The sequence below is a fragment of the Oryctolagus cuniculus genome, chromosome 8, assembly GCF_051225735.1.
Source record: "Oryctolagus cuniculus isolate XC-2025 breed Fujian yellow rabbit chromosome 8, ASM5122573v1, whole genome shotgun sequence".
Classification (NCBI taxonomy): Eukaryota; Metazoa; Chordata; class Mammalia; order Lagomorpha; family Leporidae; genus Oryctolagus; species Oryctolagus cuniculus.
The window spans coordinates 88,897,262-89,473,977 of NC_142874.1; the positions used below are offsets into that span (position 1 = coordinate 88,897,262).

The window sequence follows — 576,716 nt, forward strand, 5'->3', positions numbered from 1 at the left end:
AATAAACAAAATTGAAACCCCATTGGCCCAACTAACTAAAAAAAGAAGAGAAAAGACCCAAATCAATAAAATCAGAGATGAAAAAGGAAATGTAACAACAGACACCACAGAAATAAAAAGAATCATCAGAAATTACTACAAGGACTTGTATGCCAGCAAACAGGGAAACCTATCAGAAATGGATAGATTCCTGGACTCATGCAACCTACCTAAATTGAACCAGGAAGACATCGAAAACCTAAACAGACCCATAACTGAGACAGAAATTGAAACAGTAATAAAGGCCCTCCCAACAAAGAAAAGCCCAGGACCAGATGGATTCACTGCTGACTTCTACCAGACATTTAAAGAAGAACTAACTCCAATTCTTCTCAAACTATTCAGAACAATTGAAGAAGAGGGAATCCTCCCAAATTCTTTCTATGAAGCCAGCATCACCTTAATTCCTAAGCCAGAAAAAGATGCAGCACTGAAAGAGAATTACAGACCAATATCCCGATGAACACAGATGCAAAAATCCTCAATAAAATTCTCGCCAATAGAATGCAACAACACATCAGAAAGATCATCCACCCAGACCAAGTGGGATTTATCCCTGGTATGCAGGGATGGTTTAATGTGCGCAAGACAATCAATGTGATACACCACATTAACAGACTGCAGAAGAAAAACCATATGATTCTCTCAATAGATGCCGAGAAAGCATTTGATAAAATACAACACCCGTTCATGATGAAAACTCTAAGCAAACTGGGTTTGGAAGGAACATTCCTCAATACAATCAAAGCAATCTATGAAAAACCCACAGCCAACATCCTATTGAATGGGGAACAGTTGGAAGCATTTCCACTGAGATCTGGGACCAGATAGGGATGTCCACTCTCACCACTGGTATTCAATATAGTTCTGGAGGTTCTAGCCAGAGCTATTAGGCAAGAAAAAGAAATTAAAGGGATACAAATTGGGAAGGAAGAACTCAAACTATCCCTCTTTGCAGATGACATGATTCTTTATTTAGGGGACCCAAAGAACTCTACCAAGAGACTAGTGGAACTCATAGAAGAGTTTGGCAAAGTAGCAGGGTATAAAATCAATGCACAAAAATCAACAGCCTTTGTATACACAGACAATGCCATGGCTGAGGAAGAACTTCTAAGATCAATCCCATTCACAATAGCTACAAAAACAATCAAATACCTTGGAATAAACTTAACCAAGGACGTTCAAGATCTCTACGATGAAAATTACAAAACCTTAAAGAAAGAAATAGAAGAGGATACCAAGAAATGGAAAAATCTTCCATGCTCATGGATTGGAAGAATCAATATCATCAAAATGTCCATTCTCCCAAAAGCAATTTATAGATTCAATGCAATACCAATCAAGATACCGAAGACCTTCTTCTCAGATCTGGAAAAATTGGTGCTGAAATTTATATGGAGGCACAAGAGACCTCGAATAGCTAAAGCAATCTTGTACAACAAAAACACAGCCAGAGGCATCACAATACCAGATTTCAGGACATACTACAGGGCAGTTGTAATCAAAACAGCATGGTACTGGTACAGAAATAGATGGATAGACCAATGGAACAGAATTGAAACACCAGAAATCAACCCAAACATCTACAGCCAACTTATATTTGATCAAGGATCTAAAACTAATTCCTTGAGCAAGGACAGTCTATTCAATAAATGGTGCTGGGAAAATTGGATTTCCACGTGCAGAATCATGAAGCAAGACCCCTACCTTACACCTTACACAAAAATCCACTCAACATGGATTAAAGACCTAAATCTACGACCTGACACCATCAAGTTACTAGAGAACATTGGAGAAACCCTTCAAGATATTGGCACAGGCAAAGAGTTTCTGGAAAAGACCCGGGAGGCACAGGCAGTCAAAGCCAAAATTAACTATTGGGATTGCATCAAATTGAGAAGTTTCTGTACTGCAAAAGAAACAGTCAGGAGAGTGAAGAGACAACCGACAGAATGGGAAAAAATATTTGCAAACTATGCAACAGATAAAGGGTTAATAACCAGAATCTACAAAGAGATCAAGAAACTCCACAAAAACAAAACCAACAACCCAATTAAGAGATGGGCCAAGGACCTCAATAGACATTTTTCAAAAGAGGAAATCCAAATGGCCAACAGGCACATGAAAAAATGTTCAAGGTCATTAGCAATCAGAGAAATGCAAATCAAAACCACAATGAGGTTCCACCTCACCCCGGTTAGAATGGCTCACATTCAGAAATCTACCAACAACAGATGCTGGCGAGGATGTGGGGAAAAAGGGACACTAACCCACTGTTGGTGGGAATGCAAACTGGTCAAGCCACTATGGAAATCAGTCTGGAGATTCCTCAGAAACCTGAAGATAACCCTACCGTTCGACCCAGCCATCCCACTCCTTGGAATTTACCCAAAGGAATTTAAATTGGCAAACAAAAAAGCGGTCTGCACCCTAATGTTTATTGCAGCTCAATTCACAATAGCTAAGACCTGGAACCAACCTAAATGCCCATCAACGGTAGACTGGATAAAGAAATTATGGGATATGTACTCTTTAGAATACTATACCGCAGTAAGAAACAACGAAATCCAGTCATTTGCAACAAAATGGAGGAATCTGAACACATCATGCTGAGTGAAATAAGCCAGTCCCAAAGGGACAAATACCATATGTTCTCCCTCATCGGTGACAACTGACTGAACACCAAAAAGGAAACCTGTTGAAGTGGAATGGACACTATGGGAAACGGTGACTTGATCAGCATAGCCCTGACTGTTAATGAACAACTTAATACATTATCCCTCTTAGTAGTTTTTTTGTCTGTTCTACTTAATATGACTGGTTTAATTCTGTAATTAATACACAGTTATTCTTAAGTGTTGAAATTTAACTGAAATGTGATCCCTGTTAAACATAAGAGTAGGAATAAGAGAGGGAAGAGATATATAATTTGGGATATGCTCAAGCTGACTTGCCCCAAATGGTAGAGTTAGAAACATACCAGGGGACTCCAAGTTAATCCCATCAAGGTGGCATGTACCAATGCCATCTCACTAGTCCAAGTGATCAATTTCAGTTCACAATTGATCATAATGAAAGGACTAAGAGTCAAAGGGAGCACATAAGCAAGTCTAGTACCTGCTAACACTAACCGATAGAATAAATAAAGGGGAGAGTGATCCAACATGGGAAGTGAGATACTCAGCAGACTCATAGAATGGCAGATGCCCTAAATAGCACTCTGGCCTCAGAATCAGCCCTAAAAGCATTCAGATCTGGCTGAAAATCCCATGAGAGTATTTCAGGCATGGAAAGCCAAGACACTCTGGCAAAAGATCTCTGTGAGTGAGATCTCAGTGGAAAGAACAGGTCTTCAAAGAAGGAGGTACCTTTCTCTGAAGGGAGGAGAGAACCTCCACTTTGACTATGACCTTGTCTAAACAAGATAAGAGTCGGAGAACTCAGAGGGCTTCCATAGCCTTGGAAACTCATGACTGGAGCATAGGGAGATTACTGATGCCATAGACAGGAGTGTCAATTGGTAAAGTCAACAACAGGAGTCACTGTGCACTTACTCCTCATGTAGGATCCCTGTCCTTAATGTGCTGTGCATTGAGATTTAATGCTATAACGAGTACTCAAATAATATATTTCACTTTGTGTTTCTATGGGGGTGCAAACTGTTGAAATCTTTACTTAATGCATACTAAACTGATCCTCTGTAAAAAAAAAAAAAAGAAAAGAAAAGAAAAGAAAAGAAAAGAAACTATCAACTCCCAACTTGACTCTCACTGGGATTAAACATGACAATAGGTCTGATCTGATTTCATCATTATTAAAAAAAAATCATCTATTATTTTTCACTTTATGTTTCTGTGTGGGAGCAAACTGTTGAAATCCTTACTTAATGTATACTAAGCTGATCTTCTGTATATTAAGATAATCGAAAATGAATCTTGATGTGAATGGAAGGGGAGAGGGAGTGGGAAAGGGGAGGGTTGTGGGTGGGAGGGACGGTATGGGGGGGAAGCCATAGTAATCCATTATTCGTACTTTGGAAACGTATATTCATTAAATAAAAGTTAAAAATAAAAAAAAAATAAAAAAAAAAGAAATGGAATGACAAACTACCCAATTTTTCTCAACTCACAATAGCTTAGCTAGATATGGAATCCACTGATGTCCATTAACTGATGACCTGATATAGAAATTGTGGTATATATGGTATATAGAATACTATTCAGACATAAAACAGGGTGAAAGCCTGCCTTTCACAACAAAATAGATGCAACTGGAGACCATTATGCTTGATGAAATAAGCAAGTCCCCAAAAGACAAACATAATGTTTCCCCTGACTTGTAGTAACTAATATACAGAGTACAAAAAAAGTAAATGAACAAATTTAACATTTTGAGATTTGATTATTGTTTATAACCCTTGTCTATACTCTTGAGGAACAGTGTTTTTTTACTTATTACTTGCTGATTCTTTATTTAGTGGAGGGTTAAGCTTCTGATTAGAAAGAAAATTGAAAGTATGTTGTAAAAATTAAAATAAAAATGGGAAGGGAGGAGGGAGAGAGAGTGAGAGCAAAGTAGAGTATGAAAGTGAGTATCATAATGGTCTTAAAACTGTATATATGAAATATATGAAATTTGCTCCCTTTATATAAAATGTTTTAAAACAAAAAAACTATGCCAATCAAGACAGATTTTGAACACACAAGAAAATTCAGAAATAGAGTCATATGTATTTCAATTGATTTTCAACTGAGATACTAAACTCAATGAGGAGAGGAAAGGAATTTTTTTTTTTTGGACAGGCAGAGTGGACAGTGAGAGAGAGAGACAGAAAGGTCTTCCTTTGCCGTTGGTTCACCCTCCAATGGCCGCCGCGCTGCAGCCGGTGCACCGCACTGATCCGATGACAGGAGCCAGGACTTATCCTGGTCTCCCATGGGGTGCAGGGCCCAAGCACTTGGGCCATCCTCCACTGCACTCCCTGGCCACAGCAGAGAGCTGGCCTGGAAGAGGGGCAACCGGGACAGAATCCGGCGCCCCGACAGGGACTAGAACCCGGTGTGCCGGCGCTGCAAGGCGGAGGATTAGCCTAGTGAGCCGCGGCACCAGCCGGAAAGGAATTTTTAAAAATGGTATTAAAATGACTGTATATTTCTCAAAATCTACTTACCTCTATTTGTGAATAATGATTTGAGATGGATCCTAGACCTAAACATAATAAGCTTTAGACTATAAAATTTCTACAATAAAACACAAGTGAAGTCTTCACAGTCTTGGGGTAAGCAAAGTTTTATTAAAGAGGGTGCAGAAAATATTAACTGTAAGAGTAAAAAGATAAATTAAACTTCATCAAAAATAAGATATTCATTAAGAAAATAAGTAGGCAAGCCACAGACTGGGACAAATCTGACATCTGATGGAAATATTATATATTTTTATTTTGCATGGTACTACCATGGGCATATACAATTGCCAAAACTTCTCAAATGGAACACGTAAAATTTATTATTGTATGTAACTATATCTCAATTACAAAGACAGTTCAGGATAAAAGAACACATCATATTTATGGGCAGAAATGACTAAAATACTTAGATGGTTAATTCTTTTCTTAAATTTTATGCCAGAAAACAAGACTTCAAAACTCTCCCTTCTACTCCAAGCTCATACTGTCCAGTAAATGACTCTTGTATTTCAATCCATAGACATGACCATCTGAAGCCCTTCCTCCTTATGATATGTGCCATACAGGAGTTGAAAACATTAAAACCAGTTAAATGAATCTTAAATGGAATAACCTATGACATGTACAAGTTAAAGAAATAGCAGCATGTGAGAAAGGAGATGCCATATGTCTTTAAAACTGATGGGAAAAGCAGAGTTTAAACAGAGGGTATTCAAATAAGCTTCAACACTCTACAGTTCTGACACTCCCAATTTATATTCAATAGTTTTTACAAAAAAAATAAGGATTTACTGACATTTGAATTATGATATGACATAAAGAAATTAACTAATTCTTCAATCTTGTCTTCTAGATGATTTACTTTCACATTGTGTCTCTTGCAACTGACCTTTGTATCCTCAGAAGAATCTAAGCCACAGTCTTGCAAATAACAGATCCTCAATACTTATTTAAATTAATTAATCAATGTCTTCCTTACTTAGTTAGGATTTATGTACAAATCCATACTCTCATAATGGGAAATTTATTGCAATTGTTTTATAGTCTCTTCACATAAAATGTTTGACCCAGCCATCATTATCTCATTTGGTAAACTGTTGGCAATATACTTAAAAGAAATATACTAAATGATATTCAAGTTCAGTTATCCTTAGTTTAAAAATAACCATATAGTAATTAAATAGATTTATAAAAAAGTTAGAAAAAAGTACAATTGTTAAAAATATAAAAACACACAATGCCCCACCCCATGAGTCTAGTTTTAGTTTATATGTGAATATTTAAGTGATTACAAAATAAGGGTTGCAAGTGCACTGTCTTGAATTCAACATGACATCAGTAAGATCAGAAAAGCTTGTGAACTGAGGAAGACATTGTTATTCCGGTGATGGACTTCCACTGGGGAGGAGCATTCTGCTTGAGGGGATTCTCACCGTGAAAACCAGCAGTCCTCTCATCACAGATTGTAAGAGCATCTGTGATGCTTTGCAGGCAGCCTTTCTTCTAAGATTTTCCTGTCCCTTTCCTTCCTGAGTGTAATGGGTTCAGGATGGCTGATGCCATGTCCCAGTTATGCCAAGAAACCCTGAATGCCACTGGGCTTTCATCATGAAGACTGATGGCAAAACATGAAAGGTGAGTATCTTGTTCTACATGGGGACTCCTACAATCATGTTATTTTTGGGAGAGCAGCTCTCTGGCTCCATAGATATTACTTGAACGGAATAGCCATGTTCTTCTGCCGCTCTTGCTCGATCCATATCCACCAGGCACATGCACTGTTTCCCTGAAATACAGCAGATGGTATTGTGAGCAAAGCAGTGCAGTTTCAGTTAATAAGGGAAACCAAAGGGTGACAAAATCCACAAGCACCATGGAGAATGCTGGCAACACCAAGTCTTGTTTAATCTTTTTCAGTTTGATTCTTGATCCTTGTTGAGAGAAGATAGTCACAAATACATGACATTTCCCAGGTTTGTCTCTGTTAATAGTTCTAAGAAAGTTAACTTCTTCAAATGTAGTTGTAGACAACTCTCAGATTAAAACTACAGATTTTCTCCTACCTTGGTTAAAAATCCATTTCTCTTTAAACTACATTATTTGTAATATTCTGAAATGAAATCTGTCTTTTAGGGATGTGCATTTAGCCTGGTCATTAAGATGTCCACATTTTATGTCAGAGTATTTGCGTTTAATTCCCGGCTCTAGCTCCTGACTCCAGTTCTTGCTAATGCAGGCCCTGGGAGGTAGCAGGTGATGGCTCAGAAGTTGGTTTCCTGCAGCCCACCCACATGGGAGACCTGAGACCAGTTCCTTGCTTTGAGTTGGCCCAGTCCCAACCATCATGGGCATTAGGGAGTGAACCAGTTTAGATGGAACCTCTGTCTCTCTCCCTATCTCTCAAATAACTAAATGAAAAAAAAAAAAGACAGAAATAAATCATGATGACAAAAAACCCTCTGAAAAATGCTACATTTTCCACCTGGGGTTTTTCAGGACTGTGAAGAAATAAGAAATGGAGAGTATTTCAGAAAATCCTCAATTATGTGCTGTTTATTTCATGTAGACATGTAATGTGAGGTATAATATACTCTTCCTTTTCAGAGCTCTTGAACTTCTGTAAAATACTGGTATTCTATGTCCACTGCAATCTTTGGAAAACAAGTAGAAACCTGACTGGCAAACAAAGCAGCTAATTTGTTTCTCTTTGGCAGACACAAACTTCAAACTTGAGAAGTGCCTTGAGAGAAATGATTGGGGCTGAATATATTAAAAGTTATGGTTTACTTTAACACTTTTCTCTAAATTCAATATATAAGCTTCCGCATTCTCTTGGAAATAAGCTACTGACTATGCAGAACTTCTTTCATTCCATTTTTCTTCAATAATTATAATGCCTCAACCTTATTTTAAAACAATTTATTTGAATGACAGTGGAAACTGCCAAGCTAAAATCAATTCAGAAGTGAAGACACATGTCCAAAATAGAAAAGTCCTCTGTGAAAGACAGCATCCTCCCAGGAAAAAAATCAATGGAAGGTGAAAGCCACAGATAAGAACTGGCAATGGGAGAGTCGGATTTAAAATGCTTATTTTGTATATTTTCCTTAAAAGGACCAATGCCATAAGGATGAACTGTGTTAGAAATGATATAAAGAGATGTTTAGAATTCCATTTAGACAAAATATCCCCTCTTCATCAACAGTCCAATGGCTGACATTGTTTTTTGCCTGAAAACGTCGTCTTTCACATCTGTAAATGTTTCTGCATCTACTTTTCAGTTTGAAGTGAAATATTCTCTGTCAGAATGAGATGCTCTACATTCCTTCAGTACCCACCCTGGGCTTACATTGCAGTGCATTTACACTTGGCTTTGATCCCACTTCAGTTAATTTTTTTTTTGTTTTCATTATGTAGAATAATCTCATGTTTTCACATGTTGAAATGTCTTTTACAACTAAAATTCAGTTGTTGGTAGTCTATCTTTTGGGGTCTGATAAATTTCCTAAAAATGTTCACAGAACACAGGAATAGCCTGTATGAAGCCGAAGTGTAGATATCTGACGGAGTCTACGGCTTTATTTGAATCTGATTTTCTCCCCTTCCTGCCTGCAATTTTAAATGCTCTTCTTCCTCAAGGCTAGCAACTTCCAGCCACCCAACTTCTGTTGTGTACATATCCATCTACTATATAATTATGTCTTCATTATGTGGCCCTGGAATGAATATATTCCCTAAAAAGCAGGTGTTGGAAACTCAAATCTCCAATGCACAATGTTGGGGGTGGGGCCTAGCAAGAGGTGATCAGGCCAAGAAGGATTAATACTGTTATCTCAGTGATGTGTTTGCTATCACAAGTGTGGGTGCCTTATGAAAGGGCGAGTCTGGTCCCCTCTGGTTCTCTCTCTTCGTATGTGCTTTCTGCCATATTATGACTCAGAGAAAAGGCCTCACTAAATGCATGCCCTTCAGTCTTGGACTTTCCAGCCTCCAGAGCTGTAAGTTAAATAAATGTGTCTGTAATGAATTACTCAGTCTGAGGTATTTTGTTTTTGCAGAAAAAAAAATGGACCAAGACAAAGGACTACTGGAGTTATATCAAATGTACTTTTGACTTACTCAAAGTGTCGGTGATGTGACAGGAAGAGGGAAAGGGAAATGGAGTGCAAAAGAAAGAGTAGCAGTTGTAGGTAAGAGACAATCAACTCTCTTCAAAAGTTTATGTGACACTATGAGAAACGGTGACTTGATCAGCCCTTGCCCTGACTATTGATGAACAACTTAATACGTTATCCCTCTTAGTATTTTTTTTTGTTTGTTCTACTTAATACTTTTGGTTGAATACTGTAATCAATACACAGTTATTCTTAAGTGTTGAAACTTAACTGAAAAGTGATTGCTGTTAAATGTAAGAGTGGGAATAAGAGAGGGAAGAGATGTGCAATTTGGGACATGCTCAAGCTGACTTGCCCCAAACGGTAGAGTTAGAAACATACCAGGGGATTCCAATTCAATCCCATCAAGGTGGCATGTACGAATGCCATCTCACTAGTCCCAGTGATCAATTTGTGTTCACAATTGATCATAATGATAGGACTAAGAGCCAAAGGGATCACATAAACAAATACTAGCTGATAGAATAAAAGAGGGAGAGAATGATCCAACATGGGAAGCGAGATACACAGCAGACTCACAGAATGGCAGATGTCCTAAACAGCACTCTGGCCTCAGAATCAGCCCTTAAGGCATTTGGATCTGGCTGAAGAGCCCATGAGAGTATTTCAGGCATGGAAAGCCAAGACATTCTGGCAAAAAAAACAAAACAAAACAAAACAAAAACCAACCAACCTAAATGAAAGATCTCTGCGAGTGAGATCCCAGTGGAAAGAACGGGCCATCAAAGAAGGAGGTACCTTTCTCTGAAGGGAGGAGAGAACTTCCACTTTGACTACGACCTTGTCTAAATATGATCAGAGTCAGTGAACTCAAAAGGCTTCCATAGCCTTGGCAACTCATGACAAGAGCCTAGGGTGATTACTGATGCTATAAACAAGAGTGTCAATTTGTTAAGTCAACAATAGGAGTCACTGTGCACTTACTCCTCATGTAGGATCTCTGTCCTTAATGTGCTGTACATTGAGATTTAATGCTATAACTAGTACTCAAACAGTATTTTTCATTTTGTGTTTCTAGGTGGGTGCAAACTGTTGAAATCTTTACTTAATACATGCTAAACTGATCTTCTGTATATAAAGAGAATTGAAAATGAATCTTGATGTGAATGGAAGGGGAGAGGGAGTGGGAAAGGGGAGGGTTGTGGGTGGGAGGGAAGTTATGGGGGGGAAGCCATTGTAATCCATAAGCTGTACTTTGGAAATTTATATTCATTAAATAAAAGTAAAAAAAAAAGAACCAAAGTAAAGAAAAATATAAATATATAAATGCAGCCAAGGGAATAAAAAAAAAAGGTTTATGTGACAGAATATAAGAAAGAAAAGGAAATAATATCTCTCTCCTCATCAGGTTTCACATACCTCTCCAACTGTGAACACCTAGCTATGCTGACTTCATTTTTAAAGATCAATTTTAGAGTTTAAAGATATCTATTTCTGATAAAATATGGTCCCTGAATACCAGCTAACTTTCATCTGGTGCTCAACCAATAAAACCATAGACTATTTTCTAGTATCTTCGAGGAAAATGTGTTTTATTGAAATTTTGAAGAGAAAGAATGAAATGTCTTATATGGGGCTTTATGAATGATTTTTTAAGACTTATTTATTTATTTGAAAGTCAGAGTTACAGAGAGAGAGGGAGAGGCAGGGAGGGAGACAGCTTCCTTCTGCTGGTTCACTCCCCAGGTGGCTGTAATGGCCAGGTCTCGGCCAGGCTGAAGACAGGAGCCAGGAACTTCATCTGGGTATCCCATGTGGAAGGCAGAGGCTCAAGGGTCTCTTACATATATGGCAGGGGCCCAAGCATTTGGGCTTTACCCAGGCCATTACCAGGGAGCTGGATCAGAAGTGGAGCATCCAAGACATGAACCAGCACCCATACAGGATGCTGGCATCTCGGGTGGCGGCTTAATTTGCTACGCTATGACACTGACCCTATGAATGATTTTTAAGATTATTTTTGACTCTGCCCCTTTATCTTAAGCTCTGATTTTAGAACCTAAGCTTCCAGTGATGTGATTCCAGCATGCTAGGTAGCAGCACCGCAAAGGTAGTTAAGAGCTTCAGAATCAAGTAAGTTGGGTTCATATGGTAGCTCTATCATCTATTAGATGAAGTACCCCAGGCAACCTTTTGTCTCAGCTCTCTCAGCATTAAAACGTAAACAACAGTTTCTATTCCTTAAGTATTTTTATAAGAATTTACTGAGATAATAGGTAAGAGCATTTAGCTTAGTGCTTAAATGTATAATACCTATTAGCTTCTATATTCTTCTAAATGTGATTCCATTTTCTAAAATGAAGTCTTCAATACATCAATTACTTAATAAACTTGAAATCTTTCTTTGGGTCTCCCTATTTATATAGTGTTTAATATTGCAAATGTCAGATAAATTCATCTATGATGAACACACAAGTATATTTTTTCTGAGGAAGAAAATATTATCTTTATACATTTTTTAATGCATCAATTTGGCATCATTATTATTTCTTTTTGACTTTTGATAGATGCTGCATTTTGTTCATAACAGTAAGAGAGATTTAACATAGGAATTCTATTCAATGTACAGACATCGAAAATGTATTTAAATGTATTAATGTTTGCCAAAATAGGATATAATGTTATTATAGTTACAAAGCCCTTTTTCAATATGGACTAAGTTTTCTGAGAAGAATAAACTTTAGTTTCTTGCTAGTAAATGGGCCAGTTTTTCTCACGCAGCCTCTGTCCATTGGTTCCACAGCATATTGTGCTTGATCTACTCACCAGCTGCTTTGTGAATATACATACCTATGAGTCTTCTTTGGGGTGGAAGCTGGACAGCTGTCTGATCTGCAAATCTGCACAGAATCATGTGTTCCTGAAAGAAACAGCAATTGGATGTGGATTTATTTTAGCCTTCTACTCCCACAATGTAAAAATAACACAAAAACTCTCTCAGCTCAACACTGTTTAATTGAATAAAGTACTATAGAAATAGTACTTTTCAAAGAAGCAAACTTTCAAAAAATGATAATTATTTCTTCTGATGTTTATGCAGTTCTCTAATCTATTACCATTTCTTGGAATGTAATATCCCATGTTATTGACCAATTAGTTATTAGTTGTGATGTTCAGAAAGCAGGAGACTATGTAGCTCAGATTGGTGATGCACAACTATGTAATGTTCTTATTATGTTTGAGACACAATTTTCCATGACTTTTGTGTTTTTTGTGTCTTATAAGCAGAGGTTTGTTCCAAATAAGGGATTGGCAAACTATGGCTCATAGATCCAAACCAACCTATCACTTATTTTTGTATAGCTCATGAGTTAAGAAAGTTTTTATATTTTTAAAGGGTCATAAACTAGCAACAACCAAAACAGTAACAATGGGAAGGACAAGGAAGAAGAATGTGGAAGATTTGTATGTGACCAGCAAAATTTGAAATAATTACTATTTGGCGCTTTACAGAAAACTTGCTTCTGTTCTGGATTACCTTTTCAAAAATTTTTATATAGTGAACAACTTTGGAGAATATAGTTTCTCCCTCAGGAGAAACTCCATTTCCTGAAGCCCTGTGGGTACTGGAACTCTGGGAGTCAGTGTGAAAACGATAGCAGTTTGTCTACTGCTATCTCTGTGAGCAGCAAATTGATTTTTGTCCTTGACTCAGGAGGCGCTTATCTTCTGCCACTACTCACAATGGCAGGCTAACTCATTAGCTTCCAAGTGGGCCAAACATCTCAGATCTTTTAAAAATCTTATCAACAATTTTAGAGTAAATCTGGATTTGTATAATAATAATAATAATCCACATTAGATGTTGAAGTAATTTAAATATAACTATAGATTATATATTCCATTAGAGATTTGAGGGAGTGGGCATTTGGGGCAGTGGTTAAGACATTAGCTGGACACCACATCCTATATTGGAGTGGCTGGTTTCCAGTCCCAGCTCTGTTCCCATCCCAGTCTTCTGCTAATGTGTTCCCTGGAAGACAGCAGGTGATAGCTCAGGTGATGAAGGGGTTCCTGCCACCCATGTAGGAGACCTGGATCGAGTTTCCAGCTCCTGGCTTCGGCACTTGCTGGGGCTATTGCAGGCATCTGGGGAGTGGACCAGCAGATAGGATAACTGTGTCTGATTGTCTGTTTCTGCCTTTCAAATAAATATATAATAATTAAAAATAAATTAGAGAGGAAAAAATATAAAGAATGAAAATGCATATTAGGAAGACATATAGATGTGTACAAGGTTACCTTGTATGATAAAGTATTCTTGAATTGTTCACTGGAATAAAGAAAAAGAAATTAGTCATAATTTTAAATCATAAATATTGAGTAAAATAATTTTTAAGGAACTAAATTGTAAATAGACATATATATTATTCTGAAGAGTATAAAAAGCTATACTGAAGTAAAAACTATGCCAGTTTGAAATGTTTTTATAAAAAATGTCATCAATATATTAATTTTAAAGAATTTCTTTCACAGATTATTTACATGGTTATAGAAGCACAACCAATTTCTTTCTCTCACCCTCATGAGAACACAGATTGTGGTGTTTTACTATTCCTGTGTGGGTTTTATTATTCAGGGGTAGTGAGGCCAACAAATCAGGTGATGATTGTTATTGGATACATTCTTGGTTATTCATAGCTCCCCAAGAGGAAGGATGCCATGCCATGCAGGGCCATATGGGGAAGCACCAGTGTTAGGAGAAAGGGAAGAGTCAGATGTGGTGTCCCTGGGAAGGAACAGGGAGGCAGGACAAGCAGGCTGAGTTTGAATTTCAGTAGGTCTGGAGAATAGGGCTCTCAGTGAATGATAATACCAGGCCCTGGGGTATTAGAGCAAGAAGATTGTGATGTGGAGGCAAAAGAGCCCCAGGAAGGAGGCAGTTGGAGGATATGAGCTCTGCATTGGTTAGTTTGCTAATGAAAGTCATGCTTGTAGCAAGGTTTTAACTATCTCTGGTTGTTAGATATAGCCCTGGGAAGGGCAGTCTCTCCACGATCAGCAAGGCCTCAGATGTCAATGCATCAGAAAATAAAGATGTGATTAATGCACCAGGAGAGTAGTGCTGTCACAGCTATTAAAGTAAACATACATTCCATGAACATTGTCTATTATCAGTGCTGTAACCCTCACTCTTAAGTTAATCAAAAACATGCACCTATACATTTGATGCTAAGTCTATTAGTGCCAATTTGTTTGTTTGAAATGAGTATTTGTTTTCACATATTCTAGAAATCGTGCTAGTTATAAAATTCCAATTCTATCTTTGGTGATTGAGGTCAGTCTTATATCCAAAGAAAGAAACAAACTTTCTAATCATTTCCAAGGACAAGGAGAGCAAATGTCAGTAAATCTATAGGGGTGGCATTCAATTGAGATTTTAAAATCAATTAAGTTAGACTGGAAGCAAAACAAGTTAAAATAGCATTCTTAAAATATTGATAGTGTTATACTTACAAATTTCTTTTTGAGTTGTAAAACTATACATTTTATCAAAATAGATTTAGAGTAAAATGAATTTTGGCTGCTGAATTAAGTCTCAAATTGTATTTTATTTTCTACTTTTAATGGTTTCTTTTTTTTTCTCAACTCTTTGCAAATTTAGTAAAGAACAAGAAAAAGACAAAGAAAACTATTATTTTTATTTTGTTATTTTAAATTACTTATCAGTTGTAATGAAAGTTTTCTAAGCTTTCCTAAAGGTAATGATGCAATTGGTCAGGAAGTCTTTTTTGACATATTATAGGAAAGGCTTCCCCAAAGTAATATATTTAACCTATTCTGTAATTAAGGTGACCATCATTATTCTCATTAACTAATAACCAAAGTGTCTTCTTCTTCTAAGTGGTATAAGGGCTATAAAAATGACTGTCAGCTTGCAGATTAATCATCAACACCCATGGGCAGTATGTTAAGATACCACTGCTACTACTATTATCAAAAGTTGTTTGATGAGTGCTTGCTCTAATGCTACTTCTAAGAGCTTTACTTAGGACTCCAAATTCTCACAAAATCCTTGAAGTAGTTACCATTATAATCATTATTACATAGATATGAAAACACAGGCAAAAAGAGTTTAACTAAGTTGACAAAAGTGAAACGACTTATAAAATGATAAGAAACTGGCATTTGCATCCAGGCAGTATACTTTGTCCAGTACCTAAATATGTATTCACTACAATTTACAGAGTGGTTAATTACAGTCTGACTTCTAGAATGACTTGCTTTATTTCAGCAAGAGCTGGATCCAAGACAAAAATCAGAGACTGATATAGATGAGATTCTTTTTTCCTCATACATCTTAACAACAATCCTTGCCATCAAGGAAAGAAGAGGTAATGAGCTCAAAATAAAATCTTAGTACAATGTGTATCAATCAAGTTTTGTCCTTGGCTAACCCATATCTTGGTGTCTCAGGTAGAACAGGAGATCTTACCTTTTTGGAAAATTAAACTTTGAGGTGTTCTGAATGAAACCATAACAGCAAGGGCATGTGACGAAGGAAGCCCGTGTTTTGACACAGTGTTCAATCACCATGTCAGTTGCCACTCCACAAGCATGCAGTGCCACCTGGAAAATAAAACTAGACTTTAGCACTAAGTTCTTTTCCTAACTAACAGTATAATTTCTGTGCCTTTTTATTTTTAACTTTTTGTGACTAACCTTTGAGAGATTCTAAGTTACTAGAGTATTACTCTTTAATAGTTTAAATAGCTCTCATTTCGTATACCAGATAACTACTGAGCTATTCCTATTAGGAAATCAGATGGGGTTGGTGCTGTGGTGTAGCAGATAAAGGCACCACCTGTGATGCCCATATGGGCACCAGTTCGTGTCCTGGCTGCCCCATTTCCAATCCTGCTCCCTTCTAATGGCCTGGGAAAAGATGCAGAAAATGGCCCAAGTGCTTGGGTCCCTTACCACCCACATAGGAGACCAGGAAGAAGTTCTACGCTTCTAGCTTCCACACGGCCCAGTCCCTGGCCCTTGTGGCTATCTGGGGAATGAACCAGTGGATGCAAGATCTTTCTCTCTGTCTCTCCCTCTCTTGCTGCAACTCTGCCTTTCACATAAATAAAATAAATCTTAAAACAATTTATAAATAAAAAAGAAAATTAGGCAAGGTTGAAAGATTAAAAGTGTAATATTGTAAATGAAGCATAAGATACATTCAATGGAATATCTGTGCATTCTTAGATGTGGAAAATTTAATATACATATACATATATGACTATCTAAACCAATGCTTTTGCCGATTATGAATTTAGTTCAATCATAGTATTGTAGCAAGAACAATCAATTTGAGAATTTCTAGTCTAGAACTCTGGTTGTTTTTTTTTTTTCCTTTTTTTTTTTTTTTAAATTTTTTTTTTTTTGACAGGCAGAGTGGACAGTGAGAGAGAGAGTCAGAGAGAAAGGTCTTCCTTTTGCCGTTGGTTCACCCTCCAATGGCCGCCGCAGCCGGCGCGCTGCGGCCGGCGCACCGTGTTGATCCGATAGCAGGAGCCAGGTGCTTATCCTGGTCTCCCATGGGGTGCAGGGCCCAAGCACTTGGGCCATCCTCCACTGCACTCCCGGGCCATAGCAGAGAGCTGGCCTGGAAGAGGGGCAACCGGGACAGAATCCGGTGCCCTGACTGGGACTAGAACCCGGTGTGCTGGCGCTGCAAGGTGGAGGATTAGCCTACAAATTAAATAAAAATGTATTTGAAACACTGTTTAAAGCTATATGAACATACCCCAACCAGTAAAATCTGATCGAATCATTTACACAACACTTTTCAAAGTGTTTTCATAAAATAACAAACCTTAACATTGAATGATGAATTATATGAACTACTTATTTAAAAGGGGAGGAATGAAATTGTGAATTAGAATAATAATCAGGACTTAAGTAATTTATAAAAATATTCTTCCTTTCCCACTCTAAAAATGACTACAAAATATTTCCAAAACATACATCCTTAAATAAATGTATACTTATTATAATCTAAAGTAGATCATTACTAAAAATCTTAAGCTAAATAAAGCAAAGAAGGACTCTAGGAAAGAAAAGTCACATGTGGAAATCCTGAAAGATGAGTTATTCACATTTTGCCTGAGAAATGCTCACATCTCCATTTCATTCTGGTCATAGACAAGTTGTATGGCACTGTAATTTTTCCCTTCTAAGGAAAGATCTCATCAACTTCAGAGTAGGGAGGAGTTTTTATGGTAAATAAAGAGATTTTCTGGACATTTCTGGGTGTTCAATATTAGAAGCCAGATTCCCCCTTTGAACTGGAAAGCTAAAAACACTACTTTATTAGGGAAGAGGAAAGCAAAATCTCTGTTCTCAACTTTTCTCTGGAATCTCGCTCTTCTTCTAGACTTATAGGAGCTGCATAGAAGTCAACAATCTCGGTGCTTGCTATCAACTCACTTTCCCTGTTTCTCTCTGGAAAAAGAGTCTAGGAAGGCTGCAATTCAGGGAAGCCAGCAACAACTACAGTAGGGTAGTGGGAGAGTACAGAACTTTGATTTCTCATTTTTAGTCAGTCAGCTTTGCAGAGTAAAAATCAGGCTAGTCCTTATTTTCATGAGTAGCTAGGTAGAAGCTCATAGTAAAAATCAGAGATGCAGTTTCCTCTGGAGAGGGTGCCCCTTCTGTGTAGGCAGAAGGCTAGGTGGTAGCATAGAAGTCTTCCATGCCCACAACAACCCTGAAAAACGAAAGCTATCCATTTTAGGAATGAAGAAACTAAGGCTTGGGGGAAATTCAGAACTTGCCCATAAAAACAAAAACAAAAACATCCCAAACCCCAGCTACTGAGAGGCAGGATCCAAAGCACAAGGCTTAACTCCATACATCATTATATCAGGCTTCTCCACAAAACCCTCTCGAGTCTCTAAACAAAGGAAAGTTCTGACAATTTGCTTTTATAAGTCCTTTACTTAGGCGCATATTCCTTTTGCCAAATGCAAAAGAGTGAGTTTGTTTCCTTCATTTAAAAAAATAACTGGAGAAATATTTACACAACAGACTTCACATTTAAGAGGTTTTACTGCATTATATATTCCTAATTTCCACTATCATGAAAGACAGGACAGAAATAGGCAAATAATGAAGAGAGATATATACCAATGGACCCATTCAAATGTGGAAATTTAGCATACATTAAAAGTGACATTTCAAATTAGAGGAAAAAAGACGTATTTTTTAATAAGCAATATTGGGTTAACCTGACAACTTTATGAAAAACAAGAATTATCTTTTCCTTTCACCACATACAAGAAATAAATTTAAAATGGATTAGATTAAAAATGCAAACAAATAAGACATGGAAAAATTGAGGCACAGAGACATTACATAAATTGTCCAAAGTCAAATAGCGAGTTAAGGACTCCAATTTAGACAGCTTGGGCCCTTGACTCTAGATAATCACTGTTTACAAATATAGTTAGTCTCAATTTTATTCATCTTACTGGTGTTAACTACCTTTTTTAAAATTTTTTTTTTTATTTTTTGACAGGCAGAGTGGCCAGTGAGAGAGAGAAGACAGAGAGAAAGGTCTTCCTTTGCCATTGGTTCACCCTCCAATGGCCGCCGTGGCCGGCACGCTGTGGCCAGCGCACCACGCTGATCCGAAGGCAGGAGCCAGGTGCTTCTCCTGGTCTCCCATGGGGTGCAGGGCCCAAGGACTTGGGCCATCCTCCACTGCACTCCCGGGCCATAGCAGAGAGCTGGCCTGGAAGAGGGGTAACCGGGACAGAATCCGGTGCCCTAACCGGGACTAGAACCCAGTGTGCCGGCGCCTCAAGGCGGAGGATTAGCCTAGTGAGCCACGGTGCCGGCTTACCTTTTAAAATTACAACAGAATGGGGGAAAAGTATTCATTATCTGCTAGATGTAAAAATCTTCACTTTTTTATTGATTTAACTCTTTAATTTTCCTAATTTAAAATTTTTTTTTCATTTTATTTGAAAGGCAGAGAGAGATTGAGAAAAAGAGACAAATCTATCTGTTCGTTCATTCCCCAAATGCACATAACTGCCAGAGCTGGGCCAGGCGGAAATTAGTAGACCAGAAATCAATCCAGGTCTTCCATGTGGGTGATAGGTTCTCACTGAACCACTTCAGCCATCATCTGCTTCCCAAAGTGTACATTAACAGGAAGCTGGATGGGAAGCAGAAGAGTTGGGACTCAAACTCAGGCACTCTGATTTAAGATGCAGGTATCCCAAGCAGTGACCTACCTGCTGTGCCAAATGCTCACTCTACTTTTTCCTAATTTAATGCTTAAATAGCACTTACTATCACAATATACAGTAAGAGTTCTGAGGCTGTCTTACCAATAAGATTCGAGGTGAACTATGAATCTAAGCCTGACTCCAAAGCTCACATTCTTTCCATTGTATCAGACCATGCCTCACCTTATCCATCATCTTTGCAGCTAAGAAAAAATCTTAGAGATCATCTTTTTTTGAGAAACAATTTCTGGGTATCATTCTTAGGCTTGTCACTGACTTATGAGAAGAAAGGGTGAATTACATGCTAGTCACACATAAAGGAAGAAAAGGACAAAGATGAATACATCTATTTGTTTCGGTAAGCCATTCCTATCCATGGTAAATTGTATGGCATTTAATTCCTAGTTACATTTCAAACATCTTATTCAGAAAGTTTGTTAATTTAATAAACACAAGATAGATAGGTTTATTAAAATAAATCATCTCCCATAGAAAGAAGATCAGAACATAAACCAAAAGTATCTAACAGAGGCTAATGTGCTGGGGGAAACACATTTAATCCATGGCTTAGCTGACTTCGCAGCAAACAAGTATTTCACTGACTAATCCAAAGAAGTCATAATTGTGGTCATCAAATGGAGAGTTTCTTATTATTGACCTCTTTCTCTGTATATACACTGAATTCCTATAAAAGATAAATATTGAAGTTGTAAATGTATCTGTTGTCCAAAATAATGAATATCCTAAGTGAAGCATAAATATTTTCAATCCAAATACATATTGCAGAATTCAAACTACAAAAAAGGTATTTTTCTTCAATTTATCTATATCTCATAAAAATTCTAAGTATAATACTCACCCTCTTATATAAGTTACTGAAATAAAACTGAATAGCCAAGAAACCTCAATCTACATATCTTTGTTATATTCAGTAGCAAGTAAATGAAATGAATCATCATTCACTTTCATGTCTTTCAACTGGCAGCTTATACGGCAAGATTCTAGAAAAATTTTGATATATCTTTTCATTCTTAAAGAATGAATATATTATATTGTTGGTTCCTGGAGAAAAGATTATATCAAGGGACTTTTAAAAAGTTCATGGAAAATGGCATTAAAAGATGAAGTCTACTTTGGTACAAACCATTTTGAAGTCTATGCAAACTTATATTTTGATTCTTAATATAAGGTATATTTTCAAATATCTTTCAAAAATTTTATGTTATTCATAGCCAAAATGTTTCATATTTAGGATTTTAATAAGGCTCCCTGTACTAATTTTTTTTGTATTTTTGAGGTTCACTTAACATTCACTGAGCCTTTTTCTAGCCCAAATCATGCAAGTAGGTACTATTATTTCTCATTTTATGCAAAAAATCTGAGGCTCAAAAAAGTTTTAAGTATCTGGGTCAAGGTTCCAAGTAGTTGACATAAGATTTAAACTGGTACTGTGGCTAAGTTGCTGCTTGCAACACTGACGTCCCATGTCAGTGCTCTGGTTCCAATCCTGGCTGCTCCACTTTCTGATCCTCTGCTAAAGTGTATGGGAAAGCAGCAGAGGATGGTGCAAGTATTTGGGTCTCTGCTACCCACATGGGAGACTCTAATGAAGCTCTGGGTTGGCTACAGCCTGGAGTAGCTCCAGCCTTTGAAGCCATTTGTAGAGACATTCTGTGGATAAAAGATCTCTCTTTCTCTCTGCCTTTCAATTAAATAAATAAAGCTTTAAAAAATAACTGACTGCAGACCAAACTTCATATATTCCAGTTCTCTATGTTCCCATTTACTCCTCTTTCAGATGTAGGATGTGAATAAGGAATTTCTAACTGGACTGTAGTCTCAGCTCTCACCCTAACTTGCTACATCACTCTTTCCCTCTTGTATTGATCTGTAATCAGAAGAAGACATGGCTCCAACTGTACTCATGTTCTTTAAAAAATTCCATGCAATACTATAGGTTATGGGATTTATATTTTTATTTATTTAGTTTATTTATTTTCATTTACATGGCAGGTAAAGTGATGGGGGAGCAGAGGTTGGAGACAGATATTTCATCTTTGGGTTATACTGCAAATATCCAAACAGCCAGAGCTGCCAGGATGAGGCCAAGGGCGCAGAACTCTATATAGCTCTCCCATATGGGTTACAGGTACTCAAGCACTTAAGCCATTATCTGTTGCCTCCCAGGATGTATTAGTGGAAACTGGAGCTAAATGATCCCAGGCAGTCTGATATGGGATGTGGGAGTCCCAAGTGGCAGCTTAATCCACTGTGCCAAAATGCCTGTCCTGACAACCAACTTTAAAGTAGCCAATGCTATTTTTTTAAATTTTTATTTTTCATTTTTTTTCCCATGCAAATTGTTGAACTCTTTACTTAGTATAGAGTTGGTCTTCTGTATATAAAGTTAATTGAAAATGGATCTTAGTGGAGAATGGGACTGGTAATAGGATAAAGAGGAAGAGGACGGGTGGGATAGTGGGTAGGAGGGAGGGTATGGTGGGAAGAATCACTGTATTCCTAAAGTTTTACTTATGAAATGCATGAAGTCTGTATTCCTTAAATAAAAGGTTTCTTTGGGGAGGAAAAAAAATAAAATAGCTAATGCTAAAAGGCATGTAATTTTAAAAAGAGATCCTTGTTCCAGACACAAAATCTGACTACATATTGGTTTTCCTTTCTAAAATCTGTTTTTCCACATAGTAAATGTATATTGCTATCTCTTGATTAGACATTACGTATTGGCTTTCTGTTATGAGAAATGAGCATTTTTGTTTTCATTTTGCATATTCATACAATCTCTTCCTTTTTTGTTCCATCCTGTTTCAGTGCCTTGGAATGTACTGTTCTCTGCTAAGTGTAGTGCACAATACACAATTTTTTTTTTTTTTAATATCCAGCCTTTCCCTTCCCAATAGCTCTGTAAAGACACTACAATACAATTTTCCACTGTATGCAAGCTTTCAAATAATTGGTTAGCCCACTTTTCTTTTCCTTTTTTTTTTTTTTTTTTTTTTTTGACAGGCAGAGTTAGACAGTGAAAGAGAGAGAGAGAAAGGTCTTCCTGGCCACTACGGCTGGCACGTTGTGGCCGGTGCGCTGCGCCGATCCAAAGCCAGGAACCCAAGTGCTTCCTCCTGGTCTCCTATGCAGGTGCAGGGCCCAAGAACCTGGGCCATCCTCCACTGCCTTCCCGGGCCACAGCAAAGAGCTGGACTGGAAGAGGAGCAATCAGGACAGAATCCAGTGCCCCAACCGGGACTAGAACCCAGGGGTACCGGCGCCGCAGGCGGAGGATTAGCCTAGTGAGCCGCGGCGCTGGCCAGTCAGCCCATTTTTCTTTCCCTAAGGCATCTTTCCCAGACTTTCTGGACTTTCGCAGCTCTTGTTCTGAGATTTCCCTTGGCCATCATACTAAGAATTCTCTTCACCCCTTTCCTGTATAGACAGAACACACTTATTTCTTTTTCTTATTGTTTTTCTTGTTTTAGTGAAGTTCATATTCCAGTAACTTGCTGAAAAGGGGTATTTATAACATACATTTCCCTGATGGCTTGCATACCTGGAAATTTTCTTTATTTTCATACTTGATTAATGGGTTGACTAGGTATAGAATTTTACATTGGAAATTTTGTTCAAATTTTGAAGGTATTTAGGGGTGAGTGTTCGGCATAGAGGTTAAGACATCATTTGGGATACCTGTGTTCCATACTGGAGTGCCTGGGTTTAAGTCCCAGCTCCACTTCTGATTCCAGCTTCCTGCTAATGTACTACCTAAAAAAATGGATGATAGTTTAAATACTTGGATTCCTGCCATCCATGTGGGAGACTTGGATTGAGTTCCTAGCTCCTGGCTTCAGCCTGGCTTCAATCCTGGCTGTTGCTGGCACGTGGGAGTGAATGAACAGATAGAAGATCTTTTTTTCTCCTTTTCAAATAATGCGAGTAAAATGCTTTCCTTGTTAGTATTATGAAGTGTGATGGCATTTTGATTCTAAATTATTGTATATGACCTACTTCCAACCCATCCATCCTTTTCTGTGGGAAGCATTAGGAACTTCTTGTCATTCTTGGTTTTCTGAAAAATCACAATGTGCCTCGGTTTAAGTCATATCATTCAAGTGAACTTTTTTTTTTTTTTTTTTTGACAGGCAGAGTGGACAGTGAGAGAGAGAGTCAGAGAGAAAGGTCTTCCTTTACCGTTGGTTCACCCTGCAATGGCCGCTGCAACCGGCGCACTGCACTGATCCGAAGCCAGTAACTTTTAAAATAAGAGAACTACATCCTTCATTAATTAGCATAGTTCTTATATTACTTCTTTGATATTTTCATCTCTACCATTTTTTCTCCTTCTGATCTTTGCATTACTAAAGTATTAGATTCTAAGACTAAATCTCTAATTTAAAAAAGTTTTTTTGCAGTTTGTATTTTTTTGTCTTTATTGTTTTTCCATTGATGTCAAACACTTTATCTTTCATTTAATACTTCATCTTTAAATTTTGGTGAAAGAAATGAAAATATTTAAAATTTTAAGGTGCTCTCTTTAATATCTTATTTAATATCATTACTATTTAGACCTAAAGAAAAATAGTCAAAGACAAAAAGCATTTACTAAGGGAAGATAAATACAAACTAAGCCCTTATTGAAATATCACAAAATCATGGATAAATATAGTTTTAATGCATTTCCAATACCTGGTTACTCTGATTTCCTCCCCAGCCACACTATTTTTCCTGGAATCTATTTAACACTAGAGTTAAGGCCGCTGATGCATTTAGTCTGATTTATCTAGTGATTATACTTCAATTACCCTCCCAGACAAATTATTTTCTTGAAAGTGAATTTAATTTTGCCTTAACTTTCTAATAATATTAATTCATTTAATATATACCTTGACAAAGGTAATTATGGAAGGGGGAAAAAGCTATTATGGTTGAATTATTATGAAATGTAGAGAAAAATATTGCTTCCAAAAAGACACACACATTTGTAGTTGCTCGTGACTTATGAACTTGGAAGTCACAAGAATATTCCAGAGCAATAGCACCTATATCACAAAGGGCACGCAGGCATGGTGAATAGGTTGGGACTTCGTGTGATGAGAGGTGAGCAAATGGGCATCATGTCTTATGGCCTTAAACATCCTACTTGGTATACTGGTAACATGGAGATCTGCTTACTCCCTTGTTTCTTGGGATGGGCTCTAACTTTACCTCAACATTTATATGAAATTAAAGTTGCATATAGATGTTTTATTTTTCATTTTCTGGATGAAACGTCTATATTTTCCTGAATTTCCTTATTAGCAGCTGCTTTATTAACAGTTTTCTACTCTGTGAATAGGATTGATTTGAGATAATCACTATAGATCATGTCTATAAAAGAAACAAATTGCATACATTCTATATTGAAAGAAAATAACAGTAATCCGCACTCCTCACCACTACCCCAAATTGACATTACTCAGTATTTAAGGAATGAACTTTGCTGGAAAAAATCACAAGAACAAAAAAGGTCTGAGCTTCTGAAGTTGGGAAAAAGATAAGCCCATGCTTAAGTGAACAAACACAGTTGGGAACAATGTTAGTAAAACCTTCCTGCAACGTGATTTGGTAAATATATCCAAATTTTCAAAATAACTAAAATACCCATCATAACAAGAAAAAACATGTTAATAAATAGAGAAAAGATTATAACAATGATCAGCTCAAGTAGGATCTATTTAATATGGTCTCAATAAAGTTACTATATGCATAAACATACATTTGTATGTATGCATAAATAAAGCCCAAAAGTTTTTGACAGCATTTATCTCATAATAGTAGAATCATAAGTTATTTTTCCCAAGTGACCTGCTGTCACTCGGGAGCTAAAATGCATGTTAATATCAAATCTCAGCTAAAGAAATAATATCTCAGGGCAACTCCAGTATTTAGAGATAACGAAGGAGCTATTTTTTCTTTTCTTTATCTTCTTTATTGTTTTCTTTGTCTTCTTTTAAAAAACTTTTTAAAAATTTATTTTTATTTGAGAGACAGAGAGCTCCTACCCAGAAAGTGGTTCACTGTCCAAATGCCTGCAATGGTTAGGGCTTGGCTGGGGTCAAAGCCAGGACCTAGGAATGCAATCCAGTTCTCCTCCATGGGTGACAGGAATCCAACTACTTGAGCCATCATCACTACCTCCCAGGGCCTGCATCAGCAGGAAGCTAGAGTTAGAAGCTAGAGCCAGGGCTTAAACCCAAATATTCCAGTGTGGGAAACAGGCATCCTATCTGGCATCTTAACTGCTAGGCAAAACACCCACCCTTTCTGTTTTCTTCTAAAAATGCAGAATGAACCATGGCAAATCACCTTTATTAGAATTCATGATTCAATTAAAAGTATCTTTAAATGTTTGTTATGTGTTAAACATTGTTCTAGGCAACTTAGACTGGCGCCCATATGGGATGCCGGCACTGCAGGCGGCGGCTTTACCTGCTATGCCACAGTGCCAGCCCCACTACAAGTTCTATAGTGAATAAAGTGAATAAAATAAAGTTCTTATCTGGTAGAAGAAACAAATGCTATCTCTATCATGCAATGATGAAGTGCTATGAATAAAACAACATTAAGGGACTGGCACTGTGGTGCAGCGGGTAAAGCCACCTCATGCAATGCCAGCATCCCATGTGGACACCAGTTTGAGTCCTGGCTGCTCTACTTCCAATCCAGCTCTCTGCTAAGGCCTGGGAAAGCAGTGGAAGATGGCCCAAGTCCTTGGACCCCTGCACCCATGTGGGAGACCTGGAAGAAGCTCCTGGCTCCTGCCTTCCAATTGGTGCAGCTCCAGCCATTGTGGCCATCTGGGAAGTGAACCAGTGGATGGAAGACTTCACTCTCTCTCTCTCTCTGCCTTTGCCTATCTGTAACTCTGCCTTTCAAATAAATAAATAAATTTTAAAAAATCAATATGTTATAATTCATATATAGTCTAAGCATAGACGGTTACATAGAATTATTTGTTTAGGAAATAAAATTATCTCCTTTATTTATGCTATGACATATAATTGTTCTTATGAGGTAATTAAAGAAATAGAAATTGCTTAATACTTACCCCAATATTAAACATCCCTGTAAAATACTCCATATTTGCTTGAATGAACCAAATGTTGCTTAAACCTAGATCGTCACTTCTCTTCTTAGCACGAATTAATGATAATTCCTTGTTTTCTATTAATATAACCTAGATTTTACCCAGGAAACAATTGTATATTCAGTAACATAATTCAGATGCTAAGGCAAAGCATTATTACTTTGTTTCATCATTTCAATAATGTAGAACATAGTAGATTGATTCTCTATGCTGTGCCAGGAAGTATGCAAGATAACCTGGATGAACAAGGTTCTTACACTGCTGAAGCTTACTATAGTAAAGCGTAAGCATAGTAATATAAATGAAACAGGCAATAATAATACTGTGCTAAGTGTTTAATGAAAAACAATTTTTAACAGGAGCACTTAAATTTGATGACTAAGGTCTTTATGTGGAAGTAACATATTAACTGGGGCTTGAAAAATTAAAGAAAATTAGCTGGGGAAATGGAATCATATTTCAGGTAGAGAGAAACACACACACGAAGGTCCTTAACATTGCTTCTCCAGGATTCTTCTATATGAGTTCTCTTCCTCTTGCTCAATCACAAAATTGTTGCTTTCCTTAATAATAAAACAGACACTTGCCTCTTCTCTCAGGATTCCCTAGTCATTTTGCTCTTGATTCTCAATGAGAAGAACAATGTGCAACCTCAGTCACTCTGTTACATATCATTATGATCAGTCTATTGGGCTTTTTTTTTCTTCTAGAAGTATTCACTGTAATTAGTGTGTACCTTCCACAGAGCTCAGAAATACTCTGCTCCAGTTAAATTAGTAAACAAAAAGAAAAAAAAGACTTTCCCTCCAGAATTTTATGTTAAAAGATGACCTCTGTAAGGAACTGATTTAGTATGGCAGAAGATTAAAAACAGCACAGACTTCTAACAAACAGAAGCAATGACTGCATAAATTGTGATACCTTTACTTAAAACATATAGTCATTAAATATCATGACATATAAAGCTTAGCAATAGGAAAAAATTATGATTATAATATAGTGAAAGCAGGAGTCTAAAACGGTTGTTTGCAACAATAAACATTCATATGGACAATGTCTTACTGAGAATAAGGAAACAAAAGACTTGGATGGATCAGTATGACAGGTATTTTTCTTTTTTTAATGCTTTTGTTATTGTTGCTACAATTTGGACGCAACGGATTAAAATCAGGATATCAAAAGAACATGCTCACTAAGTTTCAAAATCTAGCCTTTTTAGTTAAAATTGTGTTGAAAACTAGCTTAATTAAAATTAATTTATCTAACAATGGAATAGTTATTTGTTTTAACAACTACTTAAATATAAAACTTTAAAAAATTTTCAAAGCAGTGCAGTGGTCCTACTTTGTACTTCTGATTTTTAGAAGTTTGCTTCAAAGAAAAATGCAAATGCCTCTACATTGAACATGGGTGAATATTTAACTTGGAAGAATGGTTAGGAACATGACGGGCAGGAATAAACAAGGCTTGGCTGGATGAACTGCATTTAGCTAAAATGTCTCCTTTTATCTATTATTCAGATTTTACCTGGCATGATGGCAGCATATGAGCAAGGACAATTCCAACATGGCCCTGAAAAAGTCCATAAAGGAAACAGGTTAATTTTTTAGTCCCAAAGGCTTTTGCTCATTTTGAGACAACAATCTTGCCTAATAAAAACATAACCTTGAATGTAATATAGAAAAGTCACACAGTCTTAGAAAGGCTAAAAAAGGATAAAAGGAGAGACATAATACCCCGCCACTGCAGAAATCCACAATCCTGTCACCAGGCTTGGCCTGATTTATCACCACATAAACTAGGTTGTTTAACTGCTGCTGCTTCCTCAAAGCTCGATCACTGGACATCTTACCTGTGAAAGAGAAGAGATGAAGGGAATATTATGTATTGTGAAGGACTACGAAAACACATTCATTATAGACTACCACCATACAAGAGAAGTGAATACACGTACATACTTTAAAAGTTTGTGTAAAATAAAAGTTTATGTAAAATGGAATTATTAGTTTACTTTGATGCAAGAAATTTTGAAACACAGGCAATCTTTCATAATGTGTATTTTCCATCAACACTTTGAGGATCCTTCATAAAGACACACACAAGTACATAAAATAATGAACTATAAATTTCATATTATCAGCTAAGAGAGGACTGGAACCCAGAGATGAACTCTATTTTCACTTGTTTTACTTTTATTCCTATCCATAATTATTGAAAGAAAAGCTATGAAAAAAAAGTCTTTTAAAGAATGTAAACAATAATTGAAACCTTAAATTAAGAAGTATAAATAATGTGTCAATAAGTTATGGCTGGATGGAAGAAACAACAGTAATCATCTTTTCACTATATCCTTCCCAGATATATGTTGCAAGGATTACCTAATTTCAACATATTGCTAAAATCTCCCTACACAAAGATCTACAATCAATGAAAACATTTTTATTATTTATCTGGCACATCCTTTAACTCTTAATGCTTCTGGGTAGGATACTTGGAAACCTTGCAACATAGATGTAACAATGTCTAAAATACATCAGTAGTTATTGAATTTAGAGAGAAATTGGATTTTCCCTTTTATTGCTTTGAAGTTTCCTTTCTTCATGAGTCAGACATGAAATTTAATGCAATTAGAGATTAAAGATAGGGCATTTCCAAGAATGAAATGCCTTGGGCCCAGCAGCAAGAAAACTTCTTAACTTCCTTTTCCAAAGCCACAAGTCAAGTCCACAAAAATATCTTCAGAAGAATGAATGAACTTACATATCTCAAGTGCATTCTTTACAAGAGCAAGATTAAGAAAATGAGAGTAGATTTCAATAATATAGATAAAAGGGAAAACTCAGATAATTTTTGGTGTGATTAGAAACTATTTAAAGTTACCAAGATTTCTGTCTATTTTTATTTTGTCTTTCCTGTTTTTCTTCTTTCACATTACTAAATTAAATTTAAAACACTGGAAAATTTTTATGTTAGGGACAAAATAGGAAATGTGAATGAAAAATATCTATGAGACAAAATTCATAATTTCATAAATCAAAGGTAACATTTATATATATTTATTTTCAGAAATAACATGAAATACTTGATTTTCTAGTATATAAAATCTTATATTACAAATATCTTCCCATGTCAGTAAATTTGTTTTATTTATTTAAATGACTGCATAAGATTCTATTTACTATATATCATAATTTTTATAACCAATTTCCTACTATAATGTGGTCATCATCATACAGCTGTCTTTGAACACAATTTTTTAAAAATGATTTTATTTATTTATTTGAAACGCAGAGTTACAGAGCGAGAGAGAGAGAGATCTCCCATCTCACTCCCCAAATGGCCCTAATGGCATGACCTGGCCAAAAACAGGAGCCCAGAATTCCATCTGGGTCTCCCATGTGGGTGGCAGGGGCCCAAGCACTTGGGCTACCTTCTGCTGCTTTTTCAGGTACATTAGCAGGGAGCTGGATCGCAAGTGGAGTGGCTGGTACTCAACTTGTTCCCATATGGGATGCTGATGTCACAAGAGGCAGCTTTATCCACTGAGTTATAACACAGGCTCCCACATTCTTTATTATTTACTATGGCTTGGTGTGAATTTCAAAAATGAAAAGTATTTAAGTCAATAGTCTGGTGGCTTCATTTGTGAGGATTGTTTCATGTGGCTTTTCAAAGAATTGCCTTCATTTTTCTCTAATGATGTAATTGTAAAAAGTTTAAACAGAGAGAAAAGACTCTATCATCCCAACCTCATGGATCATAACTCCTAAGAGTTTATATCTACAGTTTTTAAACAGAGAACACAATTGAGAGAATCTTACAGTGAATGCCTTCATACCTTCCAACTAATTTCATCTACCCATCCCTCTAGGCATGCTAACAAACCTTATGATTTTTATGGTGGTAAAGTTTAGATTTAGAGGAGGAAAGACAACAAAGAAAAGAAGGAGGAAGGGGAGGCATAAGACAAAAAAACAAAAGCACTTTGAGGTTTTTTGGAGAGCCAGAGTCATAAATGCTGCTATTAAATGGAGCCACCATGATATAAGGGAGGAGCACAGACATCTCTCTCTTTACTCTGTTTGTAGATTTCTTAACAGTTCCCAACCAAAGGATTTTCATAAAGAAAGTTGAAAGGAATTATCATTTTGCTAAGAACAAGAAAACAGGAAAAGAAAATTTATTAAATGGAACATTTAAAATACCAAATTCTATATCATATTTCTATTCGAAATTTGGAATTAACCTAACATCCTTGGGTTTGCTTCAAAAGCAAATGTTGATAAAGATCTGCTTTCTGGTTAAGACTGCATCATTGAATATAAAACAATCCATGCTAAAATCAAGGTTGAAGGCAAAGAGGCATTTTTCAGGGTTGTGTTTCAGTGGAGGGACTATTAAATTGCACATAATATTCATGGAGATTGAGCTAAAAATAAGTCAGCAACATGCCCAGATGCTTCGTGGAAAAACTGCTTGTAGTACAGCATTCCCTGAAGCTTCTGGAAACATGAGCAGGATCTTAAATATATTCAAGGCAAAAAAGTGGTATTTTGGGATATGTTATTAATTTACTTGTTAAGAACTTTTTTAAAAATGTATTAATTCACTTGAAAGGTAGAATGACAGAGAGAAAAAAAGAGACAGAGAAAGAGAGAGATCTTCCATTTGCCGTTTCACTCCCCGAATGCCCTCAACAAACCAGGGATGCAGTTCCAAAGCCAGAAACTGCATCTGGGTCTCCCAAATAGTTGGCAGGGGCCCAAATATTTGGGCCATCATTCGCTGTCTTCCCAGATGCATTAGCCTGAAGCTACATGGGAAGCAGACTCCAACCATCACTCTGATATGAGATATGGAAATACCAAGTGGTGGCTTAACTTGCTGTGCTATGACTCCTACCCTGTGATATTAATTTAAAAATCAGATTCTACTTTCTATTTTAATCCTGTATTGTTGTGGCTGGGACATCATTTATAAGCACAAAATTCTAATCTACTTTTACTTTGAATAATGATGATGGCTCTTTAGGTGTTAAGGAAAAAGAAACTTAAGAGTAGAGTGTTTTACTACAAAGATGTGGTTTATTCTGCTATATAATTCTTAGCAGTGGAAACGTTTTTAAATTCAAGTTAAGGGTTAGTTGATTATTGACACAATTGTCTTGCTTGCATTGCCCAAAATGAAGTACAAGGTGAAGAAGCCAATTTTTAAGCTAAAGGGGAGCCGAGTTAAAACACCTGTTTTGTTTGGCCCAAAGTAACAAATAATACACACAAAAAAATCAATAGGAAAAGTATACATGCATAGCCAGGACACATGGGTAATCTAGTAATTTATGTAAAATAATCAATTAGCTCCTAATTATTTGTTTCTTAACCTGAAGCAACAGTATCCTAAATACTATAACTTAATTGTAAAAGAAATATGGTTAGATCTCTTTACTAAATATTTTCGTGCTGTTTTGTTTTCAAAGCATTTCTTGGAGATATGGCAAGCCAACCATATTCTGTGATGAGAATGTCTTTAACAGAGTTTGATACAGTGTACACTACATGTCTAGAGAAGGTTTAAAACAATTACATTGACAAGATGGTATGGATAGGACCTTTGACAGGTGAAAGGGAAGGTGACATACACAATGTTTTAGTGTTTCTAAAAGAGGCCTGATTAACAGCATTAAGAAATACAAGTTGATCATAATTTTTCATGCTTTTAAATGGCAGTAGGTAGCTACAGTTTTCATGCTTAGCATAGTCACTAAAGCACAAACTATATGCCCAGAACACATCAAAATAAATAGTATCTGTCTTTAAGGAGCTAACAGGAGAAGACTGGCATTTGGTGCAGTGATTTAGACTTCTGTTTGGGACACCCATACCCCCTATCAGTGTGCCTAAGTGCAAGACCCAGCTCTATTTTTTATTCCAACTTCCTGCTAATAGGAATCCAGAAAGGTTGCAGGTGATGCAGCTGGATGGAATTCTAAGCTCCTGGCTTTGGCCGTGCCTGGCCCCAGCTGCTCTGGCATTTGGGGAGTGAACCAGCAGATGAAAGGTTTCTGTGCTTGAAAGTCTCTTTCTCTGTGTCTCTGCCTTTCAAATAAAATGAAAAAAATAATAATTTTTTACAAAAAGAATCAGGATTAAAATAGAAGAAAAAGAAATAATATCTAAAATGGGAAATAGCACTAGAAAAAAAGGTGCAAAAAGGGTATCTAAGAAGAAAGGGTGTGTCTATTACCTGTACCACACTGAATATAATAGTACTAACTGCTTGAGACATTAGAAAGGGCTTCACAGAGACTTAAGGCATTTGACCTGAATCTTTAAAATGGAGCTGAATTTACTAGATAGAATGGACTGGGGGGGGCATGCCAACAACAGTCTGGCATATTGGGGAAAAATCACAGTTGGCTCACTGTACTTGAAAATAAGGGACTAATGGGCAAGTGGTAGCACATCAGAACAGCCTGAAAATAGAGGCAGCGCCGGATGGGAGAGAATACTGCTTGTTATTTTGTCTCTCTGCCTCCTACAGAAAACGTGGCCTTACATTAATTTTTAATGCACTCAGCCGGCGCCGCGGCTCACTAGGCTAATCCTCCGCCTAGCGGCGCCGGCACACCGGGTTCTAGTCCCGGTCGGGGCGCCGGATTCTGTCCCGGTTGCCCCTCTTCCAGGCCAGCTCTCTGCTGTGGCCTGTGAGTGCAGTGGGGAATAGCCTAAGTACTTGGGCCCTGCACCCCATGGGAGACCAGGAGAAGCACCTGGCTCCTGCCATCGGATCAGCGTTCGGATCAGCGCGGTGTGCCGGCCGCGGCGGCCATTGGAGGGTGAACCAACGGCAAAAGGAAGACCTTTCTCTCTGTCTCTCTCTCTCACTGTCCACTCTGCCTGTCAAAAAAAAAAAAAAAACACTCAAAGCTCCTTAGAGACAAGTTCTACTGGAATAGACAGCACTGTTTTTTTTTTGCATCATTACATTCTAAAAATATTTTTATAATGATACCAATGATACCCTGCATCATTTTTATTCTGGATAGTGTAGATCCTCAAATTAAATAAGATTATTCATAAAATTCTCTGAAGCATTCAACCTCAACTGATACCATTACTAAGTGATTTAATTAAAAGAAAATTGGGACAACTGAACTCACTGAGTGATTTTGAACCTTGAGATCTAGATGAAGACATCTCTTGGGCTCCCTATAAGAGTCTCCTTCTAAATATTCCTGTTCAATTGTCTCTCTGTTGCTTAAACACATTAAAGGTTCCCCTCTTTGTTTTTTAACTTCTATTTAGTAGATATAAATTTCCAAAGTATAGTTTATGGATTACAATGGCTTTTACCACCCCCCAAACTCCCCTCCCACCCGCAACTCTCCCATCTCCCGCTTCCTTTCCCATTCCATTACATCAAGATTCATTTTCAATTCTCTTTATATATAGAAGATCAATTTAGTATATATTAAGTAAAGATTTCATCAGTTTGCCCCCACACAGAACACAAAGTGCAAAATACTGTTTGAGCACTAGTCATATAATTAATTCACAGTGAACTACACATTAAGGACAGAGATCCTACATGAGGAGTAAGTGCACAGTGACTCCTGTTGTTGACTTAACAAATTGACACTCTTGTTTAAGGCGTCAGCAATCTCCCCAGGCTCTAGTCATGAGTTGCCAAGGCCATGGAAGCCCCCTGAGCTCGCCAACTTTAATCTTATTTCTACAAGGCCATAGTCAAAGTGGAAGTTCTCTCCTCCATTCAGAGAAAGGTACCTCCTTCTTTGATGGCCCGTTCTTTCCACTGGGATCTCACAGAGATCTTTCATTTAGGTTTTTTCTTCTTCTTTTTTTTTTTTTTCCAGAGTGTCTTGGCTTTCCATGCCTAAAATACTCTCATGGGCTCTTCAGCCAAATGCCCATCAACAGTAGACTGGATAAAGAAAGTATGGGACATGTACTCTATAGAATACTATACAGCAGTCAAAAACAATGAAATCTGGTCATTTGCAACAAAATGGAGGTATCTGGAAAACATCATGCTGAGTGAAATAAGCCAGTCCCAGAGGGACAAATATCTTATGTTCTCCCTGATCGGTGACAACTGACCGAGCATCAAATAGGAAACCTGGTGAAGTGAAATGGACACTATGTCCCAGCCAGGGCGCCAGATTCTGTCCCGGTTGCCTCTCTTCCAGGCCAGCTCTCTGCTATGGCCCGGGAGTGCAGTGGAGGATGGCCCAAGTCCTTGGGCCCTGCACCCGCATGGGAGACCAGGAGAAGCACCTGGCTCCTGGCTTCGGATCAGCGCGGTGCGCCGCCCACAGCGCTCCGGCCGCGGTGGCCACTGGAGGGTGAACCAACGGCAAAAGGAAGACCTTTCTCTCTGTCTCTCTTTCTCACTGTCCACTTTGCCTGTCAAAAAAAAAAAAAAAAAAAAAAGAAATGGACACTATGAGCAACAGTGACTTGATCAGCCCTTGTCATCACTGTTGATGTACAATTTAATACTTTATCTGTTTTAGTATTTTTTTGTTCTACTTAATACTATTGGTTGAGCTATGTAATTAACACACAATTATTCTTGGGTGTTTAAAGTTAACTGAAAAGTGATCTCTGTTAAATATAAGAGTGGGAATAAGAGAGGGAGGGGATATACAATTTGCGACATGCTCAAGCTGACTTGCCCCAAGTGGTGGAGTTAGAAATGTGCCAGGGGATTCCAACACAATCCCATCAAGGTGGCATGTACCAATGCCATCTCACTAGTCCAAGTGATCAATTTCAGGTCATAATAGATCATAATGATAGGTCTAAGAGTCAAAGGGATACATAAACAAGATTAGTGTCTGCTAATACTAGCTGATAGAATAAAAAAGGGAGAGAACGATCCAACATGGGAAGCAGGATACACAGCAGACTCATAGAATGGCAGATGTCCTAAACAGCACTCTGGCCTTGGAATCAGCCCTTAAGGCATTCGGATCTGGCTGAAAGGTTCCCCTCTTAAGAAAAAAAAAAATTACTTCTTGGCAAGAAAACCAGGCCTTTAATAATGTGGGTTCTGGTTAATGTGTTACCTTCACCTTCTGCTACTATCTATCCATTTTCACTGCTCCAGCCTCCCTGAACAAATGACATTTCCTTGAATTCTTCACACTTCATGAGTCAGTGCCCTTACAAAATTTGTTCTTTTTGCTTGAAGTCTATTTCCTTGCTTTATAACTGCAGGAACACCACGGCCTCTCCACATATTAGGCCACATTTAGAACCTGTCATACTTTTATAATAATGATAATATTTTTTAAGGACAAGATAAAAAGGTTACTTTTTCAAACTTTTTATCACTCAAAATAACAAATACTATCTACCATAAGGTCTATTATTGCTAACTAGTGAAAAAACTTATCAAATAATATAGGCACAATTCATTGTAATAACTTCCCCCCAAAGAACCATTAGCTGAATAAACACAGATGTTTCCTGGAACTACATAAACTTAGGCCCAGTTAAATGCAAAGAGTGTCAGGAGGCTGATAGGCACATAACAGGTACTCAGGATAAGTTCCATGAATGTTCTCTTCAGTTATGACTTACACTACATTTAAAGGTAGCATGCCAATTCTTGCAGGTCGGAGTACAAAAACAAGTTATCTATCAATATTACCCCTGAATGAGTTGAAATAGTAGAAGGAAAGGAAAAATTTCTTATTCCTTGTGAGGGGAAAGTCTCTTATTCCTTGTGAGGGAATAAGAAAACAGTTAATTAATGCTCTGTGAATAGACTTTGAAAGTTAGAAAGGCAGAATGGAATGCCTACAGAATTTCCCAAGATGATGAAGCTAGGCAGTACCATAAAATTTACACTCTAAGTGAAGACAGTTTTACTTTAAATTTTAGAGATAACTTGTTGCACACTTTAATATCACTAATTCTCTTAGCCATACTAACCTCTGAGTGCCAGTGTTCTTGCAACAGTCGGTACTAATTGGGAAAGGTACTGTTGCACAACGGTCTAAGCCCACACTTGGGATGCTGGCATTATATCAGAGTCCCTGGATTTGAGTACCATCTCTGCTTCTGATCCAGCTTCCTGCTAATGTACACCCTAGGAGGCAGCAGATAAAAGCTCAAATACTTGGGTCCCTCTCATCCACGTGAAAGACCTGGATGGAGTTTCTGACTCCTTGCTTCAGCCTGGACCAGCCCTGGCTGTTGTGGGCATTTAGGGAATAAACTAGCAAAAGATCTCTCTCTGTTGCTCTGCCTTTCAATAAAATAAACTAACAAAAGTAGTAGATACCAATCATGATATCTCTGCTTCCATTCACATATCCTACAGTCCAGTTTTTGAAATCAACTATAGTGTTACAGTGGGAGACAATTTTCACTAGGATATGTACACTGTTAATGCATTCAATAATTAATTCAAAAGACAGAATTCAGGAGAAAAAAATAATGTTAAAAGAAGCCAAATTTATACTTTCTAAAACTGAGGGATAATGACCTCATAAATTTCTTTCTCAATCATTTGACAAATCAGCCAATGAGTTTGTCTTGCACAGAACTGATTTAGGAAATGTTAGGGACATAAAGATGTATAACAATTTCTAAAACAGGTTTTTGGAAAAGTGGTTAAGACACTGCTTGGGATTCTCACATTCCATACTGGAGTGCCTGAGTTCAGATCTTGGCTCCACTTCCAGTTACAGCTTCCTACTAATGTGTGCCCTGGGAGGCATCCAGTAATGGATCTGTTTGGTCCATGTATCTATGTAGGAGGCCTGCATTAAGTTTTGGGCTCCTGGTAAATGTTGTTGCCAGCATTTGGGTAGTAAATCTGCAGATGAAAAATCTTTCTACCTCTATTTCTCAAATAAAATGAAAATAAAATTTAAAAATAAATATATGTAATACTTGGTTTCTGTCCTTACTGAGATGATACTTTTTTTATCTATCACAAAGCATTATATTTGATCCCAGAAAATGTATTTTAATAACCACATTGACATTTCAAAAATATTAATGACCATAACTTACAAAAACCCATGTATCTTGCATTAAAGTTTCTAAAATGATAATGCCTTCTGCTTATATGATGTCAGGGTGGGTGACATTTCCTTGTTTGACAAATGAGGCTGCTGAGCACTGAAGAGGTTGCTCAAGCTCAGCAAAAGACACACAGCTGGTAAGTGGTGAAGATGGGACTCTAATAGAGGATGTCTAACTTCAGCCTCAGGCTTTTTCCAATACGATCTTACTTCTTAAATGGATGACTTTGATTAATTGTGATTTCAGAATTTCAGTACTGGTGCCTTTTCTATATAAGTTTAAGAAACTATGGTGATGAGGCCTGGTGCTATGGCACCAATGTCCCATATGGGCACCGGTTCTAGTTCTGGCTGCTCCTTTTCCGATTCAGCTCTCTGCTATGGCCTGGGAAAGCAGTAGAAGATGGCCCAAATCCTTGGGCTCCTGCACCTGCGTGAGAGACCAGAAAAAAGCTCCTGACCCCTGGCTCCTGGCTTCAGTTTGGCGCAGCTCTGGGCATTTGGGGAGTAAATCAGCAGATGGAAGACCTTTCTTTCTGTCTCTCACTCTCTGTCTCTAATTCTCCCTCTCAAAGTAAATAAATAATTTTTTTTCCCCAAAAAATAGTGTTGGTTAAAAATCATCCCAGCTTTGGATGTGGCTGTGGGTGAGATTCTGTGCCCAGAGCCACCAGGGGCCTCAGCTCACCTCCCACTGCTTTGGTGTCGGAAGGTGAAACCCAGGCCTCTGTAGGTCCAAACAAAACAAAACAAAACAAAAACCACAAAAAAAAAAATAAATAAAACAAACAAACAAAAAACCTGAAATGTCTTTTAGCAGGGAAATGGGACCATTCCCTAGTAATTTCTTTTAAAATAATATTTATTTGAAAGGCATAGTTACTGAGAGAGAAAGAGAGAGAGAGATATCTTCCTTATATTGGTTTACTCTCCAAATGGCTACAACAGCTGGAGCTGGGCCAAGCTAAAGCCAGGTGTCTGGAACACCATCTGAGTCCCCCATGTAAGTAGCAGGGGCCCAAGTACTTGGGTCATCTTCCATTGCTTTCCCAGGCACATTAGCAGGGAACTGGATCAGAAATGGGGCAGCCAGGACTCATATGAGATGCCAGTATCACAGGCAGTGGCTTAAAATGCTGAACTACAAAACCAGCCTCTTGTAATTACATCTTAGGGGAAGAAATGTAATTCTTCTGAATCTGTGGTAAAATGCATTTTATTTCAGTTTTCTCTCTAAAATCTCCCAAAGCAGTCTGACTAATAAAAAGAATTGATTTGAGTTTTGCACAGCAGTATTTTGAAAAAAGGCAATAGCGGTCTCATAAGTCACCCTGTTTAATGAATTGACCTTTGAGTGCCACCCTTTCCAGAAAGAGGCCATTTCCCCTCCTTGGGACTGTAGCAACCTTTTTGATTTTATAGAAAAGTGACATGAGGAGGTCGGGCAGTCAATATGTTGAGAAACCAGATTATCCAGAGAGAAAGAAATGAAAATAGATCAGGGAAGATCTTTAATGTTACAGTACAGCAGAGACTAACTAAACATAGCATGCAACTCTCACTCTTCCATATCTAATTCTAAAGCATCGTTTGAACTGATAACAAAAAATGTGTAGGGAGGAGGCTGGATTGAAGGAAAAAAGTAGAAGAAAATGTAGTCACTTTATTCCTCAGATCAAAGCTTCTGCTTTGTTTACAGAAGAGCTCTGATAAAGTGAATAACAGAAATTTTAAAATCTTCTTATTCATGCTATTTTTTTCTAAATTGAATAAAATATTTCAACTTCAGAATACCAGAACCCAGAGTTAATTGAACACATACATTTTCATTTCATTCAAATACTACTTATACCACACAAAGTAAACATTATTTTGCTCTGGTATTTTTTTTTTTAAGTTCACATTATCATCCAAGTTACCCACAAGACCAAACTAAACTGCTTTTAGGACAAAAAAGTTAACTCTAGAAAACAGTTTTTTCTCCCTCTTTCATAGGGTCTTAACAACAATAAGGTATTTTAATAGTTGTATTAGCTTTTTGAGACCATCCAAGTGTCTCAAAATAATAAGGTTAAATGGTACTCAGGTGCGTTCTAACTTCCCCAGATTCAAGTAATTAAAAAAAAAATAGCCTCTTTTGTGCATGATAATTTAATTTCTGCTATGACATGATCCACAGTTTTTCTTGTTTGAATTTCTTTTCGTTCTTTTCACTTTGCTCAAAGAATGAAACATTTACTATCGACATTGTCACGATCCCAGATTCTTTGATAATACTAAGGTAGAGTTGATAAGCGGTATTCCTGTGGAAAAGCCGCATCTATGTCTGCTCCCTGGGAATCTGAGCTCTGTGACTGCTGGGCCTATGTAACACAGAAGTAACACTGTGTTAAAATTTTTCTGGAAGCTTCTATTTCCTGATTTGGAGGTGCTTGCTCTTGGAACGCAGTATCATGATTTAAGAGGTTAAACCTGTCCCCAGATGCTTTGTGGAAAACAGACATGCTTTCCCATCAAACCCCACCTAATTGTTGAGGTCCCTAAGCTTTGTAGTGGTTATTTATGTACCAACAGAACATCAGAATGATATCCTAACAATGACTTTGTGAAGATTATTAGCATTAAACAGTATTTATTAGGGCACCAACCTGTATTTGAAATGGTGTTGGATACTATGACAGTAATCAAAACAGAGGATGGTTATTATACCTAAGAGTTAACACTCCAAGGCAGTAGCATTCACACAAGTTAAGTAGGAACTGTAAATCTCAAAGCCAGTCTTGAAGTAGAGTTTTGTTCCTCTCTACTTTCTCGGTGTTTTAAACCTTGTGGGCCTAACTCTAGAGAACGTTAAGATGTCTGCAGCAATGGATGGAAGAAGGGAACAGACTCTGCGAATGAATACAGCTATAGACACAGGCTGAGATAGGTGCAACGATCCAAATTAATACTCAAAAGGTACCCAATAAGGGCATGTATTGATCTATACAAGTCTAATTTGATGGGTGGTACCTAGCAGTGGTAGTGTTTAGCAGTGTTCAGAGGGTAAGATTTAGGAAAAGGGAGAAATACAAAGGGCTAGGGAAAGTTTGAACCCAAGGGGACCTGTGTGTGTACTATATCTTATTCTGTGTAACAACAGATGCCAGATCTAACTTAGCAATGTTACATTGAAACTGTAACCATTGGGGAGGTCTGAATCTACAGGTATACTGGTTCAGGAACATTTTTTCTCCAACTGGAATTCCTAGTCCCATTCTTTTTCTCTGATTTTTTCATTATAAACATCACAGAGTAGTTCATTAATTTAGCAAATAATTTTTCAAGCACTTATTGAATGTCTGGCTGTGATCAAGGTGCTGAAACACAATGGAAAAGAAGGGAGATGCTTACCCTCTAGTGAGGGGAGAATTAAAATTTAAAACAAAATTGAAACAAAATGATATAGTTGAAATTGACTGGGTGAATATTCTAGATTAGTAAGTTAGAGAAGGCCTCATTGAGCAGGTAACTAAACTGAGATTTGACTTACAAGAAGTAGCTGGATGTAGAAAGAGGAGAAGAAACATTCCATACAAAAGGAACTCCGTGCAAGAGTCATTAGGCTGAAAGGAGCCAGAGAATCTGAAGCAGGTTATAACAATTCTATGTATTTATTTTCATCATTAAAATATATGTCACTGAATAGATATTCTTATTTGCTGGTGTTAGCACTATCAAATTATGATGTGTTAACCATGTTTATTAAGTATTACAATCCTTGTTCATAACAATTCAATGAGGTTTGGTAACTGTTACCTTGTTGTCAGATGAAAAAGATGTAAATAAAAACAATGAAATAACTTGCCTTGTTATGTAATCACTCCATGATGGAGCAAGGATTTGAACTCTGCCAGTCTTATTCCAGACCCTGTGCTCTTATCTACTACCATCCCAGTAATCACAAAGCTTATCAATAAAACATTTTGTTTAGGGCTCAAATATACAAAGGACTATCAATTTTTCTGTTAAGCAGTAATACGGTTTACTATCTTTTAAAGAAAAAAATAGTGTTTTTTTTTTTTTCAATTTTAGTATACACTATACAGCCTCTTTTGTGTAGGATAGATAGATGTTACACCTATATTTCTGACTCCAGAGAAATTTTCCTGATTTCTTTTTTCTTTCTTTTTTTTTTTTTTTTTAACAGGCATAGTGGACAGTGAGAGAGAGAGAGAGACACAGAGAGAAAGGTCTTCCTTTGCCGTTGGTTCACCCTCCAATGGCCGCCGTGGCCGGAGCGCTGCAGCCGGCGCACTGCGCTGATCCAAAGGCAGGAGTCAGGTGCTTATCCTGGTCTCCCATGGGGTGCAGGGCCCAAGGACTTGGGCCATCCTCCACTGCCTTCCCAGGCCACAGCAGAGAGCTGGCCTGGAAGAGGAGCAACCGGGACAGAATCCGGCGCCCCGACCGGGACTAGAACCCGGTGTGCTGGCGCCGCAAGGCGCAGGATTAGCCTATCGAGCCGTGGCGCCGGCCTTCCTGATTCTTAAACATCATTCTTTAGTACTTTGATAATGTCTTTAATTCTCAAATTAGCATGAAAGACATGCTGGAGTCTAATTTTCAAGGAAATTTCATGTGGTAGGAGTGCTGGAATGAAGCATGTGTCTATAAATGTTTGGATTTTGTTTTTAAAATTATTCAAGATTTATCTTGGTGGTTATTGTAGATTCAGAGCAAGCACTCCTTTTAACCCCAGTTGAAAGTCAATAAATATCAATTTTCCCATGTCATCACTGCTTAGACTTTCACTTTTAAGTAATGATCAACAGTGATTAAAAATCATAGTGTGTGAGCATGCACAAGCCCACATATGGGACAACAGTGAAGTAACCAGCGACCAAAGAACCTGATTCTACTTGTTAAATGAATACTTTCTAGATTCATATGACCATTAATAAAAAGAACCTTTAGAAAAAAAAAGACTCTAAAAGCAAAACTGGAATAAATTTACCACAAAAAACTGCATGGGAATATCTGTAGTTCATCTAACATTGCTGTCTGGAACTTGGGATCACGTATAGATCTGATTTTTCTAATTGCATTCTTAATATTTCTTGCTATGCCATTTAGGGAAAATAAACCAAACATGTCCCAAACTGAACTCATTTATCTTCCATAATGAAATCTGTTTCTCTTTTGGTATCTTATTTGTTAACAGTTTCATCATCTATTCATCATCCTCCACCAAAGCCATATAGTCAGTTCATACTCTTATTGTGCCTCACTTAACGCTATTATATTCTGTCCTGTATTTTCACCTGTTCTTGCCTATTCTTTGTAAAACGCGAAGTTTTTCATGCTGCTTCCTTTCTTGGAAGTCTTTGGTATCTCCCCAATGCTGATAGGATAATTTTTTTTTTTTTTTTGACAGACAGAGTGGACAGTGAGAGAGACAGAGAGAAAGGTCTTCCTCTTTGCCGTTGGTTCACCCTCCAATGGCCGCCACGGCCGGCGCACTGCGGCTGGCGCACCACGCTGATCCGATGCAGGAGCCAGATACTTATCCTGGTCTGCCATGGGGTGCAGGGCCCAAGGACTTGGGCCATCCTCCACTGCACTCCCGGGCCACAGCAGAGAGCTGGCCTGGAAGAGGGGCAACCGGGACAGAATCCGGCGCCCTGACCGGGACTAGAACCCGGTGTGCCAGCGCCGCAAGGCAGAGGATTAGCCTAGTGAGCCGCGGCGCCGGCCCTATAGGATAAATTTTTAGCTTTTGGACTTCATTATCTTGTCTAGCTCACTTTCTGCCACTTCTTGATTCTCCTGTTCTCACCATTCTCTGGCCATATAGAACATATGATGTTCTTCAGCCCTCTGATATTTTAAATATGTTATTTGCTTTGTCATGAACAATATTATTTCAGAAATTCCAAGCCATTTGTGGATGACTAGCCTCTAGAGATCCCTTTTTCCAGGGGATCCATGCTACATGCTACTCAACTGTTAATTACTTAGCAGCCATCTCAGTTATTAGATTGACTGTTGAGGTCTCCCAGTGCTTGTGGTCAGTTATTTTACTTGATAAAGGCCCTAAAGCATGAGAATAGTGATTCTGGCAATTGTATTACAATATATTATTATAATTGTTATATTTTATTATTAGTTATTTTGTTAATCTTACTATGTCTAATTTATAAAGTAAACTTTATCATGGATATGTAGGTACAACAAAAATCATAGGGTATCTGAGAATAGGATTTGGAACTATCCTTGGTTTCAAGAAACCACTGGGGAGCTTGGAACATATATCCCTGGGATAAGAGGACACTATTGCATTATCTGATTTCTTAGAGAATTATAATGCCAACTAGCATATTAAAAGACTCCAAGGAGTCTCACCATATAGAAACTGGTTTAATTTAAAATAACATTATGTGTCCCCAAATTATTTGAGAACTGAATGATTTCACTATCTAATTTTTGTCAGGGACTATTTAAGGAAAGCACTTTAGGAAATATTGTTCAAATTTTATTGCTGATTAAAAATGTTTATTCACCCTTAAAAACCCAGGTGCAATGAATGCTGTATGACAAGGAGTAGGTTCTTTTTTTCTACAAACCCTTCCACTTCAGGACAACTGTGTATTTCACAGGGACCTCCAGAAAACACATAAGATATAAAAGCTGCTAACACGCTACTAACAATGAGTTGGGGAAAAAAACAAAAAAGAAGAAACAGAAGCACCAATATAATTTTTATTGAAAAGTAGAGTTATGAAAGCTATGCTTAAAAATGCAAATACAGGGACTGGTGCTGTGGTGTAGCGGGTAAAGCCACTATCTGCAGTGCTTGCTCCCATATGGACACCAGTTTGAGTCCCAGCTGCTTCACTTCTGATCCAGCTCTCTCTCATAGTCTGGGAAAGCAGTAGAAGATGTCCCAAGTCCTTGTGCCCCTGCACCCATGTGGGGGACCTGGAAGAAGCTCCTGGCACCTGGTTTTGGATCAGTGTAACTCAGGCCATTGCAGTCATCTGGGGAGTGGACCAGATGACACACTCTCTCTCTCTATCCCTCTCTCTCTCTCTCTCTCCCTCTCCCACTCTATAATTCTGCCTTTCAAATAAATAAATAAATCTTAAAAAAATGTGTGGGGCCGGTGCTGTGGCACAGTAGGTTAATCCTTCGCCTGTGGCTGCCCCTCTTCCAATCCAGCTCTCCGCTATGGCCTGGGAAAGCAGTACAAGATGGCCGAAGTCCTTGGGCCTCTGCACCCACATGGGAGACTGAGAAGAAGCACCTGGCTCCTGGCTTCGGATTGGTGTAGCTCTGGCCATTGTGGCCATCTGGGGAGTGAACCAACAGAAGGAAGACCTTTCTCTCTGTCTCTCTCTCTCACTGTCTGTAACTCTACTTCTCAAATAAATAAATAAATAAGTGCAAATACGTTAGTTATTACATCTATTCTAGAATACTAACTTAAAAAAGGAAACTACACATTTAAGTATACTTTTGAAATATTTTAAGAACAAAAAGTTCTAAGTAGTATTCACCAGTTAAAGGTGACACACTGTTAATATACCAAAACAGCTAATTCTTATAAGAACTTTTGAGAATCTAGCTTAATGGTTAGTATTTCTGGAAAGTCCATGAAAAATATAACATAAAAATGCTAAAATTTATTATCTGATAATTAGGGACATGGACATACTAGCATGCAGGCACATTTGTATACCCAGTGAACAGGTATACATATCTTGGTGACTTCTAACAACTGCTAAAACTAAATTGAGATCTTATAGATTTTCTCCCATTATTTAAATCCCACATATCTGATACTTAGAGAAATTAAACAAACAGAACACAAATCACCAGGAAGATGACAGTCAAAATTTTATATGGTCTCTCATTAATTTTACAAGCATCTGATTAGTTTTTATTTTAAATTAAGAAAGAGAAGTCAGAACTTTCCTCTTTCATTAGCCAAGGTAGAGCAGGCAGAGTTCCTAGAGGATTATGTATAACAGTAAAATAAATACTGTTCTACTGATGGTCTTTAAATTTCATTAGCGATTCATTTAGGAAAAGACCTTATGCTTTCATTTCTAATAAAGGAAATAACATCATGGTAGCATATGAGAATTTTGTTAGCCTTTTAAGGAATTATATTCAGACACTGAGAAAAACACATTGGGATTAGTAGTAAGAAGCAGCAAAACTATAAATAAAACATTAACTTATACAACTCATAAAAGTATAATTTCTTTCCTAAAGTATACTTTGAAAAATTATAAACAATATTTCAAGAAAAAAGAAGAGCAGACATGAAATGAAGATTTGACTGAAAGTGGGGAAAAAACTTCTCTTCTTTCCATCATTAATAGAACAGTAAGAGGAATTCCAACAGTTAATTTGACAAATATTTATCAGGTACATACCATGTGCTAGGCATTGTTTTAAGGACTGGGTGGGTCCTAGCTGCCAAGAAATACACATTCCAGTAGAGGTAGATAAATGAATGCATACAAAATAAACACCTATCAGGAACTAAGAAGAAAAATTTAAAAGAGAAGGGGGACAAAGAGGAAGCAGAGACTTATTTTAGTTTTGATACGAAAGGGCTTCTCAGATAAGCTGACCTTTGAGATGTGAATGAAGTGAGGGAGCGAGATCTCAGGATTACCAGGCAGAAGAGTTTTCCAGACAAAGGTAATAACAAATACAGTTGGAAATAGGAGACTAGCAGAATCAAAGCAGCAGCCAGGGTCTGGATTATGCAAAGTTTATTATCCATATAGAAACTTTGGATTTTATTTTGAACCAGACGGGTTCAGGGATATTATCTGACTTACATTTTTGTATTTTTTATAAAGATTTATTCATTTGAAAAGCAGAGTTACAAAGGGAGAGATAGAAAAAGGGGGTAGAGAGGGAGAGAGCGGGGGAGAGAAAGAGAAGGATCTTCCATCTGCTGGTTCACTCACTAAATGGCTGCAATTCTAGCACTCAGCCAGGCCGAAGCCATGAACCAGGAGCTTCATCCCAATCTCTCATGTGGGTGACAGGGCCCCAAGCATCTGAGTCATCTTCTGCTGCTCTCCCAGGTGCATTAGCAGCAAGCTGGATTGGAAATGGAGTGGCCAGGTGCTCAGATGGGATGCCAGTTTTGCAAGTAGTGGCTTAACACGCTATGCAAGAATGCTGGCCCGGATTTACATTTTTAAAAGGATCTTCATAGGCAAACAAGTACAAGGTGTTCTAACTAGACTACTACTCCAACAACAGTAAAGGATGGGCAGACATGAGAGGTGCTTAGAGCAAGAAATCATTTCGTTTGATATATTTTAAGAGTGGAGCTGATAAAATTTGTGATGAATTGGGTATAGAGGGTAAAAGAAAGAGAAAATTCAAGGATGACTTCGGAGTTTTGGGCTTGAGCAATTAGAAGAATCAAACTGCCATACATATCTGAGTTATAGTACAGATTACAAAGACTAAGCCCCGATGTTCAGAGATTTGGAAGCTGAAGAAGAACTACAAAAGGAAAAGGAGTCATTCTATTGGTTTTTCAGAGGTGAATTAAAGCATTTCAAAAAAAAAAAAAAAAGGTGGGGGAAAGGTGGGGGAAAGGAGGGAATGAAGAACTTTGACAAATATGCTGATAAACCAAATACAATAAAGATTGAGAATGGTGCATTAGAATTATTACTGGACTCAACAGTGGTTTTATTAGAGAGATGACCAGAGTCTGATTTTCAAGGGTTCAAGAGAAGAAGGAAAACTCTTAAAGATAGAATGAGATAGAAAAATCACCATTTTTCGATAACCACTGTAATAACTGATTTTGGTAAGAACAATCAATGAATTCTGTGAAAAACTACTGGGGAACAAGACAGTTTCAAACTAGTTCACGAGAGGTTATTTATTACTACAAAGGGAAACCAATGAAGAAATCGGATAGATACCATCTTAACCAAGTGATCAAATTTAATATCACAAACAATGTGTTAAAACAATACTATCGTCCAGCGCCGCGGCTCACTAGGCTAATCCTCCGCCTTGCGGCGCCAGCACACCAGGTTCTAGTCCCGGTCGGGGCGCCGGATTCTGTCCCGGTTGCTCCTCTTCCAGGCCAGCTCTCTGCTGTGGCCAGGGAGTGGGCCCTGCACTCCATGGGAGACCAGGATAAGTACCTGGCTCCTGCCATCGGATCAGCGCAGTGCGGCAGCCGCAGCGCGCCGGCCACGGCGGCCATTGGAGGGTGAACCAACAGCAAAGGAAGACCTTTCTCTCTGTCTCTCTCTCTCACTGTCCACTCTGCCTGTCAAAAACAAAACAAAACAAAACAAAACAAAAAAAAACAAAAACAAAAACAAAAAAACAAAAACAAACAAACAAAAAAAACCAAAAAACAAAAAACAATACTATCACTCTGCTGTATTCTCAATGAATGTATCAGCTGTATAGTATACTGGCCAACACGTTTAAGAGTTCTCCAGTCATAGACTTGCCAATAGTTTAACCTTCTACTAATAGAGGAGATCAGCAAATTCAAATTGAGAACATTCTATTGATCTATTGACAAATAGATCAACAGAACACAATAGAGAACTCAGAAATTAATCCATGTACATATACCCATTTAATTTTTGACTAAAGTGCCCAGACCACACATTGAAGAAAGGCAAAACTGGATATTTATATACTTTCAATCTGCACCTTTCACCATGTATAAAAATTAACTCAAGATGGATCAAGGACCTAAATTTGAGACCTGAGACTAAGAAGCTGCTGCAAGAAAATGTAGGGGAAACATTCCAAGACACTGGTGTAGGTGAAGAGTTCTTGGATAAGATCCCCAAAGCACAAGAAACAAAAATAAAACTAAACAAATGTGATTATATCAAACTCAGGAGCTTCTAAACTTCAAAGGAAACAATCAATTAAGAGTCAACAGAATGGGAAAAAAATCTGCAAACTACTTACCTGACAAAGGGTTAATATCCAGAATGTATTGGCAACTAAAAAAAAACCTCAACAACAAAACAACAACCTATTCAGTTAAGAAATGGGCAAAGGACCTCAGCAAACAGGTTTCAAAAGAAGAAATACAAACGACCAACAAATATATGAAAAATGCTCAACAACATCAGCTATCAGGGAAATGCATATCAAAACCACAATGAGATATCACCTCACTCCTGTCAGAACCGCTATTCTCCAAAAGACAGAGAATAACAAATGCTAAAAAGGATGCGGAGAAAGGAGAACTTTTATATACTGCTTGTGGGAATATAAATTGATGCAGCCACTGTGGAAAACAGTATGGAGATTTCTATAAAAACTAGAAATAGACTTGCCATATGATACAGCAATCTAGTATATAATAAAAGGCATGAGAACATTGTACCAAAGAGATACCTGCTCCATATGTTTATAGCAGCATTTTTCACAATAGCTAAAACATGAATTCAACCAAGATGTCCATCATTAGATGAATGGATAAAGAAAATGCAGTACTTTCTGAGAGGCTCTCCTGGTCTATCAGATGTATTTCTTTTTATTAAATTTTACTTCAACATTCAAAAAAAATGAAAAAGAAAAAAGAACATGTGGAACATAGATACAATAGAATATTATCCAGCTATAAGAAAGAATGAAATTCTGTCATTTGCATTAAAACGAAACAAGAGCCCATTATATTCAGTGAAATAACCTGAACACAGAAAGACAAATGCTGCATATTCTCCCTTACGTGTGTGAGCTAAAAAAAATAAATAAATAAATAAAAAACAATAGCAACAACAAAAATAAAACAAAATGAAAAAGAACTGCCTGTGTGTATCAGGTAGTTGCAAACAGTGTTTTGCCAAATGTTCTAAAATACATTTGCCAAACAAATTATTCAAATTGTTAAGAATAATATACTATTATAGCTTTAATAATCAATTATTTTAAAATTTACTGTAAATGAATGAAACTGACATCTTTTCATTTGATTATTGATTATAGCCCTTGCCTATCGTCATGCTGAACTATGGTCTTTAACTTGTTACCTTCTTTATGTAGTATAACATTAAAGCCTTTGACTACGATGAAAATTAAAACTTATCCCAAAATTTTAATTAAAAATGAAACCAAACATTGGAAAAAGAGAGAGAAATATATAAATAGGGTGGTAAGTGTAGAGCTAAGTGGGCTAAGAGAGGAATTTTAAAATGGGAAGGTAATTTAGCATGTTTATTTTCTGATGCTCCTGAATGAGAAGAAAAAGAAAAGTGCTTGAGGGGTTAAGATACAGTGCAGTTGAAGACTTGGGCTTAAATGGGAATATGACTTCAAGGCCTGTAGTATATGAATATAGAAAGGGGACATTGGTATGCTTGCTGGTGGAACCATATAGGAAATCTTTTTGTTTCTTTTCTCTCTGTGAGTATAGAAAGAAGGAGAGGGAATATTGAAAGTCTAAAGAGAGAAGAAAATTAAGGGAAACAGTTATATACACTGAGTCCACAAAATCAAGTATCAACTTTTTAAGCAAAGATTCACATAATAAGATGGAAAAAATGTTTGAGCTCATCTTGTCTAATACAGTTATTTTGCAGGCAAAAAACTGGAGACTTGGAATATCTTCTTAAAACTGATAGGTTGAGGGCAGAAAAACAGATAATATTGAGAAAATAAATATGATAAACTGGCCAAATATAAAAGTAGTATTAAGAACATAAATCATTTATTGGAATCATCCTACATGGCAGTATTATAACAGGTACTTTGTATACTTTATTTCTTTTACTAAAAACTACCTATTTGAAACTATAAAAAAGGTATATATTTAATCTCCATTTTTTATATGAATAAAAGAGGTTCAAAAAGCTTAGATTCCTTCTCCAGAGTCACAGAGCTATTTTTATGAGTAGTATATTTTCAAATATGTTTACTGAATCAAACGCTTTAGTAAACTGGAAGTCCACTAAGAAATCTACTAAAGACATAGATCTGTGCATCAGACATTAAGGAAAAAGATGTAAATGAAGAAGGAACACATGTAGAAACTGAGGTAGTGAATATTATGGAAAATCAGCCTAAATTTCTTCATTGGTTAAATACACAGATGAAGTAAACTATGCTCAATATTGATTGGTATTCAAAAATTTTTAACAGATGGGATGGGAAAATTTCTATGAAAACAATATTACAAAAATATGAATAATATGGACTTACATACTGGGAGGCAAGGAAAAGGAAGCAGATGGAAAGGGTCTGAATTAACTGGTAATTTATAAATTCTCATATAACAAGGGAGAGTTTAAAGAAGTAAAACATTCCTTGCTTCACTTTAGTGCAATGCCAGTCTTTTAATCCCCTCCTGACCCATTTTTATTCAGCACTGAAAAGGGTACATTGTTTGATTTGGGTATTAGCTTTTAAGGAGATTAGTTTCCAGGAAAAGCAAAGCATTTTGCATATATAGAGGGTCCCAATCTAAGGCATCAGAGTATACTTTGTTCCCAAGCCACCTGTTAAAAAGTAAAAATAAAATATAAGTAAATGAGTAAAAATTTTAAAGAGATAATCCAATATCTTATTCTCTCCAAAAATTACAGATAAAATAAAAAATCATTGTGCACAAAAATATTTGAAAACCTTTCAAAATGCTATATATACTTGCCTTCTACAGTTTTAGACAAAAGGAAACTAAATTTTTTCATTCATAAATAAGAAATGAAAATATTTTTTTTCTTTTTTAAAGATTTATTTTATTTATTTGAAAGGCAGTTACAGAGAGAGAGAGAGAGAGAGACAGGGAGAGAGAGAAAGGGAGGTTTTCCATCTGCTGATTCACTTCCCAAATGGCTGCAATGCCTAGGGCTGGGCCAGGCTGAAGTCAGGAGCCAGGAGCTTCTTTCAGGTCTTCCAAGTAGGTGCAGGGGTCCAAGCGCTAGGGCCATCATCTACTGCTCCTTGCTGCTATCGATGTTTTTTTTCCCAACATTCTATATTTTGAATTTCCTCCTTGTACACATGGATACCAGCCAATGAAATTTAAGAATAGTGCTAACAAGGAGAAAACGTAGATTATGACTGAAAGACCAAATGGGAGCTTTTCTTTGGGGGGGGGGGGGGAATGTGTGATACCTAGGCAATAAAATGGTATTGTGTAAAGAACAAAAGTTTTGCTATTTCAGATTAGTTCAAGCAATCATTAGCTACCTGACCCGTCAAGTAATCAAATATCTCTGAGTATCTACTTTTTCATCTGCACATGTAAATAGCAAACTATTTGATGACATTATTGTGAAATTAAAATAGCACCATAGCATAGTCCCAGTAAATATAGGTCGTATTATATTCTTAACTACTTACTTTCCTTATACGGTGGCATTTGCCCAAATATTTCCAGAGTCCAGAGACTTCTTACCTCCTTGTTCACTGATACATTCTACGTATTCTCAGACATACGACAACCTTCACAGAGGTGAAGTGTTGTTATAGCATCATAGATCACAGCAAACAGTTCATTATAAATGAAAAGAAGCAGAACTGCTACTGCAGAAAAACTGGATTAAGGCTTAGGGGAAACTCTTGCATGCAAGGAAGCACAGAGAGAAAAGAGTAAAGGAGAAGAGAATATGAGGAATGTGGTCAAGAGATTATGAAAATTCAGTTTACAGGTAACTAGTATTTCTGAAGAGAAGATAAAAATAATAGAATGAAAATTTTATTCAAAGACATAAGTTGTCTTGAAGGAAGGAAAACTTCCTAGATAGAAGATATGATTCATATTTGAAGGAACTCATCTGCTATGGCAAACTTAACGAAAGCAACTGCTGTCTTTAAATATGTAGACTTAAAAATTTAACTTGACTAGACAGGTTTTGAACAGACAGAACACTTTAAATACTAAAACATCTAGGTAGGATTATAGGTTAGCTACATATATAGAAAAGACAGATTGGCCTCAGATATCTCTTGCAAAATTACATACTTCATAATGGAGCATACATCTAAAGAGACAACTGTTGCTTAAGAATTTTTTCCAGGGGGCGAGTGCTGTGGTGTAGTGGGTTAAGTTACCACCTGAGACACCAGCATCCCATATGGCCGCCAATTCAAGTCCCAGCTACTTTACTTTGGATTCAGCTCCCTGCTAATGGGCAGAGAAAAGCAACAGAAGATGGCCCAAGTGCTTGTGCCCCTGCCACCCACTTGGGAGGACCCGATGGAGTTCCTAGCTCTTGGTTTTAGCCTAGACCAATCCCAGCTGTTGCAGCCATTTGGGGAGTGAACACGTGGATGGAAAATCTCTTTATCTCTTTCTGTCTCTCCTTTTCTCTCTCTGTAACTTTGCCTTTCAAATAAACAAATAAGTCTTTTTTTTTTTTAAGAATATATGAGAAGTGAGGAGTAAAGATACAAGGTAAGCTGCAATTTTAAGAAGATAAGATTTGAAGTCAAGTAGAAGGTAGAATATTGAAGGGAAGACCTTTGAGCATAAAGATATTTAGGAACTGAAAGCATGAGATGTGAGTTTTCTTGCTGGAATTACTTTGGTATAGGGGAGGTGTTTTTTTTTTTTTTTTTTTTTTGAGACAATAATGGCATGAACTTGGGTGAGTCTCTATTTTTAAGCATATTAAGTTCACACTTTGCACTCACGGCAAACTTTATTTAGAATTCTATTCTTTTCTAAAGCAAAAATACCAATGAACTATCCTTATCTGACATTTATTCCCATTACTTATTAAACATTAAGAAGGGAAGAAAATAAGAGAGGGTAGAAAGGTAAAGTCACGAAAAATGTTGTAGTGGGATGTGGTGGAATTAGCAGGCCATGCCAAGATGGCCGCTGGCAAGTGAGGGTCAGTTACTCAGGAATGGCTTTGAAACCCACCTGGCAATGGAGCCTGCCTGGCAGCAAGCTGTGATTGGATGGCTTTGAAACCCACATGGCAAAAGGAGCCTGCCTGGCAACAGGCTGTGATTGGATGGCTTTGGAAACTGCCTGGCAATAGACTGTGATTGGTTGTGGCATAGGTCGCCCCTTGATTGAATTGGCTGGTCTTGACTATATAAGCTGTTGTACTAACTGAAATAAACGAGGCTGCAGGTTGCTTCCCTCAAGCCCCTTTCACCTGACTCCCGGGGTCTGTGTCGTGACTTCACACCTCTTGCCCCCACCACACTCCTCCTCTCAGAAACGAATCCACTGCAACATTGTTGAGAAATAAACTGCAACAGTGGGAAATATAGGAAAGTCAGTGTAACTAATTACCTATTAAGTACGACAGTTCTGAGCACTGAACACCCGAAGGAGGTGCAGGTATTTGAACCTATACTGACAATCTTTGGCCTCCTCCACTTAACCTCAAAACATACACAAAATCTCCTTCTCTTATCATCCCTTCCTTGGCTCTTCTCTATACCCAAGTAAGTCTTTGAGATGCTGGAGCTTTTCTCACCTAGGAAGGAATGGCATCAGGATGGTGGTTGCAGGAATGTCTTGGAAGCCAATCCTCTGAACAAAGAAGTGACCAAAAGCCACACAGATACAGCCTCTAAATCCAAACTAAATATACATCCAACCCAACTTTTCCTTAGCCTGTTCCAAAAAAATACCCATGAATAAATCTGTGGCTTTTTAAAACTTGGCAAACAATGTTAAAAGATGTTTTAGCAATGTGTGGGTTAATCAGTAGAAGTCTGTGGTTTTCTGGCCAAAGGACCACCAGTTTGTGACCTTAATAGCATAATTCAAAAGTAAGGGGATGGGGGAACAAGAAAATGTGATCACTCTAGCAAAATCTAGGAAAAGAGAAAACTAAGCACAACAAGAAAACATAATGAATAAGAGAAAATGATATATGGCCTATCCAACATAAGACCAATCATGGTAAACCTTATATTTGGCCATTGACAGATATAAAAGTTCAGAATAAATACTAAAAGCACCAATCAGCTAAAATAAATTGGCAGGGGAAACATAGGAATAAAACTGTGAATAATATTGTTCTAAGTGCTGCAAAAAGACACACAAGAATTGCAGCATTAATATCAGAAAAAGAATTCAGGGTCCCAAATACTCATAATTAAGTAGCAGAGTACTGAAAGCCAGATTTAACAGGAATTCATCAGTTGTGAATTTTTAGGCAACAGAACCACAAAATATCTAAATATATAAAAATAACGTTGGGGGAAAAGAAGACATTGACAAACCGTTAGCAAAGTAGGAAGCTACAATGCACATTTTACCATTCAATCAACAAACAGAAACCAGGGGACTGAGGTTAAACAATAACAGGATAATATATATATATATATATATATATATATATATATATATCTGTATGAATAGCAGCAACGGGTTGGAATAACTTTCCAAAGAATATGTGAGAACAGCTTTCCTGCCCAACTCTAGTGGGTGTTGCCCAGGAACTACAGATCTAAACTTTCATAAATGTTTTATTTATGAACACAAACTCATGTACACATAAAACTGTGTATAGCATAGAAAGAATACACATTTTAATTTTTTAAAAAATTATTTATTTACTTCATTTACTTGAAAGGCAGAGAGATAGAGAGTCAGAGAGAGAAACTGAGAGCAAGCACTCCCATCTCCCAGTTTATCCTCCAAATGCCAGCAACAGCCAAAACTAGGCCAGGTAGGACAAAGCCAGAGCCAGGAACTCAACCCTGTTCTCCCACTTGGGTGGCAGGGACTCAAGCATTTGAGCAATCATCTGTTGCTTCCCATGGTACATGTTAGCAGGAAGCTAGAAGCAGGAGCAGAGCCCGCACTTGAGCCCAGGCATTCTTAGATCAGTTTGGGAGTCTCAAACACTGTTTTAACTCGGACACCAAATGCCAACCCCAGAATATGCATTTTTAAATGCTCATGAACATTAATGAAATTGATCATGTACTAGATTAGACATTCCAATCACAATGCAACGAAAGCTCCCATGAAGTCATCATAACTGGAAATTAAAAACAATGTATAAAGAACTCTTGGATGATAAAAAAAAATACACAATTACTCTTAAGTGTTTAATTAATGCTACAACTAGTACTCAAATAGTATTTTACACTTTGTGTTTCTGTGTGGGTGCAAACTGGAAATTTTTACTTAATATATGCTAAATTGATCTTCCGTATATAAAGATAATTGAAAATTAATCTTGATGTGAATGGAAGGGGAGAGGGAGTGGGAGAGGGGAGTGTTGTGGGAGGGAGGGAAGTAATGGGGGGGGAAGCTATTGTAATCCATAAGCTGTACTTTGGAAATTTATGTTCATTAAATAAAATAAAAAAAAAGAACTCTTGGATGAAAATATTAATCTAAACTAAACCACATATTCTGAAGAAATAAATGAGAACACTATATAGCAAAACTGCTAAGTTACAGCCAAAACAGGTCTCAGAAAAAAAATCTAGAACTTTTATTAGAAATATATTTACTGAAAAACAAGCAAAAAGGAAAAAATAAATGACTTGTACATTTTATATAAGAAATCAAGCAAATGATCATATAAGGAAAAAATAAAAATGGGAATAGTATACTGAAAAATAAGCATGATAGAAATAAAAAAGAAATCCAACTCAAATTTTGGAAGTGTAAAAACTCCAGGGGCAGGTGTTTTGCCTAGCAGTTAAGATGCCACTTTTGTCATCTCATACCATAGGACCTGGGTTTAAGTCCTGGCTGGTTCTACTCCCAATTCTACTTTTCTGCTAATGTACTCCCTGGAAGGTAGCAGATGATGTTTCAAGTAGTTGGGTTCCTGCCACACACATGGAAGGCCTGGATTGAGTTCCCTGCTTCCAGCTTTAGCCTGACCCAGTTCCCACTGTTGCAGGCTTCTGGGGAGTGATCCAGAAAATGAAGAAAGCACACCCTCTCGCTCAATATCTCTTTCTCTGTTTCTTTCACTCAAATTAAAAATAAAATTTTAGAAACTCTAATACATTTATTTCTATGTGAATATGCTTATGTTTAACAATAGAAGACATTTTATAAGCCATGGAATTGTCAAACATTTGGGCAATTCAGAAAAAAAAGCACACAAAAATATTAAGATGTGTGTATGTTTTTATAGACTTTATTTTTTGAGCAGTTTGAAGCTCACAGCAAAACTGAGCAGCAGGTATGGAGATTTGCCATATACCTCGCTACCCTCACAATCTCCCCCATTATCTACATCCTGAGCCACAGCAGTACATCTGTTATAACTCAGGAACCCCCACTGACACATCATTATCACCCAAAGTCCACTGTTTACATTAGGGTTCACTCTTGGTATTGTGCATTCTATGGGTTTAGAGAAATGTACATTTATCCCCCATTATAGTATCTTATGAGGAATTGGCACTGCCCTAAATATCCTCTCTGCTCTATTTTTTCATCCTTCCCACCTCATAACCCCAACTTTGGCAAACATGGATCTTCGTTTCCAGAATGTCATATGGTTAAGATATATTTTTAATATTATATTTCAAGTACATGAGTAAGGAAATATTACCATACAGATTAATAGGAGTTAAAATACTTATGAGATGCTAATTTTCTATATATTTCTCAAAATCTTCTGAGTATAAACAAATCTTTTTTGAGCACAGGAAGGAAAGCAGTTCATTTCTTTTCATACCAAATTAACCCACAAATACAGTTTCATAGGGACATAGCATATGCTCTTGAATTCTTTCATAGCAGAGCTAATCCTGTTATAACTCAAAATATCAGCAGTTTGTGTTTCCAGGATTCCAGCTTTATAACATTATAATTTAATGGGCACACCCTGCTTAGTGAGCCCTTAATCCAACTTCAAAAGAGCACAGCATAGCTCTGTCAGGGTGGGCTTCATGCTGTATTCACATCATTTATGCAGACAAAAACTATCCAGAAACCCATGAATCCCTTTTACTGGCTTGTGGAAAAGAGATGTGGAGTTTGGTTGGGGAGGTTGCGGGTAGGGGTGAGAAGTACAATTATGTAGTATGCTGAGATTTGAAGTCAAAGTTACATAAGTAAAGATTATCCCCTAAATTATGCATGTAAAAATATAGTTAGTATGGCAAGAAGAGTAAATATGAAATAAAAGTTGAATTTAAAATCAAGGTAACTTTATTTACAATTCAACACCAAAACAGGGCATTTGTTTGCATGAGTTGTTATGATTTTAAAGAAAATTCCAATCATAGTATTTCATCTCTAAATATTTCACTATGTATCTCTAATAGTACGTACTTTCTCTTTTCTTTTTAAAGTTTATTTTTATTTACTTGAAGGGCTAATTGACAGAGAAAGAGAGAGAGAGAGAGAAAGGGAGAGAAAGAGAGAGAGAGGGGAGAGAGAGATTGATTTTTATCCACAGTTTACTCCCCTAGTGCCTGTGGCCATCAGGGCATGGCCAGGAGGAGCCAGGAAACTCCATCCAGGTCTCCTACATTGGGTTGGGATCCGAATACCCGAGCCTCTAAGGTGCATGTTAGCAACAGGCTGGATGGGAAACAGGCAGGACTCAATTCCAGGCACTCTGGTATGAAATGTCAGTGGCTTATCCTGCTGCTCCACAATGCCCTCCCCATGGGCTTTCTTTTTTCTAACAATCCCTATGTCACATTCTGACAAAATGAGCAATAATTTCATATTTGTATGCCTGAATACATTTTTTAGTTGTTTGCTTTTTTCATTCTATAAATCACAGTAATTAACATTTCCATCTTGTTATTGTTTCTTCATGTTTGGAGGCTTCAAACTGTTCTTGTTCCTCCTAAAAAATATAATAGTTGATCATAAACTACAGTCACCCACTGTGCTGTGAAACACTAGAACATATTCCTTCAATCTGTGTTTTGATGTCCATTATCCAACGTCCTTTGTCCTTACTCTTCTCGGCCTCTAGTAATCACTATTTTATGTTGCATATATTTTGATCAGAGATAGAGCTTACTAAATAAACTAACAGAATATAAGAAACCCTGACAAAGGTGCTGCTGAAATTGCAAAAGTTTAGTGTTATTCTATATAAAATACATTATTGGGCATCTTTTTATAGGTTGTTATAGGTTAGGAATGTTTCAATTCCAACTAACTGGTAATGGCTGATTAGAGGAGGGTTAAGAATTAGACAACAATTATAAAGGCTACCCTACCATGTAGTAAAAATGGAATACAGTCAGTATTACCCTTATGTTTTTACAATACTCATATGAGCCTGAAAATTATAACAAATTTTAATTTAGATTTACATACATACATGTTAAGAGTGCACATTTTATTACACTATTGAACTCAACATTTAAAAGTTTTATGTTAGGGCTGGCACTGTGGCGTAGCAGGTAATGGTGCCAGCATCCCACATAGGCGCCAGTTCAAGTCCTGGCTGCTTCACTTCCAATTCAGCTCCTTGCTAATGTACCTGGGAAAGCAGAGGAAGGTGGCCAAGTGCTTGGGCCTCTCACACCTATGTGGGAAATCCAGATGAAGCTCCTGGTTCCTGGTTTTGGATCACACCAGCTCTGGGCATTAAGGTCATCTGGGGAGTGAACAACTGGATAGAAGATCTCTCTCTCGCTCTAACTCTGCCTTTCAAATACATAAACATAAACAAATCTTTTTTTTTTTTTTTTAAGTTTTATGTCATTGAAACTGGAGGTTTTTCTTGTTCATTAAAAAACAGGTTTTTTGAGTTCCAGAATGATAGTTTCACCTTTCCACATAGAACTGACTGCTGGACTAAGTTTTACCGAATAATGTAGAGAAAATTTAAGATCATTTCTAAATTTCCTTTTAGCATTAAAATTTCGCAAGTCTAAACAATATTACTATTTGATTAGATCATTTTACTAGAGATTTACATGGGATCTTGTAAGTCACCCAGAAAATCTCATTTTCAAGCAGAAAAATCCTGCTTAACATGATAATATCTTACGCTTAACACTACAGTTTTAATACTAAAATAAACTCATGATAGTCTAGTCTACTATAGATTAAAATCCTGAACAGTAGTCCAACCTCATGCTAGAATTTCTCGATATGCCCCAGCTATGATTTTTCACATATTCATTGTGATTGATAATATGACCCTGACCCTAGATTGCTCTCCATACTGTTTGTTTCTCTTATGGCTTGATATGAAGAGTCTGAGCTTCTTCCCTGGACATCCAGGCTTTTAATTTACTGTATAAAAGAATGAGGTAAATTTAATCCATTTAGATTATGATTCCCTGGGGTACTATGGGATATGTTAAATTTTTGAAGGAAGCATGGCTTTGCTGACCATCTGTTACACACCCTGCAAAATACTGGATGATATAATTCATGGTTTCAAGAGACAATCAGAGCACATTCAATTCACTGACATCATAATTTTGCAAAGCTGCATTTTCGGCAGTTGCTATAATAAAATGCCTAGTAATTGTAACAGAATTGGATATGAAGGTGGCAGTGTACAATCTGACTCTAATATCTGTGAAACTGTACAGGGTACAATGGGTGCACATATTTCATTTGATGGTAGCTGTGGTTAAGAATGAAATAAATTCCTTAAATAACTCCTTAAATTCACATGTATTTTTTTCTTAAAGGGTTAAGTTTTTCACACATAAATACTCATGTAATTCAGACATAATCAACTAATAAATGTGACTGTTAGGTATTTCTTTTGTTCTAGTGCCTCTGAAAAAAATTACTGACACACAAATGGTGAAAGCTTGAAAAGTTCTGGCATGTATTTTTTTGCTATCTGGTTTGGAATACCATATTTATTCATTCAACGAGTAAGTACTAAGCACCTGCTGTATCTCAGGAACTTTTTAGGTTCTGAATATCCAATAATGACTGATAAAAGCAAACTGTCTGATCTCATGATATATATGTTCCTATGAAGGGAAGGGAGAAAGATCAAGGAATTCCAAAAAGGGAAAATGTGGATTATGAAACAACTATGAATAGATTTCATATTTTTTGAAGACAGATAAACTTGTTTTTTAATTCTATCTCCCAAGAACTTTTTGAAGTTCCCCAGTTCAGATAATCTTAAAAATGAATGAGTGTTATGGAATATTATACAGAATAACCTGATAATGACAAGAATGGGGAGGAGCAAATTTAGACAGGTTAATCAGAGAATGTCTTTCAGATAAGTAAATTTTGCACCAAGACTTATCAGTGATGAGAAGGGATTTTTGAAAGCTTTTCTTAGGAAAAAAAACCACATTTTACTCATCAACAACCAAATAGTTCTATATCTTAATATTTCTTGTTCCCTCTTTTTCCTTAGCATACTTCACAATCCATATTAGAGGAATGACTATATTCTAGTCCTGCCACAGATTAGTTTCTGCCTTGAGGAAAACCACTTTTCTCTAAATGAGAAAGTGATACTTGAGTAGAGGCATAACAAATCAAGGTTACATGTATACTGGGTGGTCATTTTTTAGTACAGTGATAAAACAGTGACTAGATGCTGGTTCTTGTCAGTTCCTTTTGAACAATAACTGTTATAAGAACTTAAAACTAAGTTTTTTGCTACTTTTTACATATTATAAATGGCAAGTGTAAGTCTTATTTTCCAACATTCAATGGCAATAAGCACACTATTACAGCTACCTTTCATATTTTAAATTATACTAACCCTCCAGCTTGGCTTCAACCTATTTTGTTTTCATCATAATGTAAATTTTGTAAGGATTTATAGAGTATACTAATGTTTATAATTATCATTTCTTAAAAAATGTGAGTTTATTCTAGAAACACTCAACTAAGATATCTGGATCCAGTTGTGCATTTTGAAGTCTCACTTGGGAAATCTCTGTTAGCTGCTGTCAATATTCTCAGTTCTCTCTTACAATCTTGCTCCTTAGTTGGAACAGATTTTCACTGAGTGGGAAAACCAATTCAGTAATGAAATTATGCTACCCTTCCTTCTCTGTATCTTTCCCTACTGCATTAATGTAAACAATCTTTACCTATGAGATTGTGGGAAATTAAAAGCAGTTTCTCTTGGAAAACAGTAAGAATTATCAAGTCATCAACTGGTTTGTAATGACCAGGGAAAATCTGAAAGAACAGTGGTTTGGGAATTCAGAGATCAACATTTGGCCTTGCTTTTGCCACTAAAAGGCTATATATCACTTTGGGTATTTCATTTATCAGGGCTTACGGTAGGAGGCTTCTAAAAGTCCCAGTGATCCCCTTCCTACATCCATAGCTTTGTGTAACACTCTCCCTTGATTGGAGACTGAACCCAGTGACTCATTTTTTTTAAAGATTTATTTTATATATTTGAAATACAGAGTTACAGAGAAAGGTAGAGCCAGAGAGAGAGAGGTCTTCCATCTACTGGTTCATTCCCCAAATGACTGCAATGGACAAAGCTAAGCTGATCAGAAGCCAGGAGCCAGGAGTTTCTTCCGGGTCTCCCATGTGGATGCTGGAGCCCAAGGACTTTGGCTATCTTCTGCTTTCCCAGGCCAAAGCAGAGAGCTGGATCAGAAGTGGAATAGCTGCAACTCGAACTGGCACCCATATGGGATGCCAGCGTTGTAGGCCAGGGTTTTAAATTGCTGCATCACATTTGGGCCCCAGTGACTCATTTCTAATGAACAGAGTACAGTAAAGGTGGTAATTATCACTTCCAAGTTTAACTTATGGAGTCTGTGATTTCCCTTTCTGTCTTGTTTTCTCTCTAGCACACTGTGAGGGAAGCCAGATGCCATGCTGTGAGTTGCCTTATGGAGCGGTCCATAGGAAACAACAAACAGCCAGAGACGACCTGAGATTCCTATCCCAACAGTACTTGAGAACAGGATCCTGCCAACAGACACAGAGCTTGGAAGTAGATCCTCACCAAGCTGAGCCCTGTGATGAGACCACAGCCCACCCCACACATTGATTACAGCCTTGAGAGAGGTTCTGAGCCAGAGGACCAATAAGCCATGCCAGAATCTTGAAGCACAAAAACTGTGAGATAATAAATGGTAGTTGTTTTAAAACATTGAATTTTGGAGTAATTTATTATGCAAAATTGATAACTAGTACAATCTGTTTCCTTTTCTGTTAAATAAAGAGTTGGGATGATAATAAGCTTTTGTATCTCTTTTTAGCTCTAAGATTCAGGGATTACATTGAATAGTAAAATGATTACATTGGTAGTAAAAACACAGAAAACACACATAGCCACAAAAACTCCAATTTCATGTTCTGATGGTAAAATTCAGTCAAAAGATCTATGCTAGGAGCTGACTGACATTTAGACTATTGGTTAAGTTGCTGGCATTCCATACCACATCATCAGCTTCAACCTCTGGCTGTTTCCTGATTCCAGTTTCCTGCCAATGCAGACCCTGGGAGGCAGGGGTAATAGCTTAAGCAATAAAGTTCCTGTCAGACAGACCTAGACTGGGTTCCCCACTCAAAGTTTCAGCCCTAGATGTTGTAGGCATTTGGGGAATAGAAGCAGAAGGGATTCTTTCCCTGTAAACCCATGCAGTAATTTACATAATATGTATTTTCCTTGTATTTCTGAAGACTCCTCTATGCATGGATTTAAAAAATTTTTTGAAGCAAAATAAATTCTTTTTTCCATGAATCTTGAAGCCTGACTATAAATTGTTAACACCTAAATACCTAAATACATAAAACAAATGGTGATGCAACTATAATTCAATGGGCTATGCTTTTTAAAGTATTTATAAAACAAAAAGAAAAACATTTTGAACAAAAAATTTAGGAGGAAAAGAGGAAACAGCACATATTCAGTGCCATCTCTATTACAAAGAAATCAAGAAACCAGAAGATGGTGGAATAGTGAGGGTGCACACTGATAGTCCGGGAAAAGATAGTTTAATAAAAGTGGAGTTACAGTAGTCTCAGGGAAAGGCTCGTGAAAAAAATTGCAGAGGAAACTCTTCCGGATCTAGTGGATGTGACAAGGAGGACCTACAGGGAGAGCAAGGACACTCACGGCTTGGAAGCCCAGCCAAGGAGTCTGCGTAACAGCGCTGGAAGGGGAGGCGAGACAAAAACCTCAGTAACCCGAGTCATTGGCAGGGAAACGGCAGAAAGAGCCTAGAGGGAACGAGGCTTGAAGCCCCGCTGGGGAAAGTTCACCAGGATGACTGGAGGAGAGAAAAAAAATGAATAAATAAGGGGAACTGGCACAGACACTAGCCTCTCTCACCACTCACCTTACAAAGCCAAGCAAAACAAAGAGCAGGTGCCATTTGGGACATACAAAAAGCGGCGCCTGCCATCAGCCAAGCAGAAAAACCTGACTCTGGTGGGGAGAAATAACAGGAGGTTAGGACCTAGTGAATGTGTGGAGCTAATGAACTGAGACTGTGAAAATCTGAGGGTGGGTGAGAGAACTCACAGAGTACACAACTCAGTAACCTTGGCAACCCGGTGGAAGACTGCAGAGAAACTTGAGACCACACTGAGGGCTGCATAGACCCTTTGTGTGGTCCTTGGGGTAGAGCAGACGAATATTATACCCACAGAGGCCAGATTTCATACATCAACTACCCTCAATTCACCTTTGGCACACTCTTAACCCTGAAGAACCAAACAGAGCTCTCTGGCCACACCCATCACAGCCTCTAAGGATCCATCAAAAGCAGACAGTCCTCTTAATCTAGAGTCACAGTATAACGAGAAAAACCACAATAGCAAAGAAACCAAAGAATATCTCAATAATGCCAAGCAACAAACGCAGAAACTGAGGAAACAAGAATAAGGAAGACACTGTGATGCTGCCAAATGAACAAGACACCCCAATTCAAGATTATGAAGATGATGAGATAGAAGAAATGCAAGAAATGTATCTCAAAAAAATTTATAAGAACATTAAGAAGTTCTCAAAAACAAATTCTTGAACTACAGAAATCCTTACAGGACAGGATAGAAAATCTCTCTTGTGAAAATGAAATATTAAGGAGGAATCAAAATGAAATGAAGCAACTAGTAGAACATGAAACTGTGATAGTCAACAGAAATTATAATGAAATGAAGAATTCAATAGATCAAATGACAAACACATTAGAGAGCCTTAAAAACAGAATGAATGAAGCAGAAGAGAGAATATCAGACTTAGAAGACAGAGAACAGGAAAGTATACAGTCAAACCAAAGAAAAGAAGAGGAAATTAGAAAGCTAAAAAATATTGTCGGGAATCTACAGGATACTATTAAAAAAAAAAAAAAAAAAAACCTTCGGGTTCTAGGAGTTCCTGAAGGCATGGAGAGGGAGAAAGGATTAGAAGGCCTTTTTAGTGAGATACTAGCAGAAAATTTGCCAGGTTTGGAGAAGGACAGAGACATCCTAGTGAGGAAGCTCACAGTACCCATAATAAACATGACCAAAAGAGATCCTTACCACGACGCGTTGTAATTAAACTCACCACAGTGAAACATAAAGAGAAGATCCTAAAATGTACAAGAGAGAAACGTCAGATTACTCTCAGAGGATCTCCAATCAGACTCACTGCTGACTACTCATCAAAAACCCTACAGGCTGGGAAGGAATGGTGAGATATAGCCCAGGTACTAAGAGAGAAAAACTGCCATATCCTGCAAAGCTCTCATTTGTGAATGAAGGTGAAATAAAGACCTTTCATAGCAAACAGAAATTGAAAGAATTTGTTGCCACTCATCCAGCCCTGCAAAAAATGCTTAAAGATGTGCTACACACAGAAACACAGAAACACGGCCATCAATATGAAAGAAGGTAAAGGAAGAAAACCTCCCAGTAAAAGATCATAGGACGCTCAAAGCATATAGTAGAAAATATCTTTGGAAAAAAGGCAGGGCAAAGTTACTACTTATCAATAGTCATATTGAACGTTAATGGACTCAACTCTCCAGTTAAAAGGCACAGAAAGGCTGAATGGATTAAGGAACAAAACCCATCTATTTGCTGCCTACAAGAAACACATCTTTCCAACAAAGATGCATGCAGACTGAAAGTGAAAGGTTGGAAAAAGATATTCAATGCCAACAGAAACCAAAAAAAGCAGGTTTAGCCATATTAATATCAGACAAAATAAACATTAACACAAAAACTGTTAAGAGAGACAAAGAAGGGCACTATATAATGATTAAGGGTTCAATTCAACAGGAAGATGTAACTATTATAAATGTATATACACCTAATTACAGGGCATCGTTTTATTTAAAAAGTATGTTAAGGGACTTAAAGGGAGACTTAGATTCCAGTACAATAGTACTGGGGGACTTCAATACTCCACTCTCAGAAATAGACAAATCAACCGAATAGAAGATCAACAAGGAAACAGCCGATTTAATTGACACTATTGCCCAAATGGATCTAACAGATATCTACAGAACTTTCAATACTACATTTAAAGAATTTACATTCTTCTCAGCAGTGCATGGAACCTTTGATAGGATTGACCACATACTAGGCCATAAAGCAAGTCTCAGCAAATTCAAAAGAATTAGAATCATACCATGCAGCTTCTCAGACCACAGTGGAATGAAGCTGGAAATTAGTAACTCAGGAATCCCTAGAGAGTATGCAAACACATGGAGACTGAACAACATGCTCCTGAATGAACACTGGGTCATAGAAGAAATCAAAAGAGAAATCAAAAACTTTCTGGAAGTAAATGGGGATAACAACACAACATATCCAAACATATGGGATACGGCAAAAGCAGTGTTGAGAGGAAAGTTTATAGCAATAGGTGCCTACATCAAGAAATTGGAAAGGCACCAAATAAAGGAGCTTTCAATGCATCTCAAGGATCTAGAAAAACTGCAGCAAATCAGATCCAAATCTAGTAGAAGAGAAATAATTAAATCAGAGGAGAAATCAACAGGATTGAATCAAAAAAAAAATTAAAAAAATCAGCCAAGCAAAGGGCTGGTTTTTTGAAAAAATGAATAAAATTGACATACCATTTGCTCAACTAACTAAAAAAAGAAAAGACCCAAATCAATACAGAGATGAAAAAGGAAATGTAACAACAGACACCACAGAAATAAAAAGAATCATCAGAAATTACTACAAAGAGTTGTATGCCAGCAAACAGGAAAATCTATCAGAAATGGATAGATTCCTCGACACATGCAACCTACCTAAATTGAACCAGGAAGACATCGAAAACCTAAACAAACCCATAACTGAGACAGAAATTGAAACAGTAATAAAGGCCCTCCCAACAAAGAAAAGCCCAGGACCAGATGGATTCACTGCTGAATTCTACCAGACATTTAAAGAAGAACTAACTCCAATTCTTCTCAAACTATTCAGAACAATTGAAAAAGAGGGAATCCTCCCAAATTCTTTCTATGAAACCAGCATCACCTTAATCCCTAAGCCAGAAAAAGATGCAGCACTAAAAGAAAATTACAGACCAATATCCCTGATGAACATAGACGCAAAAATCCTCAATGAACTTCTGGCCAACAGAATGCAACAACACATCAGAAAGATCATCCATCCAGACCAAGTGGGATTTATCCCTGGTATGCTGGGATGGTTCAATGTTTGCAAATAAATCAATGTGATACACCACATTAACAAACTGCAGAAGAAAAACCATATGATTATCTCAATAGATACGGATAAAGCATTCGATAAAATTCAACACCCTTTCATGATGAAAACTCTAAGCAAATTGGGTATAGAAGGAACATTCCTCAATACAATCAAAGCAATTTATGAAAAACCCACGACCAGCATCCTACTGAATGGGGAAAAGTTGGAAGCATTTCCACTGAGATCTGGTACCAGACCGGGATGCCCACTCTCACCACTGCTATTCAACATAGTTCTGGAAGTTTTATCCAGAGCCATCAGGCAAGAAAAAGAAATTAAAGGGATACAAATTGGGAAGGAAGAGTCAAACTATCCTTCTTTGCAGATGACATGATTCTTTTTTTTTTTTCACCTTGAATATGCCAAATGTTTTTTAATCACCCAAGAAGAATGAGACATGTCCTTTGCCATTTTCAGTTGTTAACCACTCTTAAAATCAGCCTTAAAATCTTTCAGCAGTCATAGAATATTTTTAACAATAGAAATTCATATTAGAAGTTGCCCATTCAGATATCAGAACAGCTTTACAAGTTCAACAACATACTTTGTTCTTAGTTTAAATTCTACACTTTTTATTAATCTCCTTTCCTCCGTTATATTAAGAAGATTGCCCTTTTTCCCTTTTTTCCTGGCTATATATTGGCTTTGGACTTCACCCTCACAGAAGGATCCATTTTCCTGAAGAAAATGCTGCATTCATTCTATATCACTTTCTTTTGCTGAGCATAATTTGGAGCCTTCAGTTAATCTAATCAGTTAATGAAATGATAGTTTCAAGTACATATCTGGCCAGATTTAGGTTTGTGCAATAAACTGTTAATCCAATGAGAATAAACAATGTAGATTACCCACTAAAATATGATTCTTTATTTAGGTGATCCAAAGAACTCTACTAAGAGACTTTTGGAACTCATAGAAAAGTTTGGCAAAGTAGCAGGATATAAAATCAATGCACAAAAATCAACAGCCTTTGTATACACAGGCAATGCCATGACTGAGAAAGAACTGCTAAGATCAATCTCATTCACAATAGCTACAAAAACAATCAAATACCTTGGAATAAACTTAACCAAGGATGTTAAAGATCTCTACGTTGAGAAGTAAAAAATCTTAAAGAAAGAAGTAGAAGAGGATACCAAAAAATGGAAAAATCTTCCATGCTCATGGATTGGAAGAATCAACATTATCAAAATGTCCATTCTCCCAAAAGCAATTTATAGATTCAATGCAATATCAATCAAGATACCAAAGACATTCTTCTCAGATCTAGAAAAAATGATGCTAAAATTCATATGGAGATGAAGGAGAGTATTTCAGGCATGGAAAGCCAAGACACTCTGGAAAAAAAAAAAAAAAGACCTAAAAGAAAGATCTCTGCGAGTGAGATCCCAGTGGAAAGAATGGGACCATCAAAGAAGGAGGTACCTTTCTCTGAAGGGAGGAGAGAACTTCCACCTTGACTATGACCTTATCTAAATATGATCAGATTTGGTGAACTCAAAAGGCTTCCATAGCCTTGGCAACTCATGACAAGAGCCTAGGGTGATTACTGACGCCATGAACAAGAGTGTCAATTTGTTAAGTCAACAACAGGAGTCACTGTGCACTTACTCCTCATGTAGGATCTTTGTCCTTAGTGTGCTGTACATTGTGATTTAATGCTATAACTAGTACTCAAACAGTATTTTTCATTTTGTGTTTCTATGTGGGTGCAAACTGTTGAAATCTTTACTTAATATATGCTAAACTGATCTTCTGTATATAAAGAGAATCGAAAATGAATCTTGATGTGAATGGAAGTGGAGAGGGAGCAGGAAAGGGGAGGGTTGTGGGTGGGAGGGAAGTTATGGGGGGGGGGTAAAAGCCATTGTAATCCATAAGCTATACTTTGGAAATTTGTATTCATTAAATAAGTTAAAAAAAGAATAAATATTCTGCTTACTCATTCCCTACCAAAAAAAAAAAAAAAAGAAATCAAGAAACCAAATAACAAAAATGTAAGTATATTTAAAAATACAGTAAGAAATTCAGAAATTTTACAATGATAATGAAGCAATGGATGAATATAAAAAGTTTTTAGTCAATAAATGCATGTGAAGGTTATATTGCTCTAATAAAAGAAAAGATGTTAAATGTTTAGTTTAGGGGCCGGTGTCATGGCACAGCAGCTTAATGCCCTGGCCTGAAGCGCCATCATCCCATGTGGGCGCCGGTTCGAGACCTGGCTGCTCCACTTCTGATCAAGCTCTCTGCTATGGCCTGGGAGAGCAGTAGAAGATGGCCCAAGTCCTTGGGACCCTTCACCTGTGTGGGAGAACTGGAAGAAGCTCCTGGCTCCTGGCTCCTGATTTGCGCAGTTCCGGCCGTTGCTGCCAACTGGGGCGTGAACCACTGGATGGAAGACCTCTCTCTCTCTCTCTCTGCCTCTCCTCTCTCCGTGTAACTCTGATTTACAAGTAAAAAATAAATTAACTTAAAAAAATGTTTCGTTTAATGATAATGGTACCCAAAAAGGTACTTTATATAAATTTCTGTACTCCTAAAAACATGCTTCTGAATAAAAGCAAGTGGCAGCTTCACCATGAGGCCACAGTGCCAGTCACTAAGCTCAGGTTTTCCTCTTAAGAGTTTTTTTGTCTTACTTTAGTTACATCTCTAGCTCATTTTGACTTAACTTACGAATATGGTGTGATGTAAGGGTTATTTTATTCTTTTTGATGGTATTGTAGATGGAATTATTTTCATTTCATTTCTAGATTGTTCATTGTAGGTGTAAATACAATTGACTTGTATGTTGCTTTTATAGCCTGCAACACTGGTGAACACCTTGTATAGTTCTAAAAGCTTTTTAGTGGATTTCTTGAGATTTTCAATACATAAAATGTCATCTGCCGAGATAGGTTTCCTTCTTCCTTTCCTACCTGCATGTCTTTTTATTTCTTTTTCTTCTTAATTATCCCAGTAAGTGTCCTTGACATATTCCTGTTCCTACAGAGAACCCATTCAGCCTTTCATCATTAATTAATTACAGTGTTTTTTATAGTTGTCTTTAAACAAGATAAAGCATTTCCTTCTTTTCCTAGTTTATTGAGTGTTTTTTTTTTCTAAACCATGAAAGTGTATTGGATTTTCTCAATGTCTTATTGATGTACATAGTGGAGGAAATTGAATATCAAAATATATGACAATAAAAAGTATAATCCACTGAACAAAATAAGAATCCATAAACATATAAATAAATATGGTTTTTTATGTTGATAAGATGTATTATACAAATGGATTCTTGGATGCTAAACAAACCTTGCCTTCCTGGAGTAAGTCCCATTTAGTTAATTTTCTTTTAAAAATCCACTTTTGGATTTTGTTAGCTAATATTTTATTGAAATTTTTCATATTTAAATTTATAAGAGACACAACTTTGTTTTCTTTTAATTTGATTATAGTAGGTTTGCTTTAAAAGTGTTACAGGTTAGCGATTTAAAAAAATACTTTCTGCATATCCTAAAAATGAGCAAATAACTAAATATATTAAGGCTAATAGTATTCTCAGTTTTCTTAATGTTGGAAAAAGGAAATAAAAACATAGAGAAGGAGAACAAATGTGGGAAGCCTAGAATAAACTCTGTGGTGGATTAGAACTAGAAGTGTCTGTGTCCAATTACCATAAACACACACATACTGACACATACATATCCTAATTGTGCCCACTGAGAAGGCCTAGATGCAATGACAGTCTAGTGGCTATATTATACCTCACATTCTGCCCTTGTATAAAGGCTACTTTAGGCTGGGTCAGGAAAAGGATAAGATGATCTTGTGACATTTGTGATGTCAAAATTAAGAAAATACTCAAAGAGTGATGGAAACAAGTTAAAATGACACAGAAGTCAGGTTGAAGGGGCTCTCTCTGTCCAAATGTGGAACAATTTGAATTTAAAATAAACAATGATGATAATAGAATGTAACTCATTAAAAAATAGAATCCATAGATCTATACTGATATAAATAAAGCAAACAAATACTTTAATAAATGGAAGAGGAAACTCTCACTTAGTTTTACAATTCACAAATGAAGAAGGAATGATGATACTAGATTATCATCATTTTGCAAATATTAGGCAAAAATCATCAATGGGTCCTAAATGAAAGTTGATGAAGAACAAGATATTTAAATGTACACAGTCTCAATATACTACAAATTACATATTAATTAAAAAAAGAAAAATATTTTACAGTAGGAAAATCTGGGAGGTACCACCTTAATCAGTAATCAACATCACCATGATCAACAATGGGATAAACTCGTATCACATGCTGCTTCTGTGACACATCACATCTGTGGTATTCCTGCCCCAAATCTCTATATAATCAGATGAACACAAATGGGTAGACACACCGGACAAATGATGAACATTCTACAGAATAATTTACCCACATTCTTCAAACAGTCAGGATTATAAATGATAAATCAAAGCTGAGTAACTATTATAGATTAAAAAAAAAAGGAAAAGGAAAAGGAAATAAAATATGTGATATTGGAGTGGATCCTAAACCAGACAAAAAGTAAACAAAAGACACATTATTTGGACTACTGAAGAAATTTAAATATAAGTTATGGAAATACCAGTTTCATATTAATATTAAAATTCCTGATTTTGATCACTGTACTGTGGTTATATAAGAGACCATAAGGTTGGGGCCAGTGCTGTAGTGCAGCAAGCCGCAGCCTGCAGCCCTGGCATTCATATGGGCGCTGGTTTGATCCCGGCTTCTTCACTTCCTATCCAGTGAATTAGAAAGCAATGGAGAATGGCCCAAATCATTGGGCCCCAGGTCTCTAGGGCCCTGTACCTACATGGGAGATGTGGAAGAAGCTCCTGGCTCTTGATTTCAGCCTGGCCCTGCCCCAACTATTGCCACCATTTTGGGAGTGAATCAGCAGATGGAAGACCTCTCTCTTTCTCTCTTTGTAACTCAGCCTTTCAAACAAATAGACTAAATCTTTAAAAAACAAACAAACAAAAAACAACAAAAGAGAGAATATAACACATCACCCACACCTCATTTTTAACTACTTCAAGAAAAAAAATACATGAATGATGTATACAAAAATACAGAAGGAAACAGAAGGGAAGATACTAAGAGCTCAAGCATGAATGATAAGGCGAATGGGCAAAAATTAAAGTATAAACAATTGTGAATCTGAATCTGGCTAATATAGTTTTGTACTCTTTTTGCAATTTTGTATAAGTTTAGATTATATTAAAATAAAAAAAATTAAGCATACATGTCTGTATCAACTACTCAAATACCCTGGATTTTATTAAGAATGTAGCAGGAAATTTAATTTCATAAAGTGTATATATTACCTTGCTAAAGCAACAGGGAGCTACTTTTTTGTAAAATCAAAAGATCCTATGTAGCAGAGTGAAGGAAAAAAAAAAAAAGCTAACACTGTCTCCGACATACTCATTTCAGGAAGCCGTTTGTTCTAAAGGGTAAACAGAAAAAGTTCAATTTCCTGAAGATGTAATCTAGTATTATCCACACCAGGTGCAATATCCAATCTTATCCAAATAAATCAGTGCAAACGTATGCCTCCAGGAGCAAGAAAGGTCAAAATTGGAACAAACTGTCCAGCTCAAAGAGAAGGAAAGAATGCAAGAAGCGCTTTGTACAAATAAGGTGAATTTATGTGCCAGCACAGATGCTACTGGGATTGAGTTTGACAATAAAGAAAAACTACTTGAGGTTAGGCCAAATTGGAACAGTTATATTTTTATCTACAATATATACTCAGAAACACAATAACTTCTTCCATATAACTTGAAAAATAAGAAAAACCTGAAATAAATGCTTTGTATATTTAGTATGAAGATCTAAGTGATTAAGCATTCATAACTTCTACATATTATGATGCCATGAATGACTTTTTGTCTTTTTCCTCTTTCTCTTTTTCTTCCCCTGTACCTAATGTACTCCTTCAATTTTTTTCTCCCAGCTACCCTGCTTGTGCAGGCTATCCCAATCTTGAATTGCTTAGTGTTGCCAGCAGCACTCAGAGCTGCAGAGGTTGGTGACCTTGTACAAGGCATACACAAGAAATTGCACATTTTTTCTGACAGGGCATTTAAATGAAGCAAAGGTATTTCAAAGTTTCTCACAGAAAAACAATTCCTGCTGAGAAGAGTCTCTGGGCTGCAGAATATGAACTGCCTCCCACTGAGATGCTATACACCTTACAGAACAATATGGCAGTCCTTGACAGCTGTGAGAAAGGTTCACTTTGACTTACAGAAACTTTAGACAAACCTGTGTTATCCTTGTCAAAGAAAAAGATAAATAGTTTAAGAAACAAGGAGAAAGGGTTATAAGTGACAAAACTGACATCTTAAAATTTAGATTTTATTTTTAACGATCTTACCAGTAATTCACTCATTTTAGTTCTTTCCCTTAGCAACAGAAACATTTTCAGTTTCCTAGCTTGTTCAATTTCTGTTCTGCGGCAGAATACTCCATAAGAATACTAACAGATCCATGAATTCACTTTTGTTTCAAAAGAAAATTAAATTCAAAAGCAAAACAAAATTTCATGATTCAATAAAATACAAAGGAAATGTCAACATATAAAGAAAAAATCCCAGTACTAAGTATGAAAAAGGTAAGGTCAATACTATGCAAGTTACTCTACATATTATTTTACTTAATGAAGTGAAGTAAATATTGTGGTTTCCAGACTGAGAAATGTAAGGCTTGAAAGTTTAGGTAATTTGCCCAAGATTACATAGCTAAGAAATGGCTTTATATTCAAGCCTGCATGAAAACCATGTTTCATTTACATAGTCTCTCTTTACTGCCTCTTTGGAATTTTTCTACTAATATTGTAGCAACATAAGAATATCCTGACTTTCCAAATAAAGCAGGAAGAAAATTCAAGGAATAAATGAAAATTTATGACATAAATTGTAGGGATTTAATTTCAACCAAATTCATCACTATTTGACTAGCCAAACAATTTCACAAATTAAAATGAATTATAAATCAACCTTTCCTATTGAAAAAGAATGCTGTCTTGAGTTAATTGTAGAAATCACTAATAAACTAATCCCTAGAAGTAGAAAAAAAATAATGGATAGTGATAACATTTTCTCCTTGGGTATCTATAGATCTTCCTCTGTGAAAGATATACTTGCTCATAATTACCCACTCAATATTCCATACATTCATTTTCTAATAAGATTTTATATGGCTTGAACTTCTTGTTATCAGCCAGAGGACAGGATAGAGTAAAACTTTTTGGAAGCTTTATCCTAGTAATTTGGTTGCTAGCCAGACAGAGTAGCACATATGTTAACTTGGCCAGGAAAAATTTTCCAGAGCATACTAAATAGAGGCCTTGGGGGAAAGCAGTGAGCCAATGAACAAAGCATTTGAATATTGTAAGATAGCTCTTTTCTAGTCTGGAAAGCTCAGATCAAATTCCTGCAAGGCCCATCAATTTCACACTTCATCATCTAGAGCAGGTTGCTATTAACAAGTCAAGGGCAACCCCTGTGGTGAGGACGTCATCTGGAAGCATCCTCGGTCTATACATCACAGGAAGTAGCAGAATCACATTTTGTGCTGTTCATGTTAAGCAAGGTGTACTATTACTTACTATCCACAAATACTTTTTGCCAAGGAACAAAATGGAACATGTAATTAGATTCAACATCTGCACAGCAGGTTTTTTAATCAGGCAGTATTTTTTTCTATTTAGAAGAGAAAATAAAAACAAAAGTCTGAATGGTGTGTATTTATCTATATAAGGAGCACTATGATTTAATGTTAGTTCTGATCTAACAGAAAATATCTTTCCTTGAACATCTGAAATGCAAATCAACATTAAGTGAACATTAATATGAGATGCCTGAATCCTTTCCTGGTCAATGTCCCCAGCATTTGGTGGCAAAAGGTGGCAAAAGTAAATCTTTCAAACCAAGTATTTCAAGTTCTCTGTTTATATTTGTCAAAAAAATTGTAGCTATAATATTGTATTTCAAATCAAACCTATCTCATCATTTACTGCCACCTGTATTAAATTTCCCACTATGGAGACTCCTGCTATATTTTTGTTCATTTAATAATTAATATATTCAACAAACTGCAATAATTTGATAGGAAACATTGCAGAAGAAGTGTTATTCAATACTTAATAGTTTACTGATAGACTAAAACATGAAAAAATTGAGAAATACACTTGTGAAATTTTATAGAATTATGATAGTGCCTCATTTCCAAACTAAAGTCATCATAGTTTATTTTTTAAAATTTATTTATTTGAAAGTTAGAGTTACAAAGAGAGGGAGAGAGGGTAGGAGAGCCAGATCTTCCATTCAGTGGTTCACTTTCCAAATGGCTGCTGGGGCTGTGGCTAGACCAGGCCAAAACCCAGGAGTCAGGAGCTTCATGCAGGTCTCCCAGGAGGATGGCAGGGGCCCAAACACTTGTGCCATCTTCTACTGCTTTACCCAGGTCATTAGCAGAGAGCTGGATTGGAAGTGAAACAGCCGAGACATAAACTGGTGCCTATAGAGGATGCCAGCATCACAGGTGGCAGCTTTAACTGCTACATCACAATGTTGGCTCCCTCCCAGTTTTTTTGTACTCTTGATATGATTCACTGAGAAGAAAACGATATCACACTATTCCTGCTCAAAGTGCATATTAAATCTAATCATTAGAGGCTAGCATTGCAGAGCAGTGGCTTAAGCCATGACCCCATATGGGCACTAGTTCAAGTCCTGACTGTTTTACTTCTGATCCAGATTCCTGTTAATGTGTCTGAGAAAGCAACAGAAGATGGCCAAAGCACCTGCCTCTTGGCTTCAGCCTGGCTCTGCCCCGACCACTGTGGTCATTTGGGGAGTGAACTAGTAGATGGAAGATCTCTCTCCCGTTCTGTTACTCTGCCTTTCAAATAAATAAATAAAATCTTTAAAAAGAAAGATATTTAAAAAGAAACAGAGAGAGGGAGAGGGAGAGGGAGAGGGAGAGGGAGAGGGAGAGGGAGAGGGAGAGAAGATTGCATGCTAGCTCTTCCATCTACTGGTTCATTCTCCAAATGGTTGCAATGGCTGGAGCTGGGCCAGGCTGAAGCCAGGAGCCTGTAATTCCATCCAGGTCTCCCATATGAGTGCAGGGCCCAAGTACTTGGGCAAACTTCCACTGCTTTCTGAGGCATATTAGCAGGAAACTGGATTGGAAGTGGAGCAGCAGGAATTGAACTGGCACTCATATAGGATGCTGGCAATGTAGGTGGTTGCTTAACCTGCTACGTCATAATGCTGGCTCCAAAAAAAACCTTATCATTAGGAAATACCAGACAAACCCAAGGTGAAGAACATTGGACAAAGTAACTTGTCTGTGTCTTTCAAAAATGTCAAGGTCTGCAGCTAGCATTGTGGCTTAATGGGTAAAGCAGATACCTGTGATTCTAGCATCCCATATGAGCCCCCAGTTTGTGTTCTGGCTGCTCCACTTCTGATTTAGCTCCTTGCTGATGGCCTGAGAAAATCAGTGGATAGCCCAAGTCTTCGGGTCTCTGCCGCCCACATTGGAGACCTGGATGAATCTCCTGGCTCCTGACTTCAGCCTGGCCCAGTGCCGCCTGTTGCAGCCATCTGAGGAGTGAAACAACGGATGGAAGATCTCTCTTTCTCTCTGTATTTCTCCCAGTTTCTCTGTAACTCTGACTTTCAAAATAAATAGATAAATCTCTTTTAAAGAGTTTCATGGTGGGCCGGCGCCGCGGCTCACTAGGCTAATCCTCCGCCTTGCGGCGCCGGCACACCGGGTTCTAGTCCCGGTCGGGGCACCGGATTCTGTCCCAGTTGCCCCTCTTCCAGGCCAGCTCTCTGCTGTGGCCAGGGAGTGCAGTGGAGGATGGCCCAAGTGCTTGGGCCCTGCACCCCATGGGAGACCAGGAGAAGTACCTGGCTCCTGTCATCAGATCAGCGTGGTGCACCGGCCGCAGCACGCTGGCCGCGGCGGCCATTGGAGGGTGAACCAACGGCAAAAGGAAGACCTTTCTCTCTGTCTCTTTCTCTCACTGTCCACTCTGTCAAAAAAAAAAAAAAAAAAAAAAAAAAAAAAAAGAGTTTCATGGTCAAGAGACAAGGAAATATTGAGGAAGTGCCCCTGATTAAAGGAGAGCCAGAGAGATGTGACAATTAAATGTTGTTTCTTAGAGAATATTACAGTATTAAATCAATATTTATTTCCTAATTTCTTTATATTTAAGAAACCGTGAGTGGACACTGAGGTACAAAGGGTTAAGCCAGTGCTTGTGATGCTCGCATCCCATAGCAGAATGCTAGTTCAGATCCAAAGTACTTTCCTTCCCATCCATCTTCCTGCTAATATGCCTGGGAAGTAGCAGATGATGGCCCAAGTACTTGGACTCCTGCTATCCATGTGAGGAATCCACATGAGGTTCTTGACTCTTGGCTTCAGCTTGGACCAGCCTCAGCTGTTGATGGAATTTTGGGAGAGAACTGGTAGATAGAAGAAATCTCTCATTCTGCTATTCTGTCTTTCAATAAAAATAAATAAAACTTAAAAAGTGTTCTTGTTTTTTAGAAAACATACTCTGAAGTATTGAGGAGTAAATAACGTACATCATTTCTGGAACTCTCTCAAATAGTTCAGAGAGAAAAGGAGTGTGTGTGTGTGTGTGTGTGTGTGTAATTGAAAGAGAGAGAAAGCAAAGATGGCAAAATGTTAAGGGTAAAGAAACTAGGTAAAAGATGTTTTAGTGTTCTTTGTATTGTTCTTGCAAATTTTCTCTATGTCTTGAAAGTATATGAAAGTTGGTCGGCGCCGCGGCTCACTTGGCTAATCCTCCCCGGGGTTCTAGTCCCAGCTGGGGCGCAAGATTCTGTCCCAGTTGCTCCTCTTCCAGTCCAGCTCTCTGTTGTGGTCCGGGAGGGCAGTGGAGGATGGCCCAAGTGCTTGGGCCCTGCACCCGCATGGGAGACCAGGAGGGGGCACCTGGCTCCTGGCTTCAGATTGGCGCAGTGCACCAGCCATAGTGGCCATTTAGGGGGTGAACCAACGGAATGAAGACCTTTCTCTCTGTCTCTCTCTCTCACTGTCTAACTCTGCCTGTCAAAAAAAAAGTATATGAAAGTTAAAAAGTTGAAACAGAATGTAACAAAAGAAAATCTTAGCTTTACTGTTATAGAATATACTATAGTTCAAGAAATGTTTAAAATAAAGTATATACTTTATTTTATATACATAATATATACTTTATATACATAATATATACTCTTTGATTATTTTCGCATATCAAGAAATTGCAGTTTTTGTAAGCTGTCACTGAAATAGTTTTCTCTCAAATTCAAGTAAAACAATGGGGAATAACAGTATGACAATCTCTAGCAGCTAGTAATTGAAAAACTCTTTGCAAAATGTTACTTTACTAATTCAAATAAACAAGAAAATTAATATATAACTATTATATATAACATAAAATAAATGGCTTTCTTGTTACATTCAAGCAGGTATTGTAAAGAAAAACATTCAGGGAATGTTGTCATTTCACAGCTCCTTCAAGCTAATGTGAAAACACATAGGTGCATGTGTGTATATACATAGATGTACACACACATATATATATGTACATATGCCTTTTTGTTCTTATTTAACATACAGTCTATATGGGTTGCTAAAACAACAGCTAATATTTACTGTGTTTTTACTGTTCTAATACTTTAGATGCATTTATCCTATAAAACATAGTGTATCATTACTATGAGGTGAGCTAACATATACATCTATTCTCTTAATTTCAAATTCCTTTCTTATTCATTTCTGTCCATCAAAATCATACCTCAACAGTGAAAGTTTAAATGCCAGTTGCAATCAAGTCTTTATTAATCCTATACTCAGAATTAATCACTACCTCTCCTGAGCTCCTACATGCCTTTATTCAACAACATTTATTAACATTTTCCTAAAAATACATTTAAAAATTACTCCATGAAAAACACTAGGAGTTTTATAAAATATTACAGAATAGAAGGATTTTTAATATAATTTCAACTATATAATGAAGCAGTATTATTAAGAATGTCCTGAAGTTATTAAAAACTCATCAATATGCCAAGCAGAGTGCAATGAACTTTACAAACAATATCTCATTTAATCCTTACAACTATTATATGAAGGAGTAACTGAATTAACATCTGAGGAAACTAAGGCCTAGAGAAAATAAGTAATCTCTTAAGTAGGTGTAACTGGTAAGTGACAGAGTAGGTCTATGTGATTCTAAAGCCCATGACTTTAAACTACTTCCTATTCTCAAGGATGGCAGTCTAATGGAAGAGAAAAACATACACCTAATTAGATTGTATTATAAGCTTAAAATGTATTGCTTTATAAAAAGAAGGAAGAGGTTGGGGAAAGGTTGCTAGGTAACATCTAAGCTGAGTACTCAAAGATAAATAGACTTGTGCTAAAGGGAGGAAAGCCATTCCAGATTGTCTGTGATAGAGAAGTGTCAGAAATTCTGTACATGTACAAAGAAAATAGAAATTAGTTAAGCTCGAGCCATCCATATTCTCATATGGGAAATTAATATTAGAAAGAGAAGCATATATATGTACGTATATATATATTCTGGATACTAGCTAAGAAGGTAAAATGCAAAACTATAGGATTTTAATTTCCCTACTAGTATGAGATGCATAAATTCTGAATCACTTCACTATACTTAGCTCTCAGAATTTATCACACATAAAAATGTACTGGTAAAGTTTTGCTTAATAAGTATGATTTGTTTAATCGGCTCCTAATGGTAATCTATAGAAATCCCATCAAATGAAAAAAAGCAATTAAGATTTCAGTATTTTGCACTCCAGAACAGAGGCTAGAAGAAATTAGAGTTATATATGATAAAAAAGTATATATTATGAAGAGTAATATATTATGCAGTACAATATTAGAGAGGGCAGAAGGAAATAAGGAATGGAAATTTAGGAGTAATCACCAAAAAATCAGACTCCCTAAAGCACACTGGAACATGAGAGATGGATGGCCCATAGAGATCACCCAGCACTATGTTTTGAATACTAGAGATGAAAAACCAAGACAAGCTTAATAAAGTCAGAACCTTAAGGATATCAGTAGTAAACAGCTAGTATTTTTCAAGAAAGTAATTCTTGAAAGGTGCTATATGGAGAAATGTTAAAATAGAGTATTCTCAGCAAAAAGGTTAAGTAAAAGAAAAACAAACTTAAGACCTCATTCAATATTTAACTTAATTTGCTGTTCTGAGATTAAATCAAAATGGACTCTGTCAATCTCTGTAAAAGAATAGATAATATATATAAACAAATGATATCTGTCTTCTGATTATAAAAGTTATGTATACATAACAATGGTAGGAAATTTGGAAAACCAAAAACAAATGAACAAATTAAATAATCAGCTTATAAAATCCATCAGCCAAGACAGTGATTATTAAAAAGCTGCCTGAAAAAATGATAATAATTCTAAGGATTCTAGAAAGAGAAAAGAGCAATTGAAAAGGCACAGAGGCAGTAAACTATATGGCACTTTTAGGAATCTAAAAATAGCAACTTGGAATAAAAATATCAGAAGAGGAAGATGAGGTTTTAGTTGATCCTAAATGGCATCTTCCTGTTGTGGGCTAATTAAATGTGGTTCCTATGTGTAAGTTACTTTTATCCATGTATTAGTGGCTGTATCCTTTATCATCAAATCCACACTGAATCATGAAGACTGTCCCTCTGTAGATCTGGACTTACAATGGCCTCTTGGCAGCATAGAAGTGACAACTGCATTTATATCTAGTACATTGAGTTTATTTTTAAAACTAATTCCCTTATCTAAATTAAAAAAGTGAAAATAAAATATTGTTCAATAATACATAAAGAAATGGGTTTTTAATTAGTTGGTATAGTCTTAATCATATATCTTTAGTAAACTTGAAATAATTCCATTACTTAAATTAACAAATTTTTGAAATAAGTGTATTCTCATACATTATGATTTTTTGCTCTACACCTGCTTTACAGAATGGATTATATGGGCATAATAAAAATCCTTAATAATTCTTTTAAGGGAAGAATATGTTACAAATAAGATTTTATGACAGTAGAAAATAAATCTTAACATTAACCACATTAACATTTAAGTAAAAATCAGCCTATCTTAGCCAGCCATATTATTTATGGCACGAATGCTAATTAAACAATTATTTTGAAGTTAAATTTAAGTATACTAATACTTTCAAACAAAGCAAATTAAAGAATTTAAAAGGATACCAATAAAGTGTTTACTGCTGTAATCCTCAAATATATGAAAGATGTTTTGTTTCTTTTAAAACTAACATATTCTGTGTTAGTGAATGTGTAAAAATAAAAACCAAACTCCAAACAAAAATAGCATGCCTGCTTATCCCTAACATCCTTTCTAATTTCAAAGAAAATTTTTCACACTTACTGAATGCTAAGAGCTAATTTTCAAAACAAGAATTAAATAACCTACATTATGTATAAAAATACATAGGTATAAGCAGATAAAAACTGTTATACTATTTCTTGTCAAAACACATTTTTATTCCATAAAAATGTTTCAAGTTAAAAAAAAAACTCATGAAAAAGAAAACTGATCATTTTATCTCACCTTAGTAATGTGTTTTAAGTTTTCACAAAATATAAGACCACACTAAGGAATTTACTGCTCAGTTTTTCAGAGGGGCTTCTCCTCCCTAACTGTACCCCAGTTATAAGGATACAGAGAATAGAACGACAACAGAGGCGATTATTGTGAAATGTAATAGGAACCACACAGGCTGGGCAGTTTAGCCAACAGTCTTTAGAGGATCTTTCAAGACAGTTCATTCTAGTCTACCGCCCTGGCCACCTGGCCTAAGGAGGGAGACAAGCCTTCTAGGTTTTGTTTTTTTCAGTATGAGAGTCCATGTTAAATCGTTTCCTGGCTTCTGCATACCACAGTCTTACCAGCTTTGTTAGAAGAATATACAAAATGTGAGATAGATAAGCTATTCACAAAAGATAATGCAGCTAGTCAGTAAACATGCTAAAAGCACAGTATATTCAATATCCTAGTAACCTAAGATCCAACAACTGAAAATCAGTTACTACTACTAACCAACTAAATTACACATTTTTTAATGACACCATTATAATGAAGACAAAAGCTTGTACAATTAGTACCATCATGCACAGAAACTAGAACACTGGAAAGGGGCCACAGGAATAAAGCTTAGTAATCAATAACAAAAGCCACAAATGTGTTCACACTTTGCACAGTAGTCCATCTTCTGAATTAATAACTTTCAGAATAATTTTAAATAGGAGAAAGAGTATTTGCATGAACACAGTCATTCCAAAGTAATTTGTAATAGAAAAATATCAATTGCTACATCAGTGTTCAACGAGAGGGAAATGCTTGAATAAATTATGGTACGTCTATTCAAGGAAAAAATGAAAGAAAGAGAAACGAAGATTTTCTAAAAGTCTAAAATTCATTCTATGAATCCATTGTCATGAAAGTGATTTACAACAGTCAACTGTTACAGTAGTATTATGATTAAGATTAAATTAATCCAATAAATAATAATAATAAAAAAGATGAGTCTTAGTAAATGTGACAAGTGTCAGTGGCAAAATATTTGAGGGTAGGAGGAAAGAATAAGCCAGAGTGTTTCCTCTTTCCCCAACTCCCTCCCTCTTGCCATCCCTCTACTTCTCCTGTGGTGTTTCTCTTCAGCTAATGCTCCAAAGACCTCAAAAGTCTTTATGGTGAATCATTTCAAGATCCTAATGCTTCCAAGGTACCTCCAAAGCAGTTTTCAGTTACATTTGGGGGAAAGTTGTAATTACCAGATACCTTGAACTGGTCCAGACATTACTAAGAGCAAGGTTTGCACAGATGAGTCAAAAAGTATCCAAAGGTCACCCTTTGCTTCATTTTAATACCAATATCTCCACCCCAGAAGAAGCTTAAGCCTTACTACTTTAATATGAATGAATACACGTCAAGACATATTTATAGACTGTGCCTGCCTGAACTTGTTCTGACCTCTAATGCAATGATAAGAACTTCCCCTTTTACATATTCATTTTCCCCTAAAGTAAAAGCTATCTGTTTTCCTTTGTTCCAAGAATCACAACTTTGGAAACAATTCCCTCTGGTATTCTTATTTGCTGCAAAGAAATTACTTTGTGTGACAACTTCTGGTGCATTTCTTGAATGAACTCACCAGAAAGTGGGCCCACAATTTTCTTGTGTAACATTTCCAGCAATAGCTGCATCTCTTCTGTGGCTTTTGCTCACCCAGATAATCCTTTTCTTTGTAACCAGTTACAGGTTTTGATTGGTGACCCCAGCTCCTGGGTTCCAGTCACATTACCTTCTTCTAGCAGATTCATATTGTTGCTGTTCTTCAGAATGAATTACTATCCTCTGTTTGGCTTTTAGAACTTTTATCATTGTTATAACTAATACGCTTGATCAAATTATTTGTTTGAAATATTTGGAGTGGTCTCTGTCTTCAGAAACGACCGTGACTGAATACTAAAGTGGCTCCAATTAATATAAAAGGAGCAAACATGATTAATGGCAGCAAAAACATTGAGATTGTCAAATGGCTTATATCAGTGTGTGTTTGCACTTGATTTTCATGGGACTCTGGCTTTCAGGGAAGCTAACCCCAACTATGTAGCAATATCCTGAATATCTAACAGATATTTAATTTGAGCTGTTTTAAGATTGCTAGAAACTGGGGCTGAAAGGTATACTCTCTAGGGCATTTTCCTCTTGAAAGTAGGAAACATTGCATAGCAGAACTTGCTAAAAATACCAACGGAAGGAAGACTTTTCTGTCTCTCTCACTAACTCTGCCTGTCAAAAAAAAAAAAATACTACGGTTGTACAATATTATATTCTGGGAAAGTTATCAGGAATGTTGATACAGCAATACTGCTATCTTCTGAGATAATGCTGGTCAAATGAGAGTTTTTGTCTCTTAAGTAAAGTTTTCAAATTCTAGAGAACATTATAAGTCAAATTGATAGGAAAGAATAGTTTAGTGGGCCATGACCACCACTTAAATTAAATTAAATGAATTAAACCTAAAAATAAATGAGAGAGTAGAATAGAAAAGTATCAAGGTGCAATGCATATAATAAGGTAAAAATACTACTTTACAGTATAAATTTTTGCTTTAGTTATACAGTACATGTGTATGTGTGATTGAGGGTATATGTGAACTAGGTTGTAATAAACAACCTATTTCTTTGCTTTTTCTTTAAGATTCATTTATTTATTTGAAAGGCAGGGCCACAGAGAGAGAGAAAGACAGAAAGAGAGAGAGGAACCTTCCATTCGCTGGTTCATCCTCCAAGTGGCCACAAGAGCCAGGTCTGGCCAGGCCAAAGCCAGGAGCCAGGAATTCCATCCAGTTCTCCTACATGGGTGGCAGGGCACAAGTACTTAGGATATCTTCTGCTGCCTTCCCAGACACATTAGCAGGAAGCTGGATTGGAAGAGAAGCAGCCAGGACTGGAATAAATCTTTTTTTGTTTAAAGAGTTACACAGAGAAGTAGAGACAGAGAGAGGGGTCTTCCATCCACTGATTCACTCCCCAGATGGCCATAACGGCCGGAGCTGCACCCATCTGAAGCCAGAAGCCAGGAGCCGCCTCTAGGTTTCCCACATGGGTGCAGAGGCCCAAAGACCTGGGCCATCTTCCACTGATTTCTCGGGCCATACCAGAGAGCCAGATTGGAAGAGGAGCAGCTGGGACTCGAACCAGCACCCATATGGGATGCCAGTGCCTCAGGCCACAGCGCTGGACCCGCACCTGGAATAATTCTGATGACTTAAGCAGTGACTCCTGGAAGTCATGGGTCAAAAAAATTTTGAGAAAAAAATCAAATTATTATTAAACATATATTTTTAATTCAATGATAAATAAAGCAATATAAAAACCTTGGAATTGGGGCTGGCGCTGTGGCATAGTAGGTTAAGCTTCCACCTAAGGCGCTGACATCCAGTGTGGGCACAGATTTGAGTCATAACTATTCCACTTCAGAGCCAGCTCCTTACTAATGGCCTGGGAAAGCAGTGGAAAATAGCCCACGCACTTAGGCCCCTGCACCCAAGTGGGAGACCTTGAAGAAGCTCCTGGCTTCGGATCAGCCCAGCTCCAGCTGTTGCTGCCATTTGGGGAGTGAACCAATGAATGGAAAACCTCTCTGTCTCCCCTTTCTCTATCTATAACCTGCCTCTCAAATGAATAAATAAATATTTAAAAACAACAACAACAACCTTGAAACTGTTTGAAGTAGGAGAGGTAGGCTCAGAAAACTCAAAAGGGAAGAACTTCAATTCAAATGTTTCATGCAATGTATAACTCTCTGTACATCTCACATACAGAGTCGGGATTTTTAAAAATACCAAAATAACCATTGTCATATTTACACCTTTGGCACTGAAAAAATACATGATACAGTGGAACACTAAAAATTGGTATATAATCTCTTACGTGAAAAGACAGAGGATCAATATAGTATAAGTGGTTAACACAGATTATAGATTCAATGCGATACCAATCAAAATACCAAAGACATTCTTTTCAGAGCTGGAAAAAAATGATGCTGAAATTCATATGGAGATGAAGGAGACCTCGAATAGCTAAAACAATCTTGTACAACAAAAACAAAGCTGGAGACATCACAATACCAGATTTAGGATATACTACAGGGCAGTTGTAATCAAAACAGCATGGTCTGGTACAGAAACAGAAGGATAGACCAATGGAACAGAATTGAAACACCAGAAATCAATCCAAACATCTACAGCCAACTTATATTTGATCAAGGAGCTAAAACCAATTCCTGGAGCAAGGACAGTCAATTCAACAAATGGTGCTGGGAAAACTGGATTTCCACGTACAGAAGCATGAAGAAGACCCCTACCTTACACCTTACACAAAAATCCACTCAATATGGATTAAAGATCTAAATCTACAACCCGACACCATCAAATTATTAGAGAACATTGGAGAAACCCTGCAAGATATAGGCACAGGCAAAGACTTCTTGGAAAAGACCCGGGAGGCACAGGCAGTCAAAGCCAAAATTAACTATTGGGATTGCAACAAATTGAGAAGTTTCTGTACGGCAAAAGAAACAGTCAGGAAAGTGAAGAGGCAACCAATGAAATGGGAAAAATATTTGCAAACTATGCAACCTATAAAGGTTTAATAACCAGAATCTACAAAGAGATCAAGAAACTCCACAACAACAAACAACAAACCCACTTAAGAGATGGGCCAAGGACCTCAATAGACATTTTTCAAAAGAGGAAACCCAAATGGCCAACAGACACATGAAAAAATGTTCAGGATCACTAGCAATCAGAGAAATGCAAATCAAAACCACAATGAGGTTTCACCTCACCCCGGTTAGAATGGCTCACATTCAGAAATCTACCAACAACAGATGCTGGTGAGGATGTAGGGAAAAAGGGACACTAACCCACTGTTGGTGGGAATGCAAACCGGTAAAGCCACTATGGAAGTCAGTCTGGAGATTCCTCAAAAGCCTGAATATAACCCTACCATTCAACCCAGCCTTACCACTCCTCAGAATTTACCCAAAGGAATTAATTGGTAAATAAAAGAGCTGTCTGCACCTCAATGTTTATTGCAGCTCAATTCACAATAGGTAACACCTGGAATCAACCCAAATGCCCATCAACAGTAGACTGGATAAACAAATTATGGGATATGTACTCTATAGAATATTATACAGCAGTCAAAAACAATGAAATCCAGTCATTTGCAATAAAATGGAGGAATCTGGAAAACATCATACTGAGTGAAATAAGCCAGTCCCAAAGGGACAAATATCCTATGTTCTCCCTGATCGGTGACAACTAACCGAGCACCAAAATGAAACCTGTTGAAGTGAAATGGACACTATGAGAAACAGTGACTTGATCAGCCCTTGTCCTGACTGTCGAGCAACAACTTAACTATTTTATTCCTTTTAGTATGTTTTTCGTTGTACTTAATAACATTGATTGAACTCTTCAGTTAACACACAATTATTCTTAGGTGTTTAAATTTAACTGAAAAGTGATCCTTGTTAAATATAAGAGTGGGAATAAGAGAGGGAGACGTACAGTTCGGCACATGATCAATATGACTTGCCCCAAATGGTAGAGTTAGAAACATGCCAGTAGATTCCAATTCAATCCCATCAAGGTGGCATGTACCAACACCATCTCACTAATCAAAGGGATCAATTTCAGGTCACAATTGATCATAATGAAAGGACTAAGAGTCAAAGGGATCACATAAACAAGACTAGTGTCTGCTAATACTAACTGAAAGAATTAAAATGGAGAGAACGATCCAACATGGGAAGTGAGATACACAGCAGACTCATAGAATGGCAGATGTCCTAAACAGCACTCTAGCCTCAGAATCAGCCCTTAAGGCATTCGGATCTGGCTGAAGAGCCCATAAGAGTATTTCAGGCATGGAAAGCCAAGACACTCTGGAAAAAAAAAAAAGAAAAAAAATCCTAAATGAAAGATCTCCGCAAGTGAGATCCCAGTGGAAAGAATGGGTCATCAAAGAAGGAGGTACCTTTCTCTGAAGGGAGGAGAGAACTTCCACTTTGACTATGACCTTGTCTCAATAAGATCGGAGTTGGCAAACTCAAAAGGCTTCCATGCTCATGACAAGAACCTAGGGTGATTACTGACGCCATAAACAAGAGTATCAGTTGGTAAGTCAGCAACAGGAGTCACTGTGCACTTACTCCCCATGTAGGATCTGTCCTTAATGTGTTGTTCAATGTGAATTAATGCTATAACTAGTACTCATACAGTACTTTACACTTTGTGTTTCTGTGTGGGTGCAAACTGTAGATATCTTTACTTAATATATACTAAATTGATCTTCTATATATAAAGATAATTGAAAATGAATCTTGATGTGATTGGAATGGGAGAGGGAGCGAGAGATGAGAGGGTTGCGGGTGAAAAGGAAGTTATGAGGGGGAAAAAGCCATTGTAATCAAAAGCTGTGCTTTGGAAATTTATATTTATTAAATAGAAGTAAAAAAAAAACAGTCTGGCTCTAGAGGCCACACTTTTAAATCACAATCTGGCTTCAAATTCCAGTTATATATATTATGAGTTACAGGACTCTGTTCAAACAATCTAATTTCTCTATATGTCAGTTCTATATTTCTACCTTGGGGATGATAACAGCTTACACTGAACTGGTGGTTATCTGGATCATATGAGTTAATATTAATATAGTGTTTTCTACATACAAGAGACTTTATTAATAGTCCCCTTTAGGGGCCAGCGCTGTGGCACAGCGAGTTAATGCCCTGCCCTGAAGAGCTGGGATGCCAGTTTGAGACCTGGCTGCTCCACTTCCAATCTGGCTCTCTACTATGGCCTGGGAAAGCAGTGGAGGATGGCCCAAGTCATTGGGCCCCTGTACCCATGGGGGAGACCCAGAAGAAGCTCCTGGCTCCAGGCTTCGGATCAGTGCAGCTCCGGCTGTTGCGGCCACCTGGGGAGTGAACCAGCTGATGGAAGGCCTCTCCTTTCTCTGTGTAACTCTGCCTTTCAAATAAATCAATAAATCTTTTTTTTTTAAAAAAAAGTCCTCTTTAAATAAGACAAATATAACTGCTAACTGAAAAGAAAAATACTCAACTCTAAATTCTTTAGTATTGTTATCCCTTTGCTTTTTCATTTATTTCTGTTTTTTTCATCCTTACAGAGATATTTTTCATGGGAGACTAACAACAAAGGGCTTCAGTAAAGACAGATTTCTAAAAACAAACTTAGTATTTTCTGAAGTCTTTAAGTTTCACTTGGTTATGTGAAATTTCCAGGTTGATGAGTCACCGACAAGAGGAGAAAGAATGGCAGATTTCATATGGTGCCAAAACACCATATGGATTACGGTTCATTTGTTTGTCTTGTGCATTATGTAAATAGAGGAGATATGCTAGGCATTCAGTTGACAGAGATTTTGTCACTTGTCACTCATCTTTTTTTTTTTTTAGATTTATTTATTTGAAAGTCAGAGTTACACAGAGATAGAAGGAGAGGCAGAGACAGAGAGAGGGAGAGGTCTTCCATCAGCTGGTTCACTCCCCAATTGGCCTCAACAGAAGGAGCTGCGCCAATCCGAAGCCAGGAGCCAGGAGCTTCCCCCACGCAGGTGCAGGGGCCCAAGGACTTGGGCCATGTTCTACTGCTTTTCCAGGCTATAGCAGAGAGCTGCATTGGAAGTGGAGCAGCTGGGACTTAAACCGGTGCCCATATGGGATGCTGGCACTGCAGGCAGTGACTTTACCCACTATGCCACAGCACTGGCCCCCTGCCACTCATCTTTAAAACATATATGTATATGCATATATATTATTCATTTTACTTGAGAGGCAGAAGGAGAGATAGGACAGAAAGAGAGACAAACACACACACACAGAGTGAGAGAGAGAGAGAGAGAGAGAGAGAGAGAGAGAGAGAGAGAAACTCCCATTCCCATCTGCTGTTTCACTCCCCAGGAACAGGGAATATAATCTAAGTTTCCCACATATGTGACAGCAACACAATTACTTGAGTCATCAATGCTTTCCTAGAGTCTGCATTGGCAGGAAGTTGAAATTAGGAGCCAAAGATGAGAACTGAACCCAGGTAACTCTATATGGGATGCAGGCCGCTCAACCAGTTGGCTGAATGCCCACTCTCTAGAATATATTTTTTTAATGAGACAGGTTATTCTTATTTGGGATACATTGAGTCTTAATTGAAAGCAACGTGACTGGGGTCGGCGCTGTGGTGCAGCGGGTTATCACCCTGTCCTAAGTGCCAGCATCCCATATGGGCGCTGGTTCAATATCTGGCTGCTCCACTTCTGATCCAGCTCTCTCCTATGGCCTGGGAAAGCATGGAAGATAGCCCAAGCCCTTGGGCCCCTGCACCCGCGTGGGAGACCCAGAAGAAGCTTCTGGCTCCAGATTGGCCGGAGTTGCGGCCAACTGGAGAGTGAACCATTGGATGGGAGACCTCTGTCTCTTCCTCTCCTCTCTCTGTGTAACTCTTTCAAATAAATAAATCTTTAAAAAAAAAAAAAAAGGCAACCTGATTGACTAATTGAAATGATAGAATCTGAGAGGTTTTTTCTTTTGTTTTTTACTTAAAAACACATAGGAAAGAATGAAATGGACTCTGTTCCCCAAAAGGCCATTAAAACTAAGAATAAAGTTGTTCAGGGAAATTCAGACTACCTTATCTGTAAAAAAGAATGGATCAATTTAAAACTGAGAACCAATTTTTTTAAAGCTTACGTGGTCTGTAAGTAAAACAAGCAAAAAGTTCATCAACAGAAACTAGTCACTGAAAATGGCAACCTGGAGCTGTGAAATGTCAATTTCACACTGCACTAAGCATATCCTACCAAACATGACCAAGCTGCTGTTTGGAAAAATATCAATGCCTGCTACTACATTTCTTGAAGTAATAGGTCAGACATATTATATTAGCCAGGTCATGTATAAAACTGCATTCACTTGGACCTACCCACAGGAATCATTTCCCATTTGTTTCAGTGTTTATCACTTTTTAATCAGATGTGTTAATTGACCCAGAACAACAAGAATACTTCAAAGAAACTGTAGTTAGGGTTGTTATAAGTAAATGCTAAGCTTTTCCTAACAAAGCATTGGAGGTAGTCTTAGTGAATTAGAACAGGCTCATCCAGGATTTCGGGCCGATGGTCACAATGCATAACTCAGCACTACGATCTGCCACTCACAGACCCCTTTCAGTCAGGTACCCACCATAGTATTGACAGCCCTCGTCTGAATGATTTATTTGGTGATAAAAATTATGCAGGGGAGGACTATTTTCCATATGAGACGTTCCTTTGGCACAACACTTGAAATCTGACCTCAGGGACTGAAGATGTAGACACTTCCAGTCTGACAATAAAGCAAAAGAATATGTTGCTGTCGTATTCAAAACCTCTAGGGAATTTTCTCCCTTGGGTGGGAGCCTGGAGACCTACCACCTCTCAGCCCTTACCTGACATGACTAAATGAGGTCTGTCAGTAATAGGCAGGTAAAGGGTGGTTCTGGAAATAGAATTTTCAAACTCAAGCAAGTTTAATTGAGGGGGACAAGCCACCCAGACACACACAAAGTGAGTGAGATTTAAGGCACAGAAAAAGGCTAATAAGCCAGTCCTTAACAATATTAACAAGTAATTCTCTCCATGTGCTTCTGGTCAAGCCAGTCAACAGTCAATTTCACAGAAACCCCAGGTTTTTATTATATTGTGAGCAACATGGTGGTCAAGAAGAGTCAGTAAAAATGTTATAGCCCTTAGGTGACAGGCACTACACAGAATCAAACAAAGAATCTGCATTGTGGCTAAGGCGCTGATTGCAAAGCTGGCATCCCATCTGCAGTTTGAGTCCCAGATGCTCTGCTTCAGTTCCCTGCTAATGCGCCTGGGAAAGCAGCAGAAGATGGCTCAAGTATTTGGACCCCTGCCACTCCTGTGAGAGACGAGAATGAAGTTCCCGACTCCTGGCTTTGACCTGATAGTTCAGTCTTTTCTGTTGTGGCCATTTGGGGAGTGAACCAGTGGATAGAAGATCTCTCTTTGGCTTTCTCTCCCTCTCTTTCACACATTTTCACTCTTATTCTGCTTTTCAAATAAGTAAATAAATCTTTTAAAATTACTTGCAGAATCTAGAAACCACAAAAACACTGCTTTATACTTGGCAAATACAGAAAATTTAGCAAATTGATTCTGAACCATCTCATAAGGAAAGGTAACAATTTGCTATTTCAATAGACAAGACACTAGTCTTCGGTAATATACTCTAGAATGTCACTTACTAATGTCCATAGTGCCAAAAAATTAATAATTATAATACTGATGCCTCTGTTCTCTCCAGAAAGGAGAAAGTATAAAGGGTTATATGTGAAAGTATAAAGGAATATATAAAATTGTTCATTGTTCAGAGTTCCAAATGAATGGAAAATCGTTTTGAAATAAAAAGAAAAATCCCTCTACTTCCAACTCCCCCACAAAATTGTAAAAATTAGATTTTACTATATATATATTTAAAAGCATAGAGTATAACATTATAGGCTCTCAGCTGGTTCAAATTTTACTACTCCATCTACAGCTGCCATACATTTGAAATTCAATTTCAACACTCATTCTCTCCAGCTCACTTTTGTTAATGCTGTTAATGTTAATACTTTACATTCTTCACTGTGTTTATCTATAGTTTATTTTCTTTTAAGATCAAATCCAAGACAAGCTTAACCTGTTGAGAACCTTCCCCAACCAAGAATTAATTTCCCTCCTGGGTTTTCACAACACCTACAAATTGCCTCAGTCTGCCCAACTCAGTCCTGCTACAAACAGAAATTATGTTCCTAAAATGTAATATAGTTGCAGAACCTACCTGGTAAGATCAGTCTCTGACAAAATAGTGAATAAAGAAAAAAAATAATGGTTTCAAATATATTTCCTTAGGAAGAAAAGTTTTAGAAGGCATCTATTTGAAAATAATATAGTCACTTGCTCCCAGGGGCTTCCAAATAGGAAACTCTACTGCTGAGGCAGACTTCCTCACAGTCATTGTTAAGAGCCATAATTAGTCTATTAGGCAGACCTTACTGACTTAGAATTCATTGTATTTTATACCTGAGTTTCTCTCTCTCTCTCTCTCTCTTTCTCTGTGTGTGTGTGTGTGTGTACTTTGTAAAGCATAGCAAAATGCTTGTATCATTAACTGACCAAATTATTAGATTGCAGAAGGCATAACTTTCTGGATTGGTGTTCTACATTTGAAAAAGTAGAGAACACAGGTTTCCTATCTCAGCACTGCTTCTTAGACCCAAAGAGATGGCCTACTGAAGAGGAAATGACAATAATTACCACAATCTGCTGCTTAGGTACAGAATTATAAAACTTGATTCTCAAAACACTGATTCTGAGTTAATGTACTGCATTTCACTGACCATTCCATTAAAAAAATGAGTCTCACTGTAACCATGGAAAAAAGTCCACTTTTGTTCTAAGGCCACATAGATATTTACAGATATTTATCATCATTTTTTAGTAAATTTAAGCATATCATATATGAGAGATAATTCTTTAATGTTTATTTTTCTACCTCTGAGAAAGGACTCATGATCGGATTCAGTGTCGTATCTCACAACTCCAATTACTTCTCATACTATTTCTCCCTTACAATTCATTCATCATTGTATCCCAGTGTTCACCAAACCTCTGCCTTCTTGGTGTTTGGTCACTCAGCAAGGCACAAGAGTTATAAAGGTGAATATCCAGTCCTTGCCTCAAAAGAGGTCAGTTTGTTTGGAGGAGATAACAAAGTCTAAGAGATTTTGAAAATAAACGCAGCTAGTAACATCCACTCTGTCTCTTGAGCTTCATCTTTCAACTGGGGTTCATTTGAACCACCACCCTTCATGCTGCCTTGTAGAGGTATGTCATTCTCCCTCAATAACTAACAACAACAACAACAACAACAACAACAAAAAAAAAACAAAAAACAAAAAACCTTTCTTGGGCTCACATTAGCACAATGGAAGCAGCCTGACATCTTAAAAAACATCACAAGGATAGAAATGTGTGCTTGGTAAGAAAGGTTAAGAAGTGAAGAGTGTTCTTGGTAAGGAAGGTTAAGAAGGAAAGAGTTTTTTTAAATAAGGAAAGGACATGGTTTGTAAGAATGACTATCCTGATGGCTAGTTTACTCTAGACTGGAATGGAAATGATGGAATGTTTAAAGTAAGTTGAAGAGGGTGTGTGGAAGTCACAAAAGGTTATGAAAGGAAAAAATATTGGACATGCTAACTGCTGCTCCAGGGGGTATCTGTGCCATGTTCCAGGAAGAATGTTGTCTCTGGGTCAATCAGACTAGACAGGTACAAATCCAAATTCGTACTTTTCCTGAACAGCTCCAGGACCAGGCCAAGCAGGGCTGGGATTTCTGGCCTGACATCTGGTCATGGAAATCCTGGCTATTTCCTCTCCTTGGCCCAATAACTTCGGTAATCTTGCTGCTTCTCTTTGGACCTTATGTTTTTAATGCCCTTGTTTGTTTTGTCTCTAACAGAATAAAAGGTGTTGAACTCCAAATGGTTGTCGGACAAGGCTTCCAGCCCATTCCATTGGATGACCTGAGCAGCCCTCTGGACTGAGCAGGACAGTCTTTCCAAGGCCACTGTCACACATCATAAGACAGATAGCAAGAGGAAATACCCAAATCCCCCTCATGCCCAAATCCGCCCACATGCCAGCTTCGAAGAAGTTACAGAAAACAGAACTCCATCCATAATCCCAAAGAAGAATTTTGGGTATTACCTCTTGAGGGGGGAATGTTAGGTAGGAAGTCAGTTATGAGCTTATGTGTGTGTGACATAAAGGCCTAAAGAGAAGACATCTATGTCCAGCATATGCATCTGCATCTCAAAGTCGTCCTGACAATGTTTCAGGGGCAGCCCGGTATTCGAATCCTGCCCTGCCCCCTTCTACCTGATAACCTGCCAGGTGGAGGTCCCCGCCCCTTCTGCCTGACAAATCTTCCACAATATCCCAGGTGCAGCCCAGTCTCTGCATTTCAAATACCCTGCTCAGGATCCCCATTCTCCAGGGGTCTTGCTCACCCTTCCTCTAAACTCAGGATGGCACCAGCTAGGCTTCCTCCTGTCTGATACCTTCAGGGGAAAACTCAGATAGAAGTTTTTCTATTTACATCCAAAAAGCCCTTTGTTCCAAGAGGAGCAGAGGTGGGGAAGCAAGACCCATCTCCTTAAAAACCCCTGGCCTCAACCGGACTGCACGCTCAGCCCTCTGCCTCTCTGCTGAGCCGCCCACCTGGTCTGGCAGGTGTAATCTCTCCACTAAACCATGTAACCTCCACACTCCCCCCCCCCCCCCCAGTCTCTCAGGCTCTCTCTGGAGAGGAGCCCATCCATCCTTACGGATGTCCCTTCCCTAATAAACCTTGCTATTTTACCTCCCACAAAAAAAAAAAAAAAAAAAAAAAAAAAAAAAAAAAAAAAGACTTTGCTATATAATTAATGTAGAACAAATAGGAAATGTATATATATTTTATATATATAAATATTTTAAATACTTTATATGTATATTATATATATATTTATAAACAAGTAACATGTAGCCCTCAGATATTCTTAGACTTTTGATCTTACCATTGCAAGCTGACTTCTAGAGCTCAGGCACTGTGTCGTTTAACCTGTCATACTCTTTAAAACCAACAGAAACTGCCCACCTCTGCTAAAATGTTCTATATACAAATGGTACGAAAATACAAAAACCATACAATGTCTCAGCTTGAAGAAAATTACACTGATAATCGGAATTCAAAAGACAAATGATATTCTGAGAAAATATCTTAGGCAAATAATGATGAAAATATTTACTTTGCAGGGCCGGCGCCATGGCTCACTAGGCTAATCCTCCGCCTTGTGGCGCCCGCACACCGGGTTCTAGTCCCGGTCGGGGCACCAGATTCTGTCCCAGTTGCCCCTCTTCCAGGCCAGCTCTCTGCTGTGGCCAGGGAGTGCAGTGGAGGATGGCCCAAGTGCTTGGGCCCTGCACCCCATGGGAGACCAGGAGAAGTACCTGGCTCCTGCCATCGGATCAGCGCGGTGCGCCGGCTGCAGCGTGCCAGCCGCGGCGGCCATTGGAGGGTGAACCAACGGCAAAGGAAGACCTTTCTCTCTGTCTCTCACTGTCCACTCTGCCTGTTAAAAAATAAAAAAAAAGAAAAAAAGAAAAAAAAGAAAATATTTACTTTGCTAAAGAACTCAAATTGACAAGAAAACTATATTAAATAAGATACCTGCAAATATTCAGTCTTACTATGATAAAGTAATATAAAATAAAACAATGAATTATCCCTATTTGCCTATGGAAATTACAAAAAAATACAGATGAGTTAATGCCAATAAAGGTGGAATGAAGCAGGGACTCTTGAACATTGCTGATAATAAAGCAAACAAGTAAAGCCCATTTCAAAAACTAATTTAGCAATATGTGTAACAAGCAGTAAAAATGTTCCCATCCTTTGATTCCATTATCTTTCTTCTGAGGAATAACTGAAAGCATAGAAATAGTTAAGGGTCAGGGTCAGCACTATGGCGTAGTGGGTAAAGCTGCCACTTACAGTGCCAGCATCCCATTGGACACAGGTTCAAGTACCAGCTGTTTCACTGGCTGTGCAGCTCCTTGCTAATGTGCCTGGGAAAGCAGCAGAGGCTGGCCCAAGTCCTTGGGCCTCTGCACCCATGTGGGTGACCTGTAAGAAGCTCCTGGCTTCTGGCTTTGGACTGGCCCAGCTCCGGCTGGGAGTGAGCCATTGTATGGAAGATGTCTCTCTCTGCCTCTGTCTCTCTGTAATTCCGACTTTCAAATGAATAAATAATTTAAAAAAGAAAAGAAAAAGTTAAGGGTAGGATATTTTCATTACAGTGTTATCAACGGTGTTGACAAGTTGAGAGCTATTTTATATTCAGCTGCAGGTTATATTAGGGATAGTTTTATTATATTTTGACTTTTTAAATTAATTTTTGCCAAGTATAAATACTATATGAAGTTATTTGTATTCTTTAATATGCTTTCATAAGTTTCATCACTCTTCCTGATAAGAGGAAAGCATTATCTCAAGAGTCAGTACAAGCATTTGTAAAGCTAATTACAGCTTACAGCTTTTCAAAAATCAGAAAATACTGCATTCATACTGAAATAATATTTTTGTCTAGAAACCTGTATACTTTATAGACATTCAAACCTAACAAAGGCCTCTTTCTAGTAGATCAAAGGGATGTATCTGTTTGTGAAATAGATTGAGAAAAATGCTCCATTTACAATTAAAAATAATAAACACAGATGTCACAGAAAAACACAGCTAACATCAACCATTTCTAGTCCTTGACATGGAGATATAAAAGATCTTAGACAGGAAACTAGTTAAATATAACTGTTTGGGTTTAAAATTTTACTCAGTGTTATTCCCTTCTACATCTACAAAAATTTCCATTTTATTTGAAAGGCAGAGAGAGAGGCGGGTGGAGTGGGAGAGAGAGATGGAGAGAGATTTTCCATTTACTGGTTCAGTTCCCAAATGCTGCAATAGTAAAGGCTATGCCAGGCTGAAACCAGAAGCCTGGAACTCAATCCAGGTCATCCACATTGGTGGCAAGGACCCAAGGACTTGAGGCATATCTGCTCCCTGCCACAATACACATTAACAGGAAACCGGATCAGAAGCAGAGGAGCTGGGACACAAACCAGGCACTTGAGATATGGGTATCCCAAGCAGCAACCTAACTACTGTGCCATTGCTAATGATACAAGCTATCTGATAAAAGAGGAAGAAACCTGGAATGCAAGATCATTTAGTTAAGAAATGCACAAAATTTGCAGCTCATTAGCAAGATCTTTAATTTTATCATTTTAAAACATTTAATGTTTAAAAAAATTTAATGTTTAAAACATTAATGTTTAACATTTAATGTTAAAAGGAACCATATTCCAATAACAAAGGGTTGAGTTCATCTTAGGAAAAGGAAAACTGCAGTCACTGTGGAGAACAGTATGAAGATTTCTTAAAAAACTGGAAATGGGTGCTGGCACTGTGGCGCAGCAGGTTAAAGTCCTAGCCTGAAGTACCAACATCCCATATGGGCGCTGGTTCTAGTCCCAGCTGCTCCTCTTCCAGTCCAGCTCTCTGCTATGGCCTGGGATAGCAGTAGAAGATGGCCCAAGTCTTTGGGCCTCTGAACCCATGTGGGAGACCCGGAAGAAGCTCCTGGCTTCAGATCGGCAGAGTTCCGGCCCTGGCGGTCATTTGGGGAGTGAACCAGCGGGATGGAAAACCTCTCTCTCTTTCTCTATTTCTCTCTGTAACTTTGTCTTTCAAACAAATAAAATAAATCTTAAAAAAAAAAAAAAAAACTGGAAATGGAACTGCCATACAATCTGACAATGGCACTACTGAGTATATACCCAAAAGATATGAAGTCATTTTATCCAAGAGATATCTGCTCCACCATGTTTATTGCAGTACTGTTTATAATAGTCAAAATATGGAATGAACCAAAGTGTGCATCATCATATGAACGCAGAAATAAAATGTGATACATATATAAATGGAATATTATTCAGCTACAAAAAAATATGAAATCCTGCCACTTACAGCAAAATGGATGGAACTGCCAGACACAGAAAAACAAATACTGAATGTTCTCCCTTATATGTGGGAGCTAAAATTAAAGCAACAACAACAAAACCCAATCTAGACACAGAATGTTGATTACTAGAGGCTGGAAGAATTCAAGAGAAAATGATTTCTGGATTAAAAAAAATAGAGGAAGCTAGGCATATTTCATTACTTGTGACAAAGCACTAATATGAGATGTTAATCTGAGAAACTGGGTAAGGCATACATGGGAACTCTATTACTATCTCACAATTTTTGTTTAATAAATTTAAAGCTATTCTGAAATAAAATGTTTTAAAACTGAATTTTATGTGCTGCTTTTAATTTTTTAACAAGTTCAAAATTTTAAGCCTATTAAGCAGAATCCAGGGGCCGGTGCTATGGCACACTGGGTTAAGCAGCTGCCTGCGATGCCAGCATTCCATATGGAGACAGGTTTGAGTTCCATCGGCTCCACTTCTGACCCAGTGCTCTGTTAATATGCCTGGGAAAGCAGTGGAGGATGGCCCAAGTGCCTGGGCCCCTACACCTATAAGGGAGACATAGAAGAATATCTTGGCTCCCAGCTTCAGCCTGGCTCCACCCCAGTTGTTATGGCCATTTGGGGAGTGAACTAGTGGATAGAAGATGTCTCTCTCTGTCCTTCTCTCTCCAACTGTGATAAATAAATCTAAACAAACAAACAAAAAACAGACTCCAATAGTTTTATGGCCATTATAATTCCTTCCATTACCTCCCTTCTCCCAGAAGTCTGGATTCAAGAATAATCTAATTAAACAGCAATTTTCTATAACAAGTATGGCTATTGAAAGTAATGTTCTGGGAAAATTATAGTATAGACAAAAATAACATTATGTGGGATGAACAACTCTTCCAAAACATTTTTTCTAATATGGTCAAACTCTCTCGACCCACAAAGCCAAGAAATTTCAAATTGTATTACTTTTGCTTAAACAGTAGCAATATTGATCAATGTAACTTCACATACAGGTATCTGAACAGACATCGTAAGTGGCGACTGTGACATAATTAGGCAGTACAATGGAGGTAAAATTAGAGTTCTCAACTCAGCTAATTAATGGACAATGTGTCGTGATTATGTGTTACTCAATGCATGTTACTTGGCCTTTTCAGAAATTTCGAATTTTCTTATGTTACGTGATTTTGAATTTCTTCTTTATTCTTAATTTTTTATAATTACTCTGCTAGACAGCTTCATTTTGTCAGTTCAATTCAATCTGCTCTCTGCTTGGGCTACTCAATAGATTTGTATGCCTTCTGGCATTATTAGGAATTTGGTCAGTGAAAAACTGAAATAATAAAAGATAGAAAGATGGATAAGATATAGATGGATCTGTACCCCAATTTTCTAAGGCAGAGCTCCTAAATCCCTTGAGATTTTTTAGGTGAGAAGCATCTTTTGTTCTAGTGGGTGACTCTTAGTGGACTCCTAGATGAGGGCTGGTTGCTCCCATATTTCACAGAGGGGGAAGGGCTGGAAATGGAGTAAAAATCTATCATATCCATGTGATAAGGATTCCATAAAAATCCCTGAACTATAGGGATCTGAGAGCTTCTGGGTTATACAAACATTTGTGGGCCAGGAGGGTGGCATATTCCAACTCTATAGGGATAGAAACACTATGCTTGGGACCTCTCCAGATTTCAGTTTATGCATCTCTTCAGATAGCTGTTCATCTTTATCTTTTATTATATCCTTTACAAATAAACTAGGGAATTTTAAAAACTTATTTAATTGCAAGATAGACACACACAGAGACACACAGAGACAGAGACATAAAGGATTCCTATCCCTGTTTCATTCCCCAAATGCCCGCAATGGCTGTGAATGGACCAGACCAAAGCCAGGCCAGGAACACAATGGAGGTCTCCCATGTGGGTGGCAGGAACCCATCTTTGTTGCCTTCCAAGGTTTGCTTTGGCAGGAAGCTGGAATCAACCAGAGCTGGAAATTCAACTCAGGCACTCCAATATGTGAAGCAGTCCTTAACTGCTAGGCCAGCACCCAACTCCTAAACTAGTAAATTTAAGTACAGTGTTTGTGTTCTATGCACTGTCCTTGCAAATTCATCCAATTTATGGAGGGAATCATGAGACCCTTGCCTTATAATCGGTACACTAACAATCTACGGCATCCACAATAAGAGGCAGTCTTAAAGGCCTGAATCTTCAACCTGTAGGGTTTGACACTATCTCCACATAGATAGCATCAGAATTGAATTGAATTACAGGATACTCAGCTGGTGTCTGCTGCAGAATTTCTTAATGTGTAGGGAAAAACCTCTACAACTGTGGTGTCAGAAGTGTTGCCCTGAGTGGTAGGAAAAACACTTTGGGTTTTCCTACATCTCAGAGATGGCCCTGTAGGAGATTAGATAGCAAAGGACACTGAGGCCAGGGTTATTTATTTCTTTGGCTCTCACCCTTCTGCAGGTCACTTGGGGCTGCTTGAAGGTTACTGTCCTTCTCTAAGCAGCAGCACATACAGAACTTCTTTCCATCTCCCCATCCAGTAAGACCACAGGTGAATACAACTTGTAGCTGCTAATTCTGTTTTCTTGCAGGATCCCAAACTCTATAATATTGATTACTAACATGGCCTATTCATGACATTAAGTGAAGACAATTTTCTATTTATGACTACTCTGTTGTCCTATAGTTCAAGATGATGTTTTTCTTTCTTCTGATGATTTAATCTCAGGCAACTATTTTTTTCAATGTCTGTGAGCTATTGTTATTGTATAGCTCTTAGGGAAATATCCTTGTTTCAGGTATAGCTCCAATGAGTTGGCCTAATTAAACAAAAATAATGAATGGTTGTATTTGGGTACCAAGGGTAGTCTGTTCAAAGTACTGAATAAAATAGTTCATTGTGTAGTTGAGCTGATTCTTATCATAACTGTCTGGAATAACACAGAGAATGCCAATTTAAATTGAAATGAGTAATACTAATTAGTTTCTAGTAACAGAAAAATAAGGCTCCATTTCATTAATTCTCCATCTCCTAAATGTTGTAAATATTTAGGATTTAAAAAAATAATAATTCTTGGGGTGGGTATTTTGCAGAAGCTGCGGTTGCTTGCAACACCTGCATTCCATATCATCAGTGTGCCTGGTTCAAGTTCTGACTACTTGGCTTCCTATCCAGAATCTAGCTAATTTGTACCCTGGGAGGCAGCAGATGGTGGCTCAGATACTTGGATTCCTGCCACCCTCATGGGAGACCTAAATTGACTTCTGGACTCCTGGCTTTGCCCTGCCCCACCCTAGCTGTTGCTGGCATTTGGGCAGAGAATCAAGTGAATGGAAATCTCTCTCCTTCTGCCTCTCAAAACAAAAACTTTTGTGATATCAACAAATAGCTTTTAAGCTTGTTGCCAGCATTGTGGCATAGTGGGTTAAGCTGCTGCCTATGACACTGGTTCCGGTCTGGCTGCTCCACTTCCTACCTAGCTCCCTGCTAATGTACCCCGGAAAGCAGCAGAAGACGGGCCAAGTACTTGGACCCTTGCACCCATGGGGGACATCTGGATAAAGCTCTTGGCTCCTGGGTTTGGCCTGGCCCTGCCCTGACTGTTGTAGCCATTTGCTGAATAAAACTACAGATGGAAGATTTCTCTCTTTCTCTGTCTCTTCTTCTTTCAAATAAATAAATAAGTAAATACCTTTTTTAAGTTTTTAAGCTTAAAAAGTACATTACTTACTGTGAGATATTCAAATAAGTCTGGAAAGGTAATCCAGGGATTACCAGAAGATTCTAGAAGATGCCATTTTTGCAAATGTACAAAATGGAAGTAATATAAAACTAGTTTTACATTAATTATAGACAGAAGTTGCTTTTCAGGCTTCCAGAGGCATTATCTATTTTTTATATATACAAGGGTAGTTTATAGTATACATATAGTATATTATATATATGTACATATATATATATAACACACAAATAAAAGAGGAATCCTTTTGAAGGAATCTTCAAAAAAACTCATGGAGAACACAAATTATGAAAACAAGTGTGGATTTCAGTATTTTTGTATCAATTTTTCTTTGGAAGTAACCTTGTATATATTATATATAGTTTGTATGTTTTTTTTTTAAGATTTATTTTATTTATTTGAAAGACAGAGTTACAGAGAGAGGTAGAGACAGAGAGAGAGGTCTTCCACCTGCTGATTCACTCCTCAGATGGCCGCATCGGCCGGAGCTGTGCTGATCTGAAGCCAGGAGCCAGGAGCCTCTTCTGGGTCTCCCACATGGGTGCACGGGTCCAAGGACTTGGGCCATCTTGTACTGTTTTCCCAGGCCATAGCAGAGAGATGGATTGTAAGAGGAGCAGCCGGGACTAGAACCGGCACCCATACGGGATGCCGGGGCTTGAGGCCAGGGCTTTAATCCACTGCGCTACAGTGCTGGCCCCATTATTATTTATATAATTTATATATAACTACCAATATTTTCTGTTGCTCATACCTTTATTAAAAATCATGCTAAAGGCTAGAACTAAATATTTTATTGTGAATATCTGCTTTAAAGTAAAGGTACTTCCCTATTCCTTGCTGCTTCTGGATGACATTCAACGGTAAGTTTTGCTAAACTGGGTTTCTGGGGAGTGGATATTTGGTCTAGTGATTAAGATGTTCATTAGGACTCTATCTCGTGTCAGAGTGACATATCCTTACTCTGGCTCCTGATTCCAGCTTTCTATTAATAAGATTCCAAGAGGCAGGGAGTTGGGTTCCTGCCATTGATGTAGGATTGATTTACCAGCTCCCAGCTTTAGGACATTGATGGTTGCCTGCATTTGAGGCGTGAACCACCAGATGGGAGCACTCTCTCTCTCTCAAATAAACAAAAACACTTTTGAAAAAATGAGTTCTTACTAAAAATTCACCCATTAATAATTTATGTGAGCCATTTGTAAACTTTCATCCAAAGATGCATCATTTTAAAACATTAAAGCCTACTATTACAATATTCATTTTCTATGATCACTGGAGAAACTCAGAAAAAAATGCAAAGAAATTCTTGGAAAGTCTTATGTTGAAATGGGTACTCATATCCAGCCCCAACTTAACATGGGTGCTGCTGGAAAAACAGCAGGTCTGGAACAGTGCCCTGGACTCTTTGGAGAAGAGTCTTCCTGAAACAAAATAGGCCCACTCCCAACACACGTCAGCACTAGCTGCAGTGGCACTATACTAGTTAGGACTAGTTTTCAGAACTAAATACTTCATTGCCCATAAAAATACTAGTTTATTTTTGTGAAGAAATATGATCTCTGAAACATACTAATATGTAGCAACATTCACATTTAGATGGATAATTTGAAGTCCCCCCCTTTTTTTAAATAAAAATAGAAAGATTTTTAAAGAAATTTATTTGAGAGGCAGAGAGACATAGACATAGACACACACACACACACACACACACACACACACATATAGCTCCCACCCGCTGATTCACTATCCGAATGCCTACAAAGGCCAGTGCTGGGCTATAGCTAAAGCTGGGAGCTAGGAACTCAATCCCAGTTTCCCGTGAAGGTCCATGGAACCCAATTACTTGAGCGGGCTTCCCAGAGTGTACATTAACAGGAAGGTGGAATTAGAAGCCACAGTAGAGGACAGAACCCAGGTACTCCAATGTAGGATACAAGCACCTTACCCAGTGTTTTAACTGTTATGCTAAACACTTGCCCTGATTTGAAGTTTCTTATCAATGAATTCATAATTTTCCTAAAAGCATGACAATTTTCAAACTTGCCTAGTGTTACAATAAGTGACTAGGGAGTCAGCAATAGACTTAAATCTCCTTGACTGTTCAAGAAATACCCATTTTGTTCATTTGGACAAAACAATTCCAAATAATTTGTGCATTCTACATGACTCAACTAAAATAAAGTTCAGATAAATTTGGATAATCACATAGGTATTTTCTCATGCCAACTGTTTTTCTTTTGTTTTAAAAATCAACACTCAGAAGATTGTATGTAATCCACTTGAGATACTGGCATTAAAATGTTTTTTTGGTAATCAGTCATCATGGTCTCTATCTGCAAAGTACTTTAAAACATGGCCTATAAATAAGATTCTTGAACTGTAACCCCAGAGATACAACAAAGCATAACATAATATCAAGAAGAATTACAGTACATCTATCTCCAAAAGGAAAAAAAATACTTTTAACTTTTTTCTTTAATCACATGCCATAGTTAATAAACAAAAAATGCTTTGTATTTCAGTAAGAAGAAAATTTGTTTTCCTGACTTAAAAATAGAAAAGAAAAAAAAGAAAAAGGTAAGAGCCTCAGTGAGCCATATATTATATTGATTTAAACCAAAGCTGTGAGGCCTGTTTTATCAATGCTCCTGTGTATAAAAAATTGTTACCTCAATGGTAGATACTGACCTTGCACTCTTTTTGTTAAAGTTTGAAGAAATAAAACTTGATTTTAATCTTGCTACTCCTTTTCAGGCCTTGTTTATAAGAAAGTGTTTCCAGAGGATTTGGCTAACAGTATAATGTTATACTATTTATGTGTCCTTTATATATTTAAGCTGAATTTGAAGTTCAATATAAACTCATCCACTAATTTTGACAGTGAAAACAAAATAGTCTCTGTTTTCAATATTTTCAAATGCACACTACTTAGGTGTGCAGCCTGAAAAAATTTCCTTATTTCTCTTCATAGCATCCACAACACTCTAACATATATAATGCTGTAACATCTTTAAGGAGTTTTTTGAAGTGGTTTGGGGGAGGGCCTAGAAAAACCTATCAGTCAGGTTTAACACTTGAGCTATTCTGGATTGCATTAATCAATTTTCTAGCACAAAGTTTGTAAACAAACTCATATAATGCTACATCAACTTGAATTTCCTTGTCTCTCTGGGATTTGAGGAAGAATAGTCTGTGAAATGGACTTTCTGTCAAAGGTAAAATCAATGTTTATCTGTGTATATTATATATTAAGATGGCTTTGGGGGCTAGCCCTGTGGCTTAGCAGGTAAAGCTACCACCTGCAGTGCTGGCATCCTATATGGGCGCCCATTCCAGTTGCGGCTGCTCCACTTCCGATCCAGCTCTCTGCTATGGCCTGGGAAAGCAGTAGAAGATGGCCTAAGTCCTTGGGCCCCTGCACCACGTGGGAGACCCAGAGGAAGGTCCAGGCATTGGATTGGCGCAGCTCTGGCCATTGCAGCCATTTGGGTAGCTCACTTGGATAGTGACCAGCAGATGGAAGACCTCTCTCTCTCTGTGACTCTGCTTTTCAAACAAACAAACCTTTTTTTTTTTTTAAAAAGATGTCTTTGTAGCCCATGCCTTATAGCAAACTATAATTTGATTCATAAGATATCACGAATTTTTCTGAATAAGGATATCTAAAAATGGTGAGCTAACAAGTGTTTCAATATCATTTCCCAGATTTCTCTAATGTCTGTGAAATTATATTTTTAACTTTTTATTTTGAAATAATTATAATCTCACAGGAAGTTGCAAAAACAGCATATGGAGTTCCACAGAGCTTTCACCCAGCCAACCCAGTGGTAACATCATTTGTAATTATGGTATAGTATCTGGGGCCAGAACTCTGGTGCAACGGGTTAACGCTCTGGCCTGAAGAGCCAGCTTCCCATGTGGGCGCCGGTTCTAGTCCGGCTGCTCCTCTTCCAATCCAGCTCTCTGCTATGGCCTGGGAAAACAGTACAAGATGGCCCAAGTCCTTGGACCCGTGCACTCATGTGGGAGACTCAGAAGAGGCTCCTGGCTCCTGGCTTCGGATCAGCACAGCTCCGGCCGTTACGGCCATCTGGGGAGTGAACCAACAGATGGAAGACCTCTCTCTCTGTCTCCACCTCTCCCTGTAACTCTTTCAAATAAATCTTTTTAAAAAATTATGGTATAGTATCAAAACTAGGAAATCATTGTGAGTACAACATTGCTAACTAACAGACCTCACTTAGTTCTCACCAGTTTTTACATGTATTCATTTGTGGGTATATGTACCATCTTATGCTATTTAATCTGATGTTCATATTTGTGTGATCACCACATTACCACAAAGGGGCATCCTGCCACATGCAACCCTGTTCCCTGACAATCATTTACCTATTCTTCATCTCTCCAAATTTATCCTAGTGGGTAAAGCTAATGTCTGTGACACCAGCTTCCCATTAAGTGCCAGTTTGAGTTCCAGCTGCTCTACTTCCAATCTAGCTTCCTGCTAATGCACCTGGGAAAGTAGCATAGGATCCCCCAAGTTCTTGAGACTCTGCACCCTTGTGGGAGACCCAGAAGATGCTCCTGGCTTCTGACTGGCCCAGTCCTGGCCATTGCAGCCATTTGCAGAGTGAACCAGCTGATGGAAGATTTCTCTCCCTCTCCCCCTCCCCTTTTCCCTGGCCATTACAGCCATTTGCAGAGTGAACCAACAGATGGAAGATTTTTCTCCCTCTCCCACCCCCTCTCCCCCTTTCTCCTTCCTTTCCCTCTCCTCTCTCCTACACCCCTCTCTCCCTTTCCCCTTTCCCCTCTCCCTCTCTCCTCTGCTTTTCAAATCAATAAAATAAACCTTTACAAAATTTTTTTAAGTAAAAAAGAGAATGTTACAGACATTAATCAAACCGACTAGGTAACCTTTTGAGATTGCCTCACTTTTTGAATCATAATGCCCTTTGAGATCCATCCAGGTTATCAATAGTTCATTTTGTTTTATTATTGAGTAGTAGTACACTGAATTGAGGTACAAAGATTTGCTTAATAATTAACCCACTGAAGGACATTTGGGTTGTTTTCAGTTTTGAGGCTACTAAGAATAAAGTGCTATAAACATTCAAGTGTAGATCTATAAGGATATAAGTTTCCATTTTTCTGGGAGAAAATCCCAGGAGTACAATTACTGATCTTTGTGGAAATTTTATGTTTAACTTTGTAAAAAAATACTACCCATTGTTTTCACCATTCTATTAGCAATGTACAGTGGTACAGTTATACTGTAACCTTGGTAGCATTTAGTGATGTGTTTTTTTTTATCTTAGACATTCCGATAGATAGCAATATCTCATTGTAGTTTTAATTTACTTAAAACTAGAGCTGTGTAGAAATTTTTTCATGTGCTTATAGGTCTTATGTCCTCTTTGGTAAAATGTCTGTTCATACCTTTTGCCCATTTTTTAACTGGACTTTGATTTATTTTTTTAAACTGTTAATATTTGAATACTCTAAATTCTAGATTCAAGTTCTTTGTCAGATTTGCAAATATCTGTGGCTTGCAAATTTTTTTTCTAGTCTGTAGATTGTTTATCATCTTTGGTAGAGCAAATGCTTTTAATTGATGAAATTCAACTTACGAATTTTGCTAAAACTATTTATTTGAAAGGCAGAGTTACAGTGAGAGAAAGAGAGGGAGAGATCATCCATCCCCTGGTTCACTCCCCAAATAGTTGTAATGGCCAGCGTGCAGCCAGGCCAAAGTCAGGAGCTTCATCAGTGTCTGCCCAATGGGTACAGGGGCTTTCTAACCACTTTAGCAGGGAGCTGGATCTGAAGTAGAGCAGCTGGGACTCACATCGGTGCCCATATGGGATGCTGGCATTGCAGGTGGCAGCTTAACCTGCTATGTGACAATGCCAGTGCCAGCAACTTTGTAAATGCATTGCACCTTTGGTGTCATTTGTAAGAACTCTTTATCCACTCTCAGGTCCCAAAGTTTTTATTTATATTTTATTCTAAAGTTCTATAGATTTGAATTTTACATTAAATCTATGATCTTTTTGTATTAACTTTTATATAAAGTGTACACCTTAGATATTCTTTTTTTGACGATACATTTCTGGTTGATGCAGCAACACTTGTTGAGAAAACTGTCCTCCTTCATTGAGTTGCTTTTACATTTTTTCTTGAACTTACATTCTGTTTTATTGACATATTGCCTGTTTCTCTCATTACTGGAGTTAGGTATAAATTTTAACACTGAATAGTCAATCCTTCTATCTCTTTTTCAAATTTGTCCCATATAAAATATAGAATAAGCCTGTCTATAGTTACAAAACAATCTTGTTGAGATTTTAATAAAATTGTGTAGACTCTATAAATAAATTTGAGGAGAATTTGGTTAAATTATTATGTTACTTAAGTAAAATTTCCTTAAGTATAAAGTTTAAGCAGTAAAAAAGCTTTATTATTATTATACAATTGTAATAATGCTTTAAATAGTTCTTTTTTCCTTAAATCTTTCAATATTTCACATGAAGAAATTTTAAAACTTATTAAATCCTTTAAACTTTTACATGAAGAATGTAACAATGAAAAATAAAATTCCTTTCTACCAATACTCTACCTCCTTATGTTATCTTCCTTAAGATGTGATGATATATTATTTTTTTCTTAATTAGAATATTCACTTACTAGTTATTCATTAAAGCCTAATATAAAAATATTCCTATCATCATGACTATCTCTCTTAACTACAGAGCATAATTAATTAGTATCCCATAATAGAGTAACATTTTAATATAAGGAATGCTTAGTGCTACGCTGGAAGAATTTTGCTTAATAAAATTTTACTAACTTCTCTGTTAGTTTCAATTCCTTATGGTAATACTCTAATTGATATCTCTCTGTACTAGAAAAACAATGAATTTAATTCATGGTTTGTTCTATATCACTCAAATACATGTATATAACACATACTTATATGATATATGTCTATTTCAATTTCCACACTGATACACATTAGTATTTTGGTATTTAACCAAGAGTAATACTGTTACGCAAATAACTTGTTATTTGGAATCTTGTTATAATCTAAACTATTTAAAATAAATTCTGTCCATGTTTATATATACTAACTTTCAGAAGCATTTAACTTCAGATTATAAGATAGTTTAAATAAATACTTTAAAGAATACTTTTGCAAGGCACCAAAATGCTTGTTTGGAACTTCATTCAGAATGAAAGAAAATAGCTATAAATTTACAGAATTCTGAGTCAAATATGGTTAGGTTTTGAATCTCACAGCTAAGCACAACTTAGAGAAATGAAAAACATTTATGTTAAGCAAAATTTTTCCAGATAAAAGAAAAAGAAAACTAAAACCCTTTGATCTCATTCATTTGGTGTGCTTTTAGCATTTTACATACCAAAAAGTTCAAAATGTAAAAGTATTTTAATATACAGTTATTCAATATAAACAAAAAAGTTTTTAGGAATATATCCCTATATTATTGTGCTGAAAAATTTTTTAAGAAAACAAATATGTTAATTTTTAGTCTTGTGTAATGCATTGAAGTAGAAGTAATAAGAATCTAAGAATAGTATTTCAGAAAAATACTTTCTTGAAAGTGGTTATTACTTTTATTTATATTATCAATTTCATTATCATTATTAACCATCACCAATAATATATTATAGCTGGTCCAACATAGAAGTTTTCATAGTTCAGAAATGGCCCAGAGGTATGTACCTGCTCTTATATCTGACTCTATACAAAGAATTAAGATGTAAAGAAAGATATGGATAGCTCCAATGTTCATGTTACTCTGGTGGCAGGAACTGAAATCAAAGCAGTCAATGTACAAATTATATTAGTTGCAGCAGAAGTAACATCATCTGGATACTTTTTAGAAACACAATCTTAGGACTCCAGGCCAGACCAGTACAAGAACCTTTGGGGCAGGGCCCAGCAATGTTTGAATAGCCTTCCAAGTGATTCAGATGAATGTCCTAATTTGAGAAGCAAAGGGATAGGGCAAATTAGATCATTACCCTGTCTAAAGGCCTTAGAGCAAGATTTTAGGTAGTACCAAAACGAGGGTACTACTGACTTCTGGGGTAGACAAATCCTTGTCATGCAGAACTTTCATTATCCCTGTTCTTCAGGCAAAAATAGCAATAAATACTGCTCCTAAATGTTTATCATATCCCCAAAGGTTGATAAGAAGCATACTAAGAATTATCTTCCTCCACGATAAAGCTATTCCTCTCTGAAGCCCTTGACCACTCTCTTCTCTTGCTAACCCAAATCATTTCTTCTGGAAAAAGAAAGTGTTTTGTTGGTTTGCTGAAGTATACAACAAAAGGGTTGCAGATGAGGACATAGATTTTACACTGAGACCAATTTTTACTGGCTATATCACATCTCAGTAACTTTTATATTTTCTAAATGTCAAGGATCAATTTCTTCCTTCTAATGTGAAATATTTTACAAAAAATAAATGGGAAAAAACTAAATGTTTTAAATAAATAATTTTCATCAGAATAAACTTTAAATTTAAAATCTTAGATATTTACAATTATGATATATAAATAGTTGACAGAGAAATGCATTGCTTCTAAGAGAGGATAACCTGCCACTAGATTTGAAGAATCATAAATTCCTATATAATTACAAATTCAATCAGTGATCAATACAAAAAGAAAACATACCAGTTCATAATTCTTTTTTTTTTTTTCTTTTTTGACAGGCAGAGTTAGAGAGTGAGAGACAGAGAGAAAGGTCTTCCTTTTTCCGTTGGTTTACCTCCCAAGTAGTTGCTACGGCCAGCGTGCTGCGCTGATCCAAAGCCAGGAGCCAGGTGCTTCCTCCTGGTCTCCCATGAAGGTGCAGGGCCCAAGGACCTGGGCCATCCTCCACTGCCTTCCCGGGCCACAGCAGAGAGCTGGACTGGAAGAGGAGCAAAGCGACAGAACCGGCGCCCCAACCCGGACTAGAACCCGGGGTGCTGGCACCGCAGGCGGAGGATTAGCCTAGTGAGCCGCAGCGCCGGCCATAATTCTTTTTCTAAGAAATTAAATTTATCTACCCCAAGCAATGATATCTACTAGATTTAAAGTCCTCAAAGAAGGAGAGAACTTAATTTCTTCTTGTAGAACTCTGATATTAATTTATTTTTTTATTTCAGTTGAGAAGTATATACCCTAAGTGAGGTGACTTGGGGCAAAGGTGAATGGGTAGTGAAGTTTAGGGTCTGCATATACTCATATTATCCCCCATCATTCTCCTAGGAGATGATACTCTCATGTAGTTCAAAAGCAAAACCAAAGCCTCAGGTGTACGTAATTGGGCCATATTTCTAAAACTGTAACGTGTAGCAGTAAAAGAGAATTACTTTTCTTTTTTCTCTTCTATGAGGTCTTCTGACTCTCTGCTCCCTCCTATTTTATTGGTTATTCTGAAGTGGAAGCGACTCCCAACATAGCAACTACCTAAGAACTACAGAGAATAGAGAGGGCCATCAGGAAAGAATGCATGGAATGAGTGACGAAACAGTTCTGTTGTAGGTCTTAAGATAAAAGTCTCTATCCAGTCCCTTTTTCATACTCAGAAGATAAAAATTTATAAGGCAATAATAGAAGTAACTCTGGGGTTATCAAAAGGGTCCCCAGAGCCTGGCAATATATAGCCTAGCTCATCACATGGAGTAGGACATCAAACAGTTATTTGAGATCAAATAATAATGTAGGGTATGCAATTCCTAACTTTTTTTTTTTTTTCAGATTTATTTATTTGAAAGTCAAGAGTTACACAGAGAGAGGAGACTCAGAGAGAGAGAGAGGTCTTCCATCCGCTGGTTCACTACCCAAATAGTCGCAACGGCTGGAGTTCTGCCAATCCGAAGCCAGGAGCCAGGACCTTCCTCCGGGTCTCCCACTTACGTGCAGGGGCCCAAGGACTTGGACCATCTTCCACTGCTTTCCCAGGCCATAGCAGAGAGCTGGATAGGAAGTGGAGCAGCTGGGATTCAAACCGACAACCATATGACATGCTGGGCACTGCAGGCAGCAGCCCCATTCCCTAACTATTCTGAGTGAAATAGAAGGTTATTGGTTTTATTTTTAAGATGGTGGCCAAAGCTCATTCTATTAGGGGACATGATTAGCAGTAACTTAAACCTTTTATTCCTCATTTTATAGAATTCATCTGGTACAAACACCACATTTATCTGCATGAGGACTATAACTATGTATCCTCAGTTCAAAGAGGAAAATAACTGCAAACTACCTAGAATTCAACTTAGTAGGTACATTTTTCACATTGATATGGATAAAGCATTTCTGAACTACTCTTCATATATTACAGGACTGAAAAATAAAGACAATGTTGGGAATGATGATCTTCAGTGTTGAAAAGGTAGATACCAATATGGAATTTGGATAAACTAGAAGAAACTTATTGCACTGAATTGGAATAGAGGTATCAGTAATAACAGGATTTTCAATATATAAAGATAATGGATACAGATACATCAATAAATACTGATGTGTATGGTTGTGTGTATGTATGTGTGTTTTCATTATGTCTATTTCTTAACAAATTTATACATTCATTTCCCTGCTGAGATGTCCTGGAAGCTGAAACACTCCGTCTGCAATGATTACATCTAGTGTCCAAATCTTAGTTTCTAAAACTACTGTGTTCTTAGAATTGTATATCACTATGTTCCTAAATCTGTACATATGAAATACATGAAATGTGTGTACCTTAAATAAAAAAAATTCAAGTTAAATTGCTGTGTACTGAGTTCAAATTTTTGTTTTTTTTTTTTTAAAAACATGTATCAAAATAAACATGGTTTACTCCTTAAAAAATTCTCTCTAAAGCACAATGAATCTTAAAAACTAATTAAAAATTAAAATAAAAAATCATATATTAAAAAAGCTATTCTCTACTAAAAGGAACTGCGACTCCTTAGAAAAACAGCTGATTCAGGGCTGGGGCAAGAAAATGACATGATGAGCCTGTAATGCTTTGTTATGCCAGAAATTAAAGCAGCATAGAATGGGGCATTTTCAAGGGATCAGAAGCCAGGTTGAAAGGATTCATAACAGAGACAATTTGAACATTTAAATAATGATACTGATGAATTAAAACTAAGTTAATAAAATCAAAATTCATGCGCTGAAGCTGATAATAAGTAAATAAATAAGGTAGAGGGAAAGCTTTCTCACAGTGGAGTGTCAACTAATAAATACAGAAGGATGACAGTGAAAAATAAATCACCATTTTAAAATTATCATATGCAAAATGAATCAAACAAATGTAAATTAGTGACTGAAAATTTGAAAATAAAAAGGATATGTCTTAAGTCCCGAAGTATCTCCCTACAAATTACTTATTTTTTGTTTTACAAATTACTTATTAATTCTATAAAGCAAATAGTAAGATTATAAGAGAAACAATTAGTAGATTCCACCTAAAATAACTGGATGAAAATGTCAAAGTGTGCCTTCTGATAAGATGCACTGAGAAGCACATAACACTATTTCTGTGACAAAAATGCTTAACTTGAATGAGAAAACAGAAAAACACAAGTTGACAGATGTTCTTTTTTTTTTTTTTTTTTTTTTGACAGGCAGAGTGGACAGTGAGAGAGAGAGACAGAGAGAAAGGTCTTCCTTTTTGCCGTTGGTTCACCCTCCAATGGCCACCGCGCTGATCCGATGGCAGGAGCCAGGAGCTAGGTGCTTTTCCTGGTCTCCCATGGGGTGCAGGGCCCAAGCACCTGGGCCATCCTCCACTGCACTCCCTGGCCACAGCAGAGAGCTGGCCTGGAAGAGGGGCAACCGGGACAGAATCCGGTGCCCCGACCGGGACTAGAACCCGGTGTGCCGGCACCGCTAGGTGGAGGATTAGCCTAGTGAGCCGTGGCGCCGGCCACAAGTTGACAGATGTTCTATAAAAACTGAACTGAACTAAGAAAAAAATTGTCCATGTTATCAAAGACAAAGAAGGGCTAGAAACTATCTTATGTTAAAGGAGACTAAAGAGACCTACAATTATAAGTGCCATAATCTATAGGACGATATATAAAATAATAATATGAACAAAAATAAATATCCTGTTTGATACTTATATCATGACTTTGTAAGAATATATCTTTATTCTTAGGAAATAGTTAAGTATTTAGGAGTAAAAGGGAATTATGCCTGCAACTTAGCCCCACAGTTAATAAAAATATTTTTAAAGCCGGCGCCGTGGCTCAATAGGCTAATCCTCCACCTTGCGGCGCCGGCACACCGGGTTCTAGTCCCGGTTGGGGCGCCGGATTCTGTCCCGGTTGCCCCTCTTCCAGGCCAGCTCTCTGCTATGGCCAGGGAGTGCAGTGGAGGATGGCCCAGGTGCTTGGGCCCTGCACCCCATGGGAGACCAGGAAAAGCACCTGGCTCCTGGCTCCTGCCAGGATCAGCGCGGTGCGCCGGCTGCAGCGGCGGCCATTGGAGGGTGAACCAGCGGCAAAAGGAAGACCTTTCTCTCTCTGTCTCTCTCTCTCACTGTCCACTCTGCCTGTCAAAAAAAAAAAAAAAAAAAAAAAAAAATAAATAAATAAAAATATTTTTAAAAAATAACAGTGTATATTAAATCCTGAGTTCTTTTTTCTTCAAACTAAGTATCTCAATTATTTTAGACTTTTAAAGTACAATTTGAGAAACTAAGAAATATTGGAATCTGTAGTTAAAATCAATTTAATAAAGGATTACTGAGTACCTACCCACAATTATCCTATTTTCAAAGCGTTTACCATCTATTGGAGAAGAAAAACATATACATATCTAATTGAAGTAAAAGAGAAGTAGAATGTAAGTATCAAAAATGAAATACAACTCAGTACTAAAGAAATATTGACAGTTAGCTAATATTACATTTTAACATTTAATATATATTAAGTATTCATATTAGGATTTATTTACTATATGTAAATATATTAAACTTAAAACATCCAAAATCTGAAACACTTCTGGTCCTAGTATTTCAAGCAAGGGTTATTCAACCTGAGTAAATATAGGTCATATAAGAGAAACAAATAGCTCAGGGTATGGCATTTAAGATGTGGAGAGAGAAATGCAGAAGACAGAAGATAGATAAGCATAAAAAATACATTCCATTGGAGGATTTAAAAAGCCATTGTTATTAAATAGAATGACGTTTAGTGCCAGTGTTGTGGCTCAGCAGGTAAAGGTGCTGTCTGCAGTGCTAGTTCATGTTCCAGTTGCTCCTCTTCCAATCCAGCTTCCTGCTAATGTGCTTGGAAAAGTGGTTCAAAGATGGCCCAAGTGCTTGGGCCCCTGCACTCATGTGGGAGGCCAGGAAGAAGCTTCTGACTCCTGGTTTTGGTTGGCTGAGCACTGGCAGTTGCAGCCATTTGGGGAGTGAACAAGAGAGTGGAAGATCGATCGATGGATTTCTTTCTCTCTCTCTCTCTCCATAACTCTGCCTTTCAAATAAAAAAAAGAATGATTCTTAAGCACTAAAATCCTGATGTAATCCAATGGATTCAGAGTAAGAAGTCAGTTTTTAAGACATCCAACTAAATCAAGTACAGGTTGAGTATTCCTTATTGGAAAGGCTTGAGACCAGAAATGTTTCAGATTGTATGTTTTCTTTTTTTTAAATGTGAACATTCCAAACGCAGTGGGATATCATAAGGATGTGTCCCAAGTATAAATATAAAATTGTTTCATATAGACATTATGCATATAGTATGAAAGTAATTTTATATAATATTTTTAATAATTATATGCATGAAACAAAGTTTCATAGTGTAGAACTTTCGGCTTGTGGCATCATGTTACTACTAAAAACCTTTTGGATTTGGGAGTATTCTAGACTTCAGGTTTTCAGATAAGGGAAATTTAACTTGTACCAGTAAAATCTCATTACAATATAATCTCTCCTAAAACATAGTACAAAAACAGAAATTCTGAGAATATTTTCATAGTAACCTTCTACATCCCTAAATAATAATTTCATTTCAAAAAGACCCTATAGTAATACAATATTTCTAAACTCCCAGACCTGAAAACAGCAAAACTAAAATTACATAATCTGCCTTAGTTTAACCAAGACTATAAACCTTCTGGGAAAAAGCAAATGAAACATGAATATGTCTGCTGTTATAAGATCTCTTTATCATAATATTTATGAAAACGAAGTGATTCAATTAAAGGGATGTAATGAGTAATATATTCCATGCACTCTGTAAGATCTGAACTTCTAATCAGAAAATCAACCAGGCATGAATGCTTAATGTACGCTCTTCTTGAGTTGGCAGCTGATGTATTTGATTGCTCATATTATTAAGTGAAAATATTATTTTGGCTCCATAGTAAATTAATTACAGATAAAGAAAAAATGTGGCATTTAGAAAGTTCTATTTTCATTTCTTGATACATATAAATATTAATGAAAATCTTAAACTGTAAGTTAAAATTGTTTAAAATCTATATTATAACTGAAACACATACAACCAAAGCCCAATTGCAAGCACAATACACAAAAACATATAAAAGTTTCAAAATGTTATAAAATATTTAAACATTAAAACACAAATTAATTAGTCATTGTTTTGCATACAATTAATGAAAGGCCAAAATAATGAATTTCAGTTTATACAATATCTTGGGAAGAGACTTTAATTCCCCAACAAAATTTTCTATCATTCTCAGAGAATACTAAATTATTTCCTTGATTGAAAAAATAGAATTGGCTCATGAGATATAGGTAGTATTGGCTACCATTGAGGAGGAAAATATGCAATGAGAGGGCAAACTATTCCAAAGCGCAGTTGAAAATCAAAAGTTATATTTAGCTAAACAAAAAAGTAAAGAACAGGTGAATAATTAAAGAAATGGAACATTGAAGTATTCTAAAAAATTCTCAATGGGAAGTTCCAAGATAGCAGAGTAGGGAGGGAGTTTACTGCTCTGGTATAAGAGAGGATAGCTTAAAAAAAAGTGAAGAGAGTGCAGCCTCAGGGAAGAGTTACGGAAAAAATGGCAGAGGAAATGCTATGCAAATTAGAGGGACACAGTGGACCTATGTGGAGGGTGTGGACACTCACGGCTCAGGACTCCAGCAGATGAGAGCTTCTATACCAGCATGGGAGAGGGAGGTGAGACCAGACTACAGCAGTCCAAGCCACTGGCAATAAAGCTGAAGGAAGAGCATGGAGGGAACCTGGCTTGGAGCCTTGTGAGGGATAGTGTACCAACCAAACTAGAGAAAAAAAAAGAGACACGTTGCTCTCTCCATGATCACCTTACAACAGTGTCCTGTAACAAGCCATTAGGGCGGGTGCCATTTTGAACATATGTAACAGCTGTACCAGCTTGTATATATGACCAGCAATCAGCGGAGTGGAAAATCCTGACTCTGGTGGGAAGAATTAATGAGGGCTGAGTGCTCATGAATGTGGGAGGCTTGTGTGCCAGAACTGTAAAAGAATAAATTAATTAATTAATAAATAATTAATTAAAAAATGTGAGGATGTGTGGGAGGACATACAGTGTTGCTGGGACTTTGGGCAGTCACAGTAGGACCTCCACATGCTCAGGGCTCCCTGGTTACCTGGTAAGGGAAATTGTTGGCGAATTTGAGCTTACACTGAAGACTGCACAGATCTTTTGTGTGGTCCTTGGGACAGAGCAGATGAATATTATACCCACTGGGGCTGGAGCTCAGGTACTGGTTTCCTTTAAGGAGAGGAGCTAAGCTGAGCAGAATAAATCTCCCTTCTGATAAAAAAAAAAAAAGAAAAGAAAAGAAAAGAGGAGATTTGCTATGCCAAACCTGGGTGTGTCACATTAGGCATGCCCTTCACCCTAGAGAACTGAACAGAGCTCTCTGGTCACACCCCCTAAAAACCTCTAGATATTTACTGAAAGCAGACACTCCACTTATCTACAGACACATAGTACAAAGATAAAAGCCACCACATCAGAAAAAAAACAAAACAAAACAAAAAAAAACAAAGACGAAACCAATCAGCATCTCCACAAATGCTGAATAAAAAACATACCAATTTAATTAACAAGAATAAGGAAGAGAATGATGCCCCCAAAAGAATATAAAACTTTAGTACTGGATTGTGAAGATGATGAGCTTGAAGAAATGTCAGAAATGGAATTAAAACACTGATAATAACATTGCACAGAAGTAATCAGAAGCAAATGCATGAGCTACTGAATTCTGTACATGATATGAAAGAAAATTTCTCCCATGAAATTGAGATCTTACAGAGAAATCAAAATGAAAGGAAGAATACAATAAAAATGCAATGGAAAGTCTCAACAACAGAATCGGTAAAGCAGAAGAAAGAATATCTGACCTAGAAGATAAAGCACAGGAAATTATACAGTCAAATCAAAAACAAGAAGAGGAAATTAGAAAACTAAAAAACACTATTGGGAATCTACAGGATATTACCAACTGACCCAACATACAAGTTCTAGGAGTTCTTGAAAGCGTGGAAAGAGAAACTATTTGAAGGCCTTTATAGTGAAATAATAACAGAAAACTTCCCTAATTTGGAGAAAGAAAGGGACATCCAATACAGGAAGCACAAAGAACACCTAATAGATGTGACTAGAAAAGATCTTCATCGAGTTATATTGTAATCAAACTCACCACAGTAAAACATAAAGAGAAGATTCTAAAATGTGTGTGAGAGAAATGCCAGATTACTTTCAGAGGATCTCCAATTAGACTCACAGTGCACTTCTCATCAGAAACCCTATAGGCACGGAGATAATGGTGAGATATATTCCAAGTCTTGAGAGAACTGTCAAGCCAGAATACTATACCCTGCAAAGCTCCCGTTTGTGAATGAAGGTGAAATAAAGACCTTCCATAACAAAAAAACTGAAAGAATTTGTCAACACCTGTCCAGCCCTAGAGAAGATGCTTAAGGATGTGCTACACACAGAAACACAGAAACAAGTTCATCACTACAAAAGAACATAAAGGAGGGAAATCTCAAAGTAAAACTTAAAAGGAAATTCAAAGTAAAAAACAAGAATATATTTGGAAAAACAGCAGGACAAAGGTGTTACTTATCAATAGCCACCTTGAATGTAAATAGCCTCAACTCTCCAGTTAAAAGACACAGACTGGCTTAATGGATTAAAAAACAAAACTCATCTATTTGCTGACTATGAGAAACACACTTCATCAACAAATATGCATGCAGACTGAAATGGAAAGGATGGAAAAAGATATTCCATGCCAACAAAAACTAAAGAAGAGATGGTGTAGCCATGCTAATATCAGATAAAATAGATGTTAACACAAAAACTGTTAGGAGAAAAATAACAATTATAAACGTATATGTACCTAATTACAGGGCACTTGGATATTTAAAAGGGCTATTTAAAAGAAATGTTAAGGGATTTAAAGGGAGAAATGGATACAACACAACAGTAATGGGAAATTCAATACTCCACTTTAAGCAATGGACAGATCAACCAGAGAGAAAATCAGCAAGGAACAGATGAGTTAATCAAAACTAGACCAAATGGACCTAACAGCTATCTACAGAACTTTTCATCCTATACTTAAAGAATACACATTCTTCTCAGCAGTGCATGGAACTTTTTTGAGGACTGACTACATACTAGGCCATAAACAAATCTCGGCAAATTCAAAAAATTGAAATAATACCATATATCTTATCTGACCACAATGGAATGAAGCTGTAAATCAACAACTTAGGAATCTCTAGAACATAGAGACACATGGAGACTGAACAACACGCTCCTGAATGAACAGTGGGTCATAGAAGAAATCAAAAGAGAAATCAAATTCTTTCTGGAGTAAATGAGGATAACAACACAAAGTATCAAAACTTATGGGGTAAGCAAAAGCAGTGTTAAGAGGAAAGTTTATAGCAATAGGTGTCTACATCAAGAAATTGGAAAGGTACCAAAGATATGAGCTATCAATGCATCTCAAGGATCTAAAAAAATTGCAGCAAACCAGACCCAAAACTAGTAGAAGAGAAATAATTAAAATTAGAGAAAAAAAATCAACAGAATTGAATCAAAAAAAAAAATTACAAAAGATCAGCAAAATGAAGAGCTGGTTCTTTAAAAAAATAAACAAAATTGACACACCGTTGGCCCAACTAACTGAAAAAAAGAAAAGACCCAAATCAATAAAATCAGAGATAAAAAAGGGAATGTAACAACAGATACCATAGAAATAAAAAGAATCCTCAGAAATTAGCATAAAGAGCTGTATGACAATGAACTGGGAAACCCAGAAGAAACAGATAGATTCCTAGACACATTCAACCTACTAAAGCATCCACAACCAACTAAATTGAGCCATGAAGACATAGAAAACCTAAGCAGACCCATTATAAGGATGGAAATTAAATCAGTAATGAAGACCCTCCCAACAAAGAAAAGCCTAGGACCAGATGGATTCACTGCTGAATTCTACCAGACATTTAAAGAACTAACTCCAATTCTTCTCAAACTATTCAAAACAATCAAAAAAGAGGGAATCCTCCCAAATTCTTTCTATGAAGCTAGCTACCTTAATTCATTAACCTGAAAAAAGATGCAATAGAGAAAGAGAATCACAGACCAATTCCCCTGATGAACATAGACACAAAAATCCTCAACAAAATTCTAGCCAATAGAACCAACAACACATCAGAAAGAACATCCACAAAAGAGGGATTTATCCCTGGTATGCAGGGATGGTTCAACATACACAAATCAATTAATGTGATACAGCACATTAATAAACTACTGAACAAGAACTATATAATTATCTCCATAGATGCAGAGAAAGCATTTAATAAAATAAAACACCTTTTCATGATGAAAACTCTAAACAAATTGGGTATAGAAGGAACATTCCTCAACAAGGCAATTTATGACAAACCCGTGGCCAGTGTCCAATTAAATGGGGAGAAGTTGGAAGCATTCCCATTAAGATCCAGTACCAGACAGAGATGCCCACTCTCACCACTGCTATTCAATGTAGTCCTGGAAATTTTAGCCAGAACCATTAGGCAAGAAAAAGAAATCAAAGGGATACAAATTGGGAGAAGAAGTCAAACTATCTCTCTTTGCAGATGACATGATTCTATATATAGGGTATCCAAAAGACTCCACTAAGAGACTATTGGAACTCATAGAGGAGTTTGTCAAACTAGCAGGATATAAAATCAATGCACAAAAATCAACAGCCTTTGTATAGAGACAATGTCAAGGCTGAGATTGAATTTCTAAGATCAATCCCATTCACAATAGCTACAAAAAAAAAATACCTTGGAATAAATTTAACTAAGGATGTCAAATATCTCTACTATGAGAATTATAAAACATTAAAGAAAGAAATAGAAGATATAAAAAATGGAAAAATCTTCCATGTTCATGGGTTAGAAGAATCAATATCATCAAAATGTCCATTCTTCTGCAAGCAATTTACAGATTCAATGTGATACCAATAAAATACCAAAGACATTCTTCTCAGATCTAGAAAAAAATGATGCTGAAGTTCATATGGAAACAAAGGATACCTCAGATAGCTAAAGTAATCTTATATAACAAGAACAAAGCTGGAGGTATCACAAAACCAGATTTCAAGAAATACTATAAGGCAATTATAATCAAAACAGCCTGGTACTGGTACAAAAACAGATGGAATAGAATAGAATCACCAGAAATCAATCCAAGCATCCACAACCAACTTATATTTGACCAAGGAGCTAAAATCAATCCCTGGAGCAAGGATAGTCTCTTTAATAAATGGTGCTGGGAAAACTGGATTTCAACACGCAGAGGTATGAAGCAAGACCCCTACCTTACACCTTACACAAAAATCCACTCAATATGGATTAAAGATCTAAATCTACGACATGACACCATCAAATTATTAGAGGACGTTGGGGAAACCATGCAAGACATTGGTATAGGCAAAGACTTCTTGGAAAAGACCCCAGAGGCACAGGCAGTCAAAGGCAAAATTAATAAATGGGATTACATCAAATTGAATAGTTTCTGTACTGCAAAAGAAAAGGTCAAGAAAGTAAAGAAGCAACTGACAGAATGGGAGAAATTATTTGCAAACTATGCAATTGAGAAAGGATTAATAACCAGAATCTACAAAGAGATCAAGAAACACTGCATCAACAAAACAAACAACCCAGTTATGAAACAGTCAAAGGACTTAAACAGACATGTTTTAAAAGAAGAAATCCAAATGGCCAACAGACACATGAAACAATGCTCAGGATCACTAGCCATCAGGGAAATGCAGTCAAAACTACATTGAGGTTACACTTCACCCCAGTTACATTGGCTTGCATACAAAAATCATTGAACAACAAATGCTGGCAATGATGTGGGGAAAAAGGCACATTAATCCACTGTTGGTGGGACTGTAGTCTGATAAAGCCACTATGGAGGACAGTATGGAGATATCTTAGAAATCTGAATATAGACCTACCATATGACCCAGCCATCCTACTCTTGGGATTTTACCCAAGAGAAATATAATTAGTAAATAAAAAAATTATTTGTACCTCCATGCTTATTGCGGCTCAATTCACAACAGATAAGATATGGAATCAATCTAAATGCCTGTCAACTGAAGACTGGATAAAGAAATTATGGGATATCTCCATTATGGAATACTACACAAAAGTAAAAAAAAATCCAGTCATTTGCAACAAAATGAATGAATATGGAAAACATCATACTTAGTGAAATAAGCCACTCCTAAAGGGACAAATACCATATGTTCTCTATAATTTGTGAGAACTAATAGAGTACCTAAAAGGCGATCTGTAGAAGTAAAATTGACATCTTGAGAAGGGATGACCTGTGCTGCCATTGTCTTGACTGTCAAGGAACAGTTTTGCTTTGTTCGTTTTTTTTTTGCTTGTTTTTTTTTTTTCTCTTCATATTATTTGTTGAACTCTTTACTTAATATAGAATTAATCATATGTGTATAAAGTCAATTGAGGATGGGTCTCAGTAAGAAATAAGAGTGGGAATAAGAGAGGGAGGAGGAAGTTTGTAACTGTAAAGCTGTACACTTTTGCATATATTCCTAAGGACTAACTTCTAAGGGTACAGTTTAAAAACTTGTCATGGGACCCCAAATCCCATTAAGCTGGGTGAGAAAAATGGCATCTTAAGAATTAAGTGATCATATTTAGTGTTAAAGTGAACATATAAATGGGATTAAGTATTAAAATGATCATATATAAATAGGATCAAGTGTCAGCTAATTATAATAGACAGAATTACAAAGGAGAGAAATGTTCCAACATGAGAAGCAATCCACAAAGCAGACTCATAGAATGATGATTGCTTTAAGTAACACCCTGAACTCAGATTCAGCCCTTAAGGCTTCCTGTTCTGGCGGAAAAGCCAGTGAGAGCATTTCAGGCATGGAAATCCAAGACACTGTCACCAAAATCAAATTCTGCATGAAGAATCTCTGAGTGAGGTCCCAATGGAAAGAAATGGCCATCAAAGAAGAACGTAGTTTTCTCTAAAGGGAGGAGAAAACTTCCACTTTGCTAATGGCCCTGTCTAAATACTGACAGAGTTTGTGGATTCAAAAGGCTTCCATAGGATGTGAGGGCGATCTGGCTGCGACATCTGTCACCCCACTGATCGCCAGGGTTGATTCGGCTGATCTGGCTGGCTAGGCGGGTGTCCCCTTCCTCCCTCACCACTCCATGTGCGTCCCTCCCGAAGCTGCGTGCTCGGTCGAAGAGGACGACCATTCCCGCTAGAGGAGGACCGGTCTTCAGTCAAGGGTATACGAGTAGCTGCGCTCCCCTGCTAGAACCTCCAAACAAGCTCTCAAAAGGCTTCCATAGCCAAGGTTGCTCATGTCAAGAATCTGGGGGTTCACTTATATCATATATAAGAGTGTTAATTGTTAAATTAACAACAGGAGTCATTGTGCATTCACTCCCCATGCAGGACCTTTGTCCTCAATGAGTTGTATTATGAGAGTTAAATGTAATATTTATTCTCAAATTTTGTGTGTGTGTGTGAATGTGTGTGCAAATTGTTGAAATCTTTACTTATTATAGAGTTGATCTTTTGTGAGCAAAGTTAATTGAAAATGAATCTTAATGGTTAATAGGACTGCGAAGGGGAGAGAGAGAAGGAACAGGGGTGGGGGTGTGGGTGGGAGGGCAGGTATGGTAGGAAGAATAACTATATTCCTAAAGTTATATATATAAAATTTGTATTCCTTAAAAATAAATTAAAAAAACAAAAATTTTCTATATACATAAACATCCATAATGGTATTTAAAGTTCAACAAGCATCCTTTCTATGTCTAACTGGGTTTCAGAGAGAAAGGAAACTCCATAGTACCCTAAAATAATAGAAGAGGGGTTAAAAATAAGGGACAGAAAATTGATATAATGATCTTGCAGTACACCCCAGCTTCCATGAGGATATTTGCTAGTAATAGGGATCTACTTTAACAGCAGGAAAAAGAAGAGAGGTTAGTCCTTCATCTCTAGCATGGTAGAGAGTTGGAACTCCTAACATTACATGAAAGCAGAGACCTTATAAAAGTTTATTCCTTCTGAAAAATGACATTATAATAGCCCTACTCAAAAACAAAGGAAGATGAGGGATTGTAATTTATCAGTTTAGATCTCAGATCTAGATAGAAGAGGTTGAAAGATTTGGAAGCTGAAGAATAATTCTAAGTGGCCATAAATTCTAGTACCTTGGGCTTCTTGGCATAAGCAAATATAAACCTTTTCTGTAAAAATTAGCTATAACTCAAATCCCACAAGATTCCCACAGATTGGGATAAACTGAAAACTAATTCATAATCTAAAATTACAAAATTCACAGAGAAATAAAACATAGAAGTGAGGTCAGCAGAAAATAAACAGCAGAATTAGAGTTTTATGAACATCACCTACTAAAATAAATACAGAACTTAACTTTTTAAAAAAATTATTGTAAAGAAAAAACTTAATCATAAGCAAGGAAAAATGATGAAAAAGAAATAATATACTAAGTAAAATGTAAGAATATAACTTGAAGATATTTTTCAAACAGTATTTTAAACATTTGGGGAAAATGGACCATGAATGGACATTAGGTAATCAAGGAATTTTTGTTAAGTATAATAATAGCATTGTGATTATTTAAGATGTCAATATTTTTCAGAAGTGTAAACTAAAGTATAATACTTAAGATCTGTTGCAAAATACATCACCAAAGGAAAAAGGGAAAAGTTGAAGAAAATGTAGGACAACATGGAAAATATTAAAGCTGAGTGATGTATAAATGTGAAATTTTTCATAACAAAAAAATGAAAACTCAAAAGACAGTATAATCATAGTATTAGTTGTAATCAAAGAAATAATTAGATAATTATAAGAGGGATCTGACGAGAGTATTCAGACTATGAGTAAAATTGAAGGGTTATAAAGAAAAAAACTCACCTTCCTTTGGGCTCACTGCTGCAGGAAGAATATTCCAATCAAGGGTCCAAGTAGGACAAGGGTGGGGGGAAAACAGCACCTCAATGCCTTTTTCCTAGAAAATAGTTGTTTCCAAATTAATGAATTAATAAAATCCCCCTTATGTTTTTGAATGCCAAATTTATCTTTTCTATGTTTGGCAAGAAGACACATAACTAATAATAATCATGAAATATTCCCACAAATACAAATTTACATAAAACATAATATGTTGGGGTATTTATTGATATCATAGTTACTTTCCTATTAGTTTTAATGATCAGATAATAAAAAGCAGCAATATTGGTTAGTCTTCATTTCATCAAACTCTTCCTATTTTAGGGTTTTAGAAAAATAACTATGTTGAAACAACTTATATACCACAAAATTTATCCTTTCAAAGAACAGAATTTAGTGTTTTTCAGAATGTTCAGTTGGGTAAAAACCATCACTATCTAACTTCAGAAATCTTTCATAATTCTTTAAAGAAGCTACTCTCACACACACTCAGGAATTAAACTAGAGAACTGTCGACAAAGTAACCATCTGATCAAAGCACGTCAAAATCTGGACATGCCTTGACAACTTCTGAAATCAACTATATCATCATGTTTCATGAAAAAGCTGCAGTGTTGGGCTGGCACTGTGGTGTAGCAGGCGATGCTGGTATCCTACATGGGCTCCAGTTCATGTCCCAGCTACTCCTCTTTTGATCCAGCTCTCTGTTATAGCCTGGGAAAGCAGTAGAAGCTGGCCCAAATGCTTGGGCCCCTGCACCAGTATGGGAGACCCAGAAGAAGCTCCTGGTTCCAGGCTTCGGATTGGGTCAGCTCCGACTGTTGCAGTCACTTGGGGAGTGAACCAGTGGATGGAAGACCTTTCTCTCTGTATCTCCCTCCTTCTCTGTAACTCTACCTCTCAAATACATACATAAAATATTAAAAACAAAAAAAGCTGCAGAGTTTATCTAAAGAAGTAAAGGGTTGGGGTCACTACTATTCTTTTTTGCATACTAAAAAAAATTCAGTAAACTTTCTAGTAACTATAGAACTGAAATAGCCTAAATAGGGATATATAAGTAATATTTTTCCAGTGCAAATCAGATGACTAACTCAAATTACTTCATGCATTTTCCTCTACTCAAATAAATCTTCAAATACTCTACCAAAAGGAAAGCATTTTTACAGATGATAGAGAAAAAAAGCCTATTGATATAAATTTTATAAGCAATATTATCAGAAACAAATTATAACCCAGAGGAAAATAAATCACATAAATTTTCATTGTATACAACACATTAAAATCAAAGAGTAAAGTAAAAATGAATTCCAGAAGCAAATACAGACAAAACTTTACAAAGTAAACTGAGTTATTCATTTTTGTATGTCTTTAACTGCAAGTCATCACCTCAAAATAAAAGACTGAGATCAAAACTTTCCAACAGAAAAAGATTAAGTTAAAATAATACACACAGCTGGATATGATATCACCTTGGTCAAAGTCCTGAGTATTAAAAAAGTTTTGAGAAAAACACATTTTAAAGTATACATGATTTACTTGAATCCAAAGACACATAATATTAAAAATCTCCAGCTTACTATACATCTAAATGCAAAAGGCTAATATACATATTAATTATTAAAAATCTATAAAAGATAGCTACAAATAAAGCTTATAACAAAAATAATGTCAACAAATGATTACAAGTCAGGGTAGAGTGCTTGGAAACAATATCACATGGAATTTTTCAAAGAAAATTTTAATAAAACAATGTAAATACCATTAATTTGGTCATAGTTGGTCTTGGTCCTCCTGTAAATAAAGGATCATTTTGCTCCTCTGTGCCTTGAACTTCACTTAAGTTTGCATGATGTTCAGTTGAGGTGGTCAACAACTCTGGTAAATGGAGAAACTGGATCCCACAATTCAAAGCTGCTGTTTTAACTCTTGGTACTTCCTGAATCCTCTGGTACCAAGAGGCTAGAAGTGGAAATTGTACTAGCTTCTCAGAAAATTTCTTGCAGATAACTGCCTAAGCAAGAAAAGGATAACATGTTATTATATATTTTTATTCATGGCAGCTGTACTGAGATAAATTTACATAGAATCCACGCATTTAAGTGTACTGTTCAAAAATAAATTTTAGTAAATTTATGCAGTTGTGCAACTACCACAATCTAGTTCTAGAACACTTACATCATTCTCAAAACTTGTGATTACTGGCTGCCAGTCTCCTCCCACAACCAGTTGCAGACAACTGAGGTGCTTTCCATGTTTATAATTATGCCTTTTCTAGAGTTTCATATACATAGAATTTCATATAAATGGACTTATAAAATGTATTGCTCTTTTCTCACTGGCATTATGTTTTTGAGGTTCAATCATGTGGCTATATTTATCTTATGAGTAGCAGTTACTGTGTGGATATACTATATCCTTTCAAATATTGCTGGGTACAAATTTGCACATTTACAGTTTTTGTCTATTATAAATAATGCTGCTGTACATATTTATGTGTCACTGTTTGTGCAGAAATGTCTGTCATTTCTTAGGAGTGGATATGTGGGAGTTGTATAGTAATTGCATTTCAAGCATGTAAAGTCAAGACACTGTGGCAAAAAGTGTCCTATATGAAGGTCCTCTGTGGGTGAGACCCCAGTGAAAAGAATTGGTCATCAAAGGATATACTTTTCTCAGAAGGGAGAAATGCTTATGGTCTTGTCTAAATACTGAAGTCTGTGGAGTCAAAAGACTTCTATAGCCTAGGCAGCTCATGTCAAGAAACTTGGGTGATCACTGACATCGTACATAAGAGCGTTAATTGTTAAATTAACAACATGAGTCACTGTGCACTAACTCCTCATGCAGGACCTCTGTCCTCAAACAGTTGTATTATGAGAGTTAATAGCAAAAATTATTCTCAAAGATTTACTTTGTTTTAGTGTATTAAGTGGAAGTTATTCTTATGTCTCATAAGTTATAGTTAAGTCTAAGTGCTTGCAAAAGATGTAATCATTCTTGGGTTTTTCTTTAAAGTTAACTAAGTTTCTCAAAAAAAAAAAAGAATGCTTAAAAAAAAGAAGTGAAATCAATTTCAAAATGCAATGACTTTGATCAGCCCTTGTCTCGACTGTTGAGGAACAGTTTTTTTTTTTTTTCATATAATTTGTTGAACTTTTTACTTAGTGTAATTTTCTGTGTATAAAGTTAATTGAAAGGCTGGTGCCGAGGCTCACTAGGCTAATTCTCCGCCTGCTGCGCTGGTATTCCGGGTTCTAGTCCTGGTTGGGGTGCCGGATTCTGTCCCGGTTGCTCTTCTTCCAGCCCTGCTCTCTGCTGTGGCCTGGGAAGGCAGTGGAGGATGGCCCAAGTGCTTGGGCCCTGCACCTGCATGGGAGACCAGGAGGAAGCACCTGGCTCCTGGCTTCAGATAGGCGCAGTGTACCAGCCGTAGCGGCCATTTGAGGGGTGAACCAACGGAATGAAGACCTTTCAATCTGTTTCTCTCTCACTAACCCTGCCTGTCAAAAAAAAATTTAATTGAAAATATATCTTAGTAAAAAATAAGACTGGGAACAGGAGAGGGAGGAGAAAGAGGGGTGGGAGTGTGGGTAGGAGGGCAGATACCATAGGAAGAATCACTGTGTTCCTAAAGTTGTATTTATGAAATGTATGAAGTTTGTATTCCTTAAATAAAAGGTTTCTTTGGGGGAAAAAAAAAAGACAAATGAATTGAAACAAAGATTATGAAAAAAGGCTGATCATCATATGTCATTAGAGAATGCAAACTAAAACAAGGAAATATCATAACACATCTATCAGCATGATGATAATCTGAAACACTGACAACATCAAATGATGGTGAGGATGTGGTACAACAGAAAGTCATTCTTTGCTGATGGGAATACAAAATAGTACAGTCACTTTGAAAGACAGTTTGTCAGTTTATTATAAAACTAAATATACTCTTACCATATAATCTAGCAATTGTGCTTCAAATGAGATGGAAATTTATGTCCTCATAAAAACCCGAACAGAGCTATTTTTAGCAACTTTGTTTATAATAGCTAAAACTTGGAAGTAATCAAGATACCCTTTGGTAGGTGAAAAGACAACTCTGGTATACCCACACAATGGAATCATCTCTTTGTCCAGCAAATCCATGCCATTTGTGCTATCTGCACACTAGTCACTTACATAGCCATCTAAGTAGATCTAATAGATCAAATGTTGCTGTGTCACACAGTGCTTTGTTCAAGTACCCTTTATTTTACTTAATAATGGCCCCAAGCCCAAGGTTAGTGATGTTAGCAATTCAGACAGGCCAAAGAGAAGCTATAAGTGCTTCTTATAAGTGATATGTTCAAAGTTCTAGTTGTTTTTTTTTTTGTTTGTTTTTGTGTGTGTGTTTTTTTTTTTTTTTTTTTTTTTTTTTTTTTTTTACATGCAGAGTGGACAGTGAGAGAGAGAGACAGAGAGAAAGGTCTTCCTTTGCCGTTGGTTTACCCTCCAATGACTGCCATGGCCGGCGCGCTGTGGCCAGCACACTGCGCTGATCCGATGGCAGGAGCCGGGTACTTATCCTGGTCTCCCATGGGGTGCAGGGCCCAAGCACTTGGGCCATCCTCCACTGCACTCCCTGGCCACAGCAGAGAGCTGGCCTGGAAGAGGGACAACCGGGACAGAATCCGGCGCCCCGACTGGGACTAGAACCCAGTTTGGCGCCGCTAGGTGGAGGATTATTAGCCTAGTGAGCCGCGGCGCCGGCCCCAAAGTTCTAGTTTTAATAAGAAAAAAAAGATTCATACACTGAGGTTGCTAAGAGCTGTGGTAAAAAATGAGTCTTCTATTCATGAAATTATGAAGAAGGAAAACAGCTTTGTGCTAGTTTGGCTGGAATACCTCAACCTGCAAAATTATGGTTAAATTCCACAATAAATATTAGTTATGGAGATAAAAAAGGCATTACGTTTGTGTATGCATGTGTAAGAAAAAACACAATACACAAATAAAGATTGGTAGTAACCCTGGTTTCAAACTGCTATGGGTTGTGGATGCAACCCCTATAAATAACAGCAGAGAACCGTAGCACTATCAGAGGATTTTTCAAAAAATACAAAACAACACTTATAATAAGGTTTTAATTTATTTAAATTAAAAAACTTGAAGCTATCATTCCTGATGGAAAGTTGTATCTTTTTGTTTTCACTTGGTCAGATGGCTTCTCCCTAGCACTACACCAAATTTCAGTTTCTTTGAAAATTAGAGTGTTCTTGCTTCTTTGAGAGGCACTGTATGTTGTTTCCATAGAAACCATTATACTATCACAGATTATGACTTATCATTATAGAAATAAGTAAAAAGGTCAAGTCATAGAAAACCTCTACAAATATATCTAGCATTTAGTACCAAACCATGGACCTAAAAGAACAGAAAATTAATGATAATTCACATGTATATATATTGTATTGTGTTTCACCTGAACTTTAAGGTTAAATAAGAACAAATAATTGATAATAAGGGTAGGAGCAATGTGCAGCCCTCTTTAAATATTGCAAGCACTTAAAACATTGCCTTGTAAATAATACTAACTCAAATGAAAGAACAAACAATCAAGGATTCATTTATCTCCAGAGACTAATCCTTTAAATTGTGTTTTTCAAACTGCTATTTATGACCCACTGGGAGGTAGTGAAATCAACATAATATGGTCTTTAGAAAATGAAACAGAAAATAGAGAACACATAATATAGCCAGCTATTTTATATTTGTAAGCACATATTTATAATATAAAGATGTACATTTATTTTATACTTGATCATCTTACAAAATCTATCTTCTACAATGAGTTAAAATAAAAAAATTGGAAAAATGCTATCTATTGTAATTCTATTATTACATTTTTTATTTTCTTTTGTTTATTTTCTCTATTGGAATTCTGGGAGCCAAAGGTTTGTAATTCTTTCCAAATTTTTATTTGCCTGAGAATAGAAAAGGTGATAAAGGAATTGAACTTAAGATGTGATAAATTAATAATATCAGAAATGTTTTCTTTTCCTCAGCTTTCCTTTACTAGTTTATTATATACACATGAAATCTTTCTTTCATTTTTAAATAAGTTGTGGTTAAATAACAATAACTCAAATTCAAGACACTGAGAAGTTTTATCCTGCATGACAGATTACCCAATTTAATCAATATGCCAGGACACTGTGCTAACACACAAACAACTCAGAGACACTGAACCATAGTCATTACATTCAAGAATATACTTTTAAGAAAAAGGCTAATGGAAACTGTGAAAAGAAAATTAAATTTGTTATTAAAAAATGGTTACAGGAAAAAAAAATTACCTGGCTCATAACATTAAAACCACTATAAGTATTACAGAATTCTTTAAGGACAGGAAACCAAACAGAATGTGCTCTTAAAGCAGTGAGGGTGGCTGTTGTGGCTCAGTGGGTTAATCTGACACTTGGAACGTCCCCATCCTACACGGAGTGCTGGAGTTCAGGTCTGAGTCTTGGCGAGGCTACTTCCAATTCAGCTTCCTGCTAATGCACCTGGGATGCAGTGGTTGATGGCCTAAGTACTTGAGTCCCTGTAACCCAAGTGGGAGACCCGGATGGAATGTGTGGCTCCTGGCTTCAGGCTGGCCTGGGCTTGGCTGTTGGCAGCCATTTGAGAAATGAAAACAGCAGCTGGAAGATCTCTCTCTGTCTCTCCCTCTTTCTCTGTTACTCTTTCAAATAAATAAGTAAACCTTTAAAGAAAAGGTTAAAATATCTAAATATTAGGCTACCAAGATCACAAAGTAAAACTTCAGTTGCTTTGTAGTTAATTGTAATTTGTAATATAATGGACAGAAAATGTGTCTGAATAAACAAGATGTTAAATCTATCTAAAACATCTCCACCTGTGCATTCCTTGCAATCATTTATTACACAAAATATTTTGTGCTCACTTTATTGAAATCTCCATTCTTCTTACTCTTTTGAAATTATGTCAGAACTCCTAACAATGTAGGTGAGAAAGTATAAAAGTGAAAAACAGTAATCAAACCATATAAGTGGAAGTATATTCCTAATTCCCTATTTGTTTACTTATAAAACAGAATTGCTGGGTTAAAACTGAAAACTCTTAGGGGCAGCCAATTGGCACTTCAGTTGAGAAACCACTTGGGATGCCTGCATTCCATACTGAAGTGTCTGGAGGGAGTCCAAGCTCCTCCATTTCTGACTCAGTTTCCTGCTAATGCAGAACCTGGGAAGCAGCAAATGATGGTTCAAGTACCTGTGTGAGAGACGTGGATTGAGTTCTGGGTTCCTGGCTTTGGCCTGGCCCACTCCCAGCTATTGTGGGTGTTTGGGGAGTGGAAGAGCAGATATAAGTTCTCTCTGATTAATCACGTGGGAGATGTGGATTGAGTTCTGGGCTTCCGGCTTTTGCCTGGCCCTGCCCCAGCTGTTGTGGGTGTTTGGGAGTAAAAGAGCAGATAAAAGGTCTCTCTGTCTCCTTCTCTCTCTGCTTTCACAAAGAATAAAAATTTTAGAAAAAAGAAAAGAAAATCCCCCAAACTCTTAATAACCTAATACACAGGAGAAGATATGGAAAATACAAAATTTATCGCTAAATAGGTAGTATACATCCTTTTTGAAATATGTCAGAAAATAGTGAGAACACAATTTGTGTCATGAGGGACACTGAAAGATACTAAATATAAGTATCCTTGTCTAAAAACCAGTTTCTAAAGGAGGAATGATTTTTACTTTAGTTAAAAAATGTGTACCTAAAAAATATAATTCAATGTGTTAGAAGTTAAAATGCAGAGAATTAAATCATAAGTGTATAAACTCTTTCTAAAAATTCATAATAACTTCTGTCTTACAGAAATAATCTTTTAAATAATTATTCAAAAGTGTAGCTGTTTTCCAGTGGCAACTAGAAAAAAAACTAACAATTTTCTACTTTCAGAGTTATACATTAGCTATTAGAAGATTCTAGCAAAAGAATTTAAGGAAGAGGGGAACCTAAGAAGTGTGTGTTTTAATTTAGTCCTTTTGAATCCAATCCTACAACATTCCAGAGAGAAAACATTGTCAGGCCACTTCCACAAACAGCTGGGTTAATTTTGCTAGCTATTACCTACTAGAGAGGAAGAGAAGCTTGGAGCAGATGTATATAGAACACCTCAGCCACTCTACCTGCTACTGTCTTGCATCTTTGGCTTCATTTTTTAGCAAGACTGGATATATTTTGTGGTTCTGCTAAGTTTGACCCCTGGTAATCCAAACCTTGATTTAGCCAAATTAACTCTGCTTTTCTATGTCCTTGAGTTTATTCCTGTAGCTAAATATTCCTGGGTTCAGTTCCATGCTTCTGATCCAAACCTAGTAACTTGACCTTGATCACTAATTATGAACTTGATCCTGATTCTGAGCACTTAGACTGTCACACTATTCACTTCATTGTGTAATATAAGCCCAAAGGCTTGGCAACATAACTACTATATGAACTAAAATGACTGCTTTTTTTTTTTACCCAGGATGACTTAAAGGAAGAAAATATAATAGAAACTGCATCAAGGATTAGACAAAGAAGAATGAATTGCTCACAGCAAATGTGCAGATTCTGGAAAAATACAAGAGGAAAAAGGAAAATATTTTGAGAATTAGTTTATAAAAATGTGTCAAGAAAGAATTACTTAATCACAGAATTTGCATATTAGAAAGAGCTAAGTAAACAGGTTTTTTGTTACTTTAAACGAAGATGAAAGCTTTTTAGCCATGTCAGGTATAAATTTACTCAGTGGTAGTCAGATAGACATCCCGATCTGCGGGGGAAAGTTCTTTCTGATTAGGCAGTTTCACCTGATTAATCCCAATCAGCTAAACAGAATTTACAATTCAGCTAAAATAAAATCCAAATCAGCTGAAAAGAAGATGGTCCTCTAGATTACAACCTAAAATCACCTTCATGTAGGTGAATCCAATTCTTAACTGTTCTGTTCAGTTTAAAATCAAATCCCAAGGTCTGTTCTATCACCTTGTTCTCTTTGTAGCACTTACAATTGTCTTATGTAGAAGTTACACATTTGCTCACTTGTTCATTGCTATTTTTCTACTAGAATATTAACTTTATGAAGGCTAAGACGTTATCTGTTTTGTTCATTACTATAATCCTAGTGCCTACAACAGTGCCTGACATATACCATAAATTTTAAAACTTTTAAATTTCTCAAATGAAATTAATCAAAGTGGATGGGCCACTTTGATCCAATTTCTTATGAAATTGGAAAAAAAAAAACATAATTACCCAGGGAAGTCATGAAAACCAAATCTTTCAAAATGTATCAAATGACTAGTCTAATGACAAGTTGGTTATAGAAGGGAGGGGTCAGAGAAAAGAGAACCTAGGAATAATTTGGCTGCAACAAGAAAAAAAATTCAAATAGCTAGTAGGAGGATTTTGAATGCTGTCATCACATAAAAAGGATAAATATTTGAGGTGATGAATATGCTAAAAACCCCGATTTGATTATACAATGTATACATGCATCAAAACACTGCACTCTATAAATATGTATAATTATTTTATATCAATTAAAAATGAAATTTTTAAAATTCAATGTCTTCTCCCAAAGCAGCTCCATGGACACTTGAATTTAAATGGCATTTGAAACTTAAGAAAGTAATCAGGGGCCATCGTTGTGGCATAGTGGATAAAGCCACCTCCTGCAATGCCAGCATCCCATATGGATGCTGGTTTGAGACCCAGCTGCTTCAGTTCTAATCCAGCTCTCTGCTAACGTGTCTGGGAAAGCAGCGAGAGACTGGGAAACTCTTGACTCAGCCCCAGCTGTTATGGGCATTTTGGGGGTGAACCAGCAGAGAGATATTGATATCTCTCTCCCTTCCTCTCTCTGTGTAACTCTGACTCTCAAATAAATAAATAAATCTTAAAAAAACGAAGCAACATCTTTTTTCAAATCATTTAATTGTGAAATTATTTTTGTTGCCAATCTTATTTTGCTTCAATTTTGAAGAAAAAAATGTTCTTTAGGGAAATGACAATTTAGAACATTTAGTAGTGAAGTGCCAACCTCCAGACATGAGATTTTTGTATAGATTTCATTAGAAGTATTTTCTCATGTGTCACTAGAGATACTGAAGTGCTGGTGAAGTATAATGAAAATAATATCTGACATTTGATAGCTTAGCAGGGTCAGAGTAAAATGCTTCAAAACAAAAACGCAGCTCTTGAAAACCAATTAGAAGGCTGCACTCTCACTTTGTTCTTTTGTCCTCTTCAGAGATGATTGGGGGAAAAGAGAGTGAGGGAGAGGTAGGGAGGGAAAAAGGGAGGGAGAGAAAGAGATTGATATCCCTTCTAGGAAAGAAAATTTTCCGTCTACTTGTATTTTCTCCCAGAGCATAGAATAGCATGGACTGCTATATTAATTTTATAGAGAAGAACGAAGCACAGAAGCAAGGCTAAAATATTTCTCATTTGATAAATACATCATAAGATTAGTATTCTAAGTGACTACTTAATTGTAAAATGTAGCTAGCAAGACTTTTTAGTTCTAGTTTTTTTAAACACTGGCCCATCGATCACAATAGCAACTGAGAAATTAATAAACATAACAATTACTAAAATTTTAGCAATTCAAAAGGCATAATAATTATTAACATTTGAGAGCTTCCTATATAATAAACATTGGTTCTTCCTTCACAGCACATAAATTTTCCTTTGTTCCTTATACTAATCCTATTAGATAGGTATTATTACCTCCATTTTACAGATAAGAAAATGTGACCATTTTAAAAATTGTTCAGGAGCATAATGATAGTAAAAAGTGGCATTAGAATTTAAACGGTCAATTCCATGGAGTGAAATTCATAATAATGTAAACACTGCAGGGAACATCTTACCAGAAAGTGATGGACACAGGGCAAGAGTACAATATCTGCCAAAGTAAAGTAAAGGCCTTCAGCAAACACATGCTCCAGAGGAGGAAGGTCAGAGGCTTTCGCTTTTCTGATGTGAGAAGGCTCCCTGTTGGTAGGAGCTGGCTCTTCCTGTACAGCGAGCTTTGAGAATGCCACTTTCAGTTCCAGACTCTTGGATGAGGAGTCCCGCTCTTCAGAGGTTTCCTGGGTATGGCTCTCGTTCTTCACTTTTCCCTTAGCATGGGGAGGCCCAGCGTCAGAGGCCTTCTGTTGTTTCAGCTTCTGCCTCCGGAGTTTATCATCATTATGCACTCTAACAGGTTCGCTGAGCTTTTTCTCCAGCTCGAGGATTTCTACAGGAATAGTTGGGAGCTGGTCAGAAGACTCTCTGAGGAAATTCTCAATAGCCAAAGGGATGGTGAGTTCACATAGCCTGGTCCACTGACTAACCTAAAAAAACAAAACAAGAAATGAAACGATTCTTCACTTTTAACATAGGTTGAAAGAAAACAACTTGTCTGATTGAGAAGCAAAACTGGTTAGAAAATTTAAGGCTTGAGTTAAACCACCTCTATTGTGGGTTTCATGATACATGAAGAGGCCTATTACCATACTTCAGAGTGAAAACATTGAGCAATAGAGGTTAGGGATTCCTGTAGCCAGTTCCTGAATAAATCATTACTTCCCAAAGCCTTCAAAATACATCCATCCACCCACATCCACACATCCACATAACAGCAGGGCTCCCAAAGCATTGCTACTTCAGCTCCTGCCTACATATAAAAACGTTCCCTTTACAAATCTGCCACATTAAAAACAACAACAACAAAAAAAACCAAAAACATATAAATCAAAGTTATTCTCTTAAAATAATGACTCCAAACTTCATAAATTAGCTAATAAATTGTTTTTCAATACCTCACTGAAAATATTGGCATACATGAAGGGCTACTTTAATTTATTGGTTACTGTTTTTAAATGAAATGATCTTTCCAAGAAGTTAAAATAAATTAAGTGTGCTACCACTTTGTAGCTTTAAATAATAAAGAGCGGCATTATACTTACTTCAGCACAGGCTTTCAAGCAAGTCTTTTTAAAACCCAGAAGTTCCAAAACCTCCTTCTTTGAGGGATCTGCTTCATATGACTTCTGAATTATGTGTCTTAGTACAACAGCAAGTCCTGCTCTACAAAAATTGTCTGGTTGTTCTACTATGGCAGGTAAACAGCAATTCTGCACTATTGGTGGAAGGTCTTGCCTTGATATAATCTGTATTTCAATATCCTGGGACAGCACCTTTCTTAGTAGTGAACTATCCGTACTTTCTTTGGTGGGGACGAAGCATACTTTAAAGATGTTGCAGTCACAGTATGATAATAAAAATAAAGTTACAGATGTATGAAGAGGAAAGATGTATCCTTCGGTTTGGTGAGAAAAGTCCAGATATAGGTATTCTTCCATAAGACTTTTCTTAATGCCTTTCATTTTCTTCTTCCATTGGGTTACCTAAAGCATAAATTGAAATAGTTATAGGCCTTAGAATATAATAATTTAGAAGCTAAAATAGAAGATGAATGTTTTAAAAACCTATACTAGAAATCAGTAAGGATTTGTGATATAGATAATGATGCTATAAGAATTTATTCCTGAATACTGAATAAGTGGATTGCGAAAGAAAATATTTCCACCCTGTGAAATTAACAGTCTTGGGGGCAATTTTACACCCAGTTTCTTTAAAATGAACATACTTTAGTACTTTGTTATACAAAGCACTCCTAGTTGCTCTTTTCTCTCACACCCCCATAAGAATGGATTAATAACCATTGTTGGCTCTGCCTTCTATATGCAGAATCTAATCATTTCACACCATTGCCATTGCTTCCACTGTGATTCAAGTCACCATCAACTCTTTGAATTACTGTAATTTCTTATTGCCTCATCTTGTCTCTTCTCATCACAGCAACCAAAGTGATGCTCTTAAAAATGATGTAATTGGGGCCAGCGCTGTGACATAACAGGTAAAGCCTCTGCCTGCAGTGCCAGTACCTCATATGGGCGCTGGTTCGAGTCCTGCCTGTTCCACTTCTAATCCAGTTCTCTGCTATGACCTGGGACAGCAGTAGAAGACAGCCCTAGTGCTTGGGCCCCTGCACCACATGGGAGACCCAGAAGAAGCTCCTGGCTCCTGGCTTTGAATCAGCACAGCTCTGGCCATTGCAGCCAACTGGGGAGTGAACCAGCAAATGTAGGACCTCTCTCTGTCTTCTCTCTCTGTGTAACTCTTTCAAATAAGTAAATAAATCTTAAAAAAAAAATGATGTAAAATCATGCTACTACTCAGCTCCAAACCTCCAATATCTTCTACTCATAGAAAAGTCAAAATTGCTACAATGGCCTACAAGATCTCCTTGATTTTATCCACCCTTCATGTCCCTGAGAGTCCATCTCATTGACTCTACTCATTACTTATTGCCCCAGCACATGTGGATTGTTATTCCTCTATAATGCCAGGTTCCCATGTCAGAGTCTTTATACTTGGTACTTCCAGTGCCTAAAACACTACCTCACCTCCTTTCAGGTATTTACTCAGTAGCAGCTTCTGACCCAGTCCTTCCCTGGCTACTCTTTTTGGAGTGCAAACCCCAAATCCCATCCTACCTAGAAAAAATTTATATTCTTCTCAATGCTTTTTTTTTTTTTTTTGCCATAGCACTTACCACTGTCATAACATACTAGGTATTTATTGTTTCCCCCAACTAGGATGTTCCATTAAGGGCAGAAATTTTGTTCTGGTCAATGCTACACCAAAAACAGGGCTTGCTGTATCTACTACCTAGAATTATTTTATTATTATTATTTATTTGAAAGGCAGAATTACAGAGTAAAAGGGAGAGAAACAGAGATCTTCCACCTGGGCTTCACTCTCTAAATAGCCACAACAGCCAGGGCTGGGTCAGGCCAAAGCCAGGAACCAGGAACTCCATCTAGGTCTCCCACATGGGTGGCAGGAACCCAATGGCTTGGGCCATCTTCTGCAGCTTTGCCAGGCACATGAGCAGGGAGCTGGGTTGGAAATGGAGCAGCTGGGACTTGAACTGATGGTCATATAAGATTCCAGTGTTGTAGGTGTGGACTTAACCCACAGAGTTACAACACAGACTCCAAGAAGTTTTGATGAATGAATACATAAATGAACACACACAGACAGACAATTCTGAGGTATAATTATTGATGGAAATTTTCAAGTCATATTCCTTAAGGGTTTCGTAAGTTATGGTAACTTTTGTTTTGGAATGGCAGAGTGATGGGGGAGAGAGACCCAGAGACAGGGAACAAGATTAAGGGAACTCCTATCCGCTGATTCACTCTCCCAAATACCTGCAACAACCAGGGCTGGGATGGACTGGGCCAAAGCTGAGACTGAGAATTCAATATAGGTCTACAGCGTAGTGGGTAGCAGGGACCCAGCTATTTGAGCCATCACTGCTCGTACCAGGGTCTGTATTAGCAGGAAGGTGGAGTCAGAGCCAGGAATTGAACTCAATCTTGTTTGGATGTGGCACATAGGCACCTTAACTTCCAGGTCAATGCCTGCCCTTATCATGACTTTTTATATTTGATTCATACTTTTTCTGAGCCCAGAAGTTCCTATAATCTAAGCATAAGTTACAATTCCAAAACTGACACTAGATGGCACTCTTTAAAAGCCTTCACCATGAAGTATGAACCAGGAAGATGGCATATTAAAGGAAAAATTACTTTAAAAGCATTTTAAAAGTACACAGGCAACTTTGTCCTTTAACTGTTTTTGAAATGTCAGTGTAGTCTTCAGAAACTCTTTCTTTTTATTCTAAATTCCTTGTTGTCTTTGTTTCTTAATGAAAAGACATATACAGTTTAAATTTCTTCGTACTCAATATTTTTTCATTGAAGTGCTATAATCCATTATAAGAAAGGGCTACGGTTAGTAAAGTATCACCTTAGAAAATTTGTTATACTCTAATAATCACTATTTCTATATTTTACATTATTTCATTAAAACAACAGATCTGTGCCATGATTACTTTTTAAAAATATTACCTGAGGAAAAAATTATTTTACATGATTTAAAAGCAAGCACTTTTCAATCCATGGAAACCATTTTTTCTTCTGAACTTAATTATGTTTTTGGTTTTCATTTGGTACTTAGACCAGAATTTGAAACAAAATACTCAAGAGTACATATTAAATTTCACAGGCAGTAAGAATCAGCCACACTTCCTAGAAGTTTGGCTCCAGAGACTTATTGCTAGTTAATTTACCAATCCTCTAGACTCACTCTCCTGACTGCAGAACATTATAAAGATCTCTAAGTGCTTCGAGAAGGCAAATTTGAAGGAAAACATGATTAATTTCTTCACCTGCCCAGCAGTCTAGAAAACAGTAATTCTGAGACTATCTCTATTAATACTTTTTTAAAAAACTAGCCGGTGCCGCGGCTCACTAGGCTAATCCTCCGCCTTGCGGCGCCGGCACACCGGGTTCTAGTCCCGGTCGGGGTGCCGGATTCTGTCCCGGTTGTCCCTCTTCCAGGCCAGCTCTCTGCTGTGGCCAGGGAGTGCAGTGGAGGATGGCCCAAGTGCTTGGGCCCTGCACCCCATGGGAGACCAGGAGAAATACCTGGCTCCTGCCAACGGATCAGCACGGTGCGCCGGCCACAGCGGCCATTGGAGGGTGAACCAACGGCAAAGGAAGACCTTTCTCTCTCTCTCTCACTGTCCACTCTGCCTGTCAAAAAAAAAAAAAAAAACTGAAAACGTCATGCTACTTTGAAGCTTTTGATTTTATACACCCACAAGCGTGCACACACACATACATACACTGTACATGTATATTTCACAACTTTCCAGGGTACATAAGCATGAAAATACTTTTGCACACATTCTATAAATTCTTCTCATTGTGGGTGCTTAATAAATGCTCACAATCAACACAATATAATAGCAATAATTTGCCCATGGTGATATCCAAACATTAATGAAACGCCTGACAGAAAATTCAAAGTACTGTTGATTTCTGATTCTTTTTTTATTTATTTTTTTTTTTTTGACAGGCAGAGTGGACAGAGAGAGAGAGAGAGAGAGAGAAAGGTCTTCCTTTTGCCATTGGTTCAACCTCCAATGGCCGCCGCGGCTGGCGCGCTGCGGCCGGCGCATAGCGCTGATCCGAAGCCAGGAGCCAGGTGCTTATCCTGGTCTCCCATGGGGTGCAGGGCCCAGGTACTTGGGCCATCCTCCACTGCACTCCCTGGCCACACAGAGAGCTGACCTGGAAGAGGTGCAACCAGGACAGAATCCGGCGCCCCGACCGGGACTAGAACCCGGTGTGCCGGCGCTGCAAGGCGGAGGATTAGCCTAGTGAGCCGCGGCGCCGGCCTGATTCTTAATATTTTTTCCCAATATGGTAGTGCTTTTTCCTGGGAGATTAAAAATTTACCTATATGACCTTGGAGTAAAAAAAAATTACTCTTCCTGGGCAATCTCTCCCATTATTTACTATTTTATAGAATAAATATTTAGTAAACCTGTATAAGTCTGATGTCTTTGCTCTCTATTGTATCTTGATTTTTTTCAAGAGAATGAGACATAGCTTCTGCTTTAAGTGTATGAATAAAAAAAGGAAAAAGAAACTCCTCTTTTTCCTTCCTCCCTTTCTACTTTGAGAATTTTCAAGTTCAATCATTTATATTCTGAGCTTTAAACAGGCAGAAACTACAGAATCAACTTTTGGGTCTCCAGGGCTTCTGGAGCACAACTCTTCTTGTTACTTCATATTATACCCCTGCCAAGCACAGAAGCAACGTCATTTGCCCTTCCCAGTTTTGACAAATGCCATACTACAACCACTCTGGAGAGAAAGCAGAAAACTCACACAAACTTCAGGAGGTGAACAGAGGTAATAGAATTTGTGTCTCTTCTCTGTGCATGCCAATTTGCTTGGGAATGTTGCAGAAGAAATATTTAGGTAAAAAGAAAATACTGATGTTTTGGTTTCTTTATTTGGAAATCTTCAAAGATTATTTATTTAATTTATTGGAAAGGCAGAGAAAGGGGGGTAGGGGGGGTGGGGAGAGAACAAACCTACTATTGGTTCACTCCCCAAATGCTTGCAACAGCCAGGGCTGGGTCAAAGCCAAGGACACTGAAATGCTACTCAGGTCTCCCCTGTGGATGGCAGGGACCCAAGTTCTTGAGCCATCAACTGCTGCCTTCCCGGGGGCACATTAGTAGAAACTGGAGTGGAAGTTGAACCATGACTTGAAACCAGGAACTCTGATAATTAACCACTGTGCCAAATGCGCACCCCCCAAAGATATTTTTAAAAGGCTAAATTAGTCACGAGTTTAATACTTGGGCATTTGGGGCCAGTGTTGTGATGCAGTAGATTGGGCCTCTGCCTGCAGCACCAGCATCCCATATGGGTGTCAATTCCTTTCCCAGCTACTCCTCTTCTAATCCAGCTCTCTGCTGATAGCCTGGAAAAGCACTGGAGAATGGCCCAAGCTGCTTGGGCCCCTGCACCCATGCGGGAGGAATGGAGGAAGCTCCTGGCTTCAGATCAGTCCAGATCCAGCCATTGGGGAGTGAACCAGCAGATGGAAGACCTTGCTCTGTGACTCTGCCTCTCAAATAAATGAATAAATCTTTAAAAAAAAATTAGGCATTTATATGTTTTGCATGTTCATTCTAATTAATATATTTGACTTCAATAAATTATTTCACATATAAAAGGGGAAATGAGTTTTTTTTATAAATGTCTTATCTGTAACCATTTTGCTACTTCACTCTAATAATATGTGTATGAACACACACACACATACACACACACATATATGTCTCCTACTAGACATCTCCACTTGGTTGTTCTTCTAAATCTGTTCCTTTCTTTAGTGTCCCATTCCAGGCAAAACGGCAACACCATTCACTCAGATGCTTAGGCCAAAAACTCTTTTTCTCTCATGCCCTGTCATTTCCACCCAAATCGAATTCCCTGGTTCTACCATCTTAATCAAAGTCATTACCAGCTGTCATCAGGATTACTGCAAGGGGCCAGCGCCGTGGCTTACTAGGTTAATCCTCTGCCTGCAGCGCCGGCATCCCATATGGGCACTGGGTTCTAGTCCTGGCTACTCCTCTTCCAGTGACAGCTCTCTGCTGTGGCCCGGGAGGGCAGTGGAGGATGGCCCAAGTGCTTGGACCCCTGCACCCGCATGGGAGACCAGGAAGAAGCACCTGGCTCCTGGCTTTGGATTGGCGCAGCGTGGGCTGTGGCAGCCATTTGGGGAATGAACCAACGGAAGGAAGACCTTTCTCTCTGTCTCTCACTCGCTCGCTGTCTGTAACTCTACCTGTCAAATAAATAAAAAAAGTTAAGAAAAAACTACTGCAAAACCCTGTAAAATATTTTCTATTACTCCAGACACAATTTTAGCCTTGCTTTAATAGGGGGCTAATTGTTCACACCATTTTTTTTTTCAAATTAATAAATCTACTTTAAGGGTCAAATAAATGTAAATTAAGACACAAGATTATCTTTGTAAGCTGAATTGGAAAAAGTGTAACTGGAACCTGTCCAAACTTGTAAAGCAGCATAGAAATTTCTGTGGATACTGATATTCAGCCAAAGAACTAAGAATCTTGGATTTTGTATACTTTCCTTGCAAGTAGAGTATTTATATAAGAATTATAAAGTAATGGATGAAAGTCCAGACCCTTGAGGCAGAATAAGTTAATTCAAACCCTAGTTCTGGGGGCAGTGCTGTGGCAAAACAGGTAAAGCTATGCCATATCTTGTGGCTTGTGGCACCGACATCCCATACAGCCACTGGTTTGAGTCCCAGCCGCTCCACTGCCAATCCAGCTTCCTGCTAATGTGCCTGGCAAAGCAGCGGGAGACTGGGCCCCTGCACCCAGGTGGGAGACCCAGAAAAAGCTCCTGGCTCCTGGCTTTGGATCGGCTCAGCTCCAGCCATTGTGGCCATTTGGGGAGTGAATCAGTGGATGGAAGATTCTCTCTCTAAAACTCTGCCTTTCAAATAAATAAAAAGGTCTTAAAACAAAAGCAAAACCCTGGTTCTGATTCTTAGTAGACATAGAAAAATTTTCCATACCTTAATTTCCTCATTTATAAAATGGGTACAATAATAGCAGTACTTACCATGTGGAATGCTGTGAGAACCAAAGCATGCCTGTCTTACAGTAAGCCTCTACCTAAATGCTAGCTACTACTATTTACTTATAATTTAACCCCAAATTACTTATCCATTGACGCCATTAAAATACACAGACGTTTATGAGCAAAACCCAATGGTGCTTTCCATTTCCAAAGTTCTTCCCAAGAAAAATAAGGGATTCACGTTGAATTGAGCCCCTCCTTCCCATCTCCAAATTTAAAAAAGCCAGGGAGTACTGAAATATACAAAACAATACTGAACCCTTTAGTCCACATGCATACCAATTACATAAAATAAGCAGTTCAACAATTATGAGAGAAATACAAACTTAGTTTTTAAGAAATTAAAACTGAAGTGGTAGGTGTGGTGCAGCAGGTTAAGCCGTCACTCGTGATGCCAGCATTCCACATCAGAGTGGGATGAACAGCATCTAACTGCCTTGAATATTAAAGGTCAAAAAAGAAAACAAGAAAACTGAGTTTTTTCAAAGTTCATAACTATAACATCAAGCACTACAGGACAAAAGCTTATTGTTAAAATTAGCTATTATCTGGGCAAGAAATAAAAAAAAGTTTTAAAGTAAAAATGTTTGCTGTAACCTTAGCCATAATGGACGTGTACAATCTTCTCTGGCGAATCAGGGAACCATCTGTTGCCATGGAATCATAACGCCTGCAGGTAAGACTGACCTCACAATTAACAGGGCACTCAGAATGGAAAGCTACCAGGTTAGAAGTAGCAGCAAGCCTGAAACAAAATTTGATTCCCAAGGCAAACAACACCTGAGCTTGTTATGATCTAAATGGCTGAAATCTCCACATTCCCAGTACCACTCACAGAATTCAGGAGGCTACTTTGAGTACCTGAAGATAAAAACAACATACATCAGGGTATTGTGTATACTACAGGTATGTCAGGTGGCTGGCCCCAGAATTTTTTACTCTCCAGGCTTGCTACGTTGCTATTATGAAAGCCAATTGGATATTCTGTATTTCTTATTTCAAACCACCAGTGAGGATACAAAAGCTACAAAGTCAGATTTACCAAAAAAAAAAAAACAAAAAACTTGAAAATCATTATAGAAGTTCAAGTGTAAGCCTTGTTTAAAGTATAAGAAAACAAAAACCAAACGAACTGATAAAACAGTTCTCAATCTCATTGACCTTCTCAATCTTATTTTTGAAGTTAGATCTCTTAAGATGATGTCTTCAGGTGTAACTCAAACATTTTCAAGTAATCAGTATACTTAAGAGGATCCTCTCCGCGGCATATGCTCGCCCCCAGGCATGTATAAAAAATCAAAACAAAACCCGCATAGCTTGATGTTTGATTTATTAAATATGACAGCAAATCACTCAGTTGGGTTACAACAGAGTTTATTTTCACAATATTTAAATGGCTATTTTACATTTCTAAAACTGTCATATCACTAGTTTCGAGCGTTTGCAGTTTCTCCTGCCAACACTGTCTACTTTTTCAATAATTCAGCACAAGATATATTATTAAATGGCATTTTCTTGACATTCAAGAACTTATTCCCAGGAATGGTATTAAGAGTAGAGAGAGAAAAAAATCAGCTAATAGAGTTGGGATGGGAAATAACTATATTAGTAAAATTAGTTTTTGATGCCAAAGAAACTTGCTTGCAAGTTGTTAAACTCAAAACGGACTTCATATAGGAGCTAAAAACTGAAGAGAAACATTTTAGATAAATGGCTCCAAAGGAAGCAACTCCTCTGAAATGAACTATTAGGTGGTTTTCACCTAGAACTGCTTCCTCCAATCAGGAGGGACTGGGATAGAAAACTGTCACAAAGGAAAAAAAAAAAAAAAAGTGCGATCCGAGAAGTCTTGATACCAAAACGGCTGACGACCGCACAAGCACCTCCAACTGGAAGCTGCCGGGAAGGACCGGCTGGGGGAACCGGGAAACACCTAGACCTGGGGACGGGCGCGAGCCCTCCAGCCGCGCACACCCAGGAGCTGGAGCCCCAGTCTGAGGCAGCCCAGAGCGGAACAACGATTCCTCGCCCTCGCCCTTTCCACCCTTCTCCTGCATCTTCAACCCCGTCGACCCCCAACGCAAAAGGCAGTCACCAGGGGGGACACCGGGGCTGAGGAGCCGCCGGCCCGAGCGCCCTCTTTACCTGGTCGCAGAGGCGCGGCCAGGCAGGGAGGGTGCGTGAGCGTGTCGGCGACACCAGCCACCTACGCCTTCCCGCCCAGCCCGAGCCGGGATCCCGAGGCTGCTTCTGGGAGCTGCAGGCCCCTTGCTGCCAGAGATTAAAAACAACAAATAGGTTTAGAAATTACTCGCGCCGGCTGTCATTCATAATCCGGCGGACCGGAAGGAGGGAGGTTACGTCACTTCCTGCAGTCGCACTGCCAAACGTTTCCCCAGGGCCCCGCTGCGGGAACCTTTGTTTCCGCTCTTTCTGTGCTGGGTAGTGCGGGGACCGGTTCGGAAGGGACCACTGGGAACGGACGGAGCGGCGGGGCGGAGCGGTGAGTTGTGACGAGCCAGCCGGCTCCCCGCCACCTCTGGGGGGCTCGAGACCCCCGCGAGGGTCCGGGTTGGGAGAGTGGCGTAGTGGAGTCTTGATTTCCTCGCTCCTTTAGGAGAAACCCGGTAGCTGACGGCTGTTGCGTGCCACAGCCTGACCGTTCTCTCCCTTTAGGGAGGACTGCTTTCCAGAGTGTTGTGGAGTGGGGCGTGGGGACTGGGATTAGGCTTTGGAAGCTTGTCAAGGATCTCTGGCGAGTTCTCTATGTATGCACCTCATCCCGTCTCTCCTTTTCTGTCTCTCTTTTCAAGGAGCTTTCCTCGTGCTAAGGCTTCGATGCGACGTGCTTTAATCTAAGAATTGACGTTTCTTTTCCGAGTGTCTGTTGTCACTCTTCAGCTTCTCCAAACCACTGGATTCCTTTGAAGTCGGGCCTTTTCGTCTGCCCGGCGTTCCCACACGTTCCTAAGGTATCCGTGTGACCCAGGGCCAAGAACTCATTGGAGGAATGGAACGGGGGAGCATCTTTAAAAGAATGTTTATTGGAAAAGGTTGCAAGAGGTTGCAGAGACATGAGCTGCAAAGTTTCCTAGAGCCACTGTGAGGGGGCAGCCCTAATACTGAACTCTGCAGGAATAGGTTCGGTTTCCTTCATCCTGGGCACACGCAGATCATTGACCTTGGACTTCAGATGAAGATTGACAAATAGGATGGAAAACAGAATGCAGGGGAAAGCATAAGCTCATTTATATTTACATATGAACATCAGTTTAGATTGTAGAGATGGCGGAAGTACTAGAAAGTGACATTTAAGCCAAAACCTCGCTCATGCAATGACTGTTTTTGAGCACCTGCTAAGTTTTAAGCACTAGGGAACTAAAAGTGAACAAAAATGGCTGTACTTTGATGGAGTTAATATCCTGTGATTAATGAATTTAAGCCAAGTGAAAGATTAGGGACAGAGTATTGCAGAGAAACATGGTGCAAATTCCCAATCACAGAGAGGTGATTTTTGTTTTGCCTTGATTTTGCTTTTTGATGTTTGAGAGTTTTGGGGGATGAAGGGGTAGTTTTCTTTTTGCTTTCTTGCTGAAGTGACCTTGGAAATGGTTAGAATTATGTAGAAGTAGAGAAAGACCACTAGACTTTGATCTGTAATTCTATAAGCAATTATTTTGTGGTACTTTGCAAAGTAGGATAGGATAAAACTCTAGAATCTAATTAAGGTAGTTAGTTTTATGGGGAAATAATACGTGTGAAAAAAGGGTATGCTTCAATGTAGAAAGTTCCAGTGCTGTGAGGAAGTACTATGATATATCCTAAGGAGGAAGAGATACCAATTACCTCTCATCAATCTCATCAGTTGAGATTTAGGATGGAGAGAACAGAGGCATAGCAGCTGTAATAGCACTTGCCAGAGTAGTATTTTAATTGTGTCTTGATAAGATTAGAAATAGCAAAATGGATAAAAAGCTTCCAGGATAGAGAAAAGAATAAGAGTAGCAAGGTCAGCTAATACCTGTAAAGAATATCTGGAGGTGAAGAATGATAGTTTTTGTGCCAATTAATGAATCTTAAGTGCTAGGCCAGGAAATTTGTGTGTGTGTGTGTGTTTTAAGATTTATTTATTTGTTTTGAAAAGCAGAGTTACAGGGACGGGGGTGGGGGTGGGGGAGATAGATAGAGAAAGATCTTCAATAGGCTGGGTCATTCCCCATATGGCCTCAAGGGCTCAAGCTAGGCCTGGCTGAAGCCAGGAGCCTGGTACTCCATCAGGGTATCCCATATGGGTGTAGGGGCCCAAGGGCCGTCATCTGCTGCTTTCCCAGGTGCATTATCAAGGAACTGGATCAGAAGTGGAGCGGCTGGGATTACAACTGGCACCTGTGTGGGATGTTGGCATTGCAGGCAGCAGCTTAACCTTTTGTGTCAGTGCCAGTCCCTGGGCTTTATTTTTAAGGCAGTAGGAAGCCTTAATTTTTTTCAGTAAGAAAATGTTGAAATTGAATGTCTGGCATTGTGGCATAGCTGGTAAAACCATCACCTATGACATCAGCATCCCTTATGGGTGCTGGTTCATATTCTGGGTACTCTATTTACAATCCAGCTCCTTGCTAATGACCTGGGGAAAGCAGCCGAAGATGGCCCATGCCACCCATGTGGGTGATCCAAATGAAGCTCTTGGTTCCTGGCTTCAGCCTGGCTCAGCCCTGGCCATTGTGGCCATATGGGGAGTGAACCAGCAGATGGAAGATCTCTCTGTCTCTCTATCTCTGTGTAACTCTTTCAAATATTTTTTAAAAAAAGATTTAAAAAATCAAAAAAAAATTTTCAGGGAAATTAATATGGCAACAGTGTTGAAGCTGATAATGATTAGATTAGTGTTGCTGTTCAGGTAAGCTAATAAAGGCCTGCTTTTGAGTAGCAGTGGTAGAAATGAAAAGTGGGCCAAATGTGAAAGTTATTGCAGAATCAGAATCCATAAGAAAAGCCTGCCAATTGTTTGGATGTAAAGAGTAGGGAAGAAATCAGTGAGGGAAAGTTTTAGGGCTCAGACCTAATTAACAGAGTTTTGTTATTTATTGAAGGAAAATGCAGACAATGAACGTTTGTAGAGATATTCACAAAGTCAGTTTTAGTTATAGCTAAATCTGAGATACCCTTAGGACAACCAGGGAGTCATGTCTATTAAGCAATTGGAAATATGGGCTTTGAGCTTACAGGAGATTGGAGTAGGGATAAAACATGAAATCATCTGCCTAGTGGTGACATTTCAAAACATGCTGTATCTTAAGTTTACCAGGGAAGCAATTGGTAGCAGAACTAAAGAAAATAGCCAAGGATAAATAAATGGGAAATACTACAAGCAGCAGAAGTAAGAAGATGAGCCAGAGAAAGAAGAGTCAGAGATAGAAGAGGAAAACTAGAAACACTGAGTATAATAAACTAAAGAGAGGAGAATTTTATGAAAGGAAGTGGATGACATGTATTTGCTTAGCCAGAATTACTGAAGATCTGCTATTTGCCAAGCACTCTACTAAACATAGGGGTTATGGTAGTAAGTAAAAGCCATCCAGTGCCTGCCCTCTTGTAGGCGATAGATAGTGCTTACATAATTAACAGATGATGGATATTACTAATCAGTACGAAATGCTTCCCTCCTGTAACAGGAATAATTTGATTTTGTTGAAAAATGTATGGAAAAATATTGAGATTTGAAGGATGACTTAGGCTGGGGAGGTGGTACACCTTCCACTAAAGCACTCAGTAAGAAAGAATGTGATATAGTAGAGGACTTAGAAGTTGTGTGACTATAATGAAATAAGAGCAGTGTGAGTAACATTTAATGAGCATGTACCATGTGCCAGGTACTGTACAACTGCCTTACATGCATTACCAGATCATGTTAGGGCATTAGAGACTTCGCTGAGAATCTTGTTGTTTAACCTTTGTACTGTGAGGAGTCATAAAACTATTTTAAGTGTGTGATACAAAAATATTAAGAGGGGATAAGAATGGTTGTGGGGAGACTGATGGGCTTTTGCTATGGGCTAGATAATAGTAGGTTGGTCTTGGATGGTGGTAGTAAGTATAGAAAAAGGTAGATGGATTTTAGATATATTTTAGGGTTTGGTGATTGAGGTGGGGGGTGGGAGGTGGGGAAGTAGCAGGAGTTAAAACTGATTCCCAAGTTTCTAACTGGAACGATGGAATAAATATTTGAAAAAGGGAATCCTAGAGGAAGTACTGGTTGGGAGAAAAGAGCATATGAATGGCTCTGTTAGCAGCACATTCAACAGGAGGCCCCAGTGAGGCAGCCAAGTCAAGCTGACAGTTGTCTTGGAAGAGAGACTTGGGCTTTAGAGATAAATTTATAATTATGCCCCCCCCAATAGACAAAAACCTACATATAAAATTGTCTAGGGAAACAATTCTAAAATTTTAGAGTGGATCAGAATTGTCTGGGACCAGCTCCTAGAGCTTTTTCTTCATTATGTCTGGGAGCACAGACCAAGAGTTTGCAGTTCTAACATGTTTCCAGGAAATGCCTATGCTACTAATCCAGAAAAAACATTTTTGGAAGTTGTAGAATAAGATCAGAAGAGACCCAGAACTTTCGCTTTTTAACTGTAATAAGAGGAACCTGCAAGGAAGATGGAGAAAGAAGTAGGAGGAAAAATAGTATTTATTACATTTACCTAAGGTTGTGAATGATTTTGATGAGAGTGTTTTCATGGTGGGACAATGGTCAAATTGCAGGAATCGCAGCATAAGCATAAGGAAGGAAGGAAACAAATACAAAAAATTGATGGTAATCTGAGAAAGTTTTGCCATAAAAGGGAGAAGACAGGATAGAAGAGGCTTGAATCTACTTAAATGATAATGAAAAGATGCCATTAGAAATACAAACTCCCCACACATCAGAGAGAAGAAAAAGAAGAAATTATGAACTTTTAGAGAGTTCAGGAAGTGACAGAAAGCAGATACCGGCATCATTGCATGGAGAGCTACTTCATGCTTTTTTATCAGGTTGGAAAGAGGAAAGAATGAGTACAAGTAAGTTTGTAGATATGTTGGCAAGAAGTTGAGTGCCTTTCCCTCTTACAGCCTTTTTTTTTTTTTTCTGTGAAGTAGGTGAGGTCATCTTCTGAAATAGATAAGCAGTTTTAAAGAAAATGGAGAAAATATAACTGGTTTCTGCAGCAAGTAGGGAAGAGAGTTGAACAGAGGAGCATAACAGGATTGCCATATTGTGTTGAGTATTCAGATGAGATTGGTGACTTTGAAGAGACAGAGTGTATTTGTATTCCTGTCATCTGTACTTAGAGTTTAGGTGTAGGCAGATAGCTAGCAGAGTGGATGTCTTCAAAGTAAGTGAAACTCTGTGGCAGAAAGTGTCCTACATGAAGGACCTTTGTGGCTGAGATGCCTGTGGAAAGAACTGGTCATCAAACAAGATGCACTTTCTCTGAAGGGAGGAGAGAGCTTCCACTTTGCTTATGGCCCTGTCTAAATACTGAAGGAGTTTGTGTATTCAAAAGGCTTTCATAGCCTAGGCAGCTCCTGTCAAGAGCCTCCGGTGATCACTGATGACATTCCTAAGAGTGCTAATTGTTAAATTAACAATAGCAGGCACTGTGCACTAACTTCTCATGCAAAACCTCTGTCCTCAAAGAATTGTGTTATGAGAATTAATAGTAAAACTTTTCAAAGATATACTTCGTTTTAGTGTATTAAATGGATAATATTCTTATGTCTCATAAGTTTTAGATAAGCATAAGTGCCCAACCCTATTGTTTGTTTCGTTAGGTGCTTCTTCAGTTAATGATAAATCTTGTTCTCAAAGGAAAAAAAAGTATATTATTGCTAAAGTTAAAAGAAAAATAAGAAAAGAAGTATAATTGTGGATTGTAGTAAAGAAGGAGCACTGGTTTTTGTCAAAGAGGACAATAGTTATGGCAAATATCAGACTTCACTGGCTGAAGATAAGCTCCTTGAAGTTGAAGATATAAATAGTGATTGAGTGTAGAAGTTGGAGAAGATCATTAATGTAGATGCTAAAATTGTTGAAAATGATGATGAGGGAGAGGAAGCAATTTAGATGAGCCTGTGTAGATGACATTCAGATGAGGATTTAAAGGGAAGAAACTGGTAAGTAGTGATCATGGAGCATTTTTCTGAAAGCATTATAGAGTAAGATCTGTGTAGCCTTCTTTCCCCTTTGAGAAGGAACAAGTCAAAGGCATGGTGCTTTGATGAGGTTGTAAGGGAAATGATGTCATTAGGAAGGATAATAAAGATAAAGGGAGGGGGCTGGCATTGTGGCATAGTGGGTAAAGCCATGCATGCAACCCCAGCGTCCCATGTGGGTGCTGATACAAGTCCTGGCTGCTGTACTTCTGATTCACCTCCCTGAAGATGGTCCACATCCCTGGGCCCCTGCACCCACATGGGACCCAGAAAAAGCTTCTGGCTCCTAGCTTCAGATTAGCCCAGCTGTGGCTATTGCAGCCATTTTGGGACAGAACCAGCAGATGGAAGATCTCTGTTTCTCCCTCTCTTTGTCTGTAAAAATTATGCCTTTCAAATTACTAAATAAATCTTAAGAAAGAAAAACAAGGAAGGAAGGAAGGAAAGGTAAAGAGAAAAGAAGTGCTATAAGAAATATATTATCCCTCATAGTATTTTTTTTTGTCTGTTCTACTTAATATGACTGGTTTAATTCTGTAATTATCACACAGTTATTCTTAAGTGTTGAAAATTAACTGAAATGTGATCCCTGTTAAACATAAAAGTGGGAATAAGAGAGGGAAGAGATGTATAATTTGGGGCATGCTCGGGCTGACTTGCCCCAATTGGTAGAGTTGGAAACATACCAGGGGATTCCAATTCAATCCCATCAAGGTGGCATGTGCCAATGCCATCTCACTATTCCAAGTGATCAATTTCAGTTCACAATTGATCATAATGAAAGGACTAAGAGTCAAAGGGAGCACATAAACAAGTCTAGTATCTGCTAACACTAACCGATAGAATAAATAAAGGGGAGAGTGATCCAACATGGGAAGTGAGATACTCAGCAGACTCATAGAATGGCGGATGTCCTAAATAGCACTCTGGCCTCAGAATCAGCCCTAAAGGCACTCGGATCTGGCTGAAAAGCCCATGAGAGTATTTCAGGCATGGAAAGCCAAGGCACTCTGGCAAAAAGATCTCTGTGAGTGAGATCCCAGTGGAAAGAACAGGTCTTCAAAGAGGGAGGTGCCTTTCTCTGAAGGGAGGAGAGAACCTCCACTTTGACTATGACCTTGTCTAAACAAGATAAGAGTCGGAGAACTCAAGGGGCTTCCATAGCCTTGGAAACTCATGACTGGTGCATAGGGAGATTATTGATGCCATAGACAGGAGTGTCAATTGGTAAAGTCAACAACAGGAGTCACTGTGCACTTACTCCTCATGTAGGATCTCTGTCCTTAATGTGCTGTACACTGAGGCTTAATGCTATAACGAGTACTCAAACAGTATATTTCACTTTGTGTTTCTATGGGGGTGCAAACGATTGAAATCTTTACTTAATGTACACTAAACTGATCTTCTGTAAAAAAAAAAAAAAAAAAAAAGAAATTATCAATTCCCAACTTGACTCTCACTGGGATTAAACATGACAATAGGTCTGATCTGATTTCATCATGATTTAAAAAAAAATCATCTATTATTTTTCACTTTATGTTTCTGTGTGGGAACAAACTGTTGAAATCCTTACTTAAGGTATACTAAGCTGATCTTCTGTATATTAAGATAATCGAAAATGAATCTTGATGTGAATGGAAGGGGAGAGGGAGTGGGAAAGGGGAGGGTTGTGGGTGGGAGGGACGGTATGGGGGGGAAAGCCATTGTAACCCATGAGTCGTACTTTGGAAATTTATATTCATTAAATAAAAGATAAAAAAAAAAAAAAAAAAAAAAAAAAAGAAAAGTGGAAAATGTAGGAGACTATGCAGGTAATGAGTAGAGGCCCCATACATTTAATGTTGAAATGAAGAAGGGCTGAACTGAATGAGAGCATTGGAAGGATTTGCAAGGGGAAGGTAGTTTTGATCCTAAGGCATCCATTATGTATAATACACAAGAAAAAGGGAAACAGGAAATTGCTAAATAAACTGGATCAGTGAATTCCAAATTTTTCTAACTTAATAAATAGAAACGTTAATGTTTCTCTCTTTATTCTACTTTGCATACTGCTGGGATAGTGGGGCAGGTTAGGAATTTAGGCAAGGATAAAAAGTCTGTTACATTTTTTATTACAGTATTAAATAAAGAAACTCTAAAATTCCAGTTGGAATATTAGTATTGACCACTTATATAGTATGGTAGTCTAAGAGCTGACTCTTGTCACCTAATCAGTAATGTAAACCTTATATCTGTGATTGTAGAAATACCTACTAATACTTTGCTTCCATTTTTCAGCATAGCAATTCATTTTCTTAGAACAAAGATATTTAAAAATGTTTATGGAAAAGCAGAATAAAAAATTTATTTTGGTACAAAAATATTTTGAAAACCATTCATAGTTTTCTAATAATAGGCATTTTGAAAACCATTCCTATGCATGGACTTCAAAAATGTCTGCAGCGAAATAACTTTTGATTCCAAATTCCATGAACCTCTTAAAGTACTCTCAATATGTTACAAGGATTTCTCTAGGTAAGCAGATTGTTCTGGACAAGTAAACAACTACCCATTAGCTGTATAAAATTAGGTTAATAGAAATATTAAATTGTGTTCATCTTGTACACTCTGGAGATGTGTCAGGTTTATCCTTTTTTTGGCCATGGAACTTTTATTGAGAAACTTTTTTCCCTCCGTACTGCTATAATTATCAGTCCCATGAATACATTTTAAAATAATCTTTACAACCTGTCATTACAGAGAAATGATAATATGTAGTACAATTTTAAGAAGTGACAAAGGCTGCCTCTCAATGTTTTTTAAAGATTTATTTATTTGAAAGGCAATGTCACAGAGAGACAGCCAGTGAGAGAAACATCTTCCATTCACTAGGTCACTCCGACATTGGCCGCAGTGGTCTGTGCGGATCCAGACTGAAGTGAGGAGCCTGGAACCCATCTGGATCTCCCACATGGGTGGCAGCGGCCCAAGAACGTGGGCCATCCTTTTCTACTTTCCCAGACGCATTAGTAGGGAGCTGAATCAGAAGCAGAGCAGCCAGGATTCCAGTCTGATAATGGGATTCTAGCATCATAGGCTACGCTGTGCCACAATGTCAGCTCCTGTTTTGTTAAATTCTTACTGTTGTGAAATTTGTTTTTCTTTTTTCATTCTAGTATTAGTCTTTGGCCTCCTTGCATGAATGATTCAGGGAATATTTTATTAGAGAACAGAGCTAGACTATTTTTGAGCACTTAAAAGCCTGTGTGTGTATGTGTGTGTGTGTGTGTGTGTATGTTTCCTGTCAAACTTGCAGAGGAATAAAGAGGGAAGTAGGTGGGGGAGGAATAAACAAAATCTATTTTCAGGCTGTGCTTTTATATGCCAAGATTCAACCTACAGCAAGTTCTAATGGAGTTTAAAAAAAAAAAAAAAAACCTGAAAATAGAAGATTACTGTGGAATTGTTGACTGATCCTTAACTGTAGCAGTGCAAACATGCTGCATTATTATAATATTAACCTTCAGGATAGAAGAGGATTTCAAGCCTTAATATATTGATAAAAGGATTGAACACAAAGAATACATTTCTATTTTAATAATTCCTTGCCTGGAGAGGTATTTGGAAAAGTGACAACCAGAAGTAGAACCACCTGATAGCGTTGGTATTAACTAAAAACAAAACTTGTTAATGTTTTAAAATTTCATGAGCCTTTGATGTATGTCTTCATCTGTCTTGACTGTTTTTTAAGCTCCTTAGGACACAGAGCATTACATAGAGCCTATGGCGTGCACACACATGCAAAATTTTTGCAGGAAGGTATTTTAAGTGGATATGACACCATCCCTCAAGAGACCTTACTTTTCTTAAATAGATTAATATGTGCAATACCACAATCTAAATGTGATTTAATGAGGTTATCATTAATATATTTTTGAGATATTCAAAATTGGAGCAGAAGACTAAAGAAGCAGAAAAAGATAGTGTGAGATAAAAGCTGCGACTATCATCTCTATAACTTATCATCTAATGCATCATTTAACCATACCTTCCTGTAATCTGGCCCCCTACACTAAATCATTGTTTTTGTTATGGAAATGGGGTTTGAGAGAGGAAATTTTGATATATAGTAAACTCGACCTAAAAATGCCAAGTTCCTACAGATACCACAACTATATGTGTATGTTTTAAAACAAAGCTAGGAATGACAGGGAGGAGCTTATCTGCATTTAAAGCTTTGCCATGGATACAGATACAAAGAAAATTGATGACACTAGTGTTTTTAGGTAGAAAGATCTACATAACTCTAGTCAAGAATAAGGAAGAAATTTACATATATCTGAATAGCCTTTTGGAGAGTTTAAATTTTCTACCATGATCACAGTATTATGTCATTATAAATAAAAGAACATAGTAGATAAAACTGTCATTGTTAATTGCACATTGTCTCTAAATTACTCCTCCCCTCTTTTGTCCATGTAGGTGTTTGCAATGGCTGCTACTGTGAACTTGGAACTTGACCCTATTTTTTTGAAAGCACTAGGTTTCTTACATTCAAAGAGTAAAGATTCTGCTGAGAAACTGAAAGCACTGCTTGATGAGTCCTTGGCCCGGGGTGTTGATGCGAGTTACCGTCCATCTCAAAAGGTACCTGTGTCTATAAACAACTTTTGTAATGCTTGTTGTACAATAACATTTAGACCATCTCAACACAGTCTTTGCAAAAATAATCTTTTCTTGTGGCACAAAGAAATTATGTTCTTTAATTTTCTTTTCTTCCCTGAGCTTTTGGACAGGTAATGCACAACACTAGAGAGAAGTTAGCTTGATGTGGGTAGTATTCTATTCTACTAGTTTATGTTTATAGATACCCACTTGTTTACCACATAATTTCCAATTCTTTATGGTCACAAAGACTTTTTTAAGCTGCTGAATGTAACCACAATTTCTGATTATTCTCTATAATGTTTTAAAGCCAAATATTAACAAAGTAAAAGGAAAGGGATTATTCAAAAAACTAAATTAAATATAAGTAGATAATTTAAGAAGAAAGGAGGTGTAAATAAACTCTGAGAACTATGTAACTCCAATCTTGATAATAACAAAGCAGCCATTGGTAGCTTTATATGAAAAGAATGCACAGTTGGAGCCAGACAAACCTATTTGAAATCCCATTTTACACAAAATTAAGAGAAATACTGTAAGTCACCTAGACTAGTATCTACCTGGTATATAATATGCTGCTATAAATGACAATACTTATTCTCTAATACTTACTAAGTATTCTTTCAAATCTCTATACCCTAGCCCTGTAACTCCAAGTGACCTAGGTCTGTGGGCCTAGAAACCAAGCTGAGAAGAGGAATATAGAACTACCCGACTACTTCAAGTCTGTTTAGAATCTGATGCTCAAGACAGGGTCAGGTTTCATACTTAGCACCCAAGTAAACATTCATGTTTTTTTCTAGTCTTTTTTTCAACAGTAACTCTAGTACTCTCAAGCCTTTTTGTCTTTTGAATAGTAGAAACATTGTACTCTCAGTTTTTTCTACTCATTCTCATTCTGGTAGGGTCAATAAATTAAGGTGTATCACATTAGTACAGATCTACAAAACACACTACCAAGTTCATCCTGCTCTGTGTGTTGGTATTATCCAAATAGGAAAAATCTATTACCAAATAAAGTGAGATTCTAAAATGGAAGTTCATCTGTTAAAGCACATCAAAAATTTGTTGTGATTAAAAAGCCTGCTGCCCCTAGATTGCTAACTGGAATTCACTTCTCCTGCTAGAGAAAATAAGTATTTTAAAAGCACAAGTTAATTTAATTTTAACTTTCATCCAAACATTTCCAACATAACTTGTGTGAGAAGAGTGATTGAAGCTTCAGCATGCCTAAGAATCACCTGGAGACAGTAGTATGCTTGTAAACATTAATAACCAGCTTTGTGAATGTAATTTTAACATAAATATTGGTTGATACTCTATATAAATGAGAAGGCAAATGTGAACAATGAAGTTGGAACTTAAACTCACCCACCAATGACTTGAGCAACTTCTTTGCTTAATTACATAATATTTCTCAAATGCTGCAGGATTATGTCCTCAATTTTTTATGTTACATACATGATTAACTTTTTAAGTTTGACATGCTTTAACATTTTCTCTATTAGTTTCCTTAGTCTACAGTCTTTCTATGAAGAAACAAATAGTGAATTTTAGGTTTTGTGGTCCTGATGGTCTCTGGTGAAACTAGTTCTGCCATGGTAGCATGAATGCAGCTTCTTATACTACATAAATGGATGACTGCAGCTGTGTTCCAGTATAGCTATAAGTAGCAAGCCAGATTTGGCCTGTGAGTTTCAGTTTACTAACAATGGTCTAAACAATCAGCACAACATTAAATCACACCCTGCTATCAGTGGATCTGAAACCCACTCCCCTTCCCTTCTTCCACAGAGGTAACTACTATTCTGAAGTTGATGTATATCATTCCATTTATACTTTTATGTATTATCACAGAAAATAGACTGCATTTCCTATTCCAGGTTTACTTGGCAGATCTGGGGGTGATTCTGAGGAGCATGATATACATCAACTTTTTATACCGTTAACAACAATAAATGACAACTATATCAGCAAAACCTTGATAATATGATAGTAAGAATTTTAAGTTTAAGCCAGAATAAAAAGTCCATAGGCTGAAAGAAAACAGTTGCATGTCACGTATCAACAAAGGTCTTGTGAAGAACTCTTTAATCTGAAAAAGAAAACAACCTCATTTTTTTAAATGGAAAAAATTTTTGACCAAATGTTTAACATCATTAGCTTTTAGGGAAATGTGAATTAAATCCATAAGGAAATACTGCTATATACTTATTAGAATGTTCAAAATTAAAAAGACTAACCATTCTAAGTAACATTCGTATCTTCCTGGTGGAAATGAAAAATGGTACAGCCACTTTTGAACAGTTTGGCAGTTTCTTAAATAATTAAGCATACACTAACCATATGACCATTCCACTCCTAGAAATTTACTCTAGAGCAGTGAAAGTACATGTCCATACATGTACATGAAAGTATGTAACAGCTTTATTAGCAGTAGCCCCAAAGTACAAACAATGTTCATCAGTAGGTAAGTGGACAAACAGATTGTGTTATATCCCACAGCATTAAAAAGAAATGACAGGGTGGGCTCTGTGGCATAGTAGGTTATGCCTCCACCTGTGGCACCAGCATCCCATATACATGCTGATTTGAGTCCCAGCTGCTTCACTTCTGATCCAACTCCCTGCTAATGTGCCTGGGAAAGCAGTGGAGGTGGCCCAAGTGCTTGGGCCCCTGCACCCACGTGGGAGACCCGGATGAAGCTCCTGGCTTCAGATCGGCCCAGCTCCGACTGTTGTAGCCATTTGGAAAGTGAACTACCAGATGGAAGACATCTCTGTGTCTCATCCTCTCTATCTGTAACTCTACTTCTCAAATAAAATAATAAATAAATAAATAGAGACTTCTTGATGAATTTTATACATTCTTTTAAAAAGAAGAAATGAATCTACACACTCAACAACATGAATGAATTCAAAATATATATGCTAAATATAAGCAGCCATACAAAAAAGAGTACATACAGTAAGTTAAATTAATTTCTAGAAAGTACAACATAAACTGTAGCTCCAGAAGGCAGATCAGTTGTTGCCTAAGAATGGGGTATGGTTTCTCAGGATATAGTCCTATAAGAGAGTGATTACAAAGGAACACAAAGAGATTTTGGATATGATATGTTCATTATATTGAAAATAGTGATAGAGTCATGGTTTATACAAATGTCAAAACTTAAATTTTCTAGTTTAAGTATGTTCAGTTTGTATATCAATTTCTCAAGTTATTTTCTCAATGTTATTTAAAATATTGGTCATAACATTTAGATGAAAATTACTTAGATTTATGAATTTTTAATGCATTAAGCAACCTGAGTATTTAATTTTTGAGTATCTTTTTATTTTACCTTTTAGGATGTGGAGCCACCCAAAATTTCAAGCACAAAAGCTATTTCTATTAAGCAAGAGCCCAAAACATCATCCAGTCTTCCTTCAGGCAATAATAATGGCAAGGTCCTCACAACTGAAAAGGTAAAGAAGGAAGCTGAAAAGAGACCTGCTGATAAAGTAAGATTTTGTTTTGATGTAATTTAAAAAGAAAAAAGTAAATCATTTGTTGCATAGATGACAAGAAACAATGTTTTATGCCTACTTCTAATTTGTATAACAGTGAGTGTAGATACATAATAATCACTCAGTAGATGTAATCTGATGGCTGTAGATGTAGACCTTTTGAAAAATGAGTAAAAGTTAAAAACATTTTTAAAACTAAATATTTGAGCCTCAGGAGATATAATAGTTTGAGTATAAACTCTAACTGTAAACTTTAATCCTTAATGCAGTGCTTCCAGATGTAATAGTTGTTGAGAAAAAAACAGAGAGAGGAAAGAGGAAAGATGTAAATGACTAACCATGAATTCTGTTATAGGATGGTCTGAACCTTAAGAGGTGATGGATAATTCTTGGATTCTCTATTTTGGATGATTCCTGTAAATAGTAATTAAGATTATAACAATTAATTAAAAATACATTTAAGTATATCTTTAGTAACCCTTCCCCTCAACATGTGGTATATTATCTCTTACATTTTCTTACTTTTAATAAATAGTAACATTAATAAACATATACTATTTTCTCTGCTTTTGAATTTATGGGATAGGTACTCTGCATATATATCCTTTGGTAAATTTTCATGTCCTCGAAATGTACTTTTGAAAATTGTCTAAGGTGGTGTATATAGATCTGGATACTTATGTTAGGTACTATATAATATTCATTCTATGAATAAACCAGTTTTTGTGTTCCCCTGCTGATGAGCAGTTAGGTTATTTCTCCTTTCTCTATTATGAGGAGCTTCTATGAGCTACTTTTTATATACATAGCTCTTTGTGAACACATTAATAGTTTAGTCTGGATGACTAGTAGATAGCTTATTATTTACTTTTTTTAATATATCTTTAATATTAGTAGTCCATAATTTAAAATTGAAAACAGCCTTATTGTTGCTATGGTTTCTGAATTCAAAGCATTGTAATAGGCAAAAATATATGCAATGTAAGTCTGTTGAACTCTTAATTATAATTCTTCCACAGTCTAGTGTATAAATCTGTCCCTAATTAAGTCAAAATGTCTGCAAAATGGAATTAATCATAACACGCTATAAACATCTCTCAGTGATTTCAAATTTATTATATATTACTTTTATTATCATTTTCTGATTGGTACTTTTTATAGATAAAATCAGATGTTACTGAAGGAGCTGATATTCCAAAGAAACCTAGACTAGAGAAATCCGAGACACGGTCCTCTCCCATTACTGTCCAAACCAGCAAGGATTTAGCTATAGCTGACCTTTCCAGTTTTGAAGAGACCAGTGCTGATGATTTTGCTATGGAGATGGGACTGGCCTGTGTTGTTTGCAGGTAAGTCGCATGGTAGGTAAGTCATACCTTAATACAGATTGTTTAACAACCACCTCCCCCTTCATTCTCTCCCAAATGAGAACAATTGTTGAAGTGTTCTATTTTGTTTTTATTATTCAAGGATTGAGAATATATAAGTAGATTATGCCTAATGAACAACTCTTAAAGCAATTTAACATCTTGAAAATTATCAACAATTTTATCCTCCTGACTATGACTTGACTTATTCATGTAGTAATAATTTCTTCATTCTTGAGTTCTAGGGGGAAAGTGATTTTTCATTATTCTTTTGAAATAGACTCTGTTCACCAGACTCTTTTTTTTTAATTATTTTTTCTGAATTGATAGCATAAAAAATGCTCTGGTACATATCATTTTCTAAAGCATCCTTAAGTATTTTCCTAAGGATAGTGGAAATGAAAGGAATGGATCATATGGGTTATTCTGAGTGGTGTTTTATAATATAGCTGCAAAAGTGTAAAAACAGATAATTCTGCTTAGTACAAAATACATTTACAAAAATAAATTTTAAGCTCCTTGATGCTAAGGATTATGTTTTTAGTTGTTAATGCCCTTAAACACTTAGCACAATAAAAAGATTGTCATCTTTGTTGATGTTTTCTTTTTAAAAATGTTAAATTCTGATTTTAAGAACTAAGTAAATATAATCTTATAGAGAATGAGTTTATGTGCTTCTGCTTTCAACATATATTTGTTTATTCATCCTTTGTCTACCTTGAAAGTTATTTTGTAAATAAGTAAATGTTAAAAGTAATGGGGAGAGTAATAGTAACTGTAATGCTCTATCAGCATTCTTACTATGAAAAGCCAAGACTATAGTGATAGCTTTTTGTGCTATTTTGATGCATATTTTGCTGTATTCAGTTCAGTCAACATTCATCAAGCACCTGTTTGCACAGTCATGTGCTGGGCTATAGATGATTATGTTTAGTTCTCAATTTTAGGTTGTTCATGTTGAAGAAGAGAGAGCAACATTTAGCTAACTAATATTAAGGAACTGAATAGAACTACAAAGAAAGTATATTTGAGACTGTTGAAGAACTTGTCAAGAAAGAAAAAAAATTACAATGTGATATGACAGGGAGAATATACCCACTTTTATTTGGGTATCTTTTATATTTATTAATGGTTGATTGTAAGCTTTAAAATAGCTGAAGTACTTGTGCAGGCTGCATGTTGGGATTTGTTATTTTGCTCTTTGGTTTTCCTTTTGTTTATTTACATACTAGAACAAAGCTGAAATGACTTAAATTGTTGCATTCAGGAAAGTATAATGTTCAGTGGTATATTCTTCTTAGGCAGATGACAGTAGCATCTGGTAATCAATTAGTCGAATGTCAAGAATGCCATAATCTGTACCACCAAGACTGCCATAAACCCCAGGTAACAGACAAGGAAGTGAATGACCCTCGCCTGGTGTGGTATTGTGCGCGATGTACCAGACAGATGAAAAGAATGGTAGGAGTCAAATTTTTCTCAACTTTAAACATTCTCTGTTGCTCTTTTGCTAATATGAGCTTTCAAGATCTGAACATTTATGATATTAAAAATATACACAATGTAACCTAAGATTATTTAAATGTGTGTAAAAACTCTAAAAAGTTCATGAAAAATGGAATTGAAAGATAATTTGTGTTTTCCATGAACCTTTCAAATTGCTCCCATATGCTATACATAAAGGATTTATGTGTCCATGCCTAAAGTCCATAGCATATTATATACATTTTTCTCTGTTCATCTTTTGACTTATTCCAATATAGATAAGCAAACAGGGTTGGAGACTCAGAAAAGCTGAATATTCCTTAGTAGAATGTCAATGTGTTTATAAGCATTTTAAGATACTGTGATTTACTGTGGAAAAGTGGTGAGATATAAAGCCTTAGTCTTGATGAGACTGGTAAGAAAATACAGCAGATGTCTACTCCTGAGCTTAAAATTCCAAACTTACAAGTTGTATACAGAAGCAATATTTATCTCTATCTTTCCATCTGTGTTTCTCTTTTCCTCAGTCTTTCCTTCTCATTGTCTTTGACTATTTATCTCATTCTCCCAGTGTACTTTCTTTTTTCTTTGTTCAATAAGAGTCCTTAATATCATACTAAAATGTATTTTCATTCTTTTTACTGAATAATTTTCTTTTTAAATAAATTAATAAGTTGCTGTCTACTTCAGTGACTTCTTTGAACCTTGCCCAGTCTCTTTTCCCATTCCTTAGACTGGGGACTCTTGTTAGAAGAGTTCTCATGTCTGTCAATTAAATGAGTTTCTACATAAAGTTGTCTGATCAAATATGCACTGTTAAAGTCATAAGTTCTTACTTAAAAGTTCAAGATATCCACTTTACTTTCATTGTTAAATCAGAAAAGAAGTGTGTATATATATATATATTCTTATGAAAAGTAATACAATCTCAGTAGTGTGTATACTTTTTGTTTGTTAATAGGAAATTTCTTTGACAAGGTAGATTTTGTCTGATCAGTCTGTTTTTTATTTATTTTTTAAACCCTAAATTGTTTCAGTTAAGCAATGTAGTACATTCTAGAATATTGATAAGAAGCCACTAGGATTCAGTAACTGTTTTTCTGTAGCTTTTTAACAGCTGAAGTAAGCTCAATTCTCCCACTTTTTTTGACTTAGTTTATACCTATTCTATATTTATGGTTCTAACCCTCTTTCTCGGTGAGATTCTACACCTGACTAGATATCTTACAGGCTGTTGAAGTTTAACCTCTTTAAAATTAAAATTGTTCTCTTCTCCATTCAGTTTGTCCTGCAGTTGCCTGAGCTAGAAGACATTATTGTTTAGAATTTTTTTTTCAATGTATTTATCTGAGAGACAGAGGGAGAGAGGGAAGGAGAGAAAGAAAGAAAGCCAGACAGAGAAAGCTTGTATTCACTGGTTCACTCCCCAGATGCCCTCAACAACTGGGGCTGGGATGGGTCCACAGCTGGGAACTAAAAATGCAATCTAGTTCGCCAGTTACTTGAGCCATCACTGCTGCCTCACAGGGTGTGTATTTGCATGAAACTCATCAGGAATCAGAACCAGGTATTGAACCCAGGCACTCTGATGTGGAATATAACCATATTAATCCGTTTCTTAACCACCAGGCTAAACAACTCCCCTGAAAATGTGATTCTTGATGCCTCTCTTAATTCCATATCTCTGTTCATAGATTTGTTAATGCTACCTCTTGTATATCTCCTAAACTTATTTATTTCTCTCTTATTACCCTATTCCACCAAATCTGTCATTACTTACGTATTACAGTAGTTCATAAAGAGTTCTCCTTGCTCCCTTTCAATTCACTTTGTTCACTATAACAATTAAAATTATTATTTTTAAATATCAATTTTATTTGCTTAACTATGCCAGAAACCTCTCAATTACTTATATAAGGTTATACTCCTTAGGCTGCATATATGAAACCTTTCTTTTTGACCCAAGTCTACCTTTGTGTCCTTCTTTGCTACCACTTCACCTATACACTCCACTCTGACCAAGCCAGACTAGAAGTGTAACATTCCCTGAACTTGAGGTAAGCTTTCAGCTCCAGATGTTTTGCTTATTAGCTTCTTCATGTCATCTGGCATACTGTTTATTCTTTATCTGCTTTACAAATTAAGTGTTTAATTCATTTATCAATAAGACCTGGTCTCATTCGTGAGTGGAAGTCAGGACTAGATATAGTCTATATTCTGTTGTTCTCATTGAAAGATAAGTTATTTGGAAAGAAACAGGGATTAGTACCAGAAATCAGTGGTTAGGCCAGTTTATGTGTCTGAGAGCCAAAATACTGAATGGGTAGCCATGACTAATATTAAAACATGACTAGAATGTACCAAGTGTAGATGTGGGAAAATACCAAAAACATGCTCTGAAGTAAACCTGAAGACCAGGATCCAGTAGACAGTTTAATGAGAGAAAGGAGATACTAAATCTAGTCATTCTTACTATAATTGCTTTTAGTGAGATTCCCATATATGAATCATTTATTGTTCCAAGGTATCTCAAAGATATGAAGAGCATCTGATAACCCCCTTCCCTTTACATTAATTTCCACAACTGGAAGAGGTTCTATAGTGCACAGTGTTGTAGAAAGATCTAGTGAAAAGGTTGTGATACATATTTAGCAGAGTCCAAAGTCATTTTTCAGTTCTATAATTTTCCTCTTTACTTAGTAATGGCTTTCACTACAGCACAAGGTCAGAGCCATGTTACTGATTGCGGGGTTTATCAATCTAAGATAATAATACACTCCTACTTGGCAGCATTTAGTAATACATTTTTTTTATTTCTGCTGCCATATTGATAATTACTGCCTGTGGACTCATCCTGAACTTTCTCTTGAGGATTCAGTGTGCCTGTTCTGCACTATGGAAAAACCTCAAAATGACTTAACATTTAACAGTAAATAATTTTTTTATCCCTTCTCTGCATATCAAACAATTTAAATGGTCTGAATTATATTTTAACTCACCTGGGTAACTCAGAAACTTAGAAATGTGTCTGAATCAGAGAGAAGTTCCAGTCTGGTTGCCATTTGCATTCTAGGCAAGGCTGGCCCCTCTCCACAGGCTGCAGTTTTTCACCAACCCACATGAAACTACATCAGACCTGAAGTCTTCCCCACATATCCAGTTACAGCCCTGGTGTTTTCTCCTTCCCTCCATCCCTGCCTCCCCCGCTTCTTTCCTGTTTATTTATTTGAGAGGTAGGGTAACAGACAGAGGGAGAAACACAGAGAAAGGTCTTCCATCCACTGGTGCACTCCCCAAATGACTGGAGCTGGGCCAGTCTGAAGCCAGAGCTTCTTCAGGTCTCCCACGCAGGTGCAGGGGCAAAAAAAAAAAAAAAAAGTGCCTGAATTTCAAGAAGAAAACTCTTTTAAGTCTTTAAAACTGGTTACATACGTGAGGACACTTTAAAATATTCATGGAAAACACACATTATCTTTTAATTACATTTTACATGAGCTTTTTTTATGTACTCAGTATCATCAGCTCTCTCTATATATAGATTAAGCATCTATGGATTCAACCAACTACAGATCAAAAATATTTTTTAAAAATTGTATCTGTACTGAACATATCTAGACTTTTTTCATTATTTGCTAAAGAATACAGTTTAACAACTATGTACATAGCATTGACATTGAATTAGGTATTTAAAGGTATTGGGGCCGGTCTGTAGCGCAGAGGATTAAAGCCCCAGCCTGCAGCACCAGCATACCATATGGGCGCCAGTTCGAGTCCAGGTTGCTGCACTTCAATCCAGCTTTCTGATAATGCTCCTGGGAAAGCAGCGGAGGACAGCCCAAATGCTTGGGCCCCTGCACACACGTGGGGGACCCAGAAGAAGCTACTGGCTTCTGGATTCAGATCAGCTCAGCTCTGACTGTGGCAGCCATTTGGGGAGTGAACCAGTGGATGGAAGACCCCTCTCTCTGTAACTCTGCCTTTCAAATAAATAAAATAAATCTTTTATAAAAAACTTAGGTGTTATAAGTAATCTAGACCTGAATTAAAATATAAGGATGCAAATACTACACCATTTTATATAAAGGACTTGAGCATCCATTAAGTTTAGTATCTGAGTGTAGACCTTGGAACCAATCCCCCACAGATACCCAGGGATGACTGTTCTTCAGCTTGTACTTTTCCTTTTTTAAAAAACAATTCAGGGGCCAGCACAGTTGCATAGCAGGTAAAGCCACTGCCTGCAGTGTTGGCATCCCATATGGGTGCCGGTTCAAGTCCTGGCTGCTCCACTTACGATCCAGCTCTCTGCTGTGGCCTGGGAAAACAGTAGAAGATGGCCAGGGTCCTTGGGGCCCCTGCACCCATGTGGGAGACCCGGAGGAACCTCCTGGCTCCTGGCTTCGGATCGCCACAGCTCTGGCTGTTGCAAGCATCTGGGGAGTGAACCATCAGATGGAAGACTTTCTCTCCCTCTCTCCACCTCTCTGTAACTTTGCCTTTCAAACAAATAAATAAATCTTAAAAAAATTCAATTTGTCTAGTTAAGATGGTTTTTAACCAACCCTAATATGCATGATTTCTAAAGCTTAATACTCTCTTTACTGTTTGGAAACTAATGAAATCTATAAAACCACTAATATAATGGTAAAAATAATTTGTCTACAGTCTATGTTTTCAGTGTCATCACAATACATTTTTAAATGTTCAACTGCATTTCAGTTTAGTGATGAGTCCTGTGATAGATGTTTATTATCTTCTTTGTATATTCAGTTACGATTTTGTAATTAATTTAATCTACTGATTTTTGCAGGCTCAAAAAACTCAGAAACCACCACAGAAACCAGCTCCTACAGTTGTTTCTGTAGCTCCAGCTGTCAAAGATCCATTGGTTAAGAAACCAGAAACTAAACTCAAGCAAGAGACAACTTTCCAAGCATTCAAGAGAACAGAAGTCAAGGTACAGATTCATTTTTGTCTTGATTTAATTTAGTTGATTAAACAATGGTTGCTTGTTGAAAATTTTGAGAAACTATATAATAAATGACTACTTGTTAGAAATTAAGACTACATTATTATTAGTCAGGAAGGGAACATTTTTTTTTAAGGCGGGCTGATTTCGGAACTCCCAACCCATTGCCTTTGCCACATTGTATGATTTGTTTTTTTTAGTAGAAAACATTTATTTAATAAATACAAATTTCCAAAGTACAACTTTTGGATTATAGAGGTTCTTCTCCCCATAACCACCCTTCTACCTGCAAACTCTCCCATCTCCTACTCCCTCTCCCATCCCATTCTTCATTAAGATTTATTTTTAATTATCTTTATATAATGAAGATCAACTCTATACTAAGTTAAGATTTCAACAGTTTACAGACACACAAAGTATAAAGTACTATTTGAAGACTAGTTTTACCATTAATTCTCATAGTACAGTCATTAAGGACAGAGGTTCCACATGGGGGGCAAGTGCACAGTGACTCCCATTGTTGATTTAACAATTGACACTCTTATTTGTGATGTCAGTAATCACCCAAGGCTCTTGTCATGAGCTGTCAAGGCTATAGAAGCCTCTTGAGTTCACAAACTCTAACCTTATTTAGACAAGGCCATAATCAAAGTGTAAGTTCTGTCCTCCCTTCAAAGAAAGGTACCTCTTTCTTTGATTTCCCAGAAGGGAACATTTAAATCATGACCTAACCTCTAACTCTGCTATTTCTCTTTCTATTATTAATAGGAACAGTCTATGTTCCTTATCATTCCTGTAGAGTTAAATATTGCAATAAAGAATTTAGTTCTAGTAACTCTGCTGTAGCAGCAGTTTTGATCTTTATACTACGTGTTGGCTGTTGAAGTTTTCTTCCTTATTATTTTCCTTTATAATCATCAACTTTCCTAGTTCTTACCTGTTATTCTGAGGAACCATGTAATTTAGTGACAGTATCATTCCTAGGTTTGCATCCTTGCAATCATAGTACGTTATTCTGTCCTGTTATTTTGATATCATGGAATGAAATATTTTTTAGCCCAATTTTGTAACAGCTGTTTTACTGAGTAAATTCCAAATTTAAGTATGGCACTGGGGCCGGTGCTGTGGTGCAGCAGGTTAACGCCCTGGCCTGAAGCGCTGGCATCCCCTAAGGGCACTAGTTCAAGACCTGGCTGCTCCACTTCTGATCCAGCTCTCTGCTATGGCCTGGGAAAGCAGTAGAGGATGGCCCGAGTCTTTTGGCCCCTGCACCCATGTGGGAGACCTGAAGGAAGCTACTGGCTCCTGGCTTCGGATCGGCACAGCTCTGGCTGTTGCAGCCAATTAAGGAGTAAACCTTCGGATGGAAGAAACCCCCCACTCTCTCTCTGCCTCTCCTCTCTCTGTGTAACTCTGACTTTAAATTAAATAAATACATCTTAAAAAAAAAGTATTGCACTAAAGATAGAAGAAGAAAAATTAGCCATGAATTCACGAATGACCCCAGAAAATGCTAAAGATATTACCTTGTCTGAATAGCTGTTTGGAAGCTCAAGAATCTTGGTGTGATTAAAAAATATATATAAATATAAAGTACTCTGAGAAAGATTCTGATAATTATATTTGAATGTCATTTATAATTTACTGGGAAAGAATTGATGTAAAGGGGATATTCATTATTGATTTATTATATCAGAACATAGTGAATTGGAATAGAAGAATAACGGATTTGGTGGAAGTAATTATAGGGGCTGCTTTTTCCATACATAATCATTTTCATTAGATTCCTATTACTAAAGGAAATCTTAAATGAAATCATTTAATGGCAAGTAAAAGACAACTTTGAGTGTCTTGTTTTGATTAAAAGGTTTTTGTGTTTTTACAATAAAAGTAAGATTTACTATAAAAATTTTTGTTTCCTTTCACACATAAAGAAGTAAATGGCTTTTCTAATTAGGATAATGGCAAGAAGCTATTTATAGTTAAAAATAATTGAGGGGTGAGCATATGGCACTCTTGGAAAATCTGTGCAATCACTACTTGGAAAACCTGCATCCCTTAGCAGGGTGCCTGGTTCAAGTCCTGGTTCAAGTCCCGGCTCCACTTTCTACTCCAGCAGCCTGCTAATTTATACTCTAAGAGGCAGCAGGTGTTGACTCAAGTGTTTGGATGCCTGCTACCCATTTGGGAAACCAAGATTGAGTTCCAGGCTCCTGGCTTTAGCCTGGCTCAACCGTAGCTGAAAGTATCAGTGGTAGAAGAACTCTGAATCTCTTTCTCCATCTCTCTGTCCTTCATATAAAATGAACATAAATTTAAAAATTTATTTTCCATACTAAAATTGTTAGAAATCACTGAATTTCCATTATTTGTCTTATTCTATTTTTATGTGTCCTATAGTATTGTAAATCAACTGTCATTCTGTTGAAAAGCAATACCAGGTCATTAAGACCAAATGCCAAGCCTATTCAATTTGCTTTCTTCTTTGTACTCAAGTGTTGGTCTTTTTAATTACTTCAGATGGGCTTTCATTTGTGAAATATTCTGAAAGATCATTTAGCCATATGGCAGTTTTATATTTAATATGAAGAAAAGGAAAAAATAAATCATAACTAAAAATTGAAAATTTCCCACACCTGTGTCCTTTTGATTTTTGACTGTTTCCCTGACTACCTTCATGGGTTCCTCTAAGAATTTATGATTTGTATAGTTTTTTTTATCTGAATAATATCATGAGATAGTTGTCATATTTCTGAAAAAAAAAAGGTCACTTTTCAGAGTATGTTAACAAGAATCTGGATTCTTACTCTTATAAAATGAATATCTCACAGCTGAATATTTTGATTGCTTTTCACATTGTTTTAAAATATTTACATGCAGACAGTATTGAAGGCTGCTAAAAATTTTTTATCAACTCTTTTAAAGTTCAGTTCTAGGTGCTGGCAGGTGGCATACCAGGTTAAGATACCACTTGCAATGCTAGCATCCTGTATGGGAATAAATACTCTTTTGAGTCTTGGCTGGTCTGCTTTCTTTTCTTTTTCTTTTTTCTTTTTTTTTTAAGACTTCTATCTACCTATTTATTTATTTGAAAGAGTTACAGAGAGACAGACAGAAACAGAGAAAGTACTTCCATCCACAAGTTCACTCCCCAGATGGGCACAACGGCCAGCACAGGGCCAGGCCAAACCCAAGAGCCAGGGAGCTTCATCAGAGTCTCCCACGTGGGTGGCAGAACACAAACACTTGGACCATCTTCTGTTTCTTTCCCCAGGCCATTAGCAGGGAGCTAGATCAGAAGTGGAACTGGCACCCATAAGTGATGGCAGTGTCACAGGCAGTGCTTTAACTTCCATGCCACAACGCCAGCCCTGGCTATTCTGCTTTCAATCCAGCTTCCTGCTAACGTACCTGGGAAGGCAGCAAATAATGGCCCAAGTACTTGTGTCCCTACATTCCATGTGGGAAACCTGGATGGAGTTCCTGGCTCTTGGCTTCATCCTGACCCAACTCTGGCTGTAGCATCCATTTGGAGAATGCAACTGTGGATGGAAGCTACCTCTCTCTATCCTTGTCTCTGTGTCTCTGTCTCTCCCTCTCCTTCTCCATCTCCATCTCCATCTCCATCTCTTTCTCTCTGTATCCCTCTGCCTGTGAGATAATAAATAAGTTTTTTAGAAAAAGTTCAGCTCCAAAATGTAATTGGACCTCTTTTTTTTTTTTGATTTTTTATTTATTTATTTGAGAGGTAGAGTTACAGACAGAGATAAGGAAAGACAGAAAGAAGGGTCTTCCATCTGCTTGTTCACTACCCAGTTGGCCACAATGGCTGGAGCTAGGCTAATCGGAAGCAAGAGCCGGGAACTTCTTTCAGGTCTTCTGTGTGGGTGCAGGGCCAGAGCACTTGGGCCATCTTCCACTGCTTTCCCAGGCCATTAGCAGAGAGCTGGGTAAGAAGAGGAACAGCTGGACATGGACTAATGCCCATATGTGATGCTGGCGGCACTGCAGGTGGAGGCTTAGCCTACTATACCACAGCATTGGTCCAAACTGGACATATTTTAAGCATGATAATAACCATTTTTAAAACAAAAATGTACTCTTTACCTTTCCCATAAACCCTAAACAGTTTTGCAAGTCTTCTTAAGTTTGAAGGTAGAAAGAGTGTCAGTAAGAAATTCAATTCAAAATTAATTTTAACCAAATGTGTTTTTTTCTATTGTGAAAGTAAAAATTTTCTTATGTGAAAAGGAGTAATATGTATTTATGAAATGGCATTGGTAATACCGGGAACTTGATTTGCCATCTTAGGAAGTACATCAAAGAAATTAAAGAGTTATAACCTCAAGAAATATGTGTAGGGGGCCAGCATTGTGGTGCAGTGGATTAAGCCACTACTTGCATCCCATCTTGGGAGTGTCCCAGCTGCTCTACTCCCAGTTCAGCTTTCCTCTAACATGTGTGGGAAGGCAGCAGAAGATGGCTCAAGTACTTGGGCCCCTGCCACCCTTGTGAGAGGTCAGGATAGAGTTCCTGGCTCCTTGATTCAGCCTGGCTCTGACCTGGTTGTTGCAGCCATGTGGGGAGTAAACTGGTGGATGGAAGATCTCTTTTTCCCTGTCACTCTGCCTTTCAAATAAATAAATCTTAAAAAATAAAATACATCTACAAGTGAGTTAGACCTACCCAAAATACCATTAGGCATTTAAACCTAATAGCATATAAAACCCTTTATATCAAAGCAGGAACCTCTTAGGTGATAGTTTTAATGAAAACATAGACAAGTAGTGTATAACTTATAATCTATTACAAAAAACAGGTCTCATAATTTTAGTTTCACAATTTGTCTATGTTTTCATAAGTTAGCATATATGTATATATTTGAACGATTGCTCAAAATTTGGGGGCAACTTTTGTTAAAAGATATGTTTAAAATTTATATATGACCATTTTCTTTTCATCATATATTAACTCGATAAATAATATTAAATGAATCTCTGAAACTCAGACATCTTCTGGATATCCTAGATGTGGGCATTTTTGTTCATTAGGAATAGAATTGATTTTATTTATATATTTGAGAGGCAGAGAAAGAGAGAGAGACTACATATTCCTATCTGCTGGTTTATTCCTCAGATGTCTGCTACAGCAGGGGTTGGGCCAGGCCAAAGCTAGGAGCTGGGAACTCAAACCGAATCTCTCACATGGGTAACAGGAACCCAATTACTTAAGGTATCACCACTTTCCCCCAGGGTTTACATAAGCAGGATAGTGGATCCAGGACCCAGAGGTGGATTTCAAACTCAGGTACTCCAACATGATATGTGGGTGTATTAACCATCTTGTTAACCACCAGGCCAAATGTCCACCCCAAGAGTGAAATATATTTTTGAAATAATTGTTAGTTATGTGGAGCAAAGTCTAAAGAACAGGATATTTTACTGAGTTAGGTCATAACCTTCTCGGGTGAAAAATAAGTTAAAACACTTAATTTGATTTGAAGCAATTCTCCAAAAGGAATTCCATGTATTTTATTTTGGAATCATTGTGGTAAGAACATACCATCCAAACATTTCTGCTTTGAAAACAGTAATGCTCACTAACTGTGGATATGTTTTGTTCCAAGTGTTTTCATCAAATCAGTTTCATAAAAGAAAACTAGTTTGGTGGTGTGATTTAAATTCCTGAAGTCATTACTCTGGTAACAGTTGTTATAAATGCAAGAATATTATGTAGGTATTGAGTGTACTTTGCACTAATGTAATATTTATCTTATTTTTTTAGACATCCACGGTTATTTCAGGAAATTCTTCTAGTACCAGTGTTTCCTCTTCGGTAACTAGTGGCCTAACGGGGTGGGCAGCGTTTGCAGCCAAAACATCTTCTACTGGTCCCTCAACAGCAAAATTGAGTTCTACAACACAAAACAACAGTGGAAAACCTGCTACCTCATCAGCCAGCCAGAAGCCTGTGGGTTTGACTGGTCTGGCAACATCTTCCAAAGGTGGAATAGGTTCTAAAATAGGTTCCAATAATAGTACAACACCCACTGTACCACTGAAACCACCTCCACCTCTGACCTTAGGCAAAACTGGCCTTAGTCGCTCGGTTAGTTGTGATAATGTCAGCAAAGTAGGTCTTCCCAGTCCAAGTAGTTTAGTTCCAGGAAGCAGCAACCAACTAAGTGGGAATGGAAATAGTGGGACATCAGGCCCTGGTGGAAGTACCACTAGTAAAAGTACTTCAGAATCTAGTAGCTCTTCCTCAGCATCCCTTAAAGGTCCGACTTCACAAGAATCACAGCTCAATGCTATGAAGAGATTACAGATGGTTAAGAAGAAAGCCGCCCAAAAGAAACTCAAGAAATAGGGTGTCCAAACAGGTGTGATGTTATAGTACCCAAAAGGTAAAAACTTATTACTAGAACATATATTGTTAAATGTACTGTAATTTAATAAAAATATTCATAATCAAATTTCTTTTGTTTCTTAAAATATTGTTATTTAGCAAAACTTGGAATCTTATTTTCAATCTGTCTTTAGTATTTTTATTTTAATAATTCCCCTACTTTATGAAAATAATGATTGATAATGACATTCTTGGTGAAACCTTCATAAGATTTGTAGTAAAAGCAGTTTTAAAGAGAAAAAAGTAGTTCATCTTCTAGCAAAGCCCCAAGTTGATCTTGCATAATGAGGTGCCTTACAGGGTGACAGAGGTGACTCATTGTGAAGTTTTCTGGTACTTTTGAGCGTTTAATATTTTGGGTGTTTATTGTCAGTACCCAGCCTCATTTTAACTAATTGTCTATCTTCCTCCAACTATTTTGTCACCATTTTCACAATTAACTTTTATTAACTTCCTGTAAGCCTGTCTTATCTTTGCCTGTTTTTTAATCACCTTAAATTATGTAGGGATTTATCCCAACCAGTAGGTAGTAAACTCTTATGCCCTTTTAAAGCAATACTCTTCACATTGTCCACTTTTCCCTACACTAATGTAATATATGCACATAGTATGTACTCAATGAATGTTGAATTTTCACTCATCCCACTCATGTACATTCCTGAGAATTCTTGAAAAAAAAACTATTTCCAAGAGCTTTTGTGAATGGAAATTATGACTTATTTACACATTATTTATACAGTAAAAGTAAAGGATATTTTATTTTTACTGCCTCCAAATTTTATAGCACTTTAATTTTAGATAACTTTGTATAAAACAAGCTCATATATGTATATGTATGTGTGTGTGTGTTTGTGTAGTGATTAATTCTTGATTTTTTTTATATTAAGTCAGAAAGTTCTATGGTTTGCATGTGATTTGTCTGTCAAAGGTTCATGTATGTTGATTATTAAGTGGTGAAGTCTAGTGGGAGGTGAATAGATTATTGGTTGGCACCACCCTTGGAAGGGATTAAGGTCATTCTAATAGGACCCCTGAATTAGTTCTTGCAAGAGGACTTATAAAAAAAGTCCGAGACTAACCCCTGAATTACTCTCTAGTTTCCTGTCTGTGTGGTGATCTCTCCCCTTTGCAAATACTTCAACCAGATGCCACCTGCCGTGAGGTGATGCAGCCAAGGAGATTCTTGTAAAAGCTAGTACTGTGCTATTTGGACTTTCAGCCTCAAAAACTGAGTTGAACAGCCTTCCCCCCTCTTTTTTTAAGATTTACTTATTTTTATTTATTATTATTTGAGAGAAATCTATCCGCACGTTCACTCCCCAAATGGCCACAATGTCAGGGGCTTGGCAGGCTGGAGCCAGGATTCTGAAACTTCATCAAGGTCTCTCACATGTGTTCATGGGCCCAAGCACTTGGGTCATCTTCTACTACTCCACAACACCAGCCCCAACACTCGTTTTTTATGAAGTTACCCAGTCACTGTTTTGTTTTGTGTGTGTATTTTTTAATGACATTTACCCTTTTTTTAAAAATGAAGAGTTTTGTTTTTTAATATTTTATCTGAAAGAGTAACAGAGAGATTGGCAGGGTTAGAAAGCAACAGATGTTCCATCTGCTGATTCACTCCCCAAATGGTCAAAATGGCAGGAGCTAGACCAAGCCGAAGCCACGAGTCAGGAATTCCATCCAGGTCTCCCACGTGGGTGGCAGAGGCTCAAGCACTCAGGTCATCTTCCACTGCTTTCCCAGGCACATTAGCAGGAAGCTAAATTGGAATTGGAACAGTTGGGACTCTAACTGATTCTCATGGGATGCCGGCATCACAGGTAGTGGCTTAACCCTCTGTGCCACAGTGCCGGCCCCTGGTATTATTTTGTAGTAACAGAAAACCTGACCAATACAGAAAATTGGTAACATGAAATGAAATTGTTACTGCAACTGCCTGGAAATGTGGGACTATCTTTGGGACTGGTTTATGGTCAAAGGTTGTAAAAGTTTAGAGGAGCAAGCTAGCAAGAAACCTGGAATATTAGCCGGTGCCGTGGCTCACACTAGGCTAATCCTCCGCCTTGCAGCGCCGGCACACCAGGTTCTAGTCCCAGTCAGGGTACCGGATTCTGTCCCGGTTGCCCCTCTTCCAGGCCAGCTCTCTGCTGTGGCCAGGGAGTGCAGTGGAGGATGGCCCAAGTCTTTGGGCCCTGCACCCCATGGGAGACCAGGATAAGCACCTGGCTCCTGCCATCGGATCAGTGCGGTGCGCCGGCGCACTGCGGCTGGCGGCAGCCATTGGAGGGTGAACCAACAGCAAAAAGGAAGACCTTTCTCTCTGTCTCTCTCTCTCACTGTCCACTCTGCCTATCAAAAAAAAAAAAAAAAAAAAAAAAAAACTAGAATATTGCAAGGGTATGAGGCATTTTGGGTGATCCTGTTGAAGGCTCTGAAAATGAGGAGACTAGAGAACTAGTCTTCAGATGAAAATGAAGATACCATTGGAAAATGGAGAAAAGATTGTCCTTAGACCATTGTAAAGAACTCAATCCATTGTGTCCATTCCCTAACTTTCTGGAAGCTGATTAAAGAGAATGACCCAGGGTATTTGACAAATTTATGAATAGTAAACCATTTGGTGTGCAACATGGGTTTTTTGCACTACTTTCAAGAGATTCAGGAACAAAGAGAACAGAGAACCAGTGGAGATCTGTGAAAAAATTCAAAGCTTGACAAAAAAAGTGTTGGAAAGAGAAGGGTACACCTGAACTACAAAAAAGATTAGTGCAAGGGCCAGCATTGTGGCATAGCTGGTGGATCTGCCATCTTCAGTGCCACCGTACCACATGGGCACTTGTTTGAGTTTCGGCTGCTCCATTTCCTTTCCAGCTTCCTGCTAATCACCTGCAAAAGGCAATGAGGATAGCCTAAGTGCTTGGGCCCCTGCTACCCACATGGGAGACCTGGAAGAACCTCCTGGCTTTGCCCTGGCCCTGCCCTGACCATTGCGGCCATCTGGGAGTGAACAAGTAGATGGAAGATCTCTGTCTCTCTTTGTCTCTCCCTCTCTCTCTCTAACTCTGTCAAATAAATAAATAAATAAATCTTGAAAAAAAAAAAAGATTAGTGCAGATAAAAGCCAGTTGCTTTGTATTGGGAAAATAGGGAAAATTCATTGAGGGCATCTCAGAAATGAGGCCACCCATTCCATCACAGGACCAGATGCCTTCTAGGGCAAATTGTTTCAGGGATGGGCCTCTGGATACTCTCCATGGGCTCACTGACCCTGACAGCTTTGGGGTTTTACTCTGTTTTCCATGGAAGTGCTTCATAGCTACAGTCATGGCTCCATTGAGTCCAGGCACTGTTCCTTCCAGCAGCAGGCCTTGATGACATTCACATGATGCTGTTTTTGATGATGCACAGAATGCAAGACTTACAGGGTAATGGTGGCATCCATCCATATTTCAAAGGAAAGTGTGGGAGACCAGGCAAAAGTTTGCCACATGGTGAGAACCTCTAATGGAGCAATGCCTGTGGGGCCATGAGAGTGAACCCACAGCAGGGACCCCAGAAAGCTAGAGTGGCCAGCAGTGTACAGTGTCCACCCAGGAATGCCCCCAGTATCAGCACGCAGCCCAAGACAGCAGTAGTGGCTCCTGAACTGCAAAGTCATAGGGGCAGAACTACCTGAATAACAGAGGGCTCATTTCTTTCCACAATGTATATAGGATGCCAGATTTGGGGCTCTAAGATTTAATATCTGCTTTGCTAGGTTTTGGTGTTGCTTTCAGACATTTTTTTTTTCAGAAGAATGTAAAGAATCTTATTTTGCACATAACATATATGCTTTAATAAATTAACTTACTTGATCCAAAAATCAACCCATATTAGAATTGAGCAAACTAAGAGTCGAAATGAAAAATCATTCAATAGATTACAGAGTTAGGAGCAAAACTCAGGAATTACTTTCTTTTCTTACCATTTTTTAACATATTTAATAAATATAAATTTCCAAAGTACAACTTTTGGATTGTAGCAGCTTTTCCCCCCATAACCTCCCTCCCACCCGCAACATCCCATCTCCCACTGTCTCTCACATCCCATTCTTCATCAAGATTCATTTTCAATTAGTTTTATATACAGAAGATCAAATTAGTATATATACCAAGTAAAGATTTCAACAGTTTGCACCCACACAGAAACACAAAGTGTAAAGTAATGTTTGAGCACTAGTTACACCGTTAATTCACATAGTACAACACATTAAGGACAGAGATCTTACATGAGGAGTAAGTGCACAGTGACTCCTGTTGATTTAACAATTGACACTCTTATTTATGATGTCAGTAATCATCTGAGGCTCTTCTCATGAGCTTCCAAGGCTATGGAAGCCTCTTGAGTTCACCAACTCGATCTTATTTAGACAAGGCCATAGTCAAAGTGGAGGTTCTCTCCTCCCTTCAGAGAAAGGTACCTCCTTCTTTGATGGCCCGTTCTTTCCACTGGGATCTCTCTCGCAAAGATCTTTCATTTAGGTCATTTTTTTTTTCCCCCTCAGAGTGTCTTGGCTTTGCATGCCTGCGAAACTCTCATGGGCTTTTTAGCAAGACCCAAATGTCTTAAGGGCTGATTCTGATGCCAGAGTGCTGCTCAGGACATCTGCCATTCTGAATCTGCTATGTGTCCCGCTTCACATGTTGGATTGTTCTCTCCTTTTTAATTCTATCAGTTAGTATTAGCAGACACTAGTTTTGTTTATGTGATCCCTTTGACACTTAATCCTATCATTATGATCAATTATGAACTGAAACTGTTCATTTTGGCTAGTGAGATGGCATTGGTACATGCGACCTTAATGGGAATGAATTGGAATCCCCTGGCATGTTTCTAACTCTACCATTAGGGATAAGTCCAAGTGAGCATGTTCTGAACTGTAGATCTCCTCCCTCTCTTATTCCTACTCTTACATTTAACATGGATTACTTTTCAGTTAAATTTAAACACCTAAGAATAACTGTGTTAATTGAATAGTTCAACCAATGGTATTAAGGAGAACAAAAAAAATACTAAAAGGAATAAAATAGTAAGTTGTTCCTCAAAAGTCAGGATAAGGGCTGATCAAGTCATTGTTTCCCATAGTGTCCATTTCACTTCAAAAGGTTTCCTTTTTAGTGCTCGGTTAGTTGTCACCAATCAGGGAAAACATAGGATATTTTTCCCTTTGGGACTGGCTTATTTCACTCAGCATGATGTGTTCCAGATTCCTCCATCTTGTTGCAAATGACCAGATTTCATTTTTCTTTTACTGCTGTACAGTATTCCATAGAGTACATATCTCATAATTTCTTTATCCAGTCTTCTGTTGATGAGCATTTAGGTTGATTCCACGTCGTAGTTATTGTGAATTGAGCTGCAATAAACATGGAGGTGCAGACAGCTCTTTTATTTGCCAATTTAATTCCTTTGAGTAAATTCCAAGGAGTGGGATGGCTGGGTTGAATGGTAGGGTTATATTCAGGTTTCTGAGGAATCTCCAGACTAACTTCCATAGTGGCTTTACCAGTTTGCATTCCCACCAACAGTGGGTTAGTGTCCCTTTTTCTCACATCCTTGCCATCATTTGTTGTTAGTTAATTTCTGTATGTGAGCCATTCTAACTGGGGTGAGGTGAAACCTCATTGTGGTTTTGATTTGCATTTCCCTGATTACCAGTGATCCTGAACATTTTTTCATGTGTCGTTGGCCACTTGGATTTCCTCTTTTGAAAAATGTCTATTGAGGTCCTTGGCCCATCTCCTAAGTGGGTTGTTTGTTTTGTTTTTGTGGAGTTTCTTGATCTCTTTGTAGATTCTGTTTTTTAATCCTTTATCAGTTCCATAATTTGCAAATATTTTTCTCCCATTCTGTCAGTTGCCTCTTCACTTTCCTGACTGTTTCTTTTGCCATACAGAAACTTCTCAATTTGTTGCAATCCCAATTGTTAAGTTTTGCTTTGACTGCCTGTGCCTCTGGAGTCGTTTCCAAGAAGTCTTTGCCTGTGCCTATATCTTGCAGGGTTTCTCCAATGTTCTCTAATAATTTGATGGTGTCGGGTCGTAGATTTAGATCTTTAATCCATGTTGAGTGGATTTTTGTGTAAGGTAGGGGTCTTGCTTCATGCCTCTGCACTTGGAAATCCAGTTTTCCCAGCACCATTTATTGAATAGACTGTCCTTGCTCCAGGAATTGGTTTTAGATCCTTGATCGAATGTAAGTTGGCTGTAGATGTTTGGATTGATTTCTGGTGTTTCAATTCTGTTCCATTGGTCTATCCATCTGTTTCTGTACCAGTACCATGCTGTTTTGATTACAACTGCCCTGTAGTATGTCCTGAAATCTGGTATTGTGATGCCTCCGGCTTTGTTTTTGTTGTAGAAGATTGCTTTAGCTATTCGAGGTCTCCTACATCTCCATATGAATTTCAGCATCATTTTTCCCTATCTGAGAAGAATGTCTTTGGTATTTTGATTGGTATTGCATTGAATGTATAAATTGCTTTTGGGAGAAGGACATTGTGATGATATTGATTTTTCCACTCCATAAGCATAGAAGATTTTTCCATTTTTTAGTATCCCCTTCTTTCTCTTTAAGTTTTATGCTTCTCATCGTAAAGATCTTTGATGTCCTTGGTTAAGTTTATTCCAAGGTATTTGATTGTTTTTGTAGCTATTGTGAATGGGATTCATCTTAGCAGTTCTTTCTCAGCCATGGCATTGCCTGAGTATACAAAGGCTGTTGATTTTTGTGCATTGATTTTATACCCTGCTACTTTGCTAAACTCTTCTGTGAGTTCCAGTAGTCTCTTAGTAGAGTTCTTTGGATCCCTAAATAAAGAATCATGTCATCTGCAAAGAGGGATAGTTTGACGTCTTCCTTCCCAATGTGTATCCCTTTAATTTCTTTTTCTTGCATAATGACTCTGGCTAAAACTTCCAGAACTATATTGAATAGCAGTGGTGAGAGGGGGCATTCCTGTCTGGTACCAGATCTCAGTGGAAATGCTTCCAACTTTTTCCCATTCAATAGCATGCTGGTTGTGGGTTTTTCATCAATTGCTTTGATTGTATTGAGGAATGTTCCTTCTATACCCAATTTGCTTAGAGTTTTCATCATGAAAGGGTGTTGTATTTTAACAAATACTTTCTCCGCATCTATTGAGATAATCATATAGTTTTTCTTCTGCAGTCTGTTAATGTGGTGTATCATGTTGATTGTTTTGCGCACATTGAACCATCCCTGCATACCAGGGTTAAATCCCACTTGGTCTGGGTGGATGATCTTTCTGATGTGTTGTTTCATTTTATTGGCCAAAAGTTTATTGAGGATTTTTGCATCTATGTTCATCAGGGAAATTGGTCTGTAATTCTCTTTCTATGATGCATCTTTTTCAGACTTAGGGATTAAGGTGATTCTGGCTTCATAGAAAGAATTTGGAAGGATTCCCTCTCTTTCAGTTGTTCTGAATAGTTTGAGAAGAATTGGAGTTAGTTCTTTAAATGTCTGGTAGAATTCAGCAGTGAATCCATCTGGTCCTGGGCTTTTCTTTGTTGGGAGGTCCTTTATTACTGATTCAATTTCTGAGTTGGCTATGGGTCTGTTTAGGTTTTCTATGTCTTCATGGTTCAATTTAGGTAGGTTGCATGTGTCCAGGAATCTATCCATTTCTGATAGGTTTCCCTGTTTGCTGGCATACAACTCTTTGTAGTAATTTCTGATGACTTTTTTATTTCTGTGGTGTCTGTTGTTACATTCCCTTTTTAATCTCTGATTTTATTGATTTTGGTCTTTTCTTTTTTTTGTTAGTTGGGCCAATGGTGTGTCAATTTTGTTCATTTTTTTTCAAAAAACCAGCTCTTTGTTTTGCTGATATTTTGTAATGTATTTTTGGATTCAATTCTGTTGATTTCTTCTCTAATTTTAATTATTTCTTTTCTCTTACTAGTTTTGGATCTGGTTTGCTGCAGTTTTTCTAGATCCTTGAGATGCATTGATAGCTCATTTTTTTGGGTGCCTTTCTAAATTCTTGTTGTCAGCACCTATTGCTATAAACTTTCCTCTTAACACTACTTTTCTGTATCCCATAAGTTTTGATATGTTGTGTTATCCTTATTTACTTCCAGAAAGTTTTTGATTTCTCTTTTGATTTCTTCTATGACCCACTTCTTCATTCAGGAGCATGTTGTTTAGTCTCCATGTGTTTTTATATGCTCTAGGGTTTCCTGAGTTGCTAATTTCCAGCTTCATTCCACTGTGGTCTGAAAAAATACGTGGTATGATTTGGATTCTTTTGAATTTGCTGAGACTTGCTTTATGGTCTAGTATGTGGTCATTCCTAGAGTAGGTTCCATGCACTTCTGAGAAGAATGTGTATTAAGTGTAGGATGAAATGTTTTGTAGATATCTGTTAGATCCATTTGGGCTATAGTGTCGATTAAATCTTCTGTCTGGTTGATCTGTGTATTGCTGAAAGTGGAGTATTGAAGTCCCCCAATACAATTGTATTGGATTCTAAGTCTCCCTTTAAGTTCCTTAACATATCTTTAAATAAACTGGTGCCCTGTAATTAGGTGCATATATGTTTGTAATAGTTACATCTTCCTGTTGAATTGATCCCTTAATCATTATATAGTACCCCTCTTTGTCTCTCTCTCTCTCTTTTTTTTTTTTTTTTTTGGACAGGCAGAGTTAGGCAGTGAGAGAGAGAGAGAGAGAGAGAAAGGTCTTCCTTTCTGTTGGTTCACCCCCCAAATGGCTGCTACGGCCAGCGCACTGAAGCCAGAAGCCAGGTGCTTCCTCCTGGTCTCCCACGTGGGTGCAGGCCCAAGCACTTGGGCCATCCTTCACTGCCTTCCCGGGCCACAGCAGAGAGCTGGACTGCAAGAGGAGCAAGCGGGACAGAATCCGGTGCCCCAACCGGGACTAGAACCCAGGGTGCCAGTGCTGCATGCGGAGGATTAGCCAATTGAGCCATGGTGCCGGCCTCTTTGTCTCTTTTAACAGTTTTTGTGTTAAAGTTTATTTTGTCTTATATTAAGATGGCTACTCCAGCTCTTTTTGGTTTCTGTTGGCATGAAATATCTTTTTCCAACCTTTCACTTTCAGTCTACATGCATCTTTGTTGGAGAGATGTGTTTCTTGTAAGCAGCAAATAGAGGGGTTTTGTTTTTTAATCCTTACAGCCAGTCTGTGCCTTTTAACTGGAGAGTTGAGGCTATTTACATTCAATGTGACTATTGATGTATGGTGACTGCCCTGCCATTTTCCCAAAGATATTTCTTTCTTTCTTTCTTTTCTTTTTTTTTTTTTTTTTTTTTTTTTTGGACAGGCAGAGTGGACAGTGAGAGAGAGAGACAGAGAGAAAGGTCTTCCTTTGCCATTGGTTCACCCTCCAATGGCCACCGCGGCCGGTGCACTGCGCCGATCCGATGGCAGGAGCCAGGTACTTATCCTGGTCTCCCATGGGGTGCAGGGCCCAAGCACTTGGGCCATCCTCCACTGCACTCCCTGGCCACAGCAGAGAGCTGGCCTGGAAGAGGGGCAACCGGGACAGAATCTGGCGCCCTGACTGGGACTAGAACCCGGTGTGCCGGTACCGCAAGGCGGAGGATTAGCCTAGTGAGCCGCGGCGCCGGCAGAGATATTTCTAATATATGCTTTGAACTTCCTGTGATCTTTTACTGAGAGATTTTCTTCCTTTACCTTCTTTCATATTGATGGCCATGTTTCTGTGTTTCTGTGTGTAACACATTTTTAAGCATCTTTTGCAGGGCTGGACAAGTGGTCACAAATTCTTTCAATTTCTGTTTGCTACGAAAGGTCTTTATTTCACCTTCATTCACAAATGAGAGCTTTTCAGGATATAATATTCTGGGCTGGCAGTTTTTTTCTCTTAGTACTTGGGGTATATCTCGCCATTCCCTCCTAGCCTGTAGTGTTTCTGATGAGAAGTCTGCTGTGAGTCTAATTGGAGATCCTCTGAGAGTAATCTGATGTTTCTCTCTTGCGCATTTTAAAATCTTTTCTTTATGTTTCACTGTGGTGAGTTTGATTACAACCTGTCGTGGTGAGGATCTCTTTTGGTCATGTTTATTGGGGGGTCTATGTGCTTCCTGTACTTGGATGTGTCTTTCCTTCTCCAAACTCAGGAAGTTTTCTGCTAGTATCTCACTAAAAAGGCCTTCTAATCCTTTCTCTCCCTCCATGCCTTCAGGAACTCCTAGAACATAAATGTTGGGTTTTTTAATAGTATCCTGTAGATTCCCAACAATATTTTTTAGATTTCTAATTTCCTCTTCTCTTTATTTTGACCGTATAATTTCCTGTGCTCAGTCTTCTAAGTCTGATACTCTCTCCTCTGCCTTACTGATTCTGTTTTTCAAGCTCTCTAATGTGTTTTTTATTTGTTCTATTGAATTATTCATTTTGATTCTCTTCAATATCTCAATTTCATGTTCTACTAAATTCCTCATTTCATTTTGATTCCTCATTAAGATTTCATTTTCACGAGAGAAATTTTCTGTCCTGTCCTGTCTGGATTTCTGTAGTTCATGCATTTGTTTTTGATAACTTCTTAATGTTCTTATCACAAATTTTTTGAATTCTATATCTTGTATTTCTTCTATCTCATCTTCAAAATCTTGGCTTGGGGTGTCATGTTCATTTTGGAGTGTCATGATGTCTTTCTTTTTCTTGTTTCCTCAGTTTTTATATTTGTTGTTTGGCATTGTGCAGATATTCTTTGGTTTCTTCTTTATAAATATGTAATAATTTATATTATTTATATTTATATAGTTTATAAAATATAACTGCTCCTTAACTGCTATTAAATAATGGTACTAAATTATTCATGAATCCAGAATTGAGATAACTCCATTACTTACATGTGGAGTAAATGTCTGTTTATGAGTTTAAAATCTTCCTGCAGTTGTTTTGTTGTGAGAAACATATTTCTGTTGATAAAATACCAATTTCGCACAAACCTCTAGTCCTATTTAGGATCAAGAAGATAAAAACATCATTTTGTTTTATACTGTAGAGCCAGTGTGGATTAAACTTAAGAAATGACATGACACAAACTGAGCTCAACAACTGTTAACAATTAAAATGACCTCAGTACTCACAAGGAATTAAAGTAGTAATACTTGCTACAGTTTCCACATTAACTCTTAAAATGATAAATGCTATCCCCTCACAGAAAATATATTTTAGATAGAGTTGAGAGCAATTATCTTAATTTCTTTTGCATTTTATGTGACTTTAACATAGTTTAAAAAGTAATTTATGTTTGGGGAGTATGGCTCTTTGATAGGTAATATATGCGTGTGTATACATAGACCAACATTTATAAGAACCATAAGAAGTATCTTTGTTTAAAGATTAGATGATTCCCATTCTTAACATAGATATGGTAGTACTATTTATTAGTAACAGATAATAAATTATATTGTGATGACCAAAGGCTGTTTAGGAAATACATCATCTTACCAAAATAAAATTTTATTAATACAATTATTATATAAATTATTTAAGCAATTACAGCAAACCATAAATACATACCAAAGTGGTTTTTTAAGTAAAATAAGTTTAACTTACTTAGAGTACATTCCCTAGATTTTTAAAAAAGAACATATCCCAGTATTTGCTAAAGTATAATTTATTTTCCTGAAAAACTGAAGCAGATCTTATCTGCATCTATCTAGATACAAAGTTGTAAAAGCAATGTCTGGCCTACAGAAATTCAATTTGTACTATGGTAGCCTTGAAGTGAAAATTTGTTATATTAGAATAATTTTGCAGATCACAGAAAACTAGTGTGGGTTTTTTAAAAAATATTTATTGTTTATTTGAAGAGTTACAAAGAGGGATGTGGTAGACAGAGAGAGAGAGAAAGAGAGAGAGAGAAAGAGAGAAATTCTTCCAACCACTAGTTCACTCCCCAAATGGCCACAACAGTCAGGGCTGGGCCAGGCTGAAGCCAGGAGCCAAGAATTTCACCAGGGTCTCCCACATGGATGCAGGGGCCCAAGGACTGGACCATCTTCTGCTTTCCCAGGCGCATTGCCAGGGCGCTAGAAAGGAAGTGGAGCAGCTGGGACTCAAATTGGTGCCCATACGGGATGCCAGCATCTCAAGGCAGCAGCTTAATCCTTTATACCCCAATAGCACTGGCCCTAATTGGTGTATTTTTATATATTAGTGTATGTTTGTAGGAGAAAAGAAGTTAATGGAAAAAAAATAGTTTTTTAAAGAGTAAGATTCTTTAAGTAGGGATCTATCCCTACAGAGTATAAAGTCCAGTGTTGGGGCTGGTGCTGAGGCAAAATGGGTTAAGCCAGGACCTGTAGTGCCGGCATCCCATATGGGCACCAGTTCGAGTCCTGGCTGTTCCACTTCTGATCCAGCTCCCTGCTAATGGCCTGGGAAACTGCAGAGAATGGCCCAAGTTCTTTAGCCCCTGCACCCATATGAGAGACCCAGAAGAAGCTCTTAGCTTCTGGCTTTAGCCTGGCCCAGCCCAGGTTGTTGCAGCCACTTGGGGAGTGAACCAGTAGATGAAGGATCTGTGTCTCTTCTTCCTCTCTGTAACTTTGCTTTCAGCTCAATAAATAAATCTTTAAAAAAAATTAAAAAATAAAGTTCAGTGTTCTACCAGTCAATAAAATTTAATTGCTTCCTCACCATCTATAATGTACATTTATATGTCTAGCCCAGCTTTAGTTTTGTGAAGTCTACATGTATTCAGTGTTGAGTAACGTATTGAGTACCTTAAGAAGCCATAGATAGCCTACTGGTCAAGACACCCATGTTCCATATTAGAGTACATGGGTTCTGTCCCCAACTCTGGCTCCTGACTCGAGTTTTCTTACAATACAGATCTAGTAATAGCTCAAGTAATTAAGTTCCTGTCTCCCATATGGAAGATCTGGATTGCCTTCCTGGCTTCCTGGGTCTGTGGCGTAGGCCTAGTCCAGCCATTGCTGTCATCTGGGTAGTGAACCAGTGGATGGGAATGTGCACTCTGGGTGTGTGTGTGTGTGTGTGTGTGTGTGTTTAATGTTTCAGAAAGGAAAACACTAATTTTTGTAAAGCTACATTCATCATAAATAAGGAGGCATTTAATAGACATTTCTAAAAGCCCAAGTTATATTTTAGATAAATATGGAATATTCCAGCACTTAAAATTGTCATACAGTGCTTCATTACTGTGATTTAAATGTATTTTACAACTTCTACACTATTCAACTTTCATGCTAAAGTTTTCTGAAATATAAGGAATGTTGGCGGGTGCCGCGGCTCACTAGGCTAATCCTCCGCCTTGCGGCTCTGGCACACCAGGTTCTAGTCCCGGTCGGGGCGCCGGATTGTGTTCCGGTTGCCTCTCTTCCAGGCCAGCTCTCTGCTGTGGCCAGGGAGTGCAGTGGAGGATGGCCCAAGTCCTTGGGCCCTGCACCCCATGGAAGACCAGGATAAGTACCTGGCTCCTGCCATCGGATCAGCGCGGTGTGCCAGCCGCAGTGCGCTGGCCGCAGCGGCCACTGGAGGGTGAACCAACGGCAAAGGAAGACCTTTCTCTCTGTCTCTCTCTCTCACTGTCCACTCTGCCTGTCAAAAAAAAAAAAAAATTGAAATATAAGGAATGTTTACATGGTGACTTTGTGATATTTTCATGTTTTAAAAACCCATAGTAATTTTGTATTATTGAATGAACCTGCAATTTCTAAACTTTATTATATGCATTAGTTTAGAGCATCTGTATTTAAAAATAAATGTTAAATAAAATGTATATATACACAAGTTTGTTTTAAAAAAGAAAAATGGGTACAAAAAATTCCCTTAATTCTTGGTAAAACTATCTACACAGGCATACCTACAGCCTACACCAACAGTTTTTATATATTTTCAAAAAATATTTCTTGGCTTTTTTTTAAGATTTATTTATTTGAGAGGCAGAATTACAGAGAGGCAGAGGCAGAGAGAGAGAGAGAGAGAGATCTTCCATCAGCTGGTCACTCCCCAGATGGCCGCAACAGCCAGAGTTGCACCAATCCAAAGCCAGGAGCCAGGAGCTTCTTCCAGGTCTCCTACGTGGGTGCAGAAGCCCAAGCATTTGGGCTATCTTGTACTGCTGGATCAGAAGTAGAGCAGCCAGGTCTCAAACCGGCATCCATATGGGATGCCAGCACTACAGGCAATGGCTTTACCTGCTACACCACAGTGCCAGCCCCAACAAGTTTTTGTCTTTACAACTTCTTGAAGATTTATTCATTTCCCGTCTTCAGAATTTATTTCCTTTAGACTTAATAAAATAATATCTGACCTTAAAATTACAATTTACTTGATTTTATGTAAAATACTATAAAACAGGATATTATATGATTTTTAAAGCCTGAATAGCAAATTAAATATAGATTATATTTTTAAAATAGTAACAATGTAGATTTATACTAATATTTATACAAAATAATGGGGAACTACACGGAGTAGGTGGCTTCATTACAACTCTTGCTTAGCTGCTAACTTCAACTGTGGTTTTAATGGTGTGGTTTCTTCAAAGGTCAGGCAGGAAGCATCAATCCTAGGACCACACAGGTAGACAAGCTTCTCATATTAACATAGTTACTTGTTTCAGCCTGAAGAGCAGATATGTGCTTCTGACATAATTCTTGATTTTTGCAGATAGTATTAAGGGCACAGCTAATTTAAATATACACATATGTATAATTTCCCCACTATTTCAGCTCTGGAGCATGTGTATATTTTTCATAAGAAGTAAATGGATTTCTTTTTGCTTTACCCTAGGCGAATTACAATTTACTTACGTTCCAAAAGTGTCTGCTAATAAAAACTTTAAGTTCTTGTTTACCAACAAAAGGAGTCTTTCAATACCCAAATCAAAACAAGAAATACATGAAACTTGTATAACTTAAGTAAAATTTACAAAAAAACAAGAAATAGGTTATGCAAAAGCAACTTATTAGTAGACTCTTATAAAAACATTTATAAATTAATGACCTTGAGAGCAGTATCATAAAATGAAATGCTTCTGTCATGTAAATGTCAGTGGTTATACATGAAAAGTATGTGTGTGTGTGCATGTGTGTGTTACAGCCAGCTACTTTCTGAAAAGCAGCACCTTTTGTTATTTGTATTCTTTAATGATACATGTAATATAGTATGCATTATGGGGATAAAATAAATTGTTCAAAGTAACAATCTTAAATGTTAGCACATCTTATTGGACAATGGTTTCCACCTTAATTTGATTTTTAAAGGAAACTACTAAAATCTAATTTAATTTAATGTAATCTCTGTTCCAAAGGAGCATCCTTAGTTCAATAAAATGTCTTCAAAAAATAGTTCTTAAATTGTAGAAGACAGTTCATTGGGCAATACCCAAATGAAAGTTCAATGTCCCAGGCCATTTTGTTAAAAGCAGATGTTATCCTACCTTGCCTCATCTAAGTACAAATCAGCAGCTAAAAAAATTCAGATTTTGACTCAAAATATGGAATACAAAATTCTCCATTCATCATCTGAATGGTAGAGACATAAAATACTTTTTCATTGAAGTATCATTAGAAGTTGTATAGGATAGTTTTTCAACAATCATACAGTTATAGAAATTATTAATCAATCCTGGAAACACTAAACCTGGGGACTGCATATTGTTTAGGCTAGTAAAGAAGTCCTTGAAGCCCTGCATTTTGAAATTTGTACTTTAATATAGGCCTGAGAAGAAAGTAGCTCACATTGATGTTAATTATTTGCATTGCTAAGTGCTTTGCGAAGAGATAATGTAGACACTCTGGAGAAATATAGTTAGGAGAATGGACTCTGGTCCTAGGCTACCTAGGATTGAGTCAGCCCCTACCACTTACAGCAATGTGTTTTGAGTTAATTACTTCCTGGTTCCTCATAACGTTGTATTAAGTTACTGCATATAAAATGGCATGCAGTATACAGTCAGAAAATGTTAGATATCATTAATATCATATTATTTAGGGTTTTTTTCTTGTTCAAGACTTATGTTAAAGAAAGGTCCCATATCAAAAACTTCCAGTTGGCTATTAATCAGTTCATATTCTTATGTGTATTTAGTATTGTCTGGTTCATATATATGTGTGCCTGACTTTTATTAAACACATATTTGTATAAATTGCATAACATAACATATCATATATATGTATGTACATGCATGTGTGCATATTCAAGAAAAAATATGAAAACCATGTTTAAGATGAAATGTATAATACAGTAAAAATAATTATAGTAAGTGGAAAAATCTTCGTCTAATCTTTGATTTTATGATAAAGGAACACATTTACTTTTTCAAAGTATCTTCACTTTTAAGTAGTTGATAGTTGGAACCTGAGCCATTTGCTTTGATGTTTTTGTTGCCTTAGTATTTCCTTCAACATGTATTTTTTATAATATATTCATGAAATAATCCTGATAGGAAGTACGATCTTCCTTAAAACTTGATACAGTATCAGTTCATGTAGTTTGGAGATTTCTTGCTTTCTGGTCTGAAGTTTTGTCATGTCAGTTTTATGAGGTAGTCAGTCAACAACTTGTCAGAAAATGAAAGTCACAGACTTATTTTCTTAAGCATAAGTCATCTTCCCAAGGTAGTTAGCTGGCACGTATCCTTTCTGTCCTTGAGCTTCGGCTAACCACCACTCTTTATTTCCACTTAGGTCACAAAATCTAAGTATATGGACTCTTTGGTACTCTTGAAGGCTGAGTTCATGGTCACTCCGTGCTTGAAAAGCATGAACAGCATAGAAAATCTAGACAGAGAAGTGAATGAAATTAATGGAATCAGAAGCTGAAAAGATTGAGAAACAACACATATTTCTAAATTTTAGAAGCAATGTTCAAGTTTTCTTAATTTTGCAGTCACATTGCCCAATTCCTATTGGATTTATTTTTGTAAAAGTACGCTCCCTGATGAGAATTCAGTAGAGTAGGCATTCTGTGATTCTGTTGGAAGGAGTCTAAGCTGTCCATGCTTGAAGTAATTTGCCAGTTTCTGTTAAAAGATGTTTTAATGCTAATTACTAATACTTCCAAGAATATTTTCTACAAAAATAGAAACATTGGCAGATATTTTTGCATAATTTCAACTGCAGTACCTATATGCTAGGTGAAAGTAGGAAGAAAATGGGAATAATACTAAAGTTTTAGCAAAGAGGCAATAAACTCTACAGCATCATACCAGTGAAGTCATTAAAAATTATGTTTTTTGGAGACTAATAACATGGGAAATGCTTGGGATGAAATAGTGAGCACCCTCCACAAAAGGATATAAAACTAAATGTATAATGTAAGTGTAATATTATTTGAGTTCTTTTCAATAGTGGGATGATAGCCCTTTCTACTATTTTATTCTTTTATTTTTCAAGTCTTTGACAATGTATTTAATTTTTGATCTTTTTAAATTAAGTGACCCAGAAGAAGGTAAAAAAATTTCAATCTCAGTAAATTCTCTCTTACCTCAAAAGAACATTTCATTATTACTAGATATCAGAAACCCCCAACTATGTCCTGCTTAACTAGGCCATCTTTCAGTAAAATCATAAGATTGATAATGAAAGGTTTATCTATGATATAAGATTAAGTAATTGCTTAACAACATCTATTCATTCATGTAATCATAATTTATAAAGTACCTACTGAGTGTCAGGTATTATTTTACCAGGGACCTTACAACCCAGCTAGCAAAATAAAAATGTCAGCAAAGCAAAATCAATCAATCAATCAAACAAAAACATACCACCACCACCACCAACAACAAAAGCTCTACACATAGATGATCCATCAGCTAACTGTGACATGGATTTTGAAAGAGGTAACTTTCATAAATTACAAAGTTGACAAAAGGTATTAACCTGTTACATTCAAAGATATAGATACCAAGTACGTGAAAATAGGCAAACACATTAATTCTCTCAAAATTTAGGGTCTATGGATAAAGGTAACTATGAGAAATGATTTCATTGAGCAGAAAAGAACTATTGAGCAGTGTTGGGAGTACTTTAAACTGTTATTTAAATCTTGAACTGTTATTTAACTTTCTATGAAATTCTGATTCTGTTGGTTGATATACTGTCTAGCAATTCGCATGAGTTGTTCCCTAGGGAAAAGAACCACACTGCTATGGTCTGAAGCTTTGTTATTTCCCAAAATGTGTGTATTGAAATCATAGTCCCCAAGATGATGGTATTGAGGTGGGGCTTTTGTTAGGTGATTAGGTCATGAGGGTGAAGCCCATATAAATAAGATTAGTTCCTTTATTTGTAAATGTCTCATGAGAGACCCCTCATCACTTCTACCTTGTGAGGACCTAGCAAGAAGGTGCTAACTCTGAACCAGAAAGTTGGCAGACAGCAAATATGCTAGTGCCGTGATGTTAAACTTCCAGCCTTCACAACTGTGAGAAATAAATTTTTATTGCATTTATTAAAGCAGCCCAAGTGGACTAAAGCACACATTTAAACTTTTCTCCACTGGTCACATCAAGATACATAGCAGGAATTCAAATATTTGTTGATTTGAAAGGCTTGGATATCACAAGAAAGACATATAAGAGACTTGTTAAACATAGGTTATTTTGAAATTTAAAAATGTAAAAAGATAAACAAAGAGGGAGGTGGAATAAATTCTTAATCAATGGTGTGGCTGCAATAATAACCACCTACTGTAGAGTTCATGACAAGGTATATGCCAAATATGTTTTATCCCTAGTAATCTGAGTCAACTCATGGAGAAGCAAACTACTGTTAACCATAGAGTTAACTGATTCATATTTTCTTGCTCTAACTCCTGTGCTTGGTCCATTTATCATAATGCTTTAGGAACCAAATTCTTGTCCTTGCAAGGATGGGCAAAGTAGATTCTCATGGAAATGGATGGGAGTCTAATGTGTAGTTGCTGCTGCCATTTTGTTGTTTACAAAAGGAAAACACTGAGTACATCCATTAGAGCAGGAGTGGGGAATCTGTTTTGCAAAAGCTTTCAGGAATCTGATGTACTATAACACGTACGGTTGCAAAAATAATCTGTAAGGGACTCCATTAGCAGTTGCTAACCATCTTTTGTAATTTTATAAAAATGTGTGTGTTTTACCAATGTAGCTACAGATTTTTCAGTATGTTGAATTTCCTATAATATACATTCCAAAATATTTGTGGTAGTCTTCCTCTTTAGCACAAATTCTCTCAAGGGGAATATGAAATGTTCTACCTAGATCTATTTGGTATGACATTATAGTATACTGTGTAAAATATAAACATTAAATATAGATTTTCATGAACTTATAAATTTAAAAGTACAAAATTATAACATACTCCCAATACTTTAAGTGAACTGCCAAAATGTATTTCAGATAAGCATTTTTCAGTTTTTATGTTAAATGGAAGCATACATTATATACTCAAAATGGAAAGAAGTCTGCTTTAAAGAGACAGTAAAATATTTCTCTTTAGTCCCTAAGTCTCTTAGCCTTTTTTTTTTTGAGTGTTTTTGTCATTTTAATGTTAGACTACAAGTTAGTTTTCAACCTACTCTGGATTTAAGAGCTAAAAGATTTATTATTTTTTTAATATTTTAGTTGTATTAGGTTGCACATTTCTAGCTTAAAATGCTAATATATTTTGATACAGACACATTAATTAAAATGTTACTAAATTGAGCCATAATCATCTAATCCTTTTCTCTTTTTTGCTGACATTTACTAAAATACATTTTATTGGTTGCTTCTTTATATTTAGTAAAGCTCTGGCTCATTTTATGTACAATATTCTGTGCATACAATCTAGCTTTTCACAGCATTTACCTTTTTTAAATAACATTCTGTATTATTGACTCATTCCAAATTTATTACCCACTGTTTATTACTACAAGATCTTTCCCGGTGGTACCATTGCCAGTTCAGCATTCCCTTCTTCTATATTTGTGCACTTAATTTTTCTTCCCTTAGTGAGCCACATTACCTCTCTACATTGAATCTCATTTTATTGATTTCTTCCCAGTTCTCCAATTAACAACAAAAATCATAATATATTTTAATCTTCCTTTCTGAAACTAAAAAGCTACGAAACCAGCATTTACAATATTATATCATATGTAATTTAGGAAGCCAAGATAGTTATATTGTATGAAAAATATTCAATCTTCTTCCTCATCCTCTAGGACCTAGTTTTCATGTTCTTCATTCCACAGATACATGTTTTTATTACACAAGTAGTTTTAATAAAGAAACAATCTTAAATAAAGATAAACCAAAACCATCCTCCCAAAAAACCCCACCCAACTGCTATTAATATCTTGTCCTTACTTTCTCTCCTTCCTCCCACTTACCTACCTGAAGTAACAATGGAATTACAGTATATTTAATTTTTGCCATTTGTTTTGCACTTCAGAATATCTTTGAAGGCAGGCATTTAGCCTAATGGTTAAAATACCATTTAAGACACTCATGACCCATATCAGAGTCCCTAGGTTTGAAACCCTCTTCTATCTTCCAGTTGCAGACTTTTACTAATTCAGATGCTCAGAGACAGTGGTGATGACCCAAGTAATAGAGTTCTGCCCACCCATGTGAGAGACATGGATTGAGTTATCTGCTCCCAGCTCCAGCTGGCCCAGTCCTGATCACTGCAAGCATTTAGGGAGTGATCTAGTAAATGAGGGCTCTTGCTGGCACTCATGCACTCTCTCTCTCTGCCTCTCAAGTAAATGAATATATTTTTAAATAATTTTAGAAACCTTTTTATATCAATGTATCTCAAAAATATCATTATAGATACTACTTAAACATTATCATACAGCCTACTAACTTGTCAAAGTGCTTCCTAAACAATGACATACTAGACTTGTAGCATCACCATTATAAGTAAAGCTAAAAAATGTAAAGATCAAGGACTAGACCATGACCTTTAGATTGGTAACAAAATAGCTAACTTCTTGGAAGTCAAAAATTCTGTTTTCAGTGTTATTTATATGGAAGGAGAAAAGAGTACTCATTCTCAGATATTGACCTGTCTTCTAAAACTGGGGTTTATTCATTATTAAATCTGATCCTTTTTAAGAAGTGCCAAGTACAACATTCTGCTTGCCAAACAAGGTATATAAAGTACTGTAGTAGGCAGAGTCCTCAGATGGAATCCAAGATTCCTATGCCCTGTTTTGCAAGTCCTGTACAATCAAAAATAGAGTGCAGTTAGAGATTTTTTTTTTTTCAGGATCTAATCAGCCAAGTATATATTTTTTTTTTTTTAGTTCAAAGTTCAAATTCTTACCTGTTCATCCACTTCTTGAAAACTGTCAACATCAGTGCCGTTTGTTTCAAACTTTCCACAAATGCCACTAAGAGATGAGCTGCTATCACTTATGCTCCCTTCCGGGGTGCCTGTGACACTGTCACTAGCTGGTCTTGAAGACACAAAGAGGCTGATGTTATCAAAGTCATCATCACAGAACCTGTTCTCAGCATCCGCCTTCTGCCCTTTCGCTGGGTTGTAGGGTTTTAGGAAGGAGGAATACACATATCCTTTTACAACTGGATAGGAAATAAAAAGAAACAAGAACCAAAGTCATGTGTATCTCTTCCCCAACATGTGTGTTTAGAGAAGCACACAAAAGCCCCCTGGGACAATCTCAACCTAAGGAGGGTGGTAGTTCTGGAAATCAACTTACTTCCTGTGTCAACAAGCCATCTGCTAGTACTCCCCAAGGGATCTTTCTGTTCCATCACAGCCACCAACTCTCCTTCCAGAAGATTGATGTCATACTCTTGTGTAGCATTGCACTTGCGCTTAGCTTGGTAGAGTTCCCCTGCAGTGTATGTGGATAGAAGCTTGGAGCGGTGAATGTCAGTTTGCCGTGGCACTTCTGGCTGGAAGTAAGAAGTTTTTATTTAGATAAATATATAATAAAATCTTCATTGAGATGGTAAATATTTACTTATGATGTAGAAGTCATGTGCTGATTTGGCATTATTTCAAGGCTAAGGCTTAGATCAGACTTTTATTGTTAAGTATAGAGCTGAGTTATTCAATGGGAAAATTCTCTAGTAAGCACATGAGGGCAGTGTTGTAGAGAAGAAAGAAAATTCAGCTGATAATAAGAAGGCAGAGGTTCTAATCTCTGTTGAATGCCAAGCAACATTTCAACCCTGCCATTTTACAGTCAGTTCCTGGCATATTAAGCTAATATTAAGCTAACTAATGTTTAGTTAAGTAAATTATATGTGTGCATGTCTTTTTTTCTAGGAAATGGTAAGCTAGGCAGGAAAGAGTCAAGAGGCATAGACTCCATCCCAGTGCTGGCACTAAATGACCTTGAGAAAATCACTTTATTCTTAGAACATGGAGTACCTTATCTTGCAAACAAAAATGTGGTTCTGTATTATTTATCCCCATAAAATCCTATCTAAAATATATATTTTGAGTACTTATCTTTTGTCAGTGACCAATTTAGGCACTTTGGTGATATATCATGTACAAAACAGATTTTAAAAAATGCATATCTTATGGAGCTTATAGTGTAAGGGTAGAAATAGTTAAGAAAATCTATGCATAATAAGTAGATTATAGCATATTAGAATGAGATAAATGATGAGAAAATAATATACTATGATTTGGACAAGGCATATAAATATTTATCATTGTCATAAATGCTGCCAAACTCACCAGACTCTGCACAGGCTTCTTTTTTTCAAAACTAAGTTTCCTCTCAATAAATGTCACACTGTTGTCCTTCACAAAATTCATATTTTGCACCTCCTCTAATATTCGGTTCTGAATCTCAGAGATGCTTGAGACCAATAAGGGCACCTAAGGTGGAAATGATAAAGCATTGTTTCCAGATCACTAGATAACTACTTAGTATTGAAGTTAGTACAATTGTGATAAGTAGTTTTTAAAAGGTTTAAAATAGCTCCACAGCAAAAAATTAAAGCAACTTGAGAGTTTTAGATAAAGATAGTCTAATTTGCTATATCTGGAAATCACAGTAAAATGATAGCAATAACTTTTTACGGGTTCAAGCCTAAATAAAAGAAGAACAGAAGAGGCAAAATAGCAATAAAGTGTTGGAACAAAGGCTTAGAAATCAATAGCCGCTGCCATGCAGTGAAGCAGGAGAGTGACAAGGGGAAAGAAGCTAAAACAAGAAGCATGGATTAAGAGACTCTGCTGGTTTTAAAATAAATCAGAAAATGCTTTGATGTGTTCCTCCTCAATAAATGGAGTCTATGTTTCCACCCCTCACATCTGGGTGGGTTCTTATGATGGACTCAATGAATAGAACAATGGAAGTGATGCTGTCTTTGAAGATTTGGTTAAGTAAGATCATAGAGTTTCTGCCCTTTCTCTTGGGACACCCACTCTGAGAGCTTTTAGCCACCATGGAAGAAATCTAACCATACTATGTGCCACCATATAAAGAGACAATATTGAAATATGAGAGAGAGAGAGAGAGAGAATGAAAATGAATAAGAATGTCATGTCTTTGGAACCCCAGCTATTCCAACTCTCAACTATTTGAGTTTTCTATCATCATCATCCATCATCAACCTGAGATGTGGAGCTGAGACAGACTCCCGTTCCGACTATTAGCTGAATATAACCTCCCTAGAAACTGAGAAAGGCCAACCTGAACCCAAAGAAACCCTAAAACCATTAGAGACAGTACGAAGTGACCCTTGGTTGTTTCATACCACCATGTTTGTGTATTCAGTTGGATCCCTATAGTCTTTCTCCATTTCAGTGAAGCTGAATGATGATCTCATCCCTAACTTTGCAGAAGATAAAGTTTTCTTATCTGCAAATAGTAAGACAGAGAATCTCTAGACTGGGAAACACAAACAGGGTTCAGGTGCCAATAACGGAATGAATGCACACTGTACCTTGAACTACCTCCCCCTACCTCAAGCCAGGCCTAGAAATCAGACTTTTACCCTCCAGTCTGAAGATTTGAATAATTTTCTCTGAATATTCTAGCCAGCCCAAGAGGAAAGACCTAAAAATGCTATCATCAGAGGTTCCCAAATGAAATGATAGTTAGAATATATAATACAGAAACTCTAAATTTTCACCTCCTAACTATGTGCTCCATGCTACCAATTAGTCCTCAACAATTTTTTCAGTGGTAACTGATTAAGAATATCAGATATACCAGGTATGTCTTTAACATGAGAAAAGCTAAAAAAAAAAAAAAAAAAAAACCTGTCTTAACTTTAAGAGAACAAAACAAGCCCTTGGAAATTAAAATTACGAGAGCAAAAATAAAAATAAAATATTCGAGATTAAAATAGGGAAATATTTAGGAAGTAGAGCAAACTGGTAAAGAGATATAAAATAAGTGGGAAAAATAAACTAAGGAACAACCCAGAAGATCCAGGAAAAGAAAAAGATAAAGGAAGAGAGAAAATTCAAATATTCAAATATTCTGGAAGTAAAGACAAATTTTCAGGTTTAAAGGATTCTGCCAGGTGTACAACAAACCAACATACATCATCATTAAATTTCAAACTGATAGATACAAGGAGGAAATCCTGTAAGTTTCCAGGATTATGATGGGAGAAGTACATACAAATAACTAAGAATCGAAATGGACTTTAAAGTTCTCAACAGAAACATTGGGAACTACGTGACAAAATAACAGAATGCCTTCAGATTTAGAAGGAACTGTGGATTCTACATCCAGCCAAACTATTAAATAAGTGTGATGATATTATAAAGACATTTTCAGTTACTCACGGCATCAATATATTTACTTGCTAATCATTCTTTCTCAAGGGAGTACTAAAAAATATGCTCTGCCCACAATAACAGCATAAAGTAATTAGGAAGTCAATATGGGATAAGGAAATAAATGAGATCCACATAGAAGAGAGGTAAGGAATGAGGATGAAGTGTGAAGGATTGCAGTTAGTTATCACATAAAAAAGCAACCAGGTCAGACTGGAATGAGTTGGAAAAAGCTCTGGAAGAGATGCCTTCAAGAAGACACAATTGATAGACCAGCTCATACACTGGAAAGTCTTACAAGACAATTTATTCAATTGATGTATAAAGTTAGGCAAAGGAAAATTAAGGTATTGATAAAAGAAATACCCATTACTAATGTCAAGGAAAACCAAAGCTGTTGATGAAAGAAAAAGTAATCTGTATTTTATGTGTCTCAGATCTAATCAGCATTCACTTTGTGTGCTGGCTATCTATTTTCTTCAAATTCATCTGCTTCCTTTTCCTTATTGTACTCTGGGAGGCTGATCAACATAGAATGAATCAACAACTTCTTTGCTCTGTGGCTTTCAGATAGGTTCAATCAAGGAGGAAGGCCCATAGGAAATTAGAATAAGGAAGGAAAATGAGATAATGATATTTATTTCCTGAGTTTCCTTTCTGTAGTATTGACTAAAAGGCATAGCTTCCATCAGGTCACCCTTTCCATACACCTCTAAGAGTAGTCCTGTAACCACTCCTTCAACTTATTCCTTTGAATCTACAGAAGTCTCCTCTCTTTGACTACCCTGTAGGGCTGGGTACTGTTCCTAAAGCATTTCCCATGCTTGCAGTAATTCCAAATATACTTACTATTTATAAATAGACTTAATTAAATTTTTCTCAAATGTTCAATATGAGTATGTTAAATTTTTCCTACTGGAATCATGACTGATAGGCAAACCAAGAACTATCTAAACACTGACTATGAACTCACCAAGTATACTGGAGATAGCATAAAAAGAATATGAATATATATATACATATATATATATATAGTGAGGGCAAATAGAGGAGAGAGCTAAATCCTCATTTTTCATAGTGCAATGTTTCATGCCTAATATTGAAAAATAATGAAATGACTGCCAGCGCTGCGGCTCACTAGGCTAATCCTCCGCCTTGCGGCGCCAGCACACCAGGTTCTAGTCCCGGTCGGGGCGCCGGATTCTGTCCCGGTTGCCCCTCTTCCAGGCCAGCTCTCTGCTGTGGCCAGGGAGTGCAGTGGAGGATGGCCCAAGTCCTTGGGCCCTGCACCTCATGGGAGACCAGGAGAAGCACCTGGCTCCTGCCATCGGATTAGCGCGGTGCGCCAGCCGCGGCAGCCATTGGAGGGTGAACCAATGGCAAAGGAAGACCTTTCTCTCTGTCTCTCTCTTACTGTCCACTCTGCCTGTCAAAAAATAAAAAAAAAAAAAAAAGAAATGACAACATGAGTCTTATTTTAAAATTCTAAAATAAACCACCCAAAAGTCAAAAAAAGTTGCCTCTGAGAAAGAAGAAATGGAAAGAAGGGAATGATGACAGCTGTTTTTCTTAACTAAGCCTGAATAACTAAATCTTTAACTAATATGTACGCAAAACTGATTAAAAATAAAAAATAAAATCAGGGCTTTGGATTTCTAAAAAAAAATTAAAATAGCATTAGCAAATGATACAACAATGCCATTTTATGAATATATATCCAAAATCTTCACATCAGGATCTTCAAGTGATCGTCACACACTCATGGTCATAACAGCATTATTCATAATTGGAAAGAGATAAAACAACCCAAATGTCCATTGACACATTAATGGATCAACAAAATGTGGTATACTTATAATGGGATCTTATTCAAACTTTAAAGGGAAGGAAATCCTGTCACATGTTTCAGCATGGATGAACTTTAAGTTCACAATGCTAAGTCAAGTAAGTCAGTAAAAGAGACAAACGCCATATGATTCTACTTACAGGAGATATTTAGAGTACTCCAATTCATAGAAATATAAAGTGAAATGATTACAAGGGGATAGGGATGGAGAAAATGGAGATTCACTTGTTTTATTGTACAATGTGAAAACATTCTAGATACTTGCTGCACAACAATATAAATATATTTAACACTACTGAACTATACTTAAAAATGGTAAATTGATAAACTTTGTTTTTTACAAAAATTGAAAATGAAAAATTAGATACTATCATTTTCACTTTATTCATATGAGAAAATGGAGAAGCAAAGGGATAAATTAATTTTTCCAAGGTAATATGGTGATGAGTGGGCATTCGTTAAGGCACTCTAGTTCCACAGTCTATTCTCTAATCACTTCAATTTTGCCTTTCAGGAATATGTGTGTGTGTACTATATATAGCTATATATAAAATTATATGTAACTGGAAGTAACTTATATAGCATGATGTTACCATTGAGAAACTATGGAAGTGATATACAAGATCTCTGTATTATTTCTTATAACTATGTATCTCTATAATTGCCTCAAAATGAAAAGCTTAAATATATATATCACACATGTAGAATGAAAAATATTTTTCTACCTTTAAACATGAGTAATTTCTTATTAAATTTTTTTTTATTTGAGAGAGAAAACTCTCATCTGCTAGTTCACTCCCCAAATGCCCATAATGGCCAGGGCTGGAACAAAGAACCAGAAATATAATTCAGGTCTCCCAGATGGATGGCAGGAACTCAATTACTTAAGCTTGCACTGTTGCCTCCAGAGATCTGCTGAAAGAAGCTGAAGTCAGGAGCCAGACCTGGGAATTGAACTCAGGTACCCCTGTGTGGTATGTGCTACACTAAATACCCACTCCCAGAACATTAATAATTTCTAAAAAACAAAGTATCTCTTTGGTCCAATTCTAGTATGGACCACAATGTGAAATATATTTTGATAATTTTTAAAATAAACTAAAGGCCGGTGCCGCGGCTCACTAGGCTAATCCTCCGCCTTGCGGCACCGGCACACCGGGTTCTAGTCCCGGTCGGGGCACCGGATTCTGTCCTGGTTGCCCCTCTTCCAGGCCAGCTCTCTGCTGTGGCCAGGGAGTGCAGTGGAGGATGGCCCAAGTCCTTGGGCCCTGCACCCCATGGGAGACCAGGAAAAGTACCTGGCTCCTGCCATCGGATCAGCGCGGTGCGCCGGCCGCAGCGCGCCGGCCATGGTGACCATTGGAGGGTGAACCAACGGCAAAGGAAGACCTTTCTCTCTGTCTCTCTCTCTCTCACTGTCCACTCTGCCTGTCAAAAAATAAAAAATAAATAAATAAATAAACTAAAGACAGTTTTAACAATTCTATGATTCAAAGTGCTGATCAAAAATACCTAAAATAACATATTTTCTGACTAGGGAATTCCTTCCAAAGCTCAACTTTGTTGTGAACTTACAGATTAGCTTTATACCATGATCTCAGATTGAATTATCCAGAGAAACTACAAATTAGTCAATTTCATTGAGGAGATATTAACAACTATGAGAAATAACATTTTTAATAAATAGTGTTGGCACAACTGATAGCCATTGGAAAAAGTTGCTTCTATACTTAATGAACCAAGATAAAATCTACATGGATCAAAGATTTACATAAAAAATATAAAACCAGTTAATACCAACTTGGGATGCTTATATCCCATTTCAGAGTGCCTGAGCATCAGTCATAGCTCTACTCCTGATTTCAGTTTCCTGATAATGCAGATCTTGGGAGGTAGCAGTGATTACCCAAGTCGTTCGGTCCCTGCCACCTATGGGAGAGAGCTGGATTGAGTTTTTAGCTCCTGGTTTCAGCATCTGCAGCTGTTACAGGCACTTGGGTAATGGTACAGGGTTGGGGGATCTTTGTCTCTGCCTCTCTCTGCCTTTCAAATAAATAAAAATAATAAAAACATTTTAAAATATGGAATCATAAATATACTACAGGAACCATAGGCAAATTCACTTGGAGCTTCAAAGTGTGAAAGTCTTTGCTAAGATTCAAATTCTGGAAACTGTAACATGGAATTAATAAATTTGACCACATTTAAAATTTTTGCATGATAAAACTATCACAGAGTCAAAGACAAAAGGAAAACTGAAAAGAATATTAAAACAAACAAAAAGCTCATCCCCCTGGTATAGCATATTGCTTGTAGAAATTGATGGAAAAAGAAAGCAAGAACTCATAAAAAAGCAAAAAAAAAAAAAAAAAATGAAGTTAACTCCCAGAAAGAGAAATATAAATAACCCTCAATCATGTGATGATTCCAACCTAATAATTAGAAAGAGGCAAATTAAAATTACATTGGAAAACCACTTGATTGGCAAAAGTCAAAAGAAACAAACACTGTCACATGTTTCAGATGAGAGTACAAAATGCTACAAACATTGAGGAGGAAATCTAGCAATACATAGCAAAATTATGTATATATATATATATCATTATCCTTTGACTCAGAGATACTGCTTCTAAAAATCTGTCCTAAAAATACATCTGCCTACAAATAAAATAACACTGGCATCATTTTTAATGAAAAAGATTGGAATTAGTCCAAATATACATCAATAGTTACAGATTAATATACAAAAAATACATATTATATTATTCCACTCATATAAAGTTCCAAATAATATAGGGTGATACTCATAGAGGTCAGGAAAATGATTAGAGATGAAGTCTGGGTCTGGTCATGACTATTATGTGGTGCTGGAAAAGGCTTATATGTTGATTTACATTGAAATGGAAATATTGATTGATATGCATGGTTCAGACTGGTATACTATACTGTATATACGTTTTACCTAAATTTTTGAAGTTTAAAATAGGATGCCAATCAAGGAAATGCAAATTAAAGCCATGTGATATCACTTAACACCCACTAGGATGGGTATAATGGAAAAGACAGAAAAATAGAGTAATTAGAATCCTCAGTCATTACTGCTGAGAAGGTAATGGAGAGTAGCCACATTGGAGAACAGTCTGGATGTGCTTCAGAAGGCTAAATGTTGAGTTAGAATCCAGCAGTTCTACTCTTAGATATATAAGCAAGAAAAATGGAAAAATACATTTACTAAAATTCAGTTGTTCACAGCAGCATTATTTGTAATAACCAACAAGTGAAAATGACCTGTGTCTATCCACTAATATGGGATATCCATACTGTGCAATATTATTTGTCAATAAAAAAGAATGAAGCACAGAAGCATGCTTTAATATGGATGAACCTTGTAACTTTATGCTAAGTGAAAAAAGCCATTCACAATATATAATATGTTGTATTATTTCATTTGTACACAATGTCAAAAGTAGGCCAATCTGTAGGGATGTGAAGTTGAGTGGGAGTAGTCTAGGACTGGGGATGGTGGGTGGGGCGGAATGCAGAGCACTGCTAGGGGTACAGAGTTTCTTTTAGGATTGATTACAATGTTCCAAACTTGATTGTGGTGATGATTTCCCATCTCCTGGAAATATACTAACAGTCACTGAGTTATATACTTTAAATGAAAGGAATATGTGCTGTGTTAATTCTATTACAATAAAGTTGTTACCCAAAAGCTAGGGGGCTGGTTGTACAGTATTGTACAGCCATGCAGCACAATGAGAAATTTTCCTAGGTCCTGACATGGAAGCACTCCCAGAATATATTGCTAAAAATTAAGTTGGATAATGGTGTATATTGTAGTCATACTTTTTGATTAGAAAAATAAATTCTCATTTACTTTTTTTGGCATGATGACACTAAATGGATAGAATAAACTATAATAAAAGTGGGGGTAGGATTGGGAATGTTAGGGGGACAGGTATGAATATGAGACTGCTTATCCCTTTTTATATGGTTTTGACTTTGAGCCATGTAAATATAGCACTTGTTATTAAAATATGAGCTGAGAGTTAATTAAATATACAACAGAAAATAAAGTTGGGACCATTAATTCATTGAATAGCTAAGCAGCTGAATGAGAACTAGCACACTTGATAAAAAGGACCAAACAGACCAAGTTGATTTTGAAAATTTTGATATAAGGTTGTAAATATCTTTGTTCATCAGGAAAATAATTATCAAATCATATCCTAATGGAGGCCAGGGCCAAGGTGTGTATATACGTGTATATATATCTATATATATATACACACACACATACACAAACGCACGCACACACACACATTTCTCTTCGTTGGAGGAAAATAAAAGCAAAACAGAATGATTTGACAGTTACCCTGTTTCTGTCATCACTCTGAGAAGGCCTGTGTTTTAGAACCATGTCTTAGATAGCCATGGTTAACATCTAAGAACTGTTGATTGGGAAGGAATATAAAATATTAATTGATAAGCTTCAATGAAGCCTCAGGCAGATGGCACAAAGCTGAAAGTTCTTTAGTATTTTAAAAGGAATCTCCAATGAAGAATTACACATGTAGGGCCAGCGCTGTGGCTCAGTGGGTTAATGCCCTGGCCTGAAGCGCTGGCATCCCATATGGGCACCAGTTCGAGACCCGGTTGTTCCACTTCTGATCCAGCTCTCTGCTATGGCCTGGGAAAGCAGTGGAAGATGGTCCAAGTCCTTGAGCCCCTGCACTAGTGTGGGAGACTTGGAGGAGGCTCCTGGCTCCTGACTTCGGAGTGGCACAGCTCCAGCCGTTGCAGCCATCTGGGGAGTGAACCAGCGGATGGGAGACTCTTTCTCTCTCTCTCTCTCTCTCTCTCTCTCTGCCTCACCTCTCTCTATGTAACTCTGACTTTCAAATATGATAAAATAAATCAAAAAAATCATCTAGAACTACTGGGAAAAATAAATGTGATTCAAAAAAAAAAAAAAAAAGAATTACACATGTATGTCACAGTAAACCTGAACTAGCAAACTGTCTTTCTCCCATGGAAGAAAGAAAGAAAGGGCAGAAGACCGTCTGACTGATTTAGATAAATTACACCACACCTTACACTCACAGGTGCACACTCTGAACAGGGCTTGCTTTGCATGGGTGTGGTTTCTAGCAGACCCAGGAGGCCTGTGTAGCTGCGTGCTGCTTCAGTGCTTACCGGCATCACCGTGGAGTAAGCCTGCTGTGCCGTGAGCATCAGGTCCCTGAGCAGGGTGATGAAACTGCACAGACAGTTCAGCAGAATCTTCCGGGAAGCCTGGTTGAACACCTGGAGCTCTTCTACAAGCTGGGCGTTGAGGGCCTCATATTCCTTTTTGGCCAGATCTGACTCATCTCCTGCTGACCGCTGCAGGTAGCTATTGTAGTCGAGCAGTTTGTCATAGCGTTTCTGAATGAGTTTCAGAGGCCCCGGGAACAGGGACAGCAGAGCAGACAGGGGGCTCAGGACGAGTCTCTGTAAGTGAGTTGCCTGCCAGAAGACAAAGGGATACTGTTAGAGAGAGGAACAGCCCACACCATCTCCAGCGCAATGATCAGTAGGCTCATCTCCTTCATGCAAGAGTGCCAGGAAGCATCTAGCCAAGTTCAAAGGGGGTCTGATCATTTTTGAGTCTAGCAAAATCTATTTAAGAACTTAAAACAGGAACTCTCTTGATTCCAAAAAATGAGCAGGAAGAGGAATATGAAAGTGAAAGCCTGCTCACCCAAAACACAATTCCACTTTTCTCTCTAAAGCTATTGGTTTTGTCATTGGCACCAAATCCTTTAAAACTTTTGCTTCCCCTTCTTTCTAACTCAGAGTGAAGCTTAGCTAGTCGAGCACATGGGTTATCTCCAGCTTTTGACTATCAGGATCATGTACCTGACGCACGATGTCTTGCATCAAAAGGAACATACTTGGTCTTAGAAGAAACTGTTCCTATTCCTTCCACATCACCCCTAAATCCCTGGCTTCTTAGGGGTTCATTTTTGGTAGTGGAACTGCATTCCTTAGATGGATAGTAACCCTTGTAATATAAGAGTTTTGCTCCTGTGACAGTAATGACCACATGATAGCTTCCTCTTGAAACACATTAAAGGACTAAATTGAAACTGGTCTTGTGTCTTAAATTGTAACAGATTTAAGTCTGAACCATTGAAAATGAACTTCATATTAATGCCCAGCACTCTGCTAGTACCTGAGTACCCTGGCTTTAATTTCTCCTTCCTTTCCCTCTATTCTGGTATGCTTTCCGGTGGTGCTCAATAAGTGTTTACTCCCTTCATTAAAGGATTGGAAATAACCTAAAGAGAAAACCTTTCAGAGCTTTTCTAAAATATGTTCCCTATAATTAATCCCAGAGAAAACTATGTACATACTTTTCATTAAAGCTGTGGTACATAAACTTCTATCCATATATCAATGTATTCATCCAAGTATAATTGAGCATCCTATCTGTTGTCTTAGGTCAGGTATAATCCTGACTTTCCAGTTCCCAGTACCAGAAAAACAAGATGCATCTTCATGGTTTCTTACTGGGCTAGGGGCTGTGTCATATCACATCCTAGGGTTCAGAAATACAAGAGTACCTCAAAAAGTTCATGGAAAATGGAACTAAAAGAAGTTTATGATGACACAAATAATTAGAGGTGAGGTGAATTTACTGAGATTTTCAGCCTGGTGAGCCAGGAATGTTAACCTTCTCCCAACACAAGGGCCGCTCAATGAAGACTTGTCTGACCCAAAATGCCAACATGAAAAATTCCACTTTCAACATGGTGAAGTCTATTATATCTGCTTTATAATATGTGAAATATTGCTATGAAATAATAATATCTATGGAAACTCAAGGCACCGAATTAAAATTAGTATTAATCAGATTAGCCTACCACTCAAATATTTTATTGGCTCAGACATACTTACATGATTCATAAGCAATATTGTATAGAACTCTTAGAAAACAAGTATTTTGAAGCTGTGATGTTGTGTGGCCTCTGTCTGCAACATATTGGTGCCACTTTGTGTACTGGCTGCTCCACTTTGAATCCACCTCCCTAATAATGGCAAGGGAAAGCAGAGGAGGATGTCCCAAGGCTTTGGGCCCCTGTACCCATGTGGGAGACCTGGATGAAGCTCCTGGCTCCTGGCTTCAGCTTGGCTCAGCGCTGGCTGTTGTGGCCATCTGAACCAGCAGATGGACGATCTCTCTCTCTCTCTCTCTCTCTCTGCCTCTTTGTCTCTCCCTCTCTCTGTAACTCTTTCAAAATCAAAAAATAAGTCTTAAAAGAAAACAGTATTTTTCCATGAAACGAAAGAACCATATACGATTCTTGAGTAATGAATGTCTTTTCTCAATGGGAAGGCTTGACTTCCAGTGTATACTGTGTTAATAAAAGTCATAGTCTCAGAGATTACCTGTGCTTCTTCGGTAAGAACTTGGGACATATCCAGAGACTCCTTTAAGAAAAATCACAGCTTTCTAACTTAATAAATCCTTGCTGTATTGCATGAAGATTTAAACTAAATATTGATTTTAAAATGCTGCGCAGACTCTGACTATCCCTAGAAACATAGTCTGGGGTCCTCTTAAATTTCAATTATAGTAAAATCCTCACTAATCCACTTTAAAAATATTTAATGATTTTTTAAAATCCCCTGTTTAAATCTACTAATTTTAACATTAGTATTTACTATAGTGCATGTTTTATTTCTAACTCCAGAAAAATAAATGAAAAGCAGCTTTCCTTCTAATTCCACTATTTAATTTGCATTTATCTGTGAATATAAATAACTTACAAAGTCATGACAGGGATTTGAGGCATTACTCGAAGAATCTGAATTGCCTTTCTCCTTCTCATCTTTGTTGTACGAAATTTCCTGGAGCTCGGTTACACTCTGCAGGGCAAAGGGCATGGCATCCTGGAACCCAAGAGCAAAGTTACAAAGAGGACAAGTTCTGAAGTCGGCAACTACTAAACCCATCCATGTGTCACTTCATCATAACCCTCCATTACCCCTGAGAGATAAAAAGGAACAACAATTTCAGGAATACTCTGTACAACCAGGTTACTTGTGCAGTAATCAATTTCCTCACTTTCCCCCTATGCCATGGTCTCATAAGACTGTATAAGAGCCTCTTTAATTAAATAGAATGTATCCTAAATTCCTCATTGGCCATTCAATTCTTTAAAATTCCTTATTTAAAAAATAAATCCTCTCTGGTTTATACTGTCTGCCTTCCTTAGTGAAGTTGATTCACTCTTTAGAGAAAAGGCTCACATTTCTGTTGAGTCAATGAATGGAAACAGAAAATTTTCCAGTAGGGGCAGGTGTTGTGCTGAAGCAGGCTAAGCCTCCACTTGACATTCCTGCATTCCATATCTGAGTGCCAGTTCAAATCTGGCTATCCCACTTCCTATCCAGCTTCCTGCTAGCATGCCTGGGAAGACAGTGGAGGATGACCCAAATGCTTGGGTCCCTGCTGTCCTTGTAGGAGACCTAGATGGAATTCCAGGCCCATGGAATTCTGGTCCAGCCCTGGCTGTTGTGGGTGTTTGGGGATTAAAATACTTAGTGGACAAGGTCTTTCTCTCCCTTTCCTTTTTTTTTCCTTCTCCCTTTTCCTCTTTCTTTCACTGTGGCTTTTGAGTAAATAAATAAAGCTTTTTTTAAAAGAAAGAAAACTTTTCTGTAGATGTTTCTAAGAAGCATTTATCTCTGAAAGGTACATAAAAGACGGGTTCCCACCGTCCTCTGACTGTTGTAACTCAGTTTGGGTTTTCTTTTCACAGAAAGCATCCTCTAGAGAAATATTAGCAAACCTGATTGTAAAATCAGTTTTTGCATCAGGTAATAAATAAGAATAGAGTGCTGCTTGTCTTTATATAATGTGGAACCTTGTCTTCAAATCATTGTACCTGTCAACTTAATCCTCTGCTGGTGTGATATTTTACCTTTGTGTACAAACATCTGCCTCCAAAAATAGATATCCAAGATAAAAACTTCTGGAAAATGGAAGGGAACCATTTATTAACTGATTTACATTTAACTTTACTAACTTCCTATATCTTGTAGTCACAACCACTGTCAAGATGTTGTTAAGGACACCTTGTCCTCCATACGATGCATAAGGAGAATCTCCTGACTGGCCATTCTACTGAGAATAACAGTACTGTGCTGCAACTGGTTTGTTGAAATCAGTGATTTGCAGGAAGGTTAGGACAATCTCCTTGGGGAGATTTAATAACATGGGAGAATTTGAATATTGTAGTTCATATTGTTTTATAGTTCAGTTCATTTTCCTTCAGACTGACTTTTATATTTATTTTAGGCATTAGGAAGAAATATGCTGGAATAATCAAACATATAAATAGGATTTCTGCCTAGTGCAATTTTGTGTTAATGAACTCATCTCCATTATAAAGAAAGCATGCTGATGGTTCATATGGCAATTGAGCAAAAGTCCTACAGTATGGTGCTTTGGGTTGAGGGAAGGTGGAAAAGGTAAGGAAAAAAAGAAGCAAAATCCAAGTCATTATTTTGGCTACCCTCTCCAGTGGTTTGTAGTCTTCTAAATCTGATACAGTGTCATTATATAATTTGGGTGAACTATTACATTTACTCTCCACAATAACCAAGGAAATCTATGCATTCTTGTAGACACATTGAAGAGTTCGTGGTTCACCCACCTGTATGTGCTGTAGACAGAAGGAAATATTCTTCACAGAATGCTTCACAGTCTTTTCTAAAGATCTAAATAGCTTTTCTTCTCTGTTAAATGTATTGTCTTTCACCTAAAATATATATAAAAATTATAACTCAAATGACTGTGTTTTTAAAAAATGTACACAGTATTGGCCCAGAAATTTACAAAGCTTCTAATTAATTGAAAACCCTCTATGATAGGCAGACTGAACACAGTACTTTCTGTGTTGGTACACAGTACAATTATGTTATATATAGAATTAATATAGCAAAGCATGTCATCAAATTCAATTTGCTGTTGTTTACTTTCGCATAGCTTACTCAATGTCACAGTAGCTATTGTGTTCTAAAATTTTGTTCTACAGTTGTAATGGCATGTATTATGTAGGTATATTATTGTGAGTTTATAAAATAGCTACATTTAATCTATTGCCCGGAATATATTGTTTTGCTTATATGCCTCATTCTAGTTTATTTCACACAGCTTATTTATAAAATATTCTTAGGCTCATGGTTAAAGAAATGCAATAAATCTCTATTAACTCAAATGTGAAGGATGACGTAAGCTTAGCAAAAATAGTTCTACTGGGATAGACCATCAGAGTTAAGATAACAGTTCAAAACTATACTGTTTTTTGTCATCTTATATATGTATCTATTAGCATTTAGCAAAAATACACTTTTTATGTGTTTGTGACAATTCCTGGGAGCACGCAGTTACTAATTCTGTATACGATGAACTATTACTCATCAATCAAAATGGCTACAAAATAAGGTCAGCACCATTTCATGCTGGCAAAATCTGTGTGAAAATGGAAATGTTTCATGGAATTGGGTATTTATTATTCAGTCTGGCACTGAGGCTTAACTGTAGCCAGTCTTAGTTCATATGTTTTCTAATTTCAAATAGTTGACCTTGGAGTTCATATGTTTTCTAATTTCAGATAGTTGACCTTAGAACTGAATGGGTAGAAATAGTGACATTTTATTTAAGTTTTAAACCCTGAGTATTCTTTTTGTCTGAAAAACTTTTGATTAAACAGGAAGCAGAGTTTTCATAATCCACACAAAACTCAATGCCCTGCAACTCACTCAGTTGTATATAACTATATTCTGGAGCAGATTTTTTAAATTGCAATTTGCAAGGACCTATCCAGATATGCAAATTTATATATTGGCTGGGACCCAGATGATTTTAAGCAGGAGGTTAAAGGTCCGTACTATAAGAAATACTGCCAAATTCTACTTCTGTGTACCAAGCCTTTATCCTGCTTCTTTCTTTTGCTGGCATATTTTGTCATCCCTTCTCTGCCTTACAAAATCGTGTTTGTTTTTTGAGGACTAGTGCAACTGTCACCCAGCCTGTGAATGCTCCCTCTTTTCATCATTTTCCAACTATAGACAATTGCTCCTTCCCTTGTGCTGTCATAATCCTACTGAGGTATTTAAGCAATTCTCTCCATTGGTGGATTTCAAGTGTTTGAAATTAAGTATTTTTGTCTTAATAATAATAGCTATGTTTCAAAGACTGTCCCAACACCTGTCTTCCATTCTCTCATTTTCTTTCTTATCCAGCCCTATGGCATGGGTATTATGATTGATCCCATTTTATATATGAAGAACAGAAGCTTCAGGAGATGTAGCAGAAATTGTTAACATTCCACCCGGTGCTTTTACTGACAGAACCTGCACTTCTAGTTTAAATTGGGTGCATCACTGCACTACTAGAGACCACATTTAGAGACTCCCTTGCAGATGGCTCTGGCCTTCTAACTCGGTTTGGGCAAATAGGATGTGAGCCAACTGTTGTCTTTTGTTTCTGAGTCTTGGCCTTATACTATTTCCCTTGGGATTTAACTGAATACATAGTAGTGACCCAGTTTCAGTCAGACAGAGCTGACGATATATTAGGGAAACACTATATAAAATTGGGGGAACTGGCCAGCACCATGGCTCACTTGGTAATCCTCTGCCTGCAGCGCCGGCACCCCGGGTTCTAGTCCCTGTCGGGGCGCCAGATTCTGTCCCGGTTGCCCCTCTTCCAGTCCAGCTCTCTGCTGTGGCCTGGGAGGGCAGTGGAGGATGGCTCAACGGCTTGGGCCCTGCACCTGCATGGGAGACCAGGAGGAAGCACCTGGCTCCTGGCTTGGGATCGGCACAGCGCGCCAGCCATAGTGGCCAACTGGGGGGTGAACCAACTGAAGGAAGACCTTTCTCTCTGTCTCTCTCTCACTGTCTAACTCTGCCTGTCAAAAAAAAAAAAAAAATTGGGGGAACTATGTTCCTGAAGGGTCTCATGAAGCAGAGCTCATCTGGACTCACATCTCATGAGTATACATGACTACTTGATTTAAGCTAGTATCCTTTGTGACAGAGATGTGACCTTTACCCTTACTAATAGTGAAGGCTAATAAAACTTACCAACACTATGGGTATATACAGGATTCAAACCTTAGCAGTCTGAATTCAGAATCTATATTTGTTCATCTTCATGTTCCTGTTTTCTATCACAGTACCTAGTACGTGATAGTTCAATAAATGTGTAATGAATTGAATAGAAACTTCTTTTTGGGTAATAGCTTTATACCCTAACTCTACCAATATTTATCCTGAGCTGCTCACAAGTGCACAATTGATTGATTTGATATTTATCTCTTCTCCAGTTCAGCATGTGCAGCTGATTTTCTGATTAACAGTGAAATGCCTCATTGCTGACAGGACATCTTTTCAAAAGATTAAGGAGAAAATCTAATTAATAATCCTTCCTGCTAGTTTAAACACAGTTCACTTTTAGCTCACAAATGAAAAGTAAAAGAAGCTGATGATAAACACGTTAAAGGATATAACAGCTTAAACAAAAAGCTGCTCAAAAATAGAACCTGCCTAATGTTGCTCAGTAGAATTGATATGAGTCAGAAGCAAAATCCTAAAGAATGGGGAGAATTGTTTGCACCTTTACACATGCCAATAGGGGCTACAATCTTTTCTTAAATAAATTCCCAATTTGCTTTTATCACAGCTGTCTTTAGTTGAAATGTATTGATTGTCCTTTACCTCATCAGTGACTATCTACCATGAATGTTCCTTCCAAATTATAGCTGCACACCGAGAGGAGAATCCTTTTATATGCAGTGGGTAGAGAGCCCCCAGAATGCAGAAGCAAGTACAGAATGATCCAAGCTGTGTGCTCCAAAAATATACATGTTAGCTATGCGATGGCCATGTCATTGCAGCTTGTAAGAAGTTGATTATATTCACGGTCCCAGAGAGGGAGTCATCATGTGCCACACAGGGCTGCAGGGGAAGACCAGGTCTGGGTCAGGTGGCAGAAGAAGAGAGTGAAGAGGAAGTCTAGGCCAGAGCCTTTACTGGGGTTTCCACAGGAAAGCCAGGGTAGGGCAGAGTAAGTTTAGGATTGGTTACTTTGAATCATTCTCAAGGCCTTTGTGCCATAGGTTTGGTTTCTAATTGCCTGGGACCTCACCCCAGGTTTAATTAGGGCAGGGTATATACTGGGAGATAGTTGGGGCCCTGGACTTAAGATTGGTTGGTTTGATTATGAAAGTTGCTCTAAGAACAGATGAACTCTGTAAGGTACACTTTCTCCTCACCAGTGAGGCATTTTAACATGCCAAAGAATTGTATAATACAGAAAGTAAAACCCATGGTTAATAACATACCATGTATTAAGGAATCTACATCCACAGGAGAAGTAAGAAGTCCACACAATCAAAGGTAAATGATAATATAAGACAATGGCGCAAAATAATAATGATGATTATGATAATAATGACAGCCTATATATATTGAGCACTTATGCACTGTGAGGTGCTTTCTTTGTATACAAACATTCTCATTTAATCCTTAGAACAGCCCATATCATAGATATTATATAACCCCCAGTTTGCAGATGATTATGTTGAACTTAAGTTATGTAACCCAAGGGAAAAATTTATTAAGTGGCAGAGGTAGAGTTCAAATTCACGCTTATATAACTTCAAAGACCTTGCTCATAATTTCTGCCCTGTTCTAATTTCTGCAAATATGAACACTGTCCAAAATGGGAGACAGAAAGTAGTGGAGGAAGAGACCACTTCTACCTAAGTGGTCAGAAACAGCCAAGACTCAACAGAAGAAGGGAAAAAGCACACAGCCGCTAAATAGATAGGTAGACATAAGAGTCCTCTAAGCCCAAAGTCGAACCATCATACAGTTGCCTCTAGTTCAAACAAAAATCATAATTACAGATGTTGACATAAGTGAGGAAAGCAGGCAAATGAGAAGGAATGAAAAGCAAAGACCACATAGTGGGCTAAGAATCGTCCTTCCTAATTTTGCCCTAGAAGCCCACCATGTTATTACCTCAGGACCATGGCTTTTCTCCAAGTGGGTTTCTTTGATCACTTACTTTGGACTAATGAGCTACAAAACACCTGGAGTGTTTGCAGACTTTTAGTTTGCACCCTTGAACCAGGAAGAATCCCAGAAGCTGTCTTTCCGTAAGTTCCTCTGGTAATTCTCATGCCCTTGCTAATCCATCCATTATTTTTTTAATTTTGTAATATTTTATTTTATTTTTTATTTTATTTAAACTATAGAAGTTTCATGTATTTCACATATACAAATTTAGGAACATAGTGACACATCCCCTCCCACCCTCCCTCTTGCTGACACTCCAATCCATCTTCCTCCTCCCTTTCCCATTCCCACTCTTAATTTTTACAAAGATCTATTTTCGGTTTACTTAATGATTGTATAGTTAGCCCTATACTAAATAAAAAAAGTTCAACAAATAGTATGAAGAGGAAAAAAAAAAAAAAACACTGTTCCTCAACAGAAGAGACAAGGGCTGTAAACAATCATTGAATCTCAAAATGTTCATTTCACTCCAATACATTACATTTCAGGTACTCCATTATTTACTAAAGATTGACATGAAAGTGGTTCAAGCCAGGCTAAACAGCTGACACAGAACAGTTTGCCACTGGTCCGCAATGGGCATCTGGGGAGTAGGAGGAGAGCTGGGGGGATACAGCATAGAAAAAACAAATCACACCAACTTTTGCATCTAAACGCTTTTTTTTTTTGATAGATGAAACAAAGATAAAATGAACCCTGAAGGAAAGTGAGATTTTTAAAAGCAGAAGTAAAACAAAGATGGAAGGAGGACAGTGCCTTGGGGGTGAGTATATGCCAGTGGATGGCAAATGTCAGGACTTCTGGGCATCCTGTGTCCCATGTCCTTATGTCTTTATTTGCCCCTTGCTTCGAATGGAAACGCTACAGCAAAGACCGTGTCGGTACCACCCCCGCTGTTACTCCCGGGGCGGAGACATGACAAGAAGAGAAGAACAGACATCAATTACCTTGATTATCAGTGATTCTCTAGAAGTTGTCATAATAAGAAAACAAAACCTCATAAAAATATAAGTGTTCACGTTCCCCAGGAAAACGTGCAAGTATGTGGCCCAAGAAGAAAAATTACCTGCGATTCTCCTCTGGTCAGAATCTTTAGATGATTTGTCATTCGTTTTGATTTCTTGCTAATTGAATGAATATTTAGTTTAGACAGTTTGTCTTTAAGTGATTCATCCTCATCATTCTTCTTATATTTTAGAACTGAAAAGGAAGAATGCAGTAACATGTTTAAAATGTGCAGCATAGGAAGTGTGCACTTCTCCCAATGTTTTCAAGGTCAATATTTATATTCGAGATTCATATATATCTACATGACTCTTGACCTTTCTCTGCAGATGCTACTTGCTCCAACCCCACTATCTATTCATGGCCTACACACTATGACCCCGCTGACCGTCAGACCGCTGTTCAAAAGCATGAGCTCCTCAAAGTCCAAGATTCATTTACCTCTCATATTAAAGAAATCCCTGATACTAGGAGAAATGCTCTGCTTCTCTTCTCACATATAATCGTATCTATTATCTGGGGTCTCTGGAGTAGGAAATCAGGACCCAACTAACAATGAAAAGACAACTGTATCCAATGTTGAGACAACTAACAATGAAAAGATAACTGTACACAATGACCATCTGTTGCACCATTGATAAGGATTAAACTCACACAGATTTTGTGAAGAACATGTTGTCAGAATCTAACAAAAATGAGAATGTTATTAGTCCATGACCAGATAGTTCATGCAGAGAAATCTGCTTCCCATAATCAAGACTACTAAACAGCTTACATCACTGTTTTTTTTAGCAGCAAGGTATTGAAAGCAATAGAAAAATTTATTCGTAGAAGAATGATTTAATAAATTATGGTACATTCATAAATACTAGGAATCAGTAAAATGAAGGCAATATTAATCACTAGAACGTTCATGATACATAATTAGATTTGAAAAATACTCCAGTACCATACATATGGCTGAAAGGAAGGAAAGAAGAAATGGTGGTAATGTAGGGAGCAGACACAGAGAGAAGCACAGTGGGAAAAAAAGAGTTTGAAAGCAACATGATATGTTAGCTATGTACACTGGAATACTGGAGTCATGGGAATTGGACCATTTTACTCTTTAAAACAATTTAAGCAAACAAAAAAGTGTAAATACTATAGCAATCATGATTCACCTAGCTTTGTCAACTCTTTAACAGTTTACGTTCCTTTTTCTTTAAAAAAAAAATTGTGTAACAGTTGAAGATGTCCTGATCTCCATCTTTGATCCCTAAAGGAAATTTTGATCCTAAATAATAGGGTCTGTTATATTTGTATCTATCTCTCTGCCTTTACTATGTCTGCTTGGATTCATATAATACATAGTATTACTTTGAATTTTTTCAAATCTTCTATACTTGATCTTAGCCAAAAGGCCAAGAAGTGATTCAAGTCTTCTAAAAATAAAGTATTACACATATTTTCTAACTTGCTAATTTACCTTCTTTCTAAACTCAAGGGTATATTTTTTCTATTGATATATGTACTTTTATTAATTTTTATCTACCTATGATATCATACCATATAATAGACTATCTATTATCTGGACAAATATGTAATCTCTTTTGTTTTATAAAAAATACTAATTACGGCCAGTGCCGCGGCTCACTAGGCTAATCCTCCGCCTGCGGCGCCGGCACACCTGGTTCTAGTCCCGGTCAGGGCGCCAGATTCTGTCCCGGTTGCCCCCCTTCCAGGCCAGCTCTCTGCTGTGGCCAGGGAGTGCAGTGGAGGATGGCCCAAGTGCTTGGGCCCTGCACCCCATGGGAGACCAGGAAAAGCACCTGGATTCTGGCTCCTGCCATCGGATCAGCGCGGGGCGCCGGCCACAGTGCACCGGCTGCGGCGGCCATTGGAGGGTGAACCAACGGCAAAGGAAGACCTTTCTCTCTGTTTCTCTCTCTCTCTCTCACTGTCCACTCTGTCTGTCAAAAAAAAAAAAAAATACTAATTACTAGAACATATCTCTTTGATCACATGGGCAAGCTTCTCTAGAGCAAATCCCTAAAAACTGACTTTCTCTCTGCCCGGTGTGTGCCTCCTTACTAGATTTTTCCAAACTGTTCTCTAAAACAGCAATTCCAATTCATATCCTCCTCTACGGACTAAAGGACAGCACTTAGCATTATCCAGTAAGTTTTTTTGCCAATCCAATGGACTGGGTATCGTCTATCATGGTTATTTGAATTAGCATTTCTCCAAATACTAATGGAGCTTAGCATTTTATAGTTTTTTTTTATCTTTCTGTGACTTGCTTATTTACTATAAACCTTTTTCATATTAGAATATCTTTTATTATTGATTTAATATCAACAATTATATATTCTAGAAGTAATACTTCATGTGCTGTCTTCTCACTTTGTTCATGGTGTCTTTTACTCTATAGCCTTTACTAATTGCTCTGTGTCCTTCTTCATAAGTTTATTAATACAAATACATTACTTTTGAATAAATATTAGAAATGAAAAATAAAAATAAATGAAGGTTGGACTGGTTAGCTCTAAAGTTCTGCCATTGCTTTGATGTCAAATTGAGATTTAATATTAGGAGGACAAAGCCAATGAAAAACTTTATGGATATAAATCAGTTTGAGGAAGGTCCTATGGTCTATCCAAATAAATTATTTAGTGACATAGTCCTCTGGAACATTTAGGAACCATGTAATTGTCTCCATTTTTTTGAAATCTATATTTTACATTATATGTTAATTGTATAATTTAGTTTACACATAGTTAACAATAATTTGATAATTCTAGAAAGAAATAGATCCGCTCCCATTAGTAGAGCATTATAATTGCCAATACAGTCTCCAAATGAAAGGCCACCTCACCTGGATCTGCCCTTTGCCCAGCATTTTCCATGCTACTTCCTATTGTGGTTACCTGGCCGTGTCTCCCTGTCACCACACAGACCACAGATGACAGGAGGACCACATGCTGTGGTGTGTAGTCAGGCCACAGTACATCACCCAGTGTGCAGTGGCCGAATGAGGTTAAGCATACTGCTGTTTGGTAAAATCAAATTGTCAGTTTTGTGAGCCTCATAATCTTCTCCCCAGCCAGCAAGGCAAAACCACACTCTCCTCCTCGGTCACAACTTCAGATTTTAAATAATCGTGTTCACTGCAGCTGCCACGACTCCTCTGACAGTCTTATTCTCAGCGGTATACACAGAACTCTCCAATCGTGGGAACATCCCATCCATTGTGTCTGTTCCTACCTAAATCTTTCCTTCTTTTCAGTTCATTGATGTTAACATTAATGTCCTTCACAGCAGCAAAGGCATCCCCCAGTGCGCTGTAATCTGGGTGGCAAGGAGGGGTAGAATTCCGAAGTTCACACAGTAATAGGGGGTACTTCATCACACGCTGAATTGGTTTGATCATCAAAGAGCCCATGTCCAGTAAGTTGGGTTTGCCTCTACAATAGAGAGAAATCATATCAGTGTCGCAAACATTTATTAACTCCTTTTCATTTCTGTGATTTTTAAAAATTATAACTGCTAGAACTATTTTCTCCTTTAATTTTTCCATGTGACTACACAAACTTTCTAAATGAAAGCACAAACAAATGATGATAGGAAGAAGCAAGACTGATAGATCCTACTACTCAACTGAAACCTGACAGAAGACAAAAGTGTAGACCTCTCTGCCAAGAGCAACTTAAAGCATGATGTTTGCCCATTTTCCATATCATGCTTTGTAATATAGTGTGAAACTATTTCAGAATCTGTTTTCCCTTGACAATTAAGAAAACAAATTTTCCTAATGGCGTTTTTGTGATTATTAGTGAGAAAAATTGATTCATAATTTAAAAATCTAAACAAATGACTTGCAAAGTAGACTCAAAGAATTGCTCTCTCTTTCACCAAATTGAGAAGTTGCATTTACAATGTTTCAGAGGTTTCACCACAGTTACGCAAAGAGACGTAGATAACTGCAATTAATTCTGTAATCGTTGTTATAATCACTAATGATTGTTCTCACACAATGACTTCTTATGTGGCATTGTTAGACAGAGGACTTTCAAATGATGATACTAAATGGAGCACCCATGCTTCTGTGCAGGCAGTTCACAGGAGGGCAAAGGATACAAGCTTGGTCATGTTATTGCTCAGCCTATGGCCCTTGATCTGTCATCCAGAAAGTAGTGTTTTCCAAAAACCTCTTTATGCAAAGTCAAATAAAGCGACACTATGGTTAAGAAGTACGGATATTGTTTTCAAATTTTGATAGGGAGTTTTTTCATATTTCAATTATTTTTAGAATCTAATATGGATAGATAATAGACCACATAATTAGAATAGTAAAAAAGAGCTAAATGTGGAACAAAATTTTAAAACTTGCATCATTAGGTCTGAAGGCAACTTAAAGACCATAAAATTTATCTTGATAAATGAAGAACTGAAGAACTTGATAAATGAAGAACTGAAGGACTTGATAAATGAAGAACTGTATGTATGTTTATCATACATACACGCACACATATGTGCAGGCACACAAATACACACTCATGTGCACACACATGTACACACTGGTTACTATACATCTCCTCTATTTTGTTTGTACCATAGTACTTATCCCTCTCTGGAACTGTCTTGGTTATCTTTTTGCTAGTTTAGAATTGATTTATCTATCATCATTCTATCTCCACCATGATATAATATTTTCTTTGAATGCATATTTGTAAACTAAGAAATTATATAGGTCTCAGATTTTCCATAATATGTTTTTATTTTAGCATTTTTTCCAAAAATTGCATAATGTTTCTAAATAAATGACTGAGGAATATTATTTATATGCTGACACAATGAGGGTAGCATAATACCCACAAATACAGAAGCAAATCAAAAGACAACATTGTTTTGGAGGTAAATCAGAATAAATGAAGGTTTGCAAGGGAGTAAAAAGTTGCATCAATATGTTGTATTGTGGACTTCCTACTCATTTGCACCAAGTCAAGGATAGAAAGGTTTGAGGTAAGGAGAGATGGTGACATAGAGGAAAGAGGGGGGAGAAAAGAGCAGAGTGGTAGAGAGAGAATGACTGCTAACTGATTTCTAAGAGGACTGAGTGAAGCGGCTTTAAAAATGTAAATATAACATGAATACTAAAATTAAGTCAAAAACTATTTTCTGACTGTAGCAGAAAATTTGAATATCAAAGATATCATATCTTTGTGTATTTTACGCAGAATTTTTTCAAGAATATAATAGTTTAGACACTTAAGTAGAAACAAGTCAGGGAAATGGAAGATATTAACTTGATTAAAGGAAACCATATTATATACATATTAATATATTCAGATTTAGAATTTCTTCTGGTTTTTAATATGAAATATTAATTTACTTTATCTTTGATAAAATCACCCAAAGTTCTATCAAAATATAAATAAAGGAAAACATTTCAAAGAAAAACAAGCATTAGCAAGATGTTTATTAATATGGTATATGTTAATTTTTAATTACAAAAAACAAAATTCAGATGTATTCAAGTATAAAATTGTGATGTATTTTTGAGCTGCCCCCCTTTATCCCTTATCTAGATTAAGTCACAAAATCCACCTAGACTCTTAGTAGTGTCCAAATCATCACTATTTTTTTTCTATCACTGTTTAGCATAAAAGCTTTATTCCCTTTGATATTTCAAATAGCAACAATTATAAATGATTATCATTTCTCTTTAAAGCATTATAAGTGCAAGTCTTTAACAAGTTTCAAAATTGAGAACTCTCCCACTGTTGTCTTCAGACACACACTATGGTTAGTTGTTTGAGTGATGAGCAATGAATGATATTCTGTGGTTCAGATGAACCACACTAACAAGCAACGTGGTAGAAAATATACAGGATGTGTCACACGGTAACCATACTCTTGGCATTCAGTCTAAAAGTTCACTCAGTTAGACTCAGGTCTCATAACCGTGTGAGGCAGAAGAATGCTATGTGCAGCGTAAATCTTCTCAGCCAAGAAACCAGCTATCACCTACCTCTCCTGCCATAAGTAACCAAAAGTGTAAAAATTTCCCATACATATTTGGCTAAAGACTATAGTAATTATTAATTTATAATTCTGTTTCATCTTCTGTCTAAACATAAGTACTTTGGCAAATATTTATTTTAAACATTTGTTTACTTACTTGGAGGTCAGAGTGAGAGAGAGATTGGTAGAAAGAGAGACAGAGATCTTCCTCCCGCTGGTTCATTCCCCAAATGGCCACAATAGCCAAGTCTGGGCCATGCCAAATCTAGGAGCCATAAACTCCATCTGGGTCTTCCTTGTGGGTGGCAGAGGGACACTCTGATATATGCCAACATTGTATACAGTGGCTTAAAGACCTATACTACAAAACCAACCATTTTGGCAGTATTTAATGCCATAAATAGTACACTAATATCATTACAAATTATTGTTGAGATGTTAGAAAGTCAAGTACACAGAACTGGCTTTGTTTTAGCAGCATCCCATGTGGGCACCAGTTCATGTCTCAGCTGCTCCTCTTCGGATCCAGCTTTCTGTTAGTGGCCTGGAAAAACAGTGGAAGATGGCCCAACTCCTTGGGCCCCTTCACCCACATGGGAGACACGGAAGTAGCTCCTGATTCCTGGCTTTGGATTGGCCCAGCTTCCGCCATTGTGGCCATTTAAGGAGTGAAACAGTGGATGGAAGACCTGTCTCTCTGTCGAGGTGCCATATAATTTCCAAGTGGCTTCACACCTGGAGAGGCACCACTGCAACTTCAAAAAGGAGACCAACAGTTGGAGGGACCCTCTCTTTGGCTGCAGACCATGGCTGGAGGGGCTGCCAGGTGTTCTCTCTGCTTCTTCTCTCCCAACCCCTTTTCCTTTGGGGCAATCTCCTGGCCCATGGCCCACTCATGACAGATATTTCTGTGTGAGGCATGTGTGTGTGTGCTCACTCTCTCACCTTTAAAATAAATGTTATCACTTTGGGTACCTTATTTGTGTCAGCACTTAGAATGTGTGTCTTTGTGCATGATAAAATCTTTTAGGAAAATTCATATTCCCCTTGCCCACATCAATAAGAAATTGATATAGGAAGGAAATATATGGTGATTCTATAGTGGCTTATGTTTTTAATAGGTGTGTGTGTAAAGAAAAAACTGCAATGGATTCAGAGATACTGTGATGTTACAATGGTGAACTCGGGAATATAACTACCAATTATATTTCCCATCTTCATTTTTATTTTATAGCATTTCTTTAATAATTTTAAAAGTACAAGGAAAAGAGAAAATAATCTATAAGATTTACAGATTAATAGGAGCTGTGAAGTCCAGAAGTAAGCATAGCTGGCTAGACAGGGAACACAAATAGAAAAGAGGAAAAAAACGTGAAAATAACAAAACACTGCATTTCTGGGGATAAATTTCTAATAGGCATCTTTCTCTCGATTTAGAATGTGGGACTTGTATCACCTGTATCACTCTTTAGTGGGTGATCCTCTGGTTCTTGTCACGCATTCGGTTTTTGATGTTTGCAAAAGGTAATTCAAAGTAAATATTTTAGGTGTTATCTTCAGCTTTCTTTGTATAGCTTAAAATGTAGATTGTAACACACACACAGTCAATTTTCAGTAACTGTAAGTAAGAGATTTTTTTGGATGCCCTTTAAAAACCCACATCTCTTAAATGCAATCTTGATTGCAACATTCCCGGCCTTAACCACTAAAGCTCCCAACAATTACGCAGCTCTTGACATTGCCTTTTACCCCTTTCTGTAGCAGCATGTGTGCTTCAGGACCCAAGAGAAAGGAACAGGAAGGAAAATAACTCATGGCAAATGTGGCTTTGATGTCCCTCCAGCCACATGCTGTGATTGCCCTTCCTCTTTTTAGTTCTTGATGTATAGAACAGACTAGAGGGGCTAACTCCCACACAGTGGGAGAGCAAGGGCCATTTTTAAAGCCAGCATTTCAATACAGTGTACTGTTTGTTTAAAATACTCTGTCAGTAGGAATCTGTGCATGCTAACTGCACTCAAAATTTCTCTCCCTTTCCTCTCAATCTCTGTCTCTCTTTCCCCTCTCTTTATTGTTTGTTTTTGTTAAAGACCTATGCCTTACAGGGAAAAACATAGCAGAATTCATAGCATATGGAGTTCTTCTCCAGCCACCCAGCCATGTGAAACACCAGTCCTTGGCACAATGTCAGGGGCACAGGCTTTGTGCCGAGGCAATTCTTTTCCTAACCCCCATCAACTATCACTGAGAGCAGCTGGGAAGGCTGTGGTGTGTGGATAGGCCCAAAAACGCTCCTGCACCTCACAAAACAAATGTACTCATATCCATTTATCCCATGGCCTGTTTTTACTTTTGAAAGAAAAGATTTATAGAGTGAGAGAACTGAGTGCCTGTTTGATATCCCAAAAATCAACTTCTCAACCTGGCCTATGTCTTGTGTCTCCTGCATAAAACCTACTTCCTCCACTTCACCTTTGAATGCTGTCTTTTCTCAAGGTAGCTCTGCACCAAGCATGACTGACAGGTATTTCTGGCTTACATTAATATAATTTCTGTTTTGTAAACTTTATCCTCTTTGATGTAAACTCTCAAGAGTTTAAAACACACATGCATGCACACAGCCCCTATGAACTCAGAATCTTTGGTGCTGCCCGTGCTAAGCCAAACACATGCTTTTCGAAGTCCTCATAAATTTTAGTTTGTTTGTTCTTTCAGCAGTAAACAGGCAAGGAATACTTTTCTCTTAGAAAAGTGGCTATCTTCCAGAGTCTGCATGTATATTGTTTTACAAAACAATTTCTACCTAGTGGCCAACTATTTATCATTAATATTTCACTTCTGTACTATGCATGCATGACTTTTGCTTCATAAATAATATAAGGATCCAAGTTAGAGAAAACTCAATATTTTACTATAATGCATAAGGAAATATTTTGTTATCTATTATCTATGAAATCTTAAAAAGTATTATGTACTAATCTCTGGCTTTTTAAACTAGTATGCTTAGGAAGAAATGTTTTTTGGACACATTAAAAGATTCCTAAGCACATGGACGATTCCCATTCCTGAAGAGTTCTTAGCACCAACAAATGTAAGTAAACTATATATCAGTATTTCTCTAAAAATTTCAATAAAAAACATGTGGTAATTTAAGATATGAGGCCATCTCAGGCAAATCGGAAATGTGGTAACAGTGAAATCTGATGCACCAATTATGTCTGTTGTAAATGCATTCACAATATTTATTGATTTATTAAAATCAGTTAATTATAAAAACTAAAAATTCCATTAGACAAGACTATTCAGCACTTTTCCTCATGAATTTTATACTTGATTTCTTTTAGTAAAAAGGGGGATACTTACTATATACATCACCTCTAACTACCTGGATATGATCAATATACGAAATATGCATGTATTAAAAATCAGATTTTATCCCATAAATATGTGCAATTATAAAGTGTAAATTTAAAAAGGTACTTACTCTTGCATGTATATTTGCCTGTAAGAGAGAAAAAAATGAAATTTATGTAAATCCACATATCTGAAATAATATGCAAACATTATAAAACATCCTAATTTGTATTTTGTAAATTTCATGATGCCCTGTAGAATTAGTCTCATTATTTTAAAGCCATATCCTTAAAATCTTATTTCAACATATAAACCATTTCATTTCATGCTTTATGTAAGAATAAAAACTCTTGGCAGGTGTTTGGCGCAGCAGTTGAGATACGACTTGGTATGCCTGCATCCCATACCGGAGAGTCTCGGTTTGAGTCTCAGCTTTGCTCCTGCTTCCAGCTTCCTGTTACTGTGCACCCTGGGAGGCAGCAGGTGATCACTCAAGCCACTCACATAGGAGACCTGCACTGACCTGACTTTAGCCACTTGTGGTCATTTGGTAAAGGAACCTAGAGGATGGAAGATCTCTCTCTCTCTCTCTCTCAAATAAATAATAAGGAAAAATTTAAACTTTTGATTCAGATTATAGTTAGTAAATTTCGATAATTTGGAAGTGGAGTTCAATTTAAATGTTCATTTACATTATGAAAAAATGATCTGTTAAACATGGTAATGGAAGAAGCCAAAATTGTAAGATTACAAAGGAAATGTTTACTGGCTTGCAGAAAACTATTATCAAAGCTCTGCAACACCTCTGTGTATAATGACATGCAGATGATGAACAATTCCCATTCAATGACTAATTCTCACAAAAGACTTCACTAGGTGTTTCCAAGTTTTGTGTAAAACTGATGTCATTCCAATGAAAAGCAAAGTTCATTTATGATCTGCCTCTTCTTCCATCTCCTCTCTACCCATTCCTTTTTATTCTCATCCTCCTTAAATTGCTGACATCAACACAGCTTTGCACTGGCCTCTCAGTCTCTATACATGCTGTTCCTCCTGCCTGCATTGCTTTTCCTCCAGATATCTGGTTTAATGCCTTTGCTCTTTTTTTTTTCTGTTGTTTTGTTTTGTTTTAAGATTTAATTATTTGAAAGTCAGAGTAATACAGAAAGAGATGGAGAGGCAGGGAGAGAGAGGTCTTCCATCCCCACTGGTTTACTTCTCAAAAGGCCACAATAGCCGGAATTGGGCTGATCCAATGCCAGGAGCCAGGAGCTTCTTCCAGGTCTCCCACGTAGGTGCAGGGGACCAAGGTCTTGGGCCATCCACTGCTACTTTCCTAGGCCATAGCAGAGAGCTGAATTAGAAGTGGAGCGGCCAGAACTCAAACCGGTGCCTGTATGGGATGCTGGCACTGCAGGCGGTGGCTTTACCCGCATTGCCCCTGCCTTAGCTCTTTTGGGTCTTTTCTCAAACCTCACTTCCCAGGGAAGCCTTCCATGACCAAGCTTTTAAAACTTGTCCCCTGCTTCATGCCATACTCTTTATCCGCAATGCCCTATGCATTTCTCTCCAGAACACTTGACACTTTCTGGTATACTACAAAACTTTTTTATTTAGTTTGTCATCTACCTCCCCTCTCCACCACTCCAGACAAGAATTTATGGTTGATTTCTTCACTGCTGTGCACTTGGTAGGAGCTCAAACTATATTTAAGGAATAAGAAAGATGGAAATTTTTCTCCAAAAGCCTCATGTTGCTGTAGAGAAATAGAATAATAGCCTGTGTTTATCACCTGACCACCATGACCACTGGGACTAACCTTTTGGAAACAATGAATATTTTCTTTTTTCTTTGTTTCAAACAATTTTTATCTATAGAATATAAATCTCTTTAAAAAGATGCATTCATTCATTTAATCAATGGTAAAAAACCTTATTAAACAGAAACCAAAGCTAAACATCATCACTTACATTTAAACAGAAATGCAGATCATTAAAAGTGTATAAGCACAGAACGCAAAATGTAGTTTTTACTTAAGCAATTACATGACAACAAAAAGCAATTTACTGACAACCCCATTTTAACCATTGAACAAACTGAACTTAACAGTAGTAAAAATGTAAAAATTCAATTTAAACAAGAAAATATGGAACAACAACAAAAGAAGAGAAGTATCTTCATTACCAAACAGATTAACAAATTTTCAGATATAGATACTTTCTGAGACATATCAAAACACCTACATCAAAGGTTGCATTCATTTGAGAGGTATCAACACATCTTCAGTGCTGAGACTATTTGTAGCATTTACAATATACAAAGCAGCATTAGACTACTATGGTTCACATTTGAGAAACACAGATTTAAGCTTTATGCTACAACTTGCCAATTTAACATTATAGCTAATGCAGTGGCAATTAGTCATTTCATATTTTTTCTTTTGAAACTCAATAAGCAAGTTATCATTTAAGCACATGGAATAATACCATGTCTTTTTCCTCATAATATAAATTTTAACATCCAAATACTTTGTACCATGGAAATTTTACCTAGCTGTACAAAGGCTCCCAAATACAGTACAATCATACAGTTTCTTTAGTTACTTTAGTACAGATAAGTGCAGGACACTATTTCAGAGTATTGGGCAACAAAAATGTCGGTGTGTCACTACCTGTATTTAAGTATGAGCACACTACAACCACAGCCACGGCAAGTAAATGCCCTCACATGTCCTCCACTGCTTTCCATGTCCTAGGAGCTAGTTTAATGGATACCATTGGGGTTCAACCTATCTCCGAAAGCTCTTTTATTAAACATTTTGAAATTTAACTAATAGAACATCTACAGTCTCAGTAAGCTAGTTTTTTTCCTTGCTCTTCACTAATTAGTTCAAATACAATATGTAATGTTTTAAATTTTTATAGACACCTTATTTTTTAAAGATTTATTTTATTTATTTGAAAGACAGAGAGAGGTAGAGACAGAGAGAGAGAGGTCTTCCATCCGCTGGTTCACTCCCCAGATGGCCGCAACGGCTGGAGTTGCACCAATCTGAAGCCAGGAGCCAGGACCTTCCTCCGGGTCACCCATGTGGGTACAGGGGCCCAATGACTTGGACCATCTTTTACTGCTGTCCCAGGCCATAGCAGAGGGCTGGATCAGAAGAGGAGCAGCCAGGATTAGAACTGATGCCCATATGGGATGCTGGCGCTTCAGGCCAGGGCTTTAACCCGCTATGCCACAGTGCCAGCCCCAACACCTTATTAAAATGATTAAAGGTATCTAAAATACCATTAGTGAGTAAAATATTAACCAAAAAAATGACACAAAAAGTATTTTTGAGACTATTTTTTCCTTAACTAGAAAATCTATGGGATTCATAAAGAACACAGATATAATGACACTTGAACCCTGCTATTTTACAATGTCAATAATAAGAGTAATGGATGAGGGGCTGGCACTGTGGCATAGCAGGTAAAGCCAGTGCCTTCAGTGCCAGCATCCCATATGAGTGCCAGTTCGAGTACTGGCTGCTCCACTTCCAATCCAGCTCTCTGCTATGGCCTCGGACAGCAGTAAAAGATGGCCCAAGTCCTTGGGCCCCTGCACCCACATGGGAGACCCAGAAGAAGCTCCTGGCTCCTGGCTTTGGATCAGCTCAGCTCTGGCTGTTGCAGCCAACTGAGGAGTGAACCAGGGGGTGGAAGACTGACTTTCTCTCTCTCTCTCTCTCTCTGACTTTTCTTCTGCCTTTCTGTAACACTGCCTTTCAAATAAATAAATAAATAAATCTTAAAAAAAAAAGAGTAAATGCATGAAGCACAGAAAAGAAGAGCAGGATTTCAGGCAAAAAAATCTAGTAAACACTTGACTTTTGGATGCCTCAAACACAAAAGGGTTCACAGCGCTTATAAATGCTATCATTATTTTCATCCTTTAAGTAGTTCAAATTTTTATTTCATTTCTAATTTTATCCAGAAATAAAAACCTAATTCATTACATAATATATCTTATCACTTTCAGTTTTCAAGTATTCAAGTAATGCAAACCCAGGCATTTTCTTTTATGGCAACAACACAGAGACTGAGCTTCAAAGACAGGGAAAATTCATTTAAAATAGCTGATGCACTCTTTTGCCCAAAGACATAAGCACTAAGACTTAACACTGTAATCACACAAATGGTATGTAAAACGAGAAGGGAAAAGCAAGATGGTCTAATATAATCTATGTCTTCTTTTTAAAAAGATTTGAAGAGAGATTGTCTTAATATGTGGGTAGGTTCCCAGTAACAGGATATTCTGCAACCTCAGGAACTACACAAGAAAAACCAGAGCGAGGTCAATTTCCCTGCTGTTTTTTCATAAATGCTTCTATTGCTTACTCTGGATTTCCTTTGCACTTTCACTGGGAGATTTTCTGCATTCACCTTCTTTCATAGTGATGACCATGTTTCTGTGTGTAGCACATCCTTAAGCATCTTTTGTAAGGCTGGATGAGTGGTGACAAATTCTTTTAATTTCTGTTTGTTATGGAAGGTATTTATTTCACCTTCATTCATAAATGAGAGCTTTGCAGGGTACAGTATTCTGGGTTGACAGTTTGTTTCTCTGAAGACTTGGACTATGTATCTGCATTCTCTCCTAGCCTGTAGAGTTTCTTCTGAGAAGTCAGCTGTGAGTCTAATTGCAGATCCTCTGAAAGTAATCTGGTGTTTCTCCTGTGCATATTTTAGAATCTTTTCTTTATGTTTTACTGTGGAGAGTGTGACTACAGTATGTCGTGATGAGTATCTTTTCTGGTCACATCTGTTAGGAGTTCTATGTGCTTCCTGTACTTGGACATCCCTTTCTTTCTCCAAATTAGGGAAGATTTCTGTAATTATTTTACTAAAAAGGCCTTCTAATCCATTCTTTCTTTCTGTGCCTTCAGGAACTCCTAAGACCCATATGTTGGGTCATTTGATAGTATCCCAGAAATCTCCAACACTTTTTTTTTTTGTTCTAATTTTTTTTTTTTTTGGTCTGATTGTAAAATTTCCCAAGATTTGTTTTCTAACTCAGATATTCTTTCTTCTGCCTCACCGAGTCTGTTGTTAAGGCTTTCCACTGCATTTTTTATTTGTTCTATTGAATTCTTCATTTCCAGTATTTCATTTTGATTTCTCTTTAAAAATCTCAATTTCATGTGAAATATGTTCATTCATGTCATATATGGATTTAATTCATGGATTTGCTTCTGATTACTTTTAAGTAATCCTACAATTAATTTTTTGAGTTTCATTTTGAGCATGTCTTCAATCTCTTCATCTTCACATTCTAGTATTGAAATGTTGTGTGTTCCTTTGGGGTGTCATATTGTCTTCCTTTCTTGAACTCATGCATTTATTTTGGGCATTTGTGGAGATACTTCGTTTTTGTTTGTTTTTTCCCTCTGATGGCTTTTATCTTTGGACTATGCCTTTGTGGCTTAGTGGCTTCTGCTCTTTCAGTGAATACCCTGAGGTGTGTGCTGGGTGTGGCTAGGGAGCTCTATTCAGTGCTATAGGGTGAGGGGAGTGTCCAAGGTGACACCCAAATTGGGTGTGGTAAATTTCTTTTTTTTCTGTTTTTAATCAGAGGGGAGGGTTAATCTGCTCACATTTACCTCCTCTCCTCCAAGGAGGCCCATGCTTGGTTGCTAGCCCCAGTGGGTAAAATATTCGTTCGCATTGCCACAAAAACCACACAAAGGATCCCTGATGTCCTCCGTGTGAGCACAGATCCCGTGACAATGATCCTCACCAGGGAACTGGGGAGCCCTGAGAGTGTGGAGTCACTCACAGTGACTACCCAAAGACACAGCCACACCCTGTATCCTCACACACAGCCACAGTGTTTTCACAGTCCCAGTACACAAGGGTCCCATAGTCAAAAGAACCCAAGCCCCTTGTCAATTCTCCCAGCCAGGCTCAGGCATCTCCTTTCAGCTGGTTTTTTGGGCACGTGGACATGAGCTGGTACAGCTGTTACATATGTCCAAAATGGCTCCTGCTCTCTCTTGGCTGGTTACAGGAAGCTGGTGCTGGGTGGTTGGGGAGAGAGAAACGTGCCCCCTTTTTTTCCCTTTAGGTTGGCAGGTCCACTGTCCTCCACAGGGCTCCAAGCTATTCTCAAGAAAGGCTCTTTCTGCAACTCTATTGCCAGTGTCTTGGGCTGCTGCAGTCTGGGCTCACCTCACTCTCTAAAGCTGGTGCTGAGGCTCTCGCTGCCGGGGTTCTGAGTTGTACACGTCCCCACCCACCACGTGTTCCACAAAATCCATCTAATTTGTGTGGAGTTTCCTCTGACATTTTCTCCCTAATTATTCTCTGAGACTGCACTCTCTCCATTTTTTTTTTTTTTTAACTAGCCTCTCCTAAACTAGAGCAATAAGCTCCCTCCCTATTCCACCATCTTGGGGTTGCTCCATTGTCAACAATGAATATTTTCATAAGAGTAGATGGCCCTTTTATATTCAATGATTGAGAAAAAATTTAAAGATAAGTACCTATATGGAATTTAATAATTTTTTTTAAAGATTTATTTTATTTATTTGAAAGACCGAGTTACAGAGAGAGGTAGAGACAGAGAGAGAGGTCTTCCTTCCACCCACTGGTTCACTCCCCAGATGGCCGTAATGGCTGGAGCTGCACCGATCTGAAGCCAGGAGCTAGGAGCTTCCTCCAGGTCTCCCATGTAGGTGCAGGGGCCCAAGGACTTGGGCCATCTTCTACTGCTTTCCCAGGCTATAGCAGAGAGCTGGATTGGAAGAGGAGCAGCCGGGACTAGAACCGGTGCCCATATGGGATGCTGACACTTCAGGCCAGGGTTTTAACCCCCTGCACCACAGTGCTGGCCCTGAATTTAATAAATTTTAATAAAAAATTAGTTTTTTCATTAATACTAGTATTCTATATATATGGGGGCTTCAAAAAGTTCATAGCCCAGAGCAGACATTTGGTACAGCAGTGAGGTCACTCCTCGGGATGCCTGCATCTCCTACCAAAGTTCCTGGTTTGAGTATTGACTCTGTTTGAAATACAGCTTCCTACTGATGCAAACCCTGGGAGACTGCAGAAGATGGCTCAAAGTACTTGGGCCTCTGCTACCTACACAAGAGACCCAGATCGGGTTCCTGGCTCCTGGATTTGGCCTGCTCAGTCCGAGCTGTTGGGGGCATTTAGAGAGTGAATCAGTGGATAGAAAATTCTCTCTTTCTATCTCTGTCTCCCTCTCACTGGCTCTTTCTGTCTTTCATATATACATACATACATAAAAATTTTTTTTTCAAGTTAATAATCAAGTGGAATTAAAAGATAAATTTATTTAGGTGTAAAACATTTTTGAAATCCCTGCATATGAAGAAACTTTCAAAAAGTTCAGGGAAAATGCATATTATGAAAAAACTATGCATGCCTTTCAAAGAGTTTTTGCGCCACGATAAAATTACCTTTTAATTCCATGTTCCATGAACTTTTTGATGTCCCCTCATGTGGAAAACAATGTCATACACATGTGAAGCAATGTTTCACCAGTCTTCAGACACAACATATCAGTGGATGCCTAGACATCTGGAAATAACTAAGTTCTGTCTGCTGATTCCAAGACTTCCTAAATGGGAAACATGCACAGAATTATAATTTCCTTGGTATCAGCAGCTGCCTTAATTTTAGCCAATTATTAACTGCTGTTTAAAGAACTCTTCCTCTGCAATGCAAGAAATTGCACCACCATCCTTCCTTCCCTCCCCAATATTTCCTTCCACCCATTTTCATTAAAGTTGTATTCTTTCCCTAATTTCTATCTCCTTCTAATGAGAAATCTCATTTTCCCAATATACTTTGTAGATTTGAGATCAGAAAATTTGAGGAAGAACTTGAATAAAAATTAAAATATATGATTTTCCATGGGAAAAAACAAGTGAACAGTATGTTCATTTAGGAACAAAAACATTGAAGTTAAAAGAAAACAATTGCTCTTTTAACTCTTAAAGAAGGCATGGAATTTTTTTGTTTATTCCATTTATTTCAACTAAATCAAACATAAACATTATACCATAAATTAAACACTGTGTTTAATGTAATGTAACATTTTCATAAAAAGAAACCCGAGAGACTTTCCAACAGGAGAAACCACAATCTATATGGTAGGGGCACTACATTATAAATTTCCTTTTTTATTTGCTCACCATTTAAAAAAAAGTCTCTTTTAGTGCAAAACTTTCATAAATTAATCCCAGCCAAAGACAATGCAGGCAAGAGGAAGTTAACCTGTGCCCATTTGTCCTTTTATGGGATAAAATTGTTTAATGTATCTACCATGTACCTTGTACCCTCATGGGCTCATTATAATTTGACTCACAATTAGCAAAAATTTTTCTGTGATTAGTCCTTGAGGAATTTCATCATTGTTTAAACATGGTGTCATGTAACAAGGAACCAAAAGAATTTCCAAAAATTATTTATTTTTTTACTCAGAGTACTCTATTAGAATACTAAGTATATGGCCGGCGCTGTGGCTCACTAGGCTAATCCTCCACCTGCGGTGCTGGCACACCGGGTTCTAGTCCCGGTCGGGGCGCCGGATTCTGTCCCGGTTGCCCCTCTTTCAGGCCAGCTCTCTGCTGTGGCCCGGCAGTGCAGTGGAGGATGGCCCAAGTCCTGGGGCCCTGCACCTGCATGGGAGACCAGGAGAAGCACCTGGCTCCTGCCATTGGATCAGCGCGGTGCGCCGGCCACAGCACGCCAGCCGCAGCAGCCATTGGAGGTTGAACCAATGGCAAAAAGGAAGACCTTTCTCTCTGTCTTTCTCCTTCTCTCACTATCCACTCTGCCTGTCAAAAACAAACAAACAAACAAACAAACAAAGTATAGAGGCAGACAGTAATAAATTTGGTACAATGGTTAAGACCCACTTGGGATACTCACATGCCTTATTAGGGTGCCTGAGTTCAAGCCCCAGCTTTCCTTCCAATTTCAGCTTCCTGTGAATGTGCACCCTGGGAGATAACAAGTCATGGCTCAAGCATCTGGGGCTCTACCTGGAACTTGAGTTCCAGGCTCCTGGCTTCAGCCCGGCCCAGTCCTGGCTGTTGTGGGTAATTGAAGAGTGAACCAACAGCTAGGAGAGCTCTGTGTATCTGACTGTCTCTACCTTTCAAATAAATAAAACTAAATAAATAAATGTTTTAAACACTAGAAGAAGTATATGGTATAGTGAACAAGTTGAAATGTATTCCTTTAGAGTGCGTGTAGCAGGCATGAGCTTTCCACTTCCTCTCTGAATGGAGAAGCTACAGGAGTCATGTGAGCAGGCAACATGCCCAGGAAACTAGAAGTGAGTTTTCCTCCTGATGATGGTGGCCTTGGTTAGTGAGAAAATGAAAATAAATGTATATGACAAGTGAATGTGAAGCTAGAGATGTGTCTTCCATCTCAGAAAACTTGGACTAACCTCTACATTCTTTGTTTAAATTGCAAAATAAACAAATCTCTGGTGCCTCTGAAATGTATTAGGGACTTTGTGAGTATTTATAACTGAAAAAAAACAGAAAGGAGACAACAGACAAACTATTCTTATTATAGCAATGCTTATATTTATAGCAATCCTGGTTTTTATTTTCCTCATACAGATCAGAAACCTTAAATAACCACCAAAGAGACTAAGTAATCAGATCCTTAGCAAACAACTTTGATACCCTTGGAGACTGTGGTAATACACTATTTTACATAATCTTAGGGGTCCCTAGTGCAACTCTATAAACACTCCTTGTTAAATAAGCAAATTCCCAACTTGTAGACTATAGATGCAGATGTGTATTGTATTTCTGGATAGTTTGGAGTCTTTTCTTTCTAAAGGTCTCCAAACCCTGAGATTACTGCTTAGATTGTATCTAGATTGATGGAAGCAGTGGATAGGCACTGTGGTCATGATTTCTGCCCCCAAAATAGTTGGTAACTTCAGCATGTATCAAAACACTCAAGAGTGTTTATTAAAGTGCAAATTCCAGGCTGGATCATAAGGGATCCTATTTTTGTTTTGTTTTGTTTAGTCTGGGGCAGAGCATAGGAATCTGCACTTTTAATATATACCACTGGAGGAGCGGGGACTCACACACTGCTCTAGCATTTCAAAGCATTTTAAAATTCTTTGCTGGATACGAATATTATTTTCTCTTTTGAAAGATAACAGTTTCAGAGATCAACTAAAGTTTCTGATCCTCAGTTTGTTATAGAACTAGGCTCTATCTCTCCCACCATATTGGAAATTGTCTTAAACTGTACCCACTATGTTATTTAAATGAACTCTTGCATTATTATTAAACTTCCTAGATAGTTTTGTTTATCTCTCCAACAAGTTTGTGTTCCTGGGAGGCAAGAAATTTACTTATAAATTTTTAAAAACATTTTCAACATTATCTAGTGTTGTTAATAAATATTTATTAGGCCCTCAATAAACACATTTAATTTTGGTTAAAATGCAGCAAGAGTTGCTTTAAAATCCGCTTTAGCTTCTGAGGCGTGAAGCCACCTGTCTTGTGGATATCGCTCCAAACCAAGTAGTTCTAATATTCGCTTACATGGTAGAAAATAGAGGCCACACCTAATATTCATTAGAAATTGGCAACTGCACTGGGGCTCCCTTATTTAGCCACAAGGAAAAGGCAGAATGACAGTAATAGCTTTGACTGATTACTTGGCAAGGGAAACCAAGCCCTTAGGGTGTTCCAGGCTCTCTTTGGCCTATAAACCTGTTTGAAAACCTGTTTCTCAGAATTTAAAGCTCAGCTCAATTGAGGTCAGTATTACAGTAACGTCAATAATTCTAGTGCTTTCAGCCTTTAGGCAGACCAGTACAATTCATCACTAACTTTATTTTCATGGAAAGGCAACTTTTGGGAAAATGGCTCTAACTTGAGCTATTTTATTTTGATTTTCTTTCCCTTAAGAAATAGTTCTGCCAATATTGCTTCTTTTGGATTTTGTGCTTTCTAAAGCTTAACACCTTCCAGTGCCTGAAATTATTCCCTAAAATCAGAATGGTTCTGAATACATAAAATGTGGGGCACCACCAGAGCCATAACTCGAAGCTTGCAGAAAAGGACCAAATAAGCTACTGGGCCCGAAAGTAATTTTCAGTAATTGGGACTTCATGAGGTTTAAAAATTGCCCCTGCCTTTTGCTGGATTTTAGGGGAATGATACTGAGCTACACTGCCTAGTGGAATATTCTGACGGGGCCTATTTCTTTCTCTTAGAAGCCAGAGGATGAATGAATAATCAGCTAATGTTCATTCTCCTCACCACTCGGTGCACAATCAGGAGTACAGGCTCCAAGTAGATTAACCACATCCTCTCCAGGTAAGGACCTCCATGCCGTGGGCTGGCAGTGAGGTGATGAGCCAAGGTGTGGGTTGGTTGTTCATTTGCTATGAGATTTCCCTCTTTTGTTTTTAGAAACTGAAGAAGGAAAACAATTCTCAAGATGAGTATTTATTGAATTAGATCGTGTAATTAGTTTAAGGTAGGAAAGGTATTCATTCACACCCAGATAACACTATTATTTTCCTGTGAAAAACTGTACCTGTACATTTAGAGGATTTTGCTCCTAATAGATGAATTTATTAAGATGGATATAACTTCAAGGTTCAATATTTCTCTGAATTGATATACTAACATGAAACTAAACTGAACACAGTAAGAAATAATCAAGTGGAGCTACTCATCCTATATTAAAGACTTATTTGATCATCTTGAGCTCCCTGTGGGCAGAGCCTAGGTCTTATTTATTTTTCTGTTGTTAGCACCCAGAACTCTGTTTGCACAGTACAGCATTAAATAAATAATTTCATGGTTGCAATTTAGTGACTTCAATATATTCTTTTCTATGGAATGGAGAATGGTTTAAATTCGCAATAATTTAAGGGCCAGTAGAGGGCAATAGAGCTGAATTTTTTTAAAATGTATGTATGTATGTATTTAAATAATTCATCAGACCCAGTTTCTTTTTTCTTTTCTTTTTGTATGTGTGGGTTTTTTTTTTTTTTTAAGATTTATTTATTTATTTGAGAGGCAGAGTTATGGACAGAGAAAGGGAGGGACAGAGAGAAAGGTCTTCCAGCCACTGGTTCCCTCCTCAAATGGCTGCAACAGCCAGAGCTGGGCCAATTCAAGCCAAAAGCCAAGAGCTTCTTCCAGGTCTCCCATGAGGGCCCACAAACTTGGGCCGCCTACCACTGCTTTCCCAGGCACATCAGCAGACAGCTGGATCAGAAGTGGAGCAGTCGGGACTCAAACAGGTGCCCATATGGGATGCTAGTGCTGCTGACGGAGGCTTAGCCTACTATGACACAGCCAGGCCCTGTTTAAATCCACATTCAAATCCAGTTCTTGCCAGGAAAGATTTCCCTCAAAGTTTAGTCTCCTGACTGTACTATAGCACAGCTACAAACCTCTGTACCACATTGGGACCCCCATTTCTGAGCCATTCCCCTCCCCGCAGCAGCATATGTAAGGAATGTGTGCTAGGGAGTCTGAGAAGTGAGCATTGATTTGCACACAGCAGCTGTCTGGTGGTTAATTAGTTGCCTAGTCAAGGTCAGTTGATGGTCGGACAATTCCTAAAAGCAAAAGCACAAAAGGAAACCACTGGGTAAAATGTGAAGTAAGATAGCAATTTGGGCTTTAAGCATCTTAAGGAAAATGTATATACAACTAGATGGCAATTTCATTGACAAGAAACAGTTTAAATATGTGTCTATATTCGTGTACATAAATAAGATCAGAAGACAATGCAGATGGATTATTAATAGATGATAGAATATCAAGGGTTTATTTTTTACAAAAATCTTATTCACACTTCTATTTTTCACCTTTTTATAGTGCATAGATATTCCTTCTAGAGAGAAAATATGTGTTATGTAGCAACCCTCACCAATATTTTAGGGATGAGAAAGAAAGGCATAATCTTATGTTAGTAGGGCCTAACTTGTATTTACCAATCTTTCTTCCTCCACTACAGTAAGTTTGGAGAAAGAAAAGAACCATTCAGAGGTCATGGAACATTCCACCAACCTGATTAGCTCATGTGCTCTGGTGCTCATACAAGCTCACCTGTTTTCAAGTATGCCTGCCCTAAAACTGTGTGAGAGCAGACAAGCTGCAATCGCTGGTGGGGGAGGAGACTGTCCACTTCTCATTTTTTGGAATTGCATATTTCCATTCCATGTTATATTTAGTCAATCCTCACACAGAAAAAGAAAAAAATAAAACCTGTTTTCCAGACTTCTGGCATGCCAGCTTTTCATCAAGGGAATGCAAAGCAGAGTGCCCAGCGAGCCTCACAAAATTTAGGGATTTATGTGAGACCTTTCATCTGTGTCCATTTGAAATGTTCCCTGCAAGGCAGCTGCGAAGAGCTGGGATTCACCGTTTGAAAAGGCCTTACCTTAAGGACTGGATACACTGGCTCAAGTGTTGCTTCAGCTCCTCTTCCTTCTCGTAGGACTCCAGGACACTGTGCGCTTCATCGTGGTGGTAGCAGTAGATTTTATAAATATCTTCCAGTGGCCCTTTAATCTGCAGGAACACTTCGCCTGCGAAATGCAAAACACAGGCAAATGACATCAGTTCTGATCAAACTGGAACTCCACATTATTCAACAATGCTGACTAGTGTAAGAGTTGGATGGGTCCCACCTTCTCCCTGGGGTTTTCAGGAGGTGTAGAAGTCATAGAGTGATTTTCTTCTCTTTCCTTTCCTCTCCTCTCCTCTTCCTTCTTTCCGCTCTCGCCTGTCCCTCCCCCCTTACTTTCTTTCATAAAGCAAAGAATGAAGAACTTAACAGAAATAGGCAGCAGAAGAAAGCTGGGGTTCTCTCAGAGGTGACTTTGCACGGTAGGACAGTGTGTAGGATTGTGGCTAGGCCAGTTGTGGGTTTGTCCAAGTGGGTATGGATGGGCTGTGTATTAGACTGGCTTTGATATTTGAGCAATTTATTTTAATTCCTTGAATCTATTTCCTGTTTTAGAAAATTATGGCAATAACAGATTCAATTTCATAGATTCATAATAAAATTAAAAGAGATCGTGTTTGGAAAGTTCAGAGTTAATTATGTACATAGTAAATGCTTAAAAGGGAGCAGTATTTGCTAATTTTCTAGTAGGATAGGATTTCAGGTGTTATTTTTCAATATTTATTTCACTAACGTTGCCTGAGGTTTCTGAAAATCAGCATTGGAGTTCAGCAAAATGAAATATTTCTGTATATGGGATAATAAAAGGTCATTATTTTTTAAAATGTCAATTGGATAACATTATGAACAAAGGTTATGACTGTATCCTCATAAAGCAGCCTGAGCTAATTGTGTCCAGCCATTTAATGAATCCTCTTTGAAATTATAGTAAAATTGGGTCTATGACTGGTTGCCTACGTAGCTTTTGAATTGGTTTGATTTAAACACCCACTGCATCACTTACAGATGAATGCTAAGCATCCTCGACCCAACCCAGCACCACGTGAGATGATTTGGGAGATGCAAGAGGATGTGATGGCACGTGCTTGCATTAACTGTTTAACTCCCCATGTATATGAAGAGATAAGGAGTCATTCATTTATGTTACTTAAGGAGGAACGAATCTGGGTTCGAAAGAAATGATGACTTTCACAAAGTCCTGTCAGGAGGTGAAAGGCCAGAAATGAAGGCCATATTCTTATCAGTTTTTCCCTTGGGTTTTAACCCTCCACACATCAGAGCACTGGACACTGTGCCAGATGATATGGTTGGAAAGAATCTGAAACCATTTAGAGTTTGTATGATGACTTTGAAAATGACCTTTACAAAATTGTTTCAGTATCTTCATTTCAATTGTAAAACGAAAGTAAGGTAGCTATGGAGATGAATTTGAGAATAAAATTGAATGACAGATATTAAATGTGGCAGCCACTAAGTTGCTCGGTAATAATCAATTGTCTTTTAAGTCTACTTTACTATCACTAGAACCAAAATATGAGTACTTTTAAAAGTATCACATCCTTTTCTCATTTACATTAATATAAGACTTTTCTTTCTTCTTCTTTATTTATAGAGATTTTTTCCTGTGATTATAGTTAGCCCCCAAGGTAATGTGAAGGGAGTGTATGTGTATTTTAAAGTTTTTGTTTGTTTTAATAGCACTTTTGGGGGCCTGTAAGAAGAGAATGAACATCTTTGGAGCTTAGGGGAAGAGCAATTCTGATTTTATTTCTGAGACTTTACTGAGTTGATCCTTGTAGATGCTATAGATTTTTTTCTTTAAGACAGCAGCACAAACAGTAAGAAATAGAGCAGTTAAGAAGAGAAAATAAAATAGGCCAGTAACTGAGTTTAGGTTTGGGAGTTAGGAAAACAAGGCTCCAGCAGCAGACCCAGTCAGTGGGGTTTCCAAAGGGAGGGAATACAGGCCCAGAAGTGGGCATGGGTGACAGGCGGGTAGGCAGGCTCAGCAGCAGGTTGGGAACAGAGGATCTGAGTGCACACAGCCACACACAAGAAGTTATAAATATGTATGCTCAGTATAAAGGTGCCACGATTAGAGACAAAAAAAAAAAAAAAGGTAAAGACAACTCCATGGATCCATAATATGATCAAATCAGAAAGTCAAAAAACAAAAAAGAACAATGACACTAATTTTCTGCACAATGAAACCATTATATTTTCTTTAACAGGTGTTGTCTAGTTTGAGAGAATTTATAGCTCTCGGCTTAAGAGCAGGATCAGTTTTTTCCCCCTCTTTTCCAAGTAAAACTCAGTTGGGGCTTGAATAGTAATTATTAAAGTTAAAAGATATTTAAGTGCTCTAATTGAAAGTCATTTATTCAGCCCAAGGCCAAATACAACGCTAGTGGGAAGAATATTTGATTCCCCTCCCAACCCTCCCCATGTATTCTGCTTCATAATAGTGCAGACGAAGCGAGGTGTCTCACAGCAAAAGTGATTCTGTTTCCACGGTAACGTAAGAATCCACTGCGTTTCTTTAGTATCGAAGGACAACTGCTCTAATGTGCGTGGGTTTGAAGGGATGATTGGGAGCAGAGAAGGGACTGAACCACTGAAGATAATTTCACTTCTGACTGCCTGACACAAAGGCACCAGAATCCTATTAAATAAATAAAACTACCATGTTCTTTCTAAAAATTCTACAAGAATTTCTGCGTTGGCTTCCCCACAAAGCTCCCCCACAAAGCTCTGCAAAAGAGAAAGGAAAAATACATCCTTTTACATTTAATTTGTTACTTCCTTTAAAAACAACCCCTCCCACCACCACTAAAACTGAACATTTTCAATGTCCTGGTGTTGTTACTCTTATATTTCACATTATTTCCTTAGTGATTAAATATAATAAAGGTTATTTTCCTGACCACCTCTCCTGTTTTCCCAGGCCCTCATGTCCATCCCCATGAGGTGTCATACCAAACAACATGGCTTCTATATTATTCTGGGCTAGGCTTTGTTTAGGAAAGTGGCATAAAGTAGTCATACTTTTTAGTTCATTTTCTTTGACAGTTTTCTGGATGACTATTATGTACCAAATACCTTGGTTGGTACTACAAATACTAAGAACCACATTTCACTCAAGGAACTTATACAGGTCAGCAAGGAAGAGAGAGAAGACTCAACTCTCATTTACTCTACCTTTTTTTTTTTTTTGAAAGATTTTATTTATTGTGAAAAGTACAATAATAGAGCTATGAAGCACATATAGGTAGCTTTTCTACCCTTGGGGATCTTTGAGCTATTACATAATAACTTGACCTTGAAATTTGAGCTATGAGTGAGAGCAAAAGCAAGGAAAGAAGGCAGGCTTTTGGCACAGTGTTTAATTCTATTTGGGATGCCTGCATCCCATAGGAGAGTGCCTGGGTTTGAGTTCCAGCTCCCCTCAAGATTCTACCTTCCTGCTGGTATACACTTGGGAGGCAGCAGGTGATGGCTCAAGTAATGTGGGAGACTTGGGTTCGGGCCTGGCTTCTGGCTTCAGCCTGTTCCGGCCCAGCCTATTGCAGGCATCTGTGAAGTGAACCACCAGATGGAAGATCTCTGTCTCACTGCCTTTCAAATAAATATATAAGTAAATGAATAAATAACTAATATAGTTTATAGCAAGGAAATAGGTGCACTAAGGGGTAAGGTGAGTTGAGGAACTTTGAGAGATCTGATATGGTGTTCGGGACTGTGTCTGTGAAGTTTCAGAGGAGGTTATAGGGCTGGGCAGGGGCTGGGTCAGGAAGGACCTTGTAGGTTATTATGGAGCTTGAACTTTAACCAGGTGGTGATGGAGAAGCACTGGTGCACTTTAGGCGACAGATCAAGATCATTAGATCATGTTTTAGAAAGATTACTCTGGTAGTCCTAAGGAAGAAGTTAGGAGAGGAGTTAGTGAAACTGAGTAAGAGAGAATAAACCAGTCGGAAGGCTTTGAGAATAATCAAGCAATAAACGAGAAGGGCTAAAGTGGGAAGTCATCACAGTTGAAAAAGAGACTGTTCCAGCCTCACAGGCCTGGAATCAAACCCCCGTTTTGCCATTGATCTGATGTATGTCACTTGGGAGAGGTACCTGACTTCTGTTTGGTCATTTCCTCACCTGTAACATGGGGATAAAAGTAACAGTATTTAATAATAATAATAGTAACAGTATTTCAAACAGTTTTCTGTTTGAAAACTACATGAGTTAAAATATGTTGTGTGTATCAGGACAGTAGGTGGCATGTGCCAGTGCTCCATAACTGCTCTAATTCCGAAGGCGTAGTCACGGAGGATGGCTAAGAGGGAGGAAACGGCCACTGAACACGTGAGGGATGAAAACTCCACAGCGAGCCAGGACCCTGGTTGCAGGGGTCATGTGGGTAAACAGTGATGACATGAGAAGGAGAGCGTTTAGATGGGAGAGGTGATGAGTTTAATTGTAAATAGACTGAGTTTGAGTTGCCCATTCTGTATTCAAGTGGACAACTCTTCCGTAGAATTGGATATTTGAATCTGGGATTCAGGAAGATAATATCTGAGAGAAAATGTAGATTTTAAAAAATCAAGTAGAAGCCACAGATTTGATGTGGTCTTGCCAGAAAGTCTACACAGTGAGAAATAAAGAGGTTCTGAGGGTCAAATGCCAGTGAATGCAAACAATGAGGGGCTTCTAGAAGAAAATGTATGCAGAGAGGCCTGAGATGGCATAGCCAGAGAGAAGAGAGAGAAACTAGGAGTGGTGTCAGGAAAACCAAGTTCAATATGAGAAATACTGCAGAGGCTGAATATGTTTATGGGTGACAGAGCATGCTTATTATCCACTAGGAGTGGTGCTTTTTTCTTCTGAAACAATACAATTTTTGGCTACCCCAAAATAAAACTACATTGTCCAGCCTCTCTTGCATTCAGTGTGGCCATATAATTAAAGCCCAGCAATGGGATATAAGTGATAATGTCCAGATTTTGTTTTTGTTTGAGAAGGATGGAGGGAGAGGGAGAGGGAGAGGGAGTGGGAAAGGGAGAGGGAGAGAAAAAGGGAGAAAGCTCTCATTTACTGGTTCACTCCTCAAATGTCTGCAATGCTGCAATGGCCAGAGCTGAGGCAGGACAAAAACTATGCTCTAGTGTCGCTCCCCGTCTTCGTGGAGGAACGACACAGGACCCTGCGCTGTTCTTTTGTCTGCTCGGCCCTCCCCGGGTTTGCTGCTGGTTCTTCCTGGGTTGGCTACCGACCCTTCCACCTCCGTGGAAGGGCGGTTCCCCCTGCCACTTTCCCCACTTCCGCGGGGGAGCGGCACACCGCTGGCCGGCTCTCTCGGGGGCTGCACAGGTGTTCCTTCAGATAGATGTTCCCCTTAGATGTTCCTGGTGCATGTTGTCTCTCTCCTCCTTTATAGTCCTCTTCCACCAATCCCAACTCTGCTACCCACACGCCGAGTACGCTGCTCTCCTGCAATCAGGAGCAGGATCAGCTCCTGCAGGTCATCACTCAAGTTGGTGAGAGGCAGCTGTGTAGAAGCTGTTTACTCCTCTCCCAGCGCCATATTGTGGGAGAGCAGATGCATAGAATAAGTCTTAATTCCAGTAACTTAGTCTAGTCCAAGTTGCTCCCAGTTGCTCCCCACACTCTAGGATTGAAATTCAGGTCTCCAACATGGGTGGGAAGGACCCAGTCACTTGAGCCAAAATCACCACTGCTTCCCAGGACATACATTGTCAAGAAACTGGAGTCAAGAGTTGGAGCTGATAATTGAACCCAGGTACTCCAACATGGGATTGAATATCTTATCTCATGCCTCAACGGCTAGGCTAAATGCTCACCATGGATATTCCTTAGATTATCAAATTATGCAATAATTTCAACCCTAAAAGCCAACTAAGAAGACATTAATAAAGATTTTTAGTTAAAATTCATATTTTTTTAAAGATTTTATTTATTTGAGAGGCAGAGTTATAGACAGCAGGAGAGACAGAGAGAAGGTTTTTCATCTGCTGGTCCATTCCCCAAATGGCCACAACACTGGAGCCAGGAGCATCCTCTGGGTCTCCATACAGGCGCTGGGGCACAAGCACCCAGGACATTCTCGACTGCCCTCCCAGGCCACAGCAGAGAGCTGGATCGGAAGAGGAGCAGCCGGGACTCCCAACAGCTCCCATATGGAATGCCAGCGCCACAGGTGGAGGCCCAGCCCACTACACCACAGTGCAGCTTCTTTAGTTAAAATGTTAAGTAGAAATTGAAGTCTGAAATATATCCCAAAAGAAAGCCATCTGTAGTTCTAAGTAAAATTTGCTTACAGAGTATTCAGAATACAGAGAAAGGGGCAGTATAGTTCTAAGGACAGAGGTGAGGTGTGATACCCCTAGAAAGAAGTTCTGAGAACAGAGTGCCCTGGTACAGGCATTGGGTCATCCTTTCCTTGAATGACACACACAATGGAGTGAAAGAGCTCTGGGGTGGTGTCATCCCCACTTGAAAGTGCTTTGCGGGCAGCTTGCATCCAGGAGTTCCAAGGAGCACTCCCCACTGTCTGCTTATCCTCCCTGGCTGGGAGCCGGGCTGCCAGGGTTAAACAAGGCAGTAGCTTAGGCAGCCAAAGTGCCGGATCACTTGTATTCTTTCCTGTGTCCTTGATTCTGTTCTCCAGGGGAGAGTGAAGTGAGGAGGGGCAGTGAGAAGGAAGATGTTGGAAGAGTAAATGCCACTTGAAGAAGCCACACTCCTTTGCCTTTCATCTCACATAGTTCCTACCTAGCCTGCAGAAAAAACTGCTGAGGATGCCCCAAGAACCTGGTTAGAGTAAAAAATTCACATCAAATACAGGCAGCAAAGGGGATATGCAGCCATGAAATTAAAACAAGTGTATCCCTTGAGTAACAATCTTATTAAGTTATCTGGAGGAAAAAGCATTGTTTTCATATAGCAGTAGAATGAAAAACTTACATGAAGTCATAAGATAAAATGAGACTTCAAAGTTCTTTCTTGCCTGTGGCTATGACTTCAAGTCATACCTCCACATTTCCTAGAGCTCATGATATATTTCTTCTGATATCAGGAATATTTTGGTAAAAAATGTCAGAAGCACTGGAGGAAGATATGTTCAGAAAACTGGGTCCACTGATTTGACAATGCTGAGCTCCCTCTGTGCCAGCCAGTGCACTGTACTGACTTCATATTTAGATTAATCCAGTAGGTAAATATTGAGGACACTGTTCCGGGCGCTGGTGATGCAACAGTCACAAAAGACAAGAATTCCCTTCACTCTGCTTGCCTTCTGGAGGGGATATACTCTGTATTGTAAACTTCTGCTCTGGAGCTTTTGCCATCCCCATTTAAAATATGAATAAGTGAATGTGGCATCCATTGCTAGTTGCTTATCCATTCTTCCTGCTTCCAGACTCACTGAATTTGTACTAATCATGCATCCAGTTGAAAATATTGCCCATTGTCCAAATCTCTGATATTTAGATAGCCAGCTGCATGTACAAGGGTATGTTTTGTATTACGTATGTGTGCAAAATGCAACAAGATATGGATAGATGTCATTGGGCAAGGGTTCTAGTCTCCCCACCCCCAAATGAAGAAACCCTCACATGGAGATGGCTTTGCTTTATTGCCTGCAGGAAGTGAATCGAGGAAGTGGAGTGGCCATCCTGAGGCCATGATATCAACAACTACACGTTGAGGATTAAGAAGGAAAAAGCTGTAGGGAGCTAGCGAGGAGCTTCACCAGTTCTGAACTGTCCAGTTACAGGTTTCTTGTTATGTGAGAAAAGAAGCTTTTTGGGTAAGCCTTTTTGGCCAAATTTCTATTCCAGGCAAGCCAGTTTAATCCCCACAAGTCCATGTGACTTGCTCACAGCCACAGAGCCAGTGGGGACACCAATTAAAACTGGAATTGAGGGGCTGGCTCTGTGGTGTGGCAGGTAAAACCACTGACTACAGGGCCAGCATTCCATATGGGCGCTGGTTTCAAGTCCAGGCTGCTCTACTTCCAATCCAGCTCTCTGCTAATGGCCTGGGAAAGCAGTGGAAGATGGCCCAAGTCCTTGGGCCCCTGCACCCGTGTGGGAGACCCAGATGAAGCTCCTGACTCCTAGCTTCAGCCTGGCCCAGCCCTGGCCATGGTGGCCACTTGGCGAGTGAACCAGAGGATGAAAGATCTCTTTCTCTCTCTACCTCTGCCTCTCCTTCTCTGTAACTCTTTCAAATCAGGAAATAAATCTTAAAAAAAAAAGTGGGAATTAAAACACAGGTCTGTCCTTTTCAAAGGTACTCTGTTTCTGGGTTTTTCCCCCTTGCCTCAGTTTAGCTTTCTGGAGGCTGGGAATCTAGAACTTTACTTACATGTGCAGTCTATGCAATATTTGGCTTTTCACAGATCTAGCTGTGAAATCTGACTCCAACTCTCCAGTGCTCCTCCCTGCTTAGCTAAACCACTGACCTCCACTACCCAGGCCCTCAGCACAACATCCTAGATCTCAACATGCGCCTCAGAAAATAGAACTTTCGGAACTTTTTACTAAGCCACCTTTGTTCGGTTTCTATCCCAAGAAATAAGTCTTAGCAGCCCTGGGACCCTTCTTGGCCTCACTCCGGAGAGTGAGTGTTGCAGCCTGGTGACTGTTTCCTGCTGATTTGTCCTTTTCTGTGTGGATCTGTGTATCACTAACCCTGAAGCACCCAAGTTTTTTCCTGTCATGTAAATCCCAGAAGCAGGCAGCTTTCTTGTTACTGCCAACATCTGGAATGAAATGTCCTGACTTCTACCAGTGGGTATTAGGATCTACCCCTAGGCCCAAATGGCCTCCCACATTCCAGGGTGCAGGCCTGTGACACCCACAACCTGTCCCATTTGGCAAGAAGGACTAAGTCATACCTGTCTACATCCTGAGTCAAACACACACGTGCGCGCACACACACACACACAGACAATAATGATACAGTAACACTCATTCATGTAAGCCATACTGTGGCACCTCCCACAGAGCATTTTGACTTGAATCGTCAATGACTAAAACTCTTCTCAAAAAGTCACTGCCAAAAGACACAGATTCCTGCTTCAGAGACCTACAAGAGACTTTTCTTTCAAACAAAGCACTGTTATAGGATGACAGCGCATTATCTACTACACTTTCTAAAAGCTCTAAATTGTTTTTCTTTCTGAGGATAAACTCAACCTTAGGAAAAATAAATCTGCGAAGTTAAAAAATCCTTTATATAAACTTTACTCATCTTGGAAAGCAGACTCAAATGTATTCTTGCCTCTATAGTTTGAAACATTACAAAGTATTAACACATATAAAGGACATGATTGCTGTTTTGGTTAGCTACTGCTATGTAACAAAACATCCCAAAGCTTCATGGCTTAAAACATCCATCATTTTGATTCTCTCTCACAATTAGATGAGTTGACTGGGCTCAGCTTTGTGATTCTTCTGCCCCACTTGATGTCTTTGGAGCTGCAGTCATCCAATGCTTGAACTCGGCTGTACTATCCAAACTTGCACACTCACAAGTCTGGTGCCTTGGCAGGGACAGCTGCAAGTTTAGCCTCATCCTGGATGCTGGTAAAGCCAGGCCACATTTCTTATTTAATGTCATCACAGGTCTTCTCTCTGCATGGCCTCGCCACATGGTATTTCCAGCAGGCCATTTCTGAAATGGTAGGCATCCAGCTCACAGAATTCGAATTGTCAGGCTTACTTAAGGCTTAGGCCCAGTAGTTGGCGCTGTATCATTTCCACTGCCTTGTATTCATGAGTCAGAACTACTCTTGAGTCAGTCTGGAACTGGACTACACTGCAGAATATCCTAGGAGGCACAGTCTAGTGAGGGCCATTTTGGGGGACTAGCTTTTGTGATTGCTATTTACTCTATCAGATTTGGAGATGAAACTTGATATATTAAATCTGCCTTCATACAAGAAAACTCATCCCCCTAATGGGAAAATGAAGCACAAATTTCATAGATATGGGAGCACTCGGAAACCACACACATATAGCAAATCTGATGTGCTTGGAAAACGTGATCAGGGTCTTTAGATTTTATCTAATTATTACGTACACAGGAAATCAAGCTTGGTAAATAGATGGGTAAATTTAATATTCACAGGAAAATAACAACTTACTGACATCATATATTGAATATTTATTAAAGATAGGAATTACATTATCATTCATTATATGTGATTTTATTTAATCTTCCTAACAACCATGTGGGGTAGGTGTTATTGCCTCTGACTTTACATGAGAAAATAAATTCAGTGGGGTTTTGTAACTTGCTAAGATCACACATCTAGCAACAGAGTGATCCAGGATATAATCCAAGTCAACTTATCAAAACCAATTTATTCTTAAATTCTAAATGCTCATCTTACTTATTTTGTCCTTGCTTACTATTTGCTTTAAGTGTTACAGAATAAAGTTCAACTTAAGTGGAAACAAGAACCACATCTTAATCCTCTCTCTAGATTTAAAACACATTTCTTATCTAGACACTCTGTTTAAGTCAAGATTTGAAAATCTACTTTCTATGCCAGCATGGTGGTCCAGATATTTCCACCAGAGCTTTCAGATCTGTAAGCATTTGTCTGTGTTTAAACTTGAACCTCATCCAAACCCCAAGGTTGTTTTTGAGTAAAATTCTTCCCCTGGTTTATCTAGGTATCAGGCACTAGAGTTATGAATCATGAACTTATTCCTGCCATCTAAGGACAGAGAAATGGGACACCTGTGCTTTTCATTTTGTGGTAAGTGATTTTGAAAACACCTCACCAAAAATCAGTTTATTTTGTGAAATGTAAGTGCTTTGAGGAGAGATTTCCTGAAGGCAATTGCCAAGGAACTCTGTACTGATATCCACACCAAACAGGTAATTGGAAGCCCCCTAGCAGGTCCTGTGCTCCAGCCACATCGGGCCGCCACTGTCCTTGTTCCCCATATTCTCCTTTCTTGATGCTGTGACCCTACTTCTTTCTCATTTAGAAAGCCTTTTGTCCTCAACTCCAGCTTTCTAAATCCTTCAAATCCAAGCTCAAAAGTTATCTTCCAAATCAAGTTTTCCTCATCATCTAGGTGGAAACAGATTAGTTTTTCTTCTATGAATTTGTATTAGTTAGCCATTACTGCAAGAAAAAAAAGGTTATCTCCAAATTAAAAAGACTCCGAACACTATGTTTGTTTGTTTATAATTCTGTGGGCAAGGCTCAGCTGAGCAGCTTGGCTCCACGAGGCGTGGATGTGGTTGCCTCATATGTGCACAGTTAATTGCTGAGTCTGCTGGGGGCTGGGTGGCCTCACATGCTCACAGCCTTGGCTATGCTACCTGGAAAGACTGAGTAGTTTCAGCCTCCCACTTCCTGAGCAGGGAATAGAAGTCATAATACTGCCATAGAATTTCATTTTGTCAGTCAAAACAAGTCAAAAGGCCAGCCCTAGATACAAAGGGTAAGGATATTAAAACAAGACTCTGACATATCTTTCAGATATTGCCTAATGCTTTAATTTTTTTCATAAAGTAACATTCCTTAAGGTTGCAATTAAGGATTTATTAATTTAAATTATGACCATCTTCAATTGCATTTTCTCTATAAACCATGTTTTCAATATTTTATTTTGAATTAATTAGAGATTTATAGGTAAGTTGTAAAAAAGAGTACAAATACTTTTCAAATATCCCTCACTCAGCTTCCTCATTATTGTCATATTACATAACCATAATACAACTGTCAGATGAGGAAATTAATTTTGAAGAAATTCATTTAACTAAACACCTTATTTGGATATACACGCTAATGTTCTTTTACTGTTCTTTTACTGTTCCAGTGTCCCACTTGCATCTGTTTTGTTTGTTTTTCATGTTTTTTTAAGATTTATTTATTTATTTGAAAGGCAGAATTACAGAGAGGCAGAGAGAGAGAGAGAGAGAGAGAGAGAGAGAGAGGTCTTCCATCTGCGGGTTCACTCCCCAAATGGCCGCAAAGGCCAGAGCTGAGCTGATCTGAAACCAATAGTCAGGAACTTCTTCGGGGTCTCCCATGTGGGTGCAGTGACCCAAGTACTTAGACCATCTTCTACAGCTTTCCCAGCCCATAGCAGAGAGCTGGATCAGAAGTGGAGCAGCCAGGACTTGAAACAATGCCCACATGGGATGCTGGCACTGCAGACAGGGGCTTCAACCCTCTGCACCACCGTGCTGGCCCCTTGCATTTGTTTTATTCCTGTTTAGCTTGCTGCCGTCCATAACAGTACTTTATTCTTTCCTTATCCTTTATGACCTTTATGCTTTAGACGAGTATTGATCAATTACATTGTCTCGTGTCCTTCATTTGCGTTTGATGATGTCTAATAATTTCTCCTGATTGCTCATTTTTGTGGCTAAATTACAACAGATATGATGCTGCATCCCCCTCAGTGTACAACGTTCAGGATGTATCTGTTTCCTAATGTTATTGACCTTGATAACTTGGTTAAGGTGGCCTCTGCTGGGTTTCTCACTGTATCATTAGTATCTTTCATAACTACTTGAAGAGGGAGAGGGCAGGCCGGCGCCGCGGCTCACTTGGCTAGTCCTCTGCCTGCGGCACCGGCACCCCGGGTTCTAGTCCCGGTCGGAGTGCCGGATTCTGTCCCGGTTGCTCCTCTTCCAGTCCAGCTCTCTGCTGTGGCCAGGGAGTGCAGTGGAGGATGGCCCAAGTGCTTGGGCCCTGCACCTGCATGGGAGACCAGGAGGAAGCACCTGGCTCCTGGTTTCGGATCAGCACAGAGCTGGCCTTGGTGGCCATTTGAGGGGTGAACCAATGGAAAGGAAGACCTTTCTCTCTCTCTCACTGTCTAACTCTGCCTGTCAGAAAAAAAAAAAAAAAAAAAAAAAAAAAGAGGTAGAGGGCATAGAAAGTGGTTGGCCAGCACTTTCCAAAATACAGTTAGATAGAAAGAATAAGTTCCAGTGTTCCACAGAACAACAGAATGGCTAGTTCACAATATCCTATTATATATTTTATAGACTAGAGGAGAGGAACTTGAAAAACTGCAGGCTTAAAGAAATGCTAAGGAGATGAAATGCTAACACCCTGATTTGATCAACATATGTTGTATACCTGTATTGAACTATCACAATCACACTGTACCTCCATAAATATGTACAATTATTGTTATTTAAAAAGAAAAATAAATGCTGATGATTAAAAGTAAAAAAAAAACCACTTTTTCCTAACCCAATTTAAAATAATCATAATAATAATTACTTGCAGCAAAAATTTGAGACTATGAAAAAATATATTTCTCTTCCATTGCTCACTCATTAAATGCGACATTGACCAGCGGATTTTGTTTGCAACAATTATGGCTGTGGCATTCACCAAATGATGATTTTCTACTCTATCCCTCTGTATTTACCAATTGAAATCTACTGTAACGAAGAGCTGTTCTTTCTCCTCAGTTATTTATATCAGTAAGGACTCATTGATATTTAGTTAATTCTGTGATTTATAACATAGTGGTTTTTTTTTATTTTGCTACTCAAATTAGTAAACTATATATTTCAAATTAAGAAAATATTCTGGGGCTGGTTTCGTTTGCACAGTGGGTTAAGCCGCCACCTGCAATGCAGACATCCTTTATGAAGACAGTATAGAGTTCTGCCTGCTCCACTTCTAATGATACGCCTGGGAAAGCAACAGAAGCTAGTTTGGGCCACTGCCATCCGTGTGGGAGACCCAGACAAAACTTTGGGCTTTCTCCTGGCCCATCCTTGATCTCTGCAGCCATTTAGGGAGTGAATCAGCAGATGGAAGGTCTGTCGCTCACTCTCTCTCTAGCTCCCTCTCTATATGTAACTCTGCCTTTCAGATACATGAAAAATATTTTTTAAACAAAAGGAGAAAATACTGTTTATAAGCACAGAGGCATCAGAGAAAGATCAGGGAAAATTCTGATTAAAAATACTAAAATTCTAATTTTATATCTACGTGTATTAAAATATGTAACTGAGCTCAATTACTTTATAGATATTTTTGTCTCAGTTTACATTATTACCTTAATTTTTGCAAAACAAAACATTAATAAGTTGCTTCTATTTATGATTGTTGAGTTTTTGTCCAAATGCAGATATTGTAAAGCATGGTACAGAATATAATTTTATCCTATCAAAGAGGAGCTCAATCAATAGCTTTTTTCCCCCAAGTCAAATTTTCCAAAGTACAATTATATAATTTTAAAATTAAATATTTTACCCAACATGAGCTCTTATTAATTTTTTCTTAGTTCATTGCTTGTTTTTGAAGGGAGAAGGAAACTTCCACTTTTTTTTTTTGACAGGCAGAGTGGACAGTGAGAGAGACAGAGAGAAAGGTCTTCCTTTTGCCGTTGGTTCACCCTCCAATGGCCGCCGTGGCCTGCGCGCTGCGGCCAGCGCACTGCGCTGATCCGGTGGCAGGAGCCAGGAGCCAGGTGCTTTTCCTGGTCTCCCATGGGGTGCAGGGCCCAAGGACTTGGGCCATCCTCCACTGCACTCCCTGGCCACAGCAGAGGGCTGGCCTGGAAGAGGGGCAACCGGGACAGAATCCGGCGCCCCGACCGGGACTAGAACCCGGTGTGCCAGTGCCGCTAGGCGGAGGATTAGCCTAGTGAGCTGTGGCGCCGGCCACATTGCTTGTTTTTGTAGGAATAAATTTCAATGTTTTCCTGTTTATAATTTTATTTTTAATATTATCATTTGCAAAGATTAAAAATATGAAGTTAATTTTTCCTTTGTTTGTTGGATGCTTTAAAGACTTAAATTAATTTTGAACAAAACTCAATATAATTTCAGAGGCCTTATTTGCAAAAATAGCCCAGCGCCACTGCAGGATACTTTGGTTCATTTATAAGGTGGTGCTTCAAGGAATCAAAAATTTCTAAAAGTGCTTAAAGACCAGTAGTGCACAAAGTATGTACTGTCATGCATAAGATTAGTTCTGAATTCAGCATCAACTTTATCCTCCAAATGGTTCATTCAACTGTAATTTTGTATATTTAAAAGTATGTATAAATTTTGACTACTTTCCATTTAAATTAATAAAATATCGTGGTTTTATTATATGTGCAGCACAATTAATTTCAAGTATACTTCTGCTCCATAGATTTTAGTAAAGATGTTGTTTTACTGTGATGCTTTGCTCAACCAGTATTTATATTCATATTACCATTGTATTCACAACATTTAACTTCTAAGTTAAAGAGACAGAAGCATTTAAAATAAGAGCAGACAATTCACCTTAAACAAAACAAAGTTTTTCTTTGGTTTTGTGAATTGGTTTTAAAAAAATTGAACTATTATTGAAATGAGCTGATTTTCTATTTTATTTTGTCTTCTCATTTTGCCATAAAACAGTCATCATTTAACTGTTTGGAGAACACTTCTACTAATGGTATTAGCTCATTGGTAGTCATTACTTGCAGATCTAAGGCACCTCTTGTAATTAAAAAACAATGAGTAAAATTAATTTAGGGTAATTGTCATTTTACCTTAATGAAAATTCTGCTGCATGGAATGATATGTAAATATATATTAAGCAGCTGAATGTGTTAGATTCCTTACTTTGAGCACAGTCTTTTAAAATAAGGACTAGCTTTTGACATAGTGGTTGCTACTTCTTCATATTTCTGTTTTCTAGTTGTCTTAACAGTCAGTGATAGCATTAAAGACCAGCATTGTGGCATAGTAGGTAAAATGCCACGTGCGAAACTGGCAGCAGTTCAAGTCTCGACTGCTCTATTTCCGATTCAGCTCCCCGCTAATGGTCTGGGGAAAGCAGTAGAAGATGGCCCCAGTGCTTGGGCCCTCGCCACCCACACGGGAGATCCAGAAGCTCCTGGCTTTGCCAGTCCTTGCAGCCATCTGGGGAGTGAACCAGAAGATGGGAGGTTTCTCTCTCTCTCTCTCTCTCTCTTCCTTTCTCTCTCACTCTCTCCCAATTTCTCTCATCCCTCCCTTTCTCTCTGTAACTCTGAGTTTCACATAAATAAATAAATCTTAAAAAAATAAAACCCTCATGGTGTATGGTATTCCTTATGTTATATGCTCATCAACATTCTTGAGAAACAGGAAATCGATATTTAATTTTCATTGATCATGAATACATTAAACTATTGCTTCGGAAGAGGCTTATTGCAAAATAAAATAAGCATAACTTCCGTCTCTTTAACTTAGTTGTAGATTTGTACTAGAAAACACATAAACTACCATAGCAAGAGTATACTGATGCCCATAGCAGAGCTCCTCAGGCTCCCTTTCCCATACATGTTTCACCTCCATCTAATCCATGATTCCACACATGGCCCACTAACCTCACTGCATCCTGGCAGCCTCATGCTTCTCACAAGTCATGGCACGAGTCACATGGCAAGGGCGATGATACATAGCTGTTGCATCCAATGAGCAGTAGAGTCTGCAGCACTAATATCTTTTCCACCACCACCAGGCAGGAAAGAGTGAGCTGTTTATAGCTTCTAGGGCTCAACTCTCATCGTTTTATCAGCCAGTGCTGTGCATGTGGTACTCCATAGGAAAATATGCATTTCCTTGAGACTAGAAAGGGTTAGGAGAGGAGGGGTGCACTGTTTCAGAGTTTACTATGCATCACAGTGAGAGCCCTGTTAACTGCACACGGCTCCTACACCATTCTAAAGGAGGCTTGTTAGGAGTTGAAGTAGGATACAGAAGTCTAATAAAACCTTGTGTGGTGGAACTGTTATTAACAACACTATTTTTAAAAGGAAAAATTCCAGGCAAATGCCAGGCTGAAAGCATAAACAATAAGCTAAAATTGTGTTGTTCTAACAGGGGTCTAGAATTTTTTTTCTGCCGAGGGCCATTTGGATATTTATATACAACACCATTTGCAGCCGTACAAAATTGTCAACTTAAAAATTAGCTGGCTATAGATTAATTGAATTTCTAGTACCCCGCTGTGGTTACCTTGGCAGGCCCAGACCAAATGATTTGTGGGCCTGACAAGGCCCACAGGCCAGACATTCCCCACCCAGGTTAGGCAAACCAAAATACATGGTCAACTTAAACCTGGAATTGTCCTTGACTCTAGCACAGAGACCAACCCCTAAATATTGTTTATGCTTTCCTCTTTTTATTTATTCATGATTTTCCATGTTTCTCTGAAGTGGCCTCTACTTTGTATTTTCACCATATCCACTTTGCCTAGATGCTTGCTACTACACACAGATATTATTTATAACAACCTATTTTCTGGCCGAGGACTCAAGTTCTTCTTCTCTCCATTCTCTTCGTACCAACCATATTTTTCTTTCTCTAGGAACTTTCGTGTCTCACCATATCCTTGCTGAAAAATCCTTTTCTAGTAGCTCAGTATTTCCAAACTTTGATTCTAAGTACAATCAGTCCCTCTTCAGTACTTTTAGACTCCTTTTTCAACTCATTTACATGAATCCTCCACTCCAGCTTGATCACTCAGCATTTCCTAATCATATCTTACATTTGATATTTGTTTAGCATTTGTTGTTCAGGATTTTAGTTCCATTTAGAATCATTTCTCCCAGTCTGGACCGTACGTGTTGAAATCATACCTACACCTTTAAGCCCAAGTGAGATGTTCTTAAGAATCTTTCTTTGATTCTCCATCCAGGAAGGTTTTCTTTGTCCTCCAAGGTTCTGATTACTGTAGGAACTACTCTCATGGTGCATGCATATGAAGGCACCTCAAAATGTTTATGGAAAAATGCAATTAAAAGAGTAAATTTATTTGGTTACAAAAAAATTGAAATCTACACATAGTTTCTTCATGGTGTGCATTTTCCATGAACTTTCTGAAGATCCCTTAACCTTTGATTCAGGAGCTGTGTGCAAGTTGATGAAGGTCAGAGATGATCTTTTTCATCCTTTCAGTAGCCAACAAGGATATGTGACATCTTCTTCTTTGACCATGCTGCTACTTCATAACTATGCATTGAGTGCATTAATAAATGGCCAACAAATCTGTACTAAAGTGATAACATATTGAATCCTTCTCTTAGAAAATACTTTTTCAATTTACAAGAGAATGTTTAATCATAAGGAATGCTTGAATTCAGCCCTATCAATGGGAAAAATCTCTCCGAATGAGCTAGCCTTTGCTCAGTAACAATATTATAAATGACCAAGTTATTTCTTTGAGCGTTTTTATAAGATCATGCTTGCTTATCAAATATGGGCTTCCATAAACACTATGGAGAGACACTTTAATGCCATTCTTATTTCCACTAACAAGAAAGACATAATCACTAAAAAAAAGGTCTATATTTGTGTCTATATATCTGTATCTAAATAACCCACCTCAAACTGATATTAAAAGTTACCAAAGGGATGATAGTGGCTTCGAAGAATGGAATGAAAAGGACTTTTATGGTTTTCTATGTTTTCTGGAATTTGTTTTAATATTTTTGTAATGAGTATATATTATATATGATGTGTGAAATAGAAAACAATTTTTAAAAAGAGTTATTAGCTCACATGGCACTATGTATATGATATCTTAGATGTGGAAGCTGCCTTCCAGAGTTCTTTGGAACTCCCAAGAAATAGAAAGGATGGAAGTTTGGTTCCCTATTCAAAGAATATTGTTTGTAGCTATTTGTGAAATTCTTAGGAGTAAAGGGATAAATACAGCTATGACTGGGAGTCAAAATGTATTTGGAAAGCAAGTAACACAGAGGGAAAGAAAGGAAAAACATGGGAAAATAGAACATGGAATTTTTTAATAAATCATATAAACTCCTAATGCAAAACAATTACATTCTGTAAATCAGTTGATGCATGGGCACAAGTTCTGAAAAATATTGCAAATGAAAATGGTAAAACTATTAAAATATTTAAATAATTAATTCTTTAAAGATCAAGTAAGTGTTAGCCATAAAACAAAATGAAAGAACATCTGGAAGACGAAAGGGTTGAAAGATTGGAAATTAAAAAGCAAATGGTGTGCTTAGTGCTACAGTGGGACTCGGCAAATAGATATAAACCTATTTGAAAATAAATACAGTTTGTGTAATTACAATGAGCTGAAGATGAGTTTAGCATTTATGTATCTCCTGGGAAGCCTGATGAGTTAGAAGCATAAAACCAAAGCACTGGGAGGCAATAAAAACATTATTTCCTGTTGTATTGTAGAACTTGAGAAGAGAACAAACATACCGATTACTTGCATGGCCGGTTCCACGGCTGCTGTGGCCTCTTCCAACAACGACAGCAGCTTGGCCGATAGCTGATGCACCGACTCGATGTTGCTGAACAAGCTATCCACATCCAGCCTAGCAATCTGAAGAAACACAAACACTGAGCGCCAGCTGATGGACGGAGAAGCCTTTCCTTAGGCTGTTTTCTCCCACAAAACAGCAAGCATTTTCTGTGCCAGTCTGTACTATCTCCGTCAGCTGTTTCCATAAACATTCTCCTTTGGATTTCTAGAGTACGTGTATTGCTTTTCACTAGGAAATTGGAATGGTGATGGTTACCTCTGTCTTTTTCTTTATTTTGAATATGTTTTCAGCTGAGGTGTATGTCTACTTATTCCTGTAAGAGCCAGAGTAGGGAGCAAATTTTGGCCTAATTGGTAATTTTATTGATTGCCTTCTAGGAAGGTATAGGCTAGTTTGCATGAATCTATATTTCACAGCATAAATATCTGTATAAAGCCATGCCTTGCCCTAGGTAAATAACTATTTCAAAACCTGCATTTAAATCACACATGTTTGGAACATGATGATAAGTAGATGTATTAGGTTGTTTCTTCCTTTTTTCCTTGGAAGAAATATGAATGGAAATCCTCACCAAACAAATTCTACTAATTAAGAATTCAGCGTTTAAAGAATTTTTTTTTTTTTTTTTTTGACAGGCAGAGTGGACAGTGAGAGAGAGAGACAGAGAGAAAGGTCTTCCTTTGCCGTTGGTTCACCCTCCAATGGCCGCCGCTGCAGCCGGCGCACCGCGCTGATCCGATGGCAGGAGCCAGGAGCCAGGTGCTTTTCCTGGTCTCCCATGGGGTGCAGGGCCCAAGCACCTGGGCCATCCTCCACTGCACTCCCTGGCCATAGCAGAGGGCTGGCCTGGAAGAGGGGCAACCGGGACAGAATCCGGCACCCTAACCGGGACTAGAACCCGGTGTGCCGGCGCCGCAAGGTGGAGGATTAGCCTATTGAGCCACGGCGCCGGCTCTGCGTTTAAAGAATTTTGTCATACCTTCAAACTCTGGTGTGACCATTCTTAGATCTCATAGCTAGTATGTACAATAAATCATTCATTCATTCACTCATCATTTCATCAAATGTTTCCTGAGCACCTTTTATGTACCAAGAATTGGAATAGAAGCCAGACTCTGTCATGGGCAGTAGGAGATTACTGGGAGGATAGCCAGCTATTGTAGGTGATCTGAGTATAGTTAGAGAAGTGCTCAGATTTGCAAGATCTTAATCAAAAATTTTCTATTGAGTTTAAGTCAGATCTCCTTCCATTATCAAATAGTGGCTGTTAAAGGCACCACCCCAGTGGTAAAGGCTCTACTGTGTTACAGAAGAGTACATGCCATTTATCCATGACTTAGTGCGTAACAAAAGATTTAACTAACTAAGTCATCAATAATCAAGCCATGGAAGTTTCCCTTAGGTGTGCTAGATCTATTTGAGGGCAAGGAAGGAAGTAGCCTGCTCAGCGTTTTGTCCCATCCCTTTTGACACTGGTCCATCCATCATTCCCCATACTGGACACAGATATTTTGTTAAGGATATTTTGTCATCAAACTTGGAGGCACAGTTTCACAGGTTCCTTTTAAAAATGTGGGTTACTATGTCAGTCGTTTCTTATAAAAAAAAATTGGTTTTCCTGCTTAGAACATTTCTTCCAATCATCTTGGGAAATTCCTTATTTTCCTATTAGTCCTGTCCATAAAACAACTAGCCTCATTTATAATCAAATCCATATGATCATATGCAATGATTTTTTTAAAATATTATTTATGTATTTATTTATTTGACAGGTAGAGTTACAGACAGAGAGAGAGAGAGAGAGAGAGAGACACAGAGAGACAGAGAGAAAGGTCTTCCTTCCATTGGTTCACTCCCCAAATGGCTGCTACAGCTGGCACTGTGCCGATCCGAAGCCAGGAGCCAGGTGCTTCCTCCCGGTCTCCCATGCGGGTGCAGGAGCCCAAGCACTTGGGCGATCCTCCACTGCCCTCCCCGGTCACAGCAGCGAGCTGGACTGGAAGAGGGGCAGCTGGGACTAGATCCTGGTGCCCATATGGGATGCCAGCACTGCAGATGGAGGATTAACCAAGTGAACCATGATGCCAGCCCCAATGATTTATTTTCATACAGGATTAGACAATTTTCTTAAAAACTGTTTTTACATATTCTGAAATAATCTATATACTAGTTATTACATTACAATTACTATTGGCTCCTAGAGTCTTTAATCCAGTGTCTCAAAAAAAATTTTCCTTCATTAAGCACTCATTTTAATACAGCTAGCATTGTGACACAGCAGGTTGGGTCACTGCTTGAGACACTGGCATGCCACATCAAAGGACTGGTTCAAGTTCTTTGCTGCTCTGTTTCTGATCCAGCTACTTGCTAATGTGCCTGGGGAGGCAGCAGAAGATGGTCCAAGTACTTGGGTCCCTGCCACTCATGTGGGAGACCCAGATGGAGTTCCTGGCAGACCCCGATAGATTTCAACCTGGCGTAGACCTGGCTGATGTGGTCATTTGGGGAGTAACCAGAAGATGCAAGATTCATTTTCTCTCTCTCTCCCTCTCTCTCTCCTTCTGTTACTCTGCCTTCCAAATAAATAAATAAATCTTTAAAAAATTAATAGGAGAGAACATATATGGCTTTCACCTAAAATCTAGAGACATTCAAGACTTGTAGTTTCTATATTCACAAGTATATTTAATATTATGCAAAATATCTAAGAGGCATGTAGTGTTTATATTGCTCTTTGGTATTTATCATCTAATTATATTTAAGTTATAACTGAGTCAATTTGTGAAATTCTCACTTAATGAGAGTTTACAGGTTATCAGTGTTTCAGAAGTCATGAATCTCTGAGCACCACTAATTTAATGTACTAGTTACTCTAAAGAATTGCCTTATGTGTTGAGCAATAATTAAATCCACAATGATATGACTTTGTATGAGATATGTTTTCCAAAAGTTGTGTATGAATCAAATTTTTGTAGATAAATTTATTTTTAAAATGTATTACTTATATATTTAGTTAAACAATTTTTTAAAAGATTTATATATTTATTTGAAAATCAGAGTGACAGGGGTAGGAAGGGATAGAGAGAAAGAGATCTTCAATCTGCAGGTTCAGTCCCAAATGGCCACAGTGGCCAAGGTTATAGTAGGCCAAAGCCAGGAGCTTAGAACTTCACCCAGGTCTCATGTGTGTGGCAGGGGCCCAAACACTCGGGCCATCTTCTGTTGCTTTCCAAAGTGCATAAGCAGAGAGCTGGATCACAAGTGAAGCAGTCAGGATTCAAATTGGGATGCCAGCATCATAAGTGGTACCTTAACACACTATGTCACAATGCCAGCCCATAGTCAAATCATTTTTTAAGTGATTCCTTCTAAAGTATGAAATTTCATCCCCTAATTTACTTGCTTTATGAGCTTAAAGATCAGATATAATGTATATCATGTACCCTTATTTTTTTGTTGTTGTGGAAATTTTATTCTAATGAAAGTAAAGTTTCATATTTATTATTTCAAACGTTACTTCAATTTCTCTGTAAAGTATAAGCCAGTTTGAAGACAAGGAATTTAATGCCAACCAAAGACAGCAGCCATGCCCAAACTGATGCAAGAAGTTCAGGACAGAGCTGGAACTAGAAATTGACACGCTAGTTCCATGTTTTAGTCCTTTATCAGCAAATACTAGTATTAAGAATACTTTGCTATCTCTGCTTGGATTATTTAGATTTGTTCCTGAGTTTTTCACCAAGTTATTACTTATATAATTCATTTCCCATGGTTAGTACCCTGCCTAATTAAGATTATTTGGCAAGGATTTGATTCTGCATTCTATTTTTAATCTTAGCTCAGTGCAACAAATACTAAATAAAAACAGGTTTAATTCCATTTCTTCCTGAAGGACAGAAAGGATTAAAACATCAATTGGCCTGGTTCTGATCATATCACCATGGGCCCTTGGGAGTTTGTGAATCAAAAAGGATTCACATCTAGACACTATTATGCCAAGGAACAAGTGCCTGACCCAAATAGGCTTTTAAAACTCAAGGAAGCATAAATGTGAATGTATGTGTGAGTGTGTATATACATACATATATATGTACAGAAATATATATATAATTTACTAGAAATAAACAATGCCTTAAGAGCTTAAGCTGAATTGCATTTTAAGTAGATTAAAATTAATTTTGAAAGAAGATTTACTATATGCACTATTCTAAATGGAATCCATATATAATAACTAAAATTTATGAAACAAAAAAATTAAAGGTCAATGTTTACATAGAATTTATCACTTTACAAAAATATTCAAATATCAAGTTCTAATTACATTTAAATAATTACTAGATTTTGAAATCAGGTAGTAATGATGTTTCCAGTTTGTTTTTTTTTTTTTTTTGCTCAAGGTTACTTTAGATATTCAATATCTTTTGTTCCACATGAATTTTAGTATTTTTTTCTATTTCTGTAAAAATTGTCATTGAAATTTTGGTAAGGATTGAACTTAATTTGAATTGATTGCTCTGAGTTGTATGAACTCTTTAAAAATATTTATTTATTTGAAAGGCAGAATTACAAAGAGAAGGGAGGGGGGGAGAGAGAGAGAGAGAGAAATCTATCTATTCATTCACTCCCCAAATGGCCACAATGGCTAGGGCTGAGCCAGGCTGAATCCAGGAGTCTAGAACTCTATCATGGTTTCTCACATGTGTGGCAGGGCCCCAAGCACCTAGGCCATCTTGTTTTTGCTTTCCCAGGTGCTTAGCAGAGAACTGGATTGGAAGTGGAGCAGCCTGGATTAGAACTGGTACTCATAAGGGATGCTGGGATTGCAGGCAGTGGCTTAACCTGCTGGGCCACAATACTGACCCCCAGCCTTACAAGAAATTTTGAAGGGTGTCTTGCGTTAGAAGTAAGCATCATGAAAACACATGACACAACCAAATTCACTAACAGAACAGCTTCCCATCCAGCTTCCTGCTGATGCTCCTGGAAGGCAGTGGATAATGCTCCTGCTACATATGTGAGAGACCAGGATGGAGTTCCTGGCTCCTGGTTTTAGCCTGGCCCAGCCCCAGCCATAGCAGCCTTTTGAGGAATGAACCAGCAGATAGAAGATTTCTCTTCTCTGTCACTTGGCTTTTCACATAAATATAAATAAATAAAAAAAGCAAAAACAAACAAATAATATCAAATCAAGCTATAAACTTATGAACAGCATAGGAAACAACCATCGAAGTGAAGAGACAACTGATAGAATAGAAAATGTATTTGTAAACCTTATACCTAATGAATGGTTAGTATCCAAAATGTACAGGAAACTCAAACAACTTAATAGGAAAAAAGTAAATAGCCTGATCTAAAGGTGGGCAAAGGACCCAAGTAGACATCTTTCAAAATATGACATAAAAATGACCAACAACGGTATGAAAATACCCAACATTGTTAGCCATCAGAGAAAGGCACAATGGGAGATCACCTCATACCTATTAAAATGGCTATTATCAAAAAGGTGAAAAATAAATATTGGTAAGGCAGTAGATAAAAGGCATCTTAGGTACACTGTGCGTGATAATGGACAGCCATTGTGGAAGGCAGTTTGGAGGCTCTTCAAAAAATTAAAAAACAGAACAGCCTGAAGGTCCAATAATCCCACCTCAGTATATTTATCCAAAGGAACTGAAGTCAGAATGTCAAAGAGATATCTGTTTTTCCATGCTTGTTACAGAATCATTCACAATAACCAAGATAAGGAATCCACTTAAGTGTTCATCCAACACACAAGTGCATAAAGCAAATGCGGTTTACATATACACAATGGAATACTATTGAACCTTTATAAACACTGGGAACTCTGTTATTGGTGGCAACATGAATGAACCTGGAGGATACCGTGTACTGCCAAGTAGTGCATGATCTCACTTTTATGTGGAGTGTAAAAAAGTCAAACCCATAGAAACAGAGAGTAAAGAGATGGTTACCAGAGGCCAGGAGTTAGAGGGATTAGGGAGATGTTGGTCATAGGACACAAACTTTCAGTTGAACAGTAGGAATAAATCAAGAGATCTGTTGCACATTATGGCTACTGAAGTTCATAACAATCTATTAAAAACTTGAAAATAGCTGAGAGTAGATTTTCAGTGTTCTCACCACAGAAATATATGTAAGGTAATGCATATATTAAATAGTTTCATTTAGCCATTCTACAATGTATATGTATATCAAAACATCAGACTGTCCACATACATATATAAGTATTCACTCTCTATATGTCAATTTAAAAAATAAATTTAAAACTTACTTAATGTATAGTTGTATATATGCAATACTTTCCAGGTATAAGTAAAGGAACACACACTTATAGAGTTACATAAATTCGGAGGTAGTAATCATTGGTACCAAATTACTTCATACCCCAGAAGTACCTCACACTCATTCTTTCCAAGGCAGTCCCTGATTTTTTCTACTTTTACATCCTAGCCCCACGTTGTCATTTGCTCAAAAATGGGTTGCTTCCCTGTTACCCATCAGATTCAACCCAATTGAAATGTAATCTGGTAATACAGTGTAGGTCCAAGAAAGACTTCTGCCTTTTCTTTTGCATTTTTTTAGGGAGAGAACCACAACTCCCAACCTCTATCTGATCCTGGCAGAATTCTGAATCAGGGTGCTCTGTCCCCTCCTTGTCCCTATAGTTGCCAGCATGTGATCTAGCTGACCACTGGATCCTATGATCCCAGACACAGTGGTTGGTCTAGGATGGACAGATTCTCAAACAGAATCAATGGGAATCTATAGTGAATTTTAGTAAGTGGTTGTTGGGAAACACAGGTCTGGACTTTGAGCCTAGGCCTAATACTTTTGCCCTTATAAATGAGGCCTGAAAGAGACCTCTTGTCCCTTCTACCATGGGAGGTTACAGCTAAAAGGTGGCTACCTAAGAAAATGGCCATCACCAGATACTGAATCTGCTAGTGTTTTGATGTTGGACTTCCCAGGTTCCAGGAATTTGTGACATAAATTTCTCTTACCTAAGCTCCCCAGTTTATACCAATACCTTATAGCAGCCCAAATGGACTAAGATAGTGTGTCAGTGTCCGTCTTTAGCAAATGTCTGTGGGAAAATTGACTTTGATAAACTCACCATGGAAGCTTCCTCTTATACCCTTCTGTGATTCTTATTCTATATCACTCACTGCTATATTGAAACCCATATTTTATATATATATATATAATAGATATAATACAATGAATATTTATGTATCTTAATACATAATTATATAATACATATAATATCAGAGATACTTATTAACTTATCTGAATTTATGTCAAAACTGTGTCTTCCTCTAGGACATTTTCTGAATACCTACTGTGTCTGATATAGCGTTAGACAAGTACATACTCAGCAAAAGTTGACAATTTAAATTGGATTGGATTTCTATAATTCAAATGATCTGTTTAGGGGGAGTTATAAATAAATTTGTAATCACCCCACTGGGCTCTTAATAACAAGTCTGCAGAGATTGAAACTGATTTGAAGAAAGAAAAAATTGAAGCCTAATGTGGTTGTTCAAAATATATTGAGAAATTTTATAATATTCCACTTAATTTTGTCTACAGACACAACCAGTTGTACTTAGTTTGGCCATTGCTATGCCTAGCAAATTTGGTGGCAGAGGCCAAACCTCCCTCTTGCTTTATACTTGGCAAATGCTGTTTTTTTTTTTTTTTTTTTTTTTTTTTTTTTTTTTTTTTGACAGGCAGAGTGGACAGTGAGAGAGAGACAGAGAGAAAGGTCTTCCTTTTTGCCATTGGTTCACCCTCCAATGGCCGCCACGGCCGGCGCGCTGTGGCTGGCGCGCACCGCGCTGATCTGATGGCAAGAGCCAGGTGCTTCTCCTGGTCTCCCATGGGGTGCAGGGCACAAGCACTTGGGCCATCCTCCACTGCACTCCCGGGCCACAGCAGAGAGCTGGCCTAGAAGAGGGGCAACTGGGACAGAATCCGGCATCCCGACCGGGACTAGAACCCGGTGTGCCGGTGCCGCAAGGCAGAGGATTAGCCTAGTAAGCCGCGGCGCCGGCCTGCAAATGCTGGTTTACTCTTTCCACTTAAGGAGCATGAAGGCAACTGAGATAAATCCAATCACTGGGGAAATAACCAGACATTGATGGTTGTCAAGAAAAACTCAATTTACAAACACATTTAGAAGCAGATGCTGAAAAGAAGTATAGAGAAGAAAGGTTATTAAAATAATAATTCAGAGACAAGCATTTGGTGTAGCTGACTTGTTCATTCCCTAAATGCTCACATTAGCTGGGCCAGGCCAAATGAGAAGCCAAGAACTTAACTGGGATCTTGCACATGGGTAGAAGGGACCCACGTATTTGAACCATCACTGCAGCCTCCCAAGGTGTGCATTAGCACGAAACTGGGATCTGGAGTGGATCGAGGATTTGCATCTAGACACTCTCATATGGGATGTGAGCATCCCAAGAAGTAGCTTAACCTGCTGCACTACAATGCCTATCTATTTTTTTAAACTTAACATAGTAATTGAACATCATTCCATGTCATTACTTTTGCTCATTTTCACTATTTTTAATGTCAACATTTTATAGAAATAATGTAGTCTTTTTGGCCAGTTACAAAATCTTTGACGTTGAGGTAGCCTGTGATTTTCATCATTATTAATAACTCTTCTGGCTAAATTCTTGTTCATATCCATGATTATTTCTTCATGATAAGTTTTTCCCCAAAGAAACCTTTTATTTAATGAATACAAATTTCCTAAGTACAACTTTAGGAATATAGTTATTCTTCCCACCATACTCACCCTTACCAACCACATTCCCACCTCTCTCTCCCCTTCCCAGTTCCATTCTCTATTAAGGTTAATTTTCTATTAACTTTGTAAACAAAAGACTAACTCTATACTAAGTAAAGATTTCAACAATTTGCACACACACACACACACACAAACTGTTTGAGAGCAAGTTTTACAATTAACTCTCATAACACAACTCATTGAGGACAGAGGTCCTGCATGGGGAGTTAGTGCACATTGACTCCTGTTGTTAATTTAACAATTAACACTCATATGTGATGTCAGTGACCACCTGAGGCTTTTGATAGTAGCTGCTTAGGCTATGGAAGCCTTTTGAATTCACAATGCCATAAGCAATGTTCTCTCTTCCCTTCAGAGAAAAGCACATCCTTTTTTGATGGCCACTTCTTTTCACCGGGGTCTCACTCACAGATATCCCTCATGTAGAACATTTTTTGCCACGATGTCTTGGCTTTCCATGCCTGAAATGCTCTTGTGGGCTTTTCAGCCAAAGCAGGATCCCTTAAAGGCTGATTCTGAGTGCTTGTCATTCTATGAGTCTGCTGCATGGACTACTTCCCATGTTGGAACGTTCTCTCCGTTTTAATTCTATTATTACCAGACATTTGATCCTACTTATATGATCACTGTAACATTTAATCTCATCAATATGTTCACTTTAACACGTAATATGATCACTTTAACACTTAAGATGGCATTTTACCACCTAGCTTAATGGGATTTGGGGTCCCTTAACAAGTTTTTAAACTGTACCCTTAGAAGTAAGTCTGTAGGAATGTATGCAGAACTGTACAGCTTTCCAGTTACAAACTTAATCCTCTCTCTCTTATTCCCACTCTTACTTTTTAATGAGATCCTTCCTCAATTGACTTTATACACATATGACTGATTCGATGTTAACAGTTCAAATACTATTAAGAAGAAAAAATAAATAAAACCGAAACTGTTCCTCAACAGTCAAGACAAGGGCCACTCAAGTCATCCCTTCTCAAAGTGTCAATTTCACTTCTGCATATTTCTTTTTTAAGTGCCCATTTGGTTATCACAGATCAGGGAGAACATATGGTATTTGTCCCTTTGGGACTGGCTTATTTCACTAAATACGATGTTTTTCAGATTCATCTACTTTCTTACAAATGACCAGATTTCATTTTTTTTAACCACTGTGTGGTATTCCATAGAGTACATATCCCATAATTTCTATTTTATTTTATTTTTTTATTTTTATTTATTTTTTATTTTTTGACAGGCAGAGTGGACAGTGAGAGAGAGAGACAGAGAGAAAGGTCTTCCTTTGCCGTTGGTTCACCCTCCAATGGCTGCCACGGCTGGCGTGCTACGGCTGGTGCACCGCGCTGATCCGAAGGCAGGAGCCAGGTGCTTCTCCTGGTCTCCCATGGGGTGCAGGGCCCAAGCACTTGGGCCATCCTCCACTGCACTCCCTGGCCACAGCAGAGAGCTGGCCTGGAAGAGGGGCAACCGGGACAGAATCTGGCGCCCCGACCAGGACTAGAACCCAGTGTTCCGGCGCCGCAAGGCGGAGGATTAGCCCAGTGAGACGCGGCACCAGCCCCATAATTTCTTTATTCAGTCTTCGATTGATAGGCATTTAGATTGATTCCATGTCTTAGCTATTGTGGATTGGGCTGCAATAAACATGGAAGTGCAGATAACTCTTTTACTTACTGATTTCATTTCCCTTGGGTAAATTCCCAGGAATGGGATGGCTGGGTCATCATGATAAGTTTTATAATTACTGAGTAAAAATTATTACTATTTTTAAGAATTTTAACAAGTTATGGCAAATTATAAACCTTGTTTTTTTCCTAACCATCACTCAATTAAAATTCCTCAGTTGAATATTATTGCCCAAGCTTCAATTTGGATATTTTTAAGCTCATAATTTGATGACCAAAATCATACAACTTGAAAGTTCCAGATACGTGTACATGACATGTATACAACCATCACAAAAGAAGGCAAAAAATAAACAGACCTGTTTTTGAGGACCATGGTGATTACCACCAAACAAATTGCTCCTCCAGATGCTGTTTCTAGAAAATATTTCAGTGTTTCTATTTGGTTTGGGCTAGCAGTAAATCCAGGTTTCAAAACAGGTCCATTTCTTCCTCCTTTTTAAAGCTCTCAGAGGGCTTTGTGCAGATGGCCCACTGAGCCATCAAGAAAGGGCCGAGGGGCTGGTGTTGTGGCATAGCAGGTGAAACTACTGCCTGCAGTGCCAGATTCCCACATGGGTGCTTGTTTGTATCCCGGGTATCCTACTTCCAATCCAGCTCCCTGCTAATGGCCTGGGAATAGCAGCAGAAGGTGACCCAAGGGTTTGGGCTCCTTCCACTTATGTGGGAGATCCAGATGAAGCTCCTGGCTTCAGCCTGGCCCAGTCTTGGCCATTGCAGTCATTTGGGGCAGTGAACCAACAGATGGGACAACTCTCTCTCTCTCTCTCTCTCTCTCTCTCTCCCTGTAACTTCGCCTTTCAAATAAATAAAATAGCTCTTAAAAAAAAAAAAAGGAAGGGGCAGAGCAGAAACACAGCTTTTGGGTGAAGCTGCAGCACATTGTATTGCTTTGCTTCAATCTGTGGTGTGACAAGGTAAAAGGTAAAACAAACAAAAAGGCCCATTTCTGGACTTGCTGCACTGATTCAAGTCATTACTAGGTCAAATCCCCATGGCCATCATCCGATGGTACCTAACAGAATTGTGGTCCCTTCTACCCTGGCCGTGAGGCAATTCCACACACATTAGGATGGGGTCTGGGTATATTCCCTGAAGTTGATCACCTCGTAATTAATGCTGAAGCTATCAAAGGCCAATGTACTGAGATGCTAACAAAGGGAACGAGGCAGACAGAGAGGGATGTAAAATATCTGTAAGAAATCGACACAATGAGAATATTCTGAGGGAACAACTAGGTCTTGTCTTATTTTTAGTGAGGAAATTGAGAAGGGGAATGCTTGTGAGACAGCAATGGCAGCAAGTGGAGAGAGAGGATGTTGGCAGAAAGCCCTGGCAACCGCTGTGCTAGGATAATTGCCTAATTACGATGGCATTTACTCAGACAGTTGGCTTTGAGACTACAAAGCTTTTCAGAGTAAACTGGCCATTATTTCATCAGGTTTCTCAAAACTGCTGATTTGTATGTGTGAAATTTCCTGCTATGAAACTAGATTCTAAACTGGGTAATTGAGTCAAACTACAAGTTGAATCAATATCACAGCTAGACAGCATCTTTTAACTAATCTTGCACCTAAATGATCAAGCCACTCTGGCCCAGAAGATATTCATGTGGACAGACATAATAATTAGAGCAGAGAGTCATTCCCTTTGCAGAAGGAAGTGTTGTAGCTTCTGGAACAGAAACCTCAACATGGGCAAGAGGAAGGGCAAAGCCAACAGAGGTGAACAAAGTCCAAAACAGAGACTGCGGTAAAAATCTAAGTCCATGAGTTAAGACGTTCACCTCAAAGAACTGCTGATAGGAGAGTAAGTTTTGTATTGATAATCTTGCATGAAAAGTAGGTTGTTGGCCAAAAGTTTCTTTCTGACTTTGTTTCCCCATTTGCCTAAACACAAGGACAGGCAGAAAAGAAGCTACTTGGTGGAGGCTTGGGGTAATCTTGAGGTTTGCCACCCTTTCTTTCTTTGAATGTAAGTGAAATGCTCAGAAGACAAACAGTACTGTTAGGAATCACCCTTATGAACTGAAGGGCCAGTACACTGTGTGATCCTTTCAGAAACTCCAAAAAAAGTATGAAATGAACTGTGGAGTTATATTGTCAAGGGACAGGAGAAAGTAATTTGGAACCCGGAACCATCAGGGAAATTAAATATACACATTATTCTATATACATTCACAAGCTAGTCAAGAAATTATAATTAGGGGCTTCTGATTGGCATTAGGGAATGAGGTCAATTGTGGTTGGAGCACTTGACTTTTCACTGTATGGATGTTTAAGTGTGTACATGCACATGTGTGTGTTTATTCTTTCTTCCTCCTACTTACAAACTCAAACAGAGCTTATAATAATATTCAGTTGTTTCAACAGAACATGCATGTCCCTCAGCTCTGATATCTGGAAGGAACTTCTAATGTTAGCAGTGATTTAGCTCCATGCTTACTCATTTTTCCCACTTAGTGTCACAAATGCAAAGTATTAATTTTCAGTAATACAACCAAATACTAGGAGAGAACTTGAGTCACTAAAAATAGTCTTGAAAAGTTACAAAAGACTTTTGAGAGGTAAAATGAAACAAAGAAAGGAACATTTGCTTGAGATGGTAAATGAAGAAAGAAAACAGGAGAAAAAGTATGAAAGAGGGATGTGGTTGGCAGGTGTGTGATGGCAGTCTGGAATAAGAGAGGAAAGGAGACAAAATTTATGAAATAGAAGTCCAGACATGTCATCAATTCTGGAGTTTTCATCTGTTAGTCATGTGGAAGTCTCACTTATATTAGCACTCTGTATTGATCCTACCTAGGTTAACATGACACTGAAATTTCCCATGGTTTTCTACACTCCTGGCCAGGGGCTCTACAAGGCTTGACTCAACACACCTATCCTGCTTTCTCTTCTGCAACCTGGCACACCATGTTAGTCCCTGTGGTGTTTCTTTTCCCAGGTTGTCTCCTTGAAATCCAATAATAATAGAAAATATACAATAGAAAGTTATAGTTGCACATCTCTCAATTTCAACCCTTACCTACCAAATACCAAGTTGAGTATGAGATGGTTTTCCATATGCAGAATTTACAGAGAGAATTTTGGTGAATGCTTTCAAAACCATCTGTGTCACCCTGTTTCCTAGAAACCAAAGGGGCTGTGGCAAAAGGAAAACTATGTCTAAATTGAGCAGAATGATAACTCCTGCAGCTTTTGAGCAAGGGATGCCTGAATGTTTACTGTGGACCACCAGTGGACCATGTGAGCTGGGGCGAGCTTATCTCTGATTCTGCCTATGGCACTGAGGGGCAGGGTGCTCACGTGGAGTTACGGTCTGGATGCCTAGGGCAGGAGGAAAGAGTGCAAGCCACCAACTGGAACAGAGATGCCACCTGGATCAAGTCATCTTCAAGAGAAAAACCTGTGCCACCCACACCATCATGAAAATTTCAGGAATAAAAGCCAGGAAATGGTGTCACATTTTCTTGTACATTTGGAGGGGCCAAAGAATGTACAGCCAGTCTACGAAAGTACCAGTGCAAGTACTTCTTCTCTCTCCTCCCAGGGGAATCACAAACTGGCTGTGGAACTGTTATAGAGAGAAGCAGCCTGTGCTCCCTCTTCCCCCTGCAGGTCCTCTTGGAGATCTTGGGGGAGAGTTGATGCCCAGATTGAAGTCCAGATTAGTATCTGCCACTCTAATTTGTAAGTTGAGATTGAGTTTGTTACTTAAGGTCTGTAACCTAAGTGTAAGAGAACAATCAGGGAGCTGCCAGAGGTTTCATGCAGAGGCAGGACAGAATTTCCCCACTGCGTACATTCTGAAGGGTGCAAGGAGCATATGCAAAGTTTTCTTTTGAGTATTACACCAGTTATACTCATTTGGCATACTGATTACAACAACAATGGTCATTTATTGTGCACCAGGAATTACGTTAGACTTTTAAATATATATTTTATTCCATTTACCCCTTATAAAATACTGTTCTACATATTTCTTCAATGGAAGAATCAAAACTCAGAGTTTAAAAGATTTGTCCAAAGAGACAGAGTTGTGAGTTTCTGAACCAAGGTCAAGTGTAGGGCTATCTTACATACACATACTAGAGCCTAACTATTATACTAGGTTGCCTCTTTGTTTGATAGGCTTGCTTGGAGTGATCCCTCAATATTCAGTCAGGGTGCACCTGCTCCAAAAAGCCTTTGATGACCGTGTTGGAAAGGCTAAGACACTCTGCTCCCTTAGTAATCAGCATGTACTTTTATCATAGTACTTAGTTATAATATTGTGAAAATATTCATGTGTGTGCCTGGCTCTCCTAAACGACTGTACATTTTAGGGGACAGCTCTCATGCTGGATTCATCTGTCTCCAGCCTTTAGCATTCAGCACCCATGTTTAATAAAGCACGAGGAGATGGGGTCAGCACTGTGAATTTAGTGGGTTAAGCCACCTCCTGCAATGGCCCACATATGGGTGCCGGTTCAAACCCTGGCTGCTCTATTTCCAATCCAGCTCTCTGCTAATGTGCCTGGGAAAGCAGCAGAGGATGGCACAAGATCTTAGGGCTCTATATTCATGTGGGATACCTGGATGAAGCTCCTGGCTCTGGTCTGGCCCATCCCTGGCTATTGTGGCCATTTAGTGAGTGAACCAGTGGTTGGAAGACCCCTCTCTCTGTAACTCTTTCAAATAAATTTTTAAAAATCTTAAGAAGAGAGAAAGCCAGGGAGAATTCAAATCAATGTATAGCAAGTTAAGTCTCCATGTGAGCTTCACTACACTTAAGAGCACTGTGGTTGAGCTCACAGCTTATAGAGTAGCAACTTTTTTTAAAAAAAGATATACTTTTATTTATTTGCAAGGCATAGTCACAGAGAGAGGGAGAGATAGAGACCTTCCATCTACTGATTCACTCCCCAAATGGCTACAACAGCAGGGGTGGGACCAGGATGAACCCAAGGGCCTGGAACTCCATCTGGGACTCCCACATGAATAGCAGGGGTCCAAGCATTTCAGTTGTCTTCCACTGCATCCCCAGGTGTAATAGCTTGGAGGGAGCATCTAGAACTCAAACCAGCACTTATGTGGGATTGCCAGTATTAGTGGCTTAACCCTCTGTGCCACAATGCCAACTCCCTGGCTATTAGGCTTGAAGGCCCTTTCTGTCATATTCTAGCTGTGTGATTTTGGGTAAGTTATTTAACTCCTCTGTGTTCGCTTTTCACATTAGCAAAGTAGGGACATTTAAAACTATTTCATGAGTTGATGTGGGAATTATATGAACTGTTGGTCAGGGAGAATGAGGGACCAACTCATGTGGGACATTGCCAGTCATCATGAGAGTGAGGTGGGAAGCCACTAGAGGATTTTGAGCAAGAGTGACATGATCTGACTGAACCTTCAAAACGATCACTCCAACTGCCTGATTCAGACAATAGTAGAGGAAGACATGTGGAACCTAAGGCAGTTTTAAGAATCCAGCTGATTATTTATGGATTTATGAACCAAGGTGGAAGTAATAGAGGAGGTGAGAAATGATTGAATTTTGGGTGTTTTAAAGGCAGAACTAGTAGGATTTGCTGATCAATCCAATATAGCGATTAACAGAGACGAATATCCAGGATGACTGCAGAGCAGCTGAAGAGTAGATCTACCATTTACTGAGAGGAGACTGCAAGAGCAGTGAGTTAGTCCATTTTGTGCTGCTGTAGCAGAATACTTGAGACCTGGTACTTGATAAAGAAGGATGTGTATTTCTTACTGTTTTCAAAGTTCAAGGTTGAGGGGGCAACTTCTGGCCAGGGCCTTCTTGCTATTATCCCATGGCAAAAGGCAGAGAGGCAAGAGAGCACATGCAAGAGAGGGCTACATTTGCTTTTATAACAAACCCATTGTCACGAAAACTGACCCAGTTCCACAATACTGCCATTAATCTAATCATTTCTTATTAGGCCCCCACCTCCCAACACTGTTGCATTGAGGATTAAGTTTCCAACACATGAATTTTGGGGCACACATTCAACCCATAGCAGGGAGCAAGTTTTAAAACAGAAAATTAAGAGCTCAGTTTTGAATGTGTTCAATTTGGCAATGCCTTGTAGACAACCATGTAGAGATTTGAGTGAGGAATTGCATAAAAAAGCAGGATTTCAGGGGGAAAGTCTAGGCTGGAGATAACAATGTGCCAGTCCCCAGCATAAAGATGGGATTTAAAGCTATGAAACGAGATCAGATCCCCAACACAGAGAAAACCCTGAACTCATTTGTTTAGAGTGGAGGCCCAACCAGCAAAGGAGATCGAGACGGAGCAGCCAGAGTAGTAGGGAGAAACCAGGATTACGGGGAGTCCTAGAAGACAAAAGTGCTGCTCACAGGTCAGGAAGTGAGTGCCTCCTTCTGCTGATGTCCAAAGCAATTATTTGCTGCACAGCTAATTAGCATACTAATCATGAACTGCCTTATGTCATAATCACGTCTAGCTTCGCCTGTGGTTATTTCTATTTTTGTCTGTTTATGAGTCATTTTCATGACCATATTACGAACTCTTCTGGGACAAGACTATGACATATTTCCTTGGTTCCCCCCTGCCCCAAGAACTCAGCAGCAGGCATTGCATACAATCAGCACACGACAGACGTTTAATCTTGCCATTTGCATGTTCAATTAAAATATCACATTCTCTATGAAATATTGCCCAGTGAATCTGTCTGGAAATGACCTGCCCCTCCTTTGAACTCTCACTGCATGTAGTATCTGCACTTACCAATATTGCTTTGCATTACAAGTTACCTTTCTGTCGCTTATTATGAGAAATGTAGCACCTCTAGCTAGGGGTTCTTAGTCTTGTGATGACAAGGAATAGATTCCATGTCTCCACATACTCCAAATAACCTAAAATTAATTAATTAATTAACTTGTGTGATCACTGACCCTGTGTCTAAAGTGCCTTTAGTAAGAGCTTGTTAGTAAAATATTAGTTTATCCACTACGTGTTTTTCTTCTGGCCCAGTGTTCTTCTTTGGAATCTGGGATTTATGGCCCTGAACTGATACGCTGAGTAAAACTGCTCCAATATAACTGATATTTCACTAGAGAGGTTTATAACATCTCTGTAATAATCAGTCGCTTAAAGCTTGTCATGGAGCTGGCGCTGTGGCATAGCAGATAAAGCCTCTGCCTGCAGTGCCCGCATCCCGTATGGGCACTGATTTGAGTCCCAGCTGCTCCACTTCTGATCCAACTCTGCTATGGCCTGGGAAAGCAGTGGAAGATGGCCCAAGTCCTTGGGCCCCTGCACGTGGGAGACCCAGAGGAAGCTGCTGGCTCCTGGCTTCGGATTAGCACTGCTCTGGCCGTTGTGGAGTGAGCCAGCAGATGGAAGATATCTCTCTCTCTCTCTCTCTCTCTCTGCCCCTGCCCTGCCTCTACCTCTACCTCTGCCTCTCTGTAACTCTGCCTTTCAAATAGATAAATAAATGTTAAAAAAAAAAAAAAAGCTTGTTGCTTCGTCTTCACAAATAAAAGTAAGTTAAAATAATGTATTATGCATCTTGGTTCTGGCAAGTGAGGGGATGAATGTAAATAAGATCATCTTATCCAAGCTGAAAAATAACTTTCCTGGATATTAAAACAGATCTGCATATCATATCGCTTTTTCAATTCTAGGCCTTCCAACCTCTGCCCTGAACTGGGAAATACATTCATGAACCTTCTCACTTGGCCCAGCAGGTTCTGATCTGGACTATGGAGTATAAAATCAGAAAAAACTGAAGCTGCCCTAAAATGGAGCTTAGGGGGTGATTATACATATAACAACAAGGAGATGAGTTTCCATCAGAAAACTAAAATACAAGGATTAACAAAAAGAACCTCATTTTTGTTATTTGAGCTGAGGCTTTCTGAACAAGGAAAAAAAAGTTTGTTCCCATAAAACCAAAGTTTCAACTACTAGAATATTGATGTATCAGTTTCATACCCAACTAAATCTGAATCCAATCTGACAACAAACCATGTGTCTTCCTGGATGACAAAACAGAAATGTCCCTCCTGGGAGAAATGGCCAAGTAGGTGAAGCATAATGATTCAGTCTTAGTACTTGAGAAAGAGGCAGTTAAATATTATATATTCACACAATTTATGGTCGGCTGCAGCATTTGCTCATGTGACTTTTATTTTTAAATTGATTCCAAAACTATATATAGTTTTAGTATTTGTATTTAAATTTATTTCAAAACTATGAAATTTCCTGACCTAGGAACATGTCATATTAAGACATATTTTGAGGCCGACGCCATGGCTCACTAGGCTAATCCTCCGCCTGGCGGCGCTGGCACACCGGGTTCTAGTCCCGGTCGGGGTGCCGGATTCTGTCCTGTCCCGTTGCCCCTCTTCCAGGCCAGCTCTCTGCTGTGGCCAGGGAGTGCAGTGGAGGATGGCCCAAGTCTTTGGGCCCTGCACCCGAAGGGAGACCAGGAGAAGCACCTGGCTCCTGCCATCGGATCAGCGCGGTACGCTGGCCACAGCATGCCGGCCGTGGCGGCCATTGGAGGGTGAACCAATGGCAAAAAGGAAGACCTTTCTCTCTGTCTCTCTCTCACTGTCCACTCTGCCTGTCAAAAAAAAAAAAAAAAAAAGACATATTTTGAAAAGGAAATTTCAGCTGGCACCGCAGCTCAATAGGCTAATCCTCTGCCTGCGGCGCCAGCACCCAGGGTTCTAGTCCCGGTCCGGGTGCTGGATTCTGTCCTGGTTGCCCTTCTTCCAGTCCAGCTCTCTGCTGTGGCCTGGGAGGGCAGTAGAGGATGGCCCAGGTCCTTGGGCCCTGCACCCCATGGGAGACCAGGAGAAGCACCTGGCTCCTGGTGGATCAGCACGGTGTGCGGGCCGCGGCATGCTGGCCACAGCAGCCATTGGAGGGTGAACCAACGGCAAAAGGAAGACCTTTCTCTCTCTCTCTCTCTCTCTCTCATTGTCCACTCTGCCTGTCAAAAAAAAAAAAGAAAGAAAAGGAAATTTCATTGTTTTGTTTTTTAACTTTTCCAATTTGACTTCAAGTATCTGACCTTATTTTAGAGAAACAATGGTCCAGATTATATTATAAAAGCTGGCATTCCACACATAGGGTAAAAACTAAGCCTTTGGATAGAAAAAGAAAAAGAAAAAGAAAAAGAAAAAGAAAAAGAAAAAGAAAAAGAAAAAGAAAAAGAAAAAGAAAAAGAAAAAGAAAAAGAAAAAGAAAAAGGTGGGCTCTAACCTGGCCATAAAGATCATAGGATTCTTTATTGTAATGTGATCTTACCCACCTTGAAAATTAGTATTTCTGAAAGGTTGAAGAGCATCTGTAATGATATTTAAAGCAGACTTCCAACAAGAGTAAAATATTTTGAAGCCAGCAAATTAGCTCCAAAAAAGCCACTACAAAGCAGAACCCGAAACTGAAGTATATTGCACTTGAGTAATTGCTCAATTATGGTTAGCAGGGATTGCTTTGACTTTCTCAGATTTTAATTTCATGTGGTAACCAAAATTCCTGTTTGAGCTCTGCTTTCTGGCCACCTTGTATTTTCATATCAGCAGCCTCACTTGGATTTCTGCACTCACTAAAGTCAGAGAGGTGTTGGGGGTGTGGAAGTGAAGAGAGGGATTTCATGGGCTTGGCCTTCAGTTTGTCTTAGAGTCTAGAAGGATGTCTAATATTCTAATAGCATGAGAAAGAGCTGAGATACACAGGAGATGGTTATACAGTTTACACATTACAAAATTTCTTATAAAAGGCTAATGTGTACCTCCATACTTAACAGTAGTCTCTACCTCTCTAAAATTATGATGAAAAGAGAATTAGAAACTTTGTGAGAGTAAACAAAGTTAAGGGTCAGAGGAAATGTTTTCATCCTTACATACAAAATTTTAATTGTCTTTTTTTAATTAAAAAATCTTAATTTGAGAGTCAGAGAGAGATTGACAGAGGAGTTACCATCTGATGGTTCACTCCCCAAATGCCCACAATAGCAAGGAAATTTATCCAGTAGTTGGTAGAAACCCAACTACTGGAGCCATCACCTGAAGTCTCCCAGGGTATGGATTAGCAAGAAGCTAGAATTGGAAGTGCAGTCCACTGGCTCCACTCCCAATATGGGATATGGAATCCCACACAGCCTCTTAACTACTGTACCAAATGAACTTATGGGAGCCGGTGCTGTGGTGTAGCAGGTAAAGTCGCCTTCTGATCCAACTCTCTGCTATGGCCTAGGAAAGCAGTGGAAGATGGCCTGGGTCCTTGGGCCCCTACACCCTTGTGGGAGACCCGGAGGAAGCTCCTGGGTTCAGATCTGCATAGCTCCGGCCATTGTGGCCAATTGAGGAGTGAACCAGTGGATGGAAGACCTCTTTCTCTCAGCCTCTCCTCTTTCTGTGTAACTCTGACTTTCAAATAAATAAATCTTAAAAAAATTAAAAAGAAGTTAAAGAGAATAAAAGAGGAGGATAAATAACATAAGGGCATATTTTTAATTAAGCTTTTTATCTTAAAAAATTATAGACTCACATGCAATTGTAAAAAAAAAAAAAAACACACACACACAGAAGAATATTGTGTATTCTTTACCCAGTCTCCCCTAAGGGTAACATCTTACAATATTGGAGTACATGCGCATTTTTTTTGATAAGGTGAGGTAGGGTATGTTATAAATAGAGTATAGCAATTTATTTCCATAAATAAGACATGTCTATGAGAAATCAATACCAGAATTCCAGTTAGTTCAGAAGAATTTCATGGAAAAGATGGGATTTTGGAAAGTAATTTACTTTCTATAGTTGGTTATAAAGGAGAAATGACTAACAATTATTTCTGGAAACAGTAAAGGTCTCTTGGTGAAGGTGACAGCAGACAGGACAATTTTGACGAGAGTCCTCCCATTACATTAAAAATTCATGACCAGAGATATTTGTTACATACAGTTTCCTCTATTTGTTATGCAGGCAAAATTTTACCAATAGCTTTGAGAAGCCTAATTCATTCTCCCTCTCCCTCCCTCCCTCCCCCCCCCCCACATTGCCCTCTCTTTCTCTCTCTTCTGATCTGAAAGCTGCACATATGTTGATAATTACTAGATAAAATATTCCTGTCTGGGTCCTTTAATCTTACATGTTAGTGAGTTATTGTAACTGTAATTCTGTCTTTGTTCCATAAAAGTAGCAAAATTTCATTGTCTGGATTTCCATTACGACCAAATGGGAGTCTGAGCAGCTGGGCTTGAGTAGGAGAGTGGTGCGGGATGCAGACAGAGCTGAGGGTGATCTTAGAGTCCATCCAAGCAGCAACACTGAAATTGTAAGCCAAACAGGCAGTCTCCCAGGGCAGCTGCAGATCCCTCAAGCACTGTCCAACTTTCGGAAGTGCCACTCGCATAACAAGGCAGCCAGGGGCTGCACACAGAGGCACAGCCTACGTGGAGGTATCCTGACAGACAGCAGGGATGCCCATCCACCTGGAGAAGGCTTGGAAGGGGGCAGGAAATGCAACTCTGGAAGATCCCCAGAGCGTGTGCTGAAACTGTGGTCCCTTTAAATAAAACAAATAGGCTTGCTCTGGTGAAGAGGGAGCCACTAAGAACAGCAGACTCCAATGGGATGTAGAAGTCACTCACTGAACTCAAGTGTAGCAAATACAGCTTAACATTCCTATGCCATCAACTGGACTGTGGCCATCTTTTTGTTGTAAACAAATTTTCCTTGTAGTATATTATTTGAGCAGTTTTTTTGTTCTCACAGTGCGCTTATACCCTCTCCTGTCTCCTCTCAAGGGTTCTCTGACCTACACTGCACTCACTCTCAAGAAGTCTGCAAGTCCTCACATGTGACCTTTTCTGTTGTTGGGGGGGCAGAAGCAGGAAGCTGAATGCCCTGCACCAGCCCCCGCCCCCGCCGTCCCTCCTCTGCCCTCCCTAACTCCCCCTCACTCGTGTTTCCTTTTCCCAGGATTTGCCTTACCCACTTTGGATCCTGAGGGAGAAGCTTGCCAGATGTCAACCCAGTGAGCTATGTCACTCAAGTCACCTGCTCTACCTGGCCTTATGGTGTAGCACTAACACGGCCAATGTTAACCCAGCCACGTGTGACAACACCAATGGGTATCATTTGAAATTTAGGGATTTTGAATCTAGAGAGAGCACTAATATTATTCTCCTCAAATTTATGGTCCCTTAATAACTGAAACCTTTCTTCATTCAAATTAATATTTGATATTTATGGTTGCAGATAAAACATGTAAATAAATTTGTTGTGGGAGAAAGAGTCCACAATGGTATATTTAGTGTGATTCCAATTTCAGAAAATGAGAATAACTATATATGCCTAGACAGTAACCCAACATACTTACAGTGCTTGCTTCTAAGTGATAGGATAACAGGCGATTATTTATTTATATATATTTTCTAATGAAAATTCTTTATAAAATTATTGCCATATAGTGTATGTAGGTTTTAACAAAAATGCCAAACTCTTACCATTACAAAATTTCAGGTTTTTTTTAATCACCTTCCAGAAAAATGTAAATGATTTCAAGCATAATGCACACAATTAAACCAAGTATGAGCAAATTCAAAATAAAATACATACACCTTTGCTGTTAATTAAGTAAAAATCTACCAAGTGCGTATTCACACACACATACTTCTAAACAGATTGTCCTTGGGAAGGTAAAGGGAGACGTGTACTGAGGATTGCCTTTAAGGAAAGAATCCAAGTAGCTGAAATTCAAATAACCAAAAACTAGGAGACATAAAAACACATACTTAAATCCTTCTACTCTTTCAATCACTTTTTAATCCTTTCCTTACACATATAACCCTTTTCCATTGTTAAGACTAGTTTGCTCTGGTTTGATTTATTTTGACGTACTGCCAAAAACGGAGTGTCCCATCACCCTGTTTGTATAATAAATATGTGGAACCTGTCTTCCCACTAAATGTTTCAACACTGAATGTTGTGGATAACTTGCACCTTCTTTGCAAAACTTGTGAGCAATGGGGCTGCTAAAGAAGTAGCTGCTGAGTTTGACCCAGCTTTCAGTTAGTGAATGGCTGTTTTGAGAGAAAGCTTCTTTGAAATGAAGATTAAGATTTATAACCACTAGCATCACAAAGAATTGATCACTCAAGGGCTGGGGCTGGTCATTCATTTGTATGCTGATTAATTTATACAATTTAGATAGGTTAGAGAAGTCTAGTACTTTCCTCAGCTTTCAACTTCCTTTTTCCTATTTTCAAGTAACATAAAATGGAGTTCAATTTTGCATAGAGAAAAAGATGGATCAGATGATTTCCCAACGTTTTTTCCAGTCTAAACTGTACCTGGAAAATAGTTACTTACGTTTGCTCAGGTTAGGCCTAGCATGATTTGTCGTTCCCATGATTACTTGCAACTGTTTTAATTTACACATCTTTTGACACTAACTGATGACAGGTGGGTTGTGTGCAGAGCTTGAGGTATTTAAGTGGTTAGGAGGGAGGTGAGGACATGAAGGAGCTAATGAACATTGAAAAGGTGGTGAAGTTAATGAACTGGGGGATCAATTAACTACCGCAGCACTCATATAAATATTTATAAAAGTCATAAAGTTCTTGAGCCTTTTGGTTACTCAAAGGTTAAAAGCCTTTAGCAGTGGGAACAAGGAAGATTTGTCATGAAAATTCTGAAAGTCCTTTAAGGAGTCGCTATTACAACATCAGTGGGTAGGACCAGAAGGTAGCTAAAATGAAACTATTCCACAATGAGAAAGAACTCTGGAAGATACCTAAATCAAGAGAAATAAATAGCACATGTGAAAAATCAACAAGCTATGAGTGACCTGAATAGAATAGCATAGGAAATGTGAACTCGAATTGTGAGAACTGTAACTCAAAACACTGAAGAGCAAAGTTAAGCATGCCAAATAAACTGCTGTAAACATTACCATATTAGAAACCTTTCATTTGTTAGGGTCTGAGACTCCAGTTCTGGCAACTGCTTATGAGTTAGGAGCAGGAAGCAGAAAACAGGAAAAGCATAACAATAAAAACATAAGCAAAAATTAGAGGAGACATACAAGAGTACAACTCAGAATGGCATTCATGTTAGCACAACAGTTAGGCTGCTGCTTGTGATGCCTGCATCACATATCAGAGAGCCTGAATTCAAGTCCCAGCGGCGCTCTGCATACCCTGGGAGGAGCAGGCAGTGGCTCAAATACTTAGGTTCCTCCCACCCATATGGGAGACCCAGATTGAGTTCTTAGCTACTGGTTTTAGCTTGGTTCAACTCTGGTTGATACAGGTATTTGGGGAGTGAATCGGCAGATGGGAGATCTCTCTTTCTCTCTCTTCCTTTCAATATAAATAAACTAATGATTTAATGACTGGCTACATTTTCATACAGAATATATGTCTTCTTCCACTTGATAAGGACTATGGCTTCAAAGAGGTAATTTTCTTTTTTATTTAGTCAATTTTATAAGAAGGCTAATGTGATTATTAGTTCATCACTGGAACAGATTTGGTAAATTATGTTTATTTTGAAATAGATTTTAGTCACAAATATGTTTAGGCATATTAAATAACATATTTAATTTTAAAAGATAAAGAGAAGTCCTTTAGGATCAAGAAAGGGTTTTCCTGCTTGTTTTAAGATAGCAGGTGAGGGGCCGGCGCCATGGTGCAGTGGGTTAATCCTCCGCTTGTGGCGCCAGAATCCCATGGGGGTGCTGGTTCTAATCCTGGTTGCCCTACTTCTGATCCAGCTCTCTACTGTGGTCTGGGAGAGCAGTAGAGGATTGAGCCCCCGCACCTGCGTGGGAGACCAGGAAGAAGCACCTGTTGTGGGAGACCAGGAAGAAGCACCTGTTGTGGGAGACCAGGAAGAAGCACCTGGCTCCTGGCTTCAGATGGGTGCAGTTGAGGCCATTTGGAGAGTGAACCAACGGAAGGAAGACCTTTCTCTCTGTCTTTCCCTCTTACTGTCTGTAACTCTACCTGTCAAATAAAATAAAATCTTTAAAAAAAAAAAAAAGATAGCAGGTGATGGTGACAAGAAGGATCCATGCCAAAGGGTAATGTTAATTATGTAGGAGAGAGAAAAGATACAAGTAGGAGTGAAAACCCTGAGTAAGCTAGAGGAGCCGAAGACACTGCATTTGTGGAGATACTATGTTTCAGTAGAATCAGAACTTTTGATTCTCGTAATAAACAGAAGCTGGGTTATATGAGCAGAGATGGAAGCAGGTTGGTAGATGTCGCATTGGGAGTATGTACATCTCTGCTATGTTGGAATTATTTTTTTAAAAGGACATTAATCAAGAGTTAGGAGAGAAGAGGCAGTGTTTGAGGTAAAAGGAAAAAGAAAGGGTGAAAGAAACTCAGAGACATTACTGGGGACCTCATAAAAAGAAAATGATCAGGAATTTCAGAAGAGGATGGGTTTTTGCTTCTTAGGGTAGTAAATGGAAAGAAAAAGAGACTTCAGTTCATATGCAAAGAGAGATTATAACAAAAGACACATGAAACTGAGCCAGGTATGGCCCTGATAAATGCTAACAGGATGGTAAGGTCTATAGCTTGACCGTCCAGGTGCTATCAAAGCGTTGTCAGGGACAGAGTACGAGTGAAGTGTGGTGAAAGAGTGCATCAGGCGCCGTGGCTCACTAGGTTAATCCTCTGCCTTGCAGCGCCGGCACACCAGGTTCTTGTCCCGGTTGCCCCTCTTCCAGGCCAGCTCTCTGCTGTGGCCAGGGAAGGCAGTGGAGGATGGCCCAAGTACTTGGGCCCTGCACCCCATGGGAGACCAGGAGAAGTACCTGGCTCCTGCCATCGGATCAGCGCGGTGCACCGGCCGCAGCGGCCATTGGAGGGTGAACCAATGGCAAGGGAAGACCTTTCTGTCTGTCTGTCTCTCTCACTGTCCACTCTGCCTGTCAAAAAAAAAAAAAAAAAGTGCATCAGGGCCATCAAGCAGAAGGCTGGAAATTATGATTTTGTGAGGGTGAAATTACTGGTGCTGACAAGTTCCAGGTATGACACAGGGTAAGTGGCAAAGACAGGGGTGAGGAAATGCAACTGCAACTGCATATGAGCAAGTCAATGAACTTGTATGGGTTATTTGTGTGATTATTGAAAGCCCTGAAAAATATTGAAGTTGGGAGGTTGTGGGGGGAGAGAAAACCTCAAAACTTTACCCTGGTTGGCCTTAGCTGGTGTTCTGATGACTGGCTACCAATATTTTTATAATTGTGAGCCATATGTTAAGATACTAAACCCAGAATCAAAGTTGGATGTATTTGACTACTTAAAAATAGCAAAAACAAAATAAACACACATCTCAAACAAGGCTAGAAGGCCAAAGACAAGTTGGGAAAGTCATTGGCAACATGTTGGTTTGGAAAAAAAAATCCCTGATGTAAAAAAGTTCTTATAACAACAGATAAACAAGCATTTTTTAAAGGACAAAAGACACAGACATGAATAGGAATTGGAAAGAACAGAAAAGGCTAATGAATATTTGAGAGAATATTTGTCAGAGGGAATCAAAGGAACTTTTTAAAATCAACAATCTTTACCATTAAAGAGGATACACAGAAAAATGCCCTCTCATTCTTAATGGAAATCATTCTTAATGGAAATGAAAACTAGAACAGTATCAACTTTGTTTGGCTGTTGGAAATTTTTATCAAAATTTTAAATATGCATACCCTTTGATCTAACAATTCCACTTCTAGGGATTATTCAAAGGAGATAAGAGGACAAACACCCAAAAGATTAGTACATCTCAGCATCAGTAACAGTGGAAAAACATTTTAAAGTATTAGAAATCATGATCATATTTATGTAAAAAAATGTGTTTTGGGGGTGGGCATTTAGAATAGCAGTTAAGATACTGCTTGGAACCCCTGAATCCCAATGGAAGTGCCTGAGTTAGAGTCTTGGCTCACTCCCCACTCCAGTTTTCCCTGTTAATATGCACCCTGCAGGCAGCAGCCAATGGCTCAAGCACGTGGAGACCTGGGTGAGGTTCCAGGCTCCTGTCTTTGGCCTTGCCCTCCTGTTGTGGGCTTTGGGTGGTGAACCAGGGCGTAAGATGCTCTCTGTCTCTGTTGTGCGTGTGGGTGCATTCTCTCTCTCTGCCCCCTGCCCCTCCAATCTGTGCCTTTCAAACAAATGAAAATTTTTAAATATGTGTTTTTATGTGTGTAGATACGTTAATGTCCAAGTCGATGTCTGAGGGGATATTCCTAATCATGTTGGTGATTTTCTTTGAGTAGTGGAATTTCTGATCATTTTTACCTTCTAGTTTGTGTGTCTCTATATTACAACCTTGGACTAGATTCTCACTCCTTGGAGTCTATACTCTTGCTCTCTGCTCTGCCCACAACAGTTCATATCTCTTTCAGTTCTCTGCTCCCCCACAAGAAAAGTCTTCAGTTTCCAATCTAACAGTCCTCTGCACCATCCTTCTCTTTTCCCTGCTTTATCCCCCTCAGCTGTACTTAATGCCACCTAATGTATTCACATTTATTTATCCTTTGACTCCTCCCATTCTGCCCTAGGAAGCGAACCCCGCAAGGGTAGGACTTTGTTTTGTACTAAACTGTAACCCCAGTGCTGCAAACATCAGGTATCAGGAATGTATGCCAAATGAATGAAATAACCTAGGACATGTGTGTGTACCCAGCGAACCTCCTTGAACCTTTATTCTCATTCCCTACAACAAATTCTCTGAAAAGGCCTCCATGACAACGGTTAATTACAAACACTTCAAGTGTTGACTCAGGCCCACCTACTACTTTTTTACTTACTTTCAACTTAATTTCGAGGTTGAACTTTACTTAGCTAAATAGTTTTGAGTTGAATTGTGCTCTCAAGGTAGGGGCCCATGGAGCCCACATGTCTTTCTCTTCTACATCCATAATCACCATCAAATTCAACTAAATACCTTGTTCCTGGCGTGAGGAAAGCCTGTTGCTTAAATTTTGTTATCAATTCCATGGGCGTCCAAGGAAGAATGCATGAGAAATTCCAAAGTAGCAGAAGCTCAGAGTTTCCTTTATCTCTTATTTTAGAACATAGTTCCCTTGTGCCTGCTGACACAGAAGTTTAAGGCTAATGACCCCTGTGTGAACGCAAGCCTGGAGACCCTGGAAGCAAGGCACATCGCTTCCCTGATACACTCGCTGCTTCAATTTCATCATGCTAGTGAGCTTTTTTTAGGATGTAGGAGAAAAACTTTGAAAAACTGAAAAGCTCCACTTGCATTTACCTGCTTATTTCTCAGGGGCTGCACCACCTCCCTAAGGCACAGCTCTAGGTCGTTGAGATAGTCCTTCTCCGTCTGGATCAGCTCCTTGATGATCTTCGCCCGCTTCGCCATCATCCTCCTCACCTGGTGCTCTTCCTCCGGCGAGGAGGGCTCAGCTGCAGGACCCTCGGCCTGTGGCGTCATCTTTTCTGTTAAATGAAAACACGGGCAGGTGAGAGCGTCTGCTGACGTTTCTTTCATTACGGACAAGGCCACCGTAGGATTATTGTTGGCAAGGGAAGAGGGTAAGGTCCCTTGGCGTGTTCTGTGTTAGCTCACCCTAAGATCAGAATGTGACAAAACTGAGCAAAAAGGAAAAGTGAGAATGAACTCTTTCCAACAAGTGGGTAAAAGGCTACTCAGCTACTACGGCTTCCTGAAACGCCATATCCCAAGGTTAATATTTTAGGCTATGAAGTTGGTCTTCAGCCTAGAGGTAGAATGCACAAAGGCACTTCAAGACACTCGCAGGAAAATTGAATTATGAGAAAAGTTTATTTTGGTGAGGGGGGAAAAATTTAAATCCATGCAGTTTTTTCATAATATGTGTTTTCCGTGAACTTGTTAAGACCTTTCATATGAAAACAGAGTTCAGAAGTTCTGGATATTTGCTTTTAAATATGGAAAGATTTTTTAAATAAGGAAAAAAGTTATTAAAAAGTTGCCCCTGAATCCCTATAGTTAATATCCAAACTTCCGTGAAATAGAAAACAATTGCACATGATTGGTTTTTTTTCTTTTTAATTCACAATGAGAACCCGTGAAGAGTGAAACAGTGGTAGATTAAATAAATTTTAACTGTTTCCATGGTTCATTTGCAATACTCTTAGTATCTTGTTATCTCAAAATTCTTGAACTGCCAATTGGAAAGTTTTAATTAAAAAAAATCACAGTACTGAGAAGAGCTGCAATAAGTGAGAAGCCTCACACATAATCCAAGGTTTTATATGAGGTATTAAGGTAAGAAAGATAAATATCTTCAAGGTCAAGCTTCTCCTGCAGTGTAAAAATTTGGAAGCCAAAATCAGACCACAGACCATGATAGACATCAGGGAAGTGTGTTCGTGTGTGTATGTGTGAGTGTGTGTATAAATGGATTCGCTTCAAGCTTAGAGCTTCATTTTCATTTTAACCTCTGCAGTTGCAGAAGTAATTTCATTTAATGTTAATATGATTCTAGTAATTGATGTGGGAGACATTTTTAGTGTTGACACCACTTCCTGAGGTTGTAGAACTTTACAAAAAAAATGCAAGTGCAAAGGAAGAAAGGTGTTTCATGGCTGACTCCGAAAACAAAGCTAAAACAACTGGAGAACTGTTCTAGTAGAGGAATTAATATTTCAATGTAAAGAGACTGCTCTAAGAATGTGAACAGGCACTTTAAAAAGTAAAGCACATTCCTCTCTCCCTGGCCCACTAACTTCAAGAGTTCAGGCAAAGGATCACTAATCAAATATTAGTGGAGAATACTGTGAAGGTAATTCCAGCATCCAGCTGTAGCAGATTGAGCTTTGAACAACCCAGACTTGCAGGTGAGTATGTTCTGGACTATTTGTCATCCTTTATTCGAAAAGAAGGTTGTCTCTGACAAACAACATCAAAAGGAATGGTTTTGCAAAGCTTGGGCCATTTGGTACCAAAAAATAATCCCATGAGCTATATAAGAAGACAGACTGTATACACAAAAAGAGAAAGAATGATTGAGGTGTTTTGTAGATATGAACTTGATTTTTTTTTCTGAAAATGTTGTTGTGCTTGCTTATTTGTAACATTTTTATTTGAGAGTAGAAGGAACCCATCTCTCAGTGCCTTAAATCTGATTATTTTTATTCTAATTACAATCAGGTATCTTTATAAATTATTTTGGATATGAAAGAGGGAAGCAGGTCACTTCATGAGGAGAGATGCAGTGAGCAGACAGGATACACAACTGCTATGTTTTCTTAAAATCTTAAGAATTATGCCTAAGGTGTAAACGAAATTTTGATACATGCATATTTAGATTAATGATTGAGTGGGATTGGGAGGTTTAGGTCTACAGGTGTTTCTTTTTTCTTTTAAGCAGTTTTATAACTTTAATGAACAGTTAGTTCTCATGCACGTTGACTGTAGATTTTTGAAAGTGGTGACAGGTGCACAGGCAACCAAAGAATAGAGCTAGTTTGGTGACTCTTCGTCATCATTAAGCTTTCTGGACAATCTCTTGTGGATGTGGTAAGGCACGATCCTTATTCCTTTGGCCCAGGCAGCTTTGTTGAGCCTTGTATCAGTGTGCACACGTGGTGTCCCCATTTCCTTCATGGTAAACTTCCTGATCTCTTTGATTGCCCAGGGGACACACTTCCTGAAACCTACTCCACAAATGCGCTCGTGAATGTTAATGGTGTACTCTCTGGTCATCACTTTGATGGCAGAATAGCCCTTCTTGCCACCCTTCTGTGTGGGAGCTGTCCTTCAGGGCCCAGATCGAAAGGGAACTACAACAGTTCTTTATTCCTCTGAAACATGGATAGTGTACAGAAATATCGCTAGTAAAACACTGAAAAACCAAGAGATAGTGTCTAACTTTTACATAAAATTACCTTGACACTAAAGCAACTTGAAAAACTCTCTTTGATCAATGTTTGCTTTGCCAACTTCCAAACTTTTTAGTGCCTTATAAAAGGAATTTATCAATTGTTTGGGAGCCCAGCAAGGAAAGGGACTCTTTCCTGATCTTTGGCAAAGAATATCCTTAAAACACATTCTCAGATTTCTTTTAGTTCTAAATCCCAGGAATCAATTGCCATGTCAATTTAACTTACTTCACAGATGTTATAGTTGCTGTACTTTAAAATGTACCACATCAGATTTTGTCACAAACCTCTTAGATTTTCTAATACTGCTCAAAAACTTGTTCAGAACTAATCTGGAAAAACCAAGATGGTTGGAATAAAGTGTCAGTCAAGACATTCAATTGCAGAAACTTCTCCCTTCACACATAAAAGCCTTCTCCAGGAACATGGAGTTGAGTAACCTTGGGAGGTGTCTTTGTTTGCTCTTTTGACTCAAGTTTATTACAGGAACAAAGACTTGTCTTGCATCATTTTATGGTCAGGTCTGTAAACACTTTCCATGTTTACAGTTCTTAAACCAATAAGCTTTCCACTATGCATTGTGGACAGTTTTGTTTTTATAAGACCTTTCTCTGCTTTAAGAATTTTTTTCTTACTTATACTAAGCTTTTACATATCAAAATATTTGTTACACAACAATATAACCAATACGTATCACTTAAACCAGTAGTGAGGAATAACAATCTTCTATTTCCGGATAGAGCAACAGAAAAGCTAAATATTCCATGAAAAAAGAGAAATGGAGCTTTAGGAATGAATATTTCCCACTAGTTGGCATAAACTAAAAGATTCCATCAAAACCAAAATGAAACTGAAGTTAGAAAAAAATTTAGATTTTTGTATCCAAATACGCCACTGAGTCTGAAACAGTACCGTGTGTCTGACTCCCATCTATCCAGCCTCTATTTCTTTCATCCTCAACCTTTATTTTTCCAGCAGTGACGATGAATTTCTCACCCAGCTAGCCACAGATTTCTTTAATAATGTATGAGGAGATTCCTGGCCAAGGAATTGAATATAAAAGGAGGTTTCCATGATTCGAGGAATGGTTAATATGACTTAAGATCAGCTCCTCTGCCACCCTCAGCAGTGAGAACGTGGTGGACAAATTAGTTTTCCCTAGGTAATCATAGTTTTCCTCATCCATAAACCATGAATAACACCATCACAGGGCTATAATGGAAGTTGGATTAAATGATCAGCAAGATGTGGAAATTCCTTGTGATGAGCAAAATGATACTATCGCTCCCCTTCTTCGTGGAGGAACGACACTAAACCCTGCCTAGGCTTCATATCCGAGTCACGGCACCATTATGTCGCTCCCCCTCTTCGTGGAGGAGTGACACTGAGCCCTGCGTTGTTCTTTCGTCTGCTCGGCCCTTCCCGGGTTTGCTGCTGGTTCTTCCCGGGTTGGCTACCGACCCTTCCACCTCCATGGAAGGGCGGTTCCCCCTGCCACATTCCCCACTTCCGCGGGGGAGCGGCACACCGCCGGCCGGCTCTCTCGGGGGCTGCACAGGTGTTCCTTCAGATAGATGTTTCTCTTAGATGTTCCTGGTGCATGTTGTCTCTCTCCTCCTTTATAGTCCTCTTCCACCAATCCCAACTCTGCTACCCACAACGCCGAGTACGCTGCTCTCCTCCAATCAGGAGCAGGTCCTGCTGCTTATTGGTTGAACTGGAGGCAGCTGTGTAGAAGCTGTTTCCTCCTCTCCCAGCGCCATATTGTGGGAGAGCAGATGCATAGAATAAGTCTTAATTCCAGTAACTTAGTCTAGTCCGAGTTGCTCCCAGTTGCTCCCCACAGATACAAATGTTAAATATTTTTATAGGTATCTGAATGGCAGAATTCCTTTTTTTTTTTTTTTTTAAGATTTATTTATTTACTTTAAAGTCACAGTTACACAGATAGAGAAGAAGAGGCAGAGAGAGAGAGAGAGGTCTTCCATCCCCTTCCACTGGGGTTCACTCCCCAGTTGGCAACAATGGCCAGAGCTGCACTGATCTGGAGCCAGGAGTTTCTTCTGGGTCTTCCACGTGGGTGCAGGGGCCCAAGAACTTGGGCCATCTTTTACTGCTTTCCCAGGCCATAGCAGAGAGCTGGATCAGAAGTGGAGCAGCTGGGACTTGAAGCAGAGTCCACAATGGGATGATGGCACTGCAGGCGGTGGCTTTATCCACTACGCCACAGCGCTGACTTCAGAATTCCTTTCTATAACTGCATAATGTAACTGAAGTTCAATTGTTCAGTTGACAGTTTTTTAACTTTACGATGGTGTAAAAGTGTACCCCTATAACCGTTTTGGTTTCACTTTCAGAACAGTATTCAAAAAAGTTACATGAGATACTACTTTATTATAAAATAAGCTTCATGTTGGATGATTTTTCCTAACTGTAGACTAATGTAAAAAATCTGAGTTCTTTGAAGTTAGGCCAAGCTAATCTATAATGTTCAGTGGGTTGTGTATATTAATTGCATTTTCCATTTACCACATTTTCAAAATATGATGGATTTATTGGGACATCTATTCTCTCAAACTATAAAAGGCAAACAATTATCCCACTATTTTATAGTTACTAACTTGTCAAGAAAAAGATGAGACTCTAAAGTGTGTAGGCAGGTACATGCAGGTGGGAGAAGAAGAGGGGGATAAATGGAGGACACTGCATGGAGCCTGAGTTTGGAAGGCCGAGCAGCTTGGCAGTGTTGGGTGTATGCATGAGGACAACTTTGGTCGTTTAGGGAGATGAAAAACTGCTCAGAAGTAAAAGGATGACGGGCCAAAACTAAAGACAGTCCTCATTGGCAGCCAGGTTTTGCTTAGAATTACTTGTATCCTCTTTTTGTTTGGTTGTGGCTGCTGTTGTGGCTACTGCCATTTTGTGGTAGATTTAAGGAAAGGTGATTGCTTTATTTTTATAAGTATTTATAACAATATTATATATATATATGTATATCATGGGAGTTAAGGGCAGAGCATGTGAGTTCAAACTCCAACTCTGTCATTTATTAGATATGCTTCCCTAGGTAAGTTTAACTTTTCATGTGTCAGTTTCCTGATTTTAAATAACAGTAATGTTAGTAAAACCTGATAAAGGGGGTTTGAAGATTGAACAAGTTAATGTTTATTAAATACTTGCGACACTGTTAGCATTATAGTAGATACCATTTCAATGTTTGCCATTATTACTAGATCAATCCCTATTTATGTTTTAAGGTGATTCTCACTGTATATATTAGTTGTGTCCTAGTTTAGAATAAAACCTTCCCAACATATTTCTGCGATATAGCCAGCACACATAACTATAGCAGTTGTTTTGTTTGTTTGCTTTTAACAAAAAAGGGACTCACACAGGTATTCTGTATTCTTTTGCAACTTGCCTTTTCAACTTTAACAGCACACTGTGGGGGTCTTTTTGTGTAAATATATACACATGTAATATTCTTTGTCTTGTGGTATAATTATGTCAGACACTGCTATTGCCTGCCCAATATCTAGTCTGTCACTTGTTTTTCATGACCCAAACCTGGACAGATAAAAATACTTCTTGGAGTCTTCTAATCAAGAGCAGGTAAAGGGAGCCCACTCAAGAAAGGGATCAGGACAGGAAGTATACCAGGTAAAAATAATGCTCCAAAGGAAGAGACAGCAATAAAAATGATCTGTCTCAGCCTTGGCTCTGGGTGGTGCTAGAAAACAGCATGCCCTAATAATTCAGGAACACTGATGGGCTCTCACGTGGGATTGGGGTCTGAATTCATTGAATGTTTAACAGATAATTGTTACGGGTTTACTATAAGCCCAAAACCATTTTAGAAGCTGGAAACAAGCAATTTTTAGGACATCCAAATATAAATCTCTTTCCTTGTGGAGATTAATTTCTCAGGAAGGAAGAACATCAATAATGTGAGTGAGTTATTTAGTATACTGAAAGAAGCTAAGTGTCATGGAGAAAAATAAAGCAATGAGGGCTATTAGAAAGCAATGAAAAGATACGCAGTTGTGAGTAAGATGGCAAGGAGGGTCTGAAATTGAGCAAAGATTTGCAAGGTAAGGGAGCAAGTCATTCAGACATCTGGAATGATTTAGTCTTCAGCAGAACTAGCCAGTGGAAAAGGCTTAAATCAAAAATGTCAATGGACAATTCAAGATTCAGAAGGAGGTCAGTATGGCAAAGCAGAACAGCCAGGAGGAAGGTAGCAGGAGAGCAAAGAGAATTGGAGGAAAGGACAATTTGAAGAGACCATGAAGCTTTTAAGTATTTTAAGCATTTAATATCTTTGTATTGCTGCAGAAAGATAGAAGCATTCATGAACTTCAGTCCGCTAAGGAAGCATGTTACAATTTCAAGGCCAATCATTAAAATAATAGAAATACCATGTAAATTTTCAAAACAGTAGAGGCAAAATGGAATGGGGAAAAAAAGGCAATTCAAAATAAGGAGAAAACAGAAAAGAGACAAATAAAAGGCAGTATGTCCAAATATATGAGTAATCATAATAAATCATATGAGTTGACCACCAATCTGGACTTAAAAATGTATTTAAATGCTGCTTATAATAGGGATCAAAAATACATAGAAAATTGAAGACAAAAAAGACAGTGTAGCTAATGTCATATCAGAAAAACTAAGTTTTAAGGCAAATTTCTGAGTAGACGTGATACAATGATCGTGTCCAATTCATTAGGAAGATATGAATTCCAATTCTGTGTGTACTCAATAACATGGTTTCAAAAACTTGAAGCAAGGGGCCAGCACTGTGGCATAGCAGGTCACTGCCTGCAACACTGGTGTCCTTTATTGTCACCAGGTTAGAGACCTGACTGCTCCACTTTCTATCCAGCTCCCTGATAATACACCTGGAAAAGCAGCAATGGATGGCCCAGGTGCTTGGGCCCCTACACTCCTATGGGAGACCCAGAAGAGGCTCCTGACTTTGGCCTGGCCCAGCCAGCCCCGGCCATCTGGGTAGTGAACCAGCAGATGGAAGACTCTCTCTCTCTCTCTCTCTCTCTCTCTCTCTCTCTCTCTCTCTATTTCTCTTTCTCTCCCTCCCCCTCCCTTCCTTTCTCTCTCCCTCCTTCCATCTCTTGCTTTCTCTGTGTAACTCTGCCTTTCAAATAAATAAACAAATCTTAAGAAAAAAACCTTGAAGCAAAAAGCGAGAGGAGTTGCAAATAGAATATGACAAATCACTCATAGTAGTAATATTATTAACATAATTCTCTCCATAACTGATAGATCAATTAGAATAGAAAAGATCTGCACTTGATAATTAGAGATTGCACATTCTGTTTAAGAACACATGTAATTTTTATGAAAATGTATCAAATTACAAGTCATAAAATTTCAAAAATTAGTAAATAAGAACCAAAGCTATGATGCATTGTAGAAATAAATAACAAAAACAAAACTTAATGGCTCATTTACTCTGTAATTAAAAGAAAAACTCCTAGATAACTAATGGATTATAGGAGAGAGATTACACACACAACACACACACATGCATACACACACAGAGAGAGAATATTAATTATAAATAAAAATTTGTGGGTGTAGCTAAAACATTGCTTACAGAAAATTTATATTCTTAAATTCACACATAAGAAAAACCAGAATGAAAATTATTTGGGTCTAACTAAAGAGGAAAAAAAGGAAAATAATAGGCCAAGAGAAATAGAAGAAAGGAAATTAAGAACAAACCTTAGTGACATTGAGCAGATCTTATAGACTTATTCAAAGATTTCCCATAAGTAGGGATATATCCTGCAGATAGGCATTTAAGCTATATGTATCATACCTAAACATAGCATTTTATTAGCATGAGAATAAAAAAAAGAAAGAAATCCTCAAATGCACAAGGAAATGTTAATCAGATACAGGAAAAAAAATTACAGTACAGGACCCAGTGCTGTGGCTACTGCCTCAGTACTCACATCCCATATGGGTGCCGGTTTGGGTCCCAGCTGCTCTCCTTTCAATCCTGCTCCTTGCTAATGCACCTGGGAAAGCAGGGGAGTATGGCCTAAGTGCTTGGGCCCCTGCACCCACATGGGAGACCCAGAGGAAGCTCCTGGCTCTTGTGGCCATCTGGGGAGCAAACCAGCTGATGGAAGATCTCTCAACATCTCTGTCTCTCTCTGTCTCTCTCTCTAAATTTGCTTTTCAAATAAAAATAAATCTTTAAAAAAAATGTGTGGAGGCCAAAAGAAGCCTGGAGTATAAGACTTAACGTGCAAGAGTTTTGAGGGAAACTGAAAGTGTCCGGAGTGGGAGGACACCATCAAGTTCACCAAGCACAAGGAGCTTGCTCCCTACGATGAGAACTGGTTCTTGTGTGGCACCTGTACTCTGGGGTAGTGCTGGGGTTGGCTCCATGACCAAGACATAGGACATCAGTGAAATGGTGTCATGCCCAACTGCTTCAGCCAAGGCTCCAAGAGTGGCCCACCAGGTACTACAAGCCCTACAGGGGCTGAAAATGGTGGAAAAGGACAAGGAAGGACCGCAAACTGACACCACAGAGACTAAGAAATCAGGACAGGTGCCAGCAAGAAACATTAGAACAATGATGCTGGGTTAATAAATTGCCTCATTCATTTAAAAAAAAAATTGAAAGGAGGAAAAAAGAGGCTAAAAAAGACCAAATAGTTTTTTTTGTTTGTTTGTTTTGTTTTTTTTTTTTTTTTTTTGACAGGCAGAGTTAGACAGTGAGAGAGAGAGAGAGAGAGGAAGGTCTTCCTTCCGTTGGTTCACCCCTCAAATGACCACCATGGCTGGCGCACTGCGCCGATCCGAAGCCAGGAGCCAGGTGCCCCACCCCGGTCTCCCACGTTGGCTGCAAGGCCCAAGCACTTGGGCCATCCTCCACTGCCTTTCCGGGCCACAACAGAGAGCTGGACGGGAAGAGGAGCATCCGGGACAGAATCCGGTACCCCAACTGGGACTAGAACCCGGGGTGCCGGCGCCACAGGTGGAGGATTAGCCAAGTGTTTTGTTTGTTTGTTTGTTTGTTTGTTTTGACAGGCAGAGTGGACAGTGAGAGAGAGAGAGAGAGAGAAAGATCTTCCTTTGCCGTTGGTTCACCCTCCAATGGCTGCCGCGGCTGGAGTGCTGTGGCCGGCGCACCGCGCTGATCTGAAGCCAGGAGCCAGGTGCTTCTCCTGGTCTCCTATGGGGTGCAGGGCCCAAGCACTTGGGCCATCCTCCACTGCACTCCCGGGCCACAGCAGAGAGCTGGCCTGGAAGAGGGGCAACCGGGACAGAATCCGGTGCCCTGACCAGGACTAGAAGCCGGTGTGCCGGTGCTGCAGGTGGAGGATTTAGCCTATTGAGCCATGGCGCCAGCCCCAAGTGGTTTTTAAAACAATAATCTACAACTTTGAAAAATAAAACTCGTAACAGCTTTAAAACTGAATGGAGTAAAAAAACTCAATGGAAGGGTAAACTAGTAAATTACATGATGCTGAATGGATTAGTGAGTCAAACCAAAGGGATGGCATAGAATGCCATGGAGAGTTATAAAATACGTGAGAGAGCTAGGAGACATTAGAAATTGGATAAGAAGGTGTAACAAATGTTTAATTGGAGTTCCAGAGAGTGTAATAGAGTATGCAAGGAAGAAACAGTATTTGAATTGCTAATAGCTGGGAATGTTTCAGAATTTTGGAAGACACTAATCCTCAGAGTCAGAAATTATAATGAATTCCAAACAAGATAAATAGAATTTAGAAAACTGTACCTAGCATTTTGAAATTTCAAGAGAATGAGAATAGAAGATAATAAGAATACTAAAGAAGAAAAGAAAAATTACCTACATAGAAATAACAAACTCATGGTTAACTTCATAACAGATTAATAAAGCCAGAAAATACTAGAATAATACCTCAGAGGGCTGAGAGAAGTAAGTCACCCTAGAATAGTTTGCTCAGTAAAATTCTCAATATAATGGTAAAGACATGTTTAGAAAAATAAGATCCAGCTTAAACGAGGTATATAGGAAACAAGAAAGTATGGCCCATTCAAAGGAAAATAAACTATCTCTGAAAAAGATCTGGTGAAAGATCTACTAGCAAAGACTTTAAAATAAGTGTCAAAGGTACTCAAAGAATTAAGGGGGGGCAGCACTGTGGTGTATCAGGTAAAGCTACTGCCTGCAGTGCTGGCATCCCATATGGGCACCAGTTTGAGTCCTGGCTGCACCACTTCTGATCCAGCTCTCTGTTGTGGCCTAGGAAAGCAGTGGAGGATGACCCAAGTGCTTGGGCCCCTGCACTCATGTGGGAGACCTGGAAGAAGCTCCTGGCTTCAGATGGGTTCAGCTCTGGTCATTGTGGCCATTTAGGGAGAAAACCAGCAGATGGAAGACTCCCTGTTTCTCTCTCTCTCTCTCTCTCTCTCTCTCTCTCTGCCCCTCTGCCTCTGCCTCTCTGTAACTCTCCCTTTCAAATAAATAAATAAATCTTTTAAAAACAAATAAAAGTGAGGAGGAAATTAAAACATTTCCAGATAAACAAAAGCCAATGGAGTTCATCACCACTACACTTGCCCTGCAAGAAAGGCTCAAAGTTCTGTAGGGTAAAATGAAAAGGCACTAGAAAGTAACTCAAAGCCATATGGAGAAATAGTTTATAGTACTGAAGCAATTTCTTTTCTCATCTGCTCTTGTATATATCCCATAATTGTATAGAATATAATACATAATTCCATAATATGTATGTATTCCATAATTGTTTTCTTTTTAGTTACTAAGATGATTACATTTAAAACACTTAAGTTATAATACTCTATTTATATAGATTATCAACAAAAACATACAAAAAACATACATATAAGATGCCACCACAGCAGGCAGCCACCTAACCTGCTACACCACAGTGCCAGCCAGGCTATTCAGCATTTAAAAGGAAGGGAATTCTGACATTTGTTACAACATGTATGAACCTTGGGTACGTGATGCTAAGTGGAATAAGCCATGCACAGAAAGGAAAATACGTATGAATCCACTTGCATTAGTTTTTGTTTGTTTGTTTGTTTGTGTTTTTTTTTTTTTGACAGGCAGAGTGGACAGTGAGAGAGAGAGACAGAGAGAAAGGTCTTCCTTTTTGCCATTGGTTCACCCTCCAATGGCCGCCACGGCTGGGCGGCCGGCGCACCGTGCTGATCCAATGGCAGGAGCCAGGTCCTTATCCTGGTCTCCCATGTGGGTGCAGGGCCCAAGCACTTGGGCCATCCTCCACTGCACTCCCTGGCCACAGCAGAGAGCTGGCCTGGAAGAGGGGCAACCAGGACAGAATCTGGCGCCCCAACCGGGACTAGAACCCAATGTGCCGGCGCTGCAAGGTGGAGGATTAGCCTAGTGAGCCGCGGCGCCGGCTGCATTAGGTTTTTAGAACAGTAAAAATCATTGAGACAGGAGATGGAAAGGACAGTGGGACTGAGAGGAGGGGGAAATGGAGACTTATTGTTGAATGGGTAGAGAACTTTTACAAGATGTAAAGAGCTCTGGGGCTAGATGGTGCTGATGATTGTACAACCTAATGGATGTATGTAATACCACTGAACTGGACACTTAAAAACGATTAAGACTGAATTTTTGTATAAGTGTTTTACCGCAATTTTTAAAAATTGGAAAAAAATGAAACAAAACCAGACAGTGAAGCAGATGTAATTAGAGCAGACACATAGAAGACCTTCCGTGTATAGTATTAGAGTAATTGAGAAGAAAGTTTCAATGTCAAATGCAATCATATTTTTTAAAATTCAAAATATTTTTGACCTGGGTTTAGAGTACAAGACAATTTAAACAAATAGACCTCCTTTTCTTAAAAAAAAAAAAAAAAGCCTTATGGGGGTTTTAAAAGTCATAGAGAAATGAAGACTTATAAAAATGAGGAGAAGAGGTATGAATAGTGTAAACAGCATCACGGAATACATCTTTGTTCTAAATATCATACAGGTGATGGAATGACCTTCACAGTTAATTATACCCTGTGTCTCACAGGCCATTCCACTATACATCATGTGCAGCACACATGACGAATGTACTTGAGCTTGGCTTTTTTCTATCATGTACCACGTGTATGCTGCATCAAATTTCCTGGCAAAAGTGTTATTTCAAGGTAATGTATATAATAAAAATGTTCTGTTGGTGTCATAACAATATTATTTCTCCTCTGACAGTATTGTTAGAGTGATGTCTACACTGATTAATACTCACCTGCCAATTCAAATAGGAACATATGTTGTGGATAAGAATAGTCACACACACTCTCTCACTCTCACAAAATGCACAGCCTGAAGTGACTACTTGGTGAAATTCAATATCAAATGTTAAAAATATTGCTAAACAAGCATGAACTGATCTTAAGACTGATTTTTGACTCAATAATTTTTTGAATTTAAATGAGAGACAGAGAGAGAAGAGAGAATCAGAAAGAGAGACAGAGCTCCTGTTTGCTGGTTCATTCCTTAAACACCTGCCACAGCCTGGGTTGGACTGGGGCCAGGGCCAGAGCTGAGAGCACAGGTCTTCCACGTGGGTGTCAGGAACCCAGTTACTTGAGCCATCACTGCTGCTTCCCAGTATCTGCGTTGACAGGAAACTGGAGCCAGGAATCAAATCCAGGTAGTCTGATGTGTGATCAAGCTTCTTAATTGCCAAGCTAAATGCTCACTTCCAACTCAGTACTTTTAATAACAATTTTTCCTCTTATAAAACGGCATTATTTTCCCACCTATTTTCTCATTGTGGTAAAATACACACACATAAATTCAACCCTGAGCCACTCTGGCTCCTAAACCTGCATTTTAATCACTGCTTACTGCTAAGAGGGTGTGAGAATTGAGAAAAGCATGAAAATTACGTTATTCATTGTCTAACCCACGGAAACTCCTCCAACAACATCAATCATTGTTTATATGACTAAGATTTACTTTGCTGTTGTTCTGTATCTGGTTCTGAATGGCTGCACCTGCTTTTTACCTTATTTTTTTTCCTTGCAAATGTTTAAAGGGCAGGTAGGGAGATGGAGCACCCATTAGAAAATTCCTCTTTGCCTGGAAAAAGACAGAATAGGAAAAGTCTATAGCAAAGACAGTTCAATACCAGCCCTAATGGGTGCTGTTATCCTTCAGGCTGGCTTTTTTTTTTTTTTTAAGGTTTATTTATTTATTTGAAAGTCAGAGCTACAGAGAGACAAGGAGAGACACAGAGACAGAGAGAGATATCATCTATCCATTGGTTCACTCCCTAAATGGCTGCAATAGCCCAGGCTGGGACAGGCCAAAGCCAGGAGCCAGGAATTTCTTCTGGGTCTCCCACGTGGATTCAGGGTCCCAAGCACTTGGGCCATCTTCCATTGCATTCTCAAGTGCATTAGCAGAGAGCTGGATCAGAAATTGAGCAGCTGTGTCTTAAACTGCTGCCCATATGGGATGCTAGCATCGCAGGAGGCGGCTTTACCTCCTATGACATGATGCTGGCCACAGGGCTGACTTTAGATAAGCTGGGGGAGGGCAAGGATATAGTCTTTATGTGTTGTTGGCATAGGATAATAATGCCTGAATTTTAGAAATCTGATTATCTCACATTTACCCTAAAGTTAACCAATGCAATTACATTTCTGAGAATTTAATAAAAATGTTGTGTTCCTCAAGAAAGTTTAAAAAGCTAGGTAATGATAGGGCTAGTGTCATGGTGCAGCAGATTAAGCTGCTACCTGTGACACTGGCATCTGCTGTGGGCACCAGTTCATATCCTAGCTCCTCCACTTGTGATCCAGCTCCCTGCTACTGGCCTGGGAAAAAGCAGAGGATGGCCTAACTGCTTAGGCCCCTGCCACCCACATAGGAGAGCCAGGTGACTGGCAACAGCAATCTGGCAAGCAAACCAGCAATTGCAAAATCTTGTACACTCTCTATTGTAACTCTAACTTTCAAACAAATAAATCTTAAAAAAAAAAAACCTAGATGATGACTAAACTATTTATGTCCTGCTGAAGTACATAGTTAATTAATACTTTGAAAATTCAAGGTCCTTATTTATTTAAAGTCCCTAGCTAATATTATTTTTCAGTGTCCACTAATAAAAAATGATGTTTTTTGATTTTATAGTTATTTTGAAGCTTTACTTATCTGTTATTTTTATTTATTTACTTATTTATTTACTTGAAAAGCAAAGAGACACAGCTCTCCCATCCACTTGTTTACTCCCCAATACCACAACAGCTGGGGCTGGGCCAAGATGAAAGTCTCCTACACCCCTGGCAGGGACCCAAGTACTTGGATCATCAGCACTGCCTTGCAGGGTGTGCACTAACAGGAGACTGGACAGGAAGTGGAGGCAGGACTCAGTCCTGTGTGCTACAATATAATAAGCAGATAACCCAAGCAGCTTCCTAACTACTGTGCCAAACACCCACTCACACTTACGTCTTACTAAAGAAGAAACTAATAATCTCATTTACGAACATTAAGGTTTTGCTTAACACCTGCTTGCCTCTACCCACATACCCTCAACACCAGATTAGGAGCTACATATACACCACTTGACACTTGTGTGCAAAGACACTTTGAAAGTTTATCTGGAAAACACAAAGTTAATACAACACAAGAACCTGACATTTAACTAATTTATAGTTTCATCATAACCATAGACATGGTTATAATTAAATAACAATCAAAAAATACCAGAATTTGAAGGTAAGTTAACAATTTTACAAATTCCATAGTTTTTGGAATTAAGGAAATCTTTTATCTAATATCAGTTTTTAAAATTATATACTGAGGGCCAGCGCTGTGGTGTAGTGGATAAAGCTACTGCCTACAGTGCCGGCATCCTATATGGGGTGCTGGTTCAAGTCCTGGATGCTCTACTTCTGATCCAGCTCCCTGATATGGCCTGGAAAAGCAGCAAAAGGTGGCTCAAGTCCTTGGGCTTATGCACCTGTGCGGGAGACCCGGAAGAAGCTCCTGGCTCCTGGCTTCTGATCAGCTCAGCTCCAGCCATTGCGGCCATTTGGAGAGTGAACGAGTGGATGGAAGACCTCTTTCTCTCTCTCTGCTTCTGTCTCTGCCTCTCTGTAACTCTGCCTTTCAAATAAATGAATAAATCTTTTTAAAAAAATTGTGTACTAGGTTTTGAGCTGGTACCATGCTTTGTGTTGTGTACGCTGAGGTGAATAAAGCAATAATCCCTACCATCATGAAATGGATAGTCTAGCAGCAGGCTTTTGACTCAGGGATTAATATGCCAGGTTGGGGCCTTTCCACCCACAGCAGAGATGAGAACTGAGTTCCCAGCTCCTGGCTTCAGTACAGCCCTGACGATTGCAGCCATTTGAGGAGTGAACCAGCGGATGGGATGTCTGTCTGTATCTCTCTCTCTCTCTCTCTCTCAAATGAAATATATTTTTAGATTTTAAATGTAGCATCTGCAAGTACTTTACTTTAAAAGCAAAGACAGTTTATCATCATAAGATAAATCTATTTTCCATTTCCTCCCTAAAACATTTCAACTGATGTCCATTATAATTACATTAATTTACTGAAACTTATGTAAACTGATAAAATATGAGCATTAAAGAGTATGTGTGTTTACTTGAAAACTAATGACTTAAAATGATTTGATAAAGTTGCCAAAATACTGCTATTATCTTAAGAGTTGATTGAAACAAAAAGATTGATGAGAAAATTATGCTAGAAAGATTCTACAAACCAGTCACCTTCCCATTTAGAATATCAGTCAATATTTAAAAACTGGTATACAAATATCATTAGAATCAACAGTGACCAATGTTTAACATTGCACAGACTAGATACAGGTCAGAGGGTAGTGATACATAGCTGAAATCTGAGAGAAACAGCATGAAGTGAAGAGAGACGGTGTGATGAGAAAAAGCAATTGTACATCCAAAGGCTTGGTAGAAGAAAAGATGTGAAAACATCTTCGTGTGATTGAAGTATAGATGTTACAAAATGTGGAAGAGAGTTTAGGGATAACTATCAAGAGACATCTTGAAGGTTTAGTTTTAAAGATCAGAGACTTTTAAGAGCAATTAGATATTAATGAGGAATTTTTCACCACGTGACATGATCAGATTCTCTTAGGAAGATGACTTTGGCCTCTGTAGGACCAGATCTGGGAGTGGAAGGTAGAGATCAAAGCTGGAAGCCAAGCGATGTGTAACCTGGGCAGTCTAGACTCTAGGGGAGAGAGGGAGGTAGTTAAGCTCAACTCAGTTGCCAAGATGATCAAGAGAACTGAATAGATCAAGACAAGACTAGGAGATCAACTTAGCATGAACTGGTGAGCACTCATTGGGAGCACTCATAAGGAGAAAGGCCAAAAGCCAAAGCTGACCCTCAGATTTCCAACTTGGTGAACTGAATACTGGTGCTGCTTACTGAAGTAAGGAATAACGAGAGGAGAATGAGGGGAGGAGGAGAAGTGATAACATCTACGCAGTTCTACCTCATTAAATAGAAAAGGAAGCTAATTTCCAGAGAGGGTAAATCTTTTTTAAAAAATACTTTATTTATTTGAGAGGTAGAGTTACAGAGAGAGAGGGAGTGAGAGAGAGAGAGAGAGAGAAAGAGAGAGAAAGAAAGGTCTTCCATCTACTGGTTCACTCCCCAAATGGCCGCAATGGCTGGAGCTGGGCCTATCTGAAGCCAGGAGCCAGGAGCTTCTTCCAGGTCTTCCACATGTGCAGAGGCCCAAGCACCTGGGCCATCTCCCACTGCTTTCCCAGGCCATAAGCAGAGATCTGGATTGGAAGAGGAGCAGCTGAGACTCAAATTGGTGCCTATGTGGGATACTGGCATTGCAGGCGGCAGCTTTGCCTACTATGCCACAGCGCCGGCCTCCAAGAGAATAAATCTTTTAAAGTAAGCATCATAAATTGGGTTCAGAATTTCTGACCATCACTCCTTCGGTACCCCCAACAACTCAGTTCCTTTCTCTCCATATAGTGCAAACACCCACCCATAATTAAATCTAGAACTTCATTCCAGACAGGTAGTTACCAGACCGTCAGATATGATCATGAGTGTTCTTTCGTTCTCCTCCAAGCTTTATCTTACTGCTGCCCCCAGAAGCCACCCCTTCCCCACAAAAAACAAAAAACAAAAAACAAAAAAAACAAACAAACAAAAAAACACACAGCTTAACGTTGCATTGAACCCACTGACATAACTTCTGTGCATTAAATTCTTTTATCAGTTTCAAAGGAAATGTGACCCTAGACAGATGAATGGAGCAAGCAGGTCTTCTGCGAACTAGGTAGAAAATAATTGCATGTCAGGCAGGTTTTGGAGAGCAGCCAGTGAGGGATGCAGTCCAAGTGTGGAGGAGCAGGCCCTCCACTGCTCAAATTTGAAAGCTCAAACGTTGGGGCAGGGAAATACTTGTATTTTATCCTCTTTGGAAAGGCATGTGATTTATTTCCTCTGACTGCTAATTGCTGCAGAAACTAGGGAAGTAGATTTCAAACAGGAATTCAACAAAGCTTCCCTGGCTTGAAAAATTCCCCACTAGCACTGGTTTGAATTTATAGGCATCCACAGTGGTCAGCATGGCACAGCCGGAACAATTAGCTAAATTAATGGCTGCTTTCTGCAACTATTCTGCAGCAGAGGAAGAATAGTGAAAGAGGGCAGATTCTAAGCCCTGAAAGGAAGGGAACTTAATTTGGTGAAGTCCTCACTGTATTCAGTTTTTGTGTTGTAATTTTTCTGTATTTGAGAATGCAAGGCCGGCGCCGCAGCTCACTAGGCTAATCCTCCGCCTTGCGGTGCCGGCACACCGGGTTCTAGTCCTGGTCGGGGCGCCGGATTCTGTCCCGGTTGCCCCTCTTCCAGGCCAGCTCTCTGCTGTGGCCTGGGAAGGCAGTGGAGGATGGTCCAAGTGCTTGTGCCCTGCACCCCATGGGAGACCAGGAGAAGCACCTGGCTCCTGCCATCGGATCAGCGCAGTGCGCCCGCCACAGCACACCAGCCGTGGCGGCCATTGGAGGGTGAACCAATGGCAAAGGAAGACCTTTCTGTCTGTCTGTCTCTCTCACTGTCCACTCTGCCTGTCAAAAAATAGAAAAAAATTTAAAAAATGCAAAATTTTGGCTGAATGAGAAACACTGGTTTTATCCATCTGTTCATCCATTCAGTTATTTATTGAGTTCTCCTTGTGTCAGGCATTGTTCTAGATCAATGATTCTTAACTTGAGTATTTTACCTCTCCTCCCTTGAGGGATAGTTGGCACAGTCCCAAGGGACTTTTGGTTCTCACAGTTAGCAGATTGGAGTGTCTGAGAGAGGTTAGCATGGGCAGAGGCCAGGGACTCTGCTAATATCCTACAATGCACAGGACAACCACTTGGAACAAAGAATTAGGTAACCTGTAACCTGAGAAATACCAATGTTGAGGAATCCGGTTCTAGATGCTAGCCATTCAGCCAAGGAAAAAACAAGCACAGCTTTTATGAAACAATTTTAGTGACAAAAGGCAAACAATCAGCTGATTAATAAATATGTAACATACCGGATGGTGATAAGGCACTAAGAAGGAAACAAAGCGGGTGGTGGTGATGGTTGCTGTTCAGCAGAGAAGGTTCAGAAAAGGCCTCCCTTCTAAGGTGAGAGGCAGGTGGTGCTACGGACGAAGGGCTGATCCTGATGCCTTCTCAGTCTGGGGCGATCATGCGTGAATTTAGAGTTCAAAGGAATTGGACAATTTGTGGGGAAGTTGTCTGAGCATCATTGGGTTGTTTTTTATTTTTTGCCTCTCTTCTCATCTCCAAAACCTTTGAACTGGTTTAGATACAGGGGTCCACCGCCCTCTGTGTTTTATACGTTTTAGATAAGTAAGAAACAGGATTGGTTTTCCCTCTCAATTAATTGAAACAGACTCTTTTGGACCCACTTGCTCAATTATTGCACACCACCCATAGTGTCAAATACCACACGTGAAACAATAAATCCATGCATCTGTATTTATGTGTGCAGTAGACATAATTGTGTAGTGTGTATGTATAGAGTATACACAGTGGGTATATGAATGGGCACTTACTATACATGATTTAATCTTAGGGTGGGAAAGCTCATCAAAATTTGAACATAAACATGTAATCATTGAGAATATTTTGGCAGTGGGCATTTGGTACAGCAGTTAAGTCACCACTTAGGATTCTACATCCGATCTCAGACTGTGGTGTTCAAGTCCTGCCTCCACTTCCAATTCCAGTGTCCTGCTAGTGCATGTCCTGGGAGGCAGCAGATGAGAGCTCAAGTACTGATCCCTGCCACCCCTGTGGGAGACCCAGGCTGACTTCTGGGCTCCTGGGTTTGGCGTGGTCCAGCCACGGCAGCTGTGGGCATTTGTAGAACAAACCAGCAAATGGGAGATCTCTCCGTCTATCTCTCCGTCTCTCTGCCTTTCAAATAAAATGATAATTAAAAAAAAAAAAAACCTTGAAAGAAAGGTCAATTTACGATTTGGATGCTTTGGAATGATTTTTTATAAGTAGTTATTTATTTGAAAGGTAGAGTTGAAGGAGAGAGAATGAGAGTGAGAGTGAGAGTGAGAGTGAGAGAGAGAGAGAGAGAGAGAATATCTTCCATCTGCTGGTTTACTTTCCAAATGGTCACAATGGTCACAGCTTGGTCAGACCAAAAGTAGGAGCCTGGAACTCTATCCAGGTCTCCCACATGGGTGGCAGGTCCCAAGTACTTGGGCCATCTTCTGCTGCTTTCCCAGGCATATTAACAGGCAGCTGGATTGGAAGTGGTGCATCCTGGACTCAAACTGGAGCTCATATGGGATGCTGGCATCACAGGTGTCAGCTTAACCCACTGTGCCATAACACTGGCCCCTGAATTTTTTTTTTTTATATTCTTATAAGAACATATAACCAAAAAGATACAGGATTTGAGCTTTTCTTTTTTTTTTTTTAGGATTTGAGCTTTTCTAATGTTTATACTGATCCAAAATATGGATTATTTATTTAAAAAATTTTAGCTACAGTTACATGTTGATTATATGTATATACATCATATATGTATATGTATATCATATATATATCATATATGTATATTTTCATATATGTGTATGAAAAATCATATCATATAAATAAAAATTTTTCTTGTAACTGCAACATAACTAAGTTTCAGTTTTCTCTGAGAAATATTGCCTTTGTTTTCCAAGGATGTCTTCATAAGGGGAACCTAATTTTACATCTTTTATGTAGAAATGCTCAGAATAAAGAAACAAAAGCATGATAGAAGACTATAATTGTAGTACTTTTTAAGTATTCCATTTAGATTTGAATACTTTAAAAAACAGTAGCACCATTGTAATATAATGACAATCCAAAATGCGTGACTGGTGTGGCATTAAAAAGCAATCCAAACTGGGACAGGGTATGTTTTCAAATATGTCATTTATGTTTTTACAGGTATAGATTTGATTAACAAAGAAAATGAGAAAATCACTCTACTTAGAATCTTTGACCCTGAATTAAAATAATTTCTTTATCCAACAATTTGTTTATAAAATTGTGTTATTATGTTCTGGGAGATAACTTGTCACTCTTCCAGTAAATGGTAGATATGAATTTTGTATGTCTCCTTGTCAATGATGGCAGAGTTTTAAAGGATAATCAAGCAAAACATGGAGAAGAGAAATATGAGACATGATAAAAATTGACAAATAATTCCTTCAGTTGAGTTAGAGCCATACCCAGGCACTCCCACCCTGAAACCAGGGAGAAAGTGATGAAGACGTGGCTGATTTGGAACTGGCCCTGGGGAAGGGCCCTCTGTACCCACCAGGATTTTCATTGCACTGTTGCTGCATCACTCATTGATTGCCTACTCATTCATTCATTTACTCATGAACAAAACAGACATAATTATTGATTACATGTCAACTTTCTCCTAGACGCTGAAGTTACAAACATTCTTGTCTTCAAGAAGTTCAACCAAGTGAAGAGACATTGGCAGGTATATACCAGGTATGTGAAATGTGTTGAAGGTGTGAGATACAAATATGCTTTGAGTGTGATGACTCAGAAGGATAAACTTGGAAAGGTGAGTAGGAATTTATGAAATAACAAAGTTTGGACAACCGCTCTGAGCTGAGGAACACCTATCAGGGCAGGTTAGTCCAAGGGAAAACTGTCCCTCAGGTCAGAGATAAGAGAATGCAAGCATAGACTGTGAAAGGCTTAATGTTCTATATCAATGTTGTAACCTAGGGGTTTCTAAATATTGTATTTTTTTAATTGTTTCAGATATCTGAGGGTACTTCAAGCAGTTCATGGAATATGAGATGAAAAGATAATCTTAGTGTAAAAACATTTTAAAATCTATAATTTTTTATACTATACATTTTCCGTGAACTTTTTATAGATAGCTCATATGTCAGAATTTTTTGTGACAAAATAAACTTGTCTTTTAATTCCATTTTCCATGAGCTTTTCAAAAAATTCCTTTATATATAACATAAAATGTACCATGTTAACTATTTTTAAATGCACATTTCAGTCCATCTCTAAACTTTTAAACCTTCCCAGAGAAGCTCTGTATCCATTAAACAGTAACTCCCCATCGACTTTCCCCCGCTCCTCACAACTACTGTTCTACCTCTGTCTCTATGAACTGACTACTCCAGGTACTGCATAAAAGTGGAACCATGAAGTGTTTATCCTTTTGCATCTGTCTTATTTTACTTAGCATAATGTCTTTGGTGTTTAACCTTATTGTAGTAGTATTTTAGTGGTATTAGTAGTATTTAGTACATTAGTAGTATTGTAGTAGTATTTTTTAAAACATTCCTATTTATTCCTAAAAGGGAACTGGGCAGCCCATCACAGCATTCACCACACATTATGTAGTGATTATTATATTAGAGACACAAATAAAGAATATAGGATCTATAACACAAAAGAGTTTATTTTTACCTCTAAAATGCCAAAAGGAGAAATGTTGAAATCTGAATCTTAAAATCCAATTACTATTTTTAGGGACAGAGGGCACTCCAAAGGGATTAAACATGTGCTAGCTTATGGAACAAGGTAACACAGATCATAAAACTGGCTTCCCAGTTTGGAGAGTCATAAACGACAAATGTCATGCGAACACCCACTGAACACCTGTGCTCGGGGCATTTTGTATGTTCTTTTATTTATTCGAACGTCAGAGTGACAGAGAGAGAGAGAGAGAGAGACAGAGAAAGAGAGAGAGAGAAGATCTTCCATCTGTTGGTTGATTCCCCAAATGGTACAACAGCCATGGCTGGGCCCGCTGAAACCAGGATCCTGGAATTCCATCCAAGACTACTATGTGGGTGGCATGGGCCAAAATACCTGGGCCATGTTCCACTGATTTCCCAGGCATGTTAGCAGAGCGCTGGATGAGAAGCAGAGCAGCCAGGACTGCAGCTGGCACTCCAACATGGGATGCCAGCGTCAGAGATGGTGGCTTAACTTGTTATGCCACAATGTCAGCCCCTCACCCCAAACCCTTAATTGTGTGTCAGTTAAACTGTTTTGAACATGCACCTTCCCAGTATAGGTATAGTACTAATGTATCATATATATATAAAACACACACAAAAATAAATATTTCCAAATGGTAAGAATAAAAAATAAGCCTATTTTTTCTTCCCACAATGGATGGTCTTGAAAAAGTTTTGCAGTATATATACTTCTCTTTGAATATCACTGCTAAGGAAAATGGGAAGGCATTGAGGAGTGTGTAAGAGCAATGTAGTAGAATACTCTGACCCTATTTTTCAATAAACAACAACAAAAACTCCTCATGCATCTGTGTGCTCTACAGTTAGTGATGGCAAGCAGTTTTCAAGAGCCAGATAATTCAAATAATCAGGTTTTTTTTGCTTTAGTTTGGAGTATTCTAGTGATTTTATGAAGTACTGACCTCACTTGGTACAACTGCATCTTTCTAATTTCCATGCACATAAAATGTTTTGTTAAGAAGATGGAATAACGCAGCTGCTGAAAAACACTTGTTGGTCACTGTTTTATTTGAGACTATAGATGAATGTAATGATAGTACTTAAGGACTTCTTGAAGTTTGGGGGAATTGTTCAAAAGTTAATCATAATCAGTCTATTCCTTAAGAACATACCACAAAACAGGTATTAAAAAACTAATGATAGAAGAGTAAAGACTACATGATATTTGAAAAAAAAAAAACAACAAAACTTGGAGCTAAGTAGACTTCAGTAAAATTCTGACTTCAATATTTGCTTGCTGTATGATTACTAGGCAAGTGCATGACCTCTCTTAACCTTACTGTTATCATCTGTAAATATCTGACAATAATCTTTGCAAGGTTGTTAAGAACATATGAAATGCCCCGAGCACAGGTGTTCAGTGGGTGTTCGCATGACATTTTTCGTTTATGACTCTCCAAACTGGGAAGCCAGTTTTATGATCTGTGTTACCTTGTTCCATAAACTAGCACATGTTTAATCCCTTTGGAGTGCCCTCTGTCCCTAAAAATAGTAATTGGATTTTAAGATTCAGATTTCAACATTTCTCCTTTTGGCATTTTAGAGGTAAAAATAAACTCTTTTGTGTTACAGATCCTATATTCTTTATTTGTGTTTCTAATATAGTAATCACTACATAATGTGTGGTGAATGCTGTGATGGGCTGCCCAGTTCCCTTTTAGGAATAAAGAATGGATTATTCCAGCTGCTGACATGACTACCAGCAGATAAGCCTTCCCTCGAAACTACCTCAGATGTAGCACCTTGCGGGTCATGCTCCTTCCCAAGGTGGCCCCCATCTGACAACCTAAAGGATGATATAAGGGCCCAGGTCCTTTATACCACTGGAGATCTCTGAAGTTTCACCCGTTTCAGAACCCAAAGTGGTCTAGGGCTTCCATTGAGAACATATCACAACTCAGCCTCTCATTCTGCCCTGTTCTGCACCCTTCCCTTCTCTTTCCCATGTGTTGGTCACAAGAATGTTACCCTATAAAACTTCACCCTAATTTCCATCTCAGAATCTGCAACCCAGGAACCGAACCTGCAGTATACCTTGGTACTTATCCTTGTACTGTCACTATTTGTTCACTGCCTGTCTCAATCAATAGGTCAAGTTTGCTTCATATTTATTTGTATATTCTTAGGGCCTGGTCAATACCAGCTAATGCTGATGAATAAATTCATTAAAAATGAGATCCTAGTTTGTTTAGCAAAAACAATTATATTATTTAATTAAATGAATTCTCTCCACCCCACCCCAATAAGAAAAATGTAGAGCAGTAAACCCAAAAGTTGACTACTATAAAATAGTGAGGAAATGGGCATGACAGAAATACACCAATCATAATTATCATATAGCGGTAATTACTCTTTGAATTTTTTAGTTCTTCAATAAATAATCATTAAGCTGAGCACCCTCCATATACCACACATTGCTTAAGTGCTAAAACAAGACTATTCTCTACCCCAAGAAAAAATATATTCAAATGGAAGATAGAGTCAAAAATAGAACAGCAGAATTTCAGAGAACAATCAGTGAGCTGAAGACTCCTGAAAGGGATCAGAACATCCATTCCCAAGAAAGCACCTTAGTGTCTGGGTTGTTCTGCACCAAAGCACCTAATAAATAGCAGACTTCACAGCTGACTTCTGTCCTTCATCAATTTCCCATTAGAAAGTTGCCTTCCATGTAGCAGGGAGAGAGCATTCTAGCCACCAGTAAGGAGGAATTGACACTGAGATGAGTCTATACAAACAAATCTTACTAAAAAAACTCTTATCTTCCATTCATTTTCTTATATATTTCCTAGCCATTTTTCTACCATTTACTGCCCATAGCCGACACCTCTTTTTCCTTTGTTTTGTCATATCCCCATATTTCAGTGCTCTTTGTTAAAATGGTATATACAAATCCAGGTCTAACTGCTTTTTTGAAATTTTCATCTTTCTATGAAGGCGTCTACCTATATCACGTAAAAATATTAACATCAAATAACATGTATATACTTTTTCTCCTGCCAATATGTCTTTTGTCAGTACAATTCATGGGCCTCACTTAAAGAATTAAGAAGGTAAAGAAAAAGTGTTGCCTCTTTTGTATATTACTTCAGGTCTGAGGGTCTGAGAGGGACTCCGCAGAAGGTAAACAGAAACTTCAGTGATGTGACTCTCCACTTCCAGAGATTTAGGGGAAGAAATTTTTAGGCAGATAAAATAGCTACATTAAAGGGCAGAAAGCAGGTACAAAAAATTTGTCTCTAAGTTGCTGGTGGCTAAATATAGTAAATTGCTTGTTTTTATGTGGGAGGAGGACAGGTACTTCTTAAGAGAAGTCAGTTTTTTTCCTTGGATGGCCTCTGAGCAGCACTGAGAGAGGTAACAATGTCTTCATCAGCCATTTCCCAACAAATACAGAAAGAGAAATCTGTGATGGCTTTTTGTAGTGACATTGAAGACCTACCATTAAGAAGCATTCAGAAAAGACAATTTCTGTGAGGCACTACAGTGACTTAGAGTTGATGACATGAACTTTAAATTTTCTTTTTCAAGTAAGATCTGGATGCCAGACAGTCCAAGATTGCATTTTCTCTCAAGGGCCTTGGTGCAGGTATCCTAAAGTATTCATCTATTCTCTGATTCATTAATCAAGAAAGAAATTGTTCACAGCAACCTTGGATAAAGGCTTTTAATCATAACACTCTATTTTCCTGCTGCATTTAAGATAACAACTCACAATTTACGCTGGCTTCATGGAGTTCTATTGAAATATCACCTACACAGATAAAGAACTACTTGTTTCCAGTATATAAGTCCATCTTTTCACTTGCAAAAGTATTACACGCTTCCCCATTGCTACGGAATAGGACTTTCAGTTTTTCAGATTTGTTAGGTTTTATTGAGATGCAAATAAATGACAACAGGCATAAAATTAAAGAAGAATGTCAAGATGTTCAACCAAGTGGGAAATGGAGATCATTAAGCCATTACCATAGGGCAGTTTTGATTAACCTAACTTTGTAATTCTGTTCCCTGATAATTAAACAACAAAAAGATATTCATTAAACAGCCACATTCTGGCATCGACAGGGCACACTAATTCAAAAGAAAAAAAATGCACATTCCAAAGTGAAAGATAGAGGGTCAAGCTTTATCACAGTAGCCGAGGAATGTCATCACCTTACAAAACATGTGCTGCCACCATCAAATCACTTTGACTTCTTATTACTGATAAACCATATGTACATAGAAAACATCTACTGAGTCAATTAATTAGATCCATTCTATTTTACAGATATTTAAAGCACCTGAGCACAAATTCAAGCTATTTTCTTTTTTGTTTCCAATTTTGAAAGGAGTGGGGGAGAGAGAGAGAGAGAGAGAGAGAGAGAGAGAAAGAATAGATGACAGATGATAGCTAGTTAGATAGAAGGAAAGAAACATCTTTCATCTGCAGATTCATTCTGTAAATGTTCCTAACAGCTGGGGCTGGGCCAGGCTGAAGCTACAAACCCAGAACTCATGCTGGGTCTGCCATGTGGGTGACAGTGACCCAGGTAGTTGAGCCATTATCTGCTGCCTCCCAGGGTGTGCATTAGCGAGAGGAGACGCTGGAATTGGAAGCACAGGAACCCAGGCATTCCAATCAAGGATGCAGCTGTCCTGAGCAGTGCCAAATGCCCACTCTTGCCTATTTTTCTCAATTATAGAGTTAGAGCTGAAAAGATGTTGGATTTAAATGACAATACGTGTGAAAATAGTTCCTAGCAGGTAACAGATAACAAACTCTCCTGTTAATCTTCTTCCCTTCCCTCTTACTTTCCATGACCTAGTGGAGGAGAAGAGCTATTTCCTAAACACAGATTATAGCTAAAGTCACTTAGAGCCGCGTCCCTCTTGGAGCAAGGGTGAAAATGGAGGCTGACATGCCCTGTCTACATATTTAAAATTGGCAAAGTGTTGAATAAAATATGGCCTTCTATCTTGACAAATACACATTTATAGCAATCTGGGAGGTGAAGTATTGGTTTATATTTCTCAGCTCCCTGGAAATTTTATTCCAAAATTTGGCAGGGGGCTATAATGGGACATACTCATTATATGTCCTGTGGCCTTCAACTTTTCTCTTCCCTCTACCAGTCTTCCCACCGAGAAGAGGCCTTGTATCCATGGTATGAACACTCTAGCATGATTATGCTCCAAAAACCCCATGGTCAGTTGTCCATCAGGCCTGAGGGTGGACACATGGGCAAACACAGCTGCCCTTAGAATGGAGCATAGGGAACAGCCCAAGCGATCTTTGGAGCCAGGTGGGGGCCTGTTGGAAAGAAAATTCTCTGATCCCAGTTACAGGCTAGAAGTGAGGGAAGGAGTTCCAACTTGGCCACAATCTTGGCCCCAAGGAATCCACACCTATTTGCTGAGGAGGGGTTGGCAGAAGGGCACCCTGAAAAGCAATCTAAAACTGAGTTTTGCCTGGTTGTACGGGTGATTTTGCTTACAAGTTTAGCACTTCTGGCAATAAGTCCTCTTTCCTTAGGAAATCAATGCCCACTAAAGTACTGAAGATCATGTGACTATGACATAGAAACAAAAGTCATTCTATCAGTTGAGGGTTTTTCTTCTTTCTTATTCTGTAACAGAAATGAGATGAATGTGGCTTGAGCTTTTCTCTCGCCATTTTTCCCAGCTCTGTTACTCTTTTAAGGTATGTTTTTGTGTGTGGTTGGTACATACCTGGTCTCCCTTTTCCTCTTTCTTTCCTTTCTTTCATTCCACCCTACTTCTTGATCTTTCATTCTATGTTTTTAAAAGCCCATAATTTTTGTGGACAAAGGAAAAAGTGCACCTAGCAGTTGTATTTGCTACTTTTAAGAAAGTTCTGCCTAAAATTACATCAGTCAAACACAGAAAGAACAAATTTTTCCTATCACTGTACAATGGTAGAAGGAGAATAGCTCAAACTTTCTTGGTCTCTATGATTCACATTTTATTTAACAGAAACTGTCCTTCTAAAGACTGCAAGATGCATTTACTGGGAAAGAAGAAGAGCGAAATAAGCTTCACGTGGGTTTCTATGAAGGCACTAAGACAGAAACCGCTTAGTTTTTAAAGTGCCTTGGCTTTTCTAAAAGTTCGCCCTTCAAACTCTAACACACACCTGTATGTATCCGTATCACATTACTGTCAGCTTCTTCCTGTTTCACTAACGAGTGAGTAGAGACAGGGAAAGGGGAAGGAGCTATCTGATAGAATAGAACAGGCAAGAATAAAAAAGGTTTGTAGCATTGGGATAGAAACATGCACGGGCTGCTGGGCTATGAATTTTAGGCCATCTTTCTGTTTGCCTTGGACAAAAGTCACCAAACTTATTTAAAGATGGTCTGTAGTCTTTATAAACACCATTAATTGAATTGTCTCATGATTTAACCAAGTCCAACATTATTTGAACATTTTGTCCCCTTACTACATGTTACTTTGTACAAAGTTCATGCTGTAGAGTGGTTCATCATAATTATCATAAGAAGAAAATGTCAGGATTTCTTAAAGATAACCAATCAATCCTTGCTTAATGAGGATGAAATGATATCCTTAAAAAAGAAAAAAAAAGGTACCACATACCTACTGTAAATTGGAGATTGGATTTCTTGCTTGGGTTGCCAGCAACAGTAATGGCATTTTACCCATTCACTCCCAGTCTTTGGGAGCTTAACAAACAAAAATTTGCTTGGTCAAGAAATAAACCAGGGGCTTCACGTGGCCATAGAATCTAAAGTAAATGTCTTGGTCAGTGAGAACTGCCATAACAAATATACCACAGACTAGAGGGCTTAAACAACAAACATTTATTTTTGTCCTGCAGATGGGAAAATCCAGGGTCAAGGTTCTGGCAGATCCGGTTCCTAGTGCCTGCTTCCTGGTTTTCAGGTGGCCACCTTCCCGTAGCCTCTCAGAGCATACAGCAGAGAGAGAAGAAAGCTCTGTTGTTTTCTCTTACGAGAGCATTCATCTCATTCGTGAAGACTCAGTTCTTACACAGTAATTACCTTCCAAATACCATCACACTGGGGATTAGGCTTCCACATATGAAACATTCAGTTTCCATACTGACAGGAAATCTCTAGTCAGTACTATCAATGGCATATGGTTTTCAGAAGAGACTGTTACATGTTAACCAGTAAACATTTTACTAAAAGTTCAGTCATTGAAGAAATATATGCCCCAAGCACCTACACACACACACACACACACAACCCTCAGCACTTCAGAAGATTTTAGAAAATACAACTAAATAACTTTTTGATGCAAAAAGAAATTTTTGAAATCCCTTATCCACTTTTTGAAGCACCCTGATACAAAGTGTACTTGAGTTTTTACAACTCAGCCACTAAGTTTAGATCCTCTCCATGGCTCTCAGTAGAAAGACAATGAGGAGCTGAGCTGGCCTGGAAGCTGGGAAGATGTAACTCTGGGTGCTAGAAATGGATTGGTCAATTTGGGCTTCTACAACATGTATTTTGCTATAAATGGCAGAGGAGGAATTAACTGAGGTATGGTTGTTATGTGGTATAAAAGATAGGATAGGGAATGAGGTAGACTTCCACTAAGAGTTATTTGTTATATAGGCAATTTTGTGCACTTTAGGTCTAATATGTGTATTTTTTAAACTCAAGAATATCTTTATTAGTGGAGACATATGTTCTCACATATGAAGATGCGTATATCCAAGGGCCCTTATGTCATACAACGGTGACCTGCCTCACATCAGTTCCTCGCTGGGCCAGATCGTTCATGCCATTCACTCTATGTAACAGTTACTGAGTGCTTACTGTGTGCTGGGCACCAGTCTAAGTGCAGAGGGGGAAATAATAGTCAACAATAAGCAATCAACAAGGAAGCAACATAATTTCAGATGGAGATTAAGTACAATGAGGAGGTAAAATACCCTTCTCTTCCCATTCTGTAGCTTCTCTCCCTCCCCATCTTATCACCTCTCAAAGATCAAACTTCCTCCATCCAATCCTAAATAGACCATTTCTTCCTCTGATGGAAATCTTGGCCCCACTTCTACTTGTATCATGCCACTTTATTGCAGTTACTTATTTACCTGTCTTTCCTCACCAGACTAAGCGCTTTGGAGTAAAGGTCAAGCATGTTTTCTTAATGATTTAGTAGTTGTAATTCCTGGCATATAGTCTCTTTTTGCCCACCATTTTAACCCCCAAGACAGAGCACACAGAGCATATTCAATAAATGCCAATTAACTAAACGAATCTGTTGAAGAAGTAAAGGAACCTAACAGGTTAGCATGGGACTACTATTGTACATCTTGAAGCTTAGTGAGAATAATTATGTTGATCTTCTATGAACATTTTAGAATATCCTCATTAAAGTCATGTTCTGTAGTTCTCATCTAGTTGTTCTCACCCAGTGTGCCATCTTTAAAACTTATTATTGCCATTTAAGATTCACACTACTTAAGTGATGTCAGAAATTGAATTGAACAGGTAGGCTGTGTGTATCAGTTTAGAGGCAAGCTCCAGGACATTGAAGAAAAGATCTTATATTTTCCAGAATCTGGAGAATTTGCTTCCGGAAAGACTTAGAGCAATGAGTTGTTTTACTCAAATAACAACACAGTACTGAGGGCCAACCAACAACATAATTAGAGGACTGTGGAAGTTCCGGAAAACACTGGTATTCTAAAGCAGGAAAAATCCTTGCAAGAACTTGGGGCCATCTGTCCAAGGGCTCTAACCAGCACAAGTTTTTGTTCAATGCCTCCTGGGGGCTACTCAGCCTAAGGTGGCAGAGGAAAAGTTTGACATTGCAAGGTGATTTAGAACTCCTCTGCATGATAATGGGTATTGTACAGGCCAAGGAGCAACCCCACAGAACTGGTTGCTTTAAACATTAATGAGAAGAATGCCTTCTATTGTTGCCAAAAGCAGTTATAGTAGAATCATGCTAAATGCTGTATTAGGCTTTAGATATCCTACTTGAACTTTTCTAAGAGTCACATCTAAAAAAATGCTACTTCTCAGGAGGCTGGTCTATATTTACAGTTCTAGTGTGCTGTTCTACACTCCCTGGAGATTTTTCTCAAGCACACATAGTTCTAGGAACAAGAATTAACTCCTGATTTGTTCTATCTACCTTCAAAGATTGAATCTACCAGGTATAGGAAAGCCCAGATCAAATGGAGTGTTACAACAAGTCCAAGGTCTTCCTCAAAGTAACCAAAACACATCTATTATATTTTGTGTCCGTAGACTTATATTTTTAGATATGTTTAGGAAGTACTAAATATTAGTGGGTAGCAAAGATTATTTTCCATTTTTATTTTGCTAATAGAAAACCAGAACCAGAAAGATATTGAATTAGAAAAATTAGAAGAAGCCTACTATTAGATAAAGCAATGGACTTCTGAATTTCCATAAGTGGTCTCCTTATTCAAGGAGGTTAGTAAGATTAATAAGGTATATAAATGTGAATTAATAGAGGGAAAATCCTGTTCTATCATTATGGTACCGATTAGTTCTAAAATTAAAAATAACTATTCTTCATGGAGCACATTCCATGTGTCAGCCAATATACTGAATGTTTCATGTAATTATATACTGTCATTCTCCCGACAGCACTATGTGGTAGATATCATTAGTCTTCCATAGACTGAGCTGATCCTTAAGGAGGCAGGCTTAGAAACCAAACATGTATGACTCTAAAATTTGAATTCTTTTCAATGTATCACATTGCCTTGAGAAAAATTAAGTTCAAAGATCAAACAACATCCCGCCTTCATTAAATAAAAAATCTTTTAGGATAAAGCTGACTCTGTACTTTCATGCTTAACTACTAGAATTTTTTTTTAAAAAAACATTAACTCATAGTAATAATTTTTAAAGATTTAACTTAAATGCATTTCAATTAATTAATTTGCATAACCGAATCTAAGCTCATTTTTGAGGAAGGAGATCTGCTAAGTGCAAAAATGTCCTGTTGGTCTTTCTAATCTCCTCCTGGTTTTCAAGTCCAGAATGACAGCTCACGGTAGAGTGCTGAGAGCTCAGACTGGGAGTTTGTGGTAAAAGCAGGAAAGGCAGGTTCTGGAGGGATCACAGAGCAGGTACTGCAGGGGAGACTCAAAGTGCTCACAGTGTCAACATGAAAATGAAGTTTTACTAGAGAGAAAGGGAGGGAAAAACAGGGAGGATGGCAAGGGGCAGTAATTCAAGGCCTGTAGCAGAGGATGTGTTCTAATAACTGTGCCCAATGATCTTGCAACCATTACGATATAAACTAAGGTTATTTCCTCCAAAGTCATTCCACACAGCATGCCTAACATCTCTTACTGTACTGGGGCATTATTCAATTCACTCTGAGGCAATGCTCACCTAAGTGATTTTCAGCACATCCTGCTATACCATCCTGCTGACTACAGCATGCCTCGTTTTTCACAGACATGATTGTACCTTCATGTCCCTGTTTAAGATAACCACAAGCGCAGTTCAGTTCAATTACCTGGATAGATCACACCGTGGGACATCTCACACCCATCTATGGACGAACTGTCTTTTGCAGGTTTCTAAATAATTTGCTTTCTCCTGCTTCCTACTTCTTGAGTCGGGAGGGGGAGGGAGGAAAAGAGCAGGGAGGGGAAAAATGATTTCCTTCCTCAGAAAATAAGGCAATATTAAGAATAATTCAGAATGGACTCTAACTACATAAACTACAACATAGCACTTTCCCCCTGTAATGTAGGAGTCACGCTCACTTTCTTATTTTGAGGTAAGGAGAAATAGCATTGGGTTTTTCTCCACTGCCTTAAGTGTTTTCCTTGCAAATGCAAGAGTAGGAGAGACAGAGCTGGGAGTGCAGTAACTGGGACGATTGGTTTCTTTGTGGTTACCTTGTAATTTCTGGTTGTATTCGGTCCTGTCAGACTGGCTCCTCCTCAAGGTACCAGAGTGGTCCCCAGAAACACTGCTCTCAACCACAGTGTCAGTCTTCCTTCTCTCCAGCATGTACAGCCTGGGTCTCAGCAAGGTCAGATTCTTTTTCTTGGTGCCCATGTTCTCTTTCCCAGTGGCTTCTTTGGGCTCCATCTGAGGCAAGGACAAGCTCCGGAGGCTTGCAGGCAACGGCTGGTTGCTAAGGTGCCTCAGGGTAGGGGTGAAAGCCACTGGAGGAAGGCGTTTAACCACCCCCTTCTAACTAAACAGCTTCACTCTGGGGTTACCTGGCCCTGACTGCCACCTGGAGTCCCAGAGCCCCACCCCTATGAGGTCATTCTTTTTTAGAATCCGAAGGGGGAAGCTGCCACCTGCTACCTGAGAGACCTGCAGCACAGAGCTAGGCAAAGCAGGGACTGCGCTGTCACGTGCTACTGAAGCAAACAAAAATCCCATTGTGTGGGGCATGGGCTGGGGGTGGGGGAAGAGGAAAATGAACGAGGAAGAGAAGTGCACATTTGAGTGACCTGCAGCTTGTGGGCGTAGTGTGTGCCCATGGGTGTGTTACAGGTGTACCCGGGCCACTGCCTTGTGCCCTGCTGCCTAGAGGCAGACGGCACCCCTGTGGCTTTTGGCTAGGGTCACTCACCTGCAACCCACGGAGCCACTGTGCAGCTATGGGAATTTGCATCACAGCGGTGGGGACGGGATCCTTTTTCATCTGTGCTGTGTACACTCAAAGGAATGCTCCTGCCTTCCAACATCAAACATTCAGTGACTATTTACTGAAAACAAAATTGCCAAGCCCTGCTCAGCAGTCCTGAGAAAATAAAGATTCACGTTTGCCAGGGACCTCGGAGCACGTACCAGATGTGGAGGGGAAGGCCACAGAGGCCAAGCCTTTCCACTTCTCACTCGCCACATGCTGCCCTGGCCATCGCGTCCCATGTCCTGGTGCTTAGCAAGATAAGCACTGTGTCAGCTCGCCTTGGGAAAATCAGAGGAGGAAAAATGTTTGAAATGGAGGCGGCGCACAGAAGGGGAAGGAGGAAGGCAAGGACGGGGAGGAAGAAAGGCACATTGTGAGGAGAGCGTCATTCATGTTTTTGAAGTTGTTTTCCTTGTGCGTGTGGGCACCTCTCCAGGGGGAAAGCCTCAGAAGCTCTGGGAATGTGCTCAGAGCTTTGTATGCCCTTGTTAGGGAAGAACACAGAGACCCTGAGGAGAGAACAGACTCTCCTCTCTAGGAAAAGGAGAGTGGCAGCCAGCCCTGTGCTGCCCACTCCGACTGACTCTCAGTTAACTCCTGTTAGACGGGATTTATAAGTGAGGGGGAGAGAGATTAAAAACCATCTTCCTAGCTCAGGATGTGGGGGCTGAACACAATTTGCATAACCATCTTAAAAGATAGATGACAACTCTCCACCCACTACAGAGACATCTATGTATAGTTTGGCATATTGAACGGTCTTATTTAATACAATTGATAGTCTTTTTTTAGCAAGTCCTCCCAAGTACATTTAATAAATACTTTTTTTTTTTTTTGACAGGCAGAGTTAGTGAGAGAGAGAGACAGAGAGAAAGGTCTTCCTTCCGTTGCTTCACCCCCAAATGGCCGCTACGGCCGGCGCGCTGTGGCGATCCGAAGCCAGGAGCCAGGTACCTCTTCTGGTCTCCCATGTGGGTGCAGGGCCCAAACACTTGGGCCATCCTCCACTGCCTTCCCAGGCCACAACAGAGAGCTGGGCTGGAAGAGGAGCAACTGGGACTAGAACCTGGGGTACCGGCACTGCAGGCAGAGGATTAATCTAGTGAGCTGCAGCGCCGGCCAAGGCCAATAAATACTTTTAAAGGCACATACTTTTTTTAATTTAATAAATGTAAATTTACAAAGTGCAACTTTTGCATTGTTGTGGCTTTTTCCCCCATAACCTCCCTCCCACCTGCAGCCATCCCATCTCCCACTCCCTCTCCCATCCCACTCTTCATCAAGATTCATTTTCAGTTATCTTTATGTACAGAGATCAACTTAGTATATACTAAGCAAAGATTTCAACAGACTGCACCCACACAACCACACAACCACACTAGTACTGTTCGACTAGTAGTTCTATCGTTAGCTCTCATAGTAAAACACATTAAGGACAGAGATCCTATGTGGGGAATATGTGCACAGTGACTCCGTTGTTGATTTAACAATTGACACTCTTATTTATGACGTCAATAATCACCTGAGGCTCTTGTCACGAGCTGTCAAGGCTATGGAAGCCTCTTGAGTTCACAAACTCTGAACTTATTTAGTCAAGGCCATATCACAGTGGAGGTTCCTTCCTCCCTTCAGAGAAAGGTGCCTCCTTCTTTGATGGCCCGTTCTTTCTGCGAGGATCTTGTTCACCGAGATCTTTCATTCAGATTGTTTTTGCCACAGTGTCTTGGCTTTCCATGCCTGTGAGACTCTCATGGGCCTTTTAGCCAGATCCGAATGCCCCAAGGGTTGATTCTGAGGCCAGAATGCTGTTTAGGGCATTTGCCATTCTATGAGTTTGCTATGTGTCTCGCTTCCCCTGCAGGATCATTCTCTCCCTTTTATTATTATCTATCCTTCATTATTTGCAGACACTGGTCTTATTTGTGAAATCTCTTCAACACTTAACCTATCTATTTGATCAATTAGGCACATACACTTTTAAGATATAAAAGGAGCTTTTTGATTTGTAAAAAAATCTAATTATTTTCTAATATTTACATATTCTTTTATATATAATGTGTGTTTTTTTTTTTTTTTTTGACAGGCAGAGTGGACAGTGAGAGAGAGAGACAGAGAGAGAAAGGTCTTCCTTTGCCGTTGGTTCACCCTCCAATGGCCGCCGCAGCCTGCGCGCTGCGGCCGGCGCGCCGCGCTGATCCGATGGCAGGAGCCAGGATCCAGGTGCTTTTCCTGGTCTCCCATGGGGTGCAGGGCCCAAGCACCTGGGCCATCCTCCACTGCACTCCCTGGCCATAGCAGAGAGCTGGCCTGGAAGAGGGGCAACCGGGACAGAATCCGGCGCCCCGACCGGGACTAGAACCCGGTGTGCCGGCGCCGCAAGGTGGAGGATTAGCCTATTGAGCCACGGCGCCGGCCATGTGTGTTTTATATATATGTTATTCACCTGGTAACTATCAGAGATATTCTATTTAGAAAAATTACCATACCAAAATTGTGCTATTAAAAGTATAAGGAAGGCCGGCGCTGTGGCTCAATAGGCTAATCCTCCGCCTGTGGTGCCAGTACCCCGGGTTCTAGTCCCAGTTGGGGCGCCAGATTCTGTCCCGGTTGCCCCTCTTCCAGGCCAGCTCTCTGCTGTGGCCAGGGAGTGCAGTGGAGGATGGCCCAAGTGCTTGGGCCCTGCACCCGCATGGGAGACCAGGAGAAGCACCTGGCTCCTGGCTTTGGATCAGCGCGGTGCGCCAGCCGCAACGGCCACTGGAGGGTGAGCCAACCAGCTGTGGATGAGTGTAGCTCATAAAAGGCAATTAGCTAAGGTCACTGGTAATGTCTGAGGGGAGTGAGTGGTGAATTTTGTCTATTCTTTGATGGTTCATCTAGATACAATTTTCCACATTCATCTAGTGTTTCAAGAGGGCAGAATCACATACAAGCAAATGTGGAATTGTGTTATGTTCAAACAACTCCCTAATATATACATCTTGTTGGATGAATTTGTTTTTAAAAATTTATTTATTTGAAAGGCAGAATTACGGACAGGCAGAGGCAGAGAGAGAGTCTTCCATCTGCTGGTTCACTCCCCAAATGGCCACAATGGCCGCGGCTGGGTTAATCCAGAGGCTTCTTCTGAGTCTCCCGCGTGGGTGAGAGGCCCCAGCATTTGTTCCATCCTCCACTGCTTTCCCAGGTGCATTAGCAGGGAGCTAGATCAGAAGTGGAGCAGCTGGGACTTGAACCAGTCCAGTGCCCATATGGGATGCTGGCACTGTAGGGAGATGCTTTACCCACTATACCACAGCCCCAGCCCCTCTACATGATCTTTATGAAGAAAATATCAAGTCTTTCAAACTCCCCTTTAATCAGCCCATGAATGGGCAGACACTGTTAGTTACTTAATCTCCATTACTACCCCCATCTACCCTATGTCATTGCTTGACAGCAGAACCCCTATTTCATTCAAGGCATCATTATGTTTGGCCACCCAATGACCCTTTTGCTTGCTAGTGTTCTGGTCTCCCTTTGCCACTGGGGTGGCTATTTAACCCCAGGCCTGGCAAGTGGTAGTCAGCTGGAATGAAGAGAAAGGAATTGATTCTGGGGAAGCTTTTGCTTCTCTAACAAAAGCAGCAATCACAACTGGCTTCTACCTCCCTCTTCCTCTAGGCTTAACCAGAGAAGTAATGCATGGAGCAGTCACGACCATGCTGTGTCCATGAGAAAAGATTAAGAGATCTACAGGCTCCAATACCATACAGCTACTAAACCTATACCAGCAGCCATCCATGAGAGTAAAACAAACTGCCCTTCCCTAGGCCATTACTGGAGTTCTTTCAGTGAATACATTTCTAATGGATTTAACAGACAGTGCTTAGTATGCATGTAGAGTCACAGTTCTCTTTCTTACCTCTTTGACATTTCTGATGCCAAAGTGTTTAGAATCAGCAATATGCAACATGCAACATGATCTAATTTTTCTTGGAATAAGGATGGCTTGATCAGAGAAGCGTGGAATGTTTTGGCACTGGGGCACCTTCAAGAGCATCAGCAATGCTGGAGGAACCAGGCTTCTGATCTGTCCACACATCATATTTTTTGCAAAAGGTCAGAAAGTACTTCAAGGAATTTATATTACTTTGAGTAAAATACTGATATCAAGACTTAAACACATTTAATCTGGAAGGGGAAGGAGGCAGTTCTTGGCTCGTTATTAGAAAAAGCACCAGATGGTGAATCCAAGACCCAGTTTTAATCTTGGCCATGATGTAAATCAGTTTCATGATGTTACAATGGACAGAAGTCTAAGTCCCACTGTCTTCACCTGTAATATAAGGGATAGTTAACCATCACATGTTTTCAATTCTCCATTCAAGCACATGAAACTGTTGCCTTGCTCTGTGTTAGTGTTTCACTCGATGCATGTCCATATAACTTGTTTTAGCCTAATAAATTTATTGAAAGTGATTTTCGCCAGCACTGCGGCTCACTAGGCTAATCCTCCGCCTTGCAGCACCAGCACACCGGGTTCTAGTCCCAGTCGGGGCGCCGGATTCTGTCCCGGTTGCCCCTCTTCCAGGCCAGCTCTCTGCTGTGGCCAGGGAGTGCAGTGGAGGATGGCCCAAGTGCTTGGGCCCTGCACCCCATGGGAGACCAGGAGAAGCACCTGGCTCCTGCCTTCAGATCAGCACGGTGCGCCGGCCGCAGCGCGCCAGCTGTGGCGGCCATTGGAGGGTGAACCAACGGCAAAAGGAAGACCTTTTTCTCTGTCTCTCTCTCTATCCACTCTGCCTGTCCAAAAAAAAAGTGATTTTCAAGGGGGCATCAAAAAGTTTGCAGAAAATGGAATTAAAATGTATTTATTTTTGTGCAAAAAATTTGAAATCCATGCATATAAAGGGTCCTCAAAAAGTTCATAGAAAATATGCTATTAAAAATGCATGGATTTCAATATTTTTGGCACCAAAATAAACTTATCTTTTTTATAACTTTTTTTTTTTTTTTTTTTTTTTTTTTTTTTTTTGACAAGCAGAGTGGACAGTGAGAGAGAAAGAAAGAGAGAAAGGTCTTCCTTTGCCGTTGGTTCACCCTCCAATGGCCACCGCGGCCGGTGCACTGCGCTGATCCGAAGGCAGGAGCCAGGTGCTTCTCCTGGTCTCCCATGGGGTGCAGGGCCCAAGTACTTGGGCCATCTTCCACTGCCTTCCCGGGCCACAGCAGAGAGCTGGCCTGGAAGAGGGGCAACCGGGACAGAATCCGGCGCCCCGACCGGGACTAGAACCCGGTGTGCCGGCGCCGCAAGGCGGGAAGATTAGCCTAGTGAGCCGCGGCGCCTATAACTTGTCTTTTAATTCTATTTTCCACAAACTTTGAAATGGCTTTATATGTCATTTGTGGGGCAAGTGTTAAGAACACTATGTGTGTTTTGCTATAACTTTCTTCCCTCATCCATGAAGACTGGCAAGATTGCAGCCAGAGATTTTTGTATCAGTGTGAGTCCTAGAATTCAGATGACTCAGAGCAGAGGCCATAGGCACCCATTAATAGCTGTGTAGTTTGAGCATGAAAGAATTGTTTATATTGTTAAGCTCCTCAGACTTGGTGTTTTTGTTTTTGTGTTTGTGTTTTAAGTACAGCATCATGAGTGAGATTATCCTTATGAAGACAGGGTATAGATTGGGTAATACAATCATCCTTTTCAGGATTCTAAGAATAAGGGTGCTATTAGTTTGTAAAACTCCTATTACCAAACCATAAATAGCATTATTTGAATAATGTGAATAAACTGGACAGAGAAAAAGTAAAAGGACGTTATTATAAAAGTCCATGCTAGAAAAACTTGGCCTAGGCTAGTGGCAGTCGATATAGAAAAATTAATGAATTCAGAATACACTTGAAAAGTTGAGGGACTGGTGCAGTGGTGTAATGGGTAAAGCCAGGGCCTGCAATGCCAGCATCCCATAGGGGCACAGGTTTGAGATCCAGCTGCTCCACTTCCGATCCAGCTTTCTGCTATGGCCTGGGAAAGCAGTGGCAGATGGCCCAAGTCCTTGTGGCCTTGTACCCGTGTGGGAGACCAGGAGGAAGCTCCTGGCTCCTGGCTTCAGAATGGCTCAGTTCTGTCCATTGCAGTTATCTGGGGGGTGAACCAATGGATGGAAGATTCTCTCTCTGCCTCTGCCTCTCTGTAACTCTGCCTTTCAAATAAATAAATAGGTCTTTGGGGGAAAAAATTGAGCTGACAAAATATGTAGATGATTAGATTGAAGTGAATCAATAAAAATAATGAAAGAATTATAGGTTTTATGATTGAATAACTGGTAAAATGTTGGTGCTGTCTCTAATACTAGGAATAAAGATGAAGAAGAGAAGAATATGTTTGGTGGGGTTGTCAAGAATTCTATTTAGGATACATTAAGGTTATAATACCTATAAAATATGCAAGGGAAATTTCCAGGGAGCTCTAGATTTTTCAATTTGAAGTTGTTGTTCAAATTTTAGATTTAAAAAAAAATTGGGAGTCCTTAAAATATACACGCTACTTAAAGCTCGACTGACAAAGAAAACAGAGGAGGACAACCATTGAGATAGGAGAAAAACAGTAGAATGTGGCTTTATAGAAGTCTAAAAGCAACTTTTTCCAAAAGAAAGCAATAGTAAGCCTGCCAATTAGCAAAACAAATTGGAAATAGAAGATCTTTTAATTTGGCATAATGTTGGTAATTTATAAACATTTCAAAAAAGCTCAGGGAAGTGGTAGAGGTAGAAGCCAGAATGGAAAAGAGTCCATTAAATGAGGTAAGAAATGTGAAAATGATACTTCTGAGAAATCTTGCAATAATTTGTAAGTGTTAGCAATGAATGTATGTAAGAGGACTGGCATCGTGGTGCTGTGAGTTAAGCTTTATTTTTTTTAACTTTTATTTAATGAATATAAATTTCCAAAGTACAGCTTATGGATTACAATGGCTTCCCCCCCATAACGTCCCTCCCACCCGCAACCCTCCCCTTTCCCACTCCCTCTCCCCTTCCATTCACATCAAGATTCATTTTCGTTTCTCTTTATATACAGAAGATCAGTTTAGCATACATTAAGTAAAGATTTCAACAGTTTGCTCCCACACAGAAACATAAAGTGAAAAATACTGTTTGAGTACTAGTTATAGCATTAAATCACAATGTACAGCACACTAAGGACCAAGATCCTACATGAGGAGTAAGTGCACAGTGACTCCTGTTGTTAACAAATTGACACTCTTGTTTATGGCATCAGTAATCAACCTAGGCTCTTGTCATGAGCTGCCAAGTGAGTTAAGCTTTGATACTGTCATCCCACATTGGAGTGTCAGTTTGAATCCCAGATGCTCTGCTTCTGACCCCATTCCTGTACCTGGGAAAACAGTAGTTGATAGACCAAGTGCTTGGGCCCATGCCACTCACATGGGAGAACCAGGTGGAGTTTCATGCTCCTGGCTTCGTCCTGTCCCATATCCAGGTGTTGCAGCCAACTGGGAAGTAAACCAGCATATGGAAGACCTATCATTCTTTCTCTGTCTTTTCCTATCTCTCTCTCTCTCTCTCTCTCTCTCTCTCTCTCTCTCTCTCTGTTGCTCTGCCTTTTAAATAAATAATTCTATGCAGGTAAATTAGGAAGGCAGAAAATACCCATTTTATAGATATGGAAACAATTTCAGAGAAGTTGAATATTGTTTCCAAGATGACACAGCTGAAAAACACTAGGGCAAAGACTCAAATTCACATTCATCTTGGAGGAAACCCTGCGACCTTAACACTGCTATTTGAAAATTACCTACCAAACTACCTGACATATACAGCAAGTATACACAAATATGCTTTTCTTTTCTCCAAGGCATTGAAGAGCAGTTCCCCACTAACATTTCTTTACCATTTGGGATGAATCCAAGGAATCTGAATCTTACCAAGTATCTCAAGGGATTTTTAAGCACAGTCCAACTTTTGAGAATTTCTGCAGGTAGTCTTCCTGTCTCCAGTGTCTTTCTACTCCAACTCATCTTGCCCAATGCTTCCTGAGTTTCCTTTATGAACTATAAGTCAGATCATGCCATTCTTCAAATAAAAAAAAGACTTGCTTCCCACTGCATGTAGAAGAGAATCCAGATATTCTTCTGTCCTCAATTAGACTGAATAGTTTCATTTCCAATTACTTACTCTTATTGATTGCTGAATAACAAGTGACTTCCAATTTTTAATTGCTAAAAACAATGATTATCCTTGTATGAGCTCTCACAGTTTCTGTGGGGCAGGAATTTGGGAAAGGCTCTGCTAAGCTATTCTAACCCAAGTCTTTGATGTGGTTATTGGCAGATACTGGCGGGGGCTGGAACAGCTACAAGCTGATTGTGCATCTTCCCCTCTTCAGTTTCAAGTGTCCTCCCTTTGATGTCTTCACAGGACCTAGTCTGACCACACAGAAGCTTGAGAGCAGTCAAATACTTCAATGGGAGCTCTGGGCTCCAGCAAGGAGTGTCCTATGAAAACTAGGCAGAAACGATATCATCTCTCATGACCTACCATTTAAAAATTGGTTCATTATTTATTTGAAATGAAGAGTGATGGAGGGGGAAAGAGAGAGATCTTCTATCCCTGGTTAAGTCCTCCCAACAACCACAATAGCCTAGACTAGGCCAGGCCAAAGCCAAGAGTCAGGATTGCTACGTGCGTCTTACATTGTATGGTGGCAGCAACACGAGAACTTGGGTGTCTTCTGGTGCTTTCCCAGACACAACAGCTGGAAGCTGGAATGGAAGCAGAGTCACTGGGACTCTCACTGGAACTCTGATATAGAATGTGGGCGTCAAGTGACTGCTTACCCTACTGTACCACAACAACCTCCTGCCCAATGACCTGCATTCAAGTCACATAGCATCTTTTCTACCATGGGCTCACAGCCTATCCAGATTCATGGGAAAAAGATAGACCCTTTTTCTCTGCAGGAGGAGTATCAAAATCATTCTAAGAAAATCATACAGAATGGGAAGAATTACTCTAGCTATCTTTGGAGAATGCAATCCTGCCTCACATTTCCATTATATATTCTATTCTCTTTTTCTGGTGTGTTCAAGCTGTTTCTTACACTTCGAATGGCCTTCCCCATCTTGATGAAATTCTACACAGCCTTCGATTCCCAGTTTAAATGTTCCCTCCTCTGTTGTGACAGTTTCCTCCCATCCGTGGGGGACAGTCACTTCCCCCGCCTCTGAAATCACTTATCACACACCTCTATCCTAGTAGAGGGAGCTCTAAATGTTCTGACTCTAGATACATTATCAGTTCTTAAAGCTATTTGCCTTTGAAACCCTCGTGTCCTGAGATCAATAAATGTGTGATGTTGTTGGGGGTCAGGCATAGCAGCCGACATGCACAGCTCACCAATTTCTGGGAGAGGCTTAGCTGCAAGCTGCAGCAATTTTTTCTCTCTCTATGATTAGTGCCTTCTTTCCTGGAAAGGGAGAATATAGATCTGGAAACAAAAAGAAAATCAGAGAATATTATTTCCTCAAGGATGAGGTCATTAATGCATTTGTGAGAGGACCATAAAGCCAGCTTTGAGAGCTCCCTATTCAACTATAAATTGTCCATAGTGGCCCTGCTATCGTGTAGCCGTGGTTTTATATCCACTGCTCTGCTTCCTGAAAGCAACAATTTCTGTTAATGCACTGACCAAGCAGCAGCATAATAGCCCTGTCAGCAAACAATGGATGGGAGCTGAGGATTGGAAGGAGGTAAACCTTCTAATGTTTTTATCCTCTTGACTGAAGTAATTTTAGCAATGACATATGGTTGTAGTTGGGCCTTTGTTTCAGCTGTAATGAATCATCCATTACAAGATTTTCAAGGTCGTTGGGGGGGAAGTTATCTTGGGAAGGGGAAACATCTTTGCAAATCCACGGGATGCCATGGCCATGATCAAAATCACCTTCATAAACAAGAAAAAACGCCACTGGAATTTTTGCAAACCATCTATTTAATGATGCCAGTGTCTAAATCAGATTATTTGATTTAATTTCCAATAGTTTATCATCTTCCAGGATTAATTTAACAGTTATTCAGCAGAACTGCAACTTGGGTCAAAAAAATTGACAGGGTAATGAACTATCCTCATTTTTCCAGAGAGAATTCAGAAGACTTTTTCTTATCACCTATCTCCAACTCCGCCCATTTTTATTTACTAAAACTTATACCTAATTGGTTTTAGCTACCTCTAAATGTTAGATGGAATGAAAGGTAGTTTTATTTTGGTTGTAAGCAACTAGCTTCCCTTTTTTATTGCTAGTATGAATAATTCAGAACCATTTATTGAAGAATAAAATCTTCATATTATGGCTGAATATTTAAATGTGCATGTCACAGTACCATGTTTTATATGTAGGATTATATGCTACAGACTCGTAAAATATGACCATCAAATGATCCCACAGACTAAAAAAGAAACAAATGATCCTTTGTTCTACTTTCCAGGCATTTTCTTTTTCATTTTATTTGATTTTCATCTGTGCAAAAACCCATTTAGTTGAGAGCTCAGTATATTGACTACAAGTAGGTGCTGGTTTTTTTTTTTTTAACTGGGAAATGAAAAGCAGTAGTTATAGATGACTAGGAGAAAAAATGTATTTTTAATAATTGCAGCAAGGACTCATGTAAATCGCTTATGCTAAGAAGCATTTTTAGGATTTGAATGAATATGAAAAATACACTTGTTACTGAGCTAATCAGACCACAGCTTAATTAGTTCTGAGAGTTCCCTGTGAACCTTCCAACTTTTCCCTCAGTGTGGGATAAACCAGAGAGCTTCTCTGACTCAGTTTCTTCACTTTCCAAGGTTGAGTTTCTTCTTTCATAGGGCTGAATTGCTACTCCTTGAAAGAATATTATTAAGTTCAAAATTACGGTATCTATAGCAACCATAACTAGGTCAGTTTGCACTTGGAGTAATAAATAACATTGGTGAATCCGTGTCCTTTTCTAACCATCTCTGTCTTTACATGTCTGTGTTAGACTGTCAGTAGTTCTGCAGGCATCCAGGATAGAGTTATTTTCTTTCTCATTTGTGATCCACATGCCCATGAAATTTCATGTAAATTAATACATGTAATTAATTTTACTTTACATAACCAACATGAATATTCGAATACTACTTTTAAAGTTATTTATTTACTTTTTATTTGAAAGACAGAGAGAGAGAGATCTTCCATGCTCTGGTTGATTCTCTCAGATGGCAGCAGCAGCTGGTGCTGGGCCAGATTGAAGCCAGGAGCCAGTAGCTTCATCCGGGTCTCCCACATGGGTGGCAGGCATCCAAGCACTTGGGCTATCTTTGCTGCTCTCCCAGATGCATTAGCAGGGAGCCGGATCAGAAGTAGAGTAGCCAGGATTTGAACTGACACTTATACGAGGTGCCAGTATTGCAGGCAGTGTGGCTTAACCTGCTGCATCACAATGTTGGCTCCTGCACCTTTTCCTCTTAAAACCAAGAAGCAGAACAGTAACATTAAGAATGATCCCATTTATTGAGTATTTTCTGTGTGTCATGCCATTCACATGTTCTGATCATTGCCTGAGTGCCATCCTGGGTGGCAGAGGCTACCCATCCTTTCTCTCAGCTCTGAAGAACTGAGACAGAAAAAAGTTAAGTAATTTCACTACACATCGTCTGCTAGAGGGCAGAGATGAGATTCTAGCCCAAGTATATCAGGCTCTAACCTGTACCCTTTCCATCGAAGAACACTTTCTTCACAAAAAGGATAATTTACATTTATCTTTTCTATAGTCCTGAGTGATTCCCAAAGGAAATAATAACTGATTATCAGAGCCAGTGACTATTGAAACTTGATTTTCAGCTTTAACCTACAAATGTACTGTTTTCAGAAACTGAGATCTAAAAAGTGATGGTGAAAAGTCATCCCAGCACTTGCAAACCTAGAACTGGAAATTGAGTCTCTGGATGACTAGGCTGTTCTTTTCGCTTTTCTATAGCACATTGTTAATCCAGCACCTACTTTCTCCTCTAATCCACTGTGGCACACTGTGGCGTACTTGGATAGACTCCTAAAGGCAAGAAGCTCATTTTGCAGGCATTCTCCGCCTATCCATTTCCTTCCTTCTGTCCTTCTGGTAAGGTACATGTGGGTAAGGATTAACTGAGAGCAACCAGAGATGAAGTAAAAACATATATGTCAATTGGTTAAAATCATGCTGAAATTTGTTCTCATATTCGAATAAACAAGATGTGTGCACCACTTGAGGGTGGATTTATAAGACTGGGAATGCAGGGTTGTAAAGAAATAAAGGTATTTTTAGAATGTGAATAGGTGGCAAAAATAGTATATTTTAAACAGTTCACGATAAGAGAGGCAAGAAACAACAACTGAAGAGAAACATCTCAGAGCCTTTGTGCTGGCAATATGTTCACCCAAAATAGGAGCTTACGCAGCACACTCTAGAAGCAGACTGTTACACAGCATGGCATTCACTCACATCTTGTGTAGACGTGGGATATAGTTTAATCTACTACTAAGGCAAGAAGCTGAATCTAAAAACAGGAATCTTGGCCCCTCATGACCAAAGGCTATGAAAGCCATGTTTAGTATATAATCATGGAGTGGTATGTAACCATGTGCCTGGGAGCAGAGGAGGGCATGGGGATACTCAAGGAGAGACAAAAAGATGAGTGTAGCCATGTGTATGATGATCTAGAAGTTATCACCAGCAAACCATGTATAATTCTAACTTAGTGATGGGGTCAATTACCCATCTATGTACCTGCATCTTATCACTTTTACTGCTTTTATTGAGACTTATTTTGATTGGTTTCAAGAAGTTATGTTACTTAAACCATTTGTTCTTGAGGCTGACATTGTGGCACAGTTGGTTGGCCCACTGTCTGTGCTGCCAGCATTCTGTATGGGCACCTTTTTGAGTTCTGGCTGCTTCACTTCCAAACCAGCTCCTTGCTAATGTGCCTGGGAAGGCAGTGGAAGTTGGCCCAAGTACTTGGATCCATGCAGAACCTGGATGGAGTTACTGGCTCCTGGCTTCGGCTTGGTCCAGCTCTGACTGTCGCGGCCATTTGGGGAGTGAGCCGGTGAATGAAATGTGTCTCTCCTTCTCTCTCTTTCTCTCTCTGTAATTCTGCCTTTCAAATAAAAAAATAAAACTGGATCACTTTTTTTCAAACAAAGGTATATAATGTATCAAAGGCAAATTGGATCCAGACCATAATAGGGTTTTGCTTTTCATCATTTCACATGAATTAAGCCTTGTATAGGTATCCCAAAACTTTATATTATCCTGGAAAATCTGCATTGGTAACATGGAATTTACTAATCTTATATCATGTCTAGTCTCTTTTTTTTAATATCTACTGTTATCTCATCATCTCCTACTGTCCTTCATGCATCAGGTAGCAAAGATGACCAAAGCACCTCTCTGTAGCAGATTAATTTATCATTTCCTCCATCGAGAAGCACCTGTTCCCATAAAAGTGCTAATAAGAGAAGGGCAAGCTCCCTCAAATTATTTGAGACTCACTGTTTCCCCCAGACTTATTCCAGCACAATTCAAGGTGACTTGAAATGCTCATGGTAAATAGTCTCTTCTAGGTCCTTCTAGACTATCTCCATGATAGGTTGGAAGGTTTCCTAAAATGCCTTTCTTTCTCTTCATCATTTTATTCTGTAAATGACTTTAGTATTTTTTTTAGATTTATTTTATTTATTTGAAAGACAGAGTTACAGAGAGTGGTAGAGACAGAGAGAGAGGTCTTCCACCCGCTGGTTCATTCCCCAGATGGCCGCAACAGTCGGAGCTGCGCTGATCCGAAGCCAGGAGCCAGGAGCTTCTTCTGGGTCTCCCACATGGGTGCAGGGGCCCAAGCACTTGGGCCACCTTCTACTGTTATGCCATGCCATAGCAGAGAGCTGGATTGGAAGAGGAGCAGCCGGGACTAGAACTGGTGCCCATATGGGATGCTGGCACTTCAGGCCAGAGCTTTAACCTGTTGCACCACAGCACTGGCCCCTATGACTTTAGTATTAATAGTTTACATTTGTCTAATGTTCTTTGCTAGTTTATAACTTGATTAGAATTCCCAATAAATTAGCTGCCCGTTTATTGAGTAATACTTGATATAAATTTACTTCTGTAACTATCTGATTTCATCCTTTACATTTTGATTTTTCATAGTTTTGTGTTTGAACAGTAACTAACCTCTGTCTTTTAAGGGGGCTTTGTACTTCCCCATGGATGGACACAGTCTTATGAATAGAGGCTTAAGCATAGAGGACAAATGTCATGAAAATCATTAGTAGTCACAAAGACTTGGAATACCAAAACAGATTGATGGATAGGTGCACCTGTTCAGCACAATTTGAAATATCTCTGGCCAGGATGCATGGAGAAATCCTGCCTTGAGCAGTCCAGAGGGAGGGAGAGTAGGAAGGAGGAAGAAAAGAACGAAGGAGGGAGGGAAGAAGGGAGAGAAAAAGAGAAGAGGGGAGGAAGGAGAAATCATTCGATCCTTTACTTCCCTGTTTTTCTTGGCCAAGGAATTCCATGCTGGGAATTAGCTTCTATGTGTTTCTGGATGTCATGACCTTCACAAATCACTAAGACATAGACCAGATTAGGCCTCATGTCTTCAAATTTATTGCTAACATCTTAGATTTAGTTACCACCATTTCCAGTGTAGATTATTACACTTGTCTGTTAATTGTTCTTGTTTCCAATCTAAACCATTGCAATTCATTCTTCACAGAATGACTGGAATATCTATCAAAATTTAAACTCAGTACTTTGCATTCTCTGCTTAAAATATGATCCTATTTGGTCTGGCTCCTGCCCACATCTCCAATTGCATTTCATGCTACCCTCCTCCCTGGTTTGTTTCAATCTGATGCATCTCAAAAGAAATTTGTTCTGTTAAGAACTTGTATTCCCTGAATTTGAGATTCCATGATTCTCATCAATTCTGGAAAAGTCTTCAACATTAGCTCTTCAAATATTGCTTCTACATCACTCTGATTTCTCTTACTCTAACTTCTGTGAGACATGTGCCAGATTTTTTTTAATTTCTTCACCTCTAGATTGCTGTTTACAAATTCTTTCTTTAGACCTAACTATCAAACTCATCCACAGAGTTTTCAGCGACTATTTTTATTTTTAAAAAGTAGCTTTAATGCTTTTTTCAAGTCTCATGATCTTTGTTTTAAAAATGGTATTTAATTCTTTTCTTGTGTATTATAGTGCTAATCATTTTAAGCGCACTTATTCCTATTCTATTTCACCTTTCCCTAAGTTTGTACATGTTTACAGTGTCTGCTGAGTCTCTGGAGGCTTAGTCCTTCCTGTGTTTTGTATGACAGGTTTGTGTTTAGATTCTAAACTTACTTTCATTAATTTTGCTTTCTGTAGGAAATCTTGGTGGATGGTTTGTCCTTTTGTTCCAAGCTTCTCAGGAATATTAGAGTTTGGTAGCACTTTGTATGTTAATTCCTCAGCTTGGAGATTGGCACGCCTCACATGTACTATCCTTTTTAACCCGAGGCCCCCAGATAATTTGTGGATGGGCCAGTGATCAGCAATTCATAAAGGAGGTTGTTTTTTTCCTCTTCATTTAGAGCTCAGGTCATTATAGTCATTCATTCAACAAACATGTAGTCAGTGCCTGCTGTCTGCCAGTACTATGTTAAGAACTAGGGAAACAACACTGAATGAAACAAGTAAAGTCATTGTTCTGAAAACTGTATTTTGGAGGAATGTCTGTATGCTGATAGAAAAAATTTTTAGTGCCCTAGCAGGAATCTTAATTTCAATTTCTTGCCTCCATTGGGCTCATGACCTTGTTTCTTGTCCAGGTATGGTTAGAAAAACCCATATCCAGGGAGCAGGCATTAATCCGTGTCCCACACTGGAATGCCTGAGTTTGCTCCTGGCTCTGGCTCCTAATTCCAGCTGCCTACCAGTGTAGACTCCGGGAGGCAGCAGTGATGGGTCAGGTACTTGGATTGCTTCCACTCACACGGGAGGCCTGGATTGTGTATTCCCATTCCTGGCTCCAGCCGCAGCCCAGCCCTGATCGTTTCAGGCATCTGGGGAATGAACCAGAAGCTGGGAGCATTCTCTCTGTTTCTCTCCTTCTCTCTCTCTCTCTCTCTCTCTTTCTCTTTTTTCTTTCTCTCTCTCTCTCTTTCTCCCTCCCCCCCACCATTAAATGAATTTTAAAAATCCACAAAACTTTATACCCTTATTTACCAAATCAGTAATATTCTTCCCTCCACCATCCTTTGGTTTGACCTTATCACTTTACTGTGCCCACTTCACTTTTGGCAGATGGGGACTTCGTTCACTTTATTGTAATCACAGCCATATACTTAGCGGTAAATGTGTAACATTTTATTCATCATTTCTTTGTGTTTGGTGGCAGACAGTATATTACAATATCTGGTCTACTGTGTTGCAGCAAACATCTCATCAGATCTTTAATGCTCCTACGAAATTCTCCTTTCATTTCCTCAAACACACTAAACTTACATCTAACACATGTGCTTTAGATTCTAAGCCTATTTTCTAGTGAAATATTCTATTCACTTTCCTTGGGATTTCCTTTCCCAGGTGTTCTCCTTGTTGCTTTTTTCTTTTTTTAAAGATTTATTTATTTATTTGAAAGTCAGAGTTACACTGAGAAAGAAGGAGAGGCAGAGAGAGAGACAGAGAGAGAGGGAGAGGGGGAGGAGGAGGGGGTTGGGGAGGGGGAGAAAGAGGTCTTCCATCCGCTGATTCACTCCCCAAATGGCTACAATGGCTGGAGCTGCACTGATCCAAAGCCAGGAGCTAGGAGCTTCTTCCAGGTCTCCCACATGGGTGCAGGGGCCCAAGGAGTTGGGCCATCTTCCACTGCTCTTTCAGGCCATAGCAGAGAGCTGGATCGAAAGTGGAGCAGCTGGGTCTCAAACTGGTGCCCACATGGGATGCCGGCACTGCAGTCAAAGGCTTTACCCCCTATGCCACAGCGCCGGTCCCGCTTATTTCATCTTTCCAGCTCCAATGTCACCTCTCCATAGAGACTTTCCTGGACCATCTCAAACATTCTCTAACACATTCATTAATTTTCTAGCTTTATTCATAACTTGTTTGCTATTTGAAATCATCTCATTTATTTATTTATCATGCCTCTATAACACTAGAATATAACCTCTTTAAGAGCGGGAATCTTTTCTTTCTTATTTACCAGTTACTTGAACTAGGATCAATTTGTCACCACCTTAATTCTGTTCTACTAGAATTTAGGGGTTTCCTGATGTGACGTGAGAAGAAAAACACAACATTACCAATGATGCCTTCTAACCGAGGCTTTGGATTTGAGTTCTAAGTAATAGATATTGTAGAGATGGGAGCCCTGGAAATGACACCAGAAGGATGATTTACGCCAAAATCTGGAAGCTGGACATTCTGCAGAATCAATCGAGCAGGCTCTTCGTGAGAGTTTAGTGAGTCCTGTATCTGCAGGGAGAATGCCGGAGTCTGACCCCTAAATGTCACCATGTCCAGCCATGCATTCTTAGTGTTGTTCAACGCTGATCCTGAAGTTAACTGAATCTTGCTCCCAGACTGTGTCTCTGCCTGAGGTAAACCTTTCAAATGACATTTGTTGGAGTATCTAAATTTTACATGGCAAATTGTATTAACTGTGGGTTTTTTTTTTGACAGTTTGCTAATAAGCGTTGTTTAATAAAATGTGAATGCATATATGTGTGTGCATGTATAGATGACAGAGTTTGTAATAAGACCTGTTTCCATTATAAATTAGACCGATATATGGTAGAGAATCACCAAAAAACTCTAATGGTTTCAGATGGCTTATTTGTTTTTAAAATATATGTTACTAAAGTGTCAAAATAGACAAAATTGTAACATCTAACTATATATAAGCCTCATAAAATTGAAGACCAGGAATATATTGATTGTATTAAATTCAAATAAATGGGACTGGTGCTGTGGTACAGCAGGTTAACGCCCTGGCCTGAAGCGCTGGCATCCCATTGGGCGCTGGTTCTAGTCCCTGCTGCTCCTCTTTCAATCTAGCTCTCTGCTATGGCCTGGGAAAGAAGTAGAAGATAGCCCAAGTGCTTGGGCCCCTGTACCCCCGTGGGAGACCCAGAGGAAGCTCCTGGCTCCTGGCTTCCGGACATTGCGGCCAACTGGGGAGTGAACCAGTGGATGGAAGACCTATCTTTCTCTGCCTCTCTTCTCTCCGTGTAACTCTGACTTTCAAATAAATAAATACATACATAAATAAATAAAATAATAAATAAAAAGACTATAATACTTTAAAAAATTCAAATAAATAACTATTTCTAACTAAATCCAATTTCATATTAAAATATAGCTTCTAATTTTAGAAACTCCCTTCTTTGGGATGAGTCATTTCCCACAGAACATTCGCCAAAGTCTTCTTCCTCCCATTAATAATCTCCAGAGAGGTAACACTGTAACTGTAAATATAATAATGAACAAAAATAGTCATTAGAAAGAGACTTTTCCCTTTCTTTTGAACTTATAACTTGAAAACATGGATTCTATATATCTGGCCATAAAAAAGAATGAAGTAAAAGACTTAAATACAAAATCAAAGAAAATTAAATATTATCTGATATCCCATATGATTTGAGTCGTAGAGAAAAGTGATGATGGGTTATTAATATGTTATAGAATTTCAAGATAGAAAGAATAGAAATGAAATCTTTTTTACCCACAAAATTTGATGGCTCAACTATCCTGTTACATTAAAGCATTGTAATTATTTAAACTCCTTTCACTATTGAATAGCTTCCAAAGCTCTCCCTCTTTTTGTCAGTGTAGGCATATCAGATAAAAGAAAGAGAAAGGTGTCTCCATGTGGTTCCCAAGCCTCTAGAAAGCTGTGGCTTCACGTTGGCACCAATACTGTGAATTCCTTACACCATAATATTGGAGTTTTGCATGTGTGTGTATGTAGGACAGAGAGTAAATATTAGAGCAAATATTTCATTTTTCAAATAAAAATTTCTGTTCACCTCTATATATAAAATAAGCATAAGAACTGAATGGGTCTTTGAGGCGAGCCAAACTTTTATTAATTTTTTAAATTGATGGAAAAGATTCTGTCATCGGCAGAGTCCTAGACGTACATTCTCAGAATCTCAATGGATCTATTCAAGACTGTCACATACTGAATGAGTTCAATTTGGAGGGTTTGAATATATTAAATCTTTTAGTTCAGATTTAAGAACACCTGCTTGAGAAAAATCTCAAGAGCTTTTAATGCTTGCCACAGCATGTTAATGTCTTTCCTTTCCTGTTTAGTACATTGCATTCCAAAGAATGAAACAAAATTATCCCACAAGTGCATAATTGAATAAAAGAGTCAAGGCATGAATAGGGGATTCATAAAGCTCACTTCTAGTTTTGATGGCAAAGGTGCAAAGCACAACCAAAGTACCAAGGCAGTCTAGTGCTTCCCGTGGGCCTTACACTTTAGCGTCAAAAGACCCCCATATGACAGGTACAACCTTTCTTTTGTTTTAAGATGGGCATGCAAAGATTTAGAGACTTTAAGTGATTTGCCCAACATCATCAAGAGTAAGTGATAGAGTCAAATTCAAACTCAGCCTTAGGTTTCCACTTACCTTTATTGAGAAAACACTAATCTTTTTAATGAAATTATTTTCCAATTATTTTAGCCTAATTAATTTTTCATAATTGGGGTACTTCCCTCATCATCTGTGAGACTGACACATGGTAAATAATTGTTGTTATTACTAGAATTTTCCATAGATAATAAATCACATCCTCAATGACCACATCATTTCTTTTGTGAAAGGAAGAAGAGAGTAATTTCTGGAACGTGAGAACGTTAGTTTAAAAATCAAGGCAGGAAGTGATATCAAGAAAGAAAATGTTAATAGCGTATTTCTAAGCAACATTATTGACAGAGCAAAGGTCACCTTCCCTGATAAATGCTAATCTGGTTACTAAACTAGGATACAAAAAATTAGTCCTTAAACCAATCATAATTTAATCTCAATTATCCTTCTCCACTCGGAAGCCTAGAAAGGTCCATTCAAACGTGAACACTTTGAATTCAAAACAAATGCAGTGTTTTTATAAGTTGTTTACCCAAAGTTGAGAGCAGAAAAATATTTGAAATTCAATAGCAAGTACAAGTATTTAAATCTTCACTAGGGTATTATATTTTTTAAAATATCCAATTGATAAAAATATGAGCAGTCTTCCAAAAGTTCTTGGAAAATGCATATTACCAAAAAAATGAAGTTCAAAACTTTTTCACCAAAATACACTTATTTTTAATCCATTTTCCACACAATTTTTTGTTTCATTTTTTGAAAGTCAGAATTACAGAAAATTAGAGACAGACAGACAGACAGACAGACATCTCCCACCTGCTGGTTCACTCCTCAGAGGACCACAATGGCCAGTGATGGACCAGGCTAAAGTCAGGAGCCATGAATTTCATCCAGATCTCCCACATTGGTGGCAGGGACCCAAACACTTGGATCATCTTCCGTTGCTTTTCCCAGGCATCGGCAAGGAACTGGGTATGGAGTGAAACAGCTTGGACTTGAACCAGTGTCCATAAGGAATGCCGGTGTCACAAGTGGCATTTTTACCAGCTACGCCACAATGCTAGCCCCTCTACAAACTTTTTGAGGGTAGCTTCATACAAAGGTAGTGGTCCTCCATAATGAGACAAGCAGGCAACATTCCTTGTTTTTAGCTCTGACCTGTGACTTATAACCAAAGGTGAGCAGTGAAATGCTCTTAAATCCATTAGTCAATTGATAGGTGTGTTGAATCCCCAATCCTTGCTAATGAAATTTATTGGGATTTTTCTTATGATTGTAAACTCAGGTGTTTCATTGTGTACAGTGTTGAAAATATGAAAAAAAATAAAATTAACTGTAATTCCAAAATCTAGATAGAGTACTGTTTTTTCACATACAAGTATAGGTCACATTTTCCCATTATTTCCTCTAATAACATGTCTCCATCCATGCCTATATATACAAATATAAAATCATACTTTGTTGCCTTTTGTAAATATTTAATTAAGAATGTGTAATGAAGTGTTTTTTTTTGTTTTTTTGTTTTTTTGTTTTTTTGTTTTTTTTTTTTACAGGCAGAGTGGACAGTGAGAGAGAGAGAGAGAGAGAGAGGAAGGTCTTCCTTTTGCTGTTGGTTCACCCTCCAATGGTCGCTGTGGCCTGCGCACAGTACCTATCCGAAGGCAGGAGCCAGGAGCCAGGTGCTTCTCCTGGTCTCCCATGGGGTGCAGGGCACAAGCACTTGGGCCATCCTCTGCTGCACTCCTGGGCCACAGCAGAGAGCTGGCCTGGAAGAGGGGCAACCAGGACAGAATCCAGTGCCCCGACCAGGACTAGAACCCAATGTGCCGGCACCACTAGGTGGAGGATTAGCCTAGTGAGCCGCGGCGCCAGCTGAAGTGTACCCTTGATGCAAAGCTAAGATGCTACTTGAGATGCCCACTTCCCAAGTAGGAGTGCCTGAATTCAAGTTTAGACTCTTCTTCCAATTCCAGCTTCTATATTATGGCCCAAGTGCTGGCTCACTGCCACCCACAAGGGAGGCCCAGATTGAGATCCAGGTTGCTGGCTTTGTCCTGGCCTAGCCCCAGCTATTGCAAGCATTGAGAGGTGAACTAGCAGAGAGAAGATATTTTTTCCCCCATCTATCTCTACCTCTGTCTACTTGCCTTTCAAATAAAATGAAAATAAATAAATAAAACAAGTTGTAAAAGAATGTGAAGATCATATCCTTTTGTGTTTGGAACCTACCTATCCTCTCTTCAACGTCTTCACACTGTATATAATACATTATTGTGAATTACGGTCACCCTACTGTGCTGTGGAATACTAGAACTTGTTATTTCTACCTGACTGTTGTTTTGGGGGCTTGTTATCCAACCTCCCTCCTCCACTGGTGTCCTAGTACTCACCATTCTAAGTTAGTGTTGACATTTTAACTTCTACGTTTGAGAGAGAACATAAGATATTTCTCTTTCTGTGTTTGCCGTATTTCACTTAACAGAATAAACTCCATTCATTTTTGAGCAAATGTCAGAATTTCTTTCCTATTAATGGCTAAATAATAGTCCATTGTGTATACGTACCACATTTTCTATACCCATTTGTAAATCAATGGACATCTAGATTGGTTCCATATCTTGGCTCTTTTGGATAGTGCTGTAGTAAAAATGGGAATGCAGAATAACTTCTTAAATGTGTGGATTTCATTTCCTTCAGTTGTGTATCCAGAAGTGGGATATCTGAGTCACATGTAGGCCTATTTTTTGTTATTTGCAGAACCTCCATTCTGTTCTCTGTAATAGCTATACCAATTTGCATATTCACCAACAATGTATAAGGGGCTTCTCTTCTCCATAGCCCCATCAACATTTGTTACTTTATGCCTGTTTCAATAACAGTCATTCTAACTGTAGTGAGATGATAAATCTTATTGTGGTTTTGACTTGCATTTCTCTGATGGCTAATGATATGGACTATTTTCTCATGTATTTATTGGCCATTTATATTTCTTTTCCTGAGAAATACCTATTCAGATACTTCTGCCATTTCTTTTCTAAAAGTGTTTATGGGGCCGGCGCTGTAGTGTAGTTGGTTAAAGCCCTCGCCTGAATCACCAGCATCCCATATGGATGCCGGTTCTAGTCCTGGCTGCCTCTCTTCCAATCCAACTCTTTGCTATGGCCTGGGATAGCACTAGAAGATGGCCCAAGTCCTTGGGCCCCTGCACCCATGTGGGAGACCCAAAAGAAGCTCCTGGCTTTGGATTGGCGCAGCTCTGGCCGTTGTGGCCATCTGGGGGAATGAACCAACAGATGGAAGACTTCTCTCTTTCTCTCTCTCTCTCTCTGTAACTGTCTTTCAAATAAATTTTAAAAATTATATATTTGAAAGTTAGAGTTACAGAGAGAAAGGGAGAAATAGGGAGATCTTCCATATGCTGGTTCACTCCCCTCATGGTTGCAATGGCCAAGGCTGAGCAAGACCAAAGCCAAGAGCCAGGAGATTTATCTGGGTCTCCCTTGGGGGTAGCAAGGCTCCAAATACGTGGGCCATCTTCTGCTGCTTCAGCAGCGAGCTGAACTGGAAGTGGAGCAGCCAGGACATGAACTGGTACCCAAATGGTGTGTCAATGTTGTAGATGATGAACTTATCCATTACGCCACAACACCAGCTCCACTTCACCTATTTCTTTTTTTTTTTTAAAGATTGATTTATTTATTTGAAAGAGTTACACTGAGCGAGAAGGAGAGGCAGAAAGAGAGACAGAGGTCTTCCATCAGCTAGTTCACTCCCCAATTGGCTGCAATGGCCAGAGTTGTGCCAATCTGAAGTCAGGAGACAGGAGCTTCTTTCAGGTATCCCATGTGGGTACAGGAGCCCAAGGACTTGGGCCATCCTCCCCTGCTTTCCCAGGCCATAACAGAGAGCTGGATCAGTAGTGGAGCAGCCAGGACTCGAACCAGCGCCCATAAAGGATGCTGGCCCTGCAGGCAGTGGCTTTACCTGCTATGCCATAGCGGTGGCCCCCACTTCTCCCATTTCTAAGCTGAATTGTTTATTTCTTATTTGCTGATTATTTTGAGTTCCTTATATATTCTGGACACTATTCCTTTGTCAGATGCATAGTTTGTAAATACTTTCTCTGGTTGTCGGTTGTATCTTCACTGTGCTGATTGTTTCCCTTGCTTCTTAGTCTAATACTGTCAAATTTTGCTTTTTTGTCTATGCTTTGGGGTCTTATCTTAAAAATCATTGCTATGTCAATGTTTTGAAGTACTTTCTGTTTTCTCCTAGTAGTTTCATATATTTAGATTTTTAGCCATTTGGAGTTGACTTTTCTATAGAGTGAGATGGGAAGGTGAGGTTTTTGTTTTTTTTTTTTTTTTAGTGGTGAATGGGATTACTCATAGTTTCTTTGTTTTCTGCATTTGTATATCAAGTTTTCTGAGCAACATTAACTGAAGAGACTGTTCTTTCTCTAGCATTTATTTTTGGCATCTTCATCGAAGGTCAGTTGACTACAGATGAATGGATTCATTTCTGGGATCTCTGTTTTGTACTATTGGTATATGTTTCTGTTTTGGTACCCATGACCATGCTGCTTTGGTTACAGGATCAGGTTACCTGGTACAATGAAATCTGATATTGTAATGCCTCTAATTTGTTCTTTTTGTTTAAGATTCCTTTTGCCATTGGGTATTTTGTGCTTCCGTGTTTTTTTCTAGTTCTTGGAAATTGTCATTGGCATTTTGAAGGTGATTGCACTGAATCTGTAAATAACTTTGAGTAGTATGAACATTTTGACAATATTAATTCTTCCAATCCTTGACTATGGGAATTGATTCCATTTTCTTGCATCTTATTCAGTTTTTTTCATCAGTGTCTTGTAGTTGTCATTGCAGAGATTTTTCACATCATTGGTTAAATTTAATCAAAGATGGTTTTGGTAGCTATTGTGAATGCTATTACTCACAATTTCTTTCTCAGTGAGTTCATTGCTGATATATAAAAATACTACTAACTTTTGTATGTTTATTTTGTATCCTGCAACTTTATTGAACTCATTAGTTTGTTGCTGTCCTGGTAAGGTCTTTCAGTTTCCCTACACATAGAATCACGTCATTGGCAAACAGGGACCTTCTGAGCTTCTCCTTTCCTATTTGTATGCCTTTTCTTTCTTTCTCTTGCATAATGGTTCTAAAACTTCTTGAACTGTACTGAATATAAGCATTAGGAGTGGACTTTCTTATTTGGTTCCAGATCTTAGAGGAAATGCTTTCAACTTCTCCCCATACCTCATGATGTTGGCTGTGAGTTTGCTATATGTAGCATTTGTCATATTGAAGTATGATTCTTCTATATCTAATTTGTTCAAGGGTAATTTTTTCCAAATCATGAATGGATGAATGAATGTTGAATTATATCGAATGCTTTTTCTACATCTATTGAAATGGTCCTGTGATTTTTATCCTTCATTCTTTTGCTGTGATGTATTATATTTATTGATTTGTGTATGTTAGGCCATCCCTACATTACTGAAATAAATTCCATTTGATCATGTTGTTCAGTCTTCAGACATTTGTATAATTTCTAGTTTCTTTTGTTGTTGATTTCTAGTTTTAGTCCATTGTGGTCAGAAAATAAACAAATGATATGATTTTGGTATTTTTTAATTTGTTGAGATTTGTTTTGAGGACTAATATGTGATGTATCCTAGAAACTGTTCCATGTACTGGTGAAAAGAATGTGCATTCTACAGCATGATATGGAATTCTCTGTAAAACTCTGTTGGGTTCACTTGTTATATAGTATATTATAACTCTGATATGTCTTTATTGATTTTTTTGCCTGGAAAAATTATCTGTCCTTTGATGAAAGTGGGGTGTTTAGGTACACCAATGTTATTGTATTGGAAAGAAAGAGACAGAGAGAGAAAGCAAGCAAGCTCCTATCTGCTGGTTCACTATGCACGTGCCCACAATGGTCAAGACTGGGCTGAGCTGGGAACTCAGTCCAGAAATCCCACATGAATGGCAGCAACCTAATTACTTGAGTCATCACTGCTACCTCCCCCTCCCAGGGTCCACCTTAGTAGGCAGCTGGACTGTCAAAACCAGACACTCAGACATGGAAGATAAGCATCTTAACCAATGCTTAACCACAAGGCCAAAAGCCTGTCTGTATATCTTTTAATTTGGGGGAATTTATTATTATTTATTATATATTATTAAGTTATTATTGATAAGTAATGACTTAAATATTATTTTGAAGAACTGATATGGTTTCAAGATGACTGAATAGCAACAGGATGGTCTGATTTACATGAGGAGAAATTAATATTTTAAAAAGGGGAGAAAGTACACTCTTTTTTTTTTTTTTGGACAGGCCGGTGCACCACACTGATCTGAAGCCAGGAGCCAGGTGCTTTTTTTTTTTTTTCTCCTGGTCTCCCATGCAGGCGCGCAGGCGGAGGATTAGCCTATTGAGCCACGATGCTGGCCCAGAAAGTACACTCTTAAGATAAAGCTGTGTGCTGGGGGCAGCGCTGTGGCGCAGTAGGTTAACGCCCTGGCCTGAAGCGCCAGCATCCCATATGGACGCCAGTTCTAGTCCTGGCTGCCCCACTTCCGATCCAGCTCTCTGCTATGGCCTGGGAAAGCAGTAGAAGATGGCCCAAGTCCTTGGGCCCCTGCACCCACGTGGGAGACCTGGAAGAAGCTCCTGGCTTCGGATCAGCGCAGCTCCAGCCACTGCGGTCAATTGGAGAGTGAACCAGTGGATGGAAGACCTCTCTCTCTCTCTCTCTGTCTCTCTCTGCCTCTCCTCTCTCTGTGTAACTCTGACTTTCAAATAAATAAATAAATCTTTTTTTTTTTTTTTTTAAAGATAAAGCTGTGGGAAAACCACAGCAGGAGATCCTGTGAAAGCAGTAAAAAATGGAACAGACCTGTTCCAAAAGAGCAAATACACAACATAAGACAACAAAACTTAGATCCAGGGAGGAAGGTGCCACCCGCCCCAGCAGATCAGGTAAGAGGGCTCATGGTGCTGCTGATAGAGTGGGAGGAAGAGCTTGGTTAACTGCTTTTAGAGTTCTCCGCAGACCCCGTAAGACAGCAGGTGACTGAGCACCCAGAGGCGGGGCGGGGGGAAGGCAGCTTTTCTGTCTCCCTCCCCACCTTCCCTACTACAGCAGAGACCTGCAGTGGGAGATGGGGGTGGGGTGGGAAATGGATCATAGTAAAAAATAAGACTGGGAACAGGAGAGGGAGGAGGAAGAGGGGTGGGAATGTAGGTGGGAGGGTGGATAGTATAGGTGGGAGGGTGGATACTGTGGGAAGAATTACTACTTTCCTAAAGTTATAATTATGAAGTACATGCAAATAAATAAAAAAGAAAAACTTTATTTATTTTGAATATCCCTTGTTTTGTTTCTAGTGGGTTCTAAACTTTCACACGTTTTCATGATGGCTATTATCTTTCTTTTGCTTCTATAGGTAGGACTCTCTTACGTAATGCTGGTCTGGTCATCTTCAATTCTCTTCAGTTGTGCTTCTCTCAGAAAATCTATTTCTTCTTCACTTATGAAAGACACATTTTCGGGGTAAAGTAGTCTTCATTTGCAGTTCTTTTCTTTCAGAACCTGGAATAATCATTTCATTCACTGCTTGCCTGGAAGGTTCCTGTGGAAAAATATGCTTTTAATCTAATATGTGTTTCCTTAAAAGTGAATTGGTACTTTTCCTTTGCAAATTTTAGAGGTCTCTTTTGTATTCAGCTTTTGAGTACTTGACTACAGTGTGTTATGGTGAAGGGAGCTTCTCTGATCATGTCTATGGCCCACCTATACTTACATATCCATGGATTTCTCCAGATTGGAGAAGTTTCCATCTATGATGTCATTGGATGGTTTTCTAAGTCTCTATTCCTCTTTTCACTCTCAGAAATCCTCACAATTCAAATATGTACTTGCTTAATGGGTTGCCAAAAGTCTCACAGGTCTGGCTATATGTATTTTGTGTGTGTGTGTGTGTGTGTCTGACTAGGATATTTCAAAAGACCAACCTTCAAGTTAAGATATTATTTTTTCTGCTTGAATTAATTTGTTATTGGGGCTTTCCAACTGTGTTTTTTATTTGACTTACTGAGTTCTTCATTTCCAAGATTTCTGTTCCGTTCTTTTTTAAGATTTCTATCTCTGATGAATTTCTCATTCATATCATATCATGTCTTCCTAATTTTGTTCAGCTGCTTGTCTATATCCTCTCATGTCCCTAACTGCTATTGTGCATCTTACAGATTCTTACTTCTTTTATTTTTCACAAGTGGCTTTCCAGAACATGTGTATTCAGGTGTTTGGTGGGCTGTTTTTGTCTTGATTTCTAATTGGATGTTGTAGCCTGGTCTTCCTGTATCTTCTTCTACTGCAGTTGATGGCAGTGGGGGCATGGGGTGCTTCTCGCAGACCCAGAAGGTATATGTAAGTCTCAGAAACGGGATTCAGGGATGCAGGGGTGCAGGACCTCAGTTCACTGTGGCTGTGGTTGTGGAGTGCTGGCCCAGAGTTCTGAGGGGGCTTCTTGGGTACCCATTTTGGCAGGAGCATTGGCCCAAATTACAGCAGAGGCATATGAGTCCTTGTAGTGCCAACCCCAGGTTTCCATGTTAATGTCTCGGCATCTACCATTTTCCCCCAAGCAGAGAGTTGTCTTTCTCTGTGTTGTGCTGCCTGGGGTTAGAGAAGGAATGAAGCAGGCAGTTTTGGGACCACATACACTGCAATGCTAGCACGCATCCAGAGCTCACAGCCTACCAAGACCAGCACAGAACAGGGCATGTCCAAGGCCCTGCTTGAAGTGGGCTTATAGCCCAAGGCTAACCACAGGTGATGCTGGGCAGGATATAACTCCAATTGTCTTGGAACTGGGACAGGTCCAGGAACTCCATCTGCAAGCACTGATCTGGGCACAGTGATCATTAGTTTCTGCACCGTGGTTTTACCAGATCCAAGACACAGTTATGTGCTCGCTTTGGTGCCTGCTCCCAGAGCCTGAAGTCTTGTTTCTTGCTGTCTGCCAGCAGTTGGAGGAGGGGTGGTGAAAATAGTGTCCGGGCTACCCAGGCTAACATTAAGCTAAATCAAACCTGAGTCTCACAGTCACCGAGTTCTGCACAGTCTCCAGAGTATAGTGTAGGCCTGCATGATGCTGGCATTGATACAGGCTGAAATGGATCTATCCTAGTTGAGTGTAGGTCTCTACCTGATGCTTTCACAAACCTTCAGGCAAAGGCTTCAGTTCACTTTCCTACCCTCCTCACCAGTGACTGGTGTATTGCTCTGCTGTCGTCCAGAAATTAGGGGACAATGGTTAAGTCTGCATCTACTGGCCTGGAGGAAAGGCTATGAATCTCTGCACAACTCTACGTTTAACCATGGCGGGCCTGGGACAAGGTTTCCAGCCTCAGGACTGGACTTTATTCCCTCTCCCTCCTGTAGGCAGGAGGTGTCTCTTGCCACAAGGTACTACTTGGAGCTGGCAAAGGAGGGATGTGGTAACTCCTTCCTTCCTGCCTTCTTCAATTCATCTTTTCTAATATTATACTAAAACTAGGAACTGTGTTCTCTTAGCTAACTTCCTGGGCTGTTATAAAGATGACTGGTGTGTGAATAGCTATTCAAATTAGTGCCTCTGTGGGGAGATTGCTAGAGCAGCATATTCATCTGCCATCTTGCTCCATCTCTCTAACTGATTTAACCTTTAAAATTTACCGTAAGCCATGACATCACTTCCCTAGGAAGCCTTATGTCTCCACCCTATGTATATAAAGTAGTTCTATATGTGTCAACTTTTTTAAAAATGATTTTATTTATTTATTTGAGAGAGGGAAAGACAGAGAGAGAGAGAGAGATCTTCCATCTGCTGATTCACTCCCCAAATGGTTGCAATGGCTGGAGCTGGGCCAGTCTGAAGCCGGGAGACAGGAGCTGCTTCCCGGTGGTCTCCCATGTGGATACAGGGGCCCAAGCACTTGGGTCATCTTCCATAGCTTTCCCCTGTTAGCAGGGAACTGGATCAGAAGTGGAGTCACCAGGACACAAACCAGCACCCATATGGGATGCCACCATAGCAGGTGGAGGCTTAGCTTACTATGCCACAGTGCCAGCCCCAACATGTATCAACTTTTAGTTCATTTTCAAATGAAATGAATCAAATCATAATTATTTCTTTTACGCATATTGTAACATAAATAGCATTATAATAATATTCTGTAGCTCTGACTTGCCTTTTGGAGGGTCATCTCTTTATTGCTCATGGCAATATAGCATATAATTTTATATATAGCATATATATAAAATATATATAACATAAAATTTTATAATTTTAGCATATAAAAATTTCTAAATGCTGTATAATGAAAAGTGGTGACAAAGTCGACCATTTATAATACAGAATTATGACTACTCTTTAATAGTAGAATGAAAGAGAAAAGTAGTGATTTGTTGCTTTCATTTCTGAATTGTTTTTGTTCTGAAGGGGAAGAACCAGCAGAAAGGAAAAGAGAGAGCAGGAGAGGAAATTCTTTTCCTTCTTTTTTTTTTAAGATTTATTTATTTGAAAGTCAGAGTTACACACAGAGAGAAGTAAAGCAGAGAGAGAGAGAGAGAGAGGTCTTCCATCTGCTGGTTCACTCCCCAATTGGCCACAATGGCCAGAACTGTGCTGATCTGAAGCTGGGAGCCAGGGACCTCCTCTTGGTCTCCCACACGGGTTCAGGGGCCAAGGACTTGGGCCATTTTCCACTGCTTTCCTATGCCATAGCAGAGAGCTGGATCGGAAGTGGAGCAGCCAGGACTCGAACTGGTGCCCATATGGGATGCCGGTACTGGAGGCTGTGGCTTTATCCACCTACGCCACAGCACCGGCCCCAGAAAATTTTTACCCTCAATCAAAATGCAACTGATCTCATTGGCTGTGTCCAGGGAACTAAAAACCATCTGCTCAACCAGACACAATACAAACAAGATTCATCATTCTAGCACATTTATGGACTATTTAAACATAGGTAAAAGGTTCATCTATGTGTTTTGGACAAATCTGTATCGTCCTTTCACAAAGAGAACAAAGGCCATTAAGTACTAGCAGCCCAAATCTACCCTATCTATATGTGTTTTTATGTGGCTTACGATGTTTATTGTGTTCACCTTGATTGCAGAAATGCCTTGTATTGTATTGTATTATATATACTAGAATTAAGAGGTTCATTAATGCTTTTTGTATAAACAGGTGGTTGGTGGGCTCATGTTTGTAAAGGAGACATTATGTTCATATCGATTTCTCTAATAATTTCTTATTGTTTTACTATGTATTTTATAAATGACCTAACAGATCTTATCTGAAAGGTAAATTATCATCTGAAATATGATCAGTTCATATTGTTCCTTCAGTCAGCAAAATACTTTACCATGCTTGCCATGAGAGTTCTAGAAAAATATGAGCTATGAACAGTAAGATTTCCTTTAAGATTATTGGGCAGGAGAGACACTGGGAATTCAACAGAATACTAAGCCTCCTTTTTTCTTGTTTAAATCCAAAATACCACACCTCCTAGCCTAGAAATGAAAACCTCTATTGAAAACTTAGACACATACTTCATCTTAAAGAGAAAGGCAGGTTAATTATCAAATGATTTTTTAAAAGATTTATTTATTTATTTGAAAGGCAGAGCTACAGAGAGGCAGAGGCAGAGAGAGAAAGAATCTGCCGGTTCATTCTCTGAATGGCTGAAATGGCTGGACCTGGGCTGCTCTGAAGCCAGGAGCCAAGAGCTTCATCCAGATCTCCCATGTGGGTGCAGAAGCCCAAAGTCATGGGCTACCTTCCACAGCTTTCCAAGGCACATCAGCAGGGAGCTCGATCAGAAGAGGAGCAGCTGGAACTTGAACTGGCACCCATATGGGATGCCAGCATTGCAGGTGGTGGCTTTACATGCTATGCCACAGCACCAGCCTCTATCTGATGAGTTTTATACAATGATATCCTACTTTGTATTTAAGAAATCTGTTTTATTTGAATTTTTCAAGGCAGTATGTATTCATAATGAAAGCACACAGCAAAAAAAAAAACAGCCCAAAGATATAAAAATAAAGTTATAGGACAAATAGCAAACTGGAAGAAAACTTACCACAAATGGTGCTCCACTCCTGATCCAGCTCTCTGCTGTGGCCTGGGAAAGCAGTAGAAGATGGCCCAAGTCTTTGGGCCCCTATGCTCACATGGGAGACCTGGAGGAAGCTCCTCCCTCCTGCCTTTGAATCAGCACAGCTCCGGCCATTGAGGTCAACTGGGGAGTGAACCAGCGGATGGGAAGACCTTTCTCTCTGCCTCTCCTTCTCTCTCTGTGTAACTCTGATTTGCATATAAATAAATAAATCTTAAAAAAAACTGTTGATCAAAAAGGTACAAAGAAATTGATAAGAAAGACACTAACACCACAGTAATAAAAAATATGGGCAAAAGTCATGAACAGACGGATTTCTAAAAAAGGAAATGGAAATGGTCATTCTGCTACCACTGTACTGTTTTTTCTAAACAGAATCATATTTCCTCCTCTGCTGAAAGCATTTTTTTCTATTTTCTATTAAGTTAAGTAAAAGGAAGTTAGAATCATATGCTGAGAAAGTGTTAATCAGGAGGCAGTCTGGATGAAGTGTAATTGGTGACAATTCAAAGTCACTTTTAGAAGAGTAGAATGACATAAGCCAGATTTCAGAAATTCAAGAAAAAATTGTGGGAGAAAAGAGAAAGATAAAAGCACTGACCTGAAGCTTGTCCACGAAGGGGAGGGAAGCACAATGATGTTTAGAAGGAGAAAGGTTATTAACTTGCCCATGTGGCCCACAGATACCAACTGTTGATTTCAGGTGGATATTCCTTTAAATTTCACTTTTTCCTTGGGTAACTTCTTAGTATTAGGCTAACTGGAACAAAGGATATTAATACTTTTATTACTTGCTAAATATTGCAAAGGTACTTCCCAGTCATGTCAAACTGTTTTCACCTTCCTTTCTTTGTTAGAGTAGGCCTATTATTTATCTCATCTCATCTCTCTCTCTCTCTCTCTCTCTATTTCTCTCCCCCCCTTCCCACTTCCCTGTTGCAGCCTTTCTCTGTTCATCATGTGCTGTGTGTTGTCTCACTTTCATTACAAGGTAGGTCACCGATTTCTCTCTCTCTCTCTCTCTCTCTCTCTCTATATATATATATATATGAAATGTAATATATATAAATATAGATTAAAATAATATATATATAATGAGGAGCCAGTAGCCTGTCTTAGTCTCTTCTATTTCCTCCAATGTAGGAAATACATTTTTCTACCTTTTTTAAAGGCACACACACAGTTTAATTTAGACCACTGTTTTCAACAGAGTGTGACCATTTGCAATCATCCATAACATGTGTTCATATATCTCCACCTTAAAAAGGTAATACTTCAACTTTAGTCGGGATATCTCATTCCTTTTCCATGTCCACCAGCTTTCTGAACATTTTCTTTGGCTTCAACTTTCAGTGAACTTCTTACTGCTTGACCAAGATATGCGAGTTTCAAAGGTAGCTGAGCTTGTTGCTAGTCCATCACCGTAATGTCACGACAACAGGAATATATGATTCAAATTTCGAAGAGAACTTGATTGTTCATTCAGGCATCTGTGTATCCAACTATCGAAAGATCAGGAGCTGGAGCAAAAGCCAGAAGTAGCCCTCCTTTCGCTGAGGCAATAGTAAATTATACCTGCTTCAGTGAAATATGATAAAATATGATAAAAATCATTGGTCCATTTTTATGTCCTTTGTATAATAAAATTTGTTAATAAAAATAATGATTTAGGTATTAAACATTAATTACTACTAACAAACAGGAATTATGTCTTCCTGATGAAAAAAATACTATTTGCCACTGTGTTAGTCTATTTTTCATTATCATAATAAAATACCCGAGGCAGGTTACCTTTATAAAGAAAATGGATTTCTTTAGCTCATAATTTTGGAAGCTGAAAGTCTAAATAGCATGGCACAGGCTCTGGTGACTGCCCACAACCTGGGCTGTGTCACCTTACAGTGATGGCAGTGTGAGAGCATGTGTTAGAGGAGGTGATCACACTGCCGTACAGGAAGCCAATGACTGGGATCCCACGATCCCTTCCCAAGTAACACCCCCTTGTTAACCTAAGGACCTCCTTTACAAGGACCTTCTACCTTGTAAAGGTTCTAGCTCCCAACAAGGATCAAGTTCACAACCCATATACCTTTGGAGAACAAACAATATTCAAGCAAAGCACCCACCCACCCACACACACACACAATAAATATGGTTTAATTTATAAGGAATGTGGACAGCCGGCGCCGCAGCTCAATAGGCTAATCCTCCACCTAGCGGCACCGGCACACTGGGTTCTAGTCCTAGTCGGGGCACCGGATTCTGTCCTGGTTGCCCCTCTTCCAGGCCAGCTCTCTGCTGTGGCCAGAGAGTGCAGTGGAGGATGGCCCAAGTGCTTGGGCCCTGCACCCCATGGGAGACCAGGAGAAGCACCTGGCTCCTGCCTTTGGATCAACGCAGTGCGCCGGCCGCAGTGCACCGGCTGTGGCGGCCATTGGAGGGTGAACCAACAGCAAAGGAAGACCTTTCTCTCTGTCTCTCTCTCTCTCACTGTCCACTTTGCCTGTAAAAAAAAAAAAAAAAAAAAGGAATGTAGACAACAGAAAACCCTGGTAAATAACATCAGCAATCAAGAATTAGTGGCCTAACATTTTAAGCAAGAAAAAACACACATCAGAAGGCAAACCTAAGGATTTAAATAGATTTAGAAGATATATTAATGAAAGCAGTGTTACAATCTTATTTAGATCCTGACTCAACTGTTAAAATTTTGATATATATGAGACAATTGAAAACTTGAACACTGTTTAGATATTTGATGATCTTAAAATATTTTTGGTTTGTGCCGGCGCTGCGGCTCACTAGGCTAATCCTCCGCCTAGCGGCGCCGGCACACCGGGTTCTAGTCCCGGTCGGGGCACCGGATTCTGTCCTGGTTGCCCCTCTTCCAGGCCAGCTCTCTGCTGTGGCCCGGGAGTGCAGTGGAGGATGGCCCAGGTGCTTGGGCCCTGCACCCCATGGGAGACCAGGAGAAGCACCTGGCTCCTGGCTGCTGCCATCGGATCAGCGCGGTGCGCCGGCCGCAGCGCGGGCCGCGGCGGCCATTGGAGGGTGAACCAACGGCAAAGGAAGACCTTTCTCTCTGTCTCTCTCTCTCACTGTCCACTCTGCCTGTTAAAAAAAAAATATTTTTGGTTTGTTTTGCTTGGTTTTCTTGTAATGTTTCAGTTGACTAAAAAAAAACACAACTATAGAGATACAAACCAAATTATTTATAGATGAAACATATGATGTTAATATTCTGAATTGGATTTTTCAAAGTTTCCTTTGAGAAAATGAAGCCTCCATTTGCCCTCAGTTAGGTTTGGGATACATTTTGCTTCAAAGCTATAAATTAACGTTGAAAAGTAGATCCAGGTGACAGAATCCTTGAATCACCAAGAGGAAGCAAGTAAGAGCCCTCTGGGGCCAACGCCGTGGCTCAATAGGCTAATCCTCCACCTTGCGGCACCGGCACACCGGGTTCTAGTCCCAGTCGGGGTGCCGGATTCTGTCCGGTTGCCCCTCTTCCAGGCCAGCTCTCTGCTGTGGCCTGGGAGTGCAGTGGAGGATGGCCCAAGTGCTTGGGCCCTGCACCCCATGGGAGTCCAGGAGAAGCACCTGGCTCCTGCCTTCGGATCAGCGCAATGCGCCAGTCGCAGCGTGCCAACCGCGGTGGCCATTGGAGGGTGAACCAACGGCAAAAGGAAGACCTTTCTTTCTGTCTCTCTCTCTCACTGTCCACTCTGCCTGTCTGTCGCTCCCCCTCTTCGCGGAGGAACGACACAGGACCCTGCGCTGTTCTTTTGTCTGCTCGGCCCTTCCCGGGTTTGCTGCTGGTTCTTCCCGGGTTGGCTGCCGACCCTTCCACCTCCGTGGAAGGGCGGTGCCCCCTGCCACTTTCCCCACTTCCACGGGGGAGCGGCACACCGCCGGCCGGCTCTCTCGGGGGCTGCTCAGATGTTCCTCAGGTGTTCCCCTTAGATGTTCCTGGTGCATGTTGTCTCTCTCCTCCTTTATAGTCTTCTTCCACCAATCCCAACCCTGCCACCCACATGCCGAGTACGCTGCTCTCCTCCAATCAGGAGCAGGATCAGCTCAAGTTGGCGAGAGGCAGCTGCGTAGAAGCTGTTTCCTCCTCTCCCAGCGCCATATTGTGGGAGAGCAGATGCATAGAATAAGTCTTAATTCGAGTAACTTAGTCTAGTCCAAGTTGCTCCCCACACCTGTCCAAAAAAAATAAATAAATAAAATAAAAAAGAGCCCTCTGGGATTCCTGAATCCCAGTCAGTCCTCTCCAGTCAGTCCTCTCCACACAGGATTGCCACAGAAAATGCTCTACTTAAAATGAACTCAGTCTTCGCACTGATGTTTTCATTTCACTTTCTCTAGTATCTAGAACCCAATAATCTTCAATCTCATCAGGATCTCTAGTCCACTGATCCTCTTATCTTTTCATGATTCTGCACTCCCTCAAATTCTTCACTCCTTTCCTGGCCCAGCTTAAATCCTATGGTCAGGCATCACAGCTAGGTATACAGTGTTAACTCCATCGTTTTCCTCTAGCCCTTATGGTATTAATTTGGCAATGCTGGTTACACCTACCTCCTTGTCTACATTTCCACATTGCCAACTGAACATGGCTGGAAAAAACACTGATGTCCTGGTTCTGCTTTTAATTCATGACCTTGAAGCTCAAATGTTTCCTTAATGCTGCCAGGGACTCAAACAACACTTCTCTATCCACACATCTTTCATTCTTCTACACTAATGCTCTGCATCTTCTTTTTCCTCAAACCCTAGGTACCTCCCCTCCCCTCCTTCATGCGGCAACCTTGCTTCCTGCTTTTCTGAAAGAGTTGTGATGGTCAGAAAAAAAATACCTCAAACTTCTGTCACTGTGTCTACACACCCCAGTCACATTACCAGCCTGCCTCCTCTAACTGTTGATGAATGGTTCACGCTTTAATCCCAGGCTAACCCTTGAAACGGTGCCCTGGACACTATAATCTCCTAATTACTTGGGGAAAACATCACTTCAGCAATTCCCTTTTCCCTCTCCTACTTCATCAACTTTCTCTTTTTCCTCGGCCATGCTGGGTAGTTAATGTGCCACTAATAGTCCCATCTTAAAACACTCTTGCACATGCATGCACACACATGCATACACACACACACAGGCACAGGTACTTCCCATTCCAGATTCTGACCTATTTTCCTGAGCTCTTTTGCAAAGAAACTCCTAGAAAAAGTTGTCCATACTCAGTGCCTTAAATTCCCCTCTTATCATCAGGCTTTTGCCCTAACCTGATTGATCTGCCTGTATCTAGATCTAAAAATCAGCTTTCAGTTCTTATCTTCCTTTACCTAATGACAGCATGTGAAAAACTTGTTGTTCCCACCTCCTGGAAACACTGTCCATTTGACTTTAGGATTTCCCCCTGTTTACTTCCTTGATTTTTTTTCTCTTAATTCTCTTCTGTCTCCTTTGCTAATTCATTCTCTTTACAGCCAAACTCTTGATGCTATAGTGCTCTAGGGCTCAGTCTGAATTCACCTTTATATTCATACACACTTCTCTGGTGATCATATCCAATCTGTGGTGTAATATCATCCATATGGAAAGATTCCCAATTTTATTTCTCTACTAAACCTTTGGTGAACTCCAGACAATTGCCTATTTGGAATCTCCCATTGGATGTCTAATTGACATGTCAAATTTAATAGATCTAATACCCGACACTTTATTCCTCTTCCCCCAAAACATAAGTTATGCAGATATTGAATGTAAATTCCATTTAGTAAATTGCTAGGCTCTAAACCTTACAGGTATTTTTAATTCACTTTTTTTTTCTCACTCCCTACATCAAGTACTTTGGGAAATCTTATTGGCTTTACTTTCAAAATAATCTTTATTTGACCAATTCTCTTTTTAAAAATATTTATTTATTTATTTGAAGGTCAGAGTTACAGAGAGGGAGAGACAGTGAAAGAGAGATCTTCCATCTTGTGATTCACTCCCCAGATGGCCACAACAGCTATGACTGGACCAGACAGAAGCCAGGAGTTTCATCTGGGCCTCCCACGTGGGTGCAGGGGCACAGGCATATGGGCCATCCTCTGCTGGTTTTCCCAGGCAATTAGCAGAGAGTTGGATTGGAAGCAGAGCAGCCGAGACATGAATGGGTACCCACATGAGATGCTGGCATCCCAGACTGCAGCTTTACCTGCTATGTCACGTTGGCTCCTGTTTGATCAATTCTTGTCATTGCTAGTACCTCTTTGGTTGAAGTCACCATCATCCTTCACTTACATAACTGTAGTAGTCTCCTAAATGCCTCTGTGCTTCCCCCTTAGCCCCTTTAATCTATTTTCAAATAATATTAAATTCAATGCAGTTACTATGACTTACAAAGCTCTACTCCCATTTGCCTTTCCACTATATCCACAACCCTCTGTGACCTCTCCTAATACCTAAACTCTCCTTTCCATAGCCACATTGGCCTCCTTACTACAGCAGTTAGGAAACTACCTGAGATGCCTAATCCAAGGTCAGAGTGCCTGGGTTTGAGTCTGGTTCCATTCTTTATTCCATCTTCCTACTGATGCACACCCTAGGAGGCAGCAGTTGATAAGTAGTTGAGTCCTTGCCACCCACATGTGAGACCTAAGTTTGAGTTCTGATTTTGCTACTGTGGGCATTTGGAATATAAACCAACAGATGGGAGCTCTGTTTGTTTGTCTGTCTCTCCCACCCCCCCCCATCCCTGTCAAATCCAAATTTAAAAAATTAAAAGTTACAGTTTGTGGAAAGCAGGCTAATAACTTAGCAGCGAAGATGCCAATTAAAAGGTCTATGTACCATATCAGAGTGGCTGTTTTCAAGTCTGGCTCCAGCTTCTGATTCCAACTTCCTGATAATGTAGACTGTGGGAGGCTCAAATGATCGAATTGCTACCACTTATGTGAGAGTCTTGGGTTGCATTCCCCAGCTTCAGCTGTTATGAGCATTTAGGAAATGAACCAGCAGATGGGCGAACTTTGTCCCTCTGTCTGTTGCTTATCTCTCAAATAAATACACAAATTTTTTTGGAAAAAGTTCATGGAAAATGTGTATTACAAAAAACCATGATTGATTTCAAATTTTTGCACCAAATAAATTTATCTTTTAATTCCATTTGTCCATACTCTTTTGGAAGTACTCTCACAAAAGGAATATATGGTGTTTCACAGAGAAAGTGTTATAAATGAAGAAAAGTGTTGGTGCGATAAGTTTATTATATGAAAAAGTAGTAAATTCCCTAACTTACACCTTAAGCAAAAATATATTTCAAAGGAATTGAATATTCAAAATGTGAGATGCAGAAACTTCAAAATTATTAGTTTTTTTTAACTTTTATTTAATGAATATAAATTTCCAAAGTACGATTTATGGATTACAATGGCTTCCCCCACATACCGTCCCTCCCACCCATTACCCTCCCCTTTCCCACTCCCTCTCCCCTTCCATTCACATCAAGATTCATTTTCGATTATCTTAATATACAGAAGATCAGCTTAGTATACATTAAGTAAGGATTTCAACAGTTTGCTCACACAAAAACAAAAAGTGAAAAATAATAGATGATTTTTTTTTAAATGATGATGAAATCAGATCAGACCTATTGTCATGTTTAATCCCAGTGAGAGTCAAGTTGGGAGTTGACAATTTCTTTCTTCTTTTTTTTTTTTTTTTTACAGAGGATCAGTTTAGTATACATTAGGTAAAGATTTCAACAGTTTGCACCCCCATAAAAACACAAAGTGAAATATATTGTTTGAGTACTCGTTATAGCATTAAATCTCAATGCACAGCACATTAAGGACAGAGATCCTACATGAGGAGTAAGTGCACAGTGACTCCTGTTGTTGACTTTACCAATTGACACTCCTGTCTATGGCATCAGTAGTCTCCCTATGCTCCGGTCATGAGTTTCCAAGGCTGTGGAAGCCCTCTGAGTTCTCCGATTCTTATCTTGTTTAGACAAGGTCATAGTCAAAGTGGAGGTTCTCTCCTCCCTTCAGAGAAAGGTACCTCCTTCTTTGAAGACCTGTTCTTTCCACTGGGATCTCACTCGCAGAGATCTTTTGCCAGAGTGTCTTGGCTTTCCATGCCTGAAATACTCTCATGGGCTTTTCAGCCAGATCCGAGTGCCTTTAGGGCTGATTCTGAGGCCAGAGTGCTATTTAGGACATCTGCCATTCTATGAGTCTGCTGAGTATCTCACTTCCCATGTTGGATCACTCTCCCCTTTATTTATTCCATCGGTTAGTGTTAGCAGGTACTAGACTTGTTTATGTGCTCCCTTTGACTCTTAGTCCTTTCATTATGATCAATTGTGAACTGAAATTGATCACTTGGAATAGTGAGATGGCATTGGTACATGCCACCTTGATGGGATTGAATTGGAATCCCCTGGTATGTTTTTAACTCTACCTTTTGGGGCAAGTCAGCTTGAGCATGTCCCAAATTATACATCTCTTCCCTCTCTTATTCCCACTCTTATGTTTAACAGGGATCACATTTCAGTTAATTTTCAACACTTAAGAATAACTGTGTATTAATTACAGAATTAAACCAGTCATATTAAGTAGAACAGACAAAAAAACTACTAAGAGGGATAATGTATTAAATTGTTCATTAACAGTCAGGGCTATGCTGATCAAGTCACCGTTTCTCATAGTGTCCATTTCACTTCAGGAGGTTTCCTTTTTGGTGTTCAGTCAGTTGTCACCAATCAGGGAGAACATATGGTATTTGTCCCTTTGGGACTGGCTTATTTCACTCAGCATGATGTGTTCCAGATTCCTCCATTTTGTTGCAAATGACTGGATTTCGTTGTTTCTTACTGCGGTATAGTATTCTAAAGAGTACATATCCCATAATTTCTTTATCCAGTCTACCGTTGATGGGCATTTAGGTCTGTTCCAAGTCTTAGCTATTGTGAATTGAGCTGCAATAAACATTAGGCTGCAGACCGCTTTTTTGTTTGCCAATTTAAATTCCTTTGGGTAAATTCCAAGGAGTGGGATGGCTGGGTCGAACGGTAGGGTTATCTTCAGGTTTCTGAGGAATCTCCAGACTGCCTTCCATAGTGGTTTGACCAGTTTGCATTCCCACCAACAGTGGGTTAGTGTCCCTTTTTCCCGACATCCTCGCCAGCATCTGTTGTTGGTAGATTTCTGAATGTGAGCCATTCTAACCGGGGTGAGGTGAAACCTCATTGTGCTTTTGATTTGCATTTCCCTGATTACTAATGACCTTGAACATTTTTTCATGTGCCTGTTGGCCATTTGGATTTCCTCTTTTGAAAAATGTCTATTGAGGTCCTTGGCCCATCTCTTAATTGGGTTGTTGGTTTTGTTTTTGTGGAGTTTCTTGATCTCTTTGTAGATTCTGGTTATTAACCCTTTATCTGTTGCATAGTTTGCAAATATTTTTTCCCAATCTGTCGGTTGTCTCTTCACTCTCCTGACTGTTTCTTTTGCAGTACAGAAACTTCTCAATTTGATGCAATCCCAATAGTTGATTTTGGCTTTGACTGCCTGTGCCTCCCGGGTCTTTTCCAGAAACTCTTTGCCTGTGCCAATATCTTGAAGGGTTTCTCCAATGTTCTCTAGTAACTTGATGGTGTCAGGTCATAGATTTAGGTCTTTAATCCATGTTGAGTGGATTTTTGTGTAAGGCGTAAGGTAGGGGTCTTGCTTCATGCTTCTGCACGTGGAAATCCAGTTTTCCCAGCACCATTTATTGAATAGACTGTCCTTGCTCCAGGAATTAGTTTTAGATCCTTGATCAAATATAAGTTGGCTGTAGATGTTTGGATTGATTTCTGGTGTTTCAATTCTGTACCATTGGTCTATCCATCTGTTTCTGTACCAGTACCATGCTGTTTTGATAACAACTGCCCTGTAGTATGTCCTGAAATCTGGTATTGTGATGCCTCCGGCTTTGTTTTTGTTGTACAAGATTGCTTTAGCTATTCGAGGTCTCTTGTGCCTCCATATAAATTTCAGCACCAATTTTTCCAGATCTGAGAAGAAGGTCTTCGGTATCTTGATTGGTATTGCATTGAATGTATAAATTGCTTTTGGGAGAATGGACATTTTGATGATATTGATTCTTCCAATCCATGAGCATGGAAGATTTTTCCATTTCTTGGTATCCTCTTCTATTTCTTTCTTTAAGGTTTTGTAATTTTCATCGTAGAGATCCTTAACGTCCTTGGTTAAGTTTATTCCAAGGTATTTGATTGTTTTTGTAGCTATTGTGAATGGGATTGATCTTAGAAGTTCCTCCTCAGCCATGGCATTGTCTGTGTATACAAAGGCTGTTGATTTTTGTGCATTGATTTTATATCCTGCCACTTTGCCAAAATCTTCTATGAGTTCCAATAGTCTCTTAGTAGAGTTCTTTGGGTCCCCTAAATACAGAATCATGTCATCTGCAAAGAGGGATAGTTTGAGTTCTTCCTTCCCAATTTGTATCCCTTTAATTTCTTTTTCTTGCCTAATAGCTCTGGCTAGAACCTCCATAACTATATTGAATAGCAGTGGTGAGAGTGGACATCCCTGTCTGGTACCAGATCTCAGTGGAAATGCTTCCAACTTTTCCCCATTCAATAGGATGTTGGCTGTGGGTTTTTCATAGATTGCTTTGATTGTATTGAGGAATGCTCCTTCCAAACCCAGTTTGCTTAGAGTTTTCATCATGAAAGGGTGTTGTATTTTATCAAATGCTTTCTCGGCATCTATTGAGATAATCATATGGTTTTTCTTCTGCAGTCTGTTAATGTGGTGTATCACATTGATTGTCTTGCGCACATTAAACCATCCCTGCATACCAGGGATAAATCCCACTTGGTCTGGGTGGATGATCTTTCTGATGTGTTGTTGCATTCTATTGGCGAGAATTTTATTGAGGATTTTTGCATCTATGTTCATCAGGGATATTGGTCTGTAATTCTCTTTCAGTGCTGCATCTTTTTCCGGCTTAGGAATTAAGGTGATGCTGGCTTCATAGAAAGAATTTGGGAGGATTCCCTCTTCTTCGATTGTTCTGAATAGTTTGAGAAGAATTGGAGTTAGTTCTTCTTTAAATGTCTGGTAGAATTCAGCAGTGAATCCATCTGGTCCTGGGCTTTTCTTTGTTGGGAGGGCCTTTATTACTGTTTCAATTTCTGTCTCAGTTATGGGTCTGTTTAGGTTTTCGATGTCTTCCTGGTTCAATTTAGGTAGGTTGCATGTGTCCAGGAATCTATCCATTTCTGATAGGTTTCCCTGTTTGCTGGCATACAAGTCCTTGTAGTAATTTCTGATGATTCTTTTTATTTCTGTGGTGTCTGTTGTTACGTTTCCTTTTTCATCTCTGATTTTATTGATTTGGGTCTTTTCTCTTCTTTTTTTAGTTAGTTGGGCCAATGGGGTGTCAATGTTGTTTATTTTTTCAAAAAACCAGCTCCTCGTTTGGCTGATTTTTTGTAATGTTTTTCTTGATTCAATCCTGTTGATTTCTTCTCTGATTTTAATTATTTCTCTTCTCCTACTAGATTTGGGTCTGGTTTGCTGTAGGTTTTCTAGATCCTTGAGGTGAATTGAAAGCTCATCTAGTTGGTGCCTTTCCAATTTCTTGATGTAGGCACCTATTGATATAAACTTTCCTCTTAACACTGCTTTTGCTGCGTCCCATAAGTTTTGGTATGTTGTGCTGTTATCCTCATTTACTTCCAGAAAGTTTTTGATTTCTCTTTTGATTTCTTCTATGACCCATTGTTCATTCAGGAGCATGTTGTTCAATCTCCATGTGTTTGCATATGCTCTAGGGATTCCTGAGTTGCTAATTTCCAACTTCATTCCTTTATGGTCTGAGAAGCTGCATGGTATGATTCTAATTCTTTTGAATTTGCTGAGACTTGCTTTATGGCCTAGTATGTGGTCAATCCTAGAGAAGGTTCCATGTACTGCTGAGAAGAATGTAAAATCTTTAGCTGTAGGATTGAAAGTTCTGTATATATCTGTTAGATCCATTTGGGCTATAGTGTCGTTTAAATCTACTGTATCCTTGTTGATCTTCTGTCCTATTGATCTGTCTATTTCTGAGAGTGGAGTATTGAAGTCCCCCAGTACTATTGTATTGGGGTCTAAGTCTCCCTTTAAGTCCGTTAACAAATCTTTTAGATAAACCGGTGCCCTGTAGTTAGGTGCATATACATTGATAATTGTTATATCTTCCTGTTGAATTGATCCCTTAATCATTATGTAGTGTCCCTCTTTGTCTCTCTTAACGGTTTTTGTGGTAAAGTTTATGTTGTCTGAAATTAAGATGGCTACGCCTGCTCTTTTTTCATTTCTGTTGGCATGGTATATCTTTTTCCAGCCTTTCACTTTCAGTCTGTATGGATTTTTGTTGGAAAGATGAGTTTCTTGTAAGCAGCAAATAGATGGGTTTTGTTTCTTAACCCAATCAGCCAATCGGTGTCTTTTAAGTGGACAGTTCAGGCCATTCACGTTCAATGTGACTAATGATAAGTGGTAACTTTGCCCTGCCATTTGCCAAACATAAGTTCTAATATATGCTTTAAATTCCCTGTGATCTTTTGCTGTGAGCTTTCCTTCCTTGGTTTCCTTCCTTTACCTTCTTTCATATTGATGACCGTATTTCTTTGTTTCTGTGTGTAACACATCTTTAAGCATCTTTTGCAGGGCTGGAAGAGTGGCAACAAATTCTTTCAATTTCTGTTTGCTATGAAAAGTCTTTATTTCACCTTCATTCACAAATGATAGCTTTGCAGGATATAATATTCTGGGCTGGCAGTTGTTCTCTCTTAGTACCTGGGCTATATCTCACCATTCCCTCCTAGCTTGTAGAGTTTCTGATGAGAAGTCAGCTGTGAGTCTGATTGGAGATCCTCTGAGAGTAATCTGACGTTTCTCTCTTGCACATTTTAGGATCTTTTCTTTATGTTTCACTGTGGAGAGTTTAATTACAACGTGTCTTGGTGAGGATCTCTTTTGGTCGTGTTTATTAGGGGTTCTGTGGGCTTCCTGTACTAGGATTTCTCTGTCCTTCTCCAAACCTGGGAAATTTTCTGCTAATATCTCACTAAAAAGGCCTTCTAATCCTTTCTCCCTCTCCATGCCTTCAGGAACTCCTAGAACCCGAATGTTGGGTTTTTTAATAGTATCCTGAAGATTCCCGACAATATGTTTTAGAATCCTAATTTCCTCTTCTTTTCTTTGGTCTGACTGTATCCTTTCCTGTTCTCTGTCTTCTAAGTCCGATATTCTCTCTTCTGCTTCACCCATTCTGTTTGTAAGGCTCTCTATTGTGTTTTTCACTTGATCTATTGAATTCTTCACTTCAGTCACTATCCCAGTTTCCTGTTGTACTAGTTGTTTCGTTTCATTTTGATTCCTCCTTAATATTTCATTTTCACGAGAGAGATTTTCTATCTTGTCCATTAAGGATTTCTGTAGTTCAAGAATTTGTTTTTGAGAACTTCTTAATGTTCTTATCAATTTTTTGAGATCTGCTTCTTGCATTTCTTCTATATCATCATCCTCATAATCTTGAATTGGGGTGTCTTTTTCATTTGAGGGCTTCATGGTGACTTCCTTGTTTTTATTACCTTGGTTTTTGCGTTTGTTATTTGGCATATTGGAGATATTTGGTTTCTTCACTGTGGTGCTTTTTCTTGTTATACTATGACTCTAGATTAAGTGGACTATCTGTTTTTGATGGAGCCTTAGGGCTTGAGATGGGTGTGGCCTGAGAGCTCTGTTTGGTGTGCCAAAGGTGACACTCCCAGGTTAGGCGTGGTAAACCTCTCTCTCTCTCTTTCTTTTTTTTTTTTTTTTTTTTTTTTGATTCAAAAGGGAAGTTATTCTGCACAGCTGAACGAAGTTGGAGGTAGTTAGCAGGCAAAGGATATACCCACAGGAGCCAGAGATCAGAAGCTCTTTCCCAAGGACCACACAGGGAATCTGTTCGGCCCTCAGAGTGGGCTCAAATTCTCCTTCAGTCTCCCACTGGGTTGCCAAAGTTACGGAATTATAGCGTCTCTGGAGAGTGCTCACGTGAATTCCATGAGTTCTCTCCCCCACCGTCTCTTTTTTCACAGTCTCAGTTCAGTAGCACCTCAAATTTACTAGGTCCTAATCTCCTGTTAATTCGCCCCGCCCAGAGTCAGGTTTTTCTGCTAGGCTCAGGGCCGGTGCAGACCTGAGGTCGCTCTGCTTATGACGTATGTCCAAGATGGCGCCTGCTCTTTGTCTTGCTCGCCCTTGAGAGGTGAGCGGAGAGAGAGAAACCCGTGTCCGTGCCAGTCACCTTTTTTTTTTTTTCTCCCTCTCTCTCTTCCAGTTAGTCTGGTAAAGTTCCCCCCCCCCCGGGGGTCGTTCCCTCTAGTCTCCTCTCTCCGCTTGCCTGCTGGTGTCTCGGGCTATTGAGGTTCGGCTCACCTCGCGTTCCAGCGGCTCGGTCCCGCGGCTCGGCTTCCACGTGGTGGGCGACCTTGTTCTCCCAGTAGGTCCTCCGATTCACGACCCCTCAATCCAGAAGGGTTTCCTCTGCAATATTTTCCTGGTTCTTTTTTCTGAGGCTACCGTAACTCCCCTTTTATTAAACTAAATTTTCCTGGACTATCGGTGCACGCCTTCACTATTCCACCATCTTGGCCAAAATTATTAGATTTTTGAGAGAGGAGAATATATTTACTTTCATTGGAATAGAAGAGAATTTTTAATTAAGAACCAAAAGAACCCCTATTTTATAGTGCAGAACTTCTGAATTAGTAAAATTTGCCAGAAACATAATTGAAAAATATTTGTCAGACAAGGAAAAGATATTCTCAACATAAAAAGCAAAGGATTTAGTGATGTGGACTAATGATGTCTCTTTATAATTGTTGGTGGAAATACAATTTCTACAACCACTTTGGAAGGCAATTTTGAAATACATATAAAACTGAAAATTTGTAGCCATTTTTGAAAGAAGGCAATATTCAGTGCATTTGAAAGTGTGTACACCCTGTGACCAACCATTGTAGAAGGTGACTCAGTAAGCATAAAAAAGAGATTCTTGAAGCATTGTTTGTAATGGTGAAAACAGGAACAAACACAAATCTCAGCTAATAGGTGACCAGTTAAGTGAGGTGTGGTATCTTCCTATGATTTAAAACTATACACCACTTTAAAAAGAGCTAGATGTATATGAGTGAATATTGATAAATGTCAGCGACATTTATGAAAGTATTTCACAAAGATCATGGAAAATGCAATGAAAAGATAAATTTCTTGCAGTGCAAAATGCTTTGAAACTTGTCTTTTTTTTCCATAATAGGCATTTGTCCATGAACTTTTTGAAGATTCCCTCATATGTTGAATGTACAAAATAGGCTACCAAATGTTAAATTCAATGTAATTCCTTTTGCACACAGTTTGAAAGCCCTGCAAAATGATTTTGGTTTAAAATCTTGGTTGCCTGTCTGGTAGATAATGATAATATTTGGTTTTGGATAAAAAGAGGAAATCAGGATTGGAATTTTCAGCTTGATAAGCAACATAAACATTTGTTCTCTATTGTTGTTATAAGTTTGTGAGTTTTTCTGTATTTTTATTATAAAAAGCAAACAAGTGAATTAAGGAAAGCAGTGCATAGTAACTGAAAATTAAAATATTTTAAGGGGGGGGCAGTGCTGTGGCATAGTAGATTAAGCATCTACCTGCGGTATTGGCATCCCATGTGGGCACCAGTTTGAGTACCAGCTGCTCCACTGCTGAACTAGCTCCCTGCTGTTGGCCTGGGAAAGCAGTAGAAGATGACCCGAAAGCTTGGACCCCTGCACCCATGTGGGAAACCGAAGAAGCTCCTAGCTATAGCCATTGTGGCCATTTGAGGAGTGAACCAGCAGATGAAAGATTCTCTCTCTCTAACCCTTTCTCTCAAGTATATAAATGAATCTTTAAAAAATAAAATATTTTTAGGAGTCCCTGATGACACTGTTTCTTTTCTCACATTCAGGAAATAGCTACAGTATCTAGATTCCAATGGGCATTGTACTGGGTGGGGCTAGGTTGACATAACAGATTGATAATTCCTATTTAACATTAAAAGATGACAAGACAAGTTAACTGATCATTGCAATGTTATGAATGACAGTATAAAGAAGTACACAATAATCATGCAAGCACAGAGGACCACTAGATTAGTTAAGGTGCCTTTGGATATAAGTAACAGAAAGTAGTTTAAATGAGTCCATTAATTTATTGGTTCAAATAACTAGTACTTTTAAAGATAGACCAGGATACATTTGATTCTGCAGCTAAGAAAATAACATTCTATTGCAAATTTCTTTTCCTCTGTTTTGCAATGCAAGGTGGGCGGGGTAGTGGTGAAGAGGGGGTGCAGTTCACTTTCAGTCTAGTGTTGGCTCCCCCTTGTGGTGTCAGAAAGTTAGCAAATTCTCAAAGTTAATATTTTTCATGACTAGGGAGAGACTTGAGAAGCTTTTTTGTTTCTTTAAATTTCATTTATGTTATACAAGTTTCATGTATTTCATATATACAGATTTAGGAATATAGTGACACTTTCTCCTACCCTCCCTACCTCCCACGCTCCAACCCTTCCTCCCCTTTCCTCTCACATTCCCACTCTTAATTTTTACAAAGGTGTATTTTCAGTTTACTTAATGATCGTATAGTTAACCCTACTCTAAGTAAAAGGGTTCAACAAATAGCATGAAGAGAAAAAACCCTGTTCCTCAATGGAAGAGATAAGGGCTATAAACAATCATTGAATCTCAAAATGTCTATTTCACTCTAATACATTACATTTCAGGTACTCTATTAATTACCTCAGATCAGGGAAAACACATGGTATCTATCTTTTTGGTACTGGCTTATTTCACTAAGTATAATGGTTTCCAGTTGCATCCATCTTGTTGCAAAAGACATGATTTCATTTTTAATCACTGTATAGTATTCCATGGTATATATATCCCAGAATTTCTTTATCTAGTCTTCAGTTGATGGGCATCTGGATTGACTCCATATCATGGCTATTGTGAATTGTGTTGCAATGAACTTCGGGGTACAGATAACTCTTTCATATATTGATTTCTTTTGATTTGGGTAAATGCCCAGGAGTGTGGTGGCTGGATCATACGGTAGGTCTATATTCAGATTTCTGAGGTATCTCCATACTGCCTTCTAAAGTGGCTGCACCAGTTTACATTCCCACCAACAGTAGACCAGGGTACCTTTTCCCCCACATCCTCATCGGTATTTGCTATTTGTATGAGTGCCAGTCTAACTGGAGTGAGGTGAAACATCACCATGATGTTTATTTATTTATTTTTTTTTTTGACAGGCAGAGTGGACAGTGAGAGAGAGAGACAGAGAGAAAGGTCTTCCTTTTGCCGTTGGTTCACCCTCCAATGGCCGCCGCGGCCGGTGCAGCGTGCTGATCCGATGGCAGGAGCCAGGAGCCAGGTGCTTTTCCTGGTCTCCCATGGGGTGCAGGGCCCAAGCACCTGGGCCATCTTCCACTGCACTCCCTGGCCACAGCAGAGGGCTGGCCTGGAAGAGGGGCAACCGGGACAGAATCCGGCGCCCCGACCGGGACTAGAACCCGGTGTGCCGGCGCCGCTAGGCGGAGGATTAGCCTAGTGAGCCGCGGCGCCGGCACCATGATGTTTATTTGCATTTCCCTGATAGCTAATGATTCTGAGCATTTTCTTGTCTGTTGGGTCATTTAAAGTTCCTCTCTTGAAAAATGCCTGTTCAAGTCATTTGCCCATTTCTTAATTGGATTGTTTGTTTCATTGTTATTGAATTCCTTGAGTTCTTTATAGATTCTGGATGTTAACCCTTTATCAGTTGTGTAGTTTGCAAATATTTTCTCCCGATCTGTCAGTTGCCTCTTCATTTTGCTGAGTGTTTCTTTGACAGTGAAGAAGCTTCTCAGATTGATGTAATCCCATTTGTCAATTTTGGCCTTCATTGCCTATGCTTCTGGGGTATTTTCCAAGAAGTCTTTGCTATGCCAATGTCTTGTGGAGTTTCTCCAATGGTTTCTAGTTATTTGATAGGAGTGGATCATAGATTTAGGTCTTTAATCCATTTTGAGTGGACTTTGTGTAAGGTGTGAGGTATAGATCTAGCTTAATATTTATATATGTAGGCCGGCGCCGTGGCTCAATAGGCTAATCCTCCACCTTGCGGCACCAGCACACCAGGTTCTAGTCCCGGTCGGGGCACCAGATTCTGTCCCGGTTGCCCCTCTTCCAGGCCAGCTCTCTGCTATGGCCCGGGAGTGGAGTGGAGGATGGCCCAAGTGCTTGGGCCCTGCACCCCATGGGAGACCAGGAGAAGCACCTGGCTCCTGCCTTCGGATAAGCGCGGTGCGCTGGCCGCAGCATGCCGGCCGTGGCGGCCATTGGAGAGTGAACCAACGGCAAAAGGAAGACCTTTCTCTCTGTCTCTCTCTCTCACTGTCCTGTCAAAAAAAATATTTATACATGTAGAGATCCAGTTTCTCCAGCACCATTTGGTAAAGAGACTGTGCTTGCTCCAGGGTTTGATTTTAGCTCCTTTTTCAAAGTTAAATTCGTTGTAGATGCATGGGTTGATTTCTGGACTTTTATTCTGTTCCATTTGGTCTATCCAACCATTTTTGTGCCAGTTCCAGGCTGTTTTGTTTATAATTGCCCTGTACTATTACTTGAAATCAGGTGTTGTTATGCCTTGGTCTTTGTATTTGTTGTATAAGATTGCTTTAGCTATTCGAGATCTCTTGTATTTCCATATAAATTTTAGCATCATTTTTTTCTAGATCTGCAAAGAATGTTGCTGGTATTTTGATTGGGATCACTTTGAATCTGTAATTTTGCTTTTGATGGTATGGACATTTTGATGATATTGACTCTTCCCATCCATGAACGTGGAAGATTTTTCCATTTATTATTGTCTTCTTCTATTTATTTCTTAATGTTTTCTAATCTTCATTGTAGTGTCAACTTGTTAAGTCAACAACAGGAGTCACTGTGCACTTACTCCTCATGTAGGATCTCTGTCCTTAATGTGATATACATTGTGCTTTAATGCTATAACTAGTACTCAAACAGTATTTTTCACTTTGTGTTTCTATGTGGGTGCAAACTGTTGAAATCTTTGCTTAATATATGCTAAACTGATCTTCTGTATATAAAGAGAATTGAAAATGAATCGATGTGAATGGAAGGGGAGAGGGAGCGGGAAAGGGGAGGGTTGCGGGTGGGAGGGAAGTTATGGGGGGGCATTGTAATCCATAAGCTGTACTTTGGAAATTTATATTCATTAAATAAAAGTTTAAAAAAAGATTCAAAATGTAAGGCATAGAGATATCCGGGGGATGATTGTTCAAGTCACAGCAAGTGCAAAGGATGTGAGAAGAACATAGACTTGATGGTTCTGGCTACAGCAATGGAACAAACATCACTGTAATTGTGAGTCCAGTGAGTCTGGACTTAGGAAGTAAGAGAGGTAAAAATGTGGGGTCTGGAGCAGGGTAAGATCATATTGTGTAGGGCATTGCAAGGTCATGGAAGGCCTTCACTTTTACTCTGGATGAGATGAGAAGCCAGTGGAGGATATTGGTTGGAAGAGTGATATAGTCTCACTTAGATTTTATAAGGATGACTCTTGTTGTTAGGTTGATAAGGCAGTGGTAGTGGATAAGGGCATATGAAAAGGAGACTATTACAATAACACAGTAAGAACTGGATGGTGGCTGCCCCAGGATAGGTAGTGATGACAGGATTGAATTCTGGACATCTGTGTAAGATGAAGTCATTGGGATTTTTTGGAGTAATAGACACAGAAAGTTGGAAGGAGAAAGGTGCCAGATATGATTCTGAAGATGTGGTCATGGCAATCCACAAGATAGTGTGGGCATTTACCAAGGAGCATGTTGTGGGGAGTGGAGGAGAGAATTTACAGCTTGCCATTCATTTGAGGTGTGCAGATAAAGTGTTAACAGTCACAAGAAGGAAGGAGAGACCTTACCTGTCTCAGGGTATCAGGAAAGTTTTCATAAAGTACCTGGCTTTTGAACTATGCCTTCAAATGTGGCTGAGGTTTTCACAGGTGAGAGGAAAAACAAAGAGCAAAAGTATAGGGAATGGGAAGCACAGGCTGGGTTTGGAATGGTGATTCTAGTGGTGTGGTCACGGTGTATGATACTTGGAGAGAACTGCAGAGGAACAAGTTGGAAAACAGACTGGGCAAAACATCTCTGGCCTTGGATGCTCAAGGAATCTGACCGTGATGTGTTAGGCAGCAAGAATACACTGAGGAATTTTGAGCAAGAGCAGCAAATAACATTGGCTTCTAATAGAAGATGATAATGATGGAAATGTGGGCTGGGTTTTTGTGGAGCTTGCAAGCAGGAAGGTAATTCGGCCATTTTGCCCGCCATCATCCTCTTCTCCCTCCAGACCACTCTCCATCCTGCTCCAGCCTGTCTTCTGCCCCTGGAGGCTGCCTTTTATGGACTATTTAAGTAGACTACCTGTACTCTCATTGTTGAATTTATGATGGAATAGGAGATATAGCAGAAGAAAAGACAGCAGGTGGGAAGTGGGACGACAGTGTTAGCCTGAGTCACTGCATGGGAGTGTCTGCTGAGAGGCCATAGCTTTTATTCAGGAGCTCCTATCAGCAAATCTGGGGTGCTATAACAGATTTCTCCCTTCCATCTTTAGGCCTAGTGGCAAACGGACTTCCCTGCTACAGCTAAAGTGGGATGTGTCGCTGTCCCTTGTTGATGTACCTAACCCCACTCAGGCTGTCATAAAGTGCCCTTTCATTAAACTGTCCTCCGGGACTATGTTTGAGTCTGCCATTCATCTGCCATTAAAACCACAACTGTGTGCCATGGGGGGAAAATGCTAACAGTAGTATTTAAAACTCTATATTTTTGCTTTCCTTTCAAGCAAAAGAAGTCAGGGAAATTGGCAGTCCAGGACAAGTAGGATGGATTCTCAGTAATCTGCTCTCTGTAATTCTCTTTCACCATGGTAGCCCTTGCTTCAAGATGGCTTCTGGCGCACAGGTCATTACTTCTACTCCATAGGCAGCAGGAAGGAGGGCAAAATGGCCTCATTCCAGCAAATTTCAAGAAGTTGCAAAGGAAGTCTCCTCTAACATATTACTTCCTTCACTGCAATTCGTTGGTGTTCAGTTCATTGTCCAAAATTTTACCACATGGATATTCCTAGCTAGGCAATTATTTCTCTGGCTGGGTACATGACCACTCCAGATAAATTTGGGATTTCTTCATTAAGTAAAATCTGGAGAATGTTTCATGTATAGGTATTTACAAGCCATTGCTCCAGAAAGCCAGCTAAACAACCCAGAAAAATTGGACGAGTAATAAGGGCCTGAGGATGCGGAAGAAGAGAAAATGAATGACAGATTCTGTGACAGATGGACAAGATAAGATCTTAATTGATGGGTGAGCCTACCCAGTAACCTGTTCATCTGACAATATTGCAATCTTCTTAATAAAATATTTATCTGAGTATGAAACTTCCTAATAGCTAATGTTAAAGGCTTCTAGATGAGATAACCAGGGCAACCAGAAATACATTTGAACAAGTCTGAAGAGCAGTGACCAGAAAACATGAGAAAATTAGAAATCTTAATTTTAAAAACTTTTATTAATGTCTCAACCATATCAAATTACACCTGCAATTTTTCCATTGACCTAAGTAAGTTTTCCAAAATGGAATGCTTACTATACTTATAGCTGTTCAATTATGGTTGTCAGCACATCCGTCCAGCAAAGCTCACTAACTCCAAAGTTCAGTGTTACTGACAGACATGAACAACTCTTGATGTGTTAAAGAGCTGAGCCTGTGGGACATAAGCTTCCTTGGTGAGCTGAATATTTTTTAGGAAACTTTTATTTAATAAATATAAATTTCCAAAGTACAACTTTTGGATTATAGCACTTTTTCCCCCCATAACCACCCTCCCAACCACAACCATCCCATCTCCTACTCCCTCTCCCATCCCATTCTTCATTTTCAATTATCTTTATATACAGATCAACTTAGTATATACTAAGTAAAGATGAACTGAATATTTTTTTAAAAAATTTAAACTCCTAAATTTTAATTAGCATGTTTCATTTTTAAGATCTTATGTTTTTTAATAGTATGAAGTACAAAAATGCTTTATTTCTCCTGTGAGAGTTTACATTGTTTGACATATAAAGCTATATATCTGAAAGTTGTGTAAGTCTTATGGACAATATGCTTATGCATATTTGCGATGTATTTTCTTTCCTCAACCCCCTCATGTTTGAGTTAGTCACTAATAGAATATTTCTCTATATGTTGTTATATAGGGAAAAAAATCCACCTTTAAGAACATTGTAGGGGCCTATGCTGTCGAGTAGCAGGTCAAGCCACTGCCAGAACTGCCAGCATCACATTTAGGCGCCTGTTCAGGTCCCAGCTGCTCCACTTCTGATCCAGCTCTCTGCTATGGCCTGGGAATGCAATAGAGGATGACCCAGGGCCCTTGGGCCCCTGTGCCCACATAGGAGACCTGGAGGAAGCTTCAGGCTCCTTCCTTCAGATAGGCTCAGCTCCGGTCATTACAGCCGTTTGGGGAGAGAACCAGCAGATGGAAGATCTCTGAGCAAGAGCAACTCTCTCTCTCTGCCTCTGCAACTCTGTCTTTCAAATAAATCTTTTTTTAAAAAAAATGTAATATTTTGGGATTTTGATTTCTAAAATAAGAAATAAATTTAGAACTATAAGAAAAAATGTAGCCAGTTTACTTTTTCATTTGAAATATGTATATTTTAACATAGTTATGATGACTAGCTTTTTGAAACGTCATAAATGTGTATTGTAATCTACTCCACCGAGTGCTAGATTTGCTGTTAAGAATCTCGTATCTATTCTTCCCAAGGAAAACTACTGATTCTGAAATTTTTATTAGGAAGATTTCCAACGTACATCATTTTAAGAGAGCCAACTGGTTGCAAAATTTAACTACCAAAATATAATCTAATGACTATCTGAGTATAAGTTAGTCACATTATACTTTAAAAAAAATTGGAGCTTGGCTTCCCTTTGATATTCATCATGCTTCTGTGTTGCCACTAGAAAATGCAGATTTATAAATCATGTCATGACTTACACACACAACTCTGTAATTCATTTCCCTCACCACCATTTACCTTGTGGTTTTCATTTAACAAGTATTTATTTAAAATCCTACTGCATGTCAGGCTCTGTGTTAGGAGCTCAGTGTTTAACCTTGAGTTGTGTGTCCTGATTGGCTCAATATGTTTGTGGTTGATTATTCCTCTTGATGTGCAGCAGTTTTGTTTTTGTGTGTATGGAGAATAACCAAGAATATTTTTGCTTTGTTTAGTTTTAGTGTATTAAATTCATATCTTGAACTTACTAATCATATTTTTACTTTAAAAAGGTAAATAACAATTCCACATTTTATGTGACCAGATACCGTAATAAAGCATATAAATACTATAAAACTTATTGCTACATATACTTTTCAATTTCTGCCAAAATAGTAACATTATGGGTTTGATTATTCTCAATATTTCTTTTATTGTTATATAACATTTTTATTAAATTTGATATCTTCCTAAGATTTTCATGATACTATGTTTTAAGTAATATCCCAGAGAAAGTAATTGTTGCCAAAAGAAGAAACTGACTTTTTCAAACCAAAGTCAAAGGATCTAAGGTATCAGTTGACTATGAAATGGAGACAGAAACTTAGTAGTTTCTCCTAAGAACTTAGTTGTTTCTCTTAAAAATAAGAACAATAGTCATTAGATTATATTTTGGTAGTTAAATTTTGCAACCAGTTGGCTCTCTTAAAATTATATACGTTGGAAATCTTCCTAGCTTAGTAATGTCATCTACTCACATGTCTGGTCATCATAATGTATTATGTTAGCATTATTATAATTTATTTAAATTTGTGTGTATAAGTCATGACATGATTTACAAGTGTGTATTTTCTACTGACAATCAAGAAGCATGATGGATATCAAAGCAAATCCAAGCTAGATTTTTTTAAGAAAACATAATGTTAGCTTTATTTTATAAAATTTATAATTTGTAGAGCCATATAACTATTTAATTTCTTCAGATCCAGGAATCATATCTATCTTTAAAACACTTTGCTGCTTCAAATGTTTTAGAGCACCTCTTTGTGCATGCTCATTACTGCTAACTACACTTTCCACTTGATATTATTTGTGACTATAAATGCTAATCAGTTCTATTATCAAAACAATTTTTGGCTTTTTTTAAACTCTATGAAAAATTTGCCAAACTCCTTACCAAAGTATTATACTATTCTACATTTCTTCCAGCAATGTATGAAAATTTTAATTACCTACATCTTCTTTAATACTTAATATAAGCAGACTTTTAAATTTTAGCCATCATCCTAAACATGTAGTATTACTTCACTGTGATTTCAATTTGAACTTTCCTAATGACTAATAATATTAATCCCCTTTCTTCCTGTTCTCATTAGCTATTTGTATCTCCTCTTTTGAAAAGTGTTTATTCAGTCACATTATTAGTAAATTGTATAAGTTCTTTATCTCAAATTCAAATCTTGTGTTAAATACAGGCAATGTGAATGCATCCTCTCTCAAGTTTGCCTGTTCATTTTCTTAACAATGTATGTCAAAACCCACATTTTCTTATTTTGATAAATACCAATTTATCACTTTTATGGCTCATACTTTTTGCATCCCTTACTAATCTCAGATTCAAAAACATTTATTCCTATGTTTTCTTCTAGTAATATTAGAGTTTTGTCTCAATCTTAAATCAAAGAATGATTTCTTGCTAATTCTAATATGTAGTAAATACCGAGGTTCATTTCTTTTATCTGTTGTTCTAGCACCATTTTAAAAATACTTCTCTTTCCCTATTGGGTTGCCTTGCACCTTTCTTAAAAATCAGTTTACCATAGGTATGTGATTTATTTCTGAACTCCCCATTGATTCCCATTGTTCTCTCTGTTCTTTCACCAAGAGCTCACACATGACTAATTTATCTAAATAATAAGTCTTAAAGTCAAATGAAATAAATCCTCTATCTTAGTTCTTCTTTTCATAATTGATTAGTCTTCTAGGTCATTTGCAACTAATATATATACATATATATATTAAAGATTTATTTATTTGAGAGACAGAGTTACAGACAGAGAAAGGGGCATATATATTTTATAATGTTATATATTTATTACCAATAAACATTTTAGGATTTTATTTGGATTAAATTGATTTTAACTTTCAGTCTTTTGAATAATGTTGGAAAAACTACCATCTTAAAGTATCAGATCCTCCAGTCCATGAACATTGTATATTTATTCATTTATTCAGGTCTTTAAAAATGTGTCTTTTTATTGTTCTGTGGTTCTCAGTAAACTGATCTTGCACATTTTGTTATATTTCTCTCTAAGAATGTAATTTTTGATATTATTGGTTTTTCAATTGTTTATTGCCAATCTATAAAAATGCAATTGATTTTTGTGTGTTAACCTTGATGGAATAAACTTGTTGCTTTTTAAATGTTATTTATTTTCATCTACTTGAGAGGCAGAGAAAGAGAGATAAACTTCACCCAGGGGTGGGCCAGGGTGAAGCCAGGAGCCCAGAACTCCATTCAGGTGTCCCATGTAGGTTGGCAGGGGGCCAAACACTTGAGTCACATCTGCTGTCTCTCAGGATACAACAGCAGGAAGCTGGATCAGAAGCAGAGTAGCTGGGACTCAAACTGGCACTCCAGTATGGAATGTGGGCACCCAAGTGGTAGGTTAACTCACTGTGCCACTGCAACCATCCCATGGGAACCTTGTTAAAGTTACTAATTACAAAGTAATTTTTGTAGCCTCTTTATGATTTATGTACATAATTTTATCAGTCTTTTTAAATTTCTTTCTTTGCAATCTCTGTATTTTTTACTTCTTTTCTTGCTTATTGCACTCGCTAATATCACCAGTAAATTTGAATAGAAGTGAGGAACACAGACTTTCTTGGTGTTCCTGATTTTAGGAAAAACAAGGAAATGTTCGATCTTCATAGATGTCATTTATTTGATTGAAGGAGTGAAGTTTCCTCAGCTCAACGAGACCGGAGTAGTTTGTTTGGGATCCCACTAGCAGTATTATTATCTGGAATGTGTCTTTAGGTTGAAGGCTGGGGTAGTTAAAGGCCTCATCTCATTTATTTCCTTTCTTCTCAGGAATAATAGTTCTTTTCTTCTGATTATCTGAAGTCTGAAAACACATCCTAGTCACTCCATTATGGCCTCACAGTCAGAGTTGACAGATGACATTATCTATTTGTTTAAATCAATAAAATTTAGCTTATTCTTTTGATAAAATTTTGTATTTTGACTTCTTTTCTACACTTCAATTAAGTTTTAACATTTGGGTACCTATTATAAAGTTAAATTTTTTTCAGAAACTCAATCTCTTCAGTTAAACTTAATAATAATCCTAACTACAATATTGCTACTAATCATATTTTGATTCTCAAATTATGAAAACCTGGTTGGTAAAAGCCCTTCAAAATTCTCAACTGGAAGAACTTTGCCACTGTGTCCTAGGGAAGAAATTTAACAAAATGTGGAGATATTTCCATTGGTCACAGCTACGCAGCTACTGGTTCCCTATTACTCATGTGAGAGACCTGTATTGTGTTCCAAGCTCCTGGGTTTAGGGGCATTTAGGGAGTCAACTAGTGGATGATCTTTGGAGTATACACTGGGTTACTTCAAAATATCCTACAATACATAGGGTAGCCCCTTCCTACATAACCAAATCCCAGGCAGTTCTGTGTTATACTGCTAGTGGGCTGCGTAAGCTTCAGTGAGAATAACATCTAGTATGGCTTTCAAACTCAGATCTTGGAAAGGTTACATTAACCTCTCTGCATCTCTGTTTTTTAAGTTGAACCACTGTCAAGTTAAGGACATGTACCCTTTAGCTTTAAACTTGTACATCTATAATTCATCATTTTGCATCTCCTTCTTGGGCTTCAGGAAACAGAGGTCTCAAAGCATAATGCTAGAGAAGAGTTTTTTAAAATGTTGATTACGGTTAATAAGCTAATGAAATGAGGAAGGGTAAAACGGATGTCAGTGGGTCTGTAAAGAATTTTCTTTTACAAAACATTTTATCTCAGGCTGGCGCTGCAGCTCAATAGGCTAATCCTCTGCCTTGTGGCGCCGGCACACCGGGTTCTAGTCCCGGTCGGAGCGCCGAATTCTGTCCCGGTTGCCCCTCTTCCAGGCCAGCTCTCTGCTATGGCCCGGGAGTGGAGTGGAGGATGGCCCAAGTGCTTGGGCCCTGCACCCCATGGGAGACCAGGAGAAGCACCTGGCTCCTGGCTTCGGTTCAGCGCGATGCGCTGGCCGCAGTGCGCCGGCTGCGGCGGCCATTGGAGGGTGAACCAACGGCAAAGGAAGACCTTTCTCTCTGTCTCTCTCTCTCACTGTCCACTCTGCCTGTCAAAAAAAAAAAAAATTACCTCATATTATCCTTAAAAAATAACAAAGGGAACATGTTTATAAATATCTAGAATCAGATAGTAAAATCTTGTTACAAGGGAATCATTAATATAACATATCTTAACAGATATCTAGCCTGATGGGAAGATTTATTTATTTGAAAGGCAGGGTTACAGAGAGAGAGGGAGAAACAGCGGGATAGAGAGAGAGATCTTCCATCTACTGGTTCACTTCTCAAAAGGCTCCAACAGTTGCAGCTGGGCCAGGCTGAAGCCAGGAGCCTGGAACTTCATCCAGTTCTCCCACGATGGTGACAGAGGCTCAAGTACTTGGGCCATCCTCCACTGCTTTCCTAGGCATGTTAGCAGGGATCTGGATCAGAAGCTGAACAGCTTGAACTTGAACTGGCGTTCATATGGGATGCTAGCAACACGTGCAGCAGCTTCACACACTGTGCCGTGATACCAGTCCCAAGAATCTCTTAAACTGGGACAAGAAGTAGAAGTCGCTCAGGAGGAGAAATTAATATTTTATTATATTTTAAACTTTTATTTAACAAATACAAATTTCCAAAGAACAACTTTTGAATTATAGCGGCTTTTTCCCCCCATAACCTTCCTCCCATCTGCAACCATCCCATCTCCACTGCCTCTCCCATCCCATTCTTCATCACGATTCATTTTCAATTATCTTTATATACAGAAGATCAACTTAGTATTACTAAGTAAAGATTTCAACAGACTGCACCCACAAAGACACACAAAGTGTAGAGTACTATTTGGGTAGTAGTTTTACCATTAATTTGCATAGTACAACACATGGAATTAATATTTTAAAAAATATTTTTCCATGTGTTATCTTTTGTCCACCACCCACGAAGCCTCTTATCCTTTAATTGACTGATTTAAAGGATGCTTAATTCAACTAAATCATGACAACAGGCTATGGAGAATTCATGAGACTCTAAACACACTTTAGCCTCAAAATTGCTTCCCAATTATTATGAGCTTTTTCATGTTACTTAGTATTCTATTTTGATAGAAATTTGCAACTTAAATCTCACAATCTTGGATTAGTGGCCCTCCAGGAATTATAATCAAATTTTGTATGTATTATGCACTTATTGAGGAAAAGAGTCTGCTTCTTTAGCATATTCTGATGTAGGTCTGTGGCCCAAAAAAGACTAATCTCCATTGCCTCCAAAACAAGCCTCGAGGTAGGGCATTTGGCACAGGGGTTAAGATACCACTTGGGATACCTCCATCCCATATCAGAAGGCCCCTCTACTTCTGACCCAGTTTTCTGTACTCTGGGAGGCAGCTGGTCCCTGCTACTCATGTGGAAGACCTGCACTGGGTTCCAAGCTCCTGGGTTTGACCTGGTCCAGTCCTGGCTTTTGGGGGCATTTGGGGAGTCCATCAGTAGATGGAAGATCTCCCTCTCTCCTTCTCTTTCTTCCTCCTTCTCTCTCTCCTCTCCTCCCCCCACCTGCCTTCCAAACAAACTGAAAATAAATAAAAATAAATAAATAAACAAATAAATAAATAAATAAATAAAACAAGTAGCCCTGCTCCTCTCCTTGGGAATCTTGCTGACATGAAGAATATGATCTCAAAAAAATTAAATTCATTCCTTATTTTTATTAAAAATTATTTCTTTTCAGGTATCATTTAAGACACTAAGGATCTGTTGCCTACAACCTCCATCTCTGTGGATAGAATACCCAGCAATCCATGGGAGTGGTCTTTAGAAATGAGAGATGTTGAAAGTTGCCTTTTGAGTATTTCTTATTAATTTTTTAAAGTTTATTTATTTATTTGTAAGGCAGAGTTACATAGAGGCAGATGCAAAAGCAGAGAGAGAAAAGTTCACTTCCCAAATGGTTGCAATGGTTGGGGCTGGGCCAGGGCAAAGCCAGGAGCCAGGAGCTTCATCTGGGTCTCCCATGTGAGTACAAGGGCCCAAGCACTTGGGCCATCTTCTGATGCTTTTCCAAGTGCATTAGCAGGGAGCTGGATTGTAAGTGGAGCAGCTGGGACTCAAACCATCCCCCATATGGGATGCTTATGCTGTAGGTGGCAGCATAACTTGCTATGCCACAGTACCAGCCCTGTCTGTCAAGTTTTTGATCACATGTCAACAGAAATAAGAAAATGTCACTTTGAACATGTGAAGAGTTGCAAGATTTCTGCAGTGAAATACAAGAAAATGGTTTATGGAGTGTAGTTCAGAAAACTTAGGGTCCTTCACGGCAAATCACTGTTTGCTTCCCAAATCTTAGCCTTGATTAACAGGAATGAATAGACCTAATTTTCATAAATGTTGGTACACTTCTGTTCCCTCCACTCTCCCCACTTACAGCCTCAGTGGAGTTGATTTGTAGAAGTCAGTGAGGGAGATAACATTAGTGGCTTCCAGACTGCAGGACCATGGAGCGTGGTTGTAATGAGAGACACCAACTCCTTGGTCAGAAGTTTCTGGAAAGAGAATATATTTAAGCATTTCTTTTCTTCCCATGGTATTTTTTTAAAAAAAGATTTATTTATTTGAAAGGGAGAAAGAGAGAGTAAGAGAGTGAGAGAGAGAGAATCTTCCATCTATTAGTTTATTTTCCAAATGGTCACAATAGTTGGGGCTGGGCCTGGCCAAACTCAGGAGCCAACAACTCCATCCCACTCGCCCATCTGGGTGGCAGGGGCTCAAGCTGTCAGGTCATCATTTTCTGCTTTCCCAGACTCATTAGCAGAAAGCTGTACTAGAAGCAGAGCAGCCAAGACTGGAACCATCCTTCATGTGGGCTGATAGGATGGCAGGCAGTGGCTTACCCATGCCCACAATGGTTGGCCCCTTCCATGGGTGTTCTTTAGAGAAAAAAAATTTTTAAATATTACTGATATCTCTGAAAATAAAATTCTTTCGCACTAGTTTTCTCTTGGAAAAGAGTGTTAACTTGTGAGAGTTCATGCCAAAATGAAAACTCCTTGTAAAAGGTAGTCAGAGTTGAAGTGAGGAATGATTCCAGTGAAAAGCCCTCAGTAGACAAACCATGCTTCTCTTCCTGAAAGAAGGGGCTGATTATAGACAGGAGCCTTTGGCTTCAGTTAGTTTATACATTGCTGAGGTGGGCAGATGTGGGTTTGGTTCCTGGCACTGCAGGTGGCAAGGGACAAAGACTGAGGCTCTGATCACCATGATCTTTCACCTGCTTCTTTGATTCAAAGGTAGATATTTGTTTCCTGGAAGCTAGAACCCTGTTGCAAGTGACAGAAATTCAGCTAAAACGGAGCAATGAAGAGGGTGTGTTGGAAAGGTACTGGTGAAGTTTCAGAGTCAAAGCACAGAAAGTCAGCCCCTTTTGGAAAAACAGAGATTAGAGCAGTTACAGGACTTGCAATAAGTGAAACCAAGATCTTGAATGCCATTAGGAGTCACTCAGTGCCTCTTTTCAGTTTCTTGCTGCAGACAGATTTCTTTGTATTGTACATGGATGGGGCATAGAAGCTGGTAGTTCTGGGTTATATCATGTTCTTTAAAGTCATTTGCTCTTTAAAAATTTTTGATGAGGGGTGAGCATTTGGCCTAGCTGTTAAGACACTGGTCAGGACACCTACATCCTTCATCAGAGTGCCTGGGTACAAGTTCCAATTCCCCCTCTGATTCTAGCTCCCTGCTACTGACGATCCGGGGATGAAACAGTAATGGCTCAAATAGTTCAGTCCCTGTATCCACATGGGATATCTGGATTGAGTTCTAGGTTCCCAGCTTCTGCTTGGCCCAGTCCTAACTATTGTGGGCATCTGGGGAGTGAACCAGTGATGGGAGTTCTTCCTATCTCTGTCTCTCAAACAAATAAAAGGAAAAAATTTAGGTGCAGATTAACATGTTATACTTGTCCATTTTTATGGTGTCCAATATGGTATTTCAACACATATACACAGTGTAAACCAATCAAACCAGGCAACTAGTGTTCCATTTCCTTATCTCTTCTTTGTATTTGGAGCTTCCCAGCTCCTCTCTTCCAGTCATTTATAGAGTAATATGTTACTTTGATTTATAGTCACTGTATTGCACTGTGGAACACTAGAACTTATTACTTTTATCTGACTGTGTTCTGTGGCCATTATTCAACCTCCCTCTATCCCTGTCCTTCTGGGCTTGGTTTTAGTAGACAATGCTTCAGTTTTAACCATCCCCTGATTGGCCTGATGTCTCAGTCCATCCAGCTGCTCAAAATGCCATAAACTATGCAGCTTATACACATTAGAAATTTAATTCTCCTAGCTCAGTTGTCTGGAAAGGTGCCTAGGGACTCAGTTTTTGGTTCAGAGATGGTGCCTCCTGGTGGTGTCCTCATATGATGGAAGGAAAAGACAAGCCCTTGAGGGGTGGGGGTGCTGGCAATAAGTACAAGGACGGGGATCCCATGTGTGAGGGCTCTGCCTAGTGAGTCAGGAGCCTATGTTTAGCACCCCCTGGCCATGGAGACAAGCTCATACAGCTTCCGCTGAGCTATATGCTAGAGTGAGAGCCGGTATAGAAGAGTCCACCCCTCTCAAAGAGGGATCAACTACCTCAGAGTCTCACTAGAGACTACCAGGGATCACTGGGAGCCAGGCAGTCACAGCAATCTCTCAATAGACAGCTGAATATCTGACTCTCCCATGACGGGTTCCCAGAGAAGATCCCATCCATGTCATAACGAAAGCAGAAGGGCTAAAAGCTGGGTCCCTATTCACTAGAGACCTGATCACCACAGTTACTTCTCTCCACTCATTTTGGAGAGAACCGGCCAGAGTGACAATTTTTTTCTCAGGAGATGGTGATATTTTACAATTGCTTATTTACAACATCCACTTTCCTGAGAGGTTAGGAGTGATTGAAGTAGGGTCTGAGAGCTAGGGGACCTTTTATTTACTTGCTACTTGGATGGTTGGAGTTTATCATTTGGGAATTTCTCCCATAATTTTTCAGGAAAAAGAAGGCCAGTTTCCTTCTTTTATTTTCTAAAGTGTGTGTGTATGGAAAGATATACCTTCTATTATTTGATCTCATTGCAATATGTATAATTTACCTTCCGAGGTAGGTCCACAGGGATCGTAGAGCGATTTACCTAAGTATAATACACAAAGGATACCATTTGCTAATTTTCATTTGTCCCCATCCTAAAAGGGACGTTAGGCCCGTAAAGAGGATTTTTGATCAAAGGTAGTTAAGAAAAGCAAGAAAAATCCCAAGATTTTACTGACTTGTGCAAAGAATGTACCACCAAAAATGATCTTTAATGTGCCATATAACACTTTAACTTAATCTGAAATTAGAGCACTCTGCAATCATGAGTTATAAGTTAGTCAGATGGATGATAACTAATATACTCAATGGTTTCTGACAATTTTGTATCAGTCAGTGGATGCTAATATATGTTGCACACTTACCATAAACTAGCCACTGTGCTAAATGACTGGCATGTCTAGTGGTCCTCTAAGACATTGTTGTACTGTTGCACTATGCCTAGTTCTAATGGGATGTAATGCTGTCCTCTCCATAACTTGAAATTTGCATGGTTGGTTGGTTCAAGTCAGAGGAATACAAGGTAGGTTGCCTGACCCCAAAATATCCTGTTAGAAACCATCACTGAGAATTTTGAATTTAGGATGAGAAAGAATACAAGAGTGGGGAGCACAAAATGTCACACTGGAGAGCTAGTTGGCATCAATGATTGTGCTTTACTGAGGAAGCTGGTGTGAAAGAATAAGCTAACATTCCAAGATAAATATATGTATTTTAATCTGGAGAGAACAAGAGGAAGAGTGCCAGAGTTCATTGAAGACCTGGGTTTCAGCTGTTTTCCAAGCCCAGCTGTATCCTGATGGCTTGGTCGCTCAACATTTCCTTCAATGATATGAGATTGTCTTTTTTCAATTAATTTTGCCTGTTGTTTAGATGAATTTGATTTGTATTCCTCTGACTTGTAACAAAAGCATCCTTACTAATCTCATGGATTATCTAAATTCTCTCAACAATCCTTCATGGTCCATTCAGTGACTTAAAACAACAATAATTTATTTATTATTTTTTGCATATCCACAAATTGGCTGAGGGTCAGCTCATACAGGCTGGGTTCAGTTGGGGTCACTCATTGCCCTTGGACCAGTGGACTGACCATAGGCAAGGCAGAGTCTCCCCATGGAAATGGCACAGACCCAGAAATAAGCCCAGGCACACAGCTTGCTTCGCATCTCTAGTTACAGAATATCTGCTAATATCCTTTTGGCCCAAAGAAATCACATAGCTGGGTCCACAGTCAAGGGGTGGCCAAACATTCTCTGCCTGAGGAAATGCAGTGATACACAGAGAAGGGCTGGGATCCAGGGTGCAGTGAAAACTTGAGGCAATTAATGCAACTTACCTCTCAGAGAGGTAGCGTAGCTAGTTTGGAGTTTTCTCAGCGATAGTGCCCTGGTGAACCGCTGCTGTGGACGAGGCACTCAGGAAAGGCTCCCGCTCATGGTTGAGGCTCAAGGTTTCTGCTACAGTGGTAGTCAGATGATCACTGGGGTTGGAAAAGAGGAGGCACTGGAGCAAACAGGGACTGGCTGGGCAACTTGCTCTCAGGGCCTTACCAAGGACTGTTCTCATATGGGCTAGTGTGGGCTTCTTCGTAGCATGGTGGCCTTAGGGCTCATAGACTGCTTGATTTAAGAGCAAGACTTTAAGGTTTTAAGAGCAAGTGTTCTGATTCACAAAGTAGAAGCTAGCCTTGGAAATCACAGGCAGATCACATCACTTCTATCAGTGTTTTCTAACAGTTACAAGCAAGTCACAGCCTGCCAGGGTTTAAAGGGAGAACTACATTTCATTGCTTGATATGGAACTGTGAATCTTCCATAGCATGTGGGATGCAAGCTACTGGTGGCCACTTTTATATCTGGAAGCATATCATCTGCCACAGGGAGTACAACAAGCAGAGAATTGGGCCTGGATTCTGTTCTTGGTTTACGAGTCACAGCCATTTAGCTTACTTACTTTATTTTATTTTTTATTTTTTATTTTTTTGACAGGCAGAGTGGACAGTGAGAGAGAGAGACAGAGAGAAAGGTCTTCCTTTTGCCATTGGTTCACCCTCCAATGGCCGCTGTGGCCGGCGCACTGCAGCCGGTGCACTGTGCTGATCCGAAGGCAGGAGCCAGGTGCTTCTCCTGGTCTCCCATGCGGGTGCAGGGCCCAAGCACTTGGGCCATCCTTCACTGCACTCCCTGGCAACAGCAGAGAGCTGGCCTGGAAGAGGGGCAACCAGGACAGAATCCGGCGCCCCAACCAGGACTAGAACCCGGTGTGCCAGCACAGCAGGCGGAGGATTAGTCTATTGAGCCGCGGTGCCGGCCATAGCCATTTAGCTTAGGACATACTATCTGATCTACCAGCGCTGGCTGTTAGGAGGGCATCACATCAATATCTATCAAATGAACAAATGAATAAATGACTTCAGGCTTTTTCACTCAAAGAAGGTTGTAAAGAATAAATGAGGTAAGAGACCTGAAGATGTTTTGAAAACTTGAAATGACAACCATCTACAAGTATTCTTTTTTTTTCAGAGCATAATGATTTATTTTTGGAATATTCTCTATTCTCTTTGTCCTCTCAACAATTTGGTCTGTAGAAACAGCTGAGGTTCATTTGGAGATACGAGCGTAGAAAAGACTTGATTATACTGGGCAATAAAACCTTGGGGTCTAAAATAAGATATCATTATGAGGTAATGAGACTAATAGTCTTAAGGTAGCTGATGACCTAGTCTGGGAGACGTTCCCAAGAAAATACACCCAAAAGAGCTTTGAACAAGGACAAGGTAGTTGAAACACTATGTCAGGACTATAAACAAAGGCTTAAATGCTCATTTGAATGTTTGTTACAAAACAGGATCAAATGATGTATTGTTACTTCTGTTGTCCACTGCCTGAGGAAAGAATCAAGTTTCACTCGGAGGATGGGATAGTTGAATTTTATCAGGGATTTGTTGACAATGGTAATTGGAAAAGTCAACAAGGATTAGGTGAAATAATTATAGTCATAGCTAAGCACTGGTTATAGATCATCAAAATTGGCAAGAAAAGCACCTTATAGTTCAGTTACTTCTACCACTATATTGAAGTTTTGTTTGTTTGTTTGTTTGTTTTTTTGACAGGCAGAGTGGACAGTGAGAGAGAGACAGAGAGAAAGGTCTTCCTTTTTGCCGTTGGTTCACCCTCCAATGGCCGCCGCGGCCAGCGCCCTGCAGCTGGCGCACCGCGCTGATCCGACGGCAGGAGCCAGGTACTTATCCTGGTCTCCCATGGGGTGCAGGGCCCAAGCACTTGGGCCATCCTCCACTGCACTCCCTGGCCACAGCAGAGAGCTGGCCTGGAAGCGGGGCAACCGGGACAGAATCCAACGCCCCGACCGGGACTAGAACCCGGTGTGCCGGCGCCGCTAGGTGGAGGATTAGCCTATTGAGCCGCGGCGCCGGCCACTATATTGAAGTTTTTAAAATTTATTTATTTATTTGAGAGGCAGGGAGACAGGAAAGGAGAGAGAGAGAGAGAGAGAGAGAGAGTTCTCTTCCATTAGCTCACTCTCCAAACATTCACAGAAGCCAGGACAGGAGTCAAGAACCCAATCCAAGTATCCCACATAGGTAGCAGAGACCCAAACACTTGAGCCATCACCTGCTGTCCCCCAGGAAATCATTGGCAGGACATTGCAATTGGGAGCAGAACTGGTACTGAAACTCAGGCACCCCAATATGGAATGTGGGTGGCCATTCCAAGTGTCCCCTTAACTGCTAGGCCAAACGCCTGCCCAGGAAAATTATTTTAAATATTGCATTCAGGAGCAGGTGTTTGGCCAGTTGAAGGGGCCAGCGCTATGGTATAGTAGGCTAAGCCTCCACCTGTGGTGCCGTCATCCCATATGGGTGCTGGTTTTTGTCCACTACTCTACTTCCGATCCATCGAGGGCTGTGCTAATGGCCTGGGAAAGCAGTGGAAAATGGCCCAAGAGCTTGTGCCCCTGCACCTGCATGGGAGACCTGGGAGAATCTCCTGGCTCCTGGCTTTGGATGAGCCCAGCTCTGGCCATTGTGACTGTTTGGGACGTGAATCAGCAGATGGAAGACCTTTCTCTCTGTCTCTCCCTCTCTCTGTAACTCTAACTCTCAAATAAATAAATAAATAAAATCTTTTTAAAAAAGAAAATGCCAATTGGAATACCAATATCTTATACTATCATGCCTGGACTCAAGTTTGGCTCTACCCCTTATTATAGCTTTCTGCTAATGCATACCCTGAGGGGACGGACAGTAGGTGATGGCTCAAGTGGTCAGATCCCTGCCACCCATGTAAGAGATGTTGATTGAGTTTTTGGATCTCAGCTTCAGTCTGGGCTAGCCCCTGACGTATTGGGCACTTGGGGGAGTAAATCAGAGGGTGGGAGCTTTCTGTTTTTCAAATAACCAAAATAAATCAATACAAAGTGATGAAAACCCTTTTAAAAAATTAACATCACTTCTAGAGTTCCTTTTATGTACAATAATTATTTCTTAGTCATAGAAACAAAAATTAGTTAAAAAGAAATGGATTTCATCCAATGGGGCTAATCAATTGCCAACAGGTTCTTTGTGAAAGACAAATGTAAGTAGTTGGTTTTCTAGGAAACATCACCTATCTGTTGATCAAGTAGATGGCACTGGACCATCAAAGCCAGCTAAGAGAGCCTGAGCAGGCTAGTTTTTGATGTTATTTGCTAGCCTAGGTTTTGATATTATTTGCACTTAGAGTAAAGGTTAGAAAAAAAATTTCCCTCAAGCAAAAATATAGATAAAAATAAAATAAGTAAAAATATATATGATAAAAATATTCCATATACACTATATTATATGACATGTATATTTTAAAAGTGTGTACACCAGAACTAGATCGGAGCTTTTATAAATATGTATACTAGATTTATGCATTGTATTAACATTCTAGCTCATCTCATACTATCCTAGAAAGATCACTAAAGACCATGGCATATGCACCCATTTCTTCTGTTACCTGAATGGTTGTGAACAGCTGTCAGGATCCTTAACTGACTGTTCTGCTGGATTTTGTGAGCAAGACCCCTTTTTTGGTAACTCACCTCCAGCCCTCCTAGACAGGGCAGACAGCCTGTTGCTGGCTCAGCTGCCGGCTCTTCTGTCAGATAAGGAGGTGGACTTGTGATTGGGTTAGCCCAACAGTCAGCTCTGCTCTTAGATGAGCTGGTTGACAAGGTAGCTATGAGCCTTCTTTACAAGTCCAGACCCTAAACCCAGGGAGATCTCGCCTTGGGGGACTTCTGTTTTTTTTTTTTTTCTTAAGAGAGACCCCCCCCTTTTTTTTAAGATTTATTTAATTTCTTGAAAGGCAGAGTTACAGAGAAGCAGAGGTAGAGGCAGACAGAGAGAGGTCTTCCATCGGCTTGTTCACTCCCCAGATGGCTGCAATGGGTAGAGCTGGGCTGATCTGAAGCCAGTAGCCAGGAGTTTCTTCCGGATCTCCCACATGGGCCATCTTCTACTGCTTTCCCAGGCCATAACAGAGAGCAGGAACAAAAGTGGAACAGCCAGGTTTTAAACCTGCACCCAAATGGGATGCTGGCATTCAGGCAGAGCCTTTACCCACTATGCCACAGTGCCAGCCCCTAGGGGACTTCTAACCTGAGACCAGGAATGGGGCTGAGGAGAATAATTTTTTACATATGATTTTTTTTCCTATTTTTTTTTTTTTTTGACAGGCAGAGTGGACAGTGAGAGAGAGAGACAGAGAGAAAGGTCTTCCTTTGCCATTGGTTCACCCTCCGATGGCCGCCGCGGCCAGCGCGCTGCGGCCGGCGCACCGCGCTGATCCGATGGCAGGAGCCAGGAGCCAGGTGCTGTTCCTGGTCTCCCATGGGGTGCAGGGCCCAAGCACCTGGGCCATCCTCCACTGCACTCCCTGGCCACAGCAGAGGGCTGGCCTGGAAGAGGGGCAACCGGGACAGAATCCGGCGCCCCGACCGGGACTAGAACCTGGTGTGCCGGCGCCGCTAGGCGGAGGATTAGCCTAGTGAGCCGCGGCGCCAGCCCTTACATATGATTTAAAACTACTGCTTTCAAAATAATTTAACACAAAATCTGTCACTTAAGGCATATTTCTTTGTGTTAGCAACATTGCTATTTATCTAATTTACAACAGAAAAATCTCTTAATAAAGTATTAAGTGTCTATGGGAAATATATTTTGTAATCAAATAGCTTAGAAGTAAGTCATGAAACACTCAGTAAACTAGTTTCAGAAGTGTGTCCCAACACACACAAGTTTGTTCAAGTGTGCTATATCCCTGAGTAGATGGATGATATAATTTTGGTATTTTAGAACAAAAGAGAAATCCTCCAATCAAAGGAAAATGTTTAGCTTGCTTAAACATAGTGGCAGATATTGATTTTCCTACAATATTTTTTAAAAATATGACTTCCTTGGCTGGCGCCGCGGCTCAATAGGCTAATCCTCCACCTGCAGCGCTGGCACCCCAGGTTCTAGTCCTGGTCGGGGCGCCGAATTCTGTCCCGGTTGCCCCTCTTCCAGGCCAGCTCTCTGCTGTGGCCCAGGAGTGCAGTGCAGGATGGCCCAGGTTCTTGGGCCCTGCACCCGCATGGGAGACCAGCAGAAGCACCTGGCTCCTAGCTTCGGATCAGCACAGTGCGCCGACCTCAGTGGCCATTGGATGGTGAACCAACGGCAAAGGAAGACCTTTCTCTCTGTCTCTCTCTCTCACTGTCCACTCTGCCTGTCAAAAAAAAAAAAAAAATATGCCTTCCTTTTTTTTAATGTAAAAAAAAAAGTACATGGGGAGCAGGTGTTTAGCCTAGTGGTCAATCCCACATTGGAGTGTTTGGGTTCAATGCTTGGTTCTAGCTCCTGGCACCAGCTTTTTGCTAATGCATACCCAGGGAAGTGGCAGTGATGGCTCAAGTGATTGAGTTCCTGGCACCCCCATAAGAGAACTGATTTGACTTCCCAGCTCTCAGCTTTAGCCTCAGCCCAAGTTTCAAGTATATGGGGAGGAAAAAAGTGGGTGGGAGTGCTGTCTTTTCATTTGCCTTTCTAAGAAATAAAAACTGTTTTTTTAAGAAGCACATATTTTAATTTTCCTTTAATTGATGCTCTAATATACAGATGACTAGTACTCTGAGTTCTCCAAATTACAGCCCCATGCATTTTCTTAATTTTATCTCCATTTTCTCTTTAGCCAATTCTTTTTATTTTTTTCTTTCCCTTTGATATGTTGAAAAAAATATATTTTTAGAATTAGCCAGCTGGACTCAGTTTAGATGATTCCAATTTTGTTGGCAACATCCAAAGCATCATAATCAGGAGCCAAACACATGCATTCTTTCTACTTCAGATCTGATCAGAGAATTGACTTTGGCCACATCAATGTCATAGAGTTTCACCACAGCTTTTCTGATCTGCTGCTTGTTGACCTTGACAGCCACAATGAACTTGAGTCTATTGTTGTCTTCTGTCTTCTTCATGGCAGACCCTGTGGTCAGAGGGAACTTGATGATGGCATAGTGGCCAAGCTTGTTTCTCCAGGGGGTGCCCTTCCAAGGATATTTGGGCTGCTGCTGGAGACGTAGTGTCTTGGGCTGCTGTAATATGGGTGACGTATGGATCTTTTCTCTTTTTTTGTAGCTGTGGATGCCTTTCAACACTGCCTTCTTGTTCTCCAAATCCTTTGCTTGGGCTTCAGCTTTGGGAAGTGCAAGAGCTTCCTTCTTCACCTTGGTCACCAACTTGTTGCTCATTCTTTTTCAACTTCTCAGTTGTTCTCAGTTCTTTCCTCTTCAATATCCAACCACCTTTTTCCTCCTTCCTCTTACAATCTCATATCTTCATATGTCTGGATTTATTCCTTGTCCCTCACCTTGAATTTTTTTTCTTTTTTCAGCTGCTCTGTTTTTAACTTCAGACCGTAGTGGAGCAGTTTGCTGCTCTTCATAATGCCTCATTGTATCTTGCTTGAGTTATTCTGTTGGCCTTCTAGCCAGACTCTAAGATTCTGTATTTGCACCTCTCCAATTGATTGGCCAAACTCTAACCAGAGTGGCAGCTATAAATCAGAAGTTGAATCATGACAATCCCTGCTTAAAACCCCTTATTGAGTTCCCATTCCATATAGAATAAATTCCCAAGTCCTTAAAAAGGCTTGTAAGTCACTACATGAATAGCTACTACTCTTCTCCTTTTGTGTACCATGATCTGTCTTCCTGTCATTCGGATTTGGTTTGAGTGCATCTCCCAAGGGATTATATGTCAGAAGCTTGATCCTCTGTGTGGTAATGTTAAGAGGCAGTGGGACCTTTAAGAGGGGGGACCAAAGGGGAAGTAGTCTATTGTAAATACTGCTTTGGGAAGTAATTGGTGTAGTTTTCACAGGGCCCTGGTTAGTTCTCACAGGAAGGTTGTTATAAAAAAGTTAGCCTGCCCCTGCCCCATAACCTCCCTCTCTGTCTAACTCTGCCTTTCAAATAAACAAATAAATCTTTTTTTTTAAAGTAAGCTTCAGAGATGTTCTTTCAGATTTTTCTCTGCATTTATCTGCTATATGTAAACACAAACTGATTTCTTTTAGAGACAAATAAACAAAAGCATTATAACTTCTCTCCTAGCAATGGCTAAATCTCAGAATAAAAGGCTAGGATTTGAGATGTATAAGTTTATGACAAAACCTTGGTAAAAGTTTCTTTTTTGGCTTTTCCCTTGGACTGTAGATATGGTCACCCAGGAGATGAGAGGAAGATGACCTAGAAGGATTTCCAGTGCTTCAGTGTGTCATGATAGGGACCTCTGATTATCACACCTAAATTTCACCCATTAGTTGAACTGTAAATGGGATTTTCCAGGTACCCTGAAACCTACAGAATCATAAAACCTTTCAGTAAAGCCAAGGAGAGGTTCAGCAGATGTCAGCAAAGAGAAGATTCTGCCTAAGAAAAGCAAGGTAAATAGAAGAGGTACTTTGGGCATGGACAGCCCAGAAAAAGAATAACTCAGGAAACATGGAAGAGAGAAAAAAAGAAGGGAAGAAAAATAATTATCTCTTTTAAAAATTATTACGTGTTATTTGAGAGACAAGCAGAGCTCTCATTCTCTGGTTCTCTCCCCAAATGTCTGAAATGGCTGGGGCTGGGCTGGACCGAAGCTGGGAGCAAGGAACTCAATCCAGGTCTTCCATGTGAGTGGCAGGAATCCAATTACTTGAGCTATCCCTACTGCCTCCCAGGGTCTGCAACGGCAGGAAACCGGAGTGAGGAGCTGGGTTGGAAATCAAAGGCAGGCACTCTGATGTGGGAAATGGGTGTCTTAACCTTTTGTCTAAGTTCCCACTCCCAAAGATTCTGCTTTTTTGTTGTTGTTGCTAAGGATTTATTTCTTTATTTGAAAGTCCAGTTACAGAGAAGGGGAGGCAGAAGCAGAAAAGAGAGTGAGAGAGACAGAGAGACAGAGATCCTCCTTCTGCTGGTTCTCTCTCCAAATGGTTGCAACAGGCAGGGCTGGGCCAGGCTAAAGCTAGAAGCCAGGAGCTCCATCCATCTTCCACATGGTTGCAGGGTCCCAGGCACTCAGGCTATCTTCTTCTGCTTTCTAAGGCGCATTAGCAAGGAGCTGGATTGGAAAGTGGAGCAGCCAGGACTTGAACTGGTGCCCTTGTGGGATGGCAGCACTGCAGGCAAAGGCTTTACCCACTACGTCACCAAAGATTCTACCTTCTAAAAACAATTTTCAAACAAGAGGAGCTCCTCAGCTGCCAAGGAGTTTCATGAATCATAACGCAGATAATGAACTCTTCCATTATTTTTCTGAGACCTGAAGTTTTGTTTTTTGGTTTTGTTTTGATCTGGGCATGAGGTTTTATATAAATTAATCCTATCCATCCTTTCTTGCAATGGCTGGAATGAAATTTATTTCAAGGAATTGACTTTGGAATTCACTGTTACTTTTGAGTCCAAGTTGAAAACCACTATTCCATGGAATCAGAATATGTACAAAAGAGAAAAAACAGAAGTTCTACAGTTAAACCATTTAAAAACAAAATTAATTCCCACTGCTCAAGACCTAAGGGAAAATCCAGAAAGTGGGCAGAGAAAATTGGTTGTCTCATTAGATTTTGCTCAGGACCTATTATTACCCATTTAGTAGCTCAACCCTTGAATTGGATTAGAGCATTATAATGATTACAATATTTATAATATTACAAGACATTTCTAATGCATCATTTGGAGCTGAAATTTCTCATGATTATTTTAGCCTGGAAGCAGTAATAATACTTAATTAAGTAAAACTTTCTGGTTTTTTTCATGCCATTTCACAATATGTAGCTAAATTACAGGTGATTCTTATATGATGAATATATTTTATTATATCCAATTTATTATATAGCCAGAAAGACTGAAAGTTTAGTATTAAGGTATTGTGCACATCATTGGGACTTGTTTAAAAACAACTTGATTGTCCTTTTCTATTGGTAAGAGGTATATATGTCTTAGGACAGGAGCTGCTTTTCTCTTAAATAAAATCAGTCCAAAAATAATTTCTACATGCTAACAACTGTCCCACCGTCAACATCCTTTATTTTCCAAACACAGGGGAATAAAATCAATTTCTCATCTCTCAACAAGTTAAGTTTCTATTTTTTTAGATGACTCTGCTTCTTGGATCATTTGTTTCACTGAAATTGGATCAAAATATCTTAAAAAATTAAGATAAACATTTAAAAATAGATCTTTTATATGCTCTCTAAACATGACAGTCTTAAAGAGAAATCCAATGTAACAATATTTTTTGTCTTGTTTTTGCTTTTTCTGCCATCCATTATTATCTTATTTTTTAAAAAAATGTTTGTTTTCATCTATTTGAAAGGTAGAGTGATACAGAGAGAGAGAACAGGAAAGAGAATCCTCCATCCCTGGTTTGCTCCCCAAACACCTGCATTAGTCTGGGCTGGACCAGAATCCATCTGGGTATTCCACATGAGTGACAGGGTGCCAGCTACTCACGCCACCATCTGCTGCCCTCCAGGATGCATAAGCAGGTAACTGGATCAGAAGCACTAGTATGTGGGATGCAGGGCTCCTAATGCATAACCAACCGTGCCACTACGCCCACTCTGATTATTCAGCTCTGTTTAACCACTTCCACCAAAGTGCTTCTAAGAGCAAAGGAAAAAACATGTATACCCTTCCCTTTACTAATTGTTTGCATTTTTGAAGTAGAATTTGGGGGGGTTCAATAAATTAATATTTTCAAAAAAGATTACATATCTGTTTCCATTAACAACTTGTTAAAATTTAAGGATTTTTAAGAATATAGGCAACAAACTCTGTAGTAATGTTCATAGTACCTATGATTTTTGTCTGCAATGGAAATGGTATATGATTGTTATATCAATTTCCAGATGTCTGCAAATATCATTTACATTTATCACTACTTCAAGTTTATGGTAGTTATTAGATCTACTGCTAGATCTAGCCATTTAATGATTCAATGAAGAAGCAAGTATTTTATGGGTGAGCATTTTCTAAAATAGTTTTATAAATACCTTTCAATATAACTGGTTTTTCTCTAACTACACATTTTATTTTATGCACTTACAAACATTATTTTGAGAATTTCATAGGGCTAATAAGGCTGCCACTGGGGTGCATGCAACAATAAAGGCCAAGAAATACTAAAGCAGTTATTTTCAAGCTTATTTGACTTAACTTTCTTCATTTTGAAAAATTATAAAATCCATGTAACACAAAATTAACTATTTTTGAGTATACAAATTAGTGTCATTCAGTGTAGTAACATTATTATATAAACATCACTTCCCTCTAGTTTCAAAACATTTTCATAAGCCCAGAAGCATACCACATATAAAACCTTTAAGTGGTCACTTTTTCCTCTCTCCCCCATTCTTGACATTTACTAATCTCAATAGATTTGCCTGTTCTAGATATGTCACACAAAAGGAATCATAAGATATGTGATTTTCATGTGTACAGCCTCTTTCACTTAGCACAATACATTTGGTTTCCATGAAAACTGTAGATTGTCACCAACTTCTGTGCCTTTTTTATGGATGAATAATATTCCACTGAGTGTATATATCACAATACCTTTATTCAAGACAAGAAAACAGACAAACAGCCTAATTTAAAAATTAGCAATGGCAGGGAGAAGACTAATGTTGTGGCATAGCAAGTAAAGTTGCCACCTGCAATGCTGGCACCCTATACAGGTTCCTGTTTGTGTCCAGTCGCCCCGCTTCCAATCCAGTTCTGTGCTTGGGCCCCTGAACCCAAGATGAAACTCTCGGCTCCTGGTTTCAGTCTGGCTCAGCCCTGGTTGTTGCAGCCATCCGGGAAGTGAACCAGTAGATAGATCTCTCTCTCTCTCTGTAACTCTGACTTTCAAATAAATAAATAAATCTTTTAAAAAATAGCAAAATGGACTTAACGGGATATTTCTCTAAAGTTCATATGTAATTGGCCAATAAACACATTAACTAATGTTCAATTTCATTGGTTGTTAAGGAGATGCAAATCAAAATCACTACTACCTATCCACTAGAATGCCTGTAATGTTTTTTTTTTTAAAAATAGGAAATAGCAAGTGTTAGCAAAGATGTGGAGAAATAGGAACTTTTCACACTGCCAGTGGGAGCATAAAGCGGTACAAGGGACCTTAAAAGTGGATTTGTGACTCCTCAGAAAGCAAAACATAGAACTGCCATATGACCTAGCAATTCCATTCCATGCACCCCAGAGAAGCAGCCACATGGAAATTGATATGTTTATGGTTATAAGAGCATTATTCATAACAGCCAAAAGATGGGAACTTCTCAAATGTCCATAAGTAGGTGGATAGAACAACAAAGCTTCCATTTTAATAGGAAATATTTTGTAACAGCTTCTTTACCAAAATGATATTGATAGATAATAAGGCCTACTACATTGACAATTTTCGAAAAAACAATAGGATGCTAATTATTATATAAAGAAGACAAGAAAAAAATTTGTAATAAAATTATATGTATTTTAATATGCAAACTACAGGCACCAGTACTGGTAGTCAGATGTTGCATCTATACTGTGAATGGAGAACTATAAATGCAAATTGATATAGTGTGTGGTACCAGTGATAAGTACCATGAACATATTAAAACAATGTGAAAATAACTTTATATACAAAATGGCATTATCTTTTAGGCTGAGATAATGTTGAAAAAGTTTTTTTTATCTACACAAATATCTGGTGAGATATTTGAGAGCAACGAAGGATGCATAACAGCTCTTCCTTGCATAAGGTGTCTTTTTATTTTTTTCAACTTTTATTTAATAAATATAAATTTCTGAAGTACAACTTTTGGATTATAACAGCTTTTCCCCCCTATAACCTCCCTCCCACCCGCAACCATCTGATCTCCCACTCCCTCTCCCATCCCATTCTTCATCAAGATTCATTTTCAAATTATAGAAGATCAACTTAGTATATACCAAGTAAAGATTTCAACAGTTTGCACCCACACAGATACATAAAGCATAAAGTACTGTTTGAGTACTAGTTATGCCATTAATTCACATAGTACAACACATTAAGGACAGAGATCCTACATGGGGAGTATGTGCACGATGACTCCCGTTGTTGATTTAACAATTAACACTCTTATCTATGACGTCAGTTATCACCCAAGGCTCTTGTCATGAGCTGCCAAGGCTATGAAAGCCTCTTGAGTTCACCAACTCTGACCTTATTTAGACAAGGCCATAGTTAAGGTGGAAGTTCTCTCCTCCCTTCAGAGAAAGGTACCTCCTTCTTTGATGGCCCGTTCTTTCCGCTGGGATCTCACTCACAGAGATCTTTTATTTAGGGTGGTGGTTGTGGGTTTTTTTTTTTTTTCTTTTTTTGCCATAGTGTCTTGGCTTTCCATGTCTGAGAAACTCTCATTAAAAATATTTATTTTTTAATTTTTACTTTATTTGAAAGGCAGAGACACAGAAAAATCCTCCATCTGATGTTTCACTCCACAAATGCCTGCAGCCAGGGCTTGGCCAGGCCAAAGCCAGGAACTCATAACTCAGTCTTGCTCTCCTGGGTGGGTGGCAGGGACCCAAGTACTTGAGCCATCATCTGCTGCCCCCCAGGGTATGTATTAGCAGGAAGTAGGATTAGAAGCAGAATAGCCAGGACTCTAACCAGGTGCTCTAATATGGGGAGCAGGTATCCCAAGTAGCAACTTAACTGTGTACTTAACACCTGCACCAGGGATTTTTTTTTTAAGTGTTACAGAATAGCCCCTACACACTAAAGGGAATTAACACTCCTTAGTCCTTATGATATCAGAAAATACCCTGACAATTTCAAAAATGCCTCCTAGGGGGAGGTACTGCCCCTTTAAGAACCTGTGACCCAAAGCCTCCTCCAGTGATGGAAACTTAGGGGAAAACACATTGCAACAATGTCACCTCAGAACAATGGAAGAAGAAATGGCCACCCTGTTCATCGAGAATTGCCCTGGCAAATGCAAAGCTGGCTGTGCTGGGGATGAGGTTCCTTGCGCCATGTTCCCCTCCATTGTCCCACAAATGCCCCGGGGGATCTGGGCGTGACAGTGGACCTAGGCCAGAAGGACTCATAGGTGGTGCAGCGTCCACGAGATCGCTTTCAACTCCATCACGAAGTGTGACGTCGCCATCTGCAAGGACCTGTACGCCAACACTGTGCTGTTTGGGGGCCACCACCGTGCACCCTGGCATCGCCGACAGGATGCACAAGGAGCTGACGTCGCCATCCGCAAGGACCTGTACGCCAACACTGTGCTGTTTGGGGGCTACCACCGTGCACCCTGGCATCGCCGACAGGATACACAAGGAGTTCACTGCTCTGGTGCCCAGCACCATGAAGATCAAGTTCATTGCAGCCCCTGAGCTCAAAGACTCCGTTTGGATCGGAGGCTCCATCCTGGCCTCCTTGTCCACCTTGTAGTAGATGTGGATCAGCAAGCAGGAGTACGGTAAGTCGAGCCTCTCCATCGTCCACCGCAAATGCTTCTAAATGGACTGCAAGCAGATGCGTAGCATTTGCTGCATGAGCTGCTTCGGGAGTATAAATTTGCCCTGGCAAATGTATATGCCTCATGCTAGCCTCACAAAACTGGAATAAGCCTTTGAAAGAACTTTGTCCTTGAAGTTTATATCTGCTATCAGCTTTGGATTATGCAACTGCTGATTTTTGACCTTGTATTCAGGTTGACTGCTCCCTTGGTTTATGCTTAATGCTGTGTACACATCTTTGATTTAAACCTTAGGCTATGTGGCTCTGTCTCTTGGTGGCTGAGGTAAGACTGCAGGTGTGCCTGGTAAGTCAGCCTGACCAAGGTCTCCAGATCTGTTCAGGGTATTAAGGTGTCAGAGCTGAAATTCCAGGACTTCTCAGAGGCTGGCAAGAACCAGTTGTAACTTCTGTCTTGCTGGTCTTCACAGTGGGGGAAGGGGAGGTGGGGAGTAGGGTGTCCAACCCCTAGGGCCCAGTTTCCTGCCTTACCTGTTTTTTTTTTCAGAGCACTGTGGGTTGTTCCTGCCTTGAGCTGGAAACAGTTTGCATTTCCACCTGTAAATTTATTCATCCTTTCAATTTATGTAAGGTTTTTTTCTTACACAATTCTCAATTCTTTAAGAGAAGGCAATAAATCTTGGTTTTCTACTGTTAAATGAGAACATTAGGCTCATGTAGGGAGAAATATAAGTGCTGCAGTAAAAAACAAAAAACAGAACAAACATACAATTCTCAGTTTTCTGTTCAGTGTCTTAAATGGTGAGGTACCAAAATTAAGTTTTCCAAAGGCCAGCCTTCGCTCTCTTTTTGTAGGGTGGTCAGAGGCATTAGGCCCACTTCATCCTGAGCAGGTATATACTAAAGTTTCTTCATTCAAGGTATTGAGAGCTTTGTCCTAATATTTGAATTGAACAAACTTTCCAGGAATTTTCACAAAAACATCCTGTTGAATTAACATATTGGTATGGATCTGAAGGATATATATGAGAGCTCTGAAATAGAAATAGGAAATGATTACGAGTGACCTCTTGCCTCATCCACAGCCTATTTATATTAAAATCTTTGAAATTCAGAGCTAAAATTAGCTGCTATTTAATAGCTACATGTTTTAAAATAATTTTTTATTTCCAATTAAGTATTCATAAACTCATCAAAACAGAGCCTCTATGGTTTGTTCATTAATGTACTAGAGGTGTAGGTGGTGAAAAATTCTGTAAAATGAAAATTAGAAAGGACACTTGTTTCAAAATAAAACAATATAAAATAAAAATAATAGAGAATATAGTATATTACAATCTCTGAAAGAGTGAAGCCATCCATGGAAGCGCCACAAGGAAGTCTCGCTCCACTTAAGACACAAGAACGGCCGGCGCCGCGGCTCACTAGACTAATCCTCCACCTTGCGGCGCTGGTACACTGGGTTCTAGTCCTGGTCGGGGCGCCGGATTCTGTCCCGGTTGCCCCTCTTCCAGGCCAGCTCTCTGCTGTGGCCAGGGAGTGCAGTGGAGAATGGCCCAAGAACTTGGGCCCTGCACCCCATGGGAGATCAGGATGAGTACCTGGCTCCTGCCGTCGGATCAGTGCAGTGCGCCGGCCGCAGCGCGCCAGCCGCGGCGGCCATTGGAGGGTGAACCAATGGCAAAAGGAAGACCTTTCTCTCTGTCTCTCTCTCTCACTGTCCACTCTGCCTGTCAAAAAAAAAAAAAAAAAAAAAAAAAAAAAAAAAAAGACACAAGAACTAATGATTTCACAGAATAGGCTGAGAAAGTAACAGAGTATGTTGATGCTCAAGCAATGGCAATTCAAGTTAAAAAGAAATATGTTTTTCATAGAGATTCTAAAAGTACTATAGGCATTCTTATAGGCAATATTAATTGGAAAGCTATTGTAAAACAATGATTTTCATTAGATGATAAAGGGAAATAGAATCAGTAATAATAGAACCTGAATGAAACAATTTCTAAGTCTGCACAACCGTACTAGACATTCATTCAATAGTTTTTGAGCAATAACTTGCTTGCCAGCCTTGTTTTGTTTTTGTTTGTTTGTTTTTATTTTAATAGGGTTTAGGATTTCAGAGAAGTTTGGGGATCAACACATAATTAAGCAGAATTAAGCAGAAGGTGCAGAGATTCCTTATCACATACCCTACATAGATACACACAACCTCCCCCACAATGATAACCTCCACCAGAGCATATATTTGTCATAATTAAACCTACACTGGCACCTCATGATCACCCACATGCTTTACATTACAGTCCACTTCTGGCTTTCTGTACACTATTTTAATGTCATGCAACTGAAAATCCTCTCTACTCCACCTATTCATTTCCCTTTCCTCCTTGGTCCCTGGCAACCCTGATACTTTTTTTTTTTAATAAGATTTATTTATTTACTTGAAAATCAGAATTACAGAAAGAAAGGTCTTCTATCCACTAGTTCACACCCCAGATGGCTGTAATACGGAATGTGGGCATTCCAAGCAGCATCTTAACCCACTGCACAACGATACTAGCCCCTGTCCTTACTTTTGTTGAATACTGAGTCTCTCTTCCTTACCCAGAGCTAGTCATCCCTGGTTGAGCAATTAACAAATTTCTTAATTTGCTTGCTTATCATATTGTGGGTAAGGATAATAATTCATTTTAGAGATACCACTTTTATAATTGTAAACACATAAATGACTACTACACAATTCCAAAATTCTTTTATTTTCTAGATAACAGTTATAACTGTGGCAGCTTCTGTGTTATGTTTACCAGCTAAAAGCAGAAACAGAACTGAATTCACTATCTAATTTTTGCCTAACTCCAGCCCTTTACTAGTTCATAGTTTTGACTTTTCTGTCTGCTCAATCTTGCTTTCTTGTCTTCATTTCCACATACTGATCCCAAGAGTACAACCTAATAAACACTGCACATACTGAACCCCATCTCAAAGTCTGCTTCTCAGAGAAGCATACCAGTGAAAATACTTTCACCTTCAATGGGAATTCTCTGAGTTGTTTCCAACTTAACAAGTCCCAAGCCAAGTTTATAATTTTTATATTCAAAGTTTATTACCCATTTTTATTTCCTCATATTTGAGAATAGCATCCCATGTCTTCTGGTTATTGTATATAAGAAACTGATTTTTTTTTTACTCTTATCAGTCCAGTAAGAAATCATATTTTATCATTTTTTAAAAAAAATCCAACATTCCTTTCTGTTTTTACTGCTAAAAATACTGTCTGAGTCCTTGCCACTTTATATCTAACACCTGACATCTGCTATTTTGAACTTGTTCCTGTGTATTAGTTATAAACCAATTTTCCTAAATCATCATTTATGAAAATAACTTACTCTTTTTTTTTTGACAGGCAGAGTTAGACAGTGAGAGAGAGAGAGAGAGAGAGAGAGAGAGAGAAAGGTCTTCCTTTTCCCATTGGTTAACCCCCCAAATGGCTGCTACAGTCAGCACGCTGCGCCAATCTGAAGCCAGGAGCCAGGTGCCTCCTCCTGGACTCCCATGTGGGTGCAGGGTCCAAGGACTTGGGCCATCCTCTACTGCACTCCCTGGCCACAGCAGAGAGCTGGACTGGAAGAGGGGCAACCAGGATAAAATCCGGCACCCCAACTGGGACTAGAACCCGGAGTGCTGGCACCGCAGGCAGAGGATTAGCCTATTGAGCCGTGGCGCCGGCCAAATAACTTACTCTTCAATAATCTTCAGTGGTTGTGTATTTTGTAAATTCTGGAAATGTTATTTAATGGTTTTATGTGTACTTATCTCTATTCTGTAACTTGTAATCTCCTGGGACTGAGATTTATACTTGCCTCATGTTGTTACCAGGATGTGTCAATGAAGGAAACACAGTCTGTTAGCCTGAGCTAAACTGCATCACTCATTATTATTTTGCATCGTTATATGATACACTTTTAATTTTGATTCTCAAATATTTCAGAAAGTTAGAATAAAAGATGAGAACTGAAGTGATATATGTAAATATATATAATAAAATTCCTGTCTCCTTTTCTGAATGCATCATAATTTGGTAATGTTTTCAAAGGTTGATAGAACAATTAGGCTTTAATTTTCCACATATATAACCAATAAACTTATAGAAACACTGTGACATGTGCCTTATAGTTCAGCCTTGTGAAGCTGACATAGTACAAAACCACCACCATTGTTGACAAACACATATTAGGATCTGTAGTCTAAGTGCTTGGTGATAACATCTCCAAAGATACTTTTTGGAACCTGAGTAGACCTGTTTCCTGATTTTAACTGTTACAGAATTGTTGGGGATGCTGAAAGAAGCTGGGAGCTCAGTAGGAAAGAACATCACTCCTGTTCACAACTGGTGTTGAAACTTGCAGAGTTCTCACAGACCTTTCCATTGGCCCATGGCTTTCCAAAAGAAGCTGGAGTGTAGGAAAAGGAGAGGACACTTGTGGCAAACTGGTAGTTGATCTCCAAGGTCCATTCTCCCCTTCGTCTGCAGCAGTGTGGCTCCCAATCCAGAATAAAGGTGGTTAGTTACTGTTGGTTGTGGCCACTAGAGTAAACACTCTTCAAAGGGACACAAGTAGTAGTACATGCAATTTCTGGCATGTATTCTTTATAAAAGGGGTACAGCCTTCTCTTCTTTCCAGGCGGGTGGAATGAGGATGTGATTGTAGAGCTATAGCAGCAATCTTAATCTACAAGGGTGATCTTGGCAATAGAGATCAATATATCAGAGCAGTAAAATAGAATTAACTGTAGTTTCTCATATGGGAGAACCATGTACCTATGGCCCATCTCCAGACATTTATGTTGGTCAAAATCCTGACCACTGACTACATGGCCTGTCAATATGAAGTTAAATGATGGCTACAGAGCTATTTTGATAAGATGTCGCCTTCTGATTTTTGTGAGTGAATGTTGGCTTCAGACACTATTTAAAATTCTTGTCTGTGTTATCATTGTTAACCAGATGATATAATATGTAGCCAAGGAAGAGAGCGAGGTTAACCAGTTTAATATCAGATCTACTATCATGACTTACTACAACGTGGTTAAAAATTACAAGGTATCTCAGTATAAGAGCCAGGATTTTAAATTAGAATAATATTTTCATGAATTTTGTATTTACTGCTCTCATTAAAATCTCACTTATACATGAATTTTATTAGTTTTTAAGTGTCTTCTCTTTAAACTATTTAAATGTCTTCTCTTTTAATTAAACTCTTTTGCTTTATTCTTGCACAGACCATATGTATACATTTCTTTAAAACTGCTACTTTACTTGTCTTCACTTCTTTAGACTTGATGAAATATTTAATCTTACTTAAAACTTTTAATTTCTAATTTGAAATTATCTTGTTTATTGCTCCCTTCTGGATTCTCTTACTCCTATTTATTGTGAGAATTGACAAGATCATTGAGGACCCTGAGAAGGTGGAGGAAGCCCATTTGGAGATGAGGGGAGAAGGTGAAAAGTGGAGATAAATGACTATGGACTACTCTATCAACAAGTTTTTCTGGAAAGCCAGACAACCAGACTTTTATATGCTGGTGGGAGATTCAGCAAGAGGAATTTCAGGAACTTTTTTCTTTTTTAAAGATTTATTTATTTATTTGAAAGTCAGAGATACACAGAGAGAGAAAACAAGGCAGAGAGAGGGAGAGAGAAAGAAAGAGAGAGAGGTGTCTTCCATCCACTGGTTCACTCCCCAATTGGCTGCAATGGCAGGAGCTGAGCTGTCCGAAGCCAGGAGCCAGGAGCTTCTTCTGGATTTCCCATGCGGGTGTAGGGGCCCAAGGACTTGGGCCATCCTCTACCGCTTTCCCAGGCCACAGCAGAGAGCTGGATCAGAAGAGGAGTAGCCAAGATACAAACAAGCGCCCATATGAGATGTCAGCACTGCAGGTGGTGGCTTTACCCTTAGGCCACAGTGCTGGCCCCTTCAGGAACTTTTAATTCAACAGCAGGCACAATGAGCACTGGCCTAGTGGTTAAGATGCCACCTGGAACACATGCATTCCATATCTGTGTGCTTGGTTTGAGACTTGGCTCCTCTTCCTATCCAGTTTCTTGCTAATGTACCCCCTGGGAGGCAACAGTGATGACTCAAGTTGGATCTCTGCCACCCATCTGGGAGATCTGGACTGAGTTCTGGGCTACTGGTTTTGGCTTGGCCCTGCCCTGGCTGTTGTGGGCCTGTGGGGGAATGAACCAGCAGATGTAACATATTTCTCTCTCCAATAAAGTGAAAATAAATTAAACATTTGAAATACAATTGTTGGCAGGCCACACAGCTCACTAGGCTAATCCTTGCCCGTGGCGCCGGCACCATGGGTTCTAGTCCGGTTGGGGCACTGGTTCTGTCCCTGTTGCTCCTCTTCCAGTCCCGCTCTCTGCTGTGGAGTGCAGTGGAAAATGGCCCAAGTCCTTGGGCCCTGCACCCACATGGGAGACCAGGAGGAGGCACCTGGCTCCTGGCTTCGGATCGCCGCAGCGCACCGGCCGTAGCAGCCATCTGGGGGGTGAACTAATGGAAGGAAGACCTTTCTCTCTGTCTCTCTTTCTCACTGTCTAACTCTAACTCTGCCTGTCAAAAAAAATACAATTATTTAAGTTCAACAGTAAATTTAACATTAAACATGGTGCTACATCATACAGAGATACCAAATATCAAGACTTCAGGGCTTTGCAGGCTTACAATGCAGTGGGCAGGAGAGAGTGAATTAGGGAACATGATAAATTCACAAATATACAGGTGTAGGACAAGTGCCCTTGCAGAATAAACATGTAAAAGAAAAAAAAAAGCGCGTCACCTCTACTTTGCCTAAATAGGAAAAGAACTTCATGGAGCAGATGGCATTTGAGGAAATTTCGTGCTTTTTAATTCTGTAAGTGTCTATCAAGTTCAAGTTTCCAGGAGGCCTGATCATGGCCTTATAGCGGCCTCTGTGTGCGCATGTTCGTCTCCAAAACTGGACATGCTACAGCAGTCCCTGACACAGAGGACGTTACTCTACTGCACTTCCCCAGTAAAACGATCGTATTATGGTAGTCAACATAGACGGGATAAGTGAAGGAAAGACAGGAAGGAGGGAGGAGCGGCAGTGTGCTCCTCAAGGGTGGCTGGGCCTGGTCTCTTGCACTACCGGCCAGGACTCTCAGATCCCACAGCCAGCGTCTGGGTCACGGCCCAAGGGCAGGAGTGAGGGCTCCGGGCGGTAGGGGGCGCCGGGGGGCGGCCGGGCCGCGGGCCCCAGCACCGCCCCGCGCCGAGCCGGACCTCAGTCTACGCCATGCGCGCGCTGCTGGCGCTGCTGCGCACGGGCCGGGGGTGGCGCGCGGGCAGCCCCGTCGCCGCCCACCCGCCGGCGGGAGCGAGGGCAAGGAGCGGGCCGCTGCGCGCCATGGCCCTGTACCACACGGAGGAGCGCGGCCGGCCCCACTCGGAGGACTACCGCCTCTTCTTCAGTAAGTAGCTCGCGCGCGGGCTGAGGCGTGGAGCGTGCGGAGTGGGAGGCGCGTAGGAGCCAGCGCCGCCTCGCGCGGTCCTCGCCTCCTTTGGGCCCTCCGCAGCCGCCGCGCGGTCGGGGCCACCTTCCGGCTCGCGGAGGCAAGGGAGCTGCCCGCGACAGGGGTGACCGGCCCAGGCCCAGGCCCCCGAGGCTTCGCTTCGCTGCCGGCGAGGGCCGCGGGGCAGCCTCAGCGGTGGGCGGAGCTACCGCGCGCAGCCGGGAGCCGGGCGGCCGCCGGCGGCTGGGCTCGGCCCACTCACTTGGGAAAGGAGGGTCGGGGGTCCCAGCCTGGGCGCCTGCACGCGGGGCAGAGGCAGGCGCCAGTGTGGAGAAACTGGCCCGGCGGCTCTTCTTGTCGGGGGCTGCGGGCTCTGTGGAGGGCTCGGTTCCCAGAAACGCTCATAGCTGTGCACCCCGAATGCCACCCGCAGTCCGGAGCCTCCTTGGCTCCAGGGTGGGCCGCTTTTCCTCTCCAGATCCAGCAAGCCCCGAGGGCGAAGTGATGTGCCTGTGCACATACAGGACAGGAAAGGGCCCGTTTTGCGTGGCTGCGCCGTGTCCCAGCCCCACGGTGCTCAGCTGTGTCGGTTGCTGTAACGTGGACACAGCGCTGTTGGTGGGGTTGCCTTCGCGCCGCCCTGATTCCGGAGCCCTGAGGGGAGCTGCAGGTTCCATCGCGTCGCGCGTGAACTTTCAGATCTCAGCTCCACTCTTGGGTCCTGCTTCATCTTTAAGCTCTGGAGTCTGGGCGAGTTTCCTAACTTGCCGTGCCTTGGTTTGTCTCATCTGTAAAATAGGACTGCAAGAATTATGTGAATGCTGTGTGTGAAGTGATAACAAGAGCCTCGAATAGAAATTACTGTCATTAAGAATCCCTTATCTGTAGTTTGTAAAATGCTTATAGTTATCCTGAACTTAAAGGACTTTTTTTTTTTTTAAGATTCATTTTATTTATTTGAAAGATGGTTAGAGAGGTGGAGACTGAGAGAGGTCTTCCATCCGCTGGTTCACTCCTCAAATGGCCCCAACGGCCAGAGCTAAGCTGATCCAAAGCCAGGAGCCAGGATGTTTTTCCTGGTGCTCCACGTGGATGCAGGGGCCCAAGGACTTGGGCTATCTTCCACTGCTTTCCCAGTCCACAGCAGAGATCTGGATCAGAACTGGAGCCATGGGAACTAACTGCACCCATATGGGATGCCGCCGGCACTGCAGGCTGGGTCTTTAACCTGTTGTGCCACAGCCCCACCTGGTTAAGTACTATTTTGTGGGAGAGAAAATAGAGCTTGCCTCAAATTTTGTGATGCAAAACTTGTACCAAATTTCAATTGGTACTAAAATTTCTGTTTTCTTCAAAATTGGTTGCTGCTTTTCCATGATGCAGTATTTTTTCAATCCTTGCTTGTTTAGGATTGATCAGGTGAACCAGAAACCTTAGCAAGAAGTCTCAAATTTCTTAACGTATTGCGTTCCCCAAGACTACAATCTGATGCCTACTGGGAATAGTTTTCTGTAAAAACAATGTGTAAAATAACAGTTAGCTTTTTAAGTAGATTCACAACAAACACAGAAGAAGCAATAAATGTGCTGGACACTGTGGTCAAGATTTAGTTATGGGACCGGTCTTCATAATGTCAATATGGTTAATCAAAGAAAAGGAAAAAACACTGAAAAATGTTTTAGTTGAATGTTAGTTGAGAAAAAACGGTCTTGAGGAACCTAGAGCACACAGTATACAACATTGGGTTTGAAAATGCCAAGTGCTAGGCCTTCATGTTGGCTCTGCCCTTGATTTTGTGTCCTTGGGCCCGTGTTTACTGTTTCTTTGTCATGGGACCTGTGTCTTCAGTTGTAAAACAAAGTAGTTGACTTTCAAGTGACCCTGAAGGTCCTTTTCAGCACCAGTATTCTTCGAAGGCACTTGGTGAATAATAGAGATTCTAACAGTTTCTTTTGGGATAGGACTTCTACTGGGGGCCTTTCTGAAACTATATATAAGGAGGGGGGGCTGAAGAATTTTTTTCTGTAAGTAGAATGCTGTAAGTAATAATTGTTTTCACCCCGTTGGATAAGCATGGTACGAAAGAATAGATTTTACTGAGGCAAATAGAACTGGAATAAAGGCAGCATGGAGAAGGGTGCCTTAAGTGGTGAGATCCTACATGGGCCATGAACCCACCACCAGATGGCATCATTGCCCAGGACTGTTTCCAATTTGCCGGAAGGAGTAGGACAAAGTGAAAAGATGCTGTAGGGTGAGTGGGGTAAGAAGAAAACAATGAACACACTTCTGTTTATAAAAAGCAATTTAGTCAAAATTGGATACAGTAGAGATGGTGTCTCTGTAGTAGCAGGGTGTAGTTCTGTCTCCATATAAAACATGAGTATAACACTAATTGGCTGAAACTTGCTAGTATTATTAAAGTGGATGCATTTTCTAGATTTCCAGCTATACCCAATATTCTGAAATAATAGTTCAGTAGGACATGGAACATTTTTGAGTTTCATGTCTGTAGCTGGTTTCTCTTTAATTCCTATTCAGAAGAATCAGAATAAAGGATTGATCTAACACTTTCTTTAAAAAAAATGATGGTAACTTTGTAGAAACAGTGTAAAGTGAGACAGGATCATAAAAGGGAAAGATTTTCCTGGTGGAAATCAAGAAGCCTCCTTGGTGCCAGCCCTGGCCTTGTTAGTAACTGGGCTGTGTGGGCTTGTGTCACTTCCCTTCCCTGTACCTCATTTTATTAAATCATGGAATGACATGATTGGACTGGGTGATTGTTTTCCAAACTGTGCTAAGTTGAACGTAAGCATGCCATAAGGAATTTAGGTTTTATTTAAACAGAGGATTTCATAGTTCAGTAAGTTAGAACACTTCTTATATTATGTGCATATTAAGGTTTTGGAAAATTCTGATGTAACTTGTCCTGAACTTTTGAATGACAGAGCACTTATTTCTCAAACATTCTCAGGGACCGTAGAGTTCTATGAAACTTGATTGGGAAAGGACTGCCTGGGATGATTTCTGAAACTTCCAGAAGCAACTGTGTTTTGGTAATAGTTCTGGATTAATAGAGCACTTAGGTTGTCATCCTGGCTTTATCATCATGGATAAGTCACCAGATGGCATCCCTTGCTAAGTTTCTCCATGTGCAAAATGGAGGCAGTACTAATAATATTAGAGAGTCACTGTGACAGTTAAATGAGACTATGTGTGTAAAGATTATCAGTGTCTCACACATGGTAGATATTTAACATACTCTATTTCTTTCTCCTCTTTGACTTCACGATACTGGACTAAAATTCGTATTGTTATATTCTGCAAAGGGTAATGAAAATGAGATGTGGAAAAAATTGAATGTTTCTTAAATGTCTATATCTATTAATTCCTAGTTCTCAGAGTTTCAGAGAGTATTGCTCTGCAGTCTTTTGGATTAAGTGTGAAGTAATAATATAGTTAGTGTTGTTTACATGGGAATTAAGACCCAATACTGCATGTGTATATGCCTTTGGAATCTTGAGTGGTGTTGTTTATTTTTTGTTAATAACTTAACAGTTCATTAATTTATGAAACTTCTTTCAACTTTCCATAACTTGGACTTTTGTAACTGTGGGGTAGACAATTGGTTCACTTAGAAAACAGTACTGTGAATAATTAAAGTTGCTTTTATTTGTTCTGACAGTGAATCATGTAGTTCTTTAACAGTTCATTTGGTTCATAATTTATTGTAAGCATATGCTTAGGTTGAAGTTACTGTGGATTCTCCTTAGATCATTTGTGTAGTAGGTGGAAATCTGCCACTGAATATGTTATACTTTTAAACTTAAAGTTCCATGAGTAATGCACAAAAAGTGTTTGTGTCTTCAATATATGAGTTCCTGTAACCATTTTTTAAAATTGGCTCTGTCATAGTAGTGCCAGACAGTGAGGGCTGCCCAGTACCCAGGTCCTTGACTTCCTTTCAATGAGAAATTCATGAGCCAGAGAATAGTGGATAGTGAGCAGCAAGCCTTGTACTGCCAAAGCAAAGATACACACTTGAGGCTTATTTGGAGGAGGGTTGGCTCTGTTTGAACTGTTTAACATTATATGGGTCCTTAATGAAAGAGGAGGTAAATTCTAATAAGGTAGAGAAATATTCATGATTTCCTAGACAGCAGATGGAGATTCCTGGAATCTAGCTACTACTTATTTATTTATTTATTTATTTGACATGTAGAGTTACAGACAGTGAGAGAGACAGAGAGAAAGGTCTTTCTTCCGTTGGTTCACTCCCCAAATGGCCGCTATGGCCGACACCTGCCCATTCGAAGCCAGGAGCCAGGTGCCTCTTCCTGGTCTCCCATGTGGGTGCAGGGGCCCAAGCACTTGAGCCATCCTCCACTGCCCTCCCGGGCCACAGCAGAGAGCTGGACTGGAAGAGGAGTAACTGGGACTAGAACTGGCGGAGGATTAACCTAGTGCGCTACGGTGCCAGCCCTGCTACTACTTCTTTTTGTGCCTTATGTGTTCTGATGTTTTCTGTCTTGATGGCTGATGGGTGTGTCATTTAGCATGCCAGTGTTTTACAATGAACGTACAGTGAGTTATAGGTCATTCTAGGTCAACCATGGATCTCTTAACTGAGACTGATCCAAGCAGTGGATCTGTATATCTTTTGATCACAGGGAACCAAGTCCATATCCTGGAGGACTTCTGATGCTAGGAACTGTTATCTCCAAGTGACTCAACTGCTTCCTCTGCCTCCCTGTGTCGACAGGACTTGAATTGATGCAGTGGAACATAGTGGATATTATGTGAATATAGAATAATTTGATTTCCAGTCCCTATAACTTCAAAACAGCTAAGTTTTGTAGATGCAGTGCTACAAAGTAAGAATTTTGTTATCTGTGTGGAAAAGAAACACTGTTGAAGTTGATTTCTTATATTTTTTTAAAGATTATTTATTTGGGAGAGTTAGAGACAGAGACACAGAGAGAGGTCTTCCATCTGCTGGTTCACTCTCCAGTTGGCCACAACAGCTGTAGCTGGACCAATCTGAAGACAGGAGCCAGGAGCTTCTTTCAGGTCTCCTTCAAGGGTGCAAGAGCCCAAGCACTTGGGCCATCTTCCACTGCTTTCCCAGGCCATAAGCAGGGAGCTGGATTGGAAGTGGAGCAGCCGGGACTGGAACTGGTGCCCATATGGGATGCCAGTGCTACAGGTGGAGGCTTAACCTACTGCGTCACAGTGCTGGCCCCGTTTTTTTTTAAACACAGAGTTTCCATCTATTGGTTCCATCTGTTGCCCCCCCCACTCCCACCCCACCCCCACCCCACCCCCACCCCACCCCCCCGAGCGCCAAATGACTACAATGGCCAGGGCTGGACCAAGTCGTAGCCAGGTGCCTGGAACTCCACCTGGGTCTCCGTAAGGGTAGCAGGGACCCAAGTTTGTGGACCATCATCCTCTGCTTTCCCAGGCACTTTAGCTGAGAGCTGGGGTGGGAGTGGAACAGCTGGGATTCAAATTGGTACTCATTTGGGATGCTGGCATGGCAGGTAGTGGCTTAACCTGCTATACCACAGTGCTGACCCTTTGAAGTTGATTGTTAAACTTCTTTAAATTCCTTAATCTTTTAAAATGAGAAAATAGCTTTAGTAGTTACTAAAGCTCATTTTAGTCATTGCTAATGCTTCCAGTATGAATCTTTATGAATGGTTTTAGTAATGGTATATAATAATTTATCAGTACTTTGTATATGAGTAGTTTTGTTTGGTATATATACATGATATCAGACTAAGTTTTGCATTCCCTTCAGATTTTTCTCTTTCTACTATAAGAGTAAACTTTCACCCTGATACAAATTGCTTTAATGAGAGAGAAACAGATAATTTACAAAATGATAGAATAAAGTCTAATTTCAGGGCAGTTGAAGGGAAAGTTTTGACACTGTTTGGCAGTTTCTTGGGTATATTGATGGGCCTGATAATACTCAGTAATTTATGCTACGGATGCAATGTGCTTTTTGACAGTTGTGGAATACCAAAGCAAAATAGCATGGTGAGCACAGTCATTTATCTTATCTCCCCCCTAATAAAGTTAGTGAGGGTGAGAAAAGATAATCCTAAAATCAGAAATAAGAAGGAGCTATCTGAGCTTGGGTTTTCAAAAAATTTAAAAATTTTAAAAAACAGTTGGAGGTGCAGTGATTGATGGAGCAGTGGGCAGGCAGTCTAGGCTTCATATAGGAGCATTATGTGCTGAAGGGGGTGTACTCTAGAAAGAAGCTGAACTGCTTTGCAGACCTCACAGAAGTTGTGGACATCCTCAGATTAGATGAGACAGAAGCGAATGATGGTTAGAACTTAACATCTAGGATTAATTTCTCTTGTGAGCAGTGCACAGATGTTTCCCAGCAGGCCTGAGGCGTGAGGTGTACAGGTTCCTTAATAGAAAATGAAAAAAAGTGTTGAGAGGGAAGTGGGACAGTCTGGTGGTGTTGCTGCCCCAGCAGAGGTGTCTTGCATTCTGGCATTTAGGGAGCCCCCAGTGTAACAGCCAGCTTCTTACCCATTCATACCCTGGGAAGGAACCCCTCAGCAGGCCTGTCCCATGTACACAGAGTTCCCAGTCAGATTTTTGGCCTCTTAAATATAAGGCAAAGAACCAAGGGTCACTGAGTTGGGCTTTCATCACTACTGCTCTACGGAATTGCATTAGTATAGTCCAGCTGTGCCTGTGCTGCAGATGGAATGGTCAATCTTAAGTCCTCATCTCCTGTGACCTGTCTGGGGACTTTATGTAGTTGATTGCGTTCTCTTCTTTTGCTTCTGGGACAGCACTCTGAGTATCTCATTTTGCTGGTTTCTCTTCATGTTTTCTTCTTTGCTGGACCCTTGTCATATTTCTGAACTCTAAATTTGAAGTGCCCCAGGCCCAATCCTTAGCCCACTTCTTTTTTTACACTGCCACTAGAGCAGTGTAATGTTTCCTATCGATGTTTTTTGTAATTGGCACATGTTTTCTGTAAAGAGCCAGATAGGAAATATTTCAGACTTTGGAACAGTGCAAGTTCTGTCATAGCTGCTATTGTTAACACATAGCAATGGACATTGAAAGTATGGCTGTGGTTATGTTCCAGTAAGACTTTATCTACAAAATAAAGAGTCCATGGGCTGAATTTGGTCCAACAGCCAGGTTGCACATTGCTGTTTCTCTCAGGGGTGAGAGCCCTTTTTTCTGCCATGGGCCATTTTCTATTTGTAACATCGTTCATGGGCCACACAAAATAATAAACTTAAAAATTACCCTGCTATAGACTTATTGAATTTTTAAATTCTTTGACTTATTTATTTGAAAGACAGATTTAGAGATCTTATTTTATTTTTAAGATTTTATTTATTTATTTGAGAGGCAGAGATATAGACAGAGAGAAAGACAAAAAGGTCTTGGGATCTATCGGCTCACTCCCAATATGGTTGCAATGGCCGGAGCTCGGCTGATCCAAAGCCAGGAGCCAGGAGCTAGGAGCCTCCTCCAGGTCTCCCATGTGGCAGAAACCAGGAGCCAAGAGCTTCAGCTGCATCTCCCATGTGGCTCCCAAGCACTTGGGCCATCCTCAGCTGCCTTCTCAGGCACATAAGTAGGGAGGTAGATCAGAAGTGGAGGAGCCTCAGTGTATTATTAAATGGGGAAAAGTTGGAAGCATTCCCACTGAGATCTGGTACCAAAGATGCCCACTCTCACCATTGCTATTCAATATAGTCGTGGAAGTTTTAGCCAGAGCTGTTAGGCAAGAAAAAGAAATCAAAGGGATACAAATTGGGGAGGAGGAATTCAAACTATCCCTATTTGCAGATGACATGATTCTATATATAGCGGATCCAAAAGATGTCACCAAAGACTTTTGGGACTCATAGAAAAGCTTGGTAAAATAGCAGGATATAAAATCAATATACAAAAATAAATAACCTTTGTATACACAGACAATGCAAAGGCTGAGATTGAGCTTCTAAGATCAATCTGATTCACAATAGCTACAAAAAAAAAATATCAAATACTTTGGAATAAATTTAACCAAGGATATCAAAGATCTCTACTATGAGAATTACAAAACATTAAAGAAATAAATAGAAGAAGATACAAAAAAATGGAAACATCTTTCATGTTCATGGATTGGAAAAATCAGTATCATCAAAATGTCCATTCTTCCAAAAGCAATTTATAGATTCAATGCGATACCAATCAAAATACCAAAGACATCCTTCTCAGATCTGGAAAAAATGATGCTGAAATTCATGTGCAGACATAGGAGACCTCGAATAGCTAAAGCAACGCTGTACAACAAACACAAAGCTGGAGGCATCACAACACCAAATTTCAAGACATAGTACATGGCAGTTATAATCAAAACAGCCCGGTATGAGTACAAAAACAGATGGTTAGACCAGTGGAACAGAACAGAAATGCCAAAAATCAATCCAAGCATCTGTAACCAACTTATATTTGACCAAGGAGCTTAAACCAATTCCTGGGGCAAGGACAGTCTATTCAACAAATGGTGCTGGGAAAACTGCATCTCCACATACAGAAGCATGAAGCAAGACTGCTGCCTTCCACCTTACAGAAAAATCCCTCAACATGGAATAAAGAACTAAGTCTGTTACCCAATACTGTCAAATTATTAGAGAATATTGGGAAAATCCTGCAAGACACTGGCACAGAACAAGAGTTCTTGGAAGACCTCAGAGGCATAGGGAGTCAAAGCCAAATTAACAAATGAGATTACATCAAATTGAGAAGTTTCTGTACTGCAAAAGAAACAGGCAAGTGAAGAGGCAACCAACAGAATGGGAGAAATTATTTGCAAACTATAAAACTGATAAAGGATTAATAACCAGAATCTACAAAGAGATCAAGAAACTCCACAACAACAAAACAAACAACCCACTTAGGAGATGGACCAAGGACCTCAATAGACATTTTTCAAAAGAGGAAATCCAAATGGCCAACAGACACATGAAAAAATGTTCAGGATCTCTAGCCTTCAGGGAACTGTAAATCAAAACCACAATGAGGGGCTGGAACTATGGTACAGTATGTTAATCCTCCACCTGCAATACCAGCATCCCATATGGGTGCAGGTTCATGTCCCGGTTGCTTCTCTTCTGATCCAGTTCTCTACTGTGGCCTGGGAAAGCAATAGAAGACGGCCCAAGTCTTTGGGTCCCTGCACCCGTATGGGAGACCTGGAAGAAGCTCCTGGCTCTTGCTTTGGATCAGCACAGCTCCCGCCATTTGAGGCCATATGAGGAGTGAACCAGCAGATGTAAGACCTTTCTCTCTGTCTCTCCCTCTCACTGTCTGTAACTCTACCTCTCAAATAAATAAATAAATATCTTTAAAAAAAAAAAAAAAAACAACACAATGAAGTTTTACCTCACCCCAGTTAGAATGCTTTCATACAGACATCAATGAACAACAAATGCTGGTGAGGATGTGGGGAAAAAGGTACCTTAATCCACTGTTGGTGGGACTGTAAACTGGTAAAGCTAAGCCACTATGGAAGACAGTATGGAGATGCTTCAAAAATATAATATAGACTTACTGTATGACCCAGCCATTCCACTCCTGGGAATTTACCCAAGCGAAATGAAATCAGCATATGAAAGAGTTATCTGCACTCTCATGTTTATTGCAGTTCAATTCACAATAGCTAAGACGTGGAATCAACCTAAATTCCTGTCAGTCGAAGACTGGATAAAGAAATTATGGGATATGTACACTGTGGAATACTACACAGTGGTTAAAAAAATGAAATCTGGTCATTTGCAACAAAATGGATGAATCTAGAAAACATCATACTTAGTGTTATTAGTCCCATAGGGACAAATAACATGTGTTCTCTCTAATCAGTAAGAACTAATGGAGCACCTAAAACAAAATCTGTAGAAGTAAAATTGATACTTCAAGAAGGGATGTCTTGAGCTGCCCTTGTCTTGACTGTTGAGGAACAGTTTTTTTTTTTTTTGCTTTTTTTTTCTTTATACTATTTGTTGAACTCTTTATTCAACGTAGTTAGTCATATGTGTAAAAAGTTAATTGTGGATGGATCTTAGTAAAAAATAAGAGTGGAAATAAGAGAAGGAGGAGGAAGTTTGTAACTATAAAGCTGTATAATTCTGTATACCTTATTGTGGACTTACGTCTAAGGGTACATTTAAAAACTAGCCATGGGACCCCAAATCATATTAAGCTGGGTGGTAAAAATGTTATCTTTAATGCTAAAGTGATCTGGTAATAATAATAGAATTAAAAAGGAGAGAATGTTCCAACGTGGAAGCAGTCCACACAGCCGACTCAGAATGACAAATGCTTTAAATAACACTCTGACCTCAGAATCAGCCTTTATGACTTTTTGGTCTGGCTGAAAAGTCCATGAGAGCATTTCAAGCATGGAAAGCCAAAACACTGTGACAAAAGTGTTCTACATGAAGGATCTCTGTGAGTGACACCCCAGTGGAAAGAAGAGGCCATCAAAGAAGGATGTACTTTTCTTTAAAGGGAGGAGAGAACTTCTCCTTAGCTTTTGGCCTTGTTTAAATACTGACGGAGTTTGTGGATTCTGCTCATGTCAAGAGCCTCGGGTGGTCACTGACGTCATATATTAGATTGTTAATTGTTAAATTAACCACAGGAGTCTCTTTGTACTAACTTTCCATGCAGGACCTCGGTCCTCAATGACTTGTATGAAAGGTAACTGTAAAATTAGTTCTCAAGCAGTTTTTGTGTATGTGTGTGTGTGTGTACAAATTGTTGAAATCTTTACATAGTATATAATGAGTCTTCTGAGTACAAAGTTAATTGAAAATGAATCTTGGCTGGCGCCGCGGCTCAATAGGCTAATCCTCTGCCTGCAGCGCGGGCACACCAGGTTCTAGTCCCGGTTGGGGTGCCGGATTCTGTCCCCGTTGCTCCTCTTCCAGTCCAGCTCTCTGCTGTGGCCTGGGAGTGCAGTGGAGGATGGCCCAAGTACTTGGGCCCTGCACCCGCATGGGAGACCAGGAGAAGCACCTGGCTCCTGTCTTTGGGTCAGCACGGTGTGCCAGCCGCAGCGCGCCAGCCGCAGCGGCCATTGGTGGTGAACCAATGGCAAAGGAAGACCTTTCTGTGTGTCTCTCTCTCTCACTGTCCACTCTGCTTGAGGCTTAATCTATGCCACAACACTGGCACCAGATTTATTGAATATGAGCCCTACCTGCAGTTGGCTTGGCAGGGCCAACCAAATGGCTCTGTAGTTGAGATGTGCCCCACCCCTGCTGGTGATACATCAAGTCCTATAGCATAAGATGTTATCAGTGATTCCCAGATTTGTATCTTTAGCCCCAGTGTGTTTTTGAGCTCAAAATTTACACATTTAGCTTTTTGTTTTGTAGTTCTCCCTGAGGCTCTAAGAAGCATCTTTCAAGGTTAATGTGTACAAAACAGAACTCTTGGCTCCCTCCTCATTCCTCCTGCCCAACTTGTTTCTTTGTGTTCAGGCAATAACCAGTAACCTAGGAATCATTGTTATCTCATGCATTGTGTTGGTTAACATCAAAATACTTATTATTGTCATTTTTAAAACAATTGACAACAACAGCTTGCTTCCAACTGTAAAAAAACAGCCAGTCTGAGCTTCAGATACTGGAGTTCTAATTTACTCTGTTGTCTTTAAGTAGTGGTACACATTGCCTCAGTGCTTCTGCCATCCACCCTGCCTGTCTGTCTGTGGCTCAGCTGTGCAAAGAAATCTATAGTACAGAGACTCGAGATGCATGGAATATGTCTTTAAACCTGCTTTAGAGGATCCCTCTCACAACCCTTCGGGTGGAGCATCATACCAGCACTGGCCCTTGGAAAACTTTTAATGAGTTCTTCTTCCATTGTGCATTTGGGAAATGACTGGCTCTCAGTGTACTGAGAGAATTTATTGGTGTTTAACTCACCAGGCGAAGCAGGTAAAGATGGTGATGAGTAAATGCCTTGTCTTAGCCATGGCCGAGTGTCCCTTTCTAGCATATTTGTGTCTGGGTCCAGTACATTACCCTCTACATATTAAACGTTCTGTAAATGTATATAGCTTAATGAAATGAACTACTAGGAAAATGAAGCTTCAGAGAAACAGAAAGGCTTTGTCACTCATTACTGCTGTGAAATTTATAGGTATATTATCCATTAAAGCATTATCATCTGAGCTCTAATGCCATATTTATGTTTTCACAGAAGTAATTATTTTTCTCCTTTTTTTCCATTACTATTTTTTATTTATGATACCAGAGAGCTTCTGGTAGGTATGGTTATTCAAATCCCTAATTACAGAACATTGATTCATTTATACTTCTGTTTCTGCCCATACTGGGAACTAGGAAACTATTTATTTATTTTTCTTTTTTAAATTTTTTTATTTTTTTATTTTTATTTTTTAATTTAGTAAATATAAATTTTCAAAGTACAGTTTATGGATTACAATGGCTCCCCCCCCCCATAATTTCCCTCCCACTCGCACCCCTCCCATCTCCCACTCCCTCTCCCATTCCATTCACATCAATTATCTTTATATACAGAAGATTGATTTAGTATATATTTAGTGTATATTAAGTAAAGATTTCATCAGTTTGCACCCACACAGAAACACAAAGTGTTTCAGTACTAGTTATAGCATTACTTCACATTGGACAACACATTCAGGACAGATCCCACATGAGAAGTAAGTACACAGTGACTCCTGTTGTTGACTTAACAATTTGACACTCTTGTTTATGGTGTCAGTAATCTCCCTAGGCTCTAGTCATGAGTTGCCAAGGCTATGGAAGCCTTTTGAGTTCACCGACTTCGATCTTATTCCCACAGGGTCATAGTCAAAGTGGAAGTTCTCTCCTCCCTTCAGAGAAAGGTACCTCCTTCTTTGATGGCCCCGTTCTTTCCACTGGGATCTCACTCGCAGAGATCTTTCATTTAGGTCGTCGTCGTCTTCTTTTCTTTTTTTTTTTTCCAGAGTGTCTTGGCTTTCCATGCCTCAAATACTCTCATGGGCTCTTCAGCCAGATCCGGATGCCTTAAGGGCTGATTCTGAGGCCAGAGTGATCTTTAGGACATCTGCCATTCTGTGAGTCTGTTGTGTATCCCGCTTCCCATGATGGATCATTCTCTCCCTGTTTGATTCTATCAGTTAGTATTTGCAGACACTAGTCTTGTTTGTGTGATCCCTTTGACTCTTAGACCTATCAGTGTGATCAATTGTTAACTGAAATTGATCACTTGGACTAGTGAGATGGCATTGGTCCATGCCACCTTGATGGGATTGTATTGGGATCCCCTGACATGGTTCTAACTCCACCATTTGGGGCAAGTCCGATTGAGCATGACCCAAATTGTACATCTCCTCGCTCTCTTATTCCCACTCTTATATTTGACAGGGATCACTTTTCAGTTAAAATTTAAACACCTAAGAATAATTGCTAATTACGGAGTTCAATCAATAGTACTAGAACAAAACAAAAAAAATACTAAAATGAATTAAGTATTACATTGTACATCAACAGGACAAGAGCTGATCAAGTCACTCTTCTACTAGTTTTGGGTCTGGTTTGCTGCAGTTTTTCTAGATCCTTGAGATGCATTGATAGCTCATTTATTTGATGCCGTTCCAATTTCTTGATGTAGGTACCTATTGTTACAAACTTTCCTCTTAACACTGCTTTTGCTGTATCCTGTAAGTTTTGATATGTTCTGTTGTTATCTTCATTTATTTCCAGAAAGTTTTTTTTTTTTTTTTTTTTTGACAGGCAGAGTGGACAGTGAGAGAGAGAGAGAGAGAAAGGTCTTCCTTTGCCATTGGTTCACCCTCCAATGGCCCCTACGGCTGGTGTGCTACAGCTGGTGCACCACGCTGATCCGAAGCCAGGAGCCAGGTGCTTCTCCTGGTCTCCCATGGGGGTGCAGGGCCCAAAGACTTGGGCCATCGTCACTGCACTTCCGGGCCATAGCAGAGAGCTGGACTGGAAGAGGGGCAACTGGGACAGAATCTGGCGCCCTGACAGGGACTAGAAACCAGTGTGCCGGCGCTGCAGGCAGAGGATTAGCCTATTGAGCCGTGGCGCCGGCCTCCAGAAGGTTTTTGATTTCTCTTTTGTTTTCTTCTATGACCCACTGTTCATTCAGGAGCATGTTGTTTAGTCTCCATGTATTTGCGTATGCTCTAGGGATTCCTGAGTTGCTAATTTTAGCTTCATTCCATTGTAGCCTGAGATGATGCATGGTATGATTTTGATTCTTTTGAATTTGCTGAGACTTGCTTTATGGCCTAGTATCTGGTCAGTCCTAGAGTAGATTCCATGTACTGCTGAGAAGAATGCGTATTCTTCAAGTATGGGATGAAAAGTACTGTAGATATCTGTTAGATCCATTTGTTCTATAGTGTCGATTAAATCTGCTGTTTCTTTGTTGATCTTCTGTCTGGTTGATCTGTCTATTTCTGAAAGTGGAATATTGAAGTCCCCCAATACTATTGTATTGGAGTCTAAGTCTCCCTTTAAGTCCCTTAACATATCTTTTAAATAACCCTGTGCCATGTATTAGGTGCATATATGTTTATAATAGTTACATCTTCTTGTTGAATTGATCCCTTAATCACTATATAGTGCCTTTCTTTGTTGCTCTTAACAGTTTTAGTGTTAATGTTTATTTTGTCTGATATTAAGATGGCTACGCCAGCTCTTTTTTGGTTTCTGTTGGCATGGAATCTTTTTTTCCAGCCTTTCACTTTCAGTTGGCATGCATCTTTGTTGGGAAGATGTGTTTCTTGTAGGCAGAAAATAGGTGGGTTTTGTTTTTTAATCCATGCAGCCAGTCTGTGCTTTTTAACTGGAGAGTTGGGGCCATTTGCATTCAATGCAACTATTGATAAGTAGTGACTTTGCCCTGCCATTTTCCAAATATATTTCTAATATATGCTTTGAACTTCCTGTGATCTTTTACTGAGAGATTTTCTTTTCTTTACTTTCTTCCATATTGATGGTCATGTTTCTGTGTGTAACACATCTTTAAGCATCTTTTGCAGGGCTGGATGAGTGGTTACAAATTCTTTCAATTTCTGTTTGCTATTTATTTTATCTTTTCCCTAACTGTTCCCTGAGACTACACTATCTCCACTTTTATTAGACTATCTTTCCTGGTCTATTGGTGAGCTTCCTCCCTATTCTGCCATCTTGGAACCTCCCAACGACTGACCCAGTAAACAATTTAAATGTATAAACATATACACTGCGATTATCTTAGTGTTTGAATATAATATTTAGGTCCTGATTTGGGAACATCTAAGAATAATTCTCACAAATTTTAAAGTTTTCTTTTCTTTTTTAAAAAAGATTTATTTATTTGAAAGGCAGAGTTAACAGAGAGGTAGAGGCAGAAAAAGAGAGAGAGAGGTGTTCCATCCCAAAGGCCTGCAATGGCCAGAGCTGGGCCAATCCGAAGCCAGGAGCCAGGAACTTCTTCTGAGTCTCTCATGCTGGTGCAAGGGCCCAAGGACTTGGGCCATCTTCTACTGCTTTCCCAGGCCATTGCAGAGAGCTGGATCGGAAGTGTGCAGCTGGGACTTGAACTGGCTTCAGTATGGGATGCTGGCACTGAAGGTGATGGCTTTACCTGCTACGCCACAGCACCGGCCCCTTAGTACATCTTAGTAAGTTTCAAGGGCTAGTCTACAGGTAACATGAATGTTGGAACATTAGGGAAATTTAATTCCAAAGCAGTGTCCTAGAGTTATCTTTCATTCGTAACTACAAAGTTAGCCCAGATACCCTGGGAAGTTTTTTATTTTTTAATCCTTTAGTGTAATAACAAACTTCCCTGGTTTGCCCAGCTTCTTGAATTCTTAGAGCTGAAATTATTGTTAATTTACACTGCAATGGTAGGTCTCAAATGTAACAACTGAAGTGAACTGCTGAGTAGTTGTGTTTTTCTTCTCCAGATTTTCTCCTTTTTTCGCTTTTGTGACTTAAAACAGAACAATCAGACTGATGATTGTTCTTGGGACATAAGCTTCCATTTGTGCATTACTATATATCTTCTTAACTTCCTTCTGGTTTCCTTAAGCTCCATATTTACTTCTAAAATTATATACACCAAAATCTGCTCACTTTTATGAACAGTTCTGAATGCTGACAGGGTATGGATTTGTTGAAACATCATCCCAGACAAGCTAGAGAATAGTCCCACACTCCAAAAACTTGTTTTGTGATTTCCCCTCAGAGTCACTCCTACCCTTTCTACCTTCAGCCTCTGGCAACCACTGGTCTGTTGTTGATCCCTAGAGTTTTGCCTCTCTCGGAGTGCTATAGAAATGGAATTGTTTGAGTCCAGCTTCTTTCACTTTGTGCAGTGTATTGTAGATGTGTTCCTCTTTTCTCTGCCTGCAGAAAGCAGCGGAAGATGGCCCAAGTGCTTGGGTCCCTGCATTTACTTGGGAGACCCAGATGGAGGTCACATTCCTGACTTTGGCCTGGCCAAGTCCTGGCTGTTGGAGCCATTTGGGGAGTTTACCAGTGCATGGAAGATTTCTCTCTCTGTCTCTCACTCTATGTAACTCTGCCTTTCAAATATATAATCTTTTTCAAAAAAGTATCTTCATTATTCGTTTCATTAAAAGTAAATAGTCAAGCAAAAAATTGGCAGTTTTGTTTTTTGTGTTCTGTTTTTTTTTTTTTTTTTTTTATTTGCCAGAGTTACAGAGAGAGAGAGAGAGAGACAGAGAGAAAGGTCTTCCTTCCGTTGGTTCATCACCCAAATGGCCTCTACGGCCGGCGCTGTGCCGATCTGAAGCCAGGAGCCAGGTGCTTCCTCCTGGTCTCCCATGCGGGTGCAGGGGCCCATGCAATTGGGCCATCCTCCACTGCCTTCCCGGGCAACAGAAGAGAGCTGGACTGGAAGAGGAGCAACCGGAAATAGAACCTGGCACCCATATGGGATGCTTGTGCTGCAGGCGGAGGATTAACCACGTGAACCACGGTGCCGGCCCTTGTGTTTTTTGTTTGTTTGTTTGTTTTTTAGGATTTTTTTTTTTATTTGAAAGGCAGAGTGAGTTTTCATCTGCTGGTTCACTCTGCGAATGGCTGTAAATGGCTGCAATGGCTGCAATCCAAAGCAAAGGGCCAGGAGTTTCATCCGGATCTCCCACATGGGTGAAGGCCCCAAGTACTTGAACCATCTTCCGTTGCTTTCCCAGCCACATTAGTAGGAGCTGGATTGGAAGTGGAGCAGCCAGGAGTTGAAGTAGCGCCCATGGGATGCAGTGGCTTTATTCACTATGCCACAGCGCTGGCCTCGTTTCTTGTATCTTGTATTACTCATAGATAGCTTCAAAAATCAAGCAGAGAATTTGATGCCTAATATAATGTGGAAAAGGGAAGTTTTTTTTTTTTTTAAGTTCACCCCTTTAATGAATGAAAACTGTTATTGATCACAGCAAGTTTCTTATGTATTCTTTTCATCTCTGTCCCCACTTTGCACATGTTCTTTAGGAGTTACCTTCTTGTTAAGGTGGGAAAAGAACATTTATATTGTTTGGAGTGGAAAGACATTTACTTTTGAGAGCCTTTTAGGTGCTCAGTACTTTGCCAGATGTGAGAGATCTAGGAGAAATCATAACAGCAAAAAAACCAAGAACTGTTTCCTGCATAACTTAATTCTAGTGCTAAGTATACACAGCATGGAAGAGGGGAAGTAAACTTTTGATGGAGGCTTATATGATGCTGGCATCTCATTTGTAGCACTGGTTCAAATCCTGGCTGCTCTTCTTCAGTTCAGCTCCCTGCTAATGTACCTGGGAAGGTGGTAGAAGATAATCCACGTGCTTGGTCCTCTTCTACCCACGTGGGAAATCCAGCTGGAGTTCCAGGCTCCTGGCTTTGGTCTGGCCTAGCCCCATCCATCATAGCCATTTGAACCTCCCTCTCTCACTGTGTCTCCTTTTTCTCATTCTGTTACTCTACCTTTCAAATAAATAAAAAGTAAATGTTTTAAAAAATTATTTGGTGGGGTAGAGGTCATTGTTTAATTATATGCTTCTATTTTTTATTTAGTCAGGGCTAACTCTTTTTGATATTTAATACATTTTTTACTTTGGAGTCATTTTAGATTTGGAAGAATTGCAAAGACAGTGCAGAATTCTAGTACATCCCACACCCAGTTTTCCCAGATGTTAACATCTTTTTTTTTCCATTGCACAGTTGTCAAAACTAAAAAACCAACGTTGTTACATCCTCTTAACTGAACTCAGATTTTACTTAACTGTTCTATTCTAGAATCCAGTTCAGGATTCAGTTATCATATTTCCTTGGTCTCCAATCTGGTACAATTTCTCAGTCTTTGATTTGTGTCTTCTCCACTTATTTATTTATTCAATCGCTTGTTTATGTCAGTCTAGATTCATGTATATTAGCACTGCGCTCTAACCAAGTGAGCTGACCGGCCTCCAAGATTCATATATATATATATATATATATATTAGAATTTGAATTCTAATTTAGTACTCCATTATTTATTGCTCTAATTCTTGCAGACTAGACCCTTGGAAAATCCTTCAGGTTGGCTTATGTCTCTGTCTCTGTCTCTCAAGATTTATTTATTTGAGAGGCTGAATTACAGACAGACAGAGAAAGAGAGAGAGAGAAGTCTTCCATCTACTGGTTCACTCCCCAGATGTCCACAGATGGCTGGAGCTGGGCCAATCCGAAGCCAGGGACAGTAGCTTCTTCTGGGTATCCTATGTGAGTGTAGGGGTCTATGCATTTTTGGGTCATCTTCCACTGCTTTCCCAGGCATATTAGCTGGGAGCTGGATTGGAAGTAGAACAGCTGGGACTCAAACCAGTGCCCATATGGGATGCTGGTGCTGCAGGTAAAGGCTTACTATACCACAGTGCGGCCCCTCATGTCTCCTTTTAACATACTTCCACTCTTATTTTTTTTTTTTTTTTTTTTTTGAGTACTTGGTGGATTTCTGACACTACAAGATGCTCAGTGGTATTAGAAACAAAGATCTAGGTGCTGGTTGTGCGCATTGCTATTGGGATGCAACTAACTCTTGCTTTACTTTATTACAGTCTTTTTAAAGTCTAAATTTGAAAATTATGTAAAACAAGCAGTATACCAAAAAGTGAAACATACTCTGATTTAGGACATTACAAAGTGAAAATTTTGTATGGCAATATTCAACCCGGCTTTTGGAAACAGATGTATTGCCATAAATGTGCATATTAATTCATCATATTTGTTTAAAGAATATAAATTTTTAAAATAGTTAAAATATACATCACAGTATACAACTGTTTTAAGATTTATTTTTTATTTTAAAGAGTTACAGAGACTTGGAGAGACACAGAGATCTTCCATCTGCTGGGTCACTCCCAAAGTGGCTGCACCTGCCAGGGCAGAGCCAGGCTGAAGCCAGGAGCTAGGGTTAGGAGCTTCTTCTGGTCTCCCACATGGGTGACAGGGGCCTAAGCACTTGGGCCATCCTCCCCTGCTTTCCCAGGCCATTAGCAGGGAGCTGGATCAGAAGTGGAGCAGCTGGGACTTGAGCCAGCACCCATATGGGATGCTGACGTTGCAGATAGTGGCTTTATCTGCTATGCTACAACGCTGGCCCCAGTATACAACTTTTAAGGTAGTCTCTGTTACTGAAATTTGGTATAGTCAAATAATTCATTTCTTTTAGTTGCATGGGACCTTTGGGATCTTTGGACCTTTCTTGCTGTGGGTTTGTGGGTTGTAGGTGGATATTGGAAATTGCTTAGTTTGGTTTCTCCCAGGGAAATTGACATCACATTTACCATTTACCACTTACCGTAGTCTATTTTAAACTTTCTGCTTTCGGATATTTTAAGTAAATGATTATAGCAACCGAACATAGTTTACTTGTTATATGTTTCTCTTTGACCCTTAGATTGAAGAAGTTTTAGAAGTTAAATTTAGATGTAAAGTAAAAGTAAGCTTAAAATAGCTGAGGATATTGCTGATGTATTAAAGAAGAATGTGTTCTTTGCTTTAATTCTGCTTTTATTTTCTTTGCAGAGAATGTAGCTGGCCACTACATTTCTCCCTTTCATGATATTCCTCTGAAAGTGGAGTCTAAAGAGGTATTGTTTTTACTTGCTTTGGGGATGAAAGTAATTCATTTCTGTGTCACAATAAAATGCTTTCTGGATGCACCTTCAGAATGGTCGAGAGGACAGAATGCTGTAACAAGACTGGAAGCTTCCTGTGTGAATTTGGAGGAAAGGGTGTTAATGATCCATACAGCTTAAAATTTGATAGGAAATACAGGCCTAAGGGTAGTAAACTAAGAAGCCAACTAGAGGTTTATTTTTAAAACAGTGTGGTTAACATTTATGAATTCTTTTCAATTTGCTGGCTACTGTGTGGATGTATTTTATTTAATCCTTATGAATTGCTATTTTAATCTCCAAGGACACTAAGGCTGAAGGCATTTTATTGACTTGTCTAAGGTTGCACAGCTTGTGAGTTCCAGATCCAGGTTTTGAACTAACATTTGGGACTACTGATCTCATGCTAAAATTCTGCAGAACAGGTACTAGAAAAATAAGACTGGGAAAAAATGGAGGTGTTTGAACAGTTACCATTTTGGGACATAAGTCACTAGAATTTTTAATTGGGTAGAGAATGTAAGCCAAGTATGAGTAGAATTGCTGCTGTAATTGGCCTCAGAATTCATTGGGGGCATTTTGAGGTCTCTTCTGATTAATTGGCCAGATGATATATTTGGTAACAGATACTAATAATTATCACTGATTTGGAAATTATTTCCTTAAAATGCAAGTAGTGAGTGTTGAGTAAAGTAAATAACCAGGACTACATCCTGGGTTTTGATTATATAAGACTTGTTAATGGATTGAGGTGTTTTTTTGTTGTTGTTGTTTTTTTGTTTTTGTTTTTTTTTTTCCTTTTCTTTTCAACATGAGAGGCAGAGAGAGAGAGAGAGACAGGAAACTTGCTGGAATGCTCCCATCCATTGCTTCACTCCCCAAATGCCCACAGTGGTCTGAGCTGAAAAACATTAAAGCCAAGAGCCAGAAACTCCATCCTCTTCTCCCACATGGGTGGCAGGAATCCAACCACTTGGCCATCATCCTTTACTTCCTAGGGTCTGTATTAGCAGAAAGCTGGAATCAGAAGCTGAGCCTCGCCTCATAATCAGGCATTCTGACCTGGGACTCAGGTGTCCTGACCATTTCTGAGGTTGAGTTTTCTAGGACTGTGGGGAGATCAGTGTAGGGGGAGAGGCCAGTGAAGAAGTGAGGAAGCTGCTTCAGAGGCAAAGTATAGTTTGACCTTCTTAGGGTTACTTACCTCAGAGGCTGAATGCCATACATCATCATAAAGTCATGGACCACTAAAGTGGGACTCGTGCTGCCTTCCATGCCTTCAGAGTACCCAACTGTCAACAGTGTTGGCAGTGGGGAGAATAGTGAGGACTTATCTAATTCTCGTGACCCTTAGCCAAGCTGTGCGATCACTGCTTGCCGTACATTATCTCAGTCCTTCTGGAACTGCTGTTATTGTTATTTTGAGGTGAGGTACCTTGCTCCTGGCCACAGATCTTGTCTGTTGTTGAGGTGGGATTGAATTTAGGTTCTCTGCTTCCAGTTTGTACTCTTTACTTCACTTGTATAACACCCCCAGATCATCGTTTCTAAGTGTTTAGATGCAGGGCAAGGAGTCCTATCAATTTGAGAGAGAGAAAGAAACCAGAGAGGACAGAAGAAACTCTGTTGCTGTGTGTCTCTGTGAATGAGAGAGAGAGAGAGAGAGTGTGTGTGTGTGTGTGTGTGTGCCCATATGTTTTATTTTGGGCAATGAATCATCAAACCTAAATAATATCATGTTGCCCAATGCTTCTCCTTGCTTTCATCCAGAAGTGCTTGCATTCACTTACGTATTCAACAAAAAAAATCATTGTCTGTTTATTATGAACCAGGTACTATTTGAATAAGATAGAGGTAGCTTCCATTCAGTTTGAGGAGACAGACAACCTGTAAACAGGACAGCCAGATATAGTTAAGTACTGTCCATATACAACAGGGAGATGTGAATCAGAGTGAGTACTGGGCAGTGTTGTGAGGTATACACCCTAGCAAACTGTGTATCTAATAATAACAATAATATGGGGCCCGTGCTGTGGTGTAGCATGTAAAGCCGCCGCCTGCAGTGCTGGCATCCCATATGGGTGCCGATTTGAGTCCCGGCTGCTCCACTTCCGATCCAGCTCTCTGCTATGGCCTGGGATAGCAGTAGAAGATGGCCCAAGTTCCTGGGGCCCTGCATCCACATGGGAGACCCAGAGGAAGCTCCTGGCTCCTGGCTTCAGATCGGCAGAGCTCTGGCCGTTGTGGTCATCTGGGGAGTGAACCAGTGGATGGAAGACCTCTTGCTCTTGCTCTCTCTCTCTCTCTCTCTGCCTCTCCTTCTCTCTCTGTAACTCTGACTTTCAAAATTAAAATAATTAAATCTTTAAAAAATAATAGTATGTAATAAGTAACAATAATTTGTAATAAGTAAGGATGGAGGTAGAAGCAAGAGTGATCTGAAAACCTCTCAGTAGATATAATATGCAGTCTAAGGGGCCTTGGTTTTCAAGAATATGAGATTTGGGATTAGGCAAAATTGAGGGTAGAACAGGGCAGAATCTAATAGGGTATGCCAATGTCTGAGGATGTGGAGGTTGGCACCCACAGAGGTTATATACAAAGATTTCCCCAGTTTTCAGAACTCTCACACCTTGTCCTCTGGAATGCAGTAATTTGGGAACAGAAATATTTTAGGGTTGACTTAGAATAATTATTTTTCTATTTATTTTGTTTTCTTCATTAGTGGTTGTTTTGCTATATAAATATTATGTATACTTAGCATTTGTGAATGGCATAATTTTTCTTCCCAGCTCACCATGTAGTCTGTTTTAATTTAAAAGTGCTTGGTGGTGGCATAGTTATCACACCTTGGTGGAATTCACAGGCGGGAGGTACAGCCCAGTACTTTCACGGCTTGTTAGTTATGCTCCCTGGAGCTTCATTTCAATAACGAAATGACTGTTTTAAGCATAATCACTGGAAGCTTCCAGTCTTTGCTTTAGGACTGAACAGAGCCTTTGCTTATTTTATAAAACTTGGAAAATAAACTTGAAAGAGATTTAGCTTTTCTGATAATTTATTTTATGAAATACTTTGATGCTGTAGTCACTGGGGACTCAAATGCCCAGAGAAAAAGTACCTGGGCATTTGATATTTGTTGAGTCAAATGTTTGGATAGCTCTATCTTAGAATATTTAATAGATGTTTTAAATTTTTAAAATTTATTTTACTTATTTGAGAGAGAGAGAGAGAGATCGACAAAAAGAGAAAGAGAGAAAGAGATCTCCCAGTTGCCCGTTCATTCTCCTAATGCCTACAATAGCCAGGGCCGGATCAGGCTGAGGCCTGGATGGAAGGGACTCAACTGCTTGAGGGATCACCTGCAGCCTCTCAGGGTGCAGCATTAACAGAAAGCTGGAATCAGGAGGTGAGCCAGGACTGGAACCCAGGCCCTTGAATATGGGAGGCAGGCATCCCACGCCAGATGCCTGCCTCCTACAGGCATATTTTCACTGCTATGCAGTGCATCTGTATTCTTTCATGAAATATTACAATCATAAATATCATCTTTTCTTTTATAGGAAAATGGCATTCCTACAAAGAAAGCACGAAATGATGAATATGAGGTATATACACTCTTAAAGATTTTGATGATAGTTTGCCTTTGTAAAAGTGCTTCTAAAGTTTTTACTATTTGTAAGCCTCTTATGTAAATTCTGATCTTCTAGTATCTCTCTGAGACTGTTAGGGCAGACACCACCATTTAACCTTTACAATGTAAAGTGTAAAATTACCATTTCAACCTTTTTTAGTACAATTCAGTGTCACTAGATACTTTTACATCACTGTGCAATCATCACCACTGTCCATCTCCAGAATTTTTCATCATAACCTGAAACTCTGTATTCATTAAATCATTGCCCATTTTCTTCTGCCTCTAAGCCCCTAGTAACCTCTGTTCTATGTTCTATCTCTGTTATAGGTACTCCATTGCCATTTCGTAGAATCAAGGCATGAACCCATATTTTAGTAGCAAGTTGCTTAATCATGGTGGGTGGTCTGAAGTCCATGGTATACTTGAAAGTTTGTCCATTTCTTTATTTTATTGAGAGAGAAGATGGTTTGAGAGGCCTTTTTTTTTTTTTCCCTCCAATAAGTTTTTGGGATAAGAGAAGAAAAAAGTTAACCAACTATATGCTAAAGTTAATATTTAAATAAATGCTTTAAATATGTGGCTGTCAAATCTTTGAGTTCTTTTCCTAAGACAAGAACAGACTGATTGTCGTTTGCCATCCCATCTCTTGCTCTAGGTGCCCTGTCATCCTGCTGGTGCTAGACAGCTTCTCCTGCCACCTTCCTGCCTTCAGTTTACTTTTCTAACCCCATTTCCATGTGTCCTCTGCCTTAACTGAAACTTAGGAATCTAGCCTTTGAATTCACTTCTATACGTAGCTGTGTGGAACTGTTTAATTCTTATAACTTTTGCCTGCCATTCATTTTCTGTTTTCCTAAACCGATGCTTGTCAGAATGGTTCTTGAGTCATCTACACTAGAACCACTTAGAATGCTTGATTAAAATTCATATTCCTGGCCCCATTCCATATCTACTCAATGAGAGTCTCTGCTTGATGGGGCCTCATTAATGTAGACATTGAACAAGTGTCCCAGGTGCACCCCAGACATGAAGTTTGAGAATTACTGTTGTAGATGTAGGGGGAACATATATTCAAAGATTCAAGGCTTTGTGGGTTCCTGGGGACTCTGTGTGTTCACCTGAAACAGTCACTTTCATGGCAAAAATAAAGCCTTAGTCCAGACAGTCAGATTTAAATGTAATTCCTAGAACACAGTTTTATATTTTGGGGGCTGTCTAATTTGAATTTAATTGAAAGTTTAAGAGTTAGAGAGGAAAGAAGAGTGATTTCTTTCTTTTTATTCCTTTAGTGTATAAAGCATACTGACTGCTTTTTCATGTATGTTACTAGTTTTTCTTGTTTGTTTCTGCAACAGAAATACAAGGTAAAAATGAAGAGAAGAAAAAAAAAGACTTAAAGGGGAATTAACTATCTCTGCCATATATACAACTTTCTGATTTGTTTCATGCCCCTTTTATCTTTTGATTTTCTAATAAATTTTGGCAGAACATTGTTGGTTTAAAATTACCACTAATTTGAGGAAAACCAGACTCACAACAGCTTTAAAAAAATTCCAGGCTGAATGCATTTTAGCTTGAGGGAAGCAAGACTGACAGGCAGTAAGCTCAGGCAGTGATCAGGAACTAGTGATGAGAGAGAGAGTTGTGTGGTTTACAGGCTTAAAATTCAAATCTATTCATTTATTATTGTTTCAGCCTAACTCAAGTCTCTGGGAGTGGTTTGGTAGGTGTCATTGTATAAAAAAATGATTGTCACCAGCTTGGTCTTCTCTCATCTCAGAGTGTTCAGCCATATGCATTTGTTCTCCTATAGCTAGGCTTTCAGAGATGAATAAATTATGCAAACATCTGCTATTTACTTCAGTTTTTCTTTTTAACAGCTACTTCAGATATATTTAAACAGGTGCAGGGGTACCTCATAAAAGAGCATGGGAAATGAAACATAGCAGCAGGCCTGTGTATAACGTTGCTAAGATAGGTATGAGACTTTCAACCAAGGAGCAATTGTAGAGAATACATTCTCGGCTTTGTTGTGAATCTCATTATGAATTTAAGGTTTTGCCATTTGTAACCTTTCGTTTTATCTGGAAAAACTTAATAAAGCCATCATTACTTTTGTGGTTCAATATGTATTTGCATTAATTGTGTAAATGGCATTCTTTGAATTAACAGCATCCTGTGTTTCACAAAGAACCCTTAGGATTTTGCAATGCTTTAAACCAGCCTCAGCTGCATATTAAAATTGCCTGGAGAGCTTTTTTTTATTTCACTTTTTTTTAAAGATTTATTTTATTTATTTGAAAGCAGAGTTAGAGAAATAGAGACAGAGAGAGATCCTCCATCCGCTAGTTCACTCCCCAAATGGCCACAATGGCTGGAGCTGGGCCAATCCAGAGCCAGGAACCAGGAGTCAGGAGCTTCTTCTGGGTCTCCCCCGGGGGCGCAGGGGCCCAAGGACTTGGACCATCTTCTACTGCTTTCCCAGGTCATTAGCAGAGAGATGGATGGAAAGTGGAGCAACCAGGACTCAAACCAACACCCATATGGAATGCTGGCACTGTAAGCCAGTGCTTTAACCCGCAGTGCCACAGCACCAGCCCCGGTTAGAGAGCTTTAAATTGGCCAAAGCTCACCAGGTGATTTTGATGTGTGGCACAATTGAGAATATGAAATCACTGTCTCTCAGATAATCTGTGGTGAAGGACTAGTTTTTTGGATTTCCAATCTCTTGTAAACTGATAACTTAAAAAAAAAAAATTAAATTATTGCGAAAATAGAATATAAGTTCTAGTTTTTTATTATTAAAAATTCAATGGACTTGAAAATTACTCTGTCCAGGTGCTACAAATATGTCTAAATGAATCAATAATGATCAGGTTGCAGATTGGACTTGGTCCATGGCCATACTTGAAGTAGCACTGTTTTAAACCAAAGTGTATCCGTAAGTTGTTAGTTATTGATAGCAAAATGGTATGCAAATCAACTTTAACTTTGATTCTCTTTTTGGAAGGCAAACTGGGAAATTATTTTTACTTGCTGTTGTGACTCAGAGTCTCTTGATTTAAGCATTCTGTTAGGCTCAGAAGTGAGAAAAAGAAGCAGTGGTCCATTTGTAACTTAAGGGAATATGAAATCACTGGCTGTGCAAGCTGACTTTAAATAGACATCAGTCTAATGGTTGATATCCTGAATTTTAATTCATAATCATAACTTGGATTTAAACGTGGTCTTAGTATTTTCAAAATGTTTTACTTCATCATATTCTGTATATTTTCATTTAAATTATACAGTTGATCTTCCTAATGGCCTTGTGTGGTGAGTGACAGATTTTCAGAATGGAAAACTGAGACTGAATGCTTACATGAGGGAATGCAGCCTCTCTCTCTCCTATTTTAGTTGGAGAATAAACATGAACGAACATTTTCTGACTCCATTCTAATAGTCAGTGCTCTGCACAGATACTTCCAGACATGCAGTAACCGCTAGTGCTGTGCAGTAGTAGCCAGGTAACATGGTGGCTTAAATTCTCCTGTTCCTAAGCAACTTCTTTAATTTTTAGAAAAATATTAGATATTAGGAAGATAAGCATATCATGTAGACTCTAAACATTTTTTGATAGGAAAACTTGAGCATTCTTGTAGGGGCAATGAATATAAAGGTAAAAAATAATCAAAAAAGTTCTCTCTCTTTTTTGTTTTAACTGCAGAATTTGTTTAACATGGTTGTAGAAGTACCTCGGTGGACAAATGCTAAAATGGAGGTATGGATATTTTCTGTTAATATGAAATTGAAGTGACAACTTTATAATGACATGAAGATGTTTAAAATTGTTTGCCATAATATTTTGAATTTGGGTTGGTTGACAGACTTCTTGATACTGAAAATAAGTTGAACTTAGATTTTCTTTTAAAAACAAAAATATTTAAATCTGAGTGTGTGCTTTACAAAGAGGGGTTGTCAGTTTGCCATTCTGGTTTCTTATATGCAAAATTACTTAATTTTCGTCTCCCCTTTCTTTGAAAGTGGCAAATATTTTCAGAGCACCCCTGGTGCTCTGAAACCCCTTAGTTAGCATTTTTAAGATTTTTGTCTTTCCCATGAAACAGGAACCTACCAAGAACTTACCTTTTGCTTTTTAGAATTTCATTCTTTGTTCAGTTGGGTAAGATCCCCTGTGATTCTGAGTAGAATTTAATTTGTAGCACTTAATTTATTTAGTTTGTTAAGTCTTCTACAACTTTGGATGTGGTGGCAAATATTACTTTAAGTATTTAAATAAAATTTTGATTTATAGTTGTGTATTTTTCAGGATTTATATTTGGAGAATTGTCATTAATTTCACTAGGTCTTAGTAGAAAATTTTTTGTTAGCATTTTATTAGGAAAAAGTAATAATATTAGAGTCTTCTTTTAATCTTGTTTCAAGTATAATGTTTCATCAGTCTTGCTACTCTGTATGTTGGTTAGGTATAAGATTTAAGAATTGGTGGTATTCTTGGTATTCGTCCTAATTTAGGTAGTGTTTTCTCATTCAGAATTGCATTGGGTTATTTTGTATGTAGTGTGTGTGTATAATGTAGTTTTTATTTTTCTTTTTGAATGGTGGTGTGAATATATTTTATAGAAAAATCATGTGAAAATGAAATCACTGGTCACCATTTTTTGTGATTTAAAAAATTTCATCTTGAACATTTTATAATTGTATATATTTGTGGAATATGGAATCATATGATTTATTAATGGATTATTTCTGTGCTCTCTATTTTGTTCCATTGTTCAATGTCAATACTTCTTTTTCCAGGAACGTCGTGTGATTTTTTTTTAATCTTTATTTATTCTCATTTTATTTGAAAGGGAGAGAGAGAGAGAGTGAGAGCACACGTGTGCACACACACACGCACACACGCACGCTTCTGTCAACTGGTTTACTCCTCAACACATCAGTTAGGCCTGGGCCAGGACTTAGCCAGCAGCCTGGAACTCAGTCTGGGTCTCCATTGTAGGTGGCAGAGACCCATATACTTGAGCTGTCATCTAGGAAGTTAGATTCAGAAGCAGAACCAGGAACTTGAACTAGACTCTCTGATATGGGATGAAAGCAACTTAAATGGGGTCTTAACCACTGAGCTGAACACTCACCCCAGTGTTGTATTAAATACTGTGGATTTGTAGTTTGAAATCAGACTTGTGAAGCTGCCATTTTTATTCTTTTTGCTCATGAATGTCTTGTGTTCAGGGTTTTTTATAGTTCTTAAGAGTTTTGGAATTTTTTTATTTCTTTATTTTTTGGCAGGCAGAGTGGACAGTGAGAGAGAGAGAGAGAAAGGTCTTCCTTTTACCGTTGATTCACCCCCCCAATGGCCGCTGCGGCCAGCACGCTGCGGCTGGCACACCGCGCTGATCCGAAGCCAGAAGCCAGGTGCTTCTCCTGGTCTCCCATGCGGGTGTAGGGCCCAAGGACTTGGGCCATCCTCCACTGCACTCTCAGGCCACAACAGAGAGCTGGTCTGGAAGAGGAGCAACTGGGACAGAATCCGGCACCCCGACCAGGACTAGAACCCGGGGTGCTAGTGCCGCAGGCGGAGGATTAGCCTATTGAGCCGCAGCACCGGCTGAATTTTTTTATTTCTATAAAAAATTATGTTGGAATTTTTATATGGATTATGTTGAATCTGTAGATGTGGGTAGTGTGGACATTTTAACAATGTTAATTCCTTCCACTCCATGAACATGGATGTCCTTCTGTGTATTTTTGTCATCTTCAACTTTGTTTCATCAATATTTTAGGTTTTCACTGTACAGGTCTTTTACCTTAAGTCAAAGTATTTTATTTTGTTGCTATTATGAATGGGGATTGTCCTCTTGATTTCATTTTTAGATAGTTTATTGTTAGTGTATGGAAATGCTACTGACATCTGCGTATTGATTTTTTTGTCATGATTTTGCTGTGTTATCCATTAATTCAATCAGGTTTTTTGGTGGAGTCTTTTAAAAGTATTCTGTATATGGAAATCATGTTATGAGCAAACAGTGACCATTTCATTTCTTCCTTTCCTACATAGATGCCTTTATTTCTCTTGCTTAATAGCTCTGGCAAGAATTTCCAGTATTATGTTAAATATAAGTGGCACAAGTGAACATCCTTGTATTGCTGTAGTCCTCGGAGGAAAGGTATTCATTTGCTCACGATTGAGCATGTGAGGAGAATCTTTGAGTTAACTTTATTGTCATAGATTAGTAGTAGTAAAAAGTCATAGATGACTAATAAAAAAAATACAGTGATTAGTTTTTCTCCTTGTCATTTTATTGTATGTGTTAGAAAGGATGGAGTATATAAATAATAGAGTGTCTAAAATGTCATCACATGTTTCCTTTCCAGATAGTTTTTCCTACACAGGACTGTAAATTAAGAATAAGAGCTGCCTCAATTTATTTTAAAATACCTTTGATCATTGCATTGGAATACGAAAGCAGATTTTAAAAATGCTATTTGGATATAGGACTAACCGTTTCTCAACCCCGTCCCCCTTTTTTCTCCTGTGATCTTTTAGATTGCCACCAAGGAGCCATTGAATCCCATTAAACAAGATGTAAAGCATGGCAAGCTGCGCTATGTGGCAAATATCTTCCCTCACAAGGGTTATATATGGAATTATGGTGCTCTCCCTCAGGTAACATTTTAGTTATAATGGTAAAACTTCTCTGTCTCTTGAAAAAATTGCCTTGTAAATCCTGTGAACTACTTGAATTTAAATTGATTCTGAGGACTTGTCAGTTTGCGAGATTTGTAAATTTGAAATTTTTTTAATGTGAAGTTTATTGTATCAATAAATTTTATTTCAAACAATATATATGTCTTTACTCAAGTTCTTGGAGTTAGGCATATCAAATGTTCACATTTGATGCTTTAAACACATTTCATTTTCTGGGCTTGGCTGTTGTCAGTGAGAATTCTTAAACAAGGCTTTCTTTGCAGTCATGACTTTAAATATCACAAGTTTGGTTTTTACATGTTTATTAATTGATACCATGGATTTTATTTTTTAAACTTGAATAGATGAGTATCTAGGTTTTTTTTCAGATCTTATTGTAAATAGGCAACTTTGCTTGTATTATTCAATGTTGTAAGCTTGTCAAAATTTTTAAGTGGAAGGTACTGAAACCAAGGAAAACAAGAACTGGATAATGATAAAACAGCATTCCTATTGGAGAATAACCTGGAGAATATGCTGAGTCAGAAGTCTAGGATTTGAAAACATAGAGAAGCATGTACCTTTTTGTTTTTAAAAACCATTAGACCATCTATCTGGCTGGAGATTTAGTTTTTATATTTTCATTTATTTTAATATTTTGCACAATATTCCAAGATGCACTGGGGGGAATATATGAGGAAAAGGGATCTTGCTTAATCCAACCCGAAGAAAACAGCCACCTTTGTAAAATAAATGTTGAGAGGAAAAGAAAAAAGGTAAATGATTTTTAAAGATTTAGGCTGTCTTTGATGCAGGTACTCTACAGGGGCAGATACATTCTTGCTTAAAATGGGCACCTTTTTTTTTTTTTTTTTTTTAATTTGATAGGCAGAGTTAGACAGTGAGAGAGAGAGACAGAGAAAAAGGTCTTCCTTCCGTTGGTTCACCCCCCAAATGGCTGCTATGTCCAGTGTGCTGTGCCGATCCAAAGGCAGGAGCCAGGTGCTTCCTCCTGGTCTCCCATGCGGGTGCAGGGCCCAAGGACCTGGCCAGCCTCCACTGCTCTCCAGGGCCACAGCAGAGAGCTGGACTGGAAGAGGAGCAACCGGGACTAGAAGTCGGCTCCTATATGGGATGCTGGCGCCGCAGGCGGAGGATTAACCAAGTGAGCCACGGTGCCAGCCCCTAAAATGGGCACTTTTAGAATGACGTGCTTAGAATGAGAATATTGGCGGAAACCATGAAAGCAGGTTTTCTGACTCCCAGGATGCCTAAATACACATTTTTTTTTTTTTGATCCAACAGTAACAGGTTAAGAAAATTCTGTAAATCAGAGCAAATACTGTCTGTAGGAGAGGATATGTGAATGAAGGGAAGACCAGAGAAGCCATGGAATTAGAGACAAATACAGAGATACCCAAAGCAGAGAAAGTGGGGGTTAAACTAAAGTCCATGTGCTTGCCTGTGTCTTTAAACATTTGTTAAGGATTTATGTGTCAGGGAGCATTATATGTGTTGAATGTACCAACTTGGATGAGATTTAAGATCAAAGCAGCATAATCAGCATGTGGGTTTGGGAGCTAGGTTAGCACTTACCATGGATGTGACCTTAGGCATGATACTTCTTGTTTTCCTGGGCCATCCCTTTGTTTGTCTGTGAAATGGAGAACATAAAATACCTACCACATATGGTATGTTGATACTCAGTGTTTGTAAGTCATTTTCCTCATGTCTGTCAAGCTCCCTTTAAAATTTCTAACCCTCCCTCCCATATTCCCACTTCTTCTTCTGTACTTTATATTTTTCATTATACTGTAATACTTACCAAACTGTAACCTGCTGTAATATTTAGTTATTATGTTTATTGTCAATTTTTTTCCCCAGCCACAATGCAGATTTTCTGATGGAAGGATTCTATGATTTATTCCGACTTCCCAACTTAGTGCTTAGTACAGAGTAGATTATCGAGAAGTGTTCTTGTGAGATGAGTAGATTAGTGAATGCGTTGTGTGTATGACATTTCATAGGGATGTGTGGGACTGGACTCTGCTATTCTCCAATGATTTGTCCTGTAACACAGGAAATTTTGTTCAGAGCAGTTACGAAGCCAAATGTATGTGAAAGAACATTTAATTCATCATTTTGCCATCATTATTTCAGACCTTCAGCTGTCCAGACTATTTTTTTTCTTTTTTTAAATTTTATTTATTTATTTTTCCCACCAAAGAAACCTTTTATTTAAGGAATATGAATTTCATAGGTACAGCATTAGGAATACAGTGATTCTTCCCACCATACCTATGCTCTCACCCCTCCCCCTCCTTTTCCCTTTCCCAGTCCCATTTTCCACTAAGATTCATTTTCAATTAACTTTATATAGAGAAGACCAACTCTATACTAAGTAAAGATTTCAACAATTTGCACACACACACATACACACACACAAACTGTTTGAAAACAAGTTTTACAGTTAACTCTCAATGATACAACTTACTGAGGACAGAGGTCCTGCATGGGAAATTAGTGCACAGCGACTCCTGTTGTTAACAATTAGTATTCTTATGTATGACGTCAGTGATCACCCAAGGCTCTTGACATGAGCTGCCTATGCTGTAGAAGCCTTTTGAATCCACAAACTCTGTCAGTATTTAGACAAAGCCATATGCAAAGTGGAAGTTCTCCCTTCAGAGAAGTACATCCTTCTTTGATGGCCACTTCTTTCCACTGTGGAAGTTCTCCCTTCAGAGAAGTACATCCTTCTTTGATGGCCACTTCTTTCCACTGAGGTCTCAACCCACCGAGGTCCTTTAAGTAGGGCATTTTTTTGCCACAGTGTCTTGGCTTTCCATGCCTGAAATGCTCTCTTGGGCTTTTCAGCTAGACCAGAATGCTTTAAGGGCTGATTCTGAGGTCAGAGTGCTGTTTAGGGCATTTGTCATTCTATGAGTCTGCTGTATGGACTGCTTCCCATGTTGGAGCATTCATTCCTTTTTAGTTCTATCTATTGCAGACACTTAATCCTATTTATTGGATCCAGTTAATACTTAATCCTGTCTATATGATCACTTTAACACTTGGTATGTTCACTTCAACACTTAAGATGGCATTTTTACCACCCAGCTTAATGGGATTTGGGGTCCCATGACAAGTTTTTAAACTGTACCCTTGGCCGGCACCATGGCTCAGTAGGCTAATCCTCCGCCTGCGGCGCCAGCACACTGGGTTCTAATCCCGGCTGGGGAGCCAGATTCTGTCCTGGTTGCACCTCTTCCAGGCCAGCTCTCTGCTATGGCTCGGGAGTGCAGTGGAGGATGGCCCAAGTCCTTGGGCCCTGCACCCCATGGGAGACCAGGAGAGGCACCTGGCTCCTGGCTCCGGATCAGCGCAATGCGCTGGCCGCAGTGCGCCGGCTGCGGCGGCCATTGGAGGGTGAACCAACAGCAAAAGGAAGACCTTTCTCTCTGTCTCTCTCTCTGTCTCTTTCTCTCACTCACTCTCCACTCTGCCTGTCAAAAAAATAAATAAACTGTACCCTTAGAGATAAGTCTGTAAGAATGTATGCAGAACTATATAGCTTCACAGTTAGAAACTTGCTTCTCCTTCTCTTATTCCCACTCTTATTTTTTACTGAAATCTATTTTCAATTGATTTTAAATACATATGATTAACTCTGTGTTAAGTAGAGAGCCCAACAAATAGTATGAAAAAAAATCTATTCCTTGACAGTCAAGGGCTGTTCAAGTCATTGTTTCTAAAAGTGTCAATTTCACTTCTACAGATTTCCTTTTAGGTGCTCCATTAGTTAGCACAGATCAGGGAAAATATATAGTTTTTGTCTCTTTGAAACTGGCTTATTTCACTAAGTATGATGTTCTCCAGATTCATCCATTTTGTTGCAGATGACTAGATTTCATTTTTTTACATGCTGTATAGTATTCCATAGTGTACATATCCCATAATTTATCCAGTTTTCAGTTGATGGGATTTTAGGTTGATTCCATGTCTTAGCTATTGCGAATTGAGCTACAATAAACATGGGTGTGCAGATAACTCTTTTATTTGCTGATTTCACTTCCCTTGGGTAAATTCCCATGAGTGGGAAATTCCCATGAGTGGGATGATTGGGTCATATGGCAGTTGTCTAGACTAATAACCTTCATAACTTCTACTCTCCTCATAATGCCTTCTTCAAAGATTGAGATTAGCCTGGGCAAAAATCATCTTTGTCTTCCCACAGTTTATTCAGATTACCACACCTAACAGGTTATTACAGTGTTACACCTCTCAGCAGGGATATTAGAATACTTCTCTGGATAATATTGAGGGACTAAAGTAAAATTCAAGATTTCTTCCATTAATGTGTTTATTATTTTGAACTTCACTATAAATAAGGCTCATTGACCCTAGATAATCATATTGTGCCCTTACTAGTTTTATAGCCTGAGTCAAGTGGCTGAATACATGTAGGCTTTTTGTTCATCTGTGTCATCATATACCTGCCTTGTAAGGTTATTGTATTGTTTGAGATGGTCAAAGAAAGGTGGTTAGCCCCATAGTGGGTACTCATTGATGATGATACTGTTGTTATTGATATTAGCTGACAGTAGTGAAAAAACTGGTAGAGCTTCTTTATCCAGCGTGAAATTTGGAAAATGCAGATAAATCTTACTTCCTTTGACTTGGTGATAGGAATTATGACATATCAGGAAGGATTTCTCAAGAACCACCTGTAGAGAGCTTTGTAAAGTTCAGGAGTTTTTGAAGGGACTTGAGGACCAGACAGCATAGTAGTTACAAATATATTGATTCTTACTTACAGATTATAAGGTATTGGTTTCAAACGCCTGCGTAAGAAATCATTTCTTTTAAGCTTGATCAGTGATATGTGTTATGTGATGTATTCATGTATATAGCTTTACAGTCAGCCTTTGTATGAAAGGTAACACTGTTTTCCTATCTTTGCATTATTTATGTGTTTTTGGTTATGCTTTTCTTCAGCCCTTGCTAAAATTTTCCTTTATAGACAGGCACTTTAGACATACTGGTATATCCCGGTACGTATATATGAAGCATATTGTGAGTTACACATTTCTTTTACTTTACTAAATGGAATTGTCCCTCAGTATCTGTGAGAGATTGATTCTAAGGCACCCTTCTCGCCCTGCCATGGATACCAAAATCTGTCGATGCTCCACTGCCATATACAGAATGGTATTTCATATTATTTGCATGCACATCATCTCTAGATTACTATTGGTGCCCCATACAGTGTGAAAGCTGCTTAAATAATTGTTATATTGTACAGGGAATAATGACAAAGAAAGAAAATCTGCATATGTTCAGTACAAATACAATATTTTTTTTCCAAATGTTGTCAGTCCACAGTTGGTTGAATCCAAGGAAACAGAGGGTCAATAGTATTCCCAGATCTTTACAAAAATTGTAACAATTGATGTTCCTACCAGAAAATATATGGAGTTTCAGGTGTCCAACATCTTTATAAGTATTTTGGATGATCAGATTTTTAAATTTTAGAAATAGTGTTTAATTGTAGTTTTAATGCTTGTTTCTCTGATCACACTGGGTGTCTGTATATCCTGTTTGAAAATTATGTCTTCAGCCCATTTTAGTTGGGTTGCTCTTTTTCTTATTTAGTTGTAGAAGTTATTTCTAAATTCTGGAGACTAATTTTTTGTCAGTTTTATAAAGCAGCCATTAAGGTTTTGAACTTTTTATTGATATTTCTTCCCAAGCTCAACTTTGTGCTTTTATTTTCTGTACCTAGTTGTATCTCTGAAACTCCACAAGAGGGCGTGCTCAAATTTTTAGTGTCAAGATTTCTATTAAAATTATACTTAATTTCAAATTAAATTAGATGCCATTTAGTATGTATTTCTCTTAATAGTAAAAACTGAGTCATATAGATGTAGAGCATTACAGACAGGGATGAAAAAATAGAAAGAACCAGTCTATTCTCATTGCTGGTAAGGAAAATCTTGGAGAATTGGTCCTAAAATTAGCAACATTGTTTGCTTAAGAATTGTGTGATTGTGTACTTATTTCTTCAACAAGAGAAACTAAATCGGTAAATAATGTTGAAGGTTGAATTCTGAGGGGAATACAGACCAACCAGTCAAGAAACTAAGACCCATTGATGCCAAATTGAATGCAAGTTACATGAAGACCATCTTTGACTCATATGACATGAGTGTAAGGAAATAACAAATTCAAATTAATGATGAAAAAAATTGGCTAAATCATTCCTGTTCACTTGTAGGATTCATGCAGATTATGAGTGATCTCTAATGATCATAGATTTTAATGGTGTATCTAAAGGTTGTTTAATTTAAGCTGTTCTTTTTATAGCTGAGGAAACTGAGATCTGGAAGCTTCCACCAAGGTAGATAGTGGCTCAGGTAGGACTAGAGTCTAGATGTTTCTTTTAGGCCAGCATGACTTCTAGCTTTTCATATTTGCTCCCTCTGGGAGTAGTAGCAGAGCTAGGGTAGGGTTAACAGGATGTTCCTGCAATAAGAAGGAGGAACTTCTCAGGTTTTTGTTTGTTTTTAAGATTTATTTATTTATTTGAAAGTCAGGGTTACAGAGAGGGAGGGTGAGATCTTACATCAACTTGTTCACTCCCCAAATGGCACAAGAGCCGGAGCTGGGCCAGACAAAAGCCAAGAGCCAGGAGCTTCTTCCAAGTCTCCCACGTGAGTGCAGGGACCCAAGGACTTGGGCCATCTTCTGCTCCATTCCCAGGCATATAAACAGTGAGTTGGATAAGAAGTAGAGTAACTGAGACTTGAACTTACACCCACATGGGATGCCAGCGTTGCCAGTGGTGGCACCACTGCACCACAATACACAGCGCTGGCTCCCAGATTCTTTTTTTTTTTTTTTTTTTTTTTAAGATTTGCTTATTTGAAAGGCAGAGCAACAGAGAGGGTAAGGATGATAATGAGAAAAAGAGATATCAATGGATCGATCAATTGTTTGATCTACAGTGCACTGATTCACTCCCTAATTGGCTGCAACAGCCAGCTCTGAATCTTAAGATGACACAAGCTCTGCCTCCTATTTATGTAAATTCAGAGCAAATAATTTTAGGGAACTTCTATTCCATTTAGAACCAGACAGTTGCAAGACATTTGGAAGAGGTAGTGTCTAAGGGATATTTAAACTTTATAACAGCTTTGTATTATGCTTGTCATGGTCTTGAGATTTAATGACAAAGGTAGAGATTTCTTAAGATTGATTTATTTGAAAGAGTTACAAAGAGAGAGAGAGAGAGAGATCTTCCAGCCACTGGTTCATTTCCTAGGAAGCCACAGTGGCCAGGGATGGGACAGGATCTGAGTCTCCCATGTGAGTGGCAGGGGTCCAGACTTTTGGACCATCTTCCACCTCATTTCCAGGTACATTAGTAAGGAGCTGGATTGGAAGTCAGAAGTGGAACAGCTGACATGTCGATTTTGCAGGCAGTGGCTTAACCTGCTATGCCATAACACCTGCCCAGGTAGAGTGTTTTTTCAATGGAATGAAATGAGACAAAAATATATTTTCTTTTCTTTACTAGATAATGCCTTGTTCTTTAGTTTATGATGTGAAAATGGTTTCTTCTAGTGTAAGTGACTTTGAAAATAGCAGTTTTTTTTTTTTTTTTTTAAGCATGGAAAGCTAGACCCGTATGCTGTTTCCATGTCAGAGGAAGCAGTTAGTGACAGAAGCTAGAGTGTAGTCAGAGGAAACATGGAAACAAGGGCATTGCTGATGAGAGCATCAACATCCAAACTGAAACTCTAGAAGCGAATGTGCCCTTAGTTGTTGACTAAACTTGGAAGATGAGTATATCTGGAAATACCACCCACTTTCAAATGTGATTATACAGACAACTGAGAGACAGAAGGGAGGAAATACTGTAAATCTGTTTTAACTATAATGATGCTTAGGGGCATCCTGGTGTTGGATTTTAGCCTGTATAATCTTTGACAATTTCCCCCTTAGATTACGACTGTTTGTAAAACGTTGCAATTGTGTGGAAAGATTAAGATATATATTATAGTGGATATTAACCTATATCTTTGCTTCTTTTTTTTAGACTTGGGAAGATCCCCATCAAACAGATGAGAGCACAAACTGCTGTGGAGATAATGATCCTATTGATGTTTGTGAAATAGGCTCAAAGGTTTGTTTCATAGACTGTTTTAATTCTAACATGTGTTTTGCTCCATTCATGCCATAAAATTTGCCTTCAGCCTCTATTCTTAAGCTTCAAAGGTTTGAGCCTGTTGATTCCTTTGATATTCAATCTTTTCTTGTATCTTTTTTTTTCCTTTGCTTAAACCAGGTTTTATAAACTATAGAACCACAGTAAGTGGGATCTCGCCACCATGTATATTTATAAATGACACAGCCATTCTCATTCATATATGTATTGTCTGTGGCTGCTTTTCTACCACAATATCAAAGTGGAATTGTTGCACAGATCATACAGTCTGCACAGACTGAAATATTTGCCATCTGACCTTTGGAAAAAGTTTGCCAAGTCCTATCCTCAGCTTCTTTGTCCACTATCCAGACAGGAACTTCAATATGAAAAAATTCATCTGGTATTTTTTTTTTTTTTGTGCCTGCTCCCAAGTTGCCAGATTGCATCAGTGGGATGCGAAATTCACAATCCTTTAGATAATGTTACCCATCAGTTCTTCTACATGTTTTCTGCTGCATTTACTGCTAATATTTCTTCTGCCTTTGTGCAAACATTCAACTTAACTCACTTTGTTCTCATTCCCAGCAGGACATCTTAAGTTTAAATTTATAGAACTCATAGAAACCAGCAGATAAGAACCCCCTCATCATTCTGTCAGACTTAAAAACTGCCTGTGCTTGCAAACATTCTTTCTTCCTCTCATTCTGTTACTCTGAGAATCTTCAGTTTTATCTAAGACCAGAGCTTCTGCCTATGTTTTAGGTCTTGCCCTTTCCACCCCTTGAGTGATGATATTTTCTTATTTTTTATCTTTGCTGGTTCAACAATTTCTGTGGCATTACTGGCTTCCTTCCCGTGTGCTGCTTCTCTTCTTTCTCTTTTTATGAAGACTTGTATAAAGAGTTTTTAACTTTAGTCTCCATTTTCTTCTTCTCACTTAATATGAAGCCCATTGAAAACTAGTTTCACCCTCACCCTCTGAGTTATTTCCATGAAACTGCTGTCTGTAAGGGCACTGTTAATTTCAGTTTAGTCATACTCAATAGGCCTACTTTATAGACTTTATCTAACTTAAGTTTGTCATGGTGTTTTTTACTGTTAACTTCTTCCTTTATGAGTCAAAGTCAATTTTTCACTTGACTTTGTATCTTCATGTCCTGAATTTTCTGTCTCCTTCCTCCTGGTTTATTTAGTAAGCACCTTTTTGTCTGCCTGCTCCATAAATATTGCTTATCTTGAGAGTTGTGCACTTGCACAGCTCCTGTCTCATATAGGAACTCCTTTGGTGATCCATTCCCAAGGACTCCTGGTTTTGGATTGGCTGTCAAATTGATAGCTTTACTTCAAAGCCTCAGTTACCTGCATCTGCACTCATATGTCTCCTAGACATCTCTAACTCATATCCAGAACTGAATTCATTATTTCTTTTTCTCCAATTTACTCCTTTCATTATTTTGAATTTCATTAAATGACATCTCTGCTTTTTCCTCCCACCCCTCAATCTTTTTTCAAAAATTGTCTTGTTTTTTAAATTTTTGTATATTTATTTAAACTTTTTAAGATGAATAAATTTCATATGTTTCATATGTACAGATTTAGGAGCATAGTGATAATTCACATGCTACCCTTCCTCCCACCCATGCTTCCACCCTTCCTCTTCTTTCCTTTCTTATCCTTTCTCTCAATTTTTACAATGATCAGCTTTTAATACTCATAAGATTAACCCTACACTAAATAAAGAGTTCAGTGAATAGCAAGAAAAAAAATACTGTTCCTATACAGTAGAGACATGGACAATAAACAGTCATTGAATCTGAAAATGTCCATTTCACATATATACATTACATTTTTGGGTGCTCTATTAGTTTCCACAGGTCAGGGAAAACGTATAGCATTTGCCTTTTTGGGGGAAGGCTTATGTTGGTAAGTATAATGGTTTCCAGTGTATCCATCTTCTTCCAAAAGAAAGGAACTCATTCTTTTTTATGGGTGAGTAGTATTCCATTATATATATATATGTATGCATAAACACCACAATTTCTTTATTGATTCAACAGTTGATGAACATCCAGGTTGATTCCATATGTTAGCTACTGTAAATTGAACTGCAATAAACTTGGGGGTGCAGAGTACTCTTTCATATTCAGATTTCATTTCAGTAAATTCCAGGAAGTGGAGTGATTGGGTCATATGATATATCTATTTTCATTTTCTGAGGTATCTCCAAACTGTCTTACACAATAGCTATACTAGTTTACATCCCCACCAACAGTGGATTAGGGTACATTTTCACCCACATCCTCAAGGCATTTATTATTTATTTATTTCATATAAACTTTTTTTTTTAACTTAATATAAATTTCCGAAGTACAACTTTTGGATTACAGCAGCTTTTCCCCCATTACCTCCCTTCTACCTGCAACCATCCCATCTCACCTTGGACCCTCCCCTCACCCGGTGAGGGAGCACTGAACAGAGCTGCCTGGCCACACCCAGCACATGTCTCTGAGAATTCACTGAAAGAGCCAATATGTCACTAAGCCACAGAGCATAGTCCAAAGATAAAAGCCATCACAAGGTAAAAAAAAATCTCCACAAATGCCTAATAATAAACTTAGCAATTCAAGAAACAGGAATAAGGAAGACAACATGACATCATCAAAAGAACATAACAGCACTTCAGTACTAGAATGTGAAGATGAAGAGATTGAAAAAATGCCAGAAATGGATTTCAAAAAATTAATCATAGGATTACGTAGAAATAATCAAAAATAAATCCATGAACTAAAGAAATCCATACATGATGTGAATGAAAATTTTTCTCAGGAAATTGAGATTTTTGAAAAGAAGTCAAAACTAAATGTTGGAAATGAAAAATTCAGTAGAACATATAAAAAATGCATTGGAAAGCCTAAACAGCCTTGGTGAGGAAGAAGAAAGAATATTTGTTAGAAATAATCTCTGCAAATTTTAGTCAGACTAAAAATAAAGAAACAAGGAGAAATTAGAAAACTGAAAAACAGTGTTGGAGATTTATGGGATACTATCAAACAACCCAACATATGGGTCTTTGGAGTTCCTGAAGGTATGGAATCTGAGAATGGATTAGAAGGCCTTTTTAATTAAATAATTACATAAAAATTCTCTAATTTAGAGAAAGAAAGTGACGTCCAATTACAGGAAGTACATAGAACTCCTAATAGACATTAACAGAAAAGATCTTCACACAACACATTGTAGTCAAACTCTCCACAGTAAAACAAAGAAAAGGTTCTAAAATGTGCACAAGAGAAACACCAGATTACTTTCAGAGGATCTCCAGTTAGACTCACAGCAAACTTCTCATCAGAAACCCTACAGGCTAGGAGAGAATGATGAGATGTATTCCAAGTCTTAAGAGAAAAAAATTGTCAACCCAGAATATTCTTCCCTGCAAAGCTCTGCAAAGCTCTCATTTATGAATGAAGGTGAAATAAAGACCTTTCATAAAAAACATAAATTGAAAGAATTTGTCACCACTTGTCCAGCCTTACAAAAGCTGCTTAATACAATAGAGGACTTCAGCACCCCACTTTCAGTCATGGATACATCAGCCAGAAAGAAAATCAGCAGGGAAACTGCAGACTTAATGAACACTATAGACCAAATGGACCTAACAGACATCTATAGAACTTTTCATCCTACAGTTGTAGAATATACATTCTTCTCACCACTGCATGAAGCTTTCTCTAGATTAGACTACAGGCCAGGTCTAAAGCAAGTCTCAACATATTAAAAAAAAAAAAATCCAAATCATACCATACATCTCTGACCACAGTGGAACAAAGCCAGAAATCAACAATTCAAGAATCTCTAGGCCGGCGCCGCGGCTCAATAGGCTAATCCTCTGCCTTGTGCTGGCACACCAGGTTCTAGTCCCAGTCAGGGAGCCGGATTCTGTCCCGGTTGCCCCTCTTCCAGGCCAGCTCTTTGCTATGGCCCGGGAGTGCAGTGGAGGATGGCCCAAGTGCTTGGGCCCTGCACCCCATGGGAGACCAGGAGAAGCACCTGGCTCCTGGCTTCGGATCAGCACGATGCACCGGCTGCGGCGGCCATTGGAGGGTGAACCAATGGCAAAAGGAAGACCTTTCTCTGTGTCTCTCTCTCTCTCACTGTCCACTCTGCCTGTCAAAAATAAAATAAAATAAAAGAAAAAAGAAAAAGAATCTCTAGAACATATGAAGATACATAGAGACTAAAAACATGCTTTGAATGAACAGTCCATCATTTAAGAAATCAAAAAAGAAAATCAAAATATTTCTGGAAACAAATGAAGATGGCAAGACAGCATATCAAAAATTATGGGATACATCAAAAGCAGTGTCAGGAAAGTTTATAGCACTTGGTGCCTACCTCAAGAAATTGGGAAGGCAGGCACCAAGTAAATGAGTTATCAGTACATCTCAAGGAGCTAGAAAAACAACAGCAAACCAAACCCAAAACTAATAGGAGGAAAGAAATAATTAAAATTAGAGAAGAAATAAACAAAATTGAAAGGAAAAAACAATACAAAAGATCACAAAACGAAGAGCTTCTTTTTGGAAAAAATAAACTGGCCAGTGCTGTGGTGTAGCAGGTAAAGCTGCCATCTGCAATGCTGGCATCCCATATGGGTGCGAGTTCAATTCCCAGCTGCTGCAATTCCAATTCAGCTCTCTGCTATGGCCTGGGAAAACAGTAGAAGATGGCCCAAATCCTTAGGCCCCCACAAGCACGTGGGAAACCCAGAAGAAATTCCTGGCTCCTGGCTTCAGATCGTCACAGTTCCTACCATTGCAGCCAATTGGGGAGTGAACCACTGGATGGAAGACCCCCCACCCCACCCCGCCTCGCTTTCTCTATAAATATAACTCTGACTTTCAAATAAATAAATCTTTTTAAAAAAAGAAAAAAGAAACCAAATTGACACACCCAATTAACCCCATCCCTCCAAAAAAGAAAAGACCCAAATCAATAAAATCCAAGATGAAAAAGGATGTGTAACAACAGACACAGCAAACTAAAAAGAATCATCAGAAATTCCTACAAAGAGCTGTATGCCAACAAATTGGAAAACCTAGAAGAAATGGATAGATTTCTAGAAACATAACAACCTACCTAAAGTGAGCCATGAAGACATAGAAAACCTAGATGGACCCATAACCAGGATGTAGATTGAATCTAATAAAGACCCTCCCCAAAGGAAAAGCCCAAGACTGAGTGGATTCACTGCTGAATTCTACCAGACCTTTAGATAGAATTAATTTCCATTCTTCTCAAGCTATTCAAAACAATGGAAAGGGAGGGAATCCTCCCAAACTCCTACTATGAAGCCAGCATCTCCTTAATTCCTAAACCTGAAAAAGATGCAACAGCGAAAAAGAACTACAGAATAATTTCCCTGATGAACATAGATGCAAAAATCTTCAACAAAATACTACCAATCAAATCCAACAACACATCAGAAGGATCAATCACCTGGACCAACTCTGATTTATCCTTCGTATGCAGGGATAGTTCAGTGTTTGCAAATCAGTGAATGTGATACTCCGCATTAACAAGTTGAAAAACAAAAAGGATATGATTTCTAAGCAGATGCAGAAAAAGCGTTTGATAAAATACAACACCCTTTCATGGTGAAAACCTTAAGTAAATTGCATATGGAAGGAACATTCCTCAGCACAATCAAGGCAATTTATGGCAGACACTGCCAGCATATTATTGAGTGAGGAAAAATTGGAAGCATTCCCACTGAGGTCCAGAACCAAAGATGCCCACTCTCACCATTGTATTCAATATAGTCCTGGAAGTTTTAGCCAGAGGCATTAGGCAAGAAAAAGAAATCAAAGGGATACAAATTGGGAAGGAGGAAGTTAAACTATCCCTATTTGCTGATGACATGATTCTATATATAGGGGATTCAAAAGACTCTACTAATAGAATATTGGAACTCATAGAAGAGTTTGGTAAAATACAGGGTTATAAAATCAGCACACAATAATCAACTGCCTTTGTATACACAGACAATGCCACAATGGAGAAACAACTTCTAAGATCAGTCCCATTCACAATAGCTACAAAAAAAATACTTTGGAAGAATTTAACCAAGGAAGTCAAAGATCTCTATGATGGCAATTATAAAACAATAAAGAAATAGAAGAATACATAAAGAATGGAAAAATCTTCCATATTCATAGATTGGAAGAATCAGTATTATCAAAATGTCCATACTACTGAAAGCAGTTTACAGATTCAATGTGATCTCAATCAAAATATCAAGGACATTCTTCTCAGATATAGAAAAAATGATGCTGAAATTCATCTTATACAACAACAACAAAAGCCAGAGGCATCATAATACCAGATTTTAAGACATACTGCAGGGCAGTTTAATCAAAGCAACTTAGTACTGTTACAAAACCAGCTGAATAGACCAGTAGACCAGAATAGAAACACCAGAAATCAACCCACACATCTACAAACAACTTGTATTTTGACAAAGGATCTAAAACCAATCCCGGGAGCAAGGATAGTCTCTTCAACAAATGGTGCTGGGAAAACTGGATCTCCACATGCAGAAGTGTGAAGCAAGGCCCTCTATCTTACACCTTATACAAAGTTCCTCTCAAGATTAATGAGCTAATTCTACGTCCTGATTCCAGAAATGTATTAGAGAACATTAGGGAAACCCTGCAAGACATTGGCATAGGCAAAAACTTCTTGGAAAAGACACCAGAGGCCAGACAATAAAAGACAAAATTGACAATTGGAATTACATCAAATTGAGTAGTTTCTGTACGGCAAAAGAAACACTCAGGAAAATGGGAGAAATTATTTGCAAATTATGCAGCTGATAAATGGTTATCATCCAGACTCTATGAAGAGCTCAAGAAACTGAACAACAGCAGAGCAAACAAACCTGTGAAGAAATGGGCAAAGGACTTCGGCATTTTTCAAAAGAGGAAATCCATGAAATCCATGAGAAAATGCTTAGGATCATTAGCCTTCAGGGATACGCAAATGAAAACCACAGGGAAGTTTCACCTCAGCCCAGTTAGAATAGCATTCATAAAGAAATCAACAGGGGCTGGCGCCGTGGCGCCGGCATCCCATAAGGGCACCGGTTCTAGTCCTGTCTGCTCCACTTCCAGTCCAACTCTCTGCTACAGCCTGGGAAAGCAGTAGAAGATGGCCCAAGTCCTTGGACCCTTGCACCCACGTAGGAGACCATAAAGAAGTGCCTGGCTCCTGGCTTCGTATCGGCACAGCTCTGGCCGTTGTGGCCATTTGGGAGTGAACCAACAGAAGGAAGACCTTTCTCTCTGTCTCTCCCTCTCACTGTCTGTAACTTAACTCTCAAATAAAATAAATAAAACCTTTACTAAAAAGAAAAAAGAAATCAACAAACAATAAATGCTGGCGAGAATGTACCCTAATCCACTGTTGGTGGGTATGTAAACTGGTATGGCCACTGTGGAAGACAGTATGGAGATAGCTCAGAAATCTGAATATACTTACCATATCATCCAGCCGTCTCACTCCTAGGAATTTACCTAAGGGAAATGAAATCAGCATATGAGTTCTCTGTACCCTCATGTTTATTTTTTTTTAAAAGATTTAATTATTTATTTGACAGGTAAAGTAACAGACAGAGGGAGAGACAGAAAGGTCTTAACATCTACTGGTTCACTCTCCAAATGGCCACAATGGCTGGAGCCATTCCAATTTGAAGCCAGGAGCCAGATTGCTTCCTGTGGGTCTCCCACCCAGGTGCAGGGTCCCAAGAACTTGAGCCATCTTCTGATACTTTCCCAGGCTATAACAGAGAACTGGATTGGGAAAGGAGCAGTCAAGACATGAACCAGTACCCATATGGGATGCCAGTGCCACAGGTGGTGACTTAGCCCACTATACCACAGTGCTGGCCCCATTCCCTGTTTATTGCAGCTCAATTCACAAGTAGCAAAGATATGGAATCAACCCAAATGTCTGACAACTGAAAACTGAATAAAAAATTCTGATATATGTACAGCGTGGAATACTACACAGTGGATGAAAAATGAAATCCTATTGTTTCCAACATAATGAATGAAACAAAAACATCATGTTAGACTATTGCAAAAGGACAAATACCATATGTTCTCCCTGATCTGTGGTAACTAGTAGAGTACCTAAAATGGAATCTATTGAAGTGAAATTGACACTTTGAGATGCAGTGACTTTGAACAGCCCTCGTCTTGACAATTGAGAAACAGTTTTTTTCATACAGTTTGTTGAAGTTTTTACTTAGTATAGAGTTAATTATATATGCATAAAGTTTATTGAAAATAGATTTTAGTAAAACATAAAGAATGGGATTTGGAGAGGGAGGAGGAAGAGGGGTGAGAGTTTGGGTGAGAGAGAGGGTCCTGTTAGGAGAATCACTATATTCCTAAAGTTGTACTTATGAAATACATGTAACTTTATTCCTTGGAAAAAGTTTCTGGGGAAAAAATTACTAAACACTATATTGATTTATTTTTGTATAAATGTATTAATTATAAATGATCAAACTAGTCTTCTTTTGGTTTAGTATAGAACAGAATATCATAAAGTATAGGAGAAATTCTTACATACCAAGAGCAAGGAAATCATCTTAGAGGCCATATAAAAGAAAAAGCTTTACAGTTACAAATTTCCTCCTTCCTCTGTTATTCCCACTCTTATTTCTTACTGAGATCCATCCTCAATTGACTTTATACATATATGATCAACTCTATGTTAAGTAAAGTGTTCAACAAATAGTATGAAGAGGAAAAAAACGAAAAACAAAACAAAACAAAACTGTTCCTTGACAACCAAGACCTGGGCAGTTCAAGTCATCTGTTCTTGAAGTGTCAATTTCACTTCTGTAAATTTTGTTTTAGGTGCTCTATTCATTCTCACAGATCAGGGCGAACATATAGCATTTGTCCCTTTGGGATTGGCTTATTTCACTAGGTATGATGTTTTCCAGCTTCATCCATTTTGTTGCAAATGACTGGATTTCATTTTTTTTTTTTACTGCTGTGTAGTATTCCATAGTGTACAAGTCCCTTAATTTCTTTATTGACTCTTCGGTTGATGGGCATTTAGGTTGGTTCTATGTCTTAGCTGTTGTGAGTTTAGCTGCAGCAAATATGGGGGTGCATATAACTCTTTTGTTTACTGATTTCATTTCCCTTGGGTAAATTCCCAGGAGTGAGATGGCTGGGTCATATGGTAGGTCTATCTTCAGATTTCTGAGTTATCTGCGTACAGTCCTCCATATTTGCTTTACCTGTCTCCAGTCACACCAATAGCGTATTAGTTGATATCGTATCTAATTTTAATTATTTCTTTTCTCCTACTAGTTTTGGGTCTGGTTTCCTGCAGTTTTTCTAGATCCTTGAATGCATTGATAACTCATTTATTTGGTACCTTTCCAATTTCTTGATGTAGGCACCTATTGCTATAAACTTTCCTCTTAACACTGCTTTTGCTGTATCCTATAAATTTTGATATGTTGTATTGTCATCTTCATTTGTTTCTGGAAATCAAAATCTCTTTTGATTTCTTCTATGACCCACTGTTCATTCAAGACTATGTTGTTCAGTCTCCATGTGTTTGCATATACTCTAGAGATTCCTGAGTTGTTGATTTTGCTTCATTCCATTTGGTCTGAGAAGATACGTGGTATGATTTAGATTTTTTTTAATTTGCTGAGAGTTGCTTTAAGCCCTTTGTTGAATAATTGCCCCTTAATCAACATGTGAACACCCGTTGAAACTCAAAGCTCTCTAGCAGTTACTCCTTGGTTGTCCTCATATCTTCCCACATTTATGCACAGATTAGTATATAGTCAGTGTTTCAAAGGAGCCCTTTTTTAGATTTCTGGCATTTTGTCTCATCTCCAATAGGTTGCCCCACAGATCCCAGCTGCCTTCTTCCTCCCCCTTTTCAACTCTGTTTCTTAACCATAATGTGACCTTGTGTTCTCACTGGGTTTGTCTTTCCTGTGCCATGGTCTAGAAAGTATATTGTCCAGAAAGCCAGGCCAGTCACAGGCTCTCCTATTAATTTACTTTACTCTGGGGCCACAGTGCTGTGCTACTGTCTAATGTCTGAAGAGAATGATTTTATGTGTTTTGTCCAATTTTCTAGTTGTTGAAAATGGGAAGGCAAGTTTTTTGGTAATTTCATCATTGGTGGAAATGAAAGTTTTAGGTTACTTAATTCTAAAAGGGACATTACATGACAGGCTTTATGACTGCATTTACATTCTTTTTAATTATGAAGCTTTATTAAATTTCAGTCTGTTATACTTTTAATCTTCCAAATGAGTTTTGGTGACGTATGAATAAACTCTGAAGCCTTGCAAATGGTGAATTTCTTTTCTCTTTAAAGGTTCTTACTCGTGGAGAGGTTGTTCATGTGAAGATTCTTGGAATTTTGGCTCTGATTGATGAGGGTGAAACGGATTGGAAATTAATTGCTATCAATGCTAATGATCCTGAAGCCTCAAAGTTTGATGGTAGGTTTGTAACTTTGCAGAAAACAAAAGTAAATTAATATGTCATTTAAATTTTTAGAACTTAAAAGTGGCTCACATGAGAGACAGTTTATATATTTGGAAGTTTTTTTTTTTTAATTTCTTCCATGGAATGTAAAGGAAAATCCAATATACTCTTGTTTATCAATTGCTAAGGAACAAGAGAAAGAAAGAATGTAGGTAAAAGTTTATATTTTAAACTGAGAGTCTATTTTATGGGTTCCCCTCCATTTTCTTTCTCTTCTCTTATTGCCTCTTATTCCCCACCCATCTCCTGCCCTTCCCTTCCCTCTTTGCATCTTCTTTCTTCTTCCTCCCCACCTCTCTTCATTCCTTTTTTCTTTCCTGCTTTGATTGTGATGGCCCAACTGCTTTTTGGAATTAGGAGATTTGAAAACCTATAGTACTTGTATTTTCACCCTGAAATTTCTCAGTTTGTGTGACTGACAGGAAAAACCTAAAGAAAGGAAGGTTTGTTTCTCAGTGACGTAAGCTGCTTCTGTACCTAGTTTTTGTTTTGTCTTCTAATTGAAAGGGAAATAACTATCCTCTGATGAAATTTAGATGTCCCAGATATTTAAGTTTCAAGAAATAGCATGGCTTGGTTTAGACTGGATTTTCTTTGAGTCAGACACGCTTCAATTGAGTGACTTGGGTAGATCATTCAACCTTCCTGAATTTTCATTTTTGCATACTTAAACCAAGTTCTGAGGTTGTTTATTGCATAAGAGATTTTTATTTCTTTAAAATATTTTGCTTTTAAAGAAATAAAATCATTGACTAAGGCAACAATTATTATTTGACCCATTTTCTGCAGTTTCATCCTTATGCAGGATTTTGGTTCCTTCTAACCCTAATTTTTACTTATACTGGAAAAAACACCATTTCTGAAATGACTAAAACCTGTTAACACTCATTTGTAAACTTCTCAGTTTGCGTAGTTTTTTTAAGATTTATTTTTTGATGTTGTGGAGTTTCTTGATTTCTTTGTAGATTCTGGTTAGCAACCCTTTATCTGTTGCATAGTTGCGAATATTTTTTCCCATTCTGTTGGTTGCCTCTTCACTTTCCTGACTGTATCTTTTGAAGTACAGAAACTTCTCAATTTGATGCAATCCCAAATGTTAATTTTGGCTTTGACTGCCTGTGCTTCTGGGGTCTTTTCCAAGAGGTCTTTGCCAGTACCTATATCTTGCAGAGTTTCTCCAATGCTCTCTGATAATTTGATGGTGTCGGGTCATAGATTTAAGTCTTTAATCCATGTTGAGTGGATTTTTGTGTAAGGTGAAAGGTAGGGGTCTTGCTTCTTGATTCTGCACGTGGAAATCCAATTTTCCCAGCACCATTTATTGAATAGACTGTCCTTACTCCAGGGATTGGTTTTGGATCCTTGATCAAATATAAGTTGGCTGTAGATGTTTGGATTGATTTCTGGTGTTTCTATTCTGTTCCATTAGTCTGTCCACATCTGTTTCTGTATCAGTACCATGCTGTTTTGATAACAACTGCCCTGTAGTATGTCCTGAAATCTGGTATTGTGATGCCTCTGGCTTTGTTTTTTGTTATACAAGATTGCTTTAGCTATTCGAGGTCGCCTGTGTCTCCATATGAATTTCAGCATCATTTTTTCCAGATCTGAGAAGAAGGTCTTCGGTATCTTGATTGGTATTGCATTGAATGTATAAATTGCTTTTGGGAGAATGGACATTTTGATGATATCACAGACAGCAGCTTGACCTGCTGCGCCACAATGCCTGCTCTACATCCTAGTCATTTGTGATATGGAACACTCGCATCATGGACCTCTACTAAGGAATGCCTTTTAAACCAGAGAGACTGAGAACCTGAGTAACAGTAGTTGTAGAATTAGCTCAGTACTGTTGGAGATATGATTTGACATTTTTAACTGTCTGACGTACACCAAGGACTGGTGCCTCTTTAATTAGGTACTATTTTTTGAATTTAGAAGATGCTCAGCAAATTTAAATAACTGACCCAAATTTTGCAAATCTAGTAAACAGTACTTGATATAAATTCAATTTCTGTTCAATTTTGGAGTCCGTTGTCCAGCTATAGTACTATACCAAGCAATTCACACTTGATCCTTGTAATTTATAGTATCTTTAGCTAGCAGTATTGGAACCAAAAGCCTAACTTCCATATACCTTCTTGAATTTCTTAGAGGTTGGAATGAAAATTTTTAATTCTGGCCGGTGCCGCAGCTCACTAGCCTAATCCTCTGCCTGCGGCGCCAGCGCCCCAGGTTCTAGTCCCAGTTGGGGCGCCAGATTCTGTCCCGGCTGCTCCTCTTCCAGTCCAGCTCTCTGCTGTGGCCCGGGAATGCAGTGAAGGATGGCCCAAGTGCTTGGGCCCTGCACCCCATGGGAGACCAGGAGAAGCACCTGGCTCCTGGCTTCAGATCGGTGCAGCGTGCCGGCCACAATGTACCGGCCGTAGTGGCCACTTATGGGATGAAGCAACAGAGAAAGGAAGACCTTTCTCTCTGTCTCTCTCTCTCTCTCTCACTGTCTAACTCTGCCTGTCAAAAAAAAAAAAAAAAATTTTAATTCTTTTCATGGTTTTCCTCTTGTATACTAGAAGGGAAATGACTTTACATCTTGGGTTTCTTTCTAAATTTCCTTTTCTGTTTGCATGAACAGACGTGCAGAGATACAGAAGCTAGTTGCTGATTTAGGTTGAGAAAAAATTATTTAATTTGAAAATTTAAAACAGTTAATCATTGTTTTGAAAGGAAAAAAGACATTTTTCCATTCCACTGAGAGGGAACACATATTTCCTTTATCATAAAAATACAACAGTGTCTCCTTGTAATGTTTTTAAGTCCTAAAATTAAGGCTAGTTGCGTGTTGTTGACATATTTTGCCATGAAATGAAATACTGACATTGTATTTGTTTCCAGGATGAGAAAGGTATATGGAGAAAATAAAAATTATTTAAGGACATTTGTATATAGTTTACACTGGTTAGTACCCTAAGTGTTCTTCTATATCTAGAGTTTATAAAATGAGTTCTGCAGTTTTAAGAGTTATAAATGTTTTCTCTTAGAATTTCTCATTCCCTTTGCCTTCACATTATTATTAATATTTTATACCCATCTTTCCCTTTCTTTTTTGAATTTTTAAAAAAGATTTATTTTATGTATTTGAAAGGCAGAATGACAGAAAGAAGGAGAGAGAGAGAGACAGATCTTTCATCCACTAGTTCACTCTCCAAATGACCACAACTCTTGGAATTGGACCTGGCTAAAGCCAATTTTAAATTTCCAGAACAAAATTTTAAGGTACAAGGAGTAAGATACAAGAAGTATCCCTCATCCATTTCCCCTGTTAACATCTCACATTAGTATCTTTGTCACAATTAATGAATTGCACCCAGCATCCCTATTTTTTTTTTAATACAAATCCTTTATCCCCTCTGTTCCTCCTAGTCTGTAGTAATCAGCATTCTTTGTTCAGATTAAGTTGTGCTTTGTTCATTTTTTTTCCTTTTGTTTTTTTATTTGAGCTTCCCCATGTAAGGGGGAATATGTAGTGTTTGTTTTTCTGTATCTGGCTAATTTTATTCAACATGATGTCCTTCAGTTCCATCCATTTTGCTGCAAATGATAGAATATCATTATTATTTAGAGCTGAATAATATTCCATTGTGTGTGTGTGTATGTATACATACACACACTACACACACTACATACATACACACACTACACTTTTTTTTAATTTTTGAGATAGCATATTAAACAATTTCCATTTTCTTTATCCATTCATCTAATGATGGACACCTTGGTTGGTTAAATATTTTGGCTATTGTGAGCAGTGATGCTATAAATATGGTGGTACAGGTATCTCTTTGTAGGAGTTTGTGTCTTTTGGTTGTATGACCAGGAGTGGGTTTGCTGGATCATACAGCAATTCCATTTCTAGTTTCTTAAGAAATGTCCTTTTTTACAATGGCTGTACTAATTTACATTCCCACCAGCAGTGTATAAAAGTTCCTTAGGGCTGGCGCTGTGGTATAGCAGGCAAGGCCACCGCCTGCGGTGCCAGCATTCCATATGGGCACCAGTTGGAGTCATGGCTGCTCCACTTCCAGTCCTGCTCTCTGCTATGGCCTGGGAAAGCAATGGAAGATGGCCCAAGTCCTTGGGCCTCTGTACCCATGTGGGAGACCCAGAGGAAGCTCCTGGCTCTTGGCTTCAGATTGGCACAGCTCTATCCATTATAGCCATCTGGGGAATAAACCAACGGATGGAGGACCTCTCTCTCTCTCTCTCTCTATTGATATATATATATATATATCTGCTCCTGCTTCTCTGTAACTCTGCCTTTCAAATGAATAAATAAATCTTTAAAAATAAATAAATAAAAAAGAGTTCCTCCCTCTCCACGTCCTTGCCAGTGTTTCTTACTCTCTGTCTGAATAGTCACTGTTCGGACAAGGATAAGGTGATATATCATTGTGAAATCTCATTTGATTTACATTTGTCTGATGGCTGGTGACACTGAGCATTTTTCATATATTTGTTGGCCATTTGTATTTCTTCTTTTGACAGTTGCTGATTCAGGTCCTATGCCCATTTCTTCATTGGGATAGGTTTTTTTTGTTGTGTATTTTGAGTTGCTGATGCATTTTGGATATCAGTCCTTTGTTGGATAAGTAGCTTAATAGATATTTTCTCCCATTTTATTTGATGTCTTTTCCCTCTGTTGATTGTTCCCTTTGCTGTGAAAAATCTTCAGAGTTTGATATAATCCCAGTTGTCCAATTTTGCTTTTGTTACTTTATGCTTTTGGGCTCTTAGCGAAGAAGTCATCACCTTGATCAATGCCTTGAAGTGTTTCTCCAACATTTTTTTCTAGTAGTTTCATAGTTTCTGGTCTTATGGACCTTTGATATATCTTGAGTTGATTTTTGCATATGGTGAGAGGTAGGAATCCAGTTTCATTCTTCAAGCATATGTAGTACAGTTCTGCCAGCACCATTTATTGAAAAGACTGTCCTTTCTCCAATGTATGTTCTTGCCACCTTTGTCAGAAATCTGTTGGCTGCATTTACATAAATTAATTTATGAGCTCTCTACTCTGTTCCATTGATCTATGTGCTGATTTTTATGCCAGTAGTATGCTGTTTTAATTACTATAACTTTTTTTTTTTTTGGACAGGCAGAGTGGACAGTGAGAGAGACAGACAGAGAGAAAGGTCTTCCTTTGCCGTTGGTTCACCCTCCAATGGCCACCGCAGCCTGCGTGCTGTGGCCGGCGCACTGCGCTGATCCAATGGCAGGAGCCAGGTACTTCTCCTGGTCTCCCATGGGGTGCAGGGCCCAAGCACTTGGGCCATCCTCCACTGCACTCCCTGGCCACAGCAGAGAGCTGACCTGGAAGAGGAGCAACCGGGACAGAATCTGGCGCCCCGACCGGGACTAGAACCCGGTGTGCTGGCGCTGCAAGGCGGAGGATTAGCCTAGTGAGCCGCGGCACCGGCAATTACTTTAACTTTTTAGGATGCTGTGAAATCAGGCATTGTGATGCCTCCAGCTTGATTTTTTTTTAACCCCCTCCAGGTCACATTGGCTATTCTAGATCTTTTGTGATGCTATATGAATTTAGGATTATTTTTTCTAATTCTTCAAAGAATGCCATCAGTATTTTGATATTTGCATTGAATCTGTAGATTGCCTTTGGTAATATAGACATTTAAATATTATTTTTTTCCAATCCATGAGCAAGAAATATCTTTCCATTTTTTTGTGTGTGTTCTTGATTATTTCTTTCACTAATGTTTTATAATTTTCATTGTTGAGATCTTTCATTTCTTTGGTTAAGTTTATTCCTAAATATTTGATGTTTTGTGTAAATATTGTAAATGGGATTTCTTTTTCAGCAAGATCATTGTGTGCAGAAGTGCTAGTATTTTTTCATGTTGATTTTGTATCATGTGACTTCACTGGATTGATTTATCAGTTTCAAAAAATTTGGTAGAATGCTTAGGTTTTTTCACATACAACATCATATCATCTACAAACAGCAATATTTTGACTTCCTCCTTTTCAATTCTGAAGCCCTTCGCTTTCTTTTACCTCCATAATTGTAGTTGCTAATACTTCTAGTACCATATTGAATATGAGTGGTTAAAGTAGACATCCATGTCTTATTCCAGATCTGAGGGGAAATTCTTTCAGATTTTCTCGGTTGAGTATGCTACTGATATTGGCTGATGGTTAGTCATATATGACCTTTATCATTTTGAAATATTTTTCTTCTATACCTGTAATTTCAATGTTAAGAAGAGATGCTGAATCTTAAATGCTTTCTCTGCCTCTATTGAGATTACCATATAGTTTTTTGTTCTTCATTCTGTTGATATGATTTATGACATTTGTTGATTTTTGAGTGTTGAACTATGCTTGTACCTCTGGGGTAAATCCCACTTGATTGTGCTGTGTAATCTTTTTGATGTAGTGTTGGGTTTGCCTTGGTAATATTTTATTGAGATACTTGATCTAGATTCATCAAGAATATTTGTAGTTCTCTTTCTGTGTTATGTCTTTGTTTGGTTTAGTATCAGAGTGATGCTGGCCTCATAAAGAGTTTGGCAGAGTTATATTCTTTTCAATATTTTTGACTAGTTTGAAAAGCACAAGAGTTAGTTCCTCTTTAAATGTCTTATAGAATTCAGGAGTAAAGCCATCAGGTCCTAAATTGTTCTTTAAAATCATAATTTTTAAAAATCATTTAATCATAGGCAGTTCTTAAAAAATTTGAGCTGAAGTTTTGCCTTATATTTACCATCTTTCTTAATCATCGTCAAGCTATTCTCTGTACTGTTTCTAACGAGACAGAGGTCCTATTGTCCTGTTTAGCAAATATTAATGAACAGAAATCATGCTTGATCTTTTTTCTTTTTCACTCTTTGGCATGATATATTGTCTTTTTTTAAGATTTATTTATTATTTATTCGAAAGAGTTAGAGAGGGAGGAATAGAGAGAGAGGGAGAGAGATCTTCTATTTGCTGGTTCAATCCCCAAATGCCAAATGGCTGCAACAGCCAAGGCTGGGCCATGCCAAAGCCTGAAGCACAGAAGCTTCTTCCAGGTCTCCCATGTAGGTGTAGGATCCAGCACTAGGGCCATCTTCTGCTGCTTTCCCAGGCACTTTAGCAGGGAGCTGGATCAGAAGTGGAGCAGCCAGGTCTTAAACTGGCACCCATATGCGATGCCAGCGAGGTAGACAGCAGTTTTACCTGCTATGCCGCAATGCCCACCTTGATGTGTTGTCTTATGTTTTTATTAACACTTGCTAAAGGCAGAAGGGCCACTGAGTGAGAAAGTGGAAATGAAGTTTATTTGTTATTTTTAATGTATATGAAAGGCAAAGTGACAGAGATTAAGTTGGGGAGGGAGAGAGAGAATTCTTCCATCCACTGATTCATTACCCAAATGTCCACAACTGCAGTTGAACTAGGTTGAAGCCAGGAGCCAGGGACACCATCTGTGTCTCCTACATTAGGTGCCAGGGAACCAGGTACTTGAGTCATCGCCTGCTGCCTCTCAGAGTGCACATTAGCAAGATGTTGTGTTGGAAGTGGAGGCGGGACTCAAACCCGCACCCCTATATGGGATGCAGGAGGCCTTAACTAGCTTAACCCGCTGTGTCACAAAACCAGCCTCCCATTTTTTTTTTAAGATTTATTTTCTTTTATTTATTTGAAAAGTATAGAGCCAGAGAGAGGGGGAGAGACAGAGAAAGAAATCTTCCATCCACTGGTTCACTCTCCAAAGGGCCACAACAACCAGGGCTGAGCCATGCCTAAGTCAAGAGCCAAGAACCCCATCTGAGTCTCCCATTTAAGTTGCAGGGGCCCAAATACTTGGGACATCCTTGGCTGTTTTCCTAGGTGCTTTAGCAATGAGCTGGATTGGAAGCAAAGCAGGTGGACTCAAACCAGGGTTCCAGTATGGGATACCAGCATTACAGGCAGTGGCTTAATATTTATTGCCACAGTGCAAATGGATTTTTAAAAGTTCTTTCTCAAAAAATCAGCTTGTATGATGTAACTACAATATATAGTACCTTTCTGTCATATCATAATAATTAATTCATCTCCTAAAGGTACCTAACTTATAATTTGAGAAGAACTTAAATATTATAAGCACATCACATGTTACTTTCTATACTGCTATGGGTTATAAATAGAATTTTGGCAGGCGTAAGTAGGCCTCAGAAATAAAGGAGTTAGCTTCATGGCTTTGCCATTAGATGATGTATTGCCTTTTATATAGACTGTGGTCAGATAAAAATGTATATTTGTATTTATTTAGGACAATACTAGTTAATATATACTAAAATTTTGGTGCTGTTTTTACTATACATTTCTGAAAATTTATCTTTAATCAATAATATTTAATCTTGGGCAACTTCTTAAAATTAGTATATATTTCTCTCACATTTACCTTCTTAAATCACAAATACAGGGGGTTTACATGAGTTTTTTATTAAGAAATTAATCATATAGTTGGAAGTAAGTCTCAGAAATGTAAAAAGGAATATATAATAAAACGTAAAGTTCTGCTTTCCAACATCTACCTTATCTTACATCTTTTTCCCTTGTATGTTTTTAGTGCTTTTGAATGGTTGCTTAGATTCTCTAAACAATGTAATTATATCTCCATTTCTTAATTTATATATTTATTGACTCAAGTCGTCCTGGAAAGACAAGGAATTTTAAAACATTTCTCAATTGTGTTCTCATTTTTCTTCTTTTCTCTCAGTGACTCTAATTAATAAACATTTTATTGAGATATATTTATTAATTTATTGACTTTAAACAATAACTTCTGACTGCTCAGTACAGAACTATAGTTTTCTTCTCTGCCCTCTCAAGTACATTATTAATTCTATAATTTAAAAATTAATACGGTTTAAAATAGATTATTTGTTTTTGATGTTTTGTCTCTTAGTTGAATCTGAAAAATAAGTTGCATCTACAGTGTTACATGAATGTTACTGAACTACTCTATAAACTGTTTATTAAACAATATGTTTTGGACCAACTGTTCTCTGAGCCTACTGCCTAATTTTCATGATGGACTTTATTTTCCTTGCCCTTCTGGGTCAGTTCTACTCTTTTTGTTTGAGAAGGAATGGGGATGGCTTCTGTCTGCTGGGTTGTTCTCCAAATGTGCCAGGCTGAAGCCATGAGCCATAAATTCCATCTGGGTCTTTTGTGTGGGTGGCAGGGATCTAAGTACTGGAGCCATCACTTGCTACCTCCCAAGGGTGTGGATTAGCTGAAAGCTGGATTAGAAGTGCAGGCAGGACTCAAACTCAGGCATTCTGATGTGGGATGCAGGTATCCCAAGCATTGACTTAACCTGCTTCACCATGGCACTTACCCCAGTCCTGCATTTTCTTAGGTTCTGTCATTTCCTTTTTTATTTTCCTTTTTTCTTTGTGGCAGGTATACATTTTCTAAAAATATTTACAGCAGTTTACACAGGAGATTGGTTCTCTGATTCTGTACATGTCTGAAATATCTTTTTGAGGGAATCACCTTTAAAGATTTATTTATTTGAAAGACAGAGCTACAGAGAGAGAGGGAGACAGAGAGGAAGATCTTCCATCTGCTGGTTCAGTCCCCAGTGGCTGTAACCACAGGGACTGGGCCAGTCTAAAGCCTGGAGCCAGGAGCTTCCTCCAGGTCTCCAAGGTGGTTACAGGGGCCAAGCACTTTGGCCAGCCTCTGCTACCTTCTCAGGCATATTAGCAGGGAACTGCATCAAAAGTGGAACAGTATGGACACAAACCAGCGCTCATATTGGATGCTGGTGTTGCAGGTGGCAGCTTTACCCACCATGCCACAATGCCAGCCTTGGGGATGGGGAATGGGAGCTGGGAATCACCTTCTATATAAATAGCTTTAAAGTATTTAGTATGGAAGCTTTACATATAAATTACTGTATGTAAATTGAAATTTATCTTATAAAGGAATGATTTTATTACAGTTTAAATAATTTGTCCTCTATACAACTTAGCATTTTTTTAGGTAGATTAAACAAGAGAAAAGATTAAAAACATTTTAAGAAGGGCAGCTATCTGGAAATTTTTTTTCTTTAATTTTGTAGTTTTCTGGGCCCTTGTGTAAAATAGGAATTTATAGAGATTTTTCCTTACACTTTTGTATTGCTATTTATACTTTTAAAAATTAAATCTCGGGTGTGCATTGTGGCACAACAGGTTAAGCTTGCTGCTTGGGATTCCTATAACCCATATTGGAATGTCAGTTCCTGTCCCTGCTACTCTGCTTCCCATTTGTATTCCTCTTAATTAACAGGGGAAGGGAGGGATGATGGCTCAAGTACTTGAGTTCCTGCTACCCATGTGGGAGATGCAGATGGAATTCTGGGCTTTTAGCTTCAACCTGGCCCAGTGCTTTTGCAGGCATTTTGGGAATGAACCAGTAGATGGAAGATACCTCTTTTGACTTTCTTTCTTTTTCTGTTTCTGTCTTTCTCTCTGTCTCTCTGCTTTTCAAGTAAGTAAATAAATAAATATTTAAAAATAAACAAATAAAAATTAAATTCCTCTTATTCATTCCCACTACCTTAAAACAAAAAAAGCTGTTAGTTGGCATGGTCAGTACAGTTTTCCCCTTTTTGAAAACAAGGAGATTGATTTTAGTTTATAAAAGTATGCTCCTTTGGCCGGCGCCCCGGCTCACTAGGCTAATCCTCCGCCTTGCAGCGCCGGCACACCGGGTTCTAGTCCCGGTTGGGGCGCCGGATTCTGTCCCGGTTGCCCCTCTTCCAGGCCAGCTCTCTGCTGTGGCCAGGGAGTGCAGTGGAGGATGGCCCAGGTGCTTGGGCCCTGCACCCCATGGGAGACCAGGAAAAGCACCTGGCTTCTGGCTCCTGCCATCGGATCAGCGCAGTGCGCCGGCCACGGCAGCCATTGGAGGGTGAACCAACGGCAAAGGAAGACCTTTCTCTCTGTCTCTCTCTCTCACTGTCCACTCTGCCTGTCAAAAAAAAAAAAAAAAAAAGTATGTTCTTTTATATATTTTATGTATTTTTTCCTTTTACTATATTAATATAGAACATTTAAGCTGTGATTCTTCCAGGAAGTTTTGAGGTTGTTTCATTTGTAATTAAATAACTTCTTTGATCATAATGAACATGTATGTGTACACTTTGGTTGACCATAATATCCTGTTTTAATATGTTTAGTTTTTAACTTTGATATGACAAATCAGAAACCAACCATTTCATCAAGTATATGCTTCAGTTTGTAAAAAGCAATTGTTTCTGATTTCTGTAATTTCAATATTACTGTTTTAAATCTGCAAGTTTCACCTTCTGGAACCTGAGTGGCCACAGTGAAAATCAAAAAGAAGTCTAATGCCGGCGCCACGGCTCAATATGTTAATCCTCCACCTGCGGCGCCGGCACCCCAGGTTCTAGTCCCGGTTGGGGCACCAGATTCTGTCCTGGTTGCTCCTCTTCCAGTCCAGTTCTCTGCTGTGGCCCGGGAGTGCAGTGGAGGATGGCCCAAGTGCTTGGGCCCTGCACCCGCATGGGAGACCAGGAGAAGCACCTGGCTCCTGCCTTCGGATCAGCGCAGTGCGCCGGCCGCAGCGGCCATTTAGGGGGGTGAACCAACGCAAAAGGAAGACCTTTCTCTCTGTCTCTTTCTCTCACTGTCCACTCTGCCTGTCAAATAAATAAATAAATAAGAAGTCTAAATAATATCTGAAACCAAATTTCTTGTGCTCTGTGATAGAAAATTGGTCACTTTGGCAGGCTCACTAACACTCAGAAAGCACTAAGGCCATTTAATGCACTGTAATTAGGTTCTAGGCCATAATGCTCTTAAGGGTGCCCTAATGGTGTGAAAGAGTTACTAAGACTCCCAAGGCACCTAAATTGTTACTAGAGAATGCTTTGGCCATTAGGGGTAATAGTGCTTGGTTATGAAATAACCAAGTTCAGAGCTTTTTCAGAAGACTGAAATGCTAGGACATGTGTAATTTCTTTCCTTAACCACCTTCTATAATGTAGAGCTTCAGATAAACACCAAACAGACGTCTACACCTTTTCAGAACTGCTCATAGTGCTCAAGGACCTTGTGTTGGTGGTTGAGGGGAGGACGATGGCATCAGAAGGAAATAATTTAGAACTAGAAACTCATTCGATTTGCAGAGCAAACACCTGTTGGGTATTTAACTAAACAAAAATTATTACCTGTTGTCCTGAAAGAACCATTGCCTGTGCCCTGACCTTACAGCTTTAAAATTTGAGAGGTGAAAGATTAGAAAACAAAAATTAAGATCAGAACAATTATACTGGTGTTGATACATTCTGGATGAATAAATCACATGGCAATACAGGATTTATTTAAAGCTGTGACAGTTGGGACTTAATCAAATGCCAGCATCATGGTTATCCTAAAGTTATCAGAGTTTCTGTGTTTCATATATATAAAAGTTCAACTTATATTGAGGGAAATTTGGAAGTCAAATGAAACTACATGCTTTGTTTTATTGTTTCTCAAGGCAGAAATAAACATGTTGCAACTGTGCTGTTTGGCTTAAATTTTCACTTGCTAAGTAAACACTTGTGTTGCCCCTGCAATTTTTACTGTAAAACTAAGCACATTAATATGATGGTTGATTTCCTTCTTCCTAAAAACACTTCAGGGGGAAAAAGAAGTGGGGGGAATAACACAGTAATCTCAAGGGAAGATATTCATGTTAACCTTTGTAAGTGGAAATAACTGACTTTGATTTGCTTTTCTGAGTGTGTTAGAAGATGGTAACATGTACTGTTTGACTTGAAAAGGAGTTAGCATTTCCCTGTTGTCGTCCTAATAGTTTTAACATTTGTGGAGCTACTATTGTGTGCCTAGGAACTATGCTGAGTGCTTCTTTTGGACGATCTGTTTGTCCTTATATGACTTGAGTCAATATGTGCTGTTGTCCCAGTTTTTCTCCCAGATTAGGAAACTAGTAGACTTAGGCAGGAGAGGGTGACTGGTAACTTAGCTAGAAATGATACTGCTGGCCATTCAAAGCCAGTCTGGCTTCAGAGCCCATGCTTTTCAATGTTGCCAGCACATCACCTATCGGAAAAATACTGGGATGGACAGCTGCGGCATTGGACAGTGTTGTTCTCTGCAAGTACTTAGCATTTGCTCTTAAATAATTCAGACATCAGTGAGATCACGATAATTAGAGAGCTGGTAAAAAGGTAGCTCTTTTGATCTTTATCCCTTTGATTTCATTAATAGGTCTACCTTGGTATGCGTAGTTATGGAGGGATAGTGTGTGGGAGGAGGCAGTTAAGGAACAGGGACAAATTGAATTAAATGTACTATAATTAAGAATACAATTAAATTACTAGGAGTCTGTTGCCTCTTTTTTGAACCTTGACCTCCTGGAGTTTTTTGGGTTTCAGTTATTTTCTATGATGTGGTAAAGGATGGGAGAAGCTTAAATTCTAAAATCTTCCTTTTGCTTGTTAGTTATCTGACCATGGAAAAGTCATATAACCTCTAAAGCTGAGGCTTATTCATCTCTAAAATTGTAGAGTTGACCCTCTAGTTGGTAAATTATCCCTACAGTTTTCCCCATCTCTAAATTCTTATTCTAACAAATATTTTTAGTCCATTATTTTTAACCCATCTTCCTCTATATGTAGGAAGATGTAAATTATACTCAGAGCTAGTGCCAGAGGACTTAACAGTTTAAATTAAAGCATCATGAGGTAGGTTTCTTGGGGATATTTGCGCATTTCTGAGTGCTTTTAGGTAGCTATTAGTGATGGAGCTAGAACTTCAATGGAGACCTGTTTGACCCATAGCCTGTGCATTTAGCCACTGTGTTATATGCTTAAAAAAAAAGAAAAGAAAAATATTGGAAATTCTGCAGTATACAAGGTAAATGTATGGTTTTCATTTTATTGGTGATGTGCAATTTCTTGTAAACTGGTAATGAATATTTGTGTTTTTGAAAAGGCTTCCAAGTGTTTCTAACAGGTTCTTCTGATATAATACATGTGTAAGATTTCATTTAGAATTCATTTATTTGGAAATACTTACTTTGAAATATGTTAATTTCCATTATTTTTTCATGATGTTAATATGTTTGTAGTACAGGTTTTGACTTGATTAGAACAGAATTTCGTGGGAAAGGAAAGGACAAGTCCAGGGAACATTGCAGCTACTCAGTCTGTGTCGGTTAAACATAGACATGCAGAAGAGTGGAAAACGTGAAAATTTCTTCCAGAGGCTGAGTAAGCACTACGTAATAACAAAATGAATTCTCTGAGCAGGAGCCGCTAGCTGGGAAGCAGAAAGCACAGTGAATGCTATGGGATGGAACTGTTGTTTCTTATGAATATTTATGAGAAGACAATAAAAACACCAGTTCTTGCTTTGCACAGACTTTGTTTAGAGGGGGCTAATGTGCACATGTGTACTTCTGTGAGAGCAGCATTTATAATATTGGAATGAGGGCTTCTTGTAAGTGAATATGCTTCCTTCTTTTTGGTAAAATCGCATTAAGCTGGAAACTCCTTTTTTTTTTTTTTTTAAGATTTATTTATTTATTTTAAATGCAGAATTACAGAGAGGCAGGGAAAGAGGGAGAGAGGTGTTCCATCCACTGGTTCAATCTCCAGATGGCTGCAATGGTCAGACCTGTGCCAATCCAAAGCCAGGAGGCAGGAGGTTCTTCTGGGTCTCCCACATGGGTGCAGGGGCCCAAGGACTTGGGCTATCTTCCACTGCCATCCTAGGCCATAGCAGAGCTGGATTGGAAGTGGAGCAGCCGGGATGCGAACCGGCGCCCATATGAGATGCTGGCTACAGGCAGCAGCAGCTTTGCCCACTATGCCACTGCACTGGCCCTTTTTCATTTTTCTTAGCCTCTTTGGACAAAATTTTGGCCTAAGACCATTTCCTGGTCCTCTTTTTTTCTCTTGAATATTAAGGACAAAGTGCTGAAGTGTTACCTTAATGTTACTGGTTATCTAAAACTACAGATTGAATATTCTCAGCTGGTTAAGCTTTCCTCATTGTGTGTCATGGTTTGGTGGAAGTAATACAGAAAAAAACAGCAGTTTGATCAAGTTCCCTGGGTGATTTTGATAGGTTCCTTCAAGTCTGAACCATGCCATTCATCTGTTTTTTTCTGCTTAGTAGATATTCTAGCCATGGATCTAAAATAATTCATAGCGGTTTTGATATATATTCAGCTAGAAGACAGTTTTAAGATGTGATTTCTTAATCAGTTTTGATATGTGCATACACATATACAAACATACCTGCCACCTCGTATTTAAAGCTGGTATATTGAGGTTATTCTTTATTCCCTGAGATATCCTAAGCTAATCACTTCACCTCCTACAGCCCCAGCTTCCTCATTTACATCAATGAAATTTACCCACTTTACAGATTTTGAAGCTTGAATGACATAGTATTACTGAACCATAGGTTTAAAGTATTTTAAAATTTTACTAGATATTTCCACATTATCTTTTACAGTGACTGTGCCATTTACATTTGTATCATCAGCATATGAGATTACTTCTTCAGTAATTTCTTAACCAATAAGATGAAAAATGTGTTGAAGTTTTGTTCTTTTCTACTAACTACTGATATGGAATATCTGTTTCATATATTTATTGACTATATATTTTCATCTTTGAACTGCATATACTTCTGTTGAACTGACATTCTTTTGGTGTATGAGAATTGCTTGCATATTTTGGATATTAATCCTTTATTATTTGCTTTACAAAAACTCTCTTCCCATCTGCAGAGTGTTTTGGTTGTTAGCATACAGAAGTTTTAAATTTTGAAGTTATTCCATTTTATCAGTCTTTTTTATATGTGACGTTAGTATTTTGATTCTTGTTTAAGTATTTATTAGCTTATAGAGATATTTTTATTTTCTTTTTCTTTTATATTTCATTATTTAGTAAATATAAATTTCACAGGTATAGCTTTTGGTCATTATTTTTATAATTGGATCTTTAATTCATTTGCAGTTCAATTTATTTTTTTCCAAATGTACAGTTTCCCCAGCACCACTGACCAGAAAAATCTTTGCTTTCCACTATTTTGAAATGTTTCTTTTGTCATATATTGCATTCTTATTTATACAAAGAGTCTGTTTCTGGATTCTGTTTGGTGTCAGTGATCTATTCCTGTGCCAGTGCTGTGTTATGTTAGTTACTGTTTCCTAATAAGACAGATAAGACTAACCTTACCCCTTTAATTCTTTTTAAACTTGTTTTTTTTTCTTTTTCTTTTGTTTAAATTGAAATCAAATTGTCGAAGATTTCTGTTGTATTTCAAAATACCAGTTTTTCACATCAGTATATGTATTTCTCCATTTATTCAGATTTCTTCTGTTTATTTACATATAGGTGATATATGTTTACAGATGAAGGTCTGTTAAATTTTATGTTAGATTTGTAGTTAAGTGTTTAATGTTAATTTCCTTTCATAACCAAAGTTTTATCTTATGAGTGATTGATAAATTTTTAACTGAGAATTAATGTATGTATGCTTGCATGTGTTGATCAACCAGACATGAATATTTTGAGCAAAGTGAAAATATCTTCAAAATAGGTGTATTTTCACCTATTTAAAGAGAGAAAACAGTTGTACAAAAGTCCATAGCATTTTTAGCAATTGTGGTTGTATTTCTTTAGCATCATATATACACTGCTGTACTTCCACATGTGTGACATTCAGAGCTTTGTGATATATCTTATTGTTAGTCCTACGTAATCTGTCACCAGATTCTCTCAATTTGACCACAGAAATATCTTTCAAATCTATATTCCTTCTTGTTGCCTTTAAGCTATCATATCTTACTTTTCCATTGAAATAATGTTAACATCTCTCTGCTCTGAACCTCCTGCCATGAAAATTTATTTCTACATTGCTTGCTAAACTTATCTGATTTTAAGAAAATTTATTATTTTACTCTAAAAGAAAGTAGAAAATCTCCTTACTTATCTCTATTTACAGAGAAATCCAAATTCTCCAGACTGCTAAAAGTCTTTCAGTAATCCTCCCATGGGATTTTCTAGACATTCACCCAGTATTCACAGTTGTCACCTTTTTCAGATATGGCACAGTCTTTTGCGTGTTTTTTTTTTTAACAGATGCTTTTCTGTATCTCTGAAATGTACTTTTTCTACCTCTAAACTCCTGCTTATCTTTTGAGCACCAATTTAAATATCATCTCTAAAATGTCTGACTCTATGAGGCAAAAGTAGTTGGTTAGTTATCACTTCCTTTTTTGTTGTTATTCCAGCATCATTTTGTTTGATTCTTTAAAATGCCTTTGATTTCACATATTTGTATTTGTTTCTGTGTGTGCCTACCTATGCAGATTGGGAACCTTTTCATGGCTGGGACTGTCTGTCTCTCACTTCATTTTTTAGCCAATTCTCTTGAGGCATAATTTGCATATAATAAGATTCACTCCATTTTAAGTACAAAGTTCACTGACTTTGACACATATAGATTGTTGCCTAATAGCTATCATAATCATAATAACAGAACATTGCCATTCATTTCCATTACCCCCAAAATCTCCACATGCCCCTATGCTGTCATTCCTTTCCTCTGAGCCTTGGTCCCCAGCAAACCCTGATGTATCTTCTCAGTCGGTGGAATCTCGGGTCAATGATCTATTCACATATGATAGATTGATGTATGAAACTTGGTCTTTTTTTTTTTTTTTTTGCTTCTTTCTCTTGTATAATTCTTTGAAGATTCCTGTGTATTTTTGTATCAGTGTGGTTTTTTCCATTTTATTGCTGTGTGGTATTCCATTGTTTTCAGATACTGTATTTTATTGATTCATCTATTGGTAAAAATATAGGTTTCCAGTTCTGGACTAATATGAATAAAGTTGCTATGAGCATTTAAGTGTAAGTCTTCATGTGAATACATACTTTCATTTTCCTTGAGGAAATACCCAGGATGAGTCGGATGGTAATTATAAGAAACTGTCAAACTGTTTGCTAAGATGGCTGTGCCATTTTGCATTCCTGCTAGTATTAGAGATCTAGTTGTTCTCAGAACCAGCACTCATCCTTTAGTTACCCACCTATTTGCCATTTCCATACCCATATCCTAAAGATCTGAGTTTTCATCTTGTGTCATTTTCCAGTGAAGACTTCAGAATTTTTTCTTTTTTTTTTTTTTTTCTTTTTGACAGGCAGAGTAAGACAGTGAGAGAGAGAGAGAGAGACAGAGAGAAAGGTCTTCCTTCCCCGTTGGTTCACCCCCCAAATTGCCGCTACAGCTGGCGCGCTGTGCCAATCTGAAGCCAGGAACCAGGTGCTTCCTCCTGGTCTCCCATGCGGGTGCAGGGCCCAAGCACTTGGGCCACCTCCACTGCCTTCCTGGGCCACAGCAGAGAGCTGGACTGGAAGAGGAACAACCGGGACAGAATCCAGCGCCCCAACCGGGACTAGAACCCGGGGTGCCGGCACTGCACATGGAGGATTAGCCAAGTGAGCCGCTGCACTGGCCAAGACTTAAGAATTTCTTCAGTGCACTTCTACTGGTGATGAATTTTTTCCATTTTTATTTACTTAAAATTGTGTTTTCTTGCCTTGTTTTGGAAATGTAATTTCACTGGATGTATAGTTTTGAATTAAAAGGTTGTCTTTTTTTAAAGTTCTATAAAAATATTATTTTTCTCTCCCATTTATGATAAGGAATGAAAAACCATTTGTATTAATAATGTTGTATCATTCTTAGACTCCTTTAAAGATTTTCTACTAATTTTTGGATTTCAGCAATTTTTTTAAGGTATTCTTTCCTTTATGTTTTTCCCACATGAAGAGTATATTGAACTTTGTCATCATTAAGTTCATGTTTTAACTACATTTGGGAAATTACTCACCCTTACTCTTTTTTTTTTCCTTCTAATTCATTGATCATCCCTCTCTTCTTCCCTTCCTCTCTTCCTTCCTTCCATCCATTCATCCATCCATCCATATAGGTCTTCTGTCTGCTGGTCATTCCCCAAATGCCTGCCAACAGGAGTCTGGGAACTCCACGTGGGTCTCCCATGTGGGTAGCAGGGACCCAAGTACATGAGCCATCATCTTTGTTTCCCAGAATGTGCATTAGCAGGAAGCTGGATTGGAAGGGGAGGATCTGGAACTCACATCCCACTGTGATGTGGGATGCAGATGTCTCAAGTGGCAGGTGTTTTTACTGCTGCAACAAAAACCCACCCTGCCTGTACTTTTTCACTTTTTTTATTTTTGCCTCATGTCTCCTCACATTCATTTGAAACTCACACACCTAATATTTTAGACCACTTTTTATGTCTCACAGATCACTGAAAAAGTCTTTTTAATCTTTTATCCTTATTTTCCCAAACTGGATAATTTCTGTTCATCAATCTCCTATTCCCCTAATTTTTTTCTGCTTTATTCAAGTTCTGCTAGGATCTAAGTTTCCATTTTAGGTATTTCCTCATTTGTTTCTTAGATAGTTTTATTGTTTCTGTCCCTCTGCTCAGTCCTATATGTTCGTGTATTGTGTCCATTTTTCCTGAAAGTCCTTGAACATATTCATAACTACTTTAAAATCCTTGTTTGCATGGATCATACTAAGATTGATTTCTGTTGACTACCTTTTCTCTTAGTGTAGGTCTTAGGAATACACACACACACACACACACACACATATATAGTGAATCTTACGATCAGTCCTTTACTCAAAGTAGCCGAACAGTTCACCCGCCTGCTTGCACACCACAATCCCTGTATACCCATGGATTCACCCCTTGTATTCATAGTTTTGTATTTTCGTGCCTTATTGGGTGTGTAGAAACGCTTATCTTGTTTTTGAGTCGTTGTGGTTTTCTTTTTTCTATAAATCATCCATCTTGCTGTTTGTTAACTTGAGATGGTATTATTTGAGTTTTGGTTCACTCCCCAAATGCCTGCAGTAGCTAGGGCTGGGCCAGCTTGATGCCAGGATCCCAGAGTCCTTTTCAGGTCTCCAAAATGGGTGGCAGGGTGTCAGGCACTTAAGCCATTACCTCCTGCTTCCCAGGGTGCATATTAGCATGAAGCTAGAATTGGACGTAGAGCATGAACTCAAAACCTGGCACTCAGATATGGGATGCAGATGTCCCAGGCAGCATCCTAGCTGCTGTACCTAATGTCCCTGCTTAGTACTTTTCTCAAGCATTAATTCATGTTTGTTTTGAAAGATAGAAGCATGTAAGACGGCCGGCGCCACGGCTCAGTAGGCTAATCTTCTACCTGCGGCGCCGGCACCCTGGGTTCTAGTCCTGGTTGGGGTGCCAGTTCTGTCCCGGTTGCTCCTCTTCCAGTCCAGCTCTCTGCTGTGGCCCGGGAGTGCAGTGGAGGATGGCCCAGGCCCTTGGGCTCTGCACCCACATGGGAGACCAGAAGGAAGCACCTGTCTCCTAGCTTCGGATCGGCGCAGTGCCAGCCGCAGTGCTCCAGCCATAGTGGCCACTTTGGGGGTGAACCAACGGAAAAACCTTTCTCTCTGTCTATCTCTCTCTCACTGTCTAACTCTGCCTGTCAAAAAAAAAAAAGAAAGAAAGAAAAAGAAAACAGAAGCATATAAGGCTATAGGTTTGCCTCTGAGTATAATTTTCACTGTCCCATAGACTAGGCTTTAGAGGATTGGAGAGATGATAATTGATGTTTGTTGAAAAATTCTTCCCTTATTTTTAAATTTATTATTTTTTAAAGAGTCATTTATTTGAAAGGCAGGGCTAGGAGAGACAGAAGCTGAGAGAGAGAGAAAGTGGTCTTCCATCCTCTGGTTCACTCCCCAGATGGCCGCAATGGCTGGAGCTGTGCCGATCCAAAGCCAGTAACCGGGTCTCCCATGTGGGTGCAGGGGCTCAAGCACTTGGGCCATCTTCTACTGCTTTCCCAGGCCGTAGCAGAGAGCTGGACCAGAAGTAGAGCAGCTGGGACTTGAACTGGCATCCGTGTGGGATGCCAGCCCCACAGGCAGTGGCTTTATCTGCTGTGCACAGCGCTGGCCCCTAAATTTATTATTAAAAATAAATTTTACTTGCTTAAAAGGCAGGGAGAGAAAGATCTTTCAAATGCCAATGACAGCTGGGGCTGAGCAAGTCTGAAGCCATGCATCTGGAACTCAATCTGCATCCCTCACATGGGTAGCAGGGACCTAAGTATTTGAACCATCACCTGCCTCCCATGGTGCATATTTACCAGAAGCTGGATCAAAAGCCAATAAGCTGTGACACAAACCAAGTACTGCATGTGAGATGCATGCATCATAAGCAGTGACTTTAACCACTGTGCCAAATACCTGCTCTGGAAATATTATAATTAATATTCTATTTTAGATATGGCAAAGAACTTGAATGTAAGATACAATGTATAATACTGAGAAGATGAGTTCTTTTTTTAAAAAAATATTTATTTATTTGAAAGGGAGTTATGTAGAGATCTTCCATCTGCTGGTTCACTCCCTAAATGGCCACAGTGGCCGGAGCTGGGCCAGTCCAAAGTCATGAGCCAGGAGCTTCTTCCAGGTCTCCCACGTGGGTGCAAGGGCCCAAGCACCTAAGTCATCCTGTACTGCTTTCCCAGGCCAATCAGAGAGCTAGATCGGTAGTGGAGCAGCCAGGACTCGAACCAGTGTCCATATGGGATACCGGCACTGCAGGTGGTGGTTTTACCCACTATGCAACAGTGCTGGCTCTAAGATGAGTTCTTAGTATATGAAATTCATTTTCAGATATTTTCCATCACTTACTGATTGCTCCATAAATATGTATTGTTTCTGATTAATAAAGCAGATGTGGTCTATATTCTGTTTCAGGTGATTTTTTTTCCTGTCAGTTAATTGTAACACTGTTGCTGTTTGCTCCAAAATTTTTTTTATAAGAAGTACCATTAATGTCATTAGGCAGCACACTCAGTTTTGTCTTTGCCTTATTCTCTGCCATGCTTTACTTATTTATGTGAAATATCTGGCCTCTGGAAGTATGAGTAACTGTTATATTTTCACCTAACAGACAAGAGAAAGTGTAAAAAACAGAAGGATAATCCTTGTCTTTTTAACCTATCTTTCAAAATGATTGCCTTTTCTATCCTACCTAGAGGGTGGGAATTCCCACAAGATTTGAATGACCAAGTGCAAAACCACATGATCTGTGAGCTGTTCCAGTGTGTGATGTCATCTCCTGTTGTTAGTCATAATTTTCTAACTTTTCAAGTGCAACCAAGTCTGTTTGTTATTGCAATGCTGAATTGTACATAAAAGAACCATACTAACTTTCATTTATGCTACAGTCTGATGGGCAGTGTTGTCATATTTTTGAATTATTTTTACTGGGAAAGATACATTGCCTAGGGAGGGATTTATTAATATAGTAATTTTATTTATGATTATATTCAAGTGAGTGTCATCAAAATATAATGGTTAAGCCATTTATGTGTTAATAGAACTTAAAAGTAATCCCCAAAAGTCATTATAGAGTTTGAAGTGAGAAATACTGTGGATCAGATACCCTCTTAGCGTGTTTGCACTATCTTCCTTACTCTGCTTTATTTTCATTTGGCTTTTTATGGGGCTTTTCACCTATAAATACTTAACCTATTAAGTATTTATTTGTTTTCTGTCTCTTCCTACTATGAAAGGCATGAGAACTGGGATTTATTTCTCTTAAGATTAATTTTATTTATTTGAAAGGCAGAGTTATGGGGGGCTAGAGAGAGAGGGAGAAAGAGGGGAGGTCTTTCTTCTGCTGATTCACTTCAAGGCTGGCTAGGCTGAAGGAGCTAGGAGCTTCTTCTGGGTCTGCCACATGAGTGGCAGGGCCCCAGGAACTTGGGCCATCTTCTGCTTTTCACAGGAGCATTAGCAAGGAGCTGGATCAGAAATGGAGCAGCCGGGACTTGATCTGGTACCCGTATGGGATGCTGGCCCTGTGGGCTGCAGCTTAACCTGCTGCGCCATAGCACTAGCCCCTATTTCTTACTTTTTAGAACACTAACAGACAACTCACTAAGTGTTTAGTATAAAAATGTGTGAAAGTTCCGGCATTGTGGTGCAATGGAGTAAGCCACCACTTGCCCTGCTGACATCCCGTATCAGAGTGTCGGTCAAATTGCAGCTGCTCCACTTCCCATCTAGCTCCCTGCTAACACACCTCAGTAAACAGTGGAAGATGTCCCAAGTACTTGGGCCCTTGACTCCCATATGGGAGGCGGGATGAAGTTCTTGATTCCTGGCTTCAGCCTGGCTCATCCTGGGCTATCGTGATCATTTGAGGGGTGAACCAGCAGATGGAAGATCTCTCTGCCTTTAGGTTCGTCTCTGTCATTCTTTCAAAAAATTAATTAAATAAATCTTTATTTAAAAAAATGCATGAAACGCTTCTTATCCAACTTTTAGTTTGTTCTCTTAACATAGATCCTGATGTTGTAACTTCCTTGTTTTAAACTACCCTCACTGTCTACAGAATGATGTCAGTCTATTAGCATAGCATATAAGTTCCTCAGTGACCTGGCCCTTTCTGTGTGTCTCCTCCCACTGTTTCCTAATACTGATGTCCCCACTATATAGAACCATCTTTGTGTTTTCTGAAATACGTTCCATTACTTTTATATTTTTAACAATTTTTTACCATCTTTGTGTTTTCTGAAATACGTTCCATTACTTTTATATTTTTAACAATTTTTTAAAGATTTATTTATTTATTTTAAAACAAAGCATTACAGAAAGAGGAGAGACCGAGAGAAATCTTCCATCTGCTGCTTCATTCCCCAGATAGCCACAATGGCCAGGGCTGCGATTGGTTAGAGTCTGGAGCCAGGAGCCAAGAGGTTCTTCTGGGTCTCCCACATAGGTGGCATGGGCCATGGGACTTGGACCATCTTCTGATGCTTTCCCAGGAACTTTAGCAGGGAACTGGATAGGAAGTGGAGCAGCCAGGACTCGAATTGGTGCCTGTATGGGATGCTGGCACTGCTAGTGGCTGCTTAACCTGCTGCACAGCACCAGCCACACTCCATTGCCTTTATGTATGCTGTTCTTTCTATCTTTTGCTTTACTTACTTATTTAAGGGGCAGAAAGACAAAAAGCTCCCATTCAGTAATTCACTCCTCTGATGCTCACAACAGCTGGAATGGGCCAGGCCATAGCAGGGAGATCGGAATGTAATTCTGGCCTCCCATGTGGGTGGAAGGGACCCAACTACTTGAGCTATCACTTGCTGCTTCCCAGAGTACACATTAACACAAAGCTGGAATCTGGAATGGACTCAACTAATGCACTCCAGTATGGGCTGTGGCCATCCCAAATGGTATGTTAACCCCTACACCAAGTACTTGCCCCTGTTTTTGGCTCTTGAGTGATTGATGTTATTCCTCCCACTTTCATGCTGATGCCTTTCACTGTCTCAGGTATTGTTGCCATTCCTTATGGGTATCTGGTAGAACCTCTTTGCACTTTGCCTTTTATTTGTTTCCTTAGTTAGACCTCTGAGCATGTTGACAGAAACTAACACATCTTCTGAAGGTGCTCAGCAAATGTTTATTGAACAAAGAAATCATATTTTACATATGGAAACACAGGAGTCTGGGAATGACATGGTACATGCCAACATGTTTACAGCTAGTTAGCGTAGTCAGTTATGCTGCTGGTTTGACTTGGCCCCTTGCTTTCTGCCTCTCTCAGTCTAAAGCTCTACCCTAAATAAAATGCATTTTGATTTTGGTGGGCTTTTTTACATTATTAAGTTTTTTAATTATTTTTTCTCCCCAAATAAACAGTTAAAACTTCATATACTTCATAATTACCGTTTCAGGAACCACTTCAGGGTGATACTTCCCACTGTGCCCACCCTCCCACCCATACTCCCAGCCCCTCTTCCTCCTCCCTCTCTTATTCCCACGCTTACTTTTTACTGAGATTCTGTTTTCATTGACTTTATACGCATATGTTTAGCTCTATGTTAATTAAAGAGTTCAACAAATAGTTTAAAAAAAACTGTTCCTCAACAGTCAATATAAGGGCTGTTCAAGTCATTACTTCTCAAAGTGTGAATTTCACCTATAGAGATTGCCTTTTAAGTGCTCTGTTATCACAGGTCAGGTAGAACATGCACTATTTGTCTCTTTGGGACTGGCTTATTTCACTAACTATGATGTTTTCTAGATTCGTCCATTTTGTTGTAAATGACCAGATTTCATTTTTTTTTACCGCTGTGTAGTATTCCATAGTGTACCTATCCCATAATTTCTTTATCTAGTCTTCAGTTGACAGACATTTGGGTTGATTCCATGTCTTAGCTATTGTGAATTGAGCTGCAATAAACATGGGGGTGCAGATAACTCTTTCATATGCTGATTTCATTTCCCTTCAGTAAATTCCCAGGAGTGGGATGGTGGGTCATATGGTAGGTCTATATTCAGATTTCTGAGGTATCTCCATACTGTCTTCCATAGTGGCTCTACCAGTTTACATTCCCACCAACAGTGGATTAGAGTACATTTTTTCCCACATCCTCGCCAGCATTTGTTGTTTTTGATTTCTGTATGAAAGCCATTCTAACTGGGGTGAGGTAAAACCTCATTGTGGTTTTAATTTGTATTTCCCTGACAGCTAGTGATCCTGAACATTTTTTCATGCGTCTGTTGGCCATTTGGATTTTCTCTTTTGAAAAATGTCAGTTTAAGTCCTTTGCCCATTTCTTGACTGGGTTGTTTGCTTTGTTGTTGAGTTTCTTGATCTCTTTATATATTCTGGTTATCAATCCTTTATCAGTGGAATAGTTTTCAAATAATTTCTTCTATTCTATCAGTTGTCTCTTCACTTTGCTGAGTGTTTCTTTTGCAGTATAGAAGCTTCTCAATTTGATGTCATCCCATTTGTTAATTTTGGCTTTGATTGCTTGTGCCTCTGGGGTCTTTTCCAAGAATTCTTTGCCTATGCCAATGTCATTCAGGGTTTCTCCAATGTTCTCCTATAATTTGATGGTGTTGGGTCATAGATTTAGGTCTTTAATCCATTTTGAGTGGATTCTTGTGTAAGGTGTAAGGTAAAGGTCTAGTTTCATACTTCTGCACGTGGAAAGACAGTTTTCGCAGCACCATTTGTTGAAGAGAGAGAGAGAGAGAGAGAGAGAGAGAGAGAGAGAGAGAGACTGTCTTTTCCCCAGGGATTGATTTTAGCTCCTTTGTCAAATATAAGCTGGCTGTAGATGCTTGGATTGATTTCTGGTGTTTCCATTCTGTTCCTTTGGTCTATCCTTCTCTTTTGTACCACTACCAGCATTTTGTTTTTTTAACAAAACTTTGTTTCTTCACTTACAGATATTGATGATGTTAAGAAGTTCAAACCTGGATACCTGGAAGCTACTCTTAACTGGTTTAAGTTTTATAAAGTACCAGATGGAAAACCAGAAAACCAGTTTGCTTTTAATGGAGAATTCAGAAACAAGGTGACAATGATAACCTTTATTTTTGAATGTACCTCCTAATATTTATACAATCGTTGTTTTACTTGGAGAATTTCTTCTATGAATGTCTATATATAGCATGATAAAAGTAGAGCTTTTTATGGACTTACATTGTTCAGAACATAAATCATTCTTTTATTTTTATTTATTTTTATTTTTTGACAGGCAGAGTGGACAGTGAGAGAGAGACAGACAGAGAGAAAGGTCTTCCTTTGCCGTTGGTTCACCCTCCAATGGCTGCCATGGCTGGCGCGTTGTGGCCGGCGCACCGCGCTGATCCGATGGCAGGAACCAGGTACTTATCCTGGTCTCCCACGGGGTGCAGGGCCCAAGCACCTCGGCCATCCTCCACTGCACTCCCGGGCCACAGCAGAGAGCTGGCCTGGAAGAGGGGCAACCAGGACAGAATCCGGCGCCCCGACCAGGACTAGAACCCGGTGTGCTGGCACCGTAAGGCGGAGGATTAGCCTAGTGAGCCGCGGCGCCAGCCCCATAAATCATTCTTAATAATTTTAGGGGTTCTAAGTGATTCAACAAATCTGATAAGTGTTTTCAAAAATTTGTCTATGTGCAACAGTGAAAGAATTTTGTGATGAGTTCAGCTTTGCACATTGTATGTGAAGTAAAACCCTACCATCTCTTTTGGAAGCAAAAGTTACCTTTAATGTTATGTAGGAACTCCCTTTCCAAGTATTCACTCCTCATTATAATAGGTTTAGTTGTCATTATAGGAGAAAGTAACTAATATGAATTAGTTAATAAGTAAGGTTTCTTCCTATGGAAAATAAGCAGCATTCTGGAAAAAACTTCTAAAGAATTGTCTGCTTTCGACTAACAGAGCAAGTTTTCCTTAGAAATGTGTTCCTTTATGTGTGTCTAGCAAGAAGTGTGTCTGTTATTGATCATACTTCTTGGATACCTTGTGAACTATTACAAAGAAAATGTCCTGAAAATATTTTTTAAAGATTTATTTATTTTGTTTGAAAGGCAGAGTTATAGAGAGAGAAGGAGAGACAGAGAGAGGGGTCTTCCATCCACTGGTTCACTCCCCACATGACTACAGCAGCCAGAGCTGAGCTCATCAGGAGCTTCTTGCAGGTCCCCCATGCCAATGCAGGGGCCCAAGGACTTGGGCCATCCTCTGTAGCTTTCCCAGGCCATAGCAGAGAGCTGGAACAGAAGTGGCATGGCTGGTACTCAAACTGGCACCCATATGGTATGCAGGCACTGCAGGCAGTGGTTTTTCCCACTATACCACAGCACCGGCCCCAAGTCCAGAAAATGCTAAAGTTTACTACTTCAACACTTGAGTATTCCAAGATTACTTTACAGTTAGACATCTTGAAGTTTTGGTGGTGATGAAATAGGTGCATTCTTACTTACAAATCAGATGACAGGCTGAGCTCTTAATGTATCACTTCTTGTTTACTTTTTCAACAACTCTATCATTTAGATTAGAGATTGGAAGATGATTTTTTCTATAAAGTCAAATAGCAATTATTTTAGGCTTTGCATGCCATGTGATTTCTGTTGTGTAACTACTCAACTCTGCCATTGTTGCACTATAAAGCAGCATAAGCCAAAAACAGGTAGCAGTCTGGATCTGTCCCAGTGGCCCTAGTTTGCCAGCCATGATATAGATATTCCCACCCCTTCCCATTTTACAGGTGGAGAAATTGAGGCTAAGTGAGGTTATGTAACTTTCCCAAAGTCACAAGCTGGTAAATAATAAGGAAGCCAGAATTTATACTTGAGTGAGTTTGACCTCAGAGCTCATACATTTTTTATTTATTTATTTGGCAGATAGAGTTAGACAATGAGAGAGACAGAGACAGAGACAAAGGTCTTCCTTCCACTGGTTCACCCCCCAAATTGGCTGCTATGGCCAGAACTTCACCAATCCGAAGCCAGGAGCCAGGTGCCCCCTCTTGGTCTCCCATGCGGGTGCAGGGGCCCAAGCACTTGGGCCATCCTCCACTGCCTTCCCATGCCACAGCAGAGAGCTTTACTGGAAGAGGAGCAACTGGGACTAGAACCCGGCACCCATATGGGATGCCGGCACTACAGGCAGAGGATTAACCAAGTAAGGCACAGTGCTGGCCCCTACCTCAGAGCTCATACATTTAACAGTTAAGTGGCATGATGAGATTAATTCTGTGTTAGTCTGATAGTATAATTGCTGTGTCTTTTTTTGGTTTGCAACTAGGCTTTTGCTCTTGAAGTTATTAAGTCTACTCATGATCACTGGAAGGCATTGCTCATGAAGAAATGTGATGGAGGGGCAATAAATTGGTAAGAATTTGTCTTTTCTCTCTAAGTAATGTTAATTTACAACTAATTAATATTAATCCATATACTGCTCTGATCTGTTTTTTAAAAAATGGGATTACAATTTTTATTTTGCTTGTTTTTTATTTAAAAAATATTTAGGGTGTGCCTATTCAGTGGGCATTACTGAATGTTAGGTGCTATGAAACTAGGAATTGGTTGGTTTTCTCAATGGATTAATAGTTTAGAGAGGGTACTGACAAATTACCAGGCATTTAGTTGTAATACTTTGCAATATGTGCCAGAATTAAGTAAAAAGAAGTAATTTTCCACATGGAAGTAAATAACATTTGGTTATTTATCTAGTAACTGGCACTTTAGTTCTTGCTAAGAACTGTAAAAAACCTTCTTACCAACATGATGTGGATCATTGATTATGAGGAATCAAACAACAGTAAGATATATAACTCGAACATTTTCATTTAAAACATTTGTATGTTTATTAACCAACTTTTGGATATACAGCTAAGATCTTGTAAGTATAGATTCCATACCAATTTTCTACATACACTTATATTCTGACATAATATAGAATGGAAAATAAAGGTCCGGTAACCCTCATGCTCCTTACAATTTAAAACCTTTATATATTAGCTGGGGTTGGGGGGTGGGTACTTTTTTTTTCTAATCCATTTCAGTCACCCACACCTAATTTGATCTCAAGTTTTTGTAGTAATTCATCTTTATTGAGGCTTTTTAGGGTCTCAGCATTTTGTACAACCTCAGTAGTTGTAGCCTATTTAGTGTTCACAGAAACAGTTCTCCCCACTCCTTTCGTCAGCAAACATAATTACTACTTGAATTTTTAGTAATTATAACAAGTTCAACTGAGATAAACAGGTTTGAGAAAAGATACAACAGACTTGGTAAATCTGACTTTAGAAAGCAAAAACACAACAACAGTGGGACACTTCCCTTTGCTTTCCCACTTTCCCAAGTTAGGAGAAACTGAGAAGCCATTCACACTTTGAGCAAACACTGATTAAGGGCCTACTCCCAAGTACTGTGCTGGTATTAGGGATATTCCTGTGAATACAGTAGACTCCCTGCCTTCTCTGAGCGTAGTCCCAGAATCAAGAGTGACATTAAGGAAATTGTCAGGTTGAATAAAGAGTTATTTAATTTTGGGGCAGGCCTTTGGCTCAGTGGTTAAGACACCACTTCGAATTCCTACATCCTATATCAGAGTACCCGGGTTCAAGTCTCACCTCTACTTTCCAGCTTTCTGCTGATTTCTTGCTGGGAGGCAACAAGCCATCTCTGCTTCAGGACTTTGGTCCTTGCCACTCACTTGAGAAATGCAGATTGAGTTCTAGGCACCCGGCTTCAGCCTGATCTAGCCCTGGTTGTTTGGGATATTTGCAAGGGAACAAATCAGTAGATAAGCAATCAGTCAATCTCCTCTCCCTTCCCCTTGCTACCTTCTTCCCTTCCTCCTTTCCTCTTCCTCTCTTTCTTTCAAATAAAACAATTAAAGAATTTTTTAAAGAATTGTTTAATCTCAGTGAATATTTTATCCAAGTTACCAAGGTTTATTCATCTTGTCCCCAACACAAATATTTGAGTATTGTAGCTTCAGAGTCATTTTGTTAAAAAGAAAATAGATTTATTTAGTTAATTGAAAAACAGAGCTACAGAGAGAGGTAGAGACAGACAGATCTTCCACCTGCTAGTTCACTTCCCAAATGACTACAATGGCCAGGGCTGGGCCAGGTTGAAAGCCAGTGGCTTCTCCAGGATTCTCACATGGATAGCAGGAGCTCAAGCAGTTGGGCTGTCTTCTACTGCTTTCCCAGGCTATTGGCAGGGAGCTGGATCAGAAGTGGAGCAGCTGAGACAGGAACCAGAGCTCATGCGGGATGGCAGCATTGAGGTTATGCCACAAAGGTACACCACAATGGTAGCCCCAGATTCATTTCTGATGTAAGCTAAAGAAACACTGTCAACTCCCTGATCATCTCCTCTCTTTTTCCCTTACATTTTATGTAGTGCACTCTGTTTAGCATACTCTGAAAATTTAGGCAATTGTTTCTCATTTAAATAATAGAATTAACATCAAATGTGGATATAATTGAAAGCCTTCTGGTCTGATGTCCTAGTAATGATAGACTGAAATATTCTTTATGTTCTATAAGTTAGGCATCAGTGCGATGACACCCTCCAGACTAAAAGGGTTCTCTAGTTGTCTGATGAGGTATTTGCTTGCTATTTGCTACCTTATTTTTCTTCCTAGTCTTGCTTTCTATAAGGCTTATACAATCCTTGCAGACTTGAGTGTCTTCCAGGCTTCCAACTACAGAACTGGAAACTATCTTTTGCCTACCTTATGTCCAGCTTGATATTCCTTGTCTGTGGATTCATTATTGAGTCATTTTGCCATAGCCTTCTACCTAATGGGAAAGACTGCATTAACAGTGAGAGTTGATGTTTATTGAACTCTGTACTCTGTGTTGTAGCTTCTGACAGTGTTATTTGTGTTCTGCAGTTAAGAACCCTGTAACATACCTGTTGTTTCCATTTTATACATGAAGGAATTAAAGCCACATAGAGATTTTTTTTTTTAAGATTTTATTTATTTATTTGAGAGCGAGAGTTAGAGACAGTGAGAAGGAGAGACAGAGAAAGGTCTTCCTTCCTTTGGTTCACTCTGCAAATGGCCACAATGCCTGGAGCTGCACCCATCTGAGGCCAAGAGCTTCCTCCTGGTCTCCTGTGCAGGTGCAGGGACCCAAGCACTTGAGCCATCTTCTACGGCTATCCCAGGCCATAGCAGAGAGCTGGATTGGAAGAGGAGCAGCCGGGACTAGAACTGGTGCCCATATAGAGTGCCAGCGTCACAGGTGGAGCATTTACCTAGGGATTTAAGTGCAGGGCAAAGTCAAGATTTTTAAACCCAGATTCCAAACCTACTCTCTGAATAACTGTATTCTGTTACCTCCTGTACATTTTTTTGCAACAAAATAATAGTTTTTTAGCTTAAAATTTTCATGATGTAAAGTGTATGCATCTAAATAATTTGAAGACAAACTTTGGAATTTTAACTCATTTTTGTACATTTTTTCCATGAACAATTTTCAATGTGAATTATGCATTATTTCTTTTGCCTTCATGTAATTAATTGTTTCTCTTAGTTTCCTAAAGTATGCTGTCAATAAATTGCAAGCCCTCCTCCAACCCTCGTTTCTAACCTGTTTCCCCAGTTGACTCCAGTTTAGCACAGTACTGTTTATTACAACCATTCTCTCAGTGTAGATACATCCGAAATACCAGGGGAAATTGTTGCACAACTCAGGTGCATTGTCCTCTTCTTCAAACCTGCTGTATTGGGATCTCTGAAGAGTAGAGTCTAATATGCACATGACAAGGTCCCTGCATGGGTCTCATGAGTCTCTCAGCTTAAGAACCATAGAATCCAAATTTCTTCTCATTTGAAAAGCAGCCCGGGCTGTCTAAGATTTGGCATCTGTTACCCTTCTAGCCTCATTTACAATCGCTTCTTATCTCTTATTGATGTTCACCTACTTAAAACCACCTGGCACTCCTCCAGACATGGTACTCTTCTTGATCTCTAGACCATCGCTCATTCTGTTTCCACGGCCGTGATTATTTTCTCATTTGTTGAACTGGATAACTGCTAGCTTACTCGTCTTTTATACTTAGCCTCTCTAGAAAGTACTCCCTCATGATAGTTGTGTTCTCGATTTGGTGCTGGTGTGCTCTGTGTTCCTTGTGTGCCGTTTTTCTGTCATTGCATTTACTGGTTACTAAGTCCTTGATTTGTGAATTTGTGTCCTTCAGAATAGAAGTTTCTCAAGAATAGATGAGTAAAACTGCCTTATTCATCTTTATATTCCTAATATGTGGCTTGCAGTAACTATGCAATAAATATGTTAGAGTAAATTATTGAATAGTATTCTACAGCTAAATAAATACAGGGATACTTTCAAAAAAATTTTAGAAAATGAAGTTAAATTATTTTAGTGCAAGAAATTTTGAAATCCATGTAGACATAAGGTCTTTAAAAAGTTCATGAAAAATTACATGATTTTTCAGATTTTTTTTGCCTGGAAAATAAACTTTATCTTTTAATTCCATTTTCCAGGAACTTTTTGGAGTACCCTCTTATTTTGACCTTTTTTAATCCAAGTGGTTGCTCTTCTGTTCTCAGGATTACTGCATTTATTAAATTCTTTCTTGCTTTGATTAATTCTTTCTCCCAGTAAGTTATTTTGGTTGTTACTGTTTTTTTCCACTGTTTAGCATTATTCTGAAAATTGTATAGTCTTTTAACAGTACTTTATTATTTCTGTTCTCTTTAAAAAAACAAAAAACTTTATAAACCTTATTGTAGGATAATTTTTCTGACATTTGAGCTAAACTGCAACCCCTCTCACCCTTTCTTCACCCACAGTTTATCTACCTTATTTTTGATGAATTTTTTTTTAAAGATTTTTTTTATTTATTTATTTCACAGGTAGAATTACAGACAGTGAGAGAGAGAGACAGAGAGAAAGGTCCTCCCTCTGTTGGTTCACTCCCCAAATGGCGCCACGGCTGGTGCGCTGCGCAGATCCGAAGCCAGGAGCCAGGTGCTTCTCCTGGTCTCCCATGCAGGTGCAGGGCCCAAGGACTTGGGCCATCCTCCACTGCACTCCCTGGCCACAGCAGAGAGCTGGCCTGGAAGAGGGGCAGCCAGGACTAGAACCCGGCGCTCACATGGGATGCCGGTGCTGCAGGCGGAGGATTAGCCATGTGAGCCACGGCGCCAGCCCCTATTTACATATTTATTATATATAGTAATGTACATCATAAGTGTATATGTGTTATGTCAGTGTACATTATTTTCATTCACCTGTCCTTGGATTTTTCATATCTTTATTGATTCTTGAATGTTCTTCTAGTTATAAAAACTACTTTATTTCAGCTATTTATCATTTCCTTAAATTGCTGAGAGTCAGTCTCCTGTTTAATATATTTCTATATAGTACTTTTCAGAATTATCTTTCAAAAGTACAAATGTGGTTATGTAACTTTTATGCTTAGAAATCTCTGTGTTTTTCTTTGATTATGGGATTTAATCCAAATTTTCTTTTATCTAAAAATATTTCCAGACCCACTTTTGCAGCCTCATGATCCCCTTCTGTCCATTGTCTTTCCTCCATGAACATCTGCCCATTCTTCCAGGAACAGTTGGGACATCACCTTGGCACAGTTTCATTTCTTCTGAACTCTCCTATCATTGCTGCTCTCATATCTGCGTAGAACTGAGATGTTCTGTTGGATTTTTTTTTTTTTAATGGGAAATTCAATGAAAGGGATGTTCACTTTTTTTTAAATTATTTATTTATTTATTTATTTATTTATTTATTTATTTATTTTGACAGGCAGAGTGGACAGTGAGAGAGAGAGAAAGGTCTTCCTTTTCCGTTGGTTCACCCTCCAATGGCCGCTGCAGCCAGCGCGCTGCAGCCAGCACACTGCGCCGATCCGAAGCCAGGAGCCAGGTGCTTCTCCTGGTCTCCCTATGTGGATGCAGGGCCCAAGCACTTGGGCCATCCTCCACTGCCTTCCCGGGCCACAGCAGAGAGCTGGACTGGAAGAGGAGAAACTGGGACAGAAATGGCGCCCCAACCAGGAATAGAACCCCGGGGTGCCAGTGCTGCAGGCAGAGGGTTAGCCTAGTGAGCCGCCGTGCTGGCCAAGTTATTTAGCTCTTAAAATTGTTTCCTTTTGTATTCCTAGAGTAAGGTGTATTGAATCTGGCGCTTTTATTGGTAGCTTCAGTTATTTTAGCTTTGTGTATCCTTACTTTCTGCTTATAAACACTAAAAGATTTGGTCCAAAGTCACTGTCTTCTTATATCTTTGCATATCTCTTCTCTTTCCTTTATCTTTAGTACTTCACTTTAGAATGAAAAAAGGTTTGACAAATCTGTATCATTTCTTTGAAGATTCTAGTGAGTATGGGCCTTTATCTGATTTGAGATCCACTTGAAGAAATTTCCCCTTTTATGTATCTGTTTATTATTTTCAGATAATTTTCTGTTTTTATTTAGTTATTTTGATCTGTTATCCATCTTTAATAGGCTTTTTTATTATTTTTAAATGTAATTTTTTTGTAGAAGTCATTTTGGTATTGTTGATCATTTGCACTATTGTCATGTCTGCATATTTTGGTTAACCAGGTTATACAATGTTGTTTGAGCTAAATAACATTTACAAATTTAGATAAAAACAGTTGGTATCTTTATGAAAGGGAAAGCAGCACATTTTTCTTTAGTTTTTTTAATCTCATTCATAGTTGGCAACAAATCCTTGGTCATCTCTCCTTTAAGTGTTTACACTGCTTCTCTTGATTATTCTTGATTACACTGCCATAGTCATAGTTGGAAAGCTAAAAATAATCTTAGAGATTATAAACTTCATAAGGACTCCATGGTTCAGTATTTTATCCCTAGCATCTAGAAAAGTCCCTGACTTGTAATTTTTTAAATTAATAAACAAATAGGAATCAGTGTTAAACAACTATGTTTACATGAGGACCAGTTAAGAGAAAATGAAACATTTCTTGGTAACATGCCTTTTATTATACCCTGGAACACTGATAGTACAAATCCCTTCATGAAATCCTAGAAAGGAAAATATACATATGATTCAAAAAGTTCATAGAAAATCCCCATTACTAAAAGTAGAATGTACAGATTTAAAAATTGTTTGCATGAAAATGAACTTATTTCTTAATTCCCTTTTCCATTAACTTTTTGAAGCTTCACACACGTTTCTACACATGCACGTAGTCTCTCACAAACTGGCATAATCTGTTAACTAAAAGGATGTCAGTGAGGAAGTTGGCACTCTATTTTAGCTAATAAAATTCTAGTGAAAGCTATTGTTACTATTTGAGAAATAGTAACAAGGGACTATGTAAATGTTTATCCTTTGTATTGGTGTGTCATAAAAGAATTTCTAAAGTCCATTTGGATGTGCCTTTTATTTCATTCTTGAATCAGCCATACTAATAATTTATTAAATGTAAAAAATATAGCAGAGGAAGTTGGCTTTACTACAGGTTTCTACTGGTTACTTGTCAAGATGCTTTATTTTAGGGTTTCTTTTTAATTATTCAGTGTTTTTAAGATTTACAGTGCTGGCCTTAATATTTTCATTTTTTCCTAATATTCATGTTTACGGTTTCATTTTGTTTGGGAAGAAGAAGATTACTTTAGAAAGTATAATCAGATTTAACAGAAGAAAATACAGCATACCAGTTAAATTTAAATTTCAGGAAAAGATTTTGCATAAACATCCCTTTTAATATTTTTAGCCTACTTAAACTAAAAGATTTCTTGTTTATCTGAAATTAAAATGTAATTGGATGATCTATATTTTATGTGGCAGCTCTGTTAAAGAAAACCTCTCTGCTGTCTCACTGTCATTTTCCCAGAATTTCCAAGGCATATTTTACTCTGATTCAGTTAAAATCTTCAAAGCATTGTATGGAGCATACTCAGTATATTCCACATTTTCTTTGCAGGACTGCAGTTCAGACTTTGCAGTTTCTAATTCTTTTGCTGGAATCTTTTTAAATTTAGTTTTGACTTTTCATTAGGGAAACATCAGATTTACATGAGCCTGCCTTTTTCAGTTTTCAGCTTAAACATGAGCACTAGAGAACACAGATAAGTTGTACTCTTCAAGGTGATAACGCTAACTTTAACCAGATTTTATTCATGCCAAAAATGAAAAAAATACCACAGATACTCTAACTTATTTCACAAAATTATCGAGAAGATAAGTACACTTAGGTCCCTTTGAAGGAGAATATATGTACATTTCTGTTTCACCTACTGTTTGTCTCCTGTAGGGATCTGTTAATCACTTTTTTCTTCAATTAAAATGTTAATTTGAGTTTAACTCCCTTCTCTAATATCTTTTTCTATATCCATTTAATTTGCTATTTTCTTTGATCAGGTTTTTTTTTTAAGATTTTTTTTTTTTTTTTTGAAAGTCGGAGTTATGGAGGGAGGGAGAGAGAAAGAGAGATCTTTCATCTGCTGGTTCACTCCCCAGATGGCTGCAATGGCCAAGGCAGAGCCAGGCCAAAGCCAGGTGCCAAGGGGTTTTTCAGAATCTCCCACATGGGTGACAGGAGCCCAAACATTTGGGCCATCTTCTGCAGCTTTTCCCAGGCCATCAGCAGGGAGCTAGATGGGAAGTAGACCAGCTAGGACTCAAACCGGTGCCTATATGGAATGCCAGTGTCGCAGTCTTTGGCTTTACCTACTGTGCTGGCCCCCCACTGTCGCTCCCCGTCTTCGTGGAGGAACGACACAGGACCCTGCGCTGTTCTTTCGTCTGCTCGGCCCTCCCCGGGTTTGCTGCTGGTTCTTCCCGGGTTGGCTACTGTCCCTTCCACCTCCGTGGAAGGGCGGTTCCCCCTGGCCACTTTCCCCACTTCCGCAGGGGAGCGGCACACCGCCGGCCGGCTCTCTCGGGGGCTGCACAGGTGTTCCTTCAGATAGCTGTTCCCCTTAGATGTTCCTGGTGCATGTTGTCTCTCTCCTCCTTTATAGTCCTTTTCCACCAATCCCAACTCTGCTACCCACAATGTCGAGTACGCTGCTCTCCTCCAATCAGGAGCAGGTCCTGCAGTTTATTGGTTGAACTGGAGGCAGCTGTGTAGAAGCTGTTTCTCCCTTCTCAGCGCCATATTGTGGGAGAGCAGATGCATAGAATAAGTCTTACTTCCAGTAACTTAGTCTAGTCCGAGTTGCTCCCCACACCCCACTTTAACAAAATTAAAAAAAAAAAAACAGTCTTCATATGATTGAGAAGGATGCTGCTTTTGCTTTGAGTTAGGAGGTAGGTAATATGTCTGGTGTGGCATGCTTGTGGACATACAGGAAAGGCATCAGACTTCACTAATCAGGGAAGAAGCTGTTACACTTTGCACTGCCTTTTTTCGACTTCCAAGAAAACAGACTCTTCAGATTCATATAATTTGCGCTAAGAAAGAGATTCCACAGCATCTTTCGGGAATCATTTATGATCCTCATCACCTCACTTAAAAGGAAATAATCGTATAGTCACCTACTGTGGCTCAAAATTGTTTCGTCTTTTCTTCATTGAAGGTGAAGCGTACTTAGATCAGGAAATTATTAGAATTTGTATAGTATCATTAAATTTTTTTTCATTCTGATGAATGCAATGCTGTGATATATTCTGTATTTGTAACTTTACCTGTAAGAATGTATGTGTAGTTTTAGTTGTGCTAGTTTATATCATTTATTCCCTTGTTCACTGACTGAAATTATACTGCCAATGTGAAGTATTTGAAGTTGTTTCCTTTTGTTCCTTTTTCATCCTGTGTAATACTGTTTTCTTTTCCTTGCCAGCACAAACGTGCAGGTGTGTGATAGCCCTTTCCTTTGCACTCAAGAGGAAGCAAGATCATTCGTTGAATCGGTAAGGGACAAGTGTCCAGGGCATCTCTTAATCTTACAAATATCATGGGAATCCAACAGAAATTCTTAACTAGCTAGTAGTGAAATGTGTCAGGTTCTTTTGGGAAATATAAAATTAAAAATAACATTGAAATATACTTTTTCTTTTATTCAAGGAATTTAAACCAAAAACATTAAAGCCTTTTGATTTTTTAAATTCTATTTTAAAATACATTAACCATTAACCATCATATTTCATGTGATGCTGTGTTTCCTAACATCACCTGTTTATTTCTGTTTATACACATTTGCACTCCTTGGTGTTATCCTGATCTGTCATCCTGTGTCTAGCTTGGAACTGGCTGTTGGTATAGATGCATTTTGGATCAAGAAAAATGAAAGCGATGAGACTCCATTTAGTTTAGCTCTGTCATAAGCTTTCCTTATCTGTTCTAAGAAAATATCCCTGGATTGTTACATGCCTCAGTGATAATGCTGCACAGAAGCTAACTGAATTTATTAGTAAATCAGTGCTTAATTTGGAGAACAATATAAAAGAAAAGTCATATTCAGATAATCAAGTAATATTGCTAGCATGTTCAAGAGGGATCATAAGCTTAAAATCCTTTTTATAAATTAGGACTTTTTAAGAACTAATTGTGAGATAGGAATTAGTGAATTTAGATCTTTAGGAACAAATAAAATATTTCTAAATGTTAGTTGTCCATTATGGCTGTTACTAATTTGTTAGTTTTTTTTTTTCTCATTAATCCATCAGCTGTTTAATTAGTGCCTGCAAAGTGGTATGATCTAGGTGCTAGGGATGCAGTATGTAAAAAAAGACACAGAAACTTCTTCCCTTGTGTAGCTCTCATTTTAGCTTTAGAGATACATAATAAATATGTAAGTAAAAAAGAGATTTTTTTATTTCTTTTTCAAGAGAGAATTCAGTGCCAGGGGTGGGATGGGAGTGGTAGTTACTAAAATGGTGTCAGGGATAACCTCACTGAAAAAGGACTGAGAGAAAAGACGAGGTTTGTAGAAGATAAGGTAGTAAGCCAAGTAAGTATTCTGAAGGAAGAGCACTCAAGGCTACTGTCCCAAGAGGATGCCTGTCATATGTAGGAAACATTAAGGAGACCATAGTGACTGATAGAAGTGTGGAGGAAAAAGGAAGGAGATCTGAAGGAAGACAAATTATGAAGATTCTGTGAAGTCTAATGAAGGATAGCGTGTTTTACTGTGGCTGAGATGGGGCACCATTGGAGCATTCTAAGCAAAGGAACTGACTGACACTCTGGCCACGCCGGTGAGAACGGGCCACAGGGAGGTCAGGAAGATGTAGGGAAGCCCTCAAGTAAGGTCTCAGTATTACTTTATTTTCCCCACATTACAGATTTATGTATCTATAGATTTTATTCTGAACTTGGTTTTCACTAGGTAATTTATTACTTTTTTTCTTAAAAATGTTTCATTAAAATAAATTATACATATCAAGAAATGCATTGAAGTATACAGGACATTAAGTTATTACTAACAGCCAAATTAAGAACAAAGCATTGCTGGTACCCTGAGTCCTCATTGTTCCCTGCTCTCCATTTCTTTCTTTTTTTTTTTTTTTTTTAACAAGTGAAACCGTATATTGTCATTTACATGATATGATTTGGTGAAGCATTTATAACTATATACCAAGTGATCCAACATCCAAATAACTTTTTTATCCTCTCTATAAGCTTCCACAAATAAGAGAAAATGTGATATTTTTCTTTCTGGCTCTGGCTTATTGCACTTAGCATAATCATCTCCACTTGCATCCATTTTGTTGCACATGTCAGGATTTCATTCTTTTTATGGCTAAGTAATATTCTGTCATGTATATATACCACATTTTCTTTATCTAGTCATCAGTTGATGGATATCTGGGTTGATTCCTCATCTTAGCTATTTTGATTGAGCTGCTATAAACATGGAGTACATGGTAGATCTATATTCAGATTTCTGAGGAATCTCCATACTTTCTTCCATAATGGTTATACTAATTTACATACTCAACAACATTATATTAGGGTACCTTTTTCCCTACATCCTCACCAGCGTTTGCTATTTATTTTATTTTTGAATGATAGCCATTCTAACTGGGATAAGATGAAACCTCATTGCGATTTTGATTTGCATTTCTCTCATGGCTAGTGATGCTAATCATCTTTTCATGTATCTATTGGCCATTTGTATTTCATCCTTTGAAAAATGCCTGATCTATCCTTAGCCCATTTCTTAACTGGAATGCTTGTTTTGTTTTTTCAAATTTCTTGAGCTCCTTATGTATCCTGGATATTAATCCTTTATCAGTTTCTTAGGTTTGTAAATATTTGCTCCCATTTTGTTGGTTGCCTGTTCACTTAGTTGAGTGCTTCCTTTGCAATGTAGAAGCTTCATAGTGTCATGTGATTTCCCATATGACTCTGCCATCCCACTCCAGGGAATTTACTCAAACGAAATAAAATTAGCCTGTGAAAGAATTACCTGTACCTCCATGTTTATAGCATTTCAATTCACAATAGCTAAGATATGGAATCCACCCAGAGGCCCATCAACTGATGAGTGGATAAAGAATATGGAATACTACTTAGTCATATAAAAGAATAAAATCCTATCTTTTGCAATGAAATGGATTCAATTAGAGACCCATATGCTTAGTAAAGTAAGCCAGTCCCCAGAAGATAATAGCATGTTTATTCTGATTTGTGGTAACTAATATATAGAGTACCAGGAAAAAAATGTAACATGGGTATGCAATATTGACATTTTGAGATTTGCTTATTGTTTTTAGCCCTTGTTTATACTCTTGAGGAACAGTTGAATTCTTACTAATTGTTGTTCTTTATTTAGTGGAGAGTTAAGCTTGTGATTATAAAGTAAATTGGAGATATATCAGAGTACAAATTTAAAAAATAATAGTAAGAAAGGAAGGAGAGTGTCAGGGAGGGAACGAGGGTTGGGTGGGAACTATCATTATGCTCTTAAAACTGTACATATGTAATACATGAAATTTTTTCTCTTTATATAAATTTTTAAAACTGCATGATTTAAAGATTTATTTATCTGGGGCCGGTGCTGTGGCGCAGCAGGTTAAAGTTGCAGCCTGCAGCACCGGCATCCCATATGGGTGCCAGTTCGAGTCCTGGCTGCTTCACTTCTGATCCAGCTCTCTGTTATGGCCTGGGAAAGCAGTAGAAGATGGCCCAACACCTTAGGCTCCTGCACCTGTGTGGGAGACATGGAAGAAGCTACTGGCTCCTGGCTTCGGATCAGCTCAGCGATCATTTGGGGAGTGAACCAGCGGATGGAAGACCTCTCTCTCTCTCCCTCTCTCCCTCTCTCCCTCTCTTTCTCTGGCTGTACCTCTTTCTGTAATTCTTTAAAATAAATAAAATAAACCTTTATCTGAAGGAGTTACAAAGAGAAAGATCTTTCATCTGCTGGTTCACTCCCTGGATGGCTGTTATCAGCCAGTGCTGGGCCAGGCCAAAGCCTGGAGCCAGGAGCTTCATCTAGGTCTGCCATGTGGGTGGCAGGGGTTCAAGCACTTGGGCCATCTTCCACTGCTTTCCCAGGCCATTAGCAGGGAGCTGAATCAGAAGTGGAACAGCTGGGACACCCATGTGGTATGCCAGCATCACAGGCAGTGGTTTACCAGCTGCACCACAACACTGGCCCAACTTTTTCACTGAGAATACCCCAGCAGAAATTCAGTTTCGAGAAATAACTGAATGAAACTTAACATATGCTGATTTTTATTATTAACTATTTGTAATTCAAAGAACTGCCTGATTAGCTGCCTCATTAGTTACTTGGGGTTCTTTGAGTCCAAATTGGTTAACAGTTTCTCACAAAGACATTATCAACTTGTAATAATGAAATTACTTTTAGTAAAAGCTTTTTGGCTTGGTATTTCATCTCTTTGCAACCACTCTGAAATATTTGAATATGAGTCTGAAGTGTGGTCAAAACAAGGCCAGATAGTAACTGTTTTCATTTTATAAATGACTTGATTGGGTGAGAATTTAGGTTATAGTAACTGGTTTTGTAAATGGGTATTTTAAAAATATACATAGGAAAGAAATAGACTAAACTTCTGATTGTTTAATAGAATTGTTATTAGAAGTATATATTCGGTAAACATATATTGATCAAAGCACTAGTAAGGGATCCTGTACTGTGGTGCATTGGTTAAGCTACTGCCTGCAATGCCACCATCCCATGTGGGTGCCAGATGGAGTCCTGGCTGCTCCACTTCCAATCCAGCTCCCTGCTAATGTGCCTGGGAAAGCAGCAGCAGAAGACCTGAGTGCTTGGGTCCCTGCACTCACATGGGAGACCTGGATGGAGTACCAGGCTCCTGTCTTTGGCCTGGCCCAGCCCCAGCAGTGTCACTGCAGCTGTGATTTTCTTTCATCAACAAGGAATTATTCAGCACAGGTGGGCAGAAGCCTTTGTAGGTATCAGAAGTTCACATTTCAAATTATTGTGCCCTCATGTACCAGTAATGCCTTTCAATTAGCCATGAGCCTGCCTTTGCCATCTTAGTTTACTACTATGGGGCTTTCACCAGATTCACAGAATGAACCTTGAATTAAACTAATGTCAAATCACAAGAAAAAGAACCCAGTAGAAATGTGTAAACAATATGAACAACTTGCAAGAGAGGAAACATAAGTCATCACTAAACAAGCGAAAATTTGCTTTATCTCACTAGTATTCAGTGAGATCAAAATAAGACACTATAGGGGCACATGTTTCATGCTGCAGGTACACTTGGGACTCTTGCCTCCGGTGTCAGGGTGCCTGATACAGTCTTGGCTGCTCTGCATTTTTTTCACAGATTTGTTTATTTCTTTAAGACAGTTTACAGAGAGAGAGGGAGAGACAGACCTTCCTTTAACTGCTTCACTTCCCAGATGGCCACAACAGCAAAGGCAGGGCCAGTCCGAACCCAAGAGCCAGGAGCTTCTTCCAGATTTCCTACATGGGTGGCAGGGACTCAAACACTTGGGCTGTTTTCCCCTGCTTTTACTAGGCCATTAGCAGAGAGCTGGATGGGAAGTGGAGGAGCCAGGATACAAATCAGCACCTATATGAGATCCTGGCATCACAGGTGGTGGCTCTGTCTGCTACACTACAGTGCCAGCCCCATGGCTCCTCTGCTTCTCATCCAGCTTAGTGTTAATGTGCACTGTGGGAGGCTGCAGGTGATGATGACTCAAGAACTTTGTACTTGGGTACCAGCCAGCTACATGGGAGACTGGCTGTTGCAGGTTTTGGGGAGAGTTATAAGTTGTTAGAACTGCTTTGAAGAGCATTAAAGAATTTCTAGTAAAGTTGGAGATAACTCACTGTTCAGAAATCACCCTTCTAGTCGTATAGCTTATAGAGATGCTAATACGCATGTTTATAAAATAAGACATGGGAAATTGGAAACTGGATAAACTGATAGTAGACTGAGTAAATAAACTAGTATGTTTCTATATTGTTATGTCCCAGGTTGAGTATGTGAGTTCAAACTGTATGACTATTCATGGATAAAAAACCTGAAAGTGTAATGTTGGGTTGAAATGTAGTTTGAAACAGGATACATATAGGATGTACCAATTTGTAGGTTTTAAAACAAAGCAATACCATATATGTTTAATTGCTACAAACAGATGTGATGTTCACATTTTAGCCACACCAGAAGAATGAACACTTGTTTCACCATTTTGGTTGCCTCTGAGAAGGAAGGGAAATAAGTAAATTTTTATTTTTGGTAAATTGAAAGACTTCAGTTGTAAAGAGACTATGGTGATGATATAGATATGTAGATTAATGAAACCAAATCTGAAGTTTTTGACTGAACATCTTAATCTGAAATCAGAATGCATGGAAATCATGATGCTTAAGATGTTCCATGGGGCCAGCATTGTGGCACAGTGGGGAGGGTCGCTAACTGCAATGCCAGCCACCCATACGGGCACCAGTTGGTGTCCCAGCTGTTCCACTTCCGATCCAGCTACCTGCTAATGCAACGTGGAAAAGCAGTGGAAGATGGCTCAGGTGTTTTCAGGTCCTGCACACATGTGGAAGATGAAGATCTCCTGGCTTCTGGCTTTGGCCTGGCTCAGCCATGGCCATCGTGGTCATCTGGGGAGTGAGCCCACAGATAGAAGATTTTTCTCTCTCTCTCTCTCTCTGAAACTCTACCTTTCAAATAAATGAATAAATAATCTTCTTTTTAAAAGAAGATGATGAAGTTTCAGATTTTGGATTTTTGGATTAGGATGCTCAGTCAGGTAAATCTGTCCTAATATTCTAAAATTTGGAGAACCTGAAGCACTTCTAATTCCAAGCATTTCAGATCAGGGATTCATGTGTACAAGGGATCAAAAAGTTCATGAAAATTGTTTATTATGAAAAAACTGCATGGATTTCAAAATCATTGTTGGCCAAAATAGATGTGTGTGTGTGTGTGTGTGTGTGTGTGTGTATACCTTTGAGATTTAGTTGTTTGTTTAAAAGGCAGAGTAACAGGGAATGACAGAGTTTGTGTCTGCTGGTTCAGTCCCCACATAGCCACGATAGCCAGTCCTGGGCCAGTCTGAAGCCAGGAGCCAGGCACTCCATCCAGAGCTCCCACATTGCCTCCCTAACACATTAGTAAGAAGCTGGGTCAGAAGCAGGGTAGCCAGGACATGAACTAGTACTCTGATATGGGGTTCAGATGTTAGAAGTAGTAGACTAACGCACTGCACCACAGTGCTGTCCACTGAGTTTATATTTTAATTCCATTTTCCATTAAGTTTTTGAAATGCCCTCATGTATTACAAATTGGCTGAATTTCAAAAAATATATTTAGTGAAAAATACATTTTATGCATATTATATAATACCATTTATATAAGACTTTAAGAAAAATAAACTAACATGAAAAACATTTAGAGTGACTGGGGGACAACCAGAAAGGAATGACTTAACATCCTTTCTACAGGGGCTTTTAGTGGTTGAGGTAAATGTGTAGTATCTTCATTATCACAATAATTTCATGAGTATGAGTGTGTCAAAACAAACTGTTAAATATATGTAGTTTATTTCATGTCACTAGTGTAATGAGGCCTTTTTTTAAATTTTTTTTCAGGAGTCAGACTGTCTAGTACAAATATCAGCTCTTATTCATAACCTGAGACAAATTTTAAGCTTATCTACATGTTGGATTCTTTATAAAATGAGACTGATAGTAAAAATAGCGTTTTTCTTATTGGACTTCTTTGTGGAGAATTGAATGAGATAATCCAGCTAAAATGTTCAGCTTGAAAGTACTCAGTAAAAATTGTTTATTAGTGTTGCTAGTTAGATTAACTACACAGAGAGAAATCTTTTTGGTTCCAGCATCTTTGTTTATTTATTTGTTTTTATTTATTTGAAAGGCAGAAAAAGAGCTCTCTTTTAGCCACTGGTTTACTCTCCAAATGCTCACAACTGTCAAGGTTGGGCCAGGCTGAAGCCAGGAGCCTGGAATTCCATCCAGGTCTCCCATGTGGAGCCATCATGTGCTACCCTCCACGGTGCACATAACAGAAAGCTAGATAGGAAGTAGAAGCTGCACTTAGTTGCAAGGACTCCCTAATGGGATACTGGTCTCCTGAATGGGTGCTTAACCCACTGTACCATAATGCCTCCCCTTCCCAGTTTCTTTCTGAATGATTCCAGGGTTGAGGTGTCACTTGTTCATGAGTTTGCTCATTCTATTATTAGTGGGGAAATTCAACCTTATTGATTTAAACTATTCTAAATACAAAAATTTGTCCTATTTTCATAAACTTAAATGGGAAGAAGGGAAGGGAGAAAGCCAAGAGTTAAAGGAAGGTAGTTTAACCACTCTTCTCATCTGGAAATCATTTTCCCCAAAATTCTCCCACATCCTGTATTTAAGCACTTTCTTTGTGCTTTTTGAAGCATCCTGTAAAGTTGGGGGAGGTGTGAATAAGATCATTTATAAAGCTCTCTAATGTTTGGTAACTGTCCTCATTTTACTGAAAAAGTGTGTAAACTTAGTAAGATTCTACACACCAACTTGGGACTTGTAGAACTGAGGGAGAGAACCTTACTCATCATTGAAAGTTCCCAGAATTGCCTCTGACCCTTCTCTGTACACACCCTGGTAGCTCCTGAAATTTAAAACTCTTAAAATCTAGAATTCAGGCCAAGACAAGTAACTACACTCATGCTTAGTTTTAGGAGTCCAATTCATGATACCAGGAACCTGCAGCTCATACTAGTGGTGGGTAAAGTCCTGAGTGGTTAAAGGTATATAAAACCAAGCAAACAGGTGCCTCCCCAAGAAGTCACAGCGGCTTCATTCTGACTTTGGATTTGGGTCTTTATGGATGGAGTTCCCTTACCTGTAGCTGTGATAGTGATGTTTACTACACTTGGTAGTTTTTATTTCTTCAATAAAGTAATAACATCCACAGTGTTGTATAAAAATGTGGATGGTTGTTTTCCATTTGCTGTCCAGACTTCTTAGCTGAAGTATATAGAGGAGAGCATTCAGGAGAGACCAAGGCCAGACGATGCATCCCAACAGTTGTTAACCTTGATACATAGTTTGACCATCTGTGTCATGTCTTCCCCCAAATGCATTCATATAGACATTGAAAGGGGAGTCCAGGTGAATGAAGGGCTTGAGGTGGATCCATCTACAAGAGTATCTCACATGAGTCTGAGGCATAGTTATCATTCAAGAACAATGGCACATGAAAATGAGTACACTAAAGCCATATTTCATTTTTCCTGAGGCCCACAATAAGATGAATCAATAGATTTGCTAGCCTGCAACTGTACACTTAGTGGATGTGTGTTCTAATAGAAAAATACCAGCTAATAAAAATAGTTACACATAGGAAAGTGATGACTCTAGCAGGGGTTTTACATAAGACTGGTAATGGCATGCTCCTCAAATGGGTTCCTTTGGGCTTAGGCATGTGTTTAGAGCTCTGCTGGTGGCATGACGATAACAGTTCCTTGCACATGCCAGAAAGATGGCAAGCCTTCACTTCTGATTGTTAAAATCAAGCCAGCTCAGAATGAAGCTGAAGTCAGTCCAGCTGGTGCACCCTCCTGCCGGGCTGGCTTTGGCCCTTTAGACTGCCTAAGCAAGAGGCTTCTGTGGGCACTCATTTAAAAAAGTTACATCTCTGTCAAGCAGGTCTGTGTTTCCTTTAAAGCAGAATTGTTCTTTGATGGTCATTTTCCAATGATGTCACTGCAGTGTTTATGCCATACGTGTTTATTTTATTTATGACTTAGAATGAGGATTTTTTAATGGTATTCATTATGGAAGATTTTAAAATAATGTCTTTTCTGGATAAATCAGTGTCTGGTTCTAGTCAGTTTATTTTTCCATTGTGCTTTCCCTTTTCTGCCTCTTGATAGCTAAGCCCTGCATTGCTGCTGGAAGATAGACAAAGTAAATAAGCATAAGGTCATTCTGTTAACTACTGGCCATATAAACCTATTCTTAAAGAAGTAAATTTAACTTTCATGAACATAAAATACTTTCAAATCTTAAGAATTGGTCATTCTCATATTTTATTGATTTTTTTAAGAATCAAAAGGGAGTTGTTAATGTAAAATGAATATAGAGTAGCAACCTAATGAACAGTGGAAACATAAGGTAGGAAGACAGGGTCCAAGGAAATTCAGCTAACATCCTGCTCACCTGAACAAGAAATCTGCAAACTTGTCTTCCCTTTGTTTTCAAACATTTTCATAGTAAAATGGCAGAGTATCGATTCTTGAGTCACATAGTCAGCAGGACAGTTGATATTGGTTTAACGTGTCATGTTTGTTTAGTTGAACAAATGTAGCTTGCAAGTGCAAATGCTTGTCCAGGACCTAGTGGAGTTACTTGAAAGAGAGCTACTTAAGAAAGGAGCAATTGTATGAATAGCTCATTTTAATTTCAAATACAGTTTATTAATAGGGCAGAGGCCTGAGTTAGATTTCTTTTGTTGATAAAAGAATGAGGAATACTTTGGCAATATAAACACAGGATTTGTTTGAAAGAAATTAAACGTATGACATTTCATGAGCAGTATTTTAGGTAGAGAGGGGAAGAGGAGACAGAATTCTTAGGAGAAAATAAACATTGGTCTGTGGAGAATTTTTCTTGGAAGGATAGAAATAAGTAATCAAAAGTCCTTCGTCCCCTCTTGCCCTCTCCCCCCAACCCATCAGGGTTCCCCCACAATAAACCTTTCCTCTAAAAAAAAGTCCCTTCTCAGTTTTCTTAAAATAGGAAAGTAATGACAGTGACTCCTGAGGGCCAGAGTTGGGTTTGGGACATGTTCAGGTACAACCTGTGCAAGAGAGTAAAACAGCTAATTTTTTAACAAACTTAGAAACAGTGATTAAGATATGGCTTGGGATACCCACATAATTTGTCAGATTACCTGGGTTCAAGTCCTGGCTGCACTTCCAATTCCATCTTAATTTTAATGTGTACCCCAGAAGGCAGCAGGTAATGGCTCAAATAATTGGTCCCTGCTATCCATGTGGGAAACTGAGATTGAGTTATGTGCTTCTGGGGTTCTGGAGCCCAGACTGAGTTCCTAACCCAGCCCTGGTTCTTGTAGGCTTTTGGATTATGGGCCAGCAAATAAAAGACACTCTCTCTCTCTCTCTCTCTCTCTCTCTCTCTCTCTCTCTCTCTCATATATATATATATATATATATCTCATACATACATATATATATATATATATCTGTCTCTTTGCCTTTCCAATAAATAATTTTAAAAAATAAGCAAAATAAGCAAGCACATCTTTTAAAAATAAACAAACAAAAACCTATGTGGGAGACCTGGAGGAGGCTGCTGGCTCCTGACTTCAGATTGGCCCAGCCCTGGCCACTGCAGCCATTTGGGTGAACTAGTAGATGGAAGATTGATTCATTCTTTCTCTCTCCCTCTCCCTCTCCCTCTCCCTCTCCCTCCCTCCCTCCCCCCCTCCCTCCCTCTTGCTCTCTCTCTCTTTTCCTCTTTCTTCTCCTGTCCCCCCATAACTCTGCCTTTCAAATAAATAAATCTTTAACAAATAAAAAAAATAAAATGTTTGTGTGAAATGGAATTGAATATCCATATATCATGTCAAATATCATATAATATCCACATATCATCAAATGTAAAAAGTAAGTTCATAAAAGATAAGTTCATTCAAAAAAACATGAAATTTTTGTACGAAAATGAACTTATTTTTAAATCCGTTTTTCATGAGCTTCTTAAAATACTCTCATATAATTTTTATGTTGCAGTGTTACTGTTGCACCCAGATTTAAGTTTTACCATCTTTAGAACCAATCATGGGCCAGTGCCGCGGCTCACTAGGCTAATCCTCTGCCTTGCAGTGCTGGCACACCAGGTTCTAGTCCCGGTCGGGGCGCTGGATTCTGTCCCAGTTGCCCCTCTTCCAGGCCAGCTCTCTGCTGTGGCCAGGGCGTGCAGTGGAGGATGGCCCAAGCACTTGGGCCCTGCACCCCATGGGAGACCAGGAGAAGCACCTGGCTCCTGCCATTGGATCAGCGCAGTGCGCCAGCCGCGGCGGCCATTGGAGGGTGACCCAACGGCAAAGGAAGACCTTTCTCTCTGTCTCTCTCTCTCGCTATCCACTCTGCCTGTCAAAAAATTAAAAAAAAAAAAAAAAAAAGAACCAATCATGGCTAAGCATTCTTTATGTGTGGGGAACTGAACAGATTGGATTGGAAATTAAAGAGGATTAAACACTACTATGTGGGAAACCAGAGGTTATTGCTTGGCCCGTTCCACTGTAGCTATCCTCTTGAAGAACAGAGCAAAATGATGAAAACTGTTCAAGGACCTGCTTCACTGAAAGCAAGAAGACGTAAAAATTGGAGGTGGGGGTGGTGACATTGCTGCAGTGGGTTAAGCCACCACCTGCAACACCGGCATCCCAGACAGTGCCATTTCAAGTCTCAGTTGCTCCACTTCAGTCCAGCCCCCTGCTAATGCACCTAGGAAGGCGGTGGAGAGACCTGGATGGAGTTTCAGGCGCCTGGCGTCATCTTGATAGAGCCCCAGCCATGGCAAACATTTTAGGAGTGAAAGGTTCTCTCTCTCTCTCTCTCTCTCTCTCTCTCTCTGTGTGTGTGTGTGTGTCTGTCTGTCTGTCTGTCTCTGTTTATGTGCATATATGTGTAACTGCCTTTCAAATAAATAGATGAATTCTTTTTTAAAAAAATTCAAGAAAGGCTCATATCAGATCCTGAGAAACTTCTAATGGCCTGTGTTGCAAACCAACATGGAAGTGTATCCCTCAGGACCATGATCATCATTGCCAAAGCTAACATTTTTTGGGAATGTTGAAACAAAAGGCTGGGCCTGACCTCAGTGTTGAATATACAGCTAGCCCTGGGCAGTTAAACAAGTAAAGAATCATTATTCATTACATAATGTGAAAGTGAGTGGTAAGTCTGCAAGTGCTGACATGAAGGCAGCTGAAGAATTTTTGGAAAACCTAGATAAGCTCGTTGTGAAAGAGATTTCTGGCCAAAGCAAATCTTCAACATGGATGAAACCTTTTTCTAAGGTGCCTGAAAGGACTTTCATTCATAAGGAGGCCAAATCAGTGCCAGGTTTCAAGGTTTTTATGGATAGGCTTGCAGTCTTGCTTGGGGGCAGTTTTGCAGACTGCAAATTAATACCCTTTGTGATCTGGCACAGTGAGAACGCCAGGGCCTTCAAACATATGGGTAAGCTAACAGTGCCCATGCAACTCAGGAGCAATAGCAAGTTGTGGCTGACACAAGTCATTGGTGATCCTCTCCTGAGATACCCTCCTGAACTGCTATACCAGCAAAATGGAAAAGTACAAGCGTGTTTCATGAAGCTCATGGAAAATCAAGAGATTATTTTGCTGCAGAAATTTTAAGATCAATTCATACTTTTTTAAAGGTTTATTTATTTGAGAGATAGAGATCCAGACAGAGAGAGGGAAAGACAAAGATAAATGTCTTTCATCTGTTGGTTCACTCCCCAAATCGCCTCAATGGCTGGCACTGGCTGATCCAAAGCCAGGAGCCAAGAGCTTCTTGGAGGTCTCCCACATGGATGCAGGGGCCCAAGGTCTTGGGCCATCATCTACTGCTTTCCCACGCCATAGCAGAGAGCTGGATGGGAAGAGGAGCAGTCAGGACAAGAACCAGTGCCCATATGGGTTGCTTGCTTTGCAGACAGTGGCTTTACCCACTACACCACAGCTCCAGCTCCTCCACAAACATTTTGAAATACCCTTGTATTGTTTGGAGAATAACACCTTTCAAGATTCTGCTTATTGTTAGCGATCGTCCCAGGCATCCTCCATTTGTTGGTGATCATCATCCCTATATCAAACTGTGTTTCTCCAGACACCACCTCTTTGAACCAACTAATGGATCAAGGAGCTAAAGCAGCTTTTACATCTTATTACCTGGGGAAGACCTTTGTTCAGGCTGTTAGTGCAACTGAGGAAGACGCTGATGCAGTTCTGGAAGGACTGCAGCGTCTGGGACAGCAGTAAGAAACTTGCGTGGGCTTGAGGTGGTTTCACAAGGAGTATGTGAATGGCAGCTTGGGAGAAGACACTCAAGAGGTTCATTCAGAAGATTAGCCAAGGATGAGGAGATTACAGAAGTCAAGGCGGTAGCTCAGATGACAAGACCTGTTAATCTGGATGTCGGTAAGGAGCTCCTACAGGTTATTCCTGAGTGCCATGGTTTAAAGATAGTGTGTCCTTGGCAAAACTCATGTTGAGACTTAATTCTTGAATCTAATGGTATTAAAAGGTGGAAAAACTCTCAAGAGGTGAGGCTTGGTAGGAGATGATTGGGACATGACCACTTTCATGAAGGGATTAATGCTGGTCTCATGGGAGTGGATAAGTTCTTGAGTGAGAATAGATTTATGAAAGAGCAAGCCTACGACTCTCCTCCAGTCTCTTGCTGCTTCTGTCTTGATGTGTGAGCTTGTGTTCGCTTCTGCATCTCTGTCATGGTGTGACACAGCTAGGAAGCTCACCAGACACCAGCACCATGCTATTTGGACTTTCCAGAATCATGAACCAAATAAACCTCTTTTTGTACATTATCCAATATCAGATATTCTGTTATAGCAACACAATACAGACTAAGATGCTGAGGAATTAACGAGTGAGAAGTTGCTGGAACTGGAACAGAAACAGATAGCTCAGGAAGAGACAAGATAAACTACAGAAGAAAAACCTCCAAGAAAGTTCACAGTGATGGGCCGGCATTGCGGTGTAGCAGCAAAGCTGCCACCTTCTACACCAGCGTCCCATATGGGCACCAGTTCAAGTCCTGGCTGCACTTCTTCCAACCCAACTCCCTGCTAGTGGCCTGGGAAAAAGCAGTGGAAGATGATCCAAGTGCTTGGGCCCCTGCCACTGACATGGGAGACCTGGATGAAACTCTTGGCTCCTGGTTTCTGTCTGGGGAATGAACCAGTAGATGGAAGATCGCTTTCTGTGTGTTCTCCCTCTCTTTCTGTATCTCTGACTTTCAAATAAGTGTCTAAATCTTAAAAAAAAAAAATTCACAGCAAAGGACTTGACAGAGGCTTTGTCAGATCTCAATAAGCTGCTTAAAAGTTGGAAAACATTGACCCACAGCACCGAAATGTTTTCATTACCAGAGAGAAATGGTCATAGGTCACTGTCTGCTTCCACGCAAATATATGATGAAAAAGCAAAATAATCACCATAAGCAAAACTAAACAAATGAGATACGTCAAACTCAGAAGCTTCACGCAACAAAGGTAACAGCAAAGTGAAGAGTCAACTTAAAAAAAAAAAACATTTTGCAAACTCTTTATCTGACAAAAGATTGAAATCTAGAATATATAAGGAACTCAGAAAACCTAGCAACAGCAACAAAATCCAGTTGAGAAATGGGCAAGGGGTCTGAATAGGCCAAAAGAAGAAATACAGTGGCCAACACAGATCTTAACCATGATGATACTTCAACTCAACCCAGATGGGGTAGCTGTTACCAAAAAGATGAAAAAAAATTAAATTGCCATCAAACTTGCAGGTAATGGAATTGTTATACATTGTAGGTTGGAATGTAAATTTGTACAATGAAGGTGCCCAGTGTTGTGGCCTATCAGGATGAGCCAGCCTCTTGTGGGTACCAGTTCTAGTGTCAGCTGCTCAGTTTCCAATCCAGCTCCTTGCTAATGTTCCTGAGAAAGCAGCAGAGGACAGCCCAAGTGCTTGGGCCCCTGCATCTACTGTCTCTGTCTCTCCCTCTCTGTAATTCTACCTTTCAAATAAATAATATAATAAATATAATTTTTAAAATTGTACAATGACTATGAAAAACAGTATGGCGATTCCTTAAGAAACTAGAAATCAAACTGCCGTGTGATCTAGCAGTCCCACTACTGGTTGTATCAAAGAGATACCTGCATTCCTATGTTGACTGCGCACTGTTCACAGTAGCCAGCATGTCCATCAAAAGATGAATGGTGTCCATTGATGGACTGCCAAGGTGTCCATCAAAAGATGAATGGATATAGAAAGTAGGGCATGTCTACACCATGGAATATTATTCAGTCATAGAAAATGAAATTCTGTTACTTGCAGCAATGTGAGTGGAAATGGAGGCCATTTTAAGTGAAATAAGCAAGACACAGACAAAAAAATTTATAATTGAGAAGAGGCCTGGTGTGTTCCATTTCTTAACCTGGGTGGTGGTTACATAGATAACTCATTCCAGTGATTCTTTATATAGACTTTGTACCAGCTCCTCTATGTATAATGGATCCCCATCAAGATTTTTTTAAAACACAATATAAAAGCATTATTCTTAATTAAAAGAAATAAAACTATTTCTCAGAAAAACCTTTCGTGTCTGCTAGATTATAGGTTATGTGTGTTCCAAAAATCTTGACTAGCCATCAAAATAAATAGAAAATTTTTCATTCTTATTTATTTTTATTTTATTTGAAAGACAAAGAGAGAAGACAGAGATCCTCCACCCACTGGTTCACTCCCATAACAGCCAGGGCTGGGCCCGCTGAGAGCCCAGAACTCAGTCTCCCATGTGGGTCTTGGAACCAAGTATTTGAGTCACACCTGTTACCTCCCAGAGTGCACATTAATAGGAAGCTAGGATTAGAAGTAGAGCTGGACTCGGACCCAGGCACTCTCATATGGGATGCACACATCCCAAGTGGCATCCTGACTACTGTGCCAAAAGCCCACTCCAGTAGAATTAACTTAAAAGCTGTAGAAGGCAGCTGAATTATATATGAGACCCTCTCATGAGTGTGTACACATGGGCACACCTGCGTGTGTGTGTGTGTGTGAGAGAGAGAGAGAGAGGGAGAGAGGGAGGGAGGGAGGGAGATATTGAGAGAGAGAGAGAGAGAGAGAAAGGGAGGGAGGGAGGGAGGGAGATATTTTTGGTCTCAGGACCATAGAAGCAATTGGACTTTCTCAGCTGCCAGGTCTTAGGTAATTCTCATGGGTTTATGATAAAATTTTGTTTGTTTGTTTTTAATTTAAAAGGCAGAGTTACAGAGAGTGGAGGAGAGTTAGAGAGAGAGATCTCTCATCTGCTGATTCACTCCCCAAAAGGCCGCAACAGCCAGGGCTGGGCCAGGCCAAAACCTGGAGCTTCTTCCAGGTCTCCCACGTGGGTGCAGGGGCCCGGGCTCTTGGGCCATCTTCTGCTGCTCTCCCAGGCATATTAGCAGGGAGCTGGATCAGTAGTGGAACATCCATGTCTTGAAAGGCACCCGATGGGATGCAGGCATCACAGATAAGAGACTCAGCCTGCCACGCCACAGTGCCGGCCCCGTGACAAAATCTTTTCAAGGGTGCTTCTTTATTTTGACTCTGTGATTTGTTTATCAGAAAGAATGAGCAATAGAAATAAAAGAGAAATATATACTTTCAGGTTACAGAATTGCTGTGTATAAACTTTGCTTTATACTTTTTTGTGAAAGTATTTTTGATGCAGATTTCAACTATAAATTCCCATTATAACAGTTTCTCTGTTTTTTGCAGAAATTGTCATCTTCACAGAACAATGAAAATGATGAAGAAGGTATAGTATAGTTTGATTCTTGAGCAGTGCGATTTATAAACTTACTTGTTTACAGTAATAGAAACCAAAAAAACTAAAGTAATTTAAAAGTTACAAAAACTAAGTAAATGTTTTTTAAAATATTTAAAAAAGGAGGAGTAACACATTATTACTTTAATGCTAGGAAATGGTTAATTACTCAGTGACCTCTTTTTTGGTCAGAAACAGATCCCAGCCAGGTCTGGTAACCTTAAAAAAGACTCCAAATATCTTAATTTTAACTGAAGACCTTAAAGTCAAATTTATAGCAGAGGTAAAAATAAGTACCATATTTTTATATTACCATTATTTGAAGCTCTTTTGAGAAACAAGTAAAAGTGTTCCTTGGTTAAAATTTCAAAATATAGGCATATGCACATATATATCATTTGTGTTTCAAAATCCATAGACATGATTTCATGGGAAGGCAACTGTATTCCTTATATGGTTTGCTAACAATGTTTCTTTGAAGTAATATTCTGTTTTATATATTTGGCAGTCAGATTTTACAGTGCAAGGTTGTTCTAGAGACTGAAATTAGGTGAGAAGACTCTAGAATTTTTTATGCAGTTTTATATAAGTCTTGAGCCAATTGAGAAAACTTAGGACAAGCATATAAAGACAAGTGGCTTTAACTGGAGAAGTATGATGTACTAAGCTATTTAAAAAATCTGCCTGAGTGCTTCCAAAACGCCTCCATTAAATTGATCGTATCTTTCCCTTCCTCCCTCCCTCTTCCTCTTCACCCATTCCCTACCACCCTTCTTCCCCTGTTTGAAATGCAGAGCAAATATGGCACTTCCTTGGCAAGTGATTGATTCCTCTGCCATCAAGATTTCCATCTCTGGGACTCCAAGACTCCTTTTCCCTAAGTGCTATAAGTATTTGCTGACTTCCTGTTGAATCTTTTTTTCCCCAAACTTTTTAAGATATGCAATATGTAAATAAACATTGAAATTTTTGAATTCAGTCTCCTTTGAGTATTTTTTGATAGGAAAGATTTGGCTTAATTTCACAGCAGAAGTTTAGAAGCATTGAGTTTGACCAGTTCCCATTTCTGTGCCTAAAGGAACCTCATGATTTGATTAGCTTTTATTTTTGTATATTAAATGTTAAAATCAGATTTAATCAGCTTCTGGAATTTTTCTGAATGCCGGTGTTGTTACTTTTCAGACTTTATTAACCGCTCCCCCCCCCCCCCCCTTTTTATAAGTTCATTGCTGCTGGAGACTGCTTTTAGCCAACCTCTGTCCTCTAGTGCCTAACACTGCTTGTGTAAATAAGTTGCATTTATTAAGTGATTATTTTGGAAGTCTGAACTCTTTCTGTTCCACTCCCTTCAGTTTCAGCTCTCGTCTTTATGGTAATGATTCCCAGATCTACGTAACAAGCCTAGACTTCTGCCCTGGATTCTGCCTATTGGACATCTCTTTAAATGCCTTTGGCCACTCTTGTCCAACACTGAGCTCCTCTCCCCTTGTGTATCTGCTGCCCTTCCCTTAGTCTTGAGTAATGGAGCTGATTTTCACTTAGCACGCCCACTTAAAGTCTTGAAATCATATCAAATTTCTCTTTACTCACAAAGATCATCTAAATGATTCTTGGTCCTCATTCTTTTATACACGCACACACTCACACTCCTGCGTTCTTTCCCTATGCCTATTCTTTTCTTTTTAAAATTTATTTATTTGGGATAGCAACAGAGAGTGAGAGATCTTCCATCTTCTGGTTCACTCACCAAATGGCTTTAACAACCAGATGTTGGCCAGGTTGAAATCCAGATCTCTCATGTGGGTGGCAAGGGCCCAGGTACTTGGGCCATCCTTCACTGTCTTCCCAGGGATGTTAGCAGGAAGCTGGATCAAAAGTTGGGCAGCTGAGGCTGGAACCAGCATTCTGATACAGGCTGCTGGCATCACAAGTGGTGGTGCCACAACATTATCCCCATTTACCTTATTTCACTGAACTCTTCTAACAGCCCGCTGTCTCTTCTCCATGCCTCTCAGATTGAGCCCTGGTGTCTCACTTCTGTTGCTGCAGCTCAATTTCATGTTCCCTTGCCTCCTAGGAAGCCAGGAGCCAGGAACTCCATCAAGGTTTTCCATATGGGTTTCAGGAACTGAAGCACTTGGACCATTGTTCCTTCCCAGGCACATTAGCAGGAAGCTGGATTGAAAGCAGAGTAGCCAGGACTTGAACCAGGCATGCCACTGTGGGATGTGGTGTCCCAGGAGACATCTTAACCTACTGCACCACAGTGCCCACTTCTAGATACTGTCTTAGCTGTTGTAAGTGTGTTTGTCCTGTATGGTAGATGTTGCCCACTGCATGCGTTAAGGCTCTGAGATATTTTACACTGTGCCTGGGATCATACAGCCAGTCTGTTGCAGAACCAGAGTTAGAACTCATTGCTATTTGGTTCTAAACCCTATGGTTTTCCCACCCATTATACGTGCTGCTTCTCACATAGAACCACGTTGTGATATAGGCAAAGTTCCGAACATGCCTATTTTATAGGTGAGGAGGCGTGAAGCATCTTTGTGAATGTGCCAACTTCTTTAAGGACAACAAGGAGTATAAAGGGAGATACTGTATTTTATGAACATAGTATCTTTTCTAATTGTGAAAAGTAGAGAATAACCACTATTGCAACAGAAGGGAATAAGCTGACTTTTGAAGAAGTAGGTTAATGGACTTATGGCATGTGGTGTATTAGTCTCCTGAACTAGAAGTTAGAAGCCAGGTCTCCTGGGCCCCTTATGGGACAACTCAAGCCTAATTGGTGTGTCTCCTCTCAGCAGTCAGTAGGTAGTGAGCCTTGCTGGAGCAGTAAATTCATCCATCTATTTATTTATCTGTTTGTTTATTCATTCATTCATTCATTTGAAAGGCAGATGGGGGTTGGGGACGAGAGAAAGAAAAAGAGATCTTCCATTTGTTGGTTTACTTTCCAGATGGCTGCAATAGCCAGATCTGGGCCAGGCCAAAGCCAGGAACTCCATCCAGGTCTCCATGTGGGTGGCAGGGGCCCAAGTATGTGGGCCATCATCTGCTGCTTCCCAGCTTCATTAACAGGGAGCTGGATTGAAAGAGGAACAAACGGGACTCGAACCAGCACTCTGAAATAGGTTGCTGGCATTTCAAGTGGCAGCTTAACCACTGTGCCACAACACTGGCCCCATGAATTCATCTCCTGATGGTGCTCCAGTTAGTCACAACTGTCTTCATGGTATATGATCTTACATAATTTTAAAAATTATATGATTTTCACATTGCTACATAATCAATATTATCATAACAATTATATCTCATGGAGTTGCTCTTTCAGGACATTTTCAAAATATCTTCTGGACTAGATAATTTAATCTTTACCAGCCTAATTCCGTAGAACTTAAATAGACTTCATTAATACTTAGAAAGGAAAACTAGTGGGAAAAAAGTATAGCAAATCATTGTTAAAATGCTGAAAACAAATTAGAAAACTCAAATTGACTCGTGAATGAGATTCGACGGCTTGTTTTCATGGATGTGAAAAATCAAAGGGGTGGACTATCCAACACCCATTTTTCTCAAACTTGCTGTGGTTACACACATCTGAATTCTGAAATGAGCTCTCACTTATTGTTCACTCATAGAATCATTTTGTACATGTTGCATTTAGTATCAATTCTGTAGAAGGAACAAAATGAACTTCATAGAATCTGTTCCTCTGTCAGTGATTGTATTTTTAACAGGTCACGTGCTCATTAATAAGTAATAACATCTGATGATTTATTCCCAGAAAGGGCTTCATTGCCCTGCCATAGGCTAAGGTGTGTCTTGCTGCTGCTTATTTAATTTTACTTATTACTGTCTTATCCCATGATGGATCGAATGTTTTTTTTTAAAGATGTTTACGTACTTATTTGAGAAGTAAATAGAGTTACAGATAGACAGAGGCCATCTTCTACTGCCTTTCCAGGCTCTCAACAGAGAGTCAGATCAGAAGAGGAGTAGCCAGGGCATGAACTGGCACTCATATGGGATGCTGGTGCCACAGTTGGAGGGTTAGCCTACTATGCCAACAGTGCCCACAGCACCCTGGATCAAATCTTTGAATTGTGGGTAGCCTTTGTTTTCATGCCCCTTTCTACATTTCATCCAGAGTGCATATCAGAGCTTGCCGACAGGGTCTATGAAACACCTCCTCAGAACCACCTGGCATGCTTCTTAAACTACATGTTTCTGGCGTCCTCACAGATCCACTGCATCGTATTTGCTGGGGTGGGACCACAAGCAGTTCCTAACACCCAGGAGTCAACGTTAAACCCATTGGCTTACACACTCAAGAGAGAGATCATATTGGGACGTTTTCAGTGTTAATGCTGTGTTTGAGATGATCTCTTCCCCGAAGAGAAAGAAAAACGAGGTATCTGCCTGGGTTATAAATTCATACAGCAAATGTTAGCATTAATTTTTGTGAAGAAAAAAAAAAGTCTGGAGTAGTAGAAGGTTAAGCTACTGTCTGCAGTGCGGACAACCCATATGTACACTGGTTCGAGTCCTGGCTGCTGCACTCCCTGCTCCCTGCTAATGTGCCTGGGAAAGCAGCAGAGAATGGCCTAAGTGCTTGGGCCCCTGCACCCACATAGGAGAACTGGAAGAAGAAGCTCCTGGCTTCAGCCTGGCCCAGCCCTGTCTATTGTGGCCATTTGGGAAGTGTTTGGGGAGTGAACCAGCAGATGGAAGATTCTCTTTGGCTCTCTCTCCCTCTGTCTCTGCCTCTCTCTAATTCTGACTTTCAAATAAGTAAATAAATTTTTTAAAAAAGGATTATAAGTTATACTGTTTAAGATTAAATATTAAATGTGTTTGGTGTTTAGAAACTTTTTCTTTAACCTCTGCTATACTTGATGAGAGTAACTTTTGGTTGCTAAGTTGTCATTTAATAGTAAAGTGTAAACCCATGGCAGTTTTGCTCTCCACAAACCCCACATTGGGCCTTGTGTCTGTCTAAGACCTGGTGAGTGAGAGCCTCTGATGGGACAGCCTTGGAGGAGTGGGGACCCTGAAGAGGTGACTATGCTCTTGACAGGAGTGGGAGGGGGCCTTGGTGGCCACAGAACATAGAAGGACTTTGTAAAATGTGTGAGTCCAAGCCACAGACCAGGGTTCCTGCAGCTGACTTGACATCTACCTGTTCAGGTGACCTGCTGAGACCAAGCTCTGTCCTTAGGTTATTCTACTCTGTAAGAGGACTGGGAACCCAGTGCAGCCAGGAAAGACAGCCTACACTTAACTTCCTTCAGCCAAAAACAGTTTATTGAGCTGTGTGTATGCCACATCCAGCAGTGTACCTTCCACTCATATTCTGAATGCCAGGACTCTGAACGCATAGTGCTTGGCTGGGAAAAAAGTGTCAGTGCTTCCTCCTCTCTGTTCAGAATCCCCAACAACCCCTTTTAAGTGCCTGCTTCAAAGGGTTAAGTCAGACGAATTATAGGGATCAGTCCTGCAGCCACCGCATTACAATGATTTTAATGAGTCTGGGTCCTGTTTTTAGACATGTTTCCTCATTTATGATATTTTTAAATCCACTCAGTGATGGCATGTAAGTGCCAGGTACTAGTCCAAGTTTTTAGGTTGTATCACTTACAAAATAGAAACAGTACCAGATCTTGTGGAACTTGCGTTGTATAGGGTCAGTTGAACACAATAAACAAAGATTTTACACAGGTAAACTACAGAATTAAAAGGTAAACTTATTTTGACAAAAAAAAATTCATAGGGTTTTTTTTATTTACATGAACTTTTTTGAAATCCCTATATGTGTGGGTTTCAAAATACTTTTACCACAATTAGCTTATCTTTGTGTTCCATTTTTTCCACGAAGTTTTTGAAACTCCCTTGTATGATATGCAGAAGAGGAAGAACAGGATGAACAAAGGGTTGGGAGTCAGGTTGGGTTCATGAGAAGAAGTGGTGAACTAGAATTTAAACTGAGGGGGTCAGGGCAGATGATGTTTGGAAGACAGCAGCTGAGCCAAGGGTCGAAGAGGATCAGGAGTCAGCCCGTGGGGGTCTCTGCGGAAAGAGAACTGAGGCAGAAAACACCCAGACTTGAGATCCTAAAGCAGGAGTATGCTGGCTTGCTTGAGAAACAGCCAGGAGTATGGCTGGTACGGCTGGAGCAGGGAAGGAGCAGGGCCGATGAGGTGCAGCAGTGGCAGGGGGACCTCATGGGCCTGTCAGCCATCGTAAAGACTTGACTTTTTACCCTGGGAGGTAGGGAGCCATTGGAGGATCTAGAGCAGAGAAGTGGATCACTGACTTCTGGGTTGAAGATTAGTGATGCTAGGGCAGCGGGCAAGGAGGGAAACCAGAGGATCATTTGCAAGATGGCTTCTGTAGTAACCCAATCAACTCCACAGTTACCCAATCAACTTGTAAGAGTTCTTCCTGCCTTGAGGTCATGTTCTTGGTATAAATTCCTAAGGTGGCACCATAGAAAAAAGTATTTTATAACCAAGTAGATTATCACAGATTATTCCAAGTATTGTCCCCAGCAGCATATAGGGTATCTAATTTTTATCTTTCTAGGGTAAGATATTTTATCATTATTGTTTTCATAATAGATTAGTTTTTTTTTCCTATGTACTTACTAGTCATAGTGTCTTTTATGAAATTTCTTTGTATTTCTATGTCTATTTATCTTCTGGATCTTAATTTTTATTTTTATTTATTTTAAAGACAAAGGCATGGCCCAGCATTGTGGCGTGGAGCATTAAGCCTCCACCTGTTGGCTCCAGTTCGAGTCCTGGCTGCTCCACTTTCTATCCAGTTCCCTGCTAATGTAGCTGGGAAAGCAGTGGAGGATGGCCCAAGTGCTTGGGCCCCTGTATCCACATGGGAGATCCACCCCTGGCCATTGTAGTTACTTGGGGAGTGAACCAGTGGATAGAAGACCACTCTCTCTAACTGGCTTTCAGATAATTAAATCTTTAATAAATAATAATAAAGGCAAAGACAGAGAAAGAGTTTTCATTCACTGGTTCACTCCCCAAATGTCCACAAAGGCAAGGGCTGGGCCAGGCCAAAGTCAGGAGCCCAGAACTCAATGCAGGTTCACCCCGTGAGTACCAGGGACTCAAGTACTAGAGTCATCACCTGCTGCCTCAGAGTGCACATTAGCAGGAAGCTGGAATCAGAAGCAGAGGCAGGACCTGAACCCAGGCACTCTGATATGGGATGGAGGCATTCCAAGCAGTGTCCTAACTACTGCACCAGACACCTGCCCCATGATCTTATTAAATGTTTTTATCAATTTATGTGCCATCCTAAGTTTTAGATGCAAAATTTGGATCCTAAATACTGGCTCCAAGTTTAAGGACATTAGTTCACCTTTGAAATAGGAATCTAAATCTAAGTCCTGAAAATATATTCATGCTGAGCTAATGGGGAAGCTGGGTAGAATATATTAATTTTCCTTGTTTTAAGCAGTAGTAACTTTAGGACATCCCTATTAATGGGGCACCTTCTTGTTCTCTATTAAAAGTTAAAAATGAAAAGAGGTGGGCACTGTGGTGCCATCACTGGAACGCTTGCATCCCCTATCAGAGTGCCTGGGATGAAGTGCTTCCTCTACTTCTGATACAAACTCTTGCTAACGCAGCATCCTGAGAGGCAGCAGGTGATGGCTCAAGAACTTGGGCCCCTGCCGCCGAACACAGAGGTGTTCCTGGCTCCTGGCATTGGCCTGGTCCACTCCTGGCTGTTGCAGGCATTTGGGAAGTGAACCACTAGATGGAAGATCTCTGTCTCTCTTTCAAATAAATGTTTTTAAATAATGAAAAAAAAATGTTAGAGCATTCAATAACACTCCAATTTAAAATGGATAAAGTAGGAAGACGCACATGATTTGAAAAGAAATCCTGAAAGAATGGCAATGAGTCCTACCCAGTTAAAGCAGCTAAAATCTCACATTTCAAAGACCCATGTAAGGTCTTTGAAATGTGAGAGTTCATTTTTTAGTATCTCCACAAAAGGTTTAATATATCTAACCTAAGTACCAGTTTTAGTTTAGTTTAATTTTATATTTTTAAATATTTATTTGTTTTTGAAAGGTCCTTCATTTGCTGGTTCACTCCCCAAATACCCACAACATCCAGGACTGAGCTAAGCTAAGGTTTGAGAGCCAAGAACTCAATCCAGGCCCCCAACTTTGGTAGCAGGGACCCAAGTACTTGAATCATCATCTGCTGCCTCCCAGGGTAGACATTAGCTGGAAACAGGAATTTGGAGCTGAGCTGTGACTCCCAACTCAGGCTCTCCACTGGGGAGACAGGTGTCCCAAGTGGCAAGTGGAGTGTTGATCACCAGGTAAACACTTTACCTGGAAACTTATTTTGTTTTTAATTTTATATGAACCTGATCACTGTTTTCAGAGAGCTCCTCATAAACCGTAAGGTATAACATTTAATAATAAATTTACATTTTAGTTGCATGATTATTATCTCCTAAAACCCTGTTCATCATTGAGTTTTTCTAAATTATTTTATTTTTTGCTATGCAGCCCCCCAAATGAATATAGCAAATATATCCGTAATATCACAACACCAATATCTCTTCCCTTCCTTTCTTCTTTCCTTCCTTCCTTTCCTTCTTTCTCTCTGTTTCTCTTTTTCTTTATTTTTTCTCTTTTTTTATACACTTTTCTGAAAGGCAGAATCTAATCATACAGAGAACCATTTTGCTGTAAGTTATAAGCAAAACAACTCAGGAAAAAAAAAAAAGTGGCCAACATTTAAGATAAACCAGACCAAACAAATGCAGGATAAAGATGATAAAGGTAAAAAATGTTTACTGAAAATATTTACAATACTTAATAACTGCTACCTCTTTTTTATGCATTCCAAATCCAATACCTTTTTAAATCAGCCTAAAATATTTTATGTTTTCTGAAAACAGTGGTTCTTGTCACCCATTTGGGGTTATTTTTCCCATGTGACTAAATGATATTCAGAAAGTAAGATTCTCTGAGAGGGATCTTAAGATTAACGGTATCGAAGTCATTTTGAGAATTCTTAATGCAGAGTCCTCCAATGCCCCCGGGGAAAACCATTTAACTTACTAAGGCTCATCACCACTTGTTTACTGCTGCTGCTTTGTAGACTATGAGACAGAAATAAACATATGAAATACTTAACATTAAAAATAGACTCAGGGCTCAAAGGCCAGAATTCTTGTTCCAGAGTCGTTTCTTACATGGATTTTGGTGTAATTATTGATAATGACTTCCATGTTTCAAACTTGACCTCCTGAACTTGAAAGTAGAAGTAATATATTTTGATTTTCAAATTAAAAATACCATGAGAAGCACAGTGAATGAAGACCTGAATAATCTGAAGAAAATGGTAAAACAAGTAATAATATGTAATGGAAAACGAGAAAAGCGTAATCCATGTGGATCTGATATAAATAGTTCAGCTGATAAAGTCAAGAAAAATAGCTTTAACAGGCATCTGTTGCAGTTAAAAAGACACTTACTGTATTTCAGGATCTATTTTTCTCACGGAGAAGTTATTTTGGCCTTTCCTTCCCACAATATCAGATGTCATTCCTCTTAGTTCTTATTTTCTTTACTTGTTAAGGACAATTTAAAAGCTAATCTACTTATGAAGATGTTAGAACTCTTGGTAAGCTCTCAGAGCATCACTTGATTTTTACGAATGCCCACTCCAGCATCTTCTGTCCTCCTACGCTTCAAAACAAAGTACCACACATAAAATTGACATTAGTATTTGTATTGTCTCTAGAAGATAGGTAAGCACTTAAACAGAGTATTTAACTCAGAAATCTCAGGAAAACGCAATAGCTATAGACCGCAAGTTGCTTCCCTAACTCTGAAGGAGGACTTAGAATATGGAAATCTGAGGACTGGAAAGAATTCTGCTTTTAAGAAGAGGAACGTAGCATCCACAGGGGTTAACTGCCTGAAGCCACACAGCCTGCAAGGGATGGAGACTGGCTCACAACTAGATCTGAAGGCAAATTTGTTGGACTTTGTTTTCTTTCATGCTTTCCTGTGCACTTTAGCTTCCTTTAAAGTAGGGGAGCTAATTGTTGGCTCCTTATTGCCATATGCCTTAAAGAATAATTGTGCTGTCCTAAGGAATGAATGCTTATATCATTTACTATACTCTGCTGTCAGTTTTTTTCCAACTGACCACTATTTTAAATGTTGATAATTTTGACACAAAACGCGTTCTTCCTAAGGAGATTTCTTTTTTAGGGCAAGTTCCTCGGAAGACTCTCAAACCATAATTTGAGTTCTGCCACTGCCCACCCTTGTAGTATTTCGTGTAAGTGTGCCTATAGATTAAAGATCAAACATTAAGTCCAGGAATGAGGTGTACAGCTTCTCAATGTAAAAGATGTTACTTGTGACTGATTCATAGCAATGTTTCTGTATCTGTCTGTGCTCAACCTCAGGATGAGTCCATTCAGTGGTTCCCAATATCCTACACCAGTTGCAGAAGTAAAATGAGTGCAAATCTGTGGCTGTCTTTTCCTGCACACTGACATTGGACAATGAACATGTGTGTCGAGTTCATTTTTCCAGTGTTGAATGCTAATGGTATGTTAGTACTTTGAGCAAATGGGAGGAACATAAACCAACCATTCTACTGAAAGTACTGTCTTTATATTGACATCTGTTTATGTGGATATTTTCCCATGCTGTAAGACAAAAACTGCAACAAATTAGGTTTGCCACTGCTTATTGCTGTTTAAAAATGTGCATTGAAGGAAAGATTTAAAACGGAGACAGGATTCCAGAGAAAACAGGTGGTGTGGGAGCTGGAATTGATGTTGGCCAACTACTCTGTGGCCAGATCCTTTTTTCTAACTCATTGTCCATTCCATGAAAGCTCTTTGCATTTTATTACAAAGGGCCACATTATATGAGAAGCGTTAAGAGCTGGACTCAGAGTCAGATACGTGGGATGATAGTGACAAAGAATAAGTTGCTTGTACCTACATGCACATGAAAAAAATATGTGGTTTTAAAAATGCAATTTCAAGTCAGATTATTACTTGTTTCCTAGAGAAGAGAGGTACTGTTTACGTGTGGATGGCGTTTGGCTTCTTACCCTTTTCCCTACCCTGAAAAGGATTATCTAACACATAAACATACTTGTGCTTGATAGCTGATGTGTGTGCACCCAAATACAATAACAAGGAGAAAGCAGAAGAAACAATGCATCTTTGTTTTCTCCATAAACAGAAATTTGGATATTGACTTATAGAGACTATAAGCCTTTGATGACTGGATCAGTGTAAAAATTCTGTTCCTAGGAAAATAATTCACTGAAAAATATTACCTTCCTGTAATTTGTGAAAATTAGAATACAACGCTTGACATCAAAGGAAATCATATCAGGTAGGGGTGTCCCTTTGCTCTGTATTTTCCCAAAGAATACAGTCTTTAAAGCCAAAAAGTCATCACAAGAAGGGATAATGGTTATGCCTTCTTTACTGCAACTAAAAACTAACAGGTTATTTGGCAATGTAATCTTCATTCTCTTTTGGATGAATTTTGGAAACCCTACTGTTCTCATTGATGTTCTAAACTAATATGTTGTATTTTTCAGTTTTGAAATTAAAAATTTTAATATAGTATGTAGGCAAAAAGGGTATTACATCAAGAACCCAATGGCCCGAAGAATATTAGCTGAGTGGCCGTGGCAAGAAGTGACATTAAAAGGATCACATGCATCAGTGATCATGAGCTCACCCTTTAAACCGAGTTGCCATGTGATTATATCAAGTGTACTGTTCCCACCTGCCAGCCATAGGAGGGTTAAAGGAAACACAACCCCACATTTGCATTTGTCTCTTTCCTTGTTCCTAGCATGGGATGGTGGCAGCCATGGACTGGAAGCACTCCAGTGATGAACAAAAATAGCCTTTTGTTTGATGCACATAAAATTAAAGTTATGAAAATAATTCTTCCCCCAAAGTCAAATATGTGATTTATTAATATGATAAGGAAAAAGTTGAATTTTTAAAATTCTGTTACCTTACTGATCTGTTTCTGAATAACAAATTACCACAAAACTCAATTGCTTAGAACAATACACGGTGGGTAGGAGTTTTGTATAGCAGTTAAAATGTGGCTTGGGACACCCACATCCCATACCAGAGTCCCTGGATTCAAGTCCCAGCTCTGCTCCTATTTGCAGTTTCCTGCTAATGTGCACCTTTGGAAGCAGCAAGTGATGGCTTAAGTACTTGGGTCCCTGCCACCCATGTGGAGGACCTGAATTGAATCCCCAGCTCCTGGCTTCAACCTGGCCCAGCCCCTGACAGTTGCAGTATTTGGAGAGAGAATCAGTGAATCAGAAATGTCTCTCTCTCTCTCTCTCCTTCCCTCCCTCCCCTCCCTTTCAAATAAGTTAATTAGATCAGTAATTGTTTAAAATGAAACAGCATACATTATTATCTCATAGTTTTTGTGGATCAAGACTCCAGGGAGGGCTTAACTGAGTCCTCTATTTGGGGAAAGATTCGCTTCCAAGTTCACATAGTGGTTAGGAGGATGCAGATCTTGCTCATCGCCTTGCCACCGGGGCCTCTCCGACATGGCAGCTTGTTTCATCAAAGTGTACAAGATGAGAAGGAAACGGAGTCTGCTAGAAAGATGGCAATCATAATCATTTGTAACTCAATTGTGGAAGTGACTTCTTATCACCGTTGCTGTATTCTGTTGGTTGGAAGCAAATACTGGGTTCAGTGTACACTCGAGGGAAGGTATTAAACCAAGGAGTGGGTGCCAGGAAGCAAGGATCACAAGGATCTCTGGCTACTGGATCACTGAAGTATCCCTGCTGTAACTACCAGTCATAACCAGTGGAAACACAGCACAGACCAGCAGAAGGTTGAGTGTGAAGGGAGATAAGCATTACCATGTCCCAAGGAAAATTGAACAATGGCAGAGGATTTGTGAAGTTGGTCAAAGCCAACTTCCTAGGAGTAGCCTTAAGGGAAAGAGCATCCAGTCAAGGAAAATATACTTGATTCAAAACATAGGGGCAATGCCAGGTAATTATATCCATCTAAGGCATTTTATGCTTTGGGACTTTTGTGACTTATGAAAAATGCAGACGATAGAGGAATAATGATCTAAAGGGGAAACAGAACAAGCTAATATATTTAATTACTTTTAAAACTAAATTATTAAAGATCTTAACATAAAACTGTCAGGGTTCTCCTCTCTCTGCCTTTCAAGTAAATAAAATCTTTTTTTTTTTTTTTAAATTGAACTCCTGATAAAGCTTGAATCTAGATTCCAGGTTCCCAAGGAAATTGCATAACTCTAAAAGCTGTAGGGGAAGTATAGTGCCAGGAGTGTCTATAAGGATATACAGGTGATTGGGAGGGATTTGTAGGATTTGAAGTATCAGGGAAATTAGGTAGCAAAATTTTTTGAGAAGCAATGAGATAGCACAGTAGATTGCTAAAAGCTTTAGTTCTGGGTGAAGTATTGCATCACAGTGGGTTAAGAAGCCACTTGGGATGCCTGAACCCTATATCAGGGTACCTGAGGTTGAGTTCTACTTCTGCTTCTGATCCAAATCCCTGCTAATACACCTGTTAGGGAGAAGATGATGGCCCAGATACTTGGGTTGATGTCACTCTTGGTGACCCAGATGGAGTTCCTAGCTCATGGCTGCTCATTCCTAACCCTGGCTGTTGTGGGCATTTGAGAAGTTAACCTGTGGATGCAAGCTGCCTGCCTCTCTCTCTTACTCTCTCCTTTTCAAATAGTAGTTAAGTAAGTAAATAAATAGTTCATTCTCTCTCTCTCTCTCTCTCTCTCCCTCTCTTCTGAAGATGAATAGACTTAAATTTGCTTCCTAGTGCCATGACTTAGTACTTATGTGATCATGGGAAAGTTACTTAATTTTTTGAGCCATTGTTTTATTTGTAAATTGACTTCACCAGTAGTATCTACCTTGGGGGTTTGTTTTGAGAATTAAATGAGATAACATCTGTACCATTTGGAGGCATACAGTAAATGTTCACTAAATACTATTTTACAAGTCGATAACTTCACAAAGAGGAGAAAGAAAGAGATTGGTGAGGCAGGATGATTCAAGATTTAGCCAAGGATGATGAGGGAATAATTCACAAATAAAGGTAGGAGTGAGGGTGGCAGATTGTTTGCATGGGAGATTATGAGGTAAGTTTCTGGCTTGTTAAATTTGAGGTGGCAAGGCCGGCACTGTGGTGTAGGTAGGTAAAACCGCCGCCTACAGTGTCAGCATCCGTATCAGTGCCAGTTCGAGACCTAGCTGCTCTACTTCTGATCCAGCTCTCTGCTGTGGCCTGGGAAAGCAATGGAAGATGGCCTAAGTCCTTGGTCCCCTGCACCCACGTGGAAGACCTGGAAGAAACTCCTGGCTCCTGGCTTCAGATCAGTGCAGCTCCGGCCATTATAGTGAATTGAGGAGTGAACCAGCAGATGGAAGACCTCTCTCTCTCTCCTTCTCTCTCTGTGTAACTCTTTCAAATAAATAAATAAATGTTTTAAAAAAATTGAGGTGGCAGCATGTGACAGTATTCAGAAAATTACTGGTGTGATCAGGTGGGGGATTAAGTCTGGAGGTAACAATACCAAATCCTATGTTCTTATGATCTCTTAACCGTAACTCCTTCCCCTGGACTCTTCCCCTAGCCAAAACTGATTTTATTCAAATTAAGCCTAAACTAAGCCAGTTGATATCCTCTCCTAGAAATCTGGAACTTGGACCAATTCATTACATCCAATTCTTACTGCCCTCTGGAAGAAAACAGATATAATCTCAGTCTTCACAAAAGAAAATGAAACAGACACATAGATAAAGAAAACAAAATTGGGAGAGGGGAGAGCCTGCCTGTTTTGAACCCCCATCTCAGGTGTTCCCAAGGTTCACTCCCTTCTTGCCTAGCATCCTTCAATATCCTGTAAAATGTATGCTAGCACAACTCCCTACTAATACCGAGAAGCCACATGTGGGTGATAAGGGCAGGTGTCTGGCCTGAATGAAATTCTTGAAGGAACAGGAGGATGTGGGAACCACGAAGGGAACCGAACAATGCAGTAAGAAGAATGAGAACGGCAGCTGGCGCTGTGGCATAGTAAGCTAAGCCTCCTCATGCGGTGCTGGTATCCCATATGGGCACCGGTTCCTGTCTCAGCTGTTCCTCTTCCAATCCTTCTTCCACCAACATCCATTGGTGTTTGATATGGAAATAAATTGATTTGTGTAGAAGAGTAGGGGCATGTGTGTTTTAAGGCTAACTTGCAGGCTGTTGTTGCCCAGTTTTACATTGCTGCCCCAATCACTGTGAAGAAGAGGTGTACAGTTCTAGGAACACATGTCCACTGGAGGACAGTGGAAAGATATGTGCTAACAGAACCAGAAATCCTTCTTCCACTCTACTTATGGCCTGGGAAAGCAGTGGAAGATGGCCCAAGTTTGAGCCCCAGCTCCTACGTGGGAAACCCGTAAGAAGCTCCTGGCTTTGGATCTGCCCAGTTCCAGCCCAGTTGTAGCCATCTGGGGAATGAACCAGCAGATGGAAGACCCTCCTCTCTCTCTGACTCTGTCTCTCAAATAACTAAATAAAATCTTTAAAAAAAAAAAAAAAGGTATGAGAGCAGAACTCACTAAAGTGTTGTGGGTGCCAGGGAGCCAGGGCAGGAGTGGAGGCATGGAGGGACCATCATGTCAAGTGCCAGAGTGGTCAAGAAGATCAAGGGGAGAAGAAAGCCCATTGAGACTTTCTTGAAGCTTGTCAAACATGTTTGCTTTCTTTATACGTCTTGTTCACTTAGTGCATAGATTGAATAAGTTACTGTTTTCATCTGTTGGGTCAGTGTGTTGACTGAGTTAAGTCTAGTTGGCCACGGTTCAAAATGTTCTGACCTTATAATGCCAAGGGTAGTGATTCAGGCTGAGCCATTTACATGGTCTTTAGCTGAGGAATCAGCTGACAAGCAGCTGAGAGTGACATCATTGTGGCCATTATAAAAGGCAGGAGAAGGGGGTGCTGGAGGCTGCTTCCAACAGACTAGAACGGAGACCTTCACAGTTCAGAGGCCCAGATCAGAAGGAGAGTGGCTCTCATCGGCAGCAGGCTCCTCTGAGTGTCAGCAAAGACTCAGAACAGGTGAACTCAGTGCACTGGGGAAACTGGGTTTCAAGGCAGCAAACTGCGTCACTTTTTAAACACTATGACTTAAACTAAGAGTGAAATCTTATAAAAGTAAGTCTGAGAGATGGCCAGCATACACATGGTAAGAAACATAGGATACCTCTTATTTCCCCTCTTGTACTTTTCTTGTCATGGGGTGGTGCTATGTATTTCTTTGAATTTTGAGTAGGAAATCCATTGGTGTTTGATATGGAAAAAATTGATTTGTGTAGAAGAGTAGGGGCATGTGTGTTTTAAGGCTAACTTGCAGGCTGTTGTTGCCCAGTTTTATATTGCTGCCCCAATCACTGTGAAGAAGAGGTGTAGGAACACACGTCCACTGGAGGACAGTGGAAAGATATGTGCTAACAGAACCAGAGAGGCCTCAAGTCCCTCTGCATCTCAGCTCTGGTCACAAGGGAGAAAAATGTCATCCTGGATTTTTCTGTGACACACCTGGGACCTGCTTGGAGAGAAGACAGAGGCTTGCCGCTTTGTGAGGTCACCAGAAACTCTAGTTTGCATTTGCACTACAGGCACGCCACTGACCCGTACAGCCCCACCTGGCTAAGCAAGGTGTTGCAGTGATTCCAAGTAATGTTTCTGTTGCTCATGGACCCTAAGGAAGAAGAAAATTCTCAAAAACCTCTGCCCAGAGTATTGCCAAGGAAGAAGTTAGCGCAGATTGATCTGCTACCAGGCAAATGAAAAACTAGTAATATGATAGGGTCCCCTCTCCCACTTCTAGTTTGGTTTTTTGTTTACAGGTGACCAGTGCTTATCAACACTCAAAGATGAGGAGGAGTTTGAGTTTGTCACCTAAAATTCTTGGTTGTTGCCAGAGTTAGTGTTCTGTGAAGAAGTAACTGGAAACACTCAAAGCTTAAAACCTACCATGGGTATGTGTAGCCACTCACTGCTAATATAAAAGAATTATCGGTATGGAAAAAGTGCTTACTGACAAGTTAGGCAAAGAAAGCTAAATACAGAGCAACATCTCTTATGGTTAAAAGTAGGTAAAAAGTATACAAACGTTAACAGAAAAACTAAGGCAGGTTGATTTTTTTTAGAGGGTGGATATTTGGATAATTTTTATAAATTCTTGCTGATGTTACAATGCTAGGACTGTAACAAATTCAAATAACCAAAACTGATGGATTTGTACCAAGTGATGGGTTTTGGCTTGTACTGCAGTAAAAATATCCTATCCTAAACCATGCACATAATCATTGAATCGAAGAGTGGCCCAAGTCCAGATTCTTGTGAGTTGAGTGGCTATCTGCGGAGGAAGAGTGGTGAGGACTTCCTTCCCAGGACAAGAGCCCAGAGAGCTCAGAACTGACCGTAAGATCAATTAAATGAGCGTGCTTTCTCCGTAAAGGAAGGCTAACCACTAAACTGCAAAGTTGAGCTTTTGAGAAGTTATGTGAGTAACTCTGGATTCATGGCTAGTTAGGGAGAGAAAATACATGTCACTTTCTTCTGGGAAACAGTCCATGAATGTAAATGTAGAATCGTCTATTGATGATAAATTACACATAGAAAATTGAGCAGGAAAAAAAAATTAAGAAATGTCTCCTTGGGAAGAGATAAGTCTAACTTACTGGGGATATTTATGATCTGCAAAAGTAATTAAAGTTGGAATTCTTAAACAAAACCAATCCAGGGAGAAAGCAGGAAACTCCACTTCTGCAGACCTAATGATGAAGATGAAAATATGGATCCTCTATGACTGTCTGTTTCCAGTGAGCAGTTGTATAGAATGTTAAACTCTGAGAGCAGGAACTTCTGAAAAATCACAAAGATTCTAGCTAGAATAGCTTGAGATTTCTTTAGCAGACAGCAAGGTATGACATTTTTAGATATGAATTAATCTAGTATTAAGAAGCACAGACTTTGGGGTCATATGGACTTGGGTTTGAATTCCACTTTTTACCTTTGGCACAATCTTAGGCAACTTGTTTAAATGCCTTGAGTGTGGGGCTGGCATTGTGGCCTAGCAGGTTAAGGAGCTACCTGTGATGCCAGCATCCCATACAGGCGCCATTTGGAATCTTGGCTGTTTTACCTCAAATCCAGCTCTCTGCTCATGGCCTAGGAAAAGCAGAGGAAGATGGCCCTTGACCTACCTGGGAGACCCAGATGGTATTCCAGGTCCCTTGCTCTGCCCTGGCCCAGCCCTGTACGTTGCAGTCATCTGGGGAGTGAACCAGCAGATGGAAAATCTCTCTGTCGCTCCCTCTCCCTTTCTGTCTGTAACTAACTCTGCCTTTCAAATAAATAAATAAATATTTTTTTAAAAAAAGTCTCAAGTATGTTTCAGTAAAATGAGGATGAGAATACTACCATATAGTCCATTGTGTTATAGTCAATGTGTTGAACAGATTTAAAAACAAAACAAAGATGTATTGATTTTTTTGAAAGAGTTAGAGTTGAGGGTGGAGAGAGAGAGAAAGAGAAGGAGAGATAGCTTCCATCTGCTGGTTCACTTTCCAGATAGCCACAGTGGCCAAGGCTGGACCATGTCCAAGCCAGGAGCCTGGAGCTTCATTCTGGTCTCTCACTTGGGTAGCAGCCAAACCCTCTGCATTATTTCTCATTCTCTCCACAGACTTGCAAATGCATCCAATGTCCCCTCCATTAGAACATTTGCTGGTTCTGATATATAATCTATACCCAACTGTAAATTCCTACAGGTATGAATCTGATTGGCTCAGTTTACCTGATGCCTAGGTGTCTACCTCTGGTCTAGTGGACTGTGGCCTGGTGGATCAGACTCTTCTCATATGAAGCTCTACCCTTTCATGAAATGTGATGATAAGGATATGGATAGGGAAAAAGAAAACAGGGTGGTGTCGCTGTGACTGACATGGACTTGCTGGGGACAATATGAGGATCCTCCAGTGAGACCACGTGTGTGAAGTACCTAAAACAGTACCTGCAGAGTCAAAACTGGAGTCCGTACAGCAGCACAGCAGATGAGCAAAGGCCACAAAATCTCATCTGCTTATGGTCAAAACTGTTTTCCTGATTTCTTAAACTGTCATCACAAAGGGAAGCTCACAGAGGCCTTAGTTGTCTGGTGTCCATGACAATTTTCCTCTTGACCCAAGTGGCCCCTGTGAGAAGGAGCTTCTCCTGCAGTGCTGGCTGTGATCACATTCTGCCAAGCTGCAGAATGCTTGCATCGCACCTCCCACCTTTGTGGCCTCTGTGTGCCTCCCATCCACGCTTACCGACATGGAGTAAATCAGCAGGTGGCTGTTTGAAAAGCTACCTGATGCAATGACTTGACTACTTGGGTATTTTCCTCGAATTTCTGTGAAAGACATGTGGCCCCTGACCCAACTCATTTTTTATTATTAAATTGCATGTTTTTCTCCTCCACTGTGGCAAGATAATTGGATACCAGAAGCAAGACAGGACACAAATGAAAGCTCCTTTCTGAACACTGAGTCATACTTACCCTTAGCAGGCATCTCTTCTCTGCTTAGGAGACAGTATCCCCGAAGCAGGAACAGCAGTCGGTCCCCTGTATAGCCATGCTCAGCCAAAACACAAGCTACTCCCCAGCATGTGCTGTTTCGTCCCTGCTTGCACCAGGCTGGCTAGTTTTAGCATGTAAATATCCCATTTAATTAAAGTAGCATCATGAAATGGATGTGAATGCAGTTTTTCTTGTGTGCCTGCAGCAATTACGGTGTCTAGAGGTGGTGCTACCTATAAACGAATCTGAGTTGATATTGTAAACTAGGTACCTTTTTGAGAAAACAAAACTCAAACACCCTGAGTAGTTTCTCTTTTGCTGATCTGAATTTAGTAATGGACCAAATTTTAAAATGTCTTTACTTACCAAACTGTCATTCTCAAAGACCAAAAGTATAAATAAAGGCAGAAAGCTAACTTCTCCCTGAAAGACTTTATAATGATTTCATACTTGAGGGAGACATTACCTAATATATTTCCTTCTTGCAGCTTTGCAGACTTTACCCTTTGGGGCTAAGTTCTACTTTAGTCTAAGGTCAATATTTATTTTAGAAGCAAGGGACCAATGCAGTTATTAGGAAATGTCTCATAGAAAGCCACGATGCACAACTTACATGGAAAAAAAGTTATCTTCTTGCACTTGTCAGTGAACTGGCTATGGCTGCTTCTGGTTTTAGGCTGGGGAATTTGAAGGAGAAGTCTGGTGGTCAGTGTGGCTTAGAATAGCACAATCTGCATCTGTCCTGCCTGGATCCAGTCTACTCTGCTGCAGGCTTCCTGAAGTTGCCCTGGAGAGGCTTAATAACACTGTACTCTGAGGGACCCTCTACCGGGAGAAAAGATGAAGTGGTTTCATGGTAGATCCTTCGTGTCTCAGGATTGCATGCACATTACAGATGTGAACCTCAGAGGTGCCCATGTTGTTTAAAGGGCCAGGGTTGAGTCAAGACACAGTGGCATTACTAGTCTTGGTGCAGATGCTGGAGGAGCCTGCGTGGGGCCTTGCTAAAGTGGCCCACTCTCTCCCCAGTGCAAGCTTCTGGGCCTGTCCAGCTGTCTTTCATACATCTCTAACCGGAAAACTCACAGGCATCAGCATGTCCAAAACTCGAGCATACAGCTTTCTTTTCCAGAACCATATATCTTCCATTGCTGAGTGAGTTCCAGCCTCCATCCACTTGCCTAAGCCAGAAATCCGAGCGTTATATTTGGCAGTTCCTCTTCCTTTTACCTCAGTAGCCTGTTTCCTGGGGACACGTCAATTCTGCCTCCTCGTAACTCTTTGACTCTGGTTTGTACTACTCCCAGACTTGCTTTAAAGTGCCTCACTGAGGGCGATTTCCTCTCTCAATGTAAGTGATGGTTAGTTGCATAAAAGTGGATCATTTTTTAAAAATGGGAACACTTGGATAACTAAAACAGAAACATTGGAAAGGCATATTGAAGTAGTTAAAATAGCCACATGAGAGTAAAGTGAATAACAATATAGAAGATGAGTATCTGAAGTATTTTTTCATGAAAAACAATGTTACTAACAATGGCCAAACAATCCATAGATACAAACTCAGTTCTCTTCACGCCTTCATGTGCTGTACACCTCACTGATGATGTTGTTACAATGTAGATTAGGATTTCTGTGGTCCATAATGGGGCCTGTGATCCCTTCTTTCCAGCAAGTTCTGATGAAGCTGATGCTAATGGTTAAAAGACCACGTCTTGGGGCTGATGTTGTGGCACAGTGAGTTAACCCACTGCCTGCCATGCCAGCATCCCATATGGGTTGAGTCCCTGCTGCTCCACTTCTAATCTGACTCCCTACTATTGGGCCTGGGAACACTGTGAAAGATGGTCCCAGTACTTGGGCCCCTGACACCCACGTAGGATATGGCATCCTAGGCTTTGGGCTCCTAACTTCAGCCTGGCCTAACCCTAGTCATTGTGGCCATTTGGGGAGTGAATCTGTGAAGAGAAGATCTTAATCTCTCTCTCTCTCTAACTCTATCTTTCACATAAATAAAATAAATCTTTTTTAAAAAAAGAACACTCTTGTACAACAAAAACAAAGCTGGAGGCATCACAATACCAGATTTCAGGACATACTACAGGGCAGTTGTAATCAAAACAGCATGGTACTGGAACAGAAACAGATGGATAGACCAATGGAACAGAATAGAAACACCAGAAATCAATCCAAACATCTACAGCCAGTTTATATTTGATCAAGGATCTAAAACCCATCCCTGGAGCAAGGACAGTCTCTTCAACAAATGGTGCTGGGAAAACTGGATTTCCACATGCGGAAGCATGAAACAAGACCCCTACCTTTCACCTTACACAAAAATCCACTTAACATGGATTAAAGATCTAAATCTACAATGCAACTCCATCAAATTATTAGAGAACATTGGAGAAACCCTGCAAGATATAGGCACAGGCAAAGACTTCTTGGAAAATACCCCGGAGGTGTGGGGAGCAACTCGGACTAGACTAAGTTACTGGAATTAAGACTTATTCTATGCATCTGCTCTCCCACAGTATGGTGCTGAGAAGGGAGTAACAACTTCTACGCAGCTGCCTCTCGCCAACTTAAGTGATGACCTGCAGGAGCTGATCCTGCTCCTGATTGGAGGAGAGCAGCGTACTTGGCGTGTGGGTAGCAGAGTTGGGATTGGTGGAGAGGACTATAAAGGAGGAGAGAGACAACATGCACCAGGAACATCTATCTGAAGGAACACCTGAGCAGCCCCCGAGAGAGCCGGCCGGCGGTGTGCCGCTCCCCTGTGGAAGTGGGGAAGGTGGCAGGGGGAACCGCCCTTCCACGGAGGTGGAAGGGACGGTAGCCAACCTGGGAAGAACCAGCAGCAAACCCGGGGAGGGCCGAGCAGGCAAAAGAACAACGCAGGGTCTTGTGTCGTTCCTCCGCGAAGAGGGGGAGCGACATAATGGTGCCGTGACTCGGATATGAAGCCTAGGCAGGGTTTAGTGTCGTTCCTCCACGAAGACGGGGAGCGACATAATGGTGCCGTGACTCGGATATGAAGCCTAGGTAGGGTTTAGTGTCGTTCCTCCACGAAGAGGGGGAGCGACAGGAGGCACAGGTAGTCAAAGTCAAAATTAACAATTGGGATTACATCAAATTGAGAAGTTTCTGTACAGCAAAAGAAACAGTCAGGAAAGTGAAGTAGCAACCAACAGAATGGGAAAAAAGATTTGCAAATTATGCAACCAATAAAGGATTAATAACCAGAATCTACAAAGAGATCAAGAAATTCCACAAAAACAAAACAAACAACCCACTTAAGAGATGGGCCAAGGACCTCAATAGACATTTTCAATAGAGGAAATCCAAATGGCCAACAGACATGTGAAAAAAATGTTCGTGATCACTAGCAGTCAGGGAAATGCAAATCAAAACCACAATAAGGTTTTGGCTTATATTCAGAAATCAACTAACAACAGATGCTGGTGAGGATGTGGGGAAAAAGGCACACTAATCCACTGCTTGTGGGAATGCAAACAGGTACAGCCACTATGGAAGACAGTTTGGAGATTGCTCAGAAACCTGAATATAGCCCTATCACATGACCCAGCCATTCCACTCCTTGGAATTTACCCAAAGGAGTTGAATTGGCAAATAAAAGAGCTGTCTGCACCTCAATGTTTATTGCAGCTCAATTCACAATAGCTAAGACCTGGAATCAACCTAAATGCCCATCAACAGAAGACTGGATAAAGAAATTATGGGATATGAACTCTATAGAATACTATATAGCAGTAAAAAAAAATGAAATCTGGTCATTTGCAACTAAATGGAGGAATCTGGAAAACAGCATGTGAGTGAAATAAGCCAGTCCCAAAGGGACAAATATCTTATGTTCTCCCTGATTGGTGACAACTAACTGAGCACCAAAGGGGAAACCTGTTGAAGTGAAATGGACACTATGAGAAACAGTGGCTTGATCAGCCCTTGTCCAGGCTGTCGAGGAACAACTTACTACTTTATTCCTTTTAGCATTTTTTTGTTCTACTTAATACCATTGGTTGAACTCTTTAATTAACACACAACTATTCTTAGGCATCTAAATTTAACTGAAAAGTTATTCCTGTTGTAAATATAAGAGTGGGAATAAGAGAGGGAGGAGATGTACAGTTCAGCACATGCTCACTAGGATTTACCCCTAATGGTAGAGCTAGAAACATACCAGGGCATTTGAATTTAATCCCATCAAGGTGGCATGTACCAATGCAATCTTACTAGTCAAAGTGATCAGTTTAAGTTCATAATTGATCATAATGATAGGATTAAGTATCAATGGGATCACATAAACAAGACTAGTGTCTGCTAATACTTATTGATAGAATTAAAAAGGAGAGAATGATCCAACATGGGAAGTGGGATACACAGCAGGCTCATAGAATGGCAGATGTCCTAAACAGCACTCCGGCCTCAGAATCAGCCCTTAAGGCACTTGGATCTGGCTAAAAAGCCCATGAGAGCATTTCAGGCATGGAAAGCCAAGACACTGTGGCAAAAATAAAATGACCTAAATGAAAGATCTCTGTGATTGAGATCCCAGCGGAAAGAACAGGCCATCAAAGAAGGAGGTACCTTTCTCTGAAGGGAGGAGAAAACTTTCACTTTGACTATGGCCTTGTCTAAATAAGATTGGAGTTGGTGAACTCAAGATGCTTCCATAGCCTTGGCAGCTCATGACAAGAACCTCGGGTGATTACTGTCATAAATAAGAGTGTCAATTGTTAAATCAACAATGGGCATCACTGTGCACCTGCTCCCCATGTAGGACCTCTGCCTTTAATGTGTTGTACTATGTAAATTAACAGTATAACTACTACTCAAACAGTAGTTTATACTTTGTGTTTCTGTGTGGGTGCAAACTGTTGAAATCTTTACTTAGTATATACTAAGTTGATCTTCTGTATATAAAGATAATTGAAAATGAATCCTGATGAAGAATGGGATAGAGAGGGAGTAGGAGATGGGATGGTTGCAGGTGGGAGGGAGGTTATGGGGGGAAAAAGCTGCTATAATCCAAACGTTGTACTTTGGAAATTTATATTTATTAAATAAAAGTTAAAAATACATACATACATAAAAGAACAAAAAGAACACTGTCTCCAATAGCAAGGCCTTGCCTTATAACTCTTACTTGAGTTAATTTTCATCTCAAGGAATTTTTGCCCAAAGGCAAAACAATCTTTGTCTTCTGGGAAAAGTTTTCAACTTGGCAACATTGTTCCACTGCTCTTCAGAGCACCCAAGAGAAGCCTCATTCAATTTTTTTATTGTAGTTGATAACCTCTGTTTTTATACCAGTGGTAAAAGCTTTAATCTGCATGAATCCCAATGAGATTTTACAGACATGTAAACTCTCCAAAAGTTAAATAAAATTAAAAAAAAAAACACTCCAGCAATCCACATTTCTACAGGATGCGAACCTAAAAACATCCCAGCAGCTACTGAGAAATCACTTGGCATCACTCTCAGCCACTCTAAGCTTGTGAACTGTGACTGCCAGCAAGACTCCCAAAATGCCATGCAGTGTCAACTACGTTACGCTGAGAATAATGTGTGGAATTTTTCTGAAACAAATGTGAATTTTTTCATTGTTTTGTTCTGAACATACAAGGGGATATTCTAAGAGTTTTAATGTTTTTATTTTCCTGAGACAATACTGTTTATAAATATTTTCACAGAAATAAAATATCCTAACTGCACAATTTCATTTTGCTCTTTTTCCATTTATTAATGATCTTTGGTTTCCTTATATATCAATAAACTGTATTTAGCACATCCTTTTGGATAGCTGCACTGCCATTACTTTCATGTTTTTGTATGTATTCTGGAATTATATTTAAAATCCTTCTGACTTGAGAAAAAGAGTTAAATTATATTTTATTGGTAACATTTTTGAGGGCTTCCTGGATACTAGATATAACACAAACCACCTTATAAGCATGATTTCAATACAACCAGAGGCTAAATTTAAGTATAGGATATTTTTTGTTTATATATATATATATATACACACATATACTTGTTTATATATATAAACAAAAAACACCCTATATATATATGTATATATATATATATATATATATTTGACAGGTAGAGTTATAGACAGTGAGAGAGAGAAACAGAGAGAAAGATCTTCCTTCCATTGTTTCATTCCCCAAATGGCTGCTATGGCCAGCACGCGCAAATCCAAAACCAGGAGCCAAGTGCCTCTTCCTGGTCTCCCATGTGGGTGCAAGAGCCCAAGCATTTGGGCCATCCTCCATTGCCCTCCCGGGCCACAGCAGAGAGCTGGACTGGAAGAGGAGCTAGAGGGACTAGAACCTGGCACCCATATGGGATGCCAGCACGGCAGGCGGAGGATTAAGTGTGCCACGGCACCGGCCCCAGGATAGGATGTTTTAAGTCTATTGTGCAAAAGTGAATCACTGCTTCTAGCCATGGCAGAATCCCATGCTGCCTCCACACTCAGTTTTTTCTAAGGTCCTACAGTTGTACCTGAAACTAAACTTTCTTTTGAAATTTGATTTTATGAAGAACTTACTAGCTGTTAATGACAGAGGTGAAAAGAAAGAAAAAGCAACTGATACACTGAAGAGCCGGGTGTCTCTCTGGCAGTGGTTTAGATGAGCGCCGTCACCAACTGCGTTGCTGTCCAAGAGTTGGCAATGGCATTCCAGCTTGAGTGCAAAAATGTGAAAGATTAAAAGTCACTTGACAGGGTACCAAGACAGGCACAGGACAGGAATCTCTCAGTGAAAGTGGAAAGTTGTTTGGAAGAAAACCAGGCACTTCTGCACACACTGCCACATTCATCAAATTGGGGGTTTGCAAAGAAAATCCCTTGTGAAAGTCACTTTCTGTCTGTCCCCTCTGGCACAGCTTCTGTGACTTCTCATCTGGATGACAATAGCAGACTGGCTATGGGCTCACTGCCTCCAATCTCATGGCCCACCCCTGCCCCTACCCAGCTCACTATTCATATTGTTAATGGAAGTATTTGCCCTCTCTTCTCTTTCCACTCACCATATCATGTTCCATTGTTCACACGGATTAGGCTACTTCATCATGAGATACTGCCCAGGCTGCCCTTTGGGAATTGTGAGACTGCCATGGACATCATGAGCAGAGGGAAAATCTGTAGCTATGTATCCTCAGAACCTAGTCCAGCCCTCAGGGGGGGCTCTGAAATTATGACAGGTGTTTGCATAGCAGTTAAGATACTGTTTAGGACACCCACATCCCACATTAATGTACCTGGGTTTGAATCCCAGCTCCATTACAGAACCCAGCTACCTGCTGATGTGCACCCTGGGAGGCAGCAATGATGGCTCAAGTACTTGGGTCCCTGCCACCTGCATGGAAGACCTGAGCTGAGTTCCAGGCTCCTGGCTTTGACCTGTTTCAGCCCTGGCTGCTGGCTACCTCAAATAAGTGCCTCAGTATATGTTCCATAAATGCTCCTTTATTTCCTCCCCTCCCCTACCTATTGTGTGGCTATTGAGCTTAGCAAATATCACAGGTGATGTGTATATTTACTGCACTGCAATGATTTTTGTCCCAATCTCCACTAGTAGGTTGTGCAAGGGTTGTAATTTGGAACTGAAGATAATTTCTTATTCATCTCTGTGAGGAAAGTATCTAACAAAAGACTGATATAGGACATTTTTTTTACATAAATTCAGTTTGTGGCTTTTTATTTGTCTAATTTGCAAAAATTCCTCCAGCTGGGTTCCCTCAGTCAAGAGATCTAACCATAATTTTGCTTCATAATACATATTCTCAAATTGCTCCTAGAGTTTCAGCCATTAAATATTTTATTACTTTAGAATGCCAGCAGGTGGGGTGGGGGTGGGTGTTTGGTACAGCAGTTAACATCCCACTTAGGATATTCACATCCCAAACTGGAATGTCTGGGTTCAAGTCTAGACTCTCCTTCTGATTCTAGCTTCCTGCTAATGTGCACCCTGAGAGACAGAAGGTGATATAACTGAAGTATTTGGGTTCCTGCTACTCACATGGTACACCTGGATTAAGTTCCCAGCTTCAGGCTCTGATCTGGCTGAAGCCTAGTGGAGTGAACCAGCAGATCAGCAACTGGGAGCTTTTCACTCTCTCTCTCCTTCTCTCTCTCTCTCTCTCTCATTAATAAGATTAATGGCATGGCGGAATTTTTTACATTTCTTCTTTTTTTCTAAGATGCTTAGTTTTTAAATTTATGTAACTTTTTAAAAGATTTATTTATTTGAAAGGTAGAATTACAGAGAGAAAAGGAGGGACCAGAACAGAGAGACTTAGAGATATTCCGTCTGCTGGTTCACTCCTCAAATGGCCACATGGCCCAGGCCGAAGCCAAGGACCAGGAACTCCATCCAGGTCTCTTCTGTGAGTATGGGGGCTCAAGTACTTGGACCATCAGCAGGGAAGTAGATTGGAAGTGCAAGAGCCAGGACTCCTACTGGTGCTCATACGGGATGCCAGCCTCATAGGCAGTGGCTTAATGCACTATGCCACAATGCCAGCCCTGAAGACAGTAGTGGAAGATGCTTAATTCTAAAAGGGAAAGAAAGAATCTGTATGTGCAGAGAGGCAGGAAGCTGGGATTGTTTCCAAGAATTGTGTATTCTTCACTTCTTTTCATTGAACTTATTTTAACCATTAAAACTTGGTCTTGGGGCCAGCATTGTGGCTTAGTGGTTAAACGACCACCCACAATACCAGCATCCCACATGGGCGCCAGTTCGAGTCCTGGCTACTCCACTCCCTATCCAGCTCCCTGCTAATGTACCTGGGAAAGCAGCAGAGGATGGCCCAAGTGCTTGGGCCCCTCATGGGAGACCCAGATGAAGCTCCTAGCTCTTAGCTTTGGTCTGGCCCAGCCCTGACCATTGTGGCCATTTGAGGAGTGAACCAGCAGATGAAAGATCTCTTTCTCCTTCTCTCTCTGTAACTCTGCCTTTCAAATAAGTAAAATAAATATAAAAACAAACAATACACAACTTGGTCTTTTCCATGCATGGAACAGGTCAGTATTTGAAAATGAGGTAGCCGGCACTGTGGCTCACTAGGCTAATCCTCCGCCTTGCGGTGCTGGCACCCTGGGTTCTAGTCCCGGTTAGGGCGCCGGATTCTGTCCCGGTTGCCCCTCTTCCAGGCCAGCTCTCTGCTGTGGCCAGGCAGTGCAGTGGAGGATGGCCCAAGTGCTTGGGCCCTGCACCCCATGGGAAACCAGAGTAAGTACCTGGCTCCTGCCATCAGATCAGCGCAGTGCGCCGGCCGCAGCATGCAGGCCGCGGCGGCCATTGGAGGGTGAACCAACGGCAAAGGAAGACCTTTCTCTCTGTCTCTGTCTCTCACTGTCCACTCTGCCTGTCCAAAAAAAAAAAAAAAAAAATGAGGTAAAGGTGTTACATAGGAGATCAATCTAGCGAATAAGTCATTCTTGAGACAAAAACACTTCTGACTTCTCCTGATCTCATCAGCCAACTTCACCATGCTTTCTCACACTCACTGAAGACTTCAGACTTTGGAGCATTGCACTGCGCACACAGCTGATGCTTCTCTGGTAATATGTGATTCCTCTGGGTCTCTTTCCTTCATTATCACCCTCATGCGCTGATTGGCGTAGGAATAACGTCTGATAGCTTTAACTAACACTCAGGCGGAAGACGCTGTCTCTGAGTGCCTGGCTGAGATTTGAGTCTTCATGAGCAGTCCCCACAATGGATCCTCTTGCTGTTTCTTTCAGTGGGAATCCTGTGATTGTAATAGGCTGCAAGGGGGCGGGGCGCGCCCAGAGGAGGGAAAAGGAAGCACGTGTGATGTGTCAGCTCCGCCAGTTCTCATCAGACCTTCTGTTTGGATAGCACATCACGTTTGGCTGGGGCTGAAAAGCAAAATCCTAGATTTAATGAGCCAATAAAACGCCTGCAGCAGCAGGGCCTTGGGGGGCTTGACTTTCCACCGAGCTAAAAGCCGGTAATTGAGCCTGTGTGCCAGCTGAGACCTGGAGATTTCTACTGCGAGAGCCCTGGCATTAACATTTTCCTTCCCTCTTCCCCTCTTGTGTGCAGCCAGCTCCTGATGAAGGCGCAGGACTCAGATTCTCCAGGGAGTTAGCTGCTATCACCCAAATTATTTTGATTAACCCTTAACTCTGAGAATCTCAATTTACTGCCATGACACATTAACAGCAATACTCAAGTGATAAACCAGGTCTAACCCAACAGGCTCAGGCTAAGCCTTTTGTTTTTTATGGCTTGGAATAGAATTGTAACTGTTGCTGCTTCAGAAGCACACAAGGGAGAAGAAAAGGGTAGCAAGAAAACCTACTTTGTATTATTTTAAACTAATCTCCCTCCTCAGGTGACAAGTTTACCAGTGAGATTGCTTTCCAAGGGATGTTTAAAAAAAAAAAAAAACATTGAAAGAGCCCACTCTTTTATCAAATATTTAAAATAATTTTCATAATCTGTGTAAAACTCCTAAGAGCTTTTTTTTTTTTTAAATCCAAGAAAGCAAAGCATTCTGATAGGTGCATTCAATTAGAGTGTGGACCTACAAGGCTGGCGGTGTGATGGCTTTTGAGCTTCACACAGAATCTGGATCCCATGGAGAGAGAGATGATCAAAGACTCAATCAGATGCCTGCAGTCCCCTGGGATTTTGATTTTTTTTTCCCAAGGTGGATAAAATGAAACTGAAAAAGTTTCTGTGACTTGTATGGCAGGGTTACTGTACAACTATGATTACATACCCCCAAATGTTAAAGACAATGGATAAATTTAAGTGAAGGTGGTTCATTACCACTTAGGAAGTGTATTATATTTTGAACTAGGCCAGCTTTATCAATCTTTAGTCATTTCATTTACAAAGAAGCTCTATGCTCCTTTATTCTTTCACTTGACGATGTCCTTAGAGCATTTGTGATAGTTCTTTGGGACACAAAAGTTTGCTTACACTGTTTTAGCTAGGAAGTAACCTGACCAGTTGGCTAACCAACTCTGTAGGTGGGTGTTCTAGAGCCAGCTTTTGTGTCTTCTCCTCTTGCCCTTTAGACTCATTTCTTTTACATCAATCTCATTTTATGGGTGTTTTGGAACTCACAAGAAATGAGAACAAAAGAGCAAGTCAAACAGGTGAATCATGAATAAGAGATGAGTGACGCCTGGAAAGTTCTTCTCAGATACCCTAACTATCTGGGCTTGACGGAGTGTCTCGGCTGGTGATAGATTCACTCAGGTGTTCTTAACAGCCCTTTATCCTCCATACCCACTAAAAAGAGCCTAGTTTAAGAAAAACTAGGCAGTACAAATAAAAAACTTTTGAGAAACAAAAATTTCTTTGGTGCTAATTAAAACTTTTTTTTTTTTTTTTTGACAGGCAGAGTGGACAGTGAGAGAGAGAGACAGAGAGAAAGGTCTTCCTTTGCCGATGGTTCTCCCTCCAATGGCCCCGGCGGCCAGCACGCTGCGGCCGGCGCACTGCGCTGATCTGATTACAGGAGCCAGGTACTTATCCTGGTCTCCCATGGGGTACAGGGCCCAAGCACTTGGGCCATCCTCCACTGCACTCCCTGGCCACAGCAGAGAGCTGGCCTGGAAGAGGGGCAACTGGTACGGAATCCGGCACCCCGACCAGGACTAGAACCCAGGATGCCGGTGCCGCAGGCAGAGGATTAGCCTATTGAGCCGTGGCGCCGGCCGCTAATTAAAACTTAAGCTGAGTTCTAGCCCCATTGAACAAAACTGAAATCAGGGGCCAGCATGGTTTGGGCTGCCACCTGAGATTCTCGCATCCCATTTGGGAACCGGTTCGTGTCCCGGCTGCTCCACTTCTGATCCAGCTCCCTGCTAATGTGACTGGGAAAGCAACAGAAGATGACCCAAGTACTGGGGCCCCTGCCCTGACATGGGAAATCTGGAAGAAGCTCCTGGCTCCTGGCTTCAGCCTAGCCCAGGCCTGACTGCTGCAGCCTCTTGGGGAGTGGACCAGCGGATGGAAGATCTCTGTCTGCTCTCCCTTTTCCTCTGCCTTTCAGATAAATCAATAAATCTTGAAAAAAGAAAAAAGAAAAAGAAACAAAACCTGTAATTATAGTTATAATGTAATTAATACAGTGATATATTAAAGATAATTTATTAAAGTGAGTTCCTCTCAGAAATTTCCTGTAAAATTGGAAACAGATTTTCTTGGCTTACCTTTACATTTTAAAATAAAACCATCTGCTTTAAGTCCTGCACTTATCTTTCAAACTTCAGTGTGCACAAATCAGAATCAGCTGAAGAATATGTTAAACTACAGGTTGCTGGGCCCGGCACAGGAGTTGCTGATTCAGTAAGTCTGGGATGGAACCAGAGACTTTTCACCAGTCCCCCGGGTGTGGCAGGCAGCTTTCTAAAGTCCCCTCCAATCTAGGTAAAGGGTCTTGGCCAGTGGGATTCAGGTTGCTAATGGCCCAGAAAATATGTAGATTATTCTGGATCACCTGTGAGAGCCCGAGGGAATCACAGGAGCCCTTAAAAAGCAGAAGAGGCAGCCAGGAGAGAGCCGGAGAGATGGAGAAACGAACACGCGCTCTGCCCATGCCCGCTGGGCTCTGAGCCCAGCAGTGTGGCTGGCATCTCGATGTTGAAGAAGCCACCCTGACAGCCCCGGAGAACAAGGGACCTCACTCCTACAGGAACTGACAACCTGAGTGAGCCTGCAGGCGGATTCATGTTCAGAGCTGCTACAGGGGAGTGCAGCCCAGCTGACACCTTGCTGTTAGCCTCCTGAAACTCTGAGGAGAGAATATACTGTGCCCAGACTCCAACCTTCCGCAAAGATGAGATAGTAACTTTGTGTTGTGTTAAGTCACTAAATTTGTGGTGGTCTGTAACAGCAGCAACAGCAAGTCAACACCCAGGTTAAAACGTGCTACTGAGCCACAGCCTGAGCCCCCTACCTTAGCCTGTACAAATATTCCATCAATAGCCACTGAAAAGATTGTTATTTTCCTAGTTTTTCTTACAAGTAGAAAAAACAAAGGTGAAGATTCTTATTTCAAGTAAAAGAAAACATGTATAATCCCAGAACAATGTTCAGTCCTTGCTAAATGCAAGAAATAGTCACTATGGAAACTTCTGTTAATAGATAGCACTTACTAGACCTTCTGGGCCAGGCACTGGGCTAAGTATTTACTGTGAAATTTCCTGGTTCATCTTCACAGCAACAATGGGACGCAGATACTGTCATTGTCCTCATTTGACAGAGGTGCAAACTGACTCAGGCGGAACTTGTGCAGAACTGGGCAGTCGGTAACAGGTGGAGGTGAGATGTGAACCCAGGCAGGATGGCTCTAGAACCTAAACTCTTAGTTGCTATTCTTTATATTTCAAATCTGATTTGGTATGTGTGTCCTTTTCTTGTTTGCCATTTGAGTTAGACATCCCTACACAGTGTTAAAAACATCATGTAAACTATATCATCATTATCATGCATAGCTATCATTTTTTTTCAGCCAATATCTATTGAACACATTCTACATGCCAGACACTGTGCTAAGACTGAGATCTCAAACCTGAGAATCCTCTCTGGCCTGGTTAAACTTTATGATAAGTTCTCTAATGGCTGCTGATTTTAGTTAACAGAGGAACACTATGGAGTCACTTCTAGAAGCATCAGAAATAGTACCATGAAGCTGTCTGTACTGTTCTTACAGTGCTAGCAATGTGACAGATTTGTCAGACTTAGCAAACAATGTAATACTGATAATAATTCCTACATTAACATGCCTAAATATTACTTATTACATGGCAAATACTCATTAAAAAGTTGTTTATATTAACAAATAATTTTTGCTCCTTTACTTAACTTGTTACCTTAATGCAGCCAAATAAAAAGGCTAAAGATAAATGAGGAGTCTTCAAACAGTTCATGTAAAATGCATTTTTTAAAAAAGGTTTGTATATTTGAAAGGTAGAGTTCCAGAGAGGCAGAGGCAGAAGTAGACAGATAAGTCTTCCACCCCCTGGTTCACTCCCCAAATGGCTGCAATGGCTGGAGCTGGGCCCATCTGAGGCCAGGAACCTGGAGCTTCCTCTGGGTCTCCCACGCTGGTGTAGGGGTCCAAACACTTGGGTTGTCCTCCTCTGACTTCCCAGGTACATATCGGGGAGTGGGTCAGAAGTGAAGCAGCTAGGACTTGAACCAGTGCCCATGTGGGATGCCAGCATTGTAGGTGGTGGCTTTACCAGCTAAGTCACAACACCAGCCCCGGAAAGTGCATTCTTTTTTAAATTCCATCTTTCCACAAATATTTTATCTGCAACTTGTCAATTGGAAAATTAGTACCAATAAAAGTTCAGTAGCTGACTATAAAATATACAAGAGTCAATACTTCTACATATACTAACCATGACTAGTTAGAAAGCATAATAAATTAGCAATTAACAGGGGCCAGTTCTGTGGTGTAGCCAGTAAAGCTGATATCTGAAGGTCTGGCATTCCATAAGGACCCTGGTTCAAGTCCCAACTGCTCTACTTCCAATCCAGCTCCCTAATAATGTGCCAAGGACACATTCTGTGTCCTTGGGCCCCTGCATGCATGTGGGAGACCCAGAAAAAGCTCCTGGCTTTGGATTGGCACAGCTCCAGCTGTTGTGACCATTTAGAGTGAACTAGTGGATGGAAGACCTCTCTGTCTGCCTCTGCCTCTGTAATTCTGTGTTTCCAAAATAAGAAAAAACTATGGAAAACTGGGTCACTACAAAGAAGCAGTAGGAATGGCCAATAAACATAAAAATTTGCAAAGATAAAGATTCTATTGGTTTTAAAATTATCAGATTGCATGTAGGCGTTTTGGTACAGAGGGCCTGCAATGCCAGTCTTTCATACTGGAGTGATGCGAGTCCCGGCTGCTCTGTTTGCAATCGAGCCTCCTGCTACCATACCTGGGAAAGCAGTGGAAGATGGCCCAAATGCTTGGGCCTCTGCAGCCACATAGGAGACCCAGAAGAAGCTCCTGGCTTCAGATTGGCCCGCTCCAGCCATTGCAGTCAATTGGGGAGTGAACTAGCAGATTAATGACCTGTCTCTCCCTCTCTCTGTCTATAACTCTACCTCTCAAATCTTTACTTTAAAGAAAAAATCTTTTCCCCATCTCTTCCCTTCTCTGGCTACTGCCTTTCAAATCTTGTGGGGAGAAGGGAACTAATTCCTTATCTGCAAAGGAGGGGATACTATTATAAATTGTTAGTAAAAGTGTTTTTCAAAAGCTGGAAATGCCTATGGTTTTTACCTTACTGGCAAAGCTAGCAAATTAAGTTGTTCACAGTTCCATGGATGCCTGGGTAAGAAACAAAAGACTGAAGACTTTCTTACAGCAATAGCCAAAATAGCTACAAAGCTGCATTTTCTTTCCTATTCCCTCCCTCCTCCCCTGTAAAGAAAAGGAAATCTATCTGAAATTTGGGAGAGGGAGGGAGATAGAGGGAGAGATTGATCTTCCATTTGCTGGTTCATTCCACAAATGCCTGCAACAGTCAAAGCTGGGCCAGACTAAAGCCAGGAGCCAGAAATTCCATCTGGGTCTCACACATGGTTGGCAGGGACCCAAATAGTTAAACCATCATGGCTGCTTCACAAGGGTTTGGCTCCAAACCTGAATCATGAGTGAAGCCGAGACTAAAACCCAGACAGGGTCTTAACTACTTCACCAAATGCCTACCCCAGCAGTGTTTTCTTAGACCTTTTCCCAAGCCTAAAGGGAAAAGGCAACCCTTTACCTGAATTGATCCTAAGGAAAATACTGGAAAAGAATGCCAGCATACTTGTATATAGGTATCTTTACTGCAGCATTATTTACAGTATCGAATTCAGAAGTAATTATTTAAGACTTATTTGAGAGGTAGAGTTAGAAGGAGACAGAGAGGTCTTCCATCCGCTGGTTCACTCCTCAAACGGCCACAACTGCCGGAGATGGGCCAGTCTGAAGCTAGGAACTTCTGGGTCTCCCACGTGGGTACAGTGGCCCAAGCACTTGGGCCATCTTCCGCTATTTTCCCAGACCATAGCAGAGAGTTAGATCAGAAGAGGAGCAGCCGGGACACAAACCAGCACCCATATTGGTTGCTGGCCCTGCAGGCAGAGGCCAGAAATAGTATGCTATTTAAATGATGGTATATCTATATAAAAGAAAATTACAAAACCACTAATGTGATCACATAGATCTATAGTGATATGAATTTAAGTATATATGAAACTTTATTGGGAAGATGTAATAAAGTGAAATGTGTCCTCCACAAATTCCTGTGTTGAAGGTCTAACCTTCAATGTGACTGTATTTGGAGGGCAGGCTGTTAAGGAGATAATTGAGGTTAAGTGAATCATCAGGGTGGATCCCTAATCCTATAGCATTAGTGTCCTTATAAGAAAAAGAAAAGACATCTGAACATCTCTTCTACATCACTGGACTTTGTAGCATAAACATGTATTTTTTTTTTTGTATTTAGGAGGAAAAGTAAATATTCATTTTTGGGGAAAGAAGTACCCTTTGAAGCTAACCTCAGAATAACTGCACTTCTCTTGAACTTTCTGGCTTGTCACCCCCCAGCTACTTTTATGGTTATAGGGACTTGATGGTTCCCCTCCTAGTAATAATTTTACTGATGAATCAAAGCATCATGAGATGACTAATCTTAGAAGCCATAGTAAGTGACTCCTGATGAAAGAGTGGTTGGAAGTTTAGGAGACAGGACTGATGTCACATAGAATGTTAGACCTCATATTAAATGTGAACTTGAGCTGTTGAAAACTGCCTGGTAATTAGACGGGTGGAACTATCCTGTGATTCATTCTCTCTGCTGCCCGAAATATTGCTGACCTATTTTAGTGGTTCTTTTTTTGGTTTCCTTTTACTGATAACTTTGTTTCAATGTTACTAGTATGTAAATTTAAGAGGCAGATTCATAGGACTTTATTTTAATGGTAGTTAGTGCATTGGGTAAGTATAAAAGTAAATTCAGACTCCTCATGTTAAGGCAATTATTAGTGAAGAGAAGAATGTTTTCATGAGTTGTGTCATTAGGCACTCTGCCTTATTCAGAGGAAGTATTTCCATTATAATTGATGTTAGCCTAATTATTATATACTTGTCATTTTCTATATATCAACTATTCATATATATTGAACTTTTCATAATTCAGCAGACTGGTGGCTTCTCCAGTTATTGATGTGGAAGTATGTGTGTAACCCAGATGTCACTTGGGACTTGTGTTTCTAGAAGGTTTAAATGAATTTGTCTCAAATTCTCAATATGCCAGTTCTGGTGCATATAAATTCTCCAGAGTTTCTATGACTCCCTAATCTTTTCTTGTGGCCACCCCTACTCATCCTCAATCCTAGCATAGTCCTGTCTTTGTCATCCAGCCCACAGGAGCCAATATGGAGAACCTTATCATTTCACCTTCTTTCCCATGGGAAAGTTCCAGTGAGTCATGGTTTTGTGGATTCGATAACATTGAAGACTTGAAGGGTGATAGGAAGATATCCCATTACAATTCTTCCCAGTGTGCCTGCCTGCTTGTTTGACTCTGCCACCATCTATGTGCCCATGTCTCTTGATCTGCAAGCCCTTGGAAAGAGAAATATAATATAGTCTATCAGTTACACTCTTCCTTCTATGAAGATGTTGTTTGCTTCTTCTACCAGGAATTATGGAGAATGAACTTTTTTTTTCATTTTCCTACAATGACAATGGTGAAATGTAGCATTGATGCTCTTGCCACTGATCAGTGGCCAGGATGATACCCTCACTCAATGAATAGAAATTTAGTAGGCACCTTTCAAGTACATGTATCTTACTAAGTACTAGGGATACAAAGATAAAACATAAAAATGAGAGAAACAAAGTTATAGGCCTTTTATAACCATGAAGGCTCTCTCCAGTTGTCTATGGAAGCCCCTCATCCTTGTACAGATAAGAAAGCTAAGGGAGAGGGGCCAGTGCTGTGGTGCAGTGGGTGAAGCCGCCACCTGCAGTACTGGCATCACATATGGGCTCTGGTTTAAGTCCCAGCTGCTCCACTTCCTATCCAGCTCTCTGCTATTGCCTGGGAAAGCAGTAGAAGATGGCCCAAGTCCTTGGGCCCCTGCAACCATGCGGGAGACCCGGAAGAGGCTCCTGGCTTTGGATCTGCACAGCTCCGGCTGTTGTGGCTAATTTGGTAGTGAACCAGTGGATGGAAAACCTCTCTTGCTCTCTCACTCTTTGCCTCTCCTTCTCTGTGTAATGCTGACTTTCAAATAAATCTTTATTAAAAAAAAAAAAAAAAGAAAGAAAGAAAGCTAAGGGAGAAGATGATACTATTGACTTGCAGCAGAAGTGGGATTAGGCCACATGACTTAAATACTTCCCGGAATCATGGAAGGAGGAGAATGTTGATAAGGATACAAGTGAGATGTGTTAGAGAAACATCAAGGCAGGAAATGTAAGATGTACAGGAAAGGAAGAAACAAAAATAAGCAGCACCTCCTGATGAGAAAAAGCGAAAGAGGATGTATTGAATCACTGACGTTGGTGGGCTCGCCCGGTCGGGTGGGAGCTGTTCACCCGGTAACTGAGCTGCCCTGCCAAGGGAAGGAATAGGTGCATCGATGCTGGGTGGGAAACGGAGAAGGTAAAACCAGTGCTCCCCTGAGTCTGAAAATGTTTTATCTTGACCATATACAAAATTTCCTCTGTCACCCTTCTCGCTATGAAGGTAGGAGTTTGTCAATTTTGAGCAATATCGCCATCTTTGTGGGGTTTGAGAAGAAGAATTGAATGATGATTAAAAGGAAACATTCATCTTTTTAAGAGTCGTTGGAGTCACTAGAGTAGGCTGGATAGCTCCAGTTAGTAAAACTGACAGTGTTAATTCAGAGACCTTAGATCCAGACACAATGATTTCCATGGTCCAGAAGTTACACAAGTGCAGACTGTTTAGAATTAGTGATAGGGAGAATGAAAATGATTTTAACATTTGTTCCTTAGTGCAATAAAAACAGGAAATACCCATTATGTGATTTTTCTTTTGCCACTTGTAGTAATTTCATTCTCAGTCAGAGGACAAATTGTCCTTATATGTGAATTAATAACTTGAACCAGTTAAACTCTAACTTTTTTTAGTTTTATTGCTTGTTAGGAATAAATACCCCCTCAAATTAAAGTAGAAAATTACATTTAGGAACAGAAAAGAAAGTAGAGCAAGGTCATGCAGAAATCAAAACTAGAAATTAAAAAGGGAGATGTTTCCTCTGTCATTTAAGTCTCCCAGTTCTGTCATTGCTTCTTAATAACTCTTTCTAAATGGTTGTATCAACACGTGGCTCAGTATAGCGGCCATTGCCCCACTCTCTGTGGTCTATCTTCCATTCTTAGACCCCCTCATCATATTATTTATTCTGTCCTGACTTGCAGCTCAAAATCTGGAACAATAATCTGGTCCACTATGCTCAGTGTACTTCTCTGCCTTTATTGTATCCACAGCTGGCCAACCAGGAAGAGGTAGTCAGGAGCCATGTAGGACTGGTTTCAATCCACTTCTCCAGCAGGAGCGTGGTAGGCTATTTCTAGGGAAGTCCATGTGCTTAGATCTCTGGTCTATTGTTTTTCCAAGCTTATGGTTTAGAAGAATAAAATATCACATTTCCCAACTCAGTGGTTTTTTGGTTTGGGATTCAGGTTCTGTTAGTGAGTACTTGAGAAAGGTAGGAGTAAGATGTGGGAGCTCCCCAGGCAGTGTGAGAAGTTAAACGCACTGGAAGTGTGAGTCTCCCCATTCATAGCTATAAATGTCCATGGCTGTAGTGCTGTACAAGGGCCTTTGTGCTGCTGATACTAATTTATTTTTAAGTCTGAGAGAAAGAGGGAGGGACAGATCTTCCATCTGTTGGTTCATTCCCAGGTGGCTGTAAAGGCCATGACTGGGCCAGACCGAATCTAAGAGCTTCATGTGGGTCTTCCATGTGGGTGACAAGGACCCAACCACTTGGGCCATCTTCTGCTGCCTTCCCAGACCATTAGCAGGGAGCTGGATCAGAAGCGGAGCAGCTGGGACTTGAACCGGCACCCATATGATATGCCAATGCCACAGGTGGTGGCTTAACCAGCTGCAACATGATCCAGCCCCACTGATACTTTCACATGGCCCAAATTTAAAATAAAATCAGGACGGATTTTAAAAGAAGAATTTGACATAGTAAACCCTTCCATTCCTCCTAAGAGATGAAATCAAATGGGTCTGCACTCAGGTGAATGAGCTAATGGGTGGAGGATGGGGGTAAGTTGTTCTTTCTAGTCTATAGAGCTGGTTAAGTGGTGAAATCATAGAATTCATTTGTTTTGTGGAGATGTGAGCGTCAAATGCGTGGTGTCATTTGTGCCTCCCAGTGACATCTGCAGGATTTGCTGTTCACAATGCAGCATGCTATCAGTGACATTATGAGAAGTCAATTCCAGAGTCACTTGTACCTTTAGTTCCGGGGAGTCTCCTGTGCACATGACGACAGGCCCACTGTTCATCATTGTAGCTGACGCTGAGCACCACAGGAGCCAATTACAGTCCTGGGGAGGGAATCCTCAGGGAGGTTGTTGTGGTTTTCTTCATTGCCTTCGTGTGGCCCATGAGTGAAGAGCCCCATGATGCTGGTCACAGAATGCAGCAGCAGGGATGCGAATGCTGCTCTCAGAGTCAACTGCCCTTCATTTCTGTTCTTCATAAGCAGATTTGTTCATGGAGAATAAAATTACCTCCTAGGAAGGGGAGAGCAGGAAGAGCAGTGGGTTAAAGCCCCAGCCTGCAGTGCTGGCATCCCATATGGGCGTCGGTTCTAGTTCTGGCTGCTCCTCTTCAGATCTAGCTCTCCGCTGTGGCCTGGGATAGCAGTGGAGGATGGCCCAAGTGCTTAGACCCCTGCACCTGCATAGGAGACCTGGAGGAAGCTCCTGAATCCTGGCTTCACATCAGCTCAGCTCTGGCTGTTACGGTCATTTGGGGATTGAATCAGCGGAATGGAAGACCCCTCTCCTTCTGACTCTACCTCTCTCTGTAACTCTTTCAAATAAATAAAACAAAATTCTAAAAAAAAAAAAAAAAAAAGACAGGAAGAATGCAGTAGAGGAGCTTTGCCAAGGGTCCCCCCTATAGAGGTCATTTTCTCAAGAGCATCCAGCTCCCTTGTACATGCTATGATTGAAGATGGCTAATATGGTGCACAGGATTCTATAGGTTTCTTTCTACTTATTTGCTTAATTTTATTTGGGAATGAAAGAGAGCACTCCCGTTTATTTGGTTCTCACCCCAAATGCCCACAAGAGCCAGGCTAGGTAGGCCAGGCCAAGGCTGTTAGTTGGGATCTCAATCCAAGACTCCCAAGTGGATGGCAAGGATCCAAGTATTGGAGTCATCACTGCTGCCTCCCAGGATGTACATTAATAGGAAGCTGGAATCAGGAGCAGAGCCAGGACTTGAACCGGGGCACTCTGATAACGGGTGTGGGTGTTCCAAGCAGGTCTTAACTAGTATACCAATGCCTGGCCCTGGGCAGTTCCTAATGTGTCTGACCTTGATATGCTAATATTTGTCTTTTTCTGGGTTGACATGTAGGGGCTCTTGTGTAGAGGATTCAGTAGAGGTAAAATGATTATATAATAAAAGCAATCATGTTCTTTAAAGAAAAGATGTAGTTTCACTCTGCATTGTTGTCTCAGGCTGTGAGTAAAACACAGCACAGGGAAGATAATGGGCAGTGACATCAAAGACCATGCTGACGGGATAGGTGGTGGCAGGAGTGTCAGTCAACAGTGAGGTGCTTGGAGGTCCTATCCCATGAACTGCAGTGCACTGCTGGTCTTTTACTTTGGGATTCTGATCAGCAAAATCCAATAGCAAATGATCACATTTCTATAAAATTTTCCAGTAGTAGGTTGTAGCCAGTCTTCTAGATTTTGAATCTTCACAAAGATACTTTCAATGCCTCACTAAGTCCTGAGCACTTCTATCCCACTCAAAATGCACTAGTGTTCCCCAGTGATTCCACTATAATGCATGGGAATCATTCTTGAAATGCGATCAACATATCCTTCCCATTAAAATAGATCAACATCCAAGTTCCTAATAGTGGGAATAGAAAACAGCTGGTGAAAACAAGCTGTGAGGAATTACTCATTTTTGGGTCAGAAGCAAACTTTTCTAGACTTCATTTTTCTCTTATTGCAATAGATCAAAAAACAGGGGAAAAGCTGCTAACTTAAAAGTAGACAAAATATTTAAGTTACATTATCCTAGCCATGTTAAGGTTTGTTGATGACTGATGGAGATAGTACTGTGAGCTTCATTCTTTTCTAAGAACCAAGTGTCAATCTAGAGAGACAATTGTCTGCAATGTCTCTGAACAAGCAAAATTACTGGTTGCGTCTGTGGAAGGTGGAATCCTTGGGTGTAACAAAGTTGTCAGATGCATATTTTCAAGACAGAATTGTTGACCATGTCAGTTAAATAACAGGGTACTATTATTTTACTGCTGAACTGTGAAATTTACCATTTTTATCCCCTTTGCTATTTGAATTGGCTAAGTGTACTCCACCCCAATTGTCAAGTGCATTGGTACTTAGTAAGGCTAGATGTGCCACATGTGCTTTTATGCTATGGCTGGAAAGAGATACATGTAGCCAACCAACCAGATAGCACGTTACAAAATGTCTGCTATAATGGAGAAACTACTCTGGACGCCGTTAATGGGTGCTTCATTTCCAAATGAATGGCAGCTAGGTCAGTGGGAGGAGCAATGGAGGCACAGGGAGTGGGACAGTCATGGCTAGAATGTTGTGTTTAATGACATGGCTGGTGACAGATTTATGCTATGTCAATAATTCACTTCTGAGTCTTGTTGGTTGAACCTGTGTATAAGGCAGACTGACTTTCTCTTCCTTCCTTCCTTTTTAAAGATTTATTTATTTGAAAGGCAGAATTGGAGAGAGTTCAATCCATCCACTGGTTCATTCCCCAAATGGCCACAACACCCAAGTATGGCCCAGGCCCAGGCCGAAGCCAGTAGCCAGTACCTCCATCAGGGTCTCCCACATGGGTGGCAGGGGCCCAGGTATTTGAGCCATCTTCCACTGTTTTCCTAGGTGCATTAGCTGGAAGGTAGATTAGAAGCACAAGTGTTAGGATTCAAGCCAGCTCTGATTTGGGATGTTGGCGTTACAAGCAAGGGATTGACCTGCTGCACCACAATGCCAGCCCCTTTCCATACTCTTACATGTGTAATACGGGCAAGCTGTTTCCATCATTATGCATTTCTCAAGCTCTGCCCTGTTGTCATCTCACCCTAATCCTCCTCACTTTAACTCTACCCATAATCCTGATCCTTCCAGGTTGAGATCCTTGGGACCCAGAGCAAGTATGACTTCAGTGAAATCTAATGGATCTAAGTAGCACTCTTATTCCTTGGTTCTTACTGCAGTTATCTCTTTACTATGAATCCAGCACTGTTTCTGTACTATCTTTTATCATATATTTACATGATATTTTCAGGGCTATGTGTACTGTATCTGATGTTAGTCATCAAATGGTAGCTAAGACAAGTGTTTGTGTTCTTGGACATTGTAGTTCTACAAGAGAATCATGGGAGGAAACACAAGACTATAATAGAGGGCAGTAGTGTTAGGAGGAGGAGATACCATGAGAGCAGCTGGGAAGGTCTCCTTACCCACAAGGGTGGTTCAGAAATCCTCCTGGTGGAACTTACATTTAGGCTGAAGGAAGGAGAAGGGCCAGCCAGGTCCACAGCGGGGAAATCTTAGCTATTGCAAGGAAATTGTGGCAGGATAGTTTATCAGAGCTAGTAAATTGAGTTACTTCTTGCAATACTTCCTCCTTTCTCCTATTCTAAGCAGGTGGACTGTTCTGTGAGATAAATAGTTTGAGAGGAGGGGCTGTTTATCATAGGCTACACCAAGGTATTTGAACATTATAAGGAGCCATTGAAGAGTCCTAATAAGGGAAAGAACAATATAAAATTCCATTTCAAAATCATCACTCTGGCTTCAGTGGGACAAGATTGTTAATGAAATGACCAGTGGGATTTGCCTGTTCCAGTGTCCTATCCAGTTTAGCATTTGTCTTAGATTTTAAATTTTTTAACATTAAGAATTCTACTTTACACTTCTAGCTTCCACTAAAGTTTCTTTGTGTAGTGCTTGAGGTATTTTGTCAAACAGAATTCTCCCCTTAACACATGGGTAACTCTTTCCAAACCCGTGTGCACAGCACCCGCAATAGAACAACCCAGTGGGTAACCATGTCTGAGTCCTTTTGGTCTCTGTTAATGGTAGAAGTACCTGATGTGCCTGCCAATGGTGTGAGACTGTGAGATGCAAGAAACCACTAGTCAAAGGAAAATATGACATAGTAAAGGTTAACAGTATATGAAATAGGAAATAGAAATTGGGTGGTCTTGCTGTAGAGCATAGAGAAATCTCAGTACTTCGGTAGTTTTGTCATTTGTTATATGGTATAAATCTGCAGTTATTGAATTCTATTCTTCAATGGTGTTCTTTTATTAGGCAATAAACCCTTTCAGTAGTCACGAGTTCAAAAAAATAAAAAACATATGTTCAATGAAAAATTAAGTATTGAGTTGTTGTGTTTGAGAAAGTTGAGATTGATTGGATACTTGCATAAAATGTTAACAAAATGAAAACCAGAATACAGAAATCTGCTAAAGTCTTTTTCAAAACTGAGCATTTATAAGAAAACTGTATGACTGTTGGAATTTAATGTGTACATAAGCAGAAAGTACATTTTTCTTATCACTGCATGAAACTCGACTTTTCATTAGGTTGGATAAATGATGATAGTTTATCAGTATTATCAGATGCTTTGAATAGAAATCAATTCTAGGGGCCGGCGCTGTGACTTACTTGGTTAATCCTCTGCCTGCGGCGCCAGCATCCCATGTGGGTGCCGGGTTCTAGTCCCGGTTGCTCCTCTTCAGTCTAGCTCTCTGCTGTGGCCCAGGAGGGCAGTGGAGGATGGCCCAAGTGCTTGGGCCCCTGCACCTGCATGGGAGACCAAGAGGAAGCTCCTGGCTTCGGATTGGTGCAGTGCCGTCCATAGGGGTCATTTGGGGAGTGAACCAACGGAAGGAAGACCTTTCTGTCTCTCTCACTATCTATAACTCTACCTACCAAATTTTAAAAATAAATAAAAAAATAAAAAGAAATCAATTCTAGTAACAGTCATTCTTTTTTGTTTTTATAGATTTGTTTGAAAGGCAGTGGCAGGCCAGCACCACGGCTCACTAGGCTAGTCCTCCGCCTGCAGTGCTGGCACCCCGGGTTCTAGTGCCAGTCAAGGCGCCGGATTCTGTCCTGGTTGCTGCTCCTCCAGTCCAGCTCTCTGCTGTGGCCCAGGAGTGCAGTGGAGGATGGCCCAAGTGCTTGGGCCCTGCACCTGCATGGGAGACTAGGAGAAGCCCCTGGCTCCTGGTTTCAGATCAGCGTGGTACGCCGACCGCAGTGGCCATTGCGGAGTGAACCAACGGAAAAGGAAGACCTTTCTGTTGTCTCTCTCACTGTACACTCTGCCTGTCCAAAAAAAAAAAAAAAAAAAAAGGTAGTGGCAGATTTAGAGAAAAAAGGAGGCAGACAGATTGTCCATCCACTGATTAACTCCTCAGGTGGCCTCAACAGCCAGGACTGAGTCAGGCTGAAGCCAGGAGATTCTTCTTGATCTCCCACACAGGTGGCAGGGGCCCAGGGACTTAGCCATCTTCCACTGCTTTCCCAGGTGCACCAGGAGGGAGCTGGATTGGACTTGGAACAACTGGGACTCAAACGAGTGCCTATAAGGATGCTGGCACTACAGGCCACACACAGCTTAACCCATTGTGCCATGCTGCCAGCTCCAACATTCTTTTAAAAATTCTAATTCATGGGGCTGACATTGTGGCACAGTGAGTTAGGCTTTTGCTTGCAACACTGACATCTCACATGGAGTGTTAGTTCAAGTCCCATCTACTCTGCTTCCAATCCAGTTCTGCGTTAATGTGCCTGGGAAGGTAGTGGAAGATGGTCCAAGTGCAGGATGGAGTTCTTGGCTGCTGGCTTCAGCTTAGCTCAGCACTGGTTATTGCTGCCATTTGGGCAGTGAACCAATGGATAGAAGATCTCTGTTCACCTCTCTCTCACTCTTTCCAAATAAAACTTAAGATTAAAGACAATTTTATGAAAATAGTTTTAATAAATTGTGAAACCATAATTCATAATGTTAAAATATATACAGCTAAGTGGAGAAAAATGAGTGCTGGTGTTATGGCGTACATGTAAAGCCACCACCTGGGATGTTGGCATCCATGTGGTCTGAGTCAAGTCCTGGTTGCTCTACTTCTAATCAGTTCCCTGCTAATGCCCTGGGAAATGCAGCAGAAGATGGCCCAAGTGCTTGGGCCCTAAACCTACATGGAAGACCCAGATGAAGCTCCTGGCTTCTGGTTTTCACCTGGCACAGCCCAGGCCATTGTGGTCATCCCTCCCTCTCTCCCTCCTTCTCCCTTCCTCCCTCTCCCCGTAACTCTTTCAAATAAATATTTAAGAAAGAAGTGAACAAGCATACAAATAGGTATGATGAATAATCATTTCAATGTAATTTTTAAAAGATTTATGTATTTTATTCAATTATTTGAAAGACAGAATGGTGGGAATGGGACAGAGGAAGATGAGAGAGACCTTCCTTCTGCTGATTTGCTCCTCAAATGCTTGCAATAGCTGGGGTTGGACCAAGCTGAAGCCAGGAGCTTGAAACTGAATGACAGGGACCTAAGTACTTGGCCATCATATGCTGCCTTTCCAGGCACATTAGCAGGAATCTGGGTTGGAAGAGAAGGAACTGGGATTCAAACTAGCACTCTGATATAGTATGTGGGTTCCTAAGAAGTGGCTGAATGTATTGTGTGACATCTGCTGCTCGATTTTATTTTTTTATATTTAAAAATTTAATTTTAACAGATTCAATGTGCTTTGTAAATACAATCCTAAGAACATAATGATATTCCCTTCCTCCCCCACCTCCCCCCCATCTTCCTCCTCCCTTTATTTCTTTTAAGTTTTTGATATAACAAATTTTAAACATAAAGTAAAAAGGTATAATACTTCACTGAATATGAAGTTTAACAAGTAAAAAGCAAAAAGACCCTAGTTTAGTGGCAATAGACAATGGCTATAAACAATAATTGAATGGAAAAATGGCCATTTTACTCATGTACAGTAAGTTTTAAAGTAATCAGATTATTAAAACTATAATATAACATTCTGAACAATTGGCTCCATAAAAGTATAAAACAATGTTTTACAAAACTATCTTTGCAGCAATAATGAAATATACAGACCTTCCTTTTTCTTTGTTTATTGAATTTTAGCTCCCACAAATAAGGGAGACCAGGTGGTATTTGTCTTTCTGCGTCTGGTTTATTTCAATCAACATGATGTCCTCTAGTTGCATTCATTTTGCTGCAAAAAGTAGAATTTCATTCTATATAGACTAATAATATTCCAGTGTAAATATATATACCACATTTTCTTTACCCATGTACCTCATGATGGGCACCTTGGATGATTGCAAATTGTGGCTATTGTGAACAGTATTGCTGTAAACATGGTGGTGCAGGTATCTTTGATATAGTATGTTCAAGTCTTTTGGGTATATATGCAGTAGTGGGATTGTTAGATTATATGGAAAGTCTATTTCTAGTTTTTAAGAAATCACACTGTTTTCTAGTGGCTGCACTAATTTACATTCCCATCAATAGTGTAGGAGTGTTCCCCTTTGTCCACATCCTCACCAGCATTTGTTACTGTTTTGGATTTTAGAAATTCTGACATGGGTGAGGTTATATCTCATTGTGGTTTTGATCTGCATTTCCCTGATGGCTAGTGATGTTAAGCATCTTTGTCATAGGTTTGTTGACTGTATTCTTTTGAGAGCTCTCTGTTACAGTCCTCTGCCCATTTCTTAACTGGGTTGGATTTTATTGTTTCTTGAAGTTGCTGACATTATCTGGGATATTAATACTTCATCAGATGGGTGGTTTGCAAATATTTTTCCCATTCTGTTGGATATCACTTCACTCTTGATCATTTTCTTTGCTTTGCAAAAACTTCTGAGTTTGATATAGTCCCATTTGTTTGGTTTTGCTTTTTGTTTGCTGTGCTTAGGGGGTCTTATCCAAAAAGTCGACCTCTACACCAAAATCTTGGAGTCTTTCCCCTATGTTTTCTACCAGCAACTTCATAGTGTTAGCTCTTAAATTTAAGTCTTCAATCCATTGTGAATTGATTTTTGTATATGGTGAGAGGCATGGATCTAATTTCATTCTTCTACATATAGACATCCAGTTTTGCCAGCACCATTTGTTGAAGAGACTATCGTTACTCCATTGTATGGTCTGAACACTTTTGTCAAAAATCAGTTGACTGCATGTATGCATGTGTGCTAATTTCTGGGCCCTCTATTTTTTTTTTCAGTTGATGCAACTCAGTGATTTTTATTGCAACTGGAAGACAATACATCACAGAAACTTTATGGTAGGTCTGGGGAAAGTGTTGTTTACAATAAATGATGAAAGTTTGTCTTTGGCAATATGATTACACATGAAGAATGCAAGATGCAAGTATGGATGCCTCTGAAGCAATGCCACTAAGTCCCTAGGTTCAGCTGCTAGTGTCTGTCTCTGCATTGCTTCTTTAGATTAACACAAACACAAATGAACGTCACGTTCTTTCTCCTTTATGGTTCTCCCTTTCTATTCATGATATTGGCAGTTTCATACAGAAAAAAATTGGCTTTTGAAAAATTATTACTCCTGTAAATTAATTTGGGCATATGGGTCTATTTCTGGGCCCTCTATTCTATTCCACTGATCTAAGTATCTTTTTTTATGCCAGTGCCAGGATGCTGGGATTTTTTATTTTTAAAATATTTTGAGAAGTAGAATTGGAGAATGAGAGACAGACAGATCTTCCATTCACTAGTTCACAAATGGCTGCAATAGTCAGGGCTGGGCTGATCTGAAGCCAGGAGCCAGAAGTTTCTTCTGAGCCTTCCACACAGGGTAAGGGAGCCAAGCACTTGAGCTATCTTCCACTGCTTTCTGAGATCATAAGCAGATGACTGGAAGAGGAGCAGCTGAGACATGAATTGATGCCCGCATGGGATCCTGGCACAGCAGGCAGCGGTTTAGCCTACTATGCCACAGCACCATGCAGTTTTAATTACTGTAGCTTTGTAGTATACTTTCAAGTCAGGAATTGTGATGTCTCCAGCTTGATTTTTCTTGCTCAGGTTCACTTTGGCTATTCCGAGTCTTTTGTGATTCCATCTGACTTTTAAGATTGTGTTTTCCAGTTATGTAGATAATGCCATTGTTATTTTTATAGAGATTGCATTAAATCTGTAAATTGCTGTAGACACTTTAATGATACTGATTCTTCCAATCCAGTTTTTGTGTCCTTGATGATTTCTTTCATCAATGTTTGATAGTTTTCATTGCAGATTTTTCACTCCTTGGGTTAAATTTATTCCTAAATATTTGATTTTTATTTTGTGGCTATTGTGAATGGGATTTCTTGATTTTTCTGTGAGTTCATCATTAGCCTCCAAAAATCTACTGGTTTTTGTAAGTCTGTTTTTAACTTGAAATTTTACTGAATTGGTTTTTCAATTCTAACAACTTTTTGGTGGAATGTTTAGGTTTTTCCCTGTACAAAATCATGTCCTCTGCAAACGTGGATAATTTGACGTCCTTTTTTCCAATTTTGATGTCCTTTATTTCTCTGCCTTATTTGCTCTAGCTAAAACTTCCAAACTATATTGAATAAGAGAGGCAAATGTGGACATCCTTGTCTTGTTCCAGACCAATGCTTTCAGCTTTTCCCCACTCAGTATCATATTGTCTGTTGGTTAGTGATATATAGCCTTTATAATTCTGAGAAATGTTCCTTCTATACCTAATTTCTTGAATTTTTATCACAAAGGGGTATTGAATCTTACAAATGCTTTCTCTGCATATATTGAGATGACCATATGGCTTTTGTTCTTCATTCTATTGATGTGACTTAAGACATTTCTTGATTTGTGAATGTTGAGCCACCCTTGCATTTCTGGGATAAATCTCATTTGATAATGATGTATGATCTTTTTGATATGATTTTGGATTTGCGCCGTGGCTCAATAGGCTAATCCTCCACCTTGCGGCGCCGGCACACCGGGTTCTAGTCCCGGTCGGGGCGCCGGATTCTATCCCGGTTGCCCCTCTTCCAGGCCAGCTCTCTGCTATGGCCAGGGAGTGCAGTGGAGGTTGGCCCAGGTGCTTGGGCCCTGCACCCCATGGGAGACCAGGAAAAGCACCTGGCTCCTGGCTCCTGCCATCGGATCAGTGCGGTGCGCCGGCTGCAGCGGCGGCCATTGGAGGGTGAACCAACGGCAAAGGAAGACCTTTCTCTCTTTGTCTCTCTCTCTCACTGTCCACTCTGCCTGTCAAAAAAATAAATAAAAATCCTCATTTAAAAAAAAAAAGAATCTTTGCATTATGTTCATTAAGGATATAAGTCTGTGGTTTTCAGGTCATGTATCAAAGTATCAAAGTGATACTAGCCTCATAAAAAGCGTTGGGCATGGGGTTGGCGCTGTGGCAGCAGGTTGATGCCCTGACCTAAAGCACCGGCATCCCATATGGGCGCCGGTTCAAGACCTGGCTGCTCCACTTCCAATCCAGCTCTCTGCTATGTCCTGGGAAAGCAGTAGAAGATGACCCAAGTCATTGGGCCCCTGCACCCACGTGGGAGACCCAGAAGCTCCTGGCTCCTGGCCGTGGATTGGTGCAGCTCTGACCATTGTGGCCAATTGGGGAGTGAACCATCAGATGGAAGACCTCTCTCTCTCTCTCTCTCTCTCTGCCTCTCCCCTCTCAGTGTAACTCTGGCTTTCAAATAAATCTTTGAAAGAGCATTGGGCAGAGTTCCATCTTGTTCAACATTTTGGAATAGTTTGAAAAATGAGTTATTTCCTCTTTGAATGTTTTGTAGAATTCAATGGTAAAGCCATCAGGCCCCCAGACTTCACTGATGGAAGACTTGATTACTGCTTCAATCTCATTGTTTGTTGTGGATCTGTTTAGGTTGTCTGTATCTTCTTGATTTTAATATTAGTAGGTTATATGAATCCAGGAATTTATCCATTCGAGATTTTCCAGTTTATTAACATACTTTTTTTTTTACAGTAGTTTCTTTTTTCCCCCTCAGGTTTTTGTTTTATTTATCTTTTTTTTTAAGATTTCATTTATTTATTTGAAAGTCAGAGATACACAGAGAGGAGGGGCAGGAGAGAAAGGTCTTCCATCCAATGGTTCACTCCCCAATTGGCTGCAATGGCCAGAGCTGTGCCGATCCACAGCCAGAAGCCAGGAGCTTCTTCTGGATCTCTCACGTGGGTGCAGGAGCCCAAGGACTTGGGCCATCTTCTGCTTTCCCAGGCCATAGCAGAGAGCTGGATCGGAAGAGGAGCAGCCAGAACTTGAACCAGTGCCCATATGAGATGCTGGCACTGCAGGTAGCAGCTTTACCTGCTACACCACAGCACCAGCCCTTACAGTTTCTTATGATCTGTTGTATTTCAGTGGTGTTGGTTGTAATATCTCCTTTTTCATCAACTGATTTGAATATTTTCTCTTTTTTTCTTTGTTAGTATGGCTAGAGGTTTATATACTCCTCAAAACAAATGTTTGTTTTTGTTGTAATTTTAGTTTCAATTTCATTTATTTCTGTTCTGATTCTTATTTCTTCCCTCTTGCTGATTGGGGTTTGGTTTGTTCTTGCTTTTCTAAGTCATCAAGATGGATCATTAGATCTTTGAGATATTTCTCTTTAATGTAAGAACTTAATACTATAAACTTCCCTCGTAATGCTGCTTTTGCTGCATCCCATAGGTTTTGATATGTTTTCATTTTCATTTGGTTCAAGCAAATTCTTATTTGCTTCAATGATCCATTGATCATTCAGTAGCATGTTGTTTAATTTCCAAGTATTTGAGTGTTTTATTATACTTTTACTTCATGGTCTGAGAAGATACATGGTATGATTTCAGTCTTAAATTTGCTAGGACTAGATTTGTGCCTACTAGGTGGTCTGTTGTAGAAAATGTTCCATGTGCTTGCTGATGAGAATGTGCATAGTGTAGCTGTTGGGTGAAATGGCCTGTAAATGTCTGTCAAGTCCATTTGCTCCCTAGTATGTTTCGACTCTGTATCTTTATTTTTTTTTGGTCTGGGTTATCTGTCCATTAATGAGTAGGGTGTTGAAGTCACACTCTATTATTGTATTAGAGTTGATCTCTCCCTTTAGTTCCAATATTATTTGCTGTATATATTAGAATGGTCTTGTGTTGGGAGCATATACATTTGTGATATGTTTTCTTGATGAATAGAACCCTTTACCAAAATATAATGCCCTTTATATTTTTATGGTATTTTATTTAAAGTTGTCTTAATCTGATTTTAGGATAGCTAGGCCTGCTCACTTCTGGTTTCCATTTGCGTGGTGTATCTTTTCCTACCCTTCACTTTTTTTTTTTTTTTTTTAACCATTTTAAGCCTTTGTTTAGTGAGAAAGATGCATAGGAGAATGAGAGCTTTATCTAAGTGAGAGGTAAATCTGGGTTCATACCAAACACCAGGAACCAGCCACATGGAGGAGCATCTAGGCCTGGAAGCCTAGGGCGCATAGCCCGAAGGCCATGCGCCCTGGAGGTGTAGGACTATAGCAAGCCCCACTCCTGGCAACAGGCCAGGGAAGAAGAGAAGGGCAGGACACCGTGTCCCAGGCTTTTAACCCACTTCCAAAGGGGAGTGGTTAATTAACCTGATTGGCTGGTGGGCACCCAGGTGTGGCCACCTACTCTTCACTTTCAATCTGTGTCATTGTGAAGTGAGTTTCTCATAGGCAGTAGGGTTATGTGTTTTTTGTCCACTCAACCAAGCTAAGTCTCTTGGTTGGTGAATTTAATCCATTTACAATCAAAGTTAGAATTGATAAGACCAGTCATTTTGTTGATAGGATAATAATTCTACATGTTCTGTCAGTGAATTTGGTGGCATGTGTTTAGAGTTCACTTTAAGGCAGGACACTTTTCAGAATTTCTTGCAAGGCTTATCTAGAGGTAGTAAATCTCTGGTTACTGATATCTGGAAAATATTTCTCCTTCACTTTCATTTTTTAAGTTTTACTTATTTACTTGAGAGGCAGAACTACAAACAGGGAGGGAGAGATGGAGAGAGAGGTCTTCCGTCTGCTGGTTTACTCTACAACTGGCCACAACAGTGGAGCTAGGCCTGGAGCCCGGAGCTTTGTCCAGGTCTCCCACAAGGGTGCAGGGGCCTAAATATTTGGGCCATCTTCCACTGCTTTCCCAGTCCATTAGCAGGAAGCTGGATCAGAAGTGGAGCAGCCAGGACTTGAACCGGCACCCATATGGGAAGCTGATGCCACAGACAGAGGCATAGCCTACTATGCCACAATGCCAGTCCCCTCCCCTTCATGTTTAAAGGTAGCTTCACTGGATATAATATTCTTGGTTGGAAGTTTCTTTTAAGACCTTGAATGCATCATCTCATTCTCCTCTGGCTTTAGGGTTTCTGTTGAAGATTGTTAATCTAATTGGTTTTCCTTTATGTGAAACTTGATGCTTTTCTTACTGTGTTTAGGATTGTCTCTCTATCAGGAACTTTTGAAAAATCTGACAACAGGAGAAGATCTTTTGTGGTTAAGTCTTCTAGGGGTTCTCTGAGCTTCTTGTACCTGGATTGTCCATGTCTTTTAAGACTTAGGAACTTTTCAACTATTTAACTTAGCAGGGTCTTGATGCCTTTTCCCTTTTCTTTTTCTTCAGGAATACCTATAATTTGAATATTTGGTCATTTGATGATATCCTATATTTGCATAGACTTTCATTATTTTTAGTTATTTTCTTTTTTTTTTTTTTTTGTCTGAGTTATTTCAAAATTCTTGTCCTTGAGGTCAGAGTAAAATTCTTTTCTCCACTTGGTCTATTCTGCTGATAAAGCTCTCAATCACATTTTTTATTTCACTGATTGAAGATTTCATCTCAAATTTCTACTTGGTTCTTAGTGAGTTTTATCTCCTTAGTAATATTTTCATTCATGTCACTCATTGATTTCCTCATTTCTTCCATCTGTCTATCTGTATTCTCTTGCATCTCATTGAGTTCTCTTATAATCATTATGTTTGAATCCTGACATTTCAGATTTCCTTCAGTTTACGATCTAATTCTGGAGTATTGTATTCTTTTAGGGGCATCATGCTACCTTGCTTCTTCATGTCTTCTGTGTCCCTACATTGATGTCTGCCCATCTGGCACATTCAGCCCCTCTTTATGGAGTAGGTTTTATTGGAAAAGGTTTTATGGTTTAGCTGGTATGCAGGGTATCACTTGGCTTGTTGCTTTGCCTTTGGTTGTAAGTGAGCCCGGGAGTATAGTCTGATTGGCTTGTTTTGTCTTAATCAATGTCAGCCGTGTCTATAAGTGATACAGTGGATTAGTCTGCAGTTCTTAGGGATGGAAGTATGGCTTTAAGATGAATAAGTGTTTCCTTGGGTGTGTATCTTTGGTCCAAAGAGTCCAGTGACAGTTCCCCTGGTGAATGTGATAGCCAGGGCCTTGTTCTTGGTGCTGAGGGAACAACAGGGTTGGCTGCCCCCTTGTCCTACTGGCAAGCCTGAGTGATGCTGAGGCTTGTGGCATGGCTCTAGGACTGTGTGATACAGATGGACCTTTCCTCAGGTCCTAGGAGGTCCAACTGGTACTATAGCTTATAAACTAACAGACCTTGTCCTAGGACTACAGGATGTGAAGTGAACTCTGTTCCAGTCCTACAGGGTGACTACAAGGTATACAGATTTTGCTCTGAGGGCATGGGTCCAGAGAGGTGGAATGCAGGTGGGTTTTCTTTACATCCACTGGGTAGCTTCCAGTGGCACTGAGAAATTTAGAATGAATTGTGCAGTCCTGGTTTTGCAGTGTAGACTGGAGTCATTACTCAGATCTCCCAGGGTGGATATGGATTTTTTAGGGGCTGCGCAGCTTAGGCAAATCCCCCAGGTTACATAAAGTGTGTGAGTGTAGCTGTGGGACTAATGCCCCAAAACTCCAAGTTGCAGGATGTGGAGGATCAATCCTTTGCTCCCTATTTCGCCCTGACTCTGAGCATGATGCTGGTAGCAGCAGAGTAGAGGTGCTGTGCTGCTTTTTGCTATCAAGTATGGTGCCCAGTGTGGGTGGTGGAGGGGAGGAAAGGAAAGCAATGAGGCTTCCTGCTCCAAGCCCGGCAGTTGCTCAGACCCCAGTCAGCTCCCCAGGCTGAAGTAAAGTCAGTGGGTGACTGTGGACTTCCCTCTCAGCTAAAACTGTGAGCAGCAGGGCATGGCAATTTCTTCTTACCTTAAGGTGGTAAGATGGCATCTCGCAGCCAGCAGCCAGCTAGAGTGATGTCTCTTCTCTCCTCTTGTTCCAGAGTTTTCACTGTTTTGTGTGTGTTGGTTTTTTTGTTTTTTTTAGTTTTTTCTTTGCTGAAAATTTCCTTCAGTGAGATCCCTGAAAAGTACTTCCTTTTATTCTTTTCATATCCTATAGTAACTTAAGTTACTGTGACTATGCACTATTCAGCCATCTTGGATCTCCCTGCACCTTGATTTTTAACTTGCAGACAATGTATATGAAAGACTTTTTTGGCTTTAATATACAGCAAAATATTTTTTGAAAGAATTCTTTTTTGGTAAAAAATATATAACATAAAATTTGTCCTCTTAACCTTTTCTAAGTGTGCATCTCAGTGGTATTAATTATATTCACAATCATGTGTGACCATCATCACTGTTTCTAAAACTTTGGGGGCTGGCACTGTGACACAGCAGGTTAAAGCCCCCACCTGCAGCACCACCATCCATATGGGCACAGGTTCAAGCCCCAGTTACTCCACTTCTGATCCAGCTCCCTGCTAATGCACCTGGGAAAGCAGCAGAGGATGGCTCAAGTCCCTGGGATCCTAGCTTCAGATTGGCTCATCTATGGCCATTGTGGCCATTTGGGGAGTGAACCAGCAGATAGAAGACCTTTCTGCCTGTCTCTACCTCTCTATGTAACTGTCTTTCAAATAAATAAAAATAATTCTTTAAAACTTTTTCATTACCCAAACAAACTCGGTATCCCTTTCGGCAATGACTTCGAACTTGCTGTCGTCCAGTCCCTGGCAGCATCTAGTCTACTGTCTCTGCAGACTCGCCTGTTCTGGTCATTTTGTGTAAGTGGAATCACACTACATTTGTCCCTTCATGCCTGGCAACTTGAATTTAGCATTGTTTTCAAGGTTCATACACATTTTAATATGTACTGGAATTCCACTCCTTTTTATAGTGGAAGAATGTCCCACTGCAGTATGGACCCTTGAATTGGATCCTTGAATTGAATTGAATATGGATCCATCTTTGGCTATTGTAATGTGACAATGAATGTTGATATATGATTATCTGGGTGAGCCCCTGTTTTCATTTCTTTTGGTTTTATACCCAAGAGTAAAACCGCTAGGCCATATGACAACTCTATTTAGGTTCTTGAGGAATATCTTTGGTAGCGTCTGTGTCATTTTGCTTTCCTATCAGCAAATGTACAAGGGTTATGACTTCTTACAATCCTTACCAACACTTATTTTCTCTTGTTCATTAAGATTATTTACTCAGCTTAGGAAATAAGAAGTCAGATTTCATTGTAATTTGATAGAATTTTACTTAGAAAAACAATTTTTAAGTAGAACAGTTTTCAGTTCACCAATGTACTAAAATATAAATCAACTCGTCAAGTGTTTCAAGATATCATAAATCAATTAAATGGGGGACGGATGTGGGGAGGGTTGGGTATAAAAGAGGAGAGAATGGAAGAGCAGTTATTAGAGTCCAAACAACAAATTGTGGTGTCCTAAGTGAAGGTGGTGATGAGAGACGGAAATGCAGAGCTTTGCAGAGTAATTTCAAGGGATATTTAGCAGGTGAAATGAATAGATTTTTGAAGACTGATTCATACGGTGGATAGAAGAATAAAGAGTTGAGCATGATGCCCAAATTTCTAGCTTGAGTAACAGAGGGAATGGCGAAGCTGTTTACTAAGCTAAAAACCTCAAAAAACAGGTGTTGAGGCAGGGGTAGACAGATGGCAAACTAGGGGTGGGCATTTGACCTCCTGGTTAAAGCCCTGGTTGGGAATGCCCACAACTCATTCTAGTGTTTAAGTCCTGGCTCTGCTCCTGAATCCTGCAAATGTGGACCCCGGGAGGCAGCAGGTGAAGGCTCAAGTAGTTGGGTCCCTGTCACCCTTGTGGGAGACCTGCATTGAGTTCCTAGCTCCCAACTTTGACCTGGCACAGCCCCAGCCATTGCAGGCATTTGGGGGAGTGAACCTGCAATAGGAGTCTGGTTTTCTCTGCCTCTCAAAAAAATTAAAAATTAACATGTCTAATGTGATCTCTTTTTAAATTTGGGGTGTACCTGGGCATCCAAATGAAGCTGCTTTTCTAGCAAGTGAAGGGAGCTATGAATCTGAAGTTCAGGAGAGAAATCAGCGCTGGAGGTGCCAAGTTTGGTTTTAGCTTTTTCTTTCTGTGTTCTTATTTCTATAACAAGATTATAAGCTCCTTGAGGCCATTTCAAACATTTTGTTTATCTAGTTTTCAGTCATACAGCAAAATCTAAATCTTTCAGGTTTGAAGCATTGTACTATATTTAAGAGAAATTAGATAAAAAGTAAATAGGCACAGTTCTTGTTTTTAGAGAACTTCACAATTAAGGGCAATATAAAACTTACAAAATTAAGCATTTCTACTCTGGAAACTCAAAATCCCAAATGCTTCAAAATCTGCTTTCTGAATGCTGACATGATATTACAAGTGGAAAGTTCCACGCCTGACCTTGTGGGATGGGTCACAGTCAAGACACAGGCTCGTTAAAATTATTATATAAGATTACCTTCAGGATCTGCAAACAATGTATACATAACACATAAATGTATTTGGTATTTAACCTTGGGCCCCAGCTCAAAGTTATACCTGCCTCATTATGCATATGCAAATATTCCAGAAATCTGAAGTGTGGTCCCAAACATTTCAAATAAATGGAACTGAATCTGTACATACTTAATGATATAAATGAGGTACACCGAGCTGTATATAAGTTTTACTTATTCTAGAGCTCTCAGAATGAGCAAATGCTACCTACACTTAAAAGGACGTCTGTACTTTGTTTGGATGGTCTAATCAGGGTGCCTACATGCTTTGTGGGACTCAGTGTAACAGGAAAATCTGAAGCTGCTTGTTCCAAAAGCAGGGGGAAAATTCCCCCGTAATGGTTCATATAAACTTCCTTTCTTCCGTGGTCTCTTAAGTTGGCATGTTTTGTGTTTGTCATTTAGTGTTAAAACTTAGAATGTTGTCATTAGCATTTGACTTTGCCATTCACATTTATATTGTGTGATGCTGGTTTACAATGCAAATATCAGCATCTAACACATAGATACAATTACAAAAATGACACAACTTGAAGTTCTTGGCACATCCCCTTCAAAGAATGCCTAGGACTGGCCGCAAGAGGTGGATGCCAGTCAGGCTCAGAAAGGTTAGGAAGAGGAAGATGGGCGCTTCACATCCACATCTACACCTGCTGTCTACCCAGGATCTGAGTTTTCCATATTTGAGGTACCTGGGGGCTGTGACCTGCCATGCTGGACAGGCTCTGATTCCCACAAGCAGTCAGCCTGCAGGGGGCGGGGTCTGGGAAGGTCAGACTAGACCCTGACCCATGATAGACAGGAGAACTCCAAGGATCTCTAAACCTCCCCTTGGACCAGGGATAGATGAGAGAGGAACTTCCCCTGGCTAAAGTAAGCCTATGGCCAGCTGCCTATGAGGAACACCAGGTGCTGCCCAGTCTCAGCTGAGTCCTGTACCAGGGTGCTGCCTGCCACGCTTGCCTGATGCAGTCCATTTCTACTCCCCCAAGGGGATGTGAGGAAGCTGTGGTCACAGGGAGGGGGCAGGGAAATGCCTGGGTGGGAGGGGCACCAAGGATGAGAGAGTGGATGGTCCAATAGCCACCCTTGGCAGGTGGTGTGAACCAGGTTCCACATTCCCAGCACAGTTTCCATTGTCCCATCAGACTTCACCTATAAAATATAAATTCAAAGTGAACTTTCTAAGAATTTCAAGGGGATGAAAGCCGAGCATTAAACTCCACGAAGCATGGGCCTTGTGTGGCTGTACTGGTTGCACATGCAGGAAGCTGACTGGCCCTGGGTGTAATCGACCATGAGAATCCGTGAGAATGGAACAGGAGTTGACTTTTTGGCTCTGTGCTTCCTGTGCCCTTCAATCCAGACTACCAGTGTCAAGGAGCCAGGAATGGGCGCTCTCACACCTTGAAGGTGAGCATGAACTTGCCCAGACCCAGTGAAAATGTCCCTTGCCCTGCAGAGTTTGTCCACTGCACCCAGTGGGTGGAGGATGCCTGGCAGCCTCTGAAGCCACCTGTGTGACACCCTGGAAGAACAGGTCTGTACACTGGAGTGGAAGTGTCTCATGCCCTCACCCCCTCCTTTTTCCCCTTATCACGTTTCATTTTTCCCAGTGTGGAAAATAAACAAGCAACAGCACACAGCACATGGGACTGTCTGCAGTCTGAACTGCTTATTTGGTTTTGCCGGTCCCTGGGTGGGGTGGAATGGAGAACAGGAAGGTGTAGGTGGCTTTGTTTGACATTGGAAAAGAAACAGGTTTCTGAACTCAGATCGGCTTTTACTAGCTGTTATCCTTTCCCATAAATCCCGTCATTTGATTCTTCGTCTGCCTTGCTTGGTCTGAGAGGCAGTCCTGACTCTTCCTGCTTATCAGACTGGGGACGAGAAGGCGGGGGAAGGTTCAGCAATGCGCTCACGTTCAAGGTGCAGCAGGATAGGAATCTGAGCCCAGGCTGCCTGGCTGCCCAGCTGCTGCTCCTCTGAGACTGGGCACCCTGCAGCTGTCTTTCAGGGTGACTCCCTCAACAGCCTTTTACTGGCCAAGTCAGTCATTTTCGAACAAAACAGTAGCAAATGCAAGAGGAAGAATAGGACTTGTGTCCTCATTCCACTGGGAAGATTTTTAACTTCCTGCTTTCCTAGTGGGAAAGGGTGCTATTTCTGTTTCTCCCTTCTTCCTTGCTCTTTCTCCCTTCATAATTGGCATATGGAATCCATGTGCATGAGAGTGAAGAGAAAGAAGGTGGAGGATGATTCTTCCGGTCCAGCCCAGTTAGCTTTTCTCACCCAGATCCTCCAGTGGATGGTGAGAGCGAGTTATTTCTGGACTCAGGGTCTTGAACCCTGAAGTGGTAGAAGGCTGCCCTCATACCTCGCCAGCCTCCATTACATGGGTGACACCATTTAAGGGCAGCGACGTGGCGCAGCGGCCCTTCGGGTCTCTTTACCCCCGCCCTGCTTCATCCTCCGCCGTTGGCCCTGTTTCCAGGACAGGTAGTGACACCCTTGAGTCACTCTTCCTGTCTCCAGATGGCTCACATGAATAGTGACTCAGAAGAAGCTGCACAGAAAGATCTCACAGCGAGCAGCTTTTTGTCGTTGTGCCTTCCGTGGCAGAGTGTCATTCTGTACAGCCCTGGGGGTTTTCCCTCTTCTAAAACTCTGGTTATGAATGGTAACCATGAGAGTGAGTGACTCACCGCTGTTTTAACATGCCCAGGCAGGGACTCTGGCTGTGGCGTGCTTGCTTGGAGCCAGACACACACCCACGCCCACGTGGTTTTGCTTTTGTCAGCCCGAGCTGGAAGCGCTCAACAGAGCCGGATCCCAGGTATGGTAACACCAGGCTGCAATGTTTTCCACTGACACTTCTCGGAGTCGGAGAAGAGAGCCGCCCATTCCGGGAGTTACAGTGTGCTTGCGGTAGCCTTGCCAAGGAAGCTCTGTCGGAGGAGCTGAGGCCGTGTGTGACTTTCCCGGCCACCCACTCATTCTCACTGACCCAGACCCCTTGGCCCGGAACAGGGAAATAGTGAGCGGGATTTTAGTGGCTTCGTTGATGGAATCTGGACAGGAGCCCCAGGACTTGGCTGATGGGCCTGGGTGCGGCTAATACGCATGTGGCCACCTGGGGCGCTGTTAACAATTGGACGGCTGGGTAAAAGGCTCACCTCCTGGGGCTCTGACACTGAAACTGGTCAGCAGAGATGGTTGCTGGAAAAACAAGAACAGCTCACATCTGCCTTGCTTCCTGCCAGGCAGGAAGTTCTCTGATCTTGAGAAAATTATTTAAATTCTATATAGAATTTAATTAATTATTTAAATTGTGTATCTCGATGAAGCCTAAATTAAAATCTAACTTAAAGTATTTAATTTACAGATGATGTTGTGATGCAGTGAGCCAAGCTGTCGCCTGCAACACTGGCACCCCGTATTCGAGTCCTCACTGCTCTGCTTCTGATTCAGGTCCCTGTTAATGTACCTGGGAAAGCAGTGGAAGCTGGCCGAGGTACTTTGCCCCTGCCAACCATGTGGGAGACATGGATGAGTTCCAGGCCTCTGATTGCATCCTGGACCAACTCTGGCCATGGAAGCCAGTTAGGGAGTGAACCAGGGAATGGAAGGTCTCTCTCTCTCCATTACTTTGTCTTTAAAATGAATAAATATTTCAAAAACATACAGTTTAATTTGCACTTTCTGTTTTTCCCAATATAAAATGGAGGTAGCAGTAGTTCTTCCTTTAATGATGGTTAGTGAGGATTGCAAGAGTTAATACATGTAAAGCCATTGATTTGGTGTCTGTAGGAAAATTCTCTATAAAGGTTAGTGATTAGTAATATCCTTCCTAAGCCACAGGTTTGGGGACTTCCTAATCTGCAAGTATATAAGTACTACCTCGAAGACGAAAGCACAGCCTTTGGAAGTTTCTGTGCCTTGACCTGACAATAGAGACTGGCCATCAGTGTCATCACCATCTGTCAGCAATGAAGTCATCCTTTAATGTGAGATTCTCACCCTGCTGTTGAACTTACAAGGAAGGCTGCAGGGGTTGCGATGAAATTGTACTTAAGTTTATTTCCAGCTCTCTTTGCGATTCAACCACCAAACCTGTTGTGTTGTAGACACTCAATTGAGTTGGCATTGAGGATCCTTCTTTTGAAACTTTAT

General features: G+C 39.2%; 4 protein-coding genes, 1 long non-coding RNA gene, 1 other non-coding gene and 2 pseudogenes across 16 annotated transcripts; 4 read left to right on the forward strand and 4 right to left on the reverse strand.

The window, feature by feature from the left end:
• Positions 1-5,315: 5,315 nt before the first annotated feature.
• GSTCD (glutathione S-transferase C-terminal domain containing) lies at positions 5,316-147,511 on the reverse strand. Of its 5 annotated transcripts, XM_008267531.5 has the most exons (12): positions 147,325-147,511; positions 138,031-138,471; positions 136,948-137,415; positions 127,794-128,045; positions 125,996-126,089; positions 28,503-28,618; positions 28,294-28,338; positions 26,728-26,856; positions 15,839-15,972; positions 13,645-13,675; positions 12,193-12,262; positions 5,316-7,013 (listed from the first exon to the last, which is right to left on the reverse strand). In XM_008267531.5, exons 2-12 carry the CDS (start codon positions 138,448-138,450, stop codon positions 6,877-6,879), a joined length of 1,896 nt encoding a protein of 631 aa, XP_008265753.3. In that variant the 5' UTR covers positions 138,451-138,471; positions 147,325-147,511; the 3' UTR covers positions 5,316-6,876. The 5 variants fall into 5 exon arrangements, with proteins under 5 accessions (XP_008265753.3, XP_089159112.1, XP_089159109.1 ...); XM_089302986.1 differs by lacking the exons at positions 136,948-137,415; positions 138,031-138,471; positions 147,325-147,511 and adding an exon at positions 133,307-133,523; XM_089302983.1 differs by lacking the exons at positions 5,316-7,013; positions 12,193-12,262; positions 13,645-13,675; ... (2 more) ...; positions 28,294-28,338; positions 28,503-28,618 and adding an exon at positions 112,235-112,482.
• LOC127483355 (small nucleolar RNA ACA64) lies at positions 38,434-38,560 on the forward strand. Its single transcript, XR_007909548.2, has one exon. It is a non-coding gene; the product is annotated as a small nucleolar RNA ACA64 (small nucleolar RNA).
• Positions 147,512-147,650: 139 nt separating the features above from the next.
• INTS12 (integrator complex subunit 12) lies at positions 147,651-175,821 on the forward strand. Of its 3 annotated transcripts, none has more exons than XM_017347377.4 (8): positions 147,651-147,806; positions 147,993-148,151; positions 157,834-157,998; positions 161,367-161,519; positions 162,687-162,874; positions 164,194-164,353; positions 169,188-169,334; positions 175,131-175,821. In XM_017347377.4, exons 3-8 carry the CDS (start codon positions 157,843-157,845, stop codon positions 175,713-175,715), a joined length of 1,389 nt encoding a protein of 462 aa, XP_017202866.3. In that variant the 5' UTR covers positions 147,651-147,806; positions 147,993-148,151; positions 157,834-157,842; the 3' UTR covers positions 175,716-175,821. The 3 variants fall into 3 exon arrangements, with proteins under 3 accessions (XP_017202866.3, XP_017202865.3, XP_008265749.3); XM_017347376.4 differs by having other exon boundaries at positions 147,651-147,682; XM_008267527.5 differs by lacking the exon at positions 147,993-148,151 and having other exon boundaries at positions 147,651-147,682.
• Positions 175,822-183,621: 7,800 nt separating this feature from the next.
• ARHGEF38 (Rho guanine nucleotide exchange factor 38) lies at positions 183,622-322,552 on the reverse strand. Of its 2 annotated transcripts, XM_089302982.1 has the most exons (15): positions 322,446-322,552; positions 322,054-322,250; positions 288,477-288,664; positions 259,604-259,727; positions 240,359-240,506; positions 227,026-227,043; positions 220,782-220,981; positions 217,597-217,730; positions 212,096-212,200; positions 210,204-210,326; positions 207,585-207,896; positions 198,479-198,622; positions 197,484-197,682; positions 197,087-197,346; positions 183,622-192,574 (listed from the first exon to the last, which is right to left on the reverse strand). In XM_089302982.1, exons 1-15 carry the CDS (start codon positions 322,550-322,552, stop codon positions 192,389-192,391), a joined length of 2,445 nt encoding a protein of 814 aa, XP_089159108.1. In that variant the 3' UTR covers positions 183,622-192,388. The 2 variants fall into 2 exon arrangements, with proteins under 2 accessions (XP_089159108.1, XP_008265755.2); XM_008267533.5 differs by lacking the exon at positions 322,446-322,552 and having other exon boundaries at positions 322,054-322,388.
• On the forward strand, positions 288,658-349,465 carry LOC149125083 (uncharacterized). Of its 2 annotated transcripts, none has more exons than XR_016212341.1 (3): positions 288,658-288,760; positions 310,068-310,140; positions 349,328-349,465. It is a non-coding gene; the product is annotated as an uncharacterized LOC149125083 (long non-coding RNA). The 2 variants fall into 2 exon arrangements; XR_016212340.1 differs by lacking the exon at positions 349,328-349,465 and adding an exon at positions 323,647-323,931.
• Positions 290,583-303,606, reverse strand: LOC103350805 (large ribosomal subunit protein eL31 pseudogene; annotated as a pseudogene).
• A 45,179-nt stretch (positions 349,466-394,644) lies between the features above and the next one.
• On the reverse strand, positions 394,645-395,082 carry LOC100342143 (large ribosomal subunit protein uL23 pseudogene; annotated as a pseudogene).
• Positions 395,083-409,628: 14,546 nt separating this feature from the next.
• On the forward strand, positions 409,629-515,627 carry PPA2 (inorganic pyrophosphatase 2). 3 transcript variants are annotated; one of them, XM_008267534.4, is made up of 12 exons: positions 409,629-409,838; positions 429,980-430,044; positions 433,635-433,679; positions 437,415-437,468; positions 440,259-440,378; positions 448,501-448,587; positions 459,034-459,160; positions 485,576-485,703; positions 487,928-488,013; positions 497,444-497,513; positions 514,605-514,644; positions 515,448-515,627. In XM_008267534.4, exons 1-12 carry the CDS (start codon positions 409,664-409,666, stop codon positions 515,474-515,476), a joined length of 1,026 nt encoding a protein of 341 aa, XP_008265756.1. In that variant the 5' UTR covers positions 409,629-409,663; the 3' UTR covers positions 515,477-515,627. The 3 variants fall into 3 exon arrangements, with proteins under 3 accessions (XP_008265756.1, XP_069903884.1, XP_089159113.1); XM_089302987.1 differs by lacking the exon at positions 409,629-409,838 and adding an exon at positions 422,902-423,012; XM_070047783.2 differs by lacking the exon at positions 433,635-433,679.
• Positions 515,628-576,716: the final 61,089 nt, after the last annotated feature.

Excerpts from the sequence above, each read along its gene's own strand:
- GSTCD (XM_008267531.5), bottom strand. The coding sequence starts at position 138,450 with ATGAAAGGCATTAAGAAAAGTCTTATGGAAGAATACCTATATCTGGAC. Across the intron at positions 13,676-15,838 it reads AAGTTTAATTTTCCAAAAAG|TGAACAATTCAAGAATACTT; the intron begins GTAAGATCTCCT and ends TCTTTATTCCAG. Across the intron at positions 12,263-13,644 it reads AGAATACTTTATCATACAAG|GAACACATGATTCTGTGCAG; the intron begins GTAACCTTGTAC and ends TGTTTCTTTCAG.
- INTS12 (XM_017347377.4), top strand. The coding sequence starts at position 157,843 with ATGGCTGCTACTGTGAACTTGGAACTTGACCCTATTTTTTTGAAAGCA. Across the intron at positions 164,354-169,187 it reads CCAGACAGATGAAAAGAATG|GCTCAAAAAACTCAGAAACC; the intron begins GTAGGAGTCAAA and ends TGATTTTTGCAG. Across the intron at positions 169,335-175,130 it reads TCAAGAGAACAGAAGTCAAG|ACATCCACGGTTATTTCAGG; the intron begins GTACAGATTCAT and ends TTATTTTTTTAG.
- ARHGEF38 (XM_089302982.1), bottom strand. The coding sequence starts at position 322,552 with ATGGGATTTTTGTTTGCTTCAGTAGCACGTGACAGCGCAGTCCCTGCT. Across the intron at positions 210,327-212,095 it reads TCTGTCTACAGCACATACAG|GATGCCATGCCCTTTGCCCT; the intron begins GTGGGTGAACCA and ends CTTGGGTTCCAG. Across the intron at positions 198,623-207,584 it reads CTTACTCCACGGTGATGCCG|GTGCCCTTATTGGTCTCAAG; the intron begins GTAAGCACTGAA and ends TTTCCACCTTAG.
- PPA2 (XM_008267534.4), top strand. The coding sequence starts at position 409,664 with ATGCGCGCGCTGCTGGCGCTGCTGCGCACGGGCCGGGGGTGGCGCGCG. Across the intron at positions 430,045-433,634 it reads TGAAAGTGGAGTCTAAAGAG|GAAAATGGCATTCCTACAAA; the intron begins GTATTGTTTTTA and ends TTTCTTTTATAG. Across the intron at positions 497,514-514,604 it reads CAAGATCATTCGTTGAATCG|AAATTGTCATCTTCACAGAA; the intron begins GTAAGGGACAAG and ends TGTTTTTTGCAG.